General features: G+C 37.0%; 1 protein-coding gene and 1 long non-coding RNA gene across 4 annotated transcripts; one reads left to right on the forward strand and one right to left on the reverse strand.

The window, feature by feature from the left end:
- Positions 1-117,488: 117,488 nt before the first annotated feature.
- Positions 117,489-354,799, reverse strand: SEMA3A (semaphorin 3A). 3 transcript variants are annotated; one of them, XM_063396993.1, is made up of 18 exons: positions 354,018-354,799; positions 282,556-282,753; positions 234,770-234,927; positions 232,055-232,117; positions 215,587-215,706; positions 184,896-184,989; positions 178,022-178,141; positions 155,222-155,364; positions 153,951-154,065; positions 153,790-153,859; positions 152,569-152,713; positions 146,843-147,062; positions 141,671-141,762; positions 138,869-138,910; positions 133,199-133,356; positions 129,083-129,150; positions 123,294-123,436; positions 117,489-121,790 (listed from the first exon to the last, which is right to left on the reverse strand). In XM_063396993.1, the coding sequence occupies exons 2-18, from the start codon at positions 282,665-282,667 to the stop codon at positions 121,335-121,337; spliced, it is 2,319 nt and encodes a 772-aa protein (XP_063253063.1). In that variant the 5' UTR covers positions 282,668-282,753; positions 354,018-354,799; the 3' UTR covers positions 117,489-121,334. The 3 variants fall into 3 exon arrangements, with proteins under 3 accessions (XP_063253063.1, XP_063253062.1, XP_063253061.1); XM_063396992.1 differs by lacking the exon at positions 354,018-354,799 and adding an exon at positions 283,241-283,377; XM_063396991.1 differs by lacking the exon at positions 354,018-354,799 and having other exon boundaries at positions 282,556-283,184.
- On the forward strand, positions 302,241-310,461 carry LOC134549399 (uncharacterized). Its single transcript, XR_010080096.1, has 3 exons — positions 302,241-302,975; positions 309,376-309,536; positions 310,290-310,461. It is a non-coding gene; the product is annotated as an uncharacterized LOC134549399 (long non-coding RNA).
- Positions 354,800-576,716: the final 221,917 nt, after the last annotated feature.

The raw sequence follows: 576,716 nt of genomic DNA on the forward strand, positions 1-576,716 counted from the left end.
CATTTTAGACATTAACAACTGCACTTTTTTAATAGGATGAAGCATGAAAGTCTTTATACTTCTCATTGTTTTTTACAGAAAAAGCATCACAAAGAAAGGAAAATGAAAACTAATATATGCATTTGACAATAAAGCACTTGAAAAAAATTGGTAGTCAACCAGAGATAATAATATCTGGAGAGAAAGATTTAATAAGACATGTCTGTATGCCAGCAAACTGAAAAGAACCCAGAACAATAATATAATGAAATGCTAATAAATGTAATAGCAGGATACATGGATGGGAGAAGACAAATCTGCTCAAGAAGAATAAAATACATGAACTACTAGGACAGAGAAAAAATGCAGCTTTGGTGAAGGGACAGAAGTAAATCATCAGAGTGCCCAAGGACTCCTGGAGGCTGCTGTACAATGAGGAGCAGGGAGCAGGTCATGCCTAGCTGTTAGTTCTCCAAGAGCAGGTCACGTACACATACCTGGGCTTGCTTTGAATCAGCTGGAAGCTGTGCCAGCAGCACTCGAACCACGGGAGCACCAGCTCAATCACACAGCTACTTGCTCCAATTCTTGCACACAATTGCAGGTTGCAGTGGATTTTATGCTGATGTGCCAGCTGTCTGGCAGCAGCTCAGCATGGGCACTTGAGATATTGTCAGTGGAGAAGGCAATGCAGGCTGTGCCTCCAAGCACAGAGCAGGGATGAGTTTGTACCCCCCTGATGGGATTGTTACTGCTGGCACCTTTCTGTACTACTGAGGCATACAGGTGTTCTGCCCTTGGCCATTCAGGTCTGTGTAAAGCAGCATGATCTGCTGCCTGTTAAGGATAGTGAAGACTCCCCTTGGGTTGTGATGCTGTGAGTTCTTATTGAAATATTTGCATCTCTCCTAAAAAAAAAAAAAGGAAAATCAAAACCACTCCACAAACATATAATTAAGACATTCCTCAAAGACTCATTCTCTGTCATCATAAGCCTACAAAATGTAAACATTTCTGATTCTGAGGTAGTCCAAATGGATTTTTTTCTTTGAAAGATCTTGTCATGAAAAGATCTTTCTTATTTATGATATGTATTTTCAAAAAGGACACAAAAATTTAAATGTGAGCTCACACTATGAAAGCTAAAACTATTTTCAGTGAGTAAAGCAAATAGTAGAGCAAAATTTCAAATCTTGCCTCTCTAGAACTCCTCTCCAAGCTATATGGTGTTATTTATTAATCTTCCTGGGCTTCATCTGGTGCCTGATATGCTCAACAGACTGAATAGGTACACTTTGGTTATCCTGAGATGGTACCAAAGAGATGGTATTGTGGCAAATTCAAAACATTAAAGTTCTATTTTCATTTTCCAGCTGAGGAAAGGGAGCTGGAGGAAGGAATGCACAAGGGAGCAGCTAGAAGCCATGGGCCTTGTTTTGTATTTAGATAAGATGTAGGGTGCAGCAGGTCTATTCAAACAAATACATGCATACAAATAAGGGCAATTCCCCCACCAACCTGAGCTTGCATGCACCCACTTGCATTTGTAACCCCACATATCCCAGCCATTGCAAAACTCCTGGGCTCTCCACAAACACAACGTGACCCAGGGCTGGAGCTCCAGAGGAGTCAGAAATACCTCAAACAAGCTGATTTTCATATTTGTGCCCAAGAACAAAGCTTTTTTGTCTGAAATCTGATTCTCAGGCAGGGTGGGCTGTGTGGGTGCCTCAGGCTCTTCCCTGCCTGCCGAGGGAAGGGCTGGGGTGAAGGCACAGAGGCAGAAGCTGGAGCTGCTGCTCCGTGTTCAGGCTTTGGCTGTCAGCAAGAAATCTGGGGATGGCTGCAGGACATGGCGAAAAATGCCTGCACTGGAAACTAACCTAACTATAGAAAGGGAAAATTCACATATCAGTACATGCAGGAGATAGATTATTTTTTCTCTAAGTTTGTGTTCTCACAGGGTGAAACCTCTCCTTACAATTCGCAAATTGCTGTGTGAGGATTGCAAGCCCGTACACCCTTATAGAAGTTTTGTGGCAAAGAAAGTGGTGCAAAGGTACACACAGTTTCAACCCAAGAGAAATGTGTGGCCTCAGGCAAGGCAGTCAAGCTCTATACCTCAGCATCTTTTTAATTTAATAGGTACACAGTCTTGCCCCAAGGGGTTAGACTGTTTCCTATACAGTTTTAAACAGTAGGTAGAAGGATGGCAACACAGTTGTTCAAATATTAGGATTCAGTCTTAGATCAGTACAAACACAAAGCCCCAGGGCTGTGGAGCCCTCATGTAGTACAGTACAAGCATCTATGAACAGTAAACAAGGTGGGTTTACTCCTTATTTTCTGTTTAATAAGATCTCTGTCAAACCTGATTTTGTTTCAGTGGTGTAATTGCCACTTAAGTAAAGGTTGACAGATAAGAAAAAAAAAAAAAAAAAAAGCCTGAGAACATGCCTGCAAATAAAGAGTATATTTGAAAATGCAAATGCAAACCCTATATTCAATTGCCAGTGTAGAATCCCTGTAATTACTCTATCCTAAAGAGGAAGATGATGAGGTTTTTTTAAAGGAGGGGGGAAAGGTTGCTGTGTACCTATGCAGTCTTTATGTACAGTAAAGAAGCCCATTCAAAGAACTACAAATTGTGAGTTGCTATGTGAAGTCTGTGAACCAGAGTTTGATTTGCTACAGCTGCTGCAGATCCAGAGCAATCACAACAAAATTTTTGAGCCTGTAAATCTAAGATCTCTAACACAAAATACTTCTGACATATTGTGTGAACTGGTTTAAGTTTAACTGATAAAGTGAAATGTAAACTCAGGAGCAGGACATAAATATGTAGATCTGCAGCTACTAGTACTAGTAACAAATTCAAACATTATAACCATAAAGCAAAATGAAATGTTTAGAAAATTTAAAGCTGGGGTGGTCCAAGATTTGCCATAACTAGAAATCAGGTTTAAAATTTACAAAACTGCTTCCTTCTTTTGATGACAATACAGTGAACCAAAGAAGGAATTCTCTCTTTCTTTCTGTCTCTGTCAGACTGTTTAGACTGCAGATCTAAAGAAGGTGAGCAACCCCAAAAGGAGCTGTGGCTTTCATTGAAGTTAATAGTAGCTGTATTTGCATTGGTACAGTACCTGCAGTAAGTGTAGTACAAAAGTAATGACATCTCCATTTATTTAAAACAAAAAGATTTTAGAAGTACTTAAATAAGAATTTATTTTACAGTTCTTCATCTGTAAATCTTTTTTATGTCACTACCTGTCCACTGGGCATTGCAGTTCATATTGACACGTTGACTTTAGATTCTGTCATACACAAATCCTTACAAGAGGTGCAGATTTGAAGGAGAGATCAATAATACATCATGTAAATATTACCTTTGCCTTATCTCTGCCTTAAAGGTGGGAATTGAAGTCTTCTCCAGTCTCTGTTCCACACTGGCCTCTGACTCCCTTTTGTGAGCTGTACTGAGAGGAGTGGTTACACCAAACTGTGTGTCAGGTACTGCAGCAGCCCAGCTCCCAGTCCACCCCTAGAAATTCCATGGACACATCTGTTGAGAGTGCTGACAAGACACAACAAGAAAGCGAAAAGGCTGATCCTACAGGTGAGTAATCACTCAGCAATATCTTCTGGAATCTCTCTCAGTGAAAAAGGAGCAGAACCACACTTCAGTGACCTCACTGGCCACTCACCCTCAGGAGGATGTGCTAACTGATAGCAGAAGAATGCTGCCAGATCTTGTATGTTACAAGGAAATAACAGTAAATAATTATAAGACTTGGTCCCCTGTGGAATTTTCAGACTAGAGTATTTTAGGTCTTTGCTTTTGTCATTGGGAATTGGACCCTGATCCTGTGTGAAACTAGAAGTGTTTGTATTAGATGTCTCCAGGATGGGGAAGTGTTATTTCTCTTGTTTTATACACAGTGCATTTTCTTTGATCCAAGATCAAATTTAGACAATATTCATTAAGCAAAAGAGTTTGACTGAACATGAACCTGTACTTCAAACTAGACACAAAATTACATGATAAATTAATGCTCTGGAAGAAGAAAAAGAGTCTCAATTAAATTACATTCCTCAACTCCAGCAGGATGGGGTTTTGACAGGTAAATATAGAAACACACTGTCCTTGGAACATTATTGTTTGCAGTAGCATTGTTTCTATGTGCAATTAAAGGTGAATGTCAATACTGCTTGGGACATAGATTGGACATTTTGGCTAACCTATAAAAAACAGGAATAAATATTTCTTTCTTCAAATCCAGGCCTCTTAACAGATGTCTTTATAGGTTGGACTAAAAACCAGGCATATCAGTGTGTCTTATTCCTGAAATCAACTCCATGTGCCTGACTTACGATTAGTACACGGGTCACAGCAATCTGTACGGTTAGTTATGGATGAAAATCAAATTACTGATTTCTCTAGAGGAATGTATTTTTGATGGCATTTTTGCTACTAAATAATTACTGAAGTCTCAAAAGAAAAAAAGAAATGAAACAGTTAGCTGTTTGTTTAAGATGAAGATGAAATACGGCATGACATATTTTCCTATCCTGATCACTGAGGAGGAAATAAAAATATAATGGTCAAAAGTCTAATATTAAGTAATTATATCTATCTGATATTTCATAGTAACTAGGAATGAGGGATATATTTTATTAAAAAATAATGCTGCCACTTTTAGATGCCCCTCCCAGATTATCTATGTGAATACTGTTTAATTCTCCCTTTACATGATTTTGCTTCTTGGTTCTTCATTATTTAAAAAGGATACAAAACAACAAATAACTGCTTAAGAAAGGATGATATTTTATGCTTTAAAGGTGCCATTTAGTGGCTTCAGTTCTTAGCTATTAATTTCTCTACAAAAGTGATTTGGCCATTGTTGGAAACAGTTCTAGACAATATCTTGCTTTCCATGATCAGATGTGCAAAATTATAACCTACACATTCCCTGTCTGAAGCCATGACCATCATTTGATGCAATTATCATCTTAAGGTGAAATGAAAAGCATTTGTTAAAAAAGAAACCATTTTGACTACCAATCAGTTGCAGGTTTTAGAGCTACAAATGCATTTTGACACAGAATATTTAAAAATCAATACCAGTTTTATTGCCCACTAAAAGATTCCACATTCTTATTTGAGAAAGGTGATGACAACATCAGTTCTAGACACAAGTTCTGGGCTACACTTAGTTTGCATTTTTACTCCTAGCAGTGGAAGACATATGCCTTGACAGATCCCAGACACAGAGAACTGGTACATGCTATGGCACTTGCAGCAATGGGACATAATCTGCTTTCAGGAATGTATTAGATTTCTTGTGACAGCAACGTGGGTCCAAAACCTGAGGGAAAGAAGAAGTAAATCTAAAGAAATTCTTTTGGCATTTAACAGAGAGTGTGCTTGGGAGTGATCTGTCTGTATTCAGCTTCAGCACACAAAGAAGCTTAGCGGATACGCTTCTGTGTCACAGTGGTTAAAGCATTAATTCTCCTCCTGGCTTAGAGATGTTCCTAGGTGTATATCCTGCTTTGAATCCCTGCACAGCTGTCAGGCAGCTAACACCCAGGTGCTGGGATGCTGAGTTCTGAAGCACACAAATCCCCAGTGCTTTGCAGCAGCTCCTGGTGAGCACTGGCTGATCTCACTGCGGCCACGGGGAGCTTTGGGAAGGAGTTCTCGAACCTTGCAGACTGTAAAAACCTCTCCAAGAAAAGAACTCCCAGTGTGGTGAGACCTGAAAAATCTATTTCCCTTGAGGTCTTCAGAAATCCCAGCACTAACCAGATGACAGCTTTCAAAGGATAAAACCACAAAATCCATTGCTGTGTTTCTAACCACTTTACTGTATGCACACACCCTCCCTGCACCCACACTCCATGTAAGGGAACTTCTGGTTTGACTGACTGACTGCCTTTTGCTGTGTGTAGCTGAAACAAAAAGAGTTGGCTCTACATGCAGAACTTGGGTGTTCTTTACACCACAAATTATTTTTTTTATCTGCTTTATTATTATTATTATCATGAAGAAAGTCTTTATCATTGGATTTCACTTTTGACATCTGTCTAGACAGATATTTATTTGAACCACCAACACATTCACTTGAAGAAAAAGAGAAAAAAGGAAATAAAAAACCCCTGAAACCAAGGGCTTTATTAAATGTTCTTTATTGAAGAGCCAACAACTTCAGCTTTCAAGAATTCTCTGGACAGGGTATCAAACAGCATTAAATAAATCCTTTAAATTACAACTTTGAGGAAATGAAAGAGGAGTTTTAGTCTATTTTACAATTAGATAAGGGAATTGTTTATCTCAGGGAAATCTGTTGTCTGTGTGTTAAGGTTAATTTCTATAATTATTAAGGCTGTAAAATTATTACCCTCATCTGCTGAGATACTGCCTTCTTCATAATCATTACATCATTACAGTAGCAAAACCCTGTGGTTTCAGTCATTAGAACAAATACTCAGAAATCCAGTGCTATAGTTGTGTAGTGAAAGTCTAATAGTATATATTGCAAGATGTAAGAAAAAACATCAAAAACTGAATCCTGAGGCTCTGTTGGCTGATACAGAAATTTCATCTAAACAAATTTCCCCAATTCAAAAGAACAGTAATGAGATAGAAGCACAAACAGGAGGTGAGCAATTGTCTGTATGTGAAATGCTGTCCTCAGGCAAGGGAAGTTTGCTCCCTTTCCGTAGCAGAGCTGAATTCAAAGTTGGAGGCTGGAGCTGTGAAACAAGCTACCAAGAAAATCAAGGGCAGCCTCACAGCAGCAGGATGGATGAGACAGCGGGTTGGCTGGCTGGGGATGTGGTCAAAGCCTTGTTATTTGAGGCATTTTTAACAAGGCTACCCTGCCCTGCTGGGGAGATGTACCGGATGATGTATTAGTTGTTTTCCATCCCTGGATGCCATGATCTTATAAATGTTGTGGCTCAGGACCATGTCTTTTGAATTTACAAAACCACTTTGTATGTAGTGGGCAGGGCAAGGATTAGAGAGCCAATTAATTAGACCAGTACAGGACTATTTTTACAGGGACACAGTACATTGGGTGAAGGCACAGTGAAAACCACATTTCCGTGGTTAATGTCTCTGTAGGGATTCTCTGAATCATAATTTGTTTTTATATGTGACCATCTTCCTCCAAGACCAAAGAAGGGCACGACCTAAAAGGCAAAGTCACCATAGACAGTAGTTTAGTCTGCTATGGCTTCCCTACTCTAACACAAAGCACATGTGTAGTCCTGAAAATAGCAAAGTTAAAGTAGACAAAACCAGAAGGATGAACAAAGTATGGCTGCCTGGGGGAATCCCTGGTTTACAATACAACAAGTTGTACAATCTCGTGTTGCTGTGCTAGTTGATGTTCAGCATAACTACCATAGCAGTTGCTATGATAAAGTTTTTTAAAAAACAATAATTAAAATATCATTTGTTGACTCATCTGGAATATGGAAGTACTCTGGAAAATGTGGAACCCTCTCATTTTGGTTCCTATGTATCACTCCTGCAATCTGTGTAGCTCTTATTCCCTCAGTCAAATTTTCCTGTGGATTAAATGCCAAATTCTTGCATCATCAGAAAGGCCAGAAACAGGATGGCCTCATTCGCTGGTTGTGTAAAATGACTTGATTCAATTTCTATTAACAGGGACAGCTAAGAACACCAAATATCCTGAAATTATTACTGTTGATGAGAAGTGTGAATATGCTTTAATATTCATTTGAAAAACACTATTTTATGCCTTAAATTCACAAAATAGAATTTTTGGGGTTTCATCAAGTTAGTTGCAGCATTATTTCTGAAATAAAGAAAACACTATAAATAAAATAAATTTCCTCTGTTCCAATAATCCAATGCAATAGATTTACCTTTTCGACTACAAACAGTTCCACTGATTTTAACAGTGGCGTTCATGTGCTTTAAGTTAATGTTCAGTGATTTGCTGGATTTGGCTTCAAAATCCTGGAATTTTTTAGTAACAGAAAAATAGAAAATGAAACAGAAAAATTTTGTTCCCTGTGTTAGAAAAGAACAAGGTAATTCTTAGTTTTAGACCTGTTCATCCTGTTTTGGGGATTTCCCCAAAACAGATGATAATTTCTGCGAAACTGCTTCCAGATAAAGGTCCAAATTTTGCATGTGTACAGTGAAAAAAAATGTTCCAAGGTGAAAACCAGAGGTGTTAGTTGGGCAGAACGAGTTCCAGAGATGTGAAGGCAAGCAAAGGAAGGCCGGGGGTGGAAATGGGATTGGGAATTATGTCTCCAGTGCTAAGGGAACTGGGAGATGTTTTCTGGCTACAAGAACCTGTGTTCATACAGCTTAGGGATAACATACTATAGAGCAGATTGGTCACATCTACTTAAATAAAGTGTGGACCAAAGGTTTCCCTAGAATCCTGAGGTCCTGAGGTGTGATTATCATCCTCTGTGTTTCACTAGTTTCAAACTGTCTGATAATACCTCGAGGGCTGTGTTAGAGCTCACTAGTTTGGAAATTTTATGAAACAAAATTAAACTTCGGTGATTGCATGTCATCAGGTGAGTTACTTAATGACTAATTAACACTTACTATAGGTAATTTCTGGTCTCAAGGTCAAAGCATGCTCGAGTTTGAGAAGATTCACCTGTAGTCTCTATTAAAGTGATGGGTATGAATAATAATAATAATAAATGTTATAAAAGGAAAGAAGTAGTATAACCTATGGACTTTATACCGTGTTTTGACTGCACTAACACTTCACTTGAGAAGAAACAGGATAGTAGACTCAGTGTGCATCTGACCACATGAACACTCTTGTTCTGATGGAGACCATGACTTTGGAGTGAATTTTCTGATTCAGGCACCACACCTTGGCTTGCACAGGAGTGGGAGAAGATACAAAGTGGATTCCTTTAGGATGAAACTGAACTGGAAGATGCATTTGAATGCTGAACTCTACATGCTCCTGCTGTTGCTGGGCACCAGTCCATGGTATCAAACTACAGCCATTCCAATATTAAGCTCCTGGAATTCATATAGTGTAGATGTCAGGGCTTATTAATGTTATAAAAACTGATCCCATGACTGCCGTCTCCCAACCTCTGGCAAACTCATATTGAATTCATTGAATGATTTCAGATACAACTATTTTCATGGAAAAAGCCAGGAAGTGATTAAGTTCATAAAACTTTTAAAGCAAGAGTGCATATCTTACCCATCCTAATCCAATACATCAGTGATGAGATGTCCACAGGTGAGAGATCCAACTGTAAACTATGTCAACATTTTATTTAAATTCATAGATCTGAACTCCTCCTGGTTTTGATGTTTGTTATTTTTCTTTAATAGGCCAGTGCATAAAGTTGATCTGTGGTCCAACATCTTTGCATTCCCACCTCAAACAAGAGCATTATGTGACATAGATCTACTTGGACCTTACCTCTGAGGTTCATTATGGATGTAATGCTTCATTCAGCAAAAACTTTTTCTTTTTTTTTTTTTTTTTTTGTGGAGACAGAGAAAAATAATTTTGCATTCTATTCGACTTGAAACCTAATTTTCATTTTTAAAGTACCAAAACCTCATTTTTACTTTTCAAGTACTGAAGTACAATTATTCACATGGCACTGTTCACAGGACCTCCCCAGATCTGGCACTCAGTTCCCATGTTCAGACCCTCAGACTAAAACACTCAGCAAAATGGAAGCTTGTCTGAGAAAGATTACTATTACTTGTCACTTTTATGGAAGTGTGCCATTTTCTTCTAAAAAAGGGGTGTGCTTGATCAAGAAAGCCTGCCAACTAAAATTATATATTTATAAACACATAAATCTTGATCAGCCATAGCAGGGAGCTTATTTCTCTGTGGGTTGAGCACCAACAAATGACCAATTGACTTCTATGTTTGAATAGCTGTAAGACGGGAGGAATTATTTGGTACTAGAGGTCATATTTTATTTATTTCAGTTCAAGGGCCAGTAATTTTCCACAGCTAATATCCTGTTTTTAAAATATCTTTAAATTATCTCCCTAAAAATAAAATTGCGTACTCACAGATGTCTTTCACTGGCACTTAACTTTTGGAAAGTCTTAATTCTACACTTGTGTCATTGAACCAGTTCTTTCCAGAGATATTCTGAGGAATCTGTCTTAGGGTAAAGGTTTGCATGAATATTTTCTCCCAGATTTTAATGTCTCAGGATTTTATAATTATTTTCTATGATTTCTGTAGAAGACCCAGAACCTGGACTCCCAAACCCCATGATCTGAAAAATATCTTTCACTGAGCGATAATTCATCATCATCACCTTTCCCACCCTTTTTTTTTTTCTTTCTTTTTTCTTTTTTTCTCTTTTTTTGTAATAAATTAATAGTTCTGAAGAGGACTGCTCTGCTGGAAAGAAACAAGAAATGCATATAGAATTCACTAGAAATTGGTATACATTCCTTTGGATTAAATAAAAACAGTGCCTTGGTGCCAAAAACAATTTGCAAGATTTATATCAAAGAGGAGCCAACACAGAGCAATGAAGTTGGTGCACAGTGAAATTGAGAAATGTCATCTCAGGTAACTGTGTTTTAGGATAGGATGTGAAAACATCCTAAACAGAAGGTGAAACTCCAAGAGAAGGTTTCAAAGGAGCCAAGAGGAGCAGAGTTGGTCACGGTATTAAGGTCCCAATGAGAGGATGGGCACAGGTGGTTCATGTCTGGCCACTTCAACTTTGCCTCCATAGCCACAGCAGTGGGAGAAGTGATCAGTTCTGTTGGGCTCATGTACCTGCATTTAATTTTAGAAGCAATAGCACACAGAGAGAGACAGAGACAGGGTACATTTTGCTGCTGAAGTTTATGTCAGTATTGATGAAAGAAAAAAACCAAACACCATCAACCTTGTTCACAAGAACCACATGGTTCTGTGCAACCAAATCAATATTTGTCTTTTTTTCAGTGTAGCTATGACAAGATGACATATTCATTTTAGGGTATTAAATGTTGCTGAAAATGAGACTCAGCCCAAACACGTCACCCTCACCACTGGTCAATAAAACTAGAAATTAGCCTTCAGTATCTGCTAATGTTCTGGAAAGGATTTGGCCTGGAACAAATCCCTACAACTGCTAGTAATCTGAAAATTGCGAATTCAAATTAGAATTATATTCTGTAGCCTGCATTAATTTTGGAACTATATTCTCCATAAATTTGTAAATTCATTCTGTGTTACTTGGAGGACATGAGAATGCAAAGTATTTGGAAAAAATAAAAAAATAATGATCAGTAACAGTTTTGAAAACTGGTTTTAATTTGGATTTCCTCCCTAACTCAGGCTACCCTCCATCCCTGTGGGGTTTGCACAGCCATACACATTTAATTGACTCCTTGGTAGTAAGAGCTGATTTAAATTTCCTGATCTTTAATCTACTGTGAAGCACATAGCAATATTTGGAATGCTGAGCATTGACCAAATTGCCTGAAAATGCAACTTTTTGGGGACTGGAATCCCTCACTTCTTTCCACCTTATAAATAGCACATAACATTTGGTGTCTGAGTTCCTTCTATTAAAGAGCAACACATTAAAGGATTAATTCTGCAAATGGAATCAAATAATTAAAATTCAGTAGATCCAAACTCAATGCCTGTCTTTGCTTTTGTGGCATTTGTTGAGGTCATTTAATTTCTTCATGTCAGATATTTCCTTTAATTAAAAATGCAGATGTTACTTTACATATTAAAAGTATACAGTAAAGATTTCTTTGAATATTTATGGAGTCTAAACATATCACGTCTGGAATACAAACACCTTTTGGACAGTCAATCATCTTATAAAAATGCATATATTTTATACTTCAAAATACTTCGCAACATCACAATGTAAGACTAATTCTTCTTATTCATATATTCCCTGCTTAAGAAGCCACAAGAGAAGCAGGTTGAATTTTAAATAAGCCATGTTCTTTCAGATTCAAAAGCTAAGATAACCTGCTCTCCTACATGCTTGAAACTTTAAAAAATTGCACAAAACTAAGCATTTGAAAACTTTTAGAAAAAGACTCCTGCAAAACTTGTAGAAATGAAAAAACTTCAATTGAGGAAACATCATGTGTCATGTAAGGCAGGCAGATGTTATTAATTAGCAAATAGAGACCATGCTCATACTGTGCAAAAACGTAAAAAGTGCAGTAGCGCTGTAAGTGAACCAGAAAATTACAATGTGTGGTTTTTGCTAGAGGTGTAAACCTAACATCATATTCAGTAAGAAGGAATGTTGCTTCACCTTTAAAAGATGTTTACAGGAGGAATCTCTGTAAGTTACCTGTCTCAGTACTCTCATCTAAAAGACTTTTCCTGTTGCATCAATTTCTGGTTGTACAAAATGGATGAAGTTTGCACTAGAACAGAGTCACAAATTGTGACAGAGTCCAACAAGTGAGTGTGATGTGGTTCTGCTTCATTGGCTTCCTGTGCCAGTCTGAATAACCTGGAAAAGTCATTTTTTCTCTCCTTCCTTCCTCTACTTTTCCAACTGTTTGACAGAATATATTTTATGGCACACCTGAGTGCAAACTAGGATTATAGACATCAACTCAAATGCTGAAATATCAATTGGTAGAAGGGGCTTTTTTCTTATTTTATTTGCACTCAATTATATCCAGAATGCCCAAGATATCAAATGCATTGATATAAAATTGTGTCAGCCCTTCTTCTCCCAGCATCTTCTATAAGCCAAGGAAGACACGTTTGATCCCAGCCTCCCACTCCTTCGTCCTTGCAATTCTTTACAAATCATATGACAAATTTGACCTTGACCTATGTTTCTATTACATTTTGACCCCTATTACACAGATGTTACAAGATGTAAAATTGTGTAGATATAGCAAAATAATAATTGTAATAAAACCCTATAGAATGATAGAGTAACTAAGGAAAAAAGACCATTTAATACAGCACAGGAGTTGTGTATCTTCCTTTAAATTCATTTCAATAGAAAACCTAAACACTTTCTGATAAATACAGAGTAAAAAAGTGAAAACAAATAAATGCTAGAGTCAAACTAAACCAACTTTTTTACTGAAGATATTGCTTTTGATTTGTCACTGAATCAGCTTTCCAAAACTGGAGACTCTCACTCTTCGGCTGAGAATCAATGATATTTAGATTAAATATTTATTCAACTTAAGATAGACATTGATAGAAATTGTAAAACATTTAAACAGTGAGGAGTGAAAAGACAGATCCTTTAAACAATAATTTATCAAAGTTTACAGACTTACACATGAAATTTCTTGTTTCAAATGCCTGTGTTGTAATTAAAAAGAGAGAAAAGAAAATGTTTTCACAATCTATTATTTCATCTGCAGTTGTGAAACACACTTTTTTCCTAAATGCATGGATAGCCCATTTAAAAATGAAAAACAATTAACAATTTAAAAATCTGTACCCAAGTAAACATTATATTTACAGTTTTCTTTGTATGGGAAACTGCCACATGGGAAGATTTTATATAAAGAACACAATAACCACTTGGGGTTTAAATTCTTTAAATTACCTGGTGCTGGGCTATTTTTTAAAGACAGCCTGCCAGACCCAGTGGCTGAGTTGGTAGGAGTTTTGAAAGCTCCTCTGGTGTGGAGGCAGTGGGATTTCACAGTGCCTGTTGGAAGCAGCAGGAGTTCTGCTTGGCAACAATTTCTGTGTCCTTTTCACACCGTCTGTACTGTGCTGCTGCCTCTGCTGCAAGCGTGGTTTTGTGATAATCCTGTACATGCTCTTGTCTTATACCATGCCAAAGTAGGTACATTCCACCTGGAATTAAGCACAACATTAATAAGAGAAGTCTGAAAAACAGGCTATGAAAAACAGTTCAAAACCAGGGTATTTTCTTGGTTTTGGAACAGAGCTACTCACAGTAAAAGATATACAGCTTTCCTTTATTTCTGTTCATTTACATGCATAGAAAGTTGAAAACATAAGTTTCCAAACAGGCAGAAGTTTTCCACATGGCTCTTCAAGATTTCTCAACTTTCATGTTGAAGACCCCTGGAAACAGAATACTTCATTTCATTTCTATCTTTCTGGACCACAACTTTCAGCTTAGATTTCTGGTCTGCATGTGTTCTATCTTGACTTTTATATGAAATCATAATCCAGTATTTTATTAATTTATATATATATATATATTTAGAGTTACATAGAACATATTACCTTTTTAAATATACAAATGACATTATGCTGTTTATTTAGCGACAACATTTCCTGTTTCTGCTTCATCAGTGCCACTTAACTTTGATCAGTTCTTTGCTGTTTATGCTGTATCAAATACTAACAGCAAGACCCTGTTGCCTTCTCTCTCTCTGTGTGAACTGGTATTTTAATCTGTACCAGAAAAGCAGGGTGGATTCGAGCAGATTTTGCCAATAGAGAGGTCATTCCCTCTGTAATGTAGATTCCCTCCCCACCTTCTGGACCAGCCTCTCAGCAACTTTGCAGAGTTGCTAAATAGGGAACAGGGAGAAGCAGGAGAAGCAATGGAAACAGTTGGGTATTTAGAGGCAGTGGAGTCTTGATTTGTCAAAATAGTTCTTTCTCTCTTAGTGAATAAGCACTTCTTGACTTAGAAGCAACAGCCTAACTGATGGTCTCACTTCTATGCATAGATGTTTTAAGTGGATGCTCAGAAAACAGGACAAAAATTTGTGTGGGATGAACACAGGTAGCAGTGTAGTGGATGGAAATGGAAAATAACAGGACCTGTATGCTCTATAATGACACTTGTTAGACTTTTTGGATATAAAAATTCTGCTCTTTAAATTACTCATAATGAAGTAGAATGTGCTCAGAGTATGGCTGAATTACTGAGGTCAGGCAGATTATTTGTTTCAGGTGCAGAAGTGAGAAGTAAACTTTTAATGAAAGAGACAGAAAAAAACAAAATCGCATTAGTGCCCGTTGAGGATATATTGATGTGATTTTGGTCCGTCTGTCCAACTGAAATATTCTAATAAAATGATTGAGCAGCATATTGAATTTATATAGGCTTAATGTACTTCAAGAGAATGAAAGAGGGTGGCTGCAGAAGATTGCTGGGTTTTTTTTCCAATGACTAATATGTTTCCTAAAGTATGACTATGATGGTGAATCACAGTTGTCAAGCCCAGAATTTTTTCCTCTGTGGTGGATGGAACCATGTAATTCAGAGGAAGATTCAAGAAAACTATTGGGAAACATGGAATAGCTTTTCACAGAATATTATCCCTTGTGCCTTGTTTGATGAGAATTACCAGCCATGATCACAACAAAAACCAACAATATTTGATGCCTATATTCTCATAACAAGAAGGAAAAATCAGTCAGAAACTAATAATCCTGTCTATGTTACTTATATCCAAAGATTAAAATTGTTTTTGCTTTATAATGAGTTCTCTGATAACTCAATTGCACTGATACTTTAATATTCTGTCAAGATCAGGAAAGATGTTTCAGAGAGCAGAAAAAGACGAAAGATCAACTGAGTGCTGGAAAGAAAGATCTTTATATTTATTTTGATTATAATAATGATTTTACTTGGCTATGGGATCACTTTCTTAGACAATTCTGGTCTGTCGATCACTCTTAGAGAAGACTGCACAGAAATTTTTTAACTTTCAAAAAAACGAGTCCAAAAATATATTGCCTACTAAATCTGGCCAAGTAAGTATCAAACTATGTCACCTCACCCTGACCTAAATTAGATCCTTAGTTCAAAAGCAGTCCCATTAATTTCTCTGAGACTATTCCTGGATACAGGTGATACTCAGTCTGCTCTCAAGTCATTCATCTGCTTTTAACAAAATCTAAATAAAGAGAACCTGAAATGGTATTCATAGATCACACACACTTCATGTTAAAAAACCACAGAACCTGAAATTGTCCTATTTCTACATGATTCCTTCAGTTCTTCAACCTATACTGTGAATGTTGAATCAAGTGCTACTCATACAAGGAGAGAGAATCACAGTGTTTGCTCTGATACTTCCAAAATTAAGATGTCAGTGATGTTTGTGTATTTCTTTAATATCATCATAGGCAATGAGTGAAAATAAAACAAAAATAAATACACAGAAATGTGTAATATATATATTAAGCTGTTTATTATTAGTTTTTCCAGTGTTGTTATTAAGCCTTTACAAAACGGGAATAAAAATATCAAGAATACTTTAATCTTACTGTGAAAGATAAAGTGAGGATCCAAAAAAAATTAATAAAACTAACATCCCTATTCCTTCTTAACACAATCATGTTATAATCTAGGAGGGGGCACTGGATTTCCCACTTGTAAATCCTCAAAATAAAACTAATCAAATTTTAAAAACTCGTCTGTAGTCACATGGAATTATTAGCTTTCCTACAGGAAAAGCTAGATTATTTTTTATACTGAGTTGCACTTGAATTAGATATACTCTGGATTTTTCGAAAGGTCAGACTGTATGAGTTAATGATACTAAAGGTGTTAATGAATGACATTCTCATCAGAAACATGTAACAGGATCTGAAGTATCTTAAGTTTGTCCTTTTCTAGGAACATGTCCATACTTATCAAGCTGGAGGCAGAGATTTATGCAGAGTTTGATGCCAGGCCTTCTATTCTCCCAGTACTTTCCAGAATGTTCCATCCATGTGATGATGCCCATGAGATATGATTTTCTTTTCCTTCATCACCACAAAGGATTCCAGCTGAAGCTCTGCTGTGTCCAACAGTGACCATTATGAAGTGCAACATTCCTGATGTTTGCTGTGACAGTTGACTTTTGCTTATCAGACATAATCTTTCATTGCTATAGCTACTTCTCAGGAGATTTGGTGGACTTGGCAGACATCATGCATTATAACTATCAAATCCCCTAGAAACATTTGTGGAGGCACTGAGGACAGGCTGGCACTTCCTTGCATGGGGCTGGAAAAAACTGTTTGTTTCCAAATGGATAGCATGCCCCCAGACAGAGCACAGTTATAGTGCTTCTTTTATTAAGACTGACTTATGTAAAATCTGATTTATGTAACAGTCAGCCAACCCTTCTGAGTAGCTTAACTTCCAAAAGGACTGTAGAATACAAAGCCATTCTTTGGCTTTAAGGTTGCTACCAGCAACATGTAATAATAGACTGTAAGTCAATAGAAAACAGAAAAAAAAATATTACATACTCAAGGCACATCTCTACTCCAGACAATTTCTTTTTTTTTATTATTTTATTCATAATATAGATCTTAACTACTTTTACTGATGTTAATCCTAATGACTTTAAAGCTATGAATACCATTATAATTGTAAAATCAGAACAAAGAGTCATTATCAGGACATAAAAAACAGAAGACTGTACAAGGTTGTTTAACTAAACAGACAGCATTCAAAATGTGCATTGATTTATTTTTAGGTCTGTGCTTACTGAATATCAATCACAAAGTTACCAGTGTTGTGGCAGTTGAAAGACAGCAGATTTTTTCCGCTTGTAAGTACATGAGTATTTCAGATTTTTCTTATTTCCTTTCTCAAGCAGCTATGCTACTCTTTTCTTTCTAAAATCTCCCTCAAAATCTGGGAATAAAAACCTTTGTGACTCTTGCTATTTGCTTTAAGTCCCATCAAGCTAGTGTACAGACACTCTCTGGAAGGCTCCCTAACATCATGTTCGGTATCAGTTAGATTACTTTTGACATGAAAAAGGTTTCACAAGGAAAGCAACACTCCATGGAGAGCCACGCAGCCACTTCTTCTTTTATTTAGATGTCTTGGATTTGTCCCATTTAAATTCTCTATTAAAAGCATTAGGTAAAATCTTCATATGACACCACTAGAGCACAAACTAGAGCCAAAGAAATAATTAAAGTGTTGATATAGGACTGTGGCAATCATAGCCGAGGTTACTTGTGCTATTAGATAACTGAAAATATTTTACTCAGTATTTAGGAAACTGAAAGTTTGTTCTAAGAGTACCAGCGTAGCATTGAGACTGATTTACTGGCTGGATTAACTCAAGTTGTGTTCTTCACTAATAAGCTAGTAACTGGCTGAAGTTCTTGGTGCATGAAGATACAAACTGTGTTCTGGTATAAACTTTCAATGACAAAAAAGAAAATTAAAGTAACTAGACAGCCAATATCTATAAATATTGTACAGTAACACCTGTTAATTTATTCTTTGTAAAACTATTTACAAAGAAAATTAAATGCTGTATCTGGGAAGGAAGTGCTTTTTGCATTGCATCAGACGAAAATGTGTGACTTAATCTGGACTCTCTTCTTGGTTTTGGGCACTGATTCCTGCTTGTCAGTGTTACTCCCCCATTGTTCCTACCTTAAAAGTTATCTGATTGAACTTCTTCAATCATTCTCTAAAAATCGAATTGATTCAACACATTCATTCATTCCAAGAAGACAAGACAGGACATGAGGAGAAATAACAAGTGTGTTTTCTTCTTGTATTTCAGGGAGACCCAGCAAGTCATTTCAGATATTCAGTACAAGACCTCTTGGGCAAAACATACAACATCAAATTTTCTACACTGGAATAACTAGATTTGCAAAACATTTCCTACCTCCATCATGGAGCTCCATCATTTCTATTTGGCAGCTTCAGATACAATCACATTTCTGCAGGGAACTGGGAAGAGGTGAGGAGGTCAAGAGGCTTTATTGTGCTGTGAAAAAAGGTAGAACTTTAGAGATAGTCTGAGCTCACTGTGTCCATTAATGCAATGGAAAGCATCACACAATATCTTATTAGTGCATAATACGTGTTTCATTTTATTGCAAGATATTCATTTGATCTGTGCAAGAGGGAAAGAAAATACACTGAAGTTCCTGCAACAAACCTTCTTGCTCTTGGTAAATTACTAATCCTAATACAGGCTTCTAGAAATTGGATGATATTGATCCTCATCTTTTGCTAATTCTACAGAATCCTAGAGGGTGTTATGGGCTAACAGAAAGGGCTGATTTTCACATTAAGAGCTGGAGAAAGCCACACACGCAGCTACAGGGTGGAAGCCATCCATAGTGGTGACCATCCAAATAATCCATGTTGTAGTGCTCTTCCCAACTGCCAGGACTGAGGCTTTTCCATAGGAAGAGTTAAATGGGAATTGCAGAAAACATGACCATTTTCATTATTAAACCATAGCCGGACATAGTTTTAAGTTTTTCAAATATTGACAAACAAGGTCATCACTAGGAAAATTTGTCTATGTTTATCTGCTGTGGGAATGTGCAAAATGCAGTGTGCATTTATTGCTCTAAAGAGGGTGGAATGGGGAGGAGAGAGCAGCAGGAGGGAAAGAGAGCAGAACAGAGTGAAGTATTTTCTCTTTTGAAGTTATGGCATCTTTTTTATCTCCTCATGTAAGTGATCGTGACTGTGCTGCAAAAGCTCAATTAGGCATGAACTATGATCCTTTGGGGTGCTGTACTGATGTTAAACTGAGATTAAGTTCTCTCCCACACAAATCTATTTCACTTTAGAATTTAATATGGATGAAGTAGCTTTTATAAACCTTCCAACTGGAGAAACATAAGACTCTGACAACTTTACTAGCAAGTGTCACTTTGCAAATATATAAAGCTAGCAATTGATTTTCTTTCTCTAGTCTTCTAAAACCAGGGTTTAGTTAAGAATTCTATGGATCAGATCCATAACAGCATAAGAAATTAAGGATATAGGATCTTTTGATATCAGTAGCAACTAGAATTACCAGCCAAGGTGTAGTTCTTCTCAACATGTTCTACAAATATGAAATACTGTCCTTGTAATTACTGAAATTGCAAAAGAACTGAATGAAGGAAAATGTCACATTTCAAATTTACATCTATTATCTTATTTATGGCTTGAACTTACAAGGAGAAAGATAAGCATAAGTCAGAAAAGGATTTAGTAAGGGCAAAGGAGTAGTAAAATTGCTGGAAATAGAAACTACAGATAAATTTTGTCTCACCTCTGTTTTCCATGTGAAAGTTAGACTTCTAACTTGAAATCCCAAGGTGTCTGTTGAACACTGATAAGCAACAAGGATCATGTAAAAATCACATACACTCAGCTCTCAAAATAAGTCACTATTTCTTTTTAAAGTCTAAAATATTATTATTTGCTTTAGTATTCAGCAGTAATAACTATTTTATAAATAAATAAGATATAAACAAATATAGCTTTGTTTTCTAACATTTGCAGAAAGTCATGCTATGAATTTTCAGCACAATATAATATTATGCTCTTATTGAAGATAATTTTTAGGAGGATTTTAAAATTCATTTTGTCAGACTCATGCTAAAAAGGCTCAGATTAGCTTGCAAGTTAGACAAAATACCCATATTTCAAGATATTTGTGACTTTTTGAATAAAACCAAGTGAAGTGGTTTCTGTAATACAAATAAATAATATTCAAACTTTGCCCACTTGCAGATTACAACCTTTCCTTCAAACTATCTCATATCTTTACATTGTCTGAGAAAACCAAAAAAGATATCTACTAAGTCAAAACCATATCCAATGAATGAGATTCTGCCAGTTGCTCCCTACCCTAAGTAGGCTTAATGGATACAGTGGTACTAATTTCAAACCTGGGTAAAGAAATGTGCTACTGAGCACATACATTGTGCAATTCATATACAGACCACATGTACAAAGTAGCATAGTGATTTACACTTTCATATATTACTCTTAAATCCTGATATTTTAGACAATTCCCAGGAAATCAGGGCATCCTGTGAAGCTGTAGGGTACATCCAAGACTCTGTTCACTGAAACATAATTCTGCCTGTAGGCAAACAAACACCAAAACTGTTCCTTTGGGGCAGCAATTGTTAGAAGAAAGGCTGTGTTAATGGCTGCAATTGGACCATGACTTAAATTCTTCTTCCTTTGCTATAAAGCTGCTCACAGAGTCAGGCCAGTATGTTCCTACCATTGGTAAAAACCCAAGCATTTATAACTCAAAAAAGCTCTATTTGTTAAAAATTCTGTAAAGTTCAAAGAAATTTCTTTTTTCAGTCAAACAGGGCTGGCTACACTGGGCTGAGCGTTTATTACCACCACTTTTCACCACTGCTAATTAGCACCTACCAGTGAACACAAAGCCAGATGGTCATTGCCACTGAGGGCTTGCTGTCAAGAATTTCCCTTTCCTAAATATGGGTGTGTGAAGGAGAGGGAGGGGGGAAGTTGCATGTAAGGAAGAGAAGTTGTATAAAACCTGCTTTGTGTTTTTACAGAAAGGAACCCAGCAAGAAATTTTATGATGTTATCATAGCTACTTCTAAAAAAAGAATTCTATTTGAACTGAACAAGAGTTCCATTCTTCATCTTATTTTTGAAACTCTGGATAACGTGAGCCGAAATGGATTTAGCTCAGGTACCTTGGAAAACAAGAAGATTGACAAAATTGTTTCAGACTGCTTTAATAGGAAAAGCAGTTCTCAGAAATCCTATTTCTTTCAAATTAGAGATGAAACTAATAACCCTTCAAAAAACATCATGAATCATTGCACTGCAAGAAAAATTCTGACCCACTCATCAGGGAATTTTTCTGCAGTAATTAGTTCCTATGAATAACAATTATGTATAAGAATACAAAATACATTATATTAAAGAGAAGCACAATATTGTAATATTACAGAAATTCTGAGAGGTATTATCCGTTGAGTAAGATGCAAATGTACTAAAGCTAGATTCATGTGGCACAGAGCCATAATTTTTTTGGATCTTGATGAAATTTCACTTGACTAATTGCTCCTATATTTCTTACACTAATGTGAAGATTCCTTATTATACTCCTACTTTCTGTGTCATCTTGGTGTACATTCACAGTCGATGTTGGATTTTTTCCTTCAGCCATAGCTGAATTTCATTAATGGATACAGAGAGATAACATATTGGGTAGAAAATCTGAGTGCTCTTGGGTCTTTGGATAGGGATTGTTATATACAAGACTGTCAGCTAAATGAAACACCTCTCACTGTGCTCTCCAGCTCAGCAGTTTTTCTTCTAAGTATCATGTCTTACTACTTTTGCCTTATCTGCCATCACAGATAGTGGATCAGAAAGCAGTTGTATAAATTAGAAATTAAACCCTTGCCTGGTGGTGGAGGTTAATGGGCCACAAAATACAGATCATATTGATGGAGGGAATTAATAACTAACATGTGTACTATTTTAATGTATCCCTTTTTTATTACAGTTTAGAAATCCTTCATTATAAAGGAGTCAATGTGGCAATGTTGCTGAGCTCATCAAAATGTAGGAAAAGGAATGCTGGTTTCTGTCTGTATTTGATAAGTCATCTATGAAAAACATAAATTATTAATTGTTTAGAGGCTGTAGGCTTGTACTGTTTAGATTTGAGTGCCTTGTTTTTTTCTTAGTGGCACCAAATAAGTATTTAAAGTTGAAACTGTAGAATATTATTTTTAATGTATAATCTCCTTATAAAATACATCACAGTTAGAAACAAAGCCTAAAAGGGTGCTCAAGAGAATGTATCCTGTTTGTTAAAATAACCCTCACTGAGACTTCCCCAGAACACTGAAATTCCTGCTGAGATTAGAGCATGAACTCCAAAAATGAATATGTTGTTCAGTATGTATTTGAGTCTTGGGACAGTATGGGAGGGTGGATGCTAATACAAGACTGTGGAATGTCATTACCTCGTTAGCAGTTGTTTTGATTCCAGGTATTTTTCACTATAATTCTTTATTGTGCTTATGTATTTAGTTTTCTTCTTAGTGAAGAGTTTCAGGAACTAGTGAGGTGAAAGAGATGATGATTATTAGAAAAGAGTCTTCCATAAGCAGACCAGCTTAAGCTGTGTGATATGGTTGTTCCCTGACACATAAGTCCTTCTGGAAGCACATGGCATGCTCTGATATTTAGCATTTTATTCCCATTTGTGGGTTGAGGACAGAAAATCCTTAGTTTAGTTTATTTTGTATGCCTTCTCTTGTCCTTATTTTATTTCTTTTCTACCCCTTTCACTATTTTAAAGACATCTTAGAGCGGTTCTGGTCTTTCAGTGAAATATCCCAGTCTTGGAAATTTGACCTTTTATGTGAACACTGCAGAAAAGGAGCAGATTCATAGCTTTTAAGTCCAGAAGGGATCTTTCGATCATCAAACCTGACCTGTATAACACAAGCAAAAGAATTTTCCCTCTATTGAGTCCAATAATTTGTCTGTAAACCATCCAGTAACAGGATGTTATATTTTAAGAGTAGTTTAAAACTGTACAGGTCTCATTTTAATTTTTCAACTGTGGTTTCAGTATATGGTTCAAGTAATACTTATAGAATATTTCTATGAATATTTCTAGGCTTTTATATAGATCTTTGGCTAAGCCTTAATTTAGTTTATTAATCCACTGGTGAAACATATGTTGCTTTGCATTTGAGTGGTTTTAAATCCAAGTCTTAAAATTCTCCAAATCAGACTGTGCTGCCATTAGACCAAATTATTTCATCTCTCTCAGAGGCATCCACTTGCACCCACATAAATTACCAAGCTTAAATTCAAGACTTGTTAGTTGTGAACACTGCACAGCTTCTCCCAGATTCAGCTTTCACAACCCCATACAGCACAGAAAAATGCAAAGACACTATTAAATTGCCAGTTCACATCTATTTACATCACATATAATAGGATTTATCTGAGCTTAATTTAGCTCTGGCTCCTTAGCTGCCCACAAGTTGATGGGAAAAGTTACATTAAGCAAGAACAGAGATGCATGCTGTGGAAACAGGCTCAGATAAAAGACCAGCAATGAGAAGTATGTTCAAACTATACAGTAGTTTTGTTTTTAAAAGTGTGAATACACACCAAATACTCTGTTCAGTTACTGTGCAAAATGGGTCCTGTGAGAATAGGAGTAAATGGCTATCACAGAGATTTTGGGATAAGTCAAACCCAACTCAATCCTCCTAACCCCCTCCTAAAAAAATTGTGAAGGAAGAGTGCAATTCCTCATCACAGCTACTGTTGAGTGGAACAAGACCTTTTAATTTTCACTGAAATGAGTAAAACTCAGACTCACCTACTGGTAAATGACTGCTACAGAGTACAGTACGTGGAGATACAGAGAACCACTGATTTTTAACAACTCACCTCTCTCTTAGAAGAGAGATCAGTAGCTACAATTGCATTGAATATAATGTAAGAGATGTAATAAATGTTATGGGAAAGACACAAATCAGGGTCCTCACAGCTGAGTTATAGTTAAGTACTGCTAACACTGTGATTGTCTGAATGTGATACAAACCAGGGAAAGTCTCCAAGGACACTCTTGAAACCTTAAGCAAGGAAGCCACAATTTACAGTTTTGTCAGAGATGACTAAGAGACTTGCTGTTTTTCAAGAAATAGCACATGGTGTGCATAAAGCTCCAGGAGAATGAATGGACATTGCCTGGGAGTTAATGAGCATGTCAGGGGTGGTCAAATGCATTGGAGTCAAAGCCTCCAAAGAGAAGTGTGATTTTGTTATACAGGTGCCTGTTAAGAGAGGTTTTCCTGAGGGACTGGAGGGGTATCCACATTTTTAATGGGAATCATCACCCTTCATTGCCAGGTAACACTGTCAGTGATGTTGATGTATCACACCACAGGCTCGCTGAGCTGGGAGGCGGGGCAGGAACCAGGGTCATAAAGAATCTGTTAATATTGCCTTTTGTAAACTGGCATAGAGAGGCCTGCTCATACACACCAAGGGGAGACAGGGACTGTGGTTATATTCTCTATTCTCCCCAGTCTGAGCTCTTTCTAGCAGGAAAAAAAGCATCTTGCCATTTGTCCTGTTGGGCTTGCATGGCTGTGAGCTGGCTTGGAGCACAGGGAGGGACAGCCCCAGAGGCAGAGCTTGCTTGCCCCTGCTATTTAGATGTAAATGCCATCTAGACATGTATAGCAAATACCATCTAATCATGCTCATTATGGCCTCTGAAGTCACTGACAACATATTTTAGAAGCCAAACCAAATCTAGACATGAAAAGAAAGCATTTTTGGAAACGGCATGATCAAAACATCATCTGAAAACTGTTAAAAAGCCTCTGCAAACCACATAAAACTCTGGGAGATAAAGACAAACCATCAGGAACAGGAAAGAGAATGTGGTAAAATCCTCTCACTATGATTTACTGATTGGGTCACAACTAGGAGAAAATTCAGCAATTTGCAGCTTACAAACAAGGCACAAAAAAAACAGGTATTTTAACTCAGCAGGGTAATACTCAATTCATGAAAAATATACATACAACTATGAGTTCTGTACTTCTTTGTCTTCTCACAAAGTGATTTTCAGATCATGATTATAAGTAGAATGAGTTGAGTGGAGAGGAGAATCCACATGGACAGCAAGCAATTAATATTTGAGTGAGTTTTATATTTCCTTGAACTTCATTAATTTTCCTGGTGCCAAATGTTTACCAAGTATCCAAATAAGAGATAGTCTACAGTGTTTCAAGTTCATTTCTGAACCACAAATATCTAGAAAAACAATTAGGGAAAAAAATTATAAAGGCTACTGAAATAGAAGAGTCACTCTTAGACATTATTTATATTTTAAAATAATAGAACAGATAAGCAAGATATTGAAAAATAGAGAGAAAGGATTCAAGGAGGCTTTGAAAAAAATTATTTTGGGAAAGTGTGTTTGTAGAGACAGCCAAAATATTTCTTCTAAAAATATATGCAGAAACAAAACAGAAGTTTGAATAATAGCTATGCTATTAATATTTAGTGAATAGTAAACACGAAATGTTTATGAAAAGCGAACAGGAAATGAATGCAGAAAATACTTTCCAGGATATAAATATTTGTGATTTGTATCTGCTGCCTCTCATAGAGACTCTGCTTCTACAAGAGTTGTAAACTCAACAGAGCTGAGAGCATCTGGGAGACAAAGCCTGGGAGCCACGGCCTTATGGAGGGCAAGGTGTAGCAGAGCACATGGTCACTGGTGCTTTGCCTGTGTGAGAAAAAACAATCCTCTTACTGCTCTCCGTGGTGTTTATAGAAACACAGCAGGGACAGGAGTAGATGCCTTACCTGAGGCAGGCAGTCAGATCATAGAATGATAGAATATCCTGAGTTGGAAGGGTCCCATCAGGATCATCAAGTCCAGCTCCAGGCCCTGCACAGAACATGTCAAGAATTGCACAGTGTGTCTGAAAGCATTGCCCAAATTCTTCCAGAACTCCTCTTTCTGTGATCACTTCCCTGGGGAGTGATCCCAGCACCCAATTAACCCCCCAGGTGAAGATCCTTTTCTTAATATCCAAATTAAATCTCACCTGACTCAACTTCATGCCATTCATGTGTGTTGTCTCACTGGTCACCAGAGAGAAGAGATCAGTGCCTGCCCCTCCATATCCCCTCATGAGGAAGATGCAGACTGCAATGAGGTATGAACTTGGCTTTGAATTTTAATATGTGCTTCTTTGTACCCAAGGAGAAAAAGGAAAATTCCAGCAGAGGCACGTAGAGTGTCAATTCTAACTAGGCATTGTCAAGTAATTCAAGGTAGAGAATCTTGGGTTCTCATTGCCATCTTAGGATGCTAAGGTCATGTGCAGGGAGTCAGCTTTAATGCACAGCATGCAGGAGTATAACCCTGTTGTGTTCCTCCCTTTGTACTGGGAACATTCAAGAGAAAAGAAACAATTAAGAACTGTGGTAAAGTTGCACAGAATTTTAGAAGTTTTAAGGCTCAGAGACACAAGGTCAAATGAGAAGGCACAATGGCAATCAGCAAAATACAAAGGGGTGATTAACATGGAGAGTGGGTCAGCTGAGATGGCACCAGAACCCACAGCTGTGAACATTCAACAAAGTGTTAGATGAGCATTTTGAATCTCTGAAAACATTAGCAACGTGTTAGTGGGAATGACTGCAATGGCCTCCTTCTGTCCTGAAGCATTACTGTAAAGACTTGCAGTTCAGTGCTGAGATAAAGGCAAAGAAAGGTTTGCAATGCTGTATCGCTAACAACACAGACTAGAAAGATGCTGTGGTATCCATTAAAGCTTTCTTTACAACTGCTCCAGCAAGTTGAGTTTGTACCACACATGAATAGAAAGGTTGAAGTAAAGTCACAGAAACAGAATCTTGGTGTAGTTTGGGTTGAAAGGGGTGTAAGAGGTGATAGAGACACCCTCACACCCCTCCTCCAGAGACAGGGACACCTTCCACTAGAGCTGGCCCTGTCTGACCTGGCATTGAACACTTTCAGGAATGGAGCATCCAGAGCTTCTCTGGACAACCTGTGCTAGTGCCTCACCACCCCCACAGGGAGGGGCTTCTTCCTTCTGTCCAATCTAAATCTACTCTTTTTCAGTTTAGAATCACAACCCCTTGTCCTGTCACTAAAGTACACTCTGTCATTCTTTTAAACATCTTTTAAGTATTGGAAGGCTGTTCTAAAGTGGCCCTGTAGCCTTCACTTCTACAGGCTGAACATCCCCAACTTTCTCAGCTTTTCTTCATAGGAAAAGTGCTCCAGCCCCACCCCCCCAGACATTTTTATGCTGATTATCCAAGACCTGGCTAAAATCAATGCATGCACTTACAAGACATTCATAAGGTATTTTCCTTATCTATCAGAAAATAAACTTCCTTAATAAGCCACAGTGTGCCAAAGAGCCTTTGTATATGATAAAAACCAGCTAGTAAAATTTTTTGAGCTGAACAGGAATGCTCCCATTTCAAAGCAAATTGCAACTGAAAGCATATCTTCAAAAAAGATTTCTTCATCTAAAAAAATGAGTTATATTTGGAACACATCCTAAGACAATTCCACTGATTCTCTGCAGAAACTGTTGCTCTTCCACACCTTGCAGCTTTTCCTACAAAATCAGGCAGGTTATGGATATTACATGTTATCACAAAAGTAGTAGAAAGTACAACAAAACACTCATCAAACTGAACAAATAAGCCAAAAACAGCTTGGAGGTAAAAGATATCCAAGCCATGAGGCAATTGAGACCTTTTGTTTAAATCACCTCTGTTCAGGTAAAATGAGCACTGTTTTCACAGACTTTGTTTTTACAGACTTTGCTTTCATCCCCTCTTCAAAGCAACAGGGAAATCCATCTTCCCACATGAGCTTTACCATAAGTACATTCAAAGGTTCTATTGCAAGTCAAAACTGTTGTATGTAACCCATATTTGGCTCCATTCATTTATTTTCCATTATTATTAGGTTCATTGTACCTAGTTTAACAGAAGAAGAACTCACACTTTTTTTTTCTTATATCTTTTTTTGCTTTGCAAATTGTTATTCAGCTCACAGTGATCAAAGAGTGAAACTGGCCTCTTCCTCGAATGCAGCATGAGTCATTGGCCAATGCAGGTGTGAGCAAAAGCATCTTAGCCTCTCTGTTTTCATACAGACAAAAGTATTGTTTTGCTGACACTAAAATGGGAACTACAATCAAGACATACATAATCCTTCTGCAGTGTAATAGGCACCATATTTGTTCCAAAAAACAATAACAAATACATGCTGTAGGATTTGTCACTACACAGGAGTTTGGACAACTTTATGATTTGAACTGTATATTGTCCATGAATATGTGACTTGCTAAACCATGTGCAATTTCCTGCCCACATGGTGTGAAACACAGGAGCCCATTCCTTTCTAATTCACATGAATGCCACTTCAATGACATACTAACATATACAACATAATCGATGCCATTCAGATTCAACCAAGTACTGCAGCAAAACCCCCAGAAACAGCAAAAGTTATTATAGAAGAACAATTGTCATACCTTTTACTGAAATTATTCTTTGTACAGCTCATCCCAGACCCAGCTGCTTGTACTCCAGATCTACCAAGTCATGGCACAAATTCCTAACACAACTCCATGCTGGATTGCCCTCTGTGGTTTGGAAGGAGCTGAATCTTTCTATAGGATGGGAAACCTCTGCTTATGGTACAACTGTTCCTACTCAAACTCTTCAAGAAGTAATAGTACTTTCCAATTTCTCTTTTCATTATACTGCACAGAATTATCTTAAGAATGTCAATACTTTATCAACATTTATTTAGACTTTTTATAGTTCTATAAATCTAATCAGAATGAATAGAGGGTAATTCTAGGACAACTAAAAAATCAAAGGCTATTTCTCTAAAAACAGATCAGAAGTGCAAAGCTTTGGTGGCTACTGAATTTGAGTTAAAGAAAAAACAACTGAAACTTATTTGAATGGAACAAAAAAGAGTATTCAGACCTAAAACCAAAATTCCTATCCAGAATCAAGATGTTCATCTTCATGTGTGAATGAGATTTACATTTAAGTATACTTAGAATTTTGCAGTATCATTAGGATTTATATACTAAAATATTTTCATTTTTATACAGTAATTTGGCAATAAACTAACATTAGCATTGTTTTTCCTAATAGCAGTTTTAACTTGAGAAGTGTTATCTTCTTTCTTAGACACTGACATTTTCAGGTACCAACTGTTATATAATATATTTTATGTTAAAGACACTATTCCAGAAATATCCAGCTGACACACAGAAAAAATAAATAGGGGTCACTTGAAAGAGGACCACTTCCCAGTAGGAGTTCTTATAAATCCCTTATGAAATGAGATTTATATTGTCTTTCCTGATACTAATAGGACTTAATGAGTAGAATTTCTGAAAGAGCTATTGTAGTCTATCTGCCAAGTGGAAAACTGTTCGTCCAAACCACTAATTAGACTGTTATCATAACTTACACAAATTGTGAATCTAAACTGAAGGAATCCACTGGGGCTAGTAGAATGCTCCTGTTCTCCTGTTCACATAAATTTAAACCTAATGACTGTGCAAACAGAACTCATTTGCTGAAACAGAGGTCTACTCCACATGTGCAATTTTAACTTCAGAAAGTACTTCCAAAAGCAAAAGTGAAATGGTGGGGGAGAAATTCTATTCACAGCAACTGGGATCAATTAACTGACTTTGTTCTTGCCAAATCAAGATGATATGTCTCTAACCATGAAATGCATTTTTCAATAATGTTTTGTAAATAAAAATTAATTAAAATGAGACCTCCTTAAGGAGGTTTCTATTTATTGAGATAATAGATGTACTTAAGAATACATATATATCTTCATGTGTATTTACATATATATATGGGTGTATATATGCATGCATACAAACATATAATTGCACTTCTTGAATATGTATATGTGTGCACAGACACAAATACAGAAAGAGAGAAAAAGAGAAAAGTCAAAGTGCACAGGCTTCAGGTGACTTTTCTTGGAAAAATAATGATGGGAAACCAACTTAACTTTTGCTAGAAACAGTATTATCTAGACGTTTCCTTTATAATTAGCTCCCTGAAGAAGACCACATGGTCTTAAAATCCATAAAAGTTCCATTTTCAAAAGAAAGAAAACTAGGATTCTTTTTTATCTTGAGAAATATTTGAAAACTCTCTTTATACAAGGAGTACAGGAAAGGTGAAAAATATTTTTGCACCATCTTGTCCTTTCCCCATGAGCCCTTGCAAGTAGAACTTTGCTTTCATATGATGTTGGAATTAACTCAATGATCTTTGAAATGCAGTAAACTTTTCATGCTACTTAATCCCTAGGGAGTTTCTCATTTGTTTCATGTAAACCTTGGCTGATCAGTCCACGTCTTTCATAGCACCTTCATCATCTCTGAGCTGCATTCCTCCAGTCTCACATTTAAAAGATTTTGCCTTCCACCCCCTGAACTCTGATACTTTCTGTCTTTTCTGCCATGTTTATCCATCTCACCTAATCTTGAAAGAGAAAAATACATGACCAAGAAAAAATATGAAACACATCTCACCAATCAAATATTAAAATGTGTGAAAGACTGAGGTTTGGAGGATAAAGTTTAGAAAAGAGAGGAAAGGGACTTCAGTAAATCTGGAATGTTCAGAAGCACAACCAGTCAAGTTCTGAAATAAATCATTGTATCCACCCAAAAGAAGATGCTGTCTCTTGCACATTAACAAATGTAAATCTCCTTCCAGACAGTTTTGGTTTTTCTCGAAGCCAGTTAAATGGAGTTATTTCCAGGCACTGAGTTTAGCTGAAATTAGATAATGTGGTGAATAGACTTCACAATAAACCTTCTGTAGTCAGTGATCTGTCTGTGACTATTTATTCCTCGTGAAGAACTGTTACTGGTGATACATATAATTCCAGAGCTTATTTCAGCAGAATATGGACCACAGATTTGTTCAGGGACCTTATGGATTCTACCTCTTCTCTCTTTTTGTAAGGAAGTAATAAGTGTACACTTATTTTCATCAAAGTCAGGGGGTTTTAATTTTTTTTAAACACACCTTTTTTTTTTCTGAAATACAAAAGTTTTGTGTATACTGCCCAGAGAAGCGTTGGATGTCCCAACATAGAAGTGTTAAAGGCCAGGTTGGATGGGGCTTTGAACAGCCAGGTCTAGCAGAAGGTGTCCCTGTCAATGGCAGGGGTGTTGGAACAAAATGATATTTAAACCCCTTTCAACCCAAACCATTTCTATGATAATGCCATCAAAATGCTACATAATTTAACAGCTGATGACCTCTTTCTCCTGAGCCCAAATAATTGGCAATCTGTTGGAAGGAGAAAAACTGTAGCTGATTATGCTGGTGTTCTGAAAAAGCACTAATATGCCCAATGTCAAACTCTATTCAGAAATTTTAAGACAGAAAAAAACCAAAATCACTCATGAAAACAATCGAAAAAGAAACACAAGTATGTGGGAGAAATGATTTAAAAATCACAGTGACTGTATTAAAACTCAGAAGCTGCTGCAAATGCATTTCTAGAATATTTCTTTTTTCTCAAGATTCATTATTAAATACAATCATAACCTCATCAACTAAGGGATTGTTGTTTGGAATAACAACATGTTAATAAAGAATAGGGATGGAGAACTGGCTAACCTCCAAAAGTTTCAAATTTATTTTCACTGAAAAAATATTCCAAATGTTACTTGCTTATAAAAATATGCAAGATTTCAAATCTATGAATGATGATAGGAAATATAGCTCTTTCAATACATTCAATTTCTTTCTCACTTTTCCAGGCCACCTGTACTTTAGGGCTAGGCTTTCCTGAGTTACTCTTGTCCTCATGATTGGCAATGACAAACCATAAAAGCAGGATTCATTTTGTCTTCAGCTTAGACATGGGAGTGAGGCTCAAAAAGTGTAGGCTTAGTGTTTGCCACAGAAAGTCAATCTAGGCCTCGAGCCACAGACACGTGGCAAGTCCCAGTGCCATAAATGAGTTACCCAATATAGCTGAACTGCAGCAACATTTATCTGCAATCTCCTAGCCTGTGACAAGTGAGAAGTGATTTACATTTCTGTGGTCCTCAACGAAATATGTGGTGAAAGAGGATGAGGATTATTTGAATTACTTCACATTTGCCACAAACCAAGGGAACACAAAGGGACAGTTGAAACAAGTTGGTGCTGTTCAGTAGCTTGTTATCTCTGTGGGAACTTGTCTGTGTGCCTAAGCCCATAATTCTACTTCTTGAAAAGAGATAACACTGCTTCTTTCTCTTTCCTTTTTATTTTAGATGATTGTAAATTCACCAGGCCTAAGGGGTCTAATAATAAGTAAATTTTTGTTGAAACTTATTCTGTATTAATAAAGGAAGTTCAATAAATAATACCACTTTTTTTTGCTCATTCACACAGATTAAAAATAAAACATTGATGCCAGCTAAAGATAGTTCCATTTGCAAATATTATCGTGTGATAAATCACACACTAAACTTGATATAACATCTACAGCACTTGAACCTTACAGCTCGACCATCCAATATTATCAATTTTTAAAAAATCTCTAACTTCTTCAGCATTAGAACTTTAAAGACAGAAAAGGAAAATTTCTTCCCTAAAATTATCTAGCAACACAAAGGTAGAATAGGAATGATGTAAAATTTTCAGCCAATTTCTCTGCATAGCAGATAATGCTACTCTGTTATAGGTTAGGCATGTGGAAATAGAGCTATAGAATTTTTTGTGACAGGAACCTATTTCTTTGATTATTTTTTAAAACACAACAATGTTACATTTTACAATAACAAATTAAAATATCACAACATTCTCATTCACTTCTGAAGTGTATCAAGACTACATTGGAAGCATAAGTGTATTTTCCTTACAGTGTGGTAATATAATATTTAGAATGGAACAACTTTTTCAGATTGAAGTTTGTCAAAGGAAAATGCCATCAGGAAAAATGACAACTCAAGAGCAGAACCTTTCTGCAGTGGCCTCCTATGCTGGTCCAAAATGGCAAAAGCAGAAAGGTCATACAGGAAGTTTGCCCCATACTGTGTGTTATTCTTGGTGGAAAAACACCTTCCTGGCCTTGGCATCGAAATCCCACAGCAGTAAATCTCAGCTTATGTGTGGCCAGAGAGTCCTGGCTGCAAGATTAGCATGTTTTAGGAAGTGAGGTGAAAGGAAACATGGATTTTGGAAACCTGTCAGAGCAATTTCAGAACCAAAGAAAGCAGAGAAGGGCTGGATGACCTGAGAACAAATTTGTTTCACAGCTACTTCAGGAAGTGTACTTGCAAAGTACAAGTGTGGTTCACCTACTTTTGTTTTCACATCTTGTTAACAAGAGCAGCCAGTAATTTCCATCATGAAACCTTGCATTTAGTTATTTTCAGTTCTGACAAAGCTAGTATTTTAGAGTAAACTTGCAGGTCTGCAGCAGGTTAAATCTTTCCTCTGAAGGTTTCAGTCACACAGAAATGTTTAAATAATTGAAACAAAAAGAAAACATGTAAAAAGCAAGAATAACTCTGAAAATAATACTTTGTGACTGTTAAAATTCTTATCTTCCCTGTCTTTGAGAAGGTCTTGCCTTAAGCATTCAAAATGGTATGAAAGAAACTGGAATATGACCTTTGTGTTTGGTGCAGAAACAGCTGAGGCAACAAAGCCACCAAACATTCATACAGGGGAAATCTGACTGAAACAGGAAGAGACAAGGGGCTCTACAGTCAGAATTAAATGTGGGAGAAGATAAAGTGGAATTAGCAAGATCTGAAAGGTGACACTTGAATCTTGAAAGAGATAAGGATGATGCACAGGAAATGAGGAGAATAGTTTGAACTCTGTATTTGGCTTCGCAATTTTTTGCAGTGAAACCCAGGGGCAAAATGTGTGAGTTATTTCATTTATCTCATCTCCATAAAGAATAACAGCCTTTGATAATAGATAGTTAATAAGCAGTTACCTGTGATGGTCAGCACGTCTGAGCAATGAATCTACACTTCTCACTTGTTGGAGGCTAAGAGAGTGAAAATGTAACAGAGTTTTTATTTTAATCAGTCTCATTTTCAAAATGTTTATACTAGGCACCTAAAACTCTCTTTAAATCATGTAGTCTAAAATTAGGAAATAGGAAACTTTTTTCATTTGAAATATGATGTAGTCTTTAAATATATGGCTAATTTTGCTTCTGCCAGAGGGTATATCACCACAAGATGGTTATTTATCTTTATGCAAGTAAACTTAACCTTTCTAATTCCTTAATTGTCAGAGGCTTTTTTAACAACCTTATTTTAACATAGACACACATTTGATAAGCATATGGTGTCAAAACAACCATTATCTTAATTTCTTATGAATTTGTTTCCATTTATTGCTTCTCATTGGTTGACACTCTTTGGTGGAAGCAGAGAAGTCCCATGTTACAGTTTTGCAGACCCAGGGCTCAAACACGGTGCTGATGAAAAATAATCCAATTCTTTCATAAATATGAGGTGAGGCACTCTAATTTAAATATTTTTTTACATGCTTAGGTCCAGGTTTACTGTGAGTATACAGCATACAAAAAATCAGTAGCTCTAGTCTGTGACAGACATTGATTCAGGAAACATTTAATATTTGACTGAGTTTAGATCTCATTCATGGTCTGCTACATAGATGTAATCAAACTACTAAAAGCTTATAAATCTAAAACCCAAAATCAAGTACTTCTGAATAGTTGTTCTTGAGTTAAATTTCTCATTCAACCAAAATTCTTCATTGTAACAGCAATTCTCATATCTGTGCTTTCCCAAGTTTTTTCTTTGCTGTCTCCTTTTAATGAGGAAATGTTGGCTACAAAAGATCACCACAGGAGATGTTAATACTTTAATATTAATATGTATTTTTGTGTATAATTTCTTAGATGTTTTTGACTGAGAATGGGCAAAAACACACAGAAATATTAAAAAACTATCCTCTTCAAATCTCTGTTTTCTCCACAGAGAAAACATTCTGACTATTCTCAGTATTGGATGAGTCCCAGTCTTTTTCTTTCAAACTCTGTAATATTGTTTTTTCTTTTAAACCCCGTGTAATTTTGGTTCTTCATTCGGTTTTTACAACTTTTGCTGGAACTATTCAACTAACAGTATCTATATTTCTACACACCTCTCTGCAGCTCTCTAAAGAAGTCTAGGCAAGCCTGTTTCTTTCAAGAATTTGGCCAACAAAGGTAATTAGGCAGGCTGTGCTTGCCAGCTTTTCAGGGGGAACATTAAAGAAAATAAGAAAGAATGGAAAAGTAAATATTTTTCTAGCTGAAAGAATTCCACTAAAGGCACCTGCACAATAATTCATCTTTTTCCAAGTTTTAGATCACTGGATTCAAGGTTTTGAGAATGTTCAGTGTCAATTGGAGAAAGGGCATTTCTGCATCACTCAGATATAAACTAACCTCAGTCTTCTCAGAGACAACAAGAATATTAAGCTCAGAAGCTTCATCTTGGTTCTTTTCAGATCTGTCCATCTACTGTAGTATATTTGAAAATTATGGACTCAGATTTTAGCTGCTTAATCAATCTTTTTTCCAAGATTATTTCTTGCTTAGACATTAGCTTATTCTTTGATATTTTTGTATAGGTATAGTTTAATTTTGGCATTTAATCAATTTTGTTTTCTATATTTACCTACTCTTCTAACTTGCCTGTGGCCTCCCAAGCCCTTTCAATTGGAAGTTGTTTGCTATCTCTCTTTTGTTTTATACATTTATTTACTTCAGAAATTCCTTCACTTCTAACATCATAAAAAAATAGCTGATCGCTCTTTTGCCCTGAGGACATTCACATTCTCCTTATATTCTTAATTATCTGCTATCTTACTCAGAAATTAATACTGATATTCTTTAACTCATATTTTAGACCAACACTATTTAGTTGGTATTATTTCTCCTCTGCCTCTGTGGCTGGTTTTTGTTAAACCTACATTTATATATATATAAACACTACATTGCATCCATGTAGAATCCCCTTGAGTAGGGAAATTTTTATTTTAGCTAGCCTTACAAGATCTTGTCACTTTGGGCTCTTTATTGGAAGGAAAAAGGGACACGGTTACAAATGAGACAAATGAGAACCACTGTATCTTCTTATTTGTATTAAGGACAAAAAGAATTTGTGTAATGAAGTTCCTCCATAGTCCCCAGATAGCATCTGGCTTCCATAATGTTTTCTCTTTCTCAAGCTTATGAGATGATTCTTGGTTTATAATTCGTGTTCTGGCCCTAAGTGCACTGAAATCATAAACATTTTAAATGACACATTTATGATATACGGCAATACACAGACTGAATATTATGCAAAAAACCAATGTTTATTTAAAATAAAAATAATTATCCATTATTTCTGTATTAAAAAAATAAAAGCTATATCCTCCTCTAAATAATATATTATATTCTTCATTCTCACAAAAAGTGAAATCAAGTGCTCTGCCATGTACTTTAGTCATACTGGCTCCATAGCAGTTTTTGAAGTTTCCTTGTGGGGTGAAAGAGAGATATTTCTCTGAGGGGAGTTAACTTATTTCTGCAGGCTGTATGGTTTGTTATTTGAAGACTTGGTTGCACTTCAAGAGAAGGCTCTAAGGTCAGTATGTTTCCCCTAACCTTGCTACCAAATTTCTTCTTGTCTTGGACCAGAAGGAAAATTCTTCAAAACCAAATTCAGATAATTATTCTGCAGTATTCAAATAAGACTAAAACTTTTTTTTCCCCATAAAACTCAAGATTCAGAATTAGTATAATCCTTAAAATCTGTCTGCTGCATGAATGAAGAATATAAAAACTTTACTCCATGTTCAAATTCTTATAATAAACATCTGAACTATGGTCAATATAAAATAAATCTCTCTCCCTATGTCTCTCAATGGACATGAATCTCCTAACAAAGGTAGATGAGAGTCCTAACCCGATGTAGTTCATCATCCCAAATTCAAAACCAGATTCTATCAGCAGAAAATTAACAGGAATGGAAACCTTCAGCTTGTAAGAATAGTTAGAACAATTTTAAAAGTTGAAACATATTTCCTGAGTAACAGAGTATCAGGATCATGTTAAGCCTTTACTTTTTAATCTGCCATCCTAACAGACTATCAAATAATATGGTTGGGCCTGAGTATTATTTTTATGTCATTCAACACTGTCACTCAAATTAGTCTAAAAGATCTTGTAGTGACAGACGATTAATCTGTTGAAAAAAATTCTGTTACTGAAGCACAAAAGTAAGGATTTTCTCCTTAGAACATTGGGGTTGATCAAAGGATAAATCAGAAAGCATGGAGCAAACCATAGAACCTCATAATCTGTCTCTTGTGTCAAATCTGAGGGGGAAAAAACCTCAAACATATTGCAGCATGACTGTGTGCAAGTAGGATTAAATAAACCTTACTATTCATAAGTGGAAGCATAGAAATAAAAATATTGAAATAGACAAGAGCAATATATTTTTGATTATAAAGGATATGGTCACACATGATAGGAACAGCTCATGCAACCCTATAAAACAAGCTTCCAAAATATCTGTGAAGAAATCTGCATTTATGTTCTGCTCTTGACCATGAAGGGTAATTATTACTTCGTAAATTCAATTACCCATGATCTGAGTAGAAAAATGCTTGGAAAATGCATGTTAAATTATATGATTGAAAACTAATCACTATAAACACAGAAGCCCAGCAGCATTCAGAGGAACATTGCCAGGCTGAGAATGCTCAGTGGATGAGTGTGAAGGGGGCACCAAGAACCACTTCCTTGAGGACATTGAAAGGGAAGTTTGGGACCTTTGTCCCTGGTGAGAAACCCACCGAGGACACTCGTTCATGCTCAGCCTTGGTGCACCCTTGAGCACGGAGTCACAGCAGCCTCACCCTCACTCAACTAATGGATTCAGCAGCCCCTAATACTTTAAAATAAAGAATTCCTAAATCCTTAGGGCTTGAAGTGGTGATCCATGAGCACATCCACAGTTGGAATTGTGTGTCTCATTTTATTTTAACAAGCCCCACTCTCCTTCCCTACCCACAAAATATAATTAGAGGAATTCCATGGAAATCCTCTCAGCGGCGATATCATAGACCTTCGACCACAGCAAGAAAATTTATCTTGCACATGTGTCTTAAAAAGGATGTAAAATTTTAATATTAAACAGAAACTTTGAGGTGGGATCAGGAGTTAATGTTTCTACCATCAGAAAAGTATGTTGTGTTGCCAATAATCCAAAAAATTACGGAAAGGAGAAAGGATGCCTGAAAATAAAAAACATGAATGGAAAAAATAAACAAACACCTTAACATTTCCTTTTTTTTTTTTTTTTTTTTTTTCATGTTATGTTGCTATGATGGTCTGTCAACAGTTGGCCATTCTACCAGCCTGATACAAATGATCTGATATGTTACTTTGAGCATGTCCTAGATTATAATCCTCGACTTCCTCAGAAACTGCTCCTACATACACACTGAATAACTCTGATCTCTTATTTCTATCAAATTCCTGAGCTTAGATCAGGGTTGCAAAATTTTACCTGAAGATGATAACACATTTACTGTCTTATGACACTTCCAGCAGGGAAGTGGGAAAATCTCTAATCATAGACATTAGACAGCTCCACAGTTTCTTACCAAGTTAGGACTGATACGGTGCTGGATGTATGCAAGCTGTGGTCTCACTCCCTAAGTTTGTGTTGAACAGTGTTCAGCCTCAGATCCAGGCAAAGCAAATGTCCACTTACCCAAAAATGTTCTGCTGTCATAACATGTGGGTCACTCAGGTTAGAAACTTCCAGAAGGTTATAACCCATACCTCACCCACAGCCTGGAGAAGGATGAGTCCAACAGCTTCTTCTGGCCAAGACAATCCATGGCCTTCCAAGACAGAGCATTCTTCAGCTGCTTAAACAATATAAAAGATGTGAACAAAAAAGTTTGTTTCCAGAGCTTCACTGATAGAGGAGTGACCCCCTACCCAAAGGCTCTGGAAAGAAAAATGAGTAAGTGTAGATTCTGGTATGAATTTAGAATATCTTATGAATGTTTTCAGATTTGACATCTTGAAAGTTATTTCAAAATGAATAGCAAAAACCATAGCAATCAAATGTTAAGATTGAAAATAGAGTTGAAATTATAATAAATTTTCTTTGATATGCAGCTTTTATTTTGTATGAGTATAGAATTTTTTAAGATATCCAGTAAAGTTTGAAATATATATGTGAGGCCAAGCTACATTTGTAGTGGGAACCATCATTATGAATTCCCTGATTTTGGTGAAAGAAAAACCTGTATAGGAGTATAATGTGTGCATTTTTTAAGTTTCAACTCATAAAAAATTGAAAGACAGAAAGCACTACTAATTATTAATTTCTTAATTATAGCCACAGAAAAGAGGTCTCCAAAAGATCTCTGAATGTAACTTTTCAAAATAATGAATTGTTCTTGACCAACAAGAAAAAAATGAATCACATTTAATGAGCAATAATTGACTTTATGTAGTGTAAAATATTTATTAATATCAAAAAGGGAATCTTGAAAATAAGAAAACAATAATTTTAAATTTCAGCAAAGGCGTGAACCCAAACATATTTACCTACCTACCGTGGAAAAAGCTAATGAATTAGAACAAAATCCTATTTTTTCTTCTAAGCTTCAGAGCTTGAGCATCTTTTCACTTTGGACCCAATCTGGGGTAGTTGTCAAAAAAAGATACCTTCAAGAAGCAGCGGAAAATTGTCAGAAAGGGAAAAACTGTCACGGCCAGCAATAACCTACATGAAAACACCCTACAGTAATTCTGCATTGGCAAAGAATTATGTATAGTCTGCATGTAAAGGAAATTTTTTTATTCTTATAGTAACAGTTCAAGACTGACTGAAAGCAGAAACTAATTGAGGAACAGATTCATAGTAAAATGTATAAGGAAAATTCCATTCTTAGGTACTCAACCAATAGCAAAGCTTTTTTTTTTTTCCTTCATATTCTGTTTTATTTTATGCAGTTCCCTTTACAAAACCTCCCTGTTTTCACTATGTTCCATAATAGCACTAAAAACACTGTCATTATTTTAAGTTCACTACTATATCAAAACATTTATTGCATTAAATATAGCAAGCCAAATACTTTTTAAAAACTTCTCAGACAATAACCACGTAATCTGGAAATCTGGAAATAGCATAAGTGAAAGCATAAGAGGGATGACAGCCACACTTACTGGCTCCTCTGAAAATAAAGAACTTAGAGTGAGGTAGTTTAATCCAGTAAGTATGTAAGCTAAACAAAATATTACTAGAGGAAAATAAAATCTTGAGCTCTTTCACTCCCTTGAATTTTTTGGTTCCTACAACAAAAGAAGGGAACAGAGAATACTGAAATCACATGCCACTCACTGTGGATTGCTTTGGCTCAGATCCTCAGGATCAAGAAAATCTAGAAGGCACCTGGAGCAAATCTCACTAATTTCAAGAATAAAATATTGTCAGTTTACAAAAAAAAAAAAAGGAAATAAGTCCTGCAATTTTTGATTATAAATATTTTCTGCTTCTTTAAAGGCATTTTATTGAAATGGTGTTCTAAATGTTTAATGCTCAGGTTAAAAAAAAAATCCTTTTATCACCAAAACTATGTGCCAATTTGTCAAAATATCTCAACTTCTGTTCAATAGTGTCTTCCATGAAACAATCATCAATTATAAAATTTGGTTGAAGCTCCAGCTGCAAATGTACTTGTAAATTTTGACAATGACTTGAAACAGTACAGGATTTAGACCAAACTATTTTATGGATAAGAATGTGAAAGCACTGGAAAGTTAAATAGAATTACTCTTTTAGGAAACCTTCGGGTATCTGAAGTACTCTGTATATTTGGGGTGTATATTAACAAAAAACCTGGGTCTGTTTAATGAGCGCAAGGGAACATTCCTCCTTTAGGGGTGGAAAAGGAGAGCATTCTTCCTTAAAGGGTGGAAATAAGGGAGAGATTCAAGGCCTGGAGAAATGGGATTACCTTCTGTGTTCTGCTCCCATCTTCATCTGTGACAATCTGGTCAGGACCTTACCCTGCCACGCTGGCAGACACATTCACGGATCTGTCTTGCTGTCTCTTGAAGTAACACAAAGCTGTTGTGCCTGGATTCACAGTGCTGGGAGAACATGTGAAAGAATGCTGTGGGGCTTTTATAACAAAGGACCTGGAGATTTTCAGGTTAGCAACAAGAAGTAAAGAAAGCAAATACGAAAGTTTACGAAGTGATTTAATTATTTTATAAAGTGAAAAAAATGATGAATTTTATTATTTGAGGAAACAGAGAGCATTCAGATTTCCTACACTGGGGGCAAAAGTAATACTAGCTTTCAAACACTGTTTGCTTTTTTATTACTCCTTACATATTTTTAAGGACTAATGACTATTATTGGAAGGAATTGACATGATCTTTCCATATTTGTAAAGGCAAGCTCCCTACTGACTTTGGCACAGGCCAGTTGTGCAGAAAGGATGCTGGGTTGTGTCCACAACAGCTTGGGTTTATTTAAGCTATGATTTTCATTACTGCAGCTCATATTTGTCATCTTCCAAGGAGTACTTTGTTCTTTAATCCTTTTCTCTAGGATATACTCACTCTGTGTTTGTTCTGTAGCTTGAATGTGTACTGATTTGTATGGATATGCAAAATTACCTCTGGTTGATTTTATCATACACGTAGGATGTGAAATACTGTGCCCTTAGACCTGCAGTATTTTTTTAGCCATGAAATTCTTTTGACATTTTGTGCTGCTTACAAAGTCACTGCTATTGTTACATGGGGCAGCTGGTCTATACCAGTCCCATATTTCTTTATGTCTTACAATTTTATATTTGACTGCAAGCTAGACAGGCCAAAAGGAAGGTGCTGAGAGCTGGTACAACCCAGTGGTTATACAGATGGAGACCACTTAGATGAAGAGGAAGGTGAAGGTGTAAGGAAGACCTTGACTGAAGCAGAAAGTGTTGGTTATCTCTGCATCTGTAGAAGCCTAGAAAATGCAGTGCCTCATGTGTCCATCTCAAACATTGCTGTGGAGCCAACTAAGGATTGCTGGTAGTAACAAATAATGTTTTTTGATAACAACACTTTGTGAGAAAGAGCAGGATGTGACTTGAGCAGGGGACCATACAGACCTAGGGCAGCATTTTTCTGGGACAAATGTTCTTGACAAATGCTCCTCGAAATAAGCATAACACAATCCAGCACAAGGGCACAAATGAGATTGAAAAATGGATATGGGATGTAGGGGAGGAACAAGACCATCCAAGGCCCCCCAACATAGAAAGGCTTAAAAATGGACCATGCATTATAATTAATTGCCATAGAAAGCAAGAAGTTTATCTCCAGGGCAGGGAAAACTTATCTATAAAAAGGTTTGCCCACAAAACCCTGGACACTCCATCAGGTGGATCAACACTGGGGCCAGGACTTGTGAGGTCTCTTCCTTCCTTTCTTCCTTTCTTTCTCTCTCCCTCTTTGATACAGCTCTCTCACTTCCCTTTATTCAAACCTGCTTCTGTGTGCTTATGCTAGGAGATCAGGCACTGAATGATAACAATTTTCATGCCAAATGTGTGATTTACTAACAAAACTTTGTACGTTTTTGTGGAACCTCTGACTTCCACCTTTCCTTTTGGTCACAAATATTTTGACTCTTGGGTGCTCCCTTCCCCTTTTGAGGGGGACTCCACACCATCTGTGGGCACTGCTGCAGTGCAGGGCCTGTGCTGCACAGGTGCTCCACCACTGCAGCAGAGGCACAGGTGTGCATTACTGTGTGCCCTGACTGCAGGTGATGTTGTATCACCTCACGCTACCTGATAATCCATTTCCAACCTGACAAAGCACAATGGCAAGCTGGCTTACTTTGAAACATCTGCTTGACACTGTCATGCTTATAGTTAGGGCTTTGATTAAGTGCTTTGATGACTTAAAGCCTAGCTAGAGATAAAAGAGAAGTGACAATGTGTTAAAGTCCAAGCCACCTCATTAATCCTTTTTTTTTTCTAATTTATTGACAGATAAGAATTTCTCAAGACTTCACAATACAAAGTTATACAGTAGAAAGTCAAAGGTGTATTTTCCAGATCATGCATCATCCTTTACATTGATTTTCATTAGCTTCTTAATGTTGAATCAGCCATTACCTACTATGTCAACATGCATTAAGAGCTACCATTAAATAGCTTTTTATTTATTTAACTTCACCTTGAGAGGTAGAGAGGCCTGCTTTATTGAAGACTTTCTTCCCAAGAATGTTAAAGAAAAATTTAAAATGTTACACCTGCTGCAGACAAAAATCTCTGTTCAGGGCTTACACAGAGTTTAAACTTTCTTTCTTTTTAATTGCTTTGGTTTGTTTGGACAAGGAAGCAGTGGTTTTTGTCAGTGTTGATCTGCACACTGAAACCCTGTTTTTCCCTTTGTGCCACAATCCTGGCCACAATACCTGAGATTTCTTTTTTTTTTTTTTTCTTTTTAGGATGACATTAAATGTGGTCAAAAAATATAAAAGAACTCAAGACAATAGGCCAGGTGGATACTAAGTGAAAACAGATTAGAATAGGTGGAATCTCACAGAGCAGAAGCACCATCACAGTGTCCTATTTTTATCATCCTTTCATCCACAGTTAGCTGTGAATGATTTTGCTTGGAATATCTTCCCGAGAACACTTCTGACAAGATAGGAAGATAAGCATTGTAGCTCTGCTTCCTTTTAGTCTAGTAAATAGCTGAAGGCTTAGCTGATAAAAGATACACTAAACACAGACAACTTCTATTTGGGAGGGTTTTTTCCAACCTTCCACTTTCATAGTTTCTTTTTATTGTTTGGAGTTTCTTTTTATTGTTTGGAAGATTTGGACAGGATTTTTGGGTTTTTTTCAGAGTAGAGGAGAAGAATCTTCTGGGTGGGTGGATTAATTTATTGTTTACTTTTTTTCTCTGCTGTTTTCAAGTTATTCAAAAATATTTCAACACTTTAAATCATCACACAAAAGGCAGATTCACAGAGGAGCTCAGTGGTCTGGATCCTGAGAGTTTTTACATTCTTCATCTTCACTTTTGAAGGTTTCAGGTTCCAAGCCTGTAACAAGTGAGTTCTACTTGACATAATGATAAAAATAAATCTCTTTTGGCAAAAGAAACATAATGGAGAGATGAACTCAGTCCACCCTTACAAGTCATCAAGATCATCACTTTTTAGTTCATAGTTTTAACAAAGAATAGTGGCACATTGATGTATTTGGTACAATGGGATATTAGTTTTCATGTCACATCCAGGCCAAGTGATGACAAGGTAAGTTCTTTTGCTTATAAAAAAATAATGGAAAATATTGAAACTGTTAAATATTAATTAACTGATGACAGTAATTTGGGATCTTTCATTTATTATAAGTACAAATACATTATTTGCTGAAGTACCTTTTCAGTATTTCTGCAAAGTAATGTTAGCAGAGAAATGCTACTATTTATTAATTCCACAAAGACAGCAAATGAATTAGTTGAATAGTTATGTACAGTACTTGGATTTGTAATGGACAAATTGTAATGTTTACTTATAACAATTTGTAATTTGTAACCAAATGGGAATCAGTGAAGGAAAGAAATACTAAAAATACCTTAATTTACTTTTAGGGGTTAAAAAATTACACTTGGCTATTTTTGTCAGCGATATCAAAGTGGTGAAATGTGGGTGTCCTCCAAGGGCTGTCCCTTCCCTTGGAAGTCAGGGGGCCTGCACTGTGTGCTTTAAGTTACAGAGGTATTTAAATGCTCTGCAGTAGTGCCTGCCACTCCACTGGACAGGGCTTGTATTCCTCAATTCCTCCATTTCAAGGAGCACTTGTCCCCAGACTTAGCTTTAATAAGTTGGCCTGTTTGGAGACACAGGCATGTGACAGCTTTAATCCACTGCAAGATCATGTGTTTCAGGATGAGACTGACTTTGGTGACATCTGACTGTACCAAAGGCTCAGTTCTTCTCATTAAACTCACATTAATATGCACATTAATTAAACTCACATTAGTAAAGTAATTTTGAAAAGAACTGTCCTCAGCCATGTGTACTCAACATGACAATTTTATTTGACTTCCCTCATAGATTAAATTCATTCATGAGTTTCATGTAAATTCAGAGAAAGAAAGTGGAACCATACATGCAGTCAAAGTAAATATGTAACTGTACTAAAGATACCTTGATGAAATTGCAACACATTCTTGAAGAAAGTTTTACTACCTCATAAAAATCTTTTCTTTCATGGGTTCATAGGTAGCTATACAATTTATGTCTTCACCAAATCTCCACTGAATCCTTTATCCGTATTTTTCATCCTCTGACTAAACTTTGGCATGACAAAGAGGGAAAAAATGTCCATTTGTACTCAAGAATCCTTGAGAGAAACTTAATCTCTATCAGCACTGGCATGTGCATTGTACTTTATACATCACGCCTACCCTGAAGCAGCTTTCTCATTCCTTCAGGATAATTCCTTTATGAGCATCTGAGTACTGAATAGAAACACTTATAAACCATCTGGCAGATGTTCTTAGTAAATCATTGAGAAGCTCACATTAAAAATTAGCCACCTGTGTATTTATCTGTTCCTTTCTAAGTATCAATAAATTATGTAAAATGCTGAAATGTCTGTTTGAATTTATCAGCATATTTTTGTTCATTGGTCTTTATATTGCAGTTTACCAGGAATTGAAAGATAGGAGAACTTTTTAAATATAATTGTTAATTTACAGCAAACAGCATAATGACTGGGTGCAATGACTCAATTTCTGGAAAACAAACAAACAAAAAACAACAACAAACCAACAAACAAAAAACCAAAAACACCCAAACAACAAAAAAACTCCAAAACAACAAAGCCCAACAAACCAAGCTCAAAAACTTTAAAAGACACAAGGTATTCATGTTTCATCAGTCTTTCTATTTGCTTGTTCTTTCAAAATCACAGATGCCACCTGTAAAATATGTGGGTCCAAAGCAGACCTAGCATAGACCTTCTGCTTGGGTGCAGCATGAAATTTGCTACCTGCCAATTCTAAGTTCTGTTTTCCTTTTCAAAGTGCTTTGTGATAATAGCATCACAAGACCTTCTCTTTTGTATTTGTGCTTAGGTGCAGTGAGAGAATTATGTGAACAGTTTCTGCTGTTGAGCATGTTTTCTTTGACAGTTGAAATTCAGTAACATTTAAATCTATTGTCAGTTTTTTCTTTTGTTTTCTTGATTCTTGTCACCATGGTATAGTTTAGCTAACTGAAAACTATAGGGATTTTTAGTCCCCTCCCATGTTTGAGAGATCTTTAGTTAGAAACTGTGTAGTGTAATTAACATTTTCTGAATATTGGGCACATTGGAAGATCAAACAAATGATCAGAGCCCTGGCACTTAGTTGAAATCTGGCATTAGGTATTATAAATGGTGGTAACTTTTGAAGTTCTTAAAATTTAAACCAGTTCCATCTGCAACTAATCCTCCTCCTGATTATACATGTAAGACAGGGATAAAATAATACCTTGAAGATCACCTGGACCTCATAAAAGCCTGCCAGAAGCTTGGTTAAGGGGGACATGTGGGGATTCAGGCTGGCTCTTGTGGAAGGGTTTGAGTTGATGGAAAGATCATGATTGATAGCTTGAGCTTCTGCTGAACTATTCTGTTCTGAAACAGTTGTATTATGTGTCTGAGGAAAAAGCACTAATTTTTTTTTTTACTGAGTAGTATTTTTCCTGATTATAGTTTGATAGGGGACCTATAGTTAGGAACCTTTCCTTTCAGGAGCTTGATTTCTCTCATAAGCACATTCCAAAATTGTTGCAAATAACTAGGTCAATATGTAACTATGTTTTTCTCTGATTCATCCTGTCTTTTTCACAGCAAAAGCTGCTTAGGGATGTTAGCGAACTTGGGTGATAAAAATACTATGCATGGTAGCATATTCCCTTTTTATAAAGCTTTCAGCTTTACTATCACAAGATTCTCAGTACAAGAAGAAAATCTTGTCTTGTCAAGGATATGATCTTTACTTTTCCCTCTTGGAGAAAAGAAGGGTTTGAGAGATTTTGTAATTGTGAATTCTGAGCTGAAACAGGTACCTGCCAAATTGTCAGAAGGCTAAATGTTAAACCACCATATGCTATTTTATCATTTCTAACTGCTCAGCTTCTTGATAGGGCTAGACAGAAATTCCCCTTTGTAGTAGCCTCATGCACTGGTTAATGAGACCTGATGCTTACCCTTAGTACAAAGATGTCCAGGGAGGGGGATATCAACAAATTTGGCTGAGACTTTGTGATTATCATGTTATATGTCTTAATGCTCATGCACAACTTGGAAGCTCTGCTCCACTGCTAAGGTTAGGAGAGGATAATAATGTATTGACATGAAAAAGGAAGTGGAAAATGGAAATAAAATGCATTTCTAAAAGTCAACTTACTCTTGATTGATGTTACTGAAGAAAGTTACACAAGAGTTTTGTAAAGAGTGAAATGGAGATGTTGAGGTTTGGATGTAAAATAAACCAATTAAACCATGCTGTTTGATATCAGATGAAGTCACACGTGATGACCTGGTCAGACCAACAGCATTAGTGAATAAAAGCAGAAACTCCATCAAAACCAGATGCTACATCAGGATTTAGCTATCATAAGCAAAATACATTTGGAAGTCAGTGCAGTGAACAAAGTATTGTAAATTCATCCTCTATTTGGAATATAAGCACAATATCCTGAAGAAGGCATACAACCTAAACCATAGTCTTAAAAAGATAAATAGGGCTATAGAAATAAGGAAAAAAAATAAGAAAAAATCCAACCCTTGTTGCTATGTTACTAGTCTTTGGAGCAAGATCATGCACACATGGAAATCAATGTCAGTTCTGTTATTTCAGTTTTCCTCCCATGTCATAACTCTCATAGTTACTGGCTGGGAAACAGATGATAATAGAGCCAAATCTTAATAAACTCTGAGTGGGGTACTCCAGCTGAACAGAGCATATTTTGAGCAGAGAGATTCAGTAATTGCTCAGAGCAGGAATTGTAGACTTTTATTAATTATATGCTGAGTCTGGGGAGTGCATTAAGGCACTTGGAATGTGTGGCATGGAAGCCAGGAGAGCTCTGGGAGACACCGTGGCTGAGAGGACACATTTCTGGAACATTACTTAATTCTACCTCTAATCCCTGCAACAAGGGCAGAGGGGGAGGGAAAGCAGTGCCACAGCACCAAGATCAGCCTTGCCAGGGCATGGCTTCCTTGTACTGGATGCTGCTGAGGCAGAATGAAACAATCTTGGCCCAAAAGAGTTGCAAAAAGTACAAGAAATACATGGGCTCACAAGGAAGATGAAGTGGGGAAACATATTTTTTGTTCAGAGTACCGGGCAGAAATCTCACCCCAACAGGCATTTAACTGCTTGTTCTCCTTGCTTCCCATCCTTGGAAGCACTGAAATCACCAAGGCAAAAAGAGATAGTATATTGAAATTAAAAATCTATGTGATGAAGAGATCTTCACCAGCAATTTACATCCAAGAAACACCAAAAGCAGTTACGATAGTCTTTCACTCACTTTCTTTGTTCTTTCTCTTGGACAAGTCTAGGGTCAGACCATAGATGGTGAGGGGTTTAAGCATGTGGTATCTGAGCAGCAGCCCAGAGAACGGCTCTTCATCTGAGGAAAGAGAAGGCAGGGAAGACATCTTATTGACACCTTGAGCTATGGAGATAAAATTAGTTCTGCTGAGAGCGTTGGGGCTGACTGGATGACCCCCAAAGGCCTTTTCCAGCCTTTGGTTATATGATTGTAGGGGCAAGGTCTGTAAACTGTCAAAAGTGAGTATTCAGAATATATCTCACCCAGTGAACTTAATAAGAAGTATCCCAGTATTTTGAAAATCAGAACAATTACCATCACTGCTCTGACACATTTTGGGACTGAAGATGGAAACAGATGAGAGATCACACACTCCTTAGCTCTTCTGTGGCAATACAGCTTAAAGGCAACAAAAAAGCCAGCTGCATGGTTTCAAACAACCATAAATATTAGTATAGTTAGTTCCCCAAAGGGAAAATAGACTCTTCACCCTCCTTTCCAAATCAAATACTCAGAGCTGTTATTGCATAAGCATTTTGTTCCACTTATTTGTCTTTCTAGCAGTTAACCTCAAAGCTTATTTCTGCAATATATTCAGAAAACTTCTAAGTTACCAAAAAATTAAGGCAATACCCAAGGTATAAACAGAGTGTTTTCTTTATCTTTCCAAATGCAAATTCAGGAGGGATTCCTCAAAATATATTCTATATATTTTAATAATTATATTTTAATATGCATATATCTGTCTGTCTGGAAATGTCTGTAATAATCAATAGTTATATTTTCTCTTTTATACAGATCAAGCCAATTTTCAGTCTCTTCATGATATTCAGTAGGAGTTAAATCCTCCAGTTCTCCACAGTCTTTTATCTGAACATTTTTTTAGAAGTCAGATTTGCATAGGTTGTAGGAGCAAAGGAAACATCTCTTTCCCTTGCTAATTAGGCTGTAGAAAGGTAACTGAAGCACTCCATCATTTCTACTTACCTGGTTATCATAATTTTGGGTAAATATCTTGAATTTATTTAGTATTGTTTCATATTTTATGATCAAATTATGTATAGGTCTACTGTATAGATCTACTGTCTATAAACAGAACATTTGTGACTATATCCTATATCCACAATTAAACAAATCTACATTTATTCATTAAATCCCAGTATTTTTTTTTCAAAATCCCTGTAACAATGTGTCAAGATGGATTCATTTTATATTGGCCATAATCCAATTTGTGCAATGATATTGCGCTACTAAAACTTCCATGTCAGTAGTACGAAGATATTTAAAGGCATGTCTTAGTCCTCAAATCTGTGGCATGCTGCTATTTTTAATCACCATCTTCTGCATATAAAGAAATACTATTTTTCCCCCTCCAAAACCAAAAGAACTTAGAATCATTACATTTTTGTCAACTGTTTATTTAATTTGATTTTCTGGCAACTTTTATATAGGGAAAGAGTCTACATTTTCCCTCAAGATACATTCTTTGAAGAAGTTTTATTGAATGTAGATATTTTTATGAATAAGCAAATAGTCTTTCTCAGACTAGAATTTGTCCTACACACTAACATTCTCAAATCTATGTTTTAGCGAATTGCTTTTAATTTAGAAAGAGTAAATAAGTTTTTAAAAAATGTTGGTCTTACCAAATTAACATCATTTGGAAGAGATTGATTTTAATTAATTAAAAAAGGTTTTCCTTCTATTTTTAAGGAAAAGCCAAGTCCAGGAATTTAAATACTAGCACAGATATTAAGGCAAGTCTGCTCTCATCTGTAGCTGCAGCTCTGGTAAGAGAGCAGAGACCTTGTGAGGGAGCACTTTTTAAGTGTCTGAAGCAATTTAAATACAATCCATGAATGACTTCTCAGTGGATTAGCCCCTAACCTTTAACTTCTGTGACATTAGTCACATCTCATCTTGACATCTATAATGGAATATTCTCCTATTCAATTGTTTAAAAAATGTCCAGTTTGACTTCTGATTGACCTCTGATGAGAGCTGAGCTCTTTAAAAGGATTTAACAGTTGTAGCTTCATTTGTCTTTCTGGAAGAGATTAATGATAGGTGGGAATTATTTCTGTGAAGTAGAACAAATACAGGAGAAAATACTTCCTGAGATTAAAAATAGTTAAATAAATTATGCTGGGCTTGCTTCCTTCCATTAAATATGTAAAAGTCTTCTATTCCAAGAAACTATAAAATAATTTTTAGGTGATTCTCTGATCTATGGCGGAAAACCCAAAAAATCCAAAATACTATTGCTGGGAAAACCCCAGCACATTTAAAGGAGGAATAAATTTGGACTGAGAACCACACTGATATTTATATATATATTATTTCATGCAAAAAAAAAAAAAAAAAAAAAAAAAATATCTCAAATGGTATTTCAAAACACCACTCTGCAAACTTAGTTGGTAATGTACTTAGAAGGATACCTTAAATACCTTAAAGACACACCTGGTTAATGTTACCTCTAGAACCTTGAATTGCCAAGTCTGATTACAGAAAAAGACACCAAGATTTTGCATAGCATTCCCCACAAAGACAATTAGTGAGATTCTGGATCCAGAAGTATAAAAAGAATCAGCATCTCTATCCAGAACAGTCAATTTATACTCATGAGCAAGGCCCTTAAAAATTTACCCCAAGTTGTCCAGTAGGACAAGACTCTCTCTCTCCCATTTAACAGTAAGTATTAGTTACCACCTATAATGGCTTATGAAGAGGACAAATGTTGTTATCCCACTTGCCTTTGCTCTCCCTCAGCTGGTGAGATTCATTTCATTTCAGCTACATTAAAATACAAAGGCAATATGAAACTGCTGATAGAGATGTTTTGTTAAGTAATCAAATACAAATAAAAATCTACATCCCTAATGCAGTTGAAGGAGATTGAGCTTGTTCTTGTTGATTCTCAAGTCCAATGAACGTTTTGAAATTTGAATGCCATTGGCACGTGTCACAAGGACCAATATTCTTTGAAAACTTTTTTTTTCTATAATGAGGACACAGAATTTTTATTGAACTGATTAGAAGTGATTATTTATTTAAGCCAAAGATTATTATATGGAGTTTTATGTTTCAGTGTCATATATGATGCCATTTGTTGGACTGGAAATCCAGTGTTTGGAAAACTGTAAGACAGAAAATCCAGGAAATTTTAAAACTTCCTCTGTACTACCTTGGTTGAATTCTTTAAAGTAGGTACCAGCTACTGACTACGCACAGACCCTGTGTGTTTTTTGGGTCTCTACTTGACAGGAATTTTAAAACAGTGTCTAATGAATAATATTTGAATATGTTAGTATTAGATTTAAAATTATTACTGAGAAGTAGTCTGTTATTATTCTCCTTTGTTGAGGAAATCCAAAGCAGGGACACTCCTAATGAGCTCCTTCCTCTCACGCTGCACAGATACTTACAGTGGCTAAAGTCTAAAACCTCATCAGCTTTGTAAATGATCATAAACAGCAACTGATTCTGATCTCCTGTATACTTTTACTGTATTTCAGCAATCCTATGGAATTCAGAATACCACAGGGAAACTGGGGCCTCTGAAAACAGGTTTGTTCACATACAATAACTTTCTTAAGGCCTCTGAGCAACAATCTTTCCAGTGTGCTTTAACATAAAATCTTCTCATTTCGAGGGGTCAGAATCTCTGCCTTTCTCACCGTGAATTTGTCTTTAGGGTAACAACAAATTAATCAACAGATTAATCACTTTCTCTAGGTGACAGATCTTAAGTAGCTTGAATTTTTTTTGAACCTGAAAATCTTCCAGTCCTTCCTTTTCCTTCTCTCCCTAGAAAAAAATCTTAAGTAGCAGCTGTCTTAGTGAGTCATCAGAACAAGCATGTCTAGCATCAATATTTACTACCAATCTTCAGATGACATACGTCACAATAAAATGGACTGTCCTGATTTATGCCCAGAAAGAATACATAATGATATGTAAGGCTCCAAATTAATTTAAGAGCCTTTTAGAAGAGTCACAGAGAATGGTGGAATGGGTTGAGTTGGAAGAGACCTTTGAGGTCATCTGGTCCAACTCTCCTGCAATAAGTAGGGACATTTTCAAGATCACCCTGTTTGACCACGAAGATATCCAGGGAAGGGGACAGACATCTGAATTAACCCTGTAGCTATAGGACAAGGGGTAGTGGTTTTAAAACTTAGAGAGAGTAAATTCAACTCAGAAATAAGGAAGAAATTTTTTTACAATGAAGGTGTTGAGACATTAAAAAAGTTGCAGAGAGGTGTTGGATGTCCCATTCCTGGATACCTTCAAGGTAGAAGATTGTTTATTAGTCATTAAAATTTATGTAAAATGAAACAATGAAAAAAAAGGAGTAAAAAATAAAAAACTCACTTTTTACAAGTTTCATAGACAATAGGCTATGTGCATCAGCTACACAGATTAAGATATATATATATTAAAATTTTGAGGAAATGAGTAAGACTTGCACTTTTTTTTTATTTTAAATGTCAAAGCTATTTTAGTCTAAAGGCTGTAGACACCTTAATTTTAAGATGGGTAAGTCACCAGTGGGATTTAGGAGCCTTTGTTCCATGCCCACCTGAATGTTTATGCATACAGTGCAAGCTGGGGGACTCAAGGGTGGTTGCCTCAGGTTACAGAGAGTGTTCAGAGCTTGTTTTCAGTATGTAAGACCAGGAAACTACCTTCCATGTGGAAAAAAATCCCTTCAAATGTTTCCAACTCCACAACTTCCCTAGGGCTTTTCATAAAGAAAAAATGCATGGATTGTCTGCTTATATACAAGTAATGTGTCCCAATATCCACCTTCCTTTCCAGAGGTGTGCTGGGGACTCTGTAGGATGAAGAACAATTTATTCAGCCAGATTTTCTTTGAAGGAACTTCTGTGGATCAAAACTTCACTATCCAGGATGTACCCAACACAGACCAAACTAGTCCTGTATTTTGATCCCTGGAAGTTAGGGAGGGGTGATTTCCCTCCCCCTTACCACACACCTATTTGACAAGCATGACGTTATGTTGATGTTACTGCTAAATTCCTAACATTTCAAAATTTTGAACTCTTATTCAGTGGGAATGATTTCACGGCATGAGGATTTTGACTTTATATTCTATAAACTGCACTTATTCCTCAGTGTTATTAGGTATCTGCCTTGATCATCATCTTCTTTAAAATGCCCTGCAGGATATGAAATGAACAAGTTTGGGGGTTTTTTTAATCTTATAAAAAACTGACAAATCTGTTTCCATTTCTTTGGTGTTGCTACTTCCCCAGGAAAAAAGGTATGTGCATTTGAATTGGCTGCCTCCCTATCCATCTGTTAATTTCTCTCCCTGTGTTCTCTTCCTAATCACCTTTGAACATTTCAAACAAATTTGAAAGCAGAAAGTCTAAAAAAAAATTAAATTCCTGCAAGTTTTGTGAAAACAGTCATCTGCCTCTCGGAAAGAGATTTGAATTGGCAGTCCCATTGTGGGAAAGACAGATCAAATTCAGACAGATAAGGCTCCTAGATCAGACAGAACTATATATTGCACTCAGACAGATGGCTGGCCTGCCAGCATGGCAACAAAGAGCATGTGTACTCAGGATTATCAGCAGCACATGTTAAATCTTTCCCAATTGTTTCTTGTGTCCTGCCATGGTTACTGCTGGAGGAAGGTTTGGGTCATAAAGAACACAAATCCATAAGAGATCAGCCTTCATTAACTTCACAGCACACCAGCAAATTAGAAATATGCTCTTTTTCTTTCATTTTATGTTTGCACCAAGGATTTATTATAGGAAATCAGAATAACTTTGAATTATTTTTCTTTTCTTAAACCAAACAACCTTATTAAACAATATTCAAGACTAAAAAGCACCTGGAACCTAACTATGTATCTGGTCCTTTATTTGAATCAAGGTCACACAAAAAGGAAAATTTATTTCCAGAAATGTATCAGCTGAGAATACCAGTGCCTTCATGAAAATGTAGATACAAAAGACATATTGATAAAGATGTTATTTATAACGTGTGAATTGTACATACAAATTGTGATAAGTCAGCAATATATTTGCAGAGTTTGTACTTCCTAAATTAATTCAACTTCCAGACAACAAAATCTTTGTTATAAGAAATTCGAAATCACATTTTCTGTTTACCTAATATAAGGAGTAATGTTTTTCAAGTACACTGCACAGCTGTTGAGGTAATTGTATTTGAGGCTCAGCTTTTTTTTATTTATCACTGTCAGTCAGAGTAGCTGCAATACGTAGAAGCCATTGTATGACAAATGAAGACATGGAAGTTGAACTCCTCAGTGGAGGTAATCAAGGTGGAACAGAAAAGGTCTCTCTGCCAGTATCTCACCTGTCAGACTTGGAGATTACCAAGATCTGCGCTGCCACCCTTTCTTAGTCTTTCCTTTTGGCATTTTTTTTCACTGGGAAAGAAGGAATACAGATATGTCTGTGTTAATTTTGTGTTGCACATAAGAAATTCCTAATGTCCTTCAGAACACACAGGTTCATCCTTCTTGACTTCACAGAGAGGAATAGACAACTTCATGAGGTGCAGGCTCTGCTGGCACCATTCCTGGGATGAGCTCTGGTGCTTTTAGGAATCCTGCCCACCTGCAGTGGTTTGAGCTGTGGGCTGGGCCTGTAGTACCTGCATGGTATAATGACCCCTCAGACTATGCAGCGCCCAATGGGTGGTCACACTAAATTAAATCCTCCTTCAACACGACCTTATGAAATCTTTTGATGAAAATACTAATCATATATAAGCTTTGCTTAAGTATCTTATCATTGAAATTGATCCCCCGTGGCTGCAAAATAGAGAAAAATTAAAAGTGTAAGATACTCCTTTTGTTTTCAGCTCTGCCATAGACTTGCCAAGTCTATACGAATTGCTTTTGTTTCGTACCATAACACCCACCTCTAAACTTCAAGGTTTGTTTTATGGATGCATTTATTAATGTTTGTAGGATCCCAGAGATGCTTAACTGATCCCAGAGGAATTAATTATACCTACAAAGACTGAAACAGAGTCAGGAAAGTAACTGGCTGAAAAATATTAAAAGAGTTAATTCATTATTTATACTGCAGAGAGTTTATGCTAGACTAATTATTGAACTTCCTTTCTTTTCCTACTTTTTATATAAAACAAACCACTGAACTCCTTCCAGTTTCCTTCTGGAATAATCCTCAACTGTGGAGCTACAAAGTCCCGGCCCAGGAGTAAATCATTCACAAAGGTGTGGTTTATTAATAAACATTTAAAATGGAATTTCATTTAGTCTTTGGCTTCCTCCTGAAAGATGGAACAGTGTTATGTAACTGGAAATTTTGTTGTGAATCCTGTGTGGTCCATCCCAGGATAAAAATGTTCTCACTGCTGCTACAAAGCCCTGGGTGAGCTGCAGGGTAACAAATACACCATTTGAATTCCTCTGTGCACAGACTAGCAAGCCAAGTCTTCTACCCAGTGAACACAAGTGACATAGTGAAAATTCATGGAAAATTCAGGGATGAAAAGTCCTGGCTCTTATTAAGTCAATTTTCAAAAGGCTGTGTTTCAACAGCTCAAAGTTCATATTTAAATGCTATGGAAATTCTGTGCTAGGTCTGGTGCAGACAACAAGCTGTTTCCATGGAGGGGAATCACAGTAATGCAGCATGCAGATGGGGGATGGAAAGGGAAGGGGAATTAGAGAAATCCTTGTTGCCTAACTTATGTACAGGGGGCCCTCTGGCTGCAAGGTGTGTGTCACTAACACAGTGACAGCTTCCAGTAGGCTACTGGAATGGAAGGAAGAAATGGAAATGGATTTTAATTACCTCCGAGAGAAAACAACCCAAAACCTAGAGATACAAATAGTAAACAATAATTCTCTTCAGGTATCTAGCCATACATAATGCTAAATTCCTGAAAAGATCTAGGAATGGAAAAAAACAGGAAATGTAGTTGTGAGGTTTTAATGAACTTACATCATTGTAGTTCCAGGTTTTGTTTTGGTAGTTTCCATGAACAGTGAAAATTTCTTAAAGTAAAACCCTGCAAACAATGACTTTTACTGGGGAAATAGAAAACCTTCTCTGAAAAAAAATGCAAATTACTGTGAATCTCAGAGACTGTGATTATTTTTCAATAATTTCTCAGCTGTTGTGGTCACATTCCTTACAGTTCATAGCTGTTCACACTGGGACAGTAAAGCTGGCCTCACAAAGCAAGACCAAAGGAATCTCAATCAAATCACAACTAATGAAAGCCAAGGTTGTGACTGAAATGGGAATGCATCCCTCTGATCACTGCACTTGTTGATTTAACTCAGAAATTCAAAGGAGAGAATCACACAGGAGAATACAGCACAAAAGGCAATATCTAAAATTTCCTGGAAAATATTTGCTAAAAGTTTTGATTAATATTATTTAAATATATAATTTCAAAGAAGTTTTACCAAGTAATTTTCTGGTCTTCGAGAAACTTGTATATAATATATAGTGAAAATGTATAGTAGATGTATTACGTCTGATCAAAAGTCTATTTATCCCCATAAGCTTTGTCCAGTGAAGTTTGGATGTCAATGCCTAAACAAAATAAGAAAATAAAAAGAAAATTTTACAACCCCATAATATTTTCAACAGTTTGATTCTGAGATTTCCTGAGGATAAATGATGTCTCTGATGACTTTCCCTTCCAGGACCTTTCTCAGCCTTGCTCTGTATTCATACAGAATTTACCACAAACAGATTGTGGTAAGGTCCCTATCTGAAATTCTTCATCATGTTATTGGGTAGCCAATACCCATATTTATCTGTTTGTTCCACTTTTCCTTTCCAGCCTGTTTGATGCTCCTTAGTATTCCTAGTGATAGAGAAGGTAAACAACAGTTAGTATTAACTATACTCTTGCCACATTTTAAAGATGAAAATGCTATTACTTAGACATTAAGTTGATACATTTAAATACCTTTTATGCCAAACTAAAACTTTGTAGTGTTGCTTTTTCATTTTGTAAAAGGTGAATTTTATCACAGATTCTGCGAAGACTGAAATTTCCAATCCATTTCCATCACAGTACCATGACAGAAAATATCTCAAATTGTTTTGGCAACAAATATTTTTGTTACAGTTGGAGTCTACCAAATGCATTAACGCTTTCTGCCCAAAGTTTGCTGTAGAGCTGAACATAGTACTGAACATGGATGGTTTTTTGCTGTTTCAGTCTCTATTACTCTTCTTATATTTTTATATTCTTATACTTTATATATACAAAAAGATCTATATCTTTACATATATATAAAGATATATATATATATCTTTATATTCTTATACTCTGTTCTTATATTTAGAAGATGATTTTCAAGATAGAGAACAGTGAAAAATGGCTGTAAAGGAACTGAATCAAGAAAACATCATAGATTATGTCGAATAATTTCTTTCCTAAAAATAAATCTATTTGCTAAGGCAAGTGTAAAGGAATGCAAAGAAAGGGTAAAAGAGATTAAATGTATCACAATGGAAGTCCAAAATGAATGGAACAGAATTGTTTATGCCTACATTTCTGAAATAGTTAAAACGGTAACATTGGAAATTTAAAACAATTTATTCCTCATAGGATAATTTCTAACTAAAGGGATTTTACCCTAAAGCCCGACAACATTCTCTTAACTTCCCAATCTTTTTCAACAGACTCTTGTCTCCAATTTGAGATTTTAGACAAGGAAAAGAAACAGATAAATGGAGAGTTTTAACAATATAAGCCAACTCTCCTATTAAGAGACCCATAATTTTAGATGGTTAGAGGATTAGATCAGCTTTATGACATTTCCTGTGGCTGTCTAATTAAACAAAAAGGCTGAGACTACCTCGAAAGGTGGAGGAAATTATTGGATTACACACAAAACTCCACAGGTGAGGCAGAGTTTATCGAACGGTAGTAGCTGCCATTAAAGCTGTGGGCCTTTCCACAGGACCTAAATGCACATGGATGAATCCTGAGGGAACATCTGCTGCCAGTTCTGCAGAGTTCCTTCCCATACTCTCAAGCATCAGCTCTTTGAGTGCTCACCATATGCCTGCACCTTTCATCCTTGACAGCAGACAGGGAGCGCCAGGCCCGCAGTGCCAAGTCCTCAGTGCCAAGTTTCAGTGACTTGTCTCAGCCTTCTAAGAGCCAAGGACGTCTGTGCTTCTGCTAATTGGGGTCTCTGGTCTTCTCTGCTCACCAGTGCTGAAATCTTTCCTGCTCCCTTTAGCCATTGGAAAAACACTCTTGTTCAGTGCCACCAGCAGTGAACTGTCTTTAAAGTGTACACCCACTTCAGCTTGCAGCAGCTCTTGGCTCAGATGAGCATTTTGTGAGGGTAATGAACCAAAATTTGCAAGGGGTTTGGGAAAAAATGATAAATAGTTAAAAGAGGATGTTTTTCAACCAGCTTCAGCCAGTTGGGAGACCAGATGTTTATTTGTTGTGCAAACATTGGAAATGTTTGCTCCTTGGATCAAGTTAGTACCTATTTGCATAACTAATAATTACATGGGGACACATTTAGCTTGCCTCAATCTGTATAAAGATAGACAGTAAAATTCCCTTGTGTGGTGCTAAAAGCCACATCTTTTGGTTTGTACAAGTCAAGGTTAACAAAGATCCAAGTAATAGTTAATATAGTTCAAAGATTTAGGAACACTTTGGTGGCATTATATGTCTCTCTCCTGTTATTGGCAACTCAAAGATTCAAAATTAAATTTATTGTTGGATTGAAAATTCACATTTCCTGACTCTTGTATTATACAAGTTATTTTTCCCTGAAATGTAATTTATTCTGTACTAAACAGTCTCTTACCTCAGCTTCAATCAAAATCATACCTTTAAATATAATGTAAAATGGTCACAGGTCAGACTGTGAAAGTTCCCACCCATTTGCAATGACAAATTAGGCTCATTACACTTAATATTGACATAAATATTTTAAGGATCTTTTCATTTTCTTGTCTTCCAGTAAAGTTCCAAAGACTAAATTAAGATCACAACCTTACAACAGGGACCCATCATTTAGGTACCACTTTCAAAACCAAGAGAGGCAGTGAGAATTTGAAGAGAGGCAAAGGAAAATGAACACAGGAATTACTGCCTGCTCAAATCTTCCTGTGTTCACAGAATCAGGCCAGTGTGTCCATTCCTTGTAGAATGAAGTATCAGATCTAGCTGATTCTATTATCCTTTCCCTTTCAAAGCAAACTTGTTATTCTCTATTATTTTATCATTTTTATCCATCTTCCAAACAGCTGTACTAATTTCCATTACAATTGATGAAATTAAAATAGAAATTTATCAAAATTCTATAGGCTGGAAGCTGATGGGTCCAAAACAGTATTTTCCTGTTACATTATGCAAACATTCACAAAATGAAAAACCAGAGTGTAAAACTTTTTAAAATTTACACTTTTTCTTACTTAAAAAAATACAGTTTGTCAAAAATTTACTCCCAGCTTCTTCATAGTTGATGCACTTGAAAATGTGTTGCCTCAAATCTCAGGCTTAAATAACCTCTTGTAGCAGACTAGAGAACTAAGAAGCAGCAGACATACCCTCATTTGAGAAGAACATGTATTTGAATTTATTGTATTTGTAAAACTCTTACAAGTTGATTAAAATCAAATGAAGTCTGGCAATTAATGTTTATAGTCATAGTAATTTCTTGGGTGAAAAAGAAGGTACAGTTCTAATTCCAGGAACAAGGACCATTGTTCTTCAAGAAGTCTGGAAATCAGTAAAATAGGAAAATCTATTGGAAATCAATGAAATAAGAAGATTTTCTTCCCTGGCTGAAGATATATCATGTCGACATTATATTGTGATGGCATTTTGTGTAGTTTCCTCAGTGAACTGAGTAATGTGGAAAGAAGTTGTCTGCCTAAAAACTGCAGGAGACTTCATCTCCCTGCCCTCTCTGTGTCCCACCTGCAGTCTCAGCACTCAGGTGCTGTGGACACCAAGGCAGGATTGGCTCTTCCAGCTGCAGGTGCCAATTTAACATCCACCCATGCTTGGGGAACAGAAACAGGCACCTTGAGAAGGTAGTGCAGGTAAAAGGTGGGTTAATACCTCCCAGAAATTCAGTCTACGTTGCCATGGAAAGGGTTTGCATCTCTCCATTGATCATAAAAACAGCTTTGAGACACTTGGCTCCTAATTTCAATGTCTCAAAAGCCCAGAATAAATTGGAACAAATAACTGTACAGATATTAACATTGAGCAGGATGTAATCAGATTACCTACTCCTGGTTCCTATCTCCTGGCCTTTTTGCTATTCCAGTATAAAGTTGCAACTACAAACGGGGATAAAATTGTAGCCTTGTGGAGGTACTGGATATTGGTTGACAAGGAGACCATGAAACAAATCACAAGGTATTTTGTTTGAGAGACCAATATATTTGTGTAGATCTTGATTTGGTCATTCATTTACACTTGTGAGAATCATATAATTTCTTTCTGACTGTTTATCCTTTGTTTTTTCTAATTTGCTTCTCTGCCAGAAACTGAATGTTTTTTAATAAAATACCTGAAAAAATGTTTACATAACTAGTAAAGTAAATGGGTAGCTAATGGGTAGCTCCATCATTTCTAAATACCTTAAACTTAAGTTGGCTGTCAAGATAATTTTTAAAACCTGGTTGGACATTTTTTTAAAGAAATAGCTGTTCAAATTAATTGTCACTATAGTGATTAGTTGCATCTCAGGTGGATATAGTGGTTAGAAAATAAAAAACTTTCACTATGAGATCTTCTCCTAGTTCAACATTTTAACAATGCAGACAAGAATATTCTTAATCTGATTAGGAAAAGATGTGCAGCCACAAAGACTCTCCCATGTCCCACAATCAGAACTGAAATACACTGTTTTCTGTGACAATAATGAGAAGACTACAAGGACTCTCATATCCCTTTGCCTTTCTCAAAGTTGTCTGAATGGAAATAGAATATTAGAAATAATCCTCATTAAAATGCAAAAGGTGATAATATTCATGGCACATGCTGGAGTTAGCCACTAGTTTCAGTATTTCCTGGATCATTATATGAAGGTAGTATAAAACTGTCATCATTATCAATTTGATTGTAAAATAATGATAAGGACACTTACAATCTAAGGGCATAAAAATGAAAAGCAAGATTTAAATTGATGGTTTAAAGGAAACATTACTGATGAATGTATAAGTGTCCTTTAAGAGGGAAAGGCATATCTTTTGTGACTCAGCTGTGGATTTTTCTACAATGTGTACCAAATAAATTCCACTTATAATCCTTGAAATGTGTGGAATGTTTTGTAAGTGTGTTTTAAGAATTCCTACTTCAAGTTACCTTCTGGTCAATGGTTTGTTTTTTTCTAGAGTGTTTAGAAAGCTTTTTTACACCTAATGTTACAAGTATTTAGGATAATGTTTACCTTCATAGATAAGTGAATACCTTAATTTGAAGGCTTGCAAGAAGTCCTATTTGGAATACCTCATTAAAAAGCCTGCATTTATCCTGAAACTACAGCTTTCTTACTTAGCAGTCTTTCTTATCTTCTTCATCTTTGGAAACATATCTAAGTGTCATTAAAACTAAATGCTACTTTCCAAGGCAGTTTCAAAATTACTTCTCTAATATATAATTATTTATTATTCTTTACTAGTGTGTGAAGGAGGGGGGGGTGGGTCCAATGAAAACTTTGAAGTCAAATGAAAGGAAAATTTCATTCTGGAATGAAAGTTCCTTTCTATTCCTAAACGAAATCAAGGTAAAATATTTTTTATACTATGAGCAATATCTGTGGAGTTTGATATTCCATGGAATAATATCAATTCACAGTTCATTGTTCAAGAAAAGTTAGTAGCTTATGAAGGAATCACTTTTGTATTTGTATATAACAGAAAGATTAGTAAGTGGAGAGTACTTAATGATACAGATATAAAATCCTCTAATAGTCATCTGTCCAGAAATTAACATGTCAAAAAATCTTTTTATATTCTCTCTTGCAAGTCTGTTTATAAGTAAGCAGAGACCCCAGCATTCTCTGCTGTCAAGTTTATCCTGGGCACAAAGCATTTCCCACCTATTCCAATTCTCAAAGTTTTTGGTTTTGGTTTTTTTTTAATTTCCTTTACTTACCATTTAAAAAGCTGCATAAAACTAAAAGTCTATCCTATACTGCCTGGTTTTCCATACAATTAATAACAATTTGCCAAATTGTTGAAAGTGTTCCACTTGTTTTTGAAGAGAATAAGTCTTTCTAGTGGTTCTCAAGATCTTAATAAAATCCACTACCAATTCCTTCTAGATCTCTTTTTTTTTGCTATTCCTTGAGGAGTTCTCAAGTATTTTGCTTTAATAACAATTCAGTTGTCTCTCTAACCTCTCAGCTAATTAATGAGCCATAGGGAATACTCTATGATGCACAACCATAACGATCCCTTCCGCCTCTGGGACTGTAAGGGTAATTGTTATTTCAAACCATAGGGCAGAAGGATCAGCCTTCCATCTTACATTCAGACAGAATTCAAATTTATTCCAATTTATCAGTATAAATAATCTAAAATAATCATCTGACTACCTGTGTATTTTTTTCCAGTTTTAATGAAACATACATTTAAATAGTAATAGTATTGGATTATTAAATTCATCTGCTACTTGCTGGAAGGGTCAGAACATTTTAATCTTCACAAAACTTTGCAATGCAACACTTTGAAAATATTTGATACTTTATTTTTTTCTACCAGCTTGCTGAGTCTGGATGTCTGTGGTGATGGTCTTGGCAGAAGCAACCAACTTCTATTCATATCATCTTCTATGAATTTCTATGAAATTATATAATAACAATGTAATAATAATATATATTAACCTTATTCACTTGAATAAATAAATTCATAAACATGCACTCTATTTTTCTTATTGCACTTCATCTGTAAATCCTAATTCACTTTACAGAGGAATCTTTCTCATTATCCCCATGTTAAAGAGGATAAAATGGAAGTAGCTTGTTTATGGTAGCATAGCAAATGATTTATCCTAGCGAGACTTTGTTTCTTGAACTGCACTCTGCTATTTAATTTACCAAACCGAAAAGATTTTTGCGGAGATTTTTATTTTGTGCAGTGTTCACACAGATGAATTGTTTATATAACTGAAAAAAAGCACAATAATCTGCATGGAAGCTACACAGCCTAATGAAAGCTGAAATAAATATTATCCCAGGAGTTCTAAGAGAAGACAACAAAAGAGATCTTACAGAGGGAATTACCTACACAATTAAAATAATTAAAGGTACATTAAATCCCAGATAATTAGCTTGACACTACTGATAGATTTAATTTTTCTTTAACTGTGAATGCAAAACAGGGACTTTCTTTAAAATTAGACATTCAATTCCTTCAGAAATATTTCTTACTCTTTTCCCCCAAGCATCACATTTCTGATATAATGTAGGTTGCTCAAGCAGTTTACTCAATTTACTCAAGCAGTTTTCATAGATAGGTCATTAAATTTGGAACAAAAGAGAAAGTGAGGAACTCCAGATCCTGGTTTTAGGGTGAATTCTAAGGACACTGGCGGGAGAGCTTCATGCATCTGTCTGCCTATAAGGCCTGCAAATAGCCTGAGATACAATTACTAATTTTAATAGAATGTGACAGACAGATAAATGTTTTAAAGTAATGCTATGAGCTTCATACAAAGAGATAGTCTGGTAGGAACCTAAAACCTTTAAATTGAAACTCAGAAAAATGATCCAACTTTTTAGAACTATGGTAAAGTTGTAGATGAAATTATTTCTACTGCCATGAGCTCTGGCTGATGGTTTAGGAGCAGTAAGATTGCTAGCTGGTAACATCACAATATCAAACTTGGTGTTATTATGTTTCAGAATTGCAAAGTTTTAATATTGTTAAATATTACTTCAAATATTATTAATATTAGTTAAAAATATAATCTATTGGATTTCATAGAATCACAGAATGGGAGGGAGGGACCTTAAAGATCATCTAGTTCCAGCCTCAGCCATGTGCAGGTGTATTGGGAGTGCAGGGCAAGGTTTTGGTGGTGGGGAAGGGGCCTGCAGGGGTGGCTTTTGAAAGATAGATGCTGAAAGCATCTCCCATGTCCAACAGAGCCCATGTCAGTGGCTCCAAGACAGACCCACCACAGCCAAGGCCCAGCCCCTCAGCACTGTCAGTGGCTTTGGTGGGCACCAGGTATCCCCCACCAGAGAGAGGACATCCTCCACCAGACCAGGCTGCTCAAAGCCCAGCCTGACTGTGCCTGAACACTTCCAAGGATGGGACACCCACAGTTTCTCTCCCCAACCTGTTCCAGTGTTTTTCCACCCTCACAGTAAAGAGTTTCTTCCTAATCCACCCTCTTGCACTTTAAAGCCATCCACCCTCGCTTATCCCTACATGCCACTGTCAAAAGGCCCTCTCCAGCTCTCTTGTAGGCTCCCTTTAGGTACTGGGAGGTGCTTCAATGCCCCTCCAGAGCCATCTCCATCTGAACGAGCCCAACTCCCTCAGCCTTTTGTCATAGGAGAGGCCCTCAAGCCTCCTGAACATCTTTGTGGCCTCCTCTGGATCCACTCAAGCCCATCCACAACTTTCTCTTATTGCAAGCCCCAGAGCTGGACACAGAACTCCAGATGGGGTCTCATGAGAGTGGAGTGGAGAGACAGGAACACCTTCCCTGACTTGCTGGCCATGCTTCCTGTGATGCAGCCATGGATATGGATTTACCTGCCTCAAATACACTTCAACTTGTTCAGTTTTTACAGAGACTTTGTTCACTTCTATGTGTTAATTATGGCATGAACTGCATATTCTAGAAACTAACTTTCAACGGCAAAAAGTCAATAACAGTGTCTTTAATGTAAAAATAAAACCCACTTGGTAGACTGAGCTATTTATACCCATCTTAACATCTAATAAAAAGCCTGAAAGTCAGAATGGCTAGTTTTTGCTCTTGACTGCCTGAGAACCTGGGACACCTAAGCACAGAACCTATATGCAACTTCCTGACAGTGTATGTGACCTCTACTTAATTCAAGGTTACATACCAGCCTGGAATATATTTTTTATCAAAAAATAAAACATTTCTATCCTATTTGGTCCACTGTCTTCACTGTTTGCCAGTTATTGCCTCAGGTTATTCTGTGGGGCTTCTGAGTAGTTATAACTTCTCCTCTGGATGCTGTTGTGTTAGATTAACCTCTGGTTCTCAAAAGTTCATGTTTTTATTCATTCTCAGAATCAAACCACTAATACATTATCTTAGGAGATCCCAAAAACCCCCTCTGTATTAAACAAAGGAAATTGTTCATATGTCTTCCACAAGTTTTATTTTCCAAATATATATATATTGACCTTATAACACTATCTAGTCTGAACACAGTTTCATTGTAAAGCATATGTAAAAGGCAAGAGCTTTTCTTTAGTGGCAAACCAAAAATAAAGAGCCCCATGAGCTCTTTCTGTCAATAGGGTGGCATTTCCATTTTATTCATAGCTGTCTAAAATGTGTGCTTTAATTTCAGATTTCTGCCCATGTTGCAGGAATTCATCCAATTTAATGAAGTACATTACCTGATTTTCTCATGTTCCAAATATATTTTTCTCCTAATGGTTCCAATAGCGTTCAAATCAAAATAATTTTCCTACTGAATCTAGACATCCAAACTAGAAAACAATGGGCAGGATCCATTAACTGAGGATAAGGACTCTTCATCCTCAAAGAGTTGGATATTTGTTGTTAACATTTTATGAGGAAATGTTTCTGACTTCCATTTCATTCTTGGAGGAAATAACCCCTTTAGGGGATTTAGTTACCCAAATGTTATAAAAATATGAATTCATTTAATGAGGGGGGTTGGAGCAAAGAAAAAGTCTTTTGTCTGATCTTCTTTAGAGGACTATTCTTAACCTTATGTCCCAGTTCCTAAACATCTTCTAACCTCATAGCACAACTGGACTCATGGTCTGACCACTGAATTTTTTTCTTTTGTTACTACTACACTTATAAAGCTTTGCTAGGAAGCAGGATACACCAGGCAGTTGGCCACATACTGTAGTGCATAAGCCTCAAAGCTGAGATTCCAGGACCTGGATTTATTTCTGTTTCTCTGCTATAGACTGATGTGTCTGTGGAAATGGATCTCACATCTCTGAGCTTCAATCTTCCCTTCTTCAAAGTAGGAACAGTCCTTTATAATGTTCTCATATGTGCTGATGAAAACTGCCATAAGAGAATTTATTAATTGATAAAAGCTGTTTTATGTCACATATTGATTAGAGTGCTTTATGCTGGCTTCCAAGCAAGTGATGGTTTAAATTAAATAAAATCAAGAGGGAAACAAATAGTGAGTGTGTCCTACACCCTTCCATCTTGTTTTAACTCCACTGGTTTAAATTGCCTTCACTCCTGGGCTGTGGCACTTTGCTGAATACTGAGACCCTGCACACTTTCATTCAGGAACTCTGACTTGTTATCTCCACATGGAAGTTGTCCCTCTATACATCAAATCAAGGGAAGAGGGTCTGTTCCCTGTCATACCAAAACGTAAGTGTGAGGAATTTTCAAAGAAGGTTTTAAAGGCAGCAGAGGAGCTGTTTTCCCCAGAATAATGAGCAGGCTGTTCCAGAGCTACAGGGTGGCATAGTAATAAAGGTGCAAAATGTTCAGTAGGTTTGGAAGACAAAGAGGGCAGTCAGAAAAGGAGAGCTGGCTGGCTGCAGAGAGAGGAAGAGGTGAGCAGGGCACTGGTGCAAACAGGGGTGGACCTGTGAAGTGTTTTAAAGTGAGGAAGAGAAGCTTGAACTTAATATGTAAGGAAACAAGGAAAGAGCAAGATGGAAAATCTTTGCAGATGTATTTTGGATGGAATGAAAAGAGGCCAAAAAGCTGAGAGCAACTGGAAGCTGCTTATCCAGATTTGTACTTTTATCTACAAGATTCCCATAGCCTAAACCACCATCCTTTGATCTTTATCTTTTTCAAGTACTCACAAGAGCACAAGAGCACTGCTGCTGTTGAATTGGAATTGCATTCCACTGCCAGATACTGGAAGTAGCTTACCTCCACTCAGCCTAATCATTTTGTCATATCATCATTTAAAACATCAGTTACCCATTCTTCTTTGAAATCACATAATGATGTTCTTTCTGCTACTGTGAATCACTTCACTGTTCATCATGTAGGATAATGTGTAGGTTCTCATGCCAGAGCTGCATCTAGAGTGTTCAAGCAGATGTTTTCTTTGTATAACATGATAGGAAGGGTGAATTTAAGGACTTTCACTGATGGTACAACTTGATCTTTATTTGGAAGAATTTGCTCTATAGCTTTGCTCCACGTTGATTTTCCTCACTAACCTGTGCTGCACAATGCAGCAAAAGTAACAAGGTCCTAAGTTCAATGTCTTAAATGTATTTAACATTATTTAGCATACTTTAAATCACATTAAACATGATATATTCATTTTTCTGTAAATTTTTCTGACTAAGAATTGAAATCTGTCCTTTTAGGATTTACCTCTAATAATTATTCATTTGTACCTAAAAAAAATTATAACCTGCAGATGTTTGATTTTATGAGTAGTGTATTGCCACTAAAATTGATGACAGTATTATTTCATATTTATCATAAGTATTTGAAACACATGGGATTAATTTTACAAAGTTGGAGGAAAAATCCGAATTTAAATTTCCATAATTTATGATTATCATTTAGACGGGTGGAGGGAATTAAGAAAATATATTTGCTTATAGCTACATTTACCAGTCTGTCCGTATTAGACACTTTCAAGAATGCACTGTGTTAGATTCCCTCCCTTCCACTATTAAAAAGGAAAGCCATAAATCAAATTTGGACTTCTTACTAGCACCATAACACTGGATTTCCAGTATTGAATCCTCTATATAGAATGGTGATACATGCATGTGAGCTATTTGTTTTCCCAGTTACAGGCATTCTCTCCAGATGCAATGAAGTTTTCCTATCACGTCTGAGGTCCAGGTTCAACATTTCAATAATGAGATATAAAATATGGGGTTTATAAATCTTGAATTCCATAAAATAATCACATTTTAACCCTCAAGAAAAGTGTACCTAAAGCTTTAGTATAATAAATTTATGATTTTGAAATTTTCATTATTTATAAATCTAAAAGTATTAAAGAGGCAAGAATAGATCTGCATTATGATTCTAGCTTAGATCTTAGTTTACAGCTCACATTCAAGTGCAAACTCCTTGTTCCTCCTCTGCCCATGTTTGTGTGCTGACTGTGGTCTGGGAAAGCCAAGAGTGTGCCCTGTCAAGCTTTAGCTGGACAGACTGTACAGTTAAAGATATTTGAGCCACTTGGCTCCAAAATCTCAAATCAAACCTGGAGTGCAAGTCAGCCTAACCTAAAGGCAGTGTAGTTGTATTACCTTAGAATGATTTTTAAATGACTGCCCTGTAACATGAATGGCATATGTGAGCAGGGAGATGCTCTGCTCATCTCCCTTGAGCTGCCTCAGGACACACAGACAGGTGAAATGCAGTAAACATCTCATGGCTGCTTTACTGCATCTCACACAAGGGAAAGGCAGGGAAGAAATGAAGTATGACAGCCCCAGCCCACACCAGTTCCCACTACCCTTCCACCAGGGTGGGTGCAGCTGCCAGTGACAGTGCAGGGATTGTGTGCAGCCTGGGGACAGCACTCACCACCCACAGGGCAAGGTGGCCTCTCTGCAGAGCCTGTTCCTTGGCTTTCCAAGTCTCTGTGGAGTGATGCTTGGCATATGAAGCTCTCATTTTTAAAATGCTCTTTAAAGATGTTTTTCCAAACCCCTCTTACGAGTTCAGCAGTCTCAAAAAGAGAAATACAAAGCTCTTGAGCTGTTAAGCCTGAAGCTTTGGAGCTCCCGAAATACAGATTGTTTATTTAAGTTCTGTTCCTTTACTAGGTGATTTTCTGAGTTTATTGCAACTGTACTATATGATTCGTATCCTCCATTTCTTCAATAATTTCATTCTTCAGAGAGTAATCATCTTTCTACCTAAGACAGTATGCTCTCAGATGCCCCCTTATTTGTTTTTTGTTAACTACTCATTTCTAAACACTTAATTCTACCTGGGGCTTCATTCACTCCCTGCTTTTGAACACTGCTAACTTAAATAAGGAGTCAAATCACAAAACTATTTTGTATCTATGCCTACACATGTAATATAAAAAAAATCATTTAGGGTGTAGCCTACAGCATCAAATTTTGCCATGCAATATATTGAGCACTGATTAGAACAATTCAGCAACAACTCAGGCCTCTTAGCAGCATTGGGATCTGCTCAGACTCATAACCTATCCAAATTTTCAGGAATATGTTCAGTTACTACGTCACTGAAAGCAATTTATTGCCTGAAAACTTATTCTCTACCACCTTTTATGACACCATGCAATGGAAACGGAATATAATTTAGTCTGGAAATTTAAATACTGTCATGTCAACATCCTGAAGGTTTAGACATGCTTGAATGCATGTACACACACTTTATATTAGTTCCAGTGTAAGGGATGCTGTTTCATGTAAAGAAGCCTGGCCTAGGGCTTAAAAAAACAGGTTTTGCAATTTTGATTTTTCCAGGGCCTGTTTGCTGTCCTTAGGAAACATTCTGATGCCTTCTGTTTTCTATCTGCCTGATATGAAGATGACATTACTCTCTTTTATGCTGCTTGAAGAGCTACAGATGAAGTTAATAAGGGATGGGAAATCAAAAATCCCCAAAACTAGTAAGTCATTACATTGTCTCAAACTTCCTTAACAGCTTAGTGTTAGCAAATTGTGAAAAGAAGTATGTAATGGCTAGACTGCTCTTTGATAGTTTTCACAAGCAATTCTGTGAAAAGGCAGACTGATTTCCCCTAAAATTTCCCCTCACCTCACAAAACACCACAAACATATTTTATGTCTCTACTGTCTAGGCTTTAGATAAAACTTGGCCAAAATTGCACAAAATCATCCTTGGGTTCTACAGACTGGAATGCCATCAAACTTGGGTCTGGCACATCACACTGAATTTATCCTGTGACAATTGTGGGTTTGGATAAAGTTTATCCTGGGTTCAGATGTATATCTCATAAAGTATGGATTCAATGAATGTGACCTGCTCTCAGGACTGGCCAGAAGTAGAAATATGAGATTTGATTTAGGATATCTCTGGCTTCCCTTGATCTTAGTGCCAGTTTGGCCACTAACATATGTGAGAACAGCTTCAATAAAAATGAGGTTATATATAGCCCCAGAGAGGATGTGTAAACCACTGGAGATGTTCATTATTCTGAAATGATCTAACGCTGCCTCCAGCTATGTGTGCTATGGCAAACATCTGGCCAGAAGTAGCTGCCTACTGAAGGAGCCATTTAGATCTTGTTTACAGTCAATGGAGAGAAGTAGACATTTGTAGGGCATGGTTCATCTCACTGTGAGGAAGACATCTAACACAGATCAGATAAAAGGCACCCTAGAAGTGCCAGAGCATGCTTCCAAGCTGAATCTGTAGAGAGAAGAATTTGGTTTAGGACTGGAGAGTAGCAGAGAGAGAAAGAGGCAAATGCAGAAGGCAACATATCTGGCTAATTTTATCCTATTTTAGGATAAAGTTTTAACCCTTTCTGGAGATCCCCACCTCTTTCCTTTAACTAAGGATCATGGGATGTCAGTCTTGGGTAACAATATCCATGTAAACAATTCTAAAATGGCAGGATTGATCCCAGTCTGGGACAGGTTAGGCCAAATTTGACCAGATCTTCAGGACTTAAAGACCTTTATATTGCAAAATCTTTATGGAAGTTTTATTTCAGCATATGAGACTTATTGGTAAATAAAAATCAAAACCAATAAAAATATAGTATTATTTTAAGAGTGTATTGTAAATGTTATTGAATCACATATCTCTCTTTAGAGCTTTAGTTACATCCAGTTGTGAAATGTATTTTTCCTTATTTATGTTCCTTCTGTGCCCTACCAAATTATTACTACTGATAATGATGATGATAATAATAACAATAATAATACAAATAATAATAATAGTTACTTATAGTCACTTCACACTGCAGCCCAGACTTGCTTTGCAATGGGAGCTAATTCAAGGACTTCATCCAGGTCATGTCCCAAAAGCAGCGTGGCTGCATCTCTGGGACACAGCACCCTGGTGAGGTGTGTGATCAGCCCTTGCTCTGCACATTTGAGTTACTCAGCAATTACTGGTAGCTAAGAAAGCAGCAGCACATTAATGACTGTAACCACCTCTAAAGAAGCAAACATGATTGCAACCTGAATAAGTACACCCAGAGGTACTTGGTGAGAGTACAGCGTTTTTCCAGTATTTCAGCAGGACATAGATAAATATTATCTGAAAGTTGTTTTTAAAAGAGCTTCACATGATTAACCTAAAGGAGTCTACAGTACTTTGCAAAATTAGTTTTTAATTTCTATGGATGTATTAATTTTAATGGTGAAGTTACGGAGTATTTATACATTTGAACAAATATTTCTGATACAGCTAGCTTTCAGACTCACATTGATAAGGACTGTAACTTTGTAGTGCAAAAGAAATTTCACTTCAAATGATTCTTGTTTACATCTCTGGAATTCATCTTGACAGGTTAAAATGGGAGAGAAAGGCCAAAGTTAGGAATTTCCCCAGAACAAACTGGCAAAAAACTAACATAACTTTGTCTTAGCAATGTGTTCATTTTTTAGTGATAGTCTGGTCTGAGTCAATTCTTCCCAATATTTCAATTATAAACACAACTTCTGTGTTTATTTATTTTCAATAAGATTTTATTATGGAATTTTAAAAATACTGTACCATTAAGTACAGAAATTTCAGTTCTAGATACTTTGTAAAGGAGTTGCCTGTTTAATGTTTTCAGACACCAAAAAATATGTTGTGCAATGTAATATCTTTTCTGATAAGATTGCTAGTTGCTATACTTGCATTGAAAATAACTGGTTGCACATTAGTGAGGCTTAATCTTGTGATGTCAATATGAATCTTGTACTCATTTCAATGTACTGCACAGCATGCTCAGCAATTGAGAGCTTAACTAATGTTAGTAAGAATGAAGCATGAAAGTTCAGAGACTGTTACAGCCTTTAACACAGTAGCCCAAAGATTTTGGTAAAAATCAGATCTGGCTTTCACATTTTTGGTAAAAGTCAGATCAGGCTTTTATATTTTTGTGCCACAAGTTTCTGTCCAGGCTATCTGTATATCGTAATTAAGACATTCCAATGAAATGTCTCTTCAATTGACACAGAAAGTAGCAGTTGGAAGTGAGACAAAATGTATTTCTTTAATATTGCTTTGGGGGAACATTTTTAATTTACTGCCAGTTACTGGGGGAAAAAGGTACCAAAAGATTATCATGTGTAAAGGAAGTTTATTTCTGTTGGGATCCAAAACAAATGTCTAAAATCCAATTAAACAAAACTACTATTCTATCAACTAAGTTCATCCATACAGTTATGAAATACGGGAAAGCAGATATTTTCAGGCACTTTAAAAAAGCTTTTGTGGCAGAAAACTTGAAAGAGTTCTTAGAGTTCTTTGTGAATTCAGAAGACTGCTGAAGCATAGTGCATATAGGAGGAGGATGTTTACTTCCTTCATAATTTGCTCTGAAGCTCTTCCATGAATTTATGTACAGAAGAAATTGCCTTGGTTTTCATGTGTTAGCAGTAATATGTTTGGAGACCAACATTGCTTATAGTAGTTTAAAATTGTTTAATTTCCAGAATAATAAGATGCTTCCCTCCAAAACAGGCAGCATCCTCTACAAAATGTTGAGACTACACTTCCAAGTGAAAGGTGACTAACTAGATAATTTCCTTTCTAAGGACCCTCACATAGCTTTGGAACTATTATAGCAATTTAAGAACAGAATCAACTTTCAAAAGAGTAAATGGTCAGTTTGTGGGTGACCAAATGTTTCCACAAATCACATGAGGGAGAAATTATTACCTTGCAATAAAACACAGCATCTCTCCCTACAACTATACAAGCCAGCCATGGCTGAAAATCAGGTTTAGATCAAGGTCAGCCTGTATGTTCTTGATAGGTTTAATATACAGAACAAAGTGATTTAAGTAGCTGTAGGCAGTATTTTTGTTTTTCAGGAACATGCTACATTGAGGCTCTGGAAAACTTTTCACCCCTGGTGTCAAGAAATAATTTGAATGTTACATACATATATAGAACTTTACAAGTGGGATTTATTTTAGAGAAAATAGTGATCCAGTTCCAATTCTAAATGCCAGTGTCTTATAATGTAGGAAATAAAGTACAGTTTCAGTCTAATAATAAAAAAGGAGTGAAATTTCAGGCTGAGTGAAATTTCAGGCATAGTGAAAGCTGAAATAATTTTGGAAGACAGAGGAGCAGTGTTCTGCTAAACAGAAAACAGCTATTAGAACCTCAGTGATGAGTTTGTGGAAAATGTTACTCCTATGACACAGTCCACAGGCATATTCTGGATGCTGGCTGTTATTCTTAGAATCTTATTTACAGATCTTTTCAACAAAATTATCTTCCTGAACCTTTCCAGGGAACAGCAAATAATTATCATTATTCTTCGTTATTTGCATTCCTTTAATGCCTACAGGAGTAACCAAGAGATTTTCAACGCATTATTTAAAAACAAACACAGGTCCAAAACTTACGAAATCCAGCCAAAAGGAACTCAACTGAAATTCAGTGGAAACACGAAAAACTGAGTTCCTTATCAGGAAAATGTTGCTGAACAGGTTTGTCTGAAATCAGGATTTCCTTGTTTGTGCTTGTTTCAAGAATCAGAACTATTCAATCATAACTCTTCTCGTGTTTCTACTTTGGTACAGATTTTCAAAGGTATTTCAAAGCCTTAAAGGATAACATTAACTAAATTAAGATAAACTAAAATTACTCTTTTCACACTGAAAATTCACTGAGATTAATTAGTCAGTGGAGACAGATGGAGGAAAACTTTTTATTATTTGAAATAAACAGAAGACAGCCACTATTCCTTCAGTAGGGTTTCCTTTTACAAGGAGAGGTTATGTTTTGAACATGTTAATGGCATAGATATCTGCATAACAAACCCATCCCATCACCTCCTTGCACTCTGGAGCACTCTGACTGACTCCAGTGAAAACAGGATTGAGCTGCAATACATTTTTCACTGAAGAAATCCTTCTGAGATATTTTATTGCCAGAACCACTGCTGATCTCCCTATCTAGCTGAAAATAAGTGCAAAAGATTTGCAGCGTTTTGTTGAGTGACTAGTTAGTAAAAGCTGACTTCTGTCTTGCCCTTCAATTCAACCCACACTTGAAGATTGTTCTTTCTGCCTGTTCCCACTTGCTTATGTCTTCAATCCTTTATCTACTGCACAGAACTGCCATCTGAACAAACTCATTTCAGAAAAAATAAAGACCCTTAAGTTTAGCAAAAATTTTAAAAAATATTAAATTTTTGAACCTCTTTCGCTAAAAAAAAAAATTTAAAAAAATAAAGAATAAAAAATAAAGAGAGAGAGAGAGGCATTCAGGATAATGAATTTTGCTTTATACGTCTGCATTTGGCCAAAGATGTGGAGATGTGGATAAAGCCTGGGAGGAAACCTCCTGGCATGTTAGAGGAAGTCCTTGCACCTCTCTTGATGGTTGTCAGATTGGATGGAGATGGTTTGTTTGCCTTGGCAGTCTTTCTAGAGCCTTCAGATCCATGCTGTTGGACAAAGACAAGCAGGAGAGGCTGTGTGATCCCCCTCCAGCTGCATCAGAGGATTTTCTCTAGGACAGCAGTGATTCCAAGTCCATGATGCTTCAGATAAAATAGGAAGAGGTATTCTCAGTCCCCATGAGCTGAATCCATTGTCACAAAGTGTTATGATAGCTTCAGATAGAACAGATGCTTTGAGAGCTGTAACACTGGCTTATCACGCAATGTTGAAATAAGATACACAAGAGGCATCAAGTAGCATTTCTAGAGACACTTTTTTGCTGTTACTCTCTAGTAACATTTCTTCCACTTAGTCTATCCCAAAGGCATCAGTTAAAGCATGTGAGAGTCTTTTACAGTGACCTCATTAGCACAAGTACACAAAATATGAATTTTTTTTCAACTCTGTGAGGGGCAGTTACAAACTTATTTGTGGTAAGTTCCAGTTGTCCTTGATCTGTAAGTAAGGAGAACTTGGGATTTCATTATTTCCACTCTTGGTATTTAAAATGTAGGCTTTCTGTCTGAGCCTGGTATCACCCCTCAAGGACAGCAGGGAGAACGGGGTCTAGAAGTCATAGAAAATTACTTCAGCATGAGATGGTGGTGCCTGTGTCTTTCATTGCCAGAAAGCAGCTGAGCAGAACAACTAATGTTGTCTACATCTGGAGAGATGAATCGTATCCTTGGAGCCCCAATACAGGAGATGCCAATATTTCACACTCATCCAACTTCTCTGGCAGTTCTTAGTCCAGGAATTATTATTTCACTGAGTGAACTTTGCAGTGTCTTAACTCTGTTGCAGCAGAGCTTCTCTACCATTTGAAAAGCAGCATTAAACAGAAATATAACTTTGTTAGGTCAACCAGTTTGCTCGGTGTGGGCTCACAATGCCTGCCCTTCTACAACTGTTTCAACAGGTAGCAAAGACAGAAATTCAAACTGTTGACTACAATGCAGCTTTGTTAACAACACACTTGGGTTTGATGCAGTTAACCCTGAAAGATGCAACTTCTTTGATTACCATTAGGTTTTTTTAGAAATTAGTACTCAAATAGCTTCTCAGTGCTAATCTTTATTTTGTCTTATAACATAATCTTCATTATGACATGGTATATATTAGTAACTGCTACAATATTATATTTGTGACAATATAAGATATATTATTATGTTTTATATAATTATTCTCACTTCATTTTAATTTCCTTATATTCTTTCAGTTTATCTTTATAGTTGTAGTTTCATTTTTCACCATACCCAACTGACTTGCCTAAGATAATACAAATATTTTTCCAGCAAAGCAGAGAGATGCATTGCCATCTCCCAAAACATAAATAAATTATCTAAGAAGTTATAAAACTCAGGGAAAAAAAATGATAAGAATATGTTCTTCTACACTGAATGCCTTTTGAAATTATTTAAACTTTTGTTTAGAATCTTCAAAATTCTTTACAAACATAATACTTAAGAGAAACAGAACACAATAGAATTTTGTTCCTTGAAAAGCTATTAAAAATGCAATATCCTGCAATAAATGCACCAAACACAGTGCAGAAAGGGAGGAGCAGTGTCTGGAGTTTTGAGTGGTGTGTGTGGGCAGACTGAACTATTTACACAAACCAGTGTTGGTTGATGTGGATACACTGAACCATTTCAAAAGTAAAAGCATCAATAACGACTTTGTTGTACTGAAGGGTAGACCAGCCAACAACCACATGATCCCATCCTGTGCTCTTGGCACTCTGAAACTTGAGTTCCTGCATATAGCAAAGTATAAATATAACTCATTCAATAAAAAATTAACTGGAGGCTTTCAAATTTTTTTTTAATAAAAGGCTTTTGGATTTGGTTATTTTCTATGGAAATCTTCAAGTCATGTTCTTTCCTCCAACCAAACCAGTCAATCTCCTCACATAAAATAAATAAATAAATAAATGGTGTTTTCCCTACTTCCAGTCCTGTTTTTTTGGAGCTGCAAGATTATGGGATATGTATCAGTACAAATTAGAATGTAAGAGTGTGTTTCTCTTTTTTCTTTAAGGCAGAACTGTCAAGATCAATAAAAAGCCAACAATGTCCCTCATTTAGCATTGCTTTTGGTTAACTGGATGTCTGCAAAGCTACAATCACATAGATGAGACAACCCCAGTGAGCTAAACCTAATGCTTTTCCAGCTGCATTTGAAAGGCAAAATTGTATTAAACCTGAGATATCACAGGACTGCTTGACTGAGGTGTTGAAACCTGAGGCAGATTAAACAGATTGGAGGAAGAAGAGGAAAATAAAAAAATAAAAGGAAGAGAGGTGAAGACACAGTTTTTGTGAGAAACTTGCTTCACTGAACTCTGAATTGATGTGGTGAATTACATTAACAATTGGTGCAGATGCTTATCAGATTTGGTGGCAGATTAAATCCATATGTAGTCACCACTCTGACACAATGTTGATCTGTCTGTGTTGGGCCATTCCAACCAAAATGCTCCCCCTTCAGCTAACTGTATCCACACAAGAGAGGCTGCCTCCACTGATATCAGCCAATCTCTTGGGAGGTCTACTGTGACCCTTTTTTTTTGTTTGCAATAAATTAATTTACTTTCACTTCTAGCCTCTGTGATACCCCAGCTTTTGGAAGCAGTTTCTTCCATCCTGTTTTTACATCAAAGAATTTCAAAAGTGACTCTGAAAACTTAACTCATAACATTAATGCTCCCCAAATACTTTTAAATATTAGGCCTAGTAACACAAATAACATCAACTGGACCAATCCAGCTGATGGTGTAAGAATCACATGGATTCACAAGATGTGTTTGTTAGCCTGGTGAACTTCCTTGAGGAGGTGGCTACAGTGGGTGCTTGATCAAAAAGTCATGGTACATCAGAGGATTTCTGCAGGAATATCTTTTGGTCTTGGAATGCTGATGCTGCAGAGAGAATCAGCCCAGCAAAACCCATGGTGGCTACTCTCCCCACATCCTACAAGGTCCAGTCACTAACAGAGGGAGTACAGGTGCCAGGCATCCAGGAAGGATTCCTGAGTGCTGGGCAACCCATGCTACTTAGATGGTTGAGACAAGGACAGGACAGAGAAGGGCAGGAGGGAGAGATCATGCCACTTGTGCAAAAAGAAGATTGAATGAAAAAAGAGGAAATGTCTCCTCCAGTAATTAGACCAAGGTGGGGACATTCTAAAGGTGAATTCCTGGACCTTTCTGACCATTATAAGAAAGGGAAGACCAAGCAGAAAGCAAGATTCAGCGAGATTACAGTTCAAGGCTGATGCCTCTGAAGGCATTTTGATGCACACATCTGCTCCCTTGACCCTTATTGAAAACAGATATGGTCACTTCTGCTGAAATCTTCAAAGGTTTCAGAAGCACATATGTGCTGAAGGGGATGAGCTTTAGTATGCAAACACTAACTATTTGGGTCACTGAAGCATATGAAATATTCATAGGAACAAATATGATCAAACTTCCCCATTTGTTTATGATTGGAGTTCAAACATCATCAAGATGTTTCTGCCATTGTCATGTATAAATCTGCATAGAAAAAAACTCATTCTGACTACCCTTTTGCAGTCCACCTCCTGCCTGCCCTTCCTGAACCTGCAGTCACTCCTGCTTATTTCTGGCTCTGCTGGATGGAGGGCACTCACTCAGGAAGGTGTCAGTGCCACACCTGGCACTGCTTCAGACTATACTCTCAGAAAACAATTTATTGCTCTAACAAAATGATGCAAGAGTTTTCCAGACAATTTTTCTCTTGTGTTTCATATCCCAGAGAAAGAGGCCAGCTTTAGCTCCAGACATGAGTCATACACCAGGCAGGTAGACAGTAACCCTTTCCTGGCTGGCTTGGGGTGTTCCTGTACAATTCCCTGCATTGCCCTGTCCTGTTGAGATCATCCCAGAGCACCTCTGCCTCTCACCCCAGAGTTACAGCTCTGCACACTGGAGCTGGGTCTCCACCACCACGTTGCTACGTGCCACTCTGCTCCTCAGCCAAGCTTTTAACAGAGCAAATCTTTTATTGCAGTAACAGGATAGAATCTGCACAGAAACAGCTCAGCCCTGTCCTCAAGGAGAGGCTGAATCCCAGTGTAGAGGCTGAATGCATCTCCACCCATGGTACAGGTTACTTGATAACCCTGACCTGTCACTCCAGCTCTGCAGCAGATGTAGGGGTGTTTCACAGCTCTCAGAGGCCTCTTTTTAGGCAAATAGCATTTTTTTGCCTATTCTTACAGCCAGATCTGATGGTCAGTATTGATAAATGAATGTTGTTTTCAGTGTCCTTTGCTTGATATGTATCAGATGGGATTTCCACAAGAAGGAATCCTGTTAGAAGAAAGAGGCTTTTTGCAAGTGAAGGACCTCAGGATTCCAGACATGTACTGCAATCTATATTGCAGTTTAGATAAGATTGTCCTCATGCTGAGAATTTCTCATAAAGTTATTTTGAATAAAAATAACAATAACAATTTAAAAAAAATTGTTTTCCGTATAACAGAATAATATGAAACCTCCAAAGCAAACAGGAAGGAAAAAAAAAGTATTCAAACAGGAACAAAAACCATTTTCTAATAAAAATAAGGCCTCAAGCTACAGCAGAATACCTCTCAGATACCTCTCCAAAATCTTAGCATTTGCATTATTCTTTCTAAGTTATGGTGGAACAAATCCAACTCATAAAGTCAAAACACATTATACAAATATTTATTTATTTAGAAGAGATAATATGAAAACCGAGTAAATGAAGAAGTGGGGTACCATCTTTCAAGTTTCAGTAAACTAATGGAAACCAGGAATAAAATTTCTTCATAGCCAGATTATGAAATAATAGTCACTGTGCAGCTTTTTCCATAGCATTAACAAAAACTACTAGCAGTAGTCTTTGTCAGTGACAGTCACACAGACATCTTGATGTTCCAGCATTACTTTTATTTATGATATGTGCCCTATATACTTATAATTGTTGATTTTAAAGACAGTACAAACATGAAACCTACTACAGAATTACATTTTTAAACAATTTTTCTGGTGTATAGAGTAGAAGACTTTGCTCAGAATCATTTGGATGAGGCAGGATTCACTAAAAATGTTTGCTGTGTTCATTGCCACACGTTTCACAAGAACTATATTTCCTCAAAGGCACACACTCAATTTGTACAAAGCACAGAAATAATCCTCTGAAGCAATGAGTTAAAAATCCATTGTTGTATCTTACCTAACATCAATATGACTTAACATTTGGCAGGAAATAGACTGGAATTATGCATGATCTATCTACTTTATCACAAAACATCGAACACTGCTGAATTTTTTGTAATCTTGAATGTTTAACTCTAGTTTTAGATTTCCAGAAATGGCATTACCAGGTCAGACAAGATCTACTGGCTAAAAAGTTACATCATTCCTGGAAGTTACATTTGGTAAGAATCACATTAAAATATAATACATTATTTTTTCTGGATATATTTCACTCAATAGAACTATGAATCACTTTGCAATTTGTTTGTGTATCTCCCCTTATGTGTAAGGACAGTGAATGTGGCATCTCCTGCCATCAGATTTACATATTTAGGAAGGGAAATTAGGAGTTACGTAAACCTAAGAAATTACACGGTAATTTTCATTTTTAAAAATGTGGTCACTCAAAGATAATTTAGCTAGATCATCAAGGAAAAGGCTCTGCAAATATTTCCCTTGAGCTCTTTTCTGATATTTCAGTCAAGATTTTTTTTCTGAAAGATGACACAATAGAAACAGTGTTTTCTTAGCATCTACTGCAAAATAAGTTACAGTTTACCTACTGAATCTCTAATTTCCTTCCTATATGCTTGGATCTTATAAATCTCTACTCCAAATTTGAGACTTCTGCTATGATGTCATAGCATGGTGTCAGCTGAAATTGATGTGGCTGCAGAGTTTGTTACTCTGTCAGTCCAGAAAGTCTGAAGTTTTTCGGAATGCATTTGATTTTTACAATTTCAGGGAGTGTTTTCAAACAGGTCTTTATAGACATCCACAGAAGGATGTTTCCTAAGCAGGAGAATACTTGGATAATATGTTCAAAATTATCTCCTTTTTCATTTCTGGATGTAAAATTCAACCTCTGGAGCAAAAATGTGGCTTTTGTGGTCAGGCCAAGGCTGTTGCTATGAGTTTAATGAGTAACCTCCAAACATTTTATTGTTAAGTTTCACTTGAAAAAATCTGGTAACAGCAGATAGGTGCACTGATAAGCTTAATAGCTGACTGTATTTGCTGTAGTTCACCTGTGCCTGAGGCACAACTGTTAAACAGTTGGGTTTTTGTAAGCCTCCTGCAAACCTGTGCAAGAACTCATTTACTGAATTCAAAAGAAACCAGAACTACCAGTTCTTCCAGCTCTCTGGACCCAAAGACATTAAAAATGATGGACTATTGTCTTCCAGGTGTCCTGTTCCTTGCTGAGGAGCTCTCTAGTGAAGTGCCAGTAGTCCCCAAGAGTGATGGGGAATGAGTGCACCTGCACTGGGCTCTTGGGAGATCTGGAAACAGCTGCTGCAAAACTGGAGAGATGTTGGGAAAACGAGGAAAGAATAACTGAGGTGCAATATCAAGGTCTTGTGGGCATAGTTGAGGACCTATAGCAGGGAAGGATGTTTGTAAGCCTGCAGTGTGCTGCTGACAGAAAGGGTACCTGGTCTACCAGAAAGGACAAGGGCAATTAAACACTGCTGCCTGTTTGCTCCTCTCTCTTGCCAAAACCTCACATGAGCCAGGTTCACTTTGCAACAAGCTCTTACTGCCATCACCTTTTCCCCAGGCTCAGTGAAAGGGAGACAGGAGGCAGAGAGCACATCTAGAAGATCCATTCATGGTTGTACTCCATGGGCCAAGATCTGTTCTTGGGCTCCCTGAGCAAGTGAAGCAGCTCAGATCACATCCATGTGGCCAGGGATGAGTTCTCTTCAGCCAAAACCAGCACAGCAAGCTTTTCTATACTGCTTGTTCTAAATAGTCCCTAGTGCAAGCTATACCTAAATTGTGTCTTTGTAAGTAAGGACTTTGTCTTTCTGAGTGCCATTTGTCATGTTAACAATTAAACACTCCCACAACAAATCTGTCTCCTCTTTGCAATTAGTCCCCCCAATCAGGAAAGATTTTCTTTGCTGGATCTTTCCAGGCACAGGTATTGAATCAGCACTGCACAGATTTTTGGGTGACTTCGTATTTCAGTGAGGATTTGTTCCAAAACAAGTACCATACCCTTCTTTCCTGATAACAGCACAAATATCACAGAGCTTCTGACACCACTCAATTTATGAATTTCCAGCTCCAGTAAGTCTTATGTAGCTAACTAAAACACCATTCCTTAGGCTTAATTAAATCCTCTACATAAAATTACTAAGCATAGAGCTTTCCAACTGTCAGATTAGCCCTGTCTGATATAATTAAGGTAGAAAATTAAACTGTAATCAAATCAAAATAGGTATTATATACTTTATGCATGGTACCTGGACACTGAAGAATTTGTAGTGGCAGGTAGATATAATTAGTTCAGGATTCAGGGTTGACTAACTCATTACTTTAAGATATTTTAGGGAGTTTTTTTAAATTCTATATTTGTCATTCAAAATGTAATATTTTCTGCTTTAAATCTTCTTTAAGTCTTGCTTAATATTTCTGTAGCACGGTAAGAACATCACAGTGTCTAAGTAAGATTCTCCTTGAGTTAAATGAGTCTGTTATCACAATTTGCAATGCAGAATTACAGTCACTGGGCCAGAGACTTTGGTGTATTTCTGTCAGCATGTACTGCACAACTGAGCTGGTTTAGGGACTACATGGGTTTATTGACACAGGGCTGAAATGTCTTAAATCTCGATGTAGTTAAATCCTGTCAGGTGAGAAGTACTACTATTCCCATTCTGTATATAGAATTAAGCACAAATAAATTAATATTTGATCCTTCAGAGTCTTAGACAGTCAAGTCTGTCTGAAATTATAGAAGTGAGGCTCTTACATGTCTTTGTGGACATATACTTAACTGATTTGGAAGGTCTACAAAAGCTGTGATGTTTGTATTATTCTAATGCTAAACCAAATCTCTATCCACCCGTCTTAGTCCAGAAATATTTTAGAATTCTTTAAAGTAGACAAAACAAGGGACTGCTGTCTTAGAAGTGGATCCTGCCACATTTTGTCAGCTGGTATCAGATGTTAATGGCCTCAGCATCAGCTGTCTTGGATGAAAAAGTCTAAATCCGAAGAGGGAATAGTACAGCAGAGTAGAAATATGTAACTCATAAATTTGAAAACTGAAATGTCTACTCTGGAACATTCACTTACCAAGTTGGTTTCATATCTGCTCTTTCCCCTCCACCCCGTTTTCTTTAGCATAATTTTGCAATTTGTCTTACAGCCTGCTGAGCTGCCTGTAAATCACTGATATAAAATATGTTACCTTTTTTAGAAGCATGAAAATATAATGATATGGACATGCAGCCCAGTGAGCCCACAAAGGTTAATGGAATGTAACATTCTAAACCCTCAGGTCAGTCTGCACATGAGGTGCACAGAAAAGACATAGGCCAACAAAAGGAATAAAACTTCATCTTGCACCTTTCTCCTCCCACTCTTTAAAGGGAATTTGGGGCTCCCTCAGTGTCTGGTGGTGTTTTCTGTTTCATTGGCATTCATGTCACATAAGTAGGTACTTCAGCTTTCGTTATAAACTTCAATGAACCGTGCTCCTACTCTGGGTGATAATGACTGCCTTTCCAGGCTTAATGATAGGAAAGTCCCAATAAGTTATTAAACCCATCTCCTAAAACTGTTCCCCAGAGTGCCTTTTAATTTGAAAGTCCCAAGTAACAGAGTTTCTACAGCTTCCCCTAGGAGACTTTGCTGATTTCTTGGCTTGCTCTCAGGAGTTTTTCTGGATATTCATCCTGGTTTTTGTGTATTCAAATTAATCCAATTACTTGGTTGATTACTAAATCAACCAGAAATTTCATTGTGGAGTTGACAAGAAAAAAATGAGAAGACAGAAAACAGAAAGAACATTACTAGCAGGGAAATGAACATTGTGCATGGACACTTTAATCTGCCATTTCTGCACCCAACTGCCTCAAGCCTTCATTTCTGTAGTATCTATGAACAGTTTCCAGATCAAGCCCCTTTTCTAAAAAATATTTGCATTTATCATAACCATAGGTTTTCTCCTCAGTAGATGATGCCAAGTATCTGCATGTCACCATAAAGGGACAGGTATGGTGTCTTTGGTGATGCCTCAAGGAGAAGAAAGAGAAGAGAGGCTCTGTGGCCACTTTTCTCTTTACAGCTGCACAGAGCTGCTGCACACAGGGGCTCATCTGCAGATCAGCAGGCCCTGCATTCCCTGCAGCTGCAGGGGAACCAGGGGATAAGAAACAGTCTCACACTGAGCTCTCAAAGGACACAGTCTAAAAGATAACCTAGGTCTGAATTATCACCTAAGTGCAGAGTTCTACCTTACTCTATAACAGAGTTGGTTTCTTTACTGACTCCATAGAGAGGGACAAATCTTATTCTGAAGTGCCCACAGTATTCCTTTGTGTATCACCTGACAATTTTAGAAGATTTTCTTACTAATTCAGTTTTGGTCTCTTCCCTTTCACAAGGTAAGAGCCATATAGTGATGATTTCATTATGTTTCTCTGAAGTCTTGTTTCTATTGTTATATACTATTTGGATTCATAGGTGACATATCATATGTGACCATATTAGAAGCATAAAGAAGGAGAAAGAATTTAACACAGTGAAGAAAGAACTCATGCTTATATGGTGGCCAAAGAAGGCAAGGGACTAATTTGATAGAACTGAATGAATTTGGAGAGATTTTTGTTTTATTTTTTTTTTAATTGAGGGAGGTTATTTGAAAAATATCTTAATTTTATATGTTTATATATTTATATGTTTATCTATCTATTTATCTTATCTATCTATTTATATGTTTATTTATGTGTATTCTTTTTCCTAAATTGTTTCATATTTGAAGTTTTCCTGAGGTAAAGCCTTCAGAAAACTTCCCTGAGCAAAGTTCATTAGCGTTTTTGATGATGGATCTGCCATGGCCTTGGGAAGTTGATGTGTCTTTTTCTACTCAACACTTCCCACTTACCTTCTCCATTAATTAGTGTTACTCACACTAATTGTTGGTAGGAAAACATTCCAACAAAATTTTAAGCAGCTTCAGAGAAAAGGAGGAAAAGAAGTGATGCAGTAGGATATTTTCAGTATAACCTAAAGGTATTTCCTAGTGGCTCCTTTGGCAAGTCTTGATGATCATTTTTTATAAACCAATCATTTTTGCAATTATGATTCACCTTTTTGTACATTTTTTTTTGTATGTTGCAGAACACTTGGGCTAATTTTTAGGAGGATCATTCTGGGTTTTTTTCTGTTTTGTATATAAATGTCTAGTCTTGTTTTAAATCATGTAATATTTTGTAGCAAAGAAACAACAGATGCCTTGTCATTAGCATGAATAGAGCTTGTTCTTCTGCAGCTTTCTGCTGGGGACACAGCAAAAGGATAAAAATGGAGACTCTCTTGAAAATGGAGAGAGTCCAACCTCAAATCACTAACTCAGGATGTCAGACTGGTTCAGTTACTGACCCAAGCTGTTTGATTCTTACCTCAATCAAAGCCAAATGCTAAAAGATTTGAAGTTCACCAGTACCTGCTGTGACTTTTAAGATTTGTTAGAATACCTCATGCCCTTTTTAGTGCAAACAGCCTGAGCTTTCTGAGCTACCAAGCTGAGCTACCTTATGAAGAAAGGGTTTGCAAGCAGAAAAAATTCACTGTATGTGAAATAAAGTGTCAGATAAATCAACATGGCATCTATGTGTAGTGACAAGAATCCAAAGTCTTTTTGGAGTCCTGAAGTCCATTTCCTGTGTAACATCTTCTGCCTGATATGATATTAAGTTGCAGAGTATGGATAACTTGGAAAAGTAATTATCTGTGATATTCAACATACAGTTGATGTAAAGGGACAGATGCAGCAAAAAATTGCTTGTACCAAATGAGGGTCACTAAAGATGTAAATCAATATCAGGAAACAGGAAAGAACAGTAATGAAAGGGAACATTAACTGCATCAAAAGCACTTTTAAATGCTTTTTTATTAGAAAAATCTTCACCCTTTGCTAAACTTATGGGTTCTATTAGAGCTGAACTGAAGAACATTGTTGACCCTGTCACAATCACTTGCACAAATTTTAGCTAACCAATTCTATTGAACACTGGAGGTGTATAATAAATGTTATATATGGGCTATATATTACCTATTAATGAAACTGTGGTTATGCATGGATGTAGCTGTACACTTTACCCTTACATATGTACTGATACCCTTGTGAAGAACATCTGCACAGAGATGTGCTCTGCTGCTCTGGTCATGGCTTGGGTTTCTCTGTTTCAAGGTGGAGCATAAGGACAGCAAAGTGAAGGCTGCCAGGGCAGTGTGACTGCTCTCCCATGTCACTCTCTCAGACTACATCTAAAGATTTTTTTCTTTTCTTTTACTTTTCTGCCTGTTTCTTTGGATCTTTTAGCTTCTTTTTTAACAGACGATCGGATCAGGGTTGTCTCTCCCAGACAGAAAGAATCTGAATGAAACAAATATTCGTGTAAAGAAGGGGATTTGTTTTGCTCTGTGCTCTCAAGAGAAATCTGTGTTTCATTATGTGCTTTAACTCAGGGATTCAAACTTGTTTCTCTGATGAGTGTTGGTTAGAGACAACCTTGAAAGAAGGATTTTCCAGTTACATCGAACTGGGAAAGAAAATGAAAGCAGAAACCAAAAAAATCTAACTGCACAAAGAAGAGCCTTCCAATTGTTCTGGACAAACAAACAAACAAACAAAAAACGATGTAATGATAGCAGTAAAAATATTATTTTTTTCTAATTAAGAAAATCCTGTGATTGCTGCTTACCTTGAAATGGCAGACAATATAAGGTAAATATGACCTTTCTTTCTATACTAGGTAAAACAGGTCAGAAAAAGATCACTGGGCTGGATTGTTCAGCATACAGTATGTGTTGTGCAGCTGCCTGATGCTCTGAAGCAGTGTCTGGTTGGATAAATGATAACTTCAGTACCCACTGTGCTACTCAGACACTTCCCATGTACCTCCATGAAAAAGAAAAATGCAGCACACCACCATCACAGTAAATGTGTTAAACTCATGCTTTGCACATACCCAAACACAGGCTCTCAGCAGGAAATGCTGTCCTTTACAGGCTGACACTGGCTGAAGAAAGAATCTTTGCAGACATACTAAGAGTAATACCAGCTGGACACGTTTGCCTCTGTAATGGATCCTCCTCTGGGCTGTGGCTAAGTACTGTCCCTCAAAAGTGGTGAGTTCCTGAGCTCAGGACTCAGGACAGTAGCTCCAGGCAGTGAGATGCTATTTACCCAGGGATTTGAGAAGCCTGCTAATGGACAATTTTTATTCAAGAAGCCATTGCTGCAGTACTTTATGGAGCTCGACCTCTCTGCACTTTCCGTGCATCACCCTAATTGTCTTTTGTTCCTACAGTGCCCCACAGCCCTGACCTTCACCACCAATTAATGCAGTTTGAGTAAGCCACCTCTTAGCAAAGTGGCTTGTGAGGCAGTTTTGCTCAGTCACATGTTTATGCTTCAACAGGACCCCTGGTTGATCCAAACCTCTGGTGACTATGATTATTCCACCATTTTGGAAGATAGAATGTGCATTTCTGTTTGGCTTTCACCATAGTACAGTCATAATTTTTTTTTTTTTTTAATTTTCTGAATATCCAGAAGTTTTCTTCAAACACACTCTGTCCTCAGAAAAACACCTGGCAAGCACAGACACAAAGAACTAACTCAGCGCCTGCTGATGTTTGCCATTATAGAGGAGTGAGGGAACCAACTGCAGGAGATCAGACACCCAAACCAGTCTGATCAGCTGTCCCCAGAAATGTCCACTGTGTCACAAAACTGCATTAGAGGCAAGGAGCAGAAAGAAACAGTACAAATGACAGAGGCAAAATCATTCTCATTATAGTTCACATAAGATACTCACTTGATTGGTGCAAGGCATTTGCAACACTTTGGTACTCCATACTATTGACAGCCAAGAGAGACAGATGAAAGAAGTGACTTGGAAAGGTTCAATTACAAATTATGTACCTTGCACTCACTGTGAAAAAGTTTTAATTAATACTTGCCCATTATTTATTTCTTAAGTGATTTTCTTACAAAAACTGTGAAAATATGATACTGGCTTATCTAGAACTGATGAAAAAAAAAAAAGACAGGGAAGAAAAAATATGGGATTATTGTTCTTGTAAAACAAAAAAAAGATATTTTCAGGAAATACTATACTAAGGATGTCTGCTTAAGAGACTTTTGCACATACAGTGGCATGAATCATGAAAGTTGATCTTTTGAGTTACCTTTTATATTGAACACTTGGTTACAAATTGCCCTTTATGTTTATCCTACATATGTTTCTGATTACTATCATTCAGGACAAAGATCTCAAAGTCTTTGGTGAATAGGTAGATTCAAATTTGCTTCCGTTTCCTCTTTTTCAGAAACAGACAAATGCAACCTGTAAGGAACAACTTCTGGCAGAATTTTAAATATAGAATTCTGAAGGGAAATGACCTGTCATTGCTATGTCTTATGCCTTCAGAGTTTCATTTCATATGAAGCTGCAGTTGAACTGTAAAAAATCATAGACGATATAAAATGTTTTCAATGAATTACAAAATATTACTCATGCAATGACATATTTTTTGTGTTAACATTTTCACAGCACTGCAGGAGGCCATAATAATCAAGAAAAGAGACTGGCTGGGTGAAAGGAAAATGAAATTTAATGAATAATAAAAGAGAAAGTTAAGCTGCACATATCTAGAAACTAATATCTTTTGTTGCATTAATGCATGAACTAATAGATCAAAGGTTTGTAAGTGTCAAGAGAAAGAGGTGGATGTATGCATTGTTAAATGGTGTACTTTATTTCTATAAGCAGAGATTGTCAAGCCAGAAAAAAATTATTCTAGAAATGTATCTTTATTCCTAACACAGACCATAGGACATTTTTATTTAAAGTAAAATACCACTTTTAAAAAGAGCAGGAAAAAAGAAGCATCAAAACAGACCACCAAACAATTTTTTCCCCTAAGCCTTCAAAGACCAAAAGAAATGATTGCAATGATTAATTTAGTCCTTTCTCCAAGTAGATATTTTCTAGACTGCACTTCTGGGTCACAGTCTGCTGGGCCACTGACTGCTGGACTGTGGGCTGCTGACTGCTGAATTGTGGGCTGCATACTGGCATCTCTGGGATGTGGGAAAGGCATCAAAAGAAACATAAATATGACTTCTGAGTAATCCAGCTGCATAGAAGCAAATATTCATTTTAACTGTTTTGCAAAATATAAGAGAAATCTTTTTGTCTGTGTATGTATTGATGTTAAGCAGAAATAAAGGATGAGAGTGTAAAATTTCTTACTGAGAGAAATCTCATGGTAACCAGATTTACCCTTCTAACATCTCCAGGAGATACTACTAGAATTCCCAAAACTCTTAAAATTATAATCTGGAAGATGGATGGCCACTGGTTTTATTGCTTGTGCCAAATTTATTAATGGAATCTAATTCCTCAAATAATTCATTTTGATAATACCAGAAATGCTATGTTTTTTGAAAATTAATAAAGCCTTTCCACTGTCCTTATCTTCATTTCTTCAGCACACTGGAGGATCCTTTGAGCTATGTCAGTGCTCTTTGTGGAACCTAAAACCTTACTTCTGTGTCTCATCAGAGACCTGGCTTCAGCCAATTCAATATGACTTTGGATGGTTGATCTGTTACATCACTTAATAAGAATCTGTGAGCCTTGCTCCCCATAAGTGTTTACTGTGTCTCTGTGAGCCTGTTGCATGACTTCAAGCAATAATACAAACATGATAAATATTGCACTGAATTTTCATTCACTGAAAAAGAAAATGTAAGATTATTAAAATGTAAGATTATTAAAAATAATATCACCTCTTTAGTTCCACTCAGAAATTTTTGATGCAGTCACGATTTTTTGTTTGATTTTTCTCTTGGAGCTAAAATGAAGTTTAACATATTACTTCTTCATGTCCATATGTCTTAGACATGTTTCTCTGGCAGAATAGTACCAATTGTAGCTTATTTTGATCTTTTTGGATCTCCTTATCTTTGCTTTTTCTTTTTTCAGGTGGAGGATTAACATTAAATATTTTATGTGAGAGACTGAGGCAGCATTATCAGAAAAGGCAAGAACATCTCTCAGAAAGTCACAGTCTACTCTGGATATTGGTCTGGATATTGTTGATTTGGGCTTGTTGGTCTTCCTGAGCCACGTGCCTGGTTCTGAATACTCTGAATCCAGGTGGAAATCTTCCTTCCTTTGAGGATGAAGGCAAAAGGTAGGATGCTTATCTTCCCTTGGTTGCTGAGTACAGAGAGACTTTCCCAGCTGGGAAAGTTCTGAGAGCCTGTTCCTCCCTGTGGTTTCTGTGGCTGGAGGCTGAATGGGAGTGAGCAGCAGTCCTGGAAGCAGCCTGTGCTCTGTTTTCCACTCCAAATCCACAGTTCAGCCACATCTTGTTTAACTGTAATATCAGATAGTGAAAAATTATCTTCTACAACCTGACTTGTACAAGTACAGCTTCAAGATGTCAAAGCCCCCCTTCTTTCCTCAAAAAGCCCATAAACAAGCAGAAATCTTGCCTGGGATGTAATTTATTTTATTATTGCTCTCAGGAACTTTTTAAATGACAAAAAACACCTGATGGATAGAATTAAGAAAGACAAATAAACCCGTGTAACACTTTGATAAGTGATCCATGTATACTGAATTACAATTACAGATACTGAATTTTGTCTTAATATGTTTGAATGTACATTTAAATTTGGTTAGAGATTTAATATCTCCACTTTTTCATTAAACAGGGGAAAGCGTTTTTCAGAAAATCAGAAATCGTTTAAAAATATTGAAGGTTTTTTTAATTTGTTGTTTGTTTGGTTTGTTTGTTTGTTTTTTCTTGTTGCTTGTTTTGTTTTAATGTTCATTCCTTATTTTGAAAGAAGTTATTGAAATCAAAATGGGAAACAGTTGCCAGAATCTAGTTTCTAATTTGGCAAACAAATTAAGCCTCTTAACTAGTTTGATAAAAATGGACTTGGGGCAGTATGCTGTATATTACAGTTATAGACATGTATAGAAATATATAAAATTTTTAAAAAATATTTTTTAAATCAGTACACTTTACATTACACAAAGGAATAACATTTTGAATTGAAATTTTGACCATGTTTCCAATAGCAAAATTGTTGCAGATTTAATATATATGTTTAATTATTACTATACTTGACTGAAATAATAAAAGAACATGAACCCAGAACCATTTAAGCTAGAACAGCTTCTAAATCTCATGTTTCAAAGAACTGTTGGGTTTCTTGACTTCCAGCTGACAAAAAGGAAGTGGGTAAAATAAACTTCCTCAAATGATGATTGGCATTTATTTAATTCAGAATGTAAAAGCAGCCACAGTGAATTTCCCTACACAACTTCAGAAAGACTTAGAACTACTCAAATATTAAGATTTAAACATATCTCCAGGCAAGGAAGTCATTATTTTTAGAACAACAGAAATTAATTTTCAGTCTAAAAAAATTCAGAAACTGAATTTTTGCATAGTTGATATGGAATTGATATTGCCATACATGATTTACTTGAAACCTTGGCAAAAATGAAGTTAAATGGATTAACAAACTTCAGGAAAAGAGGATTAAATTACAGTTTTATACAGTTCACTAATAACAGTTGAAGAAAGGATGTATAGTAGTCACTATTTGTGTAACCTATTAAAATGTCCTAACTTCATTATATACCTGGATTATACGGGCTCTTGTAGGTACAGAGTGTGATACAAACACATCTTAACTGCTACCCTGTATTGAAACAGCAGAAATATAAACCAAAAATAAAGCAAGTTTAAAAATGTTCAGCATTTGACAGGCAGAATTAATAGTATCTAAATTATTGTGCTATTTTTTCCATCTATATACTAGTTATATGCACTTCCTATCAAGCAAGATAACTCAATAATGAGTGATTCCTTATGCTGCTTGCTTTCACTGTTTACTTGCAGCTTCTTGAACATAATAATGTATACAAGAATGTAAATTATATATGCTCAGATTTTAAGAAAATTCCTCAAAGCTGAAGTCTTTCAGGACCAAAGACTGAAATGTATTGTCCATATGCTTTAATGAAGCTGAATTTTAAAGTATTCAGATTTTATTTAATGCCCAATCTTTGGGACAACACATAAGTGGTTTCAGACTTGTCTTTGCTCAGCAGGGATGATTCTTGGATTTTAGGGTGCCATGAGGCAAATGGGACAATGTGCAAATGCTTGTTAATAATTTTGGACCTAACATTTCACTGTGGCTAATTTTTCACTGCAGAGAAGTGCAACTGATGACCTTTGTAGTCTGACAACTAAAGAAAAGGCAGAATGCAGTCATCAATGCTAGAATCCATATTAAGGAGTATTTTACCAGATTGCACTTAGTTTTGATCATTGAAAGCTTAAAAAGATTTATTTTTTTGGTCACTATTTGATGTTCTGCAGTATTTTTGTACTTACAAACTACTTCTACTTCTTTGGTAACTGAGAGAGTGAGATATTTATCTTCATCAAAAAAGGGTGAGACATTTTTTGAAGATCATGGTCAGGTATTAAATCAGCAGCAGACTTTGAGGTGTTACTTAATATCAGAAACCAGTTTTGAAGTTGTGAAAAGAAGATGGTAGAATATGTATGTGTATCCCCAATTAGTGTAACACATATTCAACTTCAAAACATTCCTTTGAATCTTTTTATCAGCCAATTTACAAAAAAAAATAGGTTATAAAATAAGAATACTGTGACAGAAACACAAGTCCTTAAATTCAGTGTTTTAGCTAAAAGTGACCATGCATTTTGAAAGGACCAAAATTTTATCTTCCATCTGAGACCCCAATAAAGTTTGACACAGTACAGAAGAGAGATATGATAATGAGTCAATTCTACTGTAAAATAATCTCCCAGCTAAAATGTAGACAAAGATTAAATTTCCCTTCTGTGGCTGTCAGCTTCACAGACTGTTCTGATTTCTCTTCTCTGTGACTTTCTTTCACGATTTTTTAAACAAAAGTTCAGGCTCTTTTCTCACTGGAGTACAACATCTGTCATCTTCATGGATTCATACCTCATTCATTCCTCCATCCTCTTACAGATCTAATGGTATATCTCAAAGATGCAATTTACTGTGAATTTTCAGAGATCATTACATATTTCACTAGGAAGTTCAATATGGAACCTATATGATCTCAGTGTGATCCCCACAGAGATGCAAATGTACCAGTATTATTAAAATATGATTAATGACAGCTAGTCAGATGGTAGTTAATGATGGTTAATTGGTTTTAAAATATATGGGTCTCTCTTCCAGTCCAAATTGTTCTGATTTTTGCCTTTGTACCAGCTGTTGGCTCTACACCTTCTTTCTAGATTGAAGATGTCTGTCACTAGAGGTGCCTCATAACCTTGAGTTAGCTGGATCTTGGGCTGATTTCTACTTTCACATATGGTAGCACTGACAGGGATTCTCCAAAATTTTAATTCGTTCTTCATGTACATTTGTTCACAATGAAAACTGAATTTACAATGTTTGTGTTCCCCTTTATGAGACAATCCTTCCACCTCCTGGGTTTACTTTACAGGTCATGATAGTCCTTTGGGTTGGCAGCAGTGGGAGCTAAACAAGCACTGCTTCCTTGTATCTTCTGAGTGGGAATTTCTACAGTGCACTTGGCTATTCTCCTTCTGCACCAATAGCATCCATATGGTGACTTTTTTTCTGCTCCATTTAATGTTTTCTTTATTCTGGCATTTTTTCCAATTTGGCTATGTAAGAGGTGGCCTTCTTTTGTCTGTTGCTGGGGTGAATACACTGTTAAAAAACAAGAGTGTTAAGAAGGGACAGTGTGGACCTTAAAAGATGAAAAGGAGTCGGAGGAGTGAGGAATGTAACATAGAAAACACAGAAGAATGAACAGGTACTGCTGCACATGGCAAATAACAGAAAGGAAAACTGCTTAGTCAGAATCAATCAGCAATGTGAGATATAAAATAATTGCACAGAAGGCTCAGACACATGTTCAAATTCCCACTGCTCAACAAGTTTCTGAGCATGCAATGAACCAGTATACTTATGTTCTTAGCCTATGGCAACAACTTTACTTTACTCATACTCCAGTAACTTTACTTTACTCATTTTCATTGTTTCATTGTGTGATCTATCAAATAGTTGTTTTTTGGTTTTTTTTTTGTTTTTGTTTTTTTTTTTTTTTTTTTTTTTTAGTTAAAAAGGGATTAAAGCTGTCACACTTTTGTCTGTAAATCTATGGGAGCAGTGGCTTTTTGCGTGGGTTTGTTTGTTTGTTTGTTTGTTTGTTTTCCTGATGGCTTAAACAGGAGTATATTTTTTATTAAATGTAGTATGTTTTTTAACATGCCTGAGAGTATTGCCCAAATGCTCCTTGGACTGTGAGGCTGCTGCTGTGACCCTTTCTCTGGGGAGGCTGTTTCAGTGCCCAAACACCCTCTGGGTGAAAGAACCTTTTCCTGATTTCCAACCTAAACGTCCCCTGACTGAGCTTCAGGCCATTCCCTTGGGTTCTGTCACTGGGCACCAGAGATGAGATCGATCTCTAGCCCTCATCACAAGGATGTTCAGACCACAGTGAAGTCTTCCCTCAGTCTCTTCCAGACTGAACAGACCAGGTGACCTCAGACACTCCTCATACTCCTCATACAGCTTCCCCTCAAGTCCCTTCACCATCTCTGTGACCCTCCTTTGGGTACTCTCTATTAGCTTTGCAACCTTTAAAGAATAAGGCAGAGCTTTAAAAATTGAGACCTAAAAGGAAATGTGATCATTAAAAGAAACCTCTGATAAATCATATAACTGTATTAGTTAAGCTAATTCCAGTCACATTAGGCTTTTCCTGAAAAATAATCATTCTCTCAATGTGTTTATCTGATTTCTGTACCAGAAGATGGAGTAACACAATATCTCAGTAGGTCTCAATAATGCCTTACGTACACATCAACAGTCACACAGACATGACTAAGGAGATGACACCTTCTAGTGGAAACTATTGGTCAGGGAGCTTTGTCAAATTCACCACAAACTAAAACGTGATACAGCATTACTGGAGGGATGTGAAATGTACTTTGGAACAGCAGAGGAGAAAAATACAGTCATGCTATTTGTTCCTTACTCTTATAAATGTAAGGTATTCTTTTTGCCCACTTTAATTTTTTAAGCAATTTCTGTTTATTCATTATTAAAACGTATTTCATTTTACGTGGGTAAAAACAGGCACAGTCATGGTTTATAAAAAGCAAAACAAATCCACAAAAACAAATACTTTAAAAGAATGGAATTGAGTTTCAGCTCAATTAAATTACAAATCAGACTTCCAATTCAGTTGTGTCTTACTGCTATTTTTTTAAACTTAAACCAGAATAACGTTGAAACAATTTGACTATATTATTTGACTATTATACTATAATATAAAATTGTACTATTTATTATATATATGTGACTATATTACCTCTTCTCCATGCTCCATTTATATTTCTCCATTCTACTTTTCCAATTGCTTATGAATACAAAAGCAGCTGTATACCTTCACTAAAACTTCAAGCAGCACCTCCACAATTAAGGTAAACTTCATGGAGAAATGCAGTTGAAACAAGACAATGAAGCAGAGATTGTGGGATGATACACTGAAGCCACACTGCAACTTTTCAGCTCTAGCAATTTGTGTGGAAAGCTAAAATTTTGAGCAGGAATCTCTATCTGGTGATAGATCAGAACTCCGGGAGAAATTCTACACAAAATTGGCTAATTGGAATATATGGTAAATCTGAAGGCTCTAGGCTGTGATGGACTTGTGGTACAGATCAGTTACACACTTGCAGCAGATCTGACATGGTCTGAGTTTGACAAAGTATTACAAGTGAAATATTAGTCAGTATTGGCAAATGTAAATTGGGCATAGTCAGGCTGATGACAAATTAATTATACAGGACACACCAACAACATTTTTTATTGATCATATTAAAAATGAATTACTGTCTTCCTGACCCAAAGCCTTTTTTTTAAAATTTTATTTTCTAAGACAAAAAAACAAAGAAGACTGCTTTCCTACTACATGCAAAATCTATTTCATTAAATATTTGGGATTGGGTTAATCTTCAAAATAAAATTTAAAAATTACAGTGTGTTTTCCTTGAACTTTAGGAAGTAAATATATTTCACCGCAGTCAAACAATAATCTCCTCTATGTTAGTAAAAATTGATCAAGAATTAATCTTTCTACAGGAATGGCCACAAAAGTAAAATTAACTCCATATGGATATTTAAATAACAATGGCCTATATGTAATGTTGTTTTTCAGAATGCTGAACATGCTACAATCTAAAAGAAAGAAGAAAAAAATAAGTTAGAAAAACATTAAAAAAATGGATTGTATTTCTGTACCGCAGCAAGATTTATAAGTGTATATATACACATGAATGGAATGGAATGGAATGGAATGGAATGGAATGGAATGGAATAGAATAGAATAGAATAGAATAGAATAGAATAGAATAGAATAGAATAGAATAGAATAGAATAGAATAGAATAGAATAGATATATTACAAAATCATCTAACATTAGGTAGTCTACAGGGCTGGAAATTTATCACCACATATTTAAACATATTTTGGGGGGACAATTGGGGGACAATTGGGGGTTTTGCTTTTTTTTAATGTGAGGGTTTTTTTTTCCCTCACAGCATTTAAAATCTGCTCTTGAATTTAAGGTTCTTTTTAAATGCATACTGAGATAATTGGATGCACCATGAAGCAGCTTAAGCTAATTGAAGTGGCCACAAAAACTGTCAATGCAAATTGAGCCATCTGGATGAACAGATAAAAGCTTTGGAGACATTCAAAAGCCAGGTGGCATTCAGTTGCATCCCATCTCTTCTTCACAGTGTGGTTAGAAAACTGGGAGAAAGAAAAGTAAAACTCTTTAGGCCACTGAGCCAAAACCTAGTGGCAACAAGATATTTCTGAATAGAACAGAATAAGTAATCTACAGTATTAGAGAAAGTTAATGTGGCACTATGTGGTAATAAAAATTATAAATTCAAGTACATAAACCAAGGGAGCAACAACTACTCAGAGTACAAAGCAGGATCAGGCCAAAGTCTAAGGTAAATCATTATCTTTAGAGAGTAAGGATGGTTTTGGTTGTTTTTGTTTTTAATTTATGGTACTTGACTGGATATAGAATATTGACTGAAGTTTCTACTCATTCCTGCTGTTTGACAAGAACTGGACAAATCCTTTATGTGTTAATTTTGAAAAAAAAAATAATGCCTTTTTAATTTCACATCTGTGAGGATTATGTATGCTCAAAGGTTCTGAAAAGTCAGACTGGACTGTTCCTGAAGCCCAGTTTGTGAAAGATTCTGTCTTCTCTTCTGTATTACACATCATGGCTATTCAGATTCCCAGGGATTTTTCTTTCTTGGATTATTGGAGCATAGATTTTTTTTTTCAAGCATGACCATTTACTGTAAACTGATATATGTTTTTAGTACATTTCAGTTTTCAGCCAGAATCTCTAAGTGATACTGTAAAATAAATATCAAAATTGGGAACAATTGCTCAAACCTCCTGTTCCATGAGAATGAGCTTTTATTAAAAGGGAAATACTTGTAATAAAGAATGTAATCTTTATAAAACTTGTCTTTTTCACATATTTACAACTTGATTGCACTTAAGAGGATTTTTAGCAAAGCTCAAAGAAATCGTGCTATTATGCTTTTACAGATATTCTGCATAATATTTAAAAAATAAAACAAAGCAAACCAGACAAACCCCACACATGAGCTTTCCTTTTTCAGTTTAACAGAGGTTGAAATTTGTCAGTCTTCAAGAAAAAAAAATCTAAAAACTCAAGTAGGTCTAAAAATAATAAATAATAACCACAGGAATTACTTGGTAAATCTCAAGAAAATAAATGTTCAGCTCTGATATGCTTATGGATAATATTTGAGCTCACCTGGAAGAAGCCCCTGTTGAGAAAAGCCAATGTTTTCACAGCTGCTCTTTTTACTCAAAGATAAATAGCTCTTTTATTGTCACTTACATGTATTGGAATAGCTTTACATTTCAAACACATTTGGATGGTTTCACATGTGCTACTCCACGTATTTTCTTTCTATGGACTTTTTTTGATGTGTGGAATTTCCTTGCAAGTCACCTGGGTGTTCTGGTCATTACAGTGTCAAGGGCTGTATGAGTACCTATAAATGGCATTTGACACTACAGAACCATCAAAGTTAAGCACCCAAACCCCTGGAAATCCAATAGGACAGGAGCATTCTCTCAGGTGTCCATTCTCTTTCCCTCATAGATTTCTTCTAAGAAGCATCTTACCAGTTAAACTCTCATGAAAATGTCAGCTCTATATGGAGATTTATGGCAGAATAAAATGGGCTTTCAGGTTTGGTATTTGGTGTCTTCACTGCAGGTCAGCTTCAACACCTGTGCATATGGATATAGATATAGATATAGATATAGATATAGATATAGATATAGATATAGATATAGATATAGATATAGATATAGATATATAATTTGTTTGTTTGTTTGTTTGTTTGTTTATTTTAGTCTGTGACCAAGATCCAAGATCTCTTAAATATCTAATTTTCTAGTGTGCAAGCTGTCACACAATAGGTCATATCATGGGGCAGCAAACTGATACTGGATCATACAGGAGATAAAAAGGCTTAGCTCTAGATCCCAAAAGTCACAGGCATCTCTTAAAAGTCTTCTTCTGACCATGAAAGGCCACTAGCCTTTTTGTACATGTATATATGTATGATTCCCAGCTGTGGGAGGACAGACCAAAGGGCACCCTTCTCTTCAGGACCCTGCTCAGTGGGTGCACCCAGAGGGGACGAGAGCTTGTGAGTGCCATGCTGTGCCCTGGGCATGAGACACAGCCCTGGGCAGCACAGAGGCACAGCTGATTTAAGAGTTTAGACTGGTTCCTCTGTGCCTCTAAACAGCCAAAGGTCTCCAGGTGCTAAATAGAGAAATAAAGTTTAACAGAAAAAAACCAGGAAAACCAAGCAAAGGTCTGGGGCTGTGGATTACCACTAGAGGGTGTTTTTGCTCACTGCAATAATTTCCATCTGAGACTATCCTGTATCACAAGCACAATTCATTGAATAATAAGGGGAAAACACTGCACAATAAAAGTTATCTAAGTGTGACTGCATCTGCCAAGTTGTTCTCACTGCACAGGTCTGAAAGGCTTCCATGAGGCATCTAAAACTGCACACAATTAAACCAGGGTCTGCTGTCCTCATTCAGGTGCACATTCTTGTCTCCAGAGCCAGCTAGAATAGACAGATAGAATAATGCTTCACAATTCATAAAACATTAGAGGGAAAATGATATCATTATTGCCATCTTGGTCCTCCTGTAAGGTAGGCCATTTGCACTTTCCTTATAGTGCAGCAGTCAGGATTAATTGCAGATTTTTTGATTTGGTTTGGAAGTTTTGTTTTTCTTGCTCTTCAAAATCGTTATATTTTAAATTTTTCTTATTAATATAGGCAGCAAGTGCCTGTGAAGTTGTATTTTGAACAAACATATTTTTTACAGTTACATATTTTGAATAATTTTTTCATTTTAGGAAACTAACATAATTGTAACATGACCAGTGAAACAAGCAAAAGAGTATGTTATTAAAAAGAATTCGGTGTTTAAGGATGGAAATTATGTTTCAGAATTAGAGCAGTATTGATATCTGACAATTTAGATGCATACTTAATCTCTGATGTATGAAATGGGCATTAATTTCTGATTGTATAGCAATTGTAAAGTAACTCTTTAGTAGTTAATTGTGGATGAGGGAGATAAAGCTGCTTCATTCTTCTAGTTAAACATTCCTACAAATGAGGGTCTTTTGGAAGCCCTTTATTTAAATGACCTCAAGCTCATTAGTAGGATTACCACCCTAAGTAAAACGGACTGGATTTTGACCAACAAGAGATAAAGTGTTTTTTTCTTTGCCTTTGTGTTTTATAAGTGTAATACATTAAAACAAAACAAAACAAAAAACCAAGAAGGGTTTTGATAGGATTTTAATAAAAATAGACTAAAATTTTCAAAAATAATCTATCTTGAATGAGTGAAACCTACCTTGAGTAAAGAAAGACACTTTCATTCATCCTAGGGGAGTTCTAATTTAGATTGTGCTGGCAACAGAAGGCAGAAGGCAACTGCCTCACAAATTTTACATGTCCAAAGAGAAGCAAGGTTAATTCACTCAAATTCATGAAAATCCAGAAAAAGTGTTACTATCCCCCCTATACGCTGAAATCAAAAATTTCATGCATTTCAGCTATGAAATATTCACTCTCTAATGATATTCTTCCATCTGAAGGGCTGGGAATAAAAATGAAGTAAATGGGAGAGGAGTGTTGCACTTCATAAACAGAAAATGTTGGAAGATTTAATGTTCTTTGTATGAAGAGAAAGAATACATCAAGATGTTCTGTAGTCTGTATAGGAAATATAAAAGAAAAAAAATTGGGAGTAACTTTTTTTTCCCCAATAAGAACCTACATTCCTAATTGTGTTACTAAATATATGACTGATGGAAATATTTTGACATTTCACACACGACACATTTGTGAACATTCTATTAATATCCAGTAAGAGTCAGTAGCTGTTCCTTTGATTGTATTTCCATTTTTAAACTTACTTCAAATGTTTTTCTTCTTTCCTTTCATCAACTGTAACTATTTCTTCTATTCCTAACAAGTATTTCTAATAATTAATCAATTTTTAAAAACTGGCCCTTGTGTTAACACATCCTAAGATCAGAGAAAGCCTTGTGGTAGTCTAACTTGATCTGTGGGGTAGAAGAGGTTATCTGATTTCTACCAGTAAATTCACAATCCAAATGAATGATTTCCAGGAATTAAAAAAAAAATACATTTGGTTTAAACATCTGTCCTGACTCTGAATGTACCACAACTCCTTCTAGCTGGGCTTTTAAGCATTCTTACTGCTGGCATTCATGCCCTTGTTTGCATCTGAATTTATCCCATTTCATATTAGTACGGAATGTTACTATATTTTTGCAGTCTGTGGTTGAGAGTCTTCATTAGCTGAATTCTGTCTCCCAATAAAGAGCCCCTGAACTGTGATGAAACTGTCTTTGCTTTCTTTTGGTTAAACTAAACAGATTGATTCATCCCTGTTAGTGAGTTTATTGAAACAAGAGTACTTGAAGTTAATAATAACACTTACAAAGGACAGACCCCCATCTTCACTGGTGCCCTGGGAGACAGGGGGTCTGCTAAGAAGTATTTGCTGGGGAGAGGCAGGGTGGAAGAAGTTGGGCATTGCAGCCTCCTTCAAGCCTTTGATAGATTTTTGTCTTGTATAAACAGTATTAAGAAGTACACAAATACTTTGTTTCTGAGGAGCTTGAAATCCTCTGTAATTCACAGTGTATTGAATCTCACATCTTGCCTGGAAGCTAGACAAGCATTATCCCTGCTTTAGACAGGGGGAAATGGAGGCAAAGGAATTTGTATGATTTGCCTCAGGAACAGATTATCCTTCTGCCTTATTCACCAGCCTGAGCTTCAGCTTTTTGGTAGATAAAAACATTCACATTTGAGTGGGATGTGCAAGGGGATAAACTTCAGGAAATTTCCTTCTAATGCTACCTGTAGATATGTCAGTCCCCAGAGATGAATATATTTATTATGCATGATAATTTTCCTCTATATTGCATAACTTCAAATTTCCTTTCTATTCAGAGAGGGCCTGATTCAAAGCCTGTTGAAGAATGAAATTATTATTTGAATTATGCATAAATGTGTCTTCCATTCTAAAATGTGATGCATACACTAACAGAGCCCTATTATTTTACAGGGAGGGTTTTTCAAAAAAATTATTTTGGGCTTATCTACAGTTTCATGTAGGCAGACCAATTAAAAAGTTATATATTTAAAATCCAAGTCAACAAGAAAAAAGCTAATGATGGTTTAGAGTAAGCTCATAACCTTTCCTTTCTCCATGCAGTTTGCTGTTGGTGTGTTATCTGCCTTAAAGATGAAAACAAAAGAAAAATTAGCAGATTCACGGATCCCCTTTTAAATCAAGAGAGCATGACATTTTCTCCAAAACCTGTTGCTGTTAAATTCGGTTTTGTGCTAGAGAGAGCCACTGGATGGCAGCCTTGCTCCTTACAAATTAGAGGATGCATCCTTGGCTGAAGGAGCTGTTACAAACCTGCAGCCCAAGTGTGTCCCTGGCCTGTGCCCCAGTAACCGAGGTACCTTTGCCTGATTGTTCAGAGGCAGGGAGACTCTTCACATGCAGGTGCACTTAATCTTTTCAAGATGCAACAAAGCCCTGTAAAGACACACTTTTTCTGTGTAAAATGTAATACATCTGCTGATCTTTCGTGTTTATTCAGCTTTTTGGGGGCAGGAAGGGGATGCCACAACAAAAGAGAGGTAGAGTCGAGAGTATCCAGCTTGAATGTTTAAGCAATAAGGAGATTGCTCCGTTGTCTACCATAAACCCTGCCAGTGTGCAATTTCCTTTTTCCTGTTCTCCAAATTAGTTGGTAGGACCAAGTTCCCTCAGGTGGGAATAGGTTCTCCAGGCTTCTTGGAAAAAGCTGACCCAAGGTTCCCTGTACAATTCCACATTCTCCTTGAAACAGCTGGGGGGTTTTGCCAAGATGCCACGTATCCTATTGCTGTCTCTCCCACAGACCTGCTGACATCAATGTGAACTTTACCTTACTAAGTTTGATATTGAATCTTTGTACAAGAAAGATATGTTTTGAAACAACAATAATCTACTGCTTCTGCAATAGTTAGATTTTGTTCCTGCTTCTGTGAGATGACTTTCTCCAGGTGGATAAGTGGAGGCAAAGAGTAGTTCAGAGCAGGCAGATTCACATACTAACAATGCAAATTTTTGTGGGATCCAGGTGTCCCAGTAATAAACATGATCTTGGTGCAGTTCTCAGTATGTCAGTAAGATCATAGCTGAAGAAATCTCATCTCTACTGCCTTGGACACGTGGTGTACTCAGTTACCCTTCCCAAGCTGCTTTCCCCTGCCAAAGGCCAAGATATCCCTCCTTCATGACCTCCTTCTTCCAGCTGGCAAAGAGGTTTTCCCTGTTGTGTCTGTCACTCTGTAAAGTAGCAATATTATCACTCTGTGATTTACCATGCTGCTGTCTGCTGACCTTTTGGTGGTTGTCATTTCAGCCCTGAGGAAGTAGACCCTGTTCCTAAATATCCTCATCTCTCTGAATTACTAGAGGAAATCCATGGTCAGTAAAGGTTTCTGCATATTCCTTTGCAGTCTCACATTGCTATTTAGAACTTAATAGAAGTTATTCCAACAGAGCAAGGACACTGCTTAATCAGTGAGGATTAGTAAGGAGACTGCTGCCCTGTCTCCCCATCCATTTCCCACTGAAGGAACAAGTAATCTGCTTGTGAATGAGCTCTTCACCCTCCTTTGTTTGCATGTGACAGTGTAATGGAAATTCATTAGATGTTTTAGTACTGGTGGTAATTCCAGAGCCATACCCACATAACAAGGCCAGTACACACAGCAGGCTCATGAAAAATCCCATGCAAAACTATTTATGATTGTTTATGAATCTCCAAAAAAACCCTTGCTCCAAAAACATCAGTCTGCTGTTCCAAGTGAAGGAGAATCTGTATCAAAGAATGAACTGACATGCAGGTTTCCAAGTCGTAGTCTAGGGAAGAAAATACTTGTTCCATTTTATGCATACTTATTCCACTTTATGGCAACTCTCTGCCATAGAAGCAACTTTCTTAGCAAAATAAAATTTTCACAAAATAATGTGTGTGTGCTACACAAGCATGATCTTCCCTCAGTTAGGCCTGAAAAATGGAATGCCTGTTACTGGGAAAGAGACAGCAATTTTAAAACCAGTCAGTATCTGTATCTCATAGTTCTCATATGGGGTGAAGGCCTGAGACAATGTAAAGAATTCACACCATTTCAGCTGAACTCTACAGATGAGGTGCTTGAGGCAGTGAACTGGTGACCCAGACCTCTGCTGAGTGGAGAAGAGTGCCTAGGGTATCATTTAGTTGCCTAAATTAGATGCCTAAAACCACAGTGTGAAGACTATTTCCTTTTTCACATATTTTCTGAAGATGTCAACATCTGAATGTTTCTATCCAAATCATACGGCATATTTCTGTGATACTTACTGATTTTCTGTTCCTGTGCATTTGTTTTGCACATGGTAAAGTATTGTATTGTACTGCAGATGTAACATATTCAAAACTTCAAGCCTGGCCAGGTGGCTGCCTCTCGAGGGCTTTGGATTTGCCTGTAGAATATGCAGCTATCACTTCTGTTCCTCCGGAGGGAGCCTCAGCAGAAAACACAATCAGATGAATATAAAATCCTCCACAAGTTACTACAACACTTCAGCACAGCTGAGACAGAGAGCAAACAATCCTCTCTCACTTTATCAATGCAATCTGCACACGAACCACCCTGGAACCTAAATCTTCATTAGTAAGTACAAAAATACCCTTTTTAAAGAGCAGTTACCACATCTGAAATAGAACCCCAGACAAGCCACAACCATTCACCGAGACATGTCCAAAGCACATACCAACTTCTTTCCAAGTGTTCAGCACACCACAAAGTAAGGTGCACACCAAGTGCTAAAGGAAATCTGAGCCACTGTCACTGTTTTAGGCTCATGCCTGTCATGTCTGCTGAAAGAGGTCCATACCCTCAGTTACTTTGCTCATAGATTTCATCTGAAGAGGCAAATCTATCATCCAGCCTGCACTCTGCCTAAGGCTAAAAAAATCTCATCAGATCTTATGTGCCATTGCCTTGTAGTAAACCTTCTATTTATAAATGATAGGTGATAAAACCTTACATAATAACAAAATAACAAAAAACTCTCTTTCCACCCTTAATATATTACTGTAAACATCAGTTGGACCAAGCTAAAGAAGGTTTGCCAGTGACAAGGGATAACTTTTTCAACAACATTTTTTCAAAAATAGTGAAAATGCTCTTTAAGTCATCAATAAATAACATAGTCCTTCAGGGCAGTGATGGTGACTATGAAGGACATATAACTGAGTAAACCAAATATGTATAAAATAGACTTTATAAGTAGTAGTTATGACTTCTAGTCTCATTTTTCTTACCACATAATAAAATGTGTTTACAATACAATGACTATCCAGAATATAAAAATTTCCATTTCAGAAAATGCTACTTATTCTGACTTTGAGCCAGCTCTGTAGTGCTAGGATCTGTGACAGCAACTAACCACCTGCATCAAGGTTCAGCCTTCAGTTTTCTTTTTTTAACATAGGCCAGGCCTCTCAGTCTGGACTACTGGAGTGGTCACCAGTTCAAGATCAGAGATAGAGCAGTATCTTTCTGATTCTTATGTCCTAGATCTGCTCCCTCTTCTCCAACAGTGTCCCTGTCTGTGATTCCTCAAATCCCAACTGATCTGAGATGTGGGTTATCTGCTCATCTTCCCTTCAAAGGGCAGTTCTTCTGGAGGGATGTGGGATTCTGGTGAGAGAGACATGAGAAAGGATATTCATTCTTCCTCCTTTTAGTCAATTTTTACTGTGAAAAACCAGATGCAGATTTATCAAAGGTTAAATCTGAAAACATCAAAGCCTGTCAAGTGGCTATGTTGCTGACTGAGGCTATCTGAAAAGTGCTATGCATCTGTATAGTGTTCTTAATATATTTCCTCTAGGAAGCCAAAAAGTAGTACTATTTACAATGCTCAATTAACATAGCAACTTCAGTATTCATTAATCTTCACAAGTTGTTCCAAGTCTGCTGCACTGAGAATGAGAAATAGCAGTAGTAAAATGATCAAAGAAGGTTATATTATTTGTTCCAGGTTCTTTTTCCTCACACAATTCCCTTCAGAGATTGCATTTTCTTTGGGGGAACAATCCTCAACTGAAGGTAGCTGAGGACATCATGGGGGGAAGGGTAATTTATAAAGAGAACAGGTGGAGGAAAATCACCAAGAAAAACCTTCTTTTGGATCATAACCGAAGCTGAATCTTATAAACAGAAAGACAGGCAAGAGAGAATAAAACACAACTGACAAAGATCAAGCAATTCATGTGGATGAAAGTCATCACTTTGTGGGAAATGGAAAGCAGAAGGAAGTGACCATCAAGTATTCCCTTTATAATGGGCTGACATCACTCGGTTCTCTGCCAGACAAGGGTATCAAATTGTTCGTGTTCCCATTTTGGGGCAGGGGGGAAAGTCATACCTGGCTGTAAATTTTACTACCATTATGTTTCTGTTCTCTGGAGACTCTAGTCTGACAGCAGGAAGACAAATATTGATACATCAATGAATGAATATTCTTCTGGGTGGTGACCTTTGTGAATGCTCTTTCCACCCTTATAAATAGTAATTCAGAAAATTGTTGTCATTCAGTTTTCTTCTGACAAACAAAATGGGAAAAAAACCAGGCCTTGCTTCCTGAGTCACTGGATTATCAAGAGTAGTAGGAGGTTAGTGTATTGGGAAAGGAAGGAATAGCTTTATGAGGGTTTGGGAATCTTGGAGACATCATCACTATCAGTGACCTTCAAGACCTTCCTATGTGAAAATCCAGCTGGACACCTGCTTCTCCCACTCTCTGGTTTGCAACTCTTTACCTATTATAATTGTCTGAGCATATTATGTTCTCCAAAGAAACACTAAACTCCCTTATGTGAAAACTAAGCCATATGGAAAAATCATATTTCCCATATAGTTGATCAAATATATTTCATATGTTTGAAAGACACTGAGTAGTTTAAACAGAGCTGGCTTGAACTCATACCACATATAATTTTTACTATGGAACAAGATACATTATAAAACTAGTGAGAATATGAAAAAAAATAAATTGAAAGGCTATATTATATAGCAAGAAAAAAAAAGAAGTAGTTAGTTTCATATCAAACAGAAATTGTGGTAAGGAATTTAGGTCATTTTGTAGATGATTAGGTTATTTTGTGAGTGATTCTGGGGTAGTGCAAACACAAAGCATGTGGAAATATATATTGCAAGTACATTTACTAAGGAAGAACAAACAATTTTGTGGTTTCAGGCTTGGAAAAGCTGGGTTCATTTTCTGGTTGAGGCACTCAGGCAGTGTTACCCATCCACTTGGGTTACCCTTGGCCTGAGTTCTCAGCTGCAGAGCAGTGAGAGCACTATTCCCTACACGTGTCACAAGGAAGAAAGAAATCTGTTACCATGGGCATGAAAAAATATCTAAGTGCCTCTATAGATCAAGTTCCATTCTGGTTATATGTCTGAAAAATTTTCTGTGATTGCTTATAATTAATAAAAATTAATGTTAGCTTTGTCAAGATATGATAACTCTAAGTCCCAAACAGTGTGAGGAAAATAATATTTACTAAGAAGATTTCTAGGAGAAATTTAAGTTTTTTAAAAAAGGATTTTTCCTTTAATTCCTCTTTCATTCCAAAAATTTGTGCCATTTCTTGTAATATTAAAAGGAGTCCATGAAATTAAATACCATTCTTAAAAGGAGTCAAGAAAAACATACATGATTTTTAATAAAATATTGAAGTCATTTTGGCTATCTCTAGAATAAATTTTAAAAGCTAATGTTTGACAAGGATCTAATAAATAATCCTTCAATTTAGTTTAAAAAAATTATTTGACTTTTTATGAAAGAGGTACTTTTAATCTACTAGTTATGAACAAATGCCAAGATAAATAATCACTGTGGTTTCAAATATATACAGATGTCTTTCCTCTTTCAGTCATCTGTTATTTCATTCCAATCCCAAATTCTGATTGTGGGCAATGTGCTAAATGTTCACATATATACACTGACACCCACTGCAACCTTCACCCCCATCATGGAAAACACACAAGCTCATTCACGAAACAATGAATCCCTGAGGGTATTTTGGAAGCTACATAGGTAGGAAGAACAATGCATATAATAAACAGCATAAAATAATCTTAATTTTTATTGATTTAAATCATAATTCTAGAAACAAAGTGGCTACTTATATAGTTTTAATTTGATTATTCACTGAATTCAGTTGGTTTTAAACAGCTGTTAGAGTGAATTAGAAAGACACTAGGCTGCACTGTGCATGTAGGATCGGGTTTATTTTTCTTTCTAGTTATTCCTCATATGGGTAATGGGAAACAAGACATAATCATTATAATTTTTAAAGAAGACTTATCACAGCTGTCATCATAATTGGTTTCCCATCATGCTTATAAAAATAAAATGGATAATGATAGAAGTAGTATAATTCCATTTTTTGCATTGTTCTACAGAGTTTCAGCTGTGCAATCGGTTTTCTCAGTCTTCAGTGAAAATGTCTTTGGAATTTCATAAGACAATGCTGAGCAATAGCTTGTTAGCTGTTGTGATAAAGCAATTATTAGACTAATCAGTAATATCTCAGTCTTGTCTGGTGGTTCTTCCCAGCTGACTATTGTATTGACCTGCTCTTTGGTGCTTTAGGCTGTAATTACCATTTTGCTACAGGTTATCTCCTTACTTGTGTATTGTGTGATTAAATATTGTAATTCAAAAGTCTTTTTACAATCTTACAATATACACCAGTAAATAGGAACTGGCACTGAATGCTACATAGGGGTTTTAAATATCTATTATCTCATAATATCTGATAGTTATGCTTATGTATTTACTTGCAAAATTGTTCTCAATGTGGAGACATAGACTGTATTTTGGGGTCTTATATTTAAGAATCAGATTATTTGAAGCACAACTGTTGTCAAAGTACAGCAAATCTTATTAATGCTGAAGCAAGAACCAAATAAGCATTTAACCTAAGCAGAAATATATTGAGAATATCAGACAGGAAGAATGTAATTAGCAAACTTCATAAGAAATTAGAGGTTAGAACTACTGTATGTGGGGTAGAAAAAGCCTAGGTGAATCTTCTAATATAGTTATTTAAAGGAGGTAAACAGAGAATGACTGCAGATGGATCAGTCAAGGACTGTTCCAGTAAAAGTAACAGGAGGGCATTATACAAATTTATCAGATATCAAACAGTTGAAAGCCAGGAGATTATTCTGGGGAATTATCACTGTGTTTGCTTGTGTTTTTTGGTGGGTTTTTTTTTTTGTTCATTTGTTTTCTTTTTTTTTTTCTTTGTTACACTCTTATGTGCACATTGACTTTCTCCCAGTGTTTCAGACAGGTTGTTGGACAAGATGGACCTCTGGTCCAGCACTTGTTCATTATGCTCTTATGTTATGAAGAGTTAGTAAGAATGAATTCTTGGGTCTTAATAGTGAATCTTTATAACTTAGAATTTATAGAACTGTAGAGTAATTTAGGTTGAAACATGTCTTTTTTTTTGCAGTCCAACTGTAAACCATATCCTGCAAAGTCCACCACTAAACCACATCCCTAATCACCACATCTACAAATGTTTTAAAGACCTCCAAGGATGGTGACTCAGCCACTTCTCTCTGAAGCCTGTTCTGAATTTTGTCAACCCTTTCAGTGAAGACATTTTTGCTAATATACAGCCTAAACCACCATTTTGCTGATAAAACAGATAAACAAAGACACACATACTTCATAAAAATAATACAGCAATTTACCATGTTATCCAGAAAGATATGCAGTCCAGCATGAGGAAACCTTGGTTTACAGTACCTTCATAGTAACCCACACCCTAATTAATGTGTTTCAGATTTATTTCAGCCTCTCAGAGCTCTAATATGGTTATGTCTAACTCTAACTGAATGAGCAGCCCTGAACATATCCAAACAATTTACACTTCCACATTGCTCCAGAAAAAGAAAACTGTCCTTGAAAACTTAAATCGTAAGGTATCCTTATGATGAGCACTAGGAAGAAAGTTCCCCTGTGAGCAGCTTGTCTCTACCTTATTACTTATTACTACCCTTGAAGAACAGCTCTTCTCTCAGGCACCTTGTACTTCTTTTCTGAAACATGGAACTGAGTGAAACACATCAATTATTTAAGACAAGTATCATACTTTCTATATTAATCCATGCTTATAAAGCATAATTTCCGGGAAGATTCTGCAAAAAGAAAACCCAGACTTGAAACAGTTGGCTTAAAATTCAGTCTGAGCTCTTTTTATGATGTGAAAATATCCTTCTTGGTAATGCTAGAAGCTTATACTCCCTAGAGGTGTTTATATGAAAAACTGACAGTTCTCTTTAGTTTTCTTCTCCAAGTCTATTTCAAATATCAAGATTTTCTGCAGAGATCTGAGTGGGTCATTGTATGGTATTGAAATTGTTGTCAGTCACCTTTCTGAGTGGCCACAGACTGACACATAATTCCAGATTTAGAAAAGAAATGTAAACTTTTATGTGAATCAAATAGGGAGTTCAAATTAACATTTCTTACCATTGTACCTAAAATTCAAATGTAAAATCAGGGCTAAAAGATGTCTTATCTATAGCAGCTTCATGCTATTAGAAATGCAACACTGTTTCTGCAGCTCCTTCTATTAATTCATTAACAGAACAGGTTTCCATACAGAGCCTGGCTTTGAATGCCTCAAGCCACTGCTTTTAGTGGCTCATGGCAGGAAATGCAAATCCTGGCTTGATCCTGTTCCATTAAAGACAATGGTGGAATTTCCAAGAGCTATGGTGGAAGCACATTTCCCTCATTTCCAAGAATTTTCCTGGTTTTTAGCAGTTCATTATGCCTGCAATACTTGAAAAAACTGGAAGTACCCAATGCACCTGCATGTACCTCTTTATCCTTCTAATAGGAAACTGGGTCTTTAGAGGTTACCAGTCATTGTAACCGCTTCTTATATTTATTATGGAACTATTTCATACTTTTAATTCTTTTAGCATTGTAATTCTAATACTGTTTTGATGCTTTGGATAAATCCTTATGGAGATCCCTGATATTGGGGTAAAATCCTGGCTTGAAGGAGTGACAGAGATAAAATATTGCAGGCTTCATTCAGGATCAGCTGTCTGGTAGGAGTCATTGGAATAAAGGATTAGGGACACAATTCCTTGGCACTAACAAATTAAGTTCCACTTTGGGAAGTCAGTTGATGGGAGGAAATAGCAGTACACTGCCCTGCCTTGAGAAAATGAGTGAGTATTCCTCAACAGATCACATTACCTCTGTGATGTATGTGCTGGTTCTACTATATAAATCTAGCTGACCCAACTAGTGTAAGAGTCAAGGTTTAACAGTTATACAGTCCATTTTATGGACTTCGTAAGCGTTCCTTTTCTTAGTGGCATTTATTTTTAACTGGCTTGCAAGGAACACAAAAACGTTCAATGCTTGTAATAGAAGCAACGTTCATACTTGTGACAAAATATAAAGTATTGTTCTAACTTTAAAAATAAAATAAAATAAAATAAAATAAAATAAAATAAAATAAAATAAAATAAAATAAAATAAAATAAAATAAAATAAAATAAAATAAAATAAAATAAAATAATAAAATATAGAAGACAGTGAGACTTGAAAGAGAAACTCCATTCTGGGGTTTTGTTCCCTATTTATACTAAAATGATGGTTTTTCCCATTTTTTCTCAATAAAAAGCATTCAGAAATTATGTTGTAGTGTTTTTAATTTCCATCCACAGACTGCCTCTAACCCTTTAATGGTCCTAGAAAGATTTGTTATGATTTACATAGGGATTATAAGCAAACTATGATTTGTGATGGCACCATACCTGGAAGCATCCTTGCATCTTTACTTAAGGTTTCAGCATCTTCCAAATCCAGGAGATTAAAAAATAAAAAGAAAAAAAAAAGGAAAAAAAAAGAAAAAAGAAGAAAAAAAGAAAATAAAAAGGATTTTGTGTTAACAGTAGATCCAAATATTTGCAGAAATACTTTTCTGTCAGGCAACAGTATGTACAACTGCCAGCATATTCACAAAGTACAGTGGATGCCAAACAGGAGAATTTCTAGGAGACAAACATTATATGCCAAGCGTGCCTGTGATCCACTATGTGTCCAAGGAAAATTTTTTCAGCTGTATAATGTCTACTGTTTTGACATGCAACCCTGAACTTAACTACAAGTAGTTTAATTTTTCTACATTCAGCCATTTTTCCTCCTCCAGCTTGTGAATATCACAGATACATATGTGAAACATTCATCATAGCTTGAAGCCCTGTTATATTTGATTGCTTTACACTGGCATTGAATTGTTTAGCTTTCATAAGTAACATTTTGAGCCATAGTGAATAGCACAAGGATTGAATTCATACCTTTCAGTATCCTGACTGTTTGATGGATTCCAGTCAACAGAAAGGGTGGTGGAGCACACAGCTTTATTTATTTGGGTGAGGATCTAGCTAAGTATACTGGTTAGCATTAAAGACAAAAAATGCAACTTGCTGATTTCAAGAAGCATAAGAATGGTGTGTGCACATCTTTCATTAATAAAGGGAAATACAGTGAAAAATTCCACAGTGCTCTAACAGATCCAGATCAGTTCCATTCTTTAAATTTCAAATACTACAACACAAAAAACATCACTTCTCCTTAACTAGAATTGAAACAGCACAATCAGTCTTTTTCATCTGTACTGGACATCAAACCTCTGTTAAACTGGGAAAGGAATTGAGCCTACATTGTCTTCACATAGAACAGCAACTAAAAATCAGCTTAAATGAGGAGACAGACATGAAGAAAGAAAATGTTCTAGTCCAGGACATACCGTAGGAACAGAAACGTGTGATTAAGTCACAAATAATTAGAGAAGAATGTGCTTAAGTTGCACTCTGATTCAGAACCTCTGATAAGCACACAGATGTTTGAAAAACAAACACAAAGTCCAGCAAGGTGAGCAGCTTTTCATTATGCTCACTGAGCTTTACCCCACTCATGGATTTTCGCAGTGTAGTCACTAAAACAACTACCTGTCATGGCTAAAGATGCAATCTTTTAAAATTTGTTTTCAAAATGAAATTTTGATCACAGTCTAGCAATTTATTTTAAGGTACTGTAGAATTATTTGTTGATTAAAAGCTGATATTTAAAACCTTTAACTTGTAGACAAAATTATAAATCCCTAAAATAGAGCTTTAGAATAAAAGTGCTGACAAAACCGTTACAAAAAGAGAAGCAGTAGTCCTACTATAATAATAAAAATAACAAACAGAAGAGGTAAGTTAAGCCTTTTTTAGAGGAACTGGCACAGTCCAACTGTTTGATCTGATTTATGGAGTTATTCAGTGTAGTATTGTTCAGCAAAAGCAGTTTGTAGGAATGCATGATTTCTATGTAGTGCTACAAGCCCAGAAAAAAAATTGACACATGAAACTTAAGGGCTTAAGGAAATGATGATTGCAAAACATAGCTGAAATGTCTGTTTTTCTTTTGTCTGCTCTTTTCCTCTCCATTCTGCAGCTATAATAAGAAATGAGAAGTTAAAGATATTTGATATTTACTTGATGTAGTAGATTTTACAGAATTACCACAGTCTTTTTATCCTTTTTCCATGCAGAAACATGCATCTCCATTTGCCTCTGCATAAACAATCACAGTTCACATCAACATGCTTACAAGCAAAGATGACCATGAAACTCATAGAGAAATGAAAACGATGTATTTGGATAAAGCATAAAAGTAGTAAAAGCTGCAGGGGTACCCCATGTTGAGAGGTGAAAAAGAGTTTTGTTCCCAGGACACAGCATCGGATTTAATTTACACCAGGCTTGTAAGGTGGAATGGCCTGAAAAACTATTGAGCCTGTTCATGAAATCAGATTCATCCTTCAAGACCTGTCCCAGGTGCCTCAGATGCAGCTCTGTGGAATGTGGCTGTGCTCAGGCAGAACTGGCAGGCTCACATGTGGGCAGAAGGCCAGATCTTTATTTTCATTAGGTCATCTCTGATTAAAGAAAAAGTGTTGTGATCCTGTGCACAATAACTCTTTGTAACTGTTCGGTGTACATTTACCTTTCTATTTGAACATCAGCTAAACTGAGCCAATCAAACTGGAACCAAATTGTGGTGTTACAGTACTGCTGGTTTATCGTAGGCTTTCAGAAGGCAAAGAACTGGCTCTGGATGTGGAAGACAAATGACCTGGGGTTATTAAAAGCAGTTCAGGAAGGGTGTTTGAGCCTCCTTGGCTGCAAGCATGAGGTTCACCTGACTGCACTCAGGCCCCAGGGTTCATCCCACCCCGAGCACAGCCCCAGACCCAACTGCAGCCCCTGGCACTCAGTGCCTGCCCCAGAGAGGCTGCAGGATCCCATCTCCAATCCCAGACAACCCTGCCCATGGGCCATGTCCAGCCAGATCCCCTGGGGGGCTGATGCTCGGGAGATGTGCCTAAACCAGGAGCTGCCCCAGCTGTCCCCTTGCCTGCCCTGTCCTGGATGTGGGGTCAGGCTGGCAGGTCCTCAGACACCCCTTACTGCCCCCAAACCAGAAACTTTCCATCCCTTAAAACCTCTTGACAGAAATACTCTTGCATAGTACCTCACAGCTGAACAGAGACATGTTTTTTGCTGCCCACCAAGGCCTGATTTTATACCTGTGCATTTGAACGGGACGTTTTTAGGCCTAGTATTAACAGATGTCACAAGAGTGGAAGGTGTGCTAGTTTGACTGGAGCACGTGCACACAAAACCAGCTCAAGGAGGGCTGCACATCAGAAACGGGGTTCCCCAGGTGTGTCAAAGAAGAGAGAAACTTTCAACAGGGACTGTAGAAACCATACAACAACTTCGGGTTAATACTGAGGCCGGCAGAAACCCATTTCCTGAGGGGTGAAAAATTGCTAAGAGAGAAATGGGAGTTTGTTTTCTTAACCTAAGTGAAACTTTTTCAGCTTGGATACTGCTTCACTAGAGCTTTGGGATTTAGCTCGGATCATTCTGAAGTTCTCCAAAATGTCAATCTTTTACAAATTCCAGGACAAAAAGATCCCAAACAAGGCCTCTTCTCCACAATTTCTAGTTTCTCTATGAAGCTCCTCCAACCTTTCATGCAAATATTTATGGGGAGCAAAGAAGCTGGCTGAGTCACTAATACTCTGATCAGCTTGTATCCTGTTACCGAGCATTCTAGGGATAATAGTCCCTTTGTTTTATGCTTTGGAAAAAAACATCCTAACTTTGCCTGCCATTAAATGGATGTTTGATGGGGACCTCAGTGAATATGACCTGTAAGGAAACAAAATAGTGTGTTTCAGTCTTCACAGAGGAAACATTTATAACAATTTATAGCTGAAGCCGCCAAACATATTCAGAGATGTACTAGAATTACATCTAGAGTCTCAAATCATTCAGAGAAAAGAGGATTTCATCTTAGTGAAAGCTGGCTGTGTATCTACCTATCTGTGCATTTGTACATAAGAACAAATTAGCATAAAATCTGAAATGTTTCTTGTTCTTCCCACTCACTGTCATTGAAGGTGGCCCCTAGGCATTATATGTTCCTGGCAACATACAGAGCAGTAACAGAGGACACTCATTTTAGCTGTGCTCTGCAGGGAATTCTAGCAAAGGCCAGTGTGGCTGCATCCAGAAACAAGGGTCTTCCTCTGTATTTATAGGCCATGCACTGGTCACAGAAATACAAAATTATCAGTTTTTCAATTAGTGGATTCATGGCTTGCCATATTCATTTTGTCCTTTTTGTATTTGCCAGCATCTTTTGGAACCCGCCAAGTTGCTTGGCTGCTGCTGAGGCCCTATTTCCATTTTCAGAAAACAGTAGTAACCATAAAATATCCTTACAGCATCCTTTTGAACCAGACTCCTCTGTCCTTGCTCTACAGGAAGGAGCACGAGTGAGGCTGAATGGATTAGTGACGGCTCAGTACTACTGGTTGACTCTTCAAATCTGTATGTGCCAAATGGAAATAATGATACTTTCCTTCCTCCACTTCTTGTCTGGTGTATTTAAACTTCATGCTTTCCAGAACAGCCATTTGTCCTTTTAGCTGTTTGCACAATGCTTAGTGCCACAGCACATCACTTTTAGATGGAGCCCTAAGCACTTCCAAACAGCTGCTGAGTTTACCTAAGGATACAAGGGTAGGTTGGTAACAGACAGAATCTGATTTATTTCTCTTGCTTTCTGTGCAAGCCAGTTTCCAAAGAGGAGCAGCATAGCTGTTCTAAACCATTAGCATTGCACAGAGTGAAATTTCATCAAGTACAGCAACTTGCTCATATTCACATGGCTTCCAGGCTGATTTACAGTTTGGTTCATGGGCAGAGGGGAGAGTGGGGGTGTGTATATGTGTGGCTTTATCTGCACAAGCTCAGCAGCTGGGCCAAAAGATAGGCTGAAGATAAGTTCATGCCTTTCATTTCAGGCTTATTAGTTTATAGTCTTCAAAAAAGAAATTTAAAAAATGCCATTAATACAAATAGTGATCCTTCTGGCCTAATAAACAGAGCTCATACACATTGATAGCATTATATTGGCAACAATGCACTCCATATGCTCATGAAGGTTACAGGGCACATTTCCGTGTAAACAGTCAAGACACTGAACTTCAAATATTTGGAAGAAATGTTTATTTAACAACTGAATACATGCTAAAAGAAATAATTTACAGCAGCAGTTTCATTACACTTTCTCTCCAGTTTTCTAGTTCCCATCTGAATTGAAGTGATAAATACAGAAGTGGAATTATTTACTACCCAGTGAGGAAGGCGTTTAAAGAACAAGCGCACAACTCAGACACTGATATAGCAAATAAACCACCTTATCACCTGTGTGGCAAAATCTTGCATTTTAGTGTTTTGCTGAACACACCGAAATGGAGTACCTCTAGATAACAGTACTTTACACTGTACCTCCTTATCTAGTCAAAAATATTTACATCTCTTTTGACTAATGTGTAGGTAGCAAAAACTGAACTATTAAACACATACCATTGATATTCACTAAATAATACATAAAAAGGAACAGTAAATGCGCATTCACATGCATTTAATTTAATTTTTTTTTACATAGTGACTTTATTGGGTCATGAAGTTTAACTTTGTTTTGCAAAGATGCACATTTTCTCAGTTTGATGTTATAGTTTAATGTAACCATACAGTTTTTAGGAGCCATAGAACAAATTCCCATTTCAGTGATCTGTGCAAGTGCAAAGAGTAGATGAGTTAGAACAAGATTCAATATATTTTTGTTCCTTGCAGATGGATATCTTAAAACAAATGAAAATAGATATTTCTGGTTATAAATTCTCTCCAGCTTAAACACAACTTTTTACTTACTTTTCTAAAGTCTGTAACTAGAGGTTTAGAGGGTTTTATTGGCCATTTACAGAAATACCATTTTAATCTTTATTTTCAAACTTTATGTTGCTTAAAACAATAATGACATAAACGGGGGTATGAATCTTACTGAAGCTGCAGGGCATCTTTCTATACATTAATTCATTAAGGCCTATGCTTTCTGAAAAAAGTTCATTTCACATCAGTATTACACGTTACTTTAACTTGACCATAACATGAACCTAAAAATCAAAAATTTCCACTGTTGGCTTGATCTTTTGCCCTCTTCTTTATATAAACAAATACAAAAACTTAAACAAGACTACTCATGTCAGTGAGGACTGGGCTGAAGTTTGTAAGATAGGATCACATCAATTGTTTAATGAGACTGCAAGGTCATGGTAAAAATGTTGCAACTTCTGTAATTTTGTTCCCACTGATTATCTTTCTCAGTTTATTAACACATATCTTAGAATTCTGACTTTATTAATATGTTTCCTCTTCATGCATTGTGAAAGATGATGGTTTTGGTTCATTTTTTTGTAGCAAGTTGCTATAGAACTAGCTGCTATGAACATGGAAGAGAAACAAAAAAATTACATAGCAATTCCACGAATCTGTAAAAAAGGAAACAAAGTGATTTAAGATCTATTGAAATCAGTCTGTATTTTTCCCACTGAATTCTCCAAGGTTCATTTTAAAACTGTTTCCCTTTTTAAGAAGGAGTATTGCAGTAACTAGATGGTACACAATAGCCCTCCACAAAAGGCTAAAGAATGTTCTGTGATTAAAATTAAATAATTCATTTGACAACAGTGCTCAGAAATTACCCATAAGCTGAGCTGAAAAATTAATACTTCTGCACAGAAAAGCACATAGTTGAACATATGTTTAATTCATCCATATTCAGCACATCATGAAATAATGGGAATTTACCAGCATACTGAAGTTCACAAGAGGCAGGTTAAACATAAGAGAGACTTAAAGCTGCTTTAAAAATAAATTCCCAAGTGCTTTCTTAAATCATGGCCCTACTGCCTTGTCCTAGCCTATTCAATGACTTTTCTTCTGAAGAATTAAATGACAAAAAAAAATCCTGCGTGTTTATCCCCTCCAAAGGATTCAAAGGGGACTGAAGTAACTCTGCTGTTTGTGAAAATCCAATTTCTACGGAGGCAAGAAGCCAAGGTTTCACTAAGGAGAAGGATACTTGAATTAGCGAGTGGCAAGGAGACTGGGGCACATTGTGAGACACGCTGTCACAGCAGTTGTGTTTTATTGTATCTGATAAGGCTGATTGATAGTGTAGCAATAAATTGATAAATTAAATACCACAGAGTGAATAACAACAAAACAGATCAGTCATCAGTGCAGACACACTTTTATATAAAAGCTCCTTTAGCAAACTAAGGATTTTGTTCTAGTAATTTTCCCCACAATGACATTACCTGAAATTATGTCATTTACAGACTCTACCAAGGTAAAATATGGGAGGCTGGAGAAAGATGATCTCAAAAGAACTGGACACCATAGAACTGGGGACCAAAGGCACATCTGTGCTGAGGTGAATAAATCCACTACTTATAACCCTAAACTGACACTCATGATGCAGGTACATTGTCTGTTTTACCCTGTTGCTTTCCTGTATATAGAATAAGACAGAAGTGCAGGACCAAATTTTCTGTTAGTATAAACTAATCTTAGGATGAACTTCACCAATTTGCTACTTCAGCAGATTTCACCCACAGATTAAACTGTCCCTCAGATCTTTAAAATGGGGAGCTGGCTTTGAGGTTGTTATTTACGTGGCCTAGTGCTGTTTCTTTGCATTTCGGTGATCTGGCCCACAGAAAGAACAGAGCACTGAGAGTCAGTAGTGTGGACAAATCTCTACCACAGAGCTGGGAACACAACTCCTTAAACTGAATGTGAGCTTTGCTCATGGGTATATGACAGTCTACGAGCATCAGTATTTAAATATTAGCATCCACAAATACAAACCAAGAAAGCAAGAGTGTAATTAGCAGAGGGTATTTTAATGCTATTTGTTTTTTTAATTAAAAAAAATATACAACTGAAAATCAATGCTCTCCTCTTCATTGGTTCAATCTATAGCAAGGTATTATACAAGTTGAATAATTTCAAATACCATACTTAGAAAAACAGAATGCAGAATACTTCCATCCTATACAGTGACTTTCGTGTTAAAATAGCTTAGTTTTAAAATTGCCTTGAAGTTACATGTCATATAGATTACTGACAGAGGAGGAGGTTTACTGCAGTGTGACCAGCTCTCCTGGAAGTTTTCCCAAACAAAAGAGTAAAGCAGTCATAACTGGAAGTTGTCTTTTTTCCTCTAAACCGATAATTAGAAAGTACAATATTTCTAAGACAAAAAGTCTAATCTATTTTAGAAAGGAGCTAATGTTTGCTGCATATTTTTTCATGGTACATTTAAATTATACTTTTAATAAAATACATCTTTAGATCAAAGCTGAAAGAAGTCATCAGTAGTAGGCCAGTGTACTCCACATTTTTTTTCTTCCAGATGATGGATGGCTTATGTTGTTCAGATTTCTACAATCAATCTCATTCAGTATTGTTTTTTCCTCTTCTAGCACATATAAACAGGAGAACTGCTAGACAAAACAAGAACAAAATCCTTGTGTCCAATCACGTGTTTAGACGTTCATCAGCTTAATGAGTTCATGCAGCTTTACATAAGTCTAGAAATGGTAGTGCTGATGATGAGAGGTGGGGCTTGGTTTTTTTTTCTGTAAGATGACAGCATGAAATACAGCATTTTCTTTGTATCTCCATCAAAAGAGAAAGCAAAACTTGCCTGCTGAATACTTGCAGAAGTTTTTGAGGAGTAAGCTAGGTCCTGGTGAGTTATCATCCTTGAAACTCCGGTCTTTGTGGTTTTAGAATCAGAGCAGAGAGGAAGGACTCGCTAGGAAAGTTAGAAATGGATTTTATTTAAATCTAGTGGAAACTGTTTGAACTTTCCACTCTTGTAAACATCCACATAATGCCATGAAAAAGTTCATGAATATTGCATTTTTTCCAGTTATCTGTCTATACAAGTTTCTACTTGGATGAGGTTCCTAGAGGTAATGTAGCTCAGACACTACGTGGTGCCCTCTCAAATTCATGGGTCCTCCTGTTTCTACCTTTTTTATTCTCTTGTAGGTGCTTCCACTTATTTGGGTTCACCTGCGCGTTGGCGGGCCTTTGCCGGCGCTGTTTGCGGTCTCTTTTCCAAACCTGCTCACAGAACTCATCCATCGTGTTGAGATTGGGGTGGTTGATCAACTGCATGAAGTCTCTGTACCAGATCTTTTGGCTGGGGGTCATGCTGTTGGTCGCATCCTTGATCTTGGAGCCATCCCCATCTTCCTCCTTATGGAGCAGCTCTTCCAGGTGGTCGTTGTCGATCACTTCCAGGGTCACCTTCAGCAGGGTCTGCATGAAGCCGTGCTCCACAGCATGGCAGAAGTAAACACCGGAGTCTCTCCGGTGAAGGCTTCGTAGCAACAGGCCCTGCTCTGTCCGGATCATGTGATCACCCACTTTTATCTGTATTGGGGAAAAAGTGGTCATTTCAATAGTTATTTTTCATATATGTGCCACATGATCCTCTAGCCGTGCTACTTCTTTATTTACTGCTCCTTTTAACTGGTAAGACTTGGCCAAGAATTCCCAAACCCACAAAAATTGGAAACACTTTTCCAGTCATCTGTTATCATGAAAGGCTCAAATCTTTTGGGAAAACTGATATAATGCCAAGAGTTTCGGGAATCAGGGATTTACTCCTTAGTAACTACTGCTGCTGAACAAAGATCTGTTTCAATTATGTCAGATGGAATTGCTGGAAAGTTTACAGAAGATCTGAGTCTTTAACCAGCAGAGTCCACTGGGATTCATTTGGCTGTATTATTGAGGTCTCATTCACCATTATCTTTTAGTCAAATCTAGATCCATTTGCAGGAAAGGTTCTTTGTTTTCTTGCTGTTCCTTACTACAAAAACCCTCATGCATAGAAATGGGTTCTACTTAAGTGGAAAACTTACAAACAAGCAACTAAGGATCAAATCTCAAAATTTTAATGTTCAAAAAGCAGCTGTTCAAAACAGTGTTTTCTTCTGAATTAATTCCTATCTGGAATGTAACCTCACTCTCTGAATGCACATGTTGCTGCAGACAGAAAGGCACAAACATGTTTGCTGTTCTCTCGCCAAGAATAAATTCTTACTACTTATGCAAACAAACCAAAATATTTAAAGCAGCTAATGTAACTATTCTGAACATGCTTTGAATATATGTATGCATACTTACAAATACTTCAATGTAACAAAAAACTTTTGTTCCCTAGCTTGACTTCCCTACCTACCAGAGTAGATTGTTCTCCCAAGATATGTGTGACCTGGCTTGATAACACTTGAAAATTTGGGTGATTAGTAATATAAGAATGTTCGTGACAAGACAAGGAGGAAAATAAAGTATCAGCTTAGTGTAATGCAAACAGGGAAAATATGTGTTTCTGCCTCTATAAATACTGCTTTTGATGCAAATAAAACTTTTCATACTCTTGTATCCATTACAGTTCTCAGCTCTTCATTTTGACTCTGTTAATCTGCAGTAAACTCTCAGAGCACACAGCACACAGGATGCTTCTGCCAGACTGTGCTTCAGTTAAACAATATGATTAGGGGAAAACAATTAAGCTTTTCCTCAAAGGCAATTTTAAGACCTTTGTGATATTTAAGTTCATATAATCTTTATATGATGTTTCAGAATGCTAGCTTTTTCTGTTTCTGGGATGCAAACCAGTGTGTTTTGCAGGGAGTCTGAGCAAGGAGAGGATATGAATTCTTGCTGTTGTAATGATCTGCAAAACCTATTAGGGAGGTGACAGGATTTTATGGTAATAAGAGTGAGAATATGCTGAAGAACAATGGAAATCATATATTCCAGAGAAGTTTTGCTCAACTAAAATTATTCTGAGAAGGACTCAGACTGAAGTTTATCTTTATAGAGAAAATGAGTTGTATTTTTTTTTTCTTTTTTTTTTTACTGTACCTCTTCTTTGCGATCATCATTTTGCTTCTGGAATTGCCAGTAGACTACAGCACGCTGAGATTTTGGACTGCACTCAAGGAAAGTGCTGCTATTCTCTACTCCATAGATAATCTTTTCCTCCAGGGCCTGACCACTTGGGTTATCTGTAAAGCATGAAAATAAAAATTATCAGGAAACTAACCCTTAATTGCTAAGTAATATTTTTGTTGAGAATTTGGGTTTCATTAAAGTGTTTAAAGATAAAAACTTAAAAAAAAAAAATCCCATATCAGTATACTATTTGAAAAATCTGCATCAACACTTCTATCTTCATAAGGACCCTTGGCAGGGTATTTTGGCTTACTGGTTTTTGGTTTTTTTTAAAATTTTAAATCCTAACAGCTGTTAACATCTCAATAGATGAAGTTAATTAATTTAATTGTGAAATCTTGTGTAAGCTTCATTATTATTCATCAAGGAAAACATCTAGGACACGACAAGAATTTTTAATAGCAAACCATATGCAAGGAGAAAACTCAGAATGTAGTTGCAGAATGTTTGTAATGATGCCTCCTGGGCTCTATGGTCATAATACTTTAGAGCAAAGTAATAAAACATGAGGCTATTTATAAGTAGAATAATGTGTTTAGATTATATGGCACTGCAGTTTGCTGAAGCTGTTAATGACCAAGAATAATGTTTTTGAGGAAACGATCTTCAATTAATCATTTCCTCTCATACCGATATAATTTATGGAAATGTAATGAGGTTAATAAACCAGACATTATGGGAGGGGGAAAAGAAAGTTAAATAAATTACTTCCTTTTGTAACAACAATGTTTCAAGATATTCATCAACTTGCTGGAAATATCACATAGCTATTGGACTTATATGGTATTTGATTCTTCTCCAATACCGCAGAGGCTTCAGGGCATCATGTTTCAACTATCCACCTTAGCTCTTTAAAATGTTGGTATGGACTTAAGTGGCAACAAAACAATAATCCTGAAGAGTAGATGAGGAGGAAAGGGTGGGTAGGCTGTTTAACCTGTGTTGATCTCATGGGGTTTCCTGACTCCTTGACATTCTTTGTCTTTCTTTCCATTTTTCATGTTTGATTTTTAGCACTGGAAATCTTCAAAGAACTACTTTTGATATGCTTTAACAGGAAAATTATGTCTATTTAAAAGCCCGTCACAGAAATGCTTTGTCCAGTTTTGTTTGCTCCCAGCTCTGCCTTTCTCCTACTGGCCAGGTTGTTTAGCAAATACAGGCTGTTTATTAGATAACTGTGACAAAGGTAAAAGTAAAATTGAGTAAAATTGAGTAAAATTGAGTAAAAGTAAAATCTGGCTTATGCTGATACAGAATCACATGTGACTTTCAAAAATGGCTTTCAGCTCTGAGAGAGGATGGCAGAAGGGATGAGGAGCAGAATAAGGACTGGTGCTTGCTCAGTTCTCAGAAAACATCAAATGGCCTATTAACACTAAACCAACAGGAAATGGGTTTGCTTGCCTTCCTCTGCTGGACTGTGGACCTTTTAACCAAGTGAGTGGGGTGTTCTATTAAAAACCGAGTAAAACAGCTTTTATGACATCTCTCATAGACCATATTCCCATGAAAAAAGTCAGTACAGCTATGGTCAGGAAGATAGGGAGCAGTTGAGGAATGAATTAGAAAGCACAGGAGCACGGAAAGGGTAAAGTAGCTGGAATAGAATATAGCCAAGGTGGTGAGGCCTGAGATGGAGCACAGGTGATTTGTGTCATTGAAATAGAGAAACTGGAAGTAGGTGAAGAGATTAACTGAATAAAGTTAGAAGTGATAAGATAAAGGCTGGAAATGATAACTGATGGGTCTAGATCAACACTGTGAATGGCTGACTGATATACTGAACTCTTCTGTTTCAAGTTAGATGCTCCAATTAAGGAACAAAATTTATATGGCTGAGCAGGCAGTCAGATATCCTCACACAGAGTTAAGCTGTTTGATATCTGAACTGGGATCCACAACAGACAGCACATACAGGCCTTCAACATAAGACACTCAGTAGAAAGTATCACCTTTTATAGCCTGGAACACATTTGTTACTGCTCCAGTGAAGTGTTTCTGTGAAACAGTGATTTACAGGCTACCATAATAAAGGATGGAAACACAGGGATTTCACCCTAGGATGCATGCTCTGTCTCAATTCCTCTCCCAGGCTCCCTGAATTGTAATTGCAGAATGGCCCATCTTCAACGACAGCAATTGGATAGTTCAGGTATTTGTACTGGAAGTAGGAATATCAAGTCAAATTTCTAAGCCTAAGTAAACTTTGGGTCCTCATCTCCAGAATCCTAAAAGGATGAATTAACCAGCAGATTACTCATTGGGGGCTTGCAGCTCCACTTGGTTATATTTTCCTGAATACAGCTCAGTTCAATTACACAGGGGCAGATCACATGTTACACTGTTCTCATTAGATCCAGGGGAGGCAGTTTTCTAAATCACAAATGCCAGTATAAAGGACAAAAACAGGTATTTCTTTGGTAAAAGTCCCATGGCCCATGAGCAGCAGCGTATTTTTAAGTATATAGAGAAGTTTCTGCTGGAAAACTTAGGTACCTAGAATGTTCTTAGTATCTAAGGAGATAGTAATGAGATTTTTTAGAAACTGTGGACTCTGACACAATTTCAAACTTCTATTCCTTGGATTTGGTCTATGATATTCTAGTGTGTTAAGAGAACACTGGGGAAAGTGGGTGAAGTCCTTACACTTCTTCACAGCTGCAGGAAGCACAATATGGGTGACAGACACACAATGAGAGAGGAAGCCTTTTAGAGATCCTTCAATTTCCATTTCCATGACTTGAAGGAGCACAAGGCAGGTTCAGAAATGTCTATAAAGTTCATGCAATATTGTGCATGAGGAGTGCAATAAAGTAAGCAGTGATGGAATAATCACAGGATCAGAGTGCAGCTTTGGGACTGAGAAGCTGAAGAGACTGGATGGAAGAATGAAAGTCTAAGAAGTTCAGAAAAGCAGCTGGAGGAATTAGAAAATTATAGAAGTCATGAAGTTGGTAATGAATTTCAGCCCAAAATCCTGTCTGAAAGCAGTAATTCCCAAAATGAACCCAACAGCAGTATCAGTTTACTACCCTGATAAATATCCTTTAAGTACATAATTTCTGACATAACCGAAGAAGTATGAAAGGCTAAGTACTTATACCAAGACTGCTTTGCAGATGAATGAATCTCACAATACAGTTTAATTCAGAGTGATTCTTTGAACTTCCCCTGGGATAAATCATGTAAAAAAAAGTTCCTCTTCTTTAACAAGTTCTTCCTCAAAAATCCCCAAACTTGATTATTTCTTGATAGCTATACTATGTTGCACTTAAACAAAAATTCTCCTTTAACTGCCACAAAGGTGAACATGCTTTTAGATTTAAACATTAATGTCTGGGCAAACAGCTGTACAGAGAAGGATTCTCAGCTCCCTCTAATGTTGCTGTGCAGTCATTTTATATTTCTTATACATTTGCACCAAAGAGCAACTGAAAATGCTACATAAACCTTATTAAAAATATTATTGCTTCAGACTGATTGCAAAGTTTGTTTCTGCAATGCCTTAAAAGATATACATTAAGATAGTATTCTTTTCTCATGATTTTGTGGGTTCACATGGAGAATCAATTGGCAGTTCCTGCAAATGAATCTGCAGACAAGAAGTAAATGATTTTTTAAAGCCTTTTTTGGCTATAGACAAACCCAATTCTTCATCTGTTGTCCAGGGAACTACTAGTCACAAACAAGGAAAAAATTCAGCATAAGCTGGCATAGGAAATTTATAGGCCATGCAGTCATCTGTGTCTATGCATGATCATGTGTAAATGACAAGTAAATATAGGAAAATGTAATGGATTTACGACTCAAGTGATTTAGAGAAAATTTCTTTTAAGACCAATCTAAACCATTTATTAAGTATTACGACAGTGCATCCTTCAAGTCTACGACACAGAACTGCATTCCCTCACTATTTTTTTGTAACTTACTGATCCTTCTAATGATGTCTTGTCTTGTTTATACTTGCTCTGCTCATTTTGGCAAAGCTGTGTTAGAACTCCTTTTGATCAGATCTACCATATAATAACTTTCCAGACCTCGAGTTCTCATGACTATTTTCAGTATTAATGAAAAAACTGATAACTCTCTTCCCTTTGGACAGGAAGCATCTTTTTCAGACAAATATAGTTTATGTAGACATAAAACCAAAGTGTTTTGAAATGCTTTTTTAATTTATGAAAATGAACAGACCTACAGTTGTATAAAGCACAGCTAGCAAAGGTTATGTGGTAGACCAGTCATAGTTTTGCTCAGGACAAAGAAATGCTTCTGCTGGTATTAAATCAATATTTAGTGCCTGGTGAAACTCTTCTATTGTGGAACTGAAAATCTCATTCTAGTTATAAGGATGGTCTTCACTGTGTAAAAATTACTTGATATCTTGCAATGGGAAATTTGTGAGCTTTCTACTAGTCACAATTGACTAGTTCAAATCTAAACTAGTTGTACATTCATGAGTTCTCAAAATGTGACAACTACATACTGACCACAGCCTATTCATGCACTTTTAAAACTCCTTTTTCCCTCTGAGTAACTTGGCCTGAGTCTCACAATCAGAAGTAAAAAGAAAAGCTATAGTAATGTCACCTATGAGTTTCAAATGATTGAAATGAAGATAAAACTATTAGTGAAACATATTGGTAGTTAATTATAGCTAACACAAAAGTAAAATTTAGTACTATTTATCATTTTTGCTATTACATGGACTGGAAGAACAAGAGGGTTTTGAGGTTATCTTAATTTTCAGTCACCTCCTTACTTTTTGCAGTGGTTTAACCCAGAGATTAGGTCAGTTGGTTAGAGCACGGTGCTAATAACACCATGGTTGATGGGTTGAGGATCCCTGTGTGGGTCATTCAGTTAAGAGCTGGACTCATTGAGTCCCTTCAAACTCAGAATATTCTGTATGAAAAGTTCCTGTAGACATGCCACAATCATGAGGAATCACTTTTTTCCAGCAGAGGGAAGCATTGCCTAGGTATTCCCTTCACTTACAGCAAAATGGACATTTCTAATTTTTTAAGTGAAGGTCTTCTGAAAAGTTTGGCAACAAATAAGTAACTGTGAGAATTTGTCAGTCAAACAAGTCAAGGAAGGAGGCTAATCAATACACTGTGAAAATGAAACAGCTGACAAAAGAGCAAACCAAAATACGTCTAAGAAAAGCCATGCTGAAAGCACTTGGAGACATGCCTGCTGCAAGAACATCCTGATCTTCAGAGCTTTTAGTGTGACACCTACAGCAAAGGTCACTCCGTATTTTGCCAAGATAGTTACAAACACATTTGGTTTCCCTACCACTTATGAAAACTATGCACAGCAATATGGACTTCATGACATATTTCTTGATGTCATGAAGGAAGCACAATTCTTTTCTGATATAATGTGCCTAATGTGATGGTATGATATTATCAGGGAAGAGAAGCAGGAAAATTAAAATGCTTAAACCGTTTATCCGAGGAAAACAAAAACAGAAAAAACCCACCCCAAACCCAAACAGACTTCAGTGTCTGATCCAGGCCATTGTAAGCTATCTAAATTGGGATAATGATGTATTATATTCATCTTTTGCAGATGTTCGAGACAATTTCACCAACAAATCATTGACATGCTTCCTAACTCTACTGGTGCAGAGTCTGTAAATCACACACAGATCAGCTGCAGTGCAGTAAATTTGAGTGGTGCCCGTGACTCACTGTGGTGCTGCAGGTCTGAGCAGTGGGTGAGCGGGTCCCCGTTGCGGATGTCTTGTCGTCTGGTGCGCCTGCAAAGATCACGTTTGAAATCTGTCAGTGCCCTTCTCAGTGCTCAACGGCCATAAATGGAGTATTTATATAATTACAGAGGTCACAAGTGCACCTAAACAACGCTAGGAAGGAAATCATATTGTTGCTACTTTATTTTGTGCATTATCATTTTGTGGAATCAGGCTTTACTCTTACAGGTGAAGTCTTCAGAAAATGGTCAATACATGCCCCTTGCACTGAGACACTAAATAAATAAATAAAGTTTAATGCCAATTATTGCTATCAAATGCCAAATAAAAACAAATATGCAGTTTAATTTAATTGAGTGGGCAATACTTGTCACAGTATAATTCATTACTTGATTCACAGCTACATGGACTGCTGAAGGACTAAAATATATACTGTAGAGTTTAACGTGTGTCAAAGGTATACATTTGGGCAAGTACAGAATACTTTGAGAAATGCAGTGTCTTTTAGATAGATGAAATGGTAAGATAGGTGGCTTTGAAAGAATGTTGAAATGCTGTATTTTCTCCAAAATCTAAATTCAAAAGCATGGATCATTTCAGCCACCATGGGTTTCACCAAAACATTTCTGATAAAATCTTTTACAAAACTGTTGCAAATGGTTTTGTCTTTAGAAAAAAACAAAATTTGAAAAGGAAGATTTTGAAATGCCAATTATTCTATCTTTTTTTGCTTGAGTCTGAATTCTACCTTTGCCTCTTTTTAACACAGTATATTCTTCTCCCAGTTTGAATTCTACTGGCTCTTTTAAAAACATATTTATCTGTGCTAAAAAAATGTTGTATTTTATTGAAGAGAGTTTTTAAATACAGTTTTGTTTTGCATGTGTTGTTCTCTCTTTGTCTGCTCCTAGTTTTGTTTAAATAGCTGTGACACAAAAATCAACTGAGCCAAAGCAAAGCGCTTCATATGAAAAAGAAAGAAAAAAAGAACGAGGCAAACAAAGATGTGTTTCAAGTGTGAGTACTTTACTTTAGGAATCAGAGAAAGCCTGAGGGCTTGCAAAATTAGAGGAGAACAAAGAGGATTAGGCTGCTGAACAATGCTGCGATTTCAGATTATGGTATCCAGCAACGGATATGCAAAAGTCAAGTAGCCTTGTAAAAAGCCTTGTTGGTCACTCCCTTGTGGCAACAGCCCACATTTTTAAAAGCCATTGTTCTGCAGCACAGACCGTCTCTCTTCTCTACACCAGCACTATTTGCAGGCTCTCACTAAGAGCCCAGCATCAGCACATACCAGGAGTGCTCACAGAGACAGGACTGCTCAGCTGAGTCTTCTTGCCTGAAAGATTTTAACCATACTGTTTTCTACTGAAAGCCTCTGGAACGTTAAACCTGAAACTAGTTACGTGAAGTACAGCTAAAACTTTCTTTCTTAAAAAAAAAAAAAAGTTATATGAGCATTTTTATATATTTTTATGAATAAAAACTTCTTTAAAATTATGAGTTAGGGCATCTTAGCACACTTTAGTAAGAAGGAATCTTCTGCTGAATGATATATGATTAAAAAATGTACAAATCATAATTTCCAGTATCTTCATATTACTCATTACCAATGACACACACCCTAGATAGAAGGAACCATGATATTTTGCTACCCCTTCCTAAATTTTCAAACAGCATAGTTACAGGATACAATTTGTAAAAAAGAAGTCCGTGGAAAGACTCATATTACTGTCAATGGAGTTTGAATGAAATGTTTAGCTGGAATCTCAGGAAAATGTCGCACATATCACCATTGTATCAACACAATGATTTATGAAATATGAACCAGAACACATCTGCACAGGGTAAAGTGAAGTGGTCACACTACAGGAGCTCTAAACTGTCATTTAGACTTGTAAAATACACAAAGAAAGAAAAGCAAATAAAATCATGTCTCATAAAATCTCATTAAAAAGCAGAAGAAGATGAAACAAAACAAAACCCCAAACCCTAAACCCAACTGTTAGTAAAGCATCTGTACAATTGCCTCAGGAATCCATTTTCCCAATATTTCTGGAGCCTAAAACTACAAGAATTTATTATTAGGAAAATGTTGACATTTAAGCTGTTTCCAGCAATGCCGATTCTGTCATCGATGCATTCCAAGCTGGCTTGGGGCAATGGGTAAGCAGGTACCAGGTGAACAGAGGATCCTCTCTCCCAGTAACACAGACCTCTAGTCTGCTGCTGCCAAGGGAAAACTGGGGGGAAGTGGCAGAGACAGCAGCTTTTTCTCATGCCTTTTTCAGATATCAGCTTCCCAGCACTAACATTTTCTTTCACAGCGACCTCCAGAAAAGTAAATTCTGCACCCCAAGATTTTCCTGTAGCTGTGCAACCCAGCTTGGCCCCAGTAACCCCCACTCCTTAATTCCTGTAAGGTCCCAGTCACTTTACCCTGATGGCAGGGTGAGCTCCATCTGCAGCAGTAAGTTGGAGAGATAAGGAAAAGACAAAGAGCCCTGTTTCTTCCCTCAGTGTAAGCACAGGAATGACAGGATGACGTGCTTTACGGATCTTGAGATTGGCTGGGAGTAGGAATGTGTGCTAGGAATGCCGAGGAAAGATGAAGTTCAGGGATAAAGAGTAGCAGGGAAGTAGCAGAAAACAGTGGTTCAGTGACTCCTGATGTTACTGTTTCTTTGAACGAAGAGGCAGTACTCAAACACATTGATTTCTATTACTGAAAACTTTTCAGAACAAATCAATCTTTTAGACTCTCCTTGAAAACCTTACTGTTCCCTCTCCTCTCCTTCCTCCTCCAGAGAAACCACCATGCTACCAGCAACAATGGGAATTTAGTCCATGTAGCTGAGACAATTTGACTGGCCGTTCTCTTGGGATGGGTTCTTTAATTATTTTCTAAAGAATTTCACAAAAAGCTTTTCCCTGATTAACTCTGCTTCCTGGTGCAAAAACAGAACCCGATGTTCCATGAGCAGCTTCTGTCATCAGTATTTGTTTAGGATACACTGTAATGCAAACCTTAAAATTTTAATCCCCTCCATCTGAAACGTCTGTGACACTTACTCAACTTCTAACCCTTGACCATATTTCATCTCCCTCAACAACCAATCAAAACCTGGAATTTGGAATTCTGACACTCTCAAGTATTTGCTACAATTAATTTTATGTATATAAACTCTTATGTATACAAACCCTTGGACTCTTTGTTTCTTCATACGTGCAAGACGTTCGGCATATTCAATTTAATGTGAACACCTTTTTATCATTTTACTCAATTTATCAAACTACACCAAAGTCTGCTTCTACTTGCAAATGCTTACCTATTCAGTTATTCCTAATTTCTACTTCAATAGGCAGGAGCTCTTCAGTAACTAGTTTCTATACTTTTAGAGAAGGAGTTTCAGAGATAAAGGGAGGCAAAGAAATTAGTACTCTAAACCTTCAGATCAGGCAACTAGACTAGTAAATTTTTAATAAAATTGTTATTTTTGAATTGTGGAGTCAGCTTTCCACCAATGTTTGGATCAGTGGAGAGACTGTAAAACAGTGATTGTTCTGATCTGGCAGCACTTGGACACACATCAGCACATACAAGTTACATTTTTGAATAAAAACAGTTATGGTACCTATCACTAAAAAGATATGTTTCTAGCGATCTCCAAATATTTTAGAAGTATTTCTCTTGTATCAGAATTCATGAAATTGCAAGATTATTTACTTGGGCAAGTACTGATTTTTTTTTGATTTTGAGCCCCCTCCTCGTGTTGGAGAAAATTTTTTTTTTCTTTTTGCTGTTTACCAAGGAATATAAAGTTAGGAGTTAATTTCAGAGACACCTGAATGTTCTGAATTTTCCTTTGAGTGTTTTCTTACAGGAGCTTTTTAAGCCAGCCTAAGAAGTATCAGTGGTCACTTTAAATCAACCAAGACTTCACATTGCATGTAGCTCTCACAATGATGTTTTCTTTGGAAGAGAAAGAGCTCTGGTTAACCATCCCCCGAAAAATCTCCAAAGCCCTCTGGTCACATTGAGACCATCAGTTAAAACAAATAGCAAAGTGCAGACATCCAGAACTGTCCCTACCTCTTAGCAGTGGGGAAGTAACGTGAGCAGGAGGAGCCATCCCAGGCACAGTAAGGGTCCCTCGCAAGGCAGCACTCAGCACAGGCTTTTCCATACACATCACAGCGGTGTAAAGGAAGCTGTGAAACTCCAGTGGCTGAGCCAATGTAGAGCTGTTGCTGTTGTAAAAGTTAAAAAAAAAATCAAAAAACATTGCAATTTACAATTTTATAGGAAAGCATAAATATGTTATATAATCATCATAAGGATCACTTCAAATACAATAAAGAATCATGATCCTGATGATCATGAAAGAATTGAATTCCTAAAGGAATGAGAACAGAATTGTCCCCAGGGTAAAAAAAAATCAAATAGGAAAAACTATTTTTTCATGAAGCTCTTGGTGGGTTCCATAAACAGTAAGAATATTGAAGTACTCTTAAATTTTTCCTTTTGTATTCACTGGGAAAACACTACAGTCAGTGACAGAACACAATAGAGAACATGCTTTTGAATGTGAACACAAAGAAAAACTTCAACATACATTTCCTAAGCATTACCTCAAGTTTTGTATGTGAGGGGGAAATCCAAAGTAAATTATTTCAGACTGATGCTATGATATTTCAGTTTGGAAGTGCTGCTATTCATGCACTTCTTTGCATGTCTGGTAATTTTAGTGTTTTGTACTCTTTTCAATACGTCACATGATTTAACTGGAACACGTCTTTAATGAGGGGAGAGGTTTTGTTTTATTTTGGATAAAAACCAGTGTTGAGTAGAAGATGCAGTTCAAATGCAGAAGTAAATAAAAAAACATGCATACAAAATGAAACACAGCCTTGCATGGCATCACAACAGAATATCTTGTCTCTCTCAATTTCCTCTCTGATATCAAATTCAAATTCATTCCACTAGGGAAGTTGGCCCCCAGAGGGATATGAGAAAACTGAACTTCTGATCCCATGTGGAAGTCCAAAGAGAGATATTTCAGATAATTCACAAAGAAAACATGTATTAGTGGGATGCAAAACTAGGGGAACACTGAATAAATAGATACACAAAAGTTCAAGGGCATAATCCTTTTGGTTTGGAAACACTGACAAAACCTTGTCACTCAGCATCCACAGTGGACCGATTAATACCTTTCTTCAAGGTCCTACTCCAAGCAGTCTCATGAAAAAACATAAAAATTTGTAATAATTTTTCTTTCTTTGAAAACATAATGGTGGTGTGAAAAAATAGGATTTCATGAAATGTTATCAAAATGCTTCATCTCCTGTGTTGCAATGTCCCAAAGACACCATTTCCAGGGAATTCAGGGATGGAAGATGGCTGTGGTCTCCTACCTACTAGACATAATGAGCACTGCATAACAGGAGACAGCAATACCAAAAACACTCATAAGAGGTGTTGTGTTAACTTCTTTCAGAGACAGCAGCTTGGCAGTTTATATAGACATATTAATTGTAACAGAAACATCCCGTGCATTTATATAAACACCAGTGTTTTCTCAAGGCAAATATGACAAGGGAAGCCCCCAAAGGAAATTTCACTGGCAAATTGAAAACTAAACCCTTTCTAAGCAGCTGCTTCCCTCTATTATAGTTTCATAGCAGGGTTGTAAACCCACATTCTCCAGGCAAAAATCTTTGACCACACAGGGCTTTACACAAAGCCTGAACTGTACAAACCCATCCCAGTGAGTGCTGTAGCCTTGAGAAGAGATGACAGACAACAGACATGATGAGCTGCTTCTCTCTAACTTAAGTGACTTAATCAAGTACCCACCTAAGGGGTACATCCTGCAGTAAAAAGAGCAGCAATTCAAATCTTAGGTGACCTAACTGCTTCTCAAGGGATGCCTCTTCTCTTTACTGATTATGGAGGCAGCATAGGTCAAATTAGAGCTTCAGTTAAGTATCTTAAATGTCCAGATGGTATTGATCTGAGTCCTGTGTAATTGGGGCTTTAATATCTGTATAAACATGTAGGAACGTGTGGTGCAACTAATACAAAAATCAACCCAGAGAATGCACATGGGAAAATAAAGAATGGTGTAATGGTTTCCAATGTACCTCTGCAGCCAATTTAATTTTGCAAAATTCCCCTCCATGATTTCTAATAAATGTCTTTAGAATTAAAGAATGACCAGAAACATTAAAAAAAAAAAAAAAAAAAAAAAAAAAAAAAAAAAAAAAAAAAAAAAAAAAAAAAAGGATGAGGCCAAAATAGGGTTACTTAAAAACTGTATTCCTTGTAGATAAGTTCATAGTTCAGTCAGTGTTCTGCAGCATATGTTTCAGGTGCTGCACAGCCTTAAGGCTGCTGCCTTGTTTGCTGCTCTTCTGATCATGGTTTTAGGCTCCAGCTGGTGATCATTATTCTGAACACTAACAATATAAAACATCCAGGCAGTATGAAAATCAGAAAATAGAAATAGAATTATTTGCATCAATGGTCTAACCTTACTTTGCTATACCACAGCCAAACTGCCTTTCCAGACATCTCTTCCAAGACATTGTTAATTTAATGAATGAGATTATTGGATCAAACCAGAGAGTCAAAAAAAAGTTGTCCTCTAAAACTTCCAGCAGAAGTACCAGAACTCAAGAAAAACTGAGACTAACATTTTAAGCAATCCAGTGGTTTCTGTTGACCCCACAGTGCTGTCCAGAAAAGCAATCTTTCTCCAGAAAAAAGTCAGACAAAGAGATAACAGAATGCAAAAATTTAATGCTTAAGAGGAAGAACTTAAGCAGAAGTTTTGAAGGAATTTTAGGGAGCATGAGATTCAAGTAATTTAATGTCTTGAGAAGTAATGCAGCATAGTTCAGCACACTGTTTGTTTAAGTGATATATTAAGTGATATATTAATTTTGAGCTGGTCCTTTCTATATGCCCACTATGGACAGAAACATTGATCTCTGAATAAAATTCAGAGTACTTGGTGAAATATACTATAAAAGTAGTCACTAAGTTATTTCTGAAGGTGTCTGCCTTGCCTTTGCTTGAAAATCTTATACAAGAGAAACGAAGCTCTTTGTAGCAATTCACCAGACGAGGACTTGGCCTGTTCAGCCAAGGATCTCCTTGTCCTTTCCCCACATCACCAGAAACCCAAGAGCTTCTTGAAGGGGCCTCACAAAGCCGACCCCGAGGAAAAGGTGAGAGGTTGCTGTGCAAGAAGTCATCTTTGATTGAAACCCAGGCTGGCCTTTTTGGCCTGCTTCCATGTTTGAAAGGGAAAAATTACAGAGGTTCACCAGGCAGGCTGAAAGGCAGGTGGTGCCTTGTCTCCCACAGAACGGAGCTGAGGCAGCTGCAGGGTGTAGCAGTTGCTCAAGGATGCTCTCAAGGTTTGTGTCTATTGCTAACGAAGCACAAACTGTTTAAGTGATAAGGTTACACAAGCCTAGGGCTCTGAAGACAATCAGGAGGAATGTGTAGCTTCAGTGAGAAAATATATACATAATTCCTGTGAGCTAAAGACAGCAGAGTGGAGGAAGAATGCATTAAGGCTTGGTCTTGCACATAAAAGCTAGATTTCCTTACTCAAAGCCACTCTTGCTTAAGGGCCAAATGTATACTCAGAGAGAGAGAGAGACAGGAGCTTTACAGCTTAATATAATTTAAAAGTTAAGCTAAGTTCCGCTCCTGAAAAATTTGTAGATTTTGGTCTTTAGGAAGAGTAATTTGTAACATAACGTATTGGCATGATGGCAAAAGAGGTAGCTTTGAACAACCAGAGTAGTAAAACATTTAGAAATAAGGAGAAACTCCCTGTACCATGTTTTTATAATTGGATGAAAGATTTGTTAGTGAAAAAAACAAAATGAAGTGATTATTTTTAAGGCATTCAGTAGAACATGCTGGGTTTTACTATTTACATTTCATGCTCTGGCTTTCCACAATGCATAGAATTATCGTGCTGTTTATACAAAAACCACCCTGCTTATCAGAACACAATGAGTAAAGTGTTTGAGTTATAGAACTACAGTATTTTTAAACCATAAATGTAAAATGGAAACATGTTGCCATATACTTATTTCATACATACTGCCAAAAGCTTGTCATAGTGTATCATGATTCTGTCATTTTTAGCCTGAGGCTGGTTGATTTTTCATGAGTTTTACTCTGCCTGAATAACTTGTGGTTTATGCTCTTTTTTAGCTTTAGACAATTTTAGCAGTGTAAATTTGTTTTCAGAAAACTCAGGGAAAATTGTAATCTCTCCTGAATAACTAAAGATGCTTTGGAGAAAAAGCTGTATGAAAATGCATGGTCAATTTTCAAACATGATTGGCTGCTTTAAGGGAATGTACTTATAAAAATAATCCAAAGCAGAGCATTTTGGTATGATGTGAACATATATACAACTTGACAGGTCTGTTTTTAAATATCCCAGTGTTCAATAGTACTTTTTTCTTTGTCCTGCCATTTTTGCTGGTTTAGATGGTAAACTGTTAAAACAGTGTCCCCCCTAAACATTTTCTGTCAAATACATGAATGCTTTCAGACAATTTTCCTAAAGACAGTGAATTCAGAGTTAAATATGCAGCACTTCAAATATAATATTGGACTCTGTCCATTACAGAATGAATTCAACTTCTGTTTAATAATGTATAGAGTGAGGTAGAAGAATTAACTAATTTTTTACTTATAACGTGCACAATTTTTAGTGTACCTAGTCCTTAAAGTAATACCAAATCTCCTCTTTCCTGACAATGACATTAATGAAAACAAGTTTCACATATTTATCTAATTAGCTTCCAGATCACAACATATATGAAAAAGAAAGGAAAAAAAAAGTTAAATTTGACACTAAATTTTATGTCTTAGTCTCCTGAGACAGGAAATGACCGTGGCTGGGATCCATCCACCTAATTCCAGGCAAAACTGGAAGATAGTCCCATAATACCCACTTCATTCCTGGACTGTAAACCAATGTTCTTTGCACAACCACATAATTTATCAACTGCTTTACAAATTTGCTTAGAAATGCAGGAAACACCTTTACTGTAAGTCAGACAAAACTTTACCTCTATCCATCAAGAAGTTCAGTTCACTTTAGTTATGGTCTGGTTTTATAATACCTATCTTTTCTATAAGCAGTTAGCTATTATTGTACTCAACAGAAAGTAGGAAATGTAACCTAACTTTATCCTAACCACATCACTGAACCAGGCCATGGAAAATTTGGACTGCATCAGATTTGTTGATCTTTTATTAAAGCTGAATGACGCACATATAGGACAGAAACAGAGGGGGATGTCTCATTTCCATCCTTTGCTTCCACCATCTGCATTTTGTACCAGACTATTTTACAGTCTTTAATGGGACTGGAACTAGTCCCATTAAAGAAAGGGACCAAGTTTGGCCACTCCTTTTGAACAGTCTCTCTGTCATGCAAACATTCTGTAATGTGGATTTTTACTTTTTTTTTTCCTAGAGAGCCACCAGACAGCTGGTTAGTTTGTTTTTAGTTTCCACCTTACCAGTAAGTGACACAAACGAGACTTTTCCTTTCCCCGTTGCACGTCACATTTTCTTGAGAAACTACTGCTGTTTATGTAAAGGGATGGGATGCTGCTGCTGCAATTAATATGTCTCTGCTGACTGCCAAGTTACTGTCTCTACAAGACAGGGACCAATAAATATTTGAAAGTGATTTAACATTTGTGCACATAGTACCTGCTTTGTGGAAATCTTCATTGCTGAAATAACAGTGGGTTCCTAGAGAAAAATAGAGTTAAAATATAAAATGAGCCATAAGCATAAAAATTCTATTACAACATTATTTGCACAAGGTAGAAAACCCTGAAATGAAACTAGACACTCCCTAGTAATAGTTCTTCTTGTTGTCTTTTGCAGTGGAATAACTTCTAGCTGTAAATGAATTAGAATGCATGTACATATCTGGGTGCATCTTTGATTGCCATGTTGATTGTAGATATTTCATTTTCCACTATTAATACAATTTAATTGTGATCACTTGGTAACTAATTTCACATCTTGAAATTGTTGTCTACACTTAATACTAAAACTGCATTTCAAGAACTTCCAAGGTAATATGAAAATAATAAAGGCTGTATGAAAATTCATAGATACTATCTATTATAGGTAGTAACACTGAAATAATCAACTCATTTTAAGTATATCGAGGTGAAAACCCCATTCTTGTGAAATTTTATTCATAAGAACAAGTTTTAATCCCAAGTATAATCTTTTTAGCTGCTCCCACACTCTTCACTTACAAAGAAGTTACAGGCATTTTCAGAACATCCAACAAAAATGAGCAAGAGGTTCTTTCCATTCTGGAATATCCATTATTTCATCAACTGTTACAACTTTTAGGTCCATAGTGTTGGATGGATTTTAATTTTAAGAGTAAAAATGGCATAATAGACAGTGTGGAACTCAATTTTCTGCATGAAATTTCTTCCATCTAGAAATCTGCTATTGATCCTACACAGCATACTTTTGGTTGTGTACATTAATAAAGTCCTTATTAAGCTTTTACACTTGTATAGTTTTCAACTTGCTTATCCTGAGAGAATTTGATATGGGTCACTGGATGCTAAGCATGGACTTGCCTTTACAGAGGGGTTAATAGACCTTATATTAGAAAGCATCAATTAAATGTAACATTTGAATGAAAATTGAACTCATTAGTTTGTTTGCTCAGCTGTTCAGAGAAATATTGCACAAATGGGGTTTAAAGAGGCATTTGTTATCAATGTAACAGATATGAAAGACCTTCCTTTGTGGAATTTTAAATGAAAAGCATCATAGTGCTTGATGTTAAGCACATTGAAGCTTAACATCAAAATACATTATTCATGATGCATGTACACTCTTTACAAGTAAAGAAAACTTATATTTGGGTGAGGTACATGTAAAATCTGATGGAAATTCCCTATTGAAAGATTCGTATCTTATGCATACAAATTCTGCTTATTCCACTAAAGTACATCAATGCCCTCTTTAAGGCTTAAACACGTCTAAAGAGATAATTGAGCTTTCAAGGAAATCAGAACACCAAACTACTTCCATGCAATGAAAAAACACACATGTAAAGTAAAATTCCAAATTTGAATTTGCCATTGACTATTTTACTTCTGTAAAACCTTTCTGAAGTAAAATTAATTCCCTTCCTTTTCCTTCTTTCACTTTTTTATTTTTCTGATCTCCTTTAGCTTCGCACTTCTGCTTGTTTCAGGGAAGAGACTCATATATTATCAACAATTTCCAAATTACCCTGTGTTTATGTAATGACTTTTGCCTGTGTAAAAAAAGAAAAGTTGTCTCATTTTCTTATCATAGCTTCTACTTTATTTTAATGTTAAGAAAGGAGAAAAAAGTACCTTCAATTTCTGTCCTCAAAAAACCCCATGGATTACAGACACAGGGACACACATTTTTCAGAGGTATCCTGCACTCAGAACAGAGGTTTCTGAGCAAGATTGGTGCCAATAACAGCAGGAACGCCCATAAGAAGCTCTGCTTAGCTATCTTGTTTCCCCTCAGAAAAAAAAAAAAAAGGTGAAGGGATGGCAGCAGAGTTTGATGAGGACGTGTGGCTGGGCCCCTCTGGCAGGTCCAGGGCATGGTCCCTGTGGCACATCTGGGGTAAAATCACAGGACAAGGGACTCCTGGAGAGTGCCAGCAGCATCTTCACACTGCCACGCCACCCTTGTGCTCCCAGGCAGGGGTCAGCCCCACAGCTGCCTGGAGACGGGGAATGGTGCCATAAACCGGCACTGACAGAAGGAATAACGTGGGGAATGTAAGTGATTCGTTGTTGTGTACACAGCACAAGACATCCCTGGGTTCTGTCTGGGGAGTGTTTGAAAGGTTTACCCAGCCTTGCCTCGCAGGGCTGCCTACGGGATGCTGTATTTTTTAGGTGGCTCAAGCAGGAAAAATGGAAAAGATTGATTTCACCAAAAAAGTACTAGAGTTAGGGGGTGTTTGTGGTGCCTGCTGTGGAATCACAAAAATGAGACCCCAAAGTGACCTTTGAAAATATAAACACTTTGTTCCTCAGATTATTAAGCATAAGAAATCTGGGCAGATCACTGTTTTACCTAAAGTATCTTCCTAGTTAAAATACGCTGACAGTCTGGATAGTTTTGAGAGTTGAAGCAATTATAAATTAGTATATTGCATATCTCTGTGGGAGAAAACAGCCAGGCATTGTTCCCAGACCTGCACAGGTATATACTTGAGAATGCAAAGGATCTAGGATTCAGAAACACTAATTTACTTTTTAAACCACCGACCAAGAGCCCAGAATGCCATTTCTTTTATCATTAACCTCCAGCTTGCACTGAAAGTTTCAAGGTTTATTTTGACTAGTGTCTGGGTCTCTAAACGACAAGCTAATTAGAGGGGTATGCCAGGCTATTCCTTGGCTAGACTGCAAGAAGTTGAGTTTGCAGCTGTCCACAGAGAAATCTACAACCTGACACTTGAAATTTAGCCGCACTTACCCGAAAGACTGTCATTTCTTCCAGCAAGACTTCCTCTAATTCGTGCCAAGTCTCCTTAGGAATTGAAACCACTTTAAGAACTGTTCCAATATCTTGGGGAAAAAAAAAAAAAAGGGTTTTCAGGTGCTTAAGATGAATACTTCTGCTCTGTAGCAGCCAGAATTTCTTGTGGTATATAATTATTTCACATATAAAGACTACGAAGCTACGTATCTCTCAGCACTCATTCAAAAGAACTGCTATTTAAAATAACCTCAGAAAACAACAAATTTCAGTAGGATATTTAAGTATTTCAATTATGAAAATGCAACGAAGAAAACACATAGTATTACAGCTATTAAGGAATAGACAGGACTGAAATACTATTTAAGTGATAGTATAAAATGACAAATCCATGAGTGGGGAAGGAAATGCTCTAAATTTCTGCAGTTGTTTTATTGTCTTTTGAGTATGATGTTTTTCTTTCTTAAAATGCATGTGAAGATACTGCAGTATGGATATAAAACCATCTGGACACATGTTGTTAGACAGATGAAGCTGTTAGGTCTCTTAAGTACGTGTGATCTTCCCTGTGTCAAACAAAGTACCTAAGATGTATAAGCCCCTTAAGGCATCTGTATTTCTCTGTGTGTAAGATGGTGATTCTTCACTGAAGGGGAAAAGCATACAATTTGTGCCTTTGGTTTAGAAATAGGTGTGTGCCAGCATTTTAGTATTATATCAAATTACATTTTTTGAGTTTTGCAACAAGCTGTAAAATGAACAAGGCCAGCACTTGAAATTCCAGAGCCAGAGCCTTTGGTTTTGTGAGCATGGTGGAGACTAAAGACCATCTCTGTTACTCAGCTTCTGCATCTGTGATTTATTTCTTTGTTTCTATGAACGCAATTTCCAGGAAACAACAAAAACACAAAGAACCATTTCTAGGCTGGCACACATCACTGCAGACTCTCTGAAATGGAAACAATCTGTATGCGACTTTTTCTTTTTAACCATCCAAGTGTAGTGCCATGTAAATGTATCACAGGTAGAATAACTATGTCCCTAAGGACTTTTCATATTGCACATCCTACAGCTTTAATGGTTCAGGAAAACACAAGGCATTTTAAGCAGATAAAATTCTCAAATAACTGTAAAGGTTGACATTCTTAAAACAAGAATTTAACCATCAATTACACAAAATTAGATATATATATATATATATATATATATATATATATACATTTTATAAGTACATATAATTTGAGGCTCTTAGCTAAGATTTCTGAAAAAAAGATGACAACTTTCTACTTCTATATCTAAAATACACATAAAATTGAGACAAAGAGATCACATGCATTAGAAATATTTTTTATAGGACAACTAACTTAAAAGCTATTGATTCAACACGAAAATTCTGGTATTTCTTTACATGATTTTTTATTTAAATATTCTAGAAAACCTGGAATATCCTGTAGAACTGAGATTTTTCATTTTTTTCCCATCTGCTTTCCTTTAAGCAGATGTTGCTTTCTAGATATGTATTTCTGGAATTTTAGAAAGAAACAATTTCTTTTCCCTCAGAATATGCACATCACTCTTTTCTTTCATTAGCCACAAATTCATATATTCTTAAAAAAAAAACACAAACCAACAGTTATTTCTTAAAGCAACAACAAACAAATCACATCTTTCTTTTTATTTAGGCATCTACAGTACAAATTAAGCTAGCAAAATATATTACATAAGTGGGTTTGGAGTGGTTTTCATTATGGTCATTGCTACAAATTGACTGTATTTAAAGCAAGAAATATTAAGAACAAATGCAATATAAACTTTAAAATAATAATAAAAAATTTCCACATTTCTAGAAAAGAGTAATTCAGAATAACAGATAATGTAACAGCAGTTATATTTGTAATTTAATTGATGAGTTTATTTCTCTAATTATCCTGATAATAAGATGATTGGTTTTGAGGAAAATACATTTTACGGGTGTAAAACAGGGAACTCTGATCTAATAAATATAACAGCATAGCAAAGTGTCACAACTTTATTCTGTGTTGGACTAGGACTGTTGTCAGTCACAACCCGTTAAATGCCATATCCTAGAAATAAAGGGAGATTTTTCATAAAACAGACTGAGTGGGCACCGAGCAGACACAAGTTCCCCATAATGTTGTTTCAACAAAAGGTCAGACTTTTAAGTGGCTCCCGCAACAATTACAGTTGCCTGATCTCAAAAAAGCCTCTGAGGTCAAAGATACACTGAGTTAATCACTGCGGAGACTCTGGTCAGGCCACAGGTACCAAAGTGGGGCTTTATCTGAGTTTTGCATCAAGATTTACAGAGTAGTATTTCAAACAATTTCACACAAATGGAATCAGGCGTCTCCTTTAGGATCAATAGGCCCTGCTTAGTAAGGTAAGATTACTGTTATTAATTTGCTTTACTGACAGAGGTACTTTAACTGTGCCAAAGGATGCCAAACATTAGACAATCAGGATTTGCATGAAATCCTGTTTTTTCTGATTACTTTCAAGCATGCCGATAGGATTTTATTTTCATTGTGAAACACACTGGCACAATCACAGTGGGAAAGAAACTGCTCAGCTCAAGATTTCCCCCACAGGAAAGGAAAATGTGACCACACTGGATGGCTATTAATTATGTTGTGTTCAATTATCATCAGTTATTCATGAAAAGGGAAAAAAAGTATTTCTTCAACATACTGCAGTTCAGCAGCACATGGGAATAATGTAGATTGCTCTAACAGCAATGGGAAAATACAGAGAAATATTATCTAATCTGATGGGACAGACCTGCACAGAAAAACCCAGTCATGCCCCAGGGAGCATAATTCTGGCTTTGTCATAGGTTCAGAGGACCAAGTGGGAAAATGGACTGTGACTAGAGTGCCTAATCTGCTTCCCAGTTAGTTCTTTGCTTGGGAAGAAGTAATACGTGCTGATTGTGTATCTTTCTGATTCCTCTGACTCTGAGCAGCTGGCTCTGTGCAGCTCTGTGGCAAAAGGCAGACAAGGCCTCAGCACTGGCTCTTTACCTCTCCCCCTCCCCATGGAAGACACCTTTTCCTGATTCTGAAAACCACAATAAGGACACTGAGCTCAGAGGAGCATGAAGATTTTTTGCTCCAGCTCCAGGCATGGGTGTTGTGGTTCCTGTTTTTGTCCCATGAGGGTATGACCTCCTGCTGGAAACAGAATGGTTTCTATGGACAAAAGCACTATTTCAAAAATTAGTAACATTCTGCACTTAGAAAGATGGGATTTTGGTGCTGAAATCTCTTTTGGCAAGTGCAAATAATAACACTTTTCTTAGTTTGTGGGCAGGGCTATCACCAGCATTGGATGGAATCCTCATCATTTACCACATACCTGAATATTAGTGTTTAGGAAAACCCTAAACGCCCAACTCAGAGGTAAAAATTATTGTTTAGGTACTTTCAGAGGGAGATCTTGCCTGACTGATTTACATAAAAAACTGCTAGACCGAATAATAACCACTAAATAACCAGTATATACAATGGTAACTATCTAGAAGCTGTAACTCAGTTTTAAGGAAGTCTTACTGCACTGTCTGAAAAAGACAGGAACTTCTGTCTTCTCATCTGACTCCAACAGAAGTCTTGAAGAAAAGCACAGTGAATCTCTGGAAGAACTTTTTGCTTTCCCTTGCAGAAACCAATGCACCTTCTTAGCCCACAGGCCAAGTTTTGGAGAGTTAAATGCCATCTCTTTTGCTCAAGAAATACATTTATTTAAGTTCTTTATGTTTGTTCACCATACCGTGTATGCCACTAATTTGTTTTTTGTGGGGCAAATCATGTCATAGAGGACTTGTTGAAAGGCACCAAACACTGTGAATTGTGGATGACATTGTAGTCTCTTATGAGTGATGGAAAATATATATGTTGTGCAAAATCATATGAAAATACTTTTCAATGTTTTATGCAAGAACAAACCGTAGCACTGGTATATAATGACTCAGATTTGAAGCTTTGAAGTGCTTTAACCCTTCCTGCAGAGCTGTTTTCTGCAGTACATGTTCTGAACTGTTATGCTTGCACTGTGTTTGGTACACAAAGCTTCATCAGCTCTCAGTTTACTCATAATACATTTCAGGCACCAACACGAAACAGATCTTCCATTTATTGCTTTGGAAATCTGACCCCAGGTCTAGAGTATCAGAACTGTATTTAAAGCATCTAAAAAGTTGGATTGTTATGAGACAGACTTAGATTTTTTTTTTTTGGTCCGACACTGAAAAGAAACAGTAGGGTTTGGTTTGATTTGGTTTGCCTCGTGATGCCAATGTCAAATTACTGGTAATTACGTTCAGTAGAAGTTTAAAATACTTTTATTCAATGTACCTGAAACATCAGCCAACTAATGTAAAACTTTCAGAGATGAAGAAACAGATCCACCAATTGCTACTCAACACACTTTTGAAACCATTAAATTTAGCAAAATGCACATCAGCTAATTTTTGGACACTCTCTCATTATTACCTTTCTGGAAAAAAAAAAGTCTTTTCTGAGTTCATGTTTACACTTCTCTAAGATACCCAAGCTGTATGATTCTGCAAATGCTTTGGAAAGGATATCATCTTTCTATTTGAATACCACCTCTTCTGAAAACACTCCATTTGTGCCAGATATCTTCATCTTAAGTAAAATGATGCACCCTCTTGGCTGAAGAGCTGAGCATCTTAAGGCAATACTTGAAATACTTGAAAGGCACAAAAGACTTTTACCATACCTGGATATTTGCCTCATTCACGTTAACACTTTTTTATGCTGCACTTCAAAATGGGTACCTCAAACCCCTCATTTTAATACTAAATTATGATTAATAAGGCAAGACATTTCTAATAAGAATCCCTAATAGCAGTAGATGGAAAGAGGGTGGTTTGATCTTAATCCAGTTGGCAAAGCTCCTAAAGAATTAAGCTGTGTAGGCTATGGTCTGAACCTGTAACAGTGAATGTTCGTAACAAAGACCTACCCACAGGAGGGGTCCTGCCCCAAAGTTTTTGGGTCCTGCCCCAAATTTTCACATGTTTACACTGTTCTTCAGCCATGGTTCTGTCTTTCAGAGTACGAATTTTTACCTGCTCTAGGTCTCCATCAGTCCTGGAGGAGCACACAGTGCAGATTCAAGACCCCTCACCTGTGCCAATGAACATCACGTCGTACTGGCCGTCCTCTGCGTCCACGCGATCCACCACGATCTGCGTGAACTGGTAATCCACGTCTGTCTTAATCATGATTGGACGGTTGTTGATGGGGAATACTGGGTTGTACATGGCAGGATGACTTCTGGCAAAGGTGATAACCTCATCAGGAAGGTCCTTCGTGGAATCAAAACCTCCAAACGTTTTACTGGGACACTGGAAATAAAAAAAGGAAATGTTTTATGTTTTATTATTTATCATCCCATCTATGGCAGTCTATAATTAAATATTCAGGGAATCTAAGTGTTTTGTGACAGACAGCAAAAATTAATTCTGTCACTCATAGTCTCTATTTTTAAATTGTATTTAAACCAATATGGTTAACAGAATGCAAATGATCCTCATACATCACTTTTCCTACTCCTTTTCAGTGCAAAAGGCTTTTAAGTCCAGTTGTGATTAATATTAGTCTTTAACTGTCAGAAGGAAGAAGTCCTGAAATACCTAAATCATTCAATACAAAGCAAGCAATTCAGTATTTGGTTATGTATACAACACAAAATTAATTATACCATCATCTTTGTTTCAAAATATTGTCTTCAGAAGTTGACTTGAAGTCCAAATCGCTACGTGAGGAATCAAATCCTTAAATCCTGGGACAATGCCCTGTTCTAATGACTGTTCAAACCCCTGCTTGTCTCAACAACTCTGCGTCCTCCACGTAGCCCCGGTAATGTGGATCCTGTTACACTAAATCAAATCTAGTGAGTCATGTCTTAAATGTATTTTTTTTTTTCTTTCCCCTGATTCTAAAGAAAGCCTTCTCTGAGTGTTACCAATCATACCATCCATGTGAACTGGTAGGTAAGATGAGTCTCATTAAGGAACTGAATAACTCCTCACTGCCCTGCGCAGTGACAGAACAGTTGGTGTCCCATTGGGATGAATCTGGTCCCATGACAGAAAGACAGAAAAGAGACACTTTTCCTGTATATATACCCAGGGATGGGCCAGACAGTTTTGCCTCTCATCTGTGAGAACCACAGGGTTCTGCTTTCCACATTTAGTTTATGTTCTCCCACTGTAAGCAGAAACCAGAGGCTGGAAAGGAAAGGAGAGGTAAGACCATGGTGTCTGTAGCCACAAAAGTATTCCTCCACTTTCAGCTATTACATATCCCTATCAGGAGACTCAAGAACTGTGGCTGATCACCCTTTGCTCTCATCCCTTCTGCAGAATTGGAAAGTATTTGATGAGAAGTTAGCTGTAACATAAACATAAGCATTAGTAGTATATTAGTACTGTTGAACAGGTGAAGAAAACAAGCCACAACGACCACAGGCCAAAGCTCCTTGTCAAAGATCTTGGTGATCCCAACTGCTGCTGTGTTCAGATAACTCTTGAAGACATATAAAACACTGAATCCCAGCTGAAATTAATTATTTTGAACTTCATGAAGTTACTGCTACACATTACTATTTGAATGAGTATTTGAACTTCAAATATAAACAACTGGTGTTAAAATGCCCAAGATAATTTGCCCTTTATATTCAGGTATGAAATACCTTCCAATTAAATTAAAAACCTAGAGGACAAGATCTTATTAAGCAAGAATCCAGACATTGCAGGATGCTCAACAGAGGAAATCAATTGTCATTGCTATCCCCTTGATCCAAATTATTAATAATTCAACAGAAATGAAATTTAAAAATCGATGTTGTCAAAAAGAGTAGTTGCTATACTCAGCAAAGGGATGTTTCCAGCACGGACATATAAAGTGTAAATTGTCCCTTGCTGGCATATTTGTTTGTAAGCAGGTTCTGTTTGTATGGAAGGGAAGAATGGAGCGAAGAAGAATATTTGATTAAGGCATGTGGAGCAGAAAAAGCAGAAAGCAAATTAGCTATCCATTTTATTTTTTGAAGATTTTTAAACCTTTTTCTTCTTGTTATATGTTCTTGCTCTTTTGTACAAAAATATTACAAAGAGAAAGTCAGACGGACTTTTCATAATTATTGGCCAAATCACTGTCTGTCTCAAAAACAGTGTTTCAAATGCTACACTTTAAGTTTGCTTTACATCTCAATTAATATTCTAACTGCAGTTCAATACTAATTACTTGGATTAATTAGGTAAAAATTAATTAGATAATAGCTGTAAAGTACTCTATGTATAAAAATCACAACACAAGAACTAAGTATTGTTAACTGCAGCTGGGCTGAATTTTCAGTGCTTTTTCAGAAGCATTGAAAAAAATACTAAATGAACGTTTATTTCAATTTTAGGCAAATGAATTTCAGCTGTGTTTCAACTGCTTGAATATTTACTTTCTGGCTCATTTTCTAATAAAGGGTTTTACTTGCAGCAATATGAAATAAGGTCCCAAGGGAAGTGGTCACAGCACCAAGAGTGCCAGAGCTCAGTAAGTATTTGGACAATGCTCTCAGGCACATGGTGTAATTCATGGGTCTGGTCTGTTCAACAGAACAGAAGTTCTGGAGAAGCCAGGAGCTGGACTCAGTGACCCTTGCAGTTCCCTACCAACTCAGGATATTCTATCATTCTATGGACCAAGATATACTTTGCACAGAAAATTCATAAAACTAGAATTAGAGTCATAATTCTGTGTGTTTGAATGAGACTCTCAGTTCTGAGACCCCTATTACTCCTTGGATCTCCTCCTTTTCTGAGAATAAAAAAATTACTGTAACCCTGTGTCTTTACATGTGAAGTGTAAAGTACATTACCTGGACTAGGCCCAGTAAGGAATCCAACAGAACAATCAATATCTACATTTTGGTAGGAAGAAAAAGCCCTTTGGTCATTATTCTTGGAGCCATGAACCTGAGCTCTGCAGCTGAATTCACAGAAAGTCAAATAGGAATTCAGGATAAGGTACCTGAGTTAAGATGAGGTACACACGAAAGTCCTCCCTCCTCTCCTAGATACTTAAAAAAAACCCCAAAACCCAAAACCAAACCAAACCAACGCAAAAAACCAACTAACCAACCAAAAAAAAAACCCTCAAAAAACCCCAAACACCCCCCCGCCAAAAAAAACCCCAACGAAAACCAAAACAAACAAACAAACCCAAAAACAAAGAAACAAACAAAACCACAACAAAATCCTATTGATCTTACAGGAAAAAATTCTGGCAATTTCTTTGTTACATGTGAAGCTGATGTAGAATTGTTTACAAAGCTTTCTGTTTTTTCAAAAACCATTTACTTTCCTTTTCTTTTACTCATACTGGGCAAATCCCCAGGTGCTCAAGAAGTTTACTGGCACCTCACCTATTAAATTCCTGAGATAATTCAGCACTGTTTAACTGCAGTGCAATCTGGAAATGAATTACTGTAAAAAGATCAGGGTTTTTTTTCTCTCATCTCTTTTTGCATTTCTTGGAAAAGGAGTCCACAAGTCTGACATCTAAAGAACTTCAAAAATCTTTTTCTTCTTTATTCTCAGCAGATCTTCAAATCATTGAACACACACACAACTTTATCACTTTATAAACAAAAAGCTTCTTCCCAGCCAGAAATGAACCTCATTTCAAAATTCCGTTTCATCCTATTAATACAACTGAATGATTTTAGCAACTGTGAGGGAATTCCTCTTTTTTCAAAGTGGCAGAACCCAGGATGAGAGTCGCTGGCATTGGCCTAGGACAAACTGCTGGCCTCAGACATTTTAACAACATTTCCAGTGGCATGGCCTCCTGCACTACACCTGCAGGGCTAAGCAGACCTGCAACATTTGGGATCACGTTTGCCTTTAGGCAAGAAAACAGCTTACAGTGGAATCTGAACATCTTTGCTATTTGTGAATCTTAATAAAAGCATTTTATAATGAAATCGTAAAGGCAAACTCCATTCTGATAGGCCAGAAACAAAAGTATCTAACTAAATGTAGTATCTATCTAAATGCAATAACCTAACTGCATTTCTTACTTTGACAAAGGTTCTGATGTCTTAGCTCACTTCGCCATTTAAGGGCTGGGTTCTGGTCCTTATTTTTCTGCTTATTCTGGGGTAATTGGTCAAGTTATTCTTTTGCAACTCAGATCAAGACCCCCAGGGAACTCTTGCAGCAACCCCCAGACAGAAGTGAGGCCAGAACTGTGTCTCAGGACACAGAACTGCCAGTCTCAAGAGCAAATATTTGAGTTGTGCATTTAGAATCTCAACAGAGCTGCATCTGATTTCTGCAGAGGAAGGAATGCAACGGAGCCTGTGTGCAGCAGTCATTCTTTATCTCAGTCTATTTCTGTAATAGAAACATGTGACCTTCTTTGACCAGTTCTACATAATATCTAATATCCGGCCTTCTTCAGAAGGGTTAATTGATACTGGAATTAAAGAGGAGTATAAAGAAACAGAATAATGAACACTAAGTCTGTTAAACTGAAAAGTTGAGAATAGATATACAAGAAATACCAAAAATATCTTCTCATTCACTCATTTTCTACAGAATTGTAAAACAATAGAACTTGAATTAAAAAAACCAAACAAACCCAACTCTCTGACATAACAGAATTAACTGTAGTAATTGAAAAAAAAAAAATAGTTCACCATCAGATGGGAAATGAAACCTCTTTTATGCTGCAGAGCTTGTATTTTAACTCTGGAAAAAAAATTAGAAATTCCTTTAGTCGCAGTGAAGGAGTAAGGAGGGCTGAGGAATCCAGCTGTCAGGGAGCCACTGTTTTCTTTTACTTGGGAAATAATTTTCATTAGCTGAGCATATATATCAGTTGAAAGATCAGATTTGAAAGGGCAATTTCAAACATACCAGAGAAAAGCAGAAAATATGATGAACTAATGAAGCAAAGTTATTCCTTCTTTCTTTTGTGCATTATATTTAAGAAGATTTTTAAAAGAATATTGTAGACATATATATTATTTACACATATACATTTATATGTATACATGTGTACATATGTATTTAATCTTCTGCAATGATAGTTCTCAACATAAATTGGTGATACTGACAAGCTAAGGATGTATACAACGTATACAGTTAATGCTTGTTTCATAAATGTCCTATCTTAGACTACCGAAAATTTCTGAGGCAGTTAAATATTTCTGGAATACGATGATATCAGCTGAAATATGGATGTCTTATATAGGTTAATATTTTAGTCTTTTACCAACTAGAAACAGAGAATCAAGCAAAAGCAGACATTTTTCAAAAATTCCCAGAGAATCAGGTAAAAGCGGGCATTTTTAAAAAACTCCCAGTGGAAGGTAGAAACTATTGTAGTCATTCTATCATCTATTGCAGAAATATCTGTTTCACTGTCCTCGATTTAATGTCGACTGAAAGTTCCTAACAGTCAGGCAAATCCTCTGTTTTCCATTCATTGTCACTAAGAATGCCAATATTTGGGAAAAACCCACAAATTCCACAGAAAGGATAATGCAATATAATTTATGAAACACTTGACTTTCAGTAAAATTCTCCACCCATTACGAACACTTCTTTTCAAATTGTTAATATGAATGCCAGAATTAAAATCCAAGTGAAGTTGTCACTGCAGTTTCATATGTTACAAGAAAATCAGTACATTCTGGACCTGCAGGAACTGATAGCTTTCCCTTCTGCCACTCTATTCATTTCGTTATCTGTGTTAGTTTCTTTCCTGGATCTCAGCTCAAGGAGCATGTGATGTGTGAAAATGTTTTCCAGAGTTTTCCCAGTTCACATTTCTCAGGGCACTTACAGTTCCTGGCCGTGGATACGGCACTCTCCCCTGGTAGGGAACCCACTGGTAATTTGGGCCGTCTCGGTGGGCGTAGGGACCAAGGAATACCCTCCTGACATCAGTCATGCTGTACATGCACACTGCTGAGCCCTTGAAGATATTGCTGAAAAGGAGGGGAGAAGAAATCAAATCAGTTTCTTTAAATTATCAGTCGGTTTAATCAAGTGTTAGAGCTATGGGAATAGCAGCTTGATGCTTTCTAATTTATTGCATGTGCTGATTATCAAAGCTCTGACATGCTCTCAGAGCTATCCCCACTCACCTCCTGTGAAAGTTCAGCAAAACTGATATGATCTCCCAGACATTTTCCTAAGCAGATGGCTGCTATTTCACTATTTAAAACATCTTGTCCCCAGAAGGCCAAAGCCCAAATTTGAGTAAATTTCAGTAAGGCTTTCCCTAGAGAACTATTAAATTCTTTCCTCACTCCACATTTTTCTATTTTTTTTTTTTTAAGCAGTCTCTTCTATCACTTGGGCAGCACAAGTGCAAACTTCAGTGTTGCTTCTTACCCTGACATTTTTTACAGAAGACAGTAAGGACTTGTAAATTTCCCTCTTTTATGCCTGGTATCACTAGAAACATTCTTTCTGTTTAGAAACTAAAACTTGTTTCCTTCACAGTTAAATGTGGCAATACAACCAGTGCTGTAAACCTTCCTCAGGCCAAAGCTACAAGTATATTTTGTTCTTGGTGAAAGCACAATGTAACAAAAACATTCCAGTCACAGTTATATGTGATTCAATAAAAGAACTTTCGAAAGAACATTAGACTTTCCAGATTTCAGCAATATTTTTTACTAATACCTCCTTGACTAGCCAATTTCTCACCCCACAGATTTGCTATTTTACAGAGCGCCCAAACAAGTTTATTTATGCTTGCATTCTTTTTCCAAATCTGTGTGAAAAGGGCTACAAATGCTGATCCCTGATATAAAAAGCCACTTCAATGGCAAGAACAGCCTGAGAAACTGAGAGTCTTTGTGTTTGCTAGCTTCAGAGTGATGATGTACATTGCTCATAAGAGAGAAACTTAATTCATTACTTCTTACTGCCACTGACTTCTCAGTTCAAAGGTTAAGAAAATTTTGTGTTTTTTAAAAACACTTTTAACAAAGAGACCTCTTTAAAACATGCAGCCACCCAAGTTTCCATGCAAGTAAAATGATATGCTCTGTACCTGGAAGTTGTAAACACTCCATAGACTATTGGATTTTTAGGGTCTTTTGAGTTCATTAGGAACACATCCTCTGTAACAATAACAAGGACAGAAAATGAGGTTAAATTCATACAGATAACACCAGAAGACATTTCTATATTCCTGCCATTTCTGTCACTTACGAAGTTCATCAAAGTGTGTGTCAATGCCATTGGGTCCTGGCACAGAACAAATCAGACGTGCTTTGAGGAAAGTTGTCCATTTGTTAACAAGGCTCCTGTGTCCACCAAAGTCATTCTAATAACAAAAGTATTTTGCATTAATATTTAGCAACTGTCTTTCTTTGAAGTATCAACACAGTACAGAGAAAATACAGTAAATAAGATGACATCTAGAGAAAACGAGAGAAAAATTCACCCTCTGTGTACAAAACCAGTATTATATAGCAAAGACACAAAATCTGAACTATTTTTATTTTACATTGTATTGTGTCATATTTCATACTAATCCATAATTTAAAAAATAAACCCCTCAAATCTCTTTATATACCTTTGTACATATATAACATGGAAAAAATATAGAAATGGGCAGAATATCTTGCTCCAAAGCTTCAAGTCTGCCATGTCCTAGAAAAGCTGAGGGTGCTCATTATGCTTAACTGGGTAGCAACAAAGTAGAAATGAAACTTGCAATGGAACAAAGTAGACAAAAAATGCCAGAGCAGTGGGATTAATTGTACAGTCACAAAACATAGAAACAAAGGGCCCCAAGGACTTCAAACTTGTGGGGTAATTGGTTTTAAAGTAGGAACCTCTGAATTCAAAGGAGGTATATTGAAGTTGTGCTTATGGTTTAAGAGAAAATTTTACTGTAAACACTACATTTTGCCAAAGCTACAACATTTTTTTCATAATATAATTTCATTAGCAGAAATGGTTTTGAACATTTGTCAGAAAACATTCTGGACGTTTATCAGTGTGGACAAATGATTCATCTTGCAGTCACTAAAGGTCTTTGGAATGGCTGCCCATTTCTACAGCTAACCTTAAACAATTATTTTGCTGTATAATCCTTTGCCTCAGTTTTAAAGGTTTTCACTAATGTGGGAATGGAAAGGTATTAACATTTAAAAAGCAAACTCTTCAAATGTTTTTGGCCTAGTTGGAAGTATTACATTTCCTGTAAAAGACTTTCTTTTGCAAACACTTTCTAAGCCTCAGAAGGTACCTACGCCTTTTTAAACCAAACATCATAGTTCATGAATTTTCCCCCCAAAAAACCAAATGAATAGTATTCATTTCTGTATGTCATCCCCACACTATCTTTCTCTTGGGATGATGCCTGCTTTAGTACAATGCCAGAATAATACTGAGTAGTTCACAGGGGAGAAAACACAGTTTCTAAAATTGCTTGTAAGTGCGTTCAGCATCACACCAAGAAGTCATCATCTCACCTTGCAGATCTGCCCTATCCTGGCATGAGTGGCTTTTCCAGTGTGCTCCCCATCGATTGCATTTTCACGGAAGAAGAAGTAGATTTTGTCATCTTCTGGATTGTCACTCTCTGGGATCAGGTGAGCACTGACAAATCTGGGATCTAAAAAGACAATGCCACTGTGCACGTTACTACTCCATGAACTGGATCGTTTCTCTTTACCACATAAATAAAATGTCATTTTTCTTCCCAAGACTCAATCATTGCATCCCATGGCAAATATGTCTATATTAGGTATATCATCACCTGTTAATATGTGACAGAGGCTACATTCCTCTTATCTTTGATAATTATTTTATACTTTAATAATTTTAATATTTTAATAATACCTTTAATAATTATTCAATAAATTAATACATTTATATTCCTCTTATCTTTAATACAGAGAGGTGTAAGCTACAGTTATTTAATGAACAAACCTTATCATTGGAGCAATTAAATGTTTATGAAATCTCTTTACAAATGTCTGTATAACATTACAGCATGGTTTCATAATTCCATGTATTTATTACTGACATTTTTCTTGTTCTTTGGTTGTCTGGACTTTGGTTAATCTTTCTGTATAAGTCACAATTAAAATGACAGAATTATAGAGACATATGTAAAGTTCTCATTTTAGCAATTAAAAAAAATACATCTAGAAAATTTTTAGTGCATTACTGTCAAAATAAGTTAAGTTTAAAACCACATTTTGATTAATACTACTGCCATGATACCCCAAATTCCCAAAATTTTGTCTTCTTTTCAGAAGAGAAATATATTTTACAATTTCTACTCTAGTTGTTGAAATACTTTGTCTTGCCATTTTTATAAAGTTTTATTTTTATATACATAATTTCTTAATGATTAGAGTGACAACTTTATTTTGTGGTCAAAAAGTGACATCAACAAATGAAAATACATATAATGTGGACATACTGACATACATAAAAAATACTGTAAAGAAGCTTTGATAGAGAGAATTTTATAGAATTCACATCAGTAAATCCATATCAGTGGTGCATCTGGCTCATTGCTGTATTTTACAGGGATACTTCAGCTGGTATCTCTCACTATATTTGGAAAAAGAAGGCATATCTAACAGATTTACCAATCTGTTTTATAACCATTCTACATCCTGCTGGGATAATTAACTGTGAACTATATTTAACTACTCAGAGTCCTGTTCCTATATGAAATTGTCAGCTATTTTAGTGCCTGTATTAACATCTTTTCAGTGTATGTTTATTGCTATCTAGCCATGGAAATAATGAACTTTGCTATGTTTTACCAATTTGCACTAGCTGGCCTGTGCAACCCACTGCCTTATGAAAAATGGCAGTGTTTTTAAGCAATATACTTTGAAAGGTTATAGAAGGTTATATGTACATAGAAGTTTAGGTGTTTCTCTTATATGAGTATATACAGTATAATTTTGTGGGTGTGTGTATTATCATGTACTCTCTGTGCACATATTCTCATGTACTTGTGTGTGTAGGTACATACATGTGTATATATATATGTAAATACAGAAGGATGACCCTACTAGCTAAGACCAAAGTTTACTCAGATCAATACACAACCTCCAAGATTGTCCAGAAGTAATTATTTGAGACAAGAAAGAATATGGTGATTAAAAATAATACTCTCCAAGAATAAAGTCCCTTCCTTCAACTGTTTTCAGTGTAGCTAATTCCCTGAGCTTTGTTGCTTTCTGTGTCCTTAGTTGACTCTCAATAGATTTCTCATCCAGCTGTCTAGTTTCTTCTTGAAATTTCCAGAATTTCTCATCTAGTTTCTTCATGCTAATTTCCAGAATTCAGCATGTCCTTTTGAAATTTGTTACTCACCTACAGAATGTAATGAACTAAAATTTACTTCTGATTTTCTGTTTTGAACATTGATATTAATAACTTCATTTGGTTCCTCTCGATTCCTGTATTGGAAAAATGCTCAGTGATCAAGATGTGGATGAACTGTGCTGCTTAACAAGGGCTGGAGCAATTAATTTTCTGGGGGTTTTTTGGTGTTATTTTCCCTATTAATTCCTAAGAGTTAATATGGATTTGACAGCTCCTAAGCACGAATCTGAAACTGCCAAGGAATTTACGTGCCCTAAGCCCAGAACCTCACTCTTCATTGGTGGTAGTCTGTCCATAGCCCAGTCTTTTATATGTGAACATAGGCATGTTTTCCTCATGGTTTCCCCCATGGTTTTTCACTATATCCTTCAGCAAGAATAATTTAATTTGTAATTTGATTGCTTAGCTAACCAGTTGCATAAGATCCTTTTGCAATCCTTCACAATCTTCCTTTGTCTCACTGTGCTGAATAACTTAGGTTCATGTGAAAAAAAAGAAAACAACCTCTCATCCAAACTCTTTTACAGGTTATTTATGAACGTGTTGAACAACACAGGCCACACAACAGATCTCTGTGAAACTGTGTCTACTACCTATTGTCTGTTAAAATTAACATTTTTAGACATATGAGAACATGAAAAATCTGAGATCTTAAGCTCTCCACCCCAAACCCCAGTAACATAAGCTATTAAATGTCCTTCTTTTCTTTCTAGCTTGCATTTAATAGCCTTCAAGTTATACTGACACAAAACCTAAGATAATTTGTATGTCAATTATTTTTTATATGATATACTAGGGCTTTGCATGAAACTTGAATCTCAAGAAACAAGGGTTACAGCTTTAAAATTTCTGCAGCGCAGTCTAGGGAAGGATCCATCAGAGGAGGAGGATACCCATTAGAACACACTGGATCTGGAGAACCTCTTTTCTGAATATGTTGTTTTCACATCCTTAAGGTCATAATGAAAAAGGGTAAAAAATAATATTCAACCAAAACCTAAACACATTCCAATAGGTTGAATGATTTGTTTCTAGTGCAATGGGTTTTGTAAATCACAAGATATCAAGTTCTAAAACAAATCACTATATTATCAGGCATTAAAAATCTAGCTTTACATTGGCCTACGAAGATACTGTGGGGAGTCCCATTTGAGTCAAAATTATTGCTGATATAGCACTGGTTATACAAACTTGCCCTTGGTTAGCATATTATTATTCTTTTCTCTACCTCTGATAATTTCACAAGTGAACCAGAAATAGTGAGACAGTTTAGTATTAAAGCAGGACTGACACAACAAAGACAGAAAAATAGTTGAATAAATTGAAAATGTGTATTTCAAATGATTCTGTCAGAGTGATAGCAGAGAAGAGGGTTGTGAGGCAGCGAGATAAAATTAATGCCACAGCTAGAGCATGTGTGAGTCTGCTTTGCATTCACTTCTTACCAGTGCTCATCTGAGATGGATTCAGCTTTTCAATGAGTGATTAATAATCCTAACTACATCCCTGCAAATGAAGTAGTCACAAAACCTAATATCAGAAACACATCCATTGTTCATCATGGAACAGCTTTTCTTGAACACTGATGTTTCTTACTGAGCACACCTCGGATTCTTTTGCCATCTAGTTAAATCAATATGTTTTAGTCATTAAAGGAGTGGTTCCTCATGTTATAGGGCTCTTAGTCTTGTTACCTGGTGGTGCTTGGTTTTTCCCCCTCTTCCATCTAAGAGATCTATGTCTATGCAGTGAACCAAATAAATGAAGAGCAGGCTACATGTGTTCTGTTGCATATAGAAATAGATTAATTTCTGTTCAGAATTAATGTGACTGTTACAGAAACAACATCATGATACCATGGGTGAGGAGACAGAGAGAAAAGTGGTTGATAATTTCATGGGTTATAAAGCTAAGAGCCAGTGATCTGTAGTGTGTTCTTTATTGTTTCTCTAGCACAGGGGCTGTCTGACTTGCCTGAGGCTTGATGCACACTTGCATTCAACCCCAGGGCTTCAGACCATGCTCACTACTGGCTGTCGAGGGTCCTGATGAATCAATCAGCCAGATGGCCGGCAGTCACGCAACACAGCCCTCTCCATGGACTGCACTGCATTTTCTATTGCTCTTCTTTGAGGATTGGAAGGGAGATATCCACAGATGAGGGAATTAGGGACTTCTCCTTGACTCTCCTAATTGCTCACCCATGCAGCAGAAGAAAGAATGTCATCCATGAATGTGTATGTTCAATATCGAGACTGCCCTGCCTTACCCTGCAAAATTAAACAGGTTTGGTATCAAGGGGTCCCCATGGGAAGTTTAAAATAATTCAGTCAGGGTTGACCTATTTCATACATTCAACACAACACAGTCACAAAAGAAATGCTGGAATGAGCTTCAAGCAAGTTTTACTGAATGGGAAATAGGACTTTGATCCAAACCCACCAGAAACAATTGTAAAAGTCAGTGCACTGCAGCTATTGGGGGTAGATGGAATGACTTCAAATTTATGAGTATGAATTATGGAGTATTCTGCGACCCTAAAACTCCAATCCACATAGCCCTCAGAAATGCTGTTACAACAGTTCAACACTTTTTTGCTTGAAAGAAATCTCCCATTGGCTAAAAGTCCAGAAAGCTTGTTTTGGGAAAATGGATTTAAGAAATCATTTGACAGCAAATATTTTGCAATGATTCATTGCTTTTAAAAAACACAGGCAGACAATGTGGAAGACTGCTTTAAAAAACAGTGTACATCAAACAAACATTTCTGAAACGTGTTTAAGCATGATCAAAGGAGAAACAAAGCCACAGCACAAACATGATCAAAATAAAATTACAGCTAAAAACACTTCTCTGATCTTGCAGCCAAAGTGAGCAAGCTAAAAATAAAACTTAGATTTTCATTTAAAACAATCAGCCTTTAAGAAAGCAAATTAATAAAGTCCACACCTCCTTCAGTCTCCTTTTCCCAGTTGTCTTGGCTGGGGTGCTACTTCTCAGATCCCACGTGACACCTTTGTACCCCACTTCGTGTGCCCTCCCGCAATTACCAACTCTGCAGACATTTCCCTGGCAGCAGCCCATTAAACTGTCCTTCCTGAGAAATCTGGCTCTTTATGAAAACGACACCTTGGTCCAGCTGCCTCTATGATTTATTTGCCATTGTTTGCTTATTTAAGTAATGGAAACATGTTTTGCCTGTCTCAGCATTTCAGGTTGAGGAAAAGCGAAGGTAAATCGATCTGAGCTGGTTCTTTAACAAATGTTACTCTTTAGCAACAACAACTGCACAAATACACACACACACCCCCAAGAGCAAGAAACAATAAAAGTCAGAAATTGACTTTCTAAGTGAATTGTATTAGCATTTTAATGAAGATCTATAAACTTGAAGGCACAGAAATTACCTTTAGCTGTCAAGATTGAGTAAGCTGAAGGAACAGAAGCTGGGGTCATCTCTTCATCACTTGACAGGAGCCAAAGGGCAGTTCTCTTAGGAAATGTTTTGTAAAGAGTTTGAACTGGATGCCCCTACTATTGTATATTTATGGTCAAAATGACTAATTTATCAGTTAACAGCGAGAAAATTCTAGGAAACGAGGGAAATTTTATGCTCAGTAAAACTGCAATTGCTGTAATTTAATGAAAAGTACTGGAGGGGGACTGGGACCTTGAGGAGAGGAAGATTAGAGAAGTTGAAATAAAAAATTTAACAACAAACAAAAATAGACAGCAACTCAAGACTTCATAACCATGTACAGCACCTGTCTGCTGAGACCCAGCACAGAGAGCCAAACACTGTCCTCACAAAATCTGGACTTGCTTTCACTGTGAGCTGTACTACCCACAGAGAGGAGACTTGCAGCTCCAGTCACAAATGTGCAGAGCAGAGCTTCTGCCTCAGCAAGGTCACCAGAGGACAAAGCTGTTAATATGTGGTGATGAGAGAGCTAAGATGGCTTGTGGTTTTACACACTCGAATGCAGTCTACAAAACACCAAAGCTTTTAGTGGTGTTCTTTCAAAGTCCCTTCATTTAAATTCCTCAACTTTCACATTCCTCTTGCTGCTGTTGACTCAGGCAAACGCAGCAGAGCTCTCATGAATTCAGTGCTTCTAGCGAGGCTCCCCAGGAACACGGATGGCATCAGACCACATCCTCAAAGCGGGAACGCTGTTTGCACAAGGGATAACTTGTGGCTATTATGGAGCTAATAGGAGGCTTTTGTGGTAAGTTATTGTCAGATGCTAACACGGAAAGGACAGACCACAGAGTGGAGATGTCATTTAAAGATGCTGTTTACAAAGCCAGGAGGATGTGTGGCATGCAGGCCATGCATGATCAAGCTGTCAGCTGCTATTACAAGGTAAGAAGCTCTATGTTCCCTCACTGATTTTGCAATGGAAATTCCCATCAGAAAGAGTTTTAAGGACTGATGATATTCATCAAGGGTTTATCCTTGAGTCAAAATGATCCTAGAGTAGTGCATTAGTTATGTCAGCTAGTTTCTCCTTCTTACAAGTGATATCCTGTTTTTTATCAATTTTTCAAAGATTAGTAAGGGCACTTTTTGAGGGACAGTTTATAAAACACGCTAATAGGTGTAAGGTTTAACTAAGGCTTCTTTTAATTTCAATAGTGTACTTAAAAAAAAAATATTCCAAATTCTTTTCATTATGAAAAAAAAACCCCACCAAACTCAAACCAACAAACCCTTCCTTTGCAGAATCCAACTACTATGGTTCAGTGGTGACTTGTGTGACATAAAGAGATTACAGACTTTCAAGGGTGGAAGGTATTAAAAGTAGCAACAACATATCTCTCTTCTGTCATGTCAATACATCAGTGCAGCAGCAATGTAACACACAACCAGACATGCATTAAAAAAGAGACACCATATTTTTACACATCTAAATTCTTCTGCTCCTCAGTAATACACTTACACATACAGTAACAGGAGTCTAGTCCTTCTGGCTTTTACAGTGGCTTGACCGTAAGTGTTTTCCATGCATCATTCTCATTGTGAGAGACAATAAAACTGTATTTAAACAATGGGGTTTTTTAAGGAATTTTGATCTGTATTTGAGGCAAAAAGCAAAAAAAAGGGCAAGTGTGTTGTAACATCCTAAAGCATTCAGGCTCCATGCTGGGGGCAGCTAGCAGAAGTGAAAACTTGGCAAGGCCAGGGTGAGGACTAAGCCATGGGGGCTGGCAGTGATGCAGGGCCAAAGGACATTAAGGGGAGCACAACCTCACTTTGGGGTGCTCAGCACCTCTCGAGTAGTGTAAATAGTCCCTGAGTACCTGCCAAGACAATGCCACCACCTCAAGATCCCTCATCTCCTCTGCCTTAGGGGCATAATTCAGCATGAGCATATCTTGGGAATAACATTTTAGCTCCCACAGGAAGGAGAAGGGAGAAAATGTTGATCTCTGATGCAATTATCAGTTTCTGAAGCCTTTGTTCTAAAGAGACAACAATAGTTTTGATTCCCTGTTAAAGACTAATTATACGGTGAAGAAAAGTGAATACAAAAGTTAAGTAAAATTATAGCTTAATGCTCAACATAAATTAGATTTCCCACAAAACAATGCTTATGATCTATCCACCCTATTTAATTTAAAAGAGGTGATTATTATCTCCTTAAAGAACAACAAGCAAAATTAACACCTCTTTTCCATTACTGACTGTGTTTTAAGGTTGTTGTATATCTATCAACACAATTAATTTTAAACTTATTTACTTGTCCCTCAGAGAGAGTAATTCGGCAACTGAGAAAACTAGTGTCCATCACAGAACAGAAAGTGAGGCTTGCAGCACATTGTCTCCATTTAGGAACACTTTAATCTCAATTTTCTGAATTTCTTAAAGGTAATGAGAGTTCCAGCTAAGAGGCTGTTTCTTCCTCTCTCAGTCATTTATCTGAAGTTTTTGACATTGATGTTTGGAAATAAAAACACTACAAAGCCTGTGCCTTAACTGTGTAACCTACATCTTTAGAGCTCTGGATGAGTGACAAGAACTAAATACCAGAGCCTTTATGCTAAGAAGTGATGTATCAGGGGAGGAAGTGGAGCGTGGAGGCACTGAAGACAAAAGATGTTTCCCATTTGGGGTGTTACAGACTTTTGGCATACAGAGCCATGCTACAGGCCTGCCTTTTGTAAGCTCTGAAGATTCACAGGTGGAGCACAAGTCCCTGGACATGCCAAAGCAGTTGATGGCATTTGATCTTAGAATTCAGACACCAAAACCTGCTCCTCTCCATTATTGTGATTTTCTCAGGCCCTTCTGAACGCTGAGAGATGTTTATTCATGCCTTGGTGGAATATTCTTCCTCTTTGCCACCTGGAAATTAAGGGTACAAGAAGGTTTCCTGAAGGCTGAGGGAAGGTGCTGTAGCCAAATTTCTGACACAGCACTTTGCAGGAGGCAAATACCTGGCTGAGTATGAGGAATAGCTGGGGATTAACTTGGCAAACATATTCCAGTGTAGGGAAAATGGGACAGCTCTCAGCAGTGTGACCAGCAAAAGCTGAACAGCACTGGCTGGACAAGCATATCTTCAGCCTCTGTCTCCTGAAAGCTAAATTCTTAACATTTCTGTCAGCTCCATGCAGTGCACAACCCTGTCTCCAGAACAATTTGCCCACAGGAATATTACTTTTTTTCTGCCTGAAAAGTGAACAAATATGCCCTTTGCGTCAAAAATCATCTATTTTGAAAACAGGAAGAAAAACTCCAAATTTTGTACTGCCAGGTTCAATTTGAAGTGTGTGGAAGGGGTTGTGTAGGTATCAAAAAACCTTCTCCCTGATGTCACATCAAAAACTGGACAGGACTCTACCACAGTCTCAGCTCTCAGTGAGGGATGTTCACTCATTTGGAAATGATCATCAGTGCACGCCACTTCCTAAGGAGTAGAGAACTCTCCTGCAGCAATTTCCTAACCTTTCCAAGCTCCTGTAACTTAATTTCTTTGTTAAATCCCTTAGATTTGACTAAAGAACTTTTGAAATAATTTTGTCAAACTACAAGAAACGTTTTGTTGGTATAATGAACTTTTACAGCTCGTGTAAAGCAACTTGACACAAAATCCATTAAAGTAGGATTAATGAGGAATGGCAGCAAAGACTGAGGCAAGGGCTGGATGAATGACTGGTTTTAGCTTATGTGTCAGTGCAGCACAGCAACACAAAATGCAATAAGGCATCTGTAAGAGCAAGGAAAACCCCTCAGCACAACCTGAGGTATGTGATAGCATCAGTTATGACAACCTCTTTCAGTAGTCATGTGAGCACTATGTGTTTCCAACTTAATCCAGCTTCAGTCAACATAAGGTATTAATGGAGTTTTACACAACTGACATAATGTACTCATTTATTGTTGATGTGAAACTTAGTTCTGTTCATTAAAAAAGAAAAAAAATGCATTTGATAGCACAGATGAGATGAAAACTGTGAAGTTGCTTCAGATAGGAAAGTTTTGCAATAGTACCTGCACTGTCAGAAAGTTTTTCTTCTCAAACACAGTTTCATTGGTTTATCCTTTAATTCTGTCCAAGCAAAACATTTTCTTATTTTTACTATTTTTATTTTTATTATTAATAATAATAATATTATTAATAATAATATTAATGCACTGACAGCATTTCAAAAACATTTGATGTAATTTCTGTGACTTTTAAGAATGAAAATGTCATTATATCAGACTCAAAATTTTTGTGTTTTTTAAATGCAGTGGGGGCAGACTGCAGTGTGCTCGCTTGTGATACACAAATCACAGGGAGAGGAATTGGCAGAAAGTTTAATAGAATTATTTAATAAGTAATAAAAGAAAGAAATTCAGTATAAAATATAGACCATGTAATAAACAGAAAACTGGAAATTTTTGTAAAAGAATGCTTTCTACCAACAGGTCTGGCACAAAATATTAAAGCTGACACTGTGTCAAACGTGGAACAGAACTGAGTATTGATAATGACAACTCATTTACACAATCTTGTGAAAAAGCTGATGACTCACAAGTCCATGTAAAATACCACATAGAAAGGTTTTGCACCTTCCTCTCCCATGGAGCTTTTTTCTGCCCTTACTGGAAGCTGCTTTAGAGGAACAGCACAGGGCACAGATAGTGAAGGAGTGGGTAACTGAAGAGAGCTGTGCCCCATGACTACCAAGTTTTACAGTGTGATAAATGTTATTACAGAGCTCAGGAAATATGAATAATCTCACTGACATCAGCGGAACACTTCCGACTTACAAGGATATTGAATTTTGCTCAAACAGCAGTAAAAGAATCAATAAACACCAATCAATAAACACCACCTCAGATTTGTGGCAATATTCACAGATATAATGTATTATAACTTGCTTGCATTTTGCTTGCAATTATTTCATAAAACGTGTGCAGTGAATGGGAAAAACATGCAATCCCATCTTCAAAGTAACTTTTCTTCTGCTTTTTCTGAATGATCATCTGTAAAAAAGCTGTCTCTGAAAGATTCTCTTGTTTCTGCTTATACCAAATTCTCTAACAAAATCTTCCTACAAATCTTGCTGTACTTATCTGAACAGAAATCTTTAAAGCCCACTAAAGGAAATGAAATTTCTATATATAAAGATATGTTAAAAAATACTCTTTTCCACAATCCAGGAACCCAACAAAACCACAGGCCAGCTTTTGACTTTTAAAAGACAAATCTGACAGGGAACTATTTTGTCTTCATTTACTCAGTGTGTTTGTACAATTCTAAGTGCTCTGGAACATCAAATTCTGCCAGATGTTGTACAGTAAATGGTGGTCTCAAAGATTTACAGTTTAACCCTTGTCTTTAAAAGAGGTAATTTTCCCTGGTAATACTACAAGGCAGCCCACCTTACTAAAAGAAACATCCAGCCTATAGACACCAGTGATACAGTGATCTCAGAACAGAGGGAAAAAGAGCTAAAAAATGCTTATCAGTCTCAGTTTTGGTGGGTCACTCTCAATAGCTTTTTGGACAACACTGCAACATCTCAGACTGATACTGAGATTCTTCAAAGAAATGTTATCACTTGTCAATAACGCTGTGTGCTACCTGTACACCAGCACATTAGTGGCATTCACTGCTTCTGACTATGAACTGTTAGCTGGTGAACACCTTCACACATTGACCTCTTAGATGTTACTATACACTTTACCATATTTTTTTAAACAAATAGTATGTAAAAGCACTTAGCTACATGTTTAAAAAAATCAAATTTAACAGCCACCTTTTAAAACCGATTAATTCATACACGCCTATGGAATCCAATGCAATAGCAAGGGATGGGATATTTCTGACACCACTTTCATAACTAAGAGCTTGGACATTGAAGCCTGAAATAAGTAGTACAGGGCACTCTAAAAATCAAGGGAAAAAGAAGTATCACTTTAGCAATGCAGTGAAATGGGAAGTTCAGGATCTACTTCACTGTCAAAACTTAAAGGCATCAAATGAAGAACCACTTGTCCAACATTTTGTGTGTCTGTGATCTCTCCATTATATCTGATAACTGAAATTGTGTAGTTCACCTTTATTTTCTTTTATTTAGTCCAACGTGCTGCATTTACAAGTTAAAAGTAAGTATCCATTTGTCTCTCCCATTTGTCCTTTTCTCTTCCTGTTCCCCTTTCCTTACACCACAGTCATGAATGAGGCTCTGTGGCCTAAATGATGCTGTTGGTGACATCAGTTTCACCATTTTGTTTCGTAGTGTTGCCTGACAGAGCCTGGGGAGGAACATGGTGAAGTGGCTCAAGAGGGACTGGAATAATTTCTATCCTGGAAACATGGGTTTGCAGAACTAAATGGAGAAAAAAATCTAAATGTTTTTGCATCGATTAACCCCCTGCAAATAATGAAATGTAATCTGAAGGGTAATTACATGTCATATTAAATACAGAGTTTTCTAATTAGGCATTTCCTCTGCTCCTCTTCAAAGGCGACAGAAATATTAAGATGTCCACAGTTACAGCACAGTAAGGTCTTCAGAATGTAACATCTGATATATCACAGTATTTCAGAAATAATGAAACTTCTGCAAGGAATTAACAAATGTGAATTTAACCACAACAGATGTTCTATCTACATTTCTTGATCTTACACAGTCTTGGTGTCATCACAAAGCCCTGTGTTAGGCTCAGTCTTGCTCTGGTAAAGTCCATAGCCACAGCTCTGCTAAATACAGGACTTGAAACAATATCCTTGATAATAGAGTTTAATATTAGCTTAACCATTCTTTGCTAGTGTAACTTTTGAATCGTGCTCTTGAGCTACCTGAATGTGCTATCAATGTTTTAAATTCACTGACGTTTCCACTTTGTTGTAAAAATAGGCTTTTAATACTACACAGTATTTAGCAATCTAGTACCAGCCATCAGTTTGATATCAGCCGTGACATTATTTAATTTTCAGAATCACAGAGGTTAAAGCTCACTGAACTATAAACAGTTGGAAACATGGAGTGTAATCCCAAGGCACAGCTCTGCACAAGCTGTAATTTAAATCATATTGCATGCTAAGCTGAAAAGGCAGTGCAGGTCCCAGAGGGCATGAATAAATCTGCAGTCACTGATTTGCCACACACATTTGTGTTGGGATTCTGAAACTGTGCAAATGTGATGTCTTCCTTTAGAGCAGAGGACCTGTCATCTACTGAGATTTGTAATTAAATAACCCAAAGAACAAAAGCAATTACTCAGCCCTACAAATATCCAGGCTGAAATGTGTGCGATTTCATGAACAAAGAGAAGGGGAAGTTCCGGAGACAGAGAGAAAGGGAGGCTTTGAGTCTGAGATAATTCATCTGTGCCTAGTGCTGGTGGAGGCTTTAATGTATAGAACAGGTATTCACATACCTGGCTTACTTTGAACTAATAATTCCATCATCACAGGCTCCACGGTGAAGTGGATGTTTCTCCAGCTAAAGAGCCAATTATGCTTCCAGCTGGCTCCACGCCACCTCAGGTGCCGGCTTTGAGCAATCAGTTGTGTTAATTGCAAGCAACACTAAATGCCTTTTGGGACAAGCAATTCACGGTTCAGGAATGTTAGTGTGAAGGGGGTAGGTTCAGCCCCATTACCGAGAACAAATCACAGAGTTTGTGTAGGTCGCAGGCTAAGAGTTGGAATTTTATGGAATGGGGGAAAGAGGTGGGAACAGACTGAGGGGCTGTATCCTCACATCATTAACTCTGCTGGGCTTCTCAGTTAATTGGTGGGGTGGGGGCTATGTGGTGGGCTGTGTGGAGCCCTTCATATTTTCAGCTTGGCAGCTCTGTTCTCCCATTCCCCTAGCTCTGCCAAGCATTCTGATCCAGACCAACAGGGCTAAGACATTGGTCCAAGAGAAGGTACCTCAACTGCCCATGATCATGGCCTCCTTCACAATAGTTGACATTTTCTTTCTATTTATCATAGTGGGAAAACAATAGTTTAAATATGCATAGGGATTGTTTGATATAAAAAAAATTACAAGGGTGATAGTAACACAATGCCAAAAACAGATGATGAAGGGGAAACATATATAAAAAATAGCTTTTGAAGGAATGAAGAGTAATAATGAAATGAGATGAGCACAATAATGAGTAGAAATCAGATCTTGGCTGCATAGGGGTCATTGTCACGTGTTATCGGCTACAGTAAGTTGCATTTTTTAGTAACTATTTTTTGACTCAGAATCTCAATAACAAGCCAGTCATTTATTCACAAACATGGATTTCAAATATATTTGTCCATGAGCCCCCACACCAGCACTATTTAGAAGAACCCTGCTCAAATGTTGGAGGTGATGAATGAGAATCTTGGATTGAATCATGAAAGGGAGTCAGTGTGTGGTGGGGAGTGGGAGGAACTGGTACAAACCTCAGTCTGCAGGTGCTTAGAAACAGTGTGCAGGCTCAGGAAGTCTCTCTAATACCCTTCAGAGGCTCAGTCCCTGGTGTCCCACACGGATGTACAAAGAAAACTTCTTAAAACAAAGCCATCTTATTTCTCCCTTTAACACAGACTAAAACATTGCCAAACACTTTTGCGTCTGAAGCTGTGAATTTCATCAAATTCAATGCAACTCGCTCAGCACTCCCTATTTCTGTGTGGCTGAAACCTTTAATTCTCTCCCCACCGCCCCGCGGCCAGCGTGCTCCAGTCACATCACACTTAACCTTTGCCTTGGCTTCTCAGAAAAGAATTTGTTTCACTCTATTCACGGCTTCAACAGTTTGGCAAACTGCACTCGAGCACCGCGCTGGGCTTTTATATTGAACACACTAATCTGATTGTTTTTCCACTCTACAAACTTTGGGTCAACAATCAAGCTGCTGCCAGAAACTAATTAATTTGCAAACAGGCCCCATTTTCACAGGGGGAGAGCTTTTGAAACCTATGTCAGCAGAGCTGGTCACACCATGGTGACATGCATTGTCATGGCATCCACTTTTCTGGGTAATTCTCCTCACTAATTTTTCATCACACACATGAACTCAAATTACCCAGTCAACAGTAAATCTCCATTGAATGCCCACCAAACTCTGAACGTGGTGGCCTGAGAAGAGGAAATTGGTATTGACAGGGTCAACACTCATTAAATTGATGGCTAGTGCAGAAGGAAAAAGCCCCAAAACAACACAAGAATGCAAAAAGAAAATTCGGATGTATGTCATATCCCGATAAAGGGGGCTGTAACAGACCCACTCCTCCTTTGTTAAAATCAATTAGTATTCTGCTGTGTGACTCCTACTAACAGATTTCTGCTTAACTCTTCTGAAAAACTGGTTAGTGACTTTTGTGAACAAGAAAGGAGGCACAATTTGGTAGTTAAAAGTCACTGGTTTTCAAGCATCAGAGCTGTGACGAGCTCTCACAGAGATCATGGGAAACCTACTTGAATTTGCAAGGTCTGTAACACAGAGGCTTTGTCTTTGGAATCCTTCCACCTAATCTGAATTTTCCTTTTGCTTAAGCTGATTTGGATCTCTGCAAAATGACAATTACAAAGAAACTGGTATTGTGTATTTTAAAGTGTGTTCTATACCAAAAGCAAAGCAAAATGCAAACTTAGAACCTGAGTACTACACCTTTTCTGGACAAATTATTCTTTTTCCTACTGAGATTTATCTCCAAGGAAAAGGGAGAGTCTCTTCCTATGAACTGACGCCATGTGGGTAACATAGATAGATAGATAGAAATGATTTTTTTAATCATAAATTAAGTGAAAGTAGTTCAGAAAACTTTCTAGTAGAGGTTATTTCCACTGCTTGAATAATATACTGTTTGTCACCTTAAGTGGGCAGACCATCACTTTACAAAGCCATCCACTGCCAACTCTGTAAGTTATCCATTCAAACAAACCCATAGAAAAAGAAAATCCATCTTAGGGTTAAAACAAAAAGCAAAACAAAACAAACCACCACAAAAACCAAAAAAACACATGCTTCTTAGAGGAGATAGAATATCACTGGGACCATTGATAATCAGAAAATTGCAGGTGTTTTTTATCAGTGTGAGCAGGGCACAGAGCTCTACTCCTCCAAATGAATGTAATCCTGGAGTGTGCTCATGCAGATGGATTTTTACACAGCTCCTGCTGCTGAAAGAAGCAGATGAGACTTGGTGTTATTTTTCTAAAGGATGACTATAGAAAGCAATTCACCTGCATCATTGAATTTGAATCTGAACACCTAAATGAGATCACCAGTTTTGCCCAGTACAGAGGTACATTGATTTATCCACATCCAGCACCTACCCAGAGCTTGTTCTGGCTCCTTCATCCAACTGCCTTCCAGAGGAGGTGATGGGAATGGCTGCACTCTCAGATCTCACCCCAACATGAGACTCATCAGGATTTACTGCGTTGTTAACCTGATATATGTTGATAGGTTGATCTCTCAATTCACAATTGAAATAAACACCTTAAAATTTAGCAATTTTAAGGCACATCACCAATGGACCAACTCAGTGCACAAGAGTGAGTGCAGATCTCAAACTGGCCATCACTGTCAAGTCTCTTTTTAGAAAGACTATGCAGCAGAGAAACTTCCCTGGTCTCCAGTGGAAACAGTGAACAAAGAACTCTAAGCTCTACCATTATTTTTGATCTTATATGCACTATAAAGAGAGTCACAATGCATGAATGAATTGCAGCAAAGCATGGCTTCTAATCTACACTCCCAGCAATTTTTTTGGTGTGGATAGTAAGGCTGACCAAGTTAAAACCCATAAATGAGCCCATGGTTAACCATGTAATATACACATATCCTAAGTCAGGTTCCTGGACTAACTTGTATCCTAACTTCCTGGAGCATACTGTGGCTATAGCTCAGACCAATATGTTTACTGATGCAAGTCTTCCTGCTTCAGGTCGTGTTCTCTACAGTGTCAGGAAGCCTTCAAAATGTTCAGTCAGACCAGGAGAATGTTTTCTGCTGCATCATGTTTCCTTCCTGCTTTTTCCACTCCAACCTTGAAACTTGTCCTTTGGCTACTTTTACCATCTTTTCAACCTAAACAGAACAAAATATCATCCACAGCACTGATATTTAATGAAGAAAATGACCTGATCCTAGAGGGCATGGGAGGGATAGAGAATGAGAAAATCTGTTTCCTAGAATGATTTCAAATAATTTCATTTAGGCTACTTGATGGGAAGATTTTATTTCTGGTTGTCTTCACCTACCATCTTCATGACCTTTCTCATAAACAGAGACACTGTTAGGCACACTCTCTAATTGCTACTTGGTCTTTGATTTCTGAGCTAAATGTTTCTCTTATTTTGTATAAAGATAAAGGGAACAGTTTTCAGACAGGTTCAGCTGAGTCAACTGGCTCAAATACAAGAGCATCTTCTGGTCAAGTATTCAGCAGGGCCTTTGGCTTCCTGATCTATAATCATTTCAGATTAGTGACACGATAAAATGTCAAGTGATAAGAAAGAGCCATTTATTCTCTGATTTCAGAAGTTGTACATTTCTTCCAAGAAAAAAAAAAAGAATGGGTTGTAACAAAAAATGTATATAGAAAAAGCTTGTTAGATTGTGATGAGAAAAACAACTTAAAATTCATACTCAATCTCTCAAATATGGATCTACAGACTTAAGGGGGAAAAAAATTGTAAATTGATTTTGTGTGCCATTCTGTTCACAGTATTATGCCACCATCACCATAGTTTCTGAGCACTTCCTAGCACTGTTAGGTGACATTAGCATTTGTCACACATGGAATTTATCACAGTGAAATTATTTATTACTATTCTTAGCAATGAAGATAGTGGGAATGCGGGGTGGGAGGACTTATTGAGTGAGAAATGAGACTTGCATACATGGACATGTTTTGTTCCCCAAGGGTTGGAGCTGTTCATGCTTCTGAAAGCCGTGGGGGGAAAGCGTGGAACTCAGTCCACACCACAGCCTGCTTGATAGGACGTATCAGCTGTTCAAATATAGAAATGTGTATTTGAAATGCAAGAAATCCTTTCACAGGAGAATTAACATCAAAAGAACAACAACAAGAAAATGACATACACAAAAAAATCCCCTCAGTGTTTTCACTCATAAGGTTGTTTAAATATGTCCTTGTAAATTCATGGTGATGCAGACCTGGGAAGAGACTTCTTAGTCCGCTCACCCCAGTGTCTTGGGATGTCAGGTAAATGTGCTATATAACACATGAAATGTTACCTGAGTTCCTCTTAAAACCAGCTAGGCTGCCTCACTGACTACTTCTATTGGACAGCTTTTTCTGATTTCATTCTCATCATAGTTTAAGACTTCTAATTTGAAGACTAAATAAATTCATATGCTGTTCACACTTTTTTTTTAAATGTGCTTTGTTTAAAGCTCTTCTCTTGATGGAGATTTATTGTATTTGTAGCATCTATCAGCTCCTTCCTCCAATAAGATCTTAGATGCATTTTATGAAACAACCCCAGGTAACAGGATGTTTAGGTTCTGTGGCCCCTTTCCACAGCTGATACCTGTATTTTACTGCATGCTGTATATCTGGATTGAGAATGTGTAGGAGATGAGCTGGAAAATGGGAAAGGCATTTAGGGACAAGGGAGTGGCACAGCAGAGGGGGACATCAGTGCCCATGTATAGGTAGGAAAAGGGTTTGGTGTGGCTGATCAGAGACTAATTATAGTTCAAGGATCAGAATATGTACACACCCACGTCTCAGCAAGAGTAATTAATTTCTAACATTTTGACACATTAAATGCACTTTATTAGAGAGGCAAAAATCGCATAAAATATCTGCAATCCTTTCTTTCTGTTGCCACACATTAGTCTACTGTGCAATACATACATACTCAAAATCACGTGTGTGTAATGCCAATGCTGGACATTCAACAAAGTGTCCTAAGTGGAAACAACACAAAGTGATGTCTACAGTTCTGTTTGAATGCCAAGAGAATATCGAGCCCATGTTTCCTGCCTTGGACCCTGTTAAATTTAAGAGGGCATTTTCTTTTTTATTGAACAGTCGCTCAGCTTCTATAATTCTCAGCTGTTTATGTAACAGTAAAGATTACCAAGGACAATAACCTTAGGGGACTAAGCACAGTTACTACACTACTTTAAAAATTAAGCCATGGAAAGTATGCTAAAATAATATCATAGAGTGGTTTAAACCCATAAAATTAAGGAAATTCCAAGTCAAGTCTGGAAATCCAGACTGACAATCTCTCTTAACCCCAGGTCTAGTAAAGAGGGTGAGTGAGGCCAGTATTTCTGGGGTGCAAACCAGATTCATAATACTATCCTAATGCAGCTTTTGTGATTTCATTTCCTTTCAGATTTTGCTCAGCCCAATCCTGCTTTGCTTTTAAAATAAATGTTTATGGTTATTCATTTTACAAAATGTTAACAATTCAAGGCCAGATCCCCTGTGCTCAAGTCAGAGAAGATGAGAGCAGCTTTAAGCTCTCTCCTTCCACTCCTCTAATCCTCAGCTTGAAAACTGCCTTGGGTGCATTGCCTTTGCATTGCTCAGCATTTGCTCTGGTAGACTGCACTGCCAATTCTGCCTTTTTGCCTGCAGCCATGCCCTCAGCCCTTGCAGGAAGGCGGTGGGGATGGTGTACAGCAAATTCTGCCTGCTGTGCAGCAGGGAACCCCTGGCACCAGGACAAGCTGCTCCCACCTGCCCAGGCCTCTACTCATCTCTTCTTTTTTAACTTCTACAGCAGTTCATGGAAGCAGGACATGATCCATGCTTCCTCAAAATAACTTTGTGCTTCTGAACTATGAGAGGCAATGGCACATCTAAAGGGAATCGTGTACTTGGCAATAGGCAAGACTTTGTAAGATATATGTGTAACATCAAGGCCGTTGCTCCTTATAGCAAAGCTGTACAGAAGACTGTTTCCAGCTTCAGAATTTTTTTTCTGAGAGTTCAAAACAATTCTTGACCCTCACTGGGACTGAGTAAGATTGCCAAAGCTTTTTTTGTGCAGAGAAAACCCTATGCACATACAAAAGAGGAGGAAGAAATATCCAATGTGTGCGTGAACATGGCTTATAACAAAGCATGTGATTCAGTCTGGGGCACTGGACTGCAGCTTTTCATGTCCAAGATGACTTCCCTGAGCTGCTTATTTTACTGTGTTTTTGCAAATGCTTCCTTGACACATCTGGCCAACTCTGTATCAATAATTAAATATACACTGCTACAGTGACTGATGTATAGTTCCCTAGCTTCTAGATGAATGCCCTGACTACAGGGGTATAGAATGAGTCTCCCTTGTTTTATTTGGCTTGGTGACTGTTTAATTATTTATACAAAATGAAAGCTTTAGAAGCCTGTGGGTATTTAATATCTCTAAGAGTCTTAAGAAGTCTTTAAGAGCTGCTGGTCAGCACCTTCCCTTGGGCTAGGCACAGTTCTCTTCCCCAAAACATACAATTTCTGAAAGAAGGTTGAGCATCTCCAGAATGTGACTGTGTGATCTCTATAGTAACTCTGTGTTCCTGCTAAAATCCCCCAAACTTAATCACTCTGTGTAATGTTGTTCTACTTTTATGCCAGTTCAGGGCAAGACAATTTCTGGGAAAAGTCTGCAAGCTCTTCACGTGCAACTGTCTTCTCCTCTCCATTTTTGGTACCAAACATCTGTGTTCTCTGCACCCTGTCAGCTCTGACCTCAGCCTGAGTATGGCAAAAGCAGTTCAGCTGCTGCTCTGACTGAAGTAAACACTAACAAGGTCTCAGAACTGGATGCCTCACCACCTAATTATTAAACTCTACAGGGATGAGAATTTGTCTCAGTTTGATCAGAACTGCTCTGCAGCTTTCCGTATATGCCCCTTAGAATATTGTTTTTCCATCTGAGGTTAAGTACACTGTAAAAAGCAACTAGAAAAGCAAACCCACCACTACACAGAAATCCATCTCTTTAGTAAAAATCTTATAAAGGTCTGCAAACTTAAGGTTCAAAAATAGTTTGTATAGATCTTTAAGAAAGCTGTGAACTCATTCTTCAATAAGAGCTTGTTTCATTAGAAGTATATGCACTTTAAAGATGTGCAAACACAGAGCTTCTTTTATATTTTTTTATTTTATAATTATATTTAAAAAAGAAAAATGACAAATTAAAAACAATAATCAAAGGACTGGCATGCCTGCAGTGTTTCAAACCCAAACGATTATCACTTTTGGATTTCCATGTTAAATGCTGAAATTAAGAGAGCTGTGTGGAAAGGCTGCCAGGATCTTATCACTGGGAAATTAACAGTAAAGCCTCAGAGCCTCTAATAGGAATGTTGTAGTGCAGATTTTAGGCCAATCTTTCCATTTAAGGAAGGTAAGTGTATTAAGTTGCAGCGGAGAGAGAGATTTCAAAAACGTACTTAAGGATCATTCTCTATTAAATTATGGACAGTTATAAGAGTAATTTCTAAAGGTTTCACTTTGATTCTTATCTTGTTTTAAATGAAGTTAGAAACTTTCCATACAGGAATATAGTGCTGAGAGTTGAAAATCACCTTTACCCTGTGATACAAAAAAATGTCATCTTTCCACTTTTATGCTCATTTTGTAAAATACTTAAATTCAAGAAAGCTTGAGGTTCATCAGCTCTCCACCTCGAGCACAAAGCAGTTGTGGTTTCTGCACGCTGTCAGATGTAACCTTAGTGCTAATTTGGGAAAAGCAGTTCTCACATTTAGTGCTGAAAGACTGAGAACCGAATCCACAACGCAGTGACACATTTTCAGCAGTGAAGCACAGAGCCTGTGGACAATGGCTGCATTTTCCCACTGCATAAATCCTCCTGACTCAGCTGTCATTGTGCAAATCTACTGCACAAAAGGAGATTTTGCTTGCATGATTGGGCTTTAAAATGCCATCATGACTATCATAACAAAAATTGATGTTGGTCATCTTTAACATGTTATTACCCCACCAGGTATCAAGATAGATGGGTATGTCTATAACCCTTATACTTTACTGTTTCTTGAAGCCCAGAAATCTAGTTTACGGTTATAATAAAATAACCCAATGAATACCATTTTTGTATTACTGGGTAAACACAGATTGTAGAACTGAAATGTTGTAGACCTGAATCTACTCTCCAGAAAGACAGTAGTCCACATGAATTGCAGCAAAACTAAATTTAACAGGATATACATCAGATTCATAAGCTTGTCATATTAAAATACAGCTCCATACTTCTCATATACACACTTACATGATACGTGTATCCAGTGTATCCAGTGTATATTATATACAGAGTTAATCCAACTTGCAATAACATCTTGTGGTTTTAATTATGAGTCAGTCAACATCATTATGATGTTGTTATGGATTATATATACAGCTAATGTGATTATCCAGTTTGATACTAGTAGTTCTTGAGTAGCTTATAATAAAATATTTTTTAAAACATATTCTTACACATTAAAATACATGTGAAGAGTTTGCATTAATTGCAAACCCACATAAGAAAGCCTCAACCTCAGCAGACATAAATAATATGACTAGGAGCAAATAATGTCTAAGAATAAAAGAATTTGTGAATTCAAAAACAGGAGTGCAGGTGCAAGCAGTATGTACAGCAAAAGTAGAGCTAGTTAACTCTTAAATAATTAAAATTTAAATTAACTTAGCAACTACAGTTAGTAGTTCTTAATTCAAATGTCAGCTTTTTCAGACAGTGAATTCTCATTTCTAAAATGCTCATATCCTTGTATAGCTGAAGCCAAGTGTAATTCCCTTTGAGCTATTGGAAATTTGACTTCAGTAAAACTTGGATAGAGTACTCAGATGCATTCTAAAGTATTTGAGTACATGAAGCCAAAATTAGATCTTTTCTGAAACTATCTTTCCCTCCTCAGACACGCAAATGAACAACCACAGGCTTGATTACTAATATCCATACAATAATGTAAGCTATTGTGCCTTGCTAAACTATTGGATATTTTGAAACCAAATCACTTGGAATCCCCAGGACCCTTCTCTCTTTTTCCAAACTCTTGACAACTTTGGCTTGCTCTTGAAGTTCTGCTGGTTGACTTTCTGCTGGATGTGGTCAGTGTCTCCTTCAACCCAGCAAAAATTAAACCTTGTTCAAGGCACAATCCTGCCCAAGGCTCTGGACCTACTTTGTGTTCATGTGTGGCTGATGCCTCCAGCCTTGAGCTTTTGTCCAGCTTGCATGACTCTGCTGCTCATAGCGTCTGTGTGTGTTTTAAATTTAATCACACCCCACAAATCTCCGAGTAATTAAACCAAAAATGCTTCTTTTTCAAAAGTGATTACTTTTGATTAGTTTAACTGATTTAAGACAGAATTCTGCTCCAAATAACGGAGGAGTGTATATGTCACAGATGTTGCTGGAACGGAGCTGTGTGCTAGTTTTGGTGGGTGGATGAGTGTAACCAGAGAAATGTACATTTCACATACCATTCAGCCACCGGGAGTCGTGCTGCTCTGTTCTGATGGGATGGTGATGCCCCAGAGTCCGGAAAATGGCAAAGTCCCTGCCCATGAAGTCTGCTGCTGTGCCAGAGTACAGCTCTCCATCTGTGGGAGGACATAACTGTAAGCAACATTCCTCAATTTTCCAGTCATGGTAAGTCAGAGAAAGCTGTCATTTGTTCATATTTCACTAATAGGGATAATGAGTAAATTAAAAAACAACAAGCCACATGCAACGTATTGTCATTGAAAATAGAGATTAGACCAAATTTCTCACTGCAGAGCTTAATTGCAACCTCTTGCAAATGAGCTGTATCTGCTGCCCGCTGGTGAGCTTTGCAAAAATATGTTTGAATTCTTAGGCTGGAACAGTGGCAGCCAGTGCATCTACCCTGGCAGGCAGGAGTATGCAGCCTCAGAAAACCTACCTCACTGTGAAATTGCCCTGTTTAGAACAGCAGTTTGGTCTGGAGACCTCCAGAGCTTCTGTCCAACCTACTGGGTTTATGTGAACTGAAGAGTCCAGCTCAGTCTCTTTTGGTTCAGGAAGTCCTTAGGTCCCTTCAAATTTTCCCACAGAAATTATGTGAGTTTTACTTTGGTTGGTGTGAGGGGTAGTTTTGGGTTTTTGGTTTGGGATTTGTTGTTGTTGTTGTTGCTGTTTTGTTTTGGTTTGTTTTTTACTCTATTTCTGAGCAGATCCTCAGAAAACAGTATACTTTACAGGAAAGACAGTGTTAACATGCTTTTCTCCTTTGTAACCGTGGTACTGGCAGAGGGCAAAAGCTAAGGGGGAGAATAAACGAGATCTTTCCCTGCTACCTTGACCCCCATGCATTTTACAGCGAACAACTGAACTAAAAATTGACCTGTGGTACTTCAGCCCATAAATGGCACACACACAGCCTAGCTGGAGATGAAACTCATCCCAGTGTGTCCCTCCTCAGACAGCTAGAAGTGCCACAGAGGAGACAGAGAGGGGGAAAGAGAGGCTGTCTAAATTCTAAGAAGCAGGTCAAGTTAAATATGTGCCAGCTGGTAGAGAGTGCAATAATAAGAAGGACATTGTAATGAGACCCACAGAAAGAACCAGGGATCAAAGTACAACACATACCTTCCTGACATTAATTTAGAGCTTGTCCATGAAATCACTCTGAATCAAAAATGCTAAAAATGCATTTTTAGGACTCTGTTCTACATCTGAATGTGAAATGAGATAACCTACCCTATACTGTTAAAATGAAATTAAAAAGCATTATTCCTTCCAACTACTACTTTCAAGCTACCCATATTACACAGGTCCCTTGTGAAAAAGACAAGTTTGAGGATAAAATAACTCTTTCTTTAGCTAAGGTAATACAGTTTTCACGGTCATGATGAACTCTACCATATCCTCATTTTAAAACATCCTTTTAGGAACAAGTTTATCATTTTCATGGCAATTTTAGGTATTTCCATGTCAGGACAACCAGATCCAAGCATGCCTATTGGATATCACTGGCATCCTTTCCCCTGAACAGTGACACCATGAAATCACTGACTGAACCTACAGTGGCTCTGTACCATATGGTAGTCATGAAAGTCAGGAAGGGTGAAAACGTGATAGCGGAAAGGCGTGGAATTGAATGAATTCACAGCAGAGATTAGAAACAAATAGACCAGTCATGCCCAGCAGGAGGTGTAATCAGAAGGGAAACAGAACAGCATATCATTAATTAACGATTTACTATTCTTCTATGTCATTTTCAGAATTTTTTGAAGGAGAGACAATCACTTAATTATAGTGATTATAATGTACAGAGTATGCAGCTGAGATTTTAAAGATCATAAAACCTTTTTGCCTGTGAAAAGGGCTTTGATGCTATGCTTAACCTTTCTTTAACCTTATCTTCATTTTCTTGTCTTTCAATCCCTAGTGAGTTCTGATAAATCAATAGAAATCAAAGGGGAAAGGAAAACCAACAAGGCCTATTTTTCTTCTTAGTTATCAACAGATCTAAAGGTCAATCAGTCAGGAAAAAAATCTATATTTAATACTATACTGCTAAAAGTAAACCAAATACAGTTTGAAAACTAATGAAATTATATATTTGAAGTATTTAGAATTGCTAGGTTTTTTTACACCTCTGTTTCTAACTTGATATATAAACACCACTGGAAATGAACATATCTTCCAGGGTGGACTCAGCTCAGCCCAAGAGGACACTACAAGGCTCTTGTGGCTGGTACTTTTTCTTCAGTGGTGACAAGATAAAGGTTTTGCCAGTAACTGGCTTCAGCATGTTTCAAATGAGGAAGGGTCTGTAGAAAACTGTCTGACCTTCCTATCATCCCTACTACAGACCCTCCAAGTTTCAGTATACCTAGACCAGTGCCTGCAGTTTGAGCTGATCTGCTGTAGTCATGCAAAAAGGGGATTTTGACTTCTTCCAGACAGAAATACCAAGGAATATCATTTATTTTTGTAAGGCTTCAGATAATTTTCGCAAAATTCAGGGTGAGCCTCAAGTCATGTCCCAGATGTGCACATCCCTTGAGTTAGTGCTATGCAAAAGCTATATGAGGATTTTGCCTCCTGTCTAGATAGAGGTATATTCATCTTTATTTCCCTGTGCATACCTTCTTTTGGACTCAAATTTACTCATTGCTAGTCTGGAAAATGAATCTTTAATGTCATGGATAGTCTTCACTATGGTATTTCTATTGTCAGCAGTTTTAAAAGAAGGTTTATAAATTTTAAGAAGAAAGTGGAGATTAATAGTTGGAAAACTCATAAACATTTATTGAAGGGAAAAAATAAAGTAGAAAAAAAAAAAGGAAAAAACCTGGTCACTTTGTCTTTCCAGCCCAGCAGCACAAAGGAACAACTGTCCAGAACTAAAGGATGGCCTTCAGTTGTTTGCATAGCTACAAAACATATTTTGGACAAAAAACACCTATTGTAATGGAGGAGCACGCTGACACAAGAATGTAAACAGAAATACATATATTGACTTTACTAAGTAAAGAAGCAACAATTAAAATCCATTGTAATGCTGATTTTTGGAGGGGAGGAACCATTTTTGTCTGTACTGCACATAAACTTCACAGAAGTCAGAATAACTCCCCAAGGTCATGATATACAAAAATGTTGAAAACTAAGCAATAGGCATATATTTGATATTTTTTTTGTATTCAGCTTTTAAATCAGATTGCATTCTGAAAGAAAATAATTTGTGGAAAGTTAAGGATCTGTTAAATTTCCTTTTAAATGAATGAGGAATATAGGCAAAACCAAGCCTTGAATGTCACAATTACTCTCAATGATAAAAGGGCTCACCAATGAAATCTATCCTTGGTTAAAAGGTTTATTCAGTAAAGGTAAGATTTTCAGACATAGGGGTGGTTTGACTTCATTTCTTTTGAAGCCAATAGCTAAAACTTCCCAGAAAGTACAGTAATTTTAAAATCTTGAACCTCATATGTACTTACGAGGTAACTTCTAAGAAATAGAGTAGTAAAGTTATTCACTGGTGAAAACCTCTTTCATATCATATTAATACATATTTGGGAGGATTAAGGTATCTAAACTGGTTTTTACACGAAAACTGGTTTTTAAATTTTTTTTTTAAATGAAAGGTTAAATAATTGTTAAATTCTAAAAGGAAACGTGAATTGTTTAAAGAAAAAAATCAATGAGACACAGAAGCATAAAAAGCTTTGAGATTCTGGATAACCAAAGCTGTTGAAAATACCAAATGGTCATTTCCCTAAACAAACTGATATTGGGACAATGCTGCCTCCTTCTCTAAAGGTTTTCTTTTTAAATATCCTAATGCAATTCCTGTAGTCTAACACATTCAGTGATATTTTCCCCTGTGATTATATTCCTTGGAAACCATGCTGCTTCTCATTTTCCTCCTGCACTGGAATACTCATGAGTGGTGCCCAGGGATTTCTCAGTCTCTACATTTCATGCATTAGCCCACTCAAATGGAGACTGCTTAGTTAGCAGCACATAGATGGGAATGGCTGCATAGGCTCTTACATTACTAGGAACTAGTTATATCATGCTCCCAGCTGGCATTTACTTTAGAGTAGGACAGCAATAACCAACTTTAATGAACAACTGTTAAAAAAATAATGAAAAATGTTTGCAGGTGGATGGAACAAGGAATGGAAATGGAAAATATTGGAAAGATTTAATAAACATGAACTGTTTATTTTCATTTAGCTTTAGTGTGGGGGTTTTTTGTTGTTTGTTTTTGGGGTTTTTTTTCCAAATACTATTGATTTTTTTAGGAGAGAGGGAAAACTGAAGATCCTCTTTACACTGGTAAGAGTTTGTTTCAGCTGAAATATAGAATAGGCTTCTTGGGAACTAATGGCTATTAAAGACCTGAAGTTACTTTTTCCAAATTAACCTTCATGTTTTGCCCAAATTCCTACATTTCACTTACCTAAAATTTACTTTCTACTTATGGTGTCAAAAACATGTTCTCCTTCCACACTTTGCAAAATATCTGTTTAGTGTTTCTGATGATGAAGAGGGATAATGTTTCCCTCCTGTATGGAACCATCTGAATTACTCTTCTCAGCCTTTTTTTTTACTTTCCTGATAGTTGCTTTGAATGTCTAATTGTAACATTGCATTTTAATGAATGCTGGGGAATTCTTTTACATAGTTGTCTTAAATCTCAGATAAACCATGGTCACTTAGAAGGACAAATATTCTGTCACGTGAAGGGCCAGAAGCAGCTGAGTTACAGCTCAGCCCAGGAGAGAGAAGCAGCAGTGCATCCATGTCCTTGGTGTGACGTCTTTGTGGTTAGAGGCTCCTCTGGCCTCCATGCCCACATTCACTGCTTCACTGCCATCTCCCAGATTTGGAGAGCAGTTGGACCAAACCTCCCCATGCAGTCACTGCCTGGCCAGCATATTCCTTGTTTCTCAACAGTTTTGGGGGGAGGAAATGATTTTGCTTTGGGTCATCATTTTACCATAAAAAACAAAGGGTTTTTTGGCAAAGAGGAGTTATTTTTAGGCAAAGAACCAGCGGTGAATTTGCCATACACCCTCTGAAATACACACTCTGCAATACACACTGGGCAGAAAAGGGTTGAAGTAAACGCAACATCAGAATCAGTAACGCAGTGTGAGGCACCTATAAGGAGGCAGAAAAAGAAGGTTGCTCATGTTCAGGATGCAGGAATGCTAATTTCAGCTTCACCCTGAGTTTTGTGTGAGTACAGTAGAAATTAGTCACTGGGTTTGAATGCTTGATTTACACCATTTGCCATTGTCTGTAACTGAGGCCTGATTTAAAACAAATGATCATGCTCAGTCTATTCTTTATTAGGAGGAAATATACATGGAGTGAAAATTATAGTGACAGGAAGTGGGCTCAAGAAAGCAAAGATGTTTTAAAGACATGAAATCTAAGCCGAAGGAAGTAAGATAATCATATTTGTGATGGACTGAGTGAAAAAAAAAAAAAAGGAATGTGAAAAGCTAGACGCTGTTGACTTTGTGCAGTTGCATACCGGGTATACCATGTAATACTGGCTTGTCATCATTCTCTTCTTTATTATATATTAAAGTAAATAGTAAAGCTATTCGCTTGAGAGTAGCCCTGCCACAAATTCAAGTTGCTCCAGGCACTAATTTATACACTGGCCTTTTACACACACTCTTTTTTTCCTTTCTGTTTGTACAGGGTGCAAGCTGCAGCAAGATGTGGATGTCTTTCCTGTTTTTCCTGTTAAAAAGTGTGTGTCCCCAGGTTAGCTCATCAGCTGGGATCATTATGGGCTACTAAGATCAGGAAATGAGACACACTTAGGATTAAATTTTTGTTGCTGTCTATTTTGAATAGCTTAATTTTTAAATGCAATGCAAACAGAATAAGGGCAGACAGTAGGCAAGGCCCTAGGCTAACAATATGGACAAAGGCCTGAAGAAACCAATGTATCCATTATGTCTCATTTCCTGAAGATTTCTGAGATAAGAGAATCTCCAATTTTCTGAAACAATTGTTGTATTTGAAGTTGTAATAAATTGCCAGAAAGTTACATGTCAGGATGTTAGGGATAAGGTGGCTACACCTAGGCAGAGGTGTAAGGAAAGAGGAATGTGCTTCCTCCTAATTTAGTCTCACAAAACATTTTTTTGCCTTTTTTTATGAAGGTGAAGTAATAACAATGAACATCTTTAATTTAATTAGGTAAGTTAAATCAATTAGATAAATTCAATCAATTGCATTAGTTCAATTAGATTGACACAGTCCAGTTGCTCCATATTTACATATTCCATGAAATGAAGTATTACCAATTCAGAAACACTTAATTTATTTAAATCTTTTCGTTCTGGCCAGGAATTTAGTTTTATTTACTGTCAGGCAGATCTGTTCAGCTGAAATATCACCTTAGGGCCAAGACCTGTGACTGTTCATTGATCTCCAGCTCCCATGCAAGGTAAAGCTGGGTGACAGACATTCCTTGGCAGAAAAACTGATGTAAGGAGTTATTTATTCCTGCTCTCACTTAGCTCTCAGCTGTGCTTGTGTGACCACCAGTGTGGCCAGCCTGTTAACTGGGTGATTAAAATGCCCCCACCAAGATGTGAGGAGGAAAAACACTTAGCAGAATCAAGGTCCTGCAGGGGTATAAAGCAGCTCTTGTGATACCTGAACCTGGGTTTACACCTCAGGACACTTGGGTCAACTGTATTAAAAGTAAACCAGAATTACTTTAACCTGGAAATAAACTGCATAAAATAAATACCTATCATAGGTGCTGCAAGGAGAAAAAAAAAAAGCAGAAAACCAGCAAATTATTTACAGTGAATGCATCTCTCATTGAATTCGTTATGTAGCACCTACCTACTAAAAGTGAAGCTGTCAGCAGTTTGGGATCATAAGGGCTTTTCCCTCGCCCATTTTCAAAATGTGACTCTTCCATCCTAAAAATGTTGTCCTGTAAAATTTAAAAGAAAAAAAAAAACAAAACAGGAAAAAGCAACATTATTTGATGAAAGAAAACTAAGTAATTTGAACAAAAAAGTGTGCAGTATATGTGAGTCATAGCGGGGTTTGTGGCTTCAGGGAAGTCAAATTGCACTAAGTGAAGATCTGGTAAAAGTTCCCATTCTCTAATCAGTATGTGCTGAGTGCTGGTCAAAGGCAAAAATACAGATAAATAGCTTGTGTCTCTTCTGTTCCACTTCACATATAATTTATTTTCATATTAATTTTCATGGTTTTATTGAATTATTTTGCTTTCACTGAGAATACATCTGAGTAATAGTAATGAAGAAGCAGTAATTTGAAACTTTTATCTGAAAAAAAGATAAAATCTATTTTCTACTGACTATTACTTTCTGAAATGTGCCACCACTGTAGATTAGCACATAACACAATGCTAAATTCTGCTTTTCCTAGACTGAGTATTAGTGACTTACTATTTTATACACATCCTCAAATTCAATTTCAACTGCATCAGAAAAGTAGTAGTAGTAGTAGTAGTAGTAGTAGTAGTAGTAGTAGTAGCAGTATTCAGTACCTTGTGAAAAAACTTTTAAAATTTACAGGTTGAGGGCAAATCATAGGGGAATATAAACAAAGATTAAAAAGAGCCTCCGTCAACACCAAGTCAAATGAAGGAAAATAAATCCAGAGCAATGGGCTTTTCAGTGCATTTAATGACTTTAACTGAGGGACCAAGTCTGCCAATCAATTTGAATAGTATGTTTATCCTACATTTTGTACTGAGGATAAAATCAGAAGAATAGATGCCTTTTGCACAGAAGTCTTCAGCACTCATAGAAGACGTGAAGACATCAAAACTTGGGCTTTCCATTTCCCACCTGCACTGTGGTTAATTTGCATTGACACCTAATTAAGTCAAGGAGCCCCAAAGAGAAAAGATTCATCTCCAACTTGGAAGCAGCACCCTCCTTGGCAACCTGCCTTCCCTATATTGCTCATCCATACTGAACCCAGGCATGGGCCAGGCTGGTGACCAAACACACTTCCAAATGATGTTATTTTAAACCCACTGTGTCCATGACTCTGTAAGTCACAGGCTACAGATTTTATTACAGGCCTGTTCAATTACATCACACAAGCACATATCTCTGTGTATTTATTACACATTTTCAAAAGAACGTGAGATGGATTTCACATTTTTTTCCATTCACTGAAGAGAAAGATGAAGGGAAAATGAACTGTTGGGTGGATAGTCATCTATGGCTTACTGCACTGTAAGATAAAAAGGTTGGACACAGCTTTGTGAAGTTTGATCCCAGAATTCAAGCTCAATCTCCTAAGGCACGTTCTTGTACATGCAGCCAGACTGATTATGTTTATACAGCCATCCTGTAACTGTGGTATGTGACACAGCTTTACATATCTCTCTTTCCTGTTGTCTTTCTTTCTGGTTCTTAATAATCCAGACACATTCCGTGCTTCTCTCCAGTTTTCTGACTTTGCTCCTTCTAACCAGAGATGAATAAATAATCAAACAGAAAAATATTTCTGGAATTCTACTGTAGGGTCCATATCTAGATCTTGCACAATAAATAAAAGTAGTAAATTGCCGAGAATGCTAAACCTCAACTGCAATAATAGAAGATGGCACTAATGCTACAAGCTATTATTGAAAAATGTTATGAATCTACATTTTCTTGGCATTTCTTCTTAGTAGATGATAATTGCTCAACCTGCACACCAATGGATATCTGATAAGGCTACAGAGTCAGTGGCATGACAGTTAAAGCAAAATATATTCCCAAAATAATCCCATGTATCATTATAAGACAAATAGGAAACAGATGTAGAAAGTGATTTGGTGTAAGGAGGATCTGATTTTTGACTGTACTCCTCTGGTTTATGTCACTGTAACTCTACAGATATTGGTGTGTAGGGGGCAAGAACAAGTGGAGACCAAGGTCAACATAAGTCAGAGATGATCTACCCTACTCTTCGTGTTTGTGGAACAAAACATTTGAAATAAGAGGCCTGAAAGGGAAATCCCACAGTGTTTTCACATTTCAGTTAAAAAGCAATGAAGAGACACGTACTGTAAGTTTCCAAATTTATGGGTGAGTAATAATGACAATAAATACATCACCATTAAGTGCCAAACAAATGTATCATGGTAAGTCTGAGTCCCCAGGCAGCTCTGATAAACATGCTGTAGGAAGTCAACCTGTCACAAACAGGGCAACTTGCCCAAACAGCTTTTTGGGTGCTGAAATCAACCTATCTCTATCTACAAACCAACAGAACATACAGGCAAAAGAGGAATAAACTCTTTTTTACATACCACCCACCATTTTAAAAGCCTAGGAAGCAGTATTACTTGGGATAGGTAATTCTATTCACTTTTCTGCAGCATTTCCACACAAATTTAATCAGTTTGACTGGAGATAGCAAAGAACAAAGCTCTGCTCAGAGATTTTGGGGGTCTTTGGACTATGTGAGTGTGGCCCTCTTTTGCACAGTACAGACAAGAGCTGTTAGATGGAAAGAATGAACATTGTTTTCAGAAAAATTCTGATCAGCTAATATTTTTGCTGCTTCTTGGGTTTTGCAGTTAACTGAATACAAAGAATGGTACTGCAGTGAGTCAGCAAATGCCTGAGCCATAGACAGCAAAACCCCCTCTGTATTAAACAAATGCTCAATGTTGCAAAGTTTTATGAGGGCTGTTACAGAATCAAGGACAGGAATTCATGACAAAGCAAGATTGCCAGGTGGGAGAAAAGTTTCTAGAAATGCAAAAAGAAGAAAGAAAAAAAAAAATCAAAGAAAGGCCTCTGTAACTCAACAATTAGTCCAATTTATTGTCTAAACCCTTTCATTAGTTGCACTGGCAGCCCAAAAGGACATTACAATGTACTTCAAAACTTTTTTACAGATCCTTGTAGCTAAAAACCTTGCTGTAGCATGTTTTATGGGTTACTAAACACTAAGTTTATATCTCATTGATGCTACTTTATAATCCATAGTAAAACCACTGAAAATGAGATTGTTTAGGTCTTGAAATTCCACAAACCCATAAAGACAACAACTGACTGCTGGCTCATGGTATGACATGAATTGTTTCACCTAGTAAATGCCTTGCATGGTAGGAGATAATGCTTCTGGCTCCTTAAAACATATGTTTTCCTGTAGCAGATAGCATGATAGATGGCAAGATTTAGCCAAAAAGAACTACAGTTCAGTCCTGGAAATGAAGGAAAAAAAAATGTCGTGATTTCCAATGATCTGCCACTTCCAGGCTCCAGAGACCTGCTTCCAAACCAGCTGAAACAGGACTGAAGCAAAGTTGTCATGTCATGGCACTGAGTGGTGACAAGGCATTGCTATCTGACTAGACACTTCACATCTTGTTACTGAATAGCTTCAGTCAGCCAGTGAGCCAATAAATATAATGCTATATATACATAAACATAACTACTACATACCTATTTATACATATATATATATTTATACCCAGTATGGTAACTTCTTACATGAATTTTTTGTATCTCTGCCTTTACCTAGCCCACCCAGTACTGTCTCAACATAATGAAGAGAAGGGAGACGAAAACTTAAATTAGACGTTATTGGTAAATATACATTTTATTTCCCAGTTTAGTACTACTGCCTTGCAGGTGAGCATGTGGCCAGTGAGGAAACATGAACCTAGCATCCTAAGTTTGGGCAGTGCTGACTGCTGAATTTCAGGGGGATTTTTTTCCTGAAACCTTTCTGGCAATTCTCACAGAAATCATCCCAGAACTGCAGAGCCTAATGCAGTGAAACCACTGCTGGTCAACAATGAATAAATACAGTGCAAGCAAATGATCTGAAGAGACTTTGCTGATGGACTGGGTACAGCTCTATTGAGTTACTACTGGTTTAAATTATTAGGCATGGAATGACAGCAGTGAAGCTCCCCATCCACTCTAGTGCAATAGAGTGGACTCATATCCTTATTCTTGTAACCCTCAAACCACAAATAGAAAGGAGCACATCTCCAGGGTATCTTTCAGGGATGAACTGATTTCCACAAGAAGCTGCTGAACAAAGAATGGTCCAGAAACATGCAATGTGCCAAGAGCTTTAGGAACTATCACAATCTTTGTTTAATTAAAAAGGTAGAGTTGGCCATAGCTGTAAGAATTTTTGATGTTGACATTCCCCTTGCTATTTACACAGACTCTGTTGTGCTATGATGAAGTATTGTATAAAATAAACTGATCAAGGAAAACAAACAAACAAACTAAAAAAAAGGACAAACCCCACACTCCAGACCCAAAATCCCAGAAAAAAATAGTTCCAAAAGATTTCCAGAATGCCTGGAGTATAACAATGCATCCATTGTGCATTGGAAGACTTTAAGGCCAGTGGCAATGTCTCTTAACTGAGCAAGAAGTTGCTGGCATGGAAATATTTTGTTTTCTGTAGTATTCAATACTGGAAAGTACAAAAGGCAGAGCTCCACTTCCCACTCAAGGGAAAAGCTTTCAGACTTGTTAAGGTCTGGATTTATCCTATCTACATAGTGGCATTAGTTGGGGGGGCTGAATTTGCTGCTCTGGTCACAGCAGAAGGCCACAGGTTCCTCTGAATGAGGAGCCAGAGCAGCTCAGAGCTGCAGTTTGACCACAGAGGAACTTCCATACAAATTTAGGTCTGAGCTAAGAACCTTTGTGAAATGAACACTGCAGAGGCAGCTGATTGGAGACACCTGACTTTGCAAAACAGAAATTTGATGATTTTGCTCTTTGGGTTTTTTCCTCTTCCCCCCCCAACCTTTTTTTTTTTCTCCTGCCTTCCAATATATTAATATTAGTGAATTTTTGCTTCATTTCTTGCCCATACAACTTTCTGTGCACACATTTTGTAACTACATCAAGGCTAATTCAGAGAGTCTTTTGAGTAAATTTCAATCTGTGAGAATTGATTTATTTATGAATTATGTTACTTTTCAAGAATAATTTTAAGTGAAACAACTGTGCAGGATATGGCTATGTTGTTATTGTTATTATATTTCCTATTTCACACTTAATCTATTGAGTCATGAAAACTGTTAAATATGAAGACTTTGGTTTCAGGTTTGGGAATCATGCTGTTACAGAACTTTTAATGAGAAACTTTTATTAAATTTGTCCCCATGGAATGCTTTATTTTAAAAAAAGTACAAGTGCAAATAAATATAATGTGAGAAATTATGCAAAAAATACAAATATTAAAACAAATGTAAATGTTGAGGCAAGTGGTAACCATTAGGGAAATAGGTGAAAAGTGATTGAAGCAATAATGCAACTGTGTTAAATCATTAATTATTAGAAGAAAAAAAAAAGAAAAAAAAAGAAAAAGAAAAAAGGGAAAAAAAGAAAACTGCACACAGTGGGCTTCTGACATTTTAGTCTTCAGGCTCCCTGTAAACCAGGCTATAGGGTTCTACCTGCACACATCTGGAGGACACTGGGCTCTGCAACACCTTTATTACATTTTGTTTTTCCAACTTGAGGCTTAGCAGAATTGAGTTATGAATATCAGTTTTAAAATCCTATGGGAAATCACTCTAAGTGACACATCTTTAGTGAAATGGTGTTCCCAAAGAAAGGACTCCAGCTTCTGCAGGACCTGGAACTGAAACTTTCTGGGATGGCTGTGCTGCACTGTGCTACAGGGCACAGAGAAACAACTTTGTTGAGGAATATTTATCTACAAAACTGATCATGATCTATGAAGATCTGCCCACCTTTCTGTGCCTCCCTCAGGCAGTTTGCCCTGTTACCTGATCACTCCCAGACCCCTCAAACAGTCTCTGCATTAATGTGTTCTCTTCTTCAGACTCAAGAGATATTCTTTCCCCTCTACTTGTAGCTATTCACTGATATTTTGGTGGCTGAAAGTTACTTTTGGTATCAAGACAAAAAAGCTGTTGCAATGATGACCAGCTCCATGCTTCATTTCTGTAGATTATTGAAAGAAAAATGGGGCTCTTGCTTTGTGTTTCTTCTTTTATCCCTATATATCACTTCTACTGGAAAGTTTGCCTAGCTTCTTATCTTCAGAACATGCCTTAAAATGCAGTAGACAATTATGGAAAGCACAAGTTTTGAAAACCTGACTCCCTAGGCTGAATTTGGACAACTCACCCTCTCAATAACTGTCTTTCAGTCAATTATCAAACACCCCACATTACTTTGTTTTCTTCTGAAAGTAAACTTATCAATATTTATTAATTTACCATACATCTTTGTAAAAGGGGAAATGTTTTCTATCTTTCTATCTATCTATCTATCTATCTATCTATCTATCTATCTATCTATCTATCTATCTATCTATCTAATTATAATCCAATGGATTTAATGAAAGGGAAAACAGCCAACTGGGCTGTTCAGGAACAGCTGGTTCAAGCTATTCATTATTCCTAGCTCATGATCAGTAAAGTGCTTCTGCTTCTGATTGGGAGAGAAACCAAGTGTCAATGTCAAATGGTGAAGACTTGTTCACACCTGAACATACCAGTCTGCATACTAATATTGGTACTTATATGAATAATAGCCTCTTTCAAATCACTCTGCAACATATGTAAATAAAAGGAGGGCAGGCACAGTCAAACTGAGCAGCTGTTCAAAAAAGATACGCATGTGTGTGAGCTTGCTTTTGAAATATTTCACAAACTAAATTCACCAGACTTACCTGACTTTCATGCAACAGCTTTTTGGGTTTGGTTTTGTTTTACCTTGATGATGTCATTTACCTATTTGCACCAGTTTTAAAGTTCTGCTTATTTTGGGTAATGTGTTCTAATTCCACAGCAAATAAATGAGCAGACATGACTTTCATTGTGGTGTGATTATACTATTTATTGCTTTAGAAATTCTTGCAAGTATGGAGTGACTAGAAAAAAAAGAAAACAACTCAAAACAAACCAAACACACAGTTAACATGAATGACATGTTAACCTTGACTGATTAGTAAAGACACCAAAAATGTCATCCCAATGGCATACCAGACACTAGATACCATCAAGGATATTGAACAATTCTCAGAGGACACTGAGAATTAGAATGCCTTTGTATTGCAACTTGCTGGGTTGTCAAGTGTAATACATCACCCAGGATGACTGTCTGGCTCATATAGGATGACCTCTGGAAATATAACCACCATACAATGACTGTCTGTTCTAGTCAAGTTATTAAGTGGTCTGCATATGTAAGAAATAAGATATACAAACCTAAAACTAGTACACGTAACTGAACTACATAACCTAAAAGTCTCCATTCTTTAAGAGTTCTCATTCTTGCCCCCAACATATTTTCCATTAAAAACATTTGGAACAGATTCTAATTGCTTTAGCAGATTCTACTATTATGTTAAATAAATTATTGGGCCATACTCTATTACATGATTGTACAAGTTTTCTATGGTTATTTTTAGCATTCAAGACCACTTCTTTCCCCCTTTGTCTTCTGGATTTCCTGTATGTTATTAGACTGTGGTGAGGTCAGGCATCAGAGGAAATAACAGCAGTGCTGACTCCTAGACCCAATGTTTTATGAATTACTGAGCATCAGTGATGTAATGGCAATAAATCTAACCCAGCCTCAGTCTTGTGTCCTGTTGTAAATAAATGAAGTTAGCAAAGGTGTTATTTTATTCAAGAGCCTTCCTGATGAGAAAAAAAATGTTTCCCCCAGGGGATTGTTTGTAAAATTGCTTCTGTAATTAGGGTGTTGTTTAACAAGAGAAGGGTTATCCAGTTTTCCTGGGGAACTTTCCGAGTCAAGGATATCTTATTTACAACACAAAAACGACTGCAAATTGGGGAAGCAACATACAGAAAGGACTTAGTCAAGTGGAGTTAACATATAAGCATATGGCCAAGATTTTCTGATTTCCCAAGTGATTTTGCACACTCACAAGTTGGGCATCCAATTTAAAACTTGCTCAAGGGCTCTGATTTTCAGCAAATACCTTCTTGGGAAATTTAAAATTCTGATACTTGGAGCTGTTAGTCACTTCAGAAAATGAAGGCATATGACTGCACTGCTTTTTTATCCTATCTGCCTTTTAATTCCCAGAAAGAAGTAGTCTCTAATATGAACACATGACCTAAATTAAAGGCTTCAAAAATCTGACTCTAAATGAGTGACAGAATAAGGAGCAAGCCAAGAAAAATATACTTAATTCTTTCTCCCTAAATAAAACCTTGTGAGCATACTTTCAGAGAATTTGTGCAAGTAACAAAGGGGCAGAGAAGTACACCACAGCAACTACTGCAACAACAATTAAGCTTTGTTTTTGTCTCTAAGATACTGCAATCCATTTGCAGCATTTCATGCAGAGGTGCCTATGAAGTGTCAGATCTAGACCAGTGTTTGATACATATTCAGATTTTTAAAAAGACATAAGCAAAGTCTGAAATACAGAAGCTGAAATTCTGACCCTTTGGGCAATTTTGCTTTTCCTGAGGCAAAGCTTAGATCTGAAATCTCTGCAATAAGCACTTCTCTTTCCTCTTTGTTCCCTCCACGTGCTTTCGGTGTTACAGCACCCAGTCTTTCTGCAGCCTCATTTCATTTTTCTTCATTAGCAAGTAATAATATCGTCAAATTTTAATAACCAGTATTGCATTAGAGAACAATGCATTTGAAAAGGTAACTTCTATTGTGCACATGGAGACAACTAACAGTAGACATAATTATAACCTCTCTCTGTGACAAGTTGCAATTATTCCTCACAGCACTGTGTCTAAGAGCAATGCATTTCTCATACTGGTTGGGGAAGGGGTTTATAAAAAAGAATTTTTGATAGTCTTTTCCCAGTGCAACAAAAACTTCCCTGACACAGTAACCGATGGATTTAAGTGGTTTTGATTCGGGGTGACTGAAAAAAGTACATTAAAATTCACTTCTTTATTCACTATCTTTCCTGCCTTTCTAGCAACCAGGAGTCCCCGGAAGGAGAGAGAATCAGTGACACTGGCACGAATACACTCAGCTAATATGTCTATATATGTATATTCATAAATAGGAATGCACAGTGTTAATAGGGCTGATCAGCATCCAACCAGGTAACTCAATTACTGATATTTGTATTTTTGAAGAAGAAATGAAGCCTTTCATTTAACAGAACTTCGGCCCAAAATCCTGGCTCATTATATGGTATGGTGTAGTGTAGCAGAGTTTAGTATGGTTTAGTACAGCATAATAGAGATTGACTTTGTTGGTTAAAACAAACTGACAAACATACCAACTGGGGTTTTTTTTGGTTGAGTTTTTTGTTTGGTTGGTTGTTTTTGTTGTTTTTGTTGTGTGGTGGTGTTTTGTTGTTTTGTTTTGTTTTCGACAAAGCTGGCATTCAAATGACTTCATTTTTCACCCCCCACCACCAGATCAGAGACACAGTGAGGAGTGGTTGTGGTCATGAACTGAGTTATGCAGGACCTGTGCTCTGCACAGGGTTAAGTACCATAGCACTAAACTCCACAGACTGGTGCCATCCCAGATGTGCTGTGACTCCAAGACTTTCATGGGTATTTTCTCTGGCCCTGTTCTCGGAGCTTCAGCATGGAGCCCACTGAAGTCCCAGAAAGATTCCCTTCCAGTTCAGTGAACACCAGAGGAATCTTTCTCATATCCCTTGCCATGTTTACATGTTAACTTGAGGTCACGGCAAATCCTTCCAAATGACTATGAATTAAAACAGTTGTTCTCCATCACCATCAATTTAAAAGGTTTGAACTGATGAATATACTATTTCTAAACCTGCATCTGTACCATCACCCTTCTGCTTTTTGTCATCATTAAAGTAATAGCAATAAACAATGAGAAGAAAAATCATGTGTTCTTAATCCATACCAATTACAGTTTTACAATGCAAGTTTCATTTCCATTTATTCAGATAAATGTTCAATGTTTAGCTGCATTTAGCTGTTCATCCTTGAAATATATGATTACACACAAACACATACATCCACAAACAAAAATAATAAGACCTGAAATATTAATCATCTCACCTGCTGTGCCAAATCACCCTTTTAATTTGTTATTCATGAGCAAAGGCACCTTTAGACAACAATCTGGGTTCTCTCCTCATCAATGCTTGTGCAATCCCAGTGAAAGCCAACAGAACTAAAGAACAAAGTCAGCTTTGGAGATTATCAAGAAGAACAAATATCAGAAGGATCCATATGTTTTTTGCATATCCACAACACAGGTGTAACTTTTAAATGATTGAGTTGCTTCTTATCTTAGTTTTACAACTAGACTGTTTCCTTACTCTAACTTAGCCCCGGATCTGGAAATTTTAAACCTAATTGGTAGGTGAAAAACACATGTCTTTGTATTTATTTAATAAAATCTTCTCAGACCATCTGCAAGATAATGCTGCTCAGTTTTCTATCACCTTGGAAGTAAACATCTCAAAGGTGTTTGTGCTGTTTGAGGCACCCTCTGAACTCTGCTAAGCTTATCTTCTCTTTAGAGATGAAACTTTCTTTACCTCAGATTTGAACACTGATTACAGGCCCCTGAGAAATAGGAGACAGTTTTTGAAACATTGTCAACCATAAATGGTTCTTGAAATGCAAGTCCCTTGAAAGGGAAGAACTCAGAGGTATGGCTTTGTAGAAAAAGTGACTGAAAACCTGGAAGGTGCTGGAGATCCCTTGTAACACAAGAGTCACAAGGCCAGAAAGGTCCAGTGGGGCCACACTGTACATTTAGAGATGCACAGAAAATGTGTGAGAATTAAGTGCATCTTTCCCCTTCTTTTCCTTTTGAATGAGGGCATTAAAGTTAACACAAATGGAATTTGAAATATAATAGCCCAGCTGTCTTCCTGTTTCAGGAGGTATTAGCAGGAGCAGAGAAGTTAAATTCCAAGATTGGCATTTTATTCTCATATCAATAACTAAGCATCTTCCCCAAAGCCATTCAGTCCAGGGCACTCTCCTCTCATGTTTCAGTGTTTCTATTCAGCTAGAATAGATCAGAACAACTTGGGAAAGCTGTGTTCATGGGTTCCTTCTTTTCACAGAAAGCAATTCTAGAAACACTAGTGTAGTACATATTTTATAGATCAAATTCAAGGTCTTAAAACCATAATTACTTTTTTTTTTTAATAAATGATGTCAATGCCCTGTAACAGTCAGGAAAAGCAAATTTCACATACAGAGTTTTTAGGAATGAAATAAAGAACAAAATCAACAATGTCTTTATGCCTCTTTAAATGCATGGCACTCCTGCATTTTCAGTACTGCGCGAAGTTACAGTCCTCTAACTCAGAAAACATACCCATTGAAGGAAATAAGAAGAAGAGTATTCTCAAGTTTTTTCCAAAATGAAAAACTGGCAGGCAGAAGTTTAAAATAAAATAAAGGGATGTTCCTCCCATGTTGCAATTTGTAGGGCTTGGGATGCTGTGGATACTTAAAAGATATATGAGCTCAAGAAATGCCAGTACTAATTTATCAAAACCAAGCCATTGAAAAGCATTGAACACAGAGATTCCACCCCTGGTTCAGGAAATCCCTGAACAACCCGTGCTGGAGCCTGGGAGACGATATCACTAAGCACTGCTGCCTGCTCGCTCATTCTCCTCCCTGACACTCATTATGGGACCTGGTGAGAACCAAGGTCCTGAGCTAAATGAGCCTTTGCTCTGAACAGATTGGACTGTTCTCATGAAATGAGGCAGAGAGAAATTAGGTAATTTAGCCAGGAAATCTATGCCAAAGCAAAAAGCTAATGTTCTAGTTCCTGAGCCTTGTCCAGTGCCATGAACAAAGGTACATAGTCCTGCCTCAAATCCCAGTCAGGCAAATGGCAACGCGCTTACTCAGCACATGCAAAGCTATGCACAGCGTGCCAAGGAAAATTGGGAAGGATCACTTGTGATGGGGAGAGTACATCAGCCTTTGTGCCCAGTTAGCCTTTAGTCTTCCTGTGATTCCCAAGGAATATCTCTGTTGGGTTCCCCACGCACGGACAAATTGCCATATGCAAATTGCCACTTGTTCTCTATTCACTGCAGTTTTACAAGAACAGCAGCAGAAGCAAAAAATCCCTCTCACAGATTTCCTGCTCTAAAGCAACTCAATTAACCAAGCTATCATATAAGCAAAAATTTAAAAGAAAGAAGTTGTTAGAATAAAGATCTGATAATGCATACAACAATATTCCATAGAGACAAATTTGGTTCTTTTTCTTTCCACTGACTTCTATGATTCATATACAGCCAGTGGAGATTCACGTGACAATATTATTCTAAATGTTACCATCACTTCCAGTGCTTATTAAAATAATCTAATCTATTTAAACATATTGTAGGGAAGAAGAGCTGATATGTAACTATCTCTTTCCCTGAACTGTTCTTTGATTTGGTTTCAGGGTTCAAGGATCCACCCAGTTTTTGTGTTAATAGCCAGCACTGATGTCACTGGGAGAAACAGAACGGAAGATAGAGGTGGAGGTTGAATTTGAAGATAAATTTAATAAAAACATTAGAAATCACTGGATAAGAAAAGCAAACAAACATTCAACAAGTCCACCTCTGGCTTCATAACTTCCTTGCTTCTTGATGTATCATAATATCCTTCCTTTCCCTTTTTAATCATGCAAGCTAACAGCTGTCTTTTTAAACATTTTTAGACTCAACTTCAAGTGCCTCACTCGATACCATATGTCACACATTTCCTCTCTTTTTTTTTTGTGAAATGGCTTCAGATAGAATGTTTTAACTTTATTTTCCTGATGTCTGGATTTTGTCTGTTGGTATTCAGAAGCCTCTTTCTATCTCAAATGCCATTCATTTTAAGTCGTCTCATCAAATTTTGGTCACAGGTTTTAAATTCTGCATTCTTAATCTTCTTAACCAATATAAGAAGTTAAAAACTCATTTATTACAAATTGCACTATGATGAGGATACTCACAGAGCAGCTAAAGTAGAAGATTACTGGTAGAAAATTAATAACTGCAAGTTGCAAACAGAAAATGAACTAACAATAACAGGATGCAAAACAGACTAACTTACAATGGCCACATGCTTTCTTCTTTCTGCTGCATTCCCATCTTTCAACTGCTATCTATCTTGCCATCACATTAGGTTTTTAGCTATTTATATGATATTCACCATGGGGATTTGATCTACTGTCTTAGGTGACAATGTCTATGGAAGAACTCCAATGACTTCTAGTAGATTTACATGTCAAGAGAGCAAACCTTAAAATCTGACAGAATACCTAAGTCCATGTTGGTTTTGGACAGCTGTTGTGGATTATTTTAAGATGGACAATAATTTGCCTCAAGTCTTGTACAATTAAATTGTAACTGAAATTTCATACTGCTTCCTGAGTTCCCTTCATTCAATATGTATAATTTTATTCTTTCTAGTTCAGAGAAATTTAAATCGATATCCAGGAACTTTTCTGAAATGCACTGCTTCTGAGTGTATTTTTGGGGTTTTTTTCCTTTTTTTAGATGGTCATGAACATCTCAGGTGCTCTGGTAAATGTGAACGAAAAGCACTATTTCTGAAGATGCAGAATTCTCTACATTGCCTAAGGAGAAGACCGGATGACCACATGAACTGAGTATGCTTTAGGTGAATTAAATCAGGTAAAATGACTTCTACCCTCTGAAATAAGCTATTCTAAGTCTGTAGGGAATAAATTGCTTTAACATCAGGAAAGAACAAAATTTGGAACATCTCCAATCTTACAACATAACTTCTGCCATGTATTCATCAGGTCATTTCATGACCTGTGTTCTCTGGCACTATAAGCAACCCCAAATCTCTCTCCTTTAGCTGTTCAGAGTGTCCTGCCTGTGATGCTGCCTATGGAGAGCCTATAAAACTCAAAACTTAAGCTGTTCTTTTGAAGCATGTAAATGCATCAAAACTTGTCAGTGTCAGTTTTACTTCACATATATGAGCAATCTCTCTGAAAACATTGAAATAATTTACTCAAGTTCCTTCTGAAGGAGGTTTTGAGACTGCTTTTAATAAAAGCACCTTACTGGACACTTAACTGCATAGGTAATTAATGCTCTAATTTAACATTGGCACACAAAGCCAAGCTAGCCCTACAGACACTAGCTCTTTCTGCTAGCTCTACAGAAAACAAAAGGTAGTCAGTGATGACAGTGCATCAGAGATTTGGCTATAAAAGCAACTTTAAAAGCAAACATGCAGTTTTCGTATTCATTGTCTCCAACTGTTCACTGAAATATCTTGAAAAAATATTGCAATCTCTTTTTAATGAAATAATCTGAAAGTTTAGCTATGACAAATTCAGTATTATGCTTCATTCCCTCACCTATGCAATTAGAGTGGTAGCTATTTATGCTTTTTCTTACATCTCATCTCACCTCTTACCAGATGGCTACTACATTTAAAATCCTCTTTATGTCAAGCAGGAACCTTCAAATCCAACCTTTTTTTTTTTCCTCTGTTTAACAAACTGGCTTCTACTACAACATAATTTCTGCTTTTTAGGCGAAGATTTTGGGTGCAGTTGCAGCTGCTGCTGCAGTTTATCATACACTTTTTTTGGAAACTTACTTTAGTCTTGTGAGCCTAGAGGAGGCCAAGTGACTTATAAGCAGGTCCCAAAAAAGAAAAAAGCAGGTAGGGAAGCTTGGGTGACTCACCACAGTTATTTAACTACTGTACCAGTTTAACTCTTGAAGTAATTGAAACCCTAGTTAGCCCCTAAGTATACTGCTTTTATCTCTGTGGGAAGATTTAGAAGGGTTAATTCTAGAATTTTTTCTGACCATACTGCTTACTACTCAGATAAAAAAAAAAAAAGAAAAAATTTCTAGGTGTAAGCTTAAAAAACACCTCTCTTCTTTTTCTTTTTCCACCAAAGAAATAATTCTGGACTGGGATTTGATTTCTTTTATTCAAATGGGTCATGTCTTCATGTAAGTAAGATGCCAGGCTTTTTGTAAGCAACTGAAATATGCTTTCTTTATGTTCTTGTATTATCTGTTTTAAAGTATTTCTTTATTTATTATCTTTAATACCCTATGAAACCCTAATTGTAAAAATAATATCTAAATCATTAAGTGTTATCTAAACTACTTGCTACAATGTCAGCTAAAAGAAAAGACATTTTTAAGGGATTCTGTATCATCTTTCTACAAAAAAAAAAGGAGGCATTTTCCTTTATTTTCTTTTAGCCCTCTCTTAAAGACTTTTATTTTGTGATTCTGATATGTGACTGTTTTTATAATGTCTGGAAAGTACCTTGAGTTAAAAATTTATTGTGCTATAATCTTTGTACAGCAAGATTTAGCATTTCTGCATTAACCATCCTTTACACTGTAGTCTTACTATCTCCCTTCGAGGTAATCCTTTTTACAGAGGGTCATGGCTTTTCACTGTCTCTATGAAAACACATTTGCACAAAGAAATAAAAGCCAAATTCACAAACCTACAAATGACAAGCAGAAAGGGCTTGTATTCCAGCTTGCTTTCCTGCAAAATCCTTTGAAAGGCTAAACAGCCTTTTCAGGGCAAGCACTAATCTGCAGACTTGTATCCCCGTGTTTGAATGTAATGAGATTCCAGTAAACACATGCACTCTGTGTCGACACAGTGAGCTCAGTTTAACAGCAGCTTATTTTCAGCTACTTTCAGGCAGCTAAGACCAAATCTGAAATGCTACTTTAACTGAAATGAGAATGCCTGTGCAGGGATTTGCACTAATGCTTGAGACATTCACAAGTTTCCTTTTGGACAAGGTTAAAGTCATGCAGAGCTCTTCCACAATCAAAACTTCCACTTTGCTGTCCCAGCTCCCATTTTTTAATTTCTTTTCTGGACTGACGTTAAATAAAGTCAACTTTACCCATTAATTTTTTTTATATCCCCACCAGTCTTTAAGAGAATATGTAAATCTTGTACTTAAGTCTGAATCATTCACTATTATATTATACCTGTTGGTAGAATGTGGTTTTTCTGTGTTAAATAGCAGAAATTTTCTTTCAAGGCCAGGCTGAATGGGAATCTGAGCCAGTTGTTCCAATGGAAGGGGTTTGGAGGGGTTTGGGTTGGAAGGCGTCTTAAACATCATCTGGTTCCAACCTCCATGCCAACCCAAACCATTATAAATGATGCTCAATGAGAAATGATGCCAAATCTTTCCACAGTCTAAATTCAGTATAAGTTTCACAGATTTTGAGTTAGGAATCAAAATTAATGGTCTAGAATATACATAATTCAAGGGATTTTCTCTTTGGTAAGTATTCCAGAAAAAGACCCTTGGTGCAGCAACAGTAAATTGATGAAGACTTACTTTTTCATTACTGCCTCACTTAAATAATGAAATGAGATCCCTGTTCCTTATAACAAAAGATGATGAAATGCATAAACAGAAAGGTTTGTTAAAACAGAGTAAAATAAATTGTTATTCAGAGTAAATGAAGTTAAGCCCTTCAACCAGCTATAATTAAATTAAACATGCTGCCATGACTATTGTTGATATACCACCTTCACAATCATTGATGCTTAGCCAAACAGCAAACGAAAGCTGGATCAAGTAAAGGGAAAAAACAACAGTGCTATTGCTCTGCAGTTTTCTGCTGTTTGACACATGGTTTGTATTGTAGGTACACGAATATCCCTTATGAAACCCTTTGTAAGCTTGTAAATAAACACTGGCTACACAGAGTACTGTTGATTTATACAAATGGCAAATGCTTTCAGGTTTTATGCTGGTTCCATATTTCAAACAATCTGGGAGTATAGATGAAATGATCAGAGTCACCACTTTGAAAAAGTAATCGATACCATTTGTTTTTCTGATTACACACTTACTGGTTCGTAATTAAAAAAACAACAACAAAACCCCTCATACCTCAGGGCAAAAGAACTCACTGGAAGATAATCGTCCTCTCTTACACTGTTTGTTTTCTAATTCCCCTTCAAAAACTGTCTCCAGGCTTGGAATCAGACTGAATCGATCAGTATACTTTTACTGTGCCTTAGAGGTAAAATTCTGTATTATCTGAGAAGCGACAGCACAGAGAACTGACCAATTCTATGAGAAACCAAGTATTAAGGCTTTTTTTTCACTCCTACATATGAGAACTTCATGTAGGCTTGGCCCATAAGTGTGCAGAGGGGCATCTAAAGATTATCAGGTGGACAAATAGTTCTACCACTTCTAGTTACCTTTCCTGGGGACTCTTTTTGGCCCGGGGACACAGGACCATTTTCACATGACAGTGACTGAAGCTTCAACTTTTAAGAAATCTGAATTGCAGAGAGCAAAACCAATTAAGGCCAAACGACTTGCCCCAGGCAGAAGCCTGAGAACTAGAGAAGAACCCCTAACATTGTCGTCATCCTCAACCAAAATGTTTTCCATATCACTGATAAGAAGGTGCCACTACTCTTAACTGTCTCACTGGCATAAAAAACACATATCAGAACATGAAAAAACCCAGATTTCTATCACGAATTCTTCATGTTTCCTTTCCTGCTGCTAATACTTTCCCAGCTCTGTTGTCAGTAAAGTTTTCTGCAGCATAATGCATATTCCTTTTTTTATTTCTTTTCTGTTTCATCGGGAGACATAATTAGGCAAAACATTTAAAGAGTAAACTTAAGGTATGTAAATAATGTCATTTCCTGGAGCAAAGCCAATGTTTTAGGAGGACAGCAGAGATCTGAACTTTACACCTTCTTGCTTACATATGAAAAGATCTCAGATGAAGGATCTATTTATCTAGTGGATTGTCTCTCTTTAAACAAAGAATAAAAAAGCAGAATGTACTGCTTTATTTGTATTTGTCACTGCCAGTTTACATAATGCTTGGAAATTATTTTTTAAGTCAAAATCTGTCACTGATGTGGCCCATGTCATATTTCTACTTTAAGAGGTGGCAAAAAATGTTTATATCCACATCAAGCCGCTTGCTCAACTTTTCTGGTGTGGTTTATATTAAATACAGAAGAAGGCAGCAACTTTGTAATCCCTGAAAGCATCCTCGTGATGAGTCAGACCGAGCTGTTAGCAAAACTCAAGTCATTTGGTACCAGGTTTTAACTCCATGTAGCAGCAGAGGTGTGAAAAAGACCAAGTGAATTTTAATACTTCTCTCATCAGAGCGTTGCTACTTGAGCTTTGCACTTATGCAGCACGGAACATCATTGTGATAATTTTGACATTCCATTTCTCTTCATCAGTCTTGTCACTGTTCTTTTTAACATGCATCAGCTTTATTCTACATATAAGAACAACCAAGACTGTTTTATGCTTAATAGCAAATGGATACAACTTCAAGTCCTCTGACCAATTATATTACACATTTCTATGACTGATATTCTGCACATATAATAATTACTACAAGGCTGATGTTTAATTTACTTAATTAATTTCATTGTGAATATATGTTTGAAGCCATGTTACTGAAGGATTCCTCCAAGGTAACCATTTAACAGCTAAGTAACCTTTAATTACTTGCCATAATGATACACATCTAAGACAGATATTGTTATACTGTGACATCTGAGCACTTTAACCTAAAGGCAGTTATTAGCACTCCCATGCAAGATTCATTATGGATCATATTTCATTAATGGAGAGTATTGTGTTCTCATCTGATTATGTACATGCAAGCATTTATTAATATATCTCTCTGAGTGTGACCATGTTGTAGCTTAGAGGAATCCATAGGTTTTCATAAATCAGCAGGCATTTCTTAACTAAACTATGTAAAATCATAAAGGAGAGAAGTCGTACAACAGCTCTTCTGGACCTATTTGATCCAAACACTAAATAGGAAATTGCTTAGAGATGGACAACGTGTACCATTATGATTAGCAGTGCAATATTTGAAACTGAAATAATTAAAATGCAAACTAATGCCACACTGCAAGAATCATTAGTTGTGATTTATATCACCACAGGTGAGAATACAGTCCAGACTTGTAGATGACTGCAAATGTACACAAATTAAAATAGATTAGATGACATAGCAAGTCATCACCAATTCTAATAGGCGTGAATTCATCATGATAACATTTATGTATTCTGCACTTCTTTTTAGCTAAGTCTTCCAATGGTGGCTGTTTTTTTTTTTTCATCCAAATGTTTCTCACATTATTTTCTGACTCACTGAGCTACAGAAAAAAATATTTTTAAAAACAAAGCTTTCTTCTGGGGAAAAAAATAAAAATAACCATATGTGAACTGTCTACAGCAAATAACACAGAAGCTGAAGAGAAAGCAAAAGCAGGCATTGACTAGTCTTTCCTTGAGTTCCCAAGAAATGTTGCAAAGTTACTCACCCTTTTCCAATGAAATGAGTTACTTAGGAAATAACTAATTTACTCCAAGTCCACAGAGGCATGTAAGAGTCAGATGTATTTCATCTGAGTCAGGTCATACTCATTAAATTATTTTTCTTACATGAACGAGGGAGAGCTGAAGGAAGGGACAGAATGGCACAGGACTCTTCCCTCACAGAGGAATGGTGTTTGAGGGAAGATGCAGAGATTCTGTATGGTTTATCCTCAGGAGCTCCAGGAGAAGCCAGCACATTTCCAGACTTACCAAGTGCCATAAACAGAAAACAAGTTGTTACAGGGTATGAAAGCTGGAACTCAGCATGAATGGAAGGGTAAACAATTTTTTTTCTAAGTGACTTCCAGTGGGTTTATTCTTAGATTTTGAGAGCAGAAAGTTGCAATCACTTAGTCTGATTTCCAGCATCACACAAGCTGTAGGCATATGGGTAAAGCACAAATATTTAAAACACTGACTGTTTTAGTATTATTTTTAATCTCCCACAGCATTTCAGCAGTAAATTGGTTAACTCTTCATGGTGGAAGATGTACAGACTAATGCAAAAGGGAGATAATTATTTATGTCTATACACTGCTTTTGTATGTTATTTTTAGATAATTCTATGCACAGTCCCATGTTCCTTCTGTGCACAAAACACGGTGTCTAAGCCATGACCTGTTCCTTAAACTGCATTTTCTTCCTGCTGACAGGCAGTATTGCAGCAATCAAGCATGCATTCCTGTACCTGGTGTCTATACTCACAAAAGCATTGTTTAAAGAAGGATGAAGGGTTTTTTTCTCTTTCAAGATTTCAAGATCTTGAAATAACTGACTGTTAGTTTATTTGTGTCATCTTATGCCAGCAAAACATACAATGCAAAAAAGATGAAAGGTTGTATGCATACTGGCAAAGAAACATATTTGTTATACTTTCTAAAGGTATTTAGTAAAGTTACAAAGTGTACAGTTGGTAAATTCTATCTGCTCTTGTTTTAGAGATCCTTCCTCTTCCAGCCACACAGAGTGTGTGTCTGGCATACATAGGATTAATTCTTATTCACTTTCTTACATGATTCAGTTTGGTTTTTTTTCCTTAGGAAGGAGAGTACTAATTACTAGTCAAATAAGTACTGTCTTCTTACTGAAGTATGGAGCAGTGGAATTTTATTATTTGAATGAACTTAGATGGCAACAAATTTAGGATAGTCCTTGTGTAACAGGGTAGAGAAGAGACTCAGTTTCACAATCTTTTAAAGGTAAGAAAGCATCTGGAAAATATTATGAAAGGGTTTTTTTTATATCAATATGAGTCTGTAGATAAAAGTGAGGATGGTCAAGACAGCAGGAGGAGAACAATTATTTCCTATTCCACCAGGCAACTGCTGGAAATACCTGTGTCCTGCTGTTTACTCACAAAACAGCAGCTTCACCTGCCCTTGCTTTGCTTTATATTAAAAAGAGGTGAAGATTTAATCATTGTGGAGAAGCCACTTTAGTCATACTAACTGCAGCTGTTGATGAAAGAGATGTCTAAGGGGCTTGAAAGAACACCAAGGAGGCCTTCCATTGTAGAAAGTGACTTTTTCTTTCCTGAATCTGTTTGAAAGCTTCTACATCCATGAGTGTTCTCAGTTTGGGAAAACTCCCCCTTTTTTGGAAATTCTGAATCAGTGAGAGTCTTGTGGTCAGAAGCAACATGAGGAACAGGTTTTGAGGAGATGAGGCATGAACCTCTGCCTCAGTGCTGAGCAGCCTGTGCCATGGCCATAGACAGCCTCCCTGGGCCCCTCCTGGGCCTAACTGCAGGCCAGTCACCATGCCAGTGTACCATTAAACTCATAATGTCCACATGCAGAAAACATGATTAGGTTGGTCAGAAAAGCATGGGAAAAGGCAGTGCTTTCAGACTCACATGTCTGTGAGAGTTAAATATATCCTACAGACTTTAAAAAATGCCAGAAAGGCATCTCATAGCATGGCAGATGTCATAAAATTTTAGGCAAAGACCAGTGAAATTAGTTCACCAATAAGGCCTTAGTTAGATTCTCGTGTCTGAGTATTTAATGTAACTGGCTAGTTCACTGTTCAGCATTTCTCAGCACTGTGGTCTGTATGTGGAGCATCACCCACAGCTATAACCTGCTGCATTATGACCTTGGCTGTTTAAAGATTATTTGACAAGATGTTGGTACTGAGCTACAAACACAATGCAGTCACTTCCTTCAGTGGCAGAAATCACATTTATGATTCTTCCTCATGAGGTCAGCCCCTGTCAACTGGAGCCTTGTGACGTGAATCCCACAATGAATAATGCTGCTTTGATGCTGAGCTGTCCAAACCTGAGCTCAGTAACTCCTTCTTTCAGTTTTGTTTCCTCCTGTGCCTCTGAATCAAGAAATAATTCTATTTATAAGTCATTTCCTCAATTAAGTCAGTCTACACTATAAGCTAGCTTTCCACTATTTTTATTACATTGGTTTCCCAACAGATGGTGGTTTGTTATTTTATTTTTTTCTCCCCCATGTTGGTCAAGAGATCAAAGGATTTAGCCATACTTGTCTTTTGTTTCAGGAGGTGTGTGGATGAAATTTTGCATATGTTGCATGACTGTGAAGTTGGGTTAATGCTTTCAATTGTTACTCTAACAAGAGGCAAATGCTGAACTTCTGTGTTACTAGAAACATTATAGGCTCTGTTGATGAGCCAACATAATATTCCCACCCAGAAAATTGGATCGACATCTTAATGTGACTGCCATACCTCTTAAAAGTACAAGCTATGTCTGTAATGAATTAGGAAAACTGTATCATCCCATGGTAAAGTAAGGTAACCATGTGTCAGTGGGAATATTTACATTATGGGAATAAATAATTCATCATAACATTCTTTAACTGATAGAAGAAATAATGAATATGCAAATGCAAATGGTGTATTTTCAGTTCCTCTGGTAGTCATTGCTAAAATTAATTTCCTTAAAGTAGCCACAAAATTCTGAGTAATCCTCCTAACAATGCTAGAAATTAATGTGTTTTTTCCTGTGACTATGAAAATGAAAAGTACACCTCAGTTTTAGCCACCCCAGTATAAATCATAGGGAACTCCACAGAAGACAAATAGTTCTAGAAAAAAACACCCCATATTTTAAAAGAATAAATTAAAGCCAGATCCTAAGAGGGTCTTTAACTTGAATCACTCATTATCTCAGCATATTCAGGGTTACCCGTGGTTTTAAGACATGGACTCACAAAACAAGACATCACATGTGGTATAAGTGAGAGTCCACCCAGTGTTTCTGCGTGTGCACATGTGCACGCTCCACTCCACAGATTTACTTCCATGGAGGTCTCTCTCTATCTGTCTTTTTTTCTCCCCTCCAGCAACATAAACAAAAGTTTTCCCACAGTTCTGAGACTTATTTCTTTGAACCTAATGAATATGTTGACTGGCTTTGGTTTCTTATTCATGGAAGCCATTCAGCTGTGGCACACTGTATACAGTTCTGCACTGTAATCAACCAGCCTTGCTCAGCCACCAAGGACAAACGCCACGTACGGTGAGGGAACAATGCTCTCCTCAGTTATCCCACTGGAAGCATGCTAGGGCACAGATTCCTCTCATTAGGAGGCTGGGGGTTCAAATTTGGCAATATTACTCACACTGGACTCTTTTTGCATTGGGAAAACCTAAAAAAAATTTCTATGTTAACGATTTCTTTGTTAGAGTTGTTTTTTTCCAACAGTGCAGGACAAGATGCAGTATCTTGCCAGTTCCAAGTTTCCTTTTGTGCCATTGCACACCTGTGGAGACCAGACCAGATCCACTGAAACACTGACACTGTCTCCAGACCATATCCTTACTAGTTCTCCTTCATCTCAGGGTTTTATTTGTTTCAATTAAAAACAAACTGCAGAATGCTGGAACATCACCTACAGAGTGACTTCCATTTACATTTTCATTAAAAGATCTGTATAAAGTAATATTAAATAATATGGTTCTGGAGCTTGTTTTTTGGTTTGGTTTGGCTTGGTTTCTTAAGAATAAACTGGGAGGTCTGCCATAGCAATTTGGATATATTTATCAAGCCCTAAACAAAAGTTAGTTGCTGAATAGCTGAAATGATCAGACTTGAATAGTGATTACGGTTTCATTAGTGGTTTCTGCTGTGCAACAAATCACTCTTGCAGTTGAAAATTCCATGTCTTTGTTCTGTTTCTCATCATATCTTACACCTCTCCTCAGTCTGACTTACTAAAGAACTGTGCTTCCATTTTACCCTCAGCCATGTAGTCTGAGAAATAAAGGTGAAGAAATAAAATAGCCACCACACTGTTTTCACTTGTGTTAGTTTAAAAATTGATTTCATTTCCTGCATGTAAATATTCAACTTGTAAATCTCAGAGTGAGCCTCAGACATAATTACTGACTTTGTCACTTTAGACATAAATATATTCCAAATTGCTTAGGTGTAATTATGAAATATGCAAGGGCAAGACTGGATGCATTAAATGACAGCTGAAAACCTACAATGTTCATATTTCCTGTCAGTGATTAAAGCATGACCCCTGTGCTAAATACTTTACTTCCAAAAATGGTATGTGTACCGCATCTGAATTTTAAGATACTGAGCCACATCCTTTGCATACTTATGATTTGGAATACCCCTATTCTTACAAAAACACCTTTAAAGAGGTAAATGGGAGGTCAAATGGATCACCTAGTTGTCAAGCATTCAGCTGTCATAAAGGCACATCCTTCTTAATTGAATACACCAGGATAAAAAACAGTAGCTACATCATACTTTTACTGTGTTTTTGCATTAGCAGTTTAGTATGCATTATAATTTTTATTAGGAAATAGATTCTTATCTTGATAAAAGAAGATACTTGGGAAAAAAAATCAAAATTTTTGGTTTTAGTGTCCCACTTTGCAGAGGATGACATATCCTCTGCAGCTGTGTAGACCTTCCCAACAGTGAGGGGTAGGAAAGATGTCAGCCATTGCTGCCATGTGTGCTATTCAGCTGAGAGAAGTTTACTTCATAAATTAAACTATTCCGACAGCTAAATTATCGCATAAAGCCTAATAGTCCTACTTTAAAGAATCTGCTCTGGAAATAAACGTTTATTGGAAATATATTTTGCTTGGGGATGACAGGATGAAGTTTTGAAAAATCTGAGTTCTCCTGGTTTAACTTCTCTTTTAGCAGAGCAAGTGCTCAAAATACAGCTAAAGTCAAAGGAGATCTGCAGTGTATTCAAAGACAGGCCTTCATAAATAATAGCATTTAACCATGAACTTGATTAATATTTGTTTACAAAGGGGTTTATGGAGTTTTTCAAAAAGTCTCTTAAACAGGAATCAAGTTTCTTCTTTATGGTCACCTTCTACTTCTGTAACTTTATCACAGGATAATGCAACATAACAAGAGGTGCCATTCAGGACACAGCACTCAGCCTATTAGAAAAGTGTAATTCTGCATGATAGTGCTTAAAAACGTGTAGAGCTTCCAGCAACACATCCTGGTTTCCTTACTGAAATATTTGTCAGACCTTACCGGAACGACTGACTCACTTAGATTGTCATATGAGAAAGGACTGTCATGTTCTCTGCCATTTCCCTCTACTCCTCCTGTAAATGCTAAATTTAGTCATTGAAAAGTTAACATATCACATCCCTTCCCAAACAATGCCATAATGAATTATGGCTGGCAAAAATAATTATATTCTATATATAGCTGCATATAACTGTATATAAAACTATATACTTAAAAAATGCTGGGAAGGTGACAGCTATGACAAGATTTATTCTTTTTTAACAAGTGGAGGTAAATTGTACATGTGTGAAAAGCCTGATTTTGTGCGAAGCGTGTTCAAACAGGGTAGCCTAAGGGACTGGAAATCATGTGGAGCAGCAGAAGTGATGGTTTACAGTCTCATCACCTCCAGAGGAATCCAGCCCCTTTGTTTTGTGATTTTGGCCACTGATCCTGTGAGGTGCCTGGACAGATGTGTGCCTACCACTGACCTGTTACCTGCCACCCTCCACAGACAAGAACATCAGTGCAGCAAAATGTTCTAGTGCCTGGGATTTCTCTGTGTAGCAGAAATCACTTTTCAGCTTTTTACAACACAAGGTGAAGTATATCAGTCTTTAAAGATCTAAGAGATGTTTTCCTTTTCTCCATGGTAAAACTACTCATGCAATGGAAAGAAGTGCTCTAAAAGGTACTTACACTGTGCCTAAGCCAGAGTTCTGGCTATTCAGTTTTGTTTTCCTGTACTATAGTAACAGGATATCTGGAAGTTTGAAAGGTTAAGGCACCTGTGAACTAAAGAAGGCTATGGCAGTCTGTAAACTGGATAATCTTTTAATGGCATTTCTCTGTAATTAGAGTGATGCTTAGAACAAGTATGTCACACACAGAAGTTCCATCACAAATGAGAATAATCCTTTAACAGTATCCTTTTCCTTCATACTTTCTCTATATAAGCATATAAACACCATGTAAAGGTATAGTTAATTAGATGGAAAGAAAACTAGCCCCAGGTGATTTTTAACTTGAAAAACCATTTGCTCTTCTGTCTCACTTAAAAAAACCACAGCTTAGAATCTTGACTGACGTAAACTGACACAGGTCTGCTGTGTTCAATGAAGTTAGGCTAATTTATGCCACATCTACCACTACTGAAATCAATGTTTCATCTTGAATTTTCACATTAGATAAGCACAACATGTTTAGTACCAGCAGTAGCATTGATCCTTCAATTAGTGTGTTTCTTCAAAGTCATTCTTTCAGGAAAAAAAAATGCACTTCCATCATTATATATATAATATATACAGAGAAACAAAATGATGGATGCATAAATGTGTCAGAACAGGATGTCCATTACTTAGGAAATGCACTCTGGACCTTTTCTAATATGAAGAAAAGAAGAGATAAAAAAGAGTGGAAAGTACATTTCAGCAAAATTTTATTAGTTGAACCAAAGATTTTTAAAATACACAGAGTCCGGAAAAAGCAAATATGTTACAGGTGGTAGCTTTATATAACTTCATATGCAATAACTTAATGTTTTATGTACATCATAAATCTAAACTGAATTTAAACCTTCTTTATTGATTGAGAAATAACCTGCAAGTAAAGTGATCCCAGATCTTTTAAGTTCATGCAGTTAAAAATGAGTTTTAATCTGTTGGACAATGACAAGAAATTTGGAATTAGGAGACAATAAAAGAAGCTGGGTGAGTTCTTCAGACAGAACCTATTGATTTACCTCTGCTGAAGAAAACCTAATGTATTCCTGCTGAGGATCTGGCAAAAAATTAAGTAAAGCTCTTGCAATGCCTGTCTGAGCATTAAAAAAAAAAGTATTATAGGGCATTCTGTACACCTCCACCTGTGTGTAAGGGTTAAGTAAATGGAAAATCCTGTTCTTACTGAAACAGGACTGTTCCCTGCTGGTTCACTCAAACTACCCCAAAGGGAGCCCCGGGGAAAGGGAGCAGGGCTCCTTCCCCCTGCTCAGGCATGCACAGGCAGGTGCATTCTGCATCCTGTTGTGATTTTCTAGGGGTTTAATGCACCTCTGTGTCTCCCTGTAGTCAGATTTGTTCCTTTCAAGCACAGATCTGACTTGTTTAATTTTGCAACCGTTAAGTACAACATTCCTACACATCTAGCCTTGTTTCCTCAGAAGTCAGTGGGTGCAAAACACAGCTTTACTAATCCCTTTCTTGTTTTGTCTGATAATTGGTTTCTTGTACTATATTGCATTATGAAGACAGAATGATACATATTGCCTAACTCCAGATCCCTGAAGTTTGTGTAGGTGTCTGTGTTAGGTCATCTCCCCTAAACTCATGCACATAAAATGGATGATACCAAGCTTTAAATTTGGCTGCCCTCAGGTATTTTCTGTATATCCATACACCACGTTCTCTCTAAATATGTTCTTTCCTGCTTCCTCATGGCTTACGTGCTTAAAGCCTATTGAAACATTAACTTTATTCTTCCCTCTAAATACTGTGGTTATTCACTTGCACATCTGGAATGGATTTAAGCAAAGATTAGTCTGCTTTACTCTTCAGACTGTGGTGTAATTCACAACATATTAGGTTGTATACATTTGTGCACATCATTTTTAATCAGATGCACAGCATGCCACTCATATCCTTTTAGCTTTTTGTTATTACTTCTGATACTGTACTTCATCAGACTCAATTAAACCTGCCTAGTTCCATCACCAGAAATTATTTTCTTCAGGTATGGAATGGGGCTGTGTTACACTGCTTCATATCAAAGAGATATTCAACAGATATAACAATTCATATTCCCATTACTTGATGAATGTCACACAAAGTAATTTATTTCCTTTCCCCAGTCATAAAAATTGTACCATGTTCCAGCCTCCTGCAGCCTTCCCCAATTGCTTCCAGAGTCTCCTCTATCACTTGCCACTCCTTTCTTTAAATTTCACTTCTCCACCATCTCCAGTTTGGCACACACTGATTTCCTCTTCTTTGGACTCAGGCAGGTGGGTTACACTCAGAGCTCAGATAAACAAGCAGTTGTATTGGAGTGTAGGTACATTCCCTGACTATTTCCCTAATCAGTTCACATTTACCTTTGTAAGTGCTTGAAAAATAAATAAGCAGATGGTGAAATCAGTTAATTTTCCACAAGTGTTGTGGCAGAAAAGAAATCTTCAGGAAGTGTTTTAGCTGGCAATTTTTAACTCATAATCAACTGCTTGTCTTTGCTTATACTTATACCTTCTTTAGTATGCTGGGGAGGTATAAACTCTGCATGATACAGAAGCAATGCCCTTTGACACGTCCAGTGCTGCTGTCTGACATGAGAACATAAACCATCTGGCTCTCACAGATGCAGTGTGCAGGGTGCAGGGGTTAAAATTGTATCCCACTCATTCATGGTGTCTCTAATAGCTACTGTCAATCAAGCAGACTCCTCTTCCTCATCTCCCACAGAAGAAGCACAATTGATATTCCTGGCTAGGTAGAGTATGGGAGAGGAAGGAGCAGGCTCTAGCTGACAGAAAGGACAAATTATTTTTCATTGCAGATCTAATAAAATAATTTATTCATCTGATTTTCACTCTTTGAAGGGACAGAACCCAGGCTGACTGCTGGATTTGTCAAAGCCCAAGAAGAGGAGGCTACACTGCCTCCTGCCTGCCTCACTTTCTCTCCTCATGGGCAGATCTGACCTGAGAAGGCAGTAAACCCTTCTGGCACAACTGTTCAGAGGATACAGAAACTTGTACCACTGGGAGGGCACATGAAGATGATTTCACTCATATCTTAAGTAGGAAAAGGAAAACAAAAACCAACAGTGTCTGAGGCAATTCAGATAAACACATCTCTGATTTTCCTCATTTGTGAAGATGAAACCAAGGGTCATGAGAATGATTCAGGCTAAAGGAGACTTAGAAACTTACTGCATAAATGAAAAATACAAACAAAAATACAAGAATAACAACAACAACAACAAAAAAAAAAATTAAAAAAACCCTCACCACCAAAAAAACCAAAAAAACCAAAACAAACCAAACAAAAAAACCCACCACACACACCCAACAATTTAGATTTTTTTTTATACGCAGAGACTGCTAAAAAGAAGGTAAAACAAGAGTCCTCTTTCACTCCAGGGCCAAACTTACCACTGATTCAAGGCTTTAAAAACCCAGAATGTTAAACCAAGGTTAGATCCGGCCTCTCATCCCTGATCATCCTTTCTATAAATCCTTGATAAAGTGCGTGTTAGTTTTATGGTACAGCCATAAAACAGCCAAATGTAGAAGTAAATGACCTCATACAAGCTATCTGTGTGCAGATAGATTCCCTTGGCAGATAGCCAAGGATTGATTGACACACATCTTACGGAACTAGAGTTAATTAATATGTCTACCAATTCCCAAATGGCTCTCAGGAAGCAGAGAATCTGTTTAATGCAGTAAGCAATGACATACTGTGTGTGGTCAAGAGACAATCACTAATTGCCAAGAATGCATTGTAATAAAGCATTAAAGAATATGAACGAAACCCTTTCTGCTCTGCAGCTCCCTTATCCCTTCAAACCCTTGTTCTTAGAACATTTTAAAGACTTATGTTTCAAATATCAAAAGACATTTTCATAGTGAGAAATAGTTCCCAGACTATGAAGTCAACACTCAAAGGGTCTGTTAATTTTTCTATGAGAAGAAATAGTCATCATTCATTAAACAATGATGTCTTTATTTTCAAGGAAATCTGCAAACCTGAATTGCAAAAGCATAAGGTAACTTGAAAGAGCTGGGTTTTTTGAAGATCACAGAAGCTACAAGTAACACAATTATGGATTCACTAGTAAAACATATACATAAATGCTGAAAGCACATCAGGAGTGTGCTAAACTGAAACAGTCCATTGAGCAAACCCGACAGAAAATACAGTAAAGGAAACTAATTTATATTACATACTCAACAGAAAAATAAGAGATTGGCTGTTCTGGAGAGAAAAAGTATTGAAGGGCAGCACAGAGACATTCCAGTCAAATCTTCAGCCAGGCAAACCAGCCTGGTCCCATGCCTTCCTGTGAGTGATTCTGCTTTTTACCAGAGAAGATCATGCTTACCTATTTAGTTATGGTGATCACTGACATAATGATACAAGAGCTACTGCAAGAATTCTGCAACACTAGGCAAAAATCACCAAGAGATTAAAGAAATGGGTGAAAAGAGAGTGATTTACTTTCCACGAAAAACTAAGGAAACAAAACCTAGGTGACATATGAAAAACTGTCAGTGTGTTAGGACAAATCTGAGAAGGGAGTTTTATGAAGGTGTGACACTATTTTAATTCTCAGCTGGGAGAAAGCTGAGGTGGTGTCAGACTGTACTGACTGGGAGGAAACTGAAGACAGTGTCTGGCCCAGAATAAACACAGTGGCTGAACTACCCCTCTTATAGCTGGTATTTGTCCCAATTATAAAAAAAGAGTGCTTTTTAACTTCATGAGCCAGGGAGAATGGGCTTATTTAAGTCCCTGGGGGAAGAGATGCTGTGCAGGGGACAAAAGTTGGAGATTCTGCTGTGATTTATCAATCAGCACATCAGCACCTGATTCAGGAGCAGGTCTTACCAGATCTATTTCCCAAGCCACAGAAACTAGTGAGAATGCATTTTGGCAGGAAGATCACATGGCTAAACACCAATAAAGATTAAAAAGACGAAAAAGAAAAATATTGGTTTAAGATAGTTTACCTCAGGATGGCTTCCAACTTCAATATAGGTGCAGACCGGATGGAAAGCCCCTGTTCCACAAGCATACAGGTGGGTTTGGTTGTAAGCCTTAAGCACCTTGATGAAATTAGCACATTCTCTCTGCAAAGAAAAGGAGGGGAAAAACAATTATTCACAGAGTTAATTCAGTGATTCTGACTAATGGGAGCTCTTCTGTGCTAGAGATATATGGCTGAATGAACAGATTTGTAAAGTGTGATCATTTCATGCTGTTCATAAGATTGTTTACTGCTAAGCATTTAATAAATAGCCTGATTTAATTTCTCATTTAAATATCTTTGGTTGCTATTTAATAAAGCATCCAACCCTGAAGAAAAGATTACAGAAAAAAAATCCTAATTTTTGTTTCAGACATGCTTCATCTTTGTAATTTATGCTATTGTTGTGTTTGTAAGACAAAACCCATTTATAGAAATGTGTCAGAATGTAATAATGAAGAAAAATGGACCAACTGTTTGCTTGTATTCAATTAAGTAACAATTAGAAGAAAAATGGGCCAGATGGAAGGAGCTGATGAAAACCAAATCATTGATATAGCATTTTTAACAATCATATAAACGCTGCCTCACCCCCACTGCCTGTATCTATGAGCCAGTCTTACACATATGAATACATATGTTCCCATGCAATCATTGACAGCCCCTAGAAAACAAGCTTTTCAAGACTTGGACTTTATGTTTTCTTCCTAAGTAAATTATCCCTCATGAGTTACTTTAATTCTCAGCAATTAAAGCTTAATAGCAACACTAACAGTCCCTAGTACAAACATTATCTGTTATCTGTTAACAAAACTGTCATTATTAAAGCCTAATTTTATTAAAATGGATAGTCAAGATGACAACTTTTTCCACTTGTTTAATATTTTTATTTCAATCAGGTCTAACACAGAAATATGTCAATGCCTGCGAGTCAGTCTACTGACACAATTTTAAAAAATGGATTTCAAACAGAAGGAAAATGAGAACAATGAAATTAAGTATTTCCAGTAAAGTCTGTGTTTAAGATGACAAATTTTTTTCTCTGCATATTTGATGACTTTTTTGGTGCAGTGCTCAACTCTACCTTTCCAAGTAGACCAGGGCCCATGGAACTACATGGAGCTACTGCACCCACAGAAATCTCCTGGACTGGCATCATCCCTCTCTGTAACTTGCTTGCTAATTAAACCAGATACTCCCAAACACAAAATAAAGGCTATGCCAGGAAAATGCAGTTTGGGGCATGCCTCAGGCCACCACAGGGAAAAGCAATGAACTTACACAGATGAAACACTGATTCCCTGCCTCACACAAAGGACTGCCCTGGAATGACATTGCTCTTACAACTTTATTGTACTTTTGCATAACAGATAATGGCAATGTATTAAAAAGAGCACCCAGAGAAAAGCATCCAGAATCTTACTGCATCCCTGACTTACTGCTGTTGACTTATCTTTTAAACAGAGATGGAAGAGAAAACATAGAGATAGTTAAGGTAATCCAACAGGAAATTGAAAGAAATAGAGATCGATGTTACTCTTAATTCTTTTCATTCTGACCTTTCTTAATAAAAACACACACAATTTCTGGTCCATTCCTATTCTTCCCACACACAAGTATAAACATGAACATACATTTATTATATTTACGTTTATCCACAGACTGCTTTCCATTGTCATATGACAGAGTACTAAGCAAATACTGGGCATAATTCATTTAAAGAAAGTTTCTATATTTTTATTAATGCTGTTGCTCTGCTGCTTTAAGTAAAAGAAATATGGAAAACCCGTTAAAGTGTATTAAAAACTTAATACCTACAAGAGTAAAATGGGCAAATACCCCAAATTCATGTAACATTAACAAAATTGAAATATATCCTTTCTTAAATTCTGACATTCTGTGTTTCAGATGTAGCATCTGACTTTGACTCCACATAATTTAAAATTGAGCAATGATGTGTGTGCATTATTAAATAACCCAAAAGTTTCTCACTTAAGAGTTGTATCTGGCCTGATCTAAACACAACACTGTTTTACTAGGACTGTGCTGTGCCTTGTGAGGCTTACTGTATCATGATTTTAAAAATGTCTTTATGGTCTACTACCCTTTACTAAAGCTTTTAAAATCACCTACCTGAAGAACACAAAGTGTTAGAGGCTGGTGGACACAGACAATGCTGTGAGTAGATGGGGTGGACCCATAGCCAGTGTGAAATTGTGCTGATTTCAGAGGAATTATTCTGATTTACAGCAACACACCACCTGTGACTGTATATGCACTCAGAATCACATAAGCACAGAATATTCTGAGTTGGAAGGGACCCACGAGGATCATCAAGTGCAGCTCCTTAGTGAATGGCCCACACTGGGACTGAGCACACAGCCTTGGTGTATTAACACCATTCTCCAACCCACTGAGACCCTTCAGCTGCTTATCTGAGACACACAGCAAGAAGGTATTAGACAACTAATGCTTTAAAGGTGGGATGGAAAAAAACTACTCAGATTAGGGGCAGGAGTCTTCTTTGATTTCTGTGGATGAAATTAAAGAAAGTTCTATCACCACCTTCACTGAATTATTCCAGATCAGCCTGTGGGAGAAGGTGGATTAACCCTATCATAGCCACATTTGAACATCCAGTGTTCAGGGTTGATAGGAGTGTAAATGAGTAAATATCAGTCAAGTGACTTCAAATTTACAATGCATTTCCAAAAGCAGATTTAGCTGATTCTTGCCGCTTTTCAAGCTCTCCTAATTCCTTGTACAGGGTGTTTTTTACCTTAGATGTCTGAGAAATACACAACATAGTTAAACAATGGGGAAGGTAAATACCTACAGCAATAAACCTTTGACTATGACGAATAAATTTGTGTAACATTTAAAGTTTCTAGTCCAGCTCAGACTGCTCTTATAGCTCCCCTCTGTTTTATAGCTGCATAAAGGAACCATTAAGGTCTATTCAGTAAATTCTCATACACCTCTCTACCAGATTAGGTTTCTTTATATATTTTACATGGTAGTAAAAAAATAAATAAAGAGGGGTATTAAACTACAATAAACGACATCAAAGCAAAGTTACAGTTCTGATTTAAGCCCTTGTCAACTCAGGAAGTTCAAAGTGAAGTTTCTGCCCTGCCTGGGAGACGGTGCTATTCTCCCTGGAACAATAGCAACAGGCACACTGATTTCCATCTCAGACTCCTTCCTTTGTCTAATTGTGCTCAAGCACAGCTGCACAGGTACACCATTATGTGTGGAAATGTCGTATCTGGTCCTTTGATACCATGAACTTAGCAAGAGTTCACTTTGGTGAATATTGGGCTCTCCTGGTTTATGTGACTCTGGGACAAAAAAGCTCCCCACATACCTGTGAAAAACCAACTTTAACAGCTTTGAATGGTGTGCAGAGACTCAATCTCAGCACATGAGTATGACAAAGAAGATATCAGGAAAGTGTGCGTGCACAGAATGCAGTCTGGGTCTGCCACTATGTGAGAGGTGGGTGTCTGACTCCTGTTCCTGTTCTGTTTCCCCATCCCTGCCCTCACAGGACAGCTGCTGTGGTGGCATTCAGGCACCACAGGCTGTCAAACCTGCCAGGCAGCTCTGCTGCTGCCCACACTGGCAGCTACATCACCTCCACTACAAAGCAGCTCCCCAGCCCCCTTGGCTGCAGGCCTGGAGTGCCTTGGGTGTCTCCAGCTGGGCTTGTCCCACTTGGCACCAGGGTCTGCCCCTGCACTGTCGGTGTGTCCTGTGCCAGCAGGACGAGGCCTTTCCCTGCATGACTGCAGAGGGTAAGGCACTGGAAGGGAGACAAAGGCAACAAAAGGCATGTAGTATCTCTGAAAGTACAGCAGACAGGAGAAAGCATCCACCAGAGGAAGAGGAGGTAACACAGAGGCAGAAGCTGTAAGGAACAAATTCTCAGGGAAGTTCTGTGTGCGTTTGAGTTCAGCCACCCAGTGCTTTTGTATCCATTTTTATTTTCCCCAAGAAAGGGATGCTGTTCAAAGGGAATATATTCTGGACATATCCATACCCTTTGGATATTGTTCTTTGTCAAGTAAAACAGATAAAGAAAGAAAATTAGATTTAAAAAAAATATTTTCCATATGGAAAAAAGTTTTTTTCAAACTCCAGAGCAGGTTGTTGTGGGAGTTTAAATACTTTTAGCCTAATAATGTGAATGAAAATGAATGCAAGGTTTGAAAAGTTCTCTGTAGGCAGGAAAGTATTACTTGGATGGGTTATGAAAATAAATGTTAAAGAAGAGGAGCACTGGGATCATTACAGTGAATCATTATAAATTCTTGCTCCTAATAATCTTGTTCATTATAGTGAGTAGCTTAATAGTAGGAAATGTTTCTTGTCTATATGAAGCTAAACACTGGTTTATGCCCTAAAGCTTGAGTTTATATATACATACATAGAGCAGAAAGCATAAGTGCTTGCATATGGCATAGAATGATTGAAGTAGATATTCAAAGGGAAAATTAGGTACATCATGTGGGAGTTACTGCAGTCCTTCATTTATCTACCTATCCCTGGAGAGGATTAATCTTCATTTATATTTCAATAAATGATCTAAGGTTTCCACAAGAGCTGTAGGTTCTGCCTTCGGCCTTGTACAGAAGTGCTTCTGTCTTAAAATCCAAGAAACTAAATCCCTGCATCACATCTGAGACCTTCTATCACAGCCTGCAAACCCTTCCTCTCTCTTTTCTGACACAGAGAACTTCTTTAGATAGCTACTTTTTTATGTATATGACTGCTGGATCTGTGTCTGCAAGCAGTTGTGATGGCATGACTGCCAACAACCTAAAACGTATGGCCAAAGAAATGGTGACATGCAGTAGCTGAAGCAGTCACCACAAACCTTGGGCACAATCCAGTTCGCTTCTTTGTTTGAAGGAATGTGGAGCATAACCTTCACCAAAGCCCAGGCAGCTCCTACAGGCTTTCCTGGGGTTAGTTTGGTTGTAAGTGCTCCAGGGCATCCACCTGAAGCCATCCTACCCTGCACCTGGGAGTTAAAGGTACGTTTGGCCACCTGAGGGAACAGGGCCCAGAAGTTCATTGAGCATTCCTGAGTGAGAAAAAGGATTGAACTTCAGCTATCATAAATGTGCTTACACTTCCTCTAGACTAGACTGAGGGAGTTCTGGGCTTCAGATCCTCAGTTCCACACTGATGATTTATTGACATGAAAGTGGCTAAAAGAGTTGGCATCATACTACAGCCACAGCACCAACCCAGCTGCAAATTCTCCCATGCTAAAGTCCTACTTGTAAAACAAGTTAAGAAATTATTAGACTGTCACTTACATTCAGAATGTGAACTAAAGTCAAAGAGTTCCAGTATGTCTGGACAGGTATCTTAACTCAAAACTTTAATTCCAAATACTATATCAGCCATACTTTGCCAATATTATAAGGGCAAAGGGCCTGTCTTAAAAAGGAGCTAAAGTGTTAATTAGGTTTTCCAGAAAGGCACCCACTATATGAAGATCAATGTATCTGACTTACAAACCAAACACACAGATTTATGTGTAAAGAATTTTCTAATATTTATATATCAAGTTGATAGAAGGGCTTATGCAGAGAGAGATTAGCCTGAAAAAATAAATTACAAAGAAAATGTCTGCAACCAAAAGAATAAGAGCCAAATGCAGGAAGATTGAAAAACAAACAGTAAAGATATGTAACACTGATTAGGCTGTGTTATGCAGTCTTTTCCCGGACAGTTACAAAAATAAAGTCCATCCATCTGTCAAAACATCTGCTCTGCGTATGAAAATTAAAACAGAATTTAGGTGGGTTTTATGAGGTTCCAGTAATTATCTCTCCTCCAGAAGCCTGGAAGTTACGTCCTTCGATCTGGATTACTAATGCAGCAAAGAGTTTTTAATTTTATCTTTTAAAGCTGAAGGGTAAGTCCCCGTGACTAACTAATATCTAGATTTTTCTCCTTATTTTAAGAAAGTGGTTTCATTTTTTTTAAGCCAATGTGAGGTCCATACTGCCTCTCAGATATTGTAGCAAATGCAAATGGCCAGATTATGCAGATCAGTAAGTAGAAGGCTAAATGATCCTTTACAGTATCATTAGCTTCAACAGTTTTCTGCTGATTTAATCCAGATAAGCATCAGACCCAGTAATACATTCTTCCTTTATATCAGTCTTCCCACATAGCCAAGTGATTAATATATCATAAGATTTTGTCTGAACTGGGTGGACAAGAGGATTTAGAACTATCATCTAACAGCTAGACAAGAAAAATAAACACGAGTTTTGTGTCTTACATCAAAATGGATGGACAGCTTTCATATAAAGTCCCATGCATGAGGTTAATTATTATGTTTACTTTTTTTCCTTCTTCTGTCCCATTAGTCAAATTTTCAAGTGATGAGGTCAGGGATATCCATGGAGAATAAGTAATCCCCGATATTACTGCTGTCATTCAAATTTCTCACAATGATGAAAGATGTTCTGGACTTATCAGGGAGCTTTTTAACCCCTCTCTTTTGCTGGTGGGGTACTGCCAGCTGCCATCAGTTCAGTCGGTACTGCAGACATCTTTTTCAGCATGGAGCAGCATTGTTTCAAGGAAAATATTTCTGAAGTGTGAGTGCAATAAATATATGTGTGATTGCCATGTACACAGATGATGGATTCTCAGCTAGACCCAGCAAAGACTTCAACACGTCAGTAAGCATGGGCGAGGAAGCCTCTTCAGGGTGAGCTCTGCATCATGTGTGCTTTCACAGCTCCTGCTGTTTGGGTGTAAGATTTTGTAAAATGCAGTAACATTGCTTAAAAATTATCACTGTGTCCCTCTTTTTATTACAGGAACATTTGGAAAAACACTGGTCCAGGTGCACAGTTGGCTTAAACAGGCTCAGGATAAGCAGTGAACAAAGCAAATTATTTGGGTCCTGTTAAAATGAAATGGTCTTTTAAAATTTTGTTTTATTGGAGTAAGCTGGTTGGCAACAGCGCTGCAGAGCTATTGTGTTAATGTTGGCAGGAACAGGAAAGTCCCCAAGTTCTGGGAGCTGTGTGCAGGCGCTAATGGGTGGGGAAATCCTGCCTGGCACCTGCACTCCATGAGATAAACTTCCAGCTGAACCTGTATAGGCAGGTGCACGATTTTAGAGTGGGGGCAGGACAGCTGGCATGAAAACGTTTGCAAACTGTGATTTATGACTGTGTACCCCTGCAGCTGGGATCAATACCATCATCTGCATCCCCTTTATGTCATTATTGTTCCTTGCAATTAGCAGGATCAATGTTTTATACTCTTAGCCTCTGAAAAAGCCAGTCTGCAGTGCTGAGTGAAGCAAGTTGAGTAGTTGAAGTACTGGGGTCTGTGTTACAGAAAGGGGTCTCTATTAACTTACTTCTTGGTACCTGCATCCCCCATTTTTCAAATCCTTACAAGCAGCATGCACTTCATCATACACACACACAAATCCAACACAAACCAAGATTACACCTGATTTTTCAAAGCTGACAGATCCCCAGATTCAGTAGCCCTTATGCAGGGCTGTAACCTACAGGACTTTATATGGTATTGTGATTTGGGGGATCTGATTGCTTTGGAGATGTTATAAATTACTTTACTCTTAGGCATGGTGACCACCGCCAGCCTTGCACAGGAACCATTGATTAGTTTCATACCTAAATTTTCCTCTGTTGACAAGATATGTCCTGAGAAAGTTCAGACTGATGAGGGTTGGTAAAACATTTTTTGTTGAATAATACAGATTACTGTGCTTCCAGTTATCTTTCCAATTAAGTTATGCCTGTTATCTGTCTGATTTTTTGGTATGACAAGAATTCTTGAGAATATTTACAGTGGATAATATACTCAGGTTGCAGGGTGTCTGCATGAATTTAAACCATTAAAGCATTAACACAAGAAAAGAGAAGCAAAGAAAGCTGATCATTTTAAAAAGCCAGAAAAAAAAAAAAAGAAGAAAAAAAAAAAAAAAAAAAAAAAAAAAAAAAAAAAAAAAGAGAGAGAAGGCAGATATATCCTGATTCCTTCAAGCTACAAAACTGCAAGCCATATTAGCAAACAGTTGTACTGTCAGCACACTTGCACAGCAGATGGAAAGCTTCTCTGGTTCTGCCTTTGTGAGGGCAAAACACAAAATGTCTCCCTGCCTCTCCACCTACCTACCTGGAAATCTGGGTCACTACTGGTGTTTGGTCATTTGGCCCAGGGTTTACCACTAAGGCTAAGCAAGAGCTGGGTGAGATATTCCCTAAGGCCCATCCTGAAAACAATCTTAATCCAGGAGCAATTAAAAGAAGTCATTAGAAGCCCGTGCTTTGTAGATGCCTCCCGTGACACATCAGACCTCTAAACGTTTGTCATTAGCACTAACCATTTGACCTAGTGATCTCTGGAAGTAAAATTTCGACAACTTTTTCTGCATTCAGTATGTTCAAACTACAAGACATCTTTCAAGACCTGAAATTTTCATTTAGAAGATACATATAATAAATTTTCCAGACCTGTGAACAGCTAGAGGGATGCCAAGAAAAGGCTTCAGCACAAAATATCTGATCTAATGACTATATCATACTTTTTACATCTGGTTAATGCATAGTTAACAAGACAAACCAAAGTCTTCTGTGGATGCAGTCCAGCAAACAAGTGGGTTTTGGGGTTTTGCAGGCATAGGATGACTGTTGTACATGAAATTTTCCATGAGTTCTAGCAAGATTCCTTTATTTTGAATTGTTATGTTTTCCAGCAGTATGCACTTCCTACAGTACAGAGTAAATTTATTTAAGGAACAGAAGAGTATTTTAAAAATAACTCAAAATATTGGGAAGCTTTGAGGTCAAGCAGAAGCCAATTCTTTTCTGACCATAACTTTTAAAAATTTCTTTTGTTCTACAGAGTAAACTTGCCCCACAATACGAGCACAGCTTTATTAGCAAAGAAATGAACACTAATGTTGGGTTTCAGCTCAGGCAGTCTCACCAAGCCCAGCAGCAATTTAAGTTACAACCACAGCCTAGATCTAAGGAGCCTCTCTCATCTATCTCTTCCATCTGGGTGGAGTAATCACCTGTCTTCTGCAGAAATCAGAATACACCCCGCCTTTCCAAATTGGATCAACACCTGCTAATTGGGTGGAGCAGCTCAGACAAACGGGTTGCCAAGCCTGTTACAGGCACGGAAGATTCTGGGACTCCAGATCACTCAGCTTGCCTTTTTCCAGCACAGTACAGGCACATCCTCTTATGACTTCCACTCACTGCCACCTCAGATAAGCACACTCCAAACTTGCGTGTTGAAAGTGAAGGTGAAGCCGTGAAGTGTTGAAATGAAGAAAAACACTGTGGCATCTCCAAGGGGCAGTGGCTGAGCAGTGTGTATGACTGTAAATAAACACACTGTGTGAGCTGCTCTAGGAGGTTACACGTGCCTCACTGTGGGAAGCAGGAAATTTCTGTGGGGATATTAAACTGCTTTGACACCACAGAGAGATGCTGAACCAGAGAAACGTGAAGTGACAGAAGCTTAAAATTCCTAGTCAGTAAAAATTTGGCACCAAGTGAAATTGCAGCACCCAAGTGAAATGGCTGAAACTGTTGATTGGTTTTGGTGGGGTTTTTTTGGTTATCTTTTTGTTGGTTGGATTTTTTTCTCTGTCTATATATATATATATTTATGATACAAGTATAGTAACCTAAAGTTTTTGGAAAATGTTAATCCAAAAGAAATTACCTAAAGGAATAAGATCTGAATAGATTATTTAAAAGAACAGAGCTTCTACCGTTCGGTCAGAAGAAGAATAAACAAACAAAGAAAGGTAAAAGAAAAAATAGCACATTATTTCCTAGGTTATATTAAGAACTTTACCTTTAGTTCTCTGAGTTATTACAAAAGAAAAAAAGACAATATTTTAACTTCTGTGCAGCAGGAAGAAATTTGGTAGACCTAGTTTTGGTACGTGTAAGCAAGAGAACTACAGAAAAAATTAGCTGTGTCCTAAGTTAATAGCTATATAATGACCATGTCTTGTACAGAGGAATTGTGATATGTGATCTTTCAGAGCAGAGCTACCCTAAATTTTAAAATTAAATTGTATTAAAACAAGAGATAATCACAAAGAAAATAGACACAATATGAAGCAAATGTAGGGAAAAAAAAAGTGACTGGCACCAAAGAAAAAGTTTTTCTTTAACTTCATGAGCTTCAGACTGAAGCCCTGAAACAAAACAAGGACTAAACATATCTATCATTTCTACCAGTCATCCAGTTAATGTGTTTTTCTGGAAAGAAATGTATGAAGAATAAATTCACTTTGTCCATCTTGGGGTGCAGTAAATCATAACATGGAATTACCCAACATTTTGAAATAGCACTAGCTGGAAACTCAGCCATAAATAATTCTCAGACTTTGTCAAGGCCAAGTGAGGGCTCATGAGGAACACATATTGATAGAAAATTAAGCCCCATAATTCTGGGAAGATTTTTTTCCTTCACTTCTCCTTTACTTTCCCTTCTCTAACTCTGAATTTGTATTTCAAAAGCAACAAAGAAAACATTTCTGCAAGATTGCATTAAATCTGAATATTAAATTTAGTTCAGAAGCAAATTTCTATAGTCACACCTATAACAGAAAAATGAGCCCAAAATTGGAAAATTAGCTTTCTCCTTGATCTGTATCAATTTGTTGCCCATACTGAAAGACTTAAATGACTTCCCATGATACATAAATGGGTAAAATATGAAAATATGAACAACCGCCAACCTAATTCTTCCTCTTTATAAGGACACAAGTTATTACCTTACAGTAACTGATTTTCCTTGGTCAGCTCAAAGAAAGAAATATATGCAAAAGCCTAAATGAACACAAGCTGTAGGATCAAGATGTGAAATATGCCATAAGTAAGGCTTTATGCTGGTGTGTTGTGGGGGTCCATCCAAAAACTGGTGCTGGCACAAGCAGAAGCTCCTGGGGGGGACCAAGTCTGTTTGAGAGCTCCCCAGGACTCTGAAAGATTCCAATGTCCTTAACTCCTTTTTTACCAAGCCCAGCTCACCTCTGAGTGGTTGTAGGTTTTGAGGGTTTTTTTGCCCCCATCTTTCTCTTTTGTTTGTAGTCTGTGCACAGCAGTTTTCTGCAGCAGTAGATAGACTACAGCTGACCAAAGTCTCATTCTCTCACCTCCCAAAGGGTAAGGAATGCTTTGGTAGGAAATTCTGCCCACATTAAAGAACATGGACAAGAAGAAGGGGTGAGCAACCCTCAAGCTAAAAAACCCACCACACTAACTGGGACAGTTGATAGAGTAAGAAAGAATATGGTCTGGCACTATTGATCTTACACATGTCACAAAAACCACTTCTTATAGGAGGTCATACTGAGAGTAAATTCTGTCCCCAAAATCATTTGAGACCTGTTGGTTTGGATTTTTTACTCATTTTCCCACTCTTCCCAGGAGACATTACCCTTTCTCTTTCCCCCAGGCTGGATGGGCATCCTGGGTCTTTAGGCTTTGCTGAAGAATTTTACTGCTGTGCTGGAGAATGGAAGCCAGAAAGGAAAAAGGGATACAATGAAGGTTGATGGTATAAAAGCTGGAAATTTGTCCTCCAAAGCAAGAACCCTGACAGAAAGGAATGAACTTGTCTTTGGCACACCCAAAGGGCCAGAGGTAATTTGACTGGAAAAATTGTGCCTGTCAGATAAATTTAGAAACATGTTTTCTAGATCCAGCCAGCATTGTATATTTAATTTTCAGATTCCTTCTTCAGATCTTTGTTTACAATAACAGATGAAAAGAATTACTTTTACTTTCTGCCTCTATGTTCTTCTATTTTCCCTGAGGCAACAGCAGTAATAAAATGAGTTAAAGGGACTCATGTTCAATTATTGCCAACTATGTTTTTCCAAAGTATCACCAGATATGGCTGAGGGACACTTGTTGAGTCACTTTTTACTTTCTGGGTTCTTTTGTTTTTTCTTTTTCTCCAAATTAAATCATTGCACACTGACGGATCCACAAGCCTACAGATCAGTCCTCTGCCTTTCTGTATTTTAGGGAGGGGACGGAAAACCTTAAAGAAAGCATAAACTAAGATAAAGCATAAACTAAAATTGCCTATGAATATTTTGGCTTTAAATATTTCTGTAACAAATGAGACAGTGAATTAAATTACAGTCATGTGATTCTACTTGCATGAACAATAAATTGAATAATTAGGTGCTAGCCACACTTGACTGCAAAGAAGCATGCACACAATATGGCTATGTCATAAAATATGTGTCAAGAGCTTTGCTGCTCTGTCACTGGAAATAGGTTTTTGATCTAAAGTGATTCCAAATTGCTGTCAAGAGAACTATTAAGTATAAAAAAGTTAAACACAGTTGGAATCAGGTGAGAGATAATAACTAGGTAAAATTTAATTGCAATTAAATAGCCCAGGTAGATGCCTATCTCCTCTAAATTATAATACAGTCAGTGCTTACCCACATGCAAATGTGCTGGTACACTTCAGCTGTGTACACAAAAGTGTAACTCTTTCTGGACCTGTATGGAGTAACTGTATGTTCATGTGACAGAGCAGATGTAGAAACGTGCTGGGACCAAGTAAAAGCACTTGGTATTCTTTGTATCTGTTTGTACTTCAGTGGATCTTTCTCACCAGAAACTTCCAAGGAAAAGCTGATATCGTACAGTGTGCAAAGTGTGTGTCTGTCTTGCAGCTTGTCCTATGTGACTTTGTTAAAGCACCTATTGAAATCTTATACATTTATACGTGTCAAGGCCAGAAGGGACTGTTTCAACAATTTAATTTGACCTGGAAACTTTAAGTGTCTAAATAAATTGGATATTCAAATCACACTTGAAAATAAAATCCTAAGGTGCCCTTCAGAAACACTTTTTTTAAGCTTTCAGGTCATAGAAATCTATTGTATCTTTTAATAGGATTTTCTCTGATTACTTGTGTAATTTGTGAGCTACTGCTGCAGTGCAAATCTAATGCAGAGATGCATTGACTAAACAGCCAAAATTTTCAAAGCAATAGCAAATTAACAGTTTAAGGACTAAATGAGGTTTCCAGTCAGGAACATATCGTTGCCCTATGCCTACCTGCAAAACTAACTACTGTTTCTAACAATTTTTTAAACCATCAAGCTTTGTTTTTCTGGTTTATGATATCCCAGGAATGTCAGAACAGAACTGCAGCCACTTTTTTTTTTTTCCTTTTTCTGTTAGTTACCTGTTATTTATCCCACATTTAATGCAGAGGTTGCCATGTGTATTTGTAGGGGCCCAGGTGACTGCTGTATTTTTAAATGAAATATTGAGGCTCACCAGTGAGGAATATGACTAGCAGCATGAACATTCTGTAAGTTTAGTATAAAAGCTGAGAATTATTCTGTAGAGACTTGGTCTTCTTTGATCATTACCAAGGTCTGGCCAGGAATCATGAGAAATATTCACAGGACTAACAGAAACCAGAATAGATCAAATAAGACACTGAAGTCCAGAATAGCAAGAAATCCTCACAGAATTGCTCATTTAGTTGAATTACGTAAGCAAATATCCCATTTATTATTTATAGCCTTTAATTTTTCATGAACAATGTTACTTTGGTGCTTGTGATACTCTATACTGAGGAAATGGAAATATATTGTAATAGTAAATACTTACATGGGTCAGTAATTATGACTTTATTGGAAAAAAATCTGTATTTTGAAGAAAAGCATAGTAGTTAACCTTTTTCAGAGAAGTCCTGCTCTAAGTAGGTATTGCATAGCTGGGGGAGTCTTTCAGCAACTCTTCTCAGCTTACTCACATGGAAAAAAATCCAAAGCACACTTTAAAAGTTTTATCTACCTAAACAGTAAGTAAAGCTTAAGTAATTAACATATACTAAGCCCTTTAAAAGCAGAAATTAAAATGACTGTTTAAGTAACAAAGGGGCAGCAGGAGAGCAGGGATAGGCCCCACTGCCTGCTCTCCTCAAATCCGTGTGGACCATCCTGAGCCACGAACGTGCTGTGCTGAGACATGACTGACAGCATCAGGATAAGGAATCCCTCTGAAGGAGTGAAAACAACGCTGAATTACCTCTTATAATTATGAGAGGAAATCTCAGAGGTCATAGCTGAGGTTAGCAGTGGGGCAGGGCTGGGGCTGTGCCTGTGCTGCAGCTGCTGCAGTGCACCTGGCCCATTAGTGGGGACTTGCATTTTTCAGCACCGACTTACCCTGGAGATCAATAATTAAAAGGAGGGTTTTTTTAAAAAAGACCTCAACTCAGAAGTATAGACTGTCATGCAGAAAGTTTTGAACCATCACAAGTGAAGAGTATATAATATCTTAGAAGTGGTACATGCTGAAAGCAGCATTACATCAAGCCTGGTTTATATGTCACTTTATTTGTCCTCTTTTTCTCCTGTTCCCTCTAATGAGAGTCTGTTGAGTTATTTTATGGCCTTTACATTTCACACTCCCAAGGTACTGACAATGGCTTTAAGGAATAAATAAGGGAGGAATAATATGGGGTTTTTTAATTGTCTGTAGTTACAGTTAAAGCAGTTGCATTAAATATGTTGCTTATAATGCACTGTTTTATGGCAAGATAGCTGTAAATATTTAAAGACAATGTTCTGATCACATTAAGATATGTATTCTCTTTTTCTAGTCACCTAGATATTTATTTTATTTCTTAACTACTCCTGCAGAGATCCCTAAAATTAGAAAAAAAAAAAAAAAAAAAAAAAAAAAAAAAAAAAAAAAAAGGGCAAAATCACCCCAAACCACCTAACAGGATTTACTGCCAGGGTCACACACTGCACTGCTGGACTGCAAAGTGCAGCACCTACTCATGATGAGCAGGTGTAGCTGTCCTAGTATCACAGGAAGCAAAAGAATCAAGGTGAATAAAAGGTACACTATAAGCAGTCCTCTCAAGGTCACCACAGTCAGATGGGGACCTGAACCTCCTAGCTTGCTCCAGAACATGTGTCTACAGTTTTAAACAACTAAGTTGAATCAGCTTAGTGAATGCATAAGCATACTCTTTCTTACTACAGTGAATTTCTAAAAATAATAATTAAAAAAAAATAAAATATACATCCATGCTATGTACTGAATCTCTTGCTAGTTTTCCAGGTTTTTACTCCAGTCATGAAAAAAATCTACTTAATGTAATATCATAATACTTAACATGAGATGAAGCAGGAAGGTTAGTTAATTTGCTCATATATTTAACACTAGCCCCATTTTTAACCTTGAATATTAGCTGCTCTAGGCTTCACCTTGCAAAGTACTCCTGAAAATTATTTGTGGACAGGAGCATGGATTACTTTAAATGCATTATTTCTATGTAATGAGATAGTCTAGGTATCTGGCATTTCAGCTGTCCCCTCACATATTTCGCCTAGCCCATATTTCTTACTTTTTACCCAATCCACCTCTACTGTTCCCAGATGGGATTTTTTTGAAGACAACTGTCCTCTATGGCCTAGGTAAAGACTGATGAGACTATTTTTATTATGACCTAGGAAATTATTCAAATGGAGCTCTCCAGAGGCATATGGTTGGCATTATGAATATTTTACAGAATCATCTCTGAAAATCAGGCCAATAGCGTATCCACACGGGGCCAAGTTCCACTCTCACTTATACCTTGGCAACCACGCTGATTTCCCATTTGGATTTGCTATGCAACTATTTGTTTGGCTCATTGCATGCATGTATTTTTCATCTGTTTTTCCCCTCCTTCAGCCCCATTTCCCACACTGTTCCTCTAAATAAGATAGTTGCTGTCAGTGTGGAATGATTGCTATTTGGGGGCTGCTGGCTGTGTCTCTCTTACCTCATAAATACAGGGAATATGATGTACACAGGAAGGAGGGAAAACGTTCAGGAAATGATGCCTGGTGCAGCAGTGTCTTTCCTGAGGCACCAAAACTCATGCAGAATGTTTACACCACCTTGACCTCAATATTGCTATGAACTCCATGCAGGAAAGAGCTCTGGGGAACCCACTGGCTCTAGAGAGATGCTACAAAGAGAAAGCACTTCTTGGAACTCCCCTGAGGACTGGGACCTGGAGCAGGGCAAAAATGGGTCAAAACATTATGTACCTTCTCATCAGGAGATGAGTACGCAAGGATTAATGTTTCTCATTCTGATATTTCTTCTTTCTTGCTGATTTTTTTGTCTTTGATATATAAATTCTATTTCACTTGCATGATTTCCATTTATAAATTAAAATCCTTGGTAATGAAGACAAAATTTCTATATAAGAGGACTGAAAAAACTCAAGAGTGAAGCTATGATCAGATGTGTGACTTTACAGATTAGGAAAAAAGACTTTAAGAATTAACACAGTAGGACATAATAAAATATTTACAATGTTTTATAAAAGGAAAAAAAAAAGCTAAAAAGATTTGTACTTACCACAATATCTTTTCCAGCCCACTTGCACTCATCCCTTCGGGAATGTGATACAGGCCAAACAATCTAAAGACACAAAACAAAAATCACATTGTGTTATTTCATGCTTCAGCATTCACAAATTGCAGGCCAAATGCTTACAGAGTCCCTTTATCCAGTTTATCTTCCCCCCATTCTTTTCCTTATTTCCTTTTCTTTCTTAAAATTTGACAACAAAGAAATGAAATAGTGGGAATAAAAATAGGAATAGTAGATGTCATAGTAAAAACCAATCTTGAAGTCTGCATTGTGAATTTCCACTGTGCATCTCCAGTCCTAATGGTAAGAGGGTTGACTCTCCAATAAAAGAGTGTTCTTTTAATCTTTTAAATCTCATTTAATGGAAATACAATCTCACATTAGAGTCCCAGCATTAGAAATGAGGTGTTTGCCTCTTCAGTGTATCCAATATCCATATCCAAAATTTTTTTTCTTTTGCTAGTTCAGTTAATTAAATAATAAAAAAGGAGCCATGGTATTTGACAAATATAGCACTATCAAAATAAAAATGTTTATGCTGTTTCTATAGAGCCACCCTAACACAACTAATCCGAAATCTAGGTTTTCTGTAGTGTTTGCTTAGCAGAAAATGGATCTCACCTCATACAGAGAAAATCCAGAGACCCTCACAGTCAATTATTCATGTTTCTTTGAAAAGCTTTTAGGAATTACATATAGAATAAAACATGATCTTCCCATAAAGTGCCAGGCTATTCATTTGGGAGCCTCAGATAATGCAATATGAATGGCCTTAAGTCTGGATTACAGTCTTGGTGTTCAATATAGTTTGCTCATTGCAAGCAAAAGGGAAAACATTAAAAAAAAAGATGGAATGTGGATGACTGAAGGGGTCAAAGGAGATGTCGTAGATGATATTTGAAAATACAGTTTGTAACATTTTTTAAATTCAAAATTTTCTCAATGAAATCCAAACAGCAATCGAACATTGTAAGTCTATAAAATAAGGCTGAAAATTTTATGAGCACATTCTCTCTCAGAGGATTCCCACTACTTCCTGTTGCTATCCTCAGCTTAAAATGTGTAGAGATGTGAAAATTTAAATTTACTAGGTTGAAAAACATTAACCAAACTTCTCAGATATCCCAAAAGGACCGGTTCAAGTTTAGTTCAAGTTTTGGGCAAAAATCTCAGTATTTTTCAAACCAGTGTATTTCAAGCCAGATGTTCTTTTTCTTAGTTTCACTGTAAAACTTTTTTCTCTAACTCTGTTTAAAAGACAGCTAAGTCATGCTGATTTCAGTACTTTCATAGATTTGGCTTTTTGACTTTTGATGTTGCCATCAGCATTTAGACAGAAACACAAGGAATTTTCTTAGATGGTAGAAGCAAAAACCAGTGAAGTTTGAGCTCAAGTGCAACACTGGCAGTACTGTAATTTTGATTGAAGTTTCTTACATGACTCTTCTGTTTATAATAAACAGATCTCCAAAGTCTTAAAGCCTTTTGACTATTCTTAAATCTAGTCTAAATTCTCTAAGTCTGTTGCTAACATATATTTCCATGTTACTGACAGCAACTCTTTATTTAATATTTTCATATTTGATATAAAGTCAAATAGTGTTCTAAAAGTATCTGAATATGTAAGTATGTAAAATACAATCACTCCCACTCTACAGAGCTCTTTTCTGCAATGGAAACACCTTCTTTGCTTTAATTATTCCAGATGTTTTGCACATTAAGCTATTGATCCCTCAGAGAATTCAAATAAATAGCTAGTTTCCTTTATAGCTGCTCTAAAGAGAATAGAAAAGAAAATACTCTGTTTTCCTTTTATCCTCTTATCCTTAGAGAATACAAATGAATAGTCTGTCTTCCCTCTGAACAGAAAACACAAGGTATTTATTGCTATCATCTTAGGAAGCTAATAGTCAAACGGCCAAAAGGTCAGGAACACTAAGAAAAAAAAATAATCCCTGGGTATTGAAGCAATATATCTTTCATAAAAGGGTACTCTCTGGATTTTAAAATGAGCCATCAAAATACTTAATATAACAAGTCAAACCTCCATTCCATTGTTTACCTTCTTAGCATTTTGCCTTACTAAAATAAAGGAAAACTTAATTATTTATTTGGACTCCAACAGAAGAATGACACCAAACTGCCTTTCAGCTTTTAATTAGTCACCAACTTTTACTGGAAAACTACAATCTCCATCAAGAACAGCAATATTTTATGGAGTTGCTCCTCTTTTATTAACACTGGAACTGTGTTTTGGTTCAAAAGTAGCAGAGCAGAGTGCCTACAAGTGCTGAGTTAAAGAAGAAAAAATCAACACTTGGACTCCCAAATAGCTTCTTTTATCTGCTGACAAATATAAAGCAGTAAAGCCTTTCTGTTTAAACTGTCATAATAGATGCTTGTCTTCTTCAGTAGTTGCTATGAAAGTATGTCTTGTTTTGGTAATAGCTGGATTATTCACTTATCATTCACTTCTTTTTTGTAGTCTGAAAAAAAATATTTTAGATTACATAGCCAAAGGTCACAGACTCGTTATAAATTTCTTTTCGTAAAGTCAGCAAATATTTTTGTCGTAACAGTATTCCTGACAGCTAAACAATTACTACATAATTCCAACAGTGCACAACATAGTTTGAGTAATAACGAGTCTTTAACATTAAAAGTATATATTTACATTGTACAGAACGTGAATGAACGTACCTTTTGATATTCCTTGATGTTAACCAGGTTGAAAGAAAATATGTGATCCTTGGCTCCAACATACAGCCGACCACGTTCTTCGTCCAAGAGGAAAGTATGGTAACTGGAGCTATTAGCTAGTCCATTGAAATTGATTATATTGTTGGATTCCAACATTTCTGCAAGATAAAGGTAATACTTTTGTTGTTAATATGGTCAAATGAAACAGAGACTTACAGTTTGACTTGTACAAATATCATTTTAGGAATTTGTGCTTATGGTGTAGAAACAAGTGAAAGCATTATTTATCTAGGCTCCTGAAAGTTTTTATTTCAAGCACCCAAACTGCTTGTGAGATTCAGCTCTACAAAGAGGTCAAAACAACAGTGAAATCAATTAAAAACCTGTATGAGCTTTTAGGTGGTAGAATTCTATCTATGTAGCTTATCATGGGACAAAGTTCAATTTTGTTCAGTCAATGACATTTGTAAGGATAAACTTGGGGATAACCAGCTGATAACCACATCGAAACACAAAATCAATTTCCAGCAGACGAAACTGTTTCATAAAGATCTATAAGTTATGAGAAAAGGGCTAAGAATGACTAGCTGATAACATGTAGCACCTATTTTTAAATTTATTATATTCTGAGCTTTCTCACACAGGCAGCATGTTGTTGCCTTGCTTGGAACAAGAACTTTCCTAGAGAAAGTAACCTTGCTTCTTTTTAAACTCAAGAGTAATTTTCTTGTTCTGATATTCCTCACAGAGATTTGTATTTGCATGGACAGGGTTTTTTTAAGTACAGGGATCCATCTTAGCTATTCAAACATTAACAAAGCCATGGGCATTTTTCAGAAAAATATTTTTACCAGAATATAGACCATAATAATATAAATATTCATGGGAAGACACTTTCTTTATGCCTACCTATCACGACCAAAACCAAACCATCTCTATCATTTCAAGGCATGTCTCCACCAGTAAGTCATCAATAAGAAGGTTTCCTGGTGTTGACAAATCCTCCATGGTTCCAGCCCTCAGCTTGTGAATTATGAAGGCAAATATCCAGCTTTAGGAGCAGGAGCAGTTCCATTGATGGACCCATGAAGAAAGGGAGTGAACACATCAGCATCCAAGGGCTGATGGCCAGAGGGCATGGCCGGAGCTTCAGGTATTCAGGATGTATTCATCAGTTCTGCCACAAGTGCAAGCCAAGGGTGTATGCAGCTCCTCTCAGACCACATGCCAAGTGCCTGGATGTCTAGAATTCACCTAACAGTACAGCTACCTTCCATGGCTTTCACTTTTCAGTAAGATCACTCCCAATTTCCACCATTATCCCAACTGAGAAGTGAGTGTAAGATAGCATCTCATATACTGACAGAAATCAAGGAGAAACTGCTATTAAAACAAAAGTTTCTGCCTGATTTTCAACTCCGCTCCCTTCTTTTTAGCTCATTCTTTTGTATTAACAAGGAAGATACTAGGTGGGGAATTTCTGGACCTAGGTAATAGTGGTACCTATGATTTTACAGCATTTCACACCTGCAGCTTTGTAGTTCTGCAGATGTTAAGCCTATTTTTGATGTTCACTTATACCAGGTAAATTTTGAAGCAGGTTGAAACTCTGCAAAAACATTAGTAGGCAACATACTCAAGGAAGACAAACACTGTTAGCTCCATACCATTTGGGTTAGCTTTCAGCTTTAGTATTCTTTGTATTTATTTGGAAAAACTCTCACTACCACCAAAAATAGTCAATTTGTGTAGCAGTGTAGCAAAGCATCAGAGTAGACACCATATTTTGTTCCTTATTCTACACCTTTTGTCACTAAATACAGCTATACATTTATATCACAAACTTGTACAGCTCAAGACTGAAGCTCACTTTTTAAAAATTATTTTTCTTTTAAATGTAACAATCAAATTACCTCAAGCAGTCTTGTCAAAATAATTCTCATGGCTTCCTGCCAAGTTCTAGAATTTGACTCTATTGTCCTCCAGTTCACTTATTTGCATTTTGTAAGAGACTTTACTAATTCTCTTTACTCTGTAATGACTGATTCAGATGTTGAATGTCGACTCGCTGAATAGTGAGTGATGTAGATGATTGATTGCTTAACTTATCTTAAAACTCTCTCTTGGCTAGAAATGCTCTGCTGTCACCTGTATCTGATCATTTTTCTTATAATACAGCTGTCAAAAACCTTTGTAATTTTTTTCATCTTTGTTGGTTTGAACTCATATTCGAATGGTTCTGCCCTTTGTGACTGCAACATAAAGACAAATGTCTGCTGAAGTCGATGTTACACAAAGGTAAAACTGATAAAAATGAAAATGGGATCAGTTAGGCACACAGCTACTTGGCTTAAAAGAAGCCTGATATGATTTTGCTAATGCAGAGTTCTAAATATTCACATCTACAGATGGTGATTGACGTTTTCTTGTCTTTCTAATATTCATGAAAAATGTGAGATCATAGCATTGGAGTCTAGGGTTTATTATGGCCAAGAGTACATTACATCATCATCTTCACTGTTCATAAGTCTCTACAGTAAAACTTAAAAAGGACCAGGTGTGGCTGTGCAGGAAAATATATAGGTTTTTTTCTTTTTCTGTGACTTTCAGAGCATGCAACCCAAACACTGTTGGGTCTTTTTATGGACATGCAATTTATAGTCAAACTAAAAGCTAAATTCCATTGTCTTCTCTAAGAATGGGACATTTCTTCTAGGTTTTCATTCAGTACGTGTCATAATGTGACAACATCACTGACTTCTGCAGATGACAACTGGATTTCCAGGGTCTGTTGCCCAAAAGATTAGGCCTAAACATGCTCCAAGCAGTGTATTTTAAATCAGGTGACATCAGGTTTCTCCCTGTCAGGAATCAGGTTGAGAATATAGGCTGAGGAAAAAAACATCATCTGTGTGTTGATGATTCTCAGTCTACTAATTTAGGTAGGTTTGAGCTACATCACAAGTAGGAGGTGAAATCCTAAATAATTTTTGCAGTTCCTCTGCTGTTTATTCTAACTGATATGTATTCATCTAGTGATGAATGTGGTTTTACAGGCCATTCTGGAACAGGGTGTTGAAGAGCAAGGCAATGGCATTTGCACAATCAATACAAATTAAGAATTCCAATTCCTCAAATTCATTAGTTTTAAGGTGTTTACTATCCAGTGTCTTCATTATCCAATGAGTGGCTATTCCTGAGAGAAAGAGCAAAAATAGATCTCAATCCCAGAAGGGCACTGGCATCCATCAATTCTACTAAGAGTCGATCACTCATGCTGGCAAGGTTTGTGGATGATCAGTGATAACATAAACTAAGATTTACAACAAAGATTGTACTGTAACAACAAGAGGAAATGATTAATGCTTTCAGTGAATCAATTAAATTAATACTGTCTACTAGCATAGCCTAAATATTTGCCCTTTTTTTTCTTACAATTAAACGTTGGCCTAGCCATGATCTATGCAGACAGGTAATGGTTGCCTGTTCCTAAAGTATTTTTTTTTACTTCCTCTATGATCTGTGGAGTTATTTTTATTGCAAAGATGAACATTACTCCATCTTTTTTCAGTAATTTCCCAGAGAATTTCTTCAGTAATTGCCCTGAGATAATTTTCTCATTTCCTTTTGACACATCCTCAGCTGTAGTCACGTCTGTAGCTTTGAACAGGAATGAATGAGCCCCACACAGCTAACCACTGCACACTACAACTAGCACTGTCTGTAAAATGCTCTATGAGGTAGATTTGAAGTGTGTGGTGGTATTTTGAAGGTAAAAGAGATGTCATTGCTTTTTTTATTTGCTCATTCCCACATTTATTAGGTGTTGCAGGTGACCAAAACTTACAGTTTCAAATGCATCATATTATAGTATATGTGATGATCACTGACATCAGATAGAGGTTGAACTTCTCAGGGTTTGTGGGCTAGATGCCCTTAATAAACACTTCAACTGGCTTGAATTCACATTTGTGACTTACTTGCTCCATCTTAGTCTCCTTTCTCTGCCAGTGTCCAAGCTTGAAGTATTTGACCTTTTCCAATATGCTTTTCTGTAGACTCTGCATGGTGTTTCTATTTCTATTAACTGATGTGTCTGTTGATCCAGTCTGACTTGTGTCAGAACATTCACTTTGCCAGATAGAGTTGGCACATTTACAGAAGAAAACCAGTCCCTAACTCTTGTGTTCGTTTTAATACATGGTTATTTAATTTGCTAATGGAATTGTAACTTAATAGTATATATACACACAGAGGGCCAAATTCCTGCTGTGAAATCCATGGAGATATGCACGCGCAAGGAATGTAGATTTGGTTTATTTTTATCACACTTCTTCATTAAAGAAGAAGTCAGAAAACCACAGCTATAGCTAAGATGAATACAGTCATGCAGATCCTGAAGTTTGCTTTATCCATGGTTGGTATTCCACTGTAAACCTTGTTTATGTCTGTGTTCCCTCAGCAGAGTTTGTCAAGAGGAGAACATAACAAAAGAAAACCATCTTATTTTTCACTTATCTACTAGCAGGCAAGCTATCTTTAATCTTTTTAGCAAGAGGGGAGTTTGTCTGTGCAACAACTTAGAAAATTTGTGGGCTTTGGCCTACGTCTCTGTTATAGACTTCACAATGACACACACCAGCCAAGACTGTTTTTGTTGATAAGGGTCAAAAGGGCACATCAAATTCTCTAAAAACCAGAGGAAAGGTTTCCTAGGTTCCTCAGCACTGTCCTATTCCTGGTGGCTCTGCAGAGCACTGGATCATACAGGGAGTGCTGCTCGTCACAACACGCTCCTGAAGCCAATGAGTGGGTTGCTGGTTGCACAAAACTCCCGACCCGCATTCCTCTGCCAGCAGCGATAAGATCTGGCTGTACACCTCCCAGCAGCAGATAAAAGATGAGCCAATGCCATTATGCCATCAAACAGGGATTCTGCTGAACTGTGAGCCGTGCCTCCCACAACGTCATGCTAGAACATTTCCTTCTTCTCTCGCCAGGCCTCCACTTTGGCTACAGAGGATCGGGTGGCCGCATGTCTGCACATGCATTTCTTGCTTACACAGATGCATATTGTGCCAGTTCTGTATATCAGCATGTGTATCTTTCTAAATAATCCCAGGTGTAAATTAGTCACTGAGTAATTATTTGCTGAATTCTTAGATATAGGCAAGGAAAGGAGTGGGTATTCTAACTTCCAACCTCTCCTGCAGCTTCCACATTTCATTGCTGTGAGTGCAGATGGTGACTTCTGCCCCAGTCAGACACTTATGGAAAAGGCAGGGACTGGCAAGAAATCAAGAGAGCTTCCTGCAAGGCATGAGCCAGCAGAGCTGTGTGGCAAAACCAACAATATAAGCATGGAAAAGGCACTGTATTTGTTGGGAGACCAGCCCCCATCCAGACAAGACAATGGTTGTCATACAGTGAGATACTGCAGTGGAGTATTTCCCTATGTAATGGAAAACACTAGCCTGAAATCAGGTGAGTTTGACCCCAGGTCTAATGCTTAGTAAAATGGCCAATAGCCTGAAGGATAACAACTCCTTTTCCACCTAGGATTTAACTGCTTTATATCACAATTATTTTCTTTCACTGTCACCTCAGACATCACTTGGACCTTAGGATTTAGCCCTCATTGAGGAGAATGGTTCAGTCACCCATCCTAATTAAAAATAACTTGGTAACAGTCCGTGGTACAATTCAAATTTCTATAAAACAAGCCAAGAAAAACTAATTCTTTTTTTTTTTTTTTTTTTTTTTTTAGCATTTCACCTGAGGGGAGAAAAATATAATTGCAGAAACATTTGTTTTGTCAGATCTTTTAGTTTAACAGGTCAGATTATATGTCCTTCAGTTATATTAAAACTATTCCAATATTTCCAAACTATTCTAAGTCTTTGATTTCATATTAGGAGCAGAAGAATAAAGAGACATACAAATTATCAACACCCTCCTCTCCAAAAACAAACCCCAACAACAGGGGGGTTTGTTTTTGGAGAGGTTATGCTTTCAGATAATTTTAGAATTATGCTGCTTGGATATACCAGAAAGTGATCGGTTTTATCTCAAATGAAACAAAAAACAGGCTTATGAAGTCTATGAGATCCCACAGTGCAGTAAGTGATTTATCCATTTTTAGAAATGTAACATGAAAACTTCTAATCAGCACCTTTGGGTTTTTGCTACACTAGAGTCACAGAAACTTGAAACTACACAGCCTTTGTTGTTGATGGCAATTCAGTGTTATTGTAATTTGAATGAGATAAATCACTGGGAGAAAAGGGAGGGTTATCTTATCAGTAATCAAAATACAATTGGAACAGAGCCCCTCACAGCTGTTCAATCAGTCCCAGCTTTCATCCTCTTCGTCTACCTTATCATAACAGTTGCCAATCACCTGGTTTCACTGAACTCTACTAAAAGCAGAAAAAAACAGTACCATATTTGTTTTAGAGCAAAACTTTTGCTTCTGAGAGAACACATAGTTCAGAAACACAGTTCAGGGAACTATTACTATTTATCAATTAGCAGTAGCTAGGACAAGATATACAGAATTTGTACAATCGTGATGTAAACCAAGCATTTTAAATGAAACACCCCTGCCCACCTTCCAGCAGCAAAGAAAACTTGAGGGCCAGGAGTATAGTTTGATTAAAACCAGATACCTGGAAGGAGGAATGTTACACCCATGTTTTGTTTCAGTTGCACCAGTATAAGCATGGAATCCTTTGACTTCAAAATACTGATGCATATGTTTTTTATACTGTAAAACTGAGAGAAGATTTTAGCTCATTAATGTCAGCACTATTTAGCTACATGACAGCCCTTAAAGTGTTTTTGGTTTGAGTAATTGAAGGGGTCACATGATATTTCAAAGACATAAAACATTTAGATTTTTAAAACCATCTTGCTTTCCCTTTATTATTTGCATTATTTGTCCTTTTGGTCTCTCAAAGTGAATCCAGATTATCCCTATTGCTCAGCTCTTTTCTTATAAAACATGAGAAATAACCTATGAGCTAAACAAAGACTTGTAAAGCTTGATCTCGTGCATTTGTAAAATTACCCTAACACCCCATATTATGAGTTTGGCTTCATGAGAAAGGTTACAGCACACATTTAACCATGAACTTCACAAGTATTTAAGCCCAACATTGTTACAAAATCACACTTACATTACCCATACTACCTATAGAATTTTTTGTGTGTGTGTGATGCATCAGGCAGGAATATATGATGGCAATCATATATTCATAAAACAATCTGGTTTTACTAAGACATTGTCCATCTAAGGGAAAATTAATCTGTCTTGAGATTTGAGTAGGTAACATCTTTGCTACCTCCTGCTTGTGCTGGTGTAAGCACTGCTCAGGAGAAATAATGAAATCATACCAATGAGCACCCAGGCCTTAGGATCTATAACAATCAAGGTTCTTTAAAATGTGGCAATAATATGGCAAAATAATGATCTATTGTTAAGTTTACAAACATTCTAACTCAAATACTAAAAACACTGCAGGCATATCAACTCAGGCTCCTGAGTTGGGTAGCCCAATGTGGCACTGCATGACCTTAAATTGCACCATCTGAGCTAGCACAGGTAAACAGCCAGCTAAATCCTAATCATTAAATAACTCAGTTATCAGATCTAGTTAGAAGTTAATCAATTTTCAGCTCTCTCTATGATACTGCTACGAAGCTCAACTCCAGCGAGCAGAACCGGTACTGGTTACCAATTAAGTGAAATTGTGGGCAGTTCTAACTTTGAGGAGTGATTACCTTATCCATGAACAGTACTGGCCTTGTCTGATTAAATATCTTATCACAGATGCACAAACACCTTTGCAGGGACTAACACACATACTGCTGTTTTGCCAGGGCAGGGGTGTATTTCATTTGGCCAGGCAGGACTGTCACATCCCATCTTCTGCATGGCCCAGCTACGTGTTGGGTCCAAGTGGAGGGTGGAGCAGAGTTCTTACTTACTGACAGTTCCCAAATAAAGCAAGAACAGATTTCCAATTCATGAACTTTTTCTGCCAGAAGAACAGCAAGGCAAGGAAAGAGCTGCTGCTGTCTATGGGCACACCTACCTGCTCCAGACATTGACCATGCTGCAGTATAAGTGCACCTGAGTTACCCTGAAACCCATTTATCTCAGTGTCCAACAACACTGGCTAAAGGCCATCAAAGATGAATTGCTTTTGCTCTTCATCTAATTGTTACTTGATGCAGCTGCATGTTCAATTATTAGGGTGTTTTCTCAGGCAAGCTACTTTGACGTTAGCTCAAAAGACATGATTCTATTTTGTCATAATCATGACAATGAAAGTCAGATATACACAATGCAGGGACAAAACGTCTACATGATGACTTTTGTACAAGTCCAATTTGAGAAGTTTTAGGTTTATTTATTATTCTTCAAGTCAGTTCATCTTCCAAAGAATCATTATTTCTGAGAAAAAACTCAGACGAGAGTTTGGGGACTATTACATAAACAACTACTTAAATACAACAGTGTTTTTGAAAATTCCCTTCTGAAAAGGGAACCTCCTAACAACTGTACCTGAAAGTTCAAAGTCAAAAACACAGTCAGTGTCTTTGTGATTTACACACCATGGACTATCAGGAGTCAAAAGTAACAACAATGTCCATATGTGTACTAGAGTTGCAGTTATGATAAAATCCTTCCTCATGCACGTGTATTCCTTTCTCACGGCAAAAGTATTACAGGATTTTTTTTAACTCTCAAAGAAATCCTATTTTCAGGTACCAAATCATGTACTTCAAAAATAAGTTAGCTCATTTAGAACTAGCAAATATGAGCTGTTAAGTTTCATAGGGATATCAGAGGAAATTTTTTGAAAGATTGGTGGTTTACTTTCAAGTGTGACTTTGCTGTTTGACAAGCAAGTTACCACTGACTCTTGAAAAGACTAATGGGGTAGGTCTGTAAAGGATTTAGATGTCAAAATTGAGACAGTGTAAGAATGAGGGGGACCTGCAGAGGGTGAGGCATCAGTAAGGGAGAGTGTCAGTGCTTTCACTGGTTTAAGAGGCTGCAAGGGAGTGTGTCTCTACAGCTTCAGACACTGGGATGGAGGAAATCCAGCAGAGGTGGATTCAATGTGAAATTAAACAAGCTCTAAACTAATGGTAGGCAGGCTTAGATTTGATAGGAGAAAGAAAATCTTTGCTATGAAGGTGGTAAGACACAGGCTCAGGTTGCTCAGAGAAGATGTGGATGATCCATCCTTGAAACTGTTCAAGGCCACGTTGGATGGGACTTTGAGCAATCTGGTCTAATGCAAGGTGTCCCTGCTCATGGAAGGTGTCCCATACCCTTGGAACTAGATGCTCTACAAGTTGTCTTTCACACATTCTAAGCTTCTATAAAGTCCTTCTCTGCCTTCTCTGATGTATTTTATTTTTATTACTCAACCAACAATATAAACCTGCACAAATTATTTACTAAGGTGAGTTATTTAATATGCACAATAGGGTTAGGAAGCTTTCCTGGAAATTTAGTTGCATATGCACAACTGCCAAATACAATAAGTAACACTTGTGTTTTCAGCAGATTTGTGATGGCAAATGCATCTGACCTGCTTCAAAAATGTCTTTTTAGGCTTGAAAATCATGTGTGAAACTCTTGTCTCTATCTGTGTAACAACTCTTTAAAGTCCTCTGTTTAATAAGATGCAAAAAGGGCTTTGGGTTAGTCCTGCTAGTAGGTAAATCATTATAATCGTTATAATTTATATAGCAGCTGGTTTAGATGGACTGTATCCAGGTTTTTGTTTATGGTTACATATCAGTGACCTCATATTCTTAATTTCAGACAGAGCTATCAACACTCCTTCTGTTAAAATTTTGTTTTTCCAGAATGGATCCACCCTTCACTTCAATCACATATGCAGCACTTTGAGAAACTGTCTTTTAACATTAATAGAATGGATGAGTAAAATTCATGCTTGGATTTACATCCTTCTCTCTTCTGATAGCTCTTGTTTCTTCTAATCCATAAGTGAGGTTTTGGATGAGTTTCAGCAAGGGGCTGAGAGCAACAACAGCAGTGAAGCAGTCTGTGTAGCTCACATACAGACACACACAGCTCTGCTGTGCACTTTAATTGCAGCAAAATACAGCAGGGATTTCTAACCCCTGACCCTCCTTGCACAGACTTCCATGCCAAAATAAAGTCACAATGCCCGATTTTGCTCTTAATTTATCCTAATGAAAATCAATGGACTTACACCATGGATAAAAGATTCTGATTGTGGCGGTTCTGCAGTGTGTGTAATATATTTATTGTTCATTAGAACAAATTAGTAAACGTTATTTATCAAATGTTTCCAGTTGCACCTACAATCTTCTGTGCATCTCTGTGCAGTTTTTCCCTTCCAAATGTCATAAACATAATAATCAATCATTCAGCAGCAAACCCCCAATTTCTCAAAGTGAATTTTCTCATGCCTGATAATGCTCTATCAATCAAAATTTCAAATGTCTTTCAAGTTACACAAACCAATTTTTATAATTTATTTTTGTAATTATTACACACTCAAATAACAAACAAGAAATTTATAATTAACTGCTATATTCAAAAGGGAAAGTGAACCTTACATACCATTTTTACATTCATTTTTTGGGTCTGTCAATACTCTAAAGGGACTGGGAGAAATGCATTTCTACCTACAATTTCGCTACATAGAAGCAAACTTGCAACTGTAATTCTGACAACACCAAGAAACTAGAGTGTGAAGAGCTTAACTAGTTTTAAAATTACCCAAGATTTGTCTTAATCCGTTTCACATAACACATGTAAACTAGAAATTCTTGACATGGGCTGTTGGTTATAGTTTCAGGGGACAAAGTAGCAAAATCAAGAAAAAGAAAACTTTAAGAGGCTATTAAATTAAGAGACACAGCCTTCTGCTCACCGAGTTCCGGAAATTCAAATTGTAGAAAACTTAGAAGTACTCTGGGGAACTCTCACTCTCTGATTGACCTGACCCTGTTATCTTCTACTATGGAGAACTCTGGTTATGGAAACACCATATTATGTGTTTGCTTTGGCTGTGGCTGGAGACAACACATTTCCCTCCTAATCATGTGTGTATAAAAGTGCAGCCATGACCTGAGTCTTGACAAGGAAAGTGAAGATGCAAAACTTGAAATCCAATTCAGCAAAATGACTGCTGTGACTCCTTTCTCAGCTGGTCATGGTGCCTCCCTCACCCTTCATCCTCCCCACTGCATCTCCTCTCCTCAAAGCCTTTGGGGCCTCCCTGGGTGAGAGGAAGTATCTGCAAACAGCATCATTTCATATGGATTGAATTCAGTTTCTGTAACAGCATTTCAAACCCTAATTCCTCCTAAATGCCTTTTCTTCTGAAATAACTTGTCCATCCATATTTGATCTTTTAAGTGAACTTCAGAAAGACCCATCAGCAATTTCCAGTAGAGGTAGAAGAGGAAAAGTGAGTGGATTATCAACAGCACTCAGGTAGCACCTCCTGTCTGTCTGGGCTTAATGCACGATGAGGTTTGGATACAGCTTCACAGAGCCTGACCTCAGAGCACAGGTTCACTGCTCAAAGACATGTCACTGTAAATACAGTTGGATTTGTTTGAACAACAAATCACTGGTACATCAGCCCCTATTTAGAGCAGCCTCAGAAGGGGATCCAAAGACAACTGAAAGGAACTTTATGATGGTTTGACTCCAGGACCTCTGGGCCAGTCCCACCTGAGCTGGCTCTGGGCAGGGTCCTGGTGGCTGCTCCCAGCTGACGTGGCCCAACTGCAGCATGTCCAGCCACATCTCCTCCCACCTCCTGCAGCAAATGTCAGTAAGAGGGAGGTGACAAGCACACAAATTAGAACTGAAAAAATGAAAATGCTGTTCCAAAAGTAACAAAGAACCATGCAATATTACATTCAACAAAATTAACTTGGAGTGGAGGGGGAAAAAGCTGGTGTGGATGCCTGCCATGCTAAATATCCATCTTTTTCCAGAGGTTTTATTCTTTTCCACTCCCTTTAAACTAGCAGAAAGGTGATGTAGTCTACACCACTGATCCTAGGAGTCTCATCAATCTAAATAAATGGTAGCTCTTCTTGCATCAACACAATAGCATCATTATCCTCAGTGTTAGCATCAGGAAAGAAAAATAATGGAAGTTTTTATTTCTGAAACTCCAGTGGAATATAAATGAGAATCATTATATCATTTTTGCTCAAGCCACAAAAAACTGCACTTTTCTTACCAAGACAGAAATAAGAGATCACATTCATATCATTTACTTTGTGCCCCTGTCAGAAGAGAAGCCTTTAGAGAATGATCTGTAGACTGAAGGTATCAGTGAAATGGTCCAGGCACACTGAAATGGAAAGCAGGGTTTGCCTTCTTATCTTAACTTATGTAAAATGAGAATTACCAAAACGTAACAATTTTTGCAAAATGTACTGCAAGTTCTAACCTAGTTTATTTTTCCACACTCTGCATTTATTTGCACTTTGCGTGCTTTGAAGCAGGGCCATTTTTCACCTGGATTTAGGAAACACTGTCCACTGGCACCATATTGCCACGCCAGTGCAATGTGAATTTAATGAATTTCTAACACACGTTGTGCAGCCCCAGTGTAAGTTTGGTTCATGTAAAGGGCGCATTAAAACTTGGAATGCTGTGGGGGAAAAGGCAGGGCACTTTCCAGTTCCCCTTCCAGACCCAGTGGTATTATTCATTCTCGGCAGCTCCACTGGTTACTCTACTAATTTCCCTCCCAAAGAACGCTCCTTTGGGTGCAATATCCAAGTGTATGTGTATGTCAACTGCCACACAGGCTTCCAAATGCCCACACTGATCCAAGATACCATGAGTCACTGTTGACAGATGAGGAACACTCACACAAAATCCCTGCTGAAAGTTAAAGGAGAACTCACATTTTTCCTTGATGCTCATACACTAACACATTGTGGTTAATGGTACACTCCAGAGATTGGGGAGGGGGGCGGGAATTAAAAAAAATTGAAGTTACAATTCACCTAAAATTGAACAGGACACTGATTCAGTGTTTCCAAATTAAAGTAGCACTGGGTGGTTCCAAGTAACTTCTAAAGACACATTTCAGCAGACTAGAAACTGATATAACTATTGCTCTATTGCTTTTAGTACACCCAAATTAATTTGCAGCAGATGTGAATATAACTTAAACACTTTAAGCGAAATGTACTAAACATATCTTGAAAATTTCTTATCATCTAGCAAGATTTTGATTAAATTTGGAATAAACTAATGTCATAATATGGTTCCTACACATTTGTAATGTTTAAAGACGAAGTAACACCCAAGAAAGACATTACAAAGCAGCATCGTGACATTCTGTTGTAGAGTACATTCATACTTCTAAGACAGCTGGGAAAATGACTCCTTGTCCTGATGATAAGGAGATTTCCTACTGACCCATATATATTTGAAAACCTTGAGGAATAGATATCTCAGTCTTGAAAACAGTGCCTTACCAACCAGTACAACAAATGCACTACTTTTTACAAAGTTTTCAAAACTTATTTCAACCATTTGTTTCCTGTAATGTCAAATAAATACTCGAAATCAAGTCTTTTGTTTTATTTTTTCCACAAACGAATGTAATTCCAGTAGCAGCTGACACGGCTTTGAGTATAATGGCAACCACTTGGGTTTATTTCTAGCTAGTCTAATTATGAAAGGCATCAGGGTAGATGTGTTTTCTTTTTGTAGCCAGTTACACTAATTTGACCTTCTGGGGAAACAATTTCAAAATGTCAACATTTGCATGCCTGAATCCCGCTATGAACTAAAAGGATTCGTGTGCAGAGGTCCTGCCTCAAGCTGTGACACACTACTTACCTCCTCAGAGGGAGTTAACACATTAATTTGAACAAATGAAATTACAACAGCCAACTCTCTGCGGTGGGCAGAGGAAACATACCCTGGCCATAGTGGCTGACTGCAGTTTAAGTGGAGTTTTGCCTAATTAAACTGTTGCATGACAGCTGCATAAGGAGTGCATAAACACCCCACAAAAGAGGAGGTCTTCAAGCTTGGAGGTGTAAGTGAACGTAGTACTGAGTTCCTTAAAAGGAAAGTTACTTTTGCCCTTTTTAGAAGTAAAACGTTGAGATTTAAGAGAATAATTTACACATTTGCTGGTTTCTGCAGATGTATATTCCAGAGAGCTCTCCTGAGATTCAGATGCTAACAAGTCTGAACAGGAATCTGGTAGAAAGGTCTGCAAGTTGAGGAAGCTCGCATCTGCTCCACTGCTTAGTTCAACCAGTTTGTGACCCTTGAGGTCTAATCCAAAGCCAAGCAAAGGCAGTGGGATTTTACTGATTGTGCTGAAAACTGCATCAAGCCAATGGATTAAGGGTATGATTCCTACAGGACCTATGTTTTCAGGAACTTCCTCCAAAACATTTACCCTTATAACCTCAGAAACATTTTTTTTAAAGTATGTACTTTAAGCTAAAACACAGGGTCCCAATGGATGTCACTAGGTAACACTCTTATGCACAGAGCTCCAAATACATTCCTTATTTTGTGATTAAATGTTCAAGCTGACATGGTTTGCAATGATCTCTGCAGGAAAAATATAAGCAGCGGGAATTTTCGATTTTGCCTTAGTCCAAATCATCTGAGCTGAGAGTGGACTTTAGCAAGCAGGATTTGGTGTTGGTTCATGCATGTTCTTTGCATGTCCCACTGTCTGTCATCCTATCTGAGAACTTCATTTCAGAGTAATACTAAAATAACAAATGGTGTGCACTGCACCTAACCTGGATACCTCATCTGGGCCCAAGTTTTAGTTATCTCATGAAGCAGTTTGCTGAAAATAAGCGTTAATGTAGGTCAGCAGAAGTCGCGAGGTGCCCCTGAGGATCTCCACAAAGAGATAAAGTCTGACTATATTTAAGAACGTAAATTAATCAACCATCATTTTATTCTGCAAAAGAGACTTCAGCATTAAGCTGGAACGCAGTATTTTAACTGTAGGTATTCATTTATTATCATGACAGACTAAAATGCATGGGTTTTGTATCTTATCCTTACTTTGTTCAATGTGCAGAATGGATGAAATATCATATTTATCTTTCTTTTTGAGCTTTTCAGTATTTCTCCTAATGACTACATATCCTTCAAATGCTGGTCTGGAATGGGGAATTATTAAATTGTTTTTCACCTATACTAAGGCAAAAATCTGTGTCAGAAACATGATTCAATTGAAAAGAAGCTGTTCCAGGTCCTAACTTATGTAGGCACAAGAAGAGAGAAAACAAAAGTACTCTAAACTAACAGGCACTTGATCTGACTCATCAAGCCCCTATCTTTGAGAATAGTAGGAATCTGCCTGTCCCCTGTCTCACTCATCCCACAGACTAGAATCTGCAATAAATGAAATAGGGGTGTTACACACAGATCTCACCCAGCCCCATTCTGCTCAAGAGATGCAGAACTGCCACAGAAATAACAGGGAAAAAAAAGTGTCATTAAAGGTTGCAAGGTACTTCTGCATTTGAAATGGACTGCTGAATTCCCCAGTTCTGTGAGGAGAGAAAGGCTTCCTCTCTGGAATTCAGACTTATTAGTAGTCCAGGCTCTGTGTCACAGATTCACATCCACAAGTGAATGTGTTGGCTGAAAATTTCCAAATAGAAAGAAGCAAGACCATCACCATGCAAACGTTCAGTCCACAGTGTTACATATTCTGAGAAACTAAAACCATCAATTTATCGCAGGAAATACCAGGCAGATAATTTGTGTTCAAATAATAAGGCATTTACTATGAGGAGATGTATGACTTCTAGTCTTAAAACTTACTTGAGACACCTTTCTTCTGAATTCAGAATTTAAATACTGATTTAGATTTTACACACTAAAATGTTTCTGCAAGTCAGGCATACAGACTGATAATTAGGGGAACACACTCCACAGTTTACCATGAAGTAAAAGCAGAGTGAAATGGACAACCTGGAGTTTCCTCACATTGGAAACCTCCATAAATGCATGCACATCCTAATTCCTGTATAATACTGAGTGGTTTACCTCTTAAAATAAACAGACTCTACCTTATGTCCTTACTGGATTACTGTGAGTAGGATGTTTACATAAAGGATATAGCTAAGTATTCACTGAACATAACAAGACTACGATTCATTCCCATGCATTAGAGCCCATTATAATTTGGTGGCTATATTTAAATAAACCAACATTTAACTATGCTGGCAATTACTCTCTAAAGCTAATATTCTAATTGTGTCCAAGCCTTCCACTCCAGAGGCTGATTCATTGAAATGTTTATCTGCACTAGCACTACCCATTAAGTGTAAATATGAAGATGAGAACCTTGTGTGAGAGAAAGAAAACATAATTTATATTCCAGGTGTATTAGATACCACTTTAGTAAACATTTGTATTTTCACAGTTAATAATACTAATTACACTGTGCATTACCCTTCATGAAAAGATCTAACTGCCATCTACTAAAAAACAGAACCCGAGTCTCACTGTCAGTCACTTATTTGGGCAGTGTAGAAGAGCTTCAAGACAGAAATAAATGATTTAAACCCTTCTTGTACTATCCTAATTGTGGGTTATCTCCATGACATGAAGCAAAAAATCCTGAAGTTGTGCTGACCTGAACAATGCAAAAACCAAGTGACATTTCAGGCTGACACAGCACCACGAGATTGGAACTCAGTGAGCCTGGGTGAGTAATGTCTGTGGTGAAAAAGAGATGGCTGAGGGGTGATCTAAGTGTTCTCTTTGATTACCTGTTGGGCACAGTGAAAGAACAAGAGATAACATGTACAAGTTGAGTCAGGGAAATATGGACTGGGATATACAGGAAAAACTCTTAACTGGAATAATAACCACAGAGTTTACACAGACTTCACCCTTGGATACCATCAAAACTTGACACAATCAGACACAAAACCCCCAGTCTAATTCTGAATATAGCCTTGCTTTGAGCAGGAGGTTGAGTCAGATCTTTCCAATCATATCTTTTTCCCTGTGCATTAAATATATTGATTAAGCTGTGATAAATTAGGAGCTATCCCCCCCACAAAAAAACCCAGAACCAGGACATTATTGGCAAGTTCCTTCTGTTGTTTAAACAAACAAAAAAGTCCTCCAAAACTTATTAATCTCTCTTAAAGATGATTTTTCCTGAGGTATTTCTGAGAGTAAGAATTCCCTTACAGTAAGAGACGAAAACAAACAAATGACCAACAAGAGATACAGCACACTTTGGTCCTTGTAAAGCAGCTGGGGCCTACAGTGAAGCATAAATACTATTGCTTCTGCTTTACTGAGCTTTCCCTAAAAGACAGAGGACTGAAATGTAAAATGTATTGCAGTTGATGCATGTTAGATATGTCAAATACAGGAATTCAGATGCAATTTTGGCCAGATTTCTCAAATAGCATAATAGATGGCAATATAGTTTTGTAGATGTTAATCTACTTAGCACATTTTCACTTGTTGTGCTCTCATATATTCACAACACAATCTCTTTTTAAATAACAGCATTTTAAATCATGCAAACATGAACAGGCCATAGTTCCTCTGGATTGGTATTTTCTATAAAATAGTCCTTTATGTATTAGTGCTGTTTGCACTTATTACATGACCACATTAAAGATCCCTGTGAAAAATTTTCATGAGACAATGTGGTAAATAGTAAATACAAGGGATACAGGTAAACATCACCTTAATGGTGATTAGGTAACTCAACACACTGAAAAAAATTGTGTCCTTTTGACTTCATCATTCCCCAAATCTCACTCCAGCTGCTGGACAGCATGTGCACCACAGCCATAAAGAACACAATGAGACTTAACAAACATGGTTTCACAGTCTATTTTGGAGAAGAATAGTCTGGAAGAAATAGTGAAGGTACTTACAGAGTTCAGAGTGTAATTTGTTGTGGCTATTTAAAAAACAAGGGAATGCTGATATAGAAAGACAAAAGAACTGCAGTGTTAAGAGTAACTCCTTTTCCTTTTATGGCCTGTTACTGCATGGCTGAACATTGCCACTTACTTTGTATTTTCAGAACATACTGAATTTAAGAAAACTCTTTTGTTCCACTTGCAGCCCACATGCTGACACAGCATCTCATCTCTTATTGTTCTGACTTAACCATTATCCATGTATTTGATGTGCTAGAAGATAAGAAGCACAAAGATTCCAGTTACCTTAGAGATACCAAAAGAAGAACCACTTAGCAAAAGAAGAGCAGAGAAGAGACTGTTGCTGGCAGTTTCACTCTGGGGTGTGTGTCAGGCCCACAAATGTCAGTTCAGACCCCGTAAGTCAGGAGTCTTTGTTGGGGCTCTGCTGTGCACGGAATGATCTCACCCTCTCCTGACTCCCACACACAGAGGTACACAGGGAAGAGCAGGCTCAACCAGTCTTAAATTCCTTTGACAGTTCAGACTCCAGATAGATTCTGTAGCAGTGGAAGCAAGGCTCATAGCAACAGTTAGAGAGATTTGTTTTGAAGGAACAGATTTATTCAAGCTTAATACATGTTTCTACTGTCATTTTCCATGGATGGTAGTTCTGGTGGATGAGCAAACCCTCACAATGGAAATCTGGCTCCTAACGAAGTTTTTAAAAGCTTGCAGGATCTGATAAAGCACAATACTAGGTGGAAAGGACTGATTCCCATATAGTTCCCCTGACAACTTCTGAGACAGTGGCTTCTCAAAATCTGAGCCCTCTCAGCTCCAGCCTTGCCTAGAATAGATGTAATCAAGCTGTACTTCATCAGTATTGCATCAACTTGATTTGTATCAACAATCTGAAGAAGCTCTCAAGATGCTTTAACCTTTTAAATTAATTTAAAAAATAAATAAAATTTTGCTGTTTGATTTACCAGTGACGAAGTAAAGTCTGTGACTGTGGCAAAAAAAAAAAAAAAAGTGAAGTAGATGATGTGATAAAAATCAAAACATCTGATATTTTGTTGTGAAATAGAATAGAACATGGGATAACATCATCATTAGGTTCACAGCAGAAACTAGGAATCTCCATAGCTCTTCAAGTGATCATTTTACCTACTAAAAAGGAAATCTCAATGAATACATGGTATAAAAAAGCAAACTGCTAGAGAGTAAAAGCTGTTTTACAAAAAAAAAAAAAAAATTGTACTGTGGTTCCAGGAGAGACGAGCATTCCTAGCTGGGTTCCTGAACAAAGGATATCAAATGAAGGCAGGAGGAAATAAAGCCTGACTCCATGTGATGTGTGCCAACTGTGGTCTCATAAAGCCAAGAAATCTTGGAATGCTTTGAGTCTGTAGTATTTTTAGAGCTCTAACAAGGCACACCTGAGCTCCTCTTTACCACATTTAAAGACATGTGCCACAGAAGCTAGATTTTGCTGTGCATTTCTGCCTATTCCAGTAACCTGTAATTAAAAAGTATTCATGTGGAGGAGAGCAGAGCACTCAGTTTGCCTGTTCAGATTCCTTTGAATTACTCCTACATACTGTTCCAAGGGGCATAACATATAGTCATGTTCTCAAATTTTTCTTAGTCATTTGGCTAAGAAGAGTAGATGACACTGCTATGTCTGCCTCGTTGAAATCAAATATTCTCCTGTCTCCTACAGATGTTCTTCCTCAATTCCTTGACTTACTGGAGTGTATGTCTACACCAGCTGTCTTCCTTCAGCATCTCCAGACCTGAGCCAGAACAAGAAACAAACCTGTCTCTACAACTAATAAGATTCATTCTTATTTTACCTAACTAAGCAGTGCAGTAAAAGAGAAAACTTTAAGAATTGAGCTCCTCCACACCAGACACACAAGCTACAATAGCCCTACTGTCCACCCTGGTAAGCAGGTATTGGTATCAAAAGTTACAGTGCACACAGAGAAGTCAAAATGAGCTATGACAGCACAAAGGAACTGAGGGACTGTTGGTTTCACTCCATCCAATTTATGCTCAGGAAGAGGTGATGTTACCCAGAAGCCAGATGCAGTCCCAGCAGTGCCAGAATAATCAGATCTCATATATACAGTCTATGTGATCCAGAGATGGAATACAGGTAGCCAGTAATTTGGAACAGTCATGTGCCAAACAACTCTAGTAGCACAATACTAGGAAAAAAAGCACAGAATCAAAATACACACTGTGTCTATCAAAACAAAGGAGGACTAGGAAAATGTTCAAATACCTAAGTTTTACAGGAATCCAGTTACATTTTCATTAAAAATAATAATAATATAGAATTGTATTAGAACTAAATGCTGTCTGCTTTCAAGTCAAGGAATTTATTTTGTATGTCATCCAGGAGCCAGCATATCAGTATAAAACATGTGTAATTATTCTTTCCCAGTCAGAAATTGGGCTGGCACTTTCTGTACTAGCTGATCTCCTGTAATCTTTACAATTATTTTCTGCTAGAGTATATTGCAGTACTGATCCCTAAATACACACACTGGTTGTCAACTATGGCAACATCTCATTGCTGGCTTGAACTGCTGAATGGGAGGCTACAGAAAAGATTGACACAGACTCTCCCTGAAATGCCCAGAGACAAGAGTCAGCACAGCAAATTTGGGTTAGAAAACAGATCAAGCTTCTTCAGCGTGAAGATGGTCAACCAGTGGCACAGAGGGCTAGAGAGGCTGTAGAATTTCCAGCTTGAAGATACTCAAAAGTTGCCTGGAAAGAGCCTTGAACAACCTGATTTAGTCAGCCTTGCTTGGAGCAGGGGCTGGATGTTAAACCCAAGGACTTTCAGCAGCCCCTTCCATCCTAATTTGCTCTGATTTTTTAATGATACATCTGATCACTCTCATCATCTATAAGGGTAAACCAAGCTCTTACTTATATTCTCTTTTTAACTGCTACTGTTGTTTTCACACATGCATTCATTTTTTTTAAAATATATATCCCACCACTTCTACAGCAGTCTACATGGTAAACTTCTTTCCTTGAGTATGAAGGAAGAAGCACAATGATGAATTAGGGTTTTCTGTTAGGGCACCTAAAGCAGAATCAGTGGGGTAAAACAAGCAAAAACATCCAAGATAATAGCAGTGCATGTGTGCCATGTGTTATGCAGCTGAGAGTAGAAACTCTAAGGTTGATCAAGTCCCCTAAAATTAAGATCTTGTAGTTCAGAGAAAACTATTGCAACTAGTTAAAATTACAAAGTGAGATAAAACACAAAATCTTTTCCCAGTTTTCTGACAGTGAAAATGCCAGTAATTTTACTACTGCTGCTGCTGTTGTTGAAAATAAAGATATCTCAGGAGCACAAGAACACTGTGGGGGTGGATACATAGAAAGTGGCAACCTTAGACACAACTTCAAGCAAGCAGGTTCAAACTTTAATGACCTGTGTAGGAAGATAAATGAGACTTCAAGAGAAAACAGCACTGTTGGCATGAGGATGTTGTTAGGTGCAGCAGGCAAGCACTCTCAGTGCTGATAAATTGGTAGCTGACAAAGAGCTACATCTTATAATGAGAACTGTGTAAGCCATGATATATTTTTCCTACTAGTTCTTTGTCTCTCATCACATGTGTTTGATGAATCCTAAACTAATATTGTGCTCTGTTTGAAATCAGAGAGGAAAAACAACAGGCACTTATCAATCACATTATTTTATCTCTCAATTATCCTTAACTTAATAATTGTATTATTTTCACTTCTGTTATAACTTTAAGGGCTTCTATTGCAAACACTATTTTTTCAGGTGGTTTAGGTTACCAATAATTTTCAGTAAGAGTACTTTTCCATCTTTTTTTTTCTGAAAGCTCTTCTCTATATCATTATTTTGTCTAATCATCAGCCTTCCTGGAAATATTAATCATTATGTCTACTAGACTTTCAGAATAACCTGCGTCAAGTTCCTTTAAATTGCTTCTCTGTTTATTTTAGCCACAGTCTGAATAAAATTATTTGAATAAACAGGTCTGAAGCATATCCTGAATTGTACAGTTGGGATATGAACTCAAAATCCAACATAATTCCTGGCATTATAGAAATAGTATTTAGTAGAAGAAAGAATTGTATTAAATTATAAGTGCCTGTGGAAAGGAATTCTGTGCAGTAAGCTCTATTTTCCCTAGTAAAACATATTTTATTATCCTTTGTTCTTTATACAAAGGAGCATGAGTTCTAATCTTGGAAGAACTATCAGAGTTTTGCCATGGCATTTTTTGGCTGATCATATACTCCATCATTTGCATGTCATCCAGAACTAGTCAGTTGAAAGTACCAGATTAAAGATACCATGATGTGAAATTTAATGGCATCATGTTATGTGAAAGAAGCAACAAGATTAAGATTCTAGAATATCTAGTGTTTCATGTAACCCAGCTTAAATACCACAGTGCTTTGTGGGACATGAATAGTTAAATGACCTAGGTCCAATATATTCCAATTTAGACCAGAACAGCAACCACAGTTTGGAAGCCCCAAAGCAAAGTTTCTATGCTCATTTTCCATCATTTCTTTGCAATATGTGGCATTAAACCCTTTATGTAAGCCTATCACAAATGGATGGACACTAGACTGATGTGGTCTTTACCACTGCCGTATTTCAAACCTCCAAGAAAGTTTTTCTGTTACTGATTTTAGTTTTGATTTGGTCCTGTATTGAGCAAAGTGTTCTAAACTAAAACTTTGTATTCTGAAGACTCGTACATCTCTCTATCTCAGGAACAGAAGGTGTTAATGAGAGCACAGTTGTAGTTCCAGGAGCTCACAAAACTTCCATAATTATTTTGGCGTCTCAGGGAACACACAAGGACATTTTGAGATATTGATAGATTAACATGGCTTGGCATGGAGAGTGCTTTGACTACTGGTCTGTGTTTGTGCAAGTGGCTCAGCCTGCTCTGTGCAAGGGATGGGCTGGATAGAGCTGTGGCAAGGACAGTCACAATTATTAAGCTTCAGCTATTGCCTGTAATTAAAAACCAACTGGCATGATATTTGTCTCATAAAGTAACGGCCACAAAAGTGCTGGCACTAATAGCTCACACAGTATTTACTGTTTCACAGTTTGCAGGTTTAGAAAACAAAAGGCTTGGTTACCTAAACAAAATCAGTGTAAGAAATAGGCCAAATATATTCTGAATAACAACAGCATAAAACCAGTTTAGTTGAAATACAGAATAGTTTCGCTTTGCTCATTGAGAGCTATTGAATTTTTGGCATGGAAGAATAAAAAAAAAAAAAAGAGCAGATGGTGAAAGAAATAAATTAAGCTGCTGGTGATGGAATACAATATCACACTGAATTATAAAGCATGATGAACAGAAATCCCATTAAATAGGCTGTTATACCCAGGATAAGAGTTTCATATTGTTGAAGTTCATATCTGATTATTTTGGTTTATACTCTATTTTTTAGAGCTTTTATTTTCAGTACAGATCCCAACATGAATTCAAAACAGAAATCCAAGGCAATGTAAAAGTGATGCAAAAAAAAGTGAAAAGGGGCCCTTTTCACAGTCTTCACCCACAAGCCAGACGTTCTGGTAGTAATGTTCTAAAATGTATAGTATTGTAAAATCAATCAAAAACCTTCTACTTTTCTAAGAGTCCTTACTCCCTAACGCAGGTTTGAAGGTCTATGTGTGTGTATGGCTGAAGCCTTGACATAATTTTCCAATCCTTCCAGTTTTTTAAAAAACTCTCTATCTTTTGTCTCAAGATATTGCTTTGTTTGTATCTTTAGATTTTGGAAACAATAAACTGTTACTGTTGAAAATCAATGCATTTTAAAAAAAGTGTAAGATGTGTTCATGTGAATGCTGAGCAAGGTACCCCTATTTTCAGAAGTAAAATTATAATGCCAAATTTTGTCCTGGTAAAAAGATATATAACTTTTCAGGAATTCACAGTTTAGCTCTTCAGTAATGTTTTCTTTCAGTAATTCAGTAATTTCATCTCTTTCAATAATTTTTTAATGTGATCTGATCAGCATTTAGGTCACAGGCACTTTGGCACTTTATCAACTGTGGTAGAGAGGTTTAATTTTAACATATTGTAAACTGTTTGGCTTCACAATGTTCTCCTCTTTCTTTAACGTAGTGTTCCTCCAAACCACAGCACTATGTGATAAACAGAATCTAATATCAGTGTAGAAGCCTCAAGAGAATTTTAGTTAAGTTAGTGAAGGCAAATTCTCTGTAATGTCTATCGTTATCATTTATTATTAAAGATATCAATACTTTTCACCCTTTAGCCTCCAGACGTGGTTCAAAGATGATCTGGTAGCACTAGCTCCATTTAACAGTTGAAACATGAAGTTTAATTTGATTTTGAAAGTACAAACCACGGTTTGAGACTCGGCTCCTCTTCCAGAAAACTGGTCTGAAACCTTGCACTCTACTTCTGAGAGCCTGTTGCTTTAACCTTTATGGAAAACTCATATTGTAAAGCCCATACACTCCTTTTTCACTTGCTTTTAATAGAGATATGGGGAATCCAGCGTCTGGTTTCACTTTATTCTGGATTTTTACAATAGGGCCATATTCCTAAGGTTTATACTACCCAATTCTACTTTTAAAAAATTATTTTATTTCAAGGCCTATGTAGAAAAACTATATTCACATCCACAGGAATGTTTTAGGCCTGTATCTCTTATTACAGATTACGGGTGCCCTGTTTTGCTTTTGGCTGCTTTTCCTCACCTCATGGCCCACAGGGATGGGGAGATCAGTGTCAGTCCATGTGTGCTGCTAGCCCTGGCCATTAGTCAACACCTACTTCATCAGACACCACCAGCAGATCCAGGATAACTGGAATAATTTCCAATACTCTGGGCTTATTATGCCTGTTCACAGAAAGAACAGTAAAAGGAGTTCCTTATCCGTGAGCATTTTGTGGTCAAAAACATCCTGACAACTGCATGAGCCATCTTGGTAACCCCATGGTTGATCTCTGAGTACATTTTGCAGCTGCAGCTGGCATAATGCCACACATTTCCTGGGAGTTCTGTGATCACAGGGAATATTGTAACATGCCTATATACATTTCCTAGCAAGCATGACAGACTAACATCTAGGGTAATTTTCTACCCCTCATGCAAGAAAATATAATGTTCACTGCATACACAGGATCTTAACAGTGGCTTGAATGGATCCTAAATCAAACTGCTTTCCCAGACCACTGTAACATGCAGGTTTCTTCTGGCAGCCCTATCTAGAATTCTTGTGACCTTCATACTCATCTTATTTGTCCAGCAAAAAAACGAATAGTCATAATCCATAACAGACATTCATGCTGGGAGGCTCCTCTAAACAAAAGCATCACGATTAAGCACAGGGCACGTGGGTTATGCAGTGCAAACATTTCTAACTCCAGTGCATGCCTGGTGCCACTGTCCCCTGATTGACCAAATATGACCTTGACCCAAACCCACAATGGAAACAGAAACAGCCCCCCACGTACCAGGGAAAAATGTGCCAAATTCATCCGGAGCAGAAGCAACAGGAGAAAACAAACACCTGCTGGTGCAACATAATTACAACTGAGGAGGAGGGGACCACAGTAAAGAACAATTAAGAAACCTCTGTACAGACTAAAATTTGTAAAACCTTCAATTCTTGAGTTAGAAAGCATGCCACATCTGACAATTACGTATTAAAATGTGTTAGACTCTGTAAGGATACTGTCTGTGCATCATCCTCGGAAAATGCTAGACAACATTAGCACCTTGCCAGAGCTCTCTGATGAAGGCAATGCGATGATATCACCTGAAAGACTCTCAGGTAAATAATTAAGATGACAAGACAGAAAATTCTTACTAGAGATGCAAATAGAATCTCATGGTAAGAGAGATTAGCAGCTCTCTGATCCAGTGGAGTGAAAAATATCAGAAAACTGGTATGGCCTACTTCTTCAGGTCAGTGAAAACCACTGTAGCAAGTAAAAGAAACAACAACAGAAGAAGAAGACTCCAGGTCATACGTTTCAAAGTTTGAAAAGTATGGCTTGGATTTCTGGCAAAAGGCTCAAGATTCTTTTTTTATTTTATTCTCTTTTTGTTTCTATTTCTCTCTAGCATCCAGGAGACATTGCAATATAATGTACTTGCAATATTTTTGTCTTACTTTATAATATATATATATCAGAACAAATACAGGCATATATACACTAGAAGGTACAGAGACTACTGGGACACCTGATTAAAAGTGATCTATGAACTATGGACATGATTTTAAAAATGTATAGCATGGGGCAGAGATGAGAGGAACACGTAACTTTTAAAGGATGAATGAACAATATTATTTTGATATGGTTTGTCTTTCAAAGGACAGTACTTTCAAAGGTGTTAAACATCCAACACTTCTGCTGACAAGCTACCTTTGAAAAACTGAGGTTCTGAGCTGCTTTAGAAATATCAAAGGGTATAGATAAAACTGAATATAATTTGAAACCAGTCAATCAAAGAATCTAAAAATTCATTATCACTTTGTCCTGACTTTGCTTAGAAGAATTGTAAAAAAGATGCAGAGGTATGATGGCAGAGACAAACCTGAGCACTAACTGGCAAGGAGTTAGGGATGTTCAGCTATAAAGGAACATTGTTACTTTACACCTTCTTCTATAACATGGATTGGATCATGAGAGTAGGGAGACTATAAAAAAAGGGAGGAAGAGTTGGTACAGATGTATTCTGGAACAGAACTGTGCAAGATACAGCTCCCATTCCTGTCAGAAATGCCTTTGTAATCTCTTGCTAGGCTTGAAATTATTCAGAGTGACTGCTGTCTTCATGCCTTCTTTTGGTTAGGTCCCTGGTCATGTTTGGTTTGAAAAAGCTTAATATACTGATGCTCTTTTAGGATTACAGAGAAGGATTTAATGACACAATTTGCTAACAGCAAATAAATACAAAAATTCTAAGAGTTTATTTTCCACCTTTATATATCAACTGCTTTTTGTCAACTTTCAATCTCTGTAGCATCTGCTAATGTGCCTTACATTTCACTCCTCATAATTAAAATAGATTGATTTGTTTTGTTTTGTTTTTGATTGGGTTCAGTTTGGCATCTTTAGTTTTCACCTGTTCAAGACTTGAATAACTCAGGACTGATGTGGTTGTGTCCTTTTCCCATGTCTCCCAAGGAGTCACAGTATGACCTTGGCATGACCATTATTTCGACAGCATCTCAGCTCCCAGACTACCTTAGGGCTGACTTGCTAAATGGACTGTCAGGTTCTCCACACAGAAACATTGTTTTCCACTGTACAGTGGCATCCAGCCTTCATGGGGAGATTTAATTTCTCCTGACTTTCAAATAGCAGCACAGAAGTATGTCAATGAGTAGAAAACTGACCAAAGCAAAATTAATATGATCTCTAAAAGGTATAACAGACACTCAGAGCGTTGTCTTCGCTAATGTAAATAAATTTTCTTCTCATACTAATCTACTTCTGCTTATAATATCTGTTTTGTGCTGGAGAGGTCTCCAAACTATTGCCTTGGCAACCAATAAACATTAATCCATGTGAGATTTTCCTCTTGAAATACTTTCTATATTCGAAACATTATGTAGGAGGTAAATTGCACTGGAACTGGAAAAGATGTGCTGATGATTTGATTCACTTTTTTTTTGGATTTTGCTACAAAATACAGTCCTGGATATTTCTTGTGTGAGAAGAAATTTGCCAGCAGTCCAATGGAAAAGGCTCCTCTGGCCATGCTTGGATTGAAGGCTGATCTGCCCCAGCAGACCTGCAGCATCCTGAGCAGTCCAACAAAAGGCACAGTGACACAACACAGCTCACTCCAGGCCTGAGGTAGCTTGTGTAACACCAGGTCATACACTGCTTTATGTTACCATTCCTAATTTTCAGCTGTCACACACACGGAATAGCTCAGTTTCAGAGGAGGGCTGCGTTTAGCTGGCAAGTGCATGTGCAAAAATTGGCACTTGCATCATTCCTGTATGTTAAAGCACCTCCCAGCTTGCATAGCTGTTGATCTATCACCTAAAAGAGTTTGTTAGAAAGCCCAGGCAAGCAAATAGTGTCACACCTTGGGCTGTCCCTGCAGGTAAGGCAAGCTTGTGAGGTTGAGCTCAGAAAGAGAAGGCATGCTGGAACATCAGCTATAACTAAAGACTCTGGCCTGGTTTGCAAGGCACCAAAATCAATAGGAAATTTCTCACTGAATTCAATAGCCTTCAGATTGCACCTCCAAAGAACAATACCGAGGACATGAATCCCATCCAGAACCTCAAATGGACCAAGGCAGAGTCACAAACAGTTTAAAAGACTGATCAAAATCCACTGCTGCTTTTCCATAAGCTTGCAACAAGTGTCACCGAAGGGAGAGCAGTAATTCAGGCAGGAGGTGACAGAGGTTTAGGATGCCTGTGATGAGGCCACATCCTAACGCTCTTGCACAAAGCACGCTTGAAAGTCAAGATGCGTGGAGAATATTTTATTCGTAAGTGCAAACACTTTTTAGCATTTGTCAATGTGAAACAACACATTGCTCGGGTCTCTGAAGACATGATGTGAACCATAATGTGTGTTATTTCAAAATAACACATAACTTATCACTTATTATTACTGTAATAATCTGTATTTGAATGAATCAACAATGGCAATGCGTAGTTACAGCAAGGAAGGAGCAACTCTAGCACAGGAGGAATTCTGGTTTTGTATTCCTTATGGAAAATAAAGGAAACCTTTTGTAAATAAGGACCATTGTTCCCGACTTACCTCCTGAAGAAAGGTTAAGCCCCTCAGAATGAGTAGATGGTTTCCTTAACATTCAAATTCAACATGGGATTACCTTCTCAGAACTGTTTTCTATGCCTAGTAACACTCACATATTCATCTATGCCAGAGCCTAGAGGACTGCACAGCTTGTTTTGGAAAACAGTCATTCTTCTTGTGTGACACCTGGAAGTCCCCTGATAATCTATAGTGTTCCAGTCGACTGATATGACAAACTACACCTGAAACCACAGATTAAAATTAAAAGAAAAAAAAAAAAAGGGAAAGGGAAAGGGAAAGGGAAAAAGAAAGAGCCTGCACAAACGAAGCGTTTCAGCACCAATCAAAATGAAATGGGAACTGCTTCTCCTCACCAGAAATGTAAGACAGACGTATCTCTTCATATTGGAATGAATGTATGTGTGTAACCAACTTGAATAATTTTGCAGCCTTTATATCCAGAGAATTGCATAAAACGAAAAAGATATGTAAGAGAAAAATTTTGATGAGGAAAATTTTCAGCTTTTGCATTTTATATGTAGTGACATTATCACTTAAACAATCTTTAAGACAGAAAGAAAAATGATCTTTTTAACTAAAAACACTTTTTTTTCCTCCCCAGAAAAGCAATAGGTTCCTAAAGACATTCACTTCTCAGTGGCAAAAACAATGTAGTCAGAAAGGTATCAGGCAATGAACATAACTAAAGTTGCTAAAGTAACTACGTTTCTTGGATTTGTGAAATTAATCTGATTATACTATTAAGGAATTTTCAAAGATTTTTTTTTAAACTCAATTTCATTTTTAAATTTCTTTATACCAGAAAGCAAGAATAAAAGTTATTTTCTTAGTGCTCAGATGTTTGTTTTGAGCCTTGAACTAAATAATTCTGTTATTTATCAGTTGTACTGCTTGTTCTGAAAAGTCCAGACAGAATTTCATTGTGCAGAAGCACAGTCCTTGCCTTCAAAACACATACAAAGTCACTGAAAATAAAACAATGTACAAAAAGCCTGTTCAGATAAGAAGCTGAGGCACAGGGATATCTTCTGACGTTAAAATGTTTGAGTAAGATCCTGGAACTGAAGAACATCTCTCCATTCACACATTTAGCCTCAATACCAATCTTCCTGGCATTATTAACATCCTTGAAACATGAAGGTGAGCACAAATCTCAACTTATCATTGTCTTAAAATATTTATTCTTTAAAAGTAGAGCAAATGTTCTGTTAAGCAAACTATAACCAATAACAATGCTCATTTTTAAAATAACTTATTAAATTTTATCAAAGAGTCAGACAATTTTTAATGCTGTTTTAGTTGCAATAAATGTTGAGAGCTATGTTTTGACATTAACACATTGCTGAATGTGTCAAGCTGGTTTGGAACTTCACAACTCACATAGGAGATTTACAAAGCACTGTTTCTCTGTGACAACATGGTTTCATAGCAGAAATAAGGAAAGCTGAGAAAAGTAAGGATTTTTTTTTTTTGTCTCAAGGGAAATTACAATATTCCAACATCTGTTTTCAAATTAAGTGAAACAGTCAAAATGCTGAACTTCTCAGAGTGACAACTTAGGAAAAAAAAATAAATCCAGGAATGTGTGACTTTTGGTTTTTATCATTTTATCTGTTTGTTCTAGTCAGGGTGTCCAACCTCCTTAGGCTTTAAGGGGGAAAAAATACTCTCCACATTTCAGCTGCAGCCAAGTCATATCCCAGAATCAAGAAGCCTGGAAATGCTTGTGGGTGTGTCCTGTCTCACATGGCCCCCTCTGACACTGAACTGTACCTTATACAAATTGTAAACCTGCCTCATTTCTGATTTGGACCTCTTGGCCAGGATTTGAGACAGAGATATATGTTTTTTGTTATCCTGCTATCATATAAGCCTTATGCTGATCTCTGAGCACTCTCAAAGATTTTAATGGGAGTTAACTGTCCTGTTCAGGAAAGAATGGGCAAGAAAGCAGGAAAACCACACGAAGCTTTTCAAAACCCAGCTGCTACCCTGAACACACAGAGGTTAGAGTCAGATGAATATAATATTATGTGCCCTAGATCAGCACCACAGTCCAAAGTAATGTTTTCATTTGGATAGAACTGGTGGAAAATTTGGATTAAATGGAAACTTCCTTTTTCATTGACAATTCATTTTGATGAAAAATGACTGCCTAATCCTTGTGATACACCACCAGACAGTCCCATAAGGCAAACTCTCTGCCAGGTTGCTTCACTGCTTTGCCATTGCAGGTCCAGCTCATCTGGCAGCTCTGCCATGGGGAGGCAGTTGTGGTGGTGAACAGTGTGAACTGCTCAGTCACTTGTTTCACACACGCCACAGATCAATTCCTGTATGATAGTGCTTTTCCATTTACCACATATGCTGAACTGCGTTTGACCTGGTGGTGAAAGGTTTCATTTACCATTACAGGCACTTCAGCTGTGCAGTCTCCAGTCTGGATGCTGATTTATGGATGGATGGATTTGCATATGGCAAACATCCACACAGCTTTATAAGCTCACATTTATGCCAATAAATGTAAGGTCAGGGCTATGATCCTAGTATGAGTAATGTTTTTATTAGAAATAGCTCTCCTTGGGGTTTTTGTTGTTGTTGTTGTGGGTTTTGTTTTCTACTGCTTTTTTCACTGCACGTAAGGATAACATTCCATAACAATTCCACTATAAGACATACAGACACTGCTGAAGAAAACAACTCTTTATTGCTTCTTATTACTCTTTCTTCCCTTCATTCCTTTTCTTTCTTGATTTTTCTTTTCTTTCTTTCTTTAGTCTTGCAATTGCTCCTTAGCAGGTGTACACTGTGATCATCATGTCTCTAGGAGCAGGACTGAGCACAAGTCTTGACCTTATGGCAAAATGTCCACGCTGATCTTGGAGATGGGAACATCAGAACAGGGATATCCAGCCAGACCAGAAGTCAGCCTCATGAGGAAGACACCCTAATATTGAAGACCAGCCACAGATGATTAAGGAAAGAACATGAGCACAAGAGAAGACATAATTCCTGGCAACCCTAATGTTAAAGCTGGAGAAAATTGTGCTGGCTTTTCAGGTGGGGGGTTTTAGTTTGGTTTAGGTTTATTGCTGCTGTTTTTTGCAGTGCTATGTTTGGACTTGTTTGTTTGTTTGTTTTTTGGTTTGGTTTGATTTTTGGTGGGGTTTTTTGTTGTTGGGTTTTTTTTTTTTAGGAGGGTGGTTTAAGAGCATTTGATCTCCTCTATTTCTGGCTTAATTAACTGCCTACTGCACAAGGCTCATGGTTGGGTGGCTGCAGAATCAACACTGCTAACACCCCTTTATAAACACTAAAATGCCCCCGGTTTTCAGAAAATTTTACAGTAAGGAAGCTGTCAGTCTTGCCACAACGTATCTTCAACTAACATTAACACTGCCTTGATGAAACATCGTGACAAATATTCATTCAGTCTTTGTTTCCTGGTATGAGCAAAGATCCACCTCCCACCCACATTCTGTAACAGATTTAGGAATGCAAGGCCTTTCATGCTTAAATCATTCACTATGCAATGCAAACGTTTATACCCACTGAAACACAAAACACATCATTCATTATTTTGAAACTTAATTATGAACTAGACATTTACATTGAGGAGGAGCTAAAAATAACTTGCAGCTGGGTGTGGAGTAATTTTGCACTGTCTGTGGATCGGGGCCAAGTAAGGGTGTGTAAATAGCTTCATATTTGTATACATTATGTAGGTAAATGCATGCATGCACCTAAGGATATTTCCACAGTTCAGAATCTGGTAGGTTTCTTCTCTCTGCTTGGCATCACAGAGGAACAGGCTGAGCCTAGCCCGACCCAAAAAATCCCTTTGCAAGAGCAGTGAAGTGGGAGAGAGCTTCTGGTCTCAGAAGGACACAACAGGAGAAGGAAGGAGTTTCTCATGTTGCATTTACACTCCACGTACCCTGGTGATGCACTCCATCACCCCACTGGGCTGACAGTTTTGTACAGATATCTGGCAGTCACATTTCCATTAGTTGTCACTTGAACAGGCTCAGGGGCTCCCTTATAGCACGTGGCCTTTTTAATATATCAAACTCTTGCATGTATGGTAATATATAATACAATTTCTGCCTTCCAACATCATCCATGGCCAGCATTAAAGAGTTAGGATGCCTCTGTTCCAAGAGATCCTAGACTTTCTCATGAGCTACTCTGTGGGATGTTCACTGATTGCTAATATAATTTAAATAACAGCTCCCATTAATTAAATTGATGCCCCTTACAGCCTACTGAAGAAATTCACAGCCAACTACACCATAACCAGAAGTTGTGTAAATGTGTTTCCTATTGGATTCTATGCCACAAATGGTTTCTGCTCCTATTTTTAACAGAAACTATTATTTTTGCTTCCTTCTTTAAATGTATTCCTATCATAAAAAGTGAAATATTTTATTGCCTCACCACCCTCTACTGCATTTGAGACTTTCTGCATTTCTTTAACATGTGACACAGACCACAATAAATTTTAGGGTAATAGAAGTGTCTGCACAAGTGGCTACATCTGAGTGGCTGCAATCTGAGATTCCTCTTGCTGTTTTGCAAAGAGCACTGAGAGCCCATTGACAAGATGTCTGGGGTGAGAGAGCACATGGCCCCGTGCTTGCTGTCCCACTTTGCCAGACTGATGTTTGAAAAGGAGCAGGGGTTCTTTGCTCAGTTGCTGGTTTTAGCAACTGAGTGGCAGGAAAGCAGCTCTGGAGTCTCCTGCTCCGGGGAGATCTCCTGGGCCCCCTCCAACGAGCTCATGTGAGACACAGTCAGAGTAGCTTTCACTCAAAGTGCCTGGAACCATAGCTACAATAAATAAGCAATACTCCAGTAAAGGATAAAAGTTTCCACAATGCTGTGCCCTTTTTTGATGGATTGGGAATGGTTATTGAAACAGAACTGCTGCAACGTTGTGGTATTACTTTATCAAAAGTTACTGTGCTTGAATCAGAACTGCCTAATGTGTGCCCCACATCCAGTCACACAGAGGGGCTTCTGCACAGAGGGTTTAATGGAAAGACCCGCTAACAGGGAAATTGGGACAAGGCTTGGATAAAATACGACATTCCTTTCCTCAAAAACTCAATTTAAAATTGCCTGGCCATTCAAAAAAATCAGATCACATTTCATATTAATACTCAAATATCTACCAGACTAAGGGTCTTTCCCAGTGACTTTAACCGATGTTTTGTCCCACTGGACATGAGGATACAGTGAACCACACCAGGGCAGGGAATGCTCCTCTTGTGGTACAGCACAGCGGAAACATGGGATAAAACAGATCAAGAGGGATTATTACTGAACAAAAACTTTCATTTGAGTAGAACTACTACTATTTTGAACAGTTTTTGCGTCATTTCTTCCCAATACATGGGTAGAGCTCAAGTGATCCCTACAAATGCTTGTGTTTGTTTGTTGATTATTTTCTAAGTGAAGCATAACTTTCAAAGCCTCTCAAAAGGGCACTTCACACCACAAGTGCCAGGTACACTGAAATCAAAAGGACTACTCATGTGAGTAGGAGTTTGCAAGATCAGTCCTTTTTTTTGTTGTTGTTTTTAATCTCCTGGTAAATACCAAGACAAATCACATTTCATTACAGGAATACTATGTTATAGAACAAATCCCACAGCCTTTGAATAACTGCCCATTGTAAATTTAGTGAATTAAACTCCATTTAATTTTGTAACTACTTTGGAACAGTGCAACCAGATCAAATTAGTGCACAGAAGCTTTGCTAGAAAGAAAGAGTGTGCTGTAAACAATTACAGGGGTGACATGAATTCTTTTCTGAAATATGGAGGTTGAATGCAATACATCACGGTATTTTGAGGTAAGTAAATGGAGACTACAAAACAGTATCAGAGAAATTATATCAGTAAACTACAGCAACAGTCCCAGGATATCTCATTATTAAGGGGTAGGTACATAACCCGTATCAATTTTGGAGGTGAACTTTACTTTGGAAACATTTTCTAGTCCTTGTGCCTGCCTAATCACAGGTTTTGGAGCTGTTTCAGGCATAAAGGGCTTAGTAAATCATTGTGTCTCCATATTTACACATGCCAATTCTATCTAAGATATGAGGCACAATAAAATATTTAGAAAACTGTCTGACCCCAAGCCTATTAAGATTTTGTTTTACTTTTTGTTCCTCATTTTTCTACTGTTTACTTTTACTTTTTTGCCTTTTTGGATATAGGAAGAATTGTGTATTTTGAAGGACACATTTGGTTTTAAACAACAACATTCAGCTTTGTCTAGCTGGGCATGTACTGAAGTACAGCAGCAGAACAGGGCAGTGAAATGCTGGGCAGTTTGTAGGGAAGACTGAAGTGATGATTTTTTTGGGTGCCTCCTGGGTCAGACACTAAACACAATACAAAATAATACTCAAATCTTTTACATTTCTTTCCTAGCACACTTATCTGCCATATTTTCAGTGAAGGTCTACATCTGCTTACTGCTTAAATCTTGTGCTTTTTTCCTTTCCTTCCCCTCTTCACTGGGGGAGAAGGAAGAGTGGCTTTTTTAGCTTATCTTTTATGAAATATTAAAAGAAGCAGAAAATGTATAGTACTTGGAGATCTGATATTGCTTTTTAAGATTCATTTTTCCCCAAGTGGTCATTATTAGAGCAGATCAATTTAAGGTGTGGGAGTTTCCATACCAGTGAATAGGTTAAAGTTTTATGGTGCTGCTTTTCACAGTACTTTGAAATGCAATGATCTTTGCCAGGAGCTAGCTAGAGAATTATTTACATATCCCCCTTCCTACCTCAGCTGACCATTCACATGCAAATGAGAACTTTGACAGCTCCTCCACACATTTATGAAAACCAATGATCTGTCCATTTTTCAACTCAGAATGAAAGATATGACAATGCCTTAGAATAAAGGCCTGCCAGACTCTAGATTAGTTTCTTATTCTGCAATACTGAAAAAAAAAAAATCCAACTTTATTGGAATGGAAAATTTGGGGAGCACAGTGAATGCCTATTAGTCATAAAATATGTATTGATTTTTTAGTCACCATCTGGGGGACAGTAAGTTTAAAACATATTTGAAAAGCATAACTGACTTAAGCTCTTGATTTTTCCTCCTCCTCCTCCTTTTGTGCTCACCCAAAACCCAAAAAATAACTCAGCCCCTCAAGACCTGATTTTTAGAATAGGTTTAAGTCATTGCACTGTGGGCACCATGACACCAGAGGAGGAACATGGAAAGGAGCCATTTAAGCTGGCCCTGCCAGTTAAACCCTGTGTCTGAAGGAACTTGACTTGTACTACAGAGCACAGTGGGTCCCAGAAGAGTTCACCTCTGCATTTCAGGAGGAGATCCATGGTCTGGCCCTGCACACACAAACAATTGCCTCTCAAACCCTGCTGTCCAAGAGATGGGCAGTTCAGCTCAGGACAAAACTGTGGTTTCATGGTGATTATCAAAAATCATCACTATACTACCCACTTGCCAATTGTTACTTTTAAAGGAAAACTTGTCTTAAGACCTAAAGTCTTTTCTTTGGTGTCTCAGTATCTTATAGCCAGAAACAAGTACACATTTCCTTGTCTAGAAAGCTGTATTTCACCTCTTCTCATACAATTTGCATACATTGATCACTTCCATATGTCTGGCATAGGGTAAAATAGTTTCTATGCATAGTAATGGGGGTGAACCTCCAGTGAAACAAAATTCAGTATTTATCATATTCCTACATAATGGCAGAAAAAAAATTTAAGAGAGTGGCAGCTATGAGAAACAACCTTAAGGGGCTGTTTATGGTCTCAGCTATGGAAATTGTATTAAAAAGCTACAAGTTGCATTACTCAGACATGTCCTCATTCTCTTTGGTAAAATGTCAATCAGGGGTCTAAACATGCAGCACTGCAGTCACCATTATGATATTACATTTGGTTTACACCAGAATAGTTCATTACTGCTTAAAATTTCTAATATACAATAACAATACACATGACACTTGACATTTGTCTCTCTGAAAACATATGAAAATGTCTTTTGACACCAATAAACAGGACTTTTTTCATTGCTCTCAGCTGGTCTGTTTGCCAGCCTCAACAATTGAACTTGGCTCTGTTAGCACCTGCAAAACTGTAAGAAAATTGTGTAGCATGAGGTCAAGTAAGACACCATGGTTTAACATGTTAAACTACCAACTTGTGCCTGAAGTTCAAAAGTACATCAAAATCACACAAAAACTTGTATTTTCCCCATATTGCTTAATTAATGGCATGAAAAGTTAGCTTATTACAGAAAAAAAATGCAATTCAAAACAACAATTACATCATGTAAGTGGCATGAGGAAGTATAAAAGCAAAGAAAAACATTCCTTGAGATAATTCACTGAAGATAATATTTAAATGCTGCATTTAAGGTATGTGGAATACATGAAACACCAATTTTATTTTCATAGGCCAGGCTGACAAAGGGAGCAGGTGCTTTCTAACTTATTTTAGGAATGAGGATGTGAATTTTTCTGACATGCAAAATTCTACTTATGAATTTATTATAGCAGTTTATCCTCATTATTAGGTCTGAACTAGAGCTGTCAAGCAACAGTTTTCCAGTGAATGAGTCACAAATCATAGGTAATTATAACTGACTCAACTGATTACTGAATACTTCCCCAAGTGTCTAGGAAAGGTTGCCCTCATCCTGGAGAAGGCTGGGGAACATTTGGGCTATGGAAAGACAGAAAAAAGGATGTGTACCCAAAGAAAGAGAAGATTTTTGTCCAAAATCTCTTGGGAAGGAAACACACTTGAAGGAACCAGGGAGTGTTTAGCACCAGTGGCATGGTAAGGTATGTTCAGACTCAATAGAAAGACAGAAATTGCCCCAAAGGAGATTTTAGTTTTCCAAAAGAAAAAAAAAAAAAAAAAAAAAAGGGAAAAAAAAGAAAAAAAAAGGGAAAAAAAAAAAAAAAAAAAACAAAACCACTTTTTATTCCCTCTTGATTTTAAAATATGACTATCAGCCATGATAAAAAAAAAACCACCCCTAGCCTAAACTCAGAGAAACTGGCCAGAATCTCACAAGCACTCACAGCACTGGTAGACAATACTGCAAAGATTAGACACAAAGGCTCTTCTCCAGAGACATCTGTAATCACCTCCACAGTGTGTTCAGTTTGAAATAGAGGTAGATACTCCAAAAAACATTTTGAAGGGCTTCTGTCTAAAATTGTCTGGAATATCCAAATGGAATTAAATTAGTTATGCTTTCTGGATAATAGGGTTGTGTTTCATGTCACAGACATACACAGCTATGAATATTATAATCAGTATTATAATCACTTTAAAGTACCTGTAAGGCCTTTCTGTGTTGATCAAAAATAAGTTCTGACTGAACTTTGAATACACACATTAATGGGATTATTCTGAGAGTAGGATACAGCTCTGAATAAGCACAGCAAGTCTCTGACCTCCAGCAATTCCTCATGAAATCACTTAATACCACTTTACAGGTGAAGAAGCTGACAGAGGAAAGCCAAGGAATTAATGGGATTTGACAGTGATGGTACTTTCTTTGATTCTCTTTACAGTACAGAGTTCCTGTGTATCATCAGCTGTGGTGCTGGGTTTCTGTTAATGTCTAACCTCCATTTATAGGTGATGTAGATGAGATTAACAAAACTTTCCTGATTTACAACTATTTGTTCAGTAAAGAAGTGAGTCACAATGCAGGTGTAAAGAATGATGGAACACACAAAATTGTAAAAGGATGCAAGAAAGGGAAGTAGAATATCCAGTAGTTTCTCATTATAGATGAGAAAAAAATCTGAACAATTAGAATTAGAAATTTATATAATTTTTGATCTCAATACTACAGCCTGCAGAAAAAAGCAAAATTTTCAACATATAATATTGTTGTTAACACTTTACTTCATAAAACTCCTTTAAAATGAGCTATGAAAAGTTTCCTTCAGTTTTAACAAATTCCTGATCCTTTTCACTTGAGATGAAATCTCACTTGCCAACTTGTTGCAAGTCAGTTTTTAGGGCTAGAGAACAAACAACTAGGGATACACATTTGGAACAAAAATATAGACTGAGGTTTACCATACAGATAACCCAACAGCCAACACCCTGGAATACTGCTTTGCTGATGTTTGTGACCTTGCAGAGAAGTGACAACTAGAGCTCTTTGAAAATGTTGTCACACCTTCCTGTACAACTGAATGTAATCTTGGTCTTGTTGGGTGGACTCTGGACACTTCTAAGAAGAGCAGCAATTCAGAATGAAGCGATTTCCTAACTATGCAATTTGCAGGTACTTCAAGAATATATTTATCTTGTTGTCTACAAGGCCATCAGAGCAAGAAGCTTTGATTGAGTCATTTATCTGCTGTAGTAGAACCGAATACAGGGAAAAATGCAATCTTGAAGATAAAGTTGTTTTTCCCAGATCCCCAGACTTTATTTCTGCTGTACCTCCTATAACTTAAGAGGAACTGGATTTATCACATGGGCCTAGCAGGATGGAGATCTTGGAAATATCTCCATGGTGGAGAGGAGACAAAGTTGTCCTAGGGAACACTAACCATTAGTGATATGACCTTTGTTGTGCTTTGAGAAAAAGAGCTTCCTTAGGAGTCAGAACCATCTCAGACTACACATTCACGTAAAAGTAACTACAAAAAAAGTTGCACTAGGAAATCCATGAAAAAAGTCAAAATCAGATCTTGAAATCACCACTTCATCTTAAGGGATCTCATTCTGTGCCTTGGCCACACGTGGGATCTGTGTTGTCTAGCAAAGGAGAGTTATTGCCATTCCAATGTCAGCTAGAGATGAAAGCTGTACCCTGCACTCTCTGCAGCTCTTTTGGATGCTTGTGAGCTGTATTTATCATGTGACTCCTCTAGAAAAGGCCACCAACCCATCCCCCTTGAAAGGCAGCTCTAAATCCTTTAAATTATCTCACAGAGCTTTTTTGTGTCCTTTTCTCATACAAGGCTGGAATTTCAAAAGGAGCCAAGAGGGGCCGTCAGAACCAACATGAGCTTTGCTTCATTAGAGTGAGGAGAAAAGGAAAGCTTTCTTTTTCCTCCTTCCACAAGCTAGATGAAAGCAAATAACTACTTCATTCCTCAGATTGTTCCCTGCAAGATCCAACTTTGCATGAAAATGTTTATAAGAGATGAGAATTTTATTTGACTGCTCGCTTCTAAAGTTTCTGCAACATCCAGCTGGAGAGATAAGCAGGCAGCCCAATAAATGTCAAACAACTTTAAAACATTAGAAGAATGGCAAAAACTTCTGACTTTACTGTGTTTGACTATCAAACAGCAAAGGATGAAAACTAGATGTGACACAGAGTAGAGTAGTGCTCACACATTTCACGGATTGCTGTAGATATATCTAGTTCAAGGGAGATCTGTAATCCCCAAAGAGAGAAAAGAATCCCCCAATCTGTAAATCTATTCAGAATTTCTAGAAGTTAATAAATTGGATTTCATCCCACTCTCACTATTGAAACAGTTCAGCTGAAAATGTGTAGACTCGGGGTCTAGACACCTGTCCTTTGAATTACACATATACACGGAGATTTTTATTTGCAAACTACACTCCATGAAACTGAATCTTGGATATGTTTTTCTCTTTAGAGTGCAGAAACATTCTGAAGGTAATGGAGCTGGCCAGGGGACAGCTTACTGAAATCTCTAAATGATTAAGCCATTAAATTAGTAAAGCTCTGTAGCCCCAGACAGTCACTTCCAGCATGTGTCACTGGATTTGGGATGAGCTTATTAAAGAGGAGGGACATAGGGAACATGAGAAGTAAATTAGGTAATTGTTTTAAGAGTGTGAAAAATGTAGTGGTACTGTTTATTTCTTTCTATACTGCAAGTTTGGTGCAAATTTAGACAGAGCAGAGGTGACCTCAAGATCACAGATACTGAGGTCACATGTATGATTAATTAGCTCAATTTTCACACTGTTTTAAATACTCATTTAGGCAAAAACAGTTTCTTAAATTAGGAAGCTTTGGATCAGAATACAGCCTAAGTTCTTCCATAGCAGTTAATTAGTACCTTCTTTTGATACATTCCCAGAGAGAAAGAAACTAAATAAATGAACTAGAAGCTTAATTCCTGTTACAGTCAGTGACAGGTGATGAGCACTCTTAAAGTCTCAGTCAGTCTGCCTAACCCAAGATGAGCTCTCTGGAGGTACCTCTCCTTCCCCTGACAGCAAAAAGAGCCTAAACTGGCTGACTGTGTCAGTCACAAAGAAAGAGAAAGACACCACAGAGAACCTCCTGAGGTGCAAGAGAAAGGTTACAAGACTCGTTAAGATTTCTGATGCTCTCAACAGCTGTAGCCATCCTTTTCTCTCTTGTATATTCAGGCACTATCCCACTTGGAAAAAATAGGAAAAGTCAAGCAAAAGTACTATCCCCACAGTTATTCTCACTATCCACAGCTGTTACTGGAAGAGAGCAGCTATCCTATATGAAGGCTGTATGTGGGAGGACCATGAACTTGCAGACATTTCTGAAGGGAGCTTTAATCCTGCAAGGGAAGGAATTTGCTGAATCGCCCACCAGCACCACAGCAGCAACAATTTTTACATGTAACCTTAGTTAACAAGAGCACCATACCAGGTTACAGTACCTCCATTTAAAAGTTTGACATAGAGCTCCCAGGGTCCACCCCACACATTTGCTTAAAAATAAGTGTGTGGGAGCCCGAAAACAATTTTATCCTTTCTAGCTTTCGAACAACTGGAAAATGTCACAATCATTGACACCACTTAGAAGGATTTGTTTTCTTCTCAGTCACTTAGGCACTGCCTCAGGTGAAGACATGACACTGCCTCATACTGGGGTCAGGCTCCAGCTGATGAAGAAATGTTGAAAATACTGGAACAACTTTGTATTGCAGGCACTTCCATTGTAGTGTTCCAGGTATGCCATGAGGGAAAAGTCTGTGGGCCAGAGCAAGTAAATAAAGAAGATTCTCTAGCAGCAACTGTGGGCATTAAAGGCCATATGCAGAATCAGTGATTAAGCAAACCAAAACCATATTAAAAGGATCACACTATAGCAATGCATTAAATTAAAACTGAAAAACACTTCCAAGAAAAAAGAATGAGTTAAAAATACAAATCATTTCACAGTTTCTTTCCAGGTGGGAACTCCATGGAAATGATTTCTGTCAATACAGAGTTGCATGCAGGAGAGATTATAAAATATAACCATTTACATAGTAACAACCTGCTATGACTGGGTTTCTTATTTTAAGTACTGTTTTGTTAAATGTTATGGAATAAGTACACACCTGAATAAACCCCAAGCAAATAGGTAGATACCTCAGTCCTGATCAAAAGCTTCAAGCACAGAAGTTAATTTTAAGGCAGATTTCACATATCAGAACATTCACTGAGCTCAGTGTAACTATGGATATTTAAACTGCCCACGAGGTCAGAGTTTTAAAGATGCTGTTACAAACAATACAAGTAAGTGCTGCACACCTTGTCTGCAGCAAACAAGCAGAGTTTCCATGGCTGTCAATACAGCACCTTCCATGAATAATTCAGTCATTTGCAAACCATACAGTAAAAATAATTATAGAGAACACTAGCTTCTCAGAAAAGGGAGGCTCTGTAATTCAGAAACCACTTTTTCCACTGGAATTAAACGGGAAAGTTGAAAATGCAAAATGAGAATGTTGGGCTAGGTTTTCACCCTCCTTGTTCCAATTACAGTGCCTGTGTCAGGCCCTAATTAGCTAGCTGAAAATTTCCCTATATAGGCAAGATCTGAGCTTAGGCACCTCCTTCATCAGCTTCTCCCTCCTGTCAGCCTGTGAGCCAGTCAGAGCCAGGCAGGGTAGTCCTGCCATTATCTCCCTGAGAGTTCACAGATCTTGGGTATGCCCCAATCAGCCAGTGATAGAAAGACTAACACACAGCTCTTCCCTGGAACACTCATTATTTTGAGGCAAAAAAAAAAGAGAAAAAGCTGAAATGGTGAAATGGTGAAATAGCTGTGGATGCAATGTGGTACCTTCACTGTCCTGCAGTCCCTGCACTGACTGAACTGTGAAGTCTGAGAGCACTGGAGCCATGCAGAAATTTTGTCACAAATGGTGGAAGGTAGAGATACAAATGTCCCTGGTTCACTTTCCTGCACAGTCTTCTTCCTAAGTCAGGGCTGTTCTCTCTCTTTCAGGCATGTCAGAAAAGCTCTGCCCTCAGACAGTACTCTTACAAGGTAGTTTAAGCAGTGGTTTTTAAGCAGATACCTTGAAATCTGAGACAAACTCCAATACTGGTCCCAGCTCAAGAGAAACAGGCTCCCTTGCCAATATTTCTCTCCCCATTTCCTTCTCCCACTTTGTCCTGCTTTCCCAATATTTGCAGAGGTATTGAATTGTGAGTTATAAAGTTTGAAGGAAAGGAAAAACCACAATCAAACCCACCGGCAGGTCATCAACTACAACCAGACTGGGTGAACAAACTACAAGGCAGGTATCATATTTACATCAGTGTACATACAGGTAATTCAGCGTGGTGCCATTCCTCCCTCATCACCCCACGTGGGACAGATTGAACCAGACAGAAGTTTTGCCATTGCTTTCACGAGGGCCAGGATTTCATCTGGATAGAAATCCATGCTATAAAATTTTAAATCAACTGCACATCAAGGATGGAGTAGTTGTCACTATCACTGCAACTTTAAACAAGACACTTACTTTTAATATGGCTTGAATTGAAGCCAGGGAGTAATAGAGCTAAATCTGTGTGCAATGCTTTTCCACTTACTTTTTCTCAAGTAATATGTATCCAATTGAGCAACAATAACAAAGGAGAACCACACATGTACTCTTGCAAAACATACTTACAGCATTTAGTAATTTTCAATAGACAAATAAGACGTGACAGATGGATTTGAGAAAGTTGGACTGACAAGATTTACTCATGTGGAGGCAAAAATCAGGGTTGCTTTATGAAAAAAAACTGCAAATCAAGGAATTGTTAATGGAAACTTTCATTGGGCTTATTTGTTTATATTTAAAGGGTACTATAGCTAGTTCCATCTCTGTTTGTGCTGTTAGCTCCCCATACAGGGGACAGCAAAAGAAAATACATAACAATAAACAATACAAGAAATCCATCTGGACTTAAGGCTATATTTGTTGTTTTAAACTTTGCACACTCAACTTGATCACCAACTTTCTGAGAACTCTCTGCTCAATAGGAGTTTCCTGAACAGAATCTGTGACCTGGTCACACAATATAGAGAATTACAACCAACATCAGAACCGAAGTCAATGAGATCAGAAAAAACACAACAATAACAAAAAAAGGCAAGAGCAAAGCCGCCTACACTCTTTAAGGGAAGATCCTTTTACTTTTGATAGATCAACAATGACATTTCTTGTTACTCTTCAATAAAGGCACAGTCTTTGAAGGACACAAAAGGAGGAGCTCAGTGGTTGAAGAGTTCAACTGAGCTTTCAGTTTTATGGCTGGTTTTACCACATTTAGGCTATGAACCAGAACTTAGTGACTTCAGTGAACTTTGGATCAGGTTTTTAATCATATTAATTCCTTTTGACTGAAATAAAGAGATGAGTATCATCTGAGCAAAACCTTTCCAATCCACGCACAAACATGAAAATGCTTGGAAACTTTATATAAAATACAGAGCAAAACCCAGAAGCCACTGAACAGGCACTTCACCACAGATTTCCGATGGACAAGGATTTCCCTACTGCTCTCCTCAAATTTCCTTTCTTTAATATGCCAGCAGAATCAAGGTGATGTAAACCAAATAACCAGACCTCTGTTTCACAATAAACAGAAAGAGCCTTTTCAGATCACAGAGGTAGCCCTAATATATGCATTTATAGACTTTCTCTGCCATTTCCTATCCACACCATGCCCCGTAGGATGCTTCTGATCTTCTGCAAGACTGAACGACAAGAAGTTAAGAGGAAGTAAGAACAGGAGTTCACCAAAACTTCTGTCCAGCAAGCGGGGAAATGGCAGAGCTAACACTAGGCCTTTGAAAGCAAGTGACCATAGGAAATCAAGGCTGGCAGGGATTTAACCCTTCATGACTCATTTGGCCAACTTTTAAAGCAAATGCCTGAGCTTTTTAACCATGTTTGACATCTAATTAGTCGAGACAAACAAGAAGTTAAAACACATCCTTGATTTTCTCTTGAAATAAAGCACCGACAATTAGCTCCAGGGTATTTGTTTAGACAAACACCAAGAACACGTCTTTAAAGAAAGCACAATGACAGTCACAGAAAAGTTAAGTCACCTGGGTCATTCTTTTCACTCTGCATATTTGGTGGACTTTTTTTTTAATCTAAGTTTATTTTACTCAACCACATCTCCTCATGGAGATGAGGAATGGGTAAGTAACTGAGTAGCTTCTTTTTCTACTTGCAAGCAGTTTAAATAGAGATGAATCACTTGGTATCACGTAGTCACATGGCGGTGAAGTATATCCAGAGAGATAAGTATTAGCATGTGAGGTATTCTGTCAGTGCCTAAAAGCCGTATTTTCAATACCCACAGCGCTTAAAGATGTTCCTACGCAAGGTGTTAACACTGATCTGTGCACTGAGCACTGTGCTGGAAGCAAAATTTGTCTGGAAAAGCACCAGCTGACAAGGCTTAGCCTTCCCTGACTCATCACGATATCCCCATACCTGGGGATGAATGCTGCAGCAGCCTCCTACTGACCTGGCTACGCATTTACACTGGTACTGAACATTAAGCACATGAGCAGTCCAATCTGATTTTTAGAGTTAGACATGTTTGAAGTCAAATATGTGAATCCAAGGTTACAATGTGAATTCCTGCAAGTCTTCAGACTTCAACTTGCTTTGGATTAAGTACACATTTATTGTCTTCACTGGATAGGAAACAGAGTTGCTCATCATTTGAACTCATTTTTGTTGCACAACGATCCACCAAGTATAAAACAGTTTTGATGTTCACCTCAGTTTCCTGTTTTGCTCACAAAGAACTGACCATATAGCAAAATTTGATATCTCATATTTCAAAAAATGAAAATGAGACTCTTTATCCCAGCAAGGCCAGAACTGGAAAACAACCAATCGGCAGAGTAGCAAAATATTTTTAAGGGGTCCATAGATACAGCACTAGCAGGATGAAAAAAAAAAAACAAAAACTAAGAGAAAGAAGAGAAAAGAAAAAAAGAAAACCACCATCAGTCACATTTGGCAACTCTTTGAAATTAGTTTCTGTGCATTTAGCCAATATGAGCAGGGGTAGCAGACTTGAGCCACAGATAAACTTTAAAAGGGTGAAAAAATAAACAATAATTAATTAACCATTAAACCCCTTTACAGGATATTTTTACAGCATTTATGCTTCTATATGCTAATTTGAGTTTCAGTACGATTGTAGAAGTTTGGAAGCAATTAAGAGTTTTTAATGAGCTTTTTGACATGACATGTAGTTACTGTAGAAGCTTCCTTTAGATTCCATTACTCAAAATAATCAGTTTTGTGTTAAATACATTTTTTTTCTCATTAACAGACTCTGAACCCTTTAAACTGTTCTTTTCATTCATATATTTTCAAGTTTAAATACAGACAAATATGCACATATGTGTTCTTTAAGAAAACCCGGCACATGCATTTATTTCACACAGAGCATCCAAGTTTTGCAGGTGCTTAATTCTTTATTTCATCTGGAGTGTGAAAATGACGCCTGCCCTGTATCAGAGGGGACTTTCCCCCCTCTCATTTGCAGCATGAGAAAGATGAAAAAAAGAAAAGAAAACGTATTTCTACTGGCAAGGGATGTATTGACACTATGCTGTAAACTGAGATTGACATCTATGACCAGGCATGCACACACATGTTCTCTTTCTCCCTCTGTAGAAGCAGCGTGTTATTTTTCCCCTCTCCTTTCAGAACCATAGTTGCAGCTCCTTCTCTCAGCCATCAATAATCTGAGAATTATGAGGAGGCAGCTCTTCAGAGAGATGTGTATGTACCTAGGTGCATAGCTCCCCGTTTAAAAAAAATACTCTACAGCTCTTACATTTTAAACTTCTTTCCCAGTTGTACATTCTCCAGATTTGATGAATCCTTCTGAAAATGTACTTAGAGTGGAACTATGCTGATAAAGAGAAGAGCCTGTCTACTCCACTGTTCTCCTTTAATACTGGCACTATTATACAAAAGTTAATTACTGACAACTGCAGTGTGAGTGGCATTACACAATTTCAAACATAAGCGTAATCTCACAGCTCTCTTTCTTCAGTTACACCTTCCCTGTGATCTCTAATGACACACATCAGACTACACCGAAAACAACCCTGGTTCAAATAAATCGCACTGCATTAAACATCCATACGCAGCATTTTCTGGTGCCTAGCAGTCCTCTCCTCCTTTTCTGGACTGATCTGCTCCCTTCAGTTTATAGTTTCTTGGCAAACCCACCATCTACTGCTTATGTTAGGCATCTGATTGTCAGATTTGTACAAACTGAATATTCATGACTTGAAAATTAACCACTTCATGCCTAAAATATAATTTTTTAAAAATATATATATATAAATCTTTATCCATTCCATGACGTTTAACTCCAGTCTGGCATTGTGGCTCCACTGCATGCCCAGCACGGGGGAGATGAGCTGGGTGGCCAAACGCGACTCATGGCTTTGAAGAGTAAAGTCCGGTGAAATAGCACAAGACTGAAAAATGCTCTAACAGCGATCAGCACGATCCGGAGTCCTCGTCTGCAATCGCAACTAACTCTTCTTTGTCTGGGTTTAAACTGCCTGGTACCGATCGCAGCACGGAGGGGCTTTTCAAGTAAATGTTTGCAGAAATTTCTCCTAATGTCAATTTCCCCTTTGGAAGATACGGAGAAGCAGCGAGGAAGGTGAGGAGGGAGGGAGCGACGGGGCAAGGAGAAAAGAGGTTCGGAGGAAAACCGAGAATAAGAGAGAACAACAGACTTACCTTTATACGATAATTTGAGCCTTGGCACATTATTCTTCACATGCTGGCAGTTGACTCTTCCTGCTAGTAATACTCCCAAGGAAAGCAAGGCAATCCCCCTGAGCCAGCCCATGCTGCAGCAGCCACTGTAGGGTCCCCGCCAGCCGCAGCCGTGGCGCTCTCCGTCCTGCCGGGCGCCGCCGGGGAACTTCAGGCAACCTGGGGAGCGGAGGTAACAGGTGATGGGGGTGGGCTCCGCTCCGCGCCCGCCGCGCCCCGCCGCCGCCGCCGCCGCCCCGGCCCCCCGCTCGCCGCCGCCGCCGCCGGGGCAACTTGGAGCCCCTCTCACGCACACGCCGCGGGCCGGAAAGGGAGGCAGCCCCCGAGCGGCGTGCGGCGGGGGGGCGGCATGCTGCGGGCGGCGGCGGCGGCGCGGGCCGGGGGCAGGGGCCGGGCCGGGCCGGGCCGGGCCGGGGCGGGCCCGCTCCGCTCCCCGCGCGGCGGGCGGGTCCCGGCGGCGGGGGCGGCACACGGCGCTGCCCGCGCTCCCGGAGCGCCTGACAATGGCAGCGCCGGCAGGGGCGACCCCCACCCCCCTTCCCCGGCTGTCACAGCACATGCAAGGAGCTAAAAAAAAAAAAAAAAAAAAAGCAGAGGGAAAAAAAAAAAAGGCAGCACATCGCGGCAGAGATGAGAGAACAGAAACCTCCGCTCCGCCGCGCTTGGGGAAGGCACGGAGCTAGACATTTCACCGGCTGTTTCATGTCATTGTCCAGGTTGTTGGGTTTGGTTTTGCTTGGTTTGGGTTTGTTGGGGTTAGTTTGGTTGGTTGTTCGGGTTCGCTTTTTTGGGTTTTTTTTGGTGTTTTTTTTTTTTTCTTTTTTTTTTTTCTTTTTTTTTTCAAGCCATTTTACAGTTCTCATTAAAAGATGCACGTCCCACTTTAAAAACACCAACAGCACAACACAGCCCACGACGTTGCCACCCACATAAATAACAGCTCTTGCCCATAGCGTAATCCTCTTCGGGTTGTTCCCATTTAAAAACAAGTAACAAAGTCTCCCATCAGCATAACTTTACCGCTGAAGCTTTTAAAGCCTTGTTAGGGAAGGTTGCTCTAACCCTCCCTCCTTCCCCACCTCCAGCACTGCTCCAATTCAGGAAAAGAAATTCCTGGTAAAGCCCACTTCAACAATCCGTTCAAGACATGGACAGGTCTGTAGGGGCTCATAAATTACCCAGGAGTATTCTCTGAAGTGTTCTTACAAGTTGAAACCAGGTTCCAAACCTTCCAATTTCTAAGAATGTGTGTTTATTATAATATATTTTTGTTCAATGGAACTAGATAAAGAATTTTGTTTGTTTGTTTGTTTGTTTAGACAAAAGGACACACGAAATCCCCGGAGGTCTTTAAAGATGTGTAAATACGAACATATAAGCAAACTCAAGCTCTCCCACATATCTGAACAAACCCCTTTGAGTGAGTGATGGTTTATTAAAATCTCCATGCTGTGCTGAATATCAATGTAATGTGTATTTTGGAATGTAATGTCTTACGTAGATATGTACCCTGTGTTACACTCCTAATGCAGTATTGACAGGAGCGCTGGCAATCGACCTTTGTAAAACACTCACATTGTCAAAGAAGTGTGATGACCCCTCTGTATTTCATTCTGTGGTTTTCCAGAGCATGAGAGTGCTTTATGGTGACAGAGTCTATGGCATTCCAGTGAGAGTCTTTTCCTTCCTTTTACCACTGTTTACTGTGGTTTAAAAACCAGTTATCTAGTCCCTCTGATGGTGACCACACTACACACTGAATTACACAAACCCAGAATCTCTCCTCTGTGTTCAGACCTAGCTACTAAATCAGCATTCAGGAAATAGTTTTCAATTTAGAAGTGAAGTTCATAGTTGAAAAAGCGGGTGTCAGTATGGTTCTAATTAAAATGTAAAGACTCGTGCAGAACAAGGCTTGGTACTATGGTAAAACAAGGGCTAAAATTCTGTCATTGCTGCTTTCATTGCTTGATATTCACACACCAGTGGAAAAGAAGGGGCTTTTTCCCTCTCCTTTTTAACAAATTCTTCTGCTTCCTGAGCTTAATTCATTAATCCCGTGGCATTGTATCTGCCAGATTCAGCAATTCTATTGATCAGCAGCATTGTTAAGAAAAGAAAATAAAAAAATAATGTTGATTTTGGTCATTCCCACACTTGTTATCCTGAGCATTTTCATGCTCCAGGCAGTGGATTAGAGCTCCAAAATGACAAGAGACGCCTGTCTGTTTTCCATGGATTACTTGCTACAGACATTCACTCTGCAAAGGAATTCATGTCACTTTGAGATTATTTGGAGAATTGGCCTAATGAATTATCCTTTTGTATTGAGCAAACAATTAGAAACAAAACACAAAAGATGCACCATATTCAGGACTTTATAAAGCACATCATTTTACAATGATGTTGTTACACTCAATTTACTTCTAGTTGCATAAAGAAGGCACAGCTACTTCTTTTTTTTTTCTTATAAGATAGCACAAAGCTAAAAACCTATCTTTCTCATGTAGAATGAAAGTGTAACACTCCAGACGATTTTACATCAATCAAATGAACCACATCCACAGTCAATATATATTTTCCCCAGAAAACATAAGGATTAGATATAATGAGTACTAACTCATCCAAGATTGCATCTGAGAACTATAATATAGCATTATATAACGAGAGATGAGAGAGACTTTTTTTATCCTTCATGTGAGAGACCACTCACTTTTTGCCTTCCTGTGTGGGATATGACAGTCCAAAGACATAGAAAAGGGTAAAACCTGATCCTTCTGCTATTTAGCTCTAAGTAGTGCTAATCAGCTAGTCAGGAGAGCATATGCTACACCCCCTTATAAGGAGAGGGGCAATGGCAGCACTTCAGTGGTGCTTGAAGAGGCTTTATATCTCAAAGGCACCCATTGCCATATGGTGCTTCTGCCAAGGCAAAGCTGGGCTCTGCTTGGAAGGAATCATTTGGCCAATGCTCTTACAGCCAGTGCCAGAAACGTCAACTCTGGAAATTTAGGGTGGGCAACAACTCACTTTCAAATAACAATCTATTCACCTTTTTTCTTTGGTCTTTTGAAAGAGATCTAGCTGCTGAATTTAGAGAGAGGCAGAAACGTAAAATCCAAACTTTCTCAGTTCTTCAGATAATACCCTTATTGCCTGAAGGAATGAAGACCACAGTTATTAGCTTAATGAATTTTTCCATTATTGGGAAACAAGTTCAAAAGAAATAACTATTCTTCTGCATCTTTTCTCATATTTGTTGCAGATTTTATTTTCTGTAATGGTATTTATAAGACATTCTATATAGTGTTTTATGTTTCAAACCCCAGATAGGCCCTTGTGGGCTCTGTTTAACATTTCTGCTCTCGGGCTGTGTTGCATTATGATTTGGAGGGGTTTTTATGCCACCTTCCAATATGTGCAGCAACTTCACTTTTCTCACAAAAAGGTTTGCTTGGATGGTTCTGGGCTTTCACTGTTGACCATCCATGCAGAATTACTCTAACAATCGCTTGCAAGTTGGCATCGTTTGGTGCTTCTCATTACTCAGAAATAGTATTACTTGACTCATGATTACTTCAAACCCTGCTGCTTGCTGTGATTTTTATGCTTAGAAGCTCTTGAAAGCTTAACTGCTCTAAGAAAGTCGTTAGTGTGCTTTAGAAATGTACTTCTGTTTTCAGGATTGTTTCCTGTGTTTTGGATGAGTCATTACTTGTTTATATGGATGTGATCAGGTCCTTCTCAAAACTACGCAGGAATTACCAAAATCCGGTTTTGACACTTGGTACTAATCCAGTAATCTTTGAGACAAAGATTTCTTGGGTCGAGTGTGCAATTTCTGGCTAAAATCAGAGAAAAAAAAAACCCAAAACTTTTCATTCTGGATCTGATTGCTGAGAACCTCCTTAGGGAGCACACTCATGCAGGAAATGTGAAATCTTAACTCAGCTACACACCCTGCTATTTTTGTCTGTAGCAGGTGAATTGCGTGATAAGCAGAATGTTTACAGTTCTGCAAAGGGTCCCTTGAAATTCTCCAGTTGTAGATATAATGATACTCTGAAAGTGCTTTCAAATAACTGCATCATTATTGGTCCAGAAGGAGGCTTAGTCTAGAAAACAATTTTAAGTACATTTTTCATGTAATGTGTGAGAGGCTCAGAATGCAGTGTCACAACCTAATCACTTCAGAAGCAAATCTCCTGTAAGACTGTCCAGACATCATCTACTGCATTTTACCCTTATATCACAGGCTGCCACTCTTATTGTGGGAACATACTAGAAACATGGTGAAAGAGAATATCTAGAAATAATCCTTTGGGGCATATGAAAGTGGTTGTTTTTCACACAGTGGCAGTTCATGCACCTGCTAATGGAGTAAAGAGGATCATCAAATGGCACTGGGGAAAAGCAACAATGCAGAGGAACTTTGAATGTTGGCCTCTCTCCTGAAGGAAACATGTCATGAAGCTCTACCTCTACAGTTCAAGTCCTTTACCTGTGTAAGACAGGAATCTAAACCTGGAGTCTGTTTAAAAAATAAAGCTTATTGCTGACACAGTTGTTCTCTTTTTCTCATGGAAGAAAAAAAAAAAAAAAAAAAAGGGAAACCTATAAAAGGCCTATACAAGGAAGAAAAATGCTTCTGATAGCCAGACCTGCTGAACTGGATATCAGCTATTATTTTTACAGTGTTGATGATTATCACATTAGCTCAAGCGGTTAGAAGTATTTGTTTACACCTGCTTTTTAGGGGATTTAAAATTCTGTCGAGTGCCACTTTTTGAGTTCTGAAGCAATCACAGAGCAAAGTTATTTAAAAATGCAGCAGCAAAAAGAGATGTGCAGGTGTAGAGTTTAAAATTTTGTCAAACTGGAGTTGCCAAAATCACAGGCTTGCATTTAGATCTGGAAATATTCTTGCTTTTGGAAGTCTAGACATGTCTTTTCCCAGCTCTCCCTTGGGCTACGTTGCATTTGGTAGCCTTATTCAAATCTCCTGAATCTACATAAATCCATACCATTTCTTATAATTGAATGTGATTGGGTTGCTAACCACACCAGTCAGTGTCTGCTTTCTCTCAACAACACTGCATCTTACCATCTTGTCACAATCAACTTTTCCTTCATTTCTCAGGACTAATGAGACTGTACTCTGTGTGATGCTAGTCCTTTTGGCAGCATTATGGGATCTGTATCAGTATGATGTGTTTTATTCACAATGCATTCAGGTCTATTAAACACCTCATTAAATTCTTCAAAAATTTTCTTTGCATCCTGTTCTGTAGACAGGTTACATGCCTGTCTGAACAGCAACATTTTCAGATTGCTCTTCAAACCTAAAGTTTTTTCTGTTCCCTTGGCTTCTGCTGCCTGATATTCATCTCAGACACAGATGTACAGCACCTGTGATACCCAGAGCTATGGCAAGAAATTCACCTTAACAGCTCAGTGCCAGGCATGTGACTTTAATAAGAGTTACAAAAAGTTAATTTTCCCCAATTCCTGGTATGGGTCAGTAGCTTCTGTTTTCAATGGATTAACTCCAGGGTACTCATGCAAATTGAATAAAACTTCCAAGTCTTTTAACTTCCAAGCACAGACACTTCTGTCCCTCTAATTTCCTATGTTTATTGGCTGTTGGGCCTTTGCTGAGGAAATACTGGACATATGTTTTTTTTACAGGAGATGAGGGAAATGCAGAGAAATATTTGATGTTCTAATTCTTCAGAAAAAAAAAAGCCAATTCAAGCAAGCAAAATTGAGGGGAAGGGAAAAGGGAAAGGAAAAACCAAAGGAACAGCAGCTTGCTGGGGGAAGTCTAATCAAGCTGGAAGGTCTCCTCCCAAATGACCAGATGCAGAATCACTTCCTCCTCTGTCCCAACAGATTTAATGATAGGTGGATCTCTGAAAAGAGAGATTATAAACCAGTTCTGTCCTTTTCTCCACTACTGGCTGTAGAGACAACTTGCAAGGTCTATTACACACACATTCAGCTACTTTGGCCTTCAAATCCAATTCTGGCTTTTATCACTTACTTTCTTTCCAAATTGGAACAGCTGACGACACATAAAATATTTTCCTGAAGAAAAATCCCAACAAACCACTATGATCAGAAAAATAAGACGTAGATCAGGTCAGGATTTTCTGCTTGTCTTTGAAAGTTATCTTATGTTCTGATTTGCATCTTCAGGCCCCTGTGTACCTTTCAAGGCCTGATCCTAAGGGATTTCCTCAAGGCTGCACACTGAGACGTTAGCGCGACAAGAAATCGATGCCGCATTTCTCGCGTACCATATCAACAGCCACATCCTTACCTCTTCATTTGTCATAGCGTGCAAGTCATTCCTGTCAGCCCTAAAAGTCCCTCCTTATCACTCCGTATACAGAAAATCCCCTGTTCTATTGTACCTGGGATCCATCAGGGCCAACCTTTTGGCCCTATGTAATTTTGCTTAGTAACATTTCGTGCCAACTGTCAAAGGCTTGAAAGACACAATGCTATCTTTTGTGCCACACATTCATCACAGGCTTTTAAGTAGTCCAGGTGAATTGCAGCAAACCACAAACTGAAAGCGTGTGCAGCATTTGTTATGATCATAATTCTTTTCTGGACCTTTCTTCTATTTTTTTTTCTACTTGAGCTTAGTGGTTCATTAGTATATAAGAAAGATTCAAAGCCAACAAAAATGTTGGGTCATTTTCATATATATTCTACCAACTGTCATCTTCATATATATTCCCTATTTGACTTTCTAGACTGGAAAACTTTTTAATGGAGATGCTTTTTTACATAGACTAACTACAAGTCAGATTCTGTTGAATCTGTGTGGGTGCAAATTGTCTTTGGAAGATCAAACAATATCACGCAAACATAGGGGCTAAAAAGTCAGTTTATGGCTGCTGATTCCAAAACTGATAGGTATTTAATCACTGCTCAGATAGCCTGTGGAAACTGGGAATGGTAAGTAAACTGTGATAGCTTAGGAAAACTTGCTTGAGCTTTCAATAATTTGACCTCTGGGAATGCCTTTAGAGTCAGCAATATGTACAAATGTGTGCTAGAAGAGCAGAGAGGGGAATTCAAAGAAAAGCAAGCTCTAAGAAAGCATTAACTAACTCTCTCTTTCCCTTTCTGAATCCCCAGTGAATAGAGATTTCAGCAGGGGAGGGGAACTTTATCCCTTCTCTAGATTGTATTTGTAACTGTTTCAGAAAATCTTTACAATACATTATTTTTCTATTTGCTGACATCAGACTTCATGATATTTTAGGTAGGTAAATATGGACATTGGAAAGAAAGATTCCTTCTCTCTCCTGAAGTGTTGAAATCCAAAACAAAGTTAGGATAGAGCTGAACTAGTCAGCAACATAAATCTTGTTTGTGGAAATCCAAACATAGGTTGGACATATGCACATAAATATACCATTAGAACAATTTTCTAGGAAAATAACTGGAAACCCAACTTGGTTTCTGTTTCTCAGGAATTCTAGAAATACTTCAAATACTTTGGTACTGTGACAATTGTATGTGCACAGAGAGAATAACTACAAAGAGCATCAGGTAGTAAAACAAACATCCCTGACTCTACAATGAGGATTTTCACACCAGTACTTAGTCCTGGAGAAAGTGTAGTCAAACCCAGGTCTGAACAGTTGCAATCCCCCTTCCCTCTTTTCTCTCTAGGCAGGATATGAAGCTGCTCAGAACTCCCTGGAGCATCTCACCCTGTGACTGGGGACAGACAGTAGTGGCAGAGGTGTAAAAGTGGCAAAGGAAAGGGAACATATGGCCAGATGCAGGGAGGAGCACTGCACCAAGCCAGCCTGACACCTTGTTGGAGATTGTATGATAATGGAGACCTACTGACACTGTGTAACTTCTTTTTGCTCTCTCAGAGCCTTCTCTGTTCCCTGTAACTGAGGGGAAGGAAAGACAAAGATGCTGGTAATGTCAGTAAATATTTCCCACAACAGTGGAAATTCTTAATTCTGAACCAGAACTAGCTACTTAGCAACACCCTAGTGACTTGTGATCAGACTAGGAAGGAAAAAAAAATATACTAATAAGCTAGTTTCTCTGTGCATGCAAAGTAGTTTAATTAAAAGATACATTATACTGGAATAGTCCTGGAAAAAGGCTGGACTCATATAGGTACTATGTATCTATATATATACACATAAAGACAATACATGCTCTATATTGGTAGCAGAACATAATTAGCATAATTAGCCATTTTCATTTCCCCTGGCATTTTACAAAATCTCACAGATTAATCCCTCAGGTTTTCTTTTTTTCTGGTTTTTTTTTTTTTTTTATTTCTGTTTAAATCTTATCATGCACTAGTTTTACGAATCTCTCAGCTAAATTCTTATATATCTTAATTATTTCTTAAAATTTTACCTATCAATATTTTAAATTATAAATGTGTCTATAAAGGTTGTTTTTCTTCTTTTTTTTAATTTTATTTTTTTAATGCTTGTCTCTACTTTCAAGTGAAACAGAACAAAAATATGTTCATAAAGACCAAAATTCCATTGTTTATACTGATCAGCACAGACTAGGCAGTGAGGGGGAAAAAATCGAGGCATCTGTTGAATACAAATGAAGGCAGCAGGTTGGTGTGTGAGTTCTTAATCTCTGAAGTTACTTGTCATTTGCTTTAATGACTGAAACCTCCCTCTGCTTCTCTTCCCCTCCACCACAGGACAAAGTTAAGGAAAACACTGTCACTCCAGGAAGGTTACTTTACATGAAACTGCAAAATGTGATGCATGCAAAAACTCAGTCTTTACCCATTTGCAGCAATGTTCTACGTCAGACTTAAGTTTGCCAATGACAATTTTGTTCTGAACACACCCTTTTAGCTGCTGATAAAGAGCCTTGAAACTACTTCTGTGATGTGGCTATCAGGGAACAGTGTGCCCGAGCCTAGAATTAGTGTACTTGAAGTTTTATTGTGGTGGCAGACCTAACTGTTAGGAGAGCTGCCTTGTGCCCAAAAGGTCTTTTTCATGCTTCAGCAACAGGGGCTTTCACAATAAATTGTGAAATTTGGAAGGATAGCAGGAAAAAAAACCAGCACTCCATACTTCAAATTAATCTTGCTTCCCATTTTTCTTCCAAAGTGTTGAACGATACATGACATCATGTGATGTGTGGTAATTCTGCTGTCTCTATTTTGAAGGGAATAAATGGGTTCTATTTCTGAGAAAATGTATTAAAGCCAAATTTTACTGTCAGTTACCCTGATGTCAGTCCCTAGCAAAACAATTCAAATGCAGTTCCTCTGGATTCACACTGATGTAATGGAGAGCAGAGTGTGGTGCTTGAAAAAGCAGCTGTCACCTTATGGAAAACTTATGAAATATCTTATTTGGAAACAAGCACTCTTCTGTGCAGTTTATTTCCCTGTATTTTTTTTCTTCTGGTCATTTTTTCTGAAGACAGTGTTTTAAAACAGAATCACTGTTGTTTCCTAAGAATTTATCTGCTTCTGCACTTATTCCCCACCTGACATCATAATCCTCTGGTTGTGATATAATAATCATTTTTACAATGACCTATTGTGATTCCACAAGCTGGGATTAAAATCTGATCCAAAAAATGCCTTTTACTCTGATATCTTACATAACGTCATATCAAATTTTGTCTCAAGAGATAGTAACTTCAACCAAGTGACATCAATTAAGTTTTCATACAAGGGAGTGGTACACTTGGTATAACTCCCTAGACATAAATTCCTCCAGATTTTACAGTTTTATGATTTGACCTTTAAAATATTTCCACTTTCTGCCCAATGCTTGGTGATACAAGTCTAATGATTTTGTTGAAGAAGAAAACATTACATATATAGTTCAGTCCAGTCTCCCACAGGAGTTAAAACTTGCAACAAACAGAAGCTTAAGGAAAGGAAAATCAAATGCAAATATATTTCTCATGAATTGCTCAATGAATTTCAGATACCATAATGATTTATGTGAATAACTTGAAAAGCAACATCCTTCTTGACAAGTGCTGAGTGAGTACCCATCTAAAGTTTGCAGTCTTATGTTTGAGGATACAGTTTCATCCTTTATTTTTGCTCTGAAATTCAGTGGTTTCTCTGTTCATCCTACCGTCTTTGGCAGCTTTAACTGGAGTTATTCATGGGTTTCAAATTACGCACATGGTTTGCTGGATCTGTGCCCATGTGTGTTGAAATTTTGTAAAGAGTAGGACAGATAGCACAATCCAGAATCAAGGAGAGCCAAGTTTTCTTCTCTAGAGCACTTCGAACTTCAAGAAAGGACCTCTGGGAAAAATAGGTATCTAGGGAAGCTGGTTATCAGATGCTGCATAAACTAAACCTTACCTTCTTGACACCTGATAGCACTTGAAAATTAAAGGTTGTGCTTAAACTTAAGCCTACTGTCTAGCTCAGCTGGATCCAGGACCAAGATTTCTAGAATCTCAAAGTTTCATGTTTAAGCAGACCTTTATAATGAGATTTGAACTGTAAATTATTTTTAACAAATATTAAACTCTGATTTCTTTAAAGGATTGGATTTCAATGACTTCTTCTGTAACATATATTTCTAAGGAAATTACTTCCTTAATTTAAATATTCTGCTTTGTATAAGACACTAAACATACAAATGAGCACATGAAAGAAGTAAACTAATACTTTGATAATAGTTTCTACTACAGTTGTTATTTTTAAGTTGTAATTTCTCATTAAAGATCTCAGAAGTTTCCGGCCTTCCACAAGTTTTATCTTGCAAAATCAGGAGAACTCTGGCTTGTGAAGGAATTATTTTCTTCTTGGTAAGATGTCCTGCTATGGTAAAATTATCCATCTGGAGTGCCCAGCTATAGAACTGTTAAAGTAAATTTCTGCGTGCTATCATCTCCATAAAAGCCGTGTGCACACAAGATGTGTCTCACAGACCAGAAGATGGATCTCTGATGACATGAATTAGTACATAGCATGTGTTGCTTTGGAAAACTTTGTTTCATATTGAACACTGGTTGATGATACTCTCCAGTAATATCACACTACAAAACTGATTATAAAAATACCACAACCACATTATGGATATTCTGTTTGCCACACCAATGCCATACCATGCAAATCCATCCTAGATTTATTGACCGCAAATTATTGTATATGTGAAATAAATGAGTTGGAGAAAGGAGCATATCTTTATGGCTTTCAGCACATCTCCAGTGGAATCAGCATGAAAAATGTAAAAGCTATTTCACTAATCTCTTCCAACATTTTGTATCTGAAACAGCCACTGCCTCAAAAGCTGTATTTCTTCACTGATCACGTTTTTAAGGCTCCTGAGACAAAGGCTTCGAAGTATAGTTTAGGATAGAGATTAAGTTGTTCACTTGTTATGTATTTCCTTTTTTTTTTTTTTTTTTTAACATATTATATAGCTTAATTACTGGAAAGGCGAAGTTTGAGATGGTTACTGTTGTTATTGCATGAAATTGATCTGGGCTCCAGCCAAACTCTAGTCTCATTCTTGTTAAGGCGGAGACATTCAGATGAAAATTAAGATCCTTCTAATGGAATACACTGAAGGATTAAATTACAAGTGGCAGGACACATTACCTTATTTATCTAGTTGTGCTTGCGTGATTTGCTGGACCAGCCATTATGACAAATGTTCCTTACGCAATCTATTTTCAAGACTCTTTCCATTAAAAGTAACATGATTGAGTACACTGCTTTGCTCATAGTTGAGATATGCTCCAATGTTTATATCAAACCAATTTAACTGTGTTGTTTTAAAGCAATAAAAGTGGTTCTGTAATTGCCACATGTTCTTCTCTGCCACTTTCAAGTCTGGAAACTGGGAAATATTTTGCTAGTTTCTGTGCACGCTCTTTCCTCCTGACACATTTTACCTTAATTTTATCTTGTGCTGATATGTGTTATAAAACATTCTAGATCTTTTGTGTATGTGCGATCTAGAAAAGATCTTATCCTTTCCTAACATTTGGAATAAAGATACCTAAAGTGATACTATTATTGTTACTGTTACTGTTATTTCAAGCAGTTTTCTTGCTTAGTATTATAATGGTTGTCCCTACCATGTTACAGGTAAAAATCCCTGAGCAGCTACATTAAAACAATGTAGTTGCTGACCATCACATCATTAACATCCTCTTGCTGGCAGCTGAGAAATGTATTACATAGGTCCCCTTGACACATCTGCTCTTGTGCAATATATACCATCATCTTCAAAAGTATGTATTAATTCTGAGTGACTCCATCTGAACCAAATTAAAATATCCTGAATTTGGAATAATGGGTGTCCTAAAAACCGTTTTTCATAGAATGTTACATTTGGAGCCAAATAAAGTTAGCTACTATTTCTGGAAACTTTCTGGAAAGCATTAATTGTGGGTTTAAATTTGGGGAATTAAGCTATTTAGAATTCTGTCCTATGGAGTCTCTGTATGCAGGCAGACAAATAAGAAAGATTCTTCTTTTCAATATCTAAAATTACAAGAAATATATTTCTCTGTGGCCTTTTGGTACCTTCTGTGTAAACCTTTCCTTTACATTCATAAGTTTCCTTGTGTGGGGTTTGTGAGACCCCACCTGGAGTGATGCATCCAGCTCTGGGGCCCTCAGCACAAGAAGGACTCAGACTTGTTGGAGCAGGTTCAGATGAAGGCCATAAAGATGATTAGGGTGATGGAGCACCTCTCCTAAGTGGAAAGGCTGGGAGAAATTGGGATTGTTCAGTCTGGAAAAGTTAAAGGCTACAGGGAGACATTATTGCAGCCTTTTGGAACATAAAGGGGCTGGAAAGGGGCTTGTCACAAGGGTGTGTGGTGAAAGGACAAAGAGGGATGGCTTTAAACTGAAAGAGAATAGATTCAGCTTGGATATTAGAAAGAAATTCTTTAGGATGACAGTGGTCAGGCAGTGGAACAAGTTGCCCACAGAAGTTTTCAGATCCCTTCAAGGTAAGGTTGAATTGTGCTTTGAGCAACCTGATGGAAGAGGTCCCTGCCCACAGCAGGTGGGTTGGAGCTAGGTGATCTTTTAGGTCCCTCCCAACCCAAACCATTCTATGATTCTATAATTCATGCAAGCTAGAGCACCAAAGGTCTATTTAAAGCTAATTTGAAGTTAAAGCAAGACATGGAAAGATTTAGGGCATGGAGTTACCTTCAAGGCCATCAGGAGTATTTTCGTGGTGTAGCAAGCTCCTTTGAACACCAAGCTTTAATGGGACTAATATTACCTGCCTAGGAACAGCTCTGGGTATATGGAAACAGCCTGGGGAGTAGAACAGGTAGCTTAGTTCATGGATAGTTATATATGGGGGATTTTTCTGCCATATGGAACATCTTAAGGCTTAATGTTTTGAGGCTTAGGCTGTAGGGCTGAGGTACAGTGCTGTGTGACTGTGAGTTGTTATGGATCATCTGACCATGTGAACACAGCCTGTCTTAGTTCATGGTAAAAACGCTCATACCTCTGCCACCAATGCAAAAAACACTTCTTTTGCCTGCATGCACAGTAAGTATTCACTGCTGAAGCCTTGTTCTTGTCAATGCAGCACAGTGCAGAAGCAATTTACCCATCACTGAGGAGTCTAGTTGGAAATCTCATCAGAAGCCGAAGGGAAGATGATGCATAAAGGAATTGATAAAAATCCCCAAAACATAGCTTTCTAAGTTCAGAGACCAAGTGATGGGAAAAGAAATTGAAGCACTTTCTGGAGAATGTTGTGGTTGGTTATGGCATCAAGCTGATATTTGTACTATATCCTGCATATTCTCTAAGAGAAATAAGTCTGAAAGAGACAGGTGATGGGAAAAACAGAGATGAAGAAGTTCTCCCATGATATGATATAAACTCAAACCAACGTGAGTATTCTATATATTGGTACATCTTGTGTCTCTGAGAACTCTGAAGTTGATGGAAGAAAGCACAATGTGAGGACACATACCTGTAAAGGAGAGGGCTGCTGTTGATACTGTGCTTTGTATATGAGGAAAAAAAGAGAGAAAGAGGGCATACTTTTTTTATCAGCTGCCATATTATTTTGCAGACAACCTGTGTTTGTGGGCCATACTGGACTCCAAACTCTGCTTCTGTCCCTGTCAAGAGCCCAGCTTTAGCCAGTGAAGACCTGACAGCAGATATCTACAATCATATAACAGTAAATGGAAGGCTTTGAACTCATTTGCTTGCATGAGATAAATAACTTTAGGAGACATAGTTAATGGCATACTTATCTTCTGCACAAGTGGAAGAGTTGGCTGTGATCCACTTCCGACTTGGAATTTATACTACTACAGTTAGCATCAGATAAAAGCTGATTTCAGGAACCAAGAAAATTGTGTTAGAGAGAAAAGGAGGGTTCTGCCTCCTTCATAGCAGTTGGGAGTTAGTGGACATGCTGCAATTTAATTTCAGCAATTTGTGTTGAGACACCTCTCATTCCAGAAGGCAGCCTTTGTTAGACACATGTAAAGCAGAATATTAGCAGTGTCTGGAACAGGACAGGTTAATGTACTGATAAAGAAATAACACAAACTTCCACTCAGAAAAGCCAGTAGTATGGGTTACAGATCATCAGTCAATTAAAGAGTGTGGCCAAGGCAGATGGACCTTATAATTTAAAGGATTTTATTCTGCTTTTTCTGAGACAACAATTCACAGTAAAAAAAAAAAAAAAAAATCTGCATAACACTGATTGTCAAAGGAGAAACAAAAACTGCACAAGCCTTAACTCTGTCTTCTGCTGTATTAGCAGAAGACAGATTAGCAGAAGATGCATCCACAACACACATAGTGAATGGGACAAGATTTAGTTTTTACACTGCTGTCTGTATTTCTGCTGCTTCTTACTACATATGTAAAAGGATGTTATTCTTCAGTGAGTAATAAATTCCCTTTCAAAAACTACCCTAGGTTCACTGAATTTGTTTTTAGGAAGAGCATTTCACACACTCCACTTCACCTATTATTCAAAAGTAAAAATGTTTCCCCAGTATCTCAGGAGAAGGAAGAGTCAGTTCAGGAGAAAAGGAAATCATGTCTAGATTCTCTCTTCCTACTGCTACCACAGCTTTTCTGTTTCTGCTCTGTTTTTACAGAACAGAGATAAACAGCCTTCAAATCTGGGGAGGCAGACAGTTAAAAAAAATCAGCAGTAAAAAACAATCTATGTCTGCTTCCAACACCCTTTGGTACCTGGGCTGCTTCACAACAAATAAAGTTCTTTAAGTATTAATAAAAATTTAATCAATATTTTTAAAGAGTTTTGTATGAATTTCAGCCTTTAGTTACCTGTGTTTAGAATGCATATGATGTATTTTCTGTTACATGTTTTTATCAGCAGAGAAAAGTGCTGTGTAAACTATTTGCTGTGAACTATGTAAATGTAACAAAAAAGAATACTACTGTCAGGTGGCATCTCTATGTATCACCTTAATGCAATGAAAAATGGTAATAGTGTATATCTGGGAGACCTGATTGCTTGAGTAAAAGCTGTCTTATAGTTTTACTTTGAAAAACAGATGGGTACTCTGTTCATTTGTATGTGGAGATGGCTCTGAGATATGGATATAAAATATAGCAGGATTAGAAGGTTGATCCTATTTACACTCAGGAGAAATAATGCACCTGCCATATGCAAGAGCAGTAGGCTTAATAGGAAATGGTGATACCTGAAAAGGTGACCAAAAACACCAGGAAAAAAAAATCCAAGTTGTGATTAATAGTTTCATCAATATCCAACCTGCCCCCTACCCTCTCAGTCACCTCAAATTTTTGAGGATATAGGTAGAGGCCACCTCCCAGCCACCACAGAGCTTCTGAAGCTGCCCTGAATAATCTGTGTATTGCATTTACTTATACCCCAAATCCCATGACATGAAGGAATCATGTGCAGTAGTGAAGCCACAGAAATCTGGAATAACTATGAGCAGTACAGCTCCAGTAGCTGAATAAATCTGGGTGTGGGTAAACTTAGGAAGGAAGAGTTCTTAAATTGGCTTTGCATTAAATGTTCCCACCCTACACAGGGACACTCACAAATCATTAGAACATGTATATCTGAGCAAAAGCACAAAACTTTTAAGTTTTAGGTTGATAATTTTAATAATTTTAAAGCAAGGGGGGATTTTTCAATGTAAACATGGAAGGAAATCTACATTTTTAACTTTAACAGAACAATCAACACTGATAACAGAGTTCATATATTTTGGTTGCTAAAGGTTTGGGTCAATATTTCCTTCCCAAAGAGTCATGGGGTAGTAAAACTCAAGTTTTTTGTGAGAACAGAGTGATTCCCCTACCACTCTTGCAAGAATAACTCCAAGAAAAGTAGGTTTTTTGAGAAGGTGGCATTCATGGAGCTCTTTGCCTGCTTCCCCTGCTGTCTTCTTGGGTATATGTGAGTATATGTCCCTGTCACCACTGAGCAGATGTAGCACCTGCTCCTAAAAGAGGAGCAGTGAGAGGTCTTGGTTTGCTCATTCTCCAGATGTACTGTACACTCCTCCCAGGAATGTCATATTTATTACATAAGTGCAGAACCGAACCACTGTGCACCCTCATTAACACTGGCCTTGCTGACCAAAAATGGATTTACAGAACACTTCTAAAAAATAATTACATTCATTATGCACATATGAAATGACATGACAGAGAGAATCTAAGAGACTCTTGAGGAAGGTAGAGACCTAGACCAGAGCATCATCTGGGAAATCCTTCTGTCTCACATTAGACTTCTACCAGCTTATCCTGGAAAAGAGAAAACATGTAAAGGGGCCAGGGACTAAATGATATATTTCTTTAGGCTGTACATAGCTGATTTATCTAGTACAAGCTGGATACCCATGCTATAGACAATACTAGGGCCTGCCCAAGTAATATTTGCTTTAGAAAAGCAAAACAAAACATTAGCCATGACTAAGAGTTCTGAGCTGTTGGAATTTTGAAAAGTAACAGAGATTGTGGCCCAAATCAGAATGCTGATAACCAGACATTACATATCTTAACAGAACTAGATCTTAAAACAACTAGATCTTAACATAACTAGGTATATGTGCAGTTTATAAAAAAGCTGAAGTCATCACTAAAATCAAGTTCTTCTCAATGCCAAATCACACCAGGACATTTGTGATAAATGTTCCTGACTAAATTAAACTGTACAAAGAAAATCTAATGACTATCAAGGAGAAGCTTAAGGAGGTTCTAAAACTGGTGGGTTTATTAAAAGACACAGTAAAACACAGCTGCTGTGCCAGAAAGCAGAAATCTAATTTTTTTATGGAAGTTCTAAGAAGGGCTCTGGCAAAGTCTCCTTACAGTAGTGTGATTGAAAATGATCAGCAATGGCTCATGTATCACACTAACCACAGTAACCACTAACCAAAACTGAGATTCAGTCTGCTCAAAAGAAGGCTTTGACCTCAAGCAATGGAAATAAGAAGCTCCCCCTCATTCTTTTTAACTCTGCATGCCCTTTTAAAATGAAGTTGATCAGCCATTATTTATTGCTATCAGATGGGGATCTGCAAAACTGTTCCAGTGTTCAAAAACCTGAAAATAATTAGGTTTTCAGATACAAATTTATGTAGTCAAACTCATAAAAAAGGGGACAGATTTAATAATTACAGTAGCACTGTCAGGGCAAACATGCAGTGGAACAATGCCTAAAACTAAGTTATGGAGTTGCCAACACATGAACAAACTCAGGACTTGGGACAGATGAGGACTGAAATTGCCAGAACTACATCTGAGATAGAGCAGTGAGAACTTATCCAAATTACCAGCATGGGATGCTAGGATCAGAATTTTCCAAGAGCTTTGGAGGGGAGACTATTCAGTTCTAGATGGCCTTTTTGTTAAAGGAAACAACCTCACAATTTCTAGGGTGTTACAGGAATATATGTTTGCAAAAGGATAAATAAAAAGTGTGATGGTCCAAAAACACCTTAAAGGAAGGGCAAAAATATTTTATAACAACCCAAAGTGAACAGTGAAGTAAAGAACATTGGGATTACCACATGAGCCAAAACTAAGAGTGAGAAATTCCTGCCAATGATAAAGGAAAATCAGCACCTTGAAGGAAAACACATGTAAGATGATATTGCTTAAGCTGGCAAGGATAAATATACTTGTGTTAGAATATAATTCTGACTTTCAAGAGATGACTTTTACAGAAAATACTGCAGCTGAACATGTAGCCACATGCACTAAGTATTTTTTTGCTAAACCAGCTCTACATTTAATAGAAACCTGTTGCATAGTAAATTCTCCCAGAATTTAGTTAATGTTTTTTTAAGCAGTTTCATTACAGGTATAGAGTGCAACCCCTAATTGATGTTATCCATAATGTTATAGGTAAGCAAGAAAATGGTGCCAAAAAAACCCTCAAAAAACTAACAACCTCCAAAACCCCAAAACTAATAAAAAAACCTGTGGAGTCATGCTCCTAGCAATGCTAAGCATGACTAACTTGTGGGGTGCTACCATGAGTCTGCCATGAAGTGTAATTTGTTCCAGAGGGAATAGAAGACATTAATAACCTGTCAGACCCAACACTGAAGGTAGAGACAGAAAAAAATACAAACTTACTTCAACCTGGTGCCACCAAGAGAAATGACTGTTTTATTAAAATGAAATGAGAATATGTTGTGAAATTTAGACAGTCACCAGTGGCATACTTTGGGTGAGACTGTACGGCCAAACTGACACAAACTTTAGAGAAAGGGTAATGTCTTTACAATTCTTGGAGAGATGTTTGAAAAGGTCGTTTTCCCTAAGGAAGTGTCACTTGAGTAAGAGTTGCAGAAAATTGACACAGTGAAACCTGTGGGCATGGCATAACCAAAAATAAAACCAAAAATAAATGAAATTGATGGTCCCAGTGGGAAGGCACAAAGTTTTCTGGGACAGCATGTCAAAGGCTCCAGTCACTTCAGATCATTTACAACTAAGGAATAAAATATAAATAAAAAGCAGTCATACATATTTGAAATTCTGAATTATTTTAGTGATGATTGTTGTTTTAAATGTTTTGCTGGGAAAAGAAATGAGATCCTGTGTTTTCTGTAAGTCTTTTCATGTGTATTGTGAGCTAGTGCTAAATTCACATGGTGTCTGATACAAGTAGGAGACAATAGCAGTAGAACTGCTCAGTTCAAAACATCAGGAGCTAAATAATGCACAGTTTACTCAAATATCGGAACTCTGGGCAATTTTGAAGGAATACAGTAGTAACAAAGTTATAAAAGAGGTGTGGCAATATAATTTTTCATCTCTTGCCCATCTGAGAGTGCATTTTAAGAAAAGCATCAAAAAGTAGATTAATAGACTCAAGTTCATGGTTAGAATATCAGCAATAAAGGAACCAGGGCAACACGAAAATAAAAATATCTAAGTGTCTCCCAGACAACCCATTTAATCTTATCTAAAAAATTTCTCTATACCCTTGATAACTTTAGAAATATGTAGTACTGCTTCTGAAAACATCTGAAAAATGTTACTCTGAGTTCTCTAGCAAACTCTTTCTATAATTTGTTTTTCCAGATGTCTTTCTGTAGCATTAGCATCACCAGGATAAACTGCTTGGTGCAGGATGAATCAGTTTCTACTATTTTAAATCCCACTGATGAGTATCATTGGTAGTGTAGATTGGATAGACTCTTGCCTCTGATATTCTTGACAATGAATCTTCCATCCACTAATTTTATAAACATCTCTCTCTCTCAGAATGGCTACAGCTGGTTCATTGATTGTTTTCAGGCCTTTCATTCACTGGCATATCAAGCTACATCTAACTTTTAAAAAAAGGCATTTAATCTAAGAGTCTAAAATATGCCAGTATGCTACTTCCATCATCATCATCATCATCATCTCAGCTGTTTTGTAAATACAGCAAAAGTACTTGCTCAGTTTGCAGCTTCTGCAGTTCACATAACTGGAGCTTTTATCCTGCTGTAAAGTATCACTGATAACCTTTTATGTTTGCTTCCTTAGATCATGAATAAAAAATTCTGTCCAGTCTTGGTATCATACATGGCAAAGCTGGGATAGAGTTAATTTTCTTAGTGGCTGGTACGGTGCTGTGTTTTGGATTCCATATGAGAATAAATATTGAAAACACACTCATGTTTTAGTTGTTGCTAAGTAATCCTCAGTCTAAATTCAGGACTTTTCAGTTTCCCAGGCTCTGCCAATGAGGTGCACCAGGATCTGAGGGGGAAGCATGGCCAGGACAGCTGACCTGAGCTCACCAAAGGGATGTTCCACACCATGGAGCATCAAACCAGTACAGAAATTGGGGGAGGTGGGCAGGAGCTGACAGTCACTGCTTGGGGATGAGATGGGCATTGGTCAGTGCATGGTGAGCAATTGCATTGTGCATCACTTGTCTTGGGTTTTCTTTCTCTCTCTTTCTCCTTTTCTTTACACATTTTTTTTGTTTTGTTTTGTTTTGTTTGTTTGTTTTGGGGTTTATTTTTGTTTGGTTTTGGTTGTGTGGTTTTTTGGGTTTTTTTTTTGGGGGGGAGGGGTTGTTTGTTTTGTTTTGGTGGGGTTTTTTTGGGGGTTTTTTTTTAATATTACCAAGCAGGCAGCTGCATGGTACTTAGTTGCTGGCTGTGGTTAAACCAGGTCATCCTCATTCTCCTGCTGTTTAACCAGGGTTTCAAAACTCTGCTTGAAAATGATCTGGCTGCAGTTTAATGTGTGTATGTATGATAATGATATACCAACTGGTATATTGAAGATGAATTGCATTTCATCTATAGTATAAAACCTTATCCATCTGACTACTATGTGCAGACAAAAAAAAATCCCACTACAGTGACTAAATAGCACTTCAAGACCTCCTGCCCTGACAATTGTGTTTTATCACTTCAGTACTTTTATTGATTTTTTACTCATTTCAGCTGGGAATTCCATATTTCTATGGAGATTAATTTTACAGTCATAAAACCTTTGCTTTATTGTGCCTTTTTCCTTGCTATTTTCACACTAATATGATATTTTGGAAGGGAAATGTTGACAGACCTAACTACTGAATTTAAAAAAAAATCCTCATGTAAAGACAACTTCAAAGAATTGTTCAATTTCTAAGCTGTAAATCCCTATTTCCTTTTATTAACCTTCCAGTCAGACATAGAATTTGCTACAGCAGGAAGCTAAAGTGATCCCTTAAATTTTAGGCTTTTTCCATTTATGTTAAAATCTTTCTAATGCCTACTGTATGGCCCAGGAGTTATTTTAGTCCTAGATACGACAGGTAAATTTCTATTTAGAGAGAGGTAAAACAGATTGAGTTTATCAGGTGGATGAGTCAAGGATTCCAAGCCTCTCAGGCAATCCTTAGCAGCATTATTAATCCTAAGCAACTGACTTTGCAAATCTTCAATCAAAGCTGAATTTTTGAATTTTTGCAGATGGATAAGGAGAGTGTTTTCCTTCATGGAGGGGGGCACTGCTGGAATACTGACAATTTTCCCTGTCACTTTGGGTAATATGAATATTTCCAGTTGCCACCAGTAACAAAAACAAACAAGCAAACAACCCCACAAGCCAAAACTGTTATCCAATTCCTGCTATTCTAACTACAGAAGTTTCAACAGACTTCCTCTTTGCTCAGATTATCATCAAAAGAATATTCTTGTATAGCAGTAGAAGACAAAAATAAAATCAGTGTAGTTCATACAAATTCATGTTTCTTACATGACATCAAATTGAAGAACTGTCTGCTTTTGATTGCTGTGTTTTGCTATCAGTTGTATATTTGCTTTGGAACATAAGCTCTACAATGCCTTTGATGTGAAAAGTCTGGCAGGTGTATCCATGTGTTCTGCACAAACAGCAAGCAAGCTAGGAACCTTGTGTGACAAAAAAATCAAGTATTTGGGTAGTGATGAGACAGTGTTTGAATTCCCACGGGGCTTTTGAAGAGGCTGGTGCACAGTGCCTCACAGGGTTTAGTCTGAAATGCAGGGTGGCACTTCCATGGGGTCTGGGAAGGTTGGTGACACTATTTTACCTCCTTGTTCTCTGTGCATTCAAGAACCTGGACTGTGTTTGCTCCTTTCTAGGACAGATAAGGAAAGAAATTCGATATTGCACTAATGGGTCTAGAGATAAGCTGTTCCTGCCCCTGTTTGTAAATGTGATATTCTCTCATGCTCTTATGACGTATCTGATTCCAAATCACAGAGGTACAGGCCATGTCTCCCAGAGCTGGATCAGTATTCACTCTCCTTTCTCCTGCCCTGAAAACTCCAAGTTTACTTGGCATTAAATCTAACTTTAGCTCTGTCTTCACACAAACCCCTGCTTTTAACTTGTGCTAGTTCAGGCAGAATAAAGAACAAAAGCTAAAATTCAGATAAGCAGACACTCCTGATTTTCTAAGAGGGCAAAATTTTGATGCTGATGGAGAGAAGCTCATCTCAAGACAGCTATTGGGGGTCACCTATGTGCTCAGAGAAAATGCTGAATAGTGGAGGAGGAACTGGTGAGGTGATTTGGCCCACTGCTGTGTTCAGAATCGCCTAGCACATCATCTAATTCTGTAATCAGTTTTGTTCCAAAGTCACATGCACATAAGCACAGTGCTCAGGTGGACTTAGGATCAAGAGTGCTACTCCACAGTGGGATTTTCACACTCAAACTTGCTTAACACAAATGGTGTAAGTGTAACCAAAAGCCTCCACCTCCTTGCTGGAGCAACAAGGATAAAGCCATGAGGATAAAAACCAACCTTTCACCATGTAACTTAATGAGGGCTTAACTTTTCACGTAATTCAGCTACACAAAAAAACTCAAACCCAGACTTCAGGCAAATGATAATCAGGTGTGGAGTTTTTTTGTTCTTTTGTTTGATTTTAAATTGAGAAAATCTACTTTTGAATCTTCCATAAACTTTTGAGGAGTAGATGAAATAAGACTTTGCGTATTCTCTTCCAGCTCATAGAAGTGATAGCAAATGACTGATTATTTGGGGATGTAGAAGCCTATGGAGTCAAAAAGGAATCCATGGACCATCCCTGGCATTCAGCAGTTGATCAGCCCTTCAGGAAACTTCCGAAGTTAGAAATAACTCCTTAAGATGTACTAAAATAAAATCTCTCCATGACCTATGAGTCAGGACACAAATGTCCTTTATGCTTTGATATTTCATTTTACAGTGTTTTTTATTATGGAACAATGGAACAAGTCATGACTAAAACTTTAGTCATTAACTCCTTTCTGATCTACTACCAACTTGGAAAGTGGTGACCACATGATTCGTATATATAATGCCAAAACAGGAGCAGCATGAATGTTAAATTATTTGCCATGTTCACAGACTGTCAGATGGGGCTGATAGCCAGCTTTTCAAAATAATCACAAAGCTATCTGCACAGCTGTATCATATTTTCAGCTTGTACTCCTTTACTACTGCAACCAGCATCCAGTGTTCTCAACCCAATGCTCGCTTTGATGAACATGGCAAATAATTTCAATTTCATATTTTTTCTTGCTATAAATGAAAGGAAAGGAAAAAAGAAGGTGTAACTGTCTAGTCTGATCTATAATTTCCTCTGAAGCAATATTGCAAGAATTTCTCATTTGCAAAGCAGGAATAAAAGAGGGAGGTGATAAACAGCAACCATAGAAGTGTTGTATGGATGACATGAATAGATGAAGGGCCTAAACTAACTGTGAGAAGCGAGAAGAATGAATTGGAGTGACAACACATAATCAAATTCCTTTTCATTGTTTCCTATCTAATTTCTGCAAAATGTGTTGAACTTGTGATTGTCTATCACTAAAGGACAGAACATTTGCCTTTATTGTACCCAAACTGCTTCAGTTACTATTTATCAATCTGTTTAATTAATAAACAAATTGCTGCTACCAATTGTTTTGGAGATGCTACACAGTACCCCAAGATTATAAGGTAAGAAAATGCATTGGCAAAAATATTACAACTTAATATAATGCAATTCTGTTACTGATAATCTGGAGGACAAATCTATCACTGTAGCAGCTCTACCGCCCACGCACCCCAGTTAAAACCAGCCCGTGCAAAGCTCTGTGAGACAGCCTGCCTCAGAGCTGACAGGCTGAGGCTGGGGCAGGAAGCACGTGGATGTGGGCAAACAGATGGGCAAAGTGAAAGCTAACAGTGAAATGGTTATGATTAGTGTAATAGTTTCCGAATATTTGATGAGCCTGCTGCGGGGGCAAAGAAAAAGGCCTTTATTTTATTCTTCCATAAAGGGATGGATGTTAATGAGATAATTAGGGTAATGATGTAATTAAAAGAAAAGCTGGAGTCCCAAAAGATATAGTTTATAATATGAGTGAGGAATGTCACCCTGTATGATGTTTTTAATATTCAGTACAGTCTGGCTTTGAGAAACATCACAAATGCTTTAAGGCAGATTTAAAAATGCCATCTTCTAGAGGGAGAATTGGGCTGTTTGTTATTCCTTAAATAAATATTTTAGGAAAGTGCAGTGGGGAGAGAGAACAGGTTATCCAGTTTGCAAGGATAAGCACAACTACCACCTAACTGTTCCTAAAAGGGCACTTGACAAACTCTAGGGGTCGGGGAGAATCAGTAAGGGAGTGGATTCAAGCTGGAGAATTCTCCCTTCCCAGAGCATTTTGGCTGCACTGATGGAAGCAAAGTGCAATTGATACGATGGGATAGCAGTGCTCATCCTTTCCACTCAGCAGCCCAGCACAGCATTAGCAGGCTTTTCTGGAGGAAAAATACACCTCGGTTCTCCCAGCTTCAGCAGAACGGAGAGCTGTGTTAAAATAAATCAGTCAAGCACTTAATAAGAATGACCTGTGAACTCCCTTCCCGTCAGAAATGGCCTTATTGTCAGAAAGCTGTTGTAAGTGAGAATATTTGCTCCTTGAGATTTATTTTTTCATGATTACCTAAACTAACTACCCTTTCTATTCCTCAGGGTAGTGTGAAGTCTTTACTGATGCAGTATAAAATGGCTTTGTTTGCCCGAGCCCTTTGACTGCTGAGGGTTTCTGAGCATTCACACTGATTGGAATTCATTGGCCTCTACAGTGTCCTCACCATCAATATGTTATATCCATAATACAGCAGGGAGGGAAAAAACCCCAAAAAACACACACAATAAAGAAAAGTAAATAAAGAAAAATCCTTACTTCAAAGCGTAATTAATAAAATTGCTGCAACATTAAGATAACTTTTAGGTATCCATCCTTCCTGTAAACCTCTGTCTTAATAAACTAGATTACACAGGCACAAATTCTCAATCTGTAGGTTTTAACTCAGCTTCCCCTCTATAGACAGTTTAAGTCAACAGAAAGACTGTCACCTACTCAGAGGGCTTTGGATCAGCTTTGGGAGCTCAAAGTTTTCCTGAAACCTGACAATTTAAGCATAACTACACCTATTCAGAGATAAGATTAAAACTGCTTGAAAAATGGTACTTTTTCCTGTCACACTTCACAGGGGTGAAAAAAACCCAATTATTTTTTGGCTATAATCAAAAAAACTGACTCACAGCTCTTCCTTCAAACAAATGGACCGGAACAAAAAATTTTTTAAAGCTTAGAAATAGCATGGAAATGTTTTTGATCTATTTCTTTAGTTGATTATGTATTTATTTTCTTAAAAGGAAAACAAATATAAATATGAAGAAGTGTTATTTAGGTTACTCAAAGACTAAACTGAACTGAACAAAAATTTTGTGCCAAATTCCAACATTCCAACAAAACCCCACACCCCCAACCTTGCCATTACAATTTTCTAAATGGTATTTTTTCTGCACTTGCAATCAGGAAAGCCAGAGAGGTAGCATGAGATCATTGCAGTGCACATTTTGGTTTAAATTTCTATTTTTTTTATCCAGTGTCCAAAAATAAGCAAACTCCTCCATGAGGAGGGAGAGGTTCAAACCTCTTTTTTCCTGGTTCAAGGCAAGGGTCAAAGGCAGGACTCCCCCCTTTCCCAAGGCTGCTGCAACCATCACAATCTACAGTGGCCTTTGAAAGCATCTTTTCTCCAATGCTCGTACAGAGGGTCTTGTGTTTTGCATAAAATGCTTCAATATTTATTGAGAAAGCAAGAGAGCGTAAAAATGACTGTGTAAGACAGTGGTTAGACCCATCCCAGGGGATGTGAGACACTTGGGTTCCCTTCCCAGGCCAATGAATTTTTAATTGTATTCTAAAAAGTGGAACAGCCTTAAGAGGAGAGACAAAGCCTGACTCAACTTCCTGGAAACCAGATGAGCTTTGCTCAAAGCCCAGATGTTAATCACGTATAAGGAGTAGGTGAACTCCCTTTTCCTGGGTTTGCTTGACTGCCCTGATACCTGGGCTGTAGGGTTGAATGAGATATGATTATAATATACATCTCTCTGGTTTACAAAGGAAGATAATTTGGGCATTTGACTGCTTTCAATACAGAGAAACACAAAATAAGTAACTTTTCAGATGTCCAAATTTCAGAAAGTTAATATTTTGATTCTTAACAATTTTTAGGCCAAGATGAAGAGTCAGCCATTTTCACAGCTCATGGAGAAACATTTTACCATTTCCCAAAACTGTTACTGATTTTTCTTTTTCTACTTTTTTTTTCCTTCAAAGAAAATGTTCTTCATAGAAAGCAAACACAGAATTTTGTTCAAAACAAACACACAGCTTTTGCCTCATGTACCCATTCATCCTGGAAAATCTTTGTCTATGAATAAACATCCACATTAGAAAGGATTTTGATCCTATTTTTCTAATTCCTACAGTTACGCACATTTATACCATGATGGGATATGAAATGAATTAAATTCAGCATGTGTAACACTAGTGAAAGGCAATGAACTTTACATCAGGAAGGAACTGGATTCATGCTATATATAAGAGGAATCAAACAGCCTTCAAGTCTGAGTTTCATGAGACACAAGAGGTATGCACCTTTTTCATTATAATTGAATGTAAGTGCTTGTATGGTTTTTAACAACCAGTGATTGCTCTTGTGGTTTTATGGCCTGGTCATATGCCCACTGAAATCAACAGAATGAACTGTGAAAGGCTTCTGAGCTTGCTTAAAAGTGCAGCTCAGTGACACAGAACAACCCAGCTGCCTTATCAACAGAAAGGATTTGAACAAAATGATTAAAAATAAATTTAAAAATATACTAAAGCAAAGGTGATTGCTTACAGAGTTTAAAATTTTTAGATCTACATGGTTTATACTTTCCCATGCTCCTTTTCCCATCAATAATCCAACCATTCATCTTCTGTGAAATCTAAACCTTCTGTGCTTCATGTTTTATTCATCCTAAGGTGCTTAATTTATACCAAAGGACAGCAGAGGGGCTAAGAGTAGCCTGTGTAAGGGGAGATGCCTTTAAGGCTATTATTCATGCCCTTTGATCTCAAGTTTTCATTCAGGAAACTTTGGTTCTGTGGGTAATTAGAGGCTGCCACTAACTTTTACTCTATAAATTACAATAAATCTGAAGAAAGCCAAGGATGATGGAGACTGTAGCCATGTTTTGAAATCTACAATACTCAGAGCAATTATAAATATGTTCTAAAACCCCAAAGTTATTTCTGAATCAAGGCTAGTTATTTTAAATCTATATTTCATAATGTAAGTGATAAGTATTATCAAATCCAAAAGTATTTATGACTGCTTATTTTATATACCACTTAGGTTGACACCTAACAAACTACAGTATGATGGATGAAGACCGACACAAAACTTAAACTTTCCCATGGAAATATATGTTGTGAACTGCACACAATCAATTATTTCAGACAAAGCCCATGCTGTTTCCTCTTCTAAGACACTACTACATATTTAGGTTTTCAGCTTGAAAGCCCATTTTGGCACCACTAATGAAATAAATTATGTTTCTTGTCACATCTCCCACTGGGTGGCGTGTGGTACCTCATGTATGTTCATTTGTCACCCTCAAATAGAATAATACTTCCTGCAGGTTCCCAGAGCAGATAACTGCCCAAGTGGAAGTTAATTAAGTCATTGGTTCACTTTGCTCCAAAGGATTTTAAACCACGGATGCTAAATGAGAAACTTACAGTTCCACACTGGAGACTCATCCAATTAAAACACCAGAAGAATTCACATGTAGGTAGAGCCGTTCTCACAGATTATGGGGAAGAGAAGACTAACAGCTAATAAGTAATTTATAACAGAAAAAAAACCCAGACAGCAGAAACTGTCTTCCCTGAAAAATCTAGTTGAAAAAAATCTGCTGAAAAAGTTGCATTTTCTCCTATTTCAAATTTGCAAGCTGACATGACATTTCGTTGTGTCATGTTTCCACTAGCGACTTTTCACTTAACTTCAGTAGATAGTAGAATCACTTTTTCTAAGTGCAAACTCATCCAAACCCAAGGAGTTGTTTTATTTCTTTAAATATAACCTAAGGGAAATATTTAGAATTTATTAAATACATAAGATTTGCTGCTAACAAAGTGACAGAAAAATTCTAATTTCTTTCCCATGGAAGAGGCGAATACTTCTGTTGCTTCAACAGTTAAGGAAAAAGTTTTATTTCTACACAGTAGCATAAAATAGTAGCTACATAGCCCAAATGATCTTTTAGGCAAAGCACAAAGTTCACCAATACTTTTGTCTCTCTAGTAGCAATAAGCACAAGGCTTCTACCCATTACCAAGTTGTTCAGCTCCCATTACAATAACAAAACCTTGCAGGCAATAAAATTTGACATTTTGCTTTATATTTCACTATAATCTTTTTTTTTTGCTTGACAGTAAGACTAATTGAAGACCAATGAAAGGCTAAGAACAATAGAAATTAAAATCCCTTTGCTTCTGGGTTGCCAGTTCAAAATCGTATTCCATTTCCAAATGGAAACTCTGCTTTGGGCTGGAGATGGCCTTCAGTGTCCCATGGGCTGGTTGGAATAAGTCTGGGGATGTTTATCAAGCCCTCAGGAACATACTGCAAAATTTTAATAGTAGGAATGGAGTACATAATAGGGATAAAGTAATGAGTTACCTCTACACATGATGGAAGTACTGTGAGGAACTACCCATGCTAGAGAGTAAGGAGGGTTTGTCCAGAAGATAACTGGATTGACAAAACTCACACATGAAAAATAATGAAGAAAAAGAAAAGCAAAATATCAGTGTAATTTAGCATATGGGCATAAAAGAAAGATGGACCAATTTTTCTGTGTTTGGAGAGGTTTCCTGCCCCATTCACAAGGAGCGAGTAAGGATGAATATAGGATTTTCCATTTTCTTATTATGTGATACAAGTTAATAATCTTGTATCACATCAACTTAATGAGACATTGTCCTGCAACATAAGCATAGACAGAACTTGATCTGCATTTTTCCAGGTAAAACATCTGGTAAATAGTCCTACATAACACCAAAGAGCTCTCTTGTGGGCTACTGCACGTGAGAGCTTGTCCTGTGGAAGGGTGGGGCACAGGGCCTTTCCGTGCCAGATTCTGCCCTCACAGACAAAACCACTCCCCTGAGTGGAGAATGCTCATTCTCTGTGTCCAGCCCTTCAGGAACAAACCTGCTCTAGGCCCAGAACAGTCTGGAGGTCATAAAGATGAGCATGGTTTAGGACCTGTTGGGCAGTAATGTAGAGTATTACTGATGTATTATTGACTTATGGTAATCTTCCTGAAAGTGTGAGGAAGTAAAACAATTTAAAATTGTTACCTGGGACTCTGAAGTGCCCTATCATCTGCACTAAGAGTCTCTATCCATTAGAGGCAACCCAGTTTAGAGACAAAGTTGGTGCATACTGGAGGCACTGACCAACTTACTTATTCTGTCTACCACTGAAGAAACAAAGGTGTTATTAGAAGCCCAGATTTTAACTGAGTTGGCTTTCTCTAAAGAGAATGGCAAATATGTAGCATGCAAATTGCAAATTATTTGCAACAGCTGCTGTTTGCTAAATTCTCCTCCCCTTGCTGGGTTTGGTTCTCATTCACCTGAAAAACAGAAGTGTAGGTGGCTGGTGCATCTGGAGGCTTTTCCCCAGAATGGATGGGAGGGAGAGGTGAGCAGATAGCGCTGTGGCCAAGACTTTGTCTCTACATTCAGTCAGTAGAGCATGCATAGGATTTCCTGCTTATCTTGTTCGTGTAGCCTGGAAACTTTTCCAGATATTGATTGTATCCAAGTACAGTGCCTAATTCAATGGAGCTGCTCAAAGCTGGAGCCTTCCTGCAAGAAAAGTGATCACAATGCAATGTAACTTCTCAAAATTACTACAGTAAACACATTACTACATCTCTAAAAATGAAATACACATTTATTGTGAATGCCTCCAGATAGTTTCAAAACTTTTCCAAGAAGAATTGCATAGCGGTTGTTATTACTTAATGGAAGGGCGTTTATAGACATGAGGTTACAATGAAATTAAATTAATTCCAAACAAATAACGAGGGGATATATATTTCCAAGGACACCACATCCTTAAAAAAGACCTCTGCTTTTATCCTCAGCACTAGGAGTTGAGGGCTGCACATAAGCTTTGATCAGCCTTAATTAACTCTGGATTGGATCTGTGTCTGTGAATTGTTTATAGTATCTTGGCTGAAAGCAAGATGCTGACCAATATATTTGTGGAAAAAAAAAATCCAAATCCTAAAACAGAGTTTGACTTGCTGGATTAATATTATGCCAGCTAGATTGAAAAAAAAATAGCCTTAAATATGTTGCTGTATATCTTATTTTAAAAAAAGGAAATCCTGACCAATTAGGATTTGTAACAGTGTTTCCCATGGGCAGTATTTCTGATGGAAAACTTGATGAGAAGCCCTTGGTATTGCTCTTTGCTGGGCTGTGCCCTGCAGCTGTGCCTGGAGCAGAGTGTCAAACACTGAGGCTCCAGTTGTTTTGAGAAGCCAGCTGGGTGTCAGTGGGTGGTTTCCCGGCTGGCATCTTCTCAGGACTTTTGCCCAGGAGTCCCTCTGGCTGGCTGGGCAGCTTGAGAGTGGAACGTGTGGCTGGGATAACATCATCTCACTGCTGTGCTCAGCTGACCTTCACAGTGTTTTTGTTTTGACTCATATTTGCTTGTAAGGAATTTGCTTTTTCTGTCATTGTAAAAATACACAGACAGATGCGGGCCAAATCCTGAATCCTTAGCTTTATAGGCTCCAAGCCCAGCCACAAATCCAAGCCCTGGCTGGGATCTGCACTGAGCAGCATTAGGCAAACACAGCAGCTGTGTGGCTTTATGTGCTCCCAGCCCTGACACTTCTTCAAGGAAACCTGCAGGAGCACAGGTACCTGCACTGATCCTGCTGCAGAAACATCCACGGGGCTCACTGACAGCTGGCAAGAAGGAATTAGGCCATCCAGATCCCCTTCTCCCAGCACCCAGCATGACCAAGCACTCTCAGTGAGCTGTGAGAAATCACCTATACCACAGTAATTCCCAGAGTTGTGTTTATACAATGCCAGCTGGAGGAACAGATCCCTTCTTGTGGGAAATTCACAGCTCCATTCATTAACAGAAAAGGCACAGCAGAGGCTTGTAGGAAAGAGACATCTTCAGAGAAACTGAGAGCAGGTACTGAAGATGAAGTGTACCTTTCTGAAAGCACCAATGCCAAAAACAGGACCTGTAGTAATCATGGCTGGTTTTGTTCTCTCATTCCCATACATTACTGCAGGCATCAACGAAGTCGTAACAGTGTTACAGAAGTAAATCCAGAAAATACTGCTTTAGTCAAGGCTTTTTTTTGCACCTCTTAGACAGAAGCAATTCCAGTGACCAATCTTACCTGCCAGAATCAAGTCCTGGGATTAGCTGTGCTCAAGGATTTCCAAGCTGTGGTTCTCCAAAGTGCTGGTAAATCATCCGTATGTGGTCTCTGGTCCATTAAACAGCATGATCTCATCAGCCCTAAATAGCTGAGCTAAACTCTGTGAGAAACTTTGAGAGCTGACAACAGACTTAGTACCAAACTGTGGGCGTCACTGTCCTCCACAGCACTGTCATTAAAGCAGGCTGTGGGTGGAAGCTTGGAATCACCACTACTGAAGAAAGAAAAGACATTCTATGGCAATATCTCCATTAAGCTTTCCCTGGGCTCCAGAGTGTTGAGCCCACTGGCTTGCATGTGCTATAAAGGCAGACAGACAACCTGATGAGGCAGAGGAGATGGTGGTCCCAACTCCTGGTACTCTTGCTTATTTCAGAAAATGCTTCTGCTCAGCTCCAAAGAGGTGCTTGACTTCAGACAGACCTTAGGATGTGGCAGGTTTAACTTTAAGCAATACTAGGAATCATTTTTCCCTCTGTAAGGGTCCTCAGCAGTGCTGCCCTCAGCTGATGGCATGGGGGGGGGCTGGGTATGGGATGAACACCTGAACAGGTCCTTCACTGCTGCTTCCACTTCTGCTTCTTAAAAACTTTGTCTGGCCCTAGGAGCCCTAGAAGGTTCTAAGATGTGATCTCCAATGTCTGCTCTGTGGTTTACAAGGAAGTGTGCTATGTGACAGAAACATGTCAGAAAGCACCAAATGCAGAATGAAGGCAAATATTTATTTCAATAGAAAATGTTTAATTTTTTCTTTGCTGCTTGTGCTTCAGACACGCAGCAATAATTTGAGGTTTAATTTTACCCCCTGCCCCCAATGTAGTCTCTGATCTAGAGTAAGATAAGTCCTCTTTTTTCTTTTTTTATGTGACATTTGAATGGATACACTTATTAAAAGAAATCAGATGTCTGAGAAAACAAACAAACCAATACAAATAATTCAAGCTATGCAAAGACAGAAGAAAATAACCCACAAAGAGATTGAAGAATGATAATTTCAATGTTTTCAATTGAAAAATTATTTTGGAAGAGGATTGCCTTTGGATATAGTTGGAGCACTTTCACCCAAAGAGAATTTAGTCAATATGTGCTAGCCTATTTAAACTAAGATGTTCCACAGAAGCATCTCTATATTGATGGTATTTTTAAGTTTCAAGGTTTCTGTGTTCATTTTCTGATGAGAGAAGTGAAAAAAGGAGAAGAAGAAAGTACTGAAAAGCAGACCCTTATGATAGGAAAATATGTTTTACAGATTTGCAACTCCGGAGGTATGGCAGAGACTTCTGAAAGGCTTTTGCTTTTATGCTTGTTTTTCTTTTTCTAATGCATATCAGAAACACGCTCAAGCTGTTTGCGGGAATTGGAGTTGTCCAGCGTATCTCTCTGATCATCTCCAGCTCATTATAATGTGACCTGTGGGCCTGCGTGGTGCTGTGCCCCGCAGTCCTTCTGCTCCAAACACCCCAACCAGGGACTTGCTGGGACATGCAGACTGCATGGGACCTGCAGCAATTTTCTTTTGTGGGAAACCCAGAGCACAGACAGGGGGACCGGAGGCGCCTGCTGTACCCCGCCAGGGAGTTGGGCTGCTCCCAAGTCTCTCCATCTGAAATGCAAGCTCCATTTGCCATTTCCCCCCCAGCTTTATTTCAATTTGCATACACCTATGCTGGAAGAATAGATGTACTGTGCATAAATGTCCTTACTGGCACACAAACAAAGATGTTTATACATAAGCAAATTCATCCTTTGTTGGCTATTAGAGTCATTAGTCTCTTTCAAACACTTGAGTCATTCCATTCATGGAGCAGAAAAAGTACCACTGACCTCAGCGACCCATCACAGACAAACCAGTGAGCAGCCAGTGATGGAGAAAGAAAGCAAATTCTCACTTGAAAAAAATATAATAAAAAATCCGCGAGCTTAAATTTGTTTGCAAAAACTGTTTAAAGAATCACAACTCACAGCTTAGTAAGGAAAGTCAGTTTTAAAGAAATTAACCACAAAGAATGAAGATCTAGGTCTTGGTCTGGAGCTCATTGCAGTCAATGGAAAGAATCACGGTTTAGTGGGTTTGGTGAATGCTTCCCACTTTCAAGTCTGCTTGAAAAACCATAATTTCAAACCCTTTCAGCTCTGCCAGGAGATGAACCATCTTTCCAAAACACTTAGAGATGTTCAATAAACACAGACAAGGAAAGTCAGTTTGAAGAGATATGTTGGCGCATAAGGCAAAAGGGGGTGTGTGGGGAAATGAAGGAAAAATAAGACATTATTTTCTTCATGTCCCTGCAGAGTGGGATGCAGGACAGAGAACATAAATTTAGGCCTGTGCTGCTGGGAACAGGAGAGGTGTCAGAAATCACACATTTTGCAGTGTGTTCCTCTACAAGAAAGTCCTTTGAGAGAAAAGCCTCTAAGTGTGTGAGCAGAACCCATAAAATTTTACACCCACCCCTCCAAAAAACGAAGAATCAAGAGTCCAAACCTGCCACAGAAACCTCGAACCTTCGTTTAAATTTGTCTGCAATGCATTTACAAGACATAGGTATAAAAAGGCTGAGTGCTTGCAGTAAAATAGTTACATCTATAACTTTTTCATTGTAGCAAGCTGCTTTTGCCAGTGCCAAGATACTGTTTTTTATACACAACAGTGTGTGTATATGGTTTTAAAATTCTGTACAGTAGTTTCATACCAAACTCTTCATTGTTTATATAATTTTTCATGTCAAAATGCATACTGTGTTCCAGAAAAAAAAATGGAATATATCATATTTTAATAATTTTGCATAAATTGTGTTTACTGTGGGTTTTAAAAAAGCCTTTTCCTTCCAACTACCAATCTGATTGAAAACAATTATGCTTCTGGCACAAGACTCTGAGCAATATTCGGCACAAATTACATTTCATTCTATTATTAATAGATGTGATATGTGAGAAATGAAGATGTATGTCTACTTGTTTCTGTTTATAATTATAGCAATGCCATTCCTATTTTCCCTCTTTTATATATGCTTTTCAGAATCTTTGAGTTGGATATGTATGTGTTTGTGATCTCTTATCCAAAGGGCAAAATGACAATGAAAATAAGAGCAGCTATCCTGTTACAAGATTAATTTGGGTATGATAAATGAGTGTTTTTAGAATGAATTGCATAGGTTACCACTTAAACAGGTCTTGGCAGCAAACCAGCCCTTTTCTCCAACAAAAAGGGGGGGAAAAATGTAGAGAATGTATAAATGAGTTGATTGCCCCAGGATGTCTCTCTCAAGAAGGATTAGAGAAACCGACTGGGGCCTTTTCTAGCCTCACAAAAGCACTATTTGTGCAACAAAAGTTCACCTAGATAATCACGTTACTACAGAAAAAAAAATACAGAAAGTTTTCTGCTCCTGTATAACCTCTTGAAAGACATTTGAAGTCATAGGTGCCTCTAAGTCAGCTGTGTACTGCAGGCCCAGCCTATCCAAAGAGTGGGAGTGAGAACAAGTTCTCTCAAATACTCTTCAGCAAAGGCAGGGAAAGCCAAACAATATAATTTCGTGCTATCATTGAAAAAGTACTGGGAAATCAAACTCCACAGTCCAGGCACAGCTTCATCAGGGCTGTGCAGGTTTTAACTTCCAGGTTTTAACTGTACTGTGTCCTTAGGTTCAGGCTATGGTTGGCCTCACATGAACACTGCAAGAAAAAAACCAGCAGCAGTATCTGAAGGGCAGCTCCCGGTCACGCACATTCTTCCTCCTAAAGCTGTTTGTTCCAATTGAGACACAGGGATTTCTGAAATGCCCAATCAGTTATGAGTAAGACTCCAGCGTGGCTTAAGGCCAGTCATGATATACATTTGATGAGATGGGACATCTGTGTTTCAGTTTGGTCTCTTTATAAGAAATTTATTGGCAGGAATGAGTCTAAACCATTGTCGGGGTATGTGACAAGACAACTGGAAAGTTTTTGTGGTGGAGCCTTGTAATTTTTCTTCCTTTTACTTTTTTTTCCTTGCAAGATTTCTTCCTATAGCTATTTAATGAAGATAGAATGTCTTCCTCACCCTGATTATTGCATTTTTTTTTCCTCTAATCTTTCTATACTTAAAACTTTTAAAGCTGCCATAGCTGCTCAGATCAAGAGCCCAGTTCCTTTCTGTGGAAAACATCAGTAGATAATTATGGAACTATTACTATAAGAAAAATGGAAAGAAAAGGTAACCATCCTCCCAGCAGAGTATAATCAGATTTTCTGAGGGCACAGCTGATAGGGGTGTTGTCCATGGCTTTTTGCTTTATCTCATTTATTCTTCACTGATTTGGCTCAGAATGCAGTAATACTGGGCTTCAAATTATGCCTTTTTTGGCTGTGCAGAAAGATACCTCATTAAAAAAAAAAGTGTATTAGCTGGTAATTTTGCTGCGGTCTCCTAGGCCCTAGGTTATGGAAAATTCAACTTTTTCTATATCCTTTTGGGTTAAAAGACTTGAACTGGGCATGGCATGAAAAGTCCAAACAGTGGAACAAGATGTAGCAAAAAGTAGGGACAAAGAGAATTGTAGAAAACATGATAAGCAAAACCAGAGATGAGAGAAAGACTGGTCATGGGCATATGCTTAGAATAGAATGAAGAGATTTTTCAGAGGTGAGAGGACTTGAAATGGGTTCTAAACAACAGTGAACACCAACCTTGTCTCTTAACCACTCCTATGTGCTGTCTCCAGATATTTTGTTCATACCAGAGTGCTCTGTTCATTAAAATTCATACATCTACAAACAAGCAAAACAAAAGGCCCAAAACCAGATAAACAAACCAATCAAATGCTGATGCATAATAGAGGGGAAAATAAAAGGAAAGATTCCCCCCCTGGCCCCAGCTGTTCATATTTATATTCACTTGGCAAACACTTGAAAGAGTTTCTATCTGATGTATTCGTGAATGTCTGAGGGGGAAAAAATGATCCTGGATAGATTCATACCGAGATATTGTTATATTTCATGGCAATCACAACCATCTTGATGATATATTATATTTCTGTTGTTCTGTGTTTCAGCTGCACTATGGGTTTATGGGATGCAAAGGACAAGGATGTGGCTTTCAGAAGCTGTTTATTTCAGGATGACCTGTGTAAAGGCTTGCCATCAGTCCACGGCACATTGTTCATTTCAGAATGTAGGGAAAGATACAGGTATTTGTAAGTGTGAGAATGGTATGCTCACTTCTGAAACAAGTGCCACAGGAACCCTTTTGTTAAGTAGGAATGGAAACATGGCCTCATGGACCAGCCTTTGGGTAGCAAAGCAGGATGTCAGCTACTTTGTTCCACTTGCCCCTGGCACAGTATTTGCATATGAATGAACTGTCTTGAATTTAAATATAAGCCATCCAAAAGAGCTGGTGCTCAGTCCAAACAAAATAAATAATTTCCCTGAGATCTGAAGAGAAGGTAAATTTATTCATAAAATTATGACTGTGAATTGTGATTCTGCCACTTATATTTGAGTGTTGAAGACAGCAGTCAAATTTCCCACTGTGACACAAACCACTATTGACAACAGAGAAACGTGTCCATGTGCAAAGCTCTCTGGCATGTATGCTGTCACAATATTTATGACTGACTTTAAGACAACGAACATTCTGATTATAGGCACTCCTTGGAAAGGGTGAGTGAAAAAAAATTATTAATTCTATTTGTATTTTGCATTTCAGTTAACAAGACAGCCTCATCCAAAACCCAGTTAAGCAAAATATTATATTCCAATTGTTTTCACTGAATGCTGGGACCCAGGGTCCACAGAGACTCAGATATTACACATGCCAAGGAATATAGAATTCCTGCCCCAAATAATTTGCAATATAAACCTCTGAACTATTAGTGCATAACTGAGAGGTTTTTCAGACCTACAGATATCAAAGCAAGTAGTTGATTGTGCCTGAAAGCTGAAGACAGTAGCAGCATTTGGAATCAGAAAAGACAAATGAAAGACTGTCCACCATTCACCACTGAGACTTTAAGGAAGTAAACAGAATGATCCTTAAATCTTGTCAAGCAAGATCCTCTTCCACATATAAATTTCAAACTTCCAGCCAGATGCAGGTGTTGGTGCTGTCACCCTAAAAATAAATCCCAAATTCTGCTTTGAATATTTCAAGTTCCCTGATTTAGTTTGCATAGAAACATAGGATGATTTGGGTTGGAATGCACCTCTAAAGACCATTTAGTCCAACTCCCAAAGGGGGTTGGGCATTGTCCCTAGTCACCTTTACCAAGAGAGGGAGTTTTATATGAGACATATCCCCAGGGACACACTGGGCAATTTTTTAGGGACATGAAGAGTTTGTCACATTGCTGAACGTGTTATAGCTCCAATCTCACAGAGTTTTGGAGGCAGATAGGAAGACAGGTCAGGTGCAAAGGATGTATGTCTGAACACACAATGTCTTTCTAGTGTCAGTATTTGATGGGGTTTAGGTTGGTCTGCACTGCTGGTTACAAGCTGCTCTGTTCAAAGTATCAAGAACTATGAAATTAAAAAATACCAAAGAAGTCCTGTTAAAAACACAGCAAATGCATTGTTGATTTTGCTTTTGGTTGTTTACACCTCATGCTTCAGATGGTGTATATCATATAGATAATAAACACTTGCAAAGAGATGTCACATAGACTGTTGACCATTCAAGGCAACTTGCTTTTCTTGGTTTGTTTTTTCTCTTTTGTTTTTTAATAATTATTTTTCCTGTTTTATTGCTGCTTCTGACAGCAGATACCAAGTCACCTCAGTCACCAGAAAACAACTGGTTCTGATTTTTCTTCATTGTTGGTTGGATGTTTGTGGTTTTGCAGTCCTGGTTGTTAAACATCATTCAAAAGCAGCCCAAGGTAAACATCAAAAGGCTCTTTTTAACATTTCCCCCTCTCTCAGGGAAAATGGCCTGCAGAAAGACGTTGAAAGACATTATGGTCACCTCTGTGTACTTCAAGACACACAGGTAGTATGAATGCTGAATTAATGAGGAGGGAACCCTGAGCTCTGCAAAGGACTTTGAATTTTCCCACTGACCCAAACAAAGTGCACTGCTGTATCCAAAGAGCAAAGAGCCCTTGCAAAGGGCTCCCACGTGCTTAGCACAGGCACAGGGTGTGACACCTGCTTTGGGACTCCAACCATCCAACCACTACTCATGTCTTTAGTAACTTAAAACTGAATTATTGCTCAGCTCTTCATCTCTAACTGTGCCTGCAAAGCACTCTGAGACTGCTTCTAGTGTGTTGTTATGAGAAATATTTAATATGGAAACAACTTTGGTACTCATTAAGTACAAATTGAAGCATTCCAGGTTATATTTTTACATGATATTTTTGACCTTAGGTAATACTAGTTGTTGGAGAAGCCTGGCTGTTTCTACAGTGCTGTCCTGTGAGAAACAGGAGGTACTAATGTTCTAAAGAAATAAATATACTTTCTTAGGTAATATGAATCAATATTTCTGTTGCTGAAGTTCAAAAAGCTATAATATACAAACACTTTCATTAACATGTTATACAGATTAAAAAAGAAAAAAAACCTTTGGAAATGGGGATTTTTTATAAATAGAGTGTCTATCATAATGTTTAGACATTTGAAAAAAGAGATAATGTCTACTGAACTTTGGAAGAATGTGACTTTGAAGTTATTTCTTGAAGAAAGGACATTTACTTTCACTTAGACTGTCAGAACTTGGGCAGCAAGAGCCTAATCCTGTATCTATCCAATGTTTTCTCTCATCAAAATGTACCCAGTACTTAAATTGAGTCTAGTTTTTACAGCCTCTTTCACTAACCTTGGTTAAGGTATAAATTCATACATTGATCAAATGGAAGGAACTTTGAAGTTAGACAGCAGTAAGTCCAAAAATCTCCATTTCAGCTGCATCCTGTTACACCTGTATCCAATGCTAGAGCTGAACACACAAACTCCAAATCTTTAGAAAAAAAAAATGCCACCAGCTTATTGATGCTAAAAATGCCAGGGCAACCATTTTACCCAGCTTATTGCAATCACCTGGAAGCAAGCAAATTTTCTAACTCTGTTTTCAGACGAGATAACTAGATAAGTTCTAACAGAGTTTGGGTGGACTGTGCAGCCACTCAGAGCCAGAGACTGGAATTCTTCACAGAACACAAAAGTAAACCTCACTGTGCTTAATTAGCAGGAAACCCACACTTTTTTATTCAATGAAAAGATACAGATTTACAAACATAAGTGATTTGATTTTCTTTAATTTGCATTTATTAGATGTGGATGGAAATCCATTGACCTGATGAGGTGACTTGTGTGTTTTAAAGGATGGTGACAATACAGCCCCAGTAGTTGCCACTATTGGTTTTATATTAACTGCTCTCATACCTATTGCACTTCTGAATTTGCTTCCCAGCCTACAGAACACACACGAGTTTTAGTGTCTGTATATTGAGAAAACATGTAGATACAGAAGGAGAAAAGCTATCAAAAAGGCTGTTAAGAATGAATAAAAATTACCAACAAGGTCTTAGCAGAAGCAAATCTCTTTTGGACCAGACTTTGTGCAGTGAGTACTAAGAAACTTATATAATTGGACCAACAGTTGGGTTTTTTTCCAGCATCTGGTTGTCACTTGAACTACAATGCAGCTCCAATTATATTTTATAGGGAGCAATTTCATTTTTATGGTTTAAGAATCCTTTGGAATTGGTTTGTGAAAGGAAATAAAATTTTAAAAAAAGAAGAAAAAGAAAAGAAGGAGAAAAAGGTTGGCTGGCCTCAGAGCTTCTAAAGAGAAAGTGAGATCAGAAATTCTAACCAAGACTGTTTATAATAGCTGCTACTCAAACTGTTAATTCATAGCAGTGCTCTGAAAATATCTATCAGTCTTGTCCTCCTTGCCCATTTAAGGGGAAAGAATGAAATCCCAACAAATTATTGGGGAGCAGTCCAAAAGTCTCATCTCTCCTCTCTGAACAAGCTAGTACGCCTCAGGAGTAAAGACCTCAAATGACAAAATGACTCCTTCTTTTTCTCCTCTAAACAAATCCACCCTCTTGGTGCTAGAATGAAGGACAAAAATACTGTCCCCTGTACTGAATGCAGCACACCACTTTGATCCCTTGCTTACAGAAGATGAATGTCCAGCTCGTACAGAGCAGCAAAATTAGTAACACTCAGTGTTTGCTGAGAGTGACCTAATTTTACAGCATCACACACTCAGCAGCTTTCCTCAGTGAAAGTTTGGGAAATTTCATCTTTGGGTGACTGGAATACAATACCCACGTGCTGCTCTCAGAGATGCTCTTTGCCTCAAGAATTGATTCCTGCCAGTAACTTTAGCCTGTACAACAGCATTTCCTGGTGCACCCTGTTCTGACCTCAGTTTATTTTATGTAGCACAGTAATTTACAGTGGCCTTTTACCTAAGCAAGGCAGCAGTGGTAAGGAGAGTTGAGCAGGAGGAGGAGCAGCAGTGACAGGAAGATGCAGGGCAATTCAGTACCTTTTTTTTCTGCTGTCAGCAGTGAGACAGCGAGAATAAGTTACAGCCTGAACATCACTAAGCACCACTGACCCCTGCCAGGTTGAATTACCTTCCAGGGTAGCCTTAAGTTCTGTTCTGGCTAATAGAATTTATATGTTAGGGCTATACAAGGAAAAAACTTTGATAGAAATTTGACATAAAGATCTTGTGATTAAACAAGCTGCTGAATATGAGCTTGTATAGGTTTCCTAACTCAGGTGCAGCTTCACACATCTTTTGGATATCCTGCTTTTGGAAGCAAAAAAGAATAAGACTCTCCCCTACACTACACTGACATGACACAAAAACAAATATCTTGACATCAGGTTCATTATATGATGGAAGCATTTCCTATTTGTGTTCTCATTTCTAGCTGTCTTCTTGTCTGTAAAGCAACATCTGCACTATCACATTTATGTTCTTCTGGCATCTAGGGAGCCAGCCTTAGAGGATACATAAATCATGACATTGGCCAGTAATCTATTAATTTGGGGGAAAGAAAGGAAATTTATTTAATTAAGGAAGTGGCATACTACACTGCTGTTACACAGTCAACTGATATTTTTGTATGAACTATTCAGATTCAAGTGCTTCTGAATTGTAACAGAAAGTCCATTTCCACTAGGCCTTCATGCTGTCTTGTCTCAGACAAGTCAGAAAAAAATCAGACTGTTATTTTCTTTAACATATAACTCAGGACAGGTGCCAATCTTTTCCTCCATCTACTCAGAACCTCAGTCAAATCAATGGCCTTTTAGATGACTTTACCTGTATTTTTATCCATAGTTTCAACATTTTTATAGCAGATGCACACAAATGATAAGCTCTGTTCTAATAGCACAATGCAGCTTTGGAGTTCTAAACAAAGAATAGTCCCATTGACTCTGACAGCTTTGCATTCCTTTAAATTTGAAGCAAGACAGACCGAAATATGTTCCTTCATGTGCAGGCTGTGGTTAATTATCAGAGATGCACAGATATCTGTCTAAGAATATTATTTAGTCTTTACCATTTACAGTAATGTTTTGAGAAGTAAGAGCCTGATTCATCCCTGTTCAACCTCCTTCTATGACTGTGAATCTACTAAATGTTTTTTGTGCCTGAACATCTTGGCTCCATCAACAAGCTGTTTTTATTGCTTTCTCTTTATAAAAAAAAATAGAGGTTGTTTTGAGTTTGTTTGGTTTTTTTGAGTTTTTGTTTGTTTGTTTGGGGTTTTTTGGGGGGATTTTGGGGTCTTTTGACAGCAGATATGCCATATAATTGCAAGCTCTTTTACAAATTCTAAATCCAGGGCTTTCCTCTTACACTGTTCCCTGATGATTTTTTCCTTAAGGCTTGCAACAAGCTCAGACAAGATGAACACTTCACAGGCTATAGAGAAGCCTTTGAAGGAGTCACCTTGTGTTTGGAGGTGTGACACAGGATCACAGAAATATTTCACCATTGACTTTGCAAAGATTTACATCAATAAAGAAGCAATTTCAGTAACACGCCTTCAGGCTACATTTTGCAAGTGTCTTACATAATGATAAAATTAGGCATGCAATTTTTCATTTAGGTTATCTATGGAAGCCCTAGTTACCTTTCAAAAAGACAAGTTTCAATAAACACTGTGTCAATGCCTGCTTATGGAATTAAAACTTTTTTCCCTATACTTTCTTTAAACACATCACATTTCCAGGACCCTTTAATGTGTTTTTCTCCTTAACAGTGGTGGAGCTACAGGGAATAAAGACTTCAATAAAGACTCTATTTAGCTTCACAATACAGCAGTGTTCATGCTGCAAGTGAAAGTTGTTTATGCTACTACCTTCCATATCTGAGGAACAGAAAAAAACAGAAGTAGTGAGGGGCAGATCTCATCCCCTCACATGATGCAGGTCAGTGGAAGGCCAAGTTTGACAACTCAGCTGTGATATAACCTTGAATGGAGCAGAAGAGTCAATTCCCCTTCTTGCAATTTAAAGTTTGGAATGGGCCAAATCTGCATTCCCCATCACACTGCTCTTCCACAGAGCTTTGTCTGTTCCTGCCAAGTCTCTAAGTAGAAAAGCTCAGTCACAGCTTTTACAGGCACATGGCTAGCACCGTGTAAGCCCTGCCCTGCACAGGGGCTTGGAAAGTGTTGACAATGCTGCAAAGATCAGACACTGGATGGGGGCTGTGTGGGGAGCTGTGAGGAAGCTGATAGTGTCTAAAGCAGTGACATTCCCCCAAAGATTTAGGTGAAGAAGCTTGGCATGGACTTAAATAGACAGATGCTTTTAATGATTGTGAAGAGTCAGAAAACCTTTTTCTTATAGTACCTTTTTTGTCAGTGAGGGTTAAAGCAAACAGTCATCCATGATCCCACTGTGTAATTGCTTCCATTTTGTTTAGGCAGTTTAACCTCCCTTTAACCCCTCTGACTACTGTTCAAGACGAAACAAAATGACTTTGATGATCTTAGGCCAGCAATAATAATAAACTCCTCTGGTGTTGTAAACCTCTTTGTGTGAAGGACAGAGAGACTGATTACTTCTCCAAACTGTTTGTGCTCTGTGATTGATAATGACCAGTTGAAATTCCCCTTGCTTCTGCCTGTGTACCTCCATACAAGGGTTATTTAATCCACTGCCACTTGGGAGGAGTTTACCTCGAGGCATGGTGAGGGTTCAAAGGCACAATGAGGAATGGCTTTCCACAGACAAGTTCTGGGGGCAGAGCTTTCCAAACCCTGCAGTCTCCTCTCTTGTATAACAGGTTGGGAGTTAGATCCTTGACTAGCACAAATAACCTCAGCTGAGATATATTAGTTTTATTACCAAGGTATATCAGTTTCATTAAAGCTTGTTCTGGAGTACTCTTAGCCATTCAAAGAAAAAGCTGTGCCATTCAAATCATCTCATCACGTTTGGCTGCTGACAGATCTGAGGCATCTCCAGACCACTCAGACTCCACCACCACTCAAACTATCCATACCTGCAATTCCAGCACGACAGCATGCTCTGCAGTTACCACAAAGGGCAGGAGGCTGGCAGAAAGACATGCTGTGGCAAGAAATGCCTCTTAAAAACATGCAGAGCAAACACAATGCTGAGTTAAATTGACCTGATTTGCATTCATAAATAAGGTAAGGTGAATGTAATTATGCTGTGGCCATGGACTAAAGGTCACATGTCATGATTTTTAATTATAAACACTCTAACAACAAAACAGCAATGATGCATGGATCTGTGAGGCCATCCATTTAATGAAGTTTTAAAATCCTCAAACTCCCACAGATGTGTGGGCACCCCTGTGTAGGGGAGAAAGCAGAAATGAGAGAGTTCCATCTCCTTAAATTCTGTCTTTCGTCAAGTCTGCTGTCTTTGAAAACATATTATGAGCCATATTTTATATTGAAAATGAAGTTTCCAAAGTAAATTGCCATTAAGTTAATATTAGTGCTGCAGATTACCCAAATGCTCCTTTCAAACACATTTCAAAACAAGGAAAAGGTAAGTTTCTTTTCAAAGCCTTCTGCTATTCTGGCTCTGTGGCTGTTGCTGCAGGATTTAACCATTCCTTTCAAGTATGAATGGTCAGAAGTTTTGTGATGAAAAGAACATGCAAGAATTTTTTAAACAATAATAAAAAAAAAGTTATTCAGCTATGTAACTTGACCCATTATTTAGTTATTAGAGTATCTAGTAGGCAGACATATCAACAAATAAATCAAAATAATGTAGAGAAATTCTTGTACCCCCACTGCTGATGGATCCACATTGCCCCTACAATCCTGAGTGTGTGATTTTGGGGTCAGTCTACACTGGGCTAAATGATGTTCATTTGTGGGGCTTTAACTCTGCACAGTTGCTTCTGCTGAATTGTTTCAACCCTACGGGGACTGCAGTGAACTCCTAAAAATTTTATCAGAGAGAGGAGACTCATTAAACAAAGCAAAGTTTCGTTTTGTTTTATGTTTCTTTCAAGGAAACTCTAGAAAAGTCCATGCCTGGTTTTAGGCTTAAATTTTCTTACTTTTTTTGGAGTTACTAGATTTTAGGAAGGAAAAAAGTCTGAAATTTAAATAGCATATGTTCCTCAGCAACTGGGGCTCCACCAGCTCATATAAAGAACTGGAGCAAAAGAAGTCAACTACCAACATGTATGACACAATAATGAACATATATGAAGCATGGAATTCCAGAAAAAGAGGAATTCTAGACTGATCTTTTGAGTGCATCTGTCTCTGTACTGTTTAATGTGGCAAAGTGCTAAATTTTTGCTTTTCATGTGGCTTCAGCAAGATATGAACTTTAATGTCAAATTTATGCCTAGGGAAAATCCTACCATTTACTGAGGACAGAGTAAGGTCCAATATTTCACTGCAAAGTGAGATCAATTGTTTAAAATAGTGTTCCCACAGCTGTAACATTCTTTACCTGAAGCTCAGACAGGTGCATAATTCTTCCCTGTCTTTGAAAACCATCAAAGGTTTTTCTTTTGGCAATTGCTTTAGAACTGTAGTCTTCACTGATCACTACAAAAAGGGATAAAACCAATAGCACACTAAACAGGGAAGGATCAGAAGAATATGGTGGTAATTCACAGCAGTGGGGACCACCTTGGGAAGAAAATGCCTCAGCAGACTCTGGATTTCAGTGTTTTTTGCAACATGAGATGCATTGAACAGGGTCCTCCACTGTCCAGATCTGACTCCTATACTGAAGTGACTTCAGAAAGGTCATCTTTCAGGTGTGAAGGAGATTTCTGTGCTTTGGCCATCTTTGTGGATGATTTCTTGCACTGTTTCACACATGTGTCATAAGCCTCCCTGATAAAGTTTTCATACAGGTGGAAAAGATGTTTTCAAGAAAATTCCATTCTCAATCTGAACATCCATTTAAATGCAAGCAGATTTTTTCTCCAAAAAACACCTAACAAATTAAAACATCTGCTTCAAGGGAATCACGAGTTTATTGCTGTCATAACAAGCTGACATTTGACATGCTGTACTTGGCTGAACTGAAGCCACAGTACACCACACTCCAGAGAAGCAGTGCTGGGTTAGAGTTTGCTGGAACATCTGCAGAGTAGAAAATGCATGTTAGCTCTCAAGTTCAAAGGGCTCTTGGAAATACATTCTCTAAAAACACAAACTGGAAGATGGCATATGGTTAGCTCCTCTTTTTGTCTTGTTCATAAAGTTGTTTGTGAGATATAAATATATTTAATTCTGAAACTTAATAATCTGCCCCTGAACAGAAACATTACCAAGCCAGGCCAAGTAAAAGATCCTTTTCACTATATTGTGCTCCATGGAAAGAAAAAAAAGCGTTTAGGGAAAAGGGGAGAGAGAACCAGATAAGCACTTCCCGAAGTGCTCTTCCAAGTAGGACTTTACTGATGGACCAAGGAAGAATTTAATGTATTGCTCTGTTTATGACTTACTTGGATGATCTGCTCTGCAGTTCAGTTCCAGTTTCCTGTTTGCAAAACAGAGACCATAGTAACTCTCTGCCAGAAAACTCTCTCTGAATTTGTTATGTGAACTGTCAGATCCTCCTGTAGTACCTCAGAACTGGAGGTTGTGTAAATACGGAGACAGAAGGATGGAGGCAAAAACACTGAGAGGGCAATCTACCCTTTTTCTTTATTTGCACTTAATATTTCTTAGAGCACTGAGAAATAGTGAAGGTAGAAGAATAGAAAGATTTAACTGTTACTACTTTCTTCTCACTCTGGTATCTCCATCCTTTTTCACAGATCAAGGAGTAATAAGGAAATATTGCTTACCACCTCAGAAGCTAGTAGTCAAGTCATCCTAAATCATCAGACTATTTCTAACAGAATAACCTAAGGGAAGTAATAAATATCAAATCACACATCCAAATCTAACTTCTGGGGGATTTTCTTTGGTAAGGCTGTTCTAGAAATTGAAAATTTTTGAAATGTTTGAAATTTTTCTTTCCAGTGCAAGTCCTATGCAATTCAACTCTGTTGTATGTGGGTTAATGCATTATCTAATCAAAAGCTTACATATTTGACTCAGAGATTAATTAAGTAGGGTCTCCATGATGTGCAGAGGGATCTCAAGGATTTTTGGAAATACTAAATTCTAAATTCCTGTCATTTTCATTTGACCAATAATATAAATATACACAAAAGCTTTAGTAGGAGACTAGTATAATCCTGTAACATTTATGTTCTTGGCAAAGTACTGGAGTCAACTCCATCTTGCTCTATGGTCGCTCATTTCTACAAAAGTATGCAGCATCTGAATGGGAAGAGCAATCCCTTCCAGGGATAACTGAGAGCCTTCTGCTAAGGTTTAAAACATCGAATGTTGTCGTTTCCACTAATCAGCTGCATCAGCTGTGTGTGTACTTGACTCCTCTTAAATAAAATGGCAAAGGAGAGAGAAACTAAACAAAAAAAATCAGGTACAAAAGAGACATTAATTCAGCAGCCTGATGCTGAGTCAGAACTCTCAGTGGCTCTGTCTCCTCTAACCAACCCTTGAAATACTTGGAGAACTGGCAAGCTCAACAAGACTGATATGGTAGTGACAGCATGCTACATGGAAAACAGAGCATAGACAAAAGCAAACAGGTTGACAAAGCAGAAGATTTATGTTCATATTGTGGATACAACATTTTCACAGTACCCATTGCATCTTTTCTTTGGATCAACTGCAGGCAGCATTGCACACTGTGTTGTGACTTGGCTGACATGGCAGGAACAGCAACTACTTTAACACTGATGTAAGATAAGGGGAGCAGCTGCTCCCATCTAGACCCAAAGATACATTCCTTTTTTCCTTCCTTTCAAAAATCACTCTCTACCTCTGTTCTGTCAACACTCCCCTACTAAGGGTCAGGGAAGAATTTATTCCACCTCTTTTATCACATACATTCATATGTAGCACTTCATTTACTGAGGTATTTTTTGCAGGAGATGATAACTCTTAACTCCTAAAGGTTTGGAAGACTGGGTCTTCTGATCATAGGCTCTGGCTCCTAAAGGTCAGATGCTGCTTGCTTAGTTATGTCAATTTTATTACAGTCACCTCACTTTCCATGTACAATAGGCATTTGATGACTGATGTTTCGTAATGGGACATTCCTACTGAACTCTTTAAGAAATTCTTTCCCTCCATTCAAGAGTTCAAAGGAAAGAGAAAAATTGAAACAGCAATTGCATAAGATTTATGTACTGTACAGTGAGAAGCCAAATACTCTCCTGTTGAACACGGTTATCTAGCAGCAATTGGGAACAGCATCTGGAAACCAACTTCAGGTATTCTTGGCTTGAAACTGCAGTCCATTTTTATAAAAAAATGGAAGATAAGGAAAATCAAAAACCAGACTCTAGAACCTTCTAGTTCAAAAGTATAAACTAATTATGCTATTTGAAACAATGCCCTAACAAGATATATTTATGTCTACAGTGGAGTTCATTCTTTTAGAGGCTCAAATTTGAAGTCTGTGACAAAGAATTTCTATTTTCTACCCATTGAAACTGCTATTTCTTTCCATGTGGTTATGGCTGCTAAGAACTGCATTCACAAAGCCAGCCTTTCTACACCATTTCTGGAAATGTATAATTCATTTATAAATTCAGTAGAATAGACATCATTATAATCTCATCTGACCACTTGCATTTTTTTTATAAAAATCAAATTGATCAAAAGATCAGAACAAATTGACTGTTTTGCCAACATAAGAACAGAAAAATAATTGTTCAACTCTGAGTCATTCTTCACAGAAAATTAATTATTTCCACTATAATTAAGGTGTTCTATTTCCCAGTTTTAAATGAAGAGCTAATTGAGAGTGTGTGATCCTCAGACCACCAATATCTCAGTGCAGTGATAAGCAGTACCTTTGAAGTTTTTAAAAGAAGCTCACAAATGAAATTTGATCAAGTGTATTCATTATTTAGGTCCACATAAAATTATGTATTTTTTGGTACACATGGTAGGAATTTTGTCAATACCATCCCACCTGCCTTCATGAAATGGTGCTTTATTTTTCAGCACAACTCACTGTAATACCTGCAACGTTTAAAATTACTGTTTTTGAACTGTACAGAGAGAGACCATGATTTATATGCTCTCATTCCAGGTATTTCATAAACACTTTAGCAATGTGAATTTCATTTCCAGGACAAATGCTGCCACTTAGTTGCAAGCAGACTATTTCATTGCCAGGCATTTTAAAACAGCTAGTAAAAAGTTGAATGAGAAAATGCTTAGAAATATTTATTTAAAGAGGGAAAAGCATTTATGTACTGGGATCATCTGAGAATACAAAGAGTTTAGATATTTCTAACTTTTTGAAACTTAGTCATATATCTCCAAAATAAATCTCCTTAAAAAGCAGGAGGATAACAAAGGAATATAGGTGGTTTCAGCAAAAAATAAACCATAAAATGTGTTTGAAAGATATGATCAAAATTATATATTAGTTAAAGCAGGTTGCAGAGGCCTGGAAACTCCTCTATAGTCATTCTAAGCTCTTGACATCTATCATTTGAGGAACTTATCCTCTCTGCAAATAGCATCAGGCAATGTGACAGACACCTGCCATAGGTGGCTTCTCTCTGCTCTCTCCCAGAACTGTCTGTGCTGTGTTGAGTGTTGCTTTGTGAGAGTTTCAAATGACCACACTGTTCAAAACCTATGGAGGAAGGCAGGGAGGAGTATTGCCACAAAGAATGGAAAGGAGTGAGATTTCTTGTGGTTTGTGTACATGGTATTTACACCCTGAGATTAATCTAGAACAGAATTCAATTTTTTGGCTCCAGCAAAGATGGCAAGAAAAAGTGGTATCTAAAGGCAATAGGCAAAGTGTAAGATTACCTGCCCCTCCTACAAAGAAAAAAATATTCTTTATTTAAGGTGCTATATCCTCAATACCACAGGATGTACCTGTGCAATTCTCTTTTGAGAATGCTGGCAATGATAAAACACCCCATGACCTCAAGCTACTTCATCCTCTTCCATCCCCAAAAACTCTTTCCTGTCTATATCCAACTGACACTTACAATTTGAAAGCATTCACTAAATAAAAACATATAAATATTAGAAAGACTGAAAGTCCTGGTTTTCTCAAAGGTCTAATGGTTTAAAAGGCAGACTCCAAGAAACTCTGTTAAAAAAAAATTCAGTTCTAGCTTCTTCTTTTTAGCAATTTGTTCTGGACAATGTCAGCTTGTTGATGGAATAACAACTAAACCCCACACTTAACAGAGCTGTGTATTGTCATAAAACAATATAGCAAACCCATAAATCAAGGTGTGTATTTTTTTTCTGTGCCTTAAAGACTCTCTTTTGAAAAGAAGCATTATGTACTCAAACTTTGAATATCCACATTTTCAGGACTTTAAGAAGGATTTTAGACATAACTTCAGTGTAACTTTTATTTTTTAAATATAAGAGTAAAAAGAAAAATTTAGAAATGTATTGGGTTTCCAAGGCAAGGGTATGGTAATGGGAGGAAGGTCCAGGGGAAGGTTCCTCCATGTCCAACATAGCCAATACCAGCTGGCTTCAAGATGCATCCATCCTTGCCCAAGGCTGAAAACCAAAAATGAACTTAAGCCCAGGAAAAAGAAAGTGGTGGAGCGAGGTGTTTTTCAATATTTCTTTTACTCTTCATTATTCTACACCAATTTTCATTGGTAATAAATTTAGCTAATTTTCCCTAAGTCAGATCTGTTCTGTCTGGGACAGTAATCGATGAGTGATTTCTCTCTGCCCTTATCAACTCATGAACCTTTGGTTATACTTCTCTCTCCCCTGTCCAGATGAGGAAGGGAGTGATACAAAGGCTTTGATGAGCACCTGGCATCCATCCAGGGTCAAAACACCCCCAAGAAAAGAAGAAGGGGAAGACACAAACCAGCACTGACAGTGTTCCTTTCTACCAGAGTGATTTCTGCCATGTTATGCTGACCTTGGTCACAGCAGATAATGCCTCAGAAGCACAAGAACTATTAGCAAAGAAAATTTTCCTTTGACTGAATCAGTGAATAGCCCCAAGACCGTCTCTCTGTTTGTGTATGTGTTGTTTGAGTTTCTGAAGCTTGATTATCCTAATAGGACTGAATTTTTCTATAAGGATTGATGCTGCATACCAGACTTCCTCTACTCATCATGAAAGCACTGACATACCATTGTCACAAACATAAAAGGACCTGCTTAATCCAACTAGAACTGAATTCTCCACCAATTAATTTCGAGTGAGTCTCCTGGTCAGAACAAAAAATCAAGACTCAAGCAGATGCTGTGACTGAGTTAGAATTGAGGCATTGAGTCACTGGATGACCTTGTGGACAGTCTCTTGACCTCTGTGAGCCTCAGTAATCCGGCAGCGCCGCTGGGGGACAGGCGGGACCTCATTGCACTCCAGATGCCGTGCCCAAACCTTCCAGGCTCAGCTACAAAACAGCAAAATAAGCATGCTAGCACAGAATCATTTCCTCAGTGATTCAACTGACCCCTTTGACTTCTTCCTCAAAGGCTGAGAGTGACCAGGAAGTCAGTGAGAACAAGAATGATTTCACTTGTTCTTGCTGGGTGGGCTCCACTCACTGTTTAGTTGCAGGATATCCACGTGGGATTGCCAAAAATGCCCTTTAAAAAATAAATTGCCAGTCTTGGCAGGACGGAAAGTACAGGCAGAAGCACCTGTGTGTGTGCTGAGCACAGCTGTACATGGACTACTAAAGAAGTTTCCATGGTGTACATGCCAGAGTGATGCCATGCTGAGCATGTCTGGCTGGCAAAAGGAGGGAAAGGCAGCAAAATTCAGTGAGGTTCAAATCCATGGAAGACAAGCATCACTCACTGACATTTTCCAAAGACTTTTTGCACAGTCATCTCCTCTCTGAAAGGGCGTAGTATCCCTTGTTCTCCATGAGTGCAATTGGCTCTGCACACCTCCACAGACAGTTTGTGCAACTTGTGATCTGGCTTCCCCTGAGGAAACAGCTGTCCCACTGTGAGATATTATTGTCCCCACCACTTTACAGGCAACACTACTGTGAGCCAGTGGCTCTGGGACAGAGTACAAAAGTGCTGTGCATCCTCTTCAGAGCAAAATCACTCAGATCAATCAAGGAAGTCCTGTACTATTCAGTAAAAGCTACCTGTTGGATTACACAGGATTAGACAGTTTACATAAATTGTTTTCTCATTTCACATCACTAAGTTGAAGAAAATAATGTAGGCAATGATGTAGTCCTGTTTACCATAGAAACAGGTCTACACTTCCCAGCTGAGTGGTCTGATTCAGTATCATGACCCCCTGTTCCTGCATTGCTGGTCATAATCTGTCAGGATGGATGAAAAGTCCCTTCACCCAGAACACATCACAAACAACAGTGACTGAAGGCACTGCACTGTGGTGTGGAAACAAGGAGTCCTGTCTTCCCTGAAGCAATACTGCAATGATTGGTAATTATATCAGAAAATATGCCAAGACTGTTCTAAGTTAATTAGTTCAGTTAGATGTGTTCTAAAGGTGTCTAACAAGTCCATGAGTACATTTCATTAAGGACATGAATTTTCTGAACCCCAAACAATCTTAGTTCATTTGAGCAAAGGCAAGAAAGTTAATGAATGTTCAACAGAACAACTAATCTTCTTCCTAAACCTTTTATAAAATTTTAAATGCTTTGAAGTTTTATTGCACAGCCGTTTTTAACACAACAACATATTCTTCTCAAGCAAGTTTTCTGTGCATTTAGAAAACAGACAGAAGGCAGAAAATAAAACTGAAAAAATACTCATCAAGTAGAGGTCTCTATAAAAGCAAGTCTATACAGAAAGACTCACATTCTATTTGCTAGGCATCTAACAGTGCACAGTAAAACTGAAACCATATCTGATGCTTTTCTCAATAGTAGGAAAATGGCCCCATGGTTTCACCAGGATCACAACTGAATGCTCACTTGGATTTAATATGACTGCTCCTTATGTCTTTAACTTCTTCAGTTTTATGTATCACAAACTGTAACAACCAAAAAGCTTGCTTCAAGTACTCATAAATATTAAAAATATGCTATGCCATTCTACAGAAGGGAAGCTTGTACTCAATGTGATGCGTTTAGCAATGTCCTTGGGTTACCTGTATTTAGGATGTAACCTAAAACCACAGCTCTTGACCACTTTTATAGCTGTGAATGGTCCCCTGGCTCCTTTCACTTGAGCAGGGGTGTTAACCCCAGTGTCCTGGCTTACTTCCAGATTACATAATGATATTATGCTGCCTTAAATTCTCCAAGAGGTCCTAACTGTAGAGACTATTCTTCACTTTCTCTTCCTTCAGAAGAATTGCTAGCAGAAATTATCTACCAATCTGTGTCTGAGAGCTGGCCAAGTCTCCCCATTGGAGTAAATGGTCTCTACCTATAATATATAAACTTGTGCAGACATGTGCACACCTTTGTGTCTTTGTTCTTGTGCTGATTGCTTGGATATGGATAAATACAGATAAATATAAGGATAAATACACATGAACATATTTAGAGCTGTACTGGAATAGTCTTTCTAGCAGAAGGAAATGTTTTTCAGCTTTAACTGGTTATAGCATTTTGGAAGGAATTATGTAATGTACAGAGCAGAAAAGAACAAAACCTGAGAGGATTTAATTAAGTGACATAAGATGCCTATGGCAGAAGCAGGAACTTAACCCAGGTCTCAAGATTTCAGCTTTCAGTATGACATCATTTCATTCCTTGAAGAAACACTATGTAATATGGTGCAAAATATATAACAAAGGTATAGACGTATGCCATATAATGAAGAATATGTAATGAAGAATGTATATTATAACAAAGAAATATAATGATCTAATCTCATCTCCGAAAAGAAATTTCTTTTGGAGGGAAAAGAAAGTAAGTGCTGTATCTATTTTGGGGTAGGTGTCTACAGAATACTTTGAAAACTTGTCAAACAGTTATAAACTGGATGCCTCAACCTTCACTCCGTTTCTGCCCTTCAGTCACCCATTTTCACTTCGTTCTGCTCCTCTAATTCTAAGCATAAAGCTGACATACCTACATAAGGGAGCCTTTACTACATCAGAGAAGACTACAGACCCTCTGTGAAAACCATGGAAGAGTGTGCTCAACTTGTACCTTTGAAACTGATTTCCATGTATTTCATGACTCAGTATTTGCATCTTGGTGGTATAATAATCTAGCAATACATGCTTGTGGTTTTCTTCAGAGAGGGAGTATCACCTATGGTTTGACACATCTCTACTCACTCTCCATACAATTACTTTGTAAATATGTTGGCAGAGGGCAGGGGAGAAAAGATGGTAGATTTGTTAGCATTTGCTATGACAGAGAACTTTGAAAAATCTGTAGTCTAATGATTTTTCTGTCACGGACTATGTGCCCCTGTTTTTTCCATCTACAGAACTGCAATAATTTTTAATGAACTCATAAGAGTATTGCGAGGTTGAACATAGCATTGTCGTAGTTTGTAAACTACTTGGGAGATTTTTGGCTAAAAGGTGTTGTAAAAGTGTAAAGAAGTTAATTGAAATTACAGAAGTCAAGTCCTAATGTGCATCTCCGTGTTTATGAGCAGGTTTTTCACCTTGCCCTTGTGGAATTTCAGAAATAAAAAACATACTCAGCCCCAAAGAATTTACATCCCAGCAGAAAGTACAGATGAAAGAACAGAAGAAATTTAAAATTATCATCCACATTTTAAAGAGAAAGAACTCAAACATGAGCAAGGTATTTGTTTCAGGGTGCACAGAGGAGGAGCAGCAGATGCAGGGATGTAAAGGCAGATCTCCTGAAGACCATCCCTAGTGCTTCATTTAGATTAGATTCTAGTTAGTAGATTATCTCTACAATCTTCCCATTGCCCTGCCAGTAAGTCTAATTACTGATTTTTACTGCTGTTGGAAAGGTAAAACAGTCCTTTAAAAACCTACAGCTAGCTTGGAAACCGAATACAGCAGCATGCTTTGTTTTATCACCTTCTTGTTTAGTTAAGTCTTTTTTTTTTTCCCTTTTCTTTTTGTTGTCACATGACGCTCATGAAACTCCTTAGTTTTGATAGTGTTTTTTATTAAGAGGGTTTCTTTAGGTAGCTGAAGTGGCTGGGAGCAGGGCTTGCTGAGGAAGTGCTCAGCCGTGGCCCACTGGTTGGTGTCAAAAGGCCAGCATCTGGTACCGTTCTCCCGGAGCTCAATCGCTCCTTTCTTTCAGCTCCTTTCAGACCAAGGTACAGCTTGAGAAGTGCACTTTGTGTTATATAAAAGCCCTGATAGAATGGCAGCTTCACGTGCATAAATCTGCTCTCGCTGCCAACACCACAACTTAGCCAAATTGCAACAGCAGCCACAATACCAGGAGGCCAAAGTTTTCTGAGACTAAATTTGTCACCTCGCCTCTTACAAGTAGCTGCCTACAGACCTGAATATGACCTCAAATTTGATTCTCCCATTGTACACAAGCTACAGAGAAAATTGAAAAGTGTTGATTTACTGTTCGATAGACTTTCTCCATTTTTCTTTACTTTTTTTGTATATTCTTGAAAAAATTACATATTTTTGTTTACATATTATGGAAAAAAACACAACTGAAGCAGTGACAAAATCATGATTAACTGTCAACAAATCTATGTGAAACTCCACTATCAGAATTTACTAATCTGAACAAAGGGAGTTTAATTTTGATTTTACTGAAATATAAAATTTCCATAAATTAAAACCAAATATCTTTATATAGAAGAATATATCTTTATAGTCAAACTGAGACTCTACCTAGGCAGACAGCATCAAGTGCTAGTTCACAGAGTGGGGTCAGCACTCTTTCTTCACTGTCTTTGCCAATGTTTATTTTTTTTTAATCAGGGGAAAATCAGAGCCATGTGGACACCTAGAGGAAAACCAGCATGTCTCAAAATGTTATTGGCAGGGTGAAATTTGTGATTCTCCCATGGCACTTCATTTTTTTGTCAACTTTGTTTCAGTTACATTTTCATGTTAATGTCTTCTATTTTGTAAAGTCGTTTGGGATGGAAAGAAATTTTCTTATGGTTTTTATAGAATGGTATAGCAGCCATTCCCAGGTGGAACTCCTATAAAGAAAAGCCTTATTTTAATCCACAGGCCTAAATCTAATATATAACTTCTCTATTCTTATAAGGCATAGGTTAACACAGCAGGTGTTTCAAGTTCCTGGGAGATGCATTAAATAGACAAATTTAAACCATGATTAATAACATTTTTTTTAATTTGGAAGGGGAGGAGAATATGAAATTTCAGTCAGGTATATACTATAAACAGCTTTAGGATACAAGTAACCTTCATAACACCTGCATGTGGGGAAACAAAGTAATATTTTAGAGTGCGTTTAATAGAACAAGTCAAAAAAACCCACTACTAAAAGACATATTGCAGTGCAAGTGCATAGCAGTCATAATTTTTAAAAGGGGTACCCAAAATAATGAACAAACAGCCAATAACTAGAAAATCACCTGAAAGAGTGAATTCAAAGGGCTTATTAAAAATATCAAATTTACCTTTTAAAAGACCTATGTAATTGCATGCATCATGATAAAGCATGCAGGGCAGGCAAGGCAAGCACATGCTGTAAATTCTGGACAACCTGTGGCTGTACACGTGCAGAAAACACAGCAGGTTCCCGAGCACATGGAAGTAAAAATGTTCAGGAGAGCAGGCCTGAAGCTGGTTTGTAATGCTCCTTTATGGACCTGCCTGGCTTGGAAATTTTTGTCTGTCTTACAGTTTTTCAGCAGAGGAGCTGAATTCATCAAGGGTTAATGGGACATGTTAAACCCATATTTAACGCATGGCACATCGCTCCAAACAAAGCCACCAGACTGTGGGATATGAATTCTGTCTTTGCTGGTATGAAACCTCTTCCTTAAGCACTAAGAGAAAAACCACTTTTGTCCTCCAGCCTCTGAGACTTGTGTTAAACACAGCTATGGCAGGCCTGAGGGTGCACGCCAGAGCTCTGACTCATTAGTTTGAATGAAAAAAACATGATCTGTGAAGAACGATAAAGGATTTTTGTTACACTTCTTTTAAGTCAGAAGAGCTAAACTCAGGGCAGATTCCAGAGTTTATTCATGTGAAAATCACTGTATAAACAATCTGAAGTTCGGCTGACTGTATTATGTGTGCTTAGACTGAGTACTGGGAGTGGTGTGTTTATCCATTGGGATGGGATGCAGATTTAGATAGTAGCTATAGATTGGATGCCCAGCTAATATCTAATCTTGATATGTAAATCTTTTTAATCTTGACTCATGGTTAAGTCTGTTGGATAGAGACTGTGTTCTAGGTTCTTGGAAACCCCTTATGAATCCAATGGGTGATTATTTAACATCTTGGTTTCTGATCCCACTTAGTCTACTCTCAGTACTCCCTGTCAGTCAGAGAATTAATCATGGTGAGTCATTATTTACAAAGAAATGAGTGTGGCTATCCATGAAGACTTCAGTGACTACAAGCCAAATCCCCAAACTTTGTGAAATTACAAAAGCAAAAGCAATCTAGTAAAAACTGTACCTGTGGGTTCCCCAGATGCAAGGGAGGTTATAAGGATTGTATGAATATTGGCCTTCCTTCAAGTAATGGAAGTATCCAAGGGGATATTAAAAGAAGGAGTTTGCAGGCACTGGTGTCAGGGAAATGTCTCTGCATTTTGCCTTCTGATATCTAATGCACTCTGCTCCTATTAAGACAGAGAGGAGACTTGTAACTGCTTAAAAATGTCTACCAGCTAATATGCATTTCTCTTGATCCTGTAAGATCTGTGATCCAATAGGATACAAAACTCTGAGTTATACTTATCAACATAAGCTGAGTATTCTGCTGGCTTTGAGTGTGGGGGCCTATTTTCTCCAGTGATACTTTTTGACATGAATAAGACATGCTGGTTTTTTTCATCTGAGTTGCATTAAATAACCGAACAGTTAGTTGTGGATGTTGGATTCGATATGGGGAAGTAAGTTATGGTTCATAATTTAATACACATAGTGGATTTAAATGGTCTCTAAAGAAGCTCAGAGGAAAACTCATACACAAATGCTTATTGGTTTGCTTTAGATTTGTGTTTGTACAGAGAAACCAAGAAGCATACATAACAAGAACTTGGTGTTTCTCCAGCTAGCTGAACCAGTATTTCATTTTAAATATTTCCATGTGTATATGAAGCTGAAATATTTTTTATGCAAACAGCCATGATATAATTCTCTCTTTGAAGTTACTAGGCACAATAAATAAGAAACCCACCAGAACAATAACACTGAGAATTTGACTTTAGAATATCTTAGGAAACAGACATATCTTCAGGGTGGTTAGCTGGTGGGAAGGTACGGCAGAGCACATACAGCAAAGACATGTGATATGATTTCATTCCTCACATAATATTTCAAATCAGTAGCAGCCTAATTTGATGACCAGTCTCTGTGAAATATGGTGATACTCACAGTAAAATGACAAAAGTGCCAACCTGATTTACAGAGTGAGGCCCACACATTCTTTAAGAACTTTTGGGTAAGGACACATTCAGGCTGGCTTGAATTCCTGCATTCTTTTTGAAGCTTCAACATTTACCACGTACAGTACATGGCTGGTCTACTATGGTATGGCCAGATATCAGACTAATTATTACTTTTTCTTACCTCTGATAAGTACACAAGACCAGATGTTCAATCTAAATACCACACAGACTACATGCTGATAATCCCACCTCCACGTATCTCAGTGAAACTAGGCCAGCTTACACAAGCTGGGCACCTTCATTTCTTCACTGCAAAATGGATCAGGCAGCATGTGTATTTCATTTTACACCCTGAGCTGTGGCTCTGTCTCTGGAACATCTGACAATGCACTTGATAAGTTAAAGGTTTAGTGAGTCACGGTTAGTTACAGATTGAGTATCCCAAATCCTCCCTGCCTAGAAGGAGGATTGAGAAACGCCATGGACACAATGCCCATCTGTAAAGAGCAATAAAGCCTCAGCTGTTTATGTGGAGATGGATGTTCCCACTCCAGTGTTGCTGATGGCTCCATTCTGCAAGATGTCAGCAAAGTACTTGAGCACTTGTGACTTTCATGAACAAAAAGACAACAGAATTTCTCATCTGCTAATATGCTTTGTGCTAAAAAGCCAATTTGCCTTGAAGTCATTGCTTCAAAGTTCTTTCACTCTGTGGATGAATAAGGCACACTGAAAAGTGGAACTTCAGTTAGGATTTTTGAAGGATAGAGTTAAGAAGTAAACGAAAATTTTGGGTTTAAGGTTAGAAAAATTTTGTCTTTGGTGTTATTCCCATGTGATCAATGGAGATATAGTAGGGGTGAATTTCACTTGGCATGTTTAGCCAACACTTCATCAAAAACTAATTTTCCTACATCTAATCACCCAACCAGCCTCTTTCAGTTTTTATGGTTAAAAAAAATGGGAGCTGGTGTCACTGACATCATAGATTTTCTTCTATAGAAAAGGCAGGAAATTTCACCTCACTTCTAACTTGCTGTGCAATAATCACAAAGTGTCACTTTGTTTATTAACTGTATGTTGACGTACAAGTGCAGTGTGAGAGTGACCCCACAGTCCAGTCACAGCAATCATTGGCAGGTTAGATTTGGCTTAAATAATGCTCCTTCCTGTGCTGAAAACAAGTGCAGCCCCATCCAATTGCCAAACTCAACACCCTGCTGCTAAAGGCGAGCTGAATGTTGCACCAGTGGGACAGGAGGTGAGCCAGAGAACTTCCAAGTGATATTATTAATTGTTAAGAGGAAGACATACTAACGAGGTTTTGGTGGTTCCATAGCCTTTGCAAAGCCAGCACTGGAAATAATACATAGTATTTACTTCAGAAATCAAAACAGGAGTTTGTTTTTATGGTTCTTTCTTGCAATTATCATACTAGAAAAATTTATAAGAAATAGTGACACAAGAAAAAAAGTGTATTTGCTGCTGTGAAGATGCAGAAAGGCACAGCTGGTTATGAAGCACCAGAGAGAACCCTTAATGTGTCAACATCTACATTGTTGCTGTTACAGTCATTGACACAAAACAATTTCCTTAGAAAATTGGTAGGCTTCAAATTAAAATTAGTTGGATTTTTGTCCCCTAATATTTGATTTTCATTTTTTTTTCATCATTCTGTTTGGTATTTTGTTTCTGTTGTTTCAGTGGTAGATTCCAAGCACAGCAAAGTCAAGATACGGCTAATTTCTCTTTCAGAGAGTGTCATGGAATAACTGTTTCTGAAATGTGACATTATCATTAATTCAATAGGTAAAAATACAATTAAAACAAAGGAACTACATATTTTTGCACTTATATGAAATATCTCCTCTGAAATTCCATGAAAATATTAAATTTAACATTAAAATTGGTACTGACATAGAGAAATAGAAACTAAAATAGAACGAGAGACAATTTCTAAGCATGTATCTAGACTGCATGAAATATGTTGTCCCCTGGAATGCTGATTCCTCAGCTGGCTACTAAGCAAGACAGCAGAGAACACCATGACTCTGCACTGTTCCAGGGGGATGTGCTTCCTTTCCAAGGAAAGCATGGCAAGGAAGGAAGTGTCATCTTTATAGGACTCTGATGTTTTAGACAGAGAGCATATAAAATCTGTTTTTCCAGATTTTGTTCATTTTTTTTTGTAATACCCAGAAAAATTTCTAATAGGCATCTAAATCACTTTTTGGATTAAAATTCACTTTTAAAAATAGCTTGGTCATGTGGGACCAAACTCTTGCCATATTACTTAGTTGTCTGATTACACATAAAAAATACAGTTATCAGAGGGGTTCCTAAGAGTTTAACGTCTGACAATAAAATTTTGCATATTCTTAAGGACCCGATTTGAAGAATTCTTTGAATTTTGTCCTTTCTATTGTTTCTTTCTGAATAATTCTTTGACAAAAGAAGTGTTAGCAACTGTATCTAAGGGTCTGAAGTAAAAATGTGATTCATTGCTGTATGTGGGGTTGTGGTATTTATACAACCACAAATATCTGGGTAAACAGAGTCTAAATTTTAGAAGTCTTAATTCTTTGTGTTTGCATTGTGTCTGGTTATTCCATTGTAAAATGTAACCATAAAATGCACATGGCCTGAGAGAAGGGTGTGAAGCTTAATATTTTATCTGCTTCAATGCTTATTCACCATTTTTTGCTTTCAAATTTATATTGTCACTACAGCTCAATAACTAGGTGATCATCATGATTTATCTTTACAGTTTAGAAAGCTTGTTAAAAGTCTTTGTCAGAAAACTAAGCTAAGTGTTTTTATAGACTTTCATTTTAAATTTCAGAATTGTTGGCTTATTCACATTTTAAGTGAAAGATTCCCTCCCTTTTTTCAAGATCAATTTCTATTTCAAAATCTAGTCTTCTACAGCTAGCCACCCATCCTTTAAGTATATTAAGAAACCAGAACCAATTTCAGGGAAACACTGAACAAATATCACAACAAAGATTCCTCATTTATCCAGACGGACTTCCAATATGGAATTCTTAAAATATTGGCCCCAAGCTTTTGACCAAGCTTAGAGAAAGAAGTTCTACAAAAATCTTAAAAATCATCACTGTAAGAGAACTTCATTCCTCCAGGCTTATTAATTCAGCCTGATTTTGAGCTCCAGAATTATTCCCACTGGTAGCATGCAAAACTCTTTCAGATGTTTCTCCCTGTGAGGACCTTAGCTCTGGTTTTCAATCTTGTCCCAGCAAAGCTTACTTGAATCAGACACCTGAATCCCTTCAGACCATCACGGGTCACTAGCTCTGGATTGATGGCAATTAACACATTCTACACAAATATCTCTGTATTCATTAGAGGTAACTGGTAGTAAATGCCTGAGCAGCTTCAGGTCACTGCCATCAGCATCTGCCTGCTGCCCGTGTCACAGGCTGCAGCCTGTGTGACCTGCTTGGATCACAGTGCAGGGACCTGCAGCCAGGGAATTCAGCTGCTTGGCTGGGAGGAAGATGGGGAGCTAAGAAGGATAGATGGGGAAACAGGGCTGTACTGATTTTCAAGAGACAAAACAATTCAGAGATGATGACAGAATGGTATTGGGAGTCTTCTTCGGACAAGGGAACTACAGATGATCTTTCTCCACCTGTGTGCAAACACAGCCCCAAAAATCTGACCAGACTCAGGTCCTTTGTCACTGGAAATGCCAGGAGACCACGTACTAGTGTCTGCTGTGCTGCTGCAGAATCCTGCATTCACACAGCAGATGCACCCTTTCCTAACTAAGAAAAGGGTGTGCTAACTAATCCTGCTCAATTTGCTGCCACTGATCTCAGACTAGAAATCTCATTCTCAAGAGAGGGGGAGACAGTTTCACCCATTCTAACTCTCCTAAACTGTTTATTCCCTTAGGCAAAAGCTAACACACCTGTGGAACACGAGTGTGGAGCAGGGGAAACCCAGCAGGGAAAATCCCTGCAGCCAGGGCTGCCTGTGCTGGCACTGAAGTGTGCCCAGGGTGTAATGGCACATTAGGTGGGCATTGATCTCAGCCAGTTTATGGGGTCTCTTACAGAATTGAATCACTTGCTGCTGAATCCCATGGAGCAGAAATTGCTACTTCCTAAGCTAATCCTTTTTCAAATTAGCTTCCAATTGTGACAGATGACCTCACTGGAAATCAGTTTACCTAATTGCTAACACTCACTAAGGGAAGAGAAATCAATCTTTATATCTCTTTCTTTGCCCTATATTTCTTAATATTTCTCACAGCTTCCTTTCTCACTACTTCAACTGGGAAGACAAGATTTATGAGAAAGCTAAAATTGCTTAATTGTCTATTCCAATTCAGAAGTCAAGAGGAGTAAAGGGAATCGATGACTGCTACAGTTTCACTGACAGGGGAGTTGAGAATGCATATTAATTTGTTTGTGCAGCTTTCCTAAATCATTGCTTACCATCTATATCAGACCAAGACACAGAGATTTCTGCATTAATAGACTGTTTCCTGATCATTGTGCTAATTCTAGACAATTCATTTACCAGTTTGTAATTGTGGTAAGGGAAGACTTGATGCCCAGGTAACTGTTAAAATGCATCGCAGAAGAGATCACAGCCCCATATACCTGTTCCATGTGACTTTCATTGTGAGAAGTGAAGGTTGTTTTGTTTTTTTTACAATTTCCAAGGTAAGTTATATGTAGAGATGAAAATAAATAAAAGAATGCATAAAGAATACCCTATAGAAGAACTATAGAAGAACACTTCAAGCTGAAGAAAATACAAAATCCAAACAACTGAAATAGGCACATCTCAAAAAAAAAAAAAAAAATTCTAATAGTTCTTTTTTTAAAAAGGTCCTTACATCTAATTGCAGGGACAATTTTTCTGGGACAAAATACTATCTCAGTTTGAATCCTCCCCAATTTTTTTGACATTGAATTTCAAGCAGATACCTTTACAAAGCAAAGTGACACATTTATATGTGACATATATTCTATGTGATAAGATAAATTACATAATAATGTACAATACAAATAAGCTCTGAGTACCATGGAAAGTTTTCAACTTTTTTTTTAATGTTATTATGAACCATGTAAAACTAAGGAAATATACTAAAAGAATGAAAAAGGAAAAATTAGGCACTTAACACTAATTCAATAAAAAGTCATATAGAACTATCCAAGCTATTCTTCAAAGCAATCCACACAAATTTAGTAACTACAAAGTTCATCCTACACTGACTCAAAATAGCAGGCAGGGAGAAAAGGATGTCTGTGCAGCTGAGTAAGGGACAGTCCAGATTTTCATTTTGCTATGTCAGCTGGCTCAGAAACAAATCTGCATTTCCTCCTGGGAAGATACAGATGTACTTTTTAAATAACAAAATAGCCAATATGTCTCTAAATATGATTATCATAACCACATATAACTTGTTGTACAACTATGCTCAGCTTCATAGGTAGGGCAGAAAGCCAGAAAATGTGGTGAACATATCCTCTTCCTCAACCCCTTGACCTACGAGTGTGATGTTTATCTTCATGCTGACATTCCTAAAAATCTATATTTCCCCCTTGAATCAAGCTACCATATATTAAGAACAGAATAGCAACTTATGTTCTTTGGGCGTTTTAGGAACATTTTTTTTTTGTTGCACACATTGCCTTGCTTTTGCTTTCCTTTTGGATGCCTCTGTCCTCATTGAGTCCACAGTTTATTTCTGGCTGTGTGACTATGCAGCCATTCCCGGTTACATGTTAGAAAGAACCCCGAGGAAACATTGTGGCTTGTGGTTTCCAATGTCAGTTTTACTACTTCCCTGAAGCCTAGACATGAATGACATGTTGACCTTTGAAGTAGCGTTGTCCTGGGACATAGCTGAGATTTTCTATTAGAGTGAGGGTTGCCTTTAACAGAAGAGGAATGTTCAGATAGCCTGATTGGTACTTGGCCCCTGGCTAGGCTAAAAGTATAGCATTCCCTCTCAGGTCTAATTCCTAGCACAGGAATGCAGAGACAAAAAGAAACACAATAGGGAGATAAATCTAGTAGAAGCTATTCCAAGCAACTTTATGGAAGTTTGTGCTCTAAATTGGAAAGCATACTTCTTCCTTTGGTTATTCCATCCATTTTTGACTGTGCCTAATATATCATTAAAGTGCTATTATAAAATTTAAATGGATTGGTGAGTGTGTTTTTCTTAGGGAAAATGTTTTGTGAGAGCTCCAAAGTAATCGGATAAGGTATAGCTTATTTGTTTTAGAGTTCTCTAATCAACATTCGTATGGAACTCAGATTCCAAAATATTTGGACCCCCACTGGAACAACTAGAAGTGTTGTAGAAACAGAATTGCACTGGTGACCTCATAACAATTTTTAATATTCTCAAGTGTTGCTTCCAAATACTAAAGTTTTTTGAAGTGCTGTCTAGGTATTTTTCTATGATATCTGGGAATAAACTCAATTCTTTATTTATCTAAGCAGGGGTTCTCCTTCAGTGAATTTCATAATATTGAGGAAATTAATTGAATTAAGTAATTATAAGAGGTACTAGAGCAAACACATGAAACTGAACTCATCTGCTATTCAGAATGCTCAATGTCACTGTAATTTTCCCATCTCATTTCAAAAAGTCTTCAGAAATGAGATTTAGTCAATGTTCATGTAAATTTAGATTTGAGATGGGAACTCCATCAAAGTAACCAAATGTGGTGGATGAACTCCTATCATGAAGTAAAAGGATACCATCTAAATACATGAAATACTTGTAATTGCTTTCTGACAAGCACTAATGAATTGGATGTTACATAAGATAATCATCTGAAATATTAAAGTAATTTCCTACTAGCACTACTCTTCTTCCATTTCCCAGATCCTGGAAATAGCAAATACCATACTTAAAACCAACATTGCACCACAAATATATGACCTAAAAAATCAGAAAAGTAGAAACTGAAGCTCAGCTGGAAGAAGGAGAAACAACATTGTATGGAATGGCAGCAGGAAGAAAGAACCCCTAAACTACTTCCTGCAGAGCCACATTAGTTCAGAAAGTCACCTTGCACAAATATCTTCTCAATTAAAAAGAAGGGAAAAAAAAAAAGACAGGATGAGGTTAATTTTGCAATTACCCATTTGAAAATGAATAGAAGTATGCAAAGATGTGATATGTAAGGGGAAAGATAAATTGGTGATTTCCTTTTCCACCTATATATTATTATCACATCATTTTTTTCACATGCACAGGCAGTTGAGCCTTAGCCTGGTAATTCTAGGAAATGATTTCTCAAGAGTTTGCTTCTCACTAACCAAACCAAATCATCAAAATTTACTGAAATTGAAGGAATCTCAGAAACAGAGGTCATTGACTCTGCACTGAAAAGAAACCTTCAGCTGCCAGCATTTTCAGTGCACTCCAGGTTGGGAAACTGTGACTACAGCTTTGGTATGAGAATACTTCCCTTCTAAAGACAAAGAAAATACAAACTTGCTTATAAAGCTAAACTTCACTGAAAGATAAAGGCCTGCCACTAAGTACAGCAGCCCTGCTCATCAGTGCATGGTACAAGGGAGGACAGTGAATCTGTGACCCTTTCTTCTCTCAGCCTCAGTGCCCTCTAAATTAATGTTCTTTTCCCCTCTTTCTCATGGGAGAGATAATGAAAAACCAAATATCTGCAAAGAAGAACTGAAAATGCTACTTTCTCTGAATGTAAAACAACCTGTGCTACAGAACTGATTTTTTTTAATATTAGGATTTTTAAATTAAGAAACCTCAAGCAGCAGCTAGCTTTAGTCTCTTCCACTAATGCAAATGGTACAAAGGTAGACCAAATTTATGCCAACTTTGAAGGTATTTTACTCTCTCATACTGATGAGAAATAAAGCTGAAAATCAGACATGTTATCATCTCTGTATAACCTTTTAGAACAAAACATGTTTTTGCTATGACCTCAACAATTAGGCTCATAGCTGAAGGAATCTACAGAATGGGTGTCAAGATTTTTTTCATTAGACATTATCTGACTATTGACAGTTTTCATAATCATGTCATGATTCTGACTGGAATCATGGAGTACAATTCTGCCAAGAAAAAGATGCATCTGCATGGAATATGTATTATTTATTATAACATTTGTAAAATGATAAATTATCTACTGCAGCTTTATAGGAAAATACTAGTATGTAAAACTGAAAAAGTGCAACTTAGAACAGTTTGAAAGGAATTATTATCACTGGAGTTCAATAGGTGTCTCTTAAAGTTCTTGGACTTAAGTATAGTATTTTACTAAGCAGAGCAAAAAACCATATGAGGGTGAAATATCTATATTATCTTTTTTCTCCATAAATTGTCATGAACATGCCAAGATGATATGCATACAAGAGAACAGAAGGAGAAACACAGTATCTACTCTGCTGCTGTCATGAGTGACATTTTAATTGTCTCACAAGCGAAGGGGGACTGCAGTATGTTTAGACTTAATTTCCACATGTACAGTACAGCCATTACAACTAGACTCTTCTACATCTGGGAATTAGTTTATAGCATTGCAACTGCTGCTCATCTGCTCTTCTGCTGTCTCTGCCATGAACATGAGTCTTGACAGAGAAGCTGTGGCTGGATAAAATAGCTGTCAAACATTAATGCAGTCCCTTTAGGTCTACTAGCAGAGAACACACCTCTGTAAGCAGAGGGATGTCACAGGGTTTAGAACTGGAGCCAAGTAAAGCAGGGGTGGGAGACTTTGAGTGCTGTTTCTTGTGCTGGAAGGGGAAAATCAGGGTGGGTGAAAGGTACAGCAGGTACAGCAGCACAAACACACAGCTGGTGCTGGAATCCACCTCATGAGGATTTACTGCTGTTCCATGAAGCTTTCAGGGCACACACCCTGAACAAAGGTCATCTGCACTGCAGATGGATGGGACTTCTCCAGGAGAGTCCCTTTCCTATCCAAAAATTATGATCTGCTAGAACAATCTTTTTTTATTATTACTTTTAATGAAAATGAATAGTTTTTGAAAGATTTGTGTTTGAAACTTTTCTCAAATAGATCCATCACAGACTATCCCAGAGGAGTACATTTGCCTTGACTGTACTTTTACCTAGACAAAACATGAGGATAGAGAATTAATGCATGTGTGTCATGGTCCAGTGAAGATAATTTTGTATAAATATGCAATGACAATCAGAAAGACTTTATCTCTCCAAGGACGTAGAGTGCACAGAGTGACATCCTTGGAGACACTTCACAAGCAGGGTTTTACCTCACCATCCTCTTCTTAGGGATCACCATGACCCCTCAAAAAATGGAGTAAATTTGGACTGCAGTTTCCCACATTCCCTGAGACAAAGAACAGTTGCCCACAGAAATTTCATTTTTATATCCCCATCAAGCCATCCAGTCTATTTTCCAATTTTTAAGTGTTTGCACAAACCAAGACAATTGCAATAAAAACAATGAAAAGAGACTGATTTTATCCTGGGTTTTATTGGAGACATGAGAGAAATGGAGTTTTGTTTTGCTTTTTAATCAGAGGTGATCTTCATAACAATTGAGCTATTTTAGAGCATTAATATATCTGTATTTTTAGGAAAATAAGGCCATAGGGGTTGTGGAATTTTTTCCTACCCTGTTTTTCCTCTACACAATTTTATTTAGCATGATGAAGGAAATAAAACAAACTTCTAAACCCTGAAGTCTTTCAGAAGGCAGAGTTCTAGTTTTCCAGCCAACCCTCATCCACATGGAGGCCAAATGCTCTTGTCATGTTATTAATCCAGTCTGCACAAGAGGTTGTGGCTCCCTTGCTAGAGGAACTCTGCTATGAAATGTGGTGCCAGAAAATCTGACAAGTGCCTTCCCTCCCAGTACAATATTTTGGAGAGAGGAAGCCCAGAGCAGAAGGCTCTCTGCAGGCTGCTGTGGGACAGTTTGCACAGCGCTTACACTTTGTGATGTGGTTGGAAGGGGGAGAAAGTTGGGACATTTCAACAGCCTTTCTCCCTCTCTGACTCCTGTAGTTTGCACAGCAATGACAAAGAAAATCCAGCAAAAGAGAAGGAACCAATGTTGTGGCTTTCCTGCCTTTTCTGCCACCTTACAACGAGGTCTAGCAGCAAATCCTAGTAGACCGTGCATTGCAGGCAGTGTCTGGGAACACGTATAGGGAAGGTTTTGGCAAGTGCAATAAACCCAAATATTTCATGAGAATGAGAGCTTAGTTTCAGATGTTGTCTTAAACCACATTCAACATTATGATATGTGTGGTTTTATGATATTGTTACTTTCATTCCCCCTTCCCCCCTCAACTTCATTTTAAAATACCTGAAAAATATCTTTAATGCATCTTTCCCCTTTCAGGTAAGTATTTTAACAGTCAGATTGAGTACCGTGAGCACAAGATTTTGGGAAGATGATTGAAACCTTAATAAATTTGAAACCGTTTTCAATTAGTACACAGGAAATTTACTTTGTGAGCCATGACTTGTTTTATTAGTGCCCTGGAGGGCAATTTAGATTGGAAAAATCAGGACATCATTGTTTGCCAAAAAAAGAAAACAGATACTTAGCTTCCATCTATAGTCTGGGATACAGCCATGAAAATGGGACTAAAATATTATTGAGTATCACAAAATATCTATAAATTGGGGTCAATCATAGTTCCAAAGTGTTGGAAATTACATTCACCCCATCCTGAAATGTGTGGTTATCTTGGAAGGTTGCCACTTGCTAACATACTGCTTTTACTTTTAAATCAACCCGAAGTAAAACCTTTATATTAAACTTTTAATAGGTTCAATTAAGATATGGAAATAGTTGCTTAAGAAAGCAGGAACCCCTTTAAAATTTATCATAGCTTTCAAACTTCAGTTACCTGTATTTTCTGTGAGGTTACCTCATATATCCCACTCTCACTTTTTCTTCTCTTATTGCTCATGTTCTCAGCTAGCCAGAAACGAAATACTTATACCAAATACACAGAATAGAGAGAACTAAATAGAGGTTATATATTAGCAGAAGCAATCTCTTCTAAAATTGTGCATAGTGAGATCAACTTCTGTTACTGCAAAATTTGTTCTGCCAGTTGTAATCTGGTGAAGGAGAGGATACACCCCAAGAAACAACCCTTAATCTGCCTTTGCCTGATGTACACAGGCATCAGCTACAAAAGTGTTCCTTGTGTATTAACCTGCCTTGACCTCATCCACCTGAATAAAGGCCTCTTGCAGTGTGGTCTATAATTTTTCAATACTTTTTAATCATACCCACGTCAGTGCCTTTCACACTTCAGCAAGCTCCTTCAAATGATGCCAAACTCAGATTCAGCAGCACTGGAGCATGGCTTAAACACTTAGGGCTAAATTATCATTACTCTTTCTTGGTTGTGGAAGGGAGGGAGAAATCTCCTCTCCCTTCTCCCCCTCACTGTGAATGTAACTCCGGGGGTAAAGGACAGAAATATGAGAAGAGCCTTGTGTACCTTGCTCTGTATGCAACAGCTGACACATGGGGTGAGAAAAAAACTCTCCAAGGAAACAGTCAAGTGCTTTAGTTTTTTCATGGAAGCATATACTGGAAGGATGCAACTCTAAACAAGTGTTTGCACTATTTAATAGCAAGCTGCATCTGTACAACAAGCACAGTATAATTAGGTAAAAAAGAGGCAGCTCAAAAAAAATTCAGAATATCTAAATCAAACTAATGCTCAAAGCCAAGCTCTGTGAGAAGAACCTATACAAATAGTGATTGTAACTACTCCAGAGTTTGCACAAGGAATATTACTCAATGGTCAGTCACAATTCCTATTAAAAAAGGAACATTAAAAACCATAAGGGCATTGGCATCATGGATTTCCTTTCTCATCAAGTTTTTGTTTTAAAAATTTATGCTGGTCAAATCAGTTGTAGGAGCAGTAAGTGAGCTCTTGTACCTGAAACTATTTCAGACATCCAAGTATCCAGCCTAGAGCTGAACCTGCAAGAGTGGTCTCTTGTAAATGATGCTTCTTCCAGAACAAGAAGGCTACCAGGTATAAAAACAACATTTACACTTGAGAGCAGTTGTGTATTTACCATTCTATCACACTTTTACACGATGGACATCTCTGACCCACAGACAGAAATACCAGTCTCAATTCCCAGCTCCCTAGGAGGAAGGGCCCTGGTGTGGCCATCCACTGAAATTTTCCAAATAAATCAAAATGCACCATGTCCTGTTGTGCCAGGCCCCACCTCAGCAAACAGGCATGACATTGTCAGGACACAAATCAAGGACCAAAAATATGAGCATATCATGGGCTTTACCTGTGCCTTATTACAAGTATATCTATCTGTCTCCATCAGCTCAGTAGTGTCTGTATGAACATGTAGCTTAGGTTTTAACAGAAAATAAAACTAAACCAATATTCAAATCCTTTACATGAATTTCTGAATACTACTTAGGCCCTTTAGGAACATATTAAATTTTCACAGAATTCTTAACCCCTGGGAAATAAACAGGAAGGAACGGTTAGCTTTAACTTATTTAAATGCATGTCAAAAAAAAAAAAGAAAAAAAAAAAAGAAAAGAAAAAGAATAAGAACAAAAGATCTTACCTCACACAGCCACAAGTGTTTAATGGTCAAAGCAAAATTATCCAGTTTGATTGATGTCCTTTTGATACTCCTAAAGGAACGTAATTTTAAATTTAAAAAATACAACCAGTTTACAGAAGAAAAAAAACAACTATAAGCTTACCTACTTCTGAACAGTAAATAAGAACATGATCAGCTACCACAGTATTGCTTCAAAGCATCCAAAGTCTTGACTATGTAACAGGGGCCAGTCTAAATTCAATAAGATTTGGGAAAGTGCATAGCAGGGGTCTTGTGATGAAACACAGTCATATTGCACTTATATAGAGTATCAGCTTTTTTTTTCTGTAATGAAGTGAAGTCATCTTGGTTTGCAACTGGAGTTTGTTACCATTGTCTCATTAATGAGAAAAAAAAAAAATAAAGCCCTACCCAACGAATCTCCTCCATCCCCCCCAAACCTCTAGATGCACTGATTTTCATTGGAATGAAGTTATATCTTATAAAGGCAAACCTAGATGGACGATACCGAAATAAATTAGTTTCACTTTTTGAAACTCTACAGTGCAGTTTTATGCTGGCCCACTCAGTCACTCTCTCTCAGGAGAAGGCCAAGGAGCAAGGGGATGTTCCTTTGGAGAGGGGACCTGCAGGAGTGCAGGAGTGCAGAACTGCAGGGGCACACCCCAGGAACCTGCTCTGCCAGCAGCCACAGACTGCCTGGGGGCCACACAGAACTTCTGGGCACTTTTTGGACTTTAATTTCTACTCAGACACACATGTGGGCATCCACAAAGAAGGAAGGAAGTTGATCAGAGAGCCAAGTTCATATTGGAGTAGCTCAGAGTAGTTAACTTTAAACTTCAACTTTGAAAGAGACTCACAGTTGACTGGAAAAATTCAAATCATTGACCTTACTACACCTATATAAATGTCTGTTCTCCATCCAGTCTGCTCTTTTTTATTTTTAAATAAAATAAAAAATGTGAAAATGACACATGAAAATGTGCAAGAAGATAAGGTAAATGAAAAAAAATTAAGAAATTCTGCAATTCATTAACAAGAAATTTGCTCACATAAATGGACTTTTCAGCCACTGACACAAACTTACCACTGTAATGTCCATCACATGAACACTGACACCCTGGGATATGATTTCCTTCTCCAGGACCTAGAAAACACCCTGGTTGTCAAGATCCTAGAGAATGACAGGGCTATGATGAAGCAGAGGAAAAATGCTTTTCAATACTCTCTGTATGGAATGTATCCGTGAAAGATCAAGTCCAAATGAAATTAAACCCAGTTGGATCTACTGTTGACTCATTTCACTGAGCATTTCAAATTAAAGATTTCTGTTTGGAACACATGGACTATGTTGGTTAATTTTGTTATATTTCCGATGGCAGATGCTATGGGACCCTACAGATTTCTAGGATACAGTTTGTATTTTAATATGTGCTTGCACAATGCCTAACATTCCTTGGCAAATAAGCTAGCAACATTCTCACGTAAAATTAGGCAAGGTCTTATTTGCTACATGCTTTTCAAAAAAAGTTTCTATCTTTGGATCATGATTTACAGTTCCACTGAAATGCTCTGGCTTTCTAAATGTGATTGACACAGGAGGAACTATGCTACAATATTTTGAAATAAGGAATAAATAAATGACATTACTGGACAATTTTCCTGTGCAAATGTATTATAAGAAGTTTGCTGAGAGACATTCTAGCCTCCAGTTTTAAAGAGTCGGCAGAAGAAAACTCATCCAGTGGAAGAAACCAGTGCTGAGATCTTGCCCATGTCAACTGTCAAACAGAAGCCAACACACACAATTGAAGTAAATATCTCAAAAATAAGAGTTGATCTTCTGCAACCTAGATTGTCAGTGATTCAAAATGAAATAAATTACTTAATCTGCTAAAGGGAACAATAGCTGCTGATTTGCTCTCCAGAAGTGATCTTTTTTGTTTTTTCTTTCCTACTGGTGTTCTTTTTGTGGGCTAAAGACAAATTTCAGACCTTATTCTGCCCTGTGTTAAAAGCTGGACAAAACCCAGGGTGGAAAGACATGTCAGTGGACTTTGGAAACAAGACCCAAATTTGATGAAAAACCATCTATCCTAACAGCCCTAGGTCTGAGGGGGCTAACAGAGACCACTTCAGGAGTAAATTGATACAGAAGCCATAAAAGATACCTCTATGCATTCCTATGTTTTATCTTTTCTTAACCTGATTCTAATCCATTATTTGGGAAGACAACAGAGTGTCCTGAGTATTAAACAGGTTCACCATTCCAATTCTGCTAGAGTTTTCTTAATCACTGCACAAGCTCTGTAACCATCCTGCTAACCCAGTCTCTGTAAAATAATGTACAACAACCATCTCAAAACAAACTGGTTTTAAACCACTGCATATTCAAACTTTGTCTATTTCCTGCAATATGTATGCACTTAACTAAACTATTGACTGAAATATGCAACAGCTGAATAAGGCATATTCCTAATTATAGCAGAATTTGAGTGATATTGAAATATTATTATTGTGATGCTTCTGTCACAGTTCTATCAACACTTTCCTGAGATATAGTAACAGCTGTATTTTTATATTTTTATCATCTGGTCAAAAGAACATTCTCCATACAAAAGTTTCTGATTAAAACTCTGTGTTAAGAGTACTATGCTTTTTAAGATCAGATTTGGAAAAGGTCTGCAGTTTATCTCTAAGCCACAAAAACCCCATTAAATAAATTAAATCAGTTACCGTTGAGACATTTTTGCCTCTTTTTTATACTGACTTCTTAGGATAACAGAAAATACATTAAAAAAAAAAAAAAGTCAGACTTTTTTAAGATTCTCAGGAGGCGCATCAAAAGTTTAAGCACCCAACATTATTAATCCCTTGTGAAATTCAGATTGCAGGTGCATGTACTTCTTTCTAATGCATATGAAGCTCAATCTAAACATCTCAGCAATAAATAGAACAAGTACCACTGATTTTCATCTTTCCTAGTCATCTTGCCAGCACTGACTGGCAACATTCTTGTACCTCTTTCAGACATTTTACTTAACAAGTTTTTTAATGTCTCAGGTATGATGATGTGAAGATCAACCCAAACACCCACATGTACACACACAGGTATGCAGAAAGAAAAGCTAATCTTTATTAAAAATTTTGTAGGATCCTCGCTGCTTTTTCCTTGCGTGCTCCCACAACTTCAGGGCCAACCACAGGAGCCAAACTACCTCCTGCTGTTTTTTACAGCTGAGGTTTCTCAGTCCTTTATAGGCACCGTTTGACCCCATTCCAGCTGGCTCTGATAATCGAATACGAGCAGCCAAGTCCAGCTCCAGCTCCCTGCTCCCCTAACAACTGCTCTAGGATTGAAAGGAGGAGACCACCCTGTTGAACCAGCAAGAAATTTAATAGGAAATTCTGTTCACTTTATTATTTCTTGCAAGACAAAAGGAAAAGAGAGAGCAGAGAGGAACCTCTTTTGGATGTGATTGGCTTTTACTCAGTTGAAAGTCCAATTTGGAAATAACTTGTTCAACCATGAGATTTTGCAGACATACAGCAGTTTAAATGAAGCAGATATTTCAGATACACTTCACTAGGTTAGTTTCATCTGTAGAGTACTCCACATATGAGGTGTTAGTTTTGGTAGCTCTTTTATTAGTGGGCTTATACATACTTCGAATAAATAAATTTGCATGAAACAACTCTTCCTTTTTTTTCTCATGCTATGATTATTATATTTTATATAAAATATATGATTGAAAGGTCTTAGTGATAGCTAAGAGAGAATTCCATGAGCTCACATTGTCTGAACTACTGAACTTGAGACGAGACAGGAGCCCCTGGAAGGAGAGACTTTCCTGAGAGCAAATGAGGGAGTCCATACCTGTGCCAGAAGCTCAGAGAACTTCTCTGGGTTGACGGAGGAAGCATGAGAAGGAAAACAGTTTGTAGGGAGGAGTCATTAAAAAAAAAAAAAAAAGAGAACAAATATGGAAAAAAATGGAAAAGTAGATTTGTCTCAGGTTAACAGGAATCCCAGTGCTGACTGGGAACAAGATCTTGGTCTGAAAGCTACACTAGGCAAGAGGGAGATTTCAAACCAGCTTACTTTAATTGCCTTTATTGCCTATGATATATGAGCTTTCTCCAAGTCTTTTTTTTTTTCTTTTTTTCTTTTTTTTTTCAATCAAAGGCAGTTTTGAAGGTCTGGTGGTTTTTTCCTCATTCAAAAAAAAGTTTGGACAGGCTCATATCACAATTATGCCTGACTTAAGTGTCCTGTCACAGCATCTCATCAAGTACACAAAACTAAAGATGCGAGTGAATACATTTTCATAAAAATATTCCTCATTGACACTAAACATCAATATTTGCATAAGCAAGGAGCTCTAAGAGGTGATGTTTGGCTTTAAACCAATGCTAGAAGTGTTTGTCACAAAGTCTTGAGATAAGCTACAAGCAGCTAGAAAGTTATGTGAAGCATATTTTTGTCTTCTGCAGATATAAACTTTATGCCAGACATAACAATTACACGATGAGTGATGGCATTTAAATGCAAATATTCTAATAATGGAGAAATGGCATGTTAGTGTAGATATCATTTTTATTCCACAGGTCACCTGAAAAAGTGTTTTTCTAAAAATACAGCTTTTTAAAATTAGACTCACAGAAAGGCAAAGCCTCAGTTTGTGTTGGGAGAAAGTACACAGAATTCCTGCTAGTCAGGTTTTGTGGTCTCCAGCTGACATAAACATTCTCATAAGCTATGTTATGCATACTGTTCTGTGTGTGCATAAAATTTTGGTAACCCACCAGGAGGGAAAGAGATGTGGAAACACTTCCTTGCCTTAGAACTTACTGGTGAAAATGAACACAGGCATTTTCAGAACTGAACTTATTAATGAAAGATTTTCCTGGTTGGTACATAACAGGACAAACACATTATTCCCAATGAAGAACAGCTTTGTAAAAGTGAAAGGGGAAACCTCATGGGTGGTCTTCTAAGAATATGAAAACTTGTTTTATGCTCTAGATGGATTAAAAAAAAAAAGGGAGAGAAAAGAAGAAGAAAAAATGAACCTAACCAACTAGCTTTGGGTCCCAGAGGCACAGGAACAAGATGCCATGTTTGAGTCCATAAGGAGCTGTATTCTCTCTTCCTTGGTTTGGTGTGGAGCCATGTTGTGCATTTCCCAAATCTGACTCAAAGTGAATGAGATGATTCTATGAATTTCATTCCCTGAACTCACTCAAGCGAGATTTCTATGGAGATGGGGCACAACTGAAAGTTTCTTTTATCAGCAGAGAGTCTAAATTGACTGTAATGTGTTTTGTAATATCCTTGGACAGAGATCTCCCCTCTTCTTGATATTTTGGCACTGGCAGTAGCCCTATTTTACAATCAAGCAATTTAGACTCTGCAGAATCTGGCATTCTGTGTATAATCCATATTTTTTAAATGTTTGCTTCTGCTACCCATAAACCCTGCATTACTCTCTCTACTATTACATCTTTATTATGCAGATATACATACATTTCTCCTCTTTTTAAGATGTGATGATTATTACATTTCCTGGTATTTGGGAAGGAAATAGAGTCATCAGTAATACAGTTATCTTGTAATTCTGGTATAAATTTTGTGCCATTTCAGTACAGTGGCAAATAATAGAATTTGGAGATAGACAAAAAATAAAACCTTCTCCAGTGTTACAGATTTTAAAAGGATAGAGAGTAGTTTCTAAACTTTTGTCTTTGTTTAGGTCTTTTAACATTTATTTTTTTGATGTTGTATAGACAAATCATTTATTGTGATAAATATTCTCTTTTGATCTCTTTTAGTTTATGCCTTCCAAATAAAATTCCATTAAGAAGAGCAACTGCATTTCTTCCATACGCAAAAATGCTTAAGACATTTCTGATCTCTGTGTTAAATGATCTCTGTGTAAATCTCTGTGCAGGATGAATGAAAGAGATGCAGAAACAGATACAATTGTAGATTAACATAACCTAATGCTATGAGGTACTTGACTTAAAGCAGAGGCAGGGCCTGAATCCATCTCCCCTGCCTCCCACTCTTTTTAAGTTTCCTCTAGGCTCATCTAAATCCAGTATTGCATAAACACCATCACATAACTTTGTCATGACTGTGGAATTACTAATTGGCCACTCTGTTCTCACTAATGCAAGGCCTTCCCTTTCTTTATGAAGTCACCTTTCCTGCTGATAGATGTCACAGGACACGCAATTTCCTTCTGAAAAGGCCATTAAATGTGGCAAATACATAAGCACACTCTGCTTCCTCCCTGAGGCAGGGATCCAGACACTTGCACAGGAGTGTCTTGCATCATTCTCCCTGCCAGCCAGTTTGTCCAGTCCAGCCAGCACCAGTAGCATAAATTGACTTGGTGAGATATACCTTTGAAAGTGATTGTTTCCAACAGTAAACAAAGAACAACACTGAGGAAAAGATTTAAAGTTCGTCCCTGAGAGGGTTTGGTTTTTTAATTCAGAGGAATATTCTGCTATCACACCACGTTATTTCCTGCACTGCAGGGGTGGTAACCGGTGCTCAAGAAAAGAAGTTTCAACCCACATTAATGATCTTGATCAAAAATTAAGTAGATAATAGGACTCCAGGCCATTGGAAAACATTAAATTACTTATTAATTTAATTTACACTTGAATATAGTGGAAATCTTGTCACTGGATTCAAGGTAAGTGTCTCAAGCCTTTCTGTAGTAATTCAAACAATACTATATTTATAATCAAATCTACTGTCCAAAAAACCTAAAAAGTCTTACTTTTTTAAACATAGTCTATATCAATATTAAAAAATATATATATATTTTGACAGTCAGCAGCTTACACTGGTTTAGTTATGTGGTTTTCATTAAATTCCAGTACTGATAATGTCCATGTTGTCTTTTCTAGGGCTGATAATTTTAGCAGAAATTTTATTAAATAAACATGAAGGTACAACTCTTTTTAGCCCTTTGAAATGTCCTATTCAAACTAAGGAGAATTAAAAATATATAATAATAATAATAATAACAATAAAAATATCTTGTCCTATTTCCATACACTAATCTTTTTAATAGAAATAAAAAGAGACTTACTATTCTTGACATTTAATTCAGAATTATAATTACTTTTTTAGGAAGAAGCTTGTTCCTTCTTTTGTAATAAAACAGGTTGAATAATTTCTCTGTTCATGAGCAACTTTGAGCTTCTATACAAGAGAATGGTAAGGATTTCTACAAAGACTGCTAAGAAACTGCATCTCGTAGATGTATAATAGCAACCCTTAGCTCAGTGAAAAAGAAAACATGGGAAAAAAATCTATGCTTCATTGTAGAGAAGAATATCCTCTTACTGGGAGGATATTTTTTAAAAAAAGAACATTTTATTCTCTGATTGTGTTCTGTCATAAATCATACAGACAGATGTGTGCCTTAGTCACGCATCAAGGTTGATTACCATTTCTTTAAGTTTATATAACACAGGCTAAGGATTACTCTTTTTTATTGTAACTTTTTTCATTTTCTAGTAGAGCAAATGTAATATTGCATGCATTTTTCTTTGTTGCAGCACATCTGTACAATAAAAAACAATATTTACATCATGCAATTTTCTGCTCTTATGAAGAAAATCTAATCATAGCTGGGTCTGCTTGTTCTCTTTCTAAGAACATATTTTGGGGGAAGTCTTCATATGGGCTAAGATAATGATAAAAACTTTTCATTGCATATTCTGCGACCCACATGTCTATATTTTATATTTTCAAAATTATTTGATCAAAATATTTTTAGAAAAATTCTTAGAATTTTTCTTTAAAAATCTTAGAATATATGCATAGGTGAAATTATCTGGATATATACCAATTTAATAATTAAGCCTTGTTGAATTCCTACAGCCTTGAGGTCTATTAAATAGCAGGATGTATACAATGTTTTTAACTGCATTGCACTAGGCCAGCCTGAGCTAGAAGTGGGATTCTTCCTCAGTATAGTTCCTTACCAAAGAAAATTCTGTGAGGAGAGCACACACATCAGGGATAGTGATCTGACCTCAGCTATTACAGACAGTCATAGCTGGTATCAAGAAGAGATCAACGTGAGGTTACTCAATATTTCTATTAGATAGAGTTCAGATTTGACTTTAGTCATGGGTATAAAGCAAATTTTGACTATGCTTTGGAATTCAAGCTCCTCTTGTGATTTGTCAGTTCCAATGAACTTACAGAAGAAACAAGTGTTATACTTCACAAAGGAACAAGCACAAGGCTGAGACAATTGAAATCTAAGATTTGTGCAAGGAGCTCATAGCGAAATGATCAGAGTCCATCAGTGTTTGAAACTTACCAAATTAAGTTTAGTTCCTTAAAAATGAAAAGCAAAGTGAACATCTAATTCATCATTGAAATAGCAGCCTTCTAACTCAGAATAGTCTGTTATTTCTGGAGGTGACATAGGTGACACAGTTCTCTCAGACAATCTCATGACAAGTGCTATGTATTACTAACATCATCATAAAGGTGTTTTCTCTTTCCACAGAGAAGGACAAAAAGACAGAAGATGTGAATTTGCTTGTAAATATGTTAGAGTGTATCACATTTGGTAAAGAAGAGCATTTCCTCTATCAATCCAAGCATATTTGAAAAGTTATACAAAGTACTTCTGTCCTGTCATAATACGTTTCACAGTGTAAAAATCTTGGCTCATTGATATATCTATAGAAAAAAAAACAAACACTGATGTCTTAGGAGCACATAACTTTGAAATTTATTGGTATGTCACAAACTGGTTTTAGTCCTCTAAATTTTCTTCTCTCAGCCAGAAGAGAAATGGAAAAGCTATTTCAACAGTTTGTGTTTCTTCTTAGAAAATATAAAAAAAAAAAAAAAGAAAAAAAAACTTGCAAAAAAAGTAAGGGTTCTTTTAATTGTCCTTTGCTTCCCTTCCCCCACAGTGGTACATTTTTTCCATATAGCTGTGATGTTTATGTTCATTCTGACTCACATTGGAAGGAAAGGAGGTGCTAATATCCATGATCAAATCAGTTCATAAATTTACTTCACTGCCTTGTCACACAATCAACACTTGTTTTTCCACTGAATTTGTTTCTCATTATTTCCTCTCCTCTACCTCACTCATGAGCAGTTTTAAACCTATTGAAAAACTTTCACAAAAAAATCCCTGTAAAAAAAAGCATTTTAAAAGTAAAGTGCCTTACCTTGTGAGAATTATCCTTCAAAACAGGAGAGTTTTTTGCTTTTTTTGAGCAAGAAACTCTCCTCTGAGGCTCTTCTCTTTCTCTGCCTGTCCTACACTGTGGCTTTAACCTCTGCCATCATTATAATTTCCCTAACCAAGGATTATGATGTCACAACATTTTCATGTTATGAAGGACTTCTTTGGGTTCTGGATATAATTACTACTTCTCTGGGTGTAGCTATGTAGTTGTCAAAGAAAAAGAGATAATATAAAAACAAGAAAGCAAAATACACTGCCTATTTCTTGGCCTATTTTTTCCTTATGTTGATGTTGTTTGAATACCAAAGTCTCTGGTACCCTAACCACTAACACATAGATGCATTTTGCTATCTGAAGGAATCAGAAAGTAAACAGGTGATTGAGTTATTTCACTTATCCCTACTGAAACCTCTTATTGGTTGAAACACAAGAAGAACTGGTATATCTACTGCATCTCATCCTAGTGCCTAATCATCTTCTTTCTCTGTGCAGCAGAAATTGAATATTAAAATTAACTACAGTGTAAGACTAACTGGTGATGCAGAGCATATAATATCTATTTTTCTGGCCTTTGTGCCAGTGAATACATTTGCCTGGATAAATGATTTTTGGGTCTACAAGGTCACTGAAAATGGTCTGGAAATTGGAGTTGTGCTCAAAAAAATATTTTACTGCAAGCTCTGCCATTGGGAGGAAGCTGGCAATAAAGTATTTATTTGAGCACAAAGAAATCTGCTACTTCAGATTTTTAAAGATAGATTTCAAAAACTAATTTCATCTCAGCTGGGGGTGAAGTCTCCCAAAAGAGGAATCCTAAAGGAATCAGCTTCTCAGTCTGCTAAGCAAAATATCAGTGACAAGGCTGAAATCAAAGCTCTGTTCAGGTCAGGAGAGTTTAACCAAGAGTAACACTTCCTCACTGAATGCCACAGACATTTATTTTCCCTGCTGGAATTCTCCACATCTTCCCCAAAAGCCACAGATGAGATGACACTTAGTTCAGCAGCTGTGCAAACTGCCATGCTAACAGTGCTTAATCCTTACTGACGTGCCCTGGCAATGAACACATATGTGAGGGCAGCCCTGTTTCAGATAATCTCATGCTCTGTCCTTCTCTCTCTGCCCATGCTGAGAGCAACACAGCTAAACATAACCTCCCTCTCCACTACAACAAGAAAAATCATCTCCTTGCACCTTACCCTGCAATAAACAGAGCCCTGCCTTGACAGTCACCTGTGGATTGGATCTGAGCACAGTCAGAGAGTGGATCTGTGCCCTGTGTGGCACAGAGAGCTGATGAAATCATCACCAGCAACCTGGAAATGAAGGTCAGGCATTCGGTCCTCCCAGAGCCCCAGGAAAGCCTCTCAGTTTACTTGAGGTGATTTGAATCATGGGGTGTCAGAATGAGAACACCAAACCCTGCAGCAAATTGTCAAGCCCAGAGCCATGACAGCAGCTCTGTGGGTGCCCAGATACCTTTCTAATATTGATGCTGAGCTATTGTTCCTTAATGCAGCCAACTGCCATAGAGGGAGCTTGGTTTTGCCTGGAAAAATTGCATTTGAAATATGAGGCAAGAAGCAGCTTCACTACCAAACCCCTGGCTGTTGCATGAGTGGTGGTTTTATTGCTATAGCAAACAAGCCAGCGGGAATTTCTTGGTCTGTCAGCTTGAAATGAAACTTCAAGGGAATCTAAATCTTTGCTGAACTATTTGAATGTCATGGCCCATGCTTTGTTTTTGTTGGGTGTTTTCAGATTGATGACTTAAAATACAGAGGGCGGGTGTGGTTAAATGCTCTACTCCCACTCAGCCATTCCTAAAATGTATGTTCATGCTCAGTTTCTCCAGGGTCCCCCTGGATTTGTGTCACTGCCAGCTCCACAAGCTGAGAATAGGCATCCTGCTCTAAGCTGCCCATCCCCTGAGATGTATAGCAACCACTTGGTGGAAGGAACACACTCTCTGACTAACTTCCTTCAAAAATGATTACAGAGCTTTGCTTCAAGATCTTGCTGCCTTGGACTTTCTGTCATACTGAAACAAATCCTTCCCCAGGCTCCATCGTACCAGTTCTAAGCAAGAACCTTGCTGGATGCATTGCACCATATAAAATAATTTGCTTTCTTTGTAAAAATTCATGCAATAAAATAATGAACATCAGACGTCTATTTCTTGCTAGTGTGCTGACACTGCATAAAAAGAATGCTTCAATTCTTAATAGAATTGAATAATAGACTTAAATAGAAGTCCATATCTTCTAATGAAATTTCTGTAACAAATGAACAGATGTAGATGTAGATGCTCAGTCCATCTCAATCCCCTTCTGGAGAAAACATTACTAGCAAAATTCTCTTTCAGTTGCTCCTTTTCTGACTTCACTCTCTTCAAAAAAGGCCTGTAGGGAGGAGGTGATTTAATCTCTGGCTCCTCTAAATTACTTTTCCCCATATTCCTTTTCATCTTGACATTATTTCTGGTGGCTATTCAATTAAGTAATAATCATAGGGTCATAGAATCATTTTGGTTGGAAAAGACCTTTCAGATCCTTGAGTGCAACCATAAACTTGACCCTGCAAAGCACCTCACTAAACTAAATCCCTAAGCACTCCCTAGGATCATGGAATTATAGAATGCTTGGGTTGGAAGAGACTTCAAAGATCACATAGTTTCCATCCCCCTGCCATGGGCAGAGGCACCTTTCACTAGACCAGGTTTTTCAAAGCACCATCCAACTTCACCTTGAACACTTGAAGGGTTGAGGCATCCACAACTTTTCTGTGCAGTTGTTTTTTAAATGCCTCCAGTGATGGTGACTCTACCAGTTCCATGGGCAGCATGTTCCAGTGCTTGTCAACCCTTTTCAAATCTTCTTAATACCCAAATTAGGCCTCCCCTGGTGTAACTTGAGACAATTTCTTCTCCTTCTATCTTGTTATTTGGGAGAAGAGAACCTGGCTGCACCCTCCTTTGAGGTAGTTGTAAATATCAATAAAGTCCTTCCTGAACCTCCTTTTCTCCAGACGAAGCACTCCCAGCTCCCTCAGCTGCTCTTCATCAGACTTGTACTCCAGACCCTTCCTGGCCTCTCTTGTCCTTCTCTGGACACATTCCAGCACCTCAATGTCTTTCTTGTCATGAGGGACCCAAAACTCAGCACAGTTTTTGAGGTGAAGCCTCCTCACCAGTGCTGAGTACAGGGGCACAATCTCTGCCTTGCTCCTGGTGGCCACACTATTGCTGACACAGGCCAGGATGTCATTGACCTTCCTGGCCACCTGGGCACATCTGGTTCATGTTCAGCCACTGCTGATCCTCACCCCCAGGTCCTTTTCTGGTGAGAAGCTTTTCAGCTAATTTATCCCAGCCTCTGCTGCTGCCAGGGGTTGTTGTGACCCAAGACAGGACCAGCCACTTGGTGTTAAACCTCACCAAGTGGCTTCAGCCCATTGCTCCAGCCTGACCAGATCCCTCTTGAGAGCCTTCTGACCCTACAGCAAATCAGCACTTCCCCAAATGGTGCAACATCCTTTTGCACACTCTGATCTCTCATGATTTTAACCTACAGGCTGTAGTTTGTAATGGGAAAAGAAATCACTGAGCCACTGATTTGGCCTGCAGTTTTCCCAGCTGTGTTTGTTCACTGCATAAAAGCTAACAGGGGTAAATGTCATGCAAATTTTGACAATTTCAGTGCTCTGTAAAACAATACGCAAAGACAAACCTATTGAACTGAATCATTTCTAAGGTATGCAAGAGGAAATCTACCATGCACCCATCCATGTAGGCATGAGACAAATTGAAATTCGTATCAAGTGAGGTATGAGAGAAAAGCCAACATCAGCTTCCAAGTTCAATGTGTGTTAAGTGAAGTAAGGTGAGGACTTGAGAGAACTTAGATGCTGTGGTTAATTCCTGCTCCATTAGGTAAGAGTCACTCAAGGACTCCCTGATCTTCACAGAACAAGATAATTTTTTAAAAGTCAAGTTACTGAAATTATCTCTGACCAGACCATATAACAATACACTCATGTCTGTATTATCAATACCGTTCCATTGGATTTATTTTCATTATATGATATTAATCTTATGGACACACAAATTAAATACCAGGTTCTTACAGGTCTCCCTCTGCCTATTTCATGGATTTTGATGAAGCATATTATTTTCCAGTTTTACAAACTTATTTTCTTCGTCTTCAAAAATATCCAGGTGCCAATATTTGAGGTTTTATGTAAAATCAATTCTGATAAAACTTGAGGACAAAACCAGTGCAGAAAAACAGCACATTTTTTTCCTGTGGGAAATATAAATCTGAGAAATTAATTTCTTTGTGCTGATGTACATACCAATTAAATATTATATGTCTTTACATTTATCTCGATGTAATATTACAGATAAAAAAAGACATGGCAATTAGCATACAGAGCTCTTGTTAACACATTTTATTTACTGCTTGTTTGTTTGTTTTCTTCTGATAGTAAACAATTTGACAACCAAAAATTGTTTTAAAAATTGCTGTTCTGTATATCTCTTACAAAGTTGCAAATTGTTATTGCTGGTCATGGTACTAATTAGTATTTCTTTGTTTCCTTGGACTCTCACTTTTGTGTGTTATTTCTTCAATAAAGATTGCATGATTTTTGGAAAGAAATCATCATTTTGCTCTAAATTCATGCAGTGTCTCTCTTATGATCCTAAATAAAGTATAATCTTCAGTCCTTTTAATAGTGGTCTCTCCCGCTATAGAGACAAAAAATCTCTATTTATTCCTTGTTTCAGTGTTGATATTATGAAATCTCATGGAACTACATTATTATACTCTAAAAATTATGTTGTAAATATTGTGCAATAGTTATAAGTAGGGAATGTTGTCTATGTAGGGGATGTTTTTAATCTCAGAAAGACTACAAAGATCAGTGTACAACTCACATTGGAAGGTAAAATGCGTTACTAATTCCAGGAGGGCCATCCATGGGATTGGAGGACAGGATGAGCAAAGTGGATAAACACAGACATTTTACACTGAAAAATATTTCTGTGATGGTAAGCTGCAATTTAGCCTAGGGTTTCAGTAGGATCTGATGAGTCACACTAAGCTGCTTTGTAGGACATGCAGCTCCTGCTGCAAACCGCAAGCTGGCATTTGGTCCTGGAGAAACTGCACAATTACTGGGTCCTGCCATGATAAACCACATGATTTTCATATTCCTGAGGCCATTCCTTGAAAAGTGGGAGACATTTTTAATGCATGGTTCACCAGATTTAAAATATTTTCCTTCAAGATACTAAGTCTTTCCAGAAATCAGTTACTACCTTTTCTGTAGCAGTAAATTATGTAATAAATGAGGGGTTTACTGTCTTTTTAATGACAGTGTCTGAGAATAATCACGGTTGAAGAACATTGCTAAAAATATCATCACATGGCATATTGGATAGGGTTATACTTAATCTCAGGATGAGTTTTGTAGTGAATTAGAATGAATTGTTTTTCTTGATGTTAGATGCTCCCTCCGTAAAATAAGGGTAAAAATATCAATCTTTCTGGTGATGGAGGAAAGTAAGCTCTGCTCTTGAAAATTTAGGCATCATCTTCCTCCTCTCTAGTGAAAAAAAATCTTTATACATGGTAAAGTATTCTCCCTATATATTAGTCTCTGCTTCAGCATTTAATAAAATAGCCCTTGGACTCCAGACAAAAATGTGTTTTTTGTAGCACACAATAATGTCTGGTTTTGTGCAGAAAAACAACAACAAAAAAAGAGATCATTACTCTGCTCATGAGTAACCAAAAGTTAGATTGATTATGTTTTTCATTCATCCAAAGAAAAACTTGGAGGAAAGGATTAGGCTTATTTCTGGACAAATGTGTGTTTTACTATTCAAAGATTTCAAAACTCTTTCACCATACCTCGAAAATATGTACTGCATCAGATTTTGTAAGTGGCTTTTGTTCTGAGCAAGTTTTTTCTTTTATTTTTATAAAAGCTGTAGTGGCTAGAACTATTTCAATAATTTTATAATTTTGCTTCAATTTGCCTTTTTACACTATTCTAGTGGAACAATTTCTTCATCCCAGTGGTACTTAGCTAAGTGTTTTAAAGAGTTTCTTGAATTCAAATATAAAATGTAAATGAGACCCTTAACTAAATCACAGATGCAAATAACATCCAGATGGATCAGTACATGTACTTCATAAACAGTCCCTATCTTTGTAATGCATTAAATTAAAATCCTGGATCCAACATTCAGTAAGTGGAACTTTCAATCTTCTGAAATCCTTATTTGGATCTGATCTGCATGGCTGATGTCCATCTCTAGTCAAAAATCTCTTTGCCCAGAGGAAAATGATTCCCACTGTAGTCACAAATAGTTACACATGTTTCCACGGGTGCCTGTGAAGCCAAAAGTTTGCTCAGGCCATGGAAGTAACCTTTTCAGAGGGAAAAATATACAGAACTCATGCTGAAATTGTTTGCTGAATAAAATATTTCAAGGCCTGGCATGTCTGGACTGCATATGGACTGAACATATGTATGTTTATATGCACATGTTTATGTTTGTATATGGTTTCCAGTTCTAATATATAATGAAAAATAAAAAAGGATAAGAACCAAAAGTTATGTATTTGACCTCATCAACAGCAAGAATAAATGACCACTCCAGACTAAAATTTAAATTGCTGTCAATACTGTAAGAAAGACATTTTATACAAATATACATTTTATGTATATATGTACATGCACGTGTTACAGAAATAGGATCTATAGAAATATATTAAAGCATTTGTAGAGCTGGATAATTTGATGGGACAGAGATTTCTTATTCAAATGTGCTGTTATAGTACCAAAATCAGTAGTGGGAAGAGCCTAAGGGTGAGACCCAGCAACAGAAACAGTGGGAGGTGAAAGGGAATTACACTGACAGTGGAGACAAATGTCTTGGTAGCAGCAGAGGGCAAAGCAAGGGGCAAACAACAGAAATTACAGCTTGGGAGGCTCAGCTTAAATTTCAAGAGAAAAAAAAATGTTAACCAGGAGGTGAGTGTTGGCAATAATCCTACTTTGAGCAGGAAGCTGGACTAGATCAGCATTTCTATGGTTCCATGATATTTATTAAAAAGTGTCTGCCAGGTATCCCACCTTGAAACTAAGAGCACACTGATACAATAACTCATGTGGTTTAAAAAAGCTTAGCTATGGATAGTAATTAGTAGAACAAGAGATAACTGTTGTTTTCCAGGTAAATAATTTAAGCCCATTTGTGGCAATATTAATAGGATTTAAAAAGAAAAAAAAATTAAGAGAATTGACCTATTGCAATTTACACCACAAGACTTCCCTCTGGGGATCTCTAAAATTTACTTTCTTTTTGATGAATATTGTAATGCTGGGAAGAGTAGGGCAGATGTTAAGAATTATTGTCTGTATCAGCACGTTGGATTCCATTAGTTAGCTCTCTCATTGCTCATTTTCTTTATCAGAAAAGATTTTCCATCCTAAATGTGCCAAAAATGTACCTGCATGTAATAACAATCATTTAACCCAGAGGGTTATCATAAAAATATAATTAAATTAAAAATAAATAGAATTTACATTCAAGTATGTCAGAAATTATTTTAAATTTTTGTTCACTGTGTTCTGTACCAAAACAAATTATGAAATATGTGCTTGATTACAAATTTTAATTTATTAATTTAAAAACACTTGCAAACATTCCTTATTGTCCATTCATTGTCTTATGTAATTCTCTGCACTGTTGCATCCTTTATTTCAAAAGGAAGAATGACCTTGTACTTGTGAGGTGCAGGCTCAGACATTTTGAGACACTCCCAAAAGTTTCCTCTCTTACTTGGCTTCTGCCAGAAGATTTCTAAATGTAAATGTAGGTGCTTTAAAGCATGTCCTGATTGCTTAATGATGAATAACTGCAGGTGACTTGACTTCTACTTGCTTAGGTACTAATTATAGATGTCTAGCTGAAATACACCCAATATTTTGGGTTAGCAAGGGAGGAGCTTGGCTGCTGTTCTGACAGGTGCTCGAATAAGACTTGAAGACTGACAAACAGGAGCAATTTAGGGAATTAGTGGCTGAAAAAAATTGACTGTAGCTATTACTTGCTTTGGTTTTTCACCTGTAAAATAGAGAAAGTAGTATTTCTTAGGAAAGAATTCTTTGAAGTATTATGAAGATGTGCTGTTTTTGCAGACCACTGTGATTTTCTTTTCTGGAAGATGTTATATATGGTGAGAAGAAGTTATTACTTTTTGTCTGGTATTGAAGGCAGATGAATAGTTAATCATGAATCCCATACTTTAATCTTTCAACTCAAATGCAGTAAAAATATTTTTTACTTGCCTTCAGCTTAACAAGCAAAATTACTGATTTCTAAATGAACTATATAAACCTGTGCCTAAATCCACTACCTAACTGAAAGGCTGGCTCACAGGACCCTAACAGATATATCTGTTTCTTTTCTAGTCACCCTGCATGAGTATTCTTAAAAAGTCAGTGCACATTTTTAAAATGTCACTGCACTTTTACACATCAATGAACCTCGTAGGTTTGTGCTTCTGCCATACTGATCCTGAAGAAAGCCTGAACTCAGTTTTGCGATATATTGGTTTTGTGATGATGACAAATTACAAGTCTATTTTAATTTACTTCACTGTTTGGTAAATTTTAACACCTCATGCTCGTAGCCTAGTTAAAACAAAGCAAAGAAAAAATACCATTCCTAGTTAAGAAAAGCGAAAAATTATCCAACTACCATTTTCCCAAATTTACCAAGAAGTATCTCTGCAAATAAAACAAAACCTCAAATTTGCCCTCATTCCATTTCTGTCATGAAAACTCCAAAGAACCCCACCCAAAGCAAAAAACAAAACAAAACAGCCCAAACAAACAAAAAACCACCAAAAAATCCCATTTTCTTATTTCTTAGTACTGATTTCTTGGTAACTTGCACTGTGGAAGCACTTACACTCTCAAGAACTAGCACTAGATATTTTTTACTGCCAGCTCCACTTTGACAAGCAATTGGCTGTTTCCCACTTGAACCTGCTAGAGAATTATTTGAAAGGATTTTTAGGAATAAACATTTCAGCAACTGAAGAGAAAATTAACCATATACAGTGGGATATTTTATATTACTTGAATTTGAAGATGAAAGTGGAAATACACAATAATCATGTGCTCTTGCCAGAAAGGAAAGGGTAAAATAAACTGTGGAATATAAATGGAAATATCTTTCTTGCTTCATATAAATAGAAACACAAAAGGAAACGAAACATCTCCATCAGTTCCCTGATTTCTGAAATTCAGATACCTTTCATGTGTTGATACAGGAGCTGCCTATGCTGAGAGCCAATCCTTTCTCTGGACTGGGGCTGCCATGCTGAGCACCAGGCAGCCTCACATCTCTCTGAAACTGTCTATGATCCCAGTCTGTGAAGAAATTCCTAAGAAACACTTGATCAGATAAGAAGAATGTTTTCAAGCCATAATCATGCAAAGGTTTCCCAGATGGATGATTTTGTGCCATGAATAGAACACTGTGGGGCATTGTTTTTTTACAAATAGCTTTTATCCTTTTTTTTTTTTTTTTTTTTCACACAGTTGTCTTTTATTTCCTTGCAATGTTGGTGGTAGGAATTGCTGTAGGCCTCACAGGGAACAACCAGCCAACCCAGAGCTCCATAAAACACTGTGTACAGGCTTCAGCCTGCCCACATACCCTGCTAAGCACAGAGCTGAGCCCAGGGCAGCTGTGTTACCTACAGCCAAGCTCTTTTTCACCACTAATTCAAATCAGAACCTAATCTGATGAGGGATATACCACCACAGCAATGCATCATCCTCTTTGAGCTACCTCAGGAGCTGGAAAGAATACAGGTGTTGTTCATAAAATACTCTTCTCAGTTGATATAACCAATTTCTCGCCTGCCTACCAGTTAGCCTAGCCAAAAGGAAATGTTAAAGGGCCTCCTCTAATCTCTGTATCTTAACTTCTTAGAATATCATGAAATAGAACAGAACTCACAAGCATGTCCCCCACCTGAGCTCCTGGATGCAGTCTGAGTGCCCTTGAAGACAGTAAAATTTTAGGAATAATATCAATAAAGAATTCAACCAGAAAGGAAGAGAAGGGAAGAATTACACTCTTGTTTGGTTGTAACAGGATTTTTTAGAGAACATAGACATGACGTATTATGGAATGAAGTTTGAGCTGTCCCAAACTAGGCCTAAGGTTTGGGCCTGCTGAGCCTCAGTTTTGGGCGTGTGTAGAAGTAGGTAAGCCTGTGGCGCAGTTAGAATTTATGTTAAAGTGTGTGTATGGATTAGATAGGATAGTTAGGGTAGAATTATGGTAGCTACCTTAAACTGAGATTGTTTGCATTCCTTTTCACACTGAGTGCCAATTAGAAAACACCTGCAAACTGTAAACTATTTGAAACTGTATATAACCAGCCATTTCAGGAATAAAGAGGAGAACATTGGATTTCACCATTTTGGTCGTGTTCTGCGTTGCTCTGTCCAGCTTCCATATAGTTAATAGAGACCCTGGTTTCATTTGGTCTCTTCCCTTTTTTCTTTTCCAGAAAGCAGTGAGAAAAGAATCAGACTTGTGTTTTGCGCATGATTTCCAGCAGCCTTGGCAGTACAAATTTGAAGCCACCCATCCAGCCAATGCACGAAGACCATGTGGTCATCACTCAAGAACACATTTCCATTTTTTGCTGCCTTTTTGGATGATTTCAATGGTGCAGCTCAAGGCAGCTGCAGTCAGTGCCTAAGGAGTTACAGCTGCTCATCATGGATGTGTCAAGAAGGAGAGGGTTTGGAGCTTGTTTCCAGGGATCCCACTGTGTAGAAGGCTGGCAAGGGCTGTGGAAAAGAGAAGGTACTGAAAAGAATTTCTGAAAAGCTCTTTTCCATAGCTGTGGCTCTGGTCACATGTGGTGAATAGCTGAGGTGCGTTTTGGTTGGGCAGCCTGGGCATTTTCACAGCAACTATCAGGCAGTCAGCATTTCAGATCTGGTGACTGAATTATTGAGGGGTTTGTTTTTCAGCCATTTTCCTTGATATATCTTATAAGGTCAGGCATGGAAGAATGTTTGCAATCAAATAGCTCATTCTTTGCATTTGCTGTTTCAGGTTGCCAGCATGTGAGGCTGGGTCAGACCTTCAGTCAAACTCATAATTTTGGGGAAAGCACTATTCAAAGACATGTGGGTAAGTACAATATGCTGCTGAAAGGAGACTTCCCAATTTATTTAGCATACAAGAGACAGAGAAGGTTCTTTTCTTATCCCAAATAAGCCAATGACTTTGTTTTAATTATATCATGGTGAAGAAGGCCCAGTGTTTTTTGGTGCTGACCTTTTAAGATCTCAAAAGCAACATTATTTGCAACTCTAGGCAGTTACCATGGTGCAGTGGACTTATTTTTAGCCAATAGCTGGATGATTAAGCTTGGCAGAGAATGATGTAGATATATGGTGACAGAAAACTTCTCACATGGATTAGTCCAGAAATCTACTGGATGTTGTTTTTTGGGGAAATGTAAATTGACTTTATTTGATTAAAGTTTCACTCTGGTCTTCTGTGGTCGCCTGAAACATGAGTGACCAACTTGAAAACAAATATAAAAAAAATTTGCAACATTGAAAGGGATTTTCATTTCTGGAGATAAGTGTAGAAGATATATATTGACAATTTTAATACAAAACAAATGTTTCACAGATTAGGGATTTTTTTCCATATGGCACCCACACAGTGCAGTTTTATGGGTCTAGCTCTCCAGCTGTATCAGTTTATAGGAGGTGTATATGCCTGTGACTGTCTCTTGGTGCTGAACATATTTCATCTCTCACCTCCCACCACTGTGGCAAAGGTAAACAAAGCAGGATTTAAAAGATAGAAGGGGATGAATGAATCCAGCAGTCCTGGTGTCAACTAAAGCCAGGAGATACAAAGGAGGTGATATGTAGCAACAGGAACCTCATGGAAATTCCTGACAGCTATGCCACTCTCCCACAGATTTTACAAATGTTTTGGATAATCCTTAGTGCCACAATGACAGGGACTGTACACATGAATGCAGATGATGTCTAACAAATGTCTTTCCCCTCTCCTCCTCTATGTGTGTATATATGCACATTCATACATATAAAATCACAATCATCTCTTAAATAGAACTTTTATTGCAAGACATATCCTAAGGAGCTTCATGAACCATAAAATGTGACAACAAAGCAAATAGGTACCATGTGCTCTATGCAGTCATGGGGGAGACATTTACAGGCACTCAGGGGTCACAGTGATATACCTGCATGGATTCAGCTTATACCAAGCATGAAGAAGCTCTAGAATTGTTAGAATAGTTATGTGCATTTTCAATGCCTATTTCATATATAAATTCCACATATGCCAAGACCATAATGTGATTTAAGTACAGTTTTCTTGAATGGTTACATGACTGCAAGGTGGAAAGCTAGCAGTTTCTAGGCTTTTGGAAGTGGAAAATGGGGAAAATGTTAATGAAGAAGATTCATGGAGACTGCTGCTAGACAGAAAGGCAATTAAGGCTGGCCTCAAGCTATGTTCAGCACCAAGAGACAGGCAATGTAGGCATATAAACCTCCTATAAACTGATGCAGCTGGAGAACTAGACCCCTAAATCTGAAATCTGGCTGGCACTGTGTTGGTTTCCTGTAAAATTCTGCTACCTGTTCAGGTATGGGTATAAGATACTCATTGAACCCCCTGTGTGTGTCCTCCAAAGCTCTTGCCATGAGAAACAGAGTGTGTGCCAAACATCCTCATAAGCATGCTAAAATAAGATTAATAAAATAAATAAAGGAGAGAATGCATCAGAAAATATTTCTCCTTTCACAAAGTAAAGATTGATTACAGAAGAGAAAGCAAAGCACAGTGAAATTTTAGGTTACCTTTAAAAATGTTCCCTCCTAACTGTTCCCTGTCACAATCAGTTTATATTCAGTTCATTGTAACCAGATGAATCTAATGGAATATTACAGAAGATGTAACTTCTGAATGTGTTCAATAACATACAGTAAATTCTGACCTGAGTAAAACTCAGTAAACTTATGAATGAAAGCAAACAACAGATTCAGGATCAACAGCTAACTTCTCTGCACCCTAAAGAAGAAAAAGTCAAGATGTTCTTGCTTTTTCTATTATCAATAAAACTGTTTCTTACCAAGATGCTTATTCTGAAAAAAAAATCTACTTTATAAAAAATATTTACATCTTTTTACAAAACTCATTGCAAACTAAAATTTTCATTATTTTTTTCAGTTGAAGCAGGGATGTTTGCAAAACCAGATGCGTTTTTTTATTCATTCTTTGTTTGAATGGTGAGCGGTATTTCTTATATTTGCTTCAATATATCAACTTTTTTTCTTTTTTGAAAAGTCTTTGCAATTTATTACCAATGTAGAAAGGAAACATGATTTTCTTGGACATTGTTTAGCCAAAACTGTTGAAAGAATTCTATCTCTTGGATAGTGAGAGGGAGATTTAGAGGAGAAAGAAGAGAAGATCAATGAATGTTGAAAGAGGTTAGAAAATGAGAAAAAGAAAATTTTAACCTCCTGCAGGAACAGAGCCAATTATGGTAATGCATTGTTGATTTGGGTTGCAATTTCTTTATGCAAGTGAAGTGGAAATAGGTGAAGTACTAAATGTGCACCCAATTTCTGGAAGAAGTTTACAAAATCATTCACTGTGCTCTAGCAAGCTGCCAATAACAAATGAGCCCAAGACCATAAATGCAATTTTTGTGTTGAATTATTTGACTAGTTAAATTCAATAAATCTTTAAATCAGACCTTCCTTCTGAGATATCTTTTATTGTGTGCTTTCACATCCATGTAGCTTTATTGATTGTATCTTCTTCACTGCCATATGTTAAATTGCAAGCAATAAAATTGAAACATTAAATCACATTCCTTTCCTTTCATGTGTCACTTACCTATTGGGAACATATGTTACCCTGGCACAATAAAACTTGCCCTGAAGGCGTAGTCTCTGTACACGAGGCTGTGAAAATGGAGGAATATAAAAATGCCCCAGTGTCCTACCTGAAGATTAAGCTTCAATAAAATAAAATTATAAATATTTCAAACATAAAATATGACTTGTAATGATGTAGTAACAAATTCTCTAGAGTCCATGGCTGTAAAAGGAATGCAGAGGATATCTGCAGCATGTGTCTTCTAGCAGATTTTGCCACCCCATCTATGATGCAGGTCACAATGTTTCCTTGAAAGAGTTTAAAAAGGGTTTAACTAAGACACTCTTCCCACTCAGCTGAATTTTTTGCCAGATTAACCTAGCTAATATTTCTTCTTTATATAAATTTGATGGGGTTTGTTTGTTTGTTTGTTTTTTGCTATACAACTGAGACCCACACAAAGAAAATGAATAATAATTTCAATGTTTTAAAACAATGTCTGTTACCTAAGTAACTGATGTTAGTGTATTAAATATTTACTTATGCCTCCCTTAGAACTAGGCTGATTGGCTCTTTCTTAGACACAGGCTGTTGAACTACATAACACTTCTGATAAAATAATGCCTTAAGGCTCCTACCTTTATAAAGAACTAGGGTAGCTAATTAGATAAAAATCTAGTTTTTAGTCAGTTTTGTTCCTTGTTCATAAGCACCAATGTCCCAATAGTTTGATTATAAAATTATATGATACAAACAATGTACAAACTTACTGAAAGAAAGTGAAAAGTGCAGAATTTGGCTTTTTAGCATGTATATTTCAGAAAGTTCTGCTTATTTTATTTCTTCCCTCTTGCTGGCCTTGGCAGAGATTGTTCAGTAGCAGGCAGAAGCTTGGCATGGCAGTTTGAAGAAAGTGAAGAAACTATTTTTTATAGATGAATGTTAAGTTAGCTCAAACCAGAGAACATATAATTGTCAAAATCACACTGGAACTAACTCACCTATTCTTCCTAAAAGTGCCATGGGGTTTTCATTTCACAATTGGTCCATGGGACATTAGAGGTTATTGTTTGTTTCATTGCAAAAGACTGTGAAATATTGAGATTGAAAGTAACTTTAATTTCACTTCCAAAAGAAAGGACAAAGTTTAAGTGATATTTTCTAGAGCATGAGTCCAACAGAACAGCTGGAGTTTCAATAAGAAGGACTTCTACCTCCATTATGAAAATGAATTTTCTGTGTTGTTTGGGAGAGATGCTTGGTTCCTTCATCTGCTCTGTGAACATAATGCAATAGTTTGACTATCTATCTCATCCAATCCTTTTTCTTCTGACTGCAGTCCTTGCAAATGAGTTTTTCAGTAAAAAATCAAAACAATGTCTGCCTTAATGAGCATTCTACAGAAAAGCTGTCAGTTCATACAGTCCTTATTATTTCCTCATGAAAACTCTGCTTTTGAGGCACTATCCATTGCTTTTTATTCTCAAGCCCAGGAGGGAGCAAATCAATTGCAAATGCAAAATTTGTCAAAGGCCTTGAGCCCAACCCCTTCAAGAAGAAGTACAGCCCATGCTGAATGGCTGTGCTCCACAAAAATTACAATGGGTAGAGGGAAGGAGTCTTCAATCCTGGCCAGAAAAACTGCTCATGCAGCTGGGTCACAGATGCTAAATTAGAGGAAGGGGTACAGAAGTGACTGCAGGCATTTTCTTTCAAAAGATTTAATCTACTATATCTGTACAGCATTTCAATGTTATATATGTTCATGAACTAAAAATATCAATACAAAACATATAACAATCTAATATGTCCTTTTGTAGCTGTTGCTGCCATCTTTGTCAAACAACTTTCAAATCTCCAAGGAATGCATCAGTCCCATGGATGTGTAACTTAGGGTAGGATACACTTCAAATTTTGGTCATTTGAGGTTTGATATTTAAGTATGAGCTGGTTACCCTTCCTCTACACCAATGAAAGATTTTTCATAGATTTCTATTTTAGATAAAGGTAAACCAGTGTTTAGACATGCTGGGCCTTTGAGATTTTTTTATTCATAGAAAAGGAATTTAGGTGATTTTAGCAGAAATTAGCTTTTTTCATGCTCTTAAAATCCTATTCCTAGTTCTCATCTATTATTCTTATAGAACTGGATTCTACAGACCTCTGGCACTCTGGATAACTAACACCACTGTCTTCAAAGTGTTAACTGGGCTGTTCTTACTTGTCAGTGAATAAGCATGGTCAAATCTGGCTCTCCTCCCAAGCATGTTGAATGAGGTTGGCTAAGAATCCTTGATTTACTGTGAGCAAATAGTTAAAGCAAAATTCAAACCAGATAAATAGATCATTTATGTAATTGTCACTCATTACTACCACCCCCTGCAACTAAGACATTATGAATACAAAATATCAGTATGAAATTAGAATTGTGAGGATCAACTGCATTGAAAATTCTGTACATGGTTCCATGTGGCTCAGTTTTGTGAGTGCAGTTCCATAGGGTGCATTCTTGTAGAACCATCCAAAAACTTAAAAAAAATTACCCCAAACCCTATTATGTATATGAAACTGTCTTTGTATTGCTTAGAGTGAAAATATTGCACAGCAACAGACAATATTTCTGATACAATATTAGTGGCTTCTCATCTGTAGCTTTTTGTATTAAAAAAAATATAGCTGGGCAGATAAGACAGGTCTTTAAAAAAAGCAGAATTAGCTGCTCTGCACTGAAGTTTCTGTTGTTGCAGAGAAACTGCAACCAAGGGAACTCACCAAAGTTAGGCTGAATGTCTCACAGACATATATACATAAATAAAAACATATATACAAGCCTATACAGCCTAAAGTTCATTCTTGCACAAAAACTCTGTCAGAGCTTTTACAATAAGAGCCTCTGACATTTTGAAAGTACTTGGAGTCAGGTAATGCTTTGAGGTAGTTCTGCTTAGACAGTGTGGAAGACTTTTAACCTTTAGAAAGCAGATTTCATTAGAATACATGTTAAGACAACTCTGTAAATACAGCTCATCACAACTCAGTCATACACAGTACAGAAAAAGAGGGTTTTGTACTGCACTGTGCCTCTGCAGGGATGCTCTCAGCTTCTGGCCAGCTCAGTAGCTCTGAGTTGCAGCAAAGCTGGCACAGCTCTTTCTGGCCCTGGGGAAGTTTTCTTTCCTTATTTCTAATTCCTGGTTGTCTCTGCCTGTTGCTGCTCTCAGCAACCTCTCCCACTCACTTGTGTGGGGACCTTTCTATGATTTTGGACCCTTTGCTGGCCAGCTTGCAGTCTCTGAAAGTTTGTACCCTCTGCATGAACTTAATAATTTCCAAGGAAGGAAAAATTTTTCTACCCAGGGAGCATCACCTGACCCAGCGGTTTTTCTTACAACAATGGAACACATGAACAGATACAAACAAATAATAACACTATTAACATATATGTGTAGTAGTAATATTTTATATATAGATCTGTGTGTGTATGTGTGCATTCCTTAGCAACAATATTATTTACTGATCCTAAGCAAGAAAGAAAGAATACGTGGTACATTTGCAGTACCCAGTGCAAGAATGGAAGTGCTCAAAAATCAATTGAATCACCTTTGCCGGATATTTTTACACAGTTTGGCTAAAGAGCCTAAGCAGGCAACAGTGTCTTTCTGATGATTATCCAAAGTGTATCACAGAAAGAAAGATTCCTCAAAGAACCCAACAAATAAAACCAGGAGCATTAAATTGAGAGTACCTCTAAATTACTTTTATTCTTTAGGGACCTGGCACCTACCCTAGATATGAGCTTTAATTCAGAGGCTGGAAAAAAACAGCATAAGTTTCAACCTCTCTTCCTTGTAAGAAGACATTCTGAGTTTTTGTTTCTCTATTTAATTTTGTTTTGATTTAAACAGGAGGAATAATAGTGGTCATACATATTCTATTGCTTCCAGGGGATTTGATAATATTTTTTTACTAAGTGTAAGATATGTCAATACTCCTGAATGTAGATTGCACAACAAAATTGCATCTTAAGCCACCAGCAGCTTGATGCAGAGGAGCTCTCATACAGGGAATTTTCTATTCAAACAAGGAAAGTCATATTTGATGACAGAGTTTCTAAAACATGTTTTCTAATTATTCCAAGCAAGTCACTAAAACCCAATTAGGTGAATGTAAATATGGTCCCTTGAAACAAAACCACATTATTGTATAATAAAGATCCATTCAATGCATATTTTAATGAGGAAAAAAGTACAATACGTAAAATAACTTCTCTTAAAATAAGTTCTTCGTAATCCTTGCCACCACTTGACCCTTGAGTAGAGGAAATTTTTGGAAAATCTCCATATCCTAGCCATATTTATTGCTATCGAGTTCAACCCTCCTGCTACACATTTGTCTCCTCATTTGTAATTTTGTTAAAAATACAGAGCAACCTGACAAAAGTAATATTAAAAAAAAATACCCAAATACCCAAAGAACCACTCTCTACCAATACAAAGCTGTAGGAAAATCTTTAGACAGTAATTTAAGATAGACATTATATGAAGACCATTTTTAGATTGGTGAAGGTAAAAATTTCTGGCCTTAAAGTAATTGTTATTTATATTTTTTCTTGATTAAAAAATTGACTGCATGAATTTTCTTGACACTTTCAAGTTTTCTAAAAAGCAGCAAACCTTTCTGGTTTAGTTATGGCCTTGGTGAGATTAATTTGTATTTTGTTCCTCAGTTTACAGCTCAAAGAATATTTGTTTGCACATTGCATCTGCCTATTCAATTCACAGTCTCAGATAACAAAGGAAACAAACCACTGAGATATTAAAAATTTTATAAGTATAGGAGCAATAAAAAATATTTTAAAGATTGGTAAATCTGTTCCCAGAGTGGTATAATGAAAGTGGATTGAGAAACACTAATAAGAAAACCATACCTCCTGTGTGGAGTTTTATTTTCCAAAAATCCTCCACCTTTTATGTAAAACTACTCTCTAACACTCTTTCCCTTCTCAAAAGTGCTTAGATTTTCTTCAGAGGAAAAAGCCCACAAAGAAAATCCTGAAAGAAATCATCCCACTTCATATCTTTTGTTCACACTTACCATGTAGCTCATGTTTTTTTGTAGCAGGGCCGAGGTGTGAAATTTGCCTTTTGTCCCGTTTCACCCAGTCAGCAAAGCAAACCATTCTAGGCAGTGCTCCAGGAGACTGACCTCCACGAAAAGTAAATCTGGTTAATATTATGGGTCTACATTGCACTGCCCACCCTTGTAGGGTTGTGATGAAACCACTTTTCCCATCTGACATTCCAACGTGCCATCTCAGAAATTTACTAGCTAAATCTACTTTAGAAAGATATTTCCAAGTATCCCTCATTCACACAGTATTTTCCTGCAGGCTGAATTTATTTTTAAAGTCTCTGCATATTTGCTTGTCCAAGAAAAGGATGCCAAATGCCATTCCTATCAATTACTAAATACATATATATGATCCATTTGGAAAGTATTGCAAAAATTTGAAACTGTAAATATCTTTGCAAGCTGCAGAAAAATCAGACCGATATGCTTAAAAGTGCTATGAATACATGAGTGCCAGATGTACTAGGCTACAGAAAACCTCACTCCTTTTTGTTATTTACTACTTAAAGTCCACACACTGCAGGATATTGGTAAAAAATAATCTATTCACTAAGGAGGTTCACAAACGAAGAGCGATGTCAGCTCTTACTGAGATAGAAATAGAATAAACAAAGACATGTCAGTGTTTAATATGATCAAACTAATGGCAGCACAACTTTGAATTTATAGAGGTTCTAAACCAGCTGGTTTCCACAATATTGAGATCAGGGTGGAAATATTGTTCTGGTTCTCCTGTAACACTGTCATGATGCAGGATTGGTTTTCCAAAATAAATATAATGAAGACCAGCCTGGGCAGTTGTGTATACTCAAAGCACTCTGTAAGACAAGGGACAAATGTGAACAAATGCCTCAGACATACACTTTATAACCCTTGGGGTTATTTTCTGTTTAATTTAAGGGGGAGAAGTAGCAAACAATGTATTTTTACATAGTTCACAAAATATTTGATATCAGCCAACCTTATATCAAGCTAGTAGATCTTCTCTTGCATTTCAAATCAGATGCATGCTATCAATTCCACTACAATTGTTGTATTTTATAAGATTGTGTGTGGTCCGAGTTCTGATTATGGTCTGTGGGTATCCCTGCAATATGAATTGATTGATTGTACAGTTCTTTAGTTATAATAATAAATATGTAAGGCAAACCAAAAGCAAGATTATAGGGGTAATAAATAGCACAATAATTTAGTAAAAAGTATAATTACAATATTGAGAAGTAGGGAAGAGAATTGGAGAGTAAGATTAATAACTGAAATAATTTTTCTCTTTCCAAGTAAATTTGGAGACCCACTTTTCCATAACTTAATGATATCCATCTGGGATCACTGATATTGTTCTTTCATCTGAGCTTGGATTCACCTCCTCAAAATAGCCCTAAACAAACCAGGTAGCAAGTTTAGCCAGACATCTCCAGTCTCACCGTGCCTGATGCACAAAGGTAGGGTCATTCCCCATTTCTTTCACGAGTGAATGAACTCTACCTATGGTATCAGTCCCTTCTCCAAGGTAACAAGTGACAGGAAGAGAGGAAGTGGACTCAAATTGTGCCAGGAAAGGTTTAGAATGGATATCAGGAAAATTTTATTCACTGAAAAGATGGTCAGGCATTGGAATAGGCTGCCCAGGGAAATGGTGATCCCTGAAAGTGTAGAAAAGATGTGTGGATGTGGCACTTTGGGACACAGTTTAGTGGTGAACACAGCAGTGCTGGGTTAATGATTGGACTTAATGATCTTAGAGGTCATTTCTGTTCTTGATGATAGTATGATACTAAGAATTGGTGAGAAAAACCTTTCATTTCCTTCAGTATGAATTATCAGGATGAGTTTATTTATAGCAAGCATTAATTTAGTGATTCAGTGTTGCTAGTTTATGTATTCAATGCACTTTTTCAGATTTTAGCTGTTTCAACTTTTTAGATCATCAAAAGAATTTTTTGTATCCAAAGGATATAGGTTTAAGGTATACCAGCATGAAGTTTTGAAGGCTTTCATTTAAATGGCATACTAGACTTCTATCAGAAATCAGTAAATTTACGGAATATTTTTCTGGAGTTTATAATTGTATTTTCATTATTAACAATGAGTCACATTTTCTTCTGGCATAAACTGGCACACCTCCTTTGAAATCAATGAGACTATGCCATTTTATTAGAACTGAGAATTGAGCCCTTTGCACCAGTTTCTGTTTGTTGATATTCTGTGAAATAAAAGTACTTTCATTCTGAGTTGAGCCCTCAGGCTTGCACCAAATAGTCTGGCAATTTTGTATGCCAAAACTGTGGGCTGTTGTTGGTGTGTGGCAAATGTGTAGATGATATACAGAGGAACTGGAAACAGAAAGAAATCTCTGCTTGAGCTATTTCTTCCTCCACATGTGGTGTCACTTTAGTCAACAAAAACAGTTTATTTCTTTATATGCGTCTTTAATTTTCTCTTTTCTTACTTTATTTGGGCTATAAAAATTTTGAAAATGTTGTTTTAGTTAATTTTTTGATTGAGTGCCCAGAAGCTTTTTCTCTGAAGGAAGAAAGCTTTGAAGTGTGAAAATTTTAGCATTTAAAATTAAGTTTCTGTCTTACAAATATTTGCAAACATGCTCAATTCGGAGGTAGTCAACCTAAAATTTCTGAACTATGAATGTTTTGCAAGCATATGGTATGAACAGATGATATAGAACAGGATAATAGGAGTTTGTAAGAACAGCCTAGCAATATCATGGCTGAGTTCTAAAGTTATCCATCTAACTGAATCCAAAGAACTACTATAACTTGCTTTGCCATGCAGGGTTACTCTCTATATAATTACTATAATGGTGGTTATTAATTTACATTTAAAATAAAATGACTATGTATTTAGTCTGAGTGATGTGTTTTGGATTCTATTCAAGGAATAAGGACTAAGAATTGGCTTTTTTAAATTGTGTACCATCATTTTAACTGTATGGGGGTATGTTTTGGATTCACAAAAGAAGCAAGTGTTTTTGTTATTGCTGAGCAGAGCTTACACACAGCCAAGGCCCTTTCTGCTCCTCACCTCACCCCTGCAGGAATTTGGGGTGAAGAGCTGGGAGGGGGCACAGCCAGGACAGCTGACCCTAACTGACCAAAGGGATGTTCCAGACCATGTGGAGTCAGGTTAAACACATAAAGGGGGAAAGAAGGAGAAGAGGGGACCTTCAGAGTTATGTCATTTGTCTTTGCAAGTCACAAGTACATGGGATGATGGAGCCCTGCTTTCCTGGGGATGGCTGAACCCCTGCCTGCCCATGGAAAGTGGGGAATGGATTCCTTGCTTTGCTTTGCTTTGCTTTGCTTTGCTTTGCTTTGCTTTGCTTTGCTTTGCTTTGCTTGGAAAACCTTTACATATTGAACTGTCTTTATCTCAGCTCACAACTTTCCACACTTACTCTTCCAATTCTCTCTCCCCTTCCACCAGAGTAGGATGTGAGTGACTGTGCGGGTTGAGTTCAATTTGGGGTTAAACCAGGTAAGTGGAATAGAACAGAGTGAAATAAATCCTATGCCTGAGGACACTTTGAGCACTGAAACTGGAAAAAGTAAGAAATGAATGTGACATCACAGCTATGAAAGAAGAGACAAATGAGGGAATGAATGGGTTGGTCCTGTACTATGTAAATAAAAATGTGAATCCTATATTTCAGATAGGAAGTAGCAATCAAGAAAAGTCAGGTATGATCTAATTTTTCTGAAGGATTGTTGGAGATATTATATTTTATTATATTTCAAGACCAGTAGAGACCACTACTGTTATCCATTTTAAACTCTCATATCATAAACTAAAGAATTAAGCAAATGATTTTGCACTGTCCTCAGAATTTTTGATTGAACCAGTAAACACCTTTCAGCAAGATATCCTAAAAGACTCATAATGATGAGGACCAATACTCAGGTTATTAATAAACTACCCAATTAAGCTATTATACTATTTTCTTACAATTTCAGCCCTTAGATCTAGTCACATTTTCCAGTGGATTAAAGGCTGTCCTGCAATTTTAGCAATGTCATGGAGTAGTAAATTTTTCTGATGACCTTAGAGCTAATACACCTAGGACACCAAAAAAAAGGACAGTGTGGAACAGCAGATTCAGGTAAATACGAGGATTCAGAAAGAAATGAGAGGAAATATGTAATGTCAGTTTTGTGAAATAAATTCTCATCACAGGAGAAACATGGCAAAAGAAATCACATTTTTGCCAGATGCATGAAAAGCAAAACATATGGCTTGTTTGTCTCACATTTTTCGCATATTTCTTCTGTGTTGACAGACAGGTTTTGGGAAGACAGAAAGTGCCTTTCATTTCAGTGAAAGGTTCATAACTTTTTATCTTTCTTATTTCTATGTTTGCCAGCTCAAAAAAGACTGTCTCAAATGGTTAAAAGTTATTCCAAAGAACATTAAAACCAGGCATATATTGGATAAAAGTAAAGAACAATAGAGAAATTTTGATTGAGTCCCACAATTTTACATAAGATATCATTGTTTTCCAAATTCCTTGGAAGAGGATTTTAGCAATGAAAGGAAACAGTACTTAAATATCCCCTTTTTTTTAAGATAGAGGAAAATCTGTTCAACCTGGTGAAAAAGTTAAGGTAAATTCCTGATCCACCTGACCAACAGTCAAAAAAAAAACCAAAACACCCCAGATTTTTCTACACTCATAAGTGTGCCAGTCCCTAAATATAGATGCCTAGTGCTGGGAATAGACTTCACAGATGGGCTCCCAAGTTTGTCTCAGTCAGCGGAGACATTTTGGCAGCTGAGAGTGGGCTCTGCAATGCACAGTGTGTTGGGCAATAGGACAGCAAAACACATTGAGGAAATCTGTCCTCTCATGGCCTGGAGGATGTCTGTCCCTTGAGCATCTGGTCTTGCTTCATAGATCCTAACCTTGCATCTGGATGTCCTGGAAATGTGACACCACGACATCTAAAGAGTTACCAGGTTCAAAACACCTCCATTTCAGCATAAAGCACAGTTATATGAGCCCCTACCTATGATCTTCCAAGACCTTCCATTTCAAGGAAATCCTGTTAGCAGCAGAAAGCATTTGACTTAAATCCTTCCTCATTTTAGCAGGTCCTGGATATGGCAAACAAGGAATGAAGGTGCAAATTTTTTCACAAAGAAGCAGGTCAAGGGAAAATTTATTTGTAAATAGAAATTTCATGACCTGTTCTTTCCTTTTAAAAAAGAATCACTACTTTCTCATCTTGTCATTTTTGAAACAGGTTTTTTTTTGGTTACAATTGTGTGAAACTGCTACTCAGAACGGTGCAGTGGCTTAGTTATGGGTAAATGCCACTGTGCTGGTGGTTAAACACACCAGTTTAGAGCAGCATGTCTTTAAAAATGATCCCAGACGGGTGGCATCAGTGAGTTTTGTTATGGAATGTAGATTGGAAATGATAATTAGTAATTAATCTTCAACATAGAGATTGGCAGTTAAAGAATTACTATGGACTACAACCCAGAAGAATTACCCGAGTTATGTAACAAGGACAGTATTAGGCTGTACATCAGGAAGGTAATTTAAACAGGCATTTGGCTTAAGACATGTTCTCTGAAATGCACTGTTTTAAAGCAGGAGTGCAGTGGAGTCAGTGAGAACCAATAGGACTATCCTATTTAAACACTTCTAATGTCTAGAAGTGTTTAAATATTTTGGGGTAATTAGGGATATGTTTTGCATGAAGAATAACACAAAATTCAGTTGAAGAATATGGTTTCAGCTAAATATTTTAACAGTATGACGCAACTATAATAAGAATATGTCTGAGAAGAAGTCATGTAAAAATTGAGTAAGGGCCCTGAGATATGTCTTTGTACAATACCTTTATAAATCATTCCTGCTCAACCAAGTCAGCATCCTGCTATGCACAGCTGCTTGCCCAGAGAAGTTCAAATAGAAAAAATATAGAAAAAAATAATGGGAAAAACCACTATACAGCTGAAAAATTAGGCAAGCACAGTTTGTACTGGATAATTAGTCATGTATTGGCAAGTCCTGATTATCCAGGGTGTCACCAGCTCAGAAGTCATTTGACATTCTGATTTAGCCTGTACATATCTAGTCACATGCTAAATAAAACAGTCTTTGCTAATGCTGTTTTAGCATAAGGTTCTTTATCTGTTTAGAAACTCCTGCCAGTGTTTTGGAATTTCAGCATACAGAACAATTGGAGAAGCAAGTCCTTAACTAAGCCACCTAGAAATTTCTCTGCTCATACAAAATGGGTTATCCATATGCAGTCATCTATCCTATGACAGTTCCTCACACTTTGTTGAGCTGAGCCAAGAAAAATGCAGGTAAGATCCAGAGAGGCAATGGTAACTAAAACAAGGTTTGTTGGATTGCAATTAAAGGTTAATTAGATTAAAAAAAAAAAATCACAGATAAAAATGACTCTTGCAACTTTGATTAAAAACAAAAAAGTCCATTTCAGAGAATGCCCAAGGAAAATCCTTCTCCATGAGTGTGGACAGAAATGGTACTTTTGGAGTGAACACAGGAACTTTACACATGGGCCAGGTAATAATGTTATCCAAACAGTTAGATACATTTTGGAACTTAGGAACTACCGGAACACTGAACTGAATTTAATAAAATCTATTCCAGTGGACATACACAGAAGATGAGCAAGGAGTGCTTTATCCATTTGTAAAACAAATGACTGAAGTTTTTTTACCATTTCTCCAGATGCATTAGATTAAAACGAGATCGAGCCAAGGAGACGGTTTCAGACTGCTAAGAGCAAATACTCCATTAAAAGCAGATTAACGCTGAAAGCACAATTGTTCTACACATTTTTCTTATAGATTTTAGTGTCACCTACTAGGGTGCAAAATACAGATGATGACTGGAAATGCTAGGTCAGGGACTAAAGGTGAATTCAAGGTGAGAAATGTCTTAAGAATAGAAAGAGAGAAAGAAACACTAAGTACATCCAGCCAGAAAATCTATAAGATGAATTGGTATCGTGGTGTAGTTTATGCTTTCCCCTTAGGGATAGTGTACTTAGTACGAAGTAGAAGATATCAATGCCAGATCTTAAATGAGAAGAGTGCTTTTGCTTTTTTGCTGTGAGCAGAATTTAGCAATATCTAAAGGGAAATACAAGGGTCTAGATTATATTTATTGTAAGACAAACAAGAAATTGAAAGTGGGAAAAATATATTAGCATAGATTCATGACAGCTGGATATGTAGAGAGAGATGACAGGTTTTCTAGCATTTGCATTCTTTAAACACTATTCTAGATTAATAGGCTTCTATTGGCTAGAGTTTGATATTCGTAGATATTTATATTAGTTTTTCCTCAAATATTTAAGGGATAGTCAAGAATTATTATTGAGATTTCATTTTACTGGCAAACAAAGATCTATCTCTAAAATATTGGCAGGTACTCCATGTTTCAGGAAGAAATCACAAGAGCAGGAAATCTCACTGGTAAAGTATTTTTATGGCAATAACTGAAAAAATCTTTTAGTCTGAGTAGAATTTTTAAAGTCTATCTGCCTCTAGATAAAAGGCATGTTATGTCTTTAGGAATAGGGAAGGGCAAGAATGAGGAATAATACTTAGAAATAAAAGCAGTAGACAAATAGCTACTTGCATTATTCATGAATGGTCATTTGACTCAGAGGTCAGAGTTTTGATCCATCCACCAATTGTTATAGCTCAAATAACATCAGCACGCAGCAATCACTGACTTAGACAGCAGTAAAAAATAAAACCTACTGGCACTTGACAATAGTTTGGAATAGTAAAAGTGGTATAGTGATATGGCAAGTGAGGTCAATGTCTCGTTAGGAGCTGTAATTGTTTACGAGGCTGTCTGGAAAAGCAGGTTTTGATGTTTATGTTCAAAGTTCTTGGTGAGCAGAGATTTGGCCAGACTGGTGGAAAAAGTAATGCTTTTTAAAAGAAGTTCAGCTTTCAGAATGATTTCCAGCCCTTATATTTTTGTTCATCAAGGATGAATGGCCACTAGGACTGCAAAGCAGTCCTTGGGGCTTATGATTTAGGCATAACAAAACCAGTTGACAATGTAGCTGTAGATCTAGTACCAGTGATTTTAAGCTTCTTATTAAGACATGTTCTCAAATACAATTTTTCTGACCAGCCAGTTAGTCAGATTCTTTAGAAACACATACCTATTTCTTCCCTTTTTCTGTTTGGTTACAATGTTGTTTGCTTTAAGTCCAGAAAAGACTTTTAACAATAATGCTGATTATTTCTGTCACCTGTGGCTCAGTGGATGGGCTTAAGCCGTTCAGTGAACGTATGTTTGGAGCCCAGACAAAACCTCAGTGGAAACAGAACTAGACATTCAAAAGTCCATGCCATGTTTATGTAGTATTTTCTAATACTTCACATGCAATTACAGTTAGTGTCTGGCTGCCCTCTAACTTACCTGCCTCTGCTTTGTGGTTTCCCTAGTCAATAATTTAAACACAGAAAAAGAAGAAATGTTTTTATCTCTGTCTGTTTTATGGATTTTGGGAGCTGAGTCAAAGCGAATTTACCAATGGGTCAGACAGGGATGTACAAAGATGAAAATAGATTTCAGACCTGTTATTTAATTCAGGAAGCATTTGCAGGTGGCCAATGTTAAATATTTTCATCTATCCCTAGTTTTACTGAACTAGAGATTACTTTTCCCTCTGTAGTGAAATCAAAACCTCAGCAGTCATGGCTAGTGTAAACTGAAGTCTTGTTTTCAGAAAGAGATGACCCTAAAAATTAAAATTTATTATCAGGTCCAAATTTTTTGGCCAAAAAACCAATTTTGGACATACAGTTATATTAGTTGCAACAGAATTTGAGTTTGTCATTAAGTTCATGCATGGCTCCATATCACTGTTTTTCTGAAAGATGAGGACATCCAAGTTCATTCCTCATTCTAAAAAGTAGAAAATTATTATATGGTCTTATTTTCCCCTAACTGTGTATGACTTGGCTGTAGCTCCCTTTGCAAGAACAAATTGTTTAAATCAAATTAAGGTTTGTATACCAATAGCAGTGGTAAAGCTACTTCAAAGTATGTGCAGAAAAATATCTGGCCTTCTGCCTTTTCCTTGGAGAAGATGTGGAACAGCTGCTGGGCCAGGGAGCTCTGGCTCTGCTCAGGGAAAACTCGCAGGGATTGCTGTAAAGGTGGGAGCTGCCAGTGCCACAGTTCTGCAGCTCACTCCTCACTTTGCCATGGCATTTGTCTGTGGCAGGAAGTACAGATAGGTGCTTGTGGCTGTCAAAATATGCCTCCTGTTTGTAGCTTAGGTTCCAATATTTCCACAGTCAACATAAACTTGTAAGACCTTCACCTAGACTACACACATGGTTGGCTAAGATTCCTGTTATAGTTAATTTTTGAGCTAGTAATAATTAGATTCTGTTATGGTCAAAAGGAAGGAGTAGAAAGTAGTATGGTATGAGTGATCCTTTGGTAAATATATTGTTTAAAATAGATCAGATAAATCACTTTCTAGAAGTAATTTTTTTTTGTCAATCTACAAAAGAAGTCTTGACATTAGTTAATACACAGGTATCCACATTGTAAACTTTTAATATTAGGTCAGATGAATCCCAACATTTGTGCAGAAAATAGTCACAGTGACTTAGAATAATTTGATGAGACTGGAAATAAGTTGAATTAAAGATGAGTGGAATTATTCTTTCAAGAGGTTATACAAAATAGCTGTAGAAAACGTAAGCCTGAAAGTTTAGAGAATGCAGATATTACCAGTGCACATTCAAATACTAAATGTTTTTATGATTCTATGTTCTCTACATGGATGCAAATGTTGGCATGTTACTTTAAATCAACATCTAGTATGGGACATTGGCCAGGGATGGGTATTTAGCAATAAGTATATAAAGCTGCCTTATAGAAAACCATCCAAGATATTTTCAGTGGGAAATTTCTCCTTACCCTCTACCAGATAATGGTATGTTGATGACCCATACAATAAGGGAGTGGATAAAAAGGACCAAGTAGAGGAGAATCTCACTTAATAAAGGAGGTTCACAACAAATTCTGCTGGAGTTGTGATCTCCTCAGTGCTCAGAGAAGAATAAAACTTAAAAAATACACTGCTAGACTACTTGCCTATGTTTTACTCTTGCTGCTCTTTTGTTAATTCCTCCACGCAAACAGACATATGAATACACAGGTTTTGTATTGCTGTGCTGGTATGTTAATACTGCTACAGGACTTAATTAAATAAATAAAGTATTTGGTTGGAACAGTGATATATTATTAAATTTTATTTTCCTTCTTTGGTTGGAAGAAATGCAGAGTTCATAGCATTTAGCTTGGGTGAGGTGGTAGTATTAGAAATGAGTTAGTGAAAACAGCTTAACTGTCCTCTGTATAAAGAATAAAGTTGGTAAACAAATCCCACTTGGGTCACAAGCAGACTGCAGAGCTTTGGCAGCCTTGCTTTTGTATTATTTTTGCCTTGTGTTGTTTTTTTAATTAAATGAAGCAAGGCAGAGCATTCAGAGCATGAGTCAAGCTATTGCTAAAAGTATTAAATTAGATTAGTTTGGCATTTAAGTCCCAGCAATTTTGACTCAGATTCTTGGACTGTAAAGAAGGGAAGCCTTGAGGAATGAGGCTGAGGTCATTTCTTCTGAAAAGTCAAGTCCACATAAGCATCAACACAGAATATTCTTCTTAATGCTATTTCTCTCTCATCCATGTGCCTTGGTTATGCAGTATATCTTAGCAAGACAGTTTATTAGATGTTTCTGCACATAATTTGGGAGGGGAGAGGAGAGAGGAAATTACATGACATTATACATGGGGTGTGTGTAGGGCAAAGACACTGTGTAAATCCTCTGAGGTTTTTTCATGGTACCAAGTGTCCTTTTTCAGAATGTTTCCATCCACTGAGCCTGCTCTCCTACAGTATTGAGAGCTTGTGTTGCCTCTGTTCCAGCTCTATACACCTCAGACTGCACAACAGGAGGCTTCCCTAAAAGGGGAAACTAGCTTCATCTTAGGGGTGGCAGAGATACCTACACTAAAAACTATCTAGAATAATTTAAATTTCACTACAGCTCATAAATTGGAAAGATCCTCTTCTGCCTTTATGGCGTTTGTGTTTCTTTTTTTTTTATTATTTTTCTTTTGCTTTTCTTCTTGGTGGATGTGAACTCAAGAACTGTAGTTTTAATATAAGGTGAAAAAGCAGAAACATTTAGAAAAAACCAGAGGATGACATAAGGCTTAAAGGTTAAGTAGGTTCAGCCCCTCTGATCAAAAAAATAAGAAGTCATCTACTTTATACAGGAACATAATGACCTTTCATTTATTTACCACTGTCTGACAGTAAACCCTCTGTGCCTTCAGATGTTTGCAGAGCAGAGCACCCAGCTCTGACCTCACTTCTTACTGAGACTTTCCTGTTATTCTAAGGCCAATATTTACCAGCCATGACTACTGATGCTTATAAGGCCATATGCTTTTTCTGCAAGGAAGACTGTCCAATTTGGGAGGAAAATTACATTTCATTTAAAAATTTTCACTTATCTGAATAAATCTAAGTATGGATAATGAACATTTTTTTTCAGAAAAGAAAGTACCTTAGATGATCTATTTTTGAAATTACATCCTACCATTTCCCATGCTTCTTTCTCTTTAAGTTACCTTCTATTAGGAATGCAGTTTTACAGCCAAGGTTTGTGATAAAAAGATTTAAATTTATTGTATGCCAGTTGTGAAGTATAGGTCATCATTAGACAGTAAGTAACAGAGTTTAAGGTGTCCAGTGATGAGATTTTGCTATACTGGAAAAATTTTAAGCACATCCCTTTAAAATACCAAAACCTTAGGCTTAGCCCCACTCTACCAGAGGTGCAAGGAAAGCCACTGCCTTCATAAACAGGAGTAACAGGGGAAAAGAAAAAAGAAAAGACATTACATCCCACCTCTGTTCTTCTTTGAAAGTTCACAGACCAAAGTATTAAAGTGTTTCCTTAGTGTTCCCTCCCCAGCAGAGCTCAGAGCTGAGTCCTACGCCACAGGTCTGACTCCAAGGAGGCAACCTACAGGCAAGGAGTGTCACATTTCCACCTGGCAGCTTCTAAACTTCCTGGCTGTAAAATGCAAAGCCAGAACTGCATGAGCACTGATTACTGAAGGTCTGGAGCAGATGTTTACCCTTCCAGCAAGTTCTTTCTCCAACAGTCTTCCAGTGATGCAAGTAAAGAAGTAATGAAGCCCAAACTTGCAGAGTTCAGAAGAAAGAGGATTTATTTATATCTTTTTAAATAAAGATGCTTTTAGAGCAGCAAAGGTTACTAAATCTTGTAAAGAAAAAAAGGAAAAAAAAAAAAAAGAGAAAACAAAAATCCCACAAACAACAACCAACCAACCAAAACTACCAAAACCACCAAACCAAAAAGACATCAGTGACCATGATGGGAAACTCTATTTCATTTAACCACTGACTCTTCAGCTATACCAGCATATCAGTGTTCATCTTACTCTGTTGAAGACCAATTTTTTTTTATGTCTAATATACTACTGTTGCTCTTTTCACCCATAACAAATTATGCAGAAGTGAATATATTCCAAACAACACTAGTAAGAAAGATAATCTTGAAATCAGGATTAGTCTATAATAATTTTTTTGGCCAGATTAAAATTAAGAAAATAACATGCATCCCAAAAAACTCAAATTGTGATAAAAGTAATTTTAAATGAGTCCCTGCAGAGCTATTCCAAGAGTCTTTTCTTGGCACATGTAGGAGGCAAGTGCTCTATTAAGGAAGGAGAAAACAATTCAAGGATTGCAGCAAGTCAATATTTGCTTCCAGAAAAAATAATGACAACAAATCCAAAACAAATCTTAAAGACTGAAAAACCAAATAAACAGCCCTCCTACCCCTCCAAACCAATACCACCTAAAATTGAATAAAAGAGTAGGTCTTTGGCACATAATTCTTCCTTTATGACTGGATTTTTAAAACAAATAAATAAACAAAGAAACAAATAAATAGAATTGTACAGCAGCAGAATGGCACTACTTGTAGAGGAATATCTTCTTCAAAGTGTAGATGTTGAATATTCACTATTATGATAATCCTGAACTAATAAGTGACATATTCCTTACTCATTTAAACATAAAATTTTTGCAATTCTCTACTATCTCATCAAAATCACAATTTTTTTTCACAGAAATGTTCATCTTGGAATTTTTCCATGAAAAAGAACTGTGAGAAAATAATAATGTTTTTTACCTTGTTACAAATGCATGCCAATTTTTTAAAAAATGAAATTATTTTAGTGGTTTTATTAGAGGCAGTTTCCTTCTTCCAACTGCCACCATTATGGAAAAAGAAAAATAAGACAAGAAGTATCAACTATCAAAATTTGAAAAACAATTTTAATACCTAGAACTGTTTCCATAAAGTTTCAAAAAATCGCACAAATATGGCCGACGAAGTTATGATCTAACATATGCAATGAAAATTCTTCAACTGATACTTTTCTAAATATAACTTCTACATCTTTAAAAAAAAAGTTTTAAAGTTCTGTTACCATATGAATTCTCAGAAGTGGCATCTTTAGTCTGAGCTAAACATACAGCTGAGACTGTCTCCTGTTCAAGGCTGGGATTCAGGGCTTAGGCAGCCACACCTGCCCCATGGACTCCCACGCTGGAGCTGAGCAGGAGAAGGTGGAGGCTGGTTTTTCTGCCATAACAGTCTCGTGGCTATAATTCTATTTTCACTGGGGAAACTTGGATACAGTCCTTCCTTATCCAGCAGTTTGAAGTCTGTTTCAGAGAAGAGGTTGCTAAGCTGTGATCTGTTCTGGAGGAGAGGAGCCTGAATCCCTCCTGTGCTGTTCCCTGCTGTGCTGTCACTCACACACGGCACCAAGGACATACAGAGCTCTCATGCCAAGGACAGCCAGAGAACCAGCAGACACAAAGCTCAGCTGTGCACCAGCTCCCCAGTTAGAGCAGCATCCCCAGCCTGGCAGGGAGACCATTCAGGTGGGTCGTAATTACATCAAACACCTTTTTCCTGCCCCTGGACATGCTGCAGGGAAAGTGACTGTGCCAGTGCTCCAGGGTGAAGCCTCCTTTAGGCTGCAGGGCTCCACGTGATGGGACACCATGCATTGTTCTGGGTCAGTGCTGCTCAAGGACACAGCCTGGCTCAAGCAAGAAATTCCCAGAGCAAGTGCAGCAGGCACAGTGGATGGGACACTGTGTTGTGCACTGGGTCAGGGCTGCTGAAGGACACAGCCTGGCTCAAACAAGAAATTCAAAATTCAACAACTAACAACCCTCCCTAAGCTGGTAAGATCTTGGTACTGCTGCTTAGAAAACAGTCCCCATGAAATTACCCAGCAACTGAGAGTCAAAAGTACTCAGTTAATAAAAGAAGCATTGTTAAATTAAATCTAATAGACTTTCTTGATAAGGCACACTGCATAACTAAGAGCGGGTAGTCTCAGCACCTCTAGCTATGTTGTTCTCTGGCTGACATGAACTATTTAAAACAGTTATGCTGCACTGTGCACAAAATGAAAATAAGACTTTGTAGTTTCAGAGAAAGTTAACATAGAAGAAAATTACACTTAAATGACTTAGCATTATGGCAGGTAGAGCTTCAAACTTTTAAATCAAAAATTATATAAGAAAAAGCAAAAATGGTTAAAAAGCAAGACGAGATTAATAAAAAATACCTACTTTTACTTCCATTATGATAAATCCTCAGCTTGTTCCTGGAGAGATCTCATGTGTCTGAATGCTGTGGGGTGGAATCTGTCTCCACCTACACAAGGCACTCTGTAATGTGTCTTGTGCAGGGCCATTCTTGGCACTGACCCATGGTGCAGGTTTGCTCCCCGCATCATCAATCAAGGAGGCAATTTGAACACCAAGGTGGATGGACAGCCCCATTAACTCCCTCTCCACCAGGGCAATTTACTAAATATAGAAGTGTACCAGATTTTTTCTTTGGGAATTTTGGTTGTAAACAGAGAAACACAAAAGCCACAAGTAGTGGTGAGTGTTTTCATTCTAAATTTGTGCATGGCTATTTTTAACTGCGGCAGGACTTGTTTTTTGAAAGTGAGGAAGAGGAAATAGCTATAGAGAGACACTTTCTCCTTTAGGTGAACTAATGTGCAAAATAATTGCATGACATTATTCTTCACCTACTCTGAGGGTTCACTCAAATAAAAGATTTGATTCTGGAACTGAAGTTCACATTGAGGTAAGGAAACTCCCTGAGTAACCCTCTGTGCTTCTTCTTCTTAAGGGAACATGGAGGGGGCTTTCATTAGCTAAGCAAGTTGGATAAAGGTATTGTGCTGGTACTAATTACTTAAGTATCAAGCCTCCAGTCCAACCACAGCAATCTTATAACACTGCTAGCAAGCTATATTCAGGCAGTGTACCACACAGAAAGACGTTAAGAAGTCCAAGACTTTTTAAGGTAAAGAGCTCTGTGTGTTTTAAAAAGAAATCTTCACTTTCTCTGTGTGTTTTGATAAGAAAGGGACACAAGAAGTAAGCCTTTCACCATTTCTAAAGATTCATTGTGCTGTATGGAATGGATTTTGCTGTCTTAGGCATAAGTATTACACCTACATAATTCCAAATTTATGCTGGAGTTCCTTTGATGTTCATGCCAAGAGATTTGGGCCCTACATCTAAAATCCAGTATATTCGTGACACAGAAGTTCTTAACATCCAAAATGTGGCTGTAGCTGTCTGTGAATCAGCTGTCTCTGCTGTGTTGGGCATAGCACCATCACTGCCTGCAGAGCTACAGACACCTACTCAAAGTGAGGATCTCATTTCCTTTTGCACTTGAGCAGAGATGGGAGCTGTTAGCCAGTGTATAAGAGGTGGGTTAGGCTACAGCAATGTTTCCTGGCTCACCAAAGGGAACTAAATTATTTTGAAATTATAAACCCTAAATACTAGGATTTAGAACAAGTGACACCGTGAACATTTAAGGATTCTGAGCATTACTCTGGATAAACAGAAGTTTATAGCCTGGATGAATAAACCAATCCTTTCTTACAGAAGACGTTGCCTGAAAAAAATACAGAGAAGGAATCCCCCCTCTGGGACATATAACTACTGCACAGACATTTTCCCAAGGGGAGGGTACAGACAGATGGATGCAAATCCTCTGGCTTCTTTCCCCACAAGCCTTACTCCAGATTCCAGAGGAATCTTTGCTTGAAGGCGGATTGAGCAACTGCTAGAGCTACACTTTTCCTTGCAAGTAGCTGTGGAGCACAGCTCCTGCTCCAAGCAGAAGGGAAGCACATGGTTCTGCTGAATTCCCAGCTGTCCATCAACTTTTGGTTCAGGCTGGAGAATTTGGCTCTGAGGAAATGTGTTTAAGTTTATCCTATCCACTGGTGGATAACAACAGCCATGCCTGTGTTACCTTGTGTAGCAGAGTAAATAATCAGTGCAAAGCTGGCAATTGCAGCTAGGCAAAGGGCAAGGTTTTTAGAAGAAGAAAAAGCTGAACAACTTCCTGGCCCTGAGTTTTGTATATTTCTTTACATTTATTACTCTGTTGAAACGTTTCCTCAAACCATAATGATGCAACACAGAATCTCTTGTTCAGTTGAAACTGTAGATGGCAGAGAATACAGGGAACACAGCTCTAATCAAAGAAAATAGGAGTAGACATTGGATCTGATCGGGCAGTCTGGTTATTTTATAGCTATTCTGGCCTTAAGGAAACAGATTTCTTTCCAAACAGAACCTGTTAGAATACAGACATTTTTTGACATGCTGGAAGTCTGCATGTGTTTGATCCTGACCAACAATCCGACTGTATATCAACAGAAGGAAAGCACACATCTGCAACAACAGGCATGTTTACAATCATTTTAATGACACCATTAGATTCTGTTTGCCAGTGTTCACTTATTTCAGACTTTTATACAAAAAACATGTGAGATAAGTTTACCACCTGTGCACAATGGAAACAACCCATTTAAATGAATAATTTTAATGGCAAACATAGCTCAATAGTTTTCTTCTGTTCACCAACATAATTGTGGAGGCACAATTGTGTTTACCCAGAATACACAGAGTTTTTGTGTTTCTGCAGAAGGTTTCTTTTCCATCAAGCCTAGGCTAAGATTTACTCCAAACAGTACTTAGAGTGCTTGAAAAATAAACAAATGTGCTTTAAAAATGGGCTACTTCAGGAAGTTTTTCAGGTGACAGGTGGGATTTGTTTTAAATGGGAAATCCAGTCTTAAAATACACCTGAAAACATCTACCTGATATGTTAAGCTCTTCTGGATTTAAATGTTTTTAAAAAGTTAAAGTGCTTGTCTTTGAGGGCTTGATATTGTTCCAACTGATGTCACTGGGAAAATTCAGGATAATTTCTAGAGAGCACAATTTAAATTAAAAGTGAATGGGTGGTGAGACACAAAAAGACGGAGAGAGTGAGGATACAGTCACAGCAGATGTGATAAAATTCCTGATTTTTTGTAGTTAAGATACACACACACATCCTCCTCACTCAGAGCCTCATTGTACTGTTACTAAATATACACACAACTCAGGCATCAACTCTGCCTTATTGTGCAAGATAATCAAAGGACAAAACAAAAAAAAAGTGTCAGACATAAAAAATTTAGCTTCAGATCCATGAAGGTGTTTAATTCTCATCTACTGGATGGATATTTATAGTCTAATCATTAAACATGTAATTAGCACTCCTAGAGAGAGAGCACAACACGGGATTACAGGTGATATTGCTGAGATGTTTAGAAGAGGTTATGTGCTACACAGTCCAGCTTTTTATGTAAAGGAAAATCATGATACTAATCCACAGCCCAGGTCTGTGCTGTTGCTTTGCACAAGGGCTCTAAAGAAAACCTTTGCAACACAAAGAGCAGTGGTGAAGGAGTGAGCTGCACACAGGTCACCTGCCCACATCAACTGGTTTCTATGGAAGAGAATTCATCTGGGATCAGAACTGTACTGACATCCAGTCTCTGTTAATCTATGCATGATTTAACACCATTTTCAAAAGGAATTTCATTTTCTACAAAGATGGGGTTCAAAATGCATGTAAAATACTCATGAATTGATACTTCCACCTAAAAACTGTGGGGTTTAAAACTACAACAGAATAGAATAGATAATTACCTAAAACACAACTTTTTTGTATTTTTCAGTTTTAATAAATTAATTTCAGTGAGAAGTTCTGAGGTCTGGGGTTTGGGGTTGCTTTTGCATTTCTTTCAATTTTGATTCTTTTTAATTGCTGGAAAAACATACTATAAACTTTCAATTGTCATTGAAAAATTCAAAAGGAACAAACCTTCCTTTACCTTATACACACTATGTTTATTAAAGCCAGGCTAAGAAAAGAAAGAATTATTCTAGACTTTTCTTCACATGAAATTTGAAATTTCCTTTTCTTACTGTCTCTTGTATTATCTTATGTTCCTGGCAACAAACTCCACTTCTACATTCCAGGCATGATACCATCTTCAGTTTTTTTCTGAAATAATGTCCATGCTAAATGCAAAATGGGATTTCACAGTTTTGTTAAGAATCCTAGTGAAAACTGACTGTGAATCCTACAGTAGTAAAACTAAACTTTAAAATATACTCAAATACAGTCAAATCTTCCATGTAATCAGCATTTTAAATTGGTGGCACTAAATGCAGAAGACAGCTCTTGCTAGTTACATTTACAAACTGTTTCTCAAATCATAGCATGATTTAGCTTCTTGGACTATATGGTGTCTCAGAAATGTCAGGGGCACTTTTTCAGCAAAGCATTTAATTGCACAATTACACGTGTTTTAAGTACCACTGAGGTATTTGAAAATGAATTAAAACAGGGTTTAAACATGCAATTACATTTAAGCATAGTGTTAAGCACAATATTGAGCTGGGCTCTTTAACATTTCTAGTTTCCAAACAATCAGTAAGCCACTCTAAAGTATTTAAGGATGTTCTTTCATATTTCACAGGTGTGTAGTTAAATAAAATGGACATTTTTTTTCTCCAGGCTGTTTTAAGTTATTTTTATAAGAAGAATTTTATATGCACTTCACTGAGCAAGTTCAGCAAGCTGAGCTCTGACACATGCAGTGTGTAAGCCAGGTGCTCGTGTTTGCCTGCTTGCCATGAATGCGTGACTTGTTAGGAAGCTGGAGTGGCCATCACCACCTCGCAGGCAGTAAATGTTACAAAATGTTACAATGCAAATAAATTAAAGTTCTGCAGTCAGTTTCTCACAACACTTTTTTTTTTTTTTTTTTAATTAATGCCAATGGTCTCTTGTCCTGTCACAAGGCAACACTGAGAAGAACCTCACTCTGTCTTCTTCACTTTCATAGTCAGGCAAGGTCTCCTTGAGCCTTTACTTCTCCAGGCTAAACAACACCAGCTCTCTCAGCATCATCAAATGACAGCCCAGCCTCTTAATCATTTTGTAGCCCTTCTCTGTTTTTTCTCCACTTTATGAGTATTTTTCTTGCACCAGGGAGGCCAGCACTGGGCCCAACATTCTTGGCAGGTCTCACCAGTGTCGAGTACAATTACTGCTCTGGTCCTGTTGGCCTAGAGCATCCCTGGAGGCTTCTGGTCTTTTCTGCCATGGGTACTCATTGTTGGCTCAGGTTTGGTTTCCTGTATGACCAAACCACGAGGTCCTTCTCTGCAGAGCTGCTTTCCACATAACTGGTCCCCAGTGTGTACTGGTACATGGGGGTATCCTTCCCATGGACAGGACTTGGTATTTGCCCCTAGAATTTCAGAAGGTTTCTGTCAGCCTGTTGCTCCAGCATGTTGAGGTCCTCTTGAATGGCAGCACCGATCTGGTACACGAGCAACTCCTCTGGGCTTTAAATCATCTGCAAACTTGCTGAGGGAGCACTTGGTCTCATCAGCAATCTCCTTAGGGAATAGTAAATAATTTATTTGCCCTCATAGCAATACTCAGATACAACACTTGTGAAAACACTTTGATCCTGTCAGTTCAGCCAATTTAAAGTCCACTCTCTTATGTAGAACATACTTGTGCAGCTTGTTTGTGAAGATAATAGGGGAGATACCAAAAAACCATCTTATCAAAAATGAAGAGAAGGTATTTTCTGCTTTCCCCTTATCCACCATGCCAGTCATTTCACTGTTGAGGCCACCAAGTTGGTAAAGTGTGCTTTTGCCCTTCTAATTTCATTTTAACTGCCCTTGATCATTTTATTGATCTTCATGCCTTGAAATGATTCCTGGCATTATTTGCTCCATCACCCTCCCAGAGAGTGAGGTGGTGCTGACCAACCTGTAGACCTTCTTGTCTTCCTGAGGTCAAAGAGAGATTCTTTCCTTATTCAGGTCCTCAAAAACTTGATTACCACAACATTTCAAACTTAATCAAGAGTAGCCTTTTAATTACATTTGCCACCTCTCTTATCACTTGCATAAAAATTATTTGGGTTTTGAAGCTATTAGTCTAGTCTCTGTTCTAACCTCTCACTTAAATAATTTAATCATGTGTCCTAAAAAAATCACCAATTTATTGTAGAAACAAACATTTCTAATAAAGTTTTGATTTAATTCATTGATATTATCAACAAGAAAAATCATAATACTGTAATACAAACATCTTCCTTACTGACTAAAGGAATCATAAATAGAAAAAGAATAAGAAAACCACAGAAAATCCCAGGTTGGAAGGGACCTTGAAAGATCATCTCGTACCACCTTTTATTGGAAGGGACTCCTACATGAGATCATCAATCATCCTGTTCAGCCATATCATTAAAACCCTCGTTGAAGAGAGGTATACCAAATACCTGGGCAGGTTGTTCCAGAGATCATTTGTACTGTAAAAAATTCTTTCTTATAATGAAATAAAAGTTCTTCCAATGCAACTGTACCCAAAAGCCCCTTTCCTGCTAAGAGGACATGACAGAGATCATCACTTAGTGGGAATTTTTTTCCCCTCCGTGGATTCATCCCATGTAGAGAACAGTCTGCATGAGATCAGAGGTCAGGAGTCCTAAGCCCAACGTGTTCTTTTTAAAGTGTATTTAACTCCAGGGAGTTGACATGGTTAAATCAAATGCAATTACAGAGTATAAGCAGAGCAAGGCTTTAAGACAGTGTCTGTTCCATACAGGCAGAAAACAGTAAGAAAAAGCAGTTTGGATTTTCTTTCTTTCTCCTGCTCAAACTTATTAAGAGGGCATGACTTATAAAGAAAACAAAAGTATCAAAGAGAAATAAAACCAGAAAAGTGAAATCAAAGTATTATACACACTAAAATTTAATAAAACTGTTCTATAAATGAACTTATTCCAGGCTTTGCTTCTGTGTCTCACTGAATTCACTATTTTTGTTTCTTTCAGTTAAAATAACTACTTATTTTCTTGCAGGATTTTCATTGTTTATTGCTCTAAGAGAGAAGCATCTTTACCATGAGGGGCCCTGACTCCTCCACATTTCCCAACTGTTTACTATAAAAAGATGAAAAGAGCCCAGAGCCTTTCCCATTCTGATTCTGTGTGCCCCAGACATCCGCCACTGGTATATAGGTTTCTCTGTTGCAAAATGAACCTGATTTCTATCACTGCTGACTGAAAGTAGGATTTAAAATATTAGAATCTGCCTCTTTGTTTTTCAGTATGGAAGTGCAGCAAAGTTCTGACCTCCACTTCACCGTGTGCAGCTTCAATCCTGACAAAAGATTTCCAGTGCAATGAAACCCCCTGTCCATGGTCAGTGTGAACCATGGTTACAGCAACTTATTTGCACACAGCCACTCACTCTGCCTGCTGGTGGGATGGGGGAGAAAACCAGATGAATAAAAGTGAGGAAGCAATCTTGCATTGAGATAAATACAGTTTAAGAGTCAAAGCAAAAGCTGCACAAGGAATTTCTTTACCCCTTAGGCAGGCAGGGGTTCAGCCATCCCAGGAAAGCAGGGCTCCATCACATGTGATGGTGACATGGGAAGACAAAAGCTATCACTCCAAACGCCCCCCTGCCCTTCCCTTGTTCTTGTCCCAGCTTTTTACACTGAGCATGGTGGGTCTGGAATATTCCTTGGACCAGTTGGGCTCAGCTGTCCCAGCTGTGTCCAGTTCCAGCCCCATGTGCACCTTTAACCTACTTGCTGGTGGTGTGGGGTGAGAAGAAGAAAAGGTCTTGACTCTACGCAACCACTGCTCAGCATTAAAGAAAACATCTCTGAATCACCAACATATTTTTCAGCACAAATCCAAAACACAGCCACATACAAGGTACTCTGAAGAAAATTATCTGTATCTCAGTTAAAACCAATGCAATCAGAAAAGTTCTACATCTGGTCTAAGTTTAGACTTAGCTATCCAGATTCAGATAAAGAGTTCTGGCACATCTCTCTGCATACTGAGGGAACCTGGGAGATGGGAGGCTGGATCTGTTCCACACAGTGCTATCCAAATGCCACATACAACTTTCACTGGAAAAATGGTAAACCCAATTTTTCCTAAATAAATTGAGATATACATTCTTTCCAGTCATGTATTTCTACAGTGAGAGCACATAACAGCTGGATTATTCCAGAAAACTCTTTGGTAATGTATTCTGATTTTTATTAAAGAAAGGAATATCAAGGGCAAGTTAGTAGGAGACAAAATGGCATCACCTAACAATCACCACAGAAGATGAAAACTAATATATAGAGAGAAAGAATCCTATTACAACTATATCCAGGTTGCCAGGTCTTTATGTAACACAACCGTGTTTTCTTGTGTCCCTTTATTATATGTTAACTTCTTTCAAACTTTCCATATTCCACAAAACGTCTGCACCATTTCACCCTGAGGTTTTTTTCCCCCCTTCTTTAAAGAGCCATAATGGTCTTTTTCTTTTTTAACTATGCCTGGCATATGTTGAAAGGTATCTTCTAAGATTTCATTTATGATAGCTCAAAAAATGTATGTCTTGCTAAGACTACAAAGCAAGCTAATGGTTTTAAAAGCAGGGCGATGAAAAGCCTGGCAGGGGAGTCCGTGCTAACTACATACACAGATCATGGAAGAGGGTACAAGAGGTCATTTTTTCCTTCCTTCTCTTTCTTTTTTCTTCCCTTTTTTCCCCCCCAGATGTAGGATCAGTTTAGGTCGCATTGGTTACAGCCAATTGCACAGTGGCATTCCTTGCCATTCATCCTCGCCCCAATCCTTAATTACGGTCTGCACAATCAGAGCTGGAGCAAGGAGTCAGAGCCCTGTATTGTTCCATGGCAAGTGCTAAGCAAAAAGAGAGGAATCTGATACTTGGTCACAGTTTGCAAACACTGTGGCAGAACCACCTGAGAGGGTCACGTTTTTACATTCTGAGACAATTTATTAGTAACGGTGCTTGTCACTTGGAAATCCCCCTAAAACTCCCTCCTTTGCACCAGCAATCTGAAGGCAGCTTTTGCTCTGCAGTAGTTTAAGCAGAGGTGAATAAAATGGGTGATCCACCCATTTGAACCAATGTAGAAGTGAGCAGCGTATCCTAATCCTACCCTTAGATGTTGTCTGTATAAAAGCTTCAAAACTTATTGTCAGACTCCTTGAAATGAAAAAAAATCCTGTATGACAGATTCTTTCTTTTCATTCTGAACCAAACGGGCCTGATGAAAACTTGACTGATGTTAATATATATATATATTTAATCCCCCATTAGACTTCCAGAGTCAAAAGAGAAATAATACATATTTTTCTTACATGACGTATATGCTAAACACTACCTGTTTGCAACATGCTGTACAAAACACAGAAAAATGTAAAATTGCCAGTCCTGAATCAAAGACCTACCTCAACTTTTAATTTAATTGTAAAAAGATAAATGAAAGAATTACAAATCAGTCCAAAAATGACACTTAGTTAAAATTCAGTTTGCATTGTGACACAAATCCTTCAAAATGTCAGGGAAATTTGAACTTATTGATACTTGTTGAACTTATTGAAGCAAGCTCAGGGTCAATATAAATACTCCTGGTGTTTTAAAGATGTTTGAGATCTAGACATGTATATGTAAGCTTTTATTGAGTGTGTGCCAAGATGTTCCCTCTGATCTGCAACATTTGCTCAGTAAAAGTAGCTTTATTAAGGTGAACAGGTCTGCCGAAAACAATATTCCAAACCTGTGATGCCTGTTCTGCTCGAGCCCTCTCAAGTCAAGGAGTATTTGTGTTTGTCCAGCTAAAGGTTACTCGGTTCATGCAATTATTTCCCAGAGGAGCCTTCCAGTCCTGCAGAAGGTGTCAAAATATGCTTTGGTCAACATATTTTTAAACTGCTATAAAGAATTTAAGGAAATAAAATTCACCTCTCTTTACAGAGCACAGAAAAAATAAGGCAAAGACGTTTGTCTCATACAATTGTGGCCAATTTTTTTCTTAGAAATATTACTGCTTTAGCCATTTACCTGGTTTTTATATCAGACTTTTTTTTTTCTTTTCATGTTCTCTTGGCTGCTATGCAGGAATTTATCATTTTATAACATTTTATGACAAGACAGAGTGTATTACCATCCAGGCAACTTAACACTGGCCTCGCCCACAGCCAGGCTGTTTGACCTTGTTGTGCTCATCAGGGACTGTGTGGGCGATTTGAAAGCTGTGAAAAAGAGAACTTCAGGTAGGGACAGGAACATACAAACTGCCCAGCAGTGAAACACCACTTCTGAGAGGAGACAGAATTTCAAAGTGCATTTTAAAAGAATATCTTTTCTGCAGCTTTGGCTCTGTGGTCAGTTTCTCAGGTGGATGGAAAAATCAGCTTTTAGATGAAAAGAGAAAAGGAAAAAAGGACAAACAAGTGATGTTTCATTTCTTCAAATGCTTTCTGTCTTTCAAAATTAAAAAAACATCCTTCTATATTTAAAAGACAATTTATCAACTTCTTAAATGTACCTTTTAATAAAATATAAGATGTAAATACCCTAAAAGAATAAGGTCTTTCAGTAGTGTTACTCACTATTAGATCTAGTAGGGCAGGCAGTTTACACAGCTAAGTTTCTGGTTTAGAAACAATATACAAAATAATAAATAAATAAAATTATACACTGATGAAAGAATAGAATTTACATGTCTGGGGAAAGACAAACTTGTGTTTTCTTCTATATTCTCCAGAGACTGTTCATCTCATATTGTCTGAATTGGCAATGAAAATAAACTGTAGAGTCCCCCTCAGCCCAAGCCTAAACCCCTGCTACGAAAAAGAATGACCCAATCCTGATGGAATAATGAACCACAGAATCACAGAACATTCTAAGTTGGAAGGGATCCACAAAGATCATTGAGCCCAACTCTTACGTAAACAACCACCCACAACCTTGGCATTATTAACTCCATGCCCAAACCAACTGAGCTCATGGTGTTTATACACCTTGAGATTTCACACTGATTCCAGCCCTGGAACTCTCAGTGAAATTGCTTGATATGTAAATTTATATCTGCTATATTAAGCTTACTTTTTGCTTCTCCCCTGTATGGATGCATTTATGGTTATATAATTGGCAACAACATTCTAGGGTTTCTACCCACCTCATGTCTCAACAATATAAAAATAGCAAGAAAATAATAAAGCAACACATAATGGCATTCTGAAGATATGTCTTGGCAATATAATGGAAGTTCAATACTGTGCTTAAACCATTGATTTATCATCTTCTTAACATTATGCTTCCCATCTGATCAGAAAAACAGTGAATAAATGTGCTGTGGGGAGAATATTTATATGTTACTGAGCTTCCTCTTTGCTCACAAGCAAGAATGTTAACATCCCTTATCAGTAATTTCATATGGCATTCATTTAATGACAGACATCACTCCAAAAGAGCACAGGATTTTTCAGCAACTTTCATATTTTAATTATTTTCTCGCTGTTGATAAGGATGATTTTTTTTTTTGTCTGATGTATTCCTGAGCCCACCCATCAGTTCTGAGCTGAGTACTGGAACAAAACATTTAATACACATTATAGAATCTGATCTTTTTTCCTGAAAGTCAATGGGAGTTTTGCCATTGACTTGAACTCCAATTCAGGTTGACACAAAAAGGCAGAGCACTTGAAATAAGTGATAAGTATTTGATTTGGACTATGATCAGTTTTACAATCCAGAGTTCCTGATGGTGTGTGCAGCTGCAAATGTTTCACTTCACAGGAAAATCTTTTTTCTTTTTGTGGTCAGTAAGACAAGGGGCAGGAGATCAGAGATTCCCAGTAACTGGACTGTTCTGAGTGGAACACATTGTAATAGTGATTAAGAACAAAATTTGACCCCATTTGTGTAAAAATATGAGACTATATCTATTGTAATGAAGAAAGTAAATTATTCCTTTCTTTTTAAAAAAAAGTATTCTACAGACTTTCTATTTCTACAATTTGTTTATGAGCAATATTCAGTGCCTTTAGTGTCATATAATAAATCGTACATCTGAATTTATTCAGTTATAGAGAAATTTTTAGCACTCCAGTTCCTAGATTGTATTCAGACACTAAAATAATACTTTCCGTATGTAGTGAAATTAAAGACTCATAATTACAAAAAAATCTTGAAAATTACTCTTGTTCTTCTATTTATTGTCTCTCAGTTACTTCCAGATCCACTTAGCCCAGTTTATATAGAAAAATCTGCATACTTTCAAGAACAGAACAGCAAGGTAGCAATAGTACTGGAATGCAAGAAATGGATGAATCTTGGTTATATGATAATAAAAATTTATTTGTCTACATAAAAAACAGATGAAAAAAGGGAGGTTGAATCCCACAGTATAAGGATTTTTTTTTTTTTATTCATAGCCATAATTTGGATCAAAGCTGAAATACTCATAATTGAAACAACAGGACCTTGGTCAGATATTGTCTTTTAATTTCCTGGTCTCAGTCATATACAACAGTCATAATTTCCAATTCATTTATCAGTCTGCACATTGCAGTGTCTGAATAGCTCTGTGCTTGGTATGGTGATCTGCTTTTCCATTGGAAAAAAAAAGAAAAGGATATCTTATGTAAATAAAGCATACTCAAACATTAATATTTACACATAAATGGAGTCAATTCAGGAAGCACACAATTAATAACATTTACAGTGGAGCGTCACTTAAGCCTGAATTGGTTTTGTTAAGAGAAAAAAAAAATTCTGCTACTAACATAGCTGATGATTAATATGAAATATGTAATTTCTCTATTTAGTCACACCTGACTTAAGAACACTCTCTTAGACTACATTTCCACCAGTGCTTTAGATGGTAAATGCATTATTAGGCAATTACTTCTGAGTTTGTTTTACTATCAGACATCAGTTAGGACGTCCCCCATAGTGTAAGGACGTGTTCCATATCTCTTGAATATGCCAGACATAAACCTACTTGGAGACTATTTATTAATCTAAGCACATATGGGACTTCCATTTCCACTATTTCATGCTAATGTAGAATCTAGCATTAAACAGACATGACTCTAGATTCTCCAAGTGGATTCAACCACAAGTGACCAGACTCATTTCCATGTCAGACCATGTGTTTTCAATTACACCATAAATTAATCCAACTTATTTTTAAAATTTGGTGGTTTTGCTCCTTTGTTTAGAAAATGAAGTCTGCAGAATGTGTTATATTATGACTTTGGCCTTGATAATTACTGACACTTTTTTTCAGTGTGATTAAAGCCAATGTAATAATAGATATTATAGTGATTTATAAGCTAATTTGTTGTAGTGCAGAACAGCAAGTGGAAAGCATTTTTGTTGAACTCTGGATGTTGCTACCAATTTCTTCATATTCCATTTACATGGAATCTTATGGATGTCACAGCTGATGTAACACAGTCTGTGTTACTTCTCCACTATTGGCAACTGTTTGGTTTATAAAATAAAGTAAGTTTTCTATATTAAGCCTGATTTCAGATTTTTTTTTTCTTTAATACTATTCTGAAGATTTGATTGGTTATGACAAAGTGCACCTATAATAACTCTTCCAACACTGAAGGAGTTACTCAGGATTCTTAGCACTGCAGTTTGAGCAGGATGAGGCTCTAGAGAGAATATTCAGAGTGATGGGGTGAGAGACTTTATGCATGGTTCACATACAGACACACCAGTGTTTTATACATCAGTGAACAAATTCCCACTCATTAGTAATTTTTCTCACAGTTAAATTGCAAAGTAATATTATGCTTATCTAAAATAAAACTATTTTCTTTGATACTGACTGATATGTGACTTTATTCTCTTACTTGCATATTTCCTTCCTATCATTTAGCCCTACATTTTTCATCATTTCCTCTGTCCAGTAATGCAAGATTCATGTGTGTTGGAGGGATTATCATGAAGAAACAGTACTTTTCAATAAGCAAGCTACTTTCAACAACACTGAGTTATGCAAAGAGAGTTATCATGAAATATTATAATTCTGTATTTGTTTACAAAAAAGAGAAATATTAAACTTTTGTCTAATTTTACACATAATATATTTTTGCTGGTGGTGAAAAGGAACTGAAATGCAGATGAGCTCCAAGACCAAAGTCATCACTGAAGAAAAAAACTGAGCTTTCTTTATAATTGAAGACACATTCAGATGAGATGTCTTAGAGACTGTTTCCTCCACTGCTGAACTTGAAGAAAAGAAATCCTGCAAGTGGTCCCTTGGACCGAGAGATAAAGTTTTTAATATGGAGTTTGATGCTTTTCATGAAACCTTGGTTATTTGCAGCTTCCAAGTTATCAGAGTAGAGGGGAAGAAAACAAACATGCTGGGGAGAAAGTAGATAAGAGTTTTGAATTGGGGTCAGATTGAACAAAGCAGATATTGGCAGAGTTTTGCTTGAGTCAACACAGGTACTTCAAGTTGAGTTCACAGCAGTGTTCGGAAAAATATATACTTTTTATTAAGTAAAATATACTAAATCAAAGAAGATCAAATTCCACCTTACATCTCAGCAAGCAGCTGGCCTTGGGAATTCCAGGTTTCAAAATTCTACAGCAGTACCAAATATTCCAAAGAATAACTTGTTAGTTATAACCTCAAAAGTACACACAAGGAGCCTGAATAAGGTTGCACTTTCTGGTGGTGATGATATAACTGCGCTTAGATGAAAATGTTATATTCTTATTGGGAAAAAAAATCTTATGTCTTTAGTGAAGCCACAAATATGCTTCTGTCGGCTTTAAAAACTTTTAGTGCAAGACTCCATCTAATTTCACTCACCTTATTAGGTTCACTGGACTGAGAATAAATGTATTTCAGCTTTTGCCTATCCATTTGCTTTTCCTCCCTTCCTTACCAATTTCACCCTGTATTTCTTGTCCTCTTTGTCTTGTTTTGCCCTCCAAACTGTGTCACTTCTCTTAATTTCTATTTTTTTGCACACCTAAATATACCAGCAAAAATCATATGGATGCATGCTATCAACTGCTATGATGTTCTTCCTGTTTATGTGGTGACCACTCTGATTACGTCTAGTCTGGCTTGCCAGCTGTCTGGGGCCCAGTAATAGATCTATCCTATATTTAAACACTGTTGCAATCAAGATACTTCTGTTTTGGTCAGCTGAAAGCACTGTGATTCATTTTAAAAAAACCCTCTTATCCAGAAAAACACTTGCATATTCACTTAAGCACCTGCTTAATTTCAACAGAAATAAAAAAATGCATATATGACTGTAAACTGAGCGTGTGTTTAAGTGCTTTCTAGACTAGAATAAGTGAATGTCTGTGACATTAGGATGTATATTAGAATTTTGTTTTCTTTATTTGGCATTGGGTTTGAAACAACTGGTGGGTAAGTCACAAGAGAGACTTTTCATTAATCAGAAAATACAGGAACACTTGAAATGTAATTAGGCCAACTGTTTATAAGAACCAGGTCTAAAGGAAAGCTTAGACCCATAAACTATTTATACTAAAATGTCACCGAATTCTCAGATTGCAATGATTAACATAGCCATTTGTAAACAGGATGGATGATCAAACCCTTCTGAAAATCGAGTGAAGCAAGTTTATTTTTTTGTTTCATACACAATCTTTTTCTGTAATGTTATTTACTCAGGAAAAGTAACAGATATTGATAATTTGATAACTTTAGGCAGAGTAAAAATTTGAAAAAGCTGCCTTCCCTAGTATCCTTCCTCTTCTGTGAATTCATGAAGAGATCACGAAATTTTCATTCCTTCCCTAATTCAAAAATGTCCACAATATTTTTTCCCCGGAAAAGAAGCCATGGTCTGCAGTTCATTTATGAACAGTTCATTTTGGAGATCTCCAGTCCACCACGTGGTATTGTTTCTGTTCCAGGTGATTTATGCTGTGGTATGTACCTAGCAAATGCAGTGGGAAATGTGAACTCTATGAATCTTATATAGATGGCTGGAAAGAAGCTCTCACTAAAGATGAGAATCCTCAAACCTGAGGCAAGATTGCAACTGGCTTTTCTAGACTGCCCAAGTCCAAACATCCTCTTTAAAGCACTCAGCTTGGTGTTATTTCTGCATGTGTGAAGTCACAGGTTGTTTACTCTGCACAACTTTTGGTGCAAACACCCTGAGGAAACAAGTCCTGCTCTGTCTTTCTGTATGTGACTGGGGCAATCAGGCTGCCAGTTCCATCACAAGGATGCCCAGAACTCTGCAGTGCTGCTCTTGGAGTCACCAATTTGGAGAAGGCACAGTACTGATCAGCCTCAGCCAGTATTCTGTCAACAGAGAGAGAGAGCTCGACAAATAGACAGATGGAAGAAAGGGAAAAAAAAAAAGAAGAATGTGGTTTTAATAAGAAATAATGCAGGATAAATACTGAAAGCCAAATTTATTTTGGTCTGGAAGTGACCCACAGCCCACAGATGGCAGTGGGATTCTTTATTTTAACTTCAATGAGTTTTGGCTGAGATCCTTGCAGGAAAACTAGAAACAGCAGGATCTGTGGAAGAGGAGTGACCCACTAGCAAGAGCACAAGGCTGTGAGTCAGGACATCCAGCTGAGTCAGCTCCTTTGCCCCAGACTTTCCTCATGAGGCTACATCTACAAAAAGCATAGTAGAGTGTCCATTGAGATGTGGTAATAATGTCAGGCTGACACTTGATTCAGCATGGCATGGGCCTGGCCCAAGGAGATGTTCACAAATGAGGTTTTCTCTCCACATAAACATGGTGATGCTTCACCTGGACATACCATCTTATCTGATGATCTCAGGCACGGTTGGACCAGTGGTTGAACATGAACATGTCCACAGCATCACCCCAGAAACCACCACAGAAGGCTGTGGTCAGGTATATCTATTGTAGGAGGATTCAGGGTTATATGCAAGAAGGCCAGATGGAAAAATATACTATACCAAAAAACCCTAACATGCCATTCACTCATGGAGAAGGAACAAGAAGGCTACCACTGCTGCAGGGAGACAAAGTTTAACGCTCATTTGGTGACATTACAACCAGATTTCAATCAGATATTAATGCTTGCATATCCATCTGGATTGAAAGAATTATTAGGTTCCCTTCTTAGTGGATTTCACTTTAAGTCTTAGAGGGGAGTGGGACAGAGAACTTTCTACAGAGAACTTCAAAAAGATAAAAAACCCAACACATTTCTTAAAATTATTTCTTTTAATATTTTCTATTTCATTTTTAATGTTTTCTATTTCCTTTGAATACAAATCACTAATTTTCGCTATTGTTCTGTCTTCAGATTTCCGGCAGCTTTCTTTCTACTTGTGCACAGATACTGTCAGTTTAACATCTTTGAACTATGTACAGAGCTTGAAAGGTAATTTCTGGGCTGTATACTAAAATAGGGACATGCATCAGGGTATATTTAGAAGAGTGGACAGGTCTAATATGAGGTTCTAAACAGAGGCCAAAAAGGCTATCAGAGGTTAACCAAAAAGAAGATTTAGATTCAGGCTATCAAATGAAAATATATCCTTCATTTACTTAGTTTAGTGTGAAAGGAATTAAATGCATTTATAAAAGAGATCTCTTGAAAATAATCTGATCATTTTTACATCACTTTAAACTTTACCATACTAAAAAAATGACTGTTATGTTGACAATCTGTTATGATTTTTCTTTGCTTGTTAAAAATATTGAAAAACACACTTATGTCAAAATGGCCTAAACAATAAGAAAATAAAAAGAAATCTAATATCTACTATCTACTGATAAGAAAATGGACTATATGCACATATATGGAATATAGACTTTACAATTTTACAAATTACTGGAGTTAAAAAATAAAAGTAGAATTGTACAAAAAACTACTTCTATTATTTATTAATACTGAACCTCTAAGTATGTGTTATGTATGTATAAGACAAAGATATTTAAGGCAGAATAAAAGTGTACAGTGATGTGTATATGTGATTATTCTGTGTTAAAACTCCTAAAAAATTTTATGTTCTCATGCCTGGCTGTTTCCAGTTGTTTTCTGTGGCACGTACATGACATATTTTACTGGGTCATTGGTGCTGTGTGCCTGCAAGGCTTGCAGCGAGTAGAGGAGCTGTCACAACCCAGTGCTGGCTGACAGCCTTTCTCTCCTACCCACTGCATCAAGTGACAAGGGCATGCCCCTCATTGTGGCACAATCACAGATAAGATAAGCCCGTGCTCTTTGGCATTGCCAAGCACCACAGCTCCTCGTCACCTTTCCATACACAGCACACAGGGTCAGGGAGCTGACGAGACCTGGAACAGAGGAAATTGCAAGTCCTCAGGCCTGTAGTGGGGCAAGAAGAGCCAGGGATTAATGGGAGAGCCAAAATGCAGTTATCTTTTGGGTATTGTCACCTCTCTCACCATGTGCCAGCACTGCAACCTTCACGTGAGGCTGCGCTGGCTTCAATGCTGTCACTTCAATGCTGTCACTTTGATGCTGCCACTTTAGTGCCAGTTTAGACTCCTGGAGTGCTGGAGAAATCAATAAGGAAGGGGGAATACCTTTCCCCCACTGGATCAGCAGATTGAGGACATGAAAAGACAGATTTTTGCACCTTTATGGCAGAAGACAAGTCCATGAGGGTTGCTGAATCCTGCTCCACCAGTCAGACATTCGCCAGACTGAGATTATCTCAGTTGGGTGGAGCGTGGTGCTAATAGTACCAAAGTTGTGGGTTTGATCGCTGCACAGGCTATTCAGTCAAGAATTGTACTCAATAAACCTTGTGGGTTCCTTCCAACTCAGAATATTCCGTGATTCTGTATAATAAAGCTCTCCTAACTTAACATTGCATCCTACTATATTGTTCTATCTTCTCTTCAAAATTATGTTTGACTAACAAGTTAATGTGCTCAGCTCACAGTGTCCTGAGATTTTTTGCTCTTTCTACTTTACTCCCAAGGCAGGACCTCTTGACACAGTTTGGACAGATCCTCTAGATACTACATTGATATTTGTTGAAATCTTGCAGCAAAATGTTTCATTGAAAATATTGTCTCAAGTGTATCATTATAAATTATGGATTATAGGTAAATCCATAAAAACTGCAATGTTACTAGAGTCCCAGGCATGGACACATCATTTTTTTCTGATCCAAGGAATAGAATGTCTTTTTGCTATGCTGTAATGCCAGGCAGCAGAATATGTCAGTGAGCTACATCATGAAGTAAATAGCTAAATGTGAGGTCAACAGAGAGGAGAAGAGAGAGGCTGCAGTGTGAGGTGTAAACTGGGAAGAAATAGGACTTCCCAGGAATCAAGAACATCTGACCAGCTTCACATGTTGCTTAAGGATTAATGCACAGGCAGAGAAGTGTCAGGCAGAGAAATGTTAGACAGAGGTGGACTAAACAGGTCTTATATGGTGGGACAAGCTTCTACTTCTGTACTGACCTGGAACAAAGCCTTCTGTCCCCTGGGAAGTGGAAAGAGACCAAAATTGTTTCCACAGAAGAAAAAATCATGCAAATGGTATGGATCTGTTGCCATTCTAGATTGGAACTGATGTCATTATCTGATAAAACAACATACAGTCCTCTCCTTGTCATGACATACATCTGTGCAGGTGAAAGAACTGTAGGACTGTTCTGAATGGCAAAGCTGAGAAGAAAGTTTGAAGGTTTCAGAATACTGTGAGGTCAGGGTGGACAACTGTCTTGGATGAATGACATTAATGATTATAAGCAGCCTTAGAGGTAGCTGCTGTTGAAGGAGTTCCCAGTGTTACTAGTTTAGTACTGGACTCAGAAAGAGAATTGATAAAATTGGAAAGGACTGAAGAGTATGAACTAAATTTATCAAGGATGTAAGAAAGAACTAGAAGGTCTGGAAAGGAGAGTGGTGGGATTCCATGGTAGGAGGAAATGGAGTCTTTCCTTCCACCTTGTGTTGTAACCATCCCAGATGCAAGGGGCTTTGTTAAACAGCTGAGTGAAATTCAGAAATATCAATTTGTAGTAACATATCTAACTAATCTGACAATCTGGATTTTACATTAAAGTAAAAACTGGAGTTAAAGAAAGCTACTATTGAACCTAAGGTTCTGCCTTTTTCTAAGTTTCAGAGGGATTTGGTACTTTGAGACTTAATTCATTACTACAACTCAAAGCAATACTCCACACTATATATTTTCATTATCCTTTTTTTCACAATATCATCCTTCTTTGTCAATGCTGTATTATAAACTTCAGCAGTAGTTTATGATAATCAATTGGTTTAATGAAGTTAGCTCTTGAGAATGCCCAAAGGTTGTATTACTCATTTCTGCAGTAGTTGTAAGGAGAGCAGAGAAGCTGAAATTTGTCAGTGATGTTGGCAAGGCTATTACCTGCTTTCACAACAGGGAAGTTGTACTGACAAATGGGAAGTTCATCTCTCAGTGACCACTGGTACCATTTTTCTTTGCCTTTTGCAATTGGCTTGAACCCAGAGCAAGAGGTCACTCATCACTTTCTCTGACCATTTGTGCTAGCAAAAAAACCCACAATTTCTGAAATAAATCTTTAACAACTGTCACATATTTCCCTTCTCCTGTTGATGTTTGTAGAGAAGCATGTATAGAAGTTTTATCATGTTATGCTGACATGGCCATGAATCTGAAATTATCTATCACATGATTAGAGATAAAGAATATTTAGGGACTTTGCAGGCTGTTTTCTATTTGTTTTGGTTTGCTCTAAGCAGCATGTAGGAGAGAAACAGATATTAACAGGTGACTAGTTTGAACATAATGAAATAGTTTGTTCTCACACAGATTATTTTCCAACTAAGCTATGTAAATGTAATAGTTTTGTATGAGGGAGAGGGGAAGGTAGCCCTCCACTTGGTTTTGCTGTGATTCTGTACTTGTCATAATAAAGTTTATTACTAACTGTGGGTGAAACTCACTGTGAAAAATTCTTCTTGCTCTGCTCTGTGAATGTCACATATTTGTATTTCAATAACTCCTAGAATTAATCCCTAACCAACCGAGACCTCCTGATCATAGCATGTCTACACACATTTGGAAAATAATGGTCCCTGCTTAGAGTTTAATGGTAAAATTAAGTGCTGCAAATGATTGCCACTTAATTGACTTCGATGTAGACTTCCTCATACAGGATTTCTCTTGGTATGCATACTAGAGGAGAATTTGTCCCAGTGGATGTATACAGCAATATAACTTCTAGGATATTTAAAAATGTGCTGAGGGATGATGTAATTTGAGATACACCATAAATTAAATAAACCATGCTTAAACTATATTGTAATATATAGAAGAGAAACCATTATTTGAAAATAAATATCAATGGATTTATTAGGAAATCAGGCATATGGCACTGGACAGAACTTCAGGCATGAACAAAAGCAATCCTCTGATACTGCAGAGGCTATATATAAGACCTATATTATCTAAACTTATATTAAGCACCATCTTTAAATAAAGAAGTTATTTTTCCTGCCATAACTGTTACTGAATAAAAACTTACCTCTTAAGGGTTAGAAAATACTATTTTCTGGAGTCATTCTAGATTGGGGCTATATCAAAGTTTAGAGAATAATCAGTTTTCTGAGATAGTTTTCTCAGCATTAAGAGTATTACATCAAAAGATTCTGGGTTTTATATACCATATGTAACAATAAGAAATCACATGCTGGAATTTATTTAATGTTTTGATGAGATCTGGTAAAAATCCCCAAACCTTCAGCCTTGTACTTTCGAATTAATTTTAAACACAGACTCCTAAAGATATGCAGACTCCATGGAATTTTCGAGCCATCTTATATCAACTGTAATTTAAGATCCCTTCTTTCTCCTTAAGAAAAGTTTTAAGAAGATTGAAGACGTTTTTTCCATGGAACTCGTATTTTCCATGGAGTGAAATGTAACATATTAAATCAATATACACATTCAGACATTTGAATTTAATTAAAATCTTCAAGTTTGGTTTATTTTGGTGGAATAATAGAAAATTAAAAACAAAGAAAAGGCACTATGTTACTCAAAAGAGATAAACATTTTCTGACTAATACTTAAAAAGATGATCAGACTTGAGAAGAGTCTGCTTGCAGGACAAATAGAGAAATAGATTTGTGAATGTGAATAGATGCAGTATGTTTTTATGGTGTCCAATTTTGTATTCTCTCAAGGGACATTTTAATTGATAAGTGAGCTGTAGTTTTCTGAACTATGACTTTCAATTGTGTGCCAAACTATTTCATTCTTCATATTAATTCTAATCATCTTGAAAATATAACTAGAAATGAGTATATAATTTAGAAACTTTTCCCTTTTTTGCTTATCTTTTTTCATATATATTTTTTTTCAAATTACATGGTCTTTCATACACAAAATCTTTGGGAAAAAATAAGCTTGTTAAACTAAGCATTTGTTGAAAAAATGTCCTGGTTTTCATTTCTATTTCATTTCCATAAATATTATTTCATAACTAGTAATGCATTTTTGGAAGCAGTCTAGGTGCTGATTTGTTAAAACAGTCCTGATTCCTCCAAGTGTCCAAATTGAAACAGTTGGCTGCCATTGAAATATCATTCCATCAGTGGGTTTTAATTGCCTAAACATTTTTGTTCTTGGATATTGGAACAGTCTCCATTGTCACATGTGTGCCTTTCTCACTGATGTTAGAGTGGCTGTGTGCTGAAAACAGCAGACTTTCTACCTATGTAAACATTTATCACAGCACAGCTTTAACCTCTAAGGGTTTACAACATTTTCTTTCAGAATCCTGATATTTCCAAACTGGAGACATATTTTGATCCTATCTTAAAACAGAGTATATCATCATCCCTGTCAGGAAGGAAAACAGCAAAACTATTCTAAAGTACTACAAAGGAGCAAAGCAGAAACTGACAGTAAGCAGCAACCTTATGTATCCAATTTACTACTGCAGGAAAAGTGAAACTATTAGTCTTCTTTGAACTTTTTTTGTTAGTCAAGAAATATTATACTTCTCTGAGCAAAAGATGTGAATGACCCATCAGCACAGAACAGGATATAGCAAATCAGTTTACAGAAATTAAACAATCATTAATTTTCAAATCATTAATTTTCAGTGGGGAATTATGCTTAAAGTCTTACCATACAGGTGGGAAAATGTTTGAGATAAAGAGAAAATTACTCAGGGTATTTTTTGTTTGTTTGTTCAGTTTGTCTTTTTTTTAATCAAAGATAGTGTTGTTCCATCTTATTTTTGGTACTAAACCCCTTCCATTTCCCTCACTTTCTGGGAAACAGTTTTCTAACTAAAAAAAAAATTAAACTCCAAAATCAAAATTCAGCAAGAGGTAAAACCTCAGATTCCTAAGGAATCTAAAGAACTATTCCATCAATCAGCATGTATGTAAGTAGAAAACAAAAATAAAGAGTTCCCTATCCAATCAGCAAAGTATTACATCAACAGTCCTTTTAAAGATTCATTAGTGTTTCATCACCAAAGGTTGACTTCATGCTGTGTTCAACTTGCTTGACTGTCAATGGTGAGATGAAATGAGTATACCAAGAGCTGAATAGTTCTTTTATGCTTATCCAGAGAGTAGAACCAATGAGTTTTAAATCCAGGAAGAACGCAGATCTACTTTACAAAGCCTTGTTTAACAGAATTTTTCTTCTTCTAATTAACCCCAGGCCCCCCAAGTTGAATAAGATAAATGTGCAAGAAGAAATGGTGCTTTTGCCAGCTGTCTGAAGGCTTCATTACTTCCAGTGTCTAGGTCTGATCCTGATCACAGTCAAATCACATTTACGCCAAAAACAATTAAGAGTATTCAAGGGAAACATTCACCCTATTTGTGTAAAAATCCCAACAACCTCTAAAAATCTGGGTCTGTAATTTATGGAGGAATTAACAAATATAGGCCAGATGCTATGCCATGCTAGCACAGGAATAGGAAGCATTTGGAGCTGCATTTGTTCCATTAAACACCAGGGAACAGATTTTCTTACATGGAAGAGAGCAAAGTCAGAATCGTTCCTGCACCAGTATTGAATCCATATCTGCCCCTTAGCAGCAGAAGCTGGAGCACAAGAGTAGTTACAGACCCTTTTTTAGCTTGTCCTTGTTCCAGACAAGCACAGTACTGCAGTACTGGTATCTGTCACCATTTCCTGGGAAGCAGCAATTTGAAAGAAGGTCTTCAAAGAATTTCAAGCTCCTTTTGGACACGCAGTGGTGCTGGAGGAGAGGAAAGGCAAGGTGGCAAGAATCCTGGGTTACATTCAGGTTCCATCATCCACTACATCCTCTTCAAGTAGTGCAGAGGAGATCTGAACAGCAGGAAACTCTTCTCCAAACCATTGGCATGTGTTGTTAACCTGTTGCTTTCTGGTGCTTAGAAACAATTTTTTAAGACCTACAGCTATAGATGGCTCAGGGCATAATCAGATGTAATCCTTTGTACCTCTGCTACAGTGTGTGGTGCAGAATAAACACACCTTGAGCATATTCTAAAGTACAGATTTCAGTCTATTGTCCATAACATGGAAGTCTTGGTTCTGTTTCTTGTTGATTTCCGACTTAGAAGTTTTCTCTGGTTCAGTTGGGCAGGGTAGTATTTTCTTGGATGAAATTATTGAAAACCATTGCAAAACTTTAAAAAGGTGTCACATGATTTGTCCTAACTTTTCTAAACATACACACTAAACTATTCATTGTATTTTGAGAGTGACGTCCACTAAAATATGGTCACTGCAGGCAGAATTATTTCAAAACTAAAGTTAACTAAAGTTAGAAATAAAGTTTTAAAATGTGCATCTAGGTGGCTGTAAGAAAACTTTTATAGCAAAGTAGCTAGGAGTCCTTGCTAGCAGATATGAACATAGCTGGTTGACATTCTTCATGTCAACAGTATTCACTACGAATAGACAAATGAAAACTTCTTTTCTTTCCCTGTTAACAATCCACAACCCTTTGTATTATCCAACAGTTGTAAATACTTCAAAGAAAGGTAGGCTTTACAGCATTCCATGGAAGTCATCAAATGTAGATTATGTGGAATACAAATTATGGATGCTGTCTAATGTGCCAGACAGCTTGAAAAAAAGTTTGAACATGGGGAAATGTTTTTACTGCATGCAGAAATGCTGAGTGAGACTTGCCCCCAGCCTAGCAGGATAGTATGAAAATTCTATTTTAGTAAACTTTTTAAACATTTCCCTTCCTTCCCAGTTCCCATGTTTAAATTCCTTGTCACTGTGAGACCTAAAGCTGGCAAATGCACGTTGCCTTCTGTGAGAGATACTCTTGCTTTAGAATTGCTTAGTAAGTCCTTAAAAATCAAACTAGGAAGAGCTTTTGGTAAGATATTCTTTCCTCACATGTCAATCTACTTTTCCAGTTTTACAAATGTGTGCATCATTTGCAGTAAGTACACAGGGCAGTCAGTATTTGTATAAACAAATTAGCTTAATAGAGTAGAATATTGCTGTATTTTTCAACAAAGGCATGTGTTGTGAGGTATAAAAGTGCACAAGTTATCAATTTCATTTTTTATTTCACTTCATCTTTTTTGCATTAGAACAGTCATTACAAAAGATGTATAAGTCAACAGATGCATAAATCATGCATGAAGAAATATGATTTTATATTTTTTGATCAAACAAAACTTCCAAAACAATAGGGAAAACCACATTGGCTGTGTAAATAATGGGAATGCTGTATGGGAAATGGAGAAAAAATAATTTGAGGAAATTTTATGATCTAATTCAAAATAACCAACCTATTTATGCCTTGCCAACTCAAACACTGCACAACATATGCAATTCAGTTGGGAGAAATCAATTAATTTCCTAATGTTTATGCTTCATAACAGTTGCAATATTTCAGCAGTGATTCTGTCTTTCTAATCTATCCATCAGTTCAAACCCCACTCCAATGAACTTTTAACTGAAAAGAGAGAAGTTGGATCAAAGGGGATTTTTGAAGAATTCTCCCACCTCAGCACTACTTTTATTCAGTGGAATGAAGGTTGTCCTCTTTGCAAAATTTTCCTTGACAGCACCGACTCTCCTGAACTTTCTCAGAATTTTTTGTGTCTCTATATTTAAGCTTCTGGTATGGTTGTGTTGGGAAAGGTCTTTGTGATGATGGGTAAAAATATCTTTTTTCTGATTCATTTGTGGGCAGAAAAAACCCCACTATTTTAAAGCTTGATTGTGCAGACACAAAACAGAACAGTTGCATTCAAGTTTCTTGTAAAATACAGATGAAAGTGGCTATAGACTGGAAAACTATTTGCCATGACATGTCTGAAAATACAGAGTTATTCCTTGTAATAATCTGTAGTAGCTGTTTACCTAACATCTCCAGAAAACATTGGTTGGAATCATTTGGGGCTATTCACTATGAATTAGGAACTTCAAGTTATGTGGAAACTTTATGAACATTACAAAGAATAACAGATAGTCTAATGATATTTTCTTTGTTGTTTTGGGGGAATTTCAAAGAAACTGAAAGTAACAAGATTTAATAGCTTTCAGAGGACTGAATTTGTAGGAAAATCAAATAATTTTGTTTGCTTTGTGAAGTAAGCATGGTTTCATTGCTATGTTTTGTTTAACACAGAATATTAGTAAAGTGAAACTGATATATGGAAACACAATTTAGATTTTGATAAAAAGGTATGTGCATAAGGGTAGATGTATGTATACATATGTTCTTGTATATTTTGTTATGATCATGTTTAGATGCAACTATGATGATTTCCTGACAAGTTTCAGAGTTCCCCATCTTCAGTTTTCTTTTAAATAAGGGCATCAACTACTTTATTCTGAAGAGTTTTGACAAATGCCCCAAATAATCAGAATGTACAAGTAAGAGAATCATCTCATTATTAAGGTAACTCTTCAGACTGGTGACATTACTGGATCTGATATATGAAGATGCAGATGTACAAATTTGTCTATCCAGCAGTGCCTCTGGGCTTTGCTACTTTATAATTTTTTTATTTTTTCCTTTCCTAAAGGAACAGTATATCTAGTTTACATGTACATTTCTATTCCTTTGGGCTCAGTTCCTGAAATTAATCAGGATTTGGCTCCTTAGCTTAAAAGAAAGACTAATTTGGTTTTATATTTTAATCTCTTCTGATCCTAATAGCTGATTATGCAGCATTCAACATTTCTCATAACCAGTTCAGCAAGGCACCAAATGAAGGTATCTGGCAGCAGGTTGAAAAGAAAATAAAGTAGTATTTTTTTCATAAAATGAAAACTTGAATTACTAAGCTGACTGTCATAGTCTTCTCAAAATGAAAATTCTAAGCTTGTTACAGAAGGCAATAATCACAGTTCAATGGCAGCACAACTTTTTGAGGGCTGCCAAAGGCATCTGCATTGCAGAGGCCAGGGGAGGTGCCAAAGGACACTTTGTGCTCACACTCCTGGAAGTGTCCTCAACTGAGTTTAGGCATGGGCTGAACCCCAGCACAGGCTCAATTCTCACTGACTTGAATGACTGCCCTCAAGTTTTATCATATCTACTGAAGTTAAAGGTAAAAGTACAACGTCTCTGATCAGTCCCCATGTAGGATGAATCTATTAATATCCAAGATGAGAGACAGATAGAAAAATAATTTACTCACGTCAGGGGAAGAGTTAGTTCAACTGCTGCAATGGCTATAACTTGAAGTGAATCAGGTGTGAGGTTACTCCACCTGCAGGCTCCATTCTACACTGGTTTGGAGAAACTACCTCCCCACATCTCAAAGTACCTGTGTTTTGTATAGTATCTAATGGTTTTGTTCAGCACTTTAATTGACATTTAACCAAATCTAGTAACGAGACTGTGTTTTCTTAAAGGCCCTACTAAACGTTGTAATATTACTTCCTGTAGCTATGGAGACCTTTGCTCTCGTTAGTGCTGCTATTCCATTTGACTGCAACCTTGAATAATCTTTAAGGAATGTTTTTAGTCATGGGTCCTTCACCTTCTGGTGATTTCATCCAGATACAATTTCCACAGGCTTTACTGGGTTAGACAGAATAAAAGAAAGGACCATCTGAATAAAATAAAATGTCACCATTAAATTGGCTTTTGTAGCTTAAGGTATAATGTAATGATATTTTCCCAACAGCTGCTTTCAGTTGAATTTGAAGTTTTGAAAACCTTTTGCATCTGATTCAAGTAATAAAATGCAGGTTGTGTTACTTCCTCCTTCTGTGTCATATACAATAAGCAAAACGTTGATACTTTACATGGAATGGGTGGTCATTAGTAATTTTTACTGTATGTTAATGTTATTTGCTGACCTCAACATTTTACAGAGGAGTCACCCAATGAAAAGTCTGTTCAAAAATCAAGGTGTGGATGGATGTTATTTTGGAATTAAACAATTCAGTAATTTTTCTTAATACCTCTTGCTCACAGAATTTTATCTGCACCTTTTATTTTTTTTTTTGTATTACCGTATCTTTCAAATTTTTACAGCTAGATCGGAATGAGTGCAATTCATGTGTTACCTTTTATCCCAAGAGATTTTAAATAGAAACTAGACAAAGGGATTACTTCATCAAGCACTGAAGCACAGAAATCCCTGAGGGGAAATGTAGCAACTGCCTGTCAGTATATACACCAATATGCAAGAAATTAGGACAAGGAAGGAAGAATAAGCATATTCATAGGAATTTCGTGAGGCAAAATCAACACCTGAGGCTGAAGTAATATGCCACACTTCTGTGTGACAATCTTTTGTGAAGCTCAGTTCTTAGTGTATCTAAGAGTCACTTTTTCCTTCATCATATGTTCCTTGCTATTACAGCTATCATAGTAAATATCGTGCAAACATTGAGCATTTTCTAAAAAGGAAGAGAAAGAGTTTAAAGGAGAAACTTCCAGAGATATGTTTGAGTCCTTACACCTGTCTCATCTGCACCTTCCCCCTACAGCAATACCAACATCCTTGACTTTAAAGACTTTAACATTTTACTTATTCAGCATCTGCTGCAAATTCTTTACCACAAGACATTTCATGGCATAAAAATAATGGAAAAGATATTAAAATTAAGGCTTTAAATAGTAGAGGTTGGAAAGATAAAGATGTTTTTAGAGGTATTTGAGAAGCAGGGAAAGAACCAAGGAATAACCTAAGAAAGCAAAAACTCTGTCAGCAAGATCTCATACAAACTATGTGGAAAACCAGGAAAACAGGGAAATAATTGTCCAGTAAAGTAAAGAGAAAGAGAAGGAGACTAAAAAGGAGGATGAGGAAGAATACAAAAAAAAAAGCGAAAAGATGCAAAATATGTCAGAATGGCAGTAAAGTATAAATGTAGAGTCAGAAAAGTGGGAGAGAAAGAACTTAAGAAGGTGCATGAGACAGAGTGGAGGAAGACTGTGAAGTCTGTTAAATGTAATAACAACAACAACAACAAAAATCCTGATTATGTTTTTCTGGGTCACTTTTGACCCAAACTGTTGAAATAAAAAGCAAAAAGCAGGCTTGTTTTCATGGAGAACAACTTGTCTGTTGAGGTGACTTTTCTCTTTTGCTCTTACCTGGTGTTTCCTGGAGGACATGAGAGGTTAATGCTGGTTCAGGCCCTTCTAAATGAGCTGATGCATTTGCAGCACTGTCAGTTCTCCACTCCAGAGGGAATGCCTCTGCACGAGGCAGTGTCATTACAGAAATTAGCATTCCCTGTGACTCAGCTATCTTCAGCTCAGAAATAGCAGGAAGAGACACAAGTCTGGAACAGATACACTGGTATCCCTGAAGGAGCTCTTCAGGGAACTTCTTCATGACTGTGGTTTTAATTAGGCATTAATAACTGCTGAATGATGCTTATGCTACAGAAATGCAAGAAACTTTCAGTGAGAGACTGCAAGATCAAGGGAATCAAGGATTCTGAAAGTCAAAGACATATCAATGCTTTTCAGAATTTTCTGGCTTAGATTTCAAAATTTTTATGTAAAAATTCCCATCTCTCACCTCACGCTATCTTTGGTTTTACATTTCCTCATAATCTTTTGTCTCTACGGATGTTTAGGTTGTTTTGTATATGATGACAGAAAGTCAAACCAAGTTATGGATTTTTTTTTTTTGCTCTGCAATCATTTTAAAAAATTAATATTGTCTCAAGGACAATGAAAACTATAAATCCCTAGGAATCTTGGAAGATTTATAACACTTTCACAAAAGTTTGTCTTGTACTGTTCTAAACTAGATATGTCAAAAAGTCTATGAATGTAGTCTAATATTCATTCAAATTTAAGGAAATAGGACTTTAAAAATGTTAATTTTGATTTTGCCATAAAAGTTTTGGAATTAAAGCAATTCATCTTACCAAACTAATCCCTGCATAACTAAAAATATCTAAAATTAAGTGAAAGAATTAGCATAAGAATTTCCTACAGCCATTTTCACTGAATTTTCAGGAACACATAAGGTCACATAGGTCTGCCAAAAGATCAATCTCTCTCTTTTTCTTCTGCTTCTTCCCATTTCTCCTTTACTTATTAAACTGCCTTTATCTCAGCCAATAAGTTTCTCTCTTTTACACTTCTGGCTTCTGAGTGAGAAACTGCTTGGGGATTAGCAGCTCACTGGGGCTCATCCACACCAGGCATATAAATATTTCCACTGATCAATAGGAGTATTTTGGTATTTAAGGATTACTGATGTTGATTATGCTCATCATGCACAGCAAAAAATAAAATCACCTTCCTTGTAATGATTGGAGTTTTTCATAATCTTCATATTAGTACAAATATTCATCATTTTAATTACCAAATAGATCTTATTCTACATTTAGCTGATTGTTTCCTGTTAAACATTTGCAATACATCCAGGTCCTGCTGTGATGTTCTGCTGTCACAAAAGAGGATGAATCATATCATATTTATTTCTTTTTAAAAGTTTGTACTTTTTCACTAAAAGACATTCATCCTAAACAAAGTTTCTCTTTTTTCTATAAGAGATCAAGATGGAAGTTTCAGAAATTAGCACATCTGCTGATAAGGTTGACATTGTATTTGGTAAGGGGCAACGTAGGAATGGTATTGGTTTAAAGAAAGTCTCAATAGAGAGGGGTAAAGACTGGAGGATCCAAAATTTAGCTTAAACATCTGGAAGAAAAGTCTCACATAGTAACACCCTCACACAAAAGTCATGGAATTCTCAGATTTTTTGATTTGAATTCTCAGATCACTCAGTCTTCAGTGATTTCATTTCACAGTGTTTCAGGCCGAAAGGATTAAATTCCCAAACCAAACCAAAACATCCAAAACCAATTCTAGAACCAACCAACTCGTGTAAAGTCCATGACAAGCACAGATTAAGCTATGAGTTGCTTTCTCCCATAACCAGCTTGAGCTGAGGGATGGAAGGATGGACACCCCCATCCAACACAGACTGTGCTCCAGAGGCCTTTGGCTGGTGAAAAGAAAATTGTCCCTGATCCTCTCACCTGAAGAGCAGAAATTTCAGCAGGCTGAACAGCATCCTAAAGAGAGGAACTGAGCACCCAAAATAATTGTGTGAGTTTCTCTATCTCTACATCTGTGCTCCACACAACCACCTGTCCTATCCCTTACTTTGAGGGATGGGTTCTGGTTAGACTATCACCAACAGTGACATGTTCCTCTCAAAAGTACCTGTGAGAATTCGACATTTTCTTCACACAAAAATTACTCTGTCAAAAAATTCCTGCCAACCTTTGTGCTAAATCATCTTAAAAACATTGTGGAAAGCTGCTGCTAACCCATGAATGTGTATTAAGCAGTCAAGTGGTTATTAATGGTATTATTACAGCTGCTGGTATTATGAAAAGATTATGTTATTAATTTTTCAGGAAAACAACATCTGCAGAAAATGCCCCCTTTGTGATCAGCTAGGAAAAACTTTCAACAGGTGTTAAAAATGGCATACTACCATTTGCAGCACCTAACCTCATCTCTTTAAAGTAAATATAATGTAATTGCCTCATTGCAAAGTTTTGTAATGAATCAGGAATAAAATAGTTCAAAGAAGGGAAAGGATTGATGGTGCATGCTCAAAACTTCTGCCTCAGTATATATCACTCAGATTTAGAATATCCCTCCTCATCTATTAACCCATCCTGCAGGAAGTTGTCTACTGCCAGTCTACCTGATCCAAAGATTACTTTCAAACATTCCAATCCAAAACTTGCTGACACTCATGGGAAAACTGATTTTATGGAATTTCAGGGAGCTTTTGACCAAGCCTAGAAGTGAAAAAGTGAAAAATTAATTTGCAACAGCAAAAATTGCAAGGAAGTTCCCTGTGAACATTTCTTTCTGAGCGCCTGCATAAAGGAATCTGATCAAGCACTTGTGCTGTTGTTTATCCCTTTCTCTGAACACAACCTGGTATTTCTTCTAATGTATCTGATTTTATAATTTATCCTCGTACCTCTTCACTTTATTCTCTTGTTTTAAGATATGCTTTCAACAACCACAGTTCATTGGATGGCTGTGAATCAGAGGAAAGTATTCCACCTCAACTGATTTAAAATTTCTTTAATGTGTCATGACTTTTCAGCTGCTCTCTTACAAGACTGATCATCATACCCTCTGTCACATGCATGGACTTGGGAATGGATTGCTCATGATCCTCACTTTACACACTTACATCTAATTAACAATTCAGCATTAATGAATTATGTTTTTTCTTGACAACTATGCCAATTAGGATTTCTCCAGATTCTCTTTGAGATTAAAATTTATAAACTTAGTAAATGCTTCACTAAAGTTGTATACATTATTTGATGACACAACAAATCTGTGAGAGGAATTGTGTTTCACAAATGTAATGCAATGTACATTTTGTACTGTGTAAATCAACTGGAGGAGCGTGTTGCTGATGAAGGATCCTTCCTAAACAGGATTAATAGCACTTTTCTGTTTCAAAAGTGAGGTGTAAATATGAATGCATATTTGTGAAAAATTGGTGTATTAAAGAAGCAAGACCCACAGAGATATTCACAGTTCTGTCATGAAAGCAAGTGCATTTGATATTGTATTTATGCAATGAACTGAAGCCACCAATAGAAAAGATGATGAGAAAAATAAACACTGAAAATTGCTTCCCAAAGTTGGCACTACACATGCAATGGAAACCATGAGGGGGATGCAAGTGACACTGATTCCAGATTTTGCAACAGAGAAGTGATTAACTCCACCATAATAACAATAATAATAATGTTCTTTTAATGCATCTTTCAGGCTGTAATTATAACTAGTACTACTGAAGTGCCAGCTGAGACCTATTATTCCTGATTCCATGTGCTATGTGCTACAGACACAACAAAGAGAGCTACTACATACAAGATCTGGATACAAGTCATCCCCTGCCTGTCTGTGTTTCTGTTTGTGTGGGAAAGGCACATGCTAAATAAGGACTGTCATGAACTTTAACTAGTTCCAGAATCTGGAAACTAAGAGATCAAGGTTGTGCTACAGAGCACATTTGTACTGCTGCAGAATAAAAGGGTTTTGGTTTTTTTTCCCAGCTCCATTTGTCATCTTTTACAGAGACTAAGATGTTAGTTTTCCTTTTTCCATCAAAGCAGTTGTATGCTAGTATTTCTTTTTCTCAAGCTTGTAGAGAAACACTGTGAGAATAAAACCTAAATGCTTTCATATGTTAAAAAAAGGAGAAAAAAAAGAAGAAGAAAAGAATTATCCAAGGGTCCAGTTAGCCAACAAATCCAGCTGGGGTTCCTCCTCTGTGTAAATGCTCTCAGTCCTACTGAAGGTAATAGCAACTCTTCTGTGCCAGCTGGGGATCCAGCCCATGAGGACATAAAGTAAACAGGGTAAAAAATACCATCAAACTAAAGATAATATATGTAATTTAGGCCACCTCCAAGGGTTCCCAAACTAATAAAATCTGAATTGAGAGCAAGGACATAATTGGCTATATTTGTGTCATATTTAATTTTATCAATGACATGACTAATTGGCCCCTTTTCTATCTGTTTTCATTGTTTTCAGGCTTGGCTCACTTCTTGTTTGTACACGTGCCAGGGGTTTGATGGCATTGCTGTTCTCTGGCACCAACCTCTGCAGGAAAGAAACACTTCTGCATTTACAGGGGGCAATTGAGAACACAAGGGTGGGTTCATTGTTTCTTACTGGCCTGCTTCTACACTCACTGTAGCCATCGGAAAATGAAATATTAGGCTACCACACTATTTAAATTTTTTGCTTGTTTGTAAGTATTCTGAAGTAAGCTTTACTTATTTTTCTGTGCCCATAAGTTTTTCAGTACATGACTACAGGGAAATTGTAACAACTGTTAAATGTACCTGTCTGAAAAACAGGAAATTTCTTTTCTATGTTAAGATCATATTGCTGCCTTGAATCTACCATGCTCTTTCCCCCTCCCCTACTTTATAGTGTGTGTAAAATCCATAATGTACTCGAAAATTTGCCCCACTGCTGGTTTGAATTCCTACATTCTGACAATAATGAAGAAATTATTTATAAATTTAGTCAGCATCCTTGTTACAAGTTAGATTGCTAGATTGTTTTGTAGACTTTCTTTTTTAATGTGAACTATATAGGATTTTACTATATTTGATTTCACCTAATATATATCATGCAGAAGAAACATAATATCCTCTCATGAAACTAGCTTAAAGATTGAAATATTATGTTGCATTATATAGTATGGGTATAATACAGTTAATTAAAGGAAAAGGTTAAGACTAAATGAAATATGAACTCATTGAGACCTAAAATCTTATATATACAGAGCCTGATTCTAATTTACATGATCTGATGTAAAATGTGAGTCACACGAAAACCAATCAAGCCACACCTCTGCAACAAGCAGAACTGATAGGATTACTATTTTCATTGTCTTGAAATGAAAAGAAGGGCTGTAATCAAAACCAAAGAAAGAAATATGGGTTACTGAAATTAAATTACTTCTGTACTTTTTTTCCTTTGTGTAACTGCAGTTGGATGTTGTTTCCAGTTCTGGTGCCCATGCTTGAGGATTTCCGTGAGTGAGCAAAGAGGTGGGGAATATAATGTATAACATGATACTGAATCCATCTCCAGATTTATCAGGTGTATCATTAAACACCCAATACAGGCATATCCAGATTGGAAGTGAGTATTCGAGAATCCTTCTATAGTTACTCCTGGTCTTTCAGTGGAAGGAAAGAGTTATGTCCAGAGGGCAATAGTGTCAGCCTAAAAGATTAATCCTTCAGTGGAGGTCCTTACCTGCCTTTGGTCAGTATGTAGACGAGGCTATATAACTAGAAATTACTCTGAGAGCAGTATCTGTAAAAATACCACAGTATTTTAGAAAAAAAAAAAAAAACTAAAAAGAAAAAAATAGAAAGAATTTAAAGACTTTAAATTGCATGGACACCAATGTTACAGAAATGAATAGTTGGAACTGGAATTAGAAAAGTTAAAATCAGTAATTCAGCCAAGGTAATTAACTGTTGCTGTAATTTGGAATTTTTTATCAAGTGTTCTAATTCTGCTGTGACTATTAGATCTGAAATTGGAATGAACTCAGAATGAATGTAATTCTATATCCCATAAGTTTAGTTAAACAGCTTTAAAACTGACTGCCACCAAGTTCTTCCCCTTCTTTCCAAGTAATTAAAAATATACCTGATTTCTACTTCTCTCCAGACATAAAACCATGCTGGAACCAGATGGGACCTAAAGATTCTTTAGAGCCAGCAACATACTGTGTTCTTATGTGTTCTTAATGCTGTTATTGTCTGTGTTATCTGAATGCTAGATTACCTTTACATGTTACAGAGAGTAAAACAGTGCAAAATTGAACACTGAACACACAGAATTGAATCTGAACACTGACAGGAGACATAAAACCAGCAAAAATTCCTATGTCAATTCCTGGGGTTTTTTTCCAGGTGAAGCAGATTTCTGCTCTGTCACTTTGTGCTGTGATGAGCACTCTACATACAAAGTCTTGGAAGCTGGCAGCTCTCTCCAGGTGGATGCTCCCAGAGCATGGCACAGACTTGGTGAACCCAAAGAACCCACCCTATGGCTTTTGTCACCAGAGTGTGTCCTGGGAGTGGGGCCCCGGGCACTGCTGTCCTCTGCCTGCTCCTGGAATCACCTGGAATCACCTTGGAGCACAAACCATGCCAAGGACAATGTAGACCTCGCTCCAGAAAGGGGGAACCACAAGAGCCTACATTCAGCCATGTATACATTATACATTCAAGCATTACTCACTCATCTGTTGAGAAAGTGCATGCAAGCCTTAGATGTCCCAGAAAGAGGCATTTTTATGAAGTTGTAACACCATTTTAGAAAGGAAAAAAAAAAAAGAGAAAAAACAGAGGAAAAAGCACTGACTTCTTTAAAATGGGTCATCCACAATATCACTAAAAGAGTGTAGAGCTCACAGAAATCCATTATTTCTCATAAACCTTCCGGTTTCACTACCAAATCCAGCCTGCAGGTTGGTTTTTTTGTGACTGAGTCAAAATCCACTCTAACATTCTGTGCTTATGAACTTGGAATACATTTTAGCAATTCTCTCTGGTTTGTTTTTTCTTTTTTGCAAAGTTTTCCAGCTTTATGTAAAGAGATTGACATTAAAAAATATCTTCTTAAATGTCTCAATACTGATTTCCCTGCTTCTTCTACAATTCTGGTTAATTAAAGGTAAATTAAATCCAACCATGTCACCCAATTACATCCACATTGCCCATTTTATTACATGTGTCTAGGTTGACAGCATAAAGAATTGCCTTCAATAGAAGAAAAGCAAATTATTCTCAATTTAAACTGCTGGGACAGCATTTTAATTCTTTAACACTTGATAAGCACTTAACAGAAAAGGACAAAATTACCTTAAAGAATCAAACCTTCTGTTTTTCAATTGACTTCAGTAACATGAAGCTTTTTAATTAAGCACAGCAGAGCAGTTTATTGCTTTAGCTGGTTCTCTGTACCTTTGAGTCTTCTAAAGTATAAACCCTTTTATGTGGTAATAACATTCCATATAGGTTTTCAAATGGCATAAAGGTATTGCTTTAGCCCATTTATGTGTAAGTCTCTACATCTGCTAAGTAATTGCTTTTTTGTTAAATGAAATATTAGAACACTAGAGTATGTACTTTGTATGTATAGACACTATGGATAGTGTATAATAAAAGCATTCATGCTGCAATAATTAAAGCTGTGTCAGCATTTTCATTTCAAACTCCATTTTTCAGGTGTTTATAATTCAGCCATAAAAAATTGTCTTGGACTCTTTCCACTATATCTGAAGGCCAAGAATATATATCCATAAAGAAGTTTACAAGTTTTGAACACTTATTTTGCAGGTGTAGAACTGAAAAACAGTTTTGATTTACAAATGAGGTTTGACAAGTAGCCACTGGCATTTTTAAACCCAAACAAATCCAAAACACTTGAGATTGTCAGGTTCATAAACCCATGTTTTCTGTAAGATTGTATTAATTGCTGCAAATGGGTGTTGTCAACCCTCATCAAATTTGTGATTGGTCATGAAAATGTTGATAAATGCTAACAATAAGTAAATTTGTAGTCTACGAAATCTTAAATCTAGTAATTGAAGTGTGATTGACATATTCTTTTATGAATGCAACATTTAAATCTTTATAAATGTGCTAAATAAAAGCCATATATTAAATCCACACACTGTGGAATCCAGTGTGTGTTTTGGCAGATATTTCCCTCTGGAGACAGCAGGTTGGGTTTTTTTTTTTCACAGATCCAATCCTGCATGGGCATCAGCTGTGTCTGCTCTCCCACAACACAGCGTTAATGTGCCTAAACTTGGTGTGAGGGGAGCTATGGCAGCGATAACAGAGCAGCTCACTTGACATGTCATTAAATCTTTCTCCTGCTAAAAAGTCTGCCAAGTAAGGTCACCTGGAGAAATGATGAACCACAAGAAGCTCCACGAAATAACAAACAGGGTTTATTTATCTGGGTATGCCCCTGCCACCTCATACATGCACTCATCAGCTTGTGGAAATTTGGCCTGTGAGGAGGTGGAAGCACTGATCCATGGACCATCAAGCTTTGCTGGCACGCTGTGCTCTCGTGGATGAGTAAGGAGCCCTGACAGAGCTGTTCTCTGCAGTGCTGGCCATCTGCACAGCCTTCTCAAATCTCTATTTCATCAAAGGGAAATTAACATCATCTCTATTAAATTAAGGGTGAGGGGTTTTTCCCACTAATAAAGTTGGAATTGTGATTATCTGTTACTTCTGTTCTATCTTACCCTTCTCCATCCACACCACAGTGCTGGATCACTTTTCAGCTGTGCTGTGTCAATGGAAGATTTGTTAAGGATGAATCTTTGTCTCAGTGACCAACAAACCAAAACATGCTTTTCCCTACAGAGCAAAAAGCTCTGCAAACCATTGCCTTCAGGCCCTGTTCATATCCCTTCTGCTTCTTATTTGGCTTGAGGAGGCAGAACATAGCACATGGCAGCACTATGGTCCTAAAATACGACTATTATTTTGTTTTGTTTTCATCTCAATTCATGTGAAATATTGTAAAGGCTGTGCTTCAGCTGCTTAAATGGCATTTTTAATGCATAATGTCTGGGATCATGAGGTGAATGCCCCATTTTGTGTTAGGGCAGGTTGAACTAGGAAAACTTTTTGGTTTAATGCCAAAAGACTCACATGGGACAGAGATGGTGTTGTTGGTGACATACTCTTCTGTAACTTTTATGCCCTTATAGAGAGCCTTTTGTCTTCTTCAGAATCTTTTTTAGGAGAATATCTGACAGGCACTGCCCTCCCTCAGCCAAATACAAGACTTCCTATGGAACAGGAATATTCTTAGACTTAAGTAATAAATTAGTTCTTTAGAAATTTTATAAAATAAGATTTAGAAAAACAGGAGGGGAGGAGTTTCCCCTCACATTGTCACAGTATTGAAAAGAAAATTTATGTTTGTGTGGATGTATAGGGCTTATAATTTAAAAATGAACCTTACTAAAACTGTGTCATGTATCAGTTCTCCAGAGGTAAGGGTATTTACACTGTATGAAAACAGACCATGGTAAAAAACTTCCAGTAGAAATTACATTACCATGTACAATGTCTTTCATTTTATTCAGTGTCAATTTTGAGGGCAACACTACCATTATTATACAGGTATGACCCACATCTGTGACATGCACCATGTGAACTTGCTGTGTGGATATGTCAAAAACTGGTTTACATTCATGGGGCTTTTACAGTCTGGTACAACATTCTGGAAATGTAACAAACTACTTTTTGACCTCAGTCCCTCCTTTGTGCAGTACTGTTGGCCAATTTGTTCCAATTTTACAGGTTTTTGAATTTCAAAGTTGTCAGAGTCACAAAACTCATAGCTGGTGTTACTTTAAAACCAATCAAAATAAAATTGTGCCCTGCTGTTAACTCCAAGGAAGAAACTGAGATAACACCTAAATTGAATTTAAAATAGTAAATTCAAAATAAGATTTGGGAAAAAAACCCACAAAAGAATCTAGTCTAGTTGAATATTTTTTTCATTCTTAAATTTAAAGGAAAAAAAATAATGAAAAATAAATTATTCTGATTCATGGTTTCCTTACCAATGTTTTCTGAGGTTTTACACCAGAGTATAAGCTACTGAATCAAACTCGTAGTCATTGTGCATGGGATTTGTGCATATCATGGGGTTCATATATCTTTATCACCCTTTAAAGAACAGCAGTAAAAAACCCCAGAAAGCCTTTCCCATTAATCATTTCAAGTGAACTCACATTTTTTAGAAGAAGGAGAGAGGCATGTTGCTCTTAAAATGCACTCCTTTGCTGTTTGTTTTAATAACATTTGCACTCCAGTGCCTCATAGGAGAAAAAGGTTACTATGCAGCTTGTCTCTAGAAAGGCATGAATTTCTTCTTCTTCCTGAAGTTTAACTTCCATTATTCCTGAATATTTGTACCTGCTGCCATCAGCATCTAAGCTCCTTTGAAGATCAACCTACCATTAATTATGAGTAAAACCACTTCACAAACTGGTACTAAAGTATCAGAATGATAAATCGGAATGACAGCATTATTTCATACAAGCACTTTATGGGAACATCTGCAAGTCTATATATTTGGAGCAAAATTATCAACAATCAACAAATCAACACCTCTTTACTGTGATACCAATGAGTTAAATAAGCAAAAAGAACAGCTTTATGGTATTTAAAGGCTTTCATGCTGATATAGAGAAGCAAGACACAAAATATAACATTGCCTAAATCCACTAGAAATTTTGAAAACCATTTTTTTATAGTTGAGGTGATTTAGTTTCAATATAGACATCAGGAAGAAATCTTATTGTATCCAGATTCCTAAAATATTTGTTTATCTTTAAATCAGATCTGCTTGGTCTTAAACCTTATTTAAAAAGTATGTGTCAGACATTCACTGCCAAAAACCTAATTATCACTGGACTTAAGCTTTCTAGATCAAAGGCTTGGTTTCCATGGCAGTACCCAAAATGCCCTCTTAAGCAGCAGTTCATGCATCAAATCAACATTAATATTTACTTAATGTAAGAAGAATGAAAATCAAATTGTGTTCACTTCTACATTAATTCACAGAAGCACCCAAGACTTTGAAAAGTAAAATTTGCAAGTTTGTAGTGCATTGGTGCAAATGATTGGTGAGATTTTAGTGTTAATAGCACCAGCAATACTTGCTGACTATACCTGCAGCACATTGGACTTAGCAGAAAAAAATCTGAACTAGCTTAGAATTGATGTTTTATATGAAGAATAATAATACAGACGAAGAGAAACTTTCATCAGTGATTGCTTATAGAAAATATTTTCGATTTGTGGAACATACATTATTTGAGGTTTTCCTGTAACCCTAGATAATGTCCTAGTAATCTTTTGATGCTCATCAGTAACACATTGTTATGCCTATAAGCATTTTTTCTACATCTTTTTCAGTTTAAGACTCATTAAATCTTTAGCAGCCATGAGTAATAGTATCAAAGAAGATAAAATAGGATTCATTTTGTCATACAATACCTACAGCTTCCACTACACCAGCAAGCGGGAGTGAAATTAAAGCCTTCTGCTGAAATTTTGGTTATAGAAAGAAAAAAGATGTGGTTAATATTTCTGTCTGTAGTGGTTTTGTTGGTAAACACTATGGCAAGATTATGTTTATTAACAAAATTTTCAAAATGATTACTGAGTAATTAACAAATTCTTAATTACTATAGTTAACTGATGTGTTAGACACTAGGCTTCCATTATAAATCTGAAGTATAACTGACAATTTGCCATTGGGTTCTTTTTTGAACATGGAACTCATATAGCAAAAAATGTCTTTGCTTAAACTAAGGCTTACATTCATCCCTTAAAACAAAAGGCCCAAAAAGGAAAAATTTAGGTCTGAAAAATTAGGTAAATAACATGGGCTTTATGATATGGTTATTTTTTTCAGATCCATGCTATTTTTTGGGTGAGGGTAATAAGGGCTGTGGCTGAGGTCAGGATTCAGCTTTATAATATAGAAACGCCATATTTTTTCTTGTTGAAATTATTTTGGGACTGAAGCCAACAGAAGAGGTCTTGAAAGATCCAAAATTCCATTTCAAAGAGTGGAGAAGCATAGGACATCTATGTGTGTATATGTTCATGCATACATCAGGAAGATGGTGAAAGAAGGAAAAGTAGATTAGGTTGTTACTCCACACACTCAAAACTCATAATCATGATAAAAAAATGGGAAGAAGAGGAATCATATGATGTTTATTTCAAATATTTAAAATTGTTCTGTTGCAAAAATGCTCTACAAAGTCGTAAATGGTGATGTCACTTAAATGGAAATGTGTAATATTTGAATTAAAAACTCACATTAAGGCACAATAGCTAACACAGCACATATTATGAAAACACATGCTTCTTTTTTAGTTTTCTTGAATTAAATAAACCTGCAAAGTGGGATAAATTTTGTCAGGTATGTTTATATAAATTGAAACATAATTTGGTAACAACATCATCCCTTTTTCTTTCTCTCCCTTAAACACCTTACAGAGCAATGGGTTGCCTTGAAAACAAATTACAAAATACCACTCAAAATTTGTTAGAATAGATGTGAATTTGATCCAAACCATGTGTCCCATAACTCTGTCACTTGTACTTGGTCGTACCTTAACCTCATGTCTATCCTGCCACGTGCATGGCCATGTCTTACAGAGTACCATTATCTGTGCCTTGTTGCAAGGTTGTATTCAAGATCCATACATTATGCAGCTGACTTAAGGTAAGCAGAAATGTTTTGTGAGCTCATTCTTGCACTTTGTAACCGTGAAAGAAGGCACTGCTGACTATGGCTTTTGAAGTCTAAAAGCCATTTTCCACTGGGTTCAATTTAAGAGAGAGAAAATGCCTACTGCTATTTATTAGTTATGCTATTTATTAGTTCTTTGTAAATTACTTTCTTCTAATCACAGTCTGTCCCAGCCATTATGAGAGATTAGTTGGAGCCAGAGAGTAACTTCAGTGCTTGAACGTGAGTTGGAACCCTTACAGTGTTCATGAACGAGGGAGACAATGAAATTAGATTCTCTCCCTGTAGGGGGTAGACGTTGACCACTGCCTGATGCCAGCAACTACAGGTCAAAATATTTCATCTGGAATGGTTATTTTACCTTCCCAAACTTTCAACTTTTGAATTGCCATATTTAGAATCTTGGTATTAACAGACTGGATGTTTTCAGCAGCAGATCAGGCTAATGGCTATCATGCACAAAGGATAACTGTAGCAGCCCCAAGCCACGGTTAATTAAAAGAATCATATATAATTGTCTGTCCAAGAGCAAAGAAAATAACTCTTCTGCAGAAAGGAAGATTACTGAACACATTTTACAGGCATAACTGTGCAGACTCATTTCTTCCATTTCCAGTGTTGACAACAGCCTCCAATCTGAGTAATATTTCAGAATAAATTAAGTCTAAAGTGAGAAGTGTCATCTCATTGGGTCCCCCAGAAAATAAATTCAGACATACTTGTGTGCATTCTTATAGTGTATCATCATCTGCTTCAGGTGCTGGCAAATCCCTTTTATAATGCATATGTTTATTTCTCAGAGAGAACATTCTGTGTATGCAATGGACACATTCTTTTACATTTTACATTCCACCTGAAAGTCCATCACAGAAAGCTTGTTAATGTCCTTCAGGATCTACAGTACAGTAGTAAACAGACTCCCAATAGCAAAGTAAATCTCTGGTAGGAGGCTCGAATAATACGCGTTTGCTAAGATCAAATATTGACTTCAAGTTCAAGTGCAGTTTAACAGCGAATCCAAAGTTGTAAATGCAAAGTAAAGGCAATTTAAGGCTGCTTTAAACCAAGCATGAAAGACTGAGTATTCAAAGTTGAGATTCTGTACATCTGGTTCTAATATGCCTCTTGCATTTTAGAAGCAACCTTCTTTTCTTGTTTCGAGGTTTACTATCACTGTAGTTGATACAGTTTGTGAGTTTGGCAACATTCTCAGTATGTTTGAATTAATGGTTTGGTAAACAAAATAATGCAGCTTTCTTTTCACATTAAATGATTTCCCTTTCTAATAACTAACATTTCTAATTCTTGTTTCCTCATTTCCCTCCTCACCCACCCCCCAAAAAAGAGGTTTGTAGTATTTCACTTTCTTAATTTAAACATTTTCATTTATACATTTTTAAATAAAAGTATTTAAACTCTTCTTCTGCTTGGAAGTCAGGTATTGCACAGATGCATACCCTAGTAGAGAAACAGACCCAGTGTTACTAATACCATTATATAGCTCAGTTTTAGATAAGAAAGTTGCTTCAGCCCAGCTGTATTGTCTGATTAATCAGGCTGAAGTGGCAGGACAAGAGCACAGTGTAAAATGAAACAGGAAGATATACACCAGGGATCTGCATGCAAACATTATTCTGCTTCGTTTCTGCACCAGCCTTTGGAGGATTCCCTCAAAAGTAAACACAGTTAATTAATTCCCAAGTAAAATAAGTAAATACAAGTTTTCCACTTACTGTGTGGTGTGCTTTGTCCGTGCACTGAAGAGAACAGGCAGTTCTGCAGCGCTCACCTAGATCCAGGTTGCTTTCTAAATTAGTCATACACGTGAGCTGGAGGAAGCACATTGACTTTTTAACTGTGCAAAGAGCAACCCATCTCTCTGCTGCCAGACAACCCTTCAGGACACGGGGCTGAACTTCAGCACAAGAGCACGGCATCTATTACGCTTGAGGCTCTACCATTTCACCTACACCTGGGTGGATCTATCAAGCTTCATCTCTATTAGGGCGGTTTGACTGTGTGGTTGAAAGAAAAAAAAAAAAATAAAAAGAGAGAGGGGGAGAGAGGGAAAGAGAGAGAGAGAGAGAGAGAAAAAAGGCTTGCCGTTGTCACACTTGTTTCCTATTAAAGAGCCTTACGGTGGATTGAGTAATTGTGTACGAAGGTAATCTGGCTGGCAGATGTGTGCAGCCCCAGTGGAGCACTCGATTCGAGGCAGATGGGTTGTACCAGGGCGCAAACAACGTTGGAGAAAGAGAGGCGTGATTAAAACAGCAGGCCGCTGCTTTACAGCGCTTGGAAGTGGGGAGAGCAGGAAAGCTCCCAGGAACTGCAACCCCCCAAAATGGGAACGGCACAGACACAAGCAAACTGCAATAAAACAAACCTGATAGAGCCCAGAGGATGATCAGATTGACCGAGTTATGCAACAGTACTGAGGCCATCATGATTATTAATGAACCTCTCTCCCCTCCTCCTCGCAGGCACTTACATTAGAAATATTCAGTTGCAAGGAGCACGAGCATGGATTTATTCAAAACAGAATCCCAGGCTACCGTACAATCTGAGGCATCTTTTGGAAATGGATTAGAGTTACTTTGAGGGTTTTACATTGTCTCTCATGTCTGGTTCAGTTTAAAAGAAAAAGAGAAGCTGAACAGTGGGAGTGAATCTGCCGTTAGCAGTTATTTCTGAGAATGGTTGAAGCAGATTGTCAGAGAAGTGAACAAGGAAACCTTATTACAAACTTCTGTCTGACATGCATAGGGCCAAAATCAGCCTAACCACACCAGTGTGTGTCAGGGGTGATTTTATCATGTGGCTTCTCCCAGGTTATTGAAACTTGGCCACAGCAGATGGCTGGAGAATCCCTGTTATCACAACAATGGTTTGTAATAGTACACGTTTCACTCCTACACAGACAGGAGAGCAGGGCTACTTGAACAGTACTGAAATGATCTCAAGAGCAGGGCTCCCATGTGTGAGCTCATGTGTATACCGGCTGTCTGCTTGGAGGTTTAAGTAGAACTTAAATAATGCTTACCTGCTCTTTGCTGGACTTCTACCCAGAAATGATGAGTCTGACACAATTCTCCCAGTGAATCTCGACTTCATTTATTTCCGCTTACACTGAAACATCCCACAGTGCAGATGTCTGCATTTGAGCTGATCACCCTGGGCTGCCTTCATGGTCAAAGGTGAGAAACAGACACTGTAAGAAAGAACAAGGCTGAGCCCATGGAGGTATCTAAAAGATCTGCAACCTAAAAGAGGTTGAGCAAATTGCATCTTGTTCTGGTGATTATTGTGGCATACCATTTTGAGTTAACGAAGGTAAATCCACCTCTCCCTGTGTCTGATCCACAACTGGTTTAAATCAGCATTGATCAATACAGTTATGATGTCTTATAAGAACTGAGATTATCCTCACGCAGCCCAAAACAATACTACTACAGTATTCTAGGATACCAATGTAGGATACTATAGTACTTATTTATTGTGTATAGGGAGTGCTGGTCCCTAATATCTACCAGCTGTTTTATCAGGACCTTTAGACAAGAGTGGTTTATATACAAAATCCTATGGATATTTCCCATCTAAGCTCTTGTTATTAATTTTTCAATAAGGCCCATTCATATCCAGGTAACTGAAACAGCAAAGGAAACATAAAAAATGGACAAATATTTTTCTTTTCATAGCAGTTTCTTTTTTTTTCCCACCCCGTGGAATTGTTTCACAAGTGTGTATTTTTCACTGCCCCCTTATTATAAGAAGGTCAATTGTTGCCATGTTTTTTTCTCTAAATGAAGTTTCTTAGTCACAAGAAATAAATTAAGCAAGAGTTAGGGATTAATGAACCTTAAATACATATATGAGAGTTGCCTGTACCTCAACTTAAAAGACATGTACACTTAAACATGTTCTGTTCTGAGTTCAGTTCTGAGTCTGGCAGTAAGAGAACGCCTCAGGCCTCATGACACTGAACAGTTTGCTGTCCTTTATATGCCTACAGTTTTTGGATTTTTGGAAAGTGAAGGGTTTATCTTCAGACTTGAAGCATTTCCTTAGAATTCTGGCCTTGTACAAAATGTACTTCCAATTTTCAAGGCAGCAAAACCAGTTCTAATACTCAACCCGCCTGTACAGTTAATAGCAACAAACTATCTGCAATTAGATGGTTTGAATGCTTGCACTTAGGGTGAGACAGGAAAGGATTACTTTGCTCAGGAAAGTCACAGTGTTTACCCTGGTAGCAGAGACTCACCTGAGGTAAAAGTGATGGAAATACGTAAATTTTTCTATTTACCAAAGACTGTTTAATCAGTTTGATGAAAAATACACTGACCATCTGTGACAGGATGGATTTCATCCCTTCAGGAGGAGAAAGGACTGGACAAAGTACAAGGACATTTATATTTCAGAAGAGAATTTCAACAGAAATATTTAGAGTGAAAGGCATCTCTGTTGCAGACATAATTTTTGCCTTTTTTTCTGTCTTCTCTGACCTCCTGACGTGAAATAAGCAGACATGACTTTCAGGGAAAAATTCTGAAAGAAGGAAGACACAATCTGACAAATAAATGAGGCACCTCAGATACACAGAAGGAAGTGTTCAACAAGGATCTCTTCTGTTCCCTGTGACATCTCATGTCCCTGGTTCCTTGGGAGCAGTGGAAAGGGATTGAGCTCCCCTAAAGTCCCTCAATAGTCAGTGAAATTAAATGTGCCTACAAGAGGCAGCAGACTTGGGTCAACAGACTGGGGATGATAATAGTGTTCAGCTCTAGTAAGGTCTATGCTCTTCATCTCAGGATATCCAAAATTATAGTGTTTATTTTCTGTGCTAATTCTTTTCCTAGGTGACTGACCTGTGTAAAGTACAGGCAGAAATTGTCAGGGTCTGTGCCTTTCCTGTGCTCCTCATCCAACCATTGGGAGATACAGGGAGATAGCACTCTGCTGCCTGGGGAAGCCACTGACACATCTTTAATCTTTCTCAGGTATACAACCAGAAAATAAAGCAGCTATTATTGAAAAACTGCTGTGGAGTTCTAGTTCGTACTTTACATTTTAAATAAGAATTTTTCTGGACAATCTATCTTTTGCCATGTAGTTTTTGGCATGTACTTTTTCTCAGCTTCTGAGAAGAGAACCTTCCAGAATCCACTATTCTACTTTCCTTCCATTTACAACTCACTGACTTCGGGGTAAGTCCCTTTCTGACATCTCCAAGAGTATGCGGATGGCCCTGTTGTCTATGAAACTGTTACATGACCACCCACTATTAAACAGATGTTCCCTGGCTCAAAATATAAATACAGTCTGGAGTGTGAAGCTGGCTGTGATTTATTTAGGTAACTGTGACCTTGTATGGAAATAGTCTCACTTTTTTTCTTTTTGGCAAAAAAGCCTTTGATTTTCCCATTTTGATTTTCTCCTGGGCTAGAAAAAGGCTTTCCCTTCACATGTAATTATACTGAGATTTACCTGAGTTACAGGATGTATAAAATGCCTTTTTCATAAAAATTTAGGCAAAAGAAAAAAGAAAAAAGAAAAAAATATATTTTTAGCAACTGGGTCCATATCCTCATTACAGGTCCCTCACTGCAAACTAAAAGATTCAAGTATCTTTTTAAAAAAGAAAACCCTAACTTTCAGTCAATATTTCTCATAAGATGTCTCTGATTTCTATCCAAAGACTCTCAAGAAATTGTAAGAACTGGCCCATTGGATATTTGTATTGCAGAGGAGACTGATTCTCTGGCAGCAGAATCTGGCAAAATGTGTCTGTGATGGGAAGGCAAGAAGAGATGAGGTGGCAAGTGGAAGAGTCTCAGTGAGTTGGTTGTGTAATGATGGGATTCACCTGGAGCAGTTGTCAACCTGTGGATTTCATTGACACCTCCTCTCTGGCAAGAGAAGTGTGGTCTTTTTGTTGGGGATGGGTAGAAAAGCTCACAGAAGCTACACAACTCTTAAGAGAGTGGGGCCAGCCTGCTAAGGTTGGTGATCACTCCCCGAAACCAGTGGTGGAGAAGCCTGTGTGACACATCTCTCTGCCACATCTGTGTGTTTGATCAAGCTCCATCCAGCAGTCCCAGAATTTCAGGTTACACACTGAGAGCATCTGTGTCCAGCAAAGCTGTGTGTTTCTTTCAGAAGTGATGAACTCATGGGGAGAAGGATGGAGAAAGTTGTAATGGAGGAAAAATGTAATGTTGGGGGGCAAATGTCAACGTTGCCAGAACAATTCATCCCACCCCCTGCCTGCTCCTAAGTGGCCTATGGTGCAATAACTTGCCTTTGAGGGTCCCATACAGCCCACACACTTCTACAAACTGATTGCCTCTGACTTGGGCCAGAAGATTTAAACTGCCCTCAGATTGGATTTTGAGCCTGGATAATGAGTTGTGTGAGTTGGATGTAACTGAGGGGGGTAGGACAGTGCCCACGACCTTGACCACCCCTTGCTGCTGTAGGAAGAGTTCAGAGCCAGGGCTGGGCCTTGGGGACAGCAGTCTCACCTTCTGTTAGTTACTTAACTTTCCCAAGGTAATGTTTTAGAAACCCTTTCCCTCTGATAAAACTGTTCATTTAACTCCCTTTATGTAAACTTATTGTTTTTAAATGAGGAACTACTTCTTTTTCTGAACACCAAGACAGGGCCATTTATTTTCCCAGGTTTCTGGGTGAGGGCCTGAGATGATGTCACATAAGAATTTTAGCAAAAATCCCTAGAAATCAAACCCAGGCACACTCTATTGTGAGATTGTTCCTGGAAAAAAAATCACTATTTTGTAGCTAGTTAAATAGCATAGGAGATATAAAGCACACTAGAACTCAAGATTGTTTTTGTGGTTACAGAATGTGCATATTCCCTATTGATGTACCATGTGTAGCAGGGATTGTATAACTCTGGCTCAAATGTGGCAGGAGGTGGTGCAGGGGAGAAGATGCACAGACATCATGTAACCACACAGCATGGTCTGGGACCATGCCCACACCAATGAGTGAAATTGGGATTGTCACCTCTAAAAACAGTTACTTCAGACATGGACGAACATCAAATGTAGAGATCACTCAGGTCAGGGGTCTAGGACATGCTAGAGGAAAACCAGATGGTTTAAATGGTCTGAGAGGTAATAGAACAAAACTAACCAGTTGGTGTAAATATGGGTTTGAAACTAGCCAGATGAGCTGGGAATTACTGAGTGTGCTGTGAGGGGAGAGAAGGGGGAGGAGGAATGGTAATTAAAGACTTGCCCTGTTAGGAGAATAGCTTGCCTCTGAGAGGTAACAGATCAGGTTTTGCAACTGCAATTTTGCCCAAATGTTGGCCAATCTGATATTTTGGCTGTTCTGAACCTGAAGATGCCCTTGCTCCTTGTACTGAATGGGGCTCAAGGGAGGAACTGTGGGCTGCAGGCAGTGGAGAATGGCATCTCATCAAGCCTCAATTTTTTGTTACTCCTTACTGCTGCAAAAGATGCATTAATTTCTTGAGAGCTTTCTCAAATACTGGGTGAATATTGCCCAAAACAAGGACTTCATATTTATTTAATCAGCAGCTTCTCTATCAGCTTGACAATGACAGCAGTTAGCAAACTGAGTCCATTTCTGTGCTAATGCCTTTAAACACTAAACGGGGAATATATTAATGAATTAAATTCCTTGACAAGAGAAGATGAAAAAAGTTGCAGTACCATTACATTATGGGACTTTTTAACATGTGCTGTGCCCCCTTAGAGCAACTGATTTTTGTTTTGCAGTGAATTTATGGGTGCTCAAAGATTTTTCTTTTTTCATCTGTATTAAAGGGAGAAGGAAAGAATGTTAACAGGGAGAACATGTTCATAAGTTTTTACTACTGTCTCCTAGTGGAGGTGCTTAGGGAATTACATCATGGTGAGTGGTTCCAGCAAGAGCGTGGACGTGTCTTTCAGGTTGTTTTTTCAGCAATTACCAGCGGTTGCCGGTAGGTAATAAATATTTCTGTAGTGACTTATAGCTGGGCTCCTTAGCAGTGCTGATAAACGTCACTTGCTCAGCTCTTGCCACAAACCAGTTGCATCAAAAGACCAAAAGCTTGGCTTTCAGAGTGAAAGCACGTTAGTATGTTCTAGGGTTCATGCATCTTATCCTCCCGCTCCTCCTCCTTCAGTAGCCCCTGTTAAACATATTTCTTTTCTGTGAAAGTGGCTGAAATCCAGACTAATAGGATGGGTCTAGTCTGCACGGAGGAGCAGAGCCTTTTCTCTCATTCCAACTCACACATACCACTCTCTACCTCCACCACAAATTTGCAGAAATAATTCTGCAGACAGAATGCCTAAGACCACCCCTGCAGCCTTGCCTCTGTATTTTTTTTCTAATATGACTTCTGAACTGGACAAGCAGTGGGAGTTGGTGTTCTTTTGGGGTGATCTTGGGTAACCTGCTTTATTTTATTACTCCTTAGTCTCACCATCTGTCAAAAGGCAATGATATTGTCCTCAAGGAAGGTGGTTAGAGATTTACAGATGGCAAATTCAGGAAAAGAAGTAGTTTTTACAATTACATTACAAGGTGGGACTTCCACAAGCTTAGTTAAATGTCACAAGATGCATCCTTCAGTAGGGTTTTAGGTATTTTTCAACAGTCATGTACTTTCTGAAATTCTTACAAGACAGAAGTCTGCAAGGGGAGAGAGAAATTAGCGACCAGTTTCTAACTATGTTAAATTAGCATAGGTCTGCTAGCTAAGAATTGGGATTTTTTCAGTTTTACTTTGTATAGGAATTCTCTGTCTCTTTGAAGATCCACTTCTTTGATGTTATTAGGGGAAAATTCTTTTGGTCCTTTAAGTAAAAATATTGGTATTTCTGTAAATAAAATAAAAATGTATACTTCTTCCTTAACTCTACCTAAAAACTTTGCATATTTGAAGCTACTAAAGTTTTTGGAACAAAAAACTTTAAGACACTTGGGCATGTTTACATGTAACTATTATAAAAAGAAACAAATCTTGAGGCCTTTTTGTACAGGAAATTTCAAGTGGAAGCGGAAGCTGTTTCTCATTGTTCAGATTCTCATTCTACAATAATTTCACATTTCAGGCTGGCATGTTACATGTGTCCTTTAATTTATGTCGTGGAACCCTACAAGGCAAATGCAACCTATTTAGTAAGTCCAGATTTTGCTATGACCACAACTTGAAAGCACAGGAAGTTCAGTTTCTTTGACATAACATTTGCCTCTCTCTCTCCATTCATAATTTAGTGGTGTGTTACTGCCTGGGTTCCCATAGAGGTTTCTTATTTTGACCCTTTCTACTTGCAGTTTCTACCAAGTTATTTTCTGTTTTTCTACTGACCAACTCTCCTTCAGCATCCCCCACTCTGCCCTCACATTTTGACTTTCGCCTGGTTGGGGGTAGTGAAGAAAATAAATCTTTTCCTGTTGAGCGTTGCCAGATCTTATTTTGGAACCAAAATGAAAAACTTGAGGTTTGGAATTTACTCCAAATTCAGCTCAGGCTCCAACAGGAATTGGTGGTTTGACTGAATGGGCTCAGGATCATCTCTGCTCAGATCTCATCACAGCCTTTTGCTTATTTTTCTAACTGAGTATCTCTGGACTATGCTCATTTTTAAGAACTCTTACATTGCTATCATTATATGGTAACATTCAGGTTTCAAATGCAAGTTCCAATTCCTACTCATTTATTCACTACCCCTTCTCCCTGTCCTTATGTCTTAGGCATAATTTTGTCTCTGTTTTATGCTCCCATTTTTCCTTGTTCCTACTCAAGCTCTAAGTCTTCAATTCCTTGCTCTCTCCTCCTCTTTCTTCTGAATTGTTTTTCCACATAGAACTTTCTCTTGAATCTAGAGCTGAAACCTCTACCTTTGGAGCTAAAAGAACCTCAAATGATCAGCCATAACATTTGACTGCTCTGCAGCTATAACTTTTCATATGTAGTTTTATACAAGCTGTGTTAAAGTCTTCAGAATTAAGACACAGGACACAAAATATCTCTGATGGATCACTACCATTGAGCAAAACCATGGAAGAATATGACAAAACACATGAAAATCTTGAAGTTCTGTTCTTAACCCTCATGAAAATGACAGTCATGAAAATTATTTTCCTGAAGAAAGCATGCAGTGTTTTACTTATTTTCACTTATTTTCTAAAAAAAAAAATTCTCTATTTCTTTCTTTCTCTTTTTTAAAATGAAAAATTAAAATTCAATGTAAGCTTGATAAAAAAAATCATCTGACAAAATGCAGACTGCTTATAAGGGAAATAAGCCTGATTCACTCAAAAACTAAATTATTGTATCTTTCAGTAAGTTTTTCTTTTCATCTCTGCAGCTTTTTCACATGGGTTCTGCTTTAAGTCTTCACGGCACTTCATGCCAGTATTAGCCTAAATTAAAATTTTTAGTTTCAGAATAGCATGTATCTTTTCCACACAAATAGAGATGTCATGACTTTATTTATTTATTTATTTATTTATTTATTTATTCACATTTGCATTTACCATCTTGCTTACCCTTGCTGTTTTTTCTTATACCTTTCTTAATTTAGCTAACATCTTCATTGCAAGGGAAGATGGGACATTCCAAGCTCAAGAGCATCTGAGATTTGAAAGCCTCCTATGCTCCTCTCTGTTCTTTCCTGAAAGTTTGTTCTATTCCATCTCCTGTTTCAATTGCTTTTAAGCAAGATTCAGACATTTTCACACTTTTTTCTTCTGAGTGACATAAGAGCTAGCTCAGACCCCCTTGTGGCGATGTAGCCAAGAGGGACATATCCTCTTTTCATTACTTCACACTTCCAAACACTGAATTTGGTCACACAGTGTAAATCAATGCCCAGTCATTGCAGTTACATCCTTTTGTAAAACCAAAATGCTTTACTCACCCTCCTCAGCCCTTTCTCTCCTACTACCCACCAAAGCAATACATCCATGAAAAACAAGGCTCACCAGACACATTTGGCAATGCTTCTTTCCTTTAAAACTCTTCACAGAAAAAGCTTAGCTTTCAGAGGGTCTCAAATAAATCAAATATAATTTTGCAGGGAATATATCATTCTTATCTTTCATTGGAATACTTCTAATACTTTCATATATTAGAACACAGGGCATGATTCTAGGGAAATAAGAAAATAACAGGGAGAAAACAGCCCGCTAATTATACTTCATTTCATTCAAATACAGTTTGTCTTGAAAGCTAGCTTTGTTTCAAACTCATCTGGCAAATCTAAGCAAGATGTCAAATTTTCCTCACAGGGGGAGAAAAGGGATGGGCTATAAAGTGATGCCCCTTACACATCTGAAATACCTATCTTATAAGGAATTAATAATCCTCTGAGAAGCTTCTGAATATAGAAGAGAATTATTTTTAGATGAGAAAGCCTCAGAAGTCAATATATTCCTTGTCCCTTCTTCAGTGTTCCTACCCTACCCTACAGAGCACTGAATTCATGTTGTTTCATGGTCTCTAAATATATTACAGGCAAAATACCTCCTGAAAATTAAGCTGTAATTTTCCATCTCTGGACTATGAAGACATCAGCTCCAGGTTGGTTGCTTTCCTGTTTTGGGCTATCAGTGCACCTGTCCTCTCCTCTTGCAAACAGGTTGTGAAGATGCACAGCAGCTGCCACCACCTCAATGGCTGTTCCGCCATCAGCACAGCCAAGGATCTGTTTTATATTTTAATGGAGCCAAAAAGTTCAAAGAGATAAGAGCAAACATTTCATGCACTCCTCCTAGAGTACCCTGTGCTCTCTTTCCTTTTTCCTGCTCCCTCAGAAGCTCTCATGCACATATTACTTTAGTGTCCAAACAAATTGGAACCTCCTGCTTCAGCTAGTGTCTTGGCAAATTTCACTCTTCCTGGAGTTCATTCAGGATTTTTTCTGGCTTTGTCTGTAACAGAATGGCATCCAGACAAACTTCACCTCCCAAACCAGTTTTTTTTTACGTATTTTCAAAAGCGAAGGCAGCATTTAGGAAACTGTGACTAGGCATAAATGCATAACGCAAAGGCATTCACATTTTTCCAGTGGGATTGATTTAGGGCTTAATGTACTTAGAGAAAAGATCCCCACAGACATCAAGGGGTTTGCATTAGACCTATTATTGGCATGCTTTTCAGAATGCAGACCTAGGAACATGGAGGTAATTCTAAAATAATGCCATGATTCTTGATGTAAATTCATACAGCTTGTATTTTCCTAAAAAAAAAAAAAAAAAAAAAAAAAAAAAAAAAGAGAATAATTTCAGGATGGTTTATGTTGGAGTTGGATGAAGGCCAATAGCTACAAAATGGAAGACAGACAAATGTGCTATGCTGAGCAATGGAGTAGCTCTGATCAGTAATCCAGATATCTCCCCTGATTGCTTAAGATCAAATCTTGATAAAAACAAGGTTGCTTCTGCTCAGCTCTGATGTGGTTCCAGATGGAAGTTAAAGAACTCAGCACATTTTTTATTTCAGGGGGAAAAAAAAGAAATAAAAACCAGGACAACTGATCCTCCCTAGGAAAATCCAGGACAAAATCATTCTTTCCAGAAAAAATAGGATTCAGTTTCCAAAGTTGTGGTTTAATCTATTTCTCTTTTTCACCATGGCTGTATCATGTTCACCCACCAAGATGTAACATTACTGGCACTAAACAGTGTTCTTTATAAAGCCTGTGGGACATGCTAGGTATAAATTTCAGTCAGTCATATAAAAACTTCTGTGACAGCCATAGTCTGCTTAACCAGACTTCCCAGAGTGCCTAACAGCTGAGTGAGGTGCAAATGTGTGCATGGAGCTTAGCCTTAGAGATTATACTGTTGATCGACAGTGGTGAAAGACAAGTGTGATCAAATGAGACTCTCTACTATCCCAGTGATTTAACCCTTTTAATTCTTGCCTCTGAGCTGTAGTTGTCTTGAATATTCTTTTTTTATGTGGCTACTGGCAGCTGATGCTCTTCCATTTTTATTATTAGTGTTGCTATTCTTCTCTTTCTTACAGCTATGGCACTTACTGGCACTATTTTGTAGACAACACACTTATAAATGTTTCTAATACTGTTATATGAAAATCAGAACAAGTACCAAATACTCAAGGATGTTTTGAAACTGAGGGTTGATTCAGTCTCCACATTGTGAGTTCCAACTGATGTTTAGGACATATTTATTTTGTAATCACAATAGATGTAGCTTTAATTTGGCTGTTTGCTATAGTGATAGGTGTTAGAGTGCAGTGAATAGATAGCAGTGCTGTTGAGACTGTAATGGGCACCATTCTGGTGACAACAGTTTGGGAAAGTTCCCCCTAGAATCCCAGGCTTTCTGACCATGGAGGCACATTCAACTCATGTGATATGATGACAAGAACAGGTTGGATTTATTTTACTGGTAAGGCTGGGACAACCAAATGCAGGATTACTCCCCAAAGAATGTATTCACATCCAGTCCAGACATAATTCAATTATCTCAGAAGCTTGGTTGTTCCTCACAGAATACCCCTTGAACCACCTATGAAAGCCAGCCCTTCTCCTAGTACTGTTTGCTGTTTTCTTGAACTTCTTACATTGTTATCTGATAAGTCAAGAAGTGTCTCATGTCACTGAGAAACATTGAGAAATTTGCTTTGCTTAGTTCTGTGAACATCATTCCAGGCCAGGGTCAGCCCCACAGCCCATCCAGCTGCCTGTAGCTTTAACAATAACCACTGATAACAGACAGCTCTCTGGACTTCTGTGTCAGCATTATACATCCATCAGGGTTCACATGGCAACCCAGCCACTTCCATTAGCTGATAAAATGAGTATAAATAAAACAATCCATAATAATTAATGGATCTGCTGTTTTCACATTGACAATTAGTTCAATGTCACACAAGGATGGATAAACAAGGGTGAGAGAATTTCAGCTTGTAGCAAAGTCATTCCAAATCTGCCTTGGAACAATGCCCAGTTCCCTAAACGATGCCCGTATCTGGTAACACCACTCTTCTACTGAGCAGGAGTTTGGTCCAAAATTCCCAAACCCTCTCCCTCATGAAACCACAGGGGTGTGAGACTACCTCCCTCCATGCAAGCATGTTCTAAGTACTCCAGGTGAAAAAGATCCTTTCAACTCACCCACAGGACTCTTCTAGTGTGAGAGATATTCCCTGCTGCTCCTTTTATCTTTAACTCCCTTCTAATGCACTTCCAAATGTACTTTCCTGTATTTCAGCAAACAAGAATTCTTTCCCCCTTGTGTTTATGTATTTATGCTGTATGTGCATGGATTTAATTTCTAAAGCAAGCCAACAAAAGCACAACACTCCTTAATCAACATCTGGCCTCATATATTTTCCTTCACATCTGCAAAGTCCTTTCCAATTTGTCTGCATCCCTTTGACTGGTCCCTGTGCTGCAGTGTGATCACTTATGTTCAAGGAGGCACAACAGGATGTTCCCAGACAGACCAATATCACATCCACCTTAGCCTTCATGCTGTGCTATGAATTCCTATCTGATTCAAACACCTTTGAAATGTACTATTTCATTATTCTTTCTTTACAAGTGATGGAGGTGTCTGATTAATTTTCCCTTTGTGCATTAGAATTCATGTCTAACTGAACTTTATTTTATTATTTCCTGACAGATATTTCTAATTTCTCAAAATATTTTCCTTCTATTTCTCAACTTTTTTACTGCTTTTTGCTTTTAATTATTCTACTGTAGAACACAATAATAGGTTTATTATTGTCACTGGGCGTTTTTCAGAAAATTAATGAAGGTTTGAAAAAAACCTAACAGAAATTATAAAATAAAACTCAGCAGTACATGCAAGACAATTCTGCTAACTCGTATTCCCTAAAATAGAACACCATTTTATAGTTTAATAAATCCTCCATTCTTATAGAGAAACAAGTATTTCTCCTGTTTTAACTGTTGGTAATTATCCATTTCTTTATGGAATTTTCTTTCTAGTAGGAAATTAGGGCAGTGATGTGCAGTATTTCCAATGATCAATATTGTCAATATTGAATTGACAGGAGCTGAATAGCAGCAGCATCTAAGACCAAAAAGTGACACCCTAAATATTATATCTGACATAGAATCATGGAATGGTTTGGGATGGAAGGGAACTTAAAGGTCATCTAGTTCCCTCACTCTGTCTTCATACTAGAGGTGCTCCACTACTCTGATCATCTACATGACTTCCTCTGGACTTGCTCCAGCAAGTCCATGTCCTGCTTTTGTATTTAAAACAAAACAAAAGAAAACAAACACAAAAAACCCAAATCAAAGTAAAGCCAACAACAACAAACAACCAAACCAACCAACCAACCAAAACAAAAACCCCAAACCAAACAAAATTAAAACAAATTATCAAGTAAATAAACAAAACCCCAAACTGGTACCATGACAAGAGCAGTGCAGATCTTTCATAAAGAGAAAGCGTTGCAGAGTAACATCATCTGAGGTCCCAGCTGATGGTTGGTTATTTTGCCATTAGAAAGAGTGTCACACCATAAAGAGCTGTGTGACCAACAGATGGAATTGTGAAGCTGGTAATACCCCTTACATGCTATGTGGGTTTTCCTTACTATTTGAAACTATATACTTACTGTATTTTCCTATATAAAATTGTGGTTTCATATTCTCAGAACTCCTGCACACTTGCAGTGGGAGAAGAACACCTGTAAGAGGTTAAATTATTAAATTCCTAAATGTTGCTGTTTTAGGTGGGGGACCAAGCCACCACTTATATTTATTTTAGAGGGAGTCCCCTAGACATGTTATTGAACCCAGTCCTGGTTACTGCCACTAACACCTGGCAGGAGGGCTGCATGTGCAACAAAAGTAAATTACAAAATTCCAGCACTTTATTTCTTCATTCTTACGTGTATAAATGGACACTTCCAGCTCCTGCTGAAATTGGTAGAAGTTGTGCCTATAACCTGTAACACAGTTTGGTCCTTTAACTAGAAACCTTCTGAAAACATTTCTTTAGGAAATGTCAACTTGCTAACACAACAGAATTTGCCAGGATAGAGTCAATGTCAAACTGTCTTTCATAAAGGCTCAACCATCTTTCCTGCTTGACAGCAGTGAAAGTGCTATGTTAAAGGCCATTCCATTTTCCTCTTTGAAGCATATAAGGATTTATGTATACATATTTATACGTGTACATGTGTGTGTATATATGTATATATACTCATATACAGCACATGGTTGGGGGTTTTTGGTTTTTTTGCCTCCTATATCTTTCAAGTATCACTGTAGTAAAATACTCAGTACTGTTAATATTATAGAGTCTGTAAATCTCTGCTTTTCTGGAGACATTCAGAATCTGGGATCCTGACTCAGTACACAGGACCTGGAATATTTGTACCTGTGCCTGAACTCAAAGCTCCTGTCTCAGTAAGCTGAAGGCAGTTGCCTGATGCATTTTCTTTTGGAAAATGAAGACCCAAATATTTACAAACTCACTAATTAACATATTTTAGAATGACATAAAGATACAGTAAGAAACAGGCTGATTTAATTCCAACCTTAAGAAATAGTTTTACCTGTGAAATTTATGTAAATCTATGACAATCTGAAATTATCTGACCATAGTAAAAGCCAAATGACAATTCAGAAGAAAGACTTGATCAACCCCTAATTGAATCAACACATACAGAAAGCTAATATAGAAACTACTCATTGTTCCAAAATCTACTGGTTTCATTAGTGGTTTACCTCATTCGCTTTTTACTTATTGCTAAAGATCACAATTAGAACCATATTTGCTTATTTTGCTACTGCTTTTATCCCTGTTCATATTATGAAACTGAGACAAGAGTGCTTTATTTATTTTAGGGAACTTTCTTTCAGTCCACATGGTGTGAATTATTAACAATCTTTACTTATTTTTACTACAAACTCATAACTGTACAAACTTGGGTCCAATCTACCACAAACATCATTAAAAGAGTCACATACAGGCCCTGTGTATAGGTGGATTTTCAGAGTAATTCCTCATGTCTTACAGGTATATTTGTCTGAAGGACAGTACAAAATGGATCTAAAAAGACAAATATTTAGAACTGCAGGCTGATTGTATGTGGAGTAGTTTATTCTATAGCAATAGAGTGAAGAGCATCTGGATTCAGATTTTCATGGTTGTTTTGATTCCACTTATTGATTGAAGCTTCTTTCTGTTCCCTATTCATGTAAATTACAGTGCAATGGGTCAAAATAACAAGGCACACTTTGGAGTTGTGCTAATACATCTGCAAATTTAAACAGAAACAGATGGGAAGATAATTTTGAAGCTTACTAACCAGTCAGATACAAGATATCCTACCACCATCGGTCTTTGCAGTGTAACATCAGGCAAATAGCACTGATATGCCCTTTATACACGCACAAGTTATAGGAGCTGTGTCCATGTCTCCCCATGTGTCATGCTGGAAATCCCTTTTATGCCATGTAATTGAAAATAATGAGGCTAAATGAAATACAGTAGCTTTAAGAGTGAAGAGAGGTAGGAACTCCTGGGGTTTGTAAGTTGTTCAACACAGAGTAAATGCCTGAATTAGCATTTCAGAAATTACAAGACATCAAAGAGCTTTTAAAACAAAACCATACCTGTGCACTGCAAGTGCAAATGATTTTTCAAATGTTTAGGTAATGATCTGCATTCCTGTAGAGGTTTCATAAGTGTTTAACTTTAGAAACTATCAATACATCTCATCAAAACATCTTTAGGCCTGTATGTAGTATATTATAATGCAACATGGCCATGTGCACCTAAATTCCTGAATTTATTCTTGTGTGTGGCTTGAATAATAAAAATTTTAGTTTTATCAGGCAGAGGTTTCAATAAAACCTGAAATATCATGATTGTTATGAACCTTCACAAATTGTTTACTATTATTACTTCCTGAATTGTGGAATTTCAAACATCTTTGTAAGGTTAACATCAAATAGATGTAAGCAAACATATAGAAAAGTAGTTCTTGTAAGAAAAAAGTGCACTTTTACTGTAAGAATAAGCAAGTCTTATTTACGACTAATTCTTCTCTTAATCCTTGAGGAACAGTTTTTAGAAGCATTGTAGGAAAAGGATAAATGGTGAAAGAATGTTGTGGGTTTTGGTTTGGGGTTTTTTTTAACTAGTTTTAAATAACTTTTTTTAAAACAAAAAATACCAAAAATTGGATTTTGTTTTGTAAATAAAACCAATTTTATTGTTATATGGGAAAAAAAATCTATTTACTACAAAATGTCATTCATGAAAATCAGGCAGGGTTCTACTGCCTTGAGTAGGTCTGTACTATGTAACTATGTTCATGTAAACTTATGCAGAATTTACAGCCAAGAGAGAGAAATAGATTCTTCAAGGGCCTGAATCATTTGCAGTGTAATTTACTCAAATTTCCTCTTCAAAGAGCCATTTCTGTCTATTGATTGAGGAATCATTGAGACTTTAAATAAATAATAATTTAAAATTGCAGTTAACAATCTCACTGTAAATGTCTTCAGTCAATGTAACTCCCAATATGAATAAAAACATAAGGAAAACAGTTTCCTAGAAATTAATACACAAAACCAGAAAACAAATTTGAAATATTCATTTGTCTTTATTAGAATATTTTTTGTCTGACATTATAATAAAAAAATATATTGCAGGGAAGATTTACATGCTATATTATTTTTACATTTACAGTGATGGACTGATGTTATCTCAAGAATACAATTTTTTAAAAAATCTGATTGCTTATTATACTAGAGGCAAAGTCTTCAAACATATAATTTCATTTCATGTATTATTTGTAAAAACGTTTTGAATAGTTCATTAAAAAATATTAAAAAAAAACTTACAGTATTACTTCTTTTGTAATTCTCCACCAAAAAAATCCTATTTTCCTGGTGATGAGAAATTGAATATCTTAATGTTCATATGGTCATGGTTAAAACTACTCCTTCAGAAGAACTGAAGTGATATGATTACAGCACAGATCAGCCTAGTGTATTTATGGTTTAAGGTTGTATTGACTTTATAAATTTGCTGTTTTAAAAGCTTTAACTCCAGAATTTGTACACCAGCAAAAACCCCTGAAATTCCTGTCTTCAATATTAAAGGCTGTCTTGTCACACCTTTACTAGAAATGACATTATGGCAACTGACTTAAAAATTTCATACCTTCATACTTCTGGCCTATAAAGCAAAGAATCAGAAAGAGGAGAATTAACACTGAGATTATCAGATTTTAAATTTTCATTTTTAGAAAGCCTTTTTTTTTTTTTTTTTTTTTTTTTTTTTTTTTTTTTTTTTTTTTTTTACAGGGAACTTAGGCAAATCTTTCTTTTTCTGTTCAAAATGGGGAATCTGAAGTGACATCTGTGTAAAACACTTGTAATACCAGCAAATACTACATTAAATCAGGAAAGTAAGTGAACATAAGGAGCAGTGTGTCTACTGAACACTGCGCATCACTGACTGCCAATTCTTCTGTTCAGCAGTTGGTCGAGGCTTCTCCAGAATGATACAGAAATGACTGGTGTATAAAACACAGACAAACCCCCTGAGGATATTTTAGCTCGCACAGGAAGATGATCATGGCTTACAGAAAGGGTTTTCACAGCTGATAAAAAAGCTATTGAAGATTTCATGAAAATGCTACACCCCACGTGCTGAACTGGGTAAAAATTTTCATTGAAGATCATCTACACTCCAGTCACCCCAGGGTGTTGTAGCTGGTCCCTGTGACCAGGAGCTCTTTCTGGGGATAGATCACAGATCACTCTTCAGCCGTGTCTTGGACCCAAACTGCTTGAACAATTGCACATAATCATATGTAATTATTTTAAGCTAGTGACAGTCACTCAGATTCTGCCTATTCAAACTAAAAAATCCATATAAAATTATTTCTTGTGCACTCTCATCCTGTATAGATTCCTCTCCTGAGATTTGAGAGCACCCAAAATATTGCTTGTCAGTAGTGTTGGATGATGGCAAGTAAAAGATATTCCAAGAATCATATGAATATAAATGGTATGAGAGTGTGATTTAGAATTCATACTTCAAATCTTTCCAAGTGCTGCAATTCCTTTGGGTACATTTATGCAACACCTAAGCAGAGTTTCAGTCTAAGCTGTATATGCTCTTTGTTCTTTTCAAGTATGATTCGATACAAAAGCTCCACTAAAATCAAAGAAACAGAAGACAAAAAATAAATTTATAGAAACATAAGAAAAGAGAGAAATAAATAGCTCTGTAAGCAGATAGATTAAAAGCAGAATGAAAATGTAATTAAAAACATCACTGCAGAGTGTTGAGACAATTTACTTGGTTGCAATTTTTGCCCATTTATTGAAAGAAATTATTACATTTTACCAGTCAGATTAGTCTATTAACTTTAATTGGAGATATATGAATTACAATCTCAAAGTCCAATTGAGTGCAAATTTCTGGATTCTATAGAGTCTGGGGAAAAGACCATACATGAATGGAATTTTTAGACCAAACGACTTCTTTAACAACAAAATATGAGCTTCACATGAACATTTTTTCCCTAGCAGGACAATAGACTTCTTGGCACGAAAAAGGTGATGAAATGGAATGAGAAATCCAAGACTGAAAACATGCAAAGTGTTTTGAAACAATTTAAGAATATGAATTTGCCAGTTATTCGGGAACACATTTTTGTCATTGAAGTCCTGGAGCTAGAATTAGAGATCTAAATTAATTTCTAGCTCTTTCATAGAGCAGCTAGTGAGAAACGTTTTTGATTAACATTTAAACAACAACTAAATGACCTGACTGTCACACTACTACTCTAATGTTCATCAAGGACTTCAGTTTTTAAATATCTGTGTCCCACTGACCTTTAGATTTTAGAAATTTAACATTTGAATTACATTGATAAAGGAATACATGGTCTAGAGAAGGTGAAGAAGATTTCTTTTGCCTTCTATGTGAAAGGAGCACAATACTTAAAATGTTAATTTTGTCCTTCCCCTTAAAAGAAAGCGAGCAGTTCATAAAAACTAAACATCTCCAGTTACAATCCATCCCTGTTTCCTCCTTTGTCAGCAGTTTCTGTGACAGTGAAGTCTAGAAAATAGAACTCAAATTAATTACACAGTTGTAAATAAAGCTGGAAGGACAATGTTCTCTTTGAAAGGATTATGTGATCAGAGCTAACACACAATTTACCCCATCAGGATAGAAATTTCCTCTGGCCAAACAGCAGATTTTCTGTTTTCAAAGCAGAAGAAACCTCTGCATGACTATCAAATGGACCACCATTTAGATTTCTCCTTTCTTTTGGAACAGCAAATATTCCTATAGGAATGGTCCCTCAGGATGACTTTTAGGTGTTTTGGAACATGCAGTGCAGGCCAGTGTCTGTCACCCATCACTGCTGCTGTCGTTCAGGAGAAGCAAAGCAAGGGTCATGCAGCTCCAAGTAAATATCCACCCCTGAGTTTGTCACTTCAGGGTCACTTCACTGTCCATGAGGAGAAGCAGAAACATTGAGGCAATGATTCATCTCATCCCAAACAAGATATCCAACAATAAATTATGTGATCTGCACTGTAAATGGGGTTTTTTGACATCTAAGGTTGAATAAGGCCACATCACAGACAGTGGTTAATGTAACCATGATAAAATTCTAGGATGTTGCCACCAATTTTCTGATACTAAAGACTCTATTGCTAGCAGGAAATAGTGTAAACTGAGTGATTCAGTTCCTTGACCCATGGGCTGACTTGTTTGCCAGTTTGTTTGGGCCCTATTTTAAGCAAGTGTTCACATATATAATTGTACCACATGCAAACAAGCCAGAGAAATCATTCTTCTGTCAGGGTAATTATGTCACTTAGGAAGGACAGAATATTTTCCCTATTTAACTGAGTTTAATTTTCATTCCATCTCAATTTAATTTCTATTATTTTCTAACCAGAATATAAAGTACATGTAATTCTTCAGCTAAGTGTTATTATGGATAAAATAGTAGCTTTAAAAGCATAGGAGCATTTGATTCAAAGCTCAGTAAGGAGAGAAGACAACTTTCCATAAAACTAAACAGAGCTTTGATCAGGTTGATACAATTACTGCATGAGTGGAACACATTTCACAGAGGACATGAGAAAAGAGATTGGAACATCATCCTTTGCTTGTTTAGAAAAGGAAGATATGGATGACAGAATGTCTTGATTTTCTTTGTTACCCCATGCTCTTAGGCTTGAATTGGGTATGTCACTTTTTAATGTCTCTAAGCATTTTAGAAATCCAGCAAACCTATTTCATATATTTCCCTAAATCCAGTTCAGGACTTCACAATAAATGTCATTATTACTACAAAATTCTCTTAATTACTTTTGGCATATACCCCCCCAAAAAAAAATAAAAAGGAAAAAAAGAAATCTCCTGGCATCTTTAATAATTCCCATTTGAATAAAACACTGAAAAGCATAAGTAATATAATCCAGAGCATTGGGTAATCCCAGAGTAAGTATACTTGGACTTTCAGTAGTTATTGCAAGCCGTGAAATATTCCAGCTTTTCTCAGAGTCTTCTTGAAACTGGGTCTGTCCTTGAGGTGTCAGATTAACACTCCACTGAGAAGACAAATTGTTCATGGGCATACTGGACATATGAGAGCCATTAGACAGTGTGATCTACATTCTTGAAAAATGAAAAATTCTAGGCAACATTACATTTTATAAATGCAAGATGTTTATTATTACTGCACTAGCAATAAATGTTTAGAAACTGGAGAGGGTTCACAATGATTCTGACTAGGAACATATGAGCATGGAGCCATTGAATTCTGGCATGAAATAAAAGGTCTGGAAGCTATTATGCATTTAGCCCTCTATGAGTATTTAATTATATCAATAGGAGAACACAATTTCTGTTGCGTGCTTTGTGATGAATGTCTTCATTTATTCGTGTTACAATGAATGATAGATGAGTTCAAGCCAGATGTGGGAACTCATTTGCAATTTGCTTAAACTATTTTAGTGAAATTTCTTCTGAACTTCACAGGACACCTCACTGAATGTCATGGGAATTAATCTAGTATATAAAATTTGATTTCTTCTTGAGAAGTGAATTTGGGTTTTCTGGATTTTATGCAGGTAAGTGGTAATAAACATCAAATGTAATGCAGTTAACTGCTTTAAAGACAGTAATACAGTCTTTAATGAGAAAAATGGATTTCAGCTTCAGAGTGTCTCATCCAACCTGTCATATGAAAGGAAGTAGCTGTTAAGCAGTTTAGTAGTACTCAGGTTAGCTTAGTAGATGATTCTGCCAAAATAACTTATTCTAGGTAGGGGAAAAAATTCCTTGATCACAAATGAAATATCTCCAAGGCTCTTATCATTTAAAGGTTTTTGAAAAGCATAACGACACAGAAATTACCAGTCTATTTCTTGAATTTCAGTCCAATAGGTTTTTTAATAGCTTATATTTCCAGTGATAAAGTGAAAACATACTTCAGTTGTTGGTGTGAAGGCATGTTCACTAGGCTAGAAAGCAAAAACATGACTAAGGAATGTATGGTTAAGAACCCATAAAACATAAAGGATGAATTGAGTCATGCAGACCTGCTGATAGTTTGGCTTTTTTTTTTTAAACATATTGATAAAATCATTAAAGTTTAACCTGTTTTTATATTTTACTTATCTTTACACAGCAGCTATGTCCATCCATCCATTTTTATTGTTTTAGAATATTTATCCATCCCTTCACTTGACTACTCTTTCACTGTTGCCTCTATTTGTAAAAGCAATCACAAGACAAGTTAGCTCATTAATCCAGCACACTCACCTGGTGTGCACATTTGCCATTTCAAATTGTACTTCTCTCAGGAGACAGAAAGATAAACAGATATTATTGCATTGGAGATCAGAAGAAATTTTCTTATGATGTGTTGTTATCAAACCTTTGATAGTCAAGTGCATCCAGCTAAAGGAAAGAAAAAGAATCACTAAGATGAAATTTTAACCATTTTTACTATTTATTTATGTGGTTTTGCATCTTAAATTTTTATTGTATTTTTATCTACCACCTATCCCAACCTGAAAAACAGGTAATTTGAAAAGATTTTCAGAGAGCTGCAATTTTAACAGAGCATACAACTTATCTATTAAATTAAAATTAACATTCTGAAATGACCACTGCACTTGGTGCTTTCCAACCTCAGTGACCCAGTTTAGAGAAGTGGATCCAGGCTGCATCAGTGTTTCAAAGACTAATTCTAAGTACCTAAGTTAGGAACATGCACCTCTCTAGGTATTATACATGCAGGTCAGATACTCAGATACTCAAATATTGTTCATAAAATCTGATGATAAAACTTGCAATATGCTTCTGATTATCACTTCTGCACTTACTTTTTTTTTACCCTACTATCCCTGTCTTTCTATGCAATTTCTCATTTAATTCTGCCTTATCCAGAAATCATGGTGTCTTTAAACAACATATGTATCTGACAGAATCGTGTGATAAAATGCATTGCCTTGCACTGTATTACTTATAATAATCTATAATAATGATATATATGTATATAAAAAAGTAATTCCTTCCTAAAAATCTTATATTCCTCAAAGGCAATATAAGGTTATATTATGGGCATGTTGACTCCAGGAGAATCTTTCAACAATGTATACCAAAATATCTTGTCTTTTTAATGAATGATTATTGCTTAACATCATAGGTTATGATGAGGGGTTGTTGGGGATAGTCTGTGTGTGTGTGTTCCTCATGATGGTGATCCTTTAACCCAAATAGAAGTGTATTATGGTCTGTCCTAATATTTCGTTCCACAAATTTTTCCAGTTTGCTATTTGGGAAAATTTTCTGCTGCAGAAGTCTGTGTCTTGCATTTGGTTTGTGGCTGTGAACTGCAAGGTAACATTTTCATAGAATCATAGAATGCTTTAGGTTGGAAAAGAACCTAAAGATCATCTGGTTCCAGCCTCCCTGCCATGGGCAGGGACACCTTCCACTAGACCAGGTTGCTCAAAGTTCCATCCAACCTGTCCTTGAGTAACTTCAAGGATGGGGCATCCACAGCTTCTCTGGGCAGCTGTTCCAGTGTCCCACCACCCTAACAGAGAAAAATTTCTGTATAATATCCAGTCTAAACATTCTTTCTTTCAGTTTAAAGGAAGCCCCAAGTTCTATGAGCACACAACACCCCAGTCATATGCAGGTGGCTTCTAAAGGTCATTGTAATTAATTTGGGGTGCAGAGATGTCCCTCAGGTACCATGAGGTAGAGTACGGGACATATCCATGCAACAGAGGCTGCTATAATCCCTAGAAATGAAAGACAATGTTATTTACCTTGCAATAGAATGAAAATGAGACACATTGCTGGAAACAATGCAAGACATATTTAGTTTCCATAACAAAATCACTGCTCAGCTGGGAAAAGATATATTGCTAATTAGTGGTCTTTTTCACAGAGTTTCCTACAAAGTAATTTGACTTGTCTTTCTATATCTTACAGTGCTATAAACAATTTTTGCAATTATTTTTATCTCAGTACTTTTAATTACCTTCCATTTTTCTTATTTTTCTTCTTTCACTATCCCTAGCCTTACCCTAGCTAAACGCTCTACACCTATTTATTCTGGAAATACCTGCAAGACACTGATTTATCTGACAAGAAAGCCTCCTAGTGAGATGTATATTCATTTTGGGAAGATATTGTTATGCAATTAGACTTCTCCAGGGTCTACAAATTTAGTGTATCACAGTACAAATGGGGGATATTTCCTGAGATAAGTGAATATAGATAAACTTTTCTCTCACCAATGATGTTATCTATTTTACTTGCTGATGGATTGCACCCCTCCAAATTATCTTCACCCATCCATTTTCAGCTGTCAATAACTATCACACTATTTTGTCTTTTTGGCTGCAGGTGACAATAAAACATTTCCCTAATCTAATTGGGGAAGAAAAAAAATACAAGACCAGAAGTTAGAATGAAACAAAATAAAAGGAGTTTAAACTACATGCTTATGTAGCCTGTTATACCTTGAAAGCATCCATGCTTCCGAGGCATCCATGTGTCTTGTTTCTATTATAATCAGTCAGTATGAAACATGATTTTTATTGGTTTTTTCCCTCCCTGTACCACAGCTATTTATCCCAGAGATGGAAAGTTACTGTGTTATGAATTCCATTACATTCTACATTTGTTAGCAGATATTTTAGCTGAAGTCTACTATGTAATTGACACCATTCTGTATGGCCTGAATGCCAATGAGATATGAAGAACTCCTCTTGTTTTAATTTCTAGTGGGCTGGGGCGATATGATGTATGGCAAAACTTCATTGTACTTGATCTCAGTACAAATGAACAAGAAAGTCTCTTAGCAGAATCGTCTTTCAACACTAAGAATGATTTTTTTTTGAGCAATATCAGCTGCCATTTCATTCTAACACAATCAAGTGGTAGTTTTCTCTTCATCTCTTCATTGCTGAGACAAAAAGAAATATTAAGCTTTCTTTGTTGTATCATACTCCCAATAGAGGTAAACAATAAAGAGCCTTTTTTTTCATTCTGGAATAAAAAATGAGAGATAATATCAATGAAAATCCACAAAAAGATTTATCTTTTTCAGTTCTGTGCAACATGTTTCTTTTTTCTTTAACTCTCTTGTGTTTCAGACATGAAAAAACTACTGCTAAATAGGCGATGAAGTTTACTAAAGTACTGTTCCTGTTTCTCTTGGACTCTTTGCAGTTTTAAATACAAGATTCCCTGCCATAATTCTTTATCTGAGCTTTTCTTAAACAATGCTAGATGGCAAGTGACAAGCCATCACTCAAGGCTAAAATGATTTAGCAAAAAATCTTTTAACCATAAAGGCAAGCTTTCCAGACAAGCCTTTCTCAAGAAACTTTGAACAGCTTTAATTGTAAAGTTAAACTGCTGGAAACAAACTTGGTTTACAGAAATGAAATCACAGGTTTTACACACTTTTGTTTAAACATTTCTCCATTACATCAGTCTTAAGATATTTTAGATCTATTGGTTTATGAAGGTAAAGAAAATTTCAAAGGGAAAAATTATAGGGAGTGACATCAGTTAAAATGGACTTCATTCAAAATAATGTAAAGAATAGGTCTGTCAGAAACCAATTTCCAAAGGGACCCATCTTGGCTTCTAAAACAAAATAAAAAGAGCAATACTTTCCATTGGTTTGTGACAAAGATATTGGCAAATTATATATGATGGAGAAGAGACCACAGAACCAATATATCCTGCTTTAGAATCTCTCCTTGCATTCTCACAGTGCAGTTTATATTTAGTCTTCCATGCTGACATCTAGTAATGACTAAATAATGATGAGGATTCACATGCAGTCAGAACGAGGCCTTTTGTTGGTTAAATGGTTATGAAGAGATTGAATTAAATAACAGCAAGCACATGGCAACAGAGATTATGAGGAACTATGTAAAAACAAAAAATCAGGGAACAGGATTCTTGATGTTGCTTTGGTGCAAAATATTCTTGATGTTTGCTTTTCTGTAACTCCAGTACAGTGATATTCACTTAGCTGGACATGGTAGACTGACTTTTAATTCAATGAAAATTTGAAGCCTGCAGAGATCACAGTTGGAACCTATTCTTAATTACACTTCCACAAAAGAAGACTGTGATTTCTTCATATCAGCAGTTTCCAACGTTTTTCATTTTATAGTCCCATTTTCTGCTTACATTTGTATTGTAAATATATGCTTATTTTCCTTTCTTGAATCCCTGAGGTGCACATTCCCCAAAAGACCAAGAATAAAAGGCTCAGATCAACTGAGCTTTACCATAGTTAATGTTGGAAAAAGCTTTCCTGGTGGAAGAAGGAAACGGTGTAGAATGAAAAGAAAACCTGTGTACCAATGCAAATGTAAATATTTCTGCATTATTCTTGACGGAAAAGCACGAGAGTTTATGAGTATGATTTATAGATCAATAATTGAAACAAGGACAGAAGATGATCTCATTCAGTATCAAGAATTTGGCAACAGACTTTGGCTTGTGGTACTTTATTCTCCTATCTATGTGTTACATTTTCAGACAGGCATTTTCTTACTTCCTCCCATGCTGCTTCTTATGTTACTTATAAAGACAGACAAGGCTATGTAATTTTTCCCTTTTCAAACTCTCTCTTAAAACTCTGACTTCCATGCTAATTAAAACATGTCATTCTTGAACTTTCATTGTGTCTTCTGGTTTTTTTTTTTTGTTTTGGCCTATCCATTCTTTGTATCTTTTTATATGGCTGTCTTTGATCTGTGTGTTTTTGAAGCATCCAGGGCACTGACATGCCATCTCTGTTACATTTGGTGTGATAGCAGAAGGAATGTAAAAATGGAAACTGCATAAACAAAATTGATAAAAGCATTTAAAAGATTTTGCTCATTTTAAGCAGGCAGGAAAGTGCAGTTTGACAATTTTTTCTGTTACATACTGCTTTCCTATTCTGTGATGCTGTGCTGCAGTCTGGGTACACAGACACATGCATTATTTGGTCAGCAAAATAGGAGTAAAAATTTGATCAACCAAACAGGAGTAAAAAACTCAGTACAATTTTTAAGTCTATACAGCTAAAAATAAAGATCTCTTATACTCTGTTCCTGTACTCAGTTCTTCAGCTCTCTAAGGACCTGTCAAAGCAGCAAAGTTCGGAAATTTTGAATTAAGGGTTGTGAGCTTCAAAATCAACATGCAATTAACAAGAAATTTTAGAAAGGGATTTTTCCCTCTTTTCACCTCAGCATTATCTGAAGAAACGCTGTCCTGTTTGCACAAGCTTAAGAGTTTGTGTGTAAATGATACATATACAACAAGCCCTAACCTACACAACTATCACATCTAATGAAGCAAATTCTGTATTTCTATTCAGATTGTACCAAGCTTTCTGCAGAATCAAGTCCATCTTTTCACCAGCAACCCTATTTCTCCATCAGAAATGCAACACAAGTAATTTACATCACTGAATCAAGAATGATAAACATTGATGCTAACCCAATAAATACTGTATTACTTTCTTAAGGTTGACTGATAGTGTATTATTAACAGCTTTATTACCAGGGCAAAGTTCCATGGGCAACAGCAGTGAACTGTCAAAGATTCTCATAAAGAAATAACAATAAGCTTACATTTATAAAGCAGTTTTCATCCCAAAGGAGGCAAGAGTACTTTCCAAAGTTGATACGAAAGAAACATAACAACATCTGTTACTGAGTAGAACTGATGCTGAGAGGAGGACAAAAAGCATTGTAAGGATGTGAAACGTGCTCCAGAATCTTTACTGGCTGCAAAAGAATTGGGGAAAAAAAAAAATATATATATATATATATAAATAAAGAAAAGTTTAAGAAAACTGTTCGGCAGTGAAACAAACCATGACAGTCTTTGTTGGGTATTAATCTAAAGAGTGCCACCCCATAATCACACCATTTGCCTAAATTCCAAAGTGGGGGGGTTTTTTGTTGTTGTTGTTGTTGGTTTTTTTGTTTGTTTGGTTTTTTTTAGTTGGTTTTTTTTTTTGGGTTTTTTTGGGGTTTTTTTGGTTTTTTTTTTTAATCAGAATTTTCAGAAGAAGACCAAATCAATCCATTGTAAAGACTCTACAAGTAAGAATGCTGCAGTCACAGATACTGAAATGCAAGAAACACTCAGGGAAAACCCAAACCACTTGAGGTCTAGGAAAAAAGATAAAAAGGGGGGAGAATATCTGGCAGTGTTTTCAGAAGGCCATGGGTACACAGCTGCATCTGTACAAGGGCACATGAACATTTCCCTACTATGCAGATACACAATCTGTTCATCCATAGGCAAACATGGGGTATGGCCTGAAAGCAATGAAAGCAATTAAAAAGAAGGAATTTCTGTTGGAGATTTCTAGGCTAGAGCATGTAACTGTAGGGGTGTGATTTCAATTTTTTCAGTGAATATTTCAATTGTTTCAGTGAATATTTCAATTTATTATAAAAGCTATTTTTTTTTCCCAGTCTTTGTATCAGTAGTGAATACCACTCTCTTCCCTGTAAATGTTCTGGATGGGCTTTCTTGGGAAAAATGCACATCACAGCCCTGGCTACAGAAAAGAGGAGTCTCCTGTGTAGTTGTGCAGAGGTGGCAAGAAGTCTCCTAGAAGGTGTGGACACTCAGCAGCTACAGATTCCTAAACACAGTGATCCTGAATGTATGTGGGGACACATAAATACATAGGCTTAAGCACACAGATACACACCCACACACATACACATACCTTCAAAATTCTCTATATACACTTAGCACCCGTTTTCACATTCATGCTGCTTTTCATCCACGGATTTTGGAGCACTTTGTAGACATTAGCTAATAACCTCACAGCCCAGGGTGGTGAGGGATACTCCTGAGTGGAGTATTCATCTACTGACCTAGTGGGAATTCTGGTGTTTCTGACAAAATTCTGTCGACCTCCAGCAGGCAGGTGAAAGCACAGAAGGAGAAACATGGAAACAAAAACCAGCCCTGTTTCATGCCTTCTAGTTGAGGTAGGATCATACCAGCTGAGGTCACAAGTGGAAAAAACATTTGAATGCCAAGCACATAAAAGTCCCACGAAGGCAAACATCACAATTAGCAATGGATGGGAAAGCCAGCATGAGGCAAAGGGGCCAGTTTGATCTTCGGAGTTATCACTCAAGAGTGTGACACTGAGATTACACAATGTCATGCAGGTAATGCAAATGTTAACATATCACCTGTCTTGAAATTTCTTAAACTCCTGCTTTTACAGCTTAACATCAGACATGGTTTTGATACTTGTAATGTTTTCCTTTGTTAGATTCCCTAATGAATATAACAGTCTTTAGCAGGAAATCTGGACCGACCATTTGAGGCCTGTTTTCTTTATATCTTGTTGCTCACAGGTTTGCTTTTGGACACCTAATAAATCATTCACTAACATCTCAGAATCTGACAATTCCTCCTCCTTATAAATGCACTGCTAAATCAAGGACTACAAAAAAAAGTAAGAAAATTACACAATTTCTATTTTTCTAATCTAAAATACCAGCTTGGTGGATTTAGAGCTCTTTTTCATCAGGTGTTTTTCAATCTAAGGTTCAAATTTTACCATTAATTGTGCTGCAAGTGGCATTACAAATAAAAATTCCAGAATTTTCTTTCTGTGTGTCATAGGTTTGTCCAGATTTCAGCCTATGCCCCCCTCCAAGTAAGAGAATTGTAGACAGATTTTTGGACTGGGGGGAAATTCTAATCCTTGTCAAACTTTGTTATAATTAATTAGTGAAAGCACACCATGCTTTGATTTAGTTGGAAGGCAACACAAAGATAGTTGCAGATCATGGCCAAACAAAACTCTATTCCCTATGGATGACATGGGGGAGCATTAGACCTGATGTGTTAAATTCCTTGAAGACATCTAACACCTGAAGCTATGATATTCTTCCAGCTTGTGTGAATAAGCAAAGTGGAGGATCTAGACCTAAGCTTGTTAATAATTTTTATTTATTTCATAGCTGTGTAAATATGTCATGGTCTCACTGAAAACAATGCAATTATTCTCTCTATTGATGTAATGAAAGCAGAGTGTGACCCAAAAAGCATGCATGTGTCTTAAAAAGCTTTGGAAATTCAAGTCATAAATAAGTTAGAGCAAACCAAACTGCCATTCCCTTCCCCAGTAAAATATTCATGTTTGGCTTTCATGGAATTCCTCCCAGACTAAGGTAAGAGAGGCTGTTCAGCTGATTTCCCTCTCAATAATACATTCTGAGGGCCTTACACTCTCAGTCCTCAAGGGAAAAGTGTAGTTTACATGGTGTATTTACTTAAATCAGGATTGTCTTCTGAAGGATTGGAGAATATAAAAAGCACATTGAATTTCCTTTAAATTTTCCATGGTTTCATCTGATCACACTGAAAACAATACTGAAGACTGCAAAATTTTCTTTAAAACTAACATTAAATGGAATAAATTAATATATATATATATTATCTATACATTAATGAAGATTTACAATAAAAGCAACAGAGGAAATAGATTTTTTGTCAGAAGGAAAGTGTTTGTTTGTTTGTGTGTATGGAGACTTTGTAACTTTCTAAGAATGCTAAATTTAAACTTTTTTTTTTTTTTTTTTTTTTTTTTTTTTTTTTTTTTTTTACAGTTTTTAACTTATTCCCTTAAATTTTATATTAGCTGGCATTTCTTTGCTACCAAAATAACCAAACCCAAAAACTACTTTATACTTTTTAACCAACACAAGTATGTGGAAAATTCCATCCCACTGAGATGTTCCTGTTTGGCTGGACTCTGAAGAGCAGTCATTGAGGGACTGTGCAGATCCACGCCAGTGAAACAGGGAATTTACTGGAATTGTCACTGATAAAATCAGCACATAGGGGTGCCTGTGGCAGTGATTTGTCATTCCCAATCAATCACACAAAAGCCTCACACCCCAAGGGACAGACATCTATCCTGTGATCAAAGGGACATGAAGATTTAGAAACTAATGGAAGGAAAGCAGTGCAACAAAGGTAACAAAATTTACCACCACTGGTGACATGAAAATCACCTGACTGCCACTGGTTTCATTAAATGGAGTTTTAATAGACTCCAAAAGAGTGGGTGAGGATGGAGGACACAGGATTATGTGGTGTCAGAGAATCTGGATGCTAAAAGAGCTACAAAGCAGGAACTATTGGGTACTGAATATTTACTGAGGCTAGTAGAGGTGATTGGTCTAGTTTTGTTCCTACATCTACCATGTCTGGAATTTCGTTTCTTGAGGAATGTGAAGGGCGACTTAAGGAACCTTGTGTGCAAGTGAAAACTCACCTGTAGAGAACACTGCCAGGTTTGTGTCACCTGTTTCTCTTGTTTGAAGCTTTGCCTTCTCAGCAGATGGAGGTTTTATCCCTTTACTCAGAGCAGTTAAACAGGCTGCAGAAATGTTGCATCTGCCTGACAAGTGCATCATGGTGTGCTTAGTTCCTCCCACGAGATGGAGCAGCGGAGCTTCATCTCCTGGCACTGCACTTCCACCCAAAGAAAATCCCCTTTCCTGCAGGTGCAGGGGCTGACATTCACCTTGCATAGGTAGCCCACTGTGACATGTATCTCACACCTAATCAACTGAGCTAAAATTGCACACTTTGAATGTCTCCACACTGCCGAATCTTTTATATAGGTTAATAAACTTGGACAGGTGCTAAGAATGATACAATCTGCCAGCAGACTTGTTCTCATGAACAGAAAACCCCCCATGACTCAGGACTCAAAATGAGCATGAAATACTCTTAAGAAATTGGAAGTGATGAAATCAGCAAGGTCAGTGCCGGAGGAAGGAAGGGAAATGAGACACAAGATAGACTGTTTTGTTCTCTACCTCACAGCTTCCAAGTCAGTACTTAGATAAACTTTGATTAAGCTCAAGTTCAGACTTGATAAAACATCTCTGAACTGGACAAAGATCAGACCTCAGACCAGCTGTTGGGAAGCAGAGGAATGCTTGAGGCATAGGGAACATAAACCCCCCTAAGCATTTTACAATCCAAATCTCTGGTGGGCAGGAGCTCTCTGGTGTTCTTTGTACACTGCCTCACTCAGGAAAAAAATGTATGGATGTAACTGTAGCTGTGTGCTGATGGCATGAAGAGACCTATCAAAGGGCCTCAACAAATTCAACTCTTCCTGAGTGAAAGGAGAGCAAAAGAGATTCCATCTAAACCTGTTTTCCCCAGAGCCAGCTACAAATTCCACGTGATATTCATCTGCTGGATGTCTAAGTGTATGTGCCAACATTTGTTTTCAGCATCTATGCTGATGTTATTTGCAGAAGTGAATCTTAGTCAAGTTACAGTCTCAATTAGGAAAACAAGGAAAACAAGAACCAATAGGAAGGACAGGCTTACAGGAAAGAGGAAAGTGTAAGTTAAAACGATTAACTGTTTTAATTAAATTTGGATTAAAAAACTGTTAGGATGATTTGTATTTTGGAGTGGCATTTCCTATTTCATTATACCTCTTTGTTACTGTTTGATTTCTTTTCAAAATAAATGAACACTTCTTATTTCTCATGTCTTTAAAGTTTTGTTTGGTTTGACTTTTTTTGTAAAAGGAAAATGAAATAATAAAATCACCCAAAATAACTGGTAGTATGACTGGAGGGAGAGTGAATTGCCACCATGTCTCACCTCTGTCAAGAACCAGCTACTGAACGACCTAAATGTGTTCTGTTCAGGGCTTTTTGTCAACTCTGTTGGGTAAGATACACAGATACAGACAGAAAGTTCATTGCAAGATACCTTCCATGTCAAAATACAACAACAAATCCCCAAAGAAGTAAGGAATTTTTTTTTTTGCTTCGTAAAGGTATTGGTAAGGAGATCAAGTGAAGTAGTCCTGGAACTAACAAAAAGAGACCTTCAACTGTTAAATATCAAAATAATGGACTTAATTTTTAAACTTTTTTTTTTAATAAGAAATCTGGGAAGCCTCTCTCATGGTTAATAAGGAAATTGAGAGCTTTTACAGAAGAAATTATATATACTAGAATACCTCAAAGAATACTCTATGAAGAGCTAACATTCTGCAAGCAGAGGTGCTCTCTGGTGAAGTCACTTAAACGGAGAAATTATCACCAAAAGTTGAGAGTTAGAAATATGGCAACTACCCATTCACAAAGTAGTTGGAGAAAGGGGAGAAAATCAGCTCAGTAAGAGGAAGACAGAAAAACATGATGGTTTGAATTTGGTATGAGATTAAAGTATTTTGAGCATACTTTCAGTCCCTCACATGTATCATTTCCACCCTTGCTGTTTTGCAAGCGTTTTATTTATTTTGGGTCTTGTGAGAAAATTATTCTAATTTCACTTTCCTTCATCTGGTTGAATTAAGTGTGAATTTAATATCTGTATTTAAAAAAAAAAGTATTAATTCCTCATCCCTAGATGTGAAAATCTCTGAATTTGGGCACTGAGGTTCTAGAAAGCATGCACCATCTTCCAGCTCATCCTTCAAATTATCTCAGGAACAATGGACAGCCCTCTGTTCCCATTAACTTTTGCAGATGCCTGGCCCAGATGTGGATCTATCCCCACAAACTAAAGACAAAAGTATCTTTCAGTGACTGATGGTGGTTAGGAGAAGTGTCTGGCAAAAAATGAGACTTTACACTGCACAGGTAATTGTTTATTCCTCCCTCTTGCTTTTGGGAGGCTTTTTTGGCTGGGGTTTTTTAATCTCATTACTACCATGATATCCAAGGGATGCCTGTGACTGCACTGTGATTTAGAAAAAAATGTATGCTACAACTTACCCCCGGATTTATTTCAAGTTTGTCCTGATTTGGTGTGTTTTCCCTCTGTACTAGGTACTATTTTGTAAAAGCACTGCAGTAAGTGAGCAGTCCTTTTGCCTGACAGAAATTAAAGTCACTGTGCAGGAGTGTAATTTTAATGTATGCCCTGGGAGTGAAAGTCCACCAAGAAAGCTACAGTTAATTTAGCAGAGCTCATAATATACACTCATTTCTTGGCCATGGGGACTTGACTTTAAACTGTCTGAAGGTCAAGCATACAGAGACTGCTACAGAATCCTTCAAAAACCTGAGCCACATCACACATCTGCCACTCCTCGCTTAGAACAATTCAGCACAGTTAGAAGCCTCCCTCTAAAAAGAAGCTGAAGATAAAGTAAACACAGCAAATGAATTACCCTTCTCCCTCTGGAGGGGTCACGTTCGAGGTTCACTGCTGATGCAAGATGGTGAAGCTTGCACCAGTGCCCACCTGCCAGGGATTAAACAGAGAGCCACAGTCTCCAGTGCAATCAATGCCTAGACTTTAACGGGCTCTAAATTCAGCACCGGAAGCTCTGACAAGCCCATAATCCATTCATTAATGTGTGTTAATATGTGCCCTGTGGAGCTGTCCTAACTTAAAAACAAAGGCAAGGCATTCACCATGTGTTATTTGGAATGGGATGGAACAGGGAACCCTTAGCGCCGTGGAGAGAGGAACGATTGCAGAAAGGGTTTTATTGCACGTCTCCCAGCAGGATGTTTAGAAAATAAAGATCCAACACATGCTGCAGCAATAAAGCAATTCCTCCTTGGCCAGATCCAGACAGTGCTACACAATTGTTCCCTTGACTTATTTCAAATGAATAAACACGTTTTCTTGTGTGCATCAAGCAGGTGTGCACAGGTTCAAAGCTGTGATCCTCGGTATGTCTGGTTTGGGGAGAGCCAAGACATGAAGAAGGTCAAGAGTCAGAAAGTGAAATGCTAAGCCCCTACCCCTGTCTTCCTTCAGGCTTATGAGTCATGAAAATTGACCCAGCACTGTGCAAATTTGGCAGGTGTCTCATTCCAAAAAAATGTTGGAGACACCTAAAAACCCTTCCCCGAAATGTGTGGTCCTGACCTATTGCTGGCAGCTTGGTCTGGTCTCTAATCCAGACCATGGATCAGAGACACAGATGAATGCTAATTAAAGCATCAAAATTTTGAGGACCCTGAAAGAACCAGCAAAGGTGTAGACCTACATGCAAATGAAATTGAATAAAATGACAGCCACAGGAATCAGCTCAAATCCATCTCACTTGTCTCTATAGTTGAGAAATTTATACCTCTGTTATTATGCTCTAACATTGTTGTTATGGTTTGATAATGATTTCATTAAACTCAACTGTTACTTGCATGAAAAATTAAAAAAAATAGTATTTACTTTTAAATAATTAGTTTAAATTAGAAACAATTTGTATAAACATAAACACCCTTGTTCTTGTTATAATGGGGACAGCTTTCCTTATATTATTTAATGAAAGCATGCTGAATGTTTTAAAATTAGATTCACTACAGATTATGGAAGAGAAAGTTCAATAAACTCTATAGAGCACTAATAAATTTTACAATATTTGGATCCTTTCTATCATCTTTCGCCAGTTTTGAATACCATCTTCCAACAAAAAGTCACTTGTCATGGCATTTTCTCTACACTTTCATAAAATTATTCAGCTAACAATTTTGAGAGAACTAGGTTAGAAAGTCCTTGGAAAACCTATGCAATTCTGTTTATGGACAACCATATTAAAAGAATAGTACCAGCTGAAAATGTCATATTTTTTAGCTTCTTATCTTATAACTAAATTTTAAATTACTCCAGCATTTACCCTCCTACTTTGTAGAGAAAACTTAGGCACTGTCTACAAAATTTCATGAAAAAACACTTCTAAAAGCTAAAAAAACCCATGTTGGTGGTGATCCATAATATTTAGGGTCTGTTTAGCTCAGAGGCCACAATGGTTTCACAGCTATTTTCTCTCTGACTGTCTGGTTGCAACAATTTCTTAGGTCCAAAAATACCATCAAAATGAAAAAAAAAATGGTGACTGTGATTCTGAAGAAGATATTAACTAGTAATTACTACATAACACACTTCCAGGAGACTATTCAGGAAATAACCAAATAGAAGAGTAGTTTGCCTCTCTCCCAACACTACCTATAAAGGGAACTTGGAATAATTAGTATGCTACACTAAGTTTTCATGGATGTTCCATTCATGCAGAATGCCTTTTGGAGGACACACCTTGGAGATGCCTCTTCAATGACAGAGAGGAATCTGCTTTGTTTTCACCTAAACATTTGGTCATAAAGAGCAATAAACACATCATTTACTTTTTCCACCTAAAGCAAATAGATTACTCTAGTACTGCATTTTATATTGTAACCCATAGCTGAACCTTAAAAAGTTCAATCCTTGCTTTGCTTCCCCTCTTTTTGATGCCTATGTATGAAATGAACTGGAAAGTGTAGCTGTGGTGTAGACACCTTTCCAGCACCTGATGTGGTGAAGACAGATGCAAAGAGATCATTCTTATTCCTTGCAATCTTGTGCTTTTTGACTGGCTCTCTGTACTCTGAAGGACCAGCAGACCCACTGACTGCCTCTGCAATACTTCTGATCTGTCAGGGCAATTTAAAGGATTTCTTTGTCTTTATGTCTTCATTTTTTTTCTTAATCTTCTTTTACGTCTTATCTTTCAAACCTAACATTCCTTTATGCTAACGCTATTTGTCCTGGCTTTCTAGGATTTAAACTGGGATATGCAACATCTCATTCTTGCACACATAATTTATCTATTTTATCCTTTTATGTTTCCTTTCAATGCACTCAAATATATTTGTTTTGAGAAATATAAAGATCCCATATTTCCTGAATAAATTCCTTGATGATTCTCTGGATTTTAATTTCCTGAATTTCTCCTTAAATTACTCTCTACAAATATCCTCTTTTTGAATGCTGGTATCATAAACCTGATTCATCATTTCATGTCACTACAGCACAAATCAAATATTCAGTATTTACAACAAAGCAAACCATCTTACAGTATATATTGAACAAAACTTTCTATCTTGTGCCAAATTTAAGCCCAGGTTATTTTTCTCCTCTACATTAGGAGTCCAATGTTCAATCAAAACCATTGTTGATCATTCCCATAGTTGATCATTCTACCCATGTTCTGTTCTTATTTTGTAATTAATCAAAACCTGCCTCATGCTCATGAGGAATAAATTTGGAATATAAAGACTCAACTTCAGACAAATTATGAAGTGTAAGAATGTAAGATTTACATCTCCTGCTACCAAAAATACAAGTGAGGTATTGTCCAGGGTAGGTACGACCCCACTTATTTAAGACTTTGATGATCAAGCCAATATCCAAAATGAAATCCTTGTAGGAGCACCCAGGTGTTGTGTTACAGATGGACACTGCAGATTTTCTATTTTTTTCTGCAATTTTGAATCACCCAAAACAAATTACTGAGATTGAAAGCAACCTGCAGCATTGTTTTTCCAAAGAAAGAAAAGTTTACAAATCTATTTAAGGGCAAGGTGAAAACTTCAACAATAAATCAAGTGTAAACATATCTTAAGAATCCAATGGTCCAAAACATCTCTTTTCCATTTTTAAAAGTAACATATACACCTGTATATGTTCCTGTGACACAGCTGGATTATCTGTGTCACCACTCTAGGGGACCACGGAGGGTCTCTTTCTCTCTTCCCAGGGCAGAAATGGATGCACAGTGACAAAACATAAGAAATGGTATTTAATTACTCTACAGTCTATATTTACATCTGCATAAAATGTGTACAAAACCCCCACCATCTTAACTCAGTAACTACTTTGCTCTGTCTGCAATGTATAGAAATGTTAAGTGTCTAATGAAAGATCCATAATTATTAAAGTTTACTGGAAAATATTTTGGTTTAATTTACCAAGCATGGTGTTAGTTAAAATTAATCAATTTAATCCTGCTCAAATATTTCTCACAAAAATTACACTCTAATGCCAATACTTCCCAGAACAAGCTGTCTTGATAATAAGGCTATCTTTCAGTGTTCTGGGAGGATATATTTGGTGCTGTAAATATTTATATAGAAATGTGATTTATTTGCTTGACATTCTTTGAAGTTGTTTGCCTTCTCTAAGTATCAATGCATCAAGGGAAGAAAGTGGCTGAATGTCATTTTAGAAAGAAAACTCTTAAAGGATGACCCTTATTAATAATAACCATAGAATTATTTTGATTTCTTCCAAGCACTATTCCATAAAAAGTCAATTAAATAAAAAGACTTAGCCAGCTCTTAGACATGAAATGCACTGTCTTTTCTTTTGAGGCATTGCTTCCAGGAAAGCTATATTTACAATGGAAGATGGCACAATAAGAGACTGTTATAAAAATAAAAACAAATAATGTTGATAATAAAAAAATCCCTTTCTCCTCACAAGGAAAATATATGCTAAACTGCATTACTTATCTATCAGCAAGAAATAATTCTTTCCTAGAGGAATGAACAGATTGAAGAATTCTGTGGAAAGGAATGGAATATTTCACTGAAATCTGAATAATTAGTTTTGTGAAGCACATCAACTACTTAAAATTATTCAATTTGTTTGGGCTGCAGTCTGAAATCTGTCACTAATCAAGCTGATGAACAGAGTAGGAAAATTCCTTTGGTGGCCCACATTTACTTTTCATTTCTGTTATAGTGAATTCACCTTAACCATTTAGAGGAAAGTTGGTCTCACAGCCCAGGTAATTTTTCAATATTGATGCCAATTAGTGCTAATTGTGAAAGGCTTTTTTTATGGTATAGATCTCTGTCCATTAAGAAATAGAATAAGACCACCAAAACAGAGTATTGCTCAGTGCATACATGGGAACAATTTCCAGTCACTAATGACTGGACTGCAGTGCAGGCTGAAGGTGAAAAGCTATATTTCCATGCTACTAATTTAAATTATTGCTTTGTCTACATGGATATCTAGGAACAGTTCATCAGACCATATAAATCTGAAAATTTCGAAGTAAAAATGTGTTAAACTATTTACGTTGAAGATCTGAATAGTTTATCTGGGTATCTACCTTCCAGAAATCATGTTTTAAAGAAGCAGAAATGAAACATGAGGCAAACAAATAATTTTCTTGAAGGCTGTGGGAAAGCCATTGATACTGTTTTAAAATCGACTATCAATCTTCAAAGTATCCATCCTTGCTTGTAGGATTATTTTGCTAGTTTAGAGAAACTAATTAAAACTAGTTAAAAATGCATAAGAGTAGTTTTCAACCAAGATAAGAGTACTGTCCAAGAATGTATTGCTGTCAATCACAAAGATTTGATACGAAAGTGAATATGCTTAACTCTTCTCCATACTCTATATTGTTGAACAGTGGTATCACACAAAATGTATCTAAAATTTACATATGTAAAAAGATAAAAGTTTGAACAATGTATGCAATGTTTCTGTGATTTCACAGAATTTGACTGAAATTGCTTTATTTGCAGGTATTTAAGAATTTCTGTTCCAATCCACAATCTTTTTTTCCAGAACTGAAAATTTAGGCTGAAATCCTAGCAGCTCACCTAGCAGGGTAAAGGGATTCTCTTGTCAATGAAAATACTTTAAAGTATCCATTTTGAAATGAAAGGCAAAATGTGAACCAGTATGTTTAACCTAATATCCAATTTTACTGAAATTAATAGAAATGAAATGTACAAACAAGCTTAAAATCTAGATGGAGCCTCAGTGAGTTTTTTCAGCCACCATCATATCCTCCTCACTGATTTTCTCTGCCATGCATCACCACTCCTGCCAAATTTGGAGTGGCTGGAAGAAGCTGAAAGGAGCTGAACCACAAAACAGGAAGCCACCCTCTTCACCATCACTAGCATTTCCCTGTGAATTAACGTCCAAACACTCTTTTCTCCTCCCACCCCACTATTTTTCCTTTGGGACTACCATTTCTCAGCTTGAGATAAGACTGTGAAGAAAGGAATCAAGGCAGGAAGGAAAATAAATGAAGTGGCTCCCAATTCAACATGCTGAGCAGCTGGTGACCAGCTGGAACTATCTCAAAAATCCTGTCTAGAGATGGTGTCCTGCATGACCTCCCCACAAATTCTACAGTGGTGTAAATCACAGAATCACTGAATATCCTGAGTTGGAAGGGACTCACAATACTTGTGGTGTCCAATTTCAAATTTGAATGCAGATCTATCTTGTAGAAGTAGTGGCAGGACTTGAAAAAAAAAAAAAGCACATTCATTTTGGAAACATCTGCTGACAAGCTGTGAAATTTCCAAATTATTTTTAACACAGTTGAGTTTTAATTTTGCTTAGATAATTTAAGACCCTCAAAAAATCTATTAACTAGGAGACTGAATTAAGGATCTAAATTAGTTGAGGTGGATTGTATCCTGGAGATAGTGCTTTCCAGAATGTGTAAAGAATCTAATTAAGTATCTTAGAGAACATTTGGTCTTCAAAGACCTAATGTGATAAATCCTGCATAGGTGATATGCTCAAGAGGATACACAAAGATTTTAATAGGAGTGGGAATATTTTTCAGATTTTTGAGTCAAAAGCCAAATTACAAAATTGGCCTGACCTCTTCTTGCTGCTTTCCTTCCATCAGTATCAAAGGCTGATGCATTGCACATTCCCACATGATTCAGAGAGCAATGGATTCCTAAAGTACAGTGAAGCCAATAACACTGCAATAACTGAAGTCTGCTGAATCAGGAAAAATGTTAGATTGAAGAATTTAGATAAAAAGGTTTCCTAAATCTTGAGGATCAACCATGACCAGCTGGGACAAAGGACTTGATTGCCATTTAAAACTTATTATACACCTTTATATTAAGGGCCTATAAGAAGAGAACACTCTGTCTTTAATACAGCAGCAGATAAGATTACCTCAACAGGATTACAGGTATATTATGAGATTTATGTGTTACTCATTGCTGGATTATGTTTCAGAGAGCTTGAAGCATAAAAACAAGAAAGACAATTTCTTGAAGGCCAGCATTTAATTATAGACTTATCCAATAACCTATTATTGAACTGGCTCGTCAAATAGGCTCTGTCCAAAGGATTATACCTAACTGTGCAATTTTTCATTGGATTTCGTTTTAAAGGCTGACCAAAGGTTTTGGAAATGAAAGCAGGAGACTGTCAACAAAATGCTCAGATTTTACCATCAAAGTCTTTAGTAGAACATAAATCTCGGTCAGTCAGTTTGCTGATTATCCTTTGTGATATTCTTTATTTGCTGAGTGTTCCAACAAGAATTTCAGGAATTTTAACAGAATCTTCAAAAGAAATTTAGCAACCCTATCTAAATCTCTCCAGACAGGCTGGAAATATTAATTCTATTAATTTTAAGTAGTTAAATATCTATAACTTATGTCCCCTCGAAAACAGAGGAAAACTCTACAGAAGTTTGATTATTCATATAACCTACCAGACATGAAAATATAAAAGACCTTAGAAAATTGACCATAATATTGCACAGGTCAAACTTACTGTTAATGAATGGGAAACAATGAAAATAATAAACAAATCCTTTGTAGTATATCATAAACTAGCATGTCAAAAACCCAAGAGTGGGCAGAGAATCAATGAGAAATACACCACTAACTTAGCCACTTCATCTTCTTTATTAAGACGATTTCCCAGTTTAGCCCTAAGGTAAATAAAAAAACTCCAGTTATTGGGTAGTGGACAATTAAGCAAAAATTGCCACTATATAAATCAAACCTAATCTGTTTGAATATTTAAAAAACTTCAATCTAAATGAAATATTTCTGAGAACATTGAAAACTCACTCTCCTTTGACAGACTTCCAGAACAATGACCCAGTGCTTTCCAGATATTACAAATTTGCATATTTGTGTTCCATATAAGAGAAAGCAAGAGGGCTGCAGGAATATTCTGGAATATTCTGCCTTTTCTCCCAGCTGGGAGAAAAATGCAGAGGATGCATCATCACTAAATTGTTGTCCTAACCCAGTCTGAAGAAAGGTGTAGTGGAAATGTGGCTTGAATGTGCCTCTCAGAGGTAACATCTCCCAGATGCACTCTCAGGTCAGGTATGTACTGACACAGCAACCCTCCCACAGATCTATTCAACTCATACCTTAAAGCCAGGGCTCCCAAATGTGAATTTGCCACTTCAAGGTGTTTCAATGACTGAACTGGAAACCTTATCAAAACCCAGTGGTGCTTCTTACCATGACAGATAAAACTACACTTTGCCAAGGGAATGACAGAGAACAAAGGAAAGCTCAAATAATGTGGTACTTCTCTCAGAAACTCTGCCTTTGACCTTAAGATAAGTTTGCCATTGGCACAACAGGATGAGCACATGTGAATAGATTGATAGGATCAGCAGAATAATATGTAAACACTTCAATCCTTCTGGGATCTTGAGTAATAAAAGCAAGAGTTTCATGCCCTGAACTTTTTAATGATTGGGGAATAGTCTGTTTGCACTTGTACATTGTATGCACTAGTTTATTTTGCCAAAGTTTGTTTGTTTTTTCCTCTATTTCTGAGAGTTCACATCTGTAAGATAAGATGAGACTACAGATCTCCATTACACTTAGGGAATTTTATTTGGTGTATCTTGCTGGGACAATAATAAAGCCTCCTCTTGAGCACAGTAAAGATCTATTATAATATTCAATGATAAAACATTTTTCCATGTGTTGTTACTCATGTTTCCTTTTGGGAAGCTGTATTCTGCTGTCTAAAATAACCCTACGACGTTCACAAGTGAAAGGATTACTCAGTCCCTAAACTTTTGCTCTCTTCTATTGTAAAATTCCCTTCTGAATATTGCTTGCTCTTTGTAGAAACTCTCTCATGTTAAAAAGTTCACTAATAACTTCTAAATTATTAGATCCTGAGATGTAATGTAAGGGAAAACACAATGGGGTTTGTATAGAGCCCATTTTCAATGGGGTTTGTATAGAGTTCCTAAGATCTTAAACAAATTCAAAGTCATAATTTGAAATTGAATCCAAACCTGAAAAATGCATAAAGTCCTAGCTTGGATTAATATTGCCGAATGTGTCAAAAGTGCTCTGAGAGCAGCTTGTTTTGGTATACCTATTTCAAAAAATTAGAATTTGGATTGGCAGCTTTCAAGACATTTCCTAGAGCACAAACCTAATAATACACTTATTTTGATCCAGACATAAATAAAAATTAATTGTGTTCAAAACGCACTATTAAAAACAGTCTCTTTGCCGTGGCTAACTAAGGAGATAGCTTTTTTCCTTGTTTCAGCAAAAGGAAAGGCTTGGAGGGGTCCCCACTCTTCTCCCTGTACCTTTGTTTTGCTGAAAGCAGCACGGCGAGCTGAGGATGTGAAATGGTTACATGTGACAGGCTGAGTGTCAGTGCCAGGCATGGAGCCTGACCTGGGCTTGCAAAGGGAGGCTCATTACAAGCACACCCAGACACCTTTCAATCCCCCGTGTCGCTTTGCTCCATTCGTGGCTCAAACCAGAACAAGCAAACACCCCTCCAGCAGCTTCCCTTGAGTCTCTCTGCAGGGCTGAAGTGTTAAACTGTGCAGCTCTGGTTTGAGTTTGTTCAGTATTTGTTTAACCTGCAATGCCAGGAACACTATAAATCCCTCGCTCTATTTCGCATGTCCCTTTTCATTTACTAAACCTTCTAAAGGTCAGAGCACGCACACTCCTCCCTGAAAGGGCTGCCCTTTCTTACACTGCACATCCAGGGTGGGAGATGGGATGAGATGTGGGAACAGCAAAAGCCATCAGGAAATACAGATTGGAAGAAGAGCCAAGACTAACACACCTGCTGAAATATGTGTTCCGGTTATTTTTTCAGTAGCACGCCCACTGAAAATACCAAAAACACGTTTGACATCATCCTTTCGATCTAGGTGTTACAATAGCATCACAGGAAATGATAGTTACAACAATTAAATCCAAACTGGCAGGAAATTAGTCAAGCATGATAGCCAAAAGATTATTATCTGCAATAATCTGGTTTCAGTAGGAGGATGAAGAAGTCAGGCTATCAGTTTTCTGGGAAATCATTTTTTCTGGGAAAGTATTTACTTTGTGAGTAACAAAGCTCAGTATGGGAACCTCCATTTGGGAAGGATGGTTCTAAACCTTCTGAATTTACATCAGACACTGAATATCGGCTCTTCATGGGAACAGGAATCCCATAAGAAGCTTCTGTGATGATATTTGTATCTCAGTAGAATAAATATTGTGTGTAAATGTTAAATAATACCTGTGGTTCAAAATCAAAACTGGGCTATATTTGTGGCAGGGCCTTCTGCAAGCTTCAAGTCTTAGGACCCTTGTAAAACCAACCAAAAGACCTCCCTTTTCTGTGATAGCTATTGGGCTACACAGTTTACATCTGAGTAGAATAAAACAGAAATACCTACTACTGTAAGTGAAAAATTGACTAATTTTTAGACTTTAAAACCTTTTCTTAAGTGTTTATTGTAGAATGAAAAAATCTCTAAGAATCAAATCTTCCAGATAAAAAATCTTCCCAGAACAAAATAAACTAACATTATTCACCAATGGGAATTACAGAATCTTTTGTAAGTATGTTTTACATTAGAGTAACTAAGCAGAGAATCAGTCCCTTGGATTCTGATATAAACACTACTTTAAAGTGTACACTACTCGGAAATTAGAAGTCAACAGAAGGATTTGCCTAGAAGCTGTTTGTTCTTAAAACAGCTTTCAGAGACAGACAGAAGCCTCATGCATAGCAGTGGATGAATAGAAAAGTAACCTTTTTTTTCATTAAAAATTACCTTGTCATAGTATTTAAAGATTTGTTCCAGACTATTTTATAATAAATCTAGGAATTCCAATTTGGAAACAAAAGTAATCTTCAGATGAGGTGAAGTATATATATACATTTGCAAAACTAGATTTCTGGAACTCTTCTGTAGGACTACCTCATTTTTCCCAAGATGTTTTTAATACAAAAGTGGTTACTGGGCTAGATATTAGTGTCTTTGTTTCAGAATCATGGACTGCTTAGACATTTCATTCTGAATACCTTTTCGATAACCCACTTTTCTTAAACCAGAATCTTTTCTGTCAAGGAAAAGATTTCTGTCACCAGAATCAACTCAAGTCAAAGAGGAATAAAAACAGTAATAATAATTGACAAAAAAAATCACCTAAATCCTTTGCTTGGTGTCGCTACTATAGGAGAATAAAGAATGGAACAGAAATATTTCAATCCCAAAGTTTTTCATAGGCTGTTTTAGATTGCAGTACTTATGGAACTTCATGGTAACTCAATTATCTCTGCCATTCCATATCTGCTTTTTAAACAGAATGGGAGGAAGCCAGTTCTATCCTGGGCTGCATCACAAGAAGCATAAGAGGTCAAGGGAGGGGCTGCCCCTCTGCTTGGCTCTGGTGAGACCCCCGGAGTGCTGTGTCCACTTCTGGAGTCCTCAGCACAGGAAGGATATCAGCATGTTGGAGCACGTCCAGAGGAGGCAACAACTTGATCAGAGGGCTGGAGCGCCTCTCTTGTGAGGAAAGGATGAGAGAATTTGTATTTTTCAGCCTGGAGAAGGTTCCAGGGAGACCTTATTACAAGAAAGATGGGGACAGACTTTTTAGCAAGGCTTGTTGTGATAGTACAAGGAGTATTGGTTTAAAATTAAAGAAGGATCAATTCAGATAAGATAAAGAAAGACTTTTTTTTACAATGAGCTGGTGAAACATTGGAAGCAGTTTCACAGGGCGGTGGTTGATGCCCCATCCCAGGCAACATTCCAGGCCAGGCTGGACTGGGATCTGAGCAGCCTGGTCTAGTGGAAGGTGACCCTGCTCATTGCAGGGGGTTTGGACTCGATGAACTTCAAAGGTCTCTTCCAACTCTGACTATTGAGTGATTCTCTGCAGAGTGGAAAATCTGAACTAGTCTTTATAAACTAAAAACTGGAGAAGGTCACTTTTCTGGCTGATTTTAGGGTTCCTCTCACTCTTTATCCACTAGGTTTTCATCAAAGGTCAAGATATCTTTAGTTCTTTTTGTGATGTTAGACAAGTATCTTTTCACTTGTCAGTCCAAATTTCTTATATGAAAAGTGATGTTTAAGACATTTGCCTTTTATTTCTATTTAAATTTAGTTTCTGGGACAGAGTGTCCAGATTTTTGTAAGTATGAAGAGTGAAAGGACTCCTACTTGAAAATGTTCCCAAAAAGTAGCAGCCTCTAAATGAATGGTATTTTAAAATAAATTAATTTTTAATGAACTAAGTATCTAATTATGTGGGTATTCAGTGTCCTTTTTTGCCTAATATAGAGTATTAAAATATACAGAATGTAAAATAAAATCAAAAAAAAGAGGTCACATTAAGAATTAAATGTTAAACACCAAAATGCTCCTTCAGTATTTAAGCAAATATATTTGAAAAAATAAAGTTGTACTACAGTGCATAGGTGCATACAAAAACATCATGCAGTTGTACAATAAAACAACATAGAACTTTAGAGAAAAAAATATACATTTTATTCTTCAAAATAGTTCAAGAGCTTTTTCTTGATATTTTATGCAACCAAATATTATTTATACTCCTCCAGTACCATGTATAGTTCTGGAAGTGTGTAGGGCAATTGTAAGACAGCTTTGTCATCTGCTTAAACCTAAAAACTTTCCTGCTCATCCATTCCTGTTAAATAAAGAATGATTCCTTGGACTTCTGAAGAGGACTCTGTCCCTCGGCAAATTTCTTCTTTACCAGCTTGTTTAAACCTGCATCCTAAAAATCTGGTGAGAGCACATCACTTGCTAAAATCCCTGCACGAGTGATCAGCAAAGGAAGAGATTTATGTATGCATGTAATTGTCCATTAGGCTGCAGAGATTTCCCCAGAGTTTGTGTTAGAGATTATTTTGCTGTGAATAGCAGTTGAATTCACTTCCAGCAATGAGGGGTGCCCTGTTGTTTTGCATCCCAAATGAATTTTGACTCAAAGGATTCTATTTAATGTGTGTCTACCTAGGCACAACCTCATGTACCAGGGCAAAAGACAACGGTTAGAGAGGTTGTGAGGGTCTGGGAGACTGAAATTTGAATGATTCAGAAGTCATCTGATATGAAACTGTGTAATAAAATTTAGGGGAAGAAAAAAAAAAAAAGAAAAAAAAAAGAAAAAAAAAAAAAAAAAAGCAAAAAAAAAAAAAAAAAAAAAGCTCGTACTGGTTAACAAAAATGACTAAATCATAGAAATTGTCTTGGAATCATGCTAACAATTTCTATTTTGTCTGGCTCTGGAAAGCTCCTAAGTCAAAACAAACCTGAAGTAAATCTAAGTAGACCCCCAAAATCTGGCCCACCTCTAAAGGAATGAGACATTTCCTTACTGCTGCTTTTTATCAATATCGTGTCCACCAGCCCTGCTATGTGAGGCAAAATACTTTGGTGCAGTAATTGCAATTGTAATTTTGGTCTTTTGGAAAGAGTCAGAAGCTGAAGGATGAGACCCTTCCCATCTCTTCAAGAAAAGAGAAAGACCAGAGCAGATTAAGGAAAACCTGTATACTGTGAATATATTGTCAAAAAACCTACTCTGCTTGATTGATTGTAATATGGAAAGCATAAGGAGATTGCTACAGTGCAAATGAGCCCTCAGTGCTGCTTCAATTGAAGCTGGAGTTACTGTTGACTCTGGAAGTATCCCTGGAACAGAAAGGGACAGTAAAGGCACAAAGCCATTTTAGTCTTTGCACTTCCAGACCTGGAAAGTCTGTTTCATTTAGCATTACAGCTTAAAATCTCACCCAGGCGTATTGGAGTGGGGGAATGTAGGGAGAGGAGAAACTAGCAAAGGAATTTGTACATGCAATTGGACAAGCAGTGACTGATGAGGTGGCTGAATCTAAAGGCAAAAGAGTATTTAAAAATGCAGCTTTAAAGTTGAAAAACTTTGCAAGGCCTCTAGTCACCTCGTCAACCCCTCAAATACATTAACAAATAAAACTTCTGAAAACTGCCTTAGATAAGATTTCAGGCCAAAAAAACCCACATAAATGCTGTACAGTGGTTTTAGTCTTAATGCTCTCAATTAAAGTAGTCGTAAAAATTCATTTACATATGTTTAGTAATTAATGCCATAAAGTATTCACATACAGACAATGGTGGGACACTAATTATGTCTCTCCCAGTCTGTCTGTGCAACTATTTTTACCATATGACCTTTCTTCATAGTTTTTTTCTCAACAATCAAAAGTTTTGCTTTTAACAGTTCCAATTGCAACTTACTATGCCAAGATTTTCCAATAGTTGAAATAATTATCCACTACTCTCTTCTGATACATTTAATTATTTTTGTTGAGAATGCTGTACATATGAATCAAATTATATGAGTTGTTGCCTTCTGCCTCTATTCTGGTCGATAAAGATGATTGAAATAGATCCTCATTTCAGTTTAATTCTCTATTTTCTATGTCATGCTGCCCATGGTGTTGGGTGGTTTACTTAAAATATCTTTGCTGGTAAATAGAATTCTCTCAGAAGACCAGATTAGAGAGGGCTATATATAGAAAGAAGCACACCAAAATCTAACATAAAACTTCCTATGTGAAAGGCAGATTGAAGATTTTTGATATTTGACATGTATGTTTAGTACAGCTCATGCTGGACTTAAAATATTTGACAAAAGTGAGCACACTACTAACAAAAGGAATGTAATTATTGAGTTTCTATCACCTTGTGTTGCTATACATTAATTATTCAGTGTAAAATATCTTATTGGAATGTAGCATTCATCACTTCAGAGCTGTGGTCTTTAGGGACATATTTTCTACAAGTGTCTAATCCTATTCCTCCTCACTGGAAGAAGTTGTTCCAACATAGGTTTTTGTCAGCTACAACAGACATGTGATATGAAACCTCTTTTCTTTGACTAAAAGGTTTTATTACAATTCTGACTGGATTTAGCTGAGATGGAAAGTAATCAAGCTACTGTAGTAAATTCAAAACTGTGCCTAGCATGGAAGTATTAATATCCACCCTAGCACTGCAGAAAATCTTTTGCTTTATCCTTTAAATCATCCAATTCTTTTTTGGCTTGTGCTGGCGAGAGCTTTCCTGGCTCTTTATGGATCATTTAAGAGGAAATGTTGAATTCTACTGGAGTCTGGAGCCAGAGTATTTTGGCTCTGTGCTCTTGAGCTGCAGGAAGGGAGACTCATTGCCACAGCCTTAGCATGAGCCCATCTCCTTGGCGTCAACACCTTCCGTGTGTCCCTGCAGGCTGCGGCACCGCCCGCGCTCCTCCGAGCCTGGGGTGCCCCTCCACCACAGCAACACTGCTGAGATTAATTGGTCTGAAAATACTCTGCCTACAAAAACCAGGAGACCACTGTTCCTGACATAAGCTCTGAACTGCATTTCAAGCTCACTAGGAGTGTTCTGTGCTCCGTGGCAGCAGCAGAATTAAACATAAGGAGTGGACTCCTGCACTGCATCCATGATTGTTGCAGCAGTGCTGCTTAAGAAATACATTATAAAACTATCAATGATATACATTTCAAAGGAATTTCAATAAAGTTCTGTGATAAAGAACACTTAGAAGAATTTTGAAGGGATAATGATTAATTGGTTTTGTCAGACTTATGATGGTGCTGTCCCAGAATAACCTTTTCCATGATTTTACTGTGCTCTCAGTGAGACTGACAGGTATCCTTGTTCTTGCCCTTCTTGAAAACTGGAACAACGTAAGCCAGCTTCCACTCAGCATAATTCTCAGTGTTTCTTTCTACCTATTTTTCCTTTGTCATGTTTCCATGCACATTTGACTTTCCCTTAGGCCTTAAATATCTGGCAAGATTCATAAAAGCTTTAATGAGTCAGAAATTAGTCAGAAGACATTTGCAGCTTGTAAAAGCATCCCCTAGTTTCAAATTGATGGCATCTTTCAATCTGCTAACTGGCTTGTTTTCAACAACAGGCTATTTATTAAGAGAGAATTCCCCACTGTGGATGCTGTTATAACAAGAATGTGCCATTGAGTGTCTAATATTAATTGTCTATCTTTATGTATTACATAGATAAATGCAACCAGTTTTTAAACTGTCGTGTTGTACAGATAGAGAGCAGACTAAATCAATTCAGTTGATAAAGAGATGTATGTCTGCTGATTCCTATGAGGATCTTCCTTGAAAGCTGCTATGAAAATTCACTGAAACCTCACTGATTTTAGTGAATTTAATCTGAATTCAGGCCAGCTCAACAGATGAGCATATTTTATGGATTTTCTGTCTTTCTCTGGAAACTAAAATTAAGTTTAAAATTAATAATTACTAATATTTGGCGAAAGGAGACTATTTGTAATTTCTCTGCAAAGTGGAACTTTTTTGCCATTTTATGTTCATGGATGATGACAGAGCTCATGAGGAAATAAATACATAACCAGAGACCTCAACTTAGAATGTCTGCAGCCTTTGCAGTAGGGAGAAGAATGAGGATGGAGCAGGTGTTCTGAAGTCTGGCATTTCTTCATGTTTCAATGTCTAAAATGACTTCAGCATTTGGATACATTGTTAGATATGGCTTCCCAGTTCTTCACATGATAGAAATATAATTTCATTTGATGGTAGATAAAGCAATAAAACTTTGAGCACATGAAGCTACAATGAGGGCAACACACAGGTTCAGGATATTTGAACTGACCATATATCTCTCATCCTGGTGAATTAGTTTCAAAGCACTAGCAGTGACATATTTTCTGTATTAACCTGGAATGAAGAAGAAAAATCTTAGCTTGCAGGGGGGTTTTACATGTATAATTATTGTAATTTTTTTTCATTTGTAATTACAGTTGGAGATACTCCTCACTGATGAAATCATCACAATGAATGTAATTTCTACATTACTAATATTGCTGCCTTTGTCGATCAGTTTCCTTGTCTGCTGTTATTATGAAAAGTAGATTTTTTAAAGGTAATACCTTTGTAGCAATAATTGAAATTAATTGATAATATCAACATATATAAGGTAATAGAGAAAAGTAAGATCTGTATAGCTCCTTACAGGAACTGTGTCAAGTCCACATAAAAACCATCAGTTATTTACACCTGAAGAGAAGTAATCCTCAAAGAAGACTGAAAGCCGTCTAATGTAGCTTTGTTCACATGCAAAATTGTAACCTTAAATTTAGTTCTTCTCCTGAGAATAATTTGTTAGGTGTTGAAAAGTGAAGTACTGAAAAATCTACTCAAGAAAGGAAACAGAACTGTATGCATAGTTATGATTTTGGCACAGCTCAGTTTTTTGGCTACATCTGTTTCTTAATCAATAACTGAAATCAGTAGCTGAAACAATTATTTATCTGAACATTAATAACGCTTCACTAGCTTTATTTTTTTAGATTATTAGTTTTTAACATATTGTTAGGTTAAGAACTGTGTGGACACTGCCCATTTTTAATGGATAAATCACTGTGGTGAGTGTTTGTGGAACAGAAAGCTGATGGTGGATTGGGTGTGCATTCTTACAGCTCTGAGGTGTGTGGGGATGTAGTCTATGTCCAAACAATGACACTTTTTGATTTTTTCAGGGACTCACAGGATTCTCTTGTTGGAAAATCCTCTGGAGATAATCTAGTTTAACCCTCCTGCTTATTCCTTAGTGTTTTTACGGAGACACAAATTCTGCATTTAAAAATCTGCTCTAACAATTCTCATTTCCCAGTAACTGGGAGGTGAGGCAGAATAGAACTGGAGGGAAAAGCTGTATAAGTAACCTGAGTCTGAAGCACTGCTGGTGTAGAGGGAGTAGGGAAAAGCAATGTGATAAATTTTTACTGCATGTAGAAGTAACTTTGCTATTTTTCTTAGAATTCCTCCTTAGAGAACAGTTTGTTTATTTCTAAAGTAAGGTTTAAAACATTATTTCCTAAATTTACATGTACTTTTTGCTCTCCAAAAATAAAATATTTTATAAGTTTAGTAAGTCCATGGACAGTTTTTATAATCCAGTATATGCACACTCCATGTTATATTAAGGCACAACACTGCACCCAAATTTCACAAACACTGGCCAGCTGATGCACATCCTGTCTCGTGCAATTGCTTATTCACTTAGAGGAAACTGGAGCCCGTGAGCTTTGATTCATAATTCCCGTTTTGATACTCAGAAAATTCTGTCTCCAGTCATACAGTGCACATTTTTCTGATTTAAAAAGATGATTTCAGAGGTAGGTCACCGTTTTCACGTCCCTCTTGCATGAGTTAAAAAGTTCAGCTGGGACACAAATACTCAAAGTCTTCAAGCGTCTGAAGCAAGATGTTGAGAACTCTTAAATTACTGCACTATCAAGATAGATGAAATGGTAAACAGCACTTGAGCAATCAAAACTCTGATTTCATGCTTCCTTTTAAAGAATAAAAGGTCCCCAGAAAGTATTTCTGCATTCCTCTTCACTCAGTTTCCCCTTGCAATTCAAAAGCAAATATGACTTGTTTGATATAACAAACTGAGGTGGAGGTGAACCAAAAGACCCACTCTTACATGGCAATCATGGAACACAAAACCATGAATTATGCAGTGAACTTAATATGATCCCATGCAAGGAGGGGACCTAAAACATTGCAGTGTTCGTGGCACATTGCTTCTCCTGCTCCAATATAGTAAAACTGACATAAAACATCTTGGAGGAAACGCCTATTAGACATTAACAATTTGCCATGCAGGTTAGATTCTTGTCAGATAAATGCAGAGTTAAAACATCCCATTTACTTGGTACCTTGTTTCCCAGAAAAGGAAGTTAGGAAAAAGCCACAGAAATCCAATCTGTGAAACATTAGGGTAGTCTGAAGAAATTCCTCTTTCCCCCAAGTGTGTTCTCCTGTTTTATATGTCTGAAAAGGGGATGCATACAATTGTGGTGAAAGGGTTGAAGATATCTCAGTGAATGGGATTGGGGAACAAGGGTACACAGCACACTCTTGTGTAGACTTATCAGTATATACACACACACACATGCATTTAAACCTAATGTTTCATATATTTTAATGTTATGAAGCCCATTTCTATTACTGTTACAAAGTAGAACTGAGATACCATCATTAATATAGCTCTACCTTTAACACGTCCCCACAGAAATACTTTTGTTCACTGTTTTACCCCAATAAGGTCACACTTCTGCCTTCATAAGGAAGATTTTATCAATTATCTCCCCTTGTACCTCATTTCACCCTCACCCTAAAATCTGTTTTGCCTTTGCTGTGCAAAGTAAGATGACAAAGTATGAACACACAGGGGTAGCATGTCCATAATGTGATAGTAGCTCTTGGTCATGCAAAAGGAAGGGATAATACTGGTTTATTCTTGCACTGATACTCAACAGACGGCTGTTTACAATTGTGGTATACAAGCAAGGAGAGGATGGGACAAAATACATATCCTTGCAAAAGGAGTAAGGATGAAGAAAGTCCCGCCTTGATTATGTTAGTTTGTGAGTAATCCGTTCAAAGTTTCATGATATACCTTTATGAAATAGAAACATGCAGATTTCCGGTTTCTGGGACTGGTGTCCAAGATCCTGGACCCTTCTTTTATGCTGAAATTTCTTGTTTCTTTTTATTTTCACTGGGAATTGAGCACTCTGAAAAATTATGTTACAAACAAACCACCACAAAGATGAGGCTTTTTCTATGAGATGTACTAAAACGAGCCTTTCTTTAGTACAAACCTACTAAAAAATTACTACATGCAATCCAAGGAACAAGCTGAAATATGTATGATGAAATTAATCCCCAAACTGGTCTCTATTCTCATATTCTCTTATCCACATTTTGCCCTTTCTTTCTTCTACTGCGGTTTCTTTTCCCCACTTTATCACCTCTTAAATATGCTCTGTTTTCTTACTGCTGGGAGAAGTTATTGTATTGTTCTGCTGTTTCCCAGATGTTGATGTCATTTGCCATACAGATGACTTCAGAAGCTATTGAAAGAAACAGAGATATCTACTAAGATGTTGGCTAAACGTTTAAAAATATAGGTGGTCACCAAGATTAAGATGCCAGTTTAAGAAGGTTAGATTCAACAAAACTAATAGATTCTTCTGAATTGCATTTAATTTGATTTAACTCAGCAGATAAAATCCTTTCATTGTTTGTCTGTATTCAACTCTCTAAATTTAAAGAATTCAACCACATATTTTTTGTCAGAGATAAAACAATGACTTACTCAAATGGCCTGACAAATGAACTGCTTCATAGAGGAAAATGTAACTACAAAAATCAGGGGAAATTAGGATTTATTATTCTCTGTGGTGATATAATAGTTGCTCCCCTCATACTCTGAATCTGATTAAAGATTGTTACTGTCTATAGAGTATTAAATTACAACAGTTTCAAGATCAGACCTAATAAGAGAAAACTCACTGTTCACTGAATATTCAAGAATCTTGAACCAATCAACACAATTGAAGACATCTTTTCAGTATTATCAGGTTTATCATATATACATATACTGGCCACACCGGCATATTTAATATCAGCATATCCTCTCAAAGTTCATATAAAAACAGGTCAGAATTGAAACTGAACTTCCTTGCACTGTTGGATCACAATCCAAATGAAACACCATGTTGGGTTAGTATATCTTCTTATCCAGACTTTATATATAAACGTAAATTCTCATTCTTTAGATGAAGATATTTAACTTATTCTTTCTCAGATATATTTGGTATTTTTTTATGCATCAGTTTTGAATTCCACATCATCCCTCAGTATTGTTCTACTTCATGTATCAAAAAATACAAATTTGGAAAAACTTTTGTTTCCTTTAAATGTTTAGACCATCACTGAAGGAAAAGTTTGACAACAACAGTTGAGTTTCCATGTTCTGTGCTAGCTTGAACTAAATCTGATTTGGAAAAATTGAATGTGAATAACCACGTATGTCAAGTAGTCTGCAAGCTAGCAGATATTTTGTGAGAAATATAAACATGGAACAGTGCTCTTTTACAAACCAGAAATGTTGATGCCAGACCACTTTCTTCTTCCCTGAAACAGAAAACAAAAGTGTTATTATGCAGGCAAAAGAAATAAAGCCAATTTACAGAGGTTCTTCTAACACTTCATCCAACTGACTACAAAGCTTTTGTAGCTTGTGTAGCAAATGAATTGTTATGAGGAGCTTGATTAGTAAACTGGGTAAAAATTGATCCACAACTGAGATATCAATGTGAACTTGATGTTAGATTTAATGTGATCCACCAGAAAAACATTCTGAAAGGAACTGCATAGAGCCTATGAAGAAAAAAAACCCTCTTAGAGGACCAATCCTCTACTGCCTTTTTATTTTTTGTTGCAGGACAAATGTCCTTTCTCCAGTCATTTTCCTCAAGTTCAAATTTAGAATCTTAATCTTTGAACAGTTCAGGAACTGAGCACTGTTTCAGTAAGCCCACATTCAATAAATTTTGAGAGTAAGTGTACAAAGCCGGATATGAAAGGAAAAAAGGTAATAAAATGACTAATAAGAAGAAAGAGTTAATCACTAAGCTGTACATTTATGCCATGGCACAAGATCAAAGGAACTTAACATGCTTGACAAGTTTATCTATCTTGGTAGCATTCTCTCCAAACCAGCAGCAAATGATGGTGAAATATTTCCCTACATTTCTAAAGAGAGTTCATCCTTTGGTCATTTCCAAACTTATGTTTGCAGTTTGTTATGGAGGCAAGAGCTCCAACCACCACCCCTCTGTAGTTATCCCAGTCTGCACTTTTGTCACTCCTGTCCATGCACAAGGGCTGTGTGTTGTGTGTGACTCCTGTGACTCTATAAACAGCACACACCATTTCTGCAAGCATCACCTCTGTATTGCCCTCAAAACCTCTCATTTGCGCTGGGCTACGTAAAAATCCAGGATGGAAAACTTCAGGATAGTTGCACAGATTTTTTATGGCCAATAGGGGTATAGCAAAAGCACACTTTTAGGCCAATAAAAACATTTTTGGAATACCCTGAAATCTTTCTGGAAAGCTTCACCAAACGCTATCAGTAACTGGGACAAAATGAATTTCATGTAAAAAAAATCAAGGTGAAATGCTACCATAGAGTTTGTGATAAAGTGAAAAACCAAACCAGAGACAGAAGAAAAGTGAAAAGAATAAAATTATGTCAACCAAACAGCCCAAATTCAGAGACCTTCTGGCTTGTAACAATGTATGTTCTTCACAAATTCTATCAAAATGAAAGTAAGTGTATAAACCTGAAAAATGGTGGTCACTGACTGTAATGGTCACCTGTGTACTAATGGACAAGCAAGTCATTCCATTCTGACTACGCCATTATGTTTTCATTCTTTTTAGAACATAAGAGAGAACAACAAACAATATAATCACACATTTTACTTTTTCTACATAACAGAAGTCGAAGACAAGTTAGATGCAAAGATTACTAATTAATTCATATATCACACAACGTTGCTAATTAGTACTCATTATTTTTTCCTACAGTTCACTCTTCTGTGAAATTTACCACAAAACCACCTTTTAGAGTTATGTTTATTACTGGGTTTTGTTTACAGCTGTATTTTTTTACCATCTTTATTGCACAAACACCGTTCCAGTGCTATATCCTTTTACCATTCTTCTCTCAGGCCAGATCTGTTTTATCCCCTCTGCCCAGACATGCCAGCTGTGCCAGCTGCCTGCAATTTCAACGTGAGCTGTCAGAAATGTGGACCCTGGCCATTAATTACTTTGTGAGGAGTCTCATTGTTGGTCCATAAGAAGACCACGTATTTTTGTGTGTTCAGCATCTCCAGGGAGCACACACAGACCACTTCCCCAGTGCAGCTGGATGTGAGGCAGCTCCAAACACAGGCAATTCCAAATCACCTGCTCCACTTTATCCCATTAAGAATTCTGTATCCACTTGGTGCAACCTCTGGGATACACAGTAAAAACAGCCCAGGGTTTCACATGGAGCAGGGATAGTCCATATTGACATGTTTTAGATTTTTGTTTCCCTCAGCCTAGAAGGCACGCAGGTCCACAATTAGGTCTGTGTTGTTCCAAGGTGCAGACATGTAATTGGTTTTGAGTGTGGCTTGTTTGAATTAGTAATGACTCTGGGAGGAGAGCTTTGGGGTCTGCTGAGCAAACAGCTGCAAAAACCTACTCAGCTCCATTACAATCAGGAACATGAACTGTCAGAATGCACTAAAACTCAGTGAGGATACAGAGAACTATGTGTTCATACTATACACTGGTCTAAGCAGTGATTTCAAAGTGAGAGTGAATATAAATGCTATTTTCCTTGTAGCACCCAAAAAATAAGTTTTTGCCAGTAATTGCTATTATTTCCATTGGCTTTCTTGCTTGCAGGTGTGCTAAATATCAGGAAAACTGGAGTTATGATTACTGTCCATTCCTTCATTTTTACAAAATTATTCCTTGACTAGGTTTTCTGAATTTTTATTTTTAATTATAACACTTATTTCTGCTGCAGAAGAAATACAGATACATTGTATTTCTTGCAATAGTCCTCGGAAATCCTGTTAAAAATCTCTTATTAAGTGTCTCATTAAAATGAACAAAAATAAACCATAGTCTTTCACTAAAACGAACAAAAATAAACTTTATTCTCTGAGATCTCTAAATGGGGAGTCTGATACTGAGTAACAGGTGAGCAAACAGCCAAATGGAGGAAGGAAGTGGGAGGACAGCGAGTTATCAGAGCAGGTGTTGCTTCATAAATTGTCACGGACAGCTCCATAATAAGGAGACAGGATCATGCAATGACTATCTCCTGGCTTGTGTTTCAGAATAACAGTTTTCAAAAAATGAAAAAATCTCTTCTCTAGGATGCTCAATGATAATATTTAACTAATGAGCATTCTTTTCCTCCAAACTTCTAAGACCCTGCTCTATTGCACAAGTGAAAACAGTGATTTCCTGGCCTTAAATTTCATGTATTTTCTGCTTAATTTTCTATTGTTAGCTGAGAAATTAATTTTAAATTTTATTTTAAAAAATAAGTTTGAAAGGGTGTCCTGTCTGCCCAATGAGGATGTGAATGTGACTGTCCCATATATGTGACTCAGGTGTCAACCATTTGCTGCCTTGCAGGAAACTAAAATTTTGATTCATTCTGCCTCATCCCATTTTTTTTTTAATATATTTTTGTTTTAAATGTAAGCAGACATGACACACTTTCAAGAGAAGTGGTTTAAATGCTGGACTATAGAAAGAATATATATGCTTTTTCCATACTGTTGAAGGACCCCTCCTTTGCTTAATTTCATTTTCATTGCTGCCATGTCAGCTTTTTCCAATACAACCACATCATCAAAAAGTCACAGCTCTCTTCTAAACATACTACTACTACTAAATGTTTTGTCACCTATTCTATGGCTTTACTAAGTATATATGTTATGCACACTGAATTTTTTTATTAGTTAAAATTTCTCTTATAATATTGTTGATCAGTGACAGACTAGCTTATCTTTTACATTTCACTGGATACAAGCAATTGTTTGAATACTGTTTTTAAAAATATAAAAGAAAATCTTTATAGTCTCTAGTCTTCAAGATATAATGGTGGATAGATGGGATTCAAGAGAATTTACATGCTCTGCTTAACTTTTATTTATAAGCTTTATTACAAACCAGTTAAGATGAATTCCAAATGAAAAGCCTGGGAAAATACGACTGAATTAAAAAACTCTGCTCTTCCCAGGTCAGGAATTTCCCCTAGCTGTTGTCTTTAAAGGATGACAGACTCATGATACATGTTTCTCTTATTTTTTTAATTGCATAGCATGTACTTGATCATTCAGGTCTAAATTGCTAATCTTCACAATTAGTAAACTGAATAAAATATCTACAGGGTCTCCTGCTTTGTAAGCAGAAACGTTAATTTTGGCTGTGGTGCCCTCTGTGAGTAGGGAGATATATTTACAGGAACAGCATAGAAAATACAAACAGAAGTGGTAATTCAATTTTATTTGAAACATTTCAAAATACACTTTGCAAATGATTGTGTGAGTATATTCTGATTTCTTCCAGTACTGTTTGTTCCAGTTCTGTGCCATAGGTTTACAGCAATGCTAACAAGCTGGCCTGATCAATAGCCTCTGTGGATTTCTGGACAGTGGCATCAATTATTGTGCTGTTCCCCAGCGAAAAACAACTGCTGATATAATGATTTATTAACCAGCATGGCTGCCCTGGAAAAAGACAAAAGGCCTTATTCTTCTCTCATTTTCCCATACATGAAACCAGAAGAATTTCACCGACTTCAAAGGAGCTACTCCTGCTTTTCTGAAGAATGAGGCAGATCTGAATCAAGTTTGAGTCCTGCATGCTGACAGCTCAGAGGAAAGTGTATCCATTACACAGTTAGTGTGCAGAGCAGAGCGGATCTGACCACGCCGAGCTCCTCGCAGGGACAAGCTGTTTATTAAAGGAAGGGAGATGTCAAAAACTGAGCAGAATGAGAATATCAATAATATTTCTTCATTAATCATCTAGTAGTCCAGACACTATTGTCATCCTTAAAATCCACCACGAACAACTAGACTGGAATACCCTGGAGGACACAGTAACTCAATCGGGAGCAATGAGTGCCTATGATGCAGGTGTTTCCTTAGGCTTCTGTTTTTAAGTTGTGACAAATGATTTATGCAAATCAAAATGACAAAACTAAAACTGACAGGTGTAAAAGAATTTTTAATTTAAGAGTTAAAAATCCATACGTTTTTTCACTCACTCTAATGCCAAGGCTGGGAATAGGAACTCCCTAAGTGTGGTCCAGTACTTTTTTCACTAAAAAGAACAGTCTCTCTCACTTAATTCAGCTCCAAAAAGGGAGGATAAATTACAGTCTTATCTAAAAAGCAGCAACAGAAAGGCAATTAAGATTAGAATTTCAGTTTCCACATTTTAACAGGCTCAAACAAAACTGAACTGATCTGAGTTAATGAAGAATATCATTCACTGGGAAAGGAGGGATTAAATACTTTGAAGATTTGGACTAAATTATTTTCCCTGCTTTGGTTTCTTAAATAATATGTATCAATGAGAGTTAAGTAATTTGATTTCCAAATAAGATACACTTTTAAAACTACACATTAATGGTAAATTTTTGTATGTGTTTTCTTTGTGTATAACTAGTGAAGTAACAGCACTGTAAAAGCTGGAAGGAAGAAAGAGAAGCCACAATTATGGGCCGAAAGCCATTCAGGGTTTTGCAAACAGCTTTTGGCTTTAGATGAAGTATGCTCACAGGATTAAGATACACAAACTGATAAAAAATCTGGCTGCCTAGATTATGCATGTTTCTGTAGGTTAAGATCTCAATTTTCTGTAGAGTTCCTATTCTTGTGTGAGGATTTAGTTTCATTTATTAATACCTACTATTGCAATAAATTCTAAATTTTTTAAAAAACTTTCATTTGGATTAAAGGTTTTCCATTTTAACTTCTGTCTTCACAGATTTTTTTTGTTATAGGTCCTGCAATGCTACAGAAAATCCACGACTACAGAATATGTACAAAGTAATTTCAATAAGCAAGAGTGGTTATGACAGAGATTGTGTGGCATTTAAAAGCACTTCTGTACTTCAGTGTACAGGTACCCCCTTTACATCCTTTTGCAAAGTTTGAGTTTATTTGGTGCCTGCAAGGCTTCATTAATTATTTTTGAAATACTGCAGTACAATCTAATGTAATCAAACCAGTATCAATAACAGTAATCATGACACAGGTAAAACTGTGAAAAAAATAGGAATTGATAATTAGTTTTGCACTAAAAATACCTTTGAAAGTAGTTTTATTTTATATTTAGAAAGGGAAAACACTCCCCACATGACACTGCTATACCAAGTGTGTTCAGGATGGAGGTCAAAACCAAGCAGTTGGAAGAGAGCTGGTGAAGAAAAAAGTCTTCACAAGAGCAGGGGGACATTCTAACAGTTTGCTGATGGGAAACTGAATTTTACTACAAAATACCTAGGGACTAAGAAATTGGTCTGTCCATGTGTAGTGTGAATGCTTTTATTAAGATTTAGGGTAAACTGGGTTAAAAGGAAAAGGGTCAGATAAACTGATTTTCCAGAGAATTTATCTACTGAGGAAAAAAAATCTATAAATGCATGTTTCATCCAGTATGTGTCTTAATGTTTTAAAACAGTGTTTACACAGTCTCTGTGTACGGTCTTTAGGAGTCACATGCTTTGGAATATTGAAACAAAATAGCATTCAATTTTCCCAGAGTTGCATTATTTCACATCAAGAAGGAAGAAAAATGGGCAGAAACAGTCATCTGGGCATAGGTTAAATTGCATTTTTATGAATACAGTTGGTACTGACAATCAAATGAAAAGAAGCATATACAGGAATGTTTCAGTCTCAGATTAGAGAAAGAAATAAAATCTATCCAGTATATACTGTGCAAGCACACACAACCCTTTACTCTCTGATTTGAAGGGTGCATCTGCACTCTGGTCTCATACATCCCAAGCACATATACTGTTCCATGACTCATTGGCACTCTTCTATTTCTGTCTTCAAAACTAGATAATGATTGCTTGGTTAATCAAGGATAATCTATTAAATATGGGAAGTATTTATGACTGTTTATTACTGTTAATCTAAATTTAAAGTCCCTTATGAAAAGCAGGCCTTCAACATGCTAGCCAGTACACAAACACATCATGAGATTCCTCTTTAAGGAGAGGACAATTTAAATGAAGAGGAAAAAATATAGTCAAAGAGTAAAAGTAAGTCCAAGAGGACAATTTCTGGTAGTTCTTCCAGTGATATTTTATTCTTGGGTCTTAGCAACTGAAAAAAAGATTTGACATGGTGCAAATTCAAAGAAAATACAAGTGAAAGCTTCCAGCCAGCTATTTGGTGGGACTCACAGCTCAAGTTATTAACACTGACCGTATGAGAACACAGGTGGAAGTAGGAGCTAAAAGGCCAATGAGCACTCTGAACTTTCCCAGCATATTGCAATTACAAAACCACATGTGTTAAAGACTGTGACTGTGCAAAAACACACCAAAAGAAAACCCACAAAGCAAAATAAACCAGTGCACTTAAATGATTTTTAATTGGTGGTCTATAATTTCACTTGGATTCCAATGACAAACAGGTCAAGAGAGTGTTTCAGGTTTGATTTGAGCACAGAAAACCTTTGTTGACTACTGAAATTAGCAGTGAAAGTATTGAGTAAAAGCTGTTAAACGTGAATTTTATAATGACAATATTCCACTGAAATAGTGCAGCAAGTTGCATTTACTAGCCTCTCTCCCTGTAGATTCAGGTCATTACTGGAGAATTCCATATGTTAGTGAAAGAAAAGGTTATAATAACAATGTTAAAATGACAAATATTCAAAGAATGATGATGAAGCAATAAAACCCAACAGTTTTATGCCAGAGGTAGAGATAATGGAAGAAACTCATGTGTTATATCTTAGGTTTCTAAAAATTAAATGCTGAAGTGTATGAGCCAGGGATCCAAAGTCCCTTTCACAGTCAGTGCAGATAAAAGATTGAGTCCAAAGAGCAGCTCACCCAATCCCAAGATAAATGTGTAGATCAGGCCAGAGGAATCAAGCTCTGTCTGCTGTGTATCTCTTCTTTGACTTTAATGGGACCGTAGGAGGATTAACTCAGATTTACAGAAATTTATGCCATAGAAAACATTAGATAACATTGTGTTAGAGTTTATATAGCCTGTTTTCGCATATATCCTTACCTACATATGAAGTCCACTTGCTAAATATATGTGAGAGGTCTCGTTCCTCTTCTTTAGGAAGTGAGGATTGAGTTGTTCCTCCATTCACTGAGGGAAAGGTCTGCAAGTCCTGAGTGCTGATAGATGTGATGGTGAAGCACAAAACATCAGTATCATCTTCACCTACTATCACACAACAGCATAAAGGCCCAAGATCACAGAATTCCAGAACGACATTGAAAAAAGACCTGAACTTGTCTTGACCACTCACCCAACATGAAACTGTCCAGAAACTGAAAAGAGATTCATTTTGATACCTATACCAAACCTGCTCTCCAACGTATGTACACTTTCTCTTACCAGCAATAAACCAGAGGAAATCACACAGGAATTGAAAGTCAGAAAAGATTAAGCAGTTGAGCAGCAATTATCATGTCCCTGGGCACAGAACACCAGTTGCTGTCTCTCTGGCCTTCTGCAATCTGACTTTCTCTGGCAGAAATGATCTCACATGAAATCCACATAAAGTATTCTGAAAATCTAAATCATAATCTCTTTATAAGCATGAGATCTTCTGTTTTTTAATGTCACCCATCTATCTTATTTCTTATTTGATAACACTACTAAAGGTGCATTTTTAACATTAAACCCAGGAGGTTTTTCATCTATGTCTTTTACTGTCATACTAGAATTGTCCCTGACTTGTTTCTTAGTTTAAACAAGATCACTGTGAGCATAATTGTTCCACAAAAATGCAATGTTAAACACACAAGTCACTGGGCTAAAAACAGCTAATGACAAGATCTGTGTGGAAGAGGGAGTTACAGTCTTCAAGATTAAAGATTTATCCAGGCATCAAGAACACTGTCCAAGCTATGAAAGATAAATGCAAAATACTTTTACATTGTAAAAGGATCTTACATTGCATTTGGAATCTAACCTAAGAATGAACTTGTATCTCCACCCCAAAACTTTTATTTTTTGCACCAGCCACTTTCTGGCAAGTTGAGGAGATGTCTCCTTTTAATCCACGAGTGATCAGATTTCTTTCTGAGGGCGTAAATGCTTTATTTCACTAAGGATGTGTGCTATTTATAACATGGAAAGGACTGATGCCACACAGATATTTCCTGACACATTTCCCTCCTCCAGTTTCTCTTCAGTGGAAAGTAAGCCTCTGCCTTTTATTAAGTCTTTAAAAAATGAAATGAAAGCATAGGCTCAGAGATAAAATAAAATGCAGGGAGTAGCACTCAGAAACTGAGCCTTCACAGTACAGTTAGAAAATTAATTGAGTCAATAGTAATGGGAGAGAGGCAGGAGTAAAATGGGGTCCAACAGGGGTGTCTTCTCTTGTGCTATGTGCCCTGGATCATGCAGGATGCTCTGTGGTACCTGAAGTTCCAGCATCAAAGAGTGGAACAATTTCTTCCCAGCTGGCAAAACTGTGGTAGTGGCAGTCACAAGCTAAATGGAAGTTAAACTCAGCAGAGCAGCTGCAGGAGTTGATGAAAAGGCTTTTGAACACCAGCTTGCTTTATGCATTATATGTTCCTCTCCCTTGTTTCATAGCTAAACTGGTCCTTACAATCCCATGGTACAGGATGGAAAGACAAGGCAAGGCAAAGGGGAAAGGCCCAAAAACACCTTCTGTTTACTGCCACTAATTCCTTCCTACATCCTACTGTTTCATTATTGCCGTCTTTCAGACTAAACAATCTTTCAATCTTTGTAAAAAGGACTCTCTCACTTGAAAAAATCTGACCTTGGGGCTCTTAAACACCAGGAACATTGGACATAATAGCGAAGGGAGCTATTTTTCAAAATCTGAATCTCAGTGCATGGGACAGAAGGACTGGGAGTAGCAGTGGATGAAAGTGTAAGGTCTGGAGAGTGAAAAAGGAGAGGGGGGGAAAAAGGAACTGTTTGGCTGATCTTAGTTTGTATCTTTTGATGCTCCAGGTTTGAAGGACACAATGTAGGAAACAAGATGAATATAGAGTCAATATTATAACTCAGTGCTGAAGGCAAGAAATTAGGAGTAATTTTTCTGCATCATATCTATTTAATACTAAAGGCTCAGTCCCAGATTGTGCAAGGGGAGGGCTAAGATTCTGTGCCTCCTGAAAAAACTTTCATTGACTTCCTATTTTTGGGGTAACATTTCTCTTTCACTCAGTACATCTGTGCCTGCAAACAATCTTCAATTTCATGATTTTTATCCAGGAGGGGAGATATTATAGTATTGCTTGTGTGACTGTAAAATCATACAGTGTCCTGTCACAACTTCTGAGCAAAGTGTAAAGCATTGGCACTATCTCTAGGAAGAGATCAGAAGGTGTGATCTCATTTATATGAAGCTTAACAGCAATAGATGTGATGCCTGACACTTATCTCTAGCAGTAAATTTTCCTGCAGCTGACGAGAGCACATCTGTTTTGAAAAGAAAAGAACAGAACTGCTGTTTTAAACAGTTAAATGCTGCCTAACTGCTTCGTTTTTAAACTGTATGTGATTCTTTCTTGCAGATGTAAGTACAAAAGGGCATATACTTGCCTGATGTTTGAAAAAATCAATGTTTTATAAGATATCTGTTGCCAAAGCATGCAGAAATCTCATGTACCACTATGGAAAGGTAGGAATCACAAACTCTTTCTAAAGCAATAAAAAGTTTAGTTTATGTCTCATTCTCTCTAATAATGGCTGCTATTACTTGGTATCTCTGTTGGCAATAAAAAGGGGCACAAAATAATCTCTATCAAATGTGCAAGTCCAGCACATAGCTTTTTACATCAAATGTTTCTGCTTAGAAAAAACTGCAACTCCCTTCCAATGATGGTAAAAAGTTGCAGGAACCCTGGATGTAGATCAGAGCTGAGAGTAACAAATAATAGACTTGTAAAAGTTAGTATCTGCACATAGAAATGGCATTCTACAAAAACTAGAAATATAAATAGAAATATCCCTATTAAACATTTTTTTGTTTAAATGGCACCTTTGTGAATCAAATTTGTTGAAGGATCTGCTATCAATAACACATTATCAGAAAGAGGATGGGCCCTTTTTTAAACAGAGTCCACAGAATAACTACCCACATGCAAGATTTGTTTCAGAAAAGGGTGGGAACCTGAAAACATTTTTTTTGCTTTGCTGAGTGCATTTACAATTTACATTGCAGAAAAAAAGAAAGACATTTAAGTAAATTGTGAGCAATTTCTGTCAGCAGAATTAATTCTTCTCAAGTTTTTATCTCATTCTTTTCTCCCTGAACTTCATTAAAAAGCACAGAATAGCAAAAGAAAAATTTGTATGTATAGAAATGTGATGTGGGCAGAAAACATGGAAAATTTTCATCTTGTTTTTCTGTTTCAAATTCAATCCCACCTTAAAGGAAAGGACAAGGAACCTAGGCTCATGCTTTCAAATAAAATATTTTTAGGAAACAATCTGGAAAAATTACTGCAAATTTTATTCTATGCTGGTATCTCAGTAACATACAGTATTTATACTATATATATATTAATTTTTAGGTATTTTAATATGACTTTGGAAAATTATACTGTCCTTATTTCTGGATTTTCACTTATTAGCCTAAATTGCCCACAATGACTGTTCTTAAGTTGACATACTAACATCTTTTTTATCAACTGTATTTCAACTTTATACCTCCTTTATATCTAAATCACCATTAAGCCTTGAAGACTTAAACATACCTACAACAGCTTGAAGTGTACAAGCTAGTTCTCAATTTAACAACCTGTAAATGAAATTGAGTTCTGACTGACCAACGGGCAAGTTAATAAGAGAAAAGCAGAGAACACTTATCCCATGTGTTCCCTTCACTAGTTTCACGAAAATATATTTATTTATATCCAGACATATTTTCTAAAAGCCAGAGGGTTCCTTTATATTTACCTGGATCTGAGTTCCAGCTGTGTCCACCTGACTCATATTTCTTTGCATCAAAATGCAGAGTACCTTTATTTTGGAAGATATTTTACCTTTAACAGGCAAACTCTCTAGTAGAGTATATTATAGCTTCAGAAAAACATTCTACATTGTATTTGCATGTCTTTCTTCTCCTTAAATAAACTGTTCCCTGGGTTTGAATGAAATCACTGAAGTATTAGTGATGAAAACCAGAGCTGTGCTTGTTACTCCTCTCAAGATCTACCAGCCCTACCAAGACCTGCCCTGCTCTCCACAGTACAGTAATTCTGAGATGGCATCACTGTGTTCTGCAATTTCTTGTGCAGATAAAACACAGCTTCTTCCTTAGGTCACACTTACCCTACCCTCCAATCTTGCTTCTAATGTTCAAGGATCTTTTCCAGAGGACAATGGATATATATGGTCTTTATTAAAGTTCCTTGCAGCTTTTTATGGAAATCATACAGAAAGAACTTTGTGAATTCTTTCATTTCATAATGCATGAAAGCTAATTATTACTTTACACCTTTGTGTGTACTCAGCTTATTAAAAAAAAAAAAACCTTATATTTCCATGTCCTTTGACTGTGTGAAATATTTGCATATTATACAGGTTGTCTGAAAAGGGTTTTTAAGACAAAGCTGGAATCAGTTCTGGCCTTCAAGTATATTGTGGTAATGCAATCAAAAGCCATAAACAATTCTTCTCATGGACATATTGTGATCATGTGTCCTTCATTTGGCTAAGGAACAGTGTACAGTTAAACATACAGATGTTACCAATAAGAGTAGGTCACATTCAGACCTTAGCTTCATGGCAACAATCATAATCAGCTGACAGGGACAAACTGTACTAATTTACAAGACCAAGCTCCTTTTTATTTGAAATTATGATTCTGAGAGAATTTCAGTGACAATCCCAAATAGTTAGTGATGTGGAACATTGTGTTTTCAACAAAGAATTCAAATTTTTTTGAAAAGCAAAAACTTTATAGAAGTTTTCTTTATATCAGAAGTAAAATTCTCAACATAAAAGTAATGTTAAAAGAACTTTAATCCACATCAATATTAAAAAAAAAAAAAAAAAAAAAAAAAAAAAAAAAAAAAAGTATAGTGATGGTGTAGTGATGGAGAATAGAACCAAATAAAATTACTTTGTTAAGTGAAGGGAATACAGCAGATATCTGAGTTCTGGTAAATCAGTTCATGAAATTTGAAATTCTGGCTGTATCTCTGGTTTGATTATAACTACAATGGTTTTGTATGAACAGGAAGAATGTTCAAGTTCAAATAAAACCCCCAACTAAATTTTATTTGTTGGGAAAATGTGAATATTTCTCTATGAATCTCTTCATGTTTTTATTTGATCACAAATTAGTACAGATTAGCTTTCACATTATGATCAATGCTACTTGCTATTCTTACTCTTTTTAAAAGGATGAAGTAAAACTAAAACAGCGTTTTTGTTCTTCTTGTGTGTCATGTTTAAAATTAATTCATTAGCAGCTGTCAGCCCCCAAGGAAGAGTGTCAACACTGATGAAGACAACATCTAAAGGTTTTATCTTTCCTTCATTTATCTCTTGTCCCCAGAAGGTATGAATCCATTAAAAAAAAAAAAGAATCTCCAAAGTAATGACTGCTTTTGTCTTTTGTTTAAATGTGTTTAGAAAGTAGCTGTTCAGGCATGAATGTTGGCTCCAAATGTCAACGACACCTGTTTTCTTAAACAAAAAAGACCAAGGAGAGAAAGAGTTACAAGGCTGAACTTTACCATAGGTCTCTATGCTACTGTTCCCATGAAATATTACTTCCCAACAGAAATGCTGATCTGATTTATTACATCTGCAATAAAATGTGCATTCCTTAGTTAGAGAATACTGTAGAAAAAAAACTTATGTTTTTAAAAATTTTAGCACAAAACGAAGCAAGGCAGATACCTTAAGGGAAATGTTTATATAATGTGGTTGAAATCATGAAATAGTTAATTTTCAGTCACTAACATGTGCACATGATAAAATTAGAACTGCTGAAAGGCAGTACAAAGGCCCAGAATATATTCCTGGATTTACCTAGTAAGTCAATATTAAGTCTTTGAACATTGGACACCTGGTCCATGGATAATCAGACAGATGCCTAAGTGTTCTAAACATTAAATGGAGACAATTATATGCTTTAGAAGATATTTAATACTTTTAGAAAGTGTTACATTCTTTCCCCTTATTGGAAAGAGTAACCTTACAGAAAATATGTAAGCATATATAGATAGGAAACCTGGAAGAGGATTTTTGGAAATCGCATTGCTACATTTATGTATTTGCCTTTTAGATGGCCTAAAATTCTGCTCAAATGAAATTTAGGCCATCTCAATTGTCTAGAACTTAGTATCAGGCGATTTCTTGTTCTTTTGTTGTACTTCTATTGATTTTAAAATAATATTTAACAGAAGCAGCATTCATTTGTTGGACCAATACAGGAATTTCACATTCATTCGGAATTATTGTTGATGTTCTTACAGAGTTTTACATCATTAAATTGCCACTTCAATATAATAGACAGAATAGTTTCCACTAACTTCGGAGGAAAATTTAATACACTTCTTATGCAAGAATTCAACAGTTGATGGAGGATTCTCTCCTTGCAGACAAGTGCTATATACTTTGGTGAAACCTATTTTGCATTCAACACTTATTTTAGCTAAAAATTCAGGGCTATAGATATATATTTTGCTATATATATGTGCTGTATTATATATTATATATTATATATATATTATATTTATTACATTTGTTTTATAGATGTGTGTGTAGTACTCCTGCTAAAAACATTTTGACACAATGTGCTGATGTTAAAGATTTTCCCACTGGATTTTCTGTTCAGATGGGGCTCAGTGTTCCCTCTGCTGGAGCTGCCAATTTTGACAACACCCCGTTCAGAACATGAAGATGCAGCCTCTTCTCTTCCTCTGCTGGTGATGGTTCTAGAGGAGGATCATTTGAGTTTCTGTGTTGAGGCTAAGGAACTTTCCAGACTCATTGTTTATGCCCAAAGAAAATAAACAGAATTCATTGAAATGATGCACAGAAAACATCTTGAAACTCAGTTGAGAAAAGAGTTTAGCAGAAAAATAAGGCAAATATTAGCAAATTATTGGCTGAAGTATTTTATAGATGTGTTGAACAAATAATTTGTTTCTAAAGGCCAACTTTCTTCTATATTTTTTTCACCTCTTCAGTTTTCAAAGTAGTGCAATGTAAAACTTTTTAATGAGTTCTAATTTAATGAGTAACATTTCAATGCCATGAACGATGCTGCAGTCAAGATACAATTACAGGCTCAAGTGTCACATTTTCTGCTAAAAATAGTAATCATAATGTTTCCTTGCTGGTGCTGTAATAACGCATCTTTGCTTATGTTTCAGTAGGTGTAATTTTAGAATGCAATTTTAAAATGCTACTGTTCTTTACTTCTAAACCCAAGTATCTATGGTTATGAATATATACTTCCATTGAAAGCACTTGCAGAACTCTTAGAGCTTCAAAGGGCAGCGTTTCTATGGATTATACTAATGCCATATGTGTTGTCTTTGTTTTCTGTTTGAAACTGAATATGATATTAATAAAATAAAAATGGAATTTTTTAGGCTGTATGAAAATAAAGGTCACTGAAGAAAGGAAAATTCTTTGAACTAGCTTTATTTTATGCAAGCAAGAATTTGCAGTATATTCGTGTTTATATTCTGAATTATTCATGAAGTTTGAGGAGAAACATTTATCAATCATAATCTAACTGGCCTCACTACATAGCTAATGTCACTTGGACTGTCATGGAAGAAAGTACTACTCAGGATGAAAACAAATAAGTGAATGAGACAACCTACATTTAAACACAAATTCTCCAAGAAAGAAAAAGGATCCTTTACATAAGTGGATGTTATTTAGCTGATTACTTTGAAAAAAAAGTTTCCAAAAGGTTACTGGGCAAGACATTCTTTGACATTGTAATTTTTTCTTGTGCTTAAAACAATGGTGATCCTTGTAACTGATTAGTAAGAAATACAGACAAATGCACCTTGTTATGTAAAAGAGCCCTTCATTTGCCTGCTGTAATCCTACTTATGCATCTGTATGTAATTACAGAAGTGGCACCTAACTTTGAACTCTGAGTCCCATGAGAAGTACTGGTTCTCCAAGGTGCCAAACAAAAATAAGGATGTCAAACATATGTTGGCACAAATATACCCTTTCTTCTCTTTGTGGATCAAAACTATCCATTTTGCTAATGGCATCTGGAGATGAGGAAAAAATGTATTTTGAAGCCAAATTTATAATATTATGGCTCCGGTTTCTCCAGCAATATGTAATTCTACCTAACCCCACCTCTTTTTTCCTTGTAAAATCTACTGATTGCACACTTAAATTTAAACACATTAAAAAAAAAAATCTCATCCTGCATTTTTATCAAGTTAAAGCAGACACTATTTCAATATCAGCTTGATACTCTTACAAAAGTATAATCTTGAAGGGGGAGACAGCAGAAAATGGGAGTGATTTTTCACCTTATTTTGATCCTTATTTATAATGTCTTATCCATTTATTTAGTTCTGCAAATGTAAATCTGTCTTTCGTTTCTGCTAATTTAGAGATATCTCTGCCACCAGAGTGGTATCATTTCAAGTGGATTTGGAAACTGTCCATTCTGTTTTGCTGACTATGTTGTATGCCAAGTGTACCAGAAAAGACAGACCCATGGTTACTGAACAGATTAATCTTAATCTGTCTATAGATCTTTTTATTATCCAGTACTCTCTAGAGGAAAGGGAAGATTAAATAAATCTCCCTTCTAGATAGGAGTGTTAAACTTGCACAGAAAATTGCACATTTGCAATTATTATGCCAAAACCTCCCCGTTTTTACCCTCTCCCGATTCTTTCAAGAGGATTATGTCTACCTTTGAAGTAGCTTTTATAAGGGCGGAGTCCAAAATGGGTTAAAGTTAATGCTGCTCCAGCTTGAAGGATTTCTGTCTTTTTTATTGCTTTCCCTAAGAAAATGTCCTGACATAACAGGCTTTCTTTCAGCATCATTAGCTCTTAACAGGTGGCCAGCATTTGCCACATGTTTTTAAAGCATAACCTCTTTGCAGAGGTTGAGGATCACAAGAAAAGTGCTACAGAAGGCTACATTTAAAATGATGCTTATAAGGGAAACGTTACTCTGGGGAACATTTAGAGAAAGCCAACAGTGCTGGGCAGTGGTCATTAAGGTACTGCTTTGGAAATTGAACATAAAATGCACGATCACACAGTTGATCACACAAAAAGAGTACCTTAAAAAATCTGTACTAGCCACACTTTTAACAAAGTGAAGTGATGTTGCCTCTCTACAACATTTGAAGATTTAATGTGATTTTTTTTCTTGCTATCTTACAGCACAGGGAATGTTTTGATAAAACATTTGGTAAAAATTTTATTTTTTTTTAATACATCCTACTATGCAAGGTAAGCATCACGTTCCCTCAGGGCTTGGTATCTGTGAAATACTACTTACACAAAAGTTATTTATTACACATACTTTGCTCTAGTGCTGCTATTTGTGTTTTCTCATGCTCTGTGTAGTTACTGCCCTTGTGCTGATGTTACCACCCATGCCTACGGCCTCAGTAGGGATTGCTCCTGGATGACATAAGGACTTCCATTTACACTGCCATCCCAACAACCCTCACATCCCTATTGCACTGCAGCCCAAACAGCCCTTCCCAGAGCAGGCCTTCTTCACACTCCTCACCTGCTGCTGTGGGCTGAGAAGCTGCCTGCTTGGCCATGGCTGAGAGCTGTGCTCCCCCCAGCACAAGGTGGTAATTGTTTGACAGAGTTGCTTAATGACACATACAGAAATCTTAGCAAATATCATTAAGCCTGCACAAGCTATGTGTGTCTCCAGGGAGAAGAGGGAGGAGGAATTAATTCCAACCCTCTTTCCCCCAAGAGATCTTAAAGAATTTTAGCTTTCTTGATAACAACAGGGACATAAGGGGTTTCAAGAGTTTTTAGCTATTATATGCAATCAGGTAAAAGCCAGGATGACAATCTTATTGTGCAACAACTTTTATTGTAATTTAGAGAGAAAATCTGGATAGGATGATGAGGTTAGCTATCTTTTAGAAGACAATATATAAGACTCTCATCATTGAGCATGCTTTCCCAGTATATCTGAACAATTTGCTTTCTTTCAGTTACCAAAGAAAACTTTTTTTCTTTTTTAACTTCCAGCTGCAATGAAATATGTCTGTTTCAGTGGGTGAGCACACCCTCGCATGGGTGTTTCAGAGACTTCCCGTGACACAGTGTGCTGGCATTACAGCATCAGGAATTGTGGGAGGGAATGCCTTTGAACTTCCTTCTCTCCCGTTTGACCCCGAACACCTGCATCCTGGATGGTGTCTCTCCAAGTCCGTCATGACAGTTCAATAGGAAATGGTGATCATAACAGATTCACCAAAGTCCTGCACACCAAAAGGAAATAAGGGCAGGTCTCACATGAGCAATAGCTCTTTATGCTGTGCTCTTCAAAAAAGAATAATGTCATTCTGTGAGTAAAAGGATTTATGTAATTGGTGTGAGTTTAACACAAAGCAGTGTACCATCTCTGTTAGTTTTTGTTTTTTTTTTGGGTTTTTTTTTTTGCCAAATGCTGGCAGTTTGTTTTAAGAATACAGCTACATGTGACTATAGATTTTGCTTTTATATACATTTTATGTATTTTTTGAATTAAGGCATATATAACTTTAAAGGTAAAATCTTTTATGCTTAATGTGAAACATGTCATTAAATGTAGAACTATTTATCATCTAGTAGATCTGATTCCAGTTTCTTGCTTTTCTGAATTTGGAAAGTGCATGGAAGATTTCTAAGGCTGATAAAAGGAAATTGCACAGGTAGTTAAACTATCCCATTGGAGCAGGAAGTGAGCACGAAGAGGTCAAGGAGAAAATACAGGACAGATGGATAATAGCACTGACTTTCGCCCAAGGGGGCAAATATAAATTTGGATGTATGCTCTGAGTGAGCTGGAGAGACAGAACATTTGTCTACCCTGGCAGTCTGAAATTTTCTAGTAAAGTAACCACATGTCTGGCCAAGGAAGCTTCAAGGTGAGTGACACAGTAAATGACACCTGCCAAGATCTTCAATCATTCTCCTGAGGTTCAGGGTTCCACAGCAGTGCTTTGATGCTGTCTTTGCTTTCAGGGACTGGGCTTCACTGATCATGGATTGCCTGTAATATGTAATAACTGTTTAATAATTTTTGAAGATTGTAGGATACTTTTGATTCATAAAGCAATAATTCACTCTTCAGATGTTCTAAATTGATACAGAGTTTAAAACAAGACAAAAACATTTCCAGGATATTTTCTGATAAAGGATATTAAACGAAGTGTGAAGCCTTATTACATGATTAATGAAGCAAGAAACAGAAAATGTCCCTACTATTTAATTTATAAGGATAAGTAACTTGGACTCAATCTGTTAACCTTTAACATTATCAAAAATATTAACATTGGCAAAACACCCCAAGAAAACCAGTATCATTTTGAACTTGTTTAAAAGCTCATTATTTTTAAAAGGATAAACGTTTTCCATGAAGAAAATAAAAAATATAGAACACTTGTATTTCATTTGTTCTGACCAGAATCTTCAGTTATATAAATATAGAAATTATAGAAATGCCTGAAGCTCCTCAGGTGTGGAGCGCTGCTTTTATTTAATCTTCAGTCCAACCTTAGCTCACTGAGAAAAATCTCTGCAAACTTTTGTGTGCTAACTACAACCCTTCAGGAGCATTACCTATGTCCAGGACAGTCCAAGCACAGAAATATAAAACAGAAAAGTGTATGTCAATGTACAGTTAGATGATACAGCTGGATTAATCCTTTCTCTTCTTGCTTCCAAAGGGGCAAAATTCTACTTTCCCCATCTTTCCACGTTTCCATGCTTAAAATATCCATATTTCTATATTCTTAACAATGGACAAGTGTGAAAGTTCTTGCTTCCTTTTTTCCCTGCCAAGGTTGGGATTAATACAACAGGAAATGCAGATTTCGTGTTGGGACTTGAATTTTTATTATTTCTTACCTATTTACAGACTCACGAGCCCTGAGCTCTAACTAGCAAGTTAAGCAGTGAGGTAAAATGGAGTGCCTCTAACCCTTTGGAAAGTTAAGTGATAATCAGCCAATAAGGAGGTGACACCTATATTATTTATACTTTTGACCCAATAATGACCACCCAAGGCCCGCAATGCAGACCTTTTTCATTCAGTTACAGAAAAGCACCCAGAGCCATGAAGAAGGAAGAACAAGGTGAATGAAGAAGAAAGTGAAGAAGCAAGAAGAAGGTAAAGAAGGACCCAGACAACGCCTAAAGTCCTCCATCTTGACTCACATGCATTATTACTGTGTACTAAAATCTTAAATCTTGGTTCTTCACCCTGTGAGATCACACAATACTATTCAAACTACACACCCACAATCCCCTGCTATCATTCAATCTCAGGAGCCTGTTCCAAGGCCTCAAATCAAATGTGGTGCTTGCTTGAGGGTCAGCACCTTTTAGCACAGAAAGCCTGAAATTCTCAGCCTCCAGGGTTCCAATAGACATGCACTGCACGCACAAAGTTGAAATTTGCCTTAGTAACTTATATTTTAGTGTTATGGTTATTCCTTGTATTTAATGGATTTACAATAAAGTGAGCCAAAAGCTCTCTTCAAAGTTCCAGCCAAAGGATTACATAGCTTCAGTCCCATGCACACTCTGAGAAGAGATTAAAAAGGGATGTTCATAACATGAGGTAATTCCCCCCACAATGGTAACCCTTAATTAAGAAAGGGGTAACAATGAACTTGTGAGTTTACACTGGATAGTCCAAAGGAAGTTTGAGATATTACCCAGATCTAGAGGAAGTCAAGCAATTACTGAGGAAATTGAAAAGTTACTGTATTTGCTCCTGCTCTGCAGGGTGTGCATGGATCTGGATCTCCCAGGGGAGAATTCATACAGAATTAGGGGCTGCTACACAGAATTAGGTAGTGGGATATGGTCTGGCTGAACGCTGCATAGGATGAGCATTTAGATGTTCAGATGAAGGAACACAAATATCTCAGATGTCTAAGTAGAATAAGGGAGGATTTTTCTGAGCTACTCCCTCTGAACACTGCTTTCTTCAATTCCTTGACAAGAGTGTCTCCTGTGAAAGTTGTTTAAAACAATTTGCATATAAACTGTTTTTTCTTAATCATTTTAAACACTATTCTGTTCAAATTACTTCAGTTTAGGATTACTTTTAGAAAAACTGTAGCCATTGGGAAAGAAGTATTTTTTAAAAATATTTTCTGCTTCTCTCTTTATAGAGTTTAAATTTAGCCTCCCTCAGGTATCTTTCTCTGCAGTTGATGGCATTCTAAATACTTGGTTCTGGAAGGGAATAACCTGAGAGAAAAAACCCCTGCAGTGCAGCCATGAGAAGCTGGAAAGTCCTTGACCTATGGTAAGCTCTGCTCAGCAACAGCCAAAACATCAGTGAGATATCAGCATTATTCTCATCCCAAATCCAAGCCACAGCACTGTGTCAGCTACTAGGAAGAAAAATAACTGTGTCTCAGACAAAACTAGGACAAAACCTCTTCAGTCCTGTGTGCTCAATCATGGAAGGTCTCACCAACTCAACTGATGTGCTCCTGGAGTTTTAACTGTGACAAATTTCTGTCACTTCCCAGTCATTATGATTCTCTCTGGGTAAGAAAACCAACAGTCTTTAGTCAGGGCATTTATCTTTTTCTTTCATTCCACAGCTGTGCTATCCATGTGTTTACCTCATCAGCATTATTAGTTTTGTGACTACTTTGGAGATACTATTGTTTTTAATGTATTATTTCTTTCCAAGTACTTCTGAGACATGCTGTACAAGCTCTCTATGAACTCTTCCATTCTCTATCCAGTTTTATAAGGTCTTATACTTTCTGCATGTATCAATGTATTTCATTAACATTAACTGCTTGGTTTATAGCCCACAAATTAAAAAATTACCAAAAATCATTCAAGATAGAGCCTTGAATAATACAGAGTTGTAAAATTTGCATAACTGAAATAGCCAGACTTTTCAAATATTCTCTACAAAAAACACATTTTGTGATAAATTTAAGTGTGCTAGTCACTAAATACCATTATTAAAAAGTCTGCTCTGATTAACAAAACACATCTGTAGTCCCTGTCACATTCTTACTGTATTACAGTCATTAAAATAGTAATGGAAAACTGATTAAACTTGTAAAAATGAAAGATTGCCATAACAGAAGCTGAAGTGAAAGCACAAAGAGCATAAAGCTAATAGAAATTATATTGCAGTTACAAGTGGAAAATAAATTCCAAAAGAATTATCAATGTGATCTAATTAGCAGCAGCAATCTCGCTGCTTGAACTGGCAAGAAGTAACACACATCTATACTGCACGAGTTAAACAAAAAGAATTGCTTTTTAAAAGTAGTTTTCTAGGATTACAATTTATGTCTTCTGTGTTAGAACTTCCAAATATGTCAGGTATTTTCTGAAAATGCACAAGCTACAGACACTAGAGATGGAAGAATAAACATAAAAATGTAATGTGTTCAAAGTTTTGTTGTTTGTAAGCACTGAGAAATTACTACTAGCTGTTGGAGGGCTTTTTGGCCATTTTATAGCCAAACATGGAGTGTCAAGTGTGATTTGTCCATTAAGTAGTCTAAGTGTTAAAAAATTTCTAAAGAACCCATCTGGAACCAATAACTACACCTCCTGGACTAAAAAGAATGATATTTTTTCATTATCAACAGCTAATGTAGTATTAAAGTTTGAAATCACTCATTTGTTTTGACACTTTTTTATTATCATCTTTAGAGAAAATTCCACCGAATATGAACACCATATTTATACCTTACAGCACTGTCTGTAAGACTACACTAGTCTATGTTTCCATCCACACGTTTTCAGACACTATTAGGGAGAAATTACAGAGATAAAATTTTTTGCATTGGGATTTTGTGGCAGTGCCTCCTCTGAGCAGCCACTCGGGCCCTCCCAGCTGGCTCTGGCACTGTGGCCGGTGTCGGGGACACTCCTCTGTGCTCAGGGTGTGGAGGGGCGTCCAAGGGCGTTACCCCTTGCACAGGTAGAGACGTCCACCATGGCAAGGAAAACGAGCAGGTAATCCAAGGTGTATTTAGTCCAAGACTTTACTTGAAAAGCCTCAGCACACTCCTTGCCTCAGGTGGATACACACCAAGAGCCCCGAGACTGGGAGAGCACCAACTTTTAACTGGAGCTGGACATAGGGAAAAGAGCCAACAATGCACCAATAGGGGACAAGTGGGGAGTGGTTAGGTGTATTTAGTCCAAAAGTTATTGAGAAGTCTCAGCCAGCTCCTTGCCTCACGGAGATACACTCCAAAGGGCCCCAACACTGGGATAACACCAACTTTTAACTGGGGGAGGAGACAGGGAAAAGAGCCAACAATCCACCAATGGGGGACAAGTGGGGCGTGGTCAGGGAATGATTGACAGCACAGATAACCATTCCGAGAACTTGGGGGAGGGCCCCCCTTGGCTCCTGGCCAATCACTCAATGCCTCTTAGGGAACTTTCCAGAGAAAGGGACGGGGGATGGAGTGATGGACAGGGAGTGATTGAGGGACTGACAGGGAAGGTTCTGGTGAACTGGGAGAAGAGTGACATTAGGGAGAAGGGAGGCAACTTTGGGGTAAAACCATTACAAGAGGGTACACAGGAATGAACCTAAATAACACAATGTGACGGGATATTACCTCACAGAGCCCTGGAACCACAGCAGGAACTTGGGTTGAGGAAGCTCTGCAAGTCATTGACTCCAGCCCAGCAGAAGAGGGTTAGCATCCCAGCAGGATTATCAGGTGACTCCCACCCTCAGCCTGCTGAGTTTAGGATTTCTCTGGGACAGATGACTTTCTGCTGACTGCATCCAACTGGACTTTTGATGTTCTTGAACCAAACAAATACATCTCCCATTAGCCTTCTCTTGCCCTGGTAGCTCACTCATTCTCTCCTGTACTACATACTACAGCCCTCTAACCTTCACCACCTGCAGGGGAATCTCTGTTTTGGTTCCTGTAGCACCTCCTCACCCTCCTTCTACAGTGTCATAAATTCTGCAGTAACACTTCCTCGAAAAAACTCAGTCAAATTATTTGCATATTGATCTGAAGCAAATCTGACCTTAAACATTGGTACTCCTTAATGTAGAAATCTCCATTCTGGTTCTCTGTTTTCAGTATAAGCAGCCTAACTAAAATTTGTTGGGCATTGACTAATAATGTAGCTGGAAAGGCAAAATGTACGAAATAGGTTCTGTAGGACAATAGTGACCAGAGAACACATTCCAAGTTTTTGTTGCTGTATGTCTAGTAGAAGGAATCCCTTAGGATGTGTATAAAATACTTTGAGGTATGAGAAACATTTAATTGTAATGACTCTTAAATTTCATTGAGTATGGTTAGTGACAGGTATGAAGCTCAAGGTACCTAAGTCAAGATTTAAAAAGCTTGTATTTTAAAGCTAGAGCAAAAAGAAAAGAATGTCAATACACCATAATTTTGGTTTTACTGTTTTCCTCTTGATTTTCACTGCTTTTCAATAGTCACTGTTTCTCTATAAATATTCAATATAATATACTTATCCAGTAGCTATTTTCCCACTTTAAATGTAAAAGGCTAATGTGTTTTCTTGAATGTCTCATTTCTTGTACATTTTTTTTCACATGCACACACATTTCATGAAATATTCATACTTTATCTGACATATCCATGAGAAGAGCAGAATCCTACCATATGTTTAAAATACATTATAATATGAAAGGTCATGAAAAGTTGTCAGTTTTTTAATACTGTCACTTTTTTAAATGTGTGCAGTACATTTCACCAGACATATAACATATGCAGTCTATGGAAAACTTACATTGTTTCCTTATGGGTATCTCCCCACTCAACAATCTTCAAAAAGATGACTCAAATGACTTAAATGTAATAGATTAGGATCATTTTACAGAGTGGCTGGTAGCATTAGGAACTGGAGCAGACACAAATGGACTGCTCCATAAAGTGGCTGAAATTACAGCTGCTATAACTTATAATGGGACCCCAGGAATCTCAGTGAACCATTTCTCCCATGAAGGCCAAACGCTGCAAGTCATTTTGTATCAAGTCTCTGTAGACAAGCACCAGGAGAAATGAGATAAGCACTACTGTGGTATGGAGGGCCAGTGCTCACTGCATTTCCAAGTGCCACCCCTCAAAAATCAAGATAGATCAAGGGATAGAACGTTTAAATATTTTAACTTCTGTGCTAAAGGAGAGCCTTGCACCTCCATGAGAACCTAGGTTTAAATATGACTCTGCTGCACCTTGTTCCTCCCTCCAGTCTTATGTAGGAAGTTCTTTTTAGGCAGGGCAACAGACCAGAGTCACTAAAGCCCTTGGCCACCATCATTTTATGGTCTTTATGGAGCACCACTGCCCTCTTCTGGGACTCACCCTTTACAGGGCTGTGCAGCACCGGGGGCAATGGCACCATATATTGACTTCATTCCGTATTCTCCTTTAGAGACTATTACCTCGTGAGTGTCTTGCTCCTCTTGGATTCCATTATAAGTAACTGTCTGATTAGAACCAGCTATTTCTATAGTCCCGAGTTCTATTTTCCCTAAATTGCCTCATTATCAACTGCTTAATTGTGTAATTGATTTCAAATACTTTAAATTACCACTCTTGCTTGTTTAATGCATAATTACCTTACTTGTTGCAGAGCTGATTGCCTTCATATTTAGTAATTTATTCCCTAATAATTTTCTTAGTTGCCTATTTTCTTCAACCCAGTGTATTCTGTCTTCTAGTGCCAAGTCCCTGTCCTTCAACTGTACTTAACAACTTCCTTTACTGCATTCCCAGGTGTTATTTTTTTGCCTTTTCTGTTTTTTCACCAGTGTAATTCTGATTTTTGCTTGCTCTCCTGAAAATGTATTGCTAGCTCTCAAATTTACTTTTTTGCTGTCTGAGAATAATTTGTTGTGACCTCTGCAGCATTTTTGAAGCAACTCTCTCATTGTTAACTCATTATTGACTTTGATGACCATCCCAGAACCTCCAGAACTGTATAATATATTCTCATTATACAGTCTCAAGAGATTATGCTCTTGGCAAATTTTCTTCTTGTCTCCTTTAGATTAGGTCCTTCTATCTCTTTTCCAGGATCTAAGTATCAGGGGATTTCTGAATGCCAGACCATAAAAAGGGTTTGGCTACCAAAGAAATTTGTTATACCATTTTTTATGAGCTGACAAAGTTTGCCCAAAGTTCCCATTTCCTTGGCAATTACAAGTTGCAACAGCAAAACCTATTTGCTTTGTGTGTTACGTGGATTTCAGGAACTTAAAAAAAATAGCACTTCAGCAGAGCTTGTACAGGATAGCAAGCTTAAATAATATAAAATGGAAGATTTTCACATAGCTCTATAATTAATTAAAATACAAAGCAGAGTGAGTGGTCAGTTTTTGTAATGAATAAAAATTGCAGGTTGATTTCTGCATGAAAGTGTTTTTTCTTGTGGTTTGCATGCATTCAGAAACTATGTGTAGAAAGAAGAAGCTGCTGAGATGATAAAGTTTACTGATGGTTCTAAATTATTCAGGGCAGTAAAGACAAAAGTCTGTGGAGCAGAACTGCTCGAGACCCTTACAAGAGAAAGTGACTGAACATTAAAATGGCAGAAAAAATTCATTGCAGATGGATGCACCAGTTCATTAGTGGTGCACATGAGGAAAACAATTCTGACCTTGCTAACAAAGTAAGGGTCTCTTGTCCCCCAGGAGCAAGATCTTAGAGGCATGATATGTATTTTATGAAAATTAGGTCTCGGTGATCAGAAGTAAGCAAAAAATATTGATGTTATTAGGGAAGAGATAGAGAATGATCAAAGAGAAATCCTGAATATAAGTCTAGATAACTCTCAAGTTCCCTTCTCCTGGAAAGACAGAAATACTGGAAGAATTAGAAGAACATTTGATAGAAAGAATTAAATCAAGTAAAACACAAGAAGAAAGACAAAGTCCATCATGACAGAAGTGTATAGAGAAAGGGATGAGGAAATTCTGGAGTCACTCTTTATTGCATTAAAATGTACATAAAATGGCTTTTGGCACAAGACAATTGCTGCCTCAAGTAGTCCCTGATGCAAAACTTGCTTAAAGCTGTGTGTCTGTTCTGGAGAAATACTGCATTCTCCTATATGCACCTGGTAATTAGCTGTTAATGAAAAGAGGTTCTGGCCTAGATAGACTTATAATCTAACCTGATTTAACTTGTACTTACATCTTGAAATGCTTCCTCATCTTATTATAGTAAGGTAGAAATTTTTGAATTTAAATTTCATAGATTAATTAGTAATGTAGTCCCACTTTTTCTGGTTTGTTTTCTTTCTTTTTATATTCTGTTTAGATTAGGATCATGATTGCAAGAAAAGGCGTGAAAATGCTTCATATTTTTATACTTGGCTACATTTTGTGATCACTTTCTTTTGTGAGACTAATGAAGGACAGGATTCTGTAAATATCAGAAACAACAAGCTCTGCAGAGTATTTATTTTTGTCATTGAGATCCCTAGGTTGAATTTTAGGACTTAGCTTCAGGCCTGAAGTGTTTGTGCTCTTGATTTTGAAAACGTGTGTAGATCCCACAGGTATACCTGAAGTCGACTACTGCTGTGGGAACTTAGGACTTCTCCAAGTAGGTCACTGGATATTTCTGATTCTGCAGGGAGAGGCTGGTCTAAGATACCTGTTCTATTCTTTTTCTCTAAAGTTAATCATCACTATTCAGCCATTTTTTTAAATGCTCATTTTCAGAGTTTCCTTGCAAAACATGTACTAAATAATTCTGCTCAGAAATTCATCAGCATTTTTTTCTAAACAAAGAATCCCGAGCTCCAGCTAAATTTCATAAATATTCACCAAAATGCAAAAGTAATTTTCCAGATTCTTTCATCATTACCTGGTGATGCCAAAGGCAGTTTAGGAAAAAAGAACCAAAACATGTTAGAATAAACTCTATCCTCTATAATACCATTACCTGCAGTGTTTCTGCTGGTCTCAATTTGGATATAAAACAGACCAAAATTTTGGCCAATTAATATAATGATAATATTATAGCAATGAGTTCAGGAAAGCTTCACGTTTCAACACAGCTCAGGATGGATAAAATTTATGTTGATTATGAAAGAAATAATTTTAAGAACTATACCTGAGACCAGATTTCTGAGTAGATGGAAATTCTACCCCTCATTTCTCCCTTCCTGAAATCACTTACAAGTTTGTATTTCACCTCCTTTTTAATGGAAAACTTCTGTAAATAATCCTGGGTTTAAAAATCCATAAAGATTTATAAACCAGAACATTAAAAAGGGATATATTTATTCTGTTTAAAATTTTAATTAATAGCAAATTGTCCAGAAACATGATAACAAATATGACTAATTGTGCAGGTACAATAATTAATTTTAATTTACTTGATCAAGGAAACTCCAGGAATATGTAGCCATTTTTTGTACCCATTTATTCAGTCAGCAGCCTGAAGATGCTCTGTCCTATGTGACATTGCTATTCCCAGCTGTAGACTCAGCAAAGTTCACTGTAATGACTTTGGCTTTCTAAGACACATACTATTTCTGATTAGTGAATCTATTTCTGAGCTGGTCTGGAGCCAGCTGAGAGATAAGGACAATCTTTAAGCCTGATCCATAAATGAGAGTTATGACTCAAAATTTGCCTGTTAGGTGAGTTTCCTCCATTGTTCCCAGGGGAAGATGCAGTTACAGAGGCTGGTTCCAATCAGAAGGATTGTCCCTACAAGGGTCCCATGGATATCTTGTCACCCAGAAAAACTGGTTGTGTATTAAAATCAGTTCCAAATAAAAAAGTTTGAAAGAAAGCCCCTTTAAAATGTTTTTGTTTGCAGATGCATTCTCTGAAGCATCTTCTGATACTGAGATAATCAAAATTATCCTACTTCAGATACTTTTTATCTTACTTCTCTCTGAGGGAGGAAGGAAATTCTAGAACAAACTGTGTGCAAAAATGGAGTGCTGACACACATATTAAAAGATAGAAGGAACCAATATGACATCACCCAGGAAGCTTTAAGTAACCCAAATGTTTGTGCTTAAAAATTAAACACCTCTGCCCAATCATTGCAATTATTATTTGGAATCCCTTAGTGGAAATAATTTAACAGTAGATGGTTTCATTCAGTTAATATATATTAACTGAATGAACCCAAACAGAAACTAGGAGAAAATCAATACTTTAATTTTGACAACATATATGAACTGAGAGGGTTTTTTTAGTTTAGGACCTCTTTGAATTGAAATGTAAAATTTTTTTTCAAAATCCATTTTACCTTCATAGGAGAGAAAAGATGAGAACAAACCTAGTAACACAAATGTGCAAAACATGATTTCTTCTGTACTTCTGGATGAAAATGGTCTGAATTATGTCAACAATTTTAGGTCTTGTCTGACATACCTGGTCAAAGGTGAGAAGCTTTGAGGCTGCTGCCTCATCTGCCCCAGGTCCCCAGGAGGCCCAGTGGAGACAGCCACTCCCTTTCCCAGGGAGAGCCTGAATTGCTGTCCTATTTTATGGCTTCATTGGCTGCTCATTTTAGGCAGGATAGAGTCAGGCTGTGATGTCTTCAATATACAGAAATAATTAACTTGTGTGTAGGAGGTGAGAGCTATTTCACAAATTCCCCTGCCTCATGTACCATGTCAGGAAGTCCATTGTAATGATAATTTTGACTGTTTCATGTGGTAAAAATACTTAGCTAGTATAGTGTTTAACTACCCCACATATTTAATGGATCTTTATTTTAGTTAGAAGTATCTTACTGTGTTGCCTTGATCTCATACTTTCAAGATAAGGAAATTAGATTTTTGAAAGCACTTGTAAGTTTGCCCACCTCAATATCTGACACACGAAAAATCAAAATAATGAAAGAATTTCAATTTTTCACTATCCTGTTCAAGGGACTATTCATTTCTTGCACTTGGTGACTTTCCAGGCACGAGGCAAAGTCATCTCAAAGACAGTGGCTATGGACAAAGCTGAGAATCTGGATGATGGAAAGTAATTTTCCACAGTAGATGCTGAATCATCACACAGCTCTGTTGAAGTTTGGAATTAATTGGCAAAGTAGCCTTAAGTGCATGAAACTTGGGAAAAGTATCCATGCAGTTATATCTATTTAGTACTATAAATATATATATTTAGTTACTTTAAAAAGTAAATCAATTTAATCTAATCAGTGCAAGTAATAACACTATTAATCAGTGTTGGAGATGAGGTGTAGAGTAGTGCTTTCTGGGCTGGGTTTTGGGTCATTTTATGTAGTGGAAATGTTAAAAAAGTTATGCAAGCTGGGTTTTTTTGCCTCTGCACTAGTCTTTGTACTAGGATAAATACCATGGGTTTGTTGGGATTGCTTATGCACAAAATGGCATTTTTTAAGATGAGGACTTGGCAAGGAATGTTCTCACCCTTCCTTTACCTGCATGGGTTTACTAAGTGATCCACAAAAATCCTTCCTTATTACTGCCAGCCAATGCCTTTTTGTTTGTAATGATAACTGAGGCTTTTTTTAAAGATTAAATAGGAAAGAAATGTTACTTAATAAGAAAAGTCAAATTTTTCTGAAAGCTGTCAGGCAATCAACAAAAAGAATTTCCATCTGGGAAAAATCTAATTTCAGCTGATTATTAAAAGATTAACTTGATCTTGATATTAAGGTTAAATTAATTTTAAATGCTAATTGTCTTTAAGGCATTTTGCTTGTCTTTATGAATTTTCATTGGAAAATGGTAAGTTATGTACTTGGATTTATGTTATTTTATTCTTCTCTAATAATAAACAGTTTATGTTTCCCTGTCTCTCATGCTCATTATAAGTAAAGTAAAATATTTAGTATATGACATCAGTCTTTTCCAATTAATTCTGCTGGATCCTTTTGCTCTGGTAGATTTTATTCCTTTACTCTCATATATAATCTTATATTTTTTCTTTAATTTTCTGATTTTAATATCCAATGTCTTTTCTTTCCTTCTTTTTCTTATCTATGCATTTTTAAAAAAATCCTTATTCTCTATTTCCTCCTTGCTTACAGGGAGCCTAAAGTTTCATACAATGTGCACCTGAAATACTCTGCCTACAGCTGAGATCATTCTCCTACTTCAGGTTCCATCTCAGCTTCCTCTATATCTACATTTTCTGTGTCCTCCCACAGAACCAAAGTGTTCATGTCTCCCTTTTATTCATTCCATGCATTTTCATCTCCTGAAATCCTTACATATAAGGGGTAGATGAAAGTCTCTGATGTGTGCAGATAAATCTTGGCAGACAGCTGATGAAACAATAGATACTCAACTCAGCATTTTCTTGCTACCAAGAACACTGCATAGGTCAGTGGGATTTTTTTTCTTTGTATTTGGTGTTTTTTGAGGTTTTTGTGGAATGGTCTTATCATACACCTTCACAGATGTGTCTTCCAGGGTATGTAACCTAAAGGAAACAGAAAAAAGAACACCAAAACTTGGTGCTTTGCATGTTTTGTGTGTTACTTCTGGTAAGAGTCACCATTTAGTCGTTTACAAAGCCTTCCCAGTCTCTTCCTTTCCTATCATGCCATCATAATCAGTTGTGAGGAGGCCTGAGGTGAAGTAAGGAGGTGGATCTGGGTGTCTATAAGAGGAGAGATATCGTGGAGCTCATGAGCCTGAGAAAGGAAGGGTGTTAAAAGCTGACAGATTAGCACCCTTTGTCACCAATTGGCAAGATACATAAAAGCACTGCAGTGCTTTTCTCTCATTCTGTCCCTTATCTCTAGGAGCCTTCCCTTGAAATAACTAGAAGAATCCTAGACAAGGAGAGCAAGCACACTGGGGTCCTCAACTCTAACTAGCAGCAACGCCTAAAATAACATATTTTACTCTTTCTGTACCAGAGAATTTAGAATTAGCAGCAGAATTATGGAATGTGCTAAGTATACAGTAAATCTAAAATGAACTTGGTGGTTGAAAATAACAGTATCATGTAAAAACAATACGTACAAGTGGAAGATAATAATGGACTTCATGGAAATGCAGTTTTGCATATAGAATTTTAAAATAGAAATATTGTAGTTATGCCACTGTTAAGATAGAAACCAGCTGGAGCTTCCTGAAAAGCAGTTCAACACATTTCTAGGCATAATGTTGTTTCATAAAGCTCTTAGTATTCCTCAACATGTCAGTAGCTCCAGAAACACAATAAAATGGAATAAAATTACTCAGAGGTAATGCACACAGCACAAAATTACATTCCCAAGCTTCAAGTAGTTCTGTATATACATAAAGTGAGTACAAATGAAACATTGGTTCAGCTTTATAAGAGTACATAAAAAAAATTGTTACTTAAAAGGCAAAATGGTCCAGAAAGCTTTACTGCCACCATAATTTATTATAGAATTAATCTATTATGTGTTTGCACCAGGTCAGGCCACTAAAGGAAACCTGTGTCTTATCGAAATCAGATTGAGAAGTACAAATCGAGAATCCCTAATGGAGCACTAAGCACACTTCAAACAGCCAGCCATATGGACTGTGTTACAGCCTGGGGATGGTTTCTTTTGAGCCATAAACTTCAGCAGCACAGAGTGGAAGACTCTTTATTTGATATAGGGTCTTCAGGAACAATGATGCATTTGAAAAAATAAGTTAATGCCTGGCTCTGAAGTCAAGGATTCAGACCTCCTCCTGAAGACACCTCCTTCCTATTTCCTTCCTAAAACCTATCCTTTTAAATTAGGTCTATTTCAAAATAGCTTTTGCAGATAATGCACTAAGCTTCTGAAGTTAAAGTGCTTAAAGAGGAAAGCCTGTCTAATCATGGCATGTGAGACCAGAGATATCATATTATCAGTCAGTACCCAGAAGAAATTCGTATGGGGGCAGGTTCCTTCCCTGCGTGTGCACAAGTAGCACTATTTGAAGGTCTGATTCCATGATTAATACACTTACAGGCTGTTTTGACTTTTATCCATCTACAAAACTTAACCTTCACTGTAAACCAGAGTGCTCATAGCAATCATTTTTTTCTGTGGAATCATGTCAGCATAGTGTGTAGTTGTCCTGGAAAGACACCAGCATCACATTCTGGTGGCTGGAACAAAGTGCCTACCTCTGACATGGATTTCTGTAGGAAGTAAAGCAAATTGCTTTCCTTTAGAGATATATTGTGGTCATGTGGGATTTGACAAACTACCTGGATAAATGCAGTTCCCTGTTGATTTCCTGTCTGTGTTCTGTGTATGCACCTGGAGACCTTGCACTCAGTTTTTATTTTTCCTTGTGCTGTGTCTAGAAACTGAAGACAGTGCTTTCTTTCTTCAGCCTCTTACATAACTAATTCATACATTTTTCAACACAGCAATTGTGTCCAGCTAGGAGATAAAAATAGATCATATTATTATATATATTTATAGATATATTTATAGATCCATTTCTATATATAATATATTTTAATATTCTATTTATATTATTATATTTCCCCCATCACATAGAGCGTTGCAAAATGGCTTTTATACATTTTTTTTCCCCACATGATTAAAACTTATGTTTTGGAATTTTAATCTTTTCTTCAAGTAATATCTTTATAATAGTTTTTGTTTTTCTACTAGCAACTAGTTGCAAGATTGTTCTTGGCACAATATTGAAATTAGAAATTATTTATTGTATTTATTCTGTATTTACATTTTAAAATAATGTGAGGGATACAAAATTAGAAGTTGTTCTAATACTCAAGCTAATGACCTCTATAATTTTAGCCATAGTATTTATATTAGATGACTCGAAAGAGCAGTCTGTTTTAATAAGAATTTCAGTGTGATTAGCTAATTACTTGGCAAACATGTATATTTGTCTAAAATTTTATCCAAAAAGTTCATTCAGAAAGGTTATCTTTGATACAAATAAAAAAGGACTTCAGCATTACAATAATCTGACTGCATGATATTGCTATCTTGCATTTAATTTTAAGAGAAATATTTACAATACTGATAATTTTGATTTGCACTGGCTAAACAGATTTCTCCAGAATTTTCGGCATTTAAAGAATATCATGTGCACTAGCTAAAAAGTAATTTCGGTGTGATATGGTAATGAAAATTAAATTTGAATTATATGCACTTATTACAAAGATTGATGCATTAAACTACTCAGTGGTGCAGCTGAGAGGAAAACCCACTGCCACTTGGAATTCTCAGCCCAATGTCTTTCTGTAAAGAGAAGGAACTAAGTGAGATGTCTTAAACAGTGATAAAAATCCCACAGGGACCCTCTGTGTTTAGAAGACCCGCTAGAATAATAACACAAAATTAAAAGCATGTTACTTATAGCTGGTGCATCATATACTGCTTCTCTGTTATTTTTTTTTTCAGAAAAGATAAAAAAATCAGCATGTCAGTATAATGATAATGCCTTCCAGCATTTTCTTGAAGTCTAAATCAAAAGATAATGAATATAAAAAAGTACTCCCACTGTATAAAACTGTCACTAATTTTCATCCAGTATCTTTAAACCAATATGTTTAAAAATTAAATTCATTTTCTACTTTTCAAAATATTACCTTTCCCAGTAAAGAAGAGAGCTTCACCTTGGGGAGTAGAAAAAAGGAAAAGGAGACACCTGTAGTAAAGTTTTCAGGTGGCAGACAGAAAATAATTGATATTTCCTGCTGGTTTCTACTCTTGAATCATATTTATACAATGATCAGTTAAGAAGAAGAAAGCAAAAAAATCTCCAAATCTGAGTAAAAGAGTTTATTTTTGTCATAGTCAGTCTATTGCTTGAGACTAAACTCTGAATAAAAATTCAGTTCTACTCATTTTAAAAAACATTCTTATAGAACATTACCTCCTATATCTAAGACGTTTTCTCTGATATGTGCATATAATTGTTTATGAATAAGACATGGTAAAAGGAACCTGTGCAAGAAGACAAGGACATTTTGGTATGGATGCAACACAATTTTATACCATTTCTATACTCACACTAAGTACATGACAAATGGTTAAAAAATTATGTATGCTGAAATAGGGACTGGACTAATGTGAACCTGCTGTGTCATTTTATTAGTTCCTTAACATCTGACCTACATCCCAGCAGCTCTCATCACGGGCCGTCACAGGCTCAGTGGACCATGGTCCGTGGTTTTGTAAGGAGTCAAAAGCTGTGCTGGCATGGCATGTGAACACCTATGGTTCAGAGTTTTAAATCAAGGCAGTTGTCCATTTCCATGAGGTGCTGAAGACAGATCCCTGGAGTGGATTGCAGAGTGACTACAGTCAGCACAGACCATCTGTGACCAAATGAGACAGACAGACTAGGTTTCACTGGGAGCCTGGCTCTGGTTATCGTTCATCTACAAAACTTATCTCACTCTTTAGTGTTTTTAACCCTTTTTTCTATTTTTTTTTTTGTTTGATTGGTTTGATTTAAAAACTAACATGTCACTTCTGTTACTGTAACAATAGGAAATCACTGACAAAATTCTTCCCTGTGATTGACTTGAACTCAAGCGAAGTTTGTTGCAAGGTTAGAATTTCATTCTGGCATAATGAGATGGCAAGAAGTGGCATATCCATGGCATCATAATGCATTTAAACTCAACACAGCATTAGTCTGCATGTTGAGATTATGGAACTGTTTACACAGTGTTTATGGATTTTGATTCCATCCTCTAAATTGTTGCTGCAATGGTGCCAAAGCTTTTGGAATATGCCAAATCAAAACAGGGATTGCAGATTTTTCCTTTCCAAGACACATATTTTGAGAAGCTATTTTATCACATTATTTACAGTGGGCATTACTATGCCAATGAAGTGGAGTAATGTTAACACAAAAGCAACCAGGCTATCATTACTAAGATATTGAAAATGTCCAGAGTACAGCAGGTATTTTTCTAGAAAAGTTAACACTCCCAGGATAAACTGTATGCACTGCCTCATTGACATGAAAATGCTTACTGTTCTTTGTTCATACCTTGCACCCTACAGAGTCAATGGTATGGATATTCTCTGTATTTTGCCCATTTGTTAAATACTTTGGTAAACTTAGTTGTTAAAGTACACATGCATGTAGTTGTTGATTGATGGTTTTACAAACTCAGTAAACACATGTCCTTATAGGATGGATCTTCCCTGAGAACACTGTCCTTCTATTCAAGAGCATTAAACTTTACTTTGGGAAGACAAAGCCCTAAATAGGATGATGGGTTTCCTTTCCTCCCTCCCTTTCCTCTAGTCAGCCAGGCAATGCGTTTTCCAAAGACACCAGTGCCTCGGGAATGTTGTGTTTTTATCGTTTCAGTGGGAATGAGGGGTTTTCCACCTTTATTTATAGTTGTCATTTTAATGCTTTAAACCTCACAAGCTTTCTCTGACCATGGACTCATTCATATATCCTGAAAGAATTTCAGATAATTTACTGTTGCTGGACAGAGTTTTCCTCACAATGGCGTGAAGAATTACATGCTCTACTCCTCTTTTATTGCTTGTGGGCCAAATCCTGCCCTCATTTACACCACTGGAATAATAAATAACCTCCTTTGAGAGCATTAATGTGTGTTTTTCCATTGTTTGAGGAGAAAGCAACTTACCCAATGTCAGTCAAAAACTTTTAAAGGGTACTGCTCTGCTAACATGTGAGTACAGAACTTCCAGTGGTTTTAATAAAAAGAATAAAAGATGTGTATTGAGAGAACACAAAGAGAAACAATGGTTCACATTTAAAATGTCATTTCTTTATTATTTTCTTTCAATTTTGGAGAAAATCAGGCAAAAATTAGAAGGATCCAAAGAGTTTTAGACTGGTTAGCAGTACCAGCAGCTGCAGCTACCTCTGTCATTTAACTTAAGGCCATGAATTCATATTGTGAATCCTTCCTAAACAGTTTGAAAATTATAGCAACCTCAAAATCTCATGTTTCAGATACAAGTTACCGCTATGGGCTGCAAGGGAGGCATTCTTTTCCCCCCACCTGTGGGGTGGGCATCCCTCTGCCTCTATCAGCCCAGCTGCATCCAGGCCAAGGGATGTCCTAGCAGCAGCTCCTGATGTGTTTGCAAGGAAGCAGGCAGAGGAGCCAGGTGTGTGCATAGATAGTGTGAGGTCTTGGGGAGTTCCCAAGTGCTCCCACAGCCCTCTTCTAGGTGGAAATTAACTCATATACCAATGCAAGTGTGAAAAGGCAGCTCTGACTTATTAAAGTAGAGAGAAAATTGATGGAAATGGAGAAGAAAGAAAGTACCCTTGAAAGCTGAAGGGAATTTGCAGTGGCCTATAGTTCAAAATGGAAAGAGAGTTGAGAGAAAATGATACAAGGAGTCTCTGATTTATGCACTGAACTGAACCTATAGTTCTAGAATAGATGAGACTTTAATAGAAAAATGGGTTTGTGGACCACAGGGCTGTGTTCTCTCCTAGTCACATCTACATGAATCAATTCCCTGTCCCATTCATCATCCTGCAGTACTACAGTTGCAATGACAGCAGTAGCTCATGCTGAAAAATATCTTTACAGGGGATTCTACTTTATTTTTACATAAAATGTGATTTAAAAGGTGTAAAGAGTAAGAAAATTACCATTCTCTATGAAATCTTCATTGTAAAATATAACTTTAAGGGCCAGAGAAATCCTCATTTCAGCTCCCACCAAGTAAAAGTCACTTTCACAGGAAGGTGCTTAAACACTCAGGCTCAGCTGGCATAAGTAGTAATAAGCCTTATTGACAGGTGAGGATCCCTTATCCCCTGGGTCACAGATTGATTAATCCTTAAGCAAAGTTCTTCTGCACAGCTCTTTTAACTTTTAATGCACTAAATTTGCATTGCTACTAAAATAGCAATAATTTTTTAGTGCCTTGTTTGAAAGAAATTGTGTCTAAATATAAATAGCAACTAAAAGTTATTAATGCACAAGTATTGGACATGAGAACAAGCTGGGCAGACATTGAGGACAAGTTATTTCATAGTGTAAGAAATAAATCAAACTGTGAGATCTAAACAACTATAGGAAACAAGCTGCTGCAGTAAGTAGTTTTGACAACATTTTGGGGATATTTACTTGGGAAATACAATGTTTAAAAATATTATAAAATGCACGTTGAAAGCAGAAACCTGTTTCTAAATGAGATTATTTTCATGAATGCTTTCAGCAATCACTAAAGGTTTTCAAATGCAAATTGTGACAAACAATACTTAAAAAAGAAGCAAAAATAATATTTTCAGACTAATGTGGCTAACCTTTCATATCTGATGCACCAAAGAATGGGTCTGCATGCAGTGAATAAGAAAAAAAGCATCTGGATGACATTCCTCCATAGCGCCAGCCTCTACTCAAACTTAATCCTTTAAAAACCTTAGCTCACTGTCTTGGGGGTTTAAAAACATTCACCACACATATTCAAGGCTGTGCTAGAAGCTTTAAACAATGAGATACAGTATTTTAATTTTTTTTATCATTTAAAGGACACTTTTTTCTTTCCACTGGGAAAAAAAATTAAAAAGGAAGTAATCACTTGTTTATAATATAATAATCTCTATTTTTCATTACCATAAATAGTTGAATACATTTCCTCTGTAGTTGAAATCATTTTGTGTAAAAACCAAGGCATTCTTTAAAAAGACACTATTTTAATTCATCTCTGAAGACTGTATATGGTACAAACTGCACAAAAGATCTATGGAATCTCCCCCTTATGGAGATACTCAGAATTCTGCTGAATGAGGGCAGGAGTGACCTGATTAACTGGGATCTTAACCCTACTTTGAGTAGGGACTAGGACTACATGACCTTCAGCCCAAGTTATTCTACTGCATAACCTCCTCTTCTACTAAAATAGAAGGAAGACAACTAGCAAGGAAAATAAACCTGTTTCTGTCTGTAGAAAGGAGTACCTACAGCCTGAATCCACAGGAACCTTTGTGACCTGGAGTCACAGACCCTTGATGGAATGACACCAGCTATGAAACTGAGCTCCCAGGTGAACTCACCATGCAGCAGGGGAAAGGTGTTTAGGGGGTGTTCCAGTATGAGCTCATCCAGGACAGGAGGGGTTCAGCAGTTCAGCCCCTTCCTTGCTTTTTCTCATCTGCCTCTTATTCACAGCTTTCACTCCTATGGGTAAAATTAATTTCTTGACTCTTCTTTCAACAATATAAATATTAACTCTGACTACCTATCTAAACAAAGTAATATTCCTAAGCTCCTCCAGGAAGAGTCTGAAAATACTTCTCATGGTGTAGATAGTTTTACTACATTTACTCTTGTAAAGAAGTGTGCTTAACTCTGGTAAATTGTGAATGTATATACATATACAAAGAAAGAGCAGCCAGTCATAAAGGAAAAAGGGAGCTGGATACCACCCTCTATAATTAATTGCATCTTTTCTTCTGCCATGAAGGTATGTGTAAGTAAGTGCTTCACCTCAGACTTACAGCTGGTACTCACTAGCACCATATTCTCCATTTGCTGGAAGACCCTTGTAAGACCAGGGAGTAGGATTTGAAGAAGTAATAAGCTCAAAAATTGCAATGTAAATTGAGGAGATTTAATTTTTTTAATTCCTTGCTGTCATATATTTGGAAAAATTAGGCCGTGTACATCTCAAATTTTTCATTATAAGTTAGCAAATTTTTTGACCTATAATCTCTCCATCCTCACCCTTCTAATCTAAAACATATGCAAAACATCATTCTCTTGACTCAAAGGTTCTCAAAGAAAATGAATGTTTTTGAAGCACTAAAAATGACAGAAATAAGTATCATGCATGAATCTCTGGAAAAAGCTCTGTGCCTTTAGTAGCAAAAAGTGAAGATAATGCAGAAAAAATAGTTACACTACAAAATCTTCAAGATTTTCTGTAACAAGTGTCCAAGGGTCTATAGCTTGTGGCTTTTAATTTCAAATAATATCATTGTTTAAAGATAATTAATAAGTAAGAATAATACCTTTAATCAGATCAAAAACAATAGCAAAGACCTAGGTGGTTCTGTAAAGAGAGTTAAATAGTTAAGTGGTGCAAGAACTAAGTCTTTAAACAGAAAAAAATTAAAACCAATAAAAGTAAAAAAAGTGAGATGGCAAAGTTCTTACTCTTTTTTTAATATTATGAAATATGATTTATGGCAGCTTATATGTGTTTCATCTCATGAAAAAAAATAAAATAATAGAAAAGGATTTATCCAGTCAAAAAGTCTGCCCACACCATCTCCCACAGAATCTTTTGATTACAAAGTACTGCCTTACCATTAATGCATACCATATAATACACTGAATGAAATGCCAGATTTCATTCCCTGGTTTTTTCTTTAGAAACCACAAATGTTTAAAGTAAAATATGTGTATAACGATTTGAGAAATCTTTTCTGAGTGACAGATAAATGCTAGGAGGAAGTCTGACTTACAGTAATCAATCTGGTAACAGAAAATCAAACTGAAGGATATACCAAAATGAGGAACCTGAATCCATCTGAACACTCCATCAATTCCACAGAACACAGTCCTACTCATCCTAATTATTTTCTTTTATTAATCATTTGGCTATACCAGTTACTATTTGGCAGCTTTCAGTAAAGCACCACCTAAAAGAGTAGAAGTGTCATCTCTTAAAGTTAAATGTCTAGTCATATAATGTAGGAGTAGAGTATTTAATGACATCAGGAGCTTAGATTCCCAAATATTCAACATCCAGAACTGGCGAATTTCATTGTCTAAGGGAAATGCTGAATGTTGGCCATCACTGAACACTAGAAAGACCTTTGATTTACATTCCAACTTTGAAAACATTCTTCTAAAAATGTAGCACCTAGATTGCCACATACCTAAAAGCAGGAATAGACTATGACATCTTGAACATATTTTTGTTTTATGAAAGAGGCAATTCATCAAACTGCAGAACAATATACTCTATGCAATGAAAGTGCTATTGAAAATCCTCCAAGTGAGAAAGCAAATACTTTTTAGCAAAGGGGAACCTTTTCAAAAGTGACTTCGAAGCTTGAATCAAGTAAATCACTTCAAGGACTTTTAGGAGTCTTTGTGTTTGGTAGCTTTTGAAATTTTTTCAGGCTCCTCAATAAGGAAAGGTCAGATTTATAAACACCAGTAGAGGGGCTCTTAATATATGTTTACACACGTGTGATACAGACATCTAAGTTTGAGATAGTCATCCCAGATTCCCTTCAAATTAGCAGAGAAATGTTAGGATGATGTTAGGATACCACTTACCCCTGCATGGCATTGACATCAAAATAAATCAGATGAATTTCAGATGAACTCCTACATACCTGTCTGCCTTCACTGACTATGGAAAAACCTATACATCGAATTCAATTATCTGAAACCTGTTTTAAATTGCTGAAGGTGACAATAAGGTTCTTAGAGGTATTTACGAAAGAAGCTAAGAACCTAATTCCTTTTCACATATTTTACACACAAAAAATAAAGCGCTGTCGACGTCAACTTGTCTGTGTCTGAAATAAATGCAATTTTAGTTACTCAGTAGCTTTCCAAAAGCTTACAGAACTTCTGAAGTCTAAAAACTTAGTTTTACTCCTATGCATATTCCCTTAAGTTTCATTTGAGAATATTGCACTTTCATGCTTGGCTTTAACTTTTCTAAGTCCTTCTCAGTATAATAAGTAATATTAATATATCTTCTTCAATATGTTTTAGTCATCATGATAAGAGCCAATTTACTCAAATTTTGTAGGTTTTAAGCACATAAATTTTAAGTGAGTTACGCATTGCAATGCCTAAATTCCTTTAGTCAAGGAAAAGCATAAAGTGTTTTTGAAAGCCTTTAGAGATACATCATGTTCACCTAATTTATTGACCTAAACTGAGATAGGCAATTTTATGAAACCATTCAAATACCACTGCTTTCTAGAATTTATTTTACAAAGAACAGAAGCATGTATTAAAAAAACCCCAAAGAGCTGTTCTTTAGGTACCTAAAATGCAGGTGAAATTTAGTCTCAGATGGACTGCATGAAGCCTAGATATCTCTGTTTTTCTTCTACTCAAATTATTTTAAAAAATGCTCCATCAAACACATTTACAGAGGTATTAAAGATGATGTTTGAAAGACATAATGCTTTTAGAATAACAAAAACACCATAGCAAAGTGCATCCTGATGTTGTGGGTATGGCAAAATGGTACCTATTTATTAAATGAAATTGGACAAGACTAAGCACCTACAAAAATTTCATCTTGGAGTTTAAGGTGTTGATTTTCTGTTTCAGTTTGACTTTCATATTAGACTAGGACTTACTGAAGGTAGAGTTTGAAAAAAATATTTTTAAGTTCTCAGATGAATTGAACTCCATGAATGAAGAGCATTGTTCTCTCACCCATGATGTTGGGAGGTTCTATCACAACTAGTTGTCATTGCCAAGCAAATACTAAATTTAGTATTTATCAAGGCAGCTGAATGATCCTGGGATCTTTCAATTCTTCTGTCTTATTCAGTGAAAAAACCCCAAATGTCAAAGGAAAAGCAAGTAGCACTTTGACTTGAAGAGGCATGCCTTTCACCATAACAGTAAATTCCAACCTGTCTTCAAAGGCAAAAGAAAAAAAAAAATTGATGGAGCATTCTTTAAAAATAATATACCCAGTAGAAATTTGGTAATAAATGCCTCTCCTTTTGGTTTGAAAATGGATGTACTCCACTCTTTGTTGGAACCAGTGCATCACAGCAAGGACAGCACATGGTAAAAGAGCCACAATGATCTTTCTGCACATATGGAACCAGCAAATTCGGCCAACATTTTTAATTGTAAAAAATGATTGAATCCCTTCCATTCCAATCTAATAGTCATTTTCCCTAACAGCAAGCATTAATGACTTCCCTGACTAATGAAAATTAATTGCTAGGCTGCCTTGACAATTACATTGTGATCGATCAAGTTTAAAGGAGCTGCAAGGGTCATTTGCTGTAATTCTAATGCAATCCATTAAATCTGCAGCAGATGATAACCTTTAACTTTGTTGCGTATTAGGGAATACTAATGACAACTCTAGATGTCACGGTGTATATGAGAGGAGATACATCATATTGTCTATTCTTCCTAATGTTCTAGAGGTGTTACTGTTTCTCAACTGACACAAAAATTCCTCTTGACATCAGATTACAGCATCTCTATAATCTCACCAAGGTGCTGTAAAGGCAGAGTCGTACAAATCCAAAAAGCAGTCTGAGAATGTTCATCCCATTTCAGGCCAAGGGCCTGTGTGTTACACAAAACTGAGTTGTAAAACAATGGACAAATTTGCTAAATCCTGAAGGAATGTGCTGTCAGAGAAACACATCTAAAGCACGCACTGTATTTTATTGGTCCTGCAGCAGCCATCAACTGTGCTACAGCCCTGAACGAGATCCAGTGCCTCTCAGACAAAATGGAGTTGTAAAATAAGGTTCAAATTTGTGAAGAGTTATTGAAGGGCTCATACTGAACAACAAATACAATGGTACTGAAATGCCAGAACTGCACTGTGCATTCTTGAATGCCTTTCCAGGCACATCATCCAAATATTTACAGCACCTGCATGCTGAATTAGATTTTTTTGAAACAGGAATTCAAGGCAAATCACATTGAATCTAAGAGGATGACATGGGAATAAAACCACCACAACAAAACCAACAAAGAAAAGAAATATCTTTATACTGAAGCTTCATAGCTTTCTCAGCTGATTTGAGCTATCTTTAAGGCATTGGGGGAAAATTTTGATAAGATTTTCACAAGGTGGGAAAACAGCGATTGGAGAAATGAATGTAAGAATTTTAATCTAATTTTAATCTGCTATCAATTTTTAGTCATGAGTTTAAGCTTCTATCTAGATCTGCCTTTTTAGTATAAACACAGAGACACATTCATGCAATCTCATTTTAACATCTCATTTCAGAAGTTGTGGAAATGTTTCCTCATAAAAAGCTTAATGTGGCAGGATTCAGTACAAGTTTGCACAAACAGAAATGAGTTTTTTGTAGGTCAATTTGAGAGAAAGTTACCAAAAGAAATTATGACCTTCATCTTTAGTTCTTTAAATAATATAGTTTAAGGTTATTTTATCTCTTGGGAGAGTTTATTCCACTGTCTACTTCTGTGTTAACTACCCCTACAAAGACTAATTGCAAACAGAAAGTGCAAGAATTCCAGCAATGATGCCACTCCACAAGAGTGCAAGTCTGTAAAACCCAAGGAAAATTTGAAACCAGCATGCCCTTCTGCATTTCTCACATCTAAGATAATGATCCTACAATGAACATTGCAGAGATTCTCTACAGAGGATTTCACAAAGCTCCACCAAAATGAAGAAAAAAATATGAAAGAACAAACTGACAATAAAATAAAAGTCAAAAATTATTCCATGTTGAAAGCTTAAACAAGTATTTAAATAGACAATGTATTATAATATAACCTCTCAGGTTGACTAGTTTCTTTTAGGAAAAAAAAGAAAACTGATTTCTCTGTAGAAATATTAGCACTCTTTACTTCTCAAAGAAGCAAGATTTCTTTGTATAAGAAGAATGCCCTTTCAGCAGGAAAAATACATTTCTTATATTTTTAATATCAATACCAAAAAAAACCAAAACAAACAAACAAACAAACAAAAACCCAAAAAAACCCCACAAGGAAGTAGATTATCAAACAGCATAAATAACAAGAAGTCACAAAGGAACAAATATGTAGTGAGAGAAAACAGGGAGATCATGATAGATTTTCATGTGGCATCACACCAAGAGCCAGTGATTTGAAAGGAGTAGAAATTTTTAAGTGTAACTAAAAAGTGTTTTTAAAGCTTTTCCCAGCTTTAAATGGAGAAGAGTTTTTAGATTTGCTTCTAGTGTGGCCAAAGCATGCACTGAGACCAATATAAACTAGCAAGAATTCAGTGAAAACCAGTTAAGTTATTGTGAATTTATAGAGGTATAACCAAGATCAGATGTTAGTCAATGGAAATGCATTTGAAACAATGCAGAGACATGAGTGCCTTCAGACTACATCAGTTTTAATATTTGGAAAATGGGGTGTGATCACTGGATTATGTTTGGGTGCAACAGGCTGTGCTGGACTACCAATTGTCTATGAAAGTTTCACAGAAGTATCATCAGGGAAAAAACACACTCCAAAGGAAGAAGAAAGCTACAAAATTGCCTTCTCCAGCATGACTATATTTAGCACTGATAACATATTGGACCATCTCTACAGATATTTCTGCTCCACCCACGCACTCTTGGAGTGCAAAATATTTTGAAAATATTCATGTTGCCTTCAACCTTTTTGACAAATCTGCCATTAGAAATAACACGCACTTTATCTCAGCCATGGTTTGCCTAAGATACTGATTGCTATAGCCAGAAGATCCTGCAGCACACTGATAGTGGAAACTCTTCTAAAAGCCTGGTTCCATCCAAACTTTTCATATTTACAATTACGAAGGAAGAGTCAAGGATCTCTGAAATCAATGAAATAGTTCTGTAGGCCTTAATGATTTTTACCAAGACTGAGACATGAATAGAAGATTTATATTTAACCAAGTTATCATACCCCAAGCTTATGTGTAAAAGCATTTCCACTGGTGTCAAAGGCATTCATATTACCCAGATTATGCTGGTGCTTATCTACTACACTGAATCAAGAGTTTCATGTCTACTCCTCAGACAAAACTTTCGCCTTTCAGTTAAATCTCAGCTCAAGTACATTTATGGATTCTGACATTTCCAACGGGCCAGCACTCAAAAATTCAACCTCTGACTAGTTACGGTTCTGAAGCACATTTAAAAACCCTGGCATGTAAAGAAAATAGTCTCGTCTCATTCAGTAAAGGTAAAAAACATACCATTATCAAGGGTGACACTGCTGATGTGGAAAAAAATTAAATATCGCAACAGGTTATTAAATTGTTAATGGCTACATTCTATTCTCAGGTTTGTGGTTTGATGCAGTCTGGGCAAAACGTCAAAGTGTATCAACATTAACAGCTTCTGACAAGCTCAAGAGGGAAAAAAAAGAGCTGAATGAATAAGCTGTTCTGTAAATAAAGAGACATTGTAACCTTTAAAGTGAGACAGAATATAATTAAGAAAATTAACACAGACTTTTGAGAGACTGCAATTTTCTAAATCTCATTCTTTACTGTCAAGCAGAAGCTATATTCCTTTATAATAGGAAACAGTAAGTGCCTACTTTCTGATCAAAAGTTAGTGATACTAACCAGAGGAAAAGGGGAGGACTGAAGTTTGTGAATTTGTCTTTTTACATTTATCCATTTTTAATTTATACAATGCCAGAGTGTCTATTAGTATTAGATTTGAGAAACATGAGAAAAAAATTAAATGTTACAATTTTTTTTTTACTGTTGGAAACAGCGATAGTAAACACAAAATAGGAAAATCAAAAGATTTCTTTTTCCAATTAAAAATGGACTCCAAAGGGTGAGAGGGTTTCACTATCTCCATTTCAAAGATGAGGAAAATGACATGGAGTCAGGAGTGTGAGTCAATGGTCAGGGTAAAAATCTGTTTCTAGCACTGTACCTGAGGAGCAGAATGGATTTTAATTTTAGCTTCTAATATTTATTGGCTTCCTACTCTCCAGCCTAGAAAAGCAAATGTGAATTTATGCATTTTCAAAATTTTACTATTGAACCATTCTGCTCCTCAGAACGTGCTTTTCTCAGGTGCTGTATTTTGCCCTGCTTCCTGTCAACTAACCCTTGGACAAGGAAAATCATCAGTACCTCTTATCAGTCAGTGAGTGAATTAGTTAATTGAACTATTTTGCATGGTGTTATCTAGAATTTTTAATCAGATAAAGGCCTTTTCAATAAGATTAAAATGGTAAAGTTTTGCAGAAATATTATCAGACTACTGAAAATTGAGGTCTGGACAAACATGCTTTTTATCTTTTTCCAAAGATGTGAAAGAATGAACTGTGACTGGAAGGAGGAAAGGGAGAAAGGAAGGTGGGAAAGTGGAAGGGAAAGAAAAAAGATAAAGCGAAAATGGATTTCTTTTCTATTCCAATCATTAATTAGCAAATAATTGCTTGGAGTTTTCCAGATACTATCATGATTTTCCTGATTACAGGTAAAATTTCAGATAAACATACAGAAAAATTATTTTTGTTTTTGAAATTTTTATTTTACTGTTAAGAAAAGAACACAGTCTAATGCTACAGTAGCTTCTGTCTTTTTAATGAAGGAGGTAAATTTTGGATGCTGAATAGGGGAGAAACATTGACTGCAAGGGTAGAAGGCATTATTGTTTTTCAGACTCTAAGTACATCAGTGAATCTCCACTGACTCCAAAGGGAACTTAGATATTTTGGTCATATATGGAGACATCCCTGAGGAACATGAGATTCTCCAGTTAGGTGTCTAAATCCAGAACCGAGTCTCATCTCAAATGATTACACACACAGTTTGTAGGTTTTTTGTGCACCATACACGAGTTTTATCTCTAATTCATTCAGACAAGGACATAATCTCATCTCAAGAACAGCTCAGCTTTCTCTGTCTCAGGGAGCTGACACTGTTCTCTGCTTCTAATTAATCTTATTCCATCAGTTAATTCCAGCAGCTGGAAAGGGTTTTCCTTCCGAGGACTGAAGTGAACGCTTCGCTAATCTGACAATATTGGATCTTTGCAGCTGGTAGACAGTGATGGCACGTGTCACCCACACTTCAGCATTCCAGTGACCCATCCAACCTTGCCAAGGAAGTATCTCCTTCTTCCCTTAAGAGCACCAAGCAGAAAGACCTGCATTCCACACTTAGAAGACTGCTTCCTTCCATGAAGCAGAAAAGGGTTATTATAGCACCTATATGTATATTTTCTTCCTTGTAAGTCCATCTGCAATTGATTTTAGTTACCACTGAGCATCTTCGCATTATAGTGCAATATAAACATTAAGGAACAATGGGAATTTTGGCTCCTCAACTGCATCTCTGCAGAGACACTGAGGCTGCAACAGTTTTTATCTGCATAAGGCTGAGGCTGTTACTTCCAACACTGAATGCTTTGTTTGATAACATCTTAAAAATGTTATTGATCCTGAAGCTTTAATGGGGAACATTTGTTAGCTTAATGCTCTGCCATTCTCTCTGCTGTTCACAGAGATGTAACTGTTAAGGAGGGTCCCAGTTACAGGTTTATCACAGTAATTTATTTGAAGACTGATGCTTCAAGAATGTGAGCAACTCCTGCAGAATATACTAACCATCCTTCATTTGCTTTGATTGTTGACTGCCTTTGTCCCATCACTGGATCAGAGCACAAATATGCAGCTGTTCTTTGAACTTTCTGTTTTGCACTACCATATTTATGGCAGCAGTAAAACACTGTGAATCAGCTGAGGGCTAGGCCAGCACACCATTTTAAGAAGTAGGGTTTTTCAATAGTCCGAAAATATTTTTCATTGAGTGTACCACTGATTATTTCTCTTCTTTTCAGGGATTGTGTTGAGAACTTGAAATTATCTGTTCAATATACAATAAATATATAAATTGTTGTTAGGATTTATGAGAATGTAAACTTTAAAACTCATGTTAATTTCATCTAAATTCTGAAAGAATTGCAATACTTCTTTCTAAAGTTTCACTGAATTTTCCGTGCCAATCCTCAGTTCCAGTTGCAGGCAGGTAGAAACAGTGGCATGCCTACCAAGATTTTAACAAGAAATAAAGGGAAAAAGATTATAATTTTTTCATGTCCTCTTTTGTCTCAGATTATTGGGGAGCTAATTTCAACTCTGATGATTAAAGAAGTTCACTGGTACACCTTCTCCTCCTTTTTCATGACTCAACAGTTTGTTTATCCAGCTGCTTTGCTAAGAGTGCAGCCTGAAAAAGATAATTTTTTGAGAGTGGGCCTTATCCACATGGAGATGAAAAAAATTGTTTCAAAGCTGTTCTTTCTGCCCCACACCCCTTTCTTTTCTTTCTTTTCTTTCTTTTTTTGTTTTTTTCTTTTTTTTTCTTTTGAATGTTTGCTTGTTTCTTTAGAGTGCTCTGACTTGCACTTACAAGCAAAAGCAGCATGAGATCCTGGGTCTACAATGCTTAGTAGACCTCTTTGACCTCTTAGCCAAAGTTCTAAATGGGGTATGATATGTCGAGACTGAATTTCCACCCTGAATTAGTAACAGTGTCACCTGTTTGCCATATATGCACCATAATCTATTTTCTATGAAAAAAAAAATTTATAGAGAGATATAGTGACTTTTTATTCTTAAAAATTAAATAGACTCTTTGCAATATGTTGAGACTAAATATTTTTTTTATAAATTACTGTTCTGCAAATCCCTAAAGATATTTTCGATAAAAAAATCTTCTGTTAATGTTTTACCTTAAAATTGTATTTTAATATATGTCTTCTTTGGTCTAACTAGTTGTGCATTTTTCTTCAATACTGACTTTTAATTTGCTTACAAATTTATTATTTCTTTCTCTTTCATTATTTTCTATAAGTTGAATTATCTGTAAATTGCCTAGACTAATGTCAGCGAGATTATCTTTCTTTTTACTGGGTTGGGAATATACAGAATTTTTGATTAAATTGGGAAATACTTTCCAATGCAGATGAATAAGATTAAATCTCAAGTATCTTAAATAATTTTGGACTTCAATAGACCATTATACTTCTGTGTCCATCTGTTTAGAGTATTTTACACTTTATGGTCTAAAGCAAGATGCTCATACCCGTGAAAGCAAAAGAGCTTGTCAGGCATTAAGAGGTCAGCAATCTGCTGAGAAAGAAAAGCAGGATGTCAACGTCTTTAATAATGATCTTGAAGACCGTAGCATACTTGAAATGTGCTTTGTTAAATAAAAGGATGGCTTTCTAAATCATGGCAGCTACCAACTGAAGAGTTCAATAAGAAATCCACTGAAGCATGAGCCATCGTTGATGCAGAGTAGGCACACACAGAGGCAACAGTGGAATAACTTTTCCATCTTAGAAATTTTTCAAGTGATTTATTTGGTTCAAATGCAGGTACTGAAAAGCCATGATAAAAGGGACCCTTGAGAAAATTAATAGCTATGGTACTAGAGTGATATACATCTTTCTCCTCACTTTATATACAAAGGCACTGTTTTCTTCTGGTATTGAAATTTGTCTTTTTTATAAATCATGCACAAAAAAAATCATGCTGTCAATAAATATTTGCTCTGACTATAATGGGCTTTATGAGTAGAAGAGCTTAAAAACACATTTACTATAATTCACTCTGTTTCTGTAGGAGTTGCATTGCAAACCAAATGACTTGGTAATCAGTTCTTCAGACAGCATATACTGCTCTCATTTAGATTCCCGAAAGATGTCTGTAAGGAACCTTGTTAATTTAGACTAATTGACAAAATGTTCAAAAGCCAAGATATTTCACCATTCTCAAATTGCTCAGAAGTCCCTCAGAATGTAAATTTTTCAGAGATTCTCTAAAAAGAATGTACAAGCCAGACTTTTCTTCTGGCACAGAAACCTGAAGCAACTAAGTTTCAGCCCAAGAATCTTCATAACTCCAGGAGATATGAAAACCAGAGAGACCACAAGTTGATTTTTACATCACAGATCACGCTAGCAGAGCAGAGAACTTAAAATACAACCCACAAAACCACTCAGCCTGTCCTTTAACATGGAATCTGAGCAAGCTTGCCCAGGAGCCACCAAGAAAAAGTGAACATGGGACCTCATTTCATTGACTGAGAAGCCATTTCTGGCCTCATGTAATTTCCTCTGCATTTCCTGAAGCTTGTCGAAGCAGTAGATATCAGCTATAAATCTCCATTCAGATTGCTACTAGTTCAGATTCTGCAGCAGGCACAGAGCTGACAGAGCCAGCCTCTGAGCAGGTTTTATTTGCTAATAGCTGTAGCCACAGTGCAGGCTGGCAATGCTCAGCTGGCATCCTGCATGCTGTGGGTTCCTGCCAAATGATGCACAGCTTTACTGCTTCTGGTGTTGGATCTCAGGCACTGAAATGGGGAACCAACAGCTCCACTGAACACCAGAGAAAGGACAAGCTGAATGTGCTTAATAAGGCCTAACAAAATATCCTGGATATGGAAGTCCAAATGGACTTTTCAATGCCCAGACAGATGCCAAAATAATGATTCAGAGATGGTAAGTGGATGCTATATTATCATATCTCTGCTTAGAAATAGAGCTTACAGTTTGCCAACACAAGGAAAAAAATCTGTTTGGATAAGTGCTGCAAGTGGAGCTCAGACAAATTTCGCAATGGATTAAAGGATTTACAACTAATCATTGCAACTGGGCCATTCCAAATTTTAAATACCATTAATTCAAATCTTTTGTTATGGTTATTACCTTGATTGGAAATTAAAGTCTATATTGTTGAAGAAAGAATACAATAATGGAAAATTAAACTAATGTTCCCATTGGGACAATATCTGTTGACTACTAATTCAGACTCAGTTTGGCTTCAGGCATCAGTGTTTGGATAATACTGCCTGCAAAGTGTCTGCCACACATCCAGAATAGTAAAGAAAGAAAGAAAATTGGGTATGAAAATTGGCATGTTTAAGTCAGAGACTTGGAATTCTCAATTTTGGGTTGAAGCAACACCAAGTTGACTATTTTTAAGCCCAGAGAACACCTAACCAACAGACATCTGTGAATGATTTGCACTACCCTTAACCATAAATTTAACATGGTGTGCCAAGAATCTGAATTATGAGGCAAAGGGAACAGGCTTCCAGTAATGATGTGTCACACAAAAAAGAGAAGAAAAATAATGGCAAATCAATGATTATCTCCAGTCAATGAGTTTTCAGTAATAGAGGTTGACAATTATTGGTGCATGAATTCAATCCAAACCCATGTGTTTGGCCTTGCTTCAGCCTGCAAGCTTCAACCTACTTTATGGTGGAAGGCATCCTGCTGAAACAGAAAATTTCATGATTTCTGAACTTCCATTTCCCATAAATTATCTTTTCTAATTGATGCAATAATATACTTCACGTGCTGACATGATGAGCTCAGCTATAGGGATGCCATTTACTCATGCAAAAACGTCTGAAACAGTCATGAATGAACTAGGGTGAAATATTTTTGTTTAAGAAGATTGAAGAGATAATGGAAGCTGAGGGGTAATATTTAAACTTATTGAAGATTACATTTTTAAAACATTTTTTTGTCTTTCTGCTCCTTCCTGTCCTTCTGGCATGGCACTTTGTCAATCCTGTAATTAAATATTCTGGTCTCACCTGCAGCATTGGGCAAACAAGAGCCATTTTCTGACCAATTGACTTTATTGTCTCTACACAGATTTTATAGTGTTGCTTGGGTAGTGGAGCAGGAGAAAGATGCTGGGAAAGAACAGCAGGTATCTAGATAGAAAAGAACAAAATTTAACTGGATTATGCCTCTGTGGGGCATGAGAACTCAGAAGATACAACCTACAGAGCTGCACAACAGTTACCTGCCAGAAAGAAATGAACAATTTAATCAGGTAGCAACCGAATAACAAGTCCAACAATTACATGGTTGGTTCTGATGTAAAAAACATGAAATTCCAGAAGATAATCCTGATTTTAAAAACTCATATGCTCAAAAAGCTGTTTAGCTGGAGGATGACAGATTATCCACAGAAGTGTGGAAATTTTTAATAATTCTTACATAGTCAGGAACTGATTAAAAATAAAATTGTTTTCAATAAGAAGTTAAAAAAGTGCAAAACACATTTTCCATTTCTTAAGAAAAAGCAAAGTTATTTTTTGACTATTTCTGAAGTACTCTCTGTCTTGCAGGAACTGTGAGCTCCTGCGAACTACAATGGAATGAGATCAAGAGGTCAGGCAAGAAATTTCCAGAAGCAGTATGCACTACAGTCACATTTTTCTAGCCTTAGTTTAGAGCTAAAAAATGCTACAAAAATCTTAAAGCAGGCTTATTTTACCTATGGATATTACTTTTTACCCTAACAAGATACATATCCCTGTGGATTATAAACTTCCAACAAACTTCGCTGTCACCTTCTGTTCAGTTATACACAGAGCACTCTCTTCAAGGCCTTACTTGCCTCATTTGTTTTGAAATTTAAAAAATGAAAACAATAATGCAGAAATTCCCAATGCTATATGTCAAAAGCAGTATTTTATCTCCTTCCTCTTTTAAGTGAATCTTTGTCAGAATCAAGGTTTTCCCGGAGTATGTTTTATCAGTTCAAACAAACTCTTTTCTATGAGCTTTGTAGAACAATAGGAAAATTAGTTAATAATGTTTTTGAGTAAACAATCTGTAAAGAAAAGATACTAAACTTTATAGCTAAATTATTTATGTCAGTTTAAATTTGTAAAAATGCAGTTTAGGACTGGAATTACAACTATTTCAGAGCAGTAAGATAGGACAGAGTACTTCTTCTTTGTTTCCATATGAAAACTTCCACAAAACACATGTTCTATTTCTAAATGACTCATATTTTTTCCTTCCAGATATACACTGGCTTATAGAATGATAAATAAATTCCAGAGTAATTATTTTCCAGAAAGATTTTCCAAAGAATTTATTAATGGATTTAATGTGTTTAGATCTGCAAGGCAATAATATCCAAAAATGCTTTTGGCAAGCTAGTTCACAAATATTCTAAATCCCTCCTCAGTTTCTCTATAGCTCATAACTAAGCAGTGTCACTGCAACTGCAAACCACCACTAACAATCCTACTTTTATACAGCATCTTTCATCTGGAAGGATTCTGAGGAACTTTGCTTTTATTACTTCAATGCAAAGGTCATTCATTGCTAAATGACAGTTCCTTTATATTCTCCTTCCTGTGATGCAAAGATGTAGAAATGAAAGATTCAGTGAGCTTTCAGGCTAAGCAATATTGCTCTACACTTTCCCTTTATGATTTGGGGTGATTTCCCTCCCCCAGCCCCTGCCCAGCCATGAAAGGATGTAAAATCAGGATTGTAGTGCTGAGTCCCCAGAGTCACATTTGATTAAAAATGCAGGAACTAATGTGCCATCGGCCTGCTATGGTCTTAGCATATAGTTTATTATCCAGTTTATAAGAAACATGTTACTCATCTAAGTGGCATTATTAGAACCATAAATTATTGTATAAACATAGATCTCTATTTGTAACTGCCTTGGCTTTCATTAGAACTGGCTAAAAATGTACCCCAATCAGTTGTCTTAGGAATGATCTATATTAATCTCCATGTCTTCTGTCTGTCATGTGGAATTTTTTGGCTTTCTAGGGAAAATTAAGTACTATATGAAAAGACAAGTGGAAACAAAGTACAAAAGGGAACTGTTCCGTTCATTTTTGGCATTCCAATACAACTCGGAAAATTGGAGGTTGATAGAGGCCATAAAGAGAAAAAAACTGCAAAGATCTCTCATCACCATTGTTTCACTTTCATTTATAATCTTAGAATTTTACTAATTTTAGTAAGGGCTTAGAAGTATTTATTGCCTTGTCAAAAACAGCATAAAGAACAAAGACAATCTTGCAGTAGGGCAAGTTATTACACTCTATTATTTTGTGCTGTAACTACAGCTAATTTTTCTTGGTCCATCCAATTTTTTATTTTTTTTTTTTTTGGAGGGAGTTGGAGTCTGTTGGGGAATTGGGCAGGATCACCTTTAAAGGTAAAAACTACAGCAATGAAATATGAATGAGTTTAAGGCTAGGGTTAAGTTCCCAATTAAGTCAATTGGAATTGCAAACCCAGAATTTTAGATCAATTTAATGAATCCTGAATATACATTTTTCAAATATATGCTATTTGTTTCAATTTTTTGCTGTCCTGGGCTTTGATACTCAGAGAAGGACTAAAAACCATTTTTCAAACACATTCATATTCTGTTTCAAAAAGATCACTATGATCTTACCATTGCTCCAATTTTTAAAATTATCTGTAGCATGACCAGTATCAGAAAAGATCTTATATAAAAGTCCTACCCTCTCTCTAAAAGGTATCTGTACCTTCAGCCAAGGTCACAGTGGCAGAGCCTTGTAATCACAAAATGATGTATTCCTATAGCTGCAGCATTTGTGTGAGAACAGGAGGAATGACCAGGCAGTGTTGAGTTTGCTGATGTCCTGGCAGTGGATCATGAGTTCTTCTTCCTTTCTGTAGACAGGTTCTCCTTCCTTTCCTTTCTTTTCCTGTAAGTCAGACATTTAATGTCCATAAAGATATTTTACACTCATCCTGTGGAAATTCAACTTTACTCCTTAAAATACATCAAGTTCCTCTTCTGGCTGATACAAGCAAAGTTGTTTTTTTAACACAAAATTAAGACTTTTTCTCTGATCGTGCAGTGTTAAAGGGAACAGGTGAATGGATCATGGAATTATGTGCTGTTCATGTGTTTTTGCAGGACTGAAGCATCACAGAAGTATTTCTGTTAACACCTCTGTCAGTCACCTTCCCTTCACTTCCCCCTATTGCTTTATCAGTGGAATTCTGGAAGGAAACCCAACAGAAGGTGGCAAACTAGAATAAATTAAACACATTTGTACATCCTTCTCTTAAATTTATCTCATACAATGATAAGACAAGGAACTTGTCTTCAGACATTATCATGCATATTTACTGAGACTCACCCATGAGATCACTGTGGGAGGTTTGTTATGTCCTTTACACCAACATGATGCCTGTGGAAGTCTCAAGACTCTCAGACCTCTGTAGGCAGCAGCACAGGCTGACCATGAGATGTGCTGTGATGTAAATTGCTTTGTAAATGGATGGACCCTGCTTTTTTCAGGGGAGACATAAAGAATTCTTGCATGCCACACAGTTATAAAACCTCCATAATTTTTCTTTAGAAAATACGTGATACACACCCAACTTTTGGGAGTTGCTTTTATTTTGTTTTTTTCTTTTCAAATTTTCTGACAGGGAAGGAAGGGAAATTTTTTATTGACTTCTGAATATAGAATGTGACCTTGTCATGTTCATTTAGTTAATAAATTAAATATTCTGGAATCATTTTTAAAGCAGAGGTTGCATGACCCAGAACAGCTTCTGTCTGTGTTCCTCCATGTCTCCCCCTCTAAAAACGCTGGTTGTATGCAAACTATTGAAATTAGTCCACAAGAAGTTCCAGCTTCTGAACATGCCTGGACATTCCCTGAGTGGACAATTGACACCTTCCAAAATAATCTCAGGAAGTATTCTAGGAGCTTGAAAATAGAGACTGTCACGTTCAACTGTCTAAGAATGTTCCTGCATGTTACCTAAATTATTACTATAACATAGGCAAACAAAGAATTCTTTTAGAGAGACAACAGTTGAGGATTAGTTGACTAGACTGTATTTTTCTTTCTTAAGCAACATACTTTTTCAGGCACTTGGAGAAATTTATAGGCACAGTTCTGTCATTGAAACGCCAGCAAAGTGGTTCCAAATCTGCACCAATATAGGTTACAACAGGATTGCATCCCAAGTTTTTCAAACATTTGACACAGTGCTTACTTTTATGAGAACCTATAAAGAAAGAAGTAAAGTAAACTGTATCATCCCCTTTATTCCCCATGGGCAGATAAGATTAAGTCCACATGGATTTCTGTGGAGAAATTGTGGAGGAACAGAATGTAAACTTTTAGGGTTGTGTCTCTAAATTTGAAAAAAAGAAACCATTCTATATTTGTTTCAAGGGTTTCATAGGAGGATTCATGAGCAAGAATGGAGCCTGTGTGTTGTCTGTTCTCCATGACACTGCTGTATAACTTTGTAAAAATATGAAGGAAAAAAGAGAATGTTCATAGGGCTGAGATATGGGTTCTATACTAGAGGCAAAAACTCAGTCTCAGTTTCAACTTTTTCTGCTGATGTTTCTTCATAGTTGAAATACAGTGTGGAAGCCTGGTTTCCTATATTTCAGGTGGACACCAAAGTCAGCAGATTTCCATGTACAATCTGAATACCTTCCCACTAAGAGGAATTGATGCCAAAATGCTAAAATAGGCTGCAAAAATACCAATTACAGATTTAATACCTGTGTAGGAGCAGTCATTTGAACTCCTAACTTTCAAGACTGCCTTGGGTAACAGTTCTAAGCTGTTTACCTCAGTTCATCCATACAGACCATTCAGATGTTCACTGAAGCACAAAACAGGCCTGTGAGATAATCCATCTGCCACACAATATTTAGGGTACTTATCCTAGAGATGTGATATACAGTCTCAGATTTAGAGACTATCCAAGTAGTTTACACAAAAGGAAATAATTTAAACAGAAAAGACCTAAAATAGCCCAATCTCAGATATAAAGCAGGATGATTGAGAACATTCTCAGATTTAAAATTCCTGAAGCAGAGCAGGATATTGAATCTATGTTCTTCCATAAGCATAGGGAAAAGCTACAAATATAAGATATTTTGTAACTTGAAATTATAGTTATTTTGTGAGTTCTGTGTAGGTCCATCAACTATTTTTCTTTTGTTAAATGTACTCAAATGAGTTCCTTTTTGTCTCAAATTAGATGATTTTTTTTTTTTGTCCAAGTACAGAATCTGAGCCAGAAGTTGTTTGCTTTGGTGATAGCAACGAAAAAGTCACACTACTTCATTCCAGAAGGATTTCTTTTCAAGCTTTATAGATGTACTGGAAAAATAATTAAACACACAGCTCTGATGTGAACAAATATTTGACAATGGCATGGGAGTAGTCCATGTGGAGTGTGTTAGGATTCGTAATACTAACAGCAGAAGCATGCCAGCTTTGTAGCAGTTGACTTTTTATGTGAGAGTGATTACAGCTGGAAGCACACTAAAAATTAACAACACATAACTACATAACATTAGCAGGAATTGCAGAACTGACTCACAGTAAAAGCACAGAAGTTGTATTTCAGTATTACATTAAAACTATAAAACCATATGTTTTTCTTGTTGAAATATAGTTTGGGTATATTTTAATGTTTTTATCAACATGACAAATCTATTTAAAAGTATGTCTGCTGCAGTATTTCTGTTATGCAAAGATCTTGCTCACATCCAGAAGTGAGTTTTGCTCACTGACACGCAGTGATCTATGCACTGGACATTCAGCACCTCATGTCCACTTCCCAGTCAGTCATGCCCTATCAAGCTGAAAGAAGCAAGAGGAAATTCAGTGAGTGAGAAAAAGAAACAGGAAGTGAGAGAAATGAGAGCACAAGGCAACAATATCACTTTTTACTTTGCTGCCTTAAAGAGTAGGTGTGAAACTCCTGCATACTTCCCTGGAGTCTGAGTCATCCAGTGCCCCTTAGCATCTGAATAACAGTACACAGGAGCAGAAGAGAAAAACAACAATATTACAAGTACATTAGAGCATTCTTCTTGGTAGATTTTTGAATTTTTTTTTCCTGTTGAGGCACAACTCTAAGGCATGGAATGCTTGGCAGTCTTGTCCATGGAGACAAAATTCAGCAGCTGTATTGAGCTTCTCTGCAGAAAACAGGACAGCAACTCCCACACATCCTCCAGGAAAGTGAGTGAGATGCCAGCAAAGCCAGGTGAGGGAGCTTGTGGAAAGTACTTTCCTGACAAGGAACAAAACTGTATGGATGCTAGGAAGGAACTTATCATCACCCATTCGTATCATATTAACTAACTACCCTTTTTTTCCCCTTTGTTTTTTGAATGAAGACTTCTAGTAAACAGTGTTATTTGTAGCAATCTAAAATTATTAGTCCATGATTACATTAGCATTACTCTGACAGATCACTTTGACAAGTGGCGTATTTCTGGTGTTGCTGGAACAGATAGGAGGGAATGTGTAGGAGGCAAAGACTAAAAAAAAACCTATTCAGAGGGGATTATGGAGGTTAATGCAAAGAATATGCTTTTAAGGGTATTAGAATTGGTGCACCAGATTCACAGCTCATTGAGGTCTCACAACATTCCTCAGTGCAGTGTCAATGGGAACAAAGATACTGAAATGAAAACCCAAAGCCCAGAGAAGAAAAGAAGTTTCCTAATTATTTTCACTCTGATGTCTAAGGTTCATTCTATATGTAATAATACAGTGAGGATACTTAGCCTTTCTGAGAACACTGTGTTAAGAGAAAATACAAGTTCCCTCTTGTGTCTAATACTAAAATCTTTTAAAAATCAATGTGCTTACAAAATATTTTGCTGATAACTTGTCATCTATCACTATTTTCAGATCAGGTATAATTCTGTTTAGGTTAGTGAGTGCCATCTCTATCTGAACTTAATCCTGCAAAATATTTTCCTACTTTAATTTTCATGCAGAATTTCATGTGGCATCCCCACACAAAATTCAGAACATGTTTTTTGATCCATTTATAAAGTTGTGACTCCATCAAACTAGTTTTACTTTAGACTAATTTCAACCATCTCTTATTAGGACAGACGACCAAACTCTTATTTTCTTGGTTTTATGTTCCTTTCTATGCACCTTTGCCATTCATCAGTAACAGCTTAATTTGCTGATAAGAGTAATTTATATTCAAGAAAAACTATCTCACTGAAAATTAATGAAGGAGATGACACAGGAGACTTAAGCATCTCTGAGACACTTTCCTAGAAAAATTAAAATCCCCCCTTAATTTACTATTATTATAACTTCTATTTGTATCATTGTAATCAATTCCCAGGCAGTAATGTTTTACAGGCAAAGCATTGCTGTCTAAAATGATATCACCACACACATTTTTTCAATTTGGGTGGCAGACATGCTACTGGAGGTTTGGGGAAAGCCACACTGCCTGATATTAGTGCTTGTTTTCTATTCAACACAGCATGAAAGATCTGGCATGTGTTTTGTGCTTCTGACTTGATGCACATTTTCTGTATTTTCTGGACTGTCTAAAACAAAAATAATAGTAAATTCAAGTGGTTTTCATCATGATCCTAAATCATTCACATATGTGACTAAGTCTAGGTGCCACGAAGTTACACCTCATTTAGCTGTTGTTCATTCAGCAAGAGCTGGATCACTTTAAACTGGATTTCATAGAATCACAGAATATTCTGAGTTGGATGGGACCCATCAGGATCATCAAGTCCAACTTCTGACCCTGTTCCTCCAATTCCCCTCATGAGAATGTTGAAAATCACCATGAGATCTCTGCTCATCTCCTCCAGGATGAACCAACCAAGTGATCTCAGCTGCTCTTCCTAAAGCTTTCCCTCCAGACCCTTCACTGTCCTCATGACCCTCTTTTGGATGCTCTCTAACAGCTTAATGTCCAACTTTACAGGAAATTCTCTATGAAAATATATTTAAAAGAGTTTCTTATTCCTTTAACCAATTTAATTTCTTAATTTACTGTCTCAAACCAATTTAGTTAAGAGTTAAAATATTTTTGTTTAAAAACAAAACAGACATTATGAAAAATGTTTACAAAAGGGACTTGCACCAATTTGAAAGAAATCTTTAAAACCAGGGCTAGGAAAGAAGGACTGATTTAAATTCTGACAACTAAGTTAGTAAAAGCAAGGATATGGGTGTAGTTGGAAGTCAGCTGAGTTTATTTGTCTTCACAAGTTGTTTCCCAGACTTCATTAGTTAACAATTTGGTTTAAAAGAATCATTACCTAGATGATCACATCAATTTTCTTGTTACCAAGCCAGCCCTCGGAACCAAGATGCAGCTCAAAAGCAGTAATGGAAATTGTCCATGTTCTCCCTTACACCATTAAATTCACCAATCACTTTAGGGCCAATGCTTACTCAGTTACTTAACTTAAATTTTTGTAAGCACTTACAGCAGTAAAAGTAGAAAACTTATGTGTTCATAAGGGATTTTGAATTTTAGAGAAATAACACTATATGAGAAATTTACCCACTTGATACTCCTTTGAGGAAAAGGGAAATCAGGACTATGTTCAGTATTATTTCAGTGGGTGTGTATCAGCAGGTCAAATTTGGACAAAGGAAAAACAACATGAACCAAAGAAGTTTGTATTCTGTTGACTTTATATAGTCAGTAGTTGGCTAAGAAGGTGACAGGACAGACACCAACATGGGGAAAATTGTGAACCCATTGATATTTACCTATCTATGGAACAAAATGAAAGTTTAAAAAACCTATACCTTTAAGTTTCATGTCCTTCTTCACCCCCTCCATTTTCAGGCAAGACTAGACATGGCAAGACTACTTTTAGAGAGCATTCTGGAATTAACTGTAAAATTCAATACTGTTAGAATAACATTTAAGAGTTGAGTGTTTAGGCATCTATTCAGCTTGTTAGCTCCTCAGCTAATTAAGCCACCTCCTAGGACAAAATGTTAAACTGCAAGTAATGTGAGAAGCAGAGAGAGAGATTTATTAGAAAAGGACTTACAAAGAAATGGAAAATTATCAGGTTTTTAACCTGAAAAGGCCACAGAATCTGCCACTGTTTTTCCAATCTAACTAAATAGTACATCAGGGACAGCATTTCAGGCAAACAGTTTTTGTGAAAGAGCAGTTCCCTGATTAATCCAGCAATGATAAATCACAGAGTATTCTCTAGTGCAATGCACTGTTTTAGCCATACAAAAATGAAAGAAAAGGATATGAAATGCTAAACCTTAGAGACTCTATATGGTGAAAGGGAGTTCTGAAGTCTATAGAGAATTGTTCGTGTGTGAAAATATTTAATTTCTTTCTCTGTTTTTTTTTTTGTTTTAATGATCTCAGGGTGGTTAGTACTTTTCATAGTTTTGACCCCTTCCACAGAAGTAAGGAATGATTCTAGAAGAAAATTACTAAGTGTGACCCTGATTAAAGCTATACCAACTATGACAACCACTTATTTTAATAACTACATTAAATTTTTATTTTAAAAAACCCTACAGTTTAGTACCGCAAGTATTATTAAACAAGGAAATACAGAATTTAAAACTGAAGAAAGAAGATTATCTTAATTTGATCCTTCAAGTACTATTTATTCATGCATGTGTTAGTCTTCAGTATAACCCACATTTACCTGAATTGTACTCTTATGTCAGGATTTCCTGTCACTTTTTATTTTTACCACAGAAGTCACCTCAGGTGTTGCTCAGGATAGGCATCACTCAATTAGTAGTTATTGTTTCACAGCTAAATCTGTGTCCCTGGGCCTCATTAAAACACACCATCAAAGAATGCACTATATTTTATTTTGAAGGTAGAACTTTGTGGACCTTCTCCACCGCTGGAATTTGGGGATTACAAACAAGCATGAAGCTGTTTTTAAAGGACACAGAAAGGTCTTCAATGACCTGAGGAAAGAAAACACCTGACGCTGGTATTTTGTCCTGCACAAAAGATAAAAAGTGCACTGTGATGAGCTGGCCAACAAAAGAATGTTGTGCTTTCCCTTGGAGCCAGGACAGAAGATGCAATCACAAGAGTGGAATTACTCCAGTTTGCTTTGGAGGTAGCAAGGAAAAGTCTTGCAGCTTAAAGTGGTCCTAAAAACATGATCATGGCTACAAATAATAGCACAATACATGACTAATTGCAAAAGACTCTGAAGATCTCCAAGGGGATTGAAGGAGAAAAACATTAAAGCATTTCCCAGAGATTCACCCCATGTCATGAGCAGAAGCAGTCAAAGGTCAGAAGAAGTTATAACCTCCTTGTACAGCAGAAGAAGGATGTGCTCTTCCTAGAGCTTCCTGGAATCAATCTTCCATGAATGGTATGGTTAAAGTAGCCAGGAGGGATAAGCATAAGAAGAAAGAGAAGAGGTGAAAAAATATAAATGTACACCTATGCACTTAAGAACTAAACCATGAAATAAGGATCTTGCACCACCAAGCTTCAGATGGACACAAAGGAGAAACTATTTAATTTCTTTCTAGGTTATAAACAAGTGAAAATGAAATTTCTCATGTCTGAGATGAGTTTCACCTACTTCAAAATTATTGAAGTTGGGTATTAATGTCTCACTTGTTCTTAAATGAAATTATGCTATAAAATTCACATTACTGGAGTCTTTCCACTGATGATTATAACCTATACAGGAAGACATTGGTGAGAAAAAAAAGAAGGGAAAAATACAATATGTTAAAAATAATTTCAACTTTTTCAAAATTAGTAGCATTATGAAACAAACTTTACCAATTTGGAGTGACCCTGGTAATGAATAAAGCAGTAAATGTGTAGCTGTAGATCACCAAATCATACCAAAGAATGAGATGATCAACTTCCTGAAGACCAATACATCATGTGTAGGTTGAAGAAGATGTATTAATGTCAGGGATTTCAATTCTTACTGAGACATTGGAAGTCAAGTGCAAGTCAAATGCATGGAGCCCCTCAATACTTTCACAGTTTATGAAATTATAAAATTCCATTGGAAGAAAATGTGACAACCAATGTACATTGTCTTCACACGGAAAGAACCATTAATTTCAGGGCAAAAATTAACAACTGGTAGAGTACAAGATATAAGGAGTCAGTTATGTCTGAAGCATCCCAACCTCCATCATATTTACAGTTCATTTAAATTTTATAAGCTAGCTTCATGAACATGATAACAATTATGAGCAAAGTCTATTGGGACAAAGTAATTAAGTGTGATGATAATTGGGAATTCCTAAAGTGCCAAAAATGTCAAAATTTCTGCTGAGGAAGAAAGCTCTGCAAGCTACAACAGACATGGAAGGAAGCTGAGAGCATCAGTTAATTAACTAATAATTATGGTAGAAAATAGGAAGATCTTATAATGATAAATATTTAGCAAAAAAGTAGGAAACATATATGATGATACATGTTGATCACCAATAGACAGTATTACACATTTAAAATGTTAAGACGAACAAAATATTTTTAAAATAAAAATTACTGTCATAAAGTAATAATTTTAATGTCAGCCTGTAGATTCTAATTCTTGAATACATACTATTTAACCTTTTTAATTAATCACTAGAGAAAACACAATGTAAATAGATTATTATAAAATTTTCTAATGACAGGAAGATCAAGAGAATCAGTAGCAGCAAAAACACAATGTCCCATATGCAGAATGAACTCAGTTTCTTGGTAAACACACTGTGGGAAAATGGTGTGTGTTTCAACATTGCCAAGTGGAAAGAACGTAATTATGAGTAAGGAATGTAAGTCATTCTTCAGGATTGGGAATTCTAAGGAATGAGAGAAATATTGAGTGACTTAGAGGTCAGCATGGATAATTACTTGAACATGAGTTTTCATTGTGGAATACAAAAGTCCTTGGAAGTTTTAGTAGAGAAAATGCCAAGTATATGTGAAGAGAGTATGTTACATCTGTACTGAAAATGAAGCCATAAGTGCTAGATTATTGTGTCCAATTATGTGTTTAAAGAAAGATGATGAAAAATTATAAATGGCTCAGAGAAGTCCAGGAATATGATTAAAGGACTGGAGAACATCTCTTACTGAGGGGAAAAAAAATCGGAAGACTAGTTTAGTTTCCAAAATTGAAAGTTAAGCAGTGACATGATCAGTGATTAAACATGCTTTCCTGATGAAATCTGATAACAGAGAACTTCTCAACCAGAAAACATAAGGACAATAATCCCTCTTATTATTCTTCCCAAACAACACCAGCATTTCTGTGGGATAATTCTGATTCCCAGTGATACACATTTTAATGCCTCAAAATCCTTTCCTGAAGGTATCTTCTGGTCTCCACATGATTCTAATTCTCAGTCTCAGAATAAGAAAGAGCTGAGCAATTTCTGCCATAATTATCTGTTGAAAACTTTACCTTGAGGCCTGACAATGAGAAGTACTTAAAATCAGGCTGCCTTCTAAGCAGCTAAGATTGCACAATGCACAATCCTGACCTCAGGTGTCACCTTCCAAACTACTTGCAAATTTTTTGTGTTTTTGACCTCACAGTTTCTCAAAAGTGGAGTGGTGCTCTAATTCCCATTTTATAACTTGGCTCCTGTGAAAAATTGTGCCTCTGCAGTTTGTTCAGAGACACAAACAAAGTAGTGGCTGGTGATAAGAATACAAAACTGATTATTCTGTTCCTAACTCCTGTTCAAGTTATCACTAGACTTCCCTATAATATATAATTATTGCCAGTTGCTTCTACATCCACATTATAGTATTTACAGCCTCTGATTTCCTATTCAGAACTCCACAGTCTTCAATTCCCAATATATTTAGTCCAAAAACAACAAAAAAAGGAAATAAAATAAAAGCACCATGGGCTATCCAGTTTCTGAATTATACAGAGAAGGAACTTATAACAATGGTAGAACCTCAGTGTAAAAATAAATCAATTCTTTAAATTGAAAAGGAGAGATAAGTGATGTCTGAGTGGTATTTTGAGGTTCGTAGTCCCAGGCTTGGAGGGTTGAGCCTCCAGCTTTAATCCTAGGCACTGGCACACAGTGCATAGGAAGAAATTTCCATGTGCTACAGTTTATGTTCTAATCTAAACAGTGCAATATAAACTGGGGCATGTGTTATTTCACGGATGACACAGTTTTCAAGTTATGACAGTTTAGTAGTGTCCCAGGCTCTTGGTTCCCACACATTCCACGACTTTTTCATTTTCCAGAACTGTCGTCAAAAGCAGCTTCAGACTGCTGGAGAACACTGAGAGAAAAGAGTAAAAGATATGTAATATATTTAGATAATAAATTGTGATGGATCTGTGTTATGACATTATCTGTTACTATGATGATAGGTCAGGATTGCAGTCAGGCAGTTTAGAGCAGTTAGTTTAAGAAAACAAAATTGTTCCCAGTAGATTTCTAAAGGCCATTACAAGCAATAGAGAAAATCTTTTTCCTCATCCTCTTCTCCAGCACTCTCTGCCTTCTGCCACAATGAATCTGAATGACATATTTTTTTTTCCAAGTTAATTTTCTACAAACTCAGAAGAACACTTTCTTCAAAATTATTTATCTACTTACCTGATAGTGGTATCAAGTTAGCCTTTTCTTAGGATTTTTGGTGCTTTGCTTGCTAGTTTTAATTTGGTCTGAACATACTCAGCTTTTCATTTTCAATACTAGTCTCATTTTCTGATTAAGTAAATACATGCTTTATCCAGTCTTGTATAACTGGCATAACTTAGGATGCATTTTTCAAGCCTAGATATTTGCTCTTTCAATTTCCATGTATGTAAAAAAATCATTAGTCCTTTTATGAATTATTAGCTGTCATGTGCAGTAGAGGACTTCTGGTTTATATGTAATATTTTTCTACCATTGAAGAGTTTCATGTAGTATGAACCACATGTGCAATTTAATTTTCCTTCCAGAGGTACAATTCTTAGCATGGGTGGGGAAGTACATCACAGCAAAATGAACCAAGGAGTTAAAACCTTAGTTTAGAGAAGAGCTCTTCAAACAAAGCCTTTTCATAGCATTTGTTGTCAAGTCACAAATAAAAAAAAATACTTGAAAGTTACAGATGTTTTGAAGAAAGATGTGAAAATAAAGTTACAACTCATTTAAAATACAAAAATTAGATGCTGCTGTGGGCTGAACCTGTTACATTTATACCAGTTACAACCAGTGCAAGACTTGAAGATACAACCTTAATTCTTTAGGACCTGGTTAGATAACAAGGGGCACACAGAGATTTGTCTGGCACGTTTCATCTGTGCCTACATCTATTATTTTATAGAGTTATCCTAGTTCACCTTCCAGGGATGAAATTACATCAGCCTGTATTTAGAATATGTCAGTATGTTAATTTAGGTTATTCAAGCGTGTACTTTTAATTAGGAAAAAACACCATGAAAGTACACTGGGAATACTATTTGTTCTAGGTTATGGTTACTGTTAATAGCTCAAAATCTGTGGCAAGTATGTTCTCTTCCAGGATCAGTTCAATTAAAAAAAGAAAATAGAATTTTTTTTTTTATCATAAGGCATGGTGGGCTAATCTGTGGTTAAATTGCATGTCACTATGCACTGTAGGTTTATTAAATATTACAAGCATCTGAAATTTAGAAAAGTTGTATTTCTTTAAACTGTCATTTGTAGGTAGGTTTAGTCTCAAAGTTTAGGATCAGTAACTTGAATTTTAGCTGAAATTTTCTATTCCAGTCATCAACAATCCAAAACCTGACTGTGTTATCTGTCTTGATTTAACAGAGATTAAAATTATTTTAATGGTAAACTGAGAAAATTAACTTCTCTTTCTACCCTCTACTATGCACTTTTAAAAATGGCTTTTTTTGTTTCCACAAAAATCTGTTCGAAGCACAGTGTCTTGTTTCAAAGAACATAAATAACTCAGAGCAAGTTACTGATCCCCTGCTTTGATCATGCATCTCCCCTCCTGTACACGGAGTAATGAAACCAAGAGGGTAATGCATGCAAGCACATGTGTAAGTAAAATTAACAGCTTTGTGCCTACACTCATTTGCAATAATGAGGAAAGAGACACTGCTGCATCTGAACTCTAAGGTTACTCTTTAGTTCTGTAGCAGGAGTGACAGTAGCAAAAAAGACTATTTAATTATCTTTGCTAATGTCTGCAGTGCTGAGGAGTCCATGCTTCTAATTATGAGCTAGATCAAGGAGGGGTTTTTTTGGATTCTTTTGTAGAAAAGGCTGTGCACGGGATCAGTAACCACCATGCTGACACTCTGGGCAAAATTCAACTGCCTCCACCCATTCAAGGTAGCAAAAACCAGCATCCAGAGCAGCTATGTCTGACAATTTTCAGGATATTGTTCCAATCTTGCGAATTTTACTTCATGTAAATAGTTCAAATCAATCAATATAATGAATCACATTTCCTTAGCTGAATAATCCTATCCAAGTAATTGAGTGAAATCTAGTTTTTATAAAGTATACAATATTTTCATATTTTGTGTAAATTAAGAAATTACATTTGTAGAGTGAATACATTTATGGTAATTTCAAAAATAGTGTACTGTAAGCATCTTCTTATATTAACCATCAATATAAATTTTCATTAAATGTAAAATTAGAAAATAACAGCATCAGAAAACAAGATTCAGATCCACAGAACTGAATCATCTGCTGTAATTCTTCAAAACATTCATGACTGATCTCATGAGGATGATAAGACCAGCATGTAGAAGTGCTGGTATTTCTCTGGAGGTGACTGGGAACAAACATCAAGTTGGTCAGAGTAATGTGGAGATGGGAACTTCCTTAGCTCTACATAAATCTCATTTTTTAACAGTTAAATGTACCTTTGCAAGGAGTAAAGGTAGTGTCCTTGCTGTGGCTAATGTGCACTTAAACCAAGGCCTTGAGCTGGTTCATCAGTGTTCTCTGAGCCCTGTGAGAACTTGGCTAACCTGCAGTTGAAGCCAACATTTGATTCAGGAGTGTTCCCATTGTCTGGGCCAGCTCTGTTTTGCACTAGAGTGACATCTGCCTTTAGGCAGGACAGCCTGTGAATATTGTCCACATAATCTTTGAGGAATAAAAACCAAATCCACCTGATTTCAACCGCACATCCCCCCAGAAAAAACCCAACAAACAAACAAACAGAAAAACCCTATACTGAGTGAAAGGCATTACCACAAGCTACATTGAAAGGCATTACCACAAGCTACGTGGTAACAGATTTCTTCTGACAAAGCTTTTTGCCAGACAGAACATTGTCTACTGAAACCACAGAATCATTAAACTTCCCAGTTTGTCGTGATTTTTTCGAGTTATATTTACAGTAGTTGTTCTTTTTCCATCTCCCCCTCACACTCTTTAAATCATCTAAGTACTGGCTTCTGTTCAAAGCTGTAGAGAGGTCATGAAAGATGAAGAGGTTACATGTGGTGGAAGGAATCTCTTCATATATTCAAAAGACATATTCATGACAAGCTAAAAAAGTACACGTTAATTATTTTCCTTAATGGTACACTATCTCAGCTCCTCTCTGCTGTAAACCAGAGTCAGAGTAAATCATGAACACTAATGAGAATACAGCAGAGTGAGGACTAAGATAGTTTGGTTTTGGCTCCATTGCTGACCAAAAAAGGCTCCCAAGGTGCTATCAGAGGATAAATTTTAAATTGCTAAAATAACTTGGGACTCCCACCACATGTAAAAAAAGGCTGTGTTCATGTATAATTATAGGATTACGACCTATTTCCCTACTCAGGATCTGATCTGTAGGTTTGCTAAGCAACTTCAGCTTGCATTCAATTCCTTAGGGGGCTTACTCTCATTCTAGATAATTTCTTTAAATTAGTATAAAAAGACAAAACCCCACTGCACTAAAATCAGAAATTATTACTATTCAAATACTTATTATTGTTTCAAGTAATCAGCATTCATCATAAAATATCCTTTCAATGGCCAGTGCCATATGCATCCTAAATTTCCATCATTGTATTTTGCTGTGTTTTATTACCTTTTTGGTGTTTGCAACATCACTATTTTTAAACAGCACACGATTATTCTCTTTCAACAGTTCCAGTCTCCTCTTACACAGATTAAAATTTGCACAATTTTTCACTTACATATATTTTACCCCTATCAATCTTAATAACTAAAAATATTTAAATTATATAGGAAATTTCTTAGGTTTTAGGGGGATCAATATTTTCATAACCTTCCTGTACATAACAGTTTCTTCTACAAGCACGTGATAACCATCTCTGTTATTATTTGGGAAATAAGATGGGGTTTTTTAATATTGTTTTGTTTTGGTGAAGAAGGGCTTCAACATTTGCTTGGGTTTTTTATCCTTTTCTACTCTGTTTTGGTTTATTTTCTTATTTATAATTTCTTTTGCATGTAATGAGCATAATGGCTAAGTCTTCTTCAGGTTCATCAGAGGATCAGTCTTCACTCTCAACCCAAGACCCAACAATAAGAACATCATGTTATGGTGGGAAAGGATGAAAAATTGTGAAAAGAACATAAAACTCTTTTTACTTGTAAGCTTGTACCCATTGATGTTATAATAAGAATATTGATGACTACAAATTATTTTCGAGGAGGTCAAAGAATCAGTTAAGTATGCTGCTTTCTCAACACTCAGGGTACAAACCACTTGAAAGATGTGATAAATAGAACAGACATACATAAAAATTTAATTGGACTCTTCTCTTTTAGTTTTTTCTTCTTTTTTCCATTTGTTTTCCCTCTGATACTTCTTCTTTTATTGATGGCAAAAATCACCAGCTGCTTATCATCAAAATTATTAAGCTCATTATATTCTGAACATATTCTTTTGTGCCAACATAGCGACAGGATGGATAATCTTACATACTATCCCTGTAACTATAGATGGCTTGAATGAATTCTAACCACTTTGTAAGTAGGAATGAAAAGGAATCTACATTTGTTAGTTATTACTTCTTGGTTTTCTCAAATATTTCGATTAATAAAAGTAAGCTACTAGTGATTGAGGTAATCAAAAATACTAAGGGATGGCAACTCTTCAGATGTAAAGCTTTATTTGTGTTTCCAGCATATGTTATGGAGTAAAAGAACACTCTTTTTAACATTAAATTCTATTAATTTAAAACAATATAAACCACTGCACATTAAAATCTATTACCTAATGAAATCCAGAGATGAGGTATGGCATTCAGAAGGGTAATTTTATGTTTTCTACCATTTTTCCATTGCATGTCTGACCAGAAGGACCTGTTAGAATAATAATAATATAAAATATCCCCAAAAATTCTAAACAAAACGAACAAAAAACAACCTCACACAGAAATATAAATTAGATAAGTAATAAAAGTATTTCAAATCCATCTTTCCTCTTGTGAACCCTTAGTCATCTGTGGATTAGGGAGATTTCACCTGTGTCAGTGGCACTATGCCTGTTGTCCAAGGACAACTCCAGTGAAGGGTTGGTTTGTCAACCCAGGAAAATGAGAGAGAAAAAAACCACAATTCAGGAGCTGTCTATTCTACTTTCTCCTCATGAGCCACATAAAAATTGTTGCTTGTGCCCATAAAAGGCAGAACATCCTCCAAATGCAGCCTTTGCCAGCAGGAGCTGTTTTACTGCAGAAAATAGGTCACTGTATATACACTGGGCTAGAAGATAATTGTGGGCAAATGCAGCAGCACTGGACTTTGTTGAAAGCTTCTGCTCTTTCAGAATGCAAAACTGAAGCCAAAGCCTATAAACTGTTGGACATTTTGTGAGGATTAACCATTATTTTGTTTATTCTAGCTGCAATTAAACCAAAATTGCACGACATCATCACACAAGCCGACTTTATTGTAACTACAGATTACTTTTTAGGAATTTTGCAAGCCTATGGTAATTGTGGAGTGGTTCTGCTTTCACAATATAGTAAAGAATTATTGATGGCATGTGGATCTTTTGTTTATTCTTATTTTCCTGAAGAGCTATTTCCATATGATTTTCATAATGTGCAATAAACAAAATAGCTTCATCCCTGAAGCAGATCTTTTATGGAAGTTTAAGTGTCAAATGCCTTTCTATTCCTCAGGCCAATGTTAAAATATTCACCATTAAGCCAAGCTTTAGCTAGCACAAAACCAGCAAACCAAACCTTTCATTCCTTAAGTGCTTTTCTTTATCTGTGAGACTAAAAAATGTCTTTTTAGCTGGCACCAGTGGCTTTGGGGAGTGTTTTGCAGCACATTTTTGCAAATACTTATTTCAGGTTTATTGGCCTCACAGCAGAGGTTGCAGAAGACCACACAATTGGAATGATCATTTTTCTCTGCATTAGCAGCTTACATTTATAGAAACGCTGCAGGTAACCTTGGAGGAACCTGGACTAATGAAAGATGCTTCACAGAAAATGATTCAACATGGGGGAGTATGGAGGAGAATCTTCAAAAATTAAAAAAAATCACAGTGAAAACCAATCAAATTGTGCTCCTTTACCTGTGTTTGGGTTTTGTTCTAATTAGGCCCCTGCTCCCCAGACTTTAGTTATTTATAACCACATTCTATGGATAAAAAAAAAAAATCATTATTTAATAGGTCATGGATAAAAAATTCTTTAGATGCAGTGAAATAGATGTTAATATATGAAAGACTTTTCTTGCCCTAGAATTTGGAAAAATGTAAGTTAAGCAAAGGACACATCCACAACAAATATGGATAATAGAGTCTAAAGCTCCTTCAGCATTTTAGAGAAGCTTGTGTTCTCCTGAATTAATGTGTAGGTATGAAATTGTGTGATTTCTTTTTCTGTATTCTTTGAAAAAACATATGAACAAGAGCTATTCCTTTAAAAGCTCATCTTTTTTTATTTATCTTTTGGCAGCTCACTTCATAATCACATCATAAAGTATCATTGAACTAGAGTTAGAAAAACTATTATATCATCTCTTTAATCCTCTTTCAAAGTTAGCATGTGATACAGTTCCCCCACAGAGACCAGCACAGACAACTGTCTTTTGCAGAAATTATGTGAAAATATAGGAACATGGGTCAATGTCATCCATATTCACTGCTTTTCTAGGCACATCTTACACAAGGAATGAATTTGGAGCCATAAACAGTAGTTAAAAATAAATGCTTAAAATCCAGCCCCATATACTGTTTTCATTACATGTCTCAGTAATACAAAAACAGGGAATTAAAATGCAAAGCATATTGCCATGATCTGCAAGTAGCACTGTTTATTAATACAGTAGTTAAAACAGTTCAAATAAACTGTCAGCCAGCCAAGGACATCTTCTGTGAAAACACAAAAACACGTACCACTTTTTAAGTAAAACAAATAATTACTTTATGGGTGTGTTCTGTATGGTATCACCCAAGATGGATTAATGAAAATTGAAAGCTAAAGAATTGAAAACACTGAATTATATGAGTTTGCCCATCTAGAAGTGTCAGACACACACAAAAAAGGAAGATAAATCTGGAAACCAAAGACTTTGTCAACGCTGTGTTCCACACCACAAAGACTGGATAATTTCCACAGTGAATAAGTCTGTTTTATATGTTCTGAAGAGTTAAAAAAGCATCTGAAAAACTTTGATATTTGATCAATTAAAGAGCTTTTTCCATGTTTAGAATAAGCTAACCCTAGTACATACACAGCTCTTTAACAAATAGATCACAAACATTCCTACTGCAATCATCTAAAAATACTCCAGAGCCTCTGAGATCACTCCCTTGTGCAAGTCAGTTTGAAGGTCTGGAGTAAAGACATCGTATTACACACTAAATTGTGGAAGAACGAGAACTTCCGCCCACTCCACATTGTAGTAATTAATTTTTGTTTATACAAGTAGTTTGATGATGATTTCAATTTGATCGCACTAAACTCTTAGAAACCTTCTTTTCAAATGAAGAAAGATCGTCTTTACAGAATAAAAGATACCTCGTTTTTTATGTCAAATTGTTCCTTTTCCTCTGCTGAGACTAGGAAGATGATAGTAGCATCTAATTCCATTTAACTCCATTTGCTTCCTTTTGAAGATTAGGGAAAGGGATTATGAAAGCCATATTGTCAGGATGATGACTTTGAGTATCAAGAGATATTGATTAAAATAAAAGAAAAAAAAAAAAAAAAGCCAAACAAAAAACAACAAAATAAAACCAAATCCCAAGAAACTAAAAAAACCACAACAAACAAACAAACAAAAACCCAACCCAACCCAAAACACACAAAAAAATTCAAAACCAAAATATCCACAACAGAAACCTATGAATTCAACATCAGTCACTTCCTTTGTTAGTCCTCTTAGCCAAAAGAATTCAAGAAACATTTTAAAAGCTCGGCACATGATTTTTATAAACTTTAAAAAAAACATTTGTACAGTAAAATTAAGTCAGCGTGTGATTTTGCAGCTCTATGAAAACTACATTTCTGTCATAGAAACTTATATTTTCTCACTTACAGTTTGTTATTTCTTTAAAATACTAATGCCATGCAATACCCATCCAGGCCATATATAGGTATTTGATCTAGATCCATCTGGCAAAAAATAATAACACTAAAAAAAACTCCAAATCCTAATACTTAAGGCATGTTGAAAACTAAAATAAAAAGAAACTTTTCTAGTGAAGCTATATTTTAGGACATGACCAGCATTAATATGACACAGTGAGATTTAATTGTCTATTTCCTATAATTGGCAGCAGTTGAAGAAACAAAAATGAGTTTACAACTTTCTTTGATTTTCTATATGTTGGGACTGATCAAGTTAAGATTAGCAGAAAAATACGGCCAAATGGGAGCTAGTATAATTCCTTTAACTTTAGGACCATAACTTTAGGTCATTAATGAATTTGAAATACATTTGAAACAGTAATTTTTTGGGTTTACCATGGCACTATTTTTGTTCCTATTTTCACAGCACTAATAACCTCTGTTTATAAACTAAATAAGCCTTGGAAAGAACCTCCCATATTTCTCAAACAAATAGTAAAATTATTCATTTCAAAAGTTTAAGTTTTCTCTAGCACTGAAAGTCATAGTTAATCAAACTTCTGCAGTCCTTGTTTTAAATCCAGGAATTATAGCCTGTTTCTTTTTTTCCCCGTGCAAAATATTAACCTTTGCCAAGTACATAAGATGATAATTAAAACCAGGTCTAAATCCTTTATCAATCAAGATTTCAAAGATGGTGCAGCAGACAGATGCTATTTCAAGCGAAGATGAAAGTGTCACATTATCACGCTCACAATTTATGCAGTATATGGCTCTACACCCATAGTTAAACTGAGGGAAGATCTAAAAATTGTGGCTTTGTTTGAAAAAGGAGAACTTGCTCCCTGCTTACAATTAGTAGGTGAAAAGCCAGGGGAAGAATTTTGCTGATGCCTTGAAAAGGTGCCTTACATCTGTAGCTGATGGGCTGGAAGTGAATCAAAGAGCCTCAGGAGAGAACAAGTGGTTGTGCTTGAAAAATGATCCTGGTACCTCAAGGGAATGAACCTCTTCCAAAGACTGTTTCAAACTGGGGTGGCCAACAGGCAGCAGAACCTGGAAATACAGGGGTGTATACACTTTTTTTGGTTCTTTGCTGGGGGGATTGAGGGGTTTCTGTGGTCTGTATGACCTTCTAATCTTTAACTGCTAATCAGGAGATAAAGAGTGACCTTGCATTTCAGCAATCGGTATTTAAAAACTGAATGTAGCTTATCAGGTTATTTTATATCCTTTAAAGTTAATAAATAACTCTTTTATTAATTTTTATAAATTATACATTTAAGTTATATAGTCAAAGCCAATCCACCTATGACACAGCCATTTGGCTATTAGATCCTCTGATTACTTGATTTAAACTGGAATTCTTATTTCTCTGCAGCTTTTGTGGGGATTTACTGCAGACTTTAAACACAGTTTAAATAAAATTCGTCTGTAAAAACAGATTTCAAAAATGAAGGGTTGTTTTTTTAATCTGTCATTATAGTTTGCCAGTCAAATGCAAAAGTAAGTAATTTATGTGCTTTCAAAATTTGTGATTTATCTCAAATTATGAAATGACAATGACTTTGACTAGGTTTTCTGAAAAATCCTTGAGCACTGTCTGAACTGCTGTCCTAAATTACCATCTCCTGATGATACCACTAGCAAAGCATTGTATCTATTGTCTCACCTTGCTCTGATATTTTCTATGTTAATTATCGTATTACTATTTGATTTAGTGTTTTAAAACATAGACAAAAATATTTATTGAAATTTTAAAATTTCTTTTGTAAGTTTTTAATTCCAGAAGGAATTTATAGCATGATTGTTTCTTAGTATTCAACCCTAATCCCTGGTGTTTTGTAGGGAGAGGGAACATTTTTAAAATTTACATTCCTAGGAGAACTTTCATTTTTACCTAAATGTGATAACAATTTGCATGACTATCAAAGCTGCTATATACAGGTTGACATTATTCAGTACTCAGATAAGGTAAACCATTTATCACATTTTTGAGCTCTTCAGTCAGTCTACAGCTGAGCAAATTTCTTTGGCCTGCTTTTCCCAGGACAATTATTGTAGATATATTGCCTTCATGGGAGATGTTAACCAAAAGCACTGCTTTCTTTCAGCCTTGCCCTGAAAGTCCCTCTCGGCACATAAGAAATATGAAACACATTGTTTAGATTTTACCAAACCTAAATCACCTCAAGAGGGATAGAAGGGGCAACTCAAACATTGACTAGAAATTTAAGTGAGGAAGAGGCAAACCACCCAGGAGGAAAGCTTTCCTTAGATATTTTAAAATAATAAATAAAGAACTACTCTCTTATCGAAGGCAATTATTTCACCTAGCCAACCTAACAAAACATAAAAGTAATACAGCTGGCTCTTCAAATCTCATAAAATTTGGGAGTTGTTGAATTCAAGCTTTCTAATCCTGTCTGTAGCTGCTGTCTACCTGTGAACCTGTTATTGAAAGGAGATCCAGAGGGACCACCCATCCAGAGCCTGTATCACCAAGCAGGGAAGTGCCAAGTTTAACTCTTGGGGGAGCTTTTTACCCCTGCAGCACATCCTATGCTTCCATCAACCCCCAGGATTGAGTGACAAGAGATTTAATGTTTTGTAATGAGAGGCTAATTCTTCAGGAATTGTACTTGGGGGGCAAAGGGGTCTCTACAGCAGAGCTGTGTCAATGAAAATGCCACAATGGTGATATCACATCCAGGTTGCTAAGATTACCACCTACTGATGTCCCAAAGGTGGAGACCAAGGAGTGGAGTTCACAGATTTAGCCACGAGTTCATGTTACAGAATGCAACCATATGTTGGCACTTAGGTTGAGGAAGAAAAGCTCCCAGCCATGGAAGGAACTGATAAGACAAAGTGGGGAAGACAAAGATGTACAGATATAAGAATATCATTCTTTAATTTACATAAAGGTCAGGGGGTAAGATTCATTGGATTTCTCAGAGTAAAATAACTTTTCAATTAAATATGTTGAAACACCTACATACCAGATATTCTACAGGTTTTAATTTGTAATTTATTATTCAGTACATAGTTTAACATGGAAAGCAGAGGCTGGAAAATAAAGTGTAATTGCCTGTAATTGTTTTTAGCATGATTTGTTTGCCTAGATTAAACATATAGAAAATTATTTATGATTAAAAACGTGTTGATGGCTAAATGCATGGTACTCTGGTTGCCTCAGGGTGGAGTGAATGACTCTATTCTCACACACAAAAGTACTTGACCCAGGGAATACATTCAAAAATTGGGGTCAAATGTGCACCAGCTGAGTTAATTTATAAAAGCCTCATTTGTCAGAAGGAAAAAAAAGGAATCAAGAAAATGATGGGAGAAAACCCCCAAACTGATGAGATCCTGGATTTGTACAATAGCTTCAGGTGTAAACAACAGCTGCTAAAGCAAAGCATTTCACTATATCTCAGTAACACAACCTAGAATGTGCTTTAAATCTCCTCAAGTTCAGTTGAATACTCCAGTGTAAAATTCATTACTGAAAACAATGTCAAGCTTTAGTTTCAGTCAGTTTTCCCTTCAATGTTCCATGAACAGTTCTCTTTTTTGGTGTTTAAGTTTAGAAAAGAGATCTACGAAAGGTTGGTAAAGGTTAATTAATAGAACCATGTTGGCAACAGGGCAAACACATGGAAAAAAAGGAACAATGAGTTTAGAGAGTATTTTTGAAAGGCTTTGATTCTTTTAAAGAAAGAAAAATCAGAGCAGCAGAAAAGGTTGCAGAATACTGAAAGGAAAGAGGCACTGGATAATCATAGTGACTCATTTTCTGTCCTATAGGTTTAGTGAGTCCTTGTTTAAAATGGAATTAATCATTACTACCTTATCTTTACTCTATGGAAAAAAAAAAAATCAGTTATGACTCATGTTTGTCTGGTTATATATGTGCTTTAAGGCATGAGCCGACACTTCATACAGGGAATTAAATTCTTTTTGTACATTTGATCATATTTTTTCTGACTTTTATTTACCCTTCTGGGGCTGTGAATGAAAGAATCACTGCCTAAAAACTAAAAAAATAGAGCTGAAATGCATAAAATCTGAGTTAATAACCTTCCCTGATGGTTTAAGGGAGTAATACTTCTGTAAAATTACATGAATGCTGAGAATTCAGCATCTTCTGGTGACCACTGCATGCTTTGCTTGTGGAATTTATACCAAATTTTAAGATAAATTCTTTGTGACTCCACTCTGTAACATTTTCCCACCCATGCAATGAAGTCAGCCCAGACAGCAATGCCCTCATATTATTTCCATAGAGCATGCTACATACAGTGAAGTAAGTTTTACTTAAAACAGCTTTATTGTTCCTAAAGAGTGTGATAAAATCACACAGGCATCAATAGGTGTGGTTTTTTCCTTGTGAAACAGATGTGACACAATCTGATTATTTTCCTTCTACATTTCTTACCTGATCATAATCCAGTTGAGGAGACATGAAATCAGTACAGCTAGCACTTTAAACATCTTTAATCTAGCAAATCAAGGTTAAAAAAATCGCATTCAATAATATAGTTTCAATGCTGGTAAATTCATGCAGTAGGTTTATGATTTAGTCTAGGCCATATTTATATGTTTATAAATATATATATATGTATATGTATATACACACTTTCACACTACAGCAGTTACTGAAATGTTAAAGCTAGATAATAATTTCACTGAAAATAGCTACATATATATTTCAATTGTGCATCTAAATCCACTCTGGACATAGGCTATTGCTTTCAATTTAAATATTGTTCTCATTCTCAACCCTATCAAAATTTCATTTTTTCTCTTTTGGTGGGTGAAAATAGCAATAAAACTGAAACATAACTAGATGCATTTCAGATTAGATGTGGGTAGTGTTGCTTTCACACTGAAATAATGCAAAAAATATTCTCAAGAGGACTTGATTTTATGAAGATAACTGTGCTATAACTCATGTCTTCTTCAAATTTTACACATTTCTCCTCTTTCTCAAGATATTTATGATTTACAATGCATTATAACTCCCTTTGGATTAGTATACTTCCAAATCCATCAAGCCTGAGAGGCCAAATTTAATGCATTACTTCCAGACCTAGTGTATTCAGCATTTAAGTGGGATAAAGAAATAAGACAAAAGGAAATATCATCAGTGACATTGTACAAACAATTGACCCATAACCTGGCCAGGGGCTGAGTGATACTGCCCTTCATCCAGCTACTGAATAATATCAGGGTCATTGCCCCGATTCAGGAAAAAATAAACAGCAACAGCAAAAATGGGTAATTTCAGGACCATGAAGGGTAACACAGGTGATAAAATTGCAACAGAATACGAAAGTAAAAAAAAAATCTAATCAGCATATCGATCCTTCATTCTGGATTCCAGAGAGAGAAATAATTATTCTGTGGGTCTGATTGGTCTCATCAGAGATCTATTGGAAGAATAGATCTTTATAGAGAAAGCCCATTAAAGCCCAGGGACAATGCAAAGGTCTTTGACATCTCTACCTATTTTACTATGAGCCATGGCATTAAGGACTCAGTACATACACTAATCTCTTGATTTTACCCTGAAACTACTTTCTTCTTACTAAATGTTCTAAAAATGTGTAATAAGAGTACTAATAATTTTGAATGTGCCCATGTTGTGTTTGCTGACCCTGTGAGACTTTAGCCCATTCTCTCCTCTATTTGGAAAGGTTTCTCAGAGTTCATGGGAATCTTGGTTCCTCAGAGAACCCCCAAGGACAGAAAAAGTCTTTGAGCTGAAGTGGGCAAAGGAGAATATGTGCTGCACCTCTTCAATCATTACCAAGATGTCTTTCAGCCATGAATATAGTGTAAACCCAAATTTACTGTCTTATTAAGTGTTATTTGTATTTACTGTACATTTAGATTTAATATATAGTGATGTGAGAGGGGTTTTTTGTATCTGTTCTGAATTTACGTAATTGGGAATGGTAGTTTACTGAAACACGTAAAAAGCACTAATAAAATGATGAACAATAATTCAGTTTTGTAAAGTTAGAATTAAGAAATAGGACTTTGGAATTAAAGTTTTAATTCTTTTAGAATAGCTCATAAGAAACACTAGGTTTACTGTTCTTTTCCTTTCCATAGACAAACATGCTTACATCTAGATCTACAAATCTTTTTCTATATTAATTTAGTGCTATCATCTGAAGGAAATGCAAAACTGAAGATGAAAACTTGTGAACCTTATTGGTTGTTTAAAAAAAGCTCTTAAAAAAAGGTATTTCACATTTTAGTTTTATCTGAATTAATTTATTAAGATATTAATTATTGTAGACAGGTATTGGTATAACAAAATGTACAGGAGGTTTATATTTAACCTCAATAACCTTTACTGCTGATATTCTTCTTTTTACAGTCATATTTTAGCAAAGTTCTCCTTCCATCTTTCCTTGCAATAAGAGTGAAGAGAAGCAGAACATCACAAAAAATTATAGGAACTCATTTTGTAGCCATAAGGTAACATTTTGAAGTCTGGTAAGACACAGAGCCAAACCCAGTCTTGCTGAGGACTTTTGCATTTGGCTTCAGAAGGAAAGAATTTAATATCAGGCCTATTACAGATGTCTATGTGTGTCACAAATAAAGAGAAGAGAGAATAATAACAACATAGCCCTTTAATAAAACCCCATGTTTCGTGAAGAAAATGCAAAGGTTTATTGTTAAATTCCTTTTAAGTCTTCATATCTGGGTTTTAGAGAAGTGTCTACAACAATAATCTTTTAATCTAGAAATGCTTGTGTAAAATTCATGTCGTTGTTTGGTTGTTTTGTTTTTTTTTTCCAAAAAGCACAAAAAAATGTAAAATGGTGTAAAATCTAAATGCGCTCTTCTTTTCACTGGGATATAATGTCTGCTTTCTAAACTGTAAGGAAATAATTAGAGAATCACAGCTCTAAGTCAACATCAGTAGAAACTCTTTCATTTTGACCAAGCTTAGATTTGAGGTTTTACATTCAAATATGAAAATTGAAAAATTAAGGTGGTAGTCCAAGATTTTGAAGGAGAAAGAAGAAAAAGTTTAAAAATAATGTCCAAAACTTTAGATTTTCTAAATACCTATAAAAACAATTGATTTTTAATGTTCAGAAGAACTACATGTAGTTAAAATATAGTGCCTCAAGAAAATAAAGAATTTGAGGTTAGGAAAACATCCAGATTATTTAGTAATTATTCAAATTTGTAAATTTTTATTATACATAGAAACATGAGGTTTTTTTGAAGGCAGCTGTAAGCACTTTTCTTTCAGGAGTTTCATGCACACTGAAAACTGCACAGCATTGTTTTTCTTACTTACCTATTGTAGACCCCTGAAATGCAGCCCACTTAATCTCTCCAAAGATAAAGCTTTACTGATTAATTAAATGGTACCAAGAAACATTTCCAAGCACTGAGAAGCTCCATCATTCATACTGCTAAATTTTCAAAACTTGATATGGAAAAAATAGAACTGTCCCAAATATCTCCTGAGCTCAGAAGACAAAAAGAAAATGCAATATTTCTAGTTGGTATTGTACAGTCAAGTACATTAAGATAATTGGTTTTTTTTCTTAGTATTGATGGAAGTCTTTTGCTGCAGCTTGTTATCAGGACTAG

The sequence above is a fragment of the Prinia subflava genome, chromosome 4 (assembly GCF_021018805.1).
Source record: "Prinia subflava isolate CZ2003 ecotype Zambia chromosome 4, Cam_Psub_1.2, whole genome shotgun sequence".
NCBI lineage: Eukaryota > Metazoa > Chordata > Aves > Passeriformes > Cisticolidae > Prinia > Prinia subflava.

What these genes read in the sequence shown, in the direction of transcription:
- SEMA3A (XM_063396991.1), bottom strand. Translation starts at nt 283,153, where the DNA reads ATGTGCTGTGACAGCCGGGGAAGGGGGGTGGGGGTCGCCCCTGCCGGC. An exon ending in AAGTTGGAAGCCATCCTGAG is followed by an intron (nt 184,990 to 215,586) that starts GTAAACTATCTT and finishes TAAATTTTACAG; the next exon opens with GACAACATTTTTAGGATGGA. An exon ending in GGATAGGGCAGATCTGCAAG is followed by an intron (nt 154,066 to 155,221) that starts GTGAGATGATGA and finishes TTTTGTTATTAG; the next exon opens with AATGACTTTGGTGGACACAG.